The sequence below is a fragment of the Misgurnus anguillicaudatus genome, chromosome 15 (genome assembly GCF_027580225.2).
Source record: "Misgurnus anguillicaudatus chromosome 15, ASM2758022v2, whole genome shotgun sequence".
Lineage (NCBI taxonomy): Eukaryota > Metazoa > Chordata > Actinopteri > Cypriniformes > Cobitidae > Misgurnus > Misgurnus anguillicaudatus.
The window spans coordinates 35,569,914-36,085,290 of NC_073351.2; the positions used below are offsets into that span (position 1 = coordinate 35,569,914).

General features: G+C 37.0%; 17 protein-coding genes, 2 long non-coding RNA genes and 3 other non-coding genes across 37 annotated transcripts; 8 read left to right on the forward strand and 14 right to left on the reverse strand.

Moving 5' to 3' along the window:
- The first annotated feature begins 7,754 nt into the window (after window positions 1-7,754).
- LOC129418771 (deoxyribodipyrimidine photo-lyase) lies at window positions 7,755-15,177 on the forward strand. Its single transcript, XM_073853884.1, has 8 exons — window positions 7,755-8,353; window positions 9,221-9,977; window positions 10,700-10,872; window positions 11,837-11,921; window positions 12,008-12,240; window positions 12,408-12,602; window positions 12,770-12,995; window positions 13,188-15,177. The coding sequence occupies exons 1-8, from the start codon at window positions 8,129-8,131 to the stop codon at window positions 13,715-13,717; spliced, it is 2,424 nt and encodes an 807-aa protein (XP_073709985.1). The 5' UTR covers window positions 7,755-8,128; the 3' UTR covers window positions 13,718-15,177.
- A 1,140-nt stretch (window positions 15,178-16,317) lies between these two features.
- Window positions 16,318-18,609, reverse strand: gcsha (glycine cleavage system protein H (aminomethyl carrier), a). Its single transcript, XM_055173649.2, has 5 exons — window positions 18,406-18,609; window positions 18,102-18,181; window positions 17,961-18,024; window positions 17,320-17,451; window positions 16,318-17,097 (listed from the first exon to the last, which is right to left on the reverse strand). The coding sequence occupies exons 1-5, from the start codon at window positions 18,557-18,559 to the stop codon at window positions 17,000-17,002; spliced, it is 528 nt and encodes a 175-aa protein (XP_055029624.2). The 5' UTR covers window positions 18,560-18,609; the 3' UTR covers window positions 16,318-16,999.
- A 295-nt stretch (window positions 18,610-18,904) lies between these two features.
- On the forward strand, window positions 18,905-80,307 carry otogl (otogelin-like). The gene is made up of 58 exons (XM_073853887.1): window positions 18,905-19,554; window positions 20,009-20,051; window positions 20,402-20,447; window positions 20,815-20,893; window positions 20,990-21,082; window positions 22,648-22,802; window positions 22,910-23,031; window positions 23,353-23,558; window positions 27,994-28,118; window positions 28,235-28,341; window positions 28,718-28,824; window positions 28,900-29,025; window positions 31,792-31,900; window positions 32,812-32,858; window positions 32,946-33,091; window positions 33,168-33,294; window positions 33,375-33,552; window positions 33,801-33,925; window positions 34,096-34,305; window positions 36,160-36,325; window positions 36,417-36,491; window positions 36,720-36,763; window positions 37,916-38,084; window positions 38,176-38,289; window positions 38,527-38,665; window positions 44,323-44,457; window positions 44,608-44,754; window positions 45,007-45,126; window positions 47,796-47,912; window positions 48,232-48,388; window positions 50,995-51,021; window positions 51,109-51,282; window positions 51,400-51,678; window positions 53,290-53,407; window positions 53,835-53,914; window positions 54,010-54,668; window positions 57,434-57,611; window positions 57,749-57,891; window positions 57,979-58,002; window positions 58,085-58,177; window positions 58,283-58,466; window positions 59,470-59,687; window positions 60,037-60,178; window positions 62,396-62,581; window positions 62,667-62,879; window positions 62,993-63,097; window positions 63,189-63,296; window positions 66,407-66,508; window positions 66,615-66,719; window positions 68,209-68,249; window positions 69,552-69,615; window positions 69,707-69,885; window positions 69,974-70,078; window positions 73,619-73,738; window positions 73,829-73,874; window positions 74,593-74,664; window positions 79,516-79,595; window positions 79,719-80,307. The coding sequence occupies exons 1-58, from the start codon at window positions 19,482-19,484 to the stop codon at window positions 79,917-79,919; spliced, it is 7,653 nt and encodes a 2,550-aa protein (XP_073709988.1). The 5' UTR covers window positions 18,905-19,481; the 3' UTR covers window positions 79,920-80,307.
- On the reverse strand, window positions 55,467-55,549 carry trnal-uaa (transfer RNA leucine (anticodon UAA)). The gene has a single exon. It is a non-coding gene; the product is annotated as a tRNA-Leu (tRNA).
- Window positions 55,638-55,720, reverse strand: trnal-uaa (transfer RNA leucine (anticodon UAA)). Its single transcript has one exon. It is a non-coding gene; the product is annotated as a tRNA-Leu (tRNA).
- trnal-uaa (transfer RNA leucine (anticodon UAA)) lies at window positions 56,062-56,144 on the reverse strand. Its single transcript has one exon. It is a non-coding gene; the product is annotated as a tRNA-Leu (tRNA).
- Window positions 80,308-81,440: 1,133 nt separating the features above from the next.
- LOC141349798 (uncharacterized) lies at window positions 81,441-84,956 on the forward strand. Its single transcript, XR_012357832.1, has 3 exons — window positions 81,441-81,653; window positions 84,605-84,715; window positions 84,821-84,956. It is a non-coding gene; the product is annotated as an uncharacterized lncRNA (long non-coding RNA).
- Window positions 84,957-89,702: 4,746 nt separating this feature from the next.
- ptprq (protein tyrosine phosphatase receptor type Q) lies at window positions 89,703-160,337 on the forward strand. The gene is made up of 50 exons (XM_055174860.2): window positions 89,703-89,924; window positions 90,880-91,149; window positions 91,222-91,482; window positions 91,572-91,702; window positions 92,863-92,992; window positions 93,362-93,515; window positions 93,605-93,711; window positions 94,160-94,257; window positions 97,023-97,185; window positions 98,252-98,512; window positions 98,589-98,749; window positions 103,734-103,848; window positions 104,909-105,135; window positions 108,608-108,677; window positions 108,918-109,117; window positions 109,373-109,613; window positions 110,030-110,158; window positions 110,695-110,841; window positions 112,906-113,066; window positions 114,317-114,734; window positions 114,949-115,110; window positions 115,204-115,383; window positions 115,526-115,633; window positions 115,711-115,992; window positions 116,289-116,570; window positions 122,041-122,352; window positions 122,437-122,712; window positions 125,126-125,277; window positions 125,366-125,507; window positions 125,719-126,000; window positions 126,854-127,177; window positions 128,464-128,582; window positions 128,664-128,850; window positions 128,984-129,225; window positions 129,381-129,447; window positions 129,555-129,713; window positions 132,741-132,960; window positions 133,069-133,142; window positions 133,299-133,398; window positions 133,481-133,609; window positions 134,865-134,891; window positions 135,085-135,166; window positions 135,337-135,427; window positions 137,894-137,970; window positions 138,062-138,196; window positions 138,267-138,392; window positions 140,372-140,520; window positions 157,419-157,554; window positions 157,681-157,804; window positions 158,113-160,337. Exons 1-50 carry the CDS (start codon window positions 89,804-89,806, stop codon window positions 158,148-158,150), a joined length of 8,349 nt encoding a protein of 2,782 aa, XP_055030835.2. The 5' UTR covers window positions 89,703-89,803; the 3' UTR covers window positions 158,151-160,337.
- A 3,435-nt stretch (window positions 160,338-163,772) lies between these two features.
- LOC141349754 (uncharacterized) lies at window positions 163,773-185,687 on the forward strand. Its single transcript, XR_012357775.1, has 3 exons — window positions 163,773-163,907; window positions 183,372-183,500; window positions 184,964-185,687. It is a non-coding gene; the product is annotated as an uncharacterized lncRNA (long non-coding RNA).
- On the reverse strand, window positions 163,890-202,464 carry iqsec3b (IQ motif and Sec7 domain ArfGEF 3b). 2 transcript variants are annotated; one of them, XM_055173855.2, is made up of 15 exons: window positions 201,421-202,464; window positions 198,180-198,254; window positions 191,620-191,734; window positions 191,124-191,432; window positions 188,813-189,462; window positions 183,286-183,447; window positions 182,814-182,936; window positions 179,459-179,625; window positions 178,799-178,938; window positions 177,504-177,629; window positions 176,643-176,742; window positions 174,188-174,346; window positions 173,633-173,722; window positions 173,510-173,550; window positions 163,890-165,037 (listed from the first exon to the last, which is right to left on the reverse strand). In XM_055173855.2, the coding sequence occupies exons 1-15, from the start codon at window positions 201,867-201,869 to the stop codon at window positions 164,624-164,626; spliced, it is 3,120 nt and encodes a 1,039-aa protein (XP_055029830.2). In that variant the 5' UTR covers window positions 201,870-202,464; the 3' UTR covers window positions 163,890-164,623. The 2 variants fall into 2 exon arrangements, with proteins under 2 accessions (XP_055029830.2, XP_055029831.2); XM_055173856.2 differs by having other exon boundaries at window positions 164,813-165,020.
- Window positions 202,465-203,544: 1,080 nt separating this feature from the next.
- On the forward strand, window positions 203,545-215,011 carry wash1 (WAS protein family homolog 1). The gene is made up of 11 exons (XM_055173854.2): window positions 203,545-203,676; window positions 204,053-204,193; window positions 207,294-207,405; window positions 207,694-207,840; window positions 207,927-208,063; window positions 208,166-208,301; window positions 209,787-209,994; window positions 210,071-210,232; window positions 210,423-210,581; window positions 211,198-211,266; window positions 214,098-215,011. The coding sequence occupies exons 1-11, from the start codon at window positions 203,669-203,671 to the stop codon at window positions 214,241-214,243; spliced, it is 1,425 nt and encodes a 474-aa protein (XP_055029829.1). The 5' UTR covers window positions 203,545-203,668; the 3' UTR covers window positions 214,244-215,011.
- ddx11 (DEAD/H (Asp-Glu-Ala-Asp/His) box helicase 11) lies at window positions 214,726-228,450 on the reverse strand. 3 transcript variants are annotated; one of them, XM_073853888.1, is made up of 27 exons: window positions 228,288-228,441; window positions 228,105-228,179; window positions 227,817-228,029; window positions 227,653-227,739; window positions 224,736-224,872; window positions 224,604-224,658; window positions 224,420-224,527; window positions 224,039-224,126; window positions 223,684-223,892; window positions 222,002-222,154; window positions 221,870-221,916; window positions 221,682-221,761; window positions 221,562-221,603; window positions 221,400-221,467; window positions 221,278-221,316; window positions 220,060-220,186; window positions 219,600-219,728; window positions 219,390-219,502; window positions 219,217-219,289; window positions 219,042-219,145; window positions 217,986-218,135; window positions 217,831-217,899; window positions 217,646-217,746; window positions 217,315-217,399; window positions 217,162-217,237; window positions 216,852-217,006; window positions 215,310-215,408 (listed from the first exon to the last, which is right to left on the reverse strand). In XM_073853888.1, the coding sequence occupies exons 2-27, from the start codon at window positions 228,168-228,170 to the stop codon at window positions 215,325-215,327; spliced, it is 2,658 nt and encodes an 885-aa protein (XP_073709989.1). In that variant the 5' UTR covers window positions 228,171-228,179; window positions 228,288-228,441; the 3' UTR covers window positions 215,310-215,324. The 3 variants fall into 3 exon arrangements, with proteins under 3 accessions (XP_055029828.2, XP_073709989.1, XP_055029827.2); XM_055173853.2 differs by lacking the exon at window positions 215,310-215,408 and adding an exon at window positions 214,726-215,258 and having other exon boundaries at window positions 228,105-228,449; XM_055173852.2 differs by having other exon boundaries at window positions 228,105-228,450.
- Window positions 228,451-230,946: 2,496 nt separating this feature from the next.
- Window positions 230,947-240,291, forward strand: fkbp4 (FKBP prolyl isomerase 4). The gene is made up of 10 exons (XM_055174550.2): window positions 230,947-231,352; window positions 232,146-232,290; window positions 233,958-234,100; window positions 234,196-234,316; window positions 236,477-236,633; window positions 236,734-236,824; window positions 237,821-237,904; window positions 238,003-238,188; window positions 238,913-239,152; window positions 239,230-240,291. The coding sequence occupies exons 1-10, from the start codon at window positions 231,263-231,265 to the stop codon at window positions 239,311-239,313; spliced, it is 1,341 nt and encodes a 446-aa protein (XP_055030525.2). The 5' UTR covers window positions 230,947-231,262; the 3' UTR covers window positions 239,314-240,291.
- Window positions 240,292-246,880: 6,589 nt separating this feature from the next.
- On the reverse strand, window positions 246,881-275,197 carry LOC141349753 (semaphorin-7A). The gene is made up of 14 exons (XM_073853894.1): window positions 274,947-275,197; window positions 268,527-268,657; window positions 268,005-268,046; window positions 267,400-267,504; window positions 267,248-267,323; window positions 263,714-263,803; window positions 263,485-263,624; window positions 262,377-262,537; window positions 261,795-261,913; window positions 260,472-260,642; window positions 257,902-258,023; window positions 248,714-248,859; window positions 248,160-248,188; window positions 246,881-247,507 (listed from the first exon to the last, which is right to left on the reverse strand). Exons 1-14 carry the CDS (start codon window positions 275,032-275,034, stop codon window positions 247,149-247,151), a joined length of 1,779 nt encoding a protein of 592 aa, XP_073709995.1. The 5' UTR covers window positions 275,035-275,197; the 3' UTR covers window positions 246,881-247,148.
- Window positions 275,198-282,557: 7,360 nt separating this feature from the next.
- LOC129419705 (uncharacterized) lies at window positions 282,558-293,896 on the reverse strand. Its single transcript, XM_055174873.2, has 5 exons — window positions 293,756-293,896; window positions 288,441-289,408; window positions 286,555-286,714; window positions 283,634-283,800; window positions 282,558-283,555 (listed from the first exon to the last, which is right to left on the reverse strand). The coding sequence occupies exons 1-5, from the start codon at window positions 293,760-293,762 to the stop codon at window positions 283,406-283,408; spliced, it is 1,452 nt and encodes a 483-aa protein (XP_055030848.2). The 5' UTR covers window positions 293,763-293,896; the 3' UTR covers window positions 282,558-283,405.
- Window positions 293,897-295,456: 1,560 nt separating this feature from the next.
- On the forward strand, window positions 295,457-314,657 carry LOC129419555 (semaphorin-4D-like). The gene is made up of 13 exons (XM_073853895.1): window positions 295,457-295,638; window positions 296,967-297,100; window positions 297,415-297,456; window positions 298,007-298,108; window positions 298,185-298,260; window positions 300,963-301,052; window positions 301,143-301,282; window positions 302,429-302,589; window positions 303,657-303,768; window positions 304,927-305,104; window positions 309,313-309,434; window positions 313,456-313,601; window positions 314,582-314,657. The coding sequence occupies exons 1-13, from the start codon at window positions 295,551-295,553 to the stop codon at window positions 314,634-314,636; spliced, it is 1,446 nt and encodes a 481-aa protein (XP_073709996.1). The 5' UTR covers window positions 295,457-295,550; the 3' UTR covers window positions 314,637-314,657.
- Window positions 314,658-318,938: 4,281 nt separating this feature from the next.
- Window positions 318,939-360,253, reverse strand: LOC129419416 (AT-rich interactive domain-containing protein 3B). The gene is made up of 9 exons (XM_055174552.2): window positions 359,961-360,253; window positions 356,796-357,350; window positions 342,105-342,179; window positions 340,856-340,928; window positions 326,551-326,734; window positions 325,986-326,251; window positions 323,001-323,255; window positions 322,827-322,919; window positions 318,939-322,752 (listed from the first exon to the last, which is right to left on the reverse strand). Exons 1-9 carry the CDS (start codon window positions 359,991-359,993, stop codon window positions 322,568-322,570), a joined length of 1,719 nt encoding a protein of 572 aa, XP_055030527.2. The 5' UTR covers window positions 359,994-360,253; the 3' UTR covers window positions 318,939-322,567.
- Window positions 360,254-361,903: 1,650 nt separating this feature from the next.
- fam219b (family with sequence similarity 219 member B) lies at window positions 361,904-367,175 on the reverse strand. Its single transcript, XM_055174781.2, has 6 exons — window positions 366,520-367,175; window positions 365,036-365,141; window positions 364,421-364,514; window positions 364,262-364,336; window positions 364,140-364,182; window positions 361,904-362,913 (listed from the first exon to the last, which is right to left on the reverse strand). Exons 1-6 carry the CDS (start codon window positions 366,547-366,549, stop codon window positions 362,764-362,766), a joined length of 498 nt encoding a protein of 165 aa, XP_055030756.2. The 5' UTR covers window positions 366,550-367,175; the 3' UTR covers window positions 361,904-362,763.
- Window positions 367,176-367,328: 153 nt separating this feature from the next.
- Window positions 367,329-369,828, reverse strand: cox5ab (cytochrome c oxidase subunit 5Ab). Its single transcript, XM_073853897.1, has 5 exons — window positions 369,668-369,828; window positions 369,217-369,333; window positions 368,372-368,493; window positions 367,915-368,044; window positions 367,329-367,438 (listed from the first exon to the last, which is right to left on the reverse strand). Exons 1-4 carry the CDS (start codon window positions 369,729-369,731, stop codon window positions 367,931-367,933), a joined length of 417 nt encoding a protein of 138 aa, XP_073709998.1. The 5' UTR covers window positions 369,732-369,828; the 3' UTR covers window positions 367,329-367,438; window positions 367,915-367,930.
- Window positions 369,829-378,313: 8,485 nt separating this feature from the next.
- rpp25b (ribonuclease P/MRP subunit p25, b) lies at window positions 378,314-382,873 on the reverse strand. 2 transcript variants are annotated; one of them, XR_008636734.2, is made up of 3 exons: window positions 382,528-382,873; window positions 381,551-382,372; window positions 378,314-380,044 (listed from the first exon to the last, which is right to left on the reverse strand). XR_008636734.2 is itself a non-coding variant. In XM_055175083.2 (2 exons), exon 2 carries the CDS (start codon window positions 382,246-382,248, stop codon window positions 381,616-381,618), a length of 633 nt encoding a protein of 210 aa, XP_055031058.2. In that variant the 5' UTR covers window positions 382,249-382,372; window positions 382,528-382,873; the 3' UTR covers window positions 378,314-381,615. The 2 variants fall into 2 exon arrangements, 1 of the variants encoding a protein (XP_055031058.2); XM_055175083.2 differs by having other exon boundaries at window positions 378,314-382,372.
- Window positions 382,874-425,136: 42,263 nt separating this feature from the next.
- On the reverse strand, window positions 425,137-477,583 carry celf6 (CUGBP Elav-like family member 6). Of its 6 annotated transcripts, none has more exons than XM_055174230.2 (13): window positions 477,114-477,583; window positions 473,792-473,874; window positions 445,037-445,085; window positions 437,385-437,504; window positions 436,781-436,860; window positions 434,201-434,344; window positions 432,714-432,861; window positions 432,095-432,244; window positions 431,925-431,987; window positions 431,689-431,769; window positions 431,247-431,390; window positions 428,830-428,989; window positions 425,137-425,321 (listed from the first exon to the last, which is right to left on the reverse strand). In XM_055174230.2, exons 1-12 carry the CDS (start codon window positions 477,340-477,342, stop codon window positions 428,862-428,864), a joined length of 1,419 nt encoding a protein of 472 aa, XP_055030205.2. In that variant the 5' UTR covers window positions 477,343-477,583; the 3' UTR covers window positions 425,137-425,321; window positions 428,830-428,861. The 6 variants fall into 6 exon arrangements, with proteins under 6 accessions (XP_055030205.2, XP_055030203.2, XP_055030202.2 ...); XM_055174228.2 differs by having other exon boundaries at window positions 432,714-432,858; window positions 437,379-437,504; XM_055174227.2 differs by having other exon boundaries at window positions 437,379-437,504.
- A 5,587-nt stretch (window positions 477,584-483,170) lies between these two features.
- On the reverse strand, window positions 483,171-510,880 carry parp6a (poly (ADP-ribose) polymerase family, member 6a). 7 transcript variants are annotated; one of them, XM_073853890.1, is made up of 24 exons: window positions 510,626-510,879; window positions 509,122-509,158; window positions 506,834-506,956; window positions 506,314-506,391; window positions 506,118-506,212; window positions 505,968-506,028; window positions 505,779-505,869; window positions 504,097-504,163; window positions 503,859-504,008; window positions 503,569-503,719; window positions 502,457-502,588; window positions 499,907-500,002; window positions 499,642-499,734; window positions 499,342-499,467; window positions 497,173-497,238; window positions 496,850-496,917; window positions 496,060-496,108; window positions 495,859-495,971; window positions 493,079-493,151; window positions 492,299-492,368; window positions 491,900-491,979; window positions 491,333-491,396; window positions 488,764-488,848; window positions 483,171-488,658 (listed from the first exon to the last, which is right to left on the reverse strand). In XM_073853890.1, the coding sequence occupies exons 3-24, from the start codon at window positions 506,834-506,836 to the stop codon at window positions 488,556-488,558; spliced, it is 1,914 nt and encodes a 637-aa protein (XP_073709991.1). In that variant the 5' UTR covers window positions 506,837-506,956; window positions 509,122-509,158; window positions 510,626-510,879; the 3' UTR covers window positions 483,171-488,555. The 7 variants fall into 7 exon arrangements, 6 of the variants coding, with proteins under 6 accessions (XP_073709991.1, XP_073709994.1, XP_073709993.1 ...); XM_073853893.1 differs by having other exon boundaries at window positions 502,457-502,510; window positions 509,122-509,210; XM_073853892.1 differs by having other exon boundaries at window positions 497,173-497,235; window positions 509,122-509,210.
- Between the last annotated feature and the right edge of the window lie 4,497 nt (window positions 510,881-515,377).

Sequence of the window (515,377 nt, forward strand, 5' to 3'; positions counted from 1 at the left end):
TTTTCAGCGTATGTTTGTCTCGATACGTCTTTTCTTTCAAATTCTCTAATCTCTCCTCTGTTGTCTCTCTTTTCTTACTCTTCACCTCTCACTCTCAAAGGGTTTGTAAAGGGGAAAGCGTCAAGCTTACCAAAGAGTGCTGCGATTATTTCGGGGTAAAGTGGCTCACCCTTTGGGCATCAGAGAGCACATGGAGGTGTCGCCCACACACGGACAGAGGAGAACTTTATGCTCTCTTAAAAATAAAGGTTGCTAAAATGTTTTTTAAACAACCTTGAACATCTAGTGAACCTTTCTGGGGTTCATTATAGTGGATGAATGAGTAGACTTCAATAAGCCAAGAATGAAATGGTTCGGTCAACAACCTTGTACTTAAAGGTTCTTTGGGGAACCAAAAAATGGTTTATGTTAATTTTTATTTATTAAATAAGCAAAATAATGTTTTTTTACGAAAGGGGCTAATACAACTTTAAATTGCTGGTGGGATGCACAATGAGTTATTTAATCAATGCCAAAATATTTATTAAATAAATAAGAGATCTCATTGGTGTAATTTCAGCAGTATTAAGGTCATTATGGCTTCCTTAATTTTTTCTTTCTTTATTTTTTATGTCCAAGCTGAGTAATAGAGCTAGGGTTATCTATCAGTTTGACATAAATCAATTCATCTTAAACCCTACTTTTACTATCAAAATAGACACTTTAAAAAATAATAATGTGACAAAATTAGAAAAATGACGGTCATGCAAAATCTTGAATATGGATGAATACGTGATAACACTGAAACACAATTTAAAATTCAAGGCATGATTTATAATGGTAATTTAATGATCATCAGTGTGATGATTTATATTCAGTGATTCAAGACAACAATGTCTTTTAAATTCCTAATGAGGTCATTACGTTGCGTGTTCATTTCAGGAATATTGCAGTGAATCTGATAATGCTGTAAGTGTGTTGTGCTTAACACACTTTACAGACCATACCACACCACACATTTCCCTCATAATCAGCAGGACGGCGTTACAAAAAGTCCAATTTACAAGGTCCCTACCCAGTGCTCACTGCTCCCTAGACACTCAGCAGGACACATCTGTAAATGTTCACTTTACAAGACAAAATGAGTTCATTTAAAATTCCCTCCGATGTCATTAAACACAAGCAAAACTTTACTTAAAATATACATGCATACAGTAGATATACATTACATACATATATGAAATATTTATTATTATTTAAATGAATATAAATGGTATCATTTGTCATACTTGAAACTCTCACATTTAGTGATAAATTATGGTTGTGACGTTTCATTTGAAAATAAATGCAATGAGGTTCATTTATAATACGTGTCTTCTGAGGTGTTATGATAATGGTATTGTAATGGTCACACATCCTGTGCACTTTAGATATACACACATGCACAACTGATAAGTGTTTAATCCAAAGGAAAATTAAGCTTAAAAATGTCCAAACTCTGACATGGTGGCCAATGCATTAAAGTTTCTTCTCAACTTCCAGTAAAGTGACACAATGATGTACACTTGTTCTCTTTTCTGTTTGCAGTGCCCTTTGAAGTAAGCATACATGCACGCTCTCTACGTTTTGAAATTTCATGGATAGACAAATACGGTGATGTGCACTTCGTAGAGCACCCATAATGCAAGCCTACCCATAATGCATCACGATTCATTCTCTTTCCTTTCAATTTCAAACACACTGTTGCCTTAAATACGATGAGGTGTGTTTTAAATAAGAGAAAATGCATTGCTCAGTCGGATGGTGCATGAATAAAACACACACACATGCGCTCCTCGCACACCCACATTAAGGTGAGTAACAGTAATGGGAGGCCAGTTGGGCACGCTGGAATATAAATCACATTTCCCATCAGCCTCTGCTCTGACCCCTGACCTCAACTCTTGATATGGTGTTCAAGAAAACGTATACGTGCGAGCGTGTGTGCTACGCTTGCGCGAGTGCCGCTCGGTCGATAGCTACAGGATTCTTGCTCTTCTGCACTACATTATTCTCACATCTGTCCATTAGAAGGGCCGCAGAGAGTAAATCTCCTCTCGCGCACGCAACCTTCTCAAAGACAGAGAGGTGTGATATTGCTGTCAGATCACCATGGAATAAAACTTACCATGCATGTCACAGGGCTGTCAGGTAGCGTTGCCATGGTGATCAACAGCGGGTGTCTTTACTATGTGTTTGTCTGATCCTCATGCATGCGTGTTGGCATGTTTGCTCGTTCATGCACAAACACGCATGCATTTCACAAACAGACCTTTGATGTTATTTGTTACTTTATATTCCTTTAAAACAAATGTGTTATAATATCTGATAGCATTTGCAGTGGGAATACTTCAGGGCACTTTTGTTTATTTGAGCTAATGGTTGAAGATTAGGAGCTTCTCCTTCAAAATTCATTCTGCTTCCAGCTATAGTCTGTGTACTCGTCAATGAATATCATTAAATTGGTTTTAGGTCTGTGGTGCAAAAATAACAAAAAAAAAACATTTTCAAAGAAAAATGAAATGGCATTGCTTATTCATCAGCTATTATCTAAATCGCACCATGTTTTCCGGTGAAGCGGAGAGAAAAACTTGAACATTGCCAGATGATTGCAAGGCAACACAATTTTATCCAGACTGTATTAATGCCGACATTTTTTACATGTTATTAAAATTGTACAATGGAAATGCATATTTCAAAGTATATTAAAACTGATTCTAAAGTGAAAAGAAATTATTTATTTAAATAGAAAATAGTAATCAGTGCAGAATTTACATAAAAAAGTACATTTTTAAAAAGCTTGTGAAAAACTAAATCATCTGTTACTAAATTAATATTTTTATTTATGTATTGCTACATTCACTGTTAAATGAACTTCTCGTCATAGCATGTCATCTGTTTTTATAGTAAGACAAGATTAACATAAAGAACAACAGCAACATGAGACGGGACATTTGTAATCATTATTGTAAATGTATTTTAGTCTGTTCTTTATAAATATTAAATGTGTTTATTCCCTAGTTAAATACAGCTTACAATTAAGCATTTTGTTTCATTATACTACAAATAAAGCTTTATTTTTTTATTTGTTTGTGAGAGCATCAACCAAAAAAAAAAAAAATAATAATCTGCAAATGTAAGCATTTAAATAGATGTTTGATCTGTTTAATGAATGTTTAATCTTAAAATCCTCTAATCAAAAATCTTGTATTTTTTGTGCAGGTGTAAAAAAAAATTAAGAAATGACTTGCATAAAGAGAAAACCCCAGAAATAAACCTTTACACTCCACACACATAAAACACAGGCCGAGATAGAGATGATGGTGTCCCTAGAGGGCAAATTACATGGTGTTTGAATGTGTGTGTGTCTGTGAGATGCTGTAAAATGAAATTCTGCCTATAGGGAGTCAGAGTCCCTCTCCAAATGAAGAGAGAGAACAAAGGATTGTGCGTTCCCTGATTCCTCTTGTTCCCTGTACTATTGTTACTCTATTCGTGTTTATAAGCCATTTCTCCTTCGTCCATTCGACCTCTTGAGTTTCTCAAGCTTTGCTGATTGAGTCTCAAACAGCACCTCTTGAAAAACACTGAGAAATGAGTATATAAACACAAACACACATATTGCCATTATAAACACACAGAAATAATGTCTGGTATATTTTGTCTTCCCTGCAGTCTGAGATGTGCGACTGATGCTGTGTACTCACTGGCAGACAGCGACCTCCAGAGGACACCCTTGAAACGGCAGTATGGAGAGCTTTACTCACTGGCACTGCAGGTATTTAACACCTGGTGTCCTGGTGAAAATAATGTTCAATATTGGTCTCTGTAAAATAAGAAAACAGGAAAATGTGAAGTGAACACACAGAACATCACAATATTCATGAAGGTAAAATACAACATCATCAACAGACTGCAGTCCAAGAAATTACCTTTACATTTACTATCTTTACTATTTATTTTACATAATATTTATTTTAGATTTATTATTTATTTTAAGGTGACAAACAGTTTAATCTTATATGTGCCCATAATAAATATGAATAAATAATGTAATGTAAAATTTAATTTAGCTAAATTTAAGAATAAAATCAGATGCATATTAAAATAAATAAAATAACTGTTTTGAACAATAAATGTTAGTACATAACTATTATGTATTTTTGTAAAAATGAATAATAAATTATACAAATATTATGTATAATCCATCCAAACAATTATGTTAAATTATAATGTATGTTGTGAGAGCAAAATATAATAACCTCGGGATATAATTTATAATTATATTATTTTATTGCTCTCACAACATAATTTCCAATCAGCATAAGCGCCTGGAAACATAATTGACATAAAGTATATCTATGCATTGCTGCTTTCCAGCTCTGTCACTTTATAACCTCATCTAATCTCTCTCTCTCTCTCTCTCTCTCTCTCTCTCTCTCTCTCTCTCTCTCACTTTCTTTCTCTCCGTCACTCTTTCTCCCCTTCTTGTGTCCTTCCTGAAAGGCAGCAGTAATGTGATTTCAGTAATGTAATTTGTCTGTGTGTGTGTATGTGTGTGTGTGTCAGTGTGCGGACAGTGAGGAGAAACTGGATCCAGGCTGGATGATTTATGATGTTCGTTCCCCCGTTTTTCTAAAACACGTTTCTCTTCATTTATTTTTAATCTTCAGACCGATTAGTTCTCCCTGTCACCTGCTATACGGCGTCTGAGCGGACGGTTAATGAGAGAGAGAGATATATGCTTATGAGAAAAAAACACAATAGAACCGGAATGAACGGTAAATATTGCACAGTACCATTAGATTTAACACAAGATTTTTATAGGAATAGTCTTGGTTGAGACCAGCAACACCGGGGAGATCTTTTACATCATGTGGCTGTATATGAACATTCAGTAAAACTCGAGGTCAGGCTCAAAGCAACCAATTGAAATCAGTCCTCGTATTCCCATGGCAACACGAGCCATTAAGACTTCACGTACATGTCTTGATAGGTTTATTTCCTTTACTCATCCTTTTATTTGCTTTCAGTCCCTCAGCATCCTATCGAATCCTATTGGGCTTTCATTAGTGATTCTAAATAAGCCTTGAAAATGAAATGAATGTTTGGATTGTGATACTATATATTTATTATTTTAGTGTACAAAAAGCATTTATTACACAGACTATGTGTCAGTCCCTCATTTATTTGTGTAAATAAAGTGTCTACCCTAACCCGAAAGTGTTGTGCTCCTTAACCCCAAGCATTAAATTTCAGCATACTGTATTTCATTCTGAATGACATAATGGTTAATCGTATAATGCTGCTTGTTGGAATTGGCTTGCTATGACTTTTCAGAGCGCTCTGTTTGGTGGTTTTTACACAGGGGCTGATAAAATGTGATATAACATTTACATTAAGGCATTTAGCAGATGCTTTTATCCAAAGCTACTTACAAAGATTAGGAAACAATAAAGCGATTTGTCATACGGAGGCAATAGTACCAAAGGTGCTTAAGATAACATTTTTCACTAGTCAGAAACATTCTGGGAACAAGAAATCCTCATCAACCCTTTTCTGTTTTTTCCTTCAGATTTTGGTTCCCAGAATGTTTCATGTTTATTTAACTTTGAACAAACTGTTGCCAGTAAATAACATTCATTTAAAGGGGACTTTTCACACCCAAAGTGCAAATTTTATCTCAAAATATCATATAAATAATTTATTATAGCATGTTAAAATTGCCACTTTGTAGGTTTGAGCAAAACTTTGCATTTTCGGTGTGTCCTTTAAAATGCTAATTATTTGATCTCTGCACTAAATGGCAGTGCCGTGGTTGGATAGTGTAGATTAAGGGGTGGTATTATCCCCTTCTGACATCACAAGGGGAGCCAAAATTCAATGACCTATTTTTTCACATGCTTGGAGAGAATGGTTTATCAAAACTTATCAAAAAAAGTTAATGGATTGATCTTATTCACATTTTCTAGGTTGATAGAAGCACTGGAGACCCAATTATAGCACTTAAACATGGAAAAATTCTGATTTTTTTATGATATGTCCCCTTTAAATCTACAGAAAGTTACTGACAAACAGCTGCCAATAATACTGTAATTTCTACAGAATTGTTTACAGTGTAGTAACCAGACTATCGTGTAGACTTAAATACAGGTTACAGTACGCATGTTATGCCCTACAGACCACTCAGAGAAATAAATACTACTAAAGTTGTCAAGCCGACACTGTGTAGGCACGCTTAGCTCGTACATGCGCCACTCACATTTATTTAAAAATCTCAGTTTTATGTCTTGAGGACCACATTAGTTTTTAATTCAGAAGTCTTTTTTCCCATGAATTGGATCGCTGCTTGCTCTCTCTCTTTCTCTCTCTCTGGCCGTGAGCTTTAAATAAAGACTTGATCAGATCATACGATGAGGTCAGTGGTGAGGTGGGGGGGTCTTTTCTATTGATCTGCTGTCTGTTAGACTTGTTCTGCCGTCTAAACATTATTGATTACACTGTCCTCAAGCACCAGCCCTCTGTTCAATTTTCATTTTAAAGCTATTTGTTCCTCTTTAGAAAGGCTTTAGTCCACTTGTAAGTCAATACAGATGAAAGAAAAGATAGTAACACATTGTTTCACATCACACTGTGTGTGTGTGTGTGTCTTTGTGATTGTTTTTTCTATGTCTGAACTTCAAAGAAAGTGAATTCAGTTTATAGATAGAATAAACCTATTATGCATTTTATTACAAATAAAAAAGAATTTGTATATATATTTGTATATATAAATATATACACACACACACACACATACACATATATATATATAATGCATGGCTAGCCGTGGATTATACCTTACATATATGTATATATGCATTAAAATTATATGTATCTGTATGGTCCTGGATGTTTACAAATTCACAGAGGTGGACACTACTTGAGTATTTTAGTTATATTTTCCAAGCATTTGTGCTTAATCAGAGTGTTTGTCTTGGGAAAATGTTTACTTTACTAAAAAATGTTCACTACATTCTAAAGCATAGAATCATACTATTCCTTTTATATTGCATATTAAAATTTATTTAATACCTAATTACATAACATTGTGTACTTTTACTTTTCTTGAGTAAAAGTACGAATGTACTTTTATGTAGAAAGTAAAAATACTTAAGTAGTGTCCGCCTCTGCAAATTCATTAATTTTTAATTCAGAATTTACCACAACAATAACATAATTGAAACGGGGTCGTGTTTAGCCATTTACGCGGTGGGATCCAATATTAATTTATCAAATAAATTGATACGAATCATTATCCATAATCCATTAATTATCCAATAATTACATCTTACCATAAGTTACTTGCCAAGCACCATGTGTGTCTATCCGATTGGTAAATTTAACACAGTAACGTAACACTAAATAGTATGGAATTCGCGGTACTTGGAGAAAATGTGCTTTAGTCCTATGCATCTGATTGGCCATCATACTAAGTGTGTTCGACTTCATGCGGCGCCGCAAGAACGGACAAGCACATGACGTGGAGGTACCGCGAGAGCAATGGAAGAAATCATACGGATAAGTCTAACTTCGAATCGCTCTCGCGGTACTTTGATGTCATCCGTGTGTCACTTCATGCATGAATGAAGAATGAAGTTGAACAAGCTTACTGTGTGTTGTATAAGCTCTCGGATTGGTCAAACTGCTAAAGAAGGACCGCCCGCTATAGTTGAAAGCGATGATTGGTCAATCTGTTCGAATAGGACCGCCTCTCTACAGTCTCTCGCTGTCACGTAATCAAAATGTTTATGATACTAAAGTTTGTTTTTAATACAAAAATGATTCTTAAATGATGTTATTATATGTCATTATATATTTTAAAATTTAAATGTCGATGAATAATAAGCAGCAGAGAAGCGTTATGAAACCCGGTATGAGCAGCTTGTGTAACACGTTCACATACCAAACAGTCCTTCATCGGTTTTGTAACGTAGGTTGCTGCTGCTGCTTTGTGTCGTTTCGCACCTGTTGGGAGTTTTTATTTATGATGACGTGTTCCAGTTTTTACAAATAATAAATAAGTCGTGTATGATTACTACGTTGAAAAGTGACAGCTCAAGTGATAGTGATGTCTGTAGTCGGAGATATGAAAGTCATTGATCAGGTCCGAGAGTTGGTAAGAGAGCTGATACTGGGTCGTGAAGATCCGGACGGGTTTTTCTGTCTCTGTTTGTCATTGCTGGGGGACACAGACACCCGTACACTGTTTCTGGACCTGATCAAACCTCTTTTACCTGCACATGAACATCTCCACAGTCAACTGACTGTCATGTTTCTGGACTATTTCTCAAAGGTAATGTAGTTTATGGTGGTATGTCAGACTCAGACATCTTAACTGTATTGCTTACAGTTTGCTCATAGATTTTACATTATAGTATTAACTTAATCTTACTTGTTTTCCCTGTAATTGCTTAAGTGAAAGAAAAATATCATGCAGGAGACAATTGTTAAAATGCATTAAGATTATAAAGCTGTAAAATGAATGTAGATGTAACTAAAATAATCTATATTTGTGTACATTTTTATGAGAAAGTCAAAGTGGATACTGAAAGCATCAATACGATCGATTTCTTGTGAAACTCTTAATGGGGACATTTGTAGGGCTGCATTTTTTTTAATCGTTTGTAGAATAAAAGTTTTTGTTTACATCATAAATGTGTGTGATAATAGTCATGTATATAAATACACACACACGCCTGCATGTATAATTAAGACATATTATATATTAAGTATTCATATTTATAAATAATATAAATTATATATAAATATAAAAATGTAAATAAATATTTCTTATAAAAATGAAAAAATAATTATATATAATGCATGTATGTGTATTTATATATACATAATTATTATACACAATATACATGATGTAATTTATTCTGTTATACAGCCCTACATTTGTGATATTTCTGGGTCTTTTCTCAAATATCTGGGACCCAGGAGACTTGAGCAAAAGTTTGCAATTGCTCTTTTTTTCTCATTGATATTCAAGAACAGGGATCCCACGGGTCATTGGATTTCTGGAATATCATGGTATTTTAAAATGTCTTTTCCAGACAAAGCTCTGTGATTCAGATTAAGTTCAGTTTTTTTGTCATTTGAGCTTCTGATTTTTGGGCGTTTCATGTTGTAAAGGATTAGTTTGTTGCTGTTGCAGGATGAAGAAGATGAATTGGAGTTGGCACTAACACTTTCTCTTCATGAAAGCAAACAAGAGATGCAGACCTCAGATCATCATCCTCGTGTGACTTTCAAAAATGAACCGGAGAAACAGCTGATCTCAAAATGTACCATAGACACTGCACCACATAAAACCACGTCTACTATAAAGGAGAAAAATCCCAAACGACATTTGGGTGAGAACAACGACAACAGCATTCAAGTCAAAAACGCTGACCAATCAAGGTCACAGAGGCGCCGTCAACGTAAAAAGCAGAATTTGTTGAAGAACCCATCAGGCCCACGGCCGGTTCTACTGTGGCTTAGACGGGACCTCCGTATGCGGGATAACCCTGCTCTGATTGGTTGCCTGGAGCTTGGAGCACCAATCATACCTGTGTACCTGTGGAATGAGGTGGAGGAAGAGGGTCCGGGGGTCACCGTCGCAGCTGGTGGAGCATCAAAATACTGGCTGCATCATGCGCTCGTGAGTCTTAACGTCTCTCTTGAGCAGCGTGGGAGCCATCTGGTGACCCGTAAGGCAGAGGCGTCATGTTTGGTGACGCTGCAGGGGTTGATAGCAGAGACAGGGGCAGGATCAGTTGTGGCAACTGCCCTGTATGAGCCGTGGCTGAAGGAACGAGATGACAACGTGTGGGAGACACTGGAAAAACAAGGAATTAAGTGCCACGTCTACCACTCCTACTGTCTAAGAGACCCATACACGGTCACCACGCGGGGTGTTGGACTAAGAGGTGGGTACAGTGATCCTGTATAGTTCAGTGGTATGCATTGTGTTAGCAGTGAAAAATGTTATGGGTTCCAACCCAGGAAACACACATACTGATGTTTACATACAAAAAATTGATTTATTGTAATGCACCGTAAGGATAAAGTGATTTTTGTAATGTAAATGAATGGTGTGTGAAGGAATGGTTAGAGTTTATTTATGTATCAGGTTGTTAAATCACAAACACAATTGTACTTTACAAAGCCATTAGGGATGCACAGAATAAAATAAAATGCATTTGCAATAGCTTTTTTAAATAATGCAGATTCATGCATTTGATGTGTGATATGATAATGCATACGTTTTTAAAATAATTAAAACCAGTGCACATCATAGGACATGCAAACACTCGTGCACTCACAGGCAATAACATTCATGTACCACCAGTCTAACTGCTATCTACATTGTCCTAAACCATTCACTATACATAACATTTAAATAATAAAAACATTCAGTTATTGCAAACCAGTATTTTAATTTCTGTAAAGCCGTAAATGGCATTTTCTATTTTTAAAGCTGAAAGCGAGGCTCATATTTTTTTTATCAAGTATTATATTCATAATTCTCTTCGAAAATGATTTGCAATCAACATTAGGCCACATGTTCTTTTGATAGAGCTTAACATAACATCAAACCTTCTCTTTACTTTGTAAATGTTTTAAAAGAGTGGACTTTATTCATTTGCAGGTATTGGTTCTGTTTCCCACTTCATGAGCTGCTGTCAGCAGAATCCTGTCAGTTCACCGAGTACTCCGCTGGATTCCCCTGGCACTCTGCCTGTTCCCTCATCATGGCCTCAGGGATGCCCACTCGTAGACCTGGGGCTGGCACGTATGCCCCGCAGAAAAGATGGCACTGAGGTAAGATGTCCAATCCACCACTAATAAAATGCAAAAATACTGATTTATATTACAGATATGGATTACCAAGAAAAGTGTCTGATGTCTATATTATCTATCTTTTTATCTTATTATTATATTATCATCTTATCTGTTGTGGCTCATCCACAGTATGTACTATATGTAAAAAACAAGATTAAAGTGAATAGGGACTGAGGCTGCCAGTATCTGACATTCAGCCTAATGTCTCATTTTGTATGCCAAAAAAGTAAGAAATTAATGTACGTTTGTAAAAAGTGTCAATTTAATTTTTTTTATAAAGGGGTCCCTTTATAGTAATGGTGCGTTTGCAAGAGACGCGAATAATGCATGAAGTGCAAGTGATTTAAGTTTTAAGTCAATGCAAAGGCGCGATAGACATCCTGTGGCGCAATTCGGGCAAATGAGGCAACAGAAATTATGCGTTTTGTTCGAATTAAGCGTTTTGGGCTTTAATGAATCACGCAAATTGGAAAATCTAAACTTTGCCGGATATTCACGCTGCGTTAACCAATCAGGAGCTTGCTATAGTAGTGCCGTGATTACGACGTTGCGAGCAAAGGCAGAAATACGAAACGACAATTGAGGACAAAATCATTGTCGCTGTATGTGGACACCCGAAACTGTACGACACATCTTTGTACTTTTATAGAAACAGTAATAAAAAGGATCTTGCGTGGAAGAAAGTGAGCGAGGAGGTCGGACAATCTGGTAAGTTGAAAAAAACGCTCTTTACTTAATTTGATTTATATGTATACATATTAGACCACAAGCTAGCTAAAGGTGGCAAATTAAGCATATTCGCGTATGAATTTCATGTGCGCATGAAGCGAGTTAACTCAAAATGTTCAAGCGCCCAACTATGCACGAATAGTGTAATTTATTTGTCTGGTGTGAACGCACAGTTACTCTCTATGTTGGCATTTATATATTGTGGTACTGACAGATCGACTGGGCTGTGAACATTCGGAGCTCATGGGACTTCAGTGAGGAAGGGGCACATGCTTGTCTTGAGGCTTTCCTACGAGATGGTGAGAGATACGTTTCCAGCAGGGCACGCACTTTAATGTAGTTACATCACAAACCGATTTACTATTTTCATATGATGTCTTTGTAGGTGTGTACCGGTATGAGAAGGACTCAAGTCGAGCAGATTCCCCAAACACCAGCTCTCTGTCTCCCTATCTGCACTTCGGGCAGCTGAGTGCACGCTGGGTGTTATGGGATGCCCGTGGGGCTCGCTGCCGACCTCCGAAATTCCAGCGCAAACTAGCCTGGAGGGATCTGGCGTACTGGCAGCTTTGTCTTTTTCCAGACCTGCCCTGGGAGTCGGTCAGACCACCATACAGGGCAAGATTCACATTTATTCACGTGTGTGTGTGTGTGTGTGTTTCTCAAGTTAGAGCTAAATCTGAGCACTTTCGATCAGAGCAACCATCAAGAAACTGTATAAAAATGTTGAAGCATTGTGATGAAATTGTATTTATTACACGTGTATAATGTTTATTTATGTGCAGGCTCTCCGCTGGAGTTCAGATCGCACTCATCTGAAAGCATGGCAACGTGGGGGCACAGGATACCCGCTGGTAGATGCAGCGATGAGACAACTGTGGCAAACCGGCTGGATGAACAACTACATGAGACACGTGGTGGCCTCCTTCCTCATTGCCTATCTGCATTTACCTTGGCAGGAAGGATATCGCTGGTTTCAGGTAAGGGCTATTTAGTGCTGAATATATCCAAAACCTTTTTACTTCCAGTTTAATAATGCTTAGAGAAAATTTTGTTTTATTTAAGTTGTGAAGAATTCCCTGAGACCTAGCAGAAATGATCTTGAGGATTAACACAACATTGCTCAAGGCTCTCTCTCTCTGTATAGGATACGCTGGTAGATGCTGATGTGGCCATAGATGCAATGATGTGGCAAAATGGAGGAATGTGTGGTCTGGATCACTGGAATTTCGTCATGCATCCTGTTGATGCAGCGCTGACCTGCGACCCCTATGGGAATTATGTGCGGCAGTGGTGTCCTGAACTAAAGGATCTTCCTGATGACCTCATCCATAAACCCTGGAAATGTCCAGCCTCAATGCTGCGAAGAGCAGGTGTGATTGATGTTACTTGAAATAAAATGTACTTTAGTCAACATCACTACAAACTTTAAGGGGCAGGGCTTATCCTAGTCCCAGACTAAAATGCATGTTTGAGATGCCTTCATTTAAAAGCATCTTGTACTGACATATCTTAAAATTTGCTTCCTTTATTCGCTTCTAATCTCTTCCCTACTCTGTATCCAGGTGTGATCTTAGGGGAAAATTACCCAGAACGGACTGTTGTTGATCTTGAGGAGCGACGTGCACAGTCTCTTCAGGATGTCACGTCTGTGAGAAGGTGTTTTAAAGAGTTTGTAGACCAGCGCTCAGGCTGTGATCTGGTCCCTCTGCCTCCCAGACTCGTGCATGAAGCTTTAGATGGTCGAGAGGACGTTATGATTTGTGAAGGGTCGGGGTTCCTCCTTCCAGTAATCACACGCATGGAGTTCAAACATCAGTTTGATGGTCCAGACGGTCAAAGCAACCCGCACAGTGCCGTGTTAAAGGGTTACGTCAGCCGTAAGCGTGATGAAACCATCGCTTTTTTGAATGAGCGAGACTTCACGGCCAGTGTGATGAGTGAGAATGCACAGCGTAGAGAGAGGTTAGAGAGAGACTGTCGTCTTCTGGAGGGTCTGCCTCCCCCCACAGCATCACGAGGACGGGCCAGGCGGACCTCAACCAGAGACACTTACAGCAAAGTGCCTGGAGGTGTCGCCATTCCCCACAAATAACAGATTAACTGTAAACCTTTCCACTCTTTTAAAATGATTGTTTACACATTTGTTAGAGGAATATTTATTGAAACTTTATTTACTTTTGTTGGTTATTATTCTACAAAGAATCTGTTTAGGTTTTTTTACTCATGCCTAAGCTAGTATTGCTTGTATCTCAGGTAGGGGTGTCACAATATACCAGTATTGACAATACCATAACATAAACACCAAATGTTTTCAGATATCACGGAAATACCACACATGTCAATATCGTAAAAAAATCAGCAATCATTGACATTTTTACCTTAAGAGCCAGAGTGGTGTTTTTCTGCCTCCCTACTCTTTTTTTTTTAAGTATAATTTATTGTCCTAAAATAAATAAAACAAACAATACTTTAGCTAAATTTAATTAAAAGCATTGTTAATTTATTTAATCAATATATATTGTGATAATATTGTTTTCCGTGAGCTCTTGGCAACGGGAATCGTGTAGTGAAAGTTTGATACTGTGACAGGCTTAATCTCAGGGTTGGGTTTACAATTTACATTTTTTTATCTAGCCTTCGCTTTTATTCAAACTTAGAAATGTAACATTTAGTCAATGAGCTAAAATCAAGTGCATTTTACAAAGTCATGTTTACAAGTACGACTACACTGCAAAAAATTATTTTCAATTGTTTTCAGTAAAAATATCTAAAAATTCTTAAAACGATCCAAGAAAATAGGTCTGGTTTTTGGACCAAAGGTGTCAAATTTGATTGATTTTGTGCATGAAACAAGCAAAAGGGTCTGCCAATGGGGTAAGCAAATGTTTTTTTTTTAATTTTTCTTGAATTTAGTGTTTAAGAAAAGTGTTCAAGATTTTTTGCTTACCGCAATGGCAGATTTTTTGCTTGTTTTATGCACAAAATCACCTTAAATTTGATATTTTTGGTCTGAAACCTGGACTTGTTTTCTTGGATCGTTTTGCTCATCAAGAAAAAGAACCTTAATTTAAGAATTTTTAGATATTTTTACTGAAAACAAGACAAAAATACTAAGATTTTTTTTCTTGAAAATTATTTTTTTTTGCAGTATAGAGGTTGTAGCTAGGTGGAAAATATGTTGTGTTTACATATTAAAGGCTATGTTTACAATAAAGCATACATTTACTTTAGTGAAAGCTTTAACATACTGTAAACAACAATGGTTTGACATAGTTTTCCTTATAATTTGTGATAGAGACACAAATGATACCTCAAATCACATGTACTGTTTAGAAGTGTGCTATTACTTTATAAGCTATCTGATATTTGGCTGGTTGCAATAAATTGATCTCAGACTTGCATTGAAAGAGACTCAGGTCATGTCTAATGCTTAGATCTCTATCTGAGAGATCAAAAAGTATAATTTGTATATAATCAATTTGCATGATCAGATTGTGACATGCAGCTGTAACCAACCCCTTTTTATGTCATTTAACTTTCTTGATGTTTTTATATCAGAACAGATACAGCAGAGGTATTCAACCTTTTTTAGACCGAGGACCCCTTAATGTACAGAGAGGAGGAGGAAGGACCCCCAGTACATTATCAAATTAAGACTGGATTTACATACTTTATCATGGTTACGTTACAAATATATTAATATATATTTTATTACATACATATTATAAATATATATTTTTGTATCAACACATACAACATACTACAAAACATTTTAAATTCACTGAATAGATATTAACAGGGAAACCTTAATTTCATTCATTTTATATGGGAGCGTTCATTTCAATCAAGCTTTTTATAATTTTTATAAGACGATTATTAAACTGGTGCTGTCCCGTGAGTGGGACACCCAAGTTTACTTCATTATTTTTAATGTAAATGTTAATCTATCACAACCATCTATATATTGTTGGAAAGGTCTAAGAATGTCGTTTTCATATTTCAAAACCTTTTAGCAGTAATAATAATGCAGTAACTGTAATTTATTCATTTGTGACAAGAGTATGGAACAACCCTCAGTTTTTTGCTAATTTTATATATTAAAAATAATACTGCATTGCATTTTTTATTTATTACAAATAAATGTAAACTGCTATAAAAAATTATATTTTCACCTCCAGACACTTCCGGAAAAAAAAAAACGTTAAAGTGTCTTATTTAAAACAAGACCAAAATTAGGCTTCTAGACAAAAAAAATGTTATATTAATTTGAAGGTGTATTACATTTTCACCACCACCCCACTCAAAAAGGGCTGCACCAGTTAAAGGGCTAATGCATTTATTGCTTAATGCATAATTTCATTTTTCTAAAATAATTATTTTAAATTCAAAAAATATTTGGAGGACCCCTCAGTCACCACAAACCCCCCGTTGAAGATTCATTCAGTAGAGCCAAAGACAAAAAGCACGATTCACAGCTCTTACCAATCTAGTGACTGAAAACCTGATCTTTGTACAAGACAATATTTTAGTTAATAAAAGAAAGCAATACAGCAAACACAAATTTTAAACAGTTGTTTATTGTTGTTAATAGCTTTAGCAGTCTGAGTCCAACACAGAAACAGCGCATTTTACCATGTCATCCACTCATGTCATCCGCTCAACAATAAGGATTTTTCAGGACAGTAGTGCAGATTTTTACTTAACCTGACAACATGTTCATTAAACATTAGGCTTTCTTTACAAAAAAGCTACAGTACAGCAATCAGTGAAACTGTTCACCTGCTTAAACAATGACAGTGTTCAAAATAATACTGATTGGTTTAAAATGTTCTCAGATTATTCTTGTTATTTTGTTTAGTCCTTGTCTATGTTAAAAGCTAGATAATGTTTGATGTAGTGAAATGGACCGAGTGACAATTTTATTAACTGGAATCTCTCTCGCGTTAGCCCCGGACTTTACACTTCCTTACTGTTGAGCCCTGACTCAAAACAACACCGACAGACCCTTCAGTCAACCGGATACTGAGTATTATATTTTCCGTCATTTTATTTTTAGCTTATTTCACGCAATGGCAAGCTTTCACCAGAACAGTGTAACATCTATAAAGGAGATGAAACTGTTATACTGACTGTGTATGTTGGTGTATCTCCAGATCTCTGCAGCAACATATTGAATATAACAGATTCGACCCAGTCAGATTACTTGTTGCATTGCGTTGTGTCCATGTGGTCCCCTTCATTCACTGATTGTGGGTTGATGTGGATACGTGTTTCAGATAAGAATATCTAAATTAAATCAACTACAAACAGAAATGTACTGGATATATTGGATAAGGAAATGCACACGTGAATTCACACATGCCGATGGCGGGACCTAGTCCTCTATAGATTTGATGTATCTCTCATAAGCAGCTTCATCCATTAGTGCATCCAATTCCTCCGGTACTGATACGCTCATCTTCATCAGCCAACCTTCAAACAAACACACAATATAATGTATATACATACTATCGCATTTCAAAACAGTTATTTACTTTAATGTAGTATAAACAATTGTATGGTACTTTTGGATCTTTCATAGTTTGGGCACGCTGCTAAACATGTTTTTGTGACAAATCTAGTGAAAACATTGTAAGGTAAAACCCTTCAAGCGGGAGTAAAGACAGGTTTAGAGAAACGCAACACTGGTCTTACCATCTTTATAGCAGGACTTGTTCACCAGTCCCGGGTTGTCTGCTAGGGCATCATTCACCTGGGTCACCTCACCCGTCAGAGGAGAATATAACTCACTCGCTGCTTTAACACTCTCCAAAGCACCAAATTCATCTGCACACACAAATGAAATAATGTGTTTTGAAAGGGGACATTAACACTTTTTAGATGCAAATAAATCTTTGTTGTCCCCAGAGTACGTATGTGAAGTTTTAGCTCAAATAGATAATTTATTATAACATATTAGAGTGTCCACTTTGTAGGTTTGAGCAAAAATGTGCTGTTTTTGGGTGTGTCCTTTAAAATGCAAATGAGCTGATCTCTGCATTAAATGGCAGTGCAGTTGGATAGTGCAGATAAAGAGGCAGATGTTAATTAGCTATTTTAATTAGCTATTTTTTCACATGCTTGCAGAGAATGGTTTACCAAAACTAAGTTACTGGGTTGTTCTTTATCACATTTTCTAGGTTAATAGAAGCACATGGACCAAATTATAGCACTTAAACATGGAAAGTCACATTTTTATGATATGTCCCATTAATGTTAATGCAACAATTCACTTAGCTTTTGTATTACCATAAACTTTTACACTAGTAGATTAACAGAAGATAGTAATGGTTTACCTGATTGTGAGAGCTGTGTGCCTATTTCAGGTAGCCCGCAGTACACTACGTCCCCCAGCGCCTCCTGAAAGCATCACAATCACAGTAAGTATGCATACTTTACAACCTTACACCCTACAAAAACATACACCTAAAACTTACCTGAGCAAAATTACTGATGCCCACTGTCGCCACGCCACTGTCCACGCGAACCCACTCGTGTTTATCTGTGAACTTCAGCGCTGTAACGCGAGACACACAAAGTTCATCATAAACAATCATAATGCATGTAAACGTGATTGTAGTCAACAGGTATAAAACACTTTTTCGTATACATAAATGTGCATTTTAACCCAGAATCTGTCAATTACCAGATTTAGATGCATTGAAAAGTTCAAGGTGTAAATATTAAGTTTGATGGAAAACTTTCATCGTGGCAGCTGTTAACATTGGTAAGTGTTAATACCTGCACAGAGTGAGGTGTTGGTGCTGAGGGATCTGTTAAAACATCTCCTCTCCAACAGTGTAGCAGAGATCACAGCGTTTCTGTGCGAAAGTCGAGACAGAGTCGAGCTCAAACTAACAGCAACACACCGCACTACACTGCACATCGCCATCATTCCGCTGACGCGTGTATTAATCGACGACGGCGCACTTCGATGATGTCATAACTCCCAAAGAATGCCGCGTGCGTGTCATATTTATATAAATGTACAATTTTTAAAGAAAGAAAAAAAATGCTCAGAATGATAACTTACGGCAGTGTTTTCTGACTATTTCTGACTAATTTAATGACAAAACTGTAAACACGATTAACGTTAACTTAAATCTTTTTTTTTTATGTGGCTTATTTTGACTAGTTTTTACCCCTGTCTAGTTTTCTTTATTTGCTTTTTGGGTTGTAAATGCCATTTTGATTGTTTATATGTTATTCTTAACATTAGTTTACAAGTATGGTGTAATAAAATATTTAAAATATTAAGATTTTACATTTTAAAGAATGAATAGCTATAGATTTTAATATAATATATATTACAGTATGTAATATTAATAATGAAATAAAGGATTGGATTAGGTAAATAAAGTAGATTTAGTAAATAGAGATTTTTTTGAAGTCATCATCTGTAGTCCCAAGTGTAGCCTATTTACTGAAAGCGATTGATCATAATTTAATAACCGTTTTATTAGTTTTAGTTTCATCTAGGCTACTTAAAAGCACTAAGTTCATAATATAAAGTAGGATATAATGAGTTTTTAATAGCCTATTTTATGCCAATAAAATGAGGTGGATGATAAGATGCCTGCGCGCAGGTGCGCGTGATGCTGCAGGTGCGCGCAGGTAATCCTCCTCTTCCTCTGACCGTACAGAAGATGGACGTTTATCCTTCACTACTCTGAGACAACATTACATCAGTCTGACCCTCATTAAATGTTTTTAAATCAATTCGTGCTATAAATATCTTTTTTTTCAGGTTTGACAGGGATTTTTGAATTGATACGCCTAAAATGAAACTCATCATTTTATGATCGTTGAAGGACGAGATGAACGAACAGCGGGACTTTAAGCTGTTTTCACTCTGTACGCTTTTCATCTTTAAACTGTTTGTACTTCAAGGTATTTACATGTTTTTATTTATATCATCGACATCATTTCCATCATAAAAGTGCTACAGTTATTGTTACTATAATTAAACTGGTTATTTGGTATCAGGCATCACTGTCGTGAATAAATGATATTTACGCGATTTAAAGCATCTTAATATTATAAATAATGTAGTTTTATAGGTTTTATAGTAATGTCATACAATAACTGCAGTACTGATAACATTTTGCCAGATGGTTTGCTGTTTCGTTGTCGTTGAAGAAAATAACCAAGGTTATATAAATGAAGGTTTAATAACAGGCAGTTTCATTATCTGAGAGGATTAGTATACTACTTAAAAATATAACTTTTATTTTTTTAGAAAAGCAATCATGTATTTGAATAGGAGGGATTTTTTTTATGAAGCAACAAATTAGATGTCATAAATGTAATGCTGTTTAGTTTAACATCATTTTAATTTTGACAGGATTTATTTGCCAGGAATCCAGGACAGAAAATAAATTGCCCAGGTAAGTGTTTAATGAGCACCTAAAGCTGTTCTGTAACCTGCTGGGTATTCATTTGCATAATTAATGTCTTAAATAAAGAGAAAGGCAATGTGAAAGCACAGCTGGCATTTATACCTTTAAGAAATTGCTGCTATTTTTGAAAGAGAAGAGAGAGAGAGTTTGATAATGCATGCAACCAGGATGTTAAGTGTTTGGTTCAATGTTTTGGAGTGTAACCATTAAACCAGTTTCCTGGATACATGCAATCCGTCAGTGTGACTGCGTCTGAGTGGCATCTTAAGTGTTTCTGAAGCTTTAGTCTCACAGTCGCTGCGCTTTTAATACTGCTCTCTTTGTACCTCTGTTTAAAGGAGGGTTAATGCACTGCGCCAGAAACGAGATCTCTTCCGTGAAGAGGTGAGTATACTTAAGAGAAAGCAACAAGGGAGTAACCACACACACACACACACACACACACACACACACACACACACACACACACACACACACACACACACACACACACACACACACACACACACACACACAAATACTGAGATACAATAGTCTCAATGCCGACAAAGCTGTCTTTGTGAAGTTTATACAAATGCTACTGCCACTGAGAGCTGGTGTCCCAAATGTCTTCGGTGGTAAAACCATGTGAGGAGATGCCAAGACAGGTTCACCAATATGGCTTCCAGACTTACAGGCTAAACATAGCACCGCTTTCACTATAACCAATAAGACCACACGGACTGGGAGTCAATTTTATCTTTCTCCGCAGAGCCTCAGTGCAGTGCTGTCCGATTCGGCTGTCCCGCGAAGAGTTCTTTATAATTATACAGCAAGAGATGCATCGACAGGTATTGTATGGCTTCATATATATATATATTGAGTTGAATTTTGCATGTGCACCACTCACTATTTTTAAACTCACTGTTTGTTTGTGTATGATGTAGAATATTGTGGGTGTCTTAATGGAGGTTGGTGCCAGGAGGGCGGTCACTGTGATTGTGCTCAGTTCCAGGGTCTCGGTGATCGCTGTCAAATCAGTAAGCACATGCACACACGTTTGAAGCCTGTCTCTTTGTAATGATATTGAAGAATGGTGTTGACATTAAAAGGGGACTGAGGAAGACTGAAATGGAAAAAACTAGAAATCAAACCACATTGCTCACTGATTCAGTTAATCTATAGTAAGTTTGATCTGTGGATCTCTTAATGCATTTAGTAGCATTAGATTACAGATGTGCTGGAACAGATTGCTGCTTACAAAGACCTTTAGTATTTGTGATTAATCTAGCAAGAACTATAAACGCAGGCAGCCGCTGTGACCGAGAGAATAACAGGTTTTATTTAAGATACTATATTGAAATGTGAGTCATACTCATTACAGGCTGATTTGAGTATATTGCAGTGCACAAATTTTGAAGAAGATTGAATGTCAAATTAAAGCGGACCACACTGCAACAAATAAAGTTCTGATTTAGTGTTTTTGTCTTGTTTTTTAATATAAATAAATACAAATTCTTAAATCAAGATATATTTGAGAAACAAAATGATATTAAGTCTTGTTTTCTTGTTTTTTATGAAAATTAAGTTTATGCTTTAAATGGGTAAAGAAAGATACCCCAGAATAAATTTTTAACTTTAAACTTTAACTTAAAGGTGCAGTGGGTAATTTTTAGAAGGATCTTTTGACAAAAATGCGAAATAATATACAAAACTATATTAACAGGTGTGTACAAAGACCTTTCATAATGAATCGTTATGTGTTTATTACCTTAGAACGAGACCTTTTTATCTACATACACCAAGGGTCCCCTTACATGGAAGTCCCCATTTTATGCCGCCATTTTTCTACAGAAGTCCTTAACGGACAATTTTTTACTAAGTTGTCTCCGACAATGACATGGTTGTCCAGTGACAGCTACCGTAGCTTCTCTATGTGTTACATAAGTAAGGGGTGAGCAGTGGACTACGCCGTTGGTTGCAATTTGGAACCTCACCACTAGATGCCGCTAAAATTTACACACTGCACCTTTAATTCAATAAACTTAAAGTATGCATAGTTTTTTTATTGTTTTGGCATAAACTTACTTGATTTATATAATTTTATCATCAGAGTTTATTGTTAAGGGAGTGTCTTGTGTGTATTTTGTGAACGTGAGCGTCTCTTTTATCATAAACTGTTTTGATGCATATGCAGCAGGCACTTATTTTGACAAAACACGATATGCACATGGTTCACATGACGCAAAAAACACATATTTTGAAAACAAAAGCAACACACATGACACCCGGAACACTTATTTTGATTTACGCCCTTCAGAAAAGCAGTCACGAGCCGCCACTGGCATTTTGCTTATCTAGAACATTTTTCTTGATTTAAGAATTATTAGATATTTCTGCTGGAAATCAAGACAATAAACATAAAATGTAAATTTTTCCAGTGCACACATACCAGGTACTTGCATGTTTTTTGTAGTGTATATCATTCAGTACCATAAATGTGAAATAATGTTTTTGTAAGGGATATACAGTGAGTATATTAGTTAATAGTGATATAATAAAAGAAATAAGTTAGAATTGGGATTTTTGTATATTTTTCTATTAGTTCCCAATCATGGTCAGGACAGGGATGGCATTTGTCGTTCATGGGGTCAGTATCATTTTGAGACCTTTGATGGGATGTACTACTATTTTCCTGGAACCTGTTCATATATCCTGGCTAAAGACTGTCATTCAACAGAGCCACAGTATACAGTTTGGGTAAGTCACAACTGCAGTCAACCACGTGTCTGATTCAGCACAATTGTTTCTATGGACATTTATTTAAGTGCTTGCAGTAATAAGTTTCATTTTTGTGTGACTGTCAGGTTCATAACAGTCGTTCATGTCGAGGTTCAGTCTATTCATGTTCTCGTGCTTTGAGTCTGTTCTTTCCAAATGAAGAGGAAATCTTTATTAGCGGCTACCAAGTACTCAAGGGTGGGCATAGGTAAGTGGGGATATACTTTATCACAAATGAATTATTGTACTGTACTGTAAATTGATATTTTTTAAAGGGATAATTCACATAAAAATTAAAAAGTTGTATGAGTTTCTTTATTCTGTTAAACACAGAAAAAGATATTTTGATAAATGATGGTAATCACACAGTTGACGGCACTCTTGTAAGAAAAACAAATGGAAGTCCAACTGAATTGTGCAAGAATGCAAAATTATGAAAATTGATATGAATAATAGATTTGAATTGATGAACTGCTTTTTGCAATGATCAAAGATGGTAAAGTAGGTTGTGATGTGCGCATGTTTTCAGGCTGAGTCTACCGCAGACAGTTCGTAATGTTTTCATCGAGCGCTTGGCTGATTATATCCTGATTAAAAGTACATTTGGCTTCTCTCTGGCGTGGGATGGGAGCTCTGGAGTCTACCTCAAAATGACCGAAGAACACAAAGGAAGGCCTTGTGGTCTGTGTGGAAACTATAATGATGACGGATCGGATGATCTCGGCAGCAGTCGCGGTGAGACAAACAGATCCGGACACACACTCATCATCTCCGTCAGCAACAACATTTTTGACCGATTATATAAAACTTAGCAGAACTACACTCACTCCAGCACTGCAGTGCAAACGCTCTATATGTGTGCAGGAATTTTAATCCAAACAAAATCATCTTGTTTTGTATCATTTCAGGAAAATGACCTAAATCTCTTTATGATGGCCACCACTGTATCTACAAAGTCATCATTATGCTCAATAAACCACAGAATAGAGCCATCATAAGAAGATTTAGGTCATTTTCCTTATTACCTCTCAAAGTCTGGACCTTAACCCCATTGAGCAAATTTGGGGTGAGTTGGAAAAGAAACTGCACTTGTAAATTCAAAGGAAAGCCTTTGGCTTGAGTTGCAGAAGACATGGGATAACCAGGGCCATTTCTAGGCATAGGCAAACTAGGCGCTCGCCTAAGGTGCCACCTGCTGCAAGGTGCGCCAAAAAGTACATACATTTTGACTGCTGCTTTACTGATTCAAATGAGAAAAAGATGAGCACTGCAACAAAATAAACAATGTATGTTGTGTGTTTAAAACAGAATGGACAGCAGTTGGTAAAATGTGATTGCGCCTCCACACTTCCCCTAGCACGAAGGTAGGCAATGTCGGTACTGGAGTGCCGATGTCCTACAGAGTTTAGCTCCAGCTCTAATCAAGCACACCTGAACAACTAATTAAGGTCTGAAGAGTCACCTGAAAACTACCGGTAGGCGGGTTTCATCAGGTTTAGAGCTAAAATCTGCAGGACATCGGCACTCCAGGACCGACGTTACCTGCACTAGCACCATGAGGCTGGAGTACTGTCAATCTGGATCAGATACTGCCTGATCATTAATTACATAAAACTTTGATAGACAATGAAAAAATTGTAAAACATTTATTTTAAAGTACTTTGTTGAATTTAATGCATTTAAGATTTACATGTTTTACATGATTTGTGTTTTTTGTATGTAATATTGCATGTAAAATTATATGATCATATTTGGGGGAGAGCCCTAGAGCGTCAAAATGGCTAGAAATGGCCTTGGGGATAACATTACTGATTAAAGGTATAGCATATGATTTTCCCAAATTTTTAAAAAGAACCGCACATGTGCAACACTCAACCTCCTCCTGAGAGGGAACGCCTATTAAACGTGTGCACGAGAGAGAGCATGCACGAGCCTCTTCTCTTCGCTCTGTTTTCAAAGTTGCTGTCGGCATGGCTCATACATTGAGATGTTTACTGTCTCTGTGCGGTTCATGACTTGTGCCAGGGCTAGCATTGCTAATCATTACTTACATCAACTTTTACTAGCAGTGATTTTAAATGGATTTCTTCAAAAAGCATGCCAAACTTTAGCTGTCGAGTAAAAACTTAGGCATCATTGGGAAGCCCAACCTGTGTTCTTAGCGCACGCCAGCATGTGAAATATTCTCCCAAAAACACTCTGGTCTCGTTTCTTTCTTCAGAAGCCTTTCTCTGATTGCAATTTGTAGACCCTTTTTCTCTTGTAAACCTCAGACATTTTGAAAACACACGGTGAGAACGCGAGCTTCAATGAATGGCTGAAGCCGTAGCTCACCACACACATACACCTGAAAGAGCATAGGCAGAATGCAAACCTAGGGACGAGCATGTACAATGACCTTACTTCAACATATCACCAGAATGATTGACAACTGGGATGACCAATAGTCTTGATGATCCACCCGGAAAAAGAAAATCTTCCGCTATACCTTTAAGTTCGAAGGTAATATATTGACACTATATGCCAGAGAAATGTGATGTACTTGATGCAAAAGGTGGACATACCACCTATTCAAGTTAAAGGGGCGTAAAACATTACGACTCACTTCATGTGATATTTGTTGTGCTCAGAGCAACTATTATAATGAAATATCATACAACAGTTCTTTCTGGTTCTCGAATCTGATTGGCTAAGAGCTATGCGATATTGTACTGATAACGGCACAGTAACCGCTTCACCTTTCGTATCATTCCGCCACCTAGTGAATGGAGGTCTTAAACAGGCTCATCTCTGAATGGAAAAACACAGACGCCCTGTTTTTAAACACTCTCCGTGTGTCTTATTAGTTCACTAGCTCATAAATCAGTCTGTGAATCCCCAATCGGAAGTTATTATTCCGTCAAAGATCAGCGCTCTTGGATGTTACGTTAAAGTTAATGGGAGTAATGTCTTGTCACATCGTGTGGACGATTATCACTTGGAAAGAGGAATATAAACACTAATTTTTTTCTGGAGCTATATCTCTTATCAGAACGCGAAAACACCGTGGAACTGCAGGTAAGCACCGCAGCTTTTAAATGTGGACATTGATCATTTATTTAATCGCGACGTGTACTTTTAAATGACCATAACTTGCTTAATTTTCTACTGATTTTCAAACGGTTTGGTTTGTTATAAACGTCAAAGATGTACCTATGACACTGTATACTTAAACAAAAAAAATTTAAGCATCCAGAATTATAGCTACGTAATAACCTTTGTTAGAAACCAAACCATTTGAAAATTGGTAGAAAATTTAGCAAGTTATAGTAATTTAAAAGTACATGCATCATTAAAACACAATGCTACGAGTGAGGGAGCGCCCTGTGGTAAGATGGCCGCCAGGTGATGACATTAGACTCTGCCGTAACACATCTAGCCTTTATACATATCTATGGGTTCGAACCCAGGGAGATAACACACATTGGCTACTTAAGAAGGTAAAAATCTGTACCTTCTAATAAAATGCATGAAACCATGCAAATGAGTTTAAATTATATGGTCTCTGAATGAGTCAAGTGGAAAGGATTTGTGGAAGCAGCAGCGTGGAAGTCAAGGCTGAAGCTAAACCGTGGAACAGTGTTTAATTTATTAGGGCATTCTTCAAATGGAATGGATCTGACTGATGGCGTTCTGAAAAGTGAACAGACAGATTTGCTAAATTAGAGAAAATGTGAGTGGGTCCAATATCATTGGTCTTAAAAAGTGGGTGGGTCATTAGTTCACTAGCTCATAAATCAGTCTGTGAATCCCCAATCGGAAGTTATTATTCCGTCAAAGATCAGCGCTCTTGGATGTTACGTTACAGTTAATGGGAGAAATGTCTTGTCACATCGTGTGGACGATTATCACTTGGAAAGAGGAATATAAACACTAATTTTTTTCTGGAGCTATATCTCTTATCAGAACGCGAAAACACCGTGGAACTGCAGGTAAGCACCGCAGCTTTTAAATGTGGACATTGATCATTTATTTAATCGCGACGTGACTATTAAAACATGTTATGAGAATATCACCACTGGTATATTTATAAGCAGCATGCAAAAACATCTCTCTGACACTTATAAAAAATAGTACTGACAAGAACGAAGTCTAATAATAACCGAGTGCTCGTATCGCGTTAAGATGAAATGGTAAACCAATTGTAACATTATAGAAGTATAGTTTTATTAACTTTTACCTCGCGCCAAAACAATAACAACACAAAAGACACTAAATATGAATAAGAAAACAAGTATAGTTTCATCATGACACCAAATACTGCTGATTTGATCTCATTTTTGACCAGCAGGCCAACATGAGAGCCAGGGAATCCCTGTCAGAGATGTAGCCCAGAGTCAGTGGTCAGCGGGGCGAGTGAACACTGACGTCCGCTCATGCTTTGGTTCTCATTCGTACCGAATCTCACTAAGCAAACGTTCAAACAGGCGCTATCTTTACTAATCGACTGCAGATTTAAATATAATACATATATATTCTCGACTGAACTAATCTTAAAACTACACTTTGTGACCAAGAAATTGTAATATTTAAAAACGGCGAATCCGTCCATTGAGTTAATATGAGATTCAAAGCAGCCGAAAGTGTTACCTGTCATACTGGCCGCCCTCAAATCCGTGACGGAAGAAGTAGTTCTCAAACAAAGAGGCTTTTAAAATAACTCTGTTGTTGTTTTCTAGTTTTCGTTTTTCAAACGTGTGCCGTCGAACTGTTGTATAAAAGCAATATTGCTCTCGGAGTCGTGTGATATAGCTCTATATCATCACGGCTGTGATTGCCTCCGGTACTCGGCCTGCGGCCTCGTGCCTCTGGCCTAATCACAGCCGTGATGATATAGAGCTATATCACACTCCTACTCGAGCGATATTGCTTAAATAATAATCAGACAAAAAAATCTATATTTTCAGATCAGTCAGGTGTTTGAATAATTTCCAACACTGTATATAGCCTACAGTAACTTATATGTTATGCCAAATTGCTATTGTCAAAAGTTACCGTTGTCTGGCTGTATTGCATAAAGGATCTTCTGTTGCCCAAAAGGTTCTAGAGACTATAAAAATGAATAATTGTTATGTGTTATTGCAGTATACTGTAAAGTGTTGTGTCACTCTTGTCTTGTATGTATTTTCAGGTTTAGTTTCTGAAGAGCTTCATGAGTTTGGGAACAGCTGGGCGGTAGAGTTGCCTCAGGAGAGAGCGTGTCCCGAGGTCGATGATGATTTCCCCGGACCATGCTCATCTGAATCAGATATGGATGTACGGTCACATTCACAAATTTCTTTTTTGATGCATGCTTTTTCGAACCCATCCATCTCATACAGAACAATGTAATAATTGCTTAAAAACATATTTTGCATGCGTGTGTTATTCAGGATGCCATCGAGAAGTGCAGCGCCCTGCTTTTCTTTCCTTTCGTCTCCTGCCATGACAACATTGACCCGAATCCATTTGTTGTAAGCTGTGTTTCAGACATCTGTGTGTAAGTCAAGCTTGAATTTTTCTTTCCAGCTTTTTCCACACCTCCCAATTGAAAAAGGATTATGTTCATTAAAGTAATAATATACCTTGAAGTGAATGTATGTACAGTATATATATGTGTGTGTGTGCGTGCTCCTGTGTGTTTTGATTACGGTGATAAAATGAGTTAATAAACAGATTGAGACTGGACTGATGATTGAAGAGGCAGTAAGAGGATCAGATTGCAGAACAGCTGTGCTACCCTTACAATTTCATTCAATCTTATTAACAAACTTATAACTTTATATTATATTGTTTTACGTTCTTTTGACGTAAAGCTATTTTTACTTTAGTCTGTCTCTTTTAAGTTTATTAACATTATAAATATATTTTTGTAGGTCAGATGATGAAGAGACTTTCTGTAGGACTTTGGTTGAGTACACAAGAGCCTGTTCTCATGTGGGATACCCCGTCAGAGAATGGAGGGACAGTTTTCCCACATGCGGTCAGTTAATGGTTAATTGTCAATGAGTCTTGTGGTCACACATTATCATAAGTTAACATTTGTAATGTGTTTCAGCGGACAGATGTGAGGATAGCTTTGTCCACAGGGATTGCATCAGCTGCTGCCCACCAACATGCACATTTGACAAGGAGTGTTTGGGCACCAATCTACATTGTCTTGATGGATGTTATTGTCCTGATGGTAAGACATGTGCTCAAGTTTAAATAAAAAATACAATAGTATAATATAAAACACAACACTGTTAGCACAGATATTGTCTTTTTACTTAAACAAGGACGTAAACATGATTTAATATTTTGTATTTTGGACATATAGCCTACTTTAGTCAGCTAAATAAATTTATACATTTTAAATGCCTTTTTGTGAAAAGAGCGCTGAGTTATGTGTCTGTCTAGCTCGCTGCCATGTTGGATCCCCAATGTAAAGATTAAGAGTAATTTTGATATGATTTTAGTAATGTTTTGAGAGGTGATCATCACAGTGCATGCTGGGAAACATGTCTATTATTAGTACTCACATTTTCTCTTGGTTTACATTTTGTGCTTATGTCAATTTCAAACATGGGCGTCGAAAGACAAAAAATGTGGGTGGGTCAAAAACATTTACTGGAGTAGATGTTATTTTCTTTTATACAACAGTTCTTTCTGGTTCTCGAATCTGATTGGCTAAGAGCTATGCGATATTGTGCTGATAACGGCACTGTAACCGCTTCACCTTTCGTATCATTCCGCCACCTAGTGAATGGAGGTCTTAAACAGGCTCATCTCTGAATGGAAAAACACAGACGCCCTGTTTTTAATTACTCTCCGTGTGTCTCATTAGTTCACTAGCTCATAAATCAGTCTGTGAATCCCCAATCGGAAGTTATTATTCCGTCAAAGATCAGCGCTCTTGGATGTTACGTTAAAGTTAATGGGAGAAATGTCTTGTCACATCGTGTGGACGATTATCACTTGGAAAGAGGAATATAAACACTAATTTTTTTCTGGAGCTATATCTCTTATCAGAACGCGAAAACACCGTGAATATGCAGGTAAGCACCGCAGCTTTTAAATGTGGACATTGATCATTTACTTTATCGTGACGTGACTATTAAAACATGTTATGAGATATCGCCACTGGTATATTTATAAGCAGCATGCAAAAACATCTGTCTGACACTTATAAAAAAACGTTTTATATAGTACTGACAAGAACAAAGTTTAATAATAATAATCGAGTGCTCGTATCGTGTTAAGAATAAATGAGAAAGCAATAGTAACGTTATACAAGTATAGTTTTATTCACTTTTACCTCGCGCCAAAACAATAACAACACAAAAGACACTAAATATGAATAAAAAAACAAGTAATAGTTTGATCATGACACCAAATAAACAAACAAGGCCAACATGAGAGCCGGGGAATCCCTGTCAGAGATGTAGCCCAGAGAGGGCGGTGGTCAGCGGGGCGAGTGAACACTGACGTCCGCTCATGCTTTGGTTCTCATTTGTACCGAATCTCACTAAGCAAACGTTCAAACAGGCGCTATCTTTACTAATCGACTGCAGATTTAAATATAATACATATACATTCTCGACTGAACTAATCTTAAAACTACACTTTGTGACCAAGAAACGGTAATATAAAGTAACGGCTTTTCCGTGCATTGAGTTGTTATGAGCTTCAAAGCAGCCAAAAGTTTTACCTGTCATTCTGGCCGCTCTCAAATCCGTGGCGGAAGAAGTAGTTCTCAAACAAAGAGCCTTTTAAAATAACTCTGTTGTTGTTTTCTAGTTTTCGTTTTTCAAACGTGTGCCGTCGAACTGTTGTATAAAAGCAATATCGCTCTCGGAGTCGTGCGACACAGCTCCATATCATCACGGCTGTGACTGCCTCTGGCCTAATCACAGCCGTGATGATATAGAGCTATATCACACTCCTACTCGAGCGATATTGCTTAAGTATTTCAGTGCCTTTTAATTAAACAATTGCTTTTATAGCCTAAAAGCTTTGTTTACCATGGGTTGCAGGAGCGCAGCAGGAAAATGTTCCTGTTTCTGTATAGCTTAAGGGTAGAGCATTGCATTAGCAGCGCAAAAGGTCATGGGTTCGAACATAGATATGTATAAAGACTAGATGTCTCGCCCATGCTGCTGGCCAATTGAGTGGAACGTCTGCATTTGGTGGCCATCTTACCACAGGGCCCTTGCTCACTCGTAGCATTGAGTTTTATTGATGCATGTACTTTTAAATGACCATAACTTGCTTAATTTTCTACTGATTTTCAAACGGTTTGGTTTATTATAAACGTCAAAGATGTACCTATGACACTGTATACTTAAACAAAAAAAATTTAAGCATCCAGAATTATAGCTACGTAATAACCTTTGTTAGAAACCAAACCATTTGAAAATTGGTAGAAAATTTAGCAAGTTATAGTAATTTAAAAGTACATGCATCATTAAAACACAATGCTACGAGTGAGGGAGCGCCCTGTGGTAAGATGGCCGCCAGGTGATGACATTAGACTCTGCCGTAACACATCTAGCCTTTATACATATCTATGGGTTCGAACCCAGGGAGATAACACACATTGGCTACTTAAGAAGGTAAAAATCTGTACCTTCTAATAAAATGCATGAAACCATGCAAATGAGTTTAAATTATATGGTCTCTGAATGAGTCAAGTGGAAAGGATTTGTGGAAGCAGCAGCGTGGAAGTCAAGGCTGAAGCTAAACCGTGGAACAGTGTTTAATTTATTAGGGCATTCATCAAATGGAATGGATTTGACTGATGGCGTTCTGAAAAGTGAACAGACAAATTTGCTAAATTAGAGAAAATGTGAGTGGGTCCAATATCATTGGTCTTAAAAAGTGGGTGGGTCTTGTTCCACCAACATACATACCCATGATATCAAATAGTATTTCTGTTGAACATTTAAGATTGTCTCTTTGTCTCTATCAGGTCTGATCCTGCAGAACGGCACCTGTATAGCAATATCTCAGTGTCCTTGTGTGTACCATGGTACAGCTTATCCTCTGGGTCATGTAGTGGAGCAAGGCTGCAGCGTCTGGTAAGAAACATTTCACCGTTTCACAATTTGTCTTAAGGGAATTTATGCAAAAAATCTTAAGCTTTGTCTTTTACACTCTTAAAAAAAGAAAAGGTTCTTCGGATGTTAAATGTTCTTCATGAAACCATACAGCCAAAAATGGTTCGTCTATGGCATCGTATTGCACCTTTATTTTTAAGAGTGTACCAGGGGGCAACCTTCTGATCTCTCAATCGCCAATATGGAAGTGACTTAAAATGCAATTTATTGACTGGCTGCTAGAAGCTCCAAAAGGGAGTCCATTCCCATAGACCCCCATGTTAAAATGGCCAACTTTACAGTAGAAAATAATATGTTTACAGCCTGGTATAATTTTTTTTTTGGTCTGTATAGCTAATTTTGTCCTTCATGACAACTGTGAAGGGTGTGAATTTTTTTGTAACTCATCCGTTTAAATTATATTAAGCTCTACATAATTAAGGGCGTGGCCACTTGAGTGACAGGTGAACTGCCACTGCTGTCACTACTGTCGAGCAAGGCAGGTGTGGTTTCAGCAACCAGCCACCTCAGTTTCACCCACGTCCCGCCTCTTTAACCATTTTCGGTTATCCATGAGTGATGCACAGTGACGCGCGGCCAAGATGGCGATGACAGGCACCGCCTACTTTAAGCTTCAAAAACGATCTTCAGAAACCAATGGGTGATGTCACGACTCTACGTCCATCTTCTACTTGTTGTATTTACATTTAGCAGACATTATTCCCCAAATTCCAAGCTTGTATGTCTTTTTTATCCATGCAAACATAAATGGCAGAGGAATGTTATGCACTAACAGTTTCAGTCCATTTTCACTTACAGTACATCTTTTCCATGCAATGCACATGAAAGGAGACTCGAGCGATCAGTTTCTAATTGTAATTTTCAATTTTCAGTGTCTGTATGGGAGGGGTGTGGAACTGTACCGAAAACAACTGCACTGGTAATATCCACTATTTTATACCCTATGTACTTTTGTATAAGTTTCATAAGCATTTATGTTTTGCCATTGAATTTTCGTAACCCTCAGCGGAGTGCATGGTGATGGGTGACACACATGTGACCACATTCGATGGACGAATCTTCATGCACACCGGCTCTTGCCAGTACGTGTTGGTGAAATCGCGCGGCAACACCAAGTTTACCGTCACACTGCAGTACACAGGCTGTGGAGAGGTACGAGGTTCGTGCATGAGAATGTGTCCCAGCAGAGATGTTTGTGTGTGTTTGATGTCTCATTTGTCTGTCTCAGGAACATTCTTGCATTCATTCGGTGACTCTGGTGGTGGATGAAGACATTGGCAGGCAGGTTACTCTTACCAGAGAAGGAGAAGTTGTTATCGGGGCCAGTATGACCGTTAATCTGCCTTACTCTGATGGTGAGATTTAGACTCTTTGTTATGTTATCTTTACAGTATTCATTACCTAACTTTCACTTTTCTGTGTTTGTGTTTGTTAGACACGGTGAAAGTGCGCAGATTGACGTCTCTGTTTGTCAGCCTGCGGTCTGTGTTTGGTCTAAGGTTGCAGTATGATTGTCAGGGTGGACGGCTCTACCTGCAGCTAGACAGCACCTGGACGGGCTCGACGCTCGGCCTCTGTGGAACTCTGAATGGCAATTTACGTGATGACTTTCTGTAAGTCAAAAAAAAATCTAATTTCTTATGCAAAACATTTGAATTATCTCTCAAAAATGTTATTCAATTATGTCAGTGCCAATCGCCAAATAGGCTATGCATTGACATATTGCACAACAGCGCTTTGGGTGAGCCAAGTTTAAGTCCTGCTTTGTGGTCCTTACCCAACTTGATTTTGTATTCTTTCTTCACTATCCAATAAAGTTGTAGAAAGGCCAAAAAATATGTGATTTGTTTTTGCCCTCTAGTTCTCCTGCTGGAATGATTGAAGGAACACCACAGCTCCATGTCAATGCTTGGAAAGTGTCTTCAGCGTGCATGAGTCCAGTCAACATTCCCATAATCGACCCCTGTGAAATGAACCAGCAAAATGGTACTCGTGTAGCCTTTATAATAATAACAACTGATATTACCGTACAGTTGCTGTAGGTGGTAAATCCATATGAAGATAACATCAGATAAACCAGTACAATTGAAGCCAATTACAATCTCTCTTCATCTCTGCAGTTAAACAGATGTATGATTTTGAATCGTATGTTTCAGTGTTTCATGCGGCGCAGTGTGATGTGCTGTTGGAGGAAGTGTTTGCTCCGTGTCACGTCTATGTGAGTCCAGGCGTGTATCACCAACAGTGTCGCTATCAGGCCTGCAGATGTGGCAGTCGATGTCTCTGTACCGCGCTGTCGCATTACTCCTACATCTGCACCAAACACAACATCAATATTAACTTCAGAGCACACGTCTCTGACTGCGGTTTGTTAATTATTCATACCTTTATATATTCAGCATTTAGCTTCTATCCTGTCTTCTGTTCATCTATAGCTCTTTATTAATCATTTCATATCTTTATGCATTCATCTGCCCATCCATCCATCTGCATATTTATCATTCCATCCATCCATCCATGTAGATTTCAATCAATCCATCAATCCATCTATCCATGTAGATATCAATCCATCCAACAAACTAGAGATCCATCCATCTACCCATCCATTCCTCTACCCATTTATCCATCCATGGTAGATATCAATTCATCCATGTATCCATCTACCCATCTATCTATCCATCTACCTATTTATCCATCTGTCCATGTAAATATCCATCCATCCATCTACCCATCCATCCATCTACCTATTTATCCATCCCTGTAGATATCAATTCATCCATCCATCCATCCATGTATCCATCTACCCCTCTATCTATCCATCGATCCATCCATCTACCTATTTTTCCATCTATCCATGTAGATATTTACCAATCCATCCATTTACCTTTTTATTCATCTATCCATCCATCCATCTATGTAGATATCCATCGATCCATCCATCCATATATCCATTTACCTATCTCTCAATCTACCTATTTATTCATTCATCCATCCACCCACCCATCCATGTATCCATTTACCCATCCAACCATCTACCTATTTATTTATCCATCCATCCATGTAGATATCAATTCGTCCATCCATCCATCCATTTTCCCATCTCTCCATCTACCTATTTATTCATCCATCCATCCATCCATCTATCCACCATCTATGTATCCATTTACCCATCTATCTACCTATTTATTCATCCATCCATTCATCCATGTAGATATAAATTCATCCATCCATCCATTCACCCACCCATCCATGTATCCATTTACCCATCCATCCATCTACCTATTTATTCATCCATCCATGTAGATATCAATTAATCCGTCCATCCATCCATCCATCCATCCATCCATCCATTTACAAATCCCTCCACCTACCTATTTATTCATCCATCCATCCACCCATTCATGTATCCATTTACCCATCCATCAATCTACCTATTTATTCATCCATCCATTCATCCATGTAGATATCAATCCATCCATCCATTTATCCAACTACCCATCCACCCATCTACCAATTTATCAATTAATCCATGTAGATATTTATTCATCCATCCATCCATTCATCCATCTACCAATTTATCCATCAATCCATGTAGATAACTATCCATCCATCCATGTATCCATCCATCTACCTATTTATCCACCCATTCATGTAGATATCCACCCATCCATCCAACTAGCCATCCATCCATCCATTTAACCATGAATTCATCTACCTATTTATCCATCCATCTACCTATTTATCCATCCATCCATGAAGATATCTACCCATCCATCCAACGAGCCATCCATCCATCCATTTACCCATCCATTCATCTACCTATTTATCCATCCATCTACCTATTTATCCATCCATCCATGTAGATATCCACCCATCCATCCATCCATCCATCCATTTACCCATCCATTCATCTACCAATTTATTCATCCATCCATCCATCCATCCATCCTTGTAGATATTAATCCATTTATCTATCCATCAGCCTACCCATCCATTTATTCATCCATCCATCTGTCTGTTCATCCATATATACATCTATAAATCTATTCATCCATCCATCCATCCATCTGTCTGTTTATCCATATATCCATATATAAATCGATTCATCCATTCATCTATCCATCCATCCATTCATCATTCATTCATCTACACCAATCAAAAGTTAAATCGTGAAGAATGAATATTATAAATATATTTAAGAAGTTATGTGGTGTGTGTAGGTATGGTGTGTTTAGGAGGTATGATGTATCACCCGTGCACATCAGCATGTGGGAGAACATGTCAATCAATTAGTTCAGCAGAAGTGTGTGATGGTGACTGTGCTGAAGGATGCAGCTGTATGGAGGGAACGCTCTACGATCACGCTCGACAACGCTGTGTGTTACTGTACGTCTAAATACACCAAACAACAGCACAACCAGATTGCACAGATTAACAATCCTAGCATATACAATGACATGTCTTTTGGTTTCTTCAGCTCCCAGTGTCACTGTTATTTAATGGGTTCAGTGTTTCAGCCTGGAGAAGTTTCTTTCAGTTCCTCAGGTCCATGGTAAGTGTGTGTAGAAAACTGCACTTTAATATGCAACTTAAAAAAAACATCAAATGGTTTGACCATTGCACTTCTCTCATCTTTTATTGCATATTGAAGGGCTTGTCCTTTTTTTTACAGTCAAAGGGTTTTAGTTTACATCACAGCCCACCAAATGAGTGATATACTTCTTGCTAATACTAATATAATGTTAATAGTAATGTACTGTTATGTGTGATTTCTTCTCAGTCTCTGTAGAAACGGTCGTATGGAGTGTGTGCCTGAGGAGAGAGGTACAGTAAACTTTATTTTACCCTTCATTCTCATTCACCTCTGTGTCCTCTAGATGAACATCTAGCAGGGTCAAGCGTACATTCCTTAGAGTCAAAGCTTTGAACAAAGTAAAGGCTGGATAGATCTTAAACAACGATACACACACGCACGCGCGCACACACACACACACACACACACACACACACACACACACACACACACACACACATTCTGGTTTCCATGTTTTGTGGGGACATTCCATAGACGTAATGCATTTTATACTGTACAAACTGTATATTCTATTCCCCTTACCTACCCCATTCTCTAACCCCAACCATCACAGAAACCCTTCTACTACTTCACATTTTCAAGAAACATCATTCTGTTTGATTTATAAGCTTGTTTCCTCATGGGGACATCAAATTGTCCCCACAAGGTCATAAAAACACTTGTATTCCTATCTTTGTGGGGACAATTGGTCCCCACAACGTGATAATTACCAGGTACACACACACACACACACACACACACACACACACACACACACACACACACACACACACACACACACACACACACACACACACACACAGAGCCCATGGTCGGAAGCGCATGGCACAGGTGCACTTAAGGTGTCCTCGAATCTACTTTTGCTAGTTTACAGTTTTTCTCAGTCACTTTTGAGCATTTCTTTGATCAGAAATTAATACTTCGTTTAAGTCAGTTGTGCTCAACATAAAAGCAAATGCAAACTGCAAATGTTTTGATATACAATCATGCAGTTGATTATGTACAATTGTCTGATGTATGCTACATTTTCAATTGCTTTTGTCTTTTTCATCAAAATACATTATACTGATTTCTGTTGACTATAGTCTGGTCCTGGCTTAAACTAATCCTGTCCAGGAAAGCACCCCTAAAAGTTTAGTCCATTTCTACCATACACCTCATATGCTGATGGTTAATCTAATCTGAGAGGGCATTAAAAGCAAATATTATATATTCTTCTCGGGACGTCACCTACCATAAGGATCACCCTAGCAACCGCGTATAAAACTACTCCGAACACTTTAATATTGGTTGCTGGAAAACACTTCTCTAGCAAGCATCTAGTTATCTCTGTCTATGTTATATCTATTCTCTCTCCTCATCCACCTTTTATCTTCATTCAGAGCCTGAGAGAGGAGATTGTCCCAATAGCAAAGTGTATTACAGCTGCAGGGGTCAGAGTGGATCGGGACCCTCAGGTGTGGGCGTGGCCTGTGAACGTACCTGTCGTAACCTGATGCTGAACCTGACCTGCCCTCCCATGACCCCGTGTGTACCAGGATGTGGATGTCCTGCAGGGTATCTGCGTTCTTCTTTACATTTCAAACGAATGTTTTGAGAAGTATTCTTGTCCATTGACACTAAAGGATGTTATCTTACACCGTGCAGGGCAAGTTGTTCATAATGGAGACTGTTATTACCCAGAAAACTGCCCATGTGCATGGCTCGGTCTGGAGTACCTGCCGGGAGAATCGGTGGACACCCCTTGTTACCGCTGGTGAGTCTGTATAGAGAGCTGCAGGGATTATGAATTTGTATATGCAAAAACCAGAAAATGTCTACATAAAACCATCTTACATGATGTAAAGAAATTTTGTGAAAATATAACCTTGATATTTTTAATATTAAGTTACATTCCCAATAAAGCATTCAAGCTTAAACCTGATCAAATGTTTTTGTGAGATTATGAGGAAAATCTGTGATGTTGACATGTGATTTCTCTTTTACTTTCCAGTGTGTGTCACCGTGGCTTTTTTAACTGCACATATTCACCATGTCCAGCAGTGTGTACCATATACAGCGACCGTCATTATCATACATTTGATGGTCTGGAATATGATTACGTCAGCGACTGCCAAGTCTTCCTTGTGAAGGTACTTCATGAGTCTGTGTGTGGTAAACTAAAACACTGCCTAAAATACAATATATATATATATAGGCCAGGCTAATAAATCATTCAATATAAGGCTAGTTTAATGTTGTTGGCATTGGTATTTCAATATGTAGCGGTCCTTGAGTGTAGCTCAATTGATAGACCACTGTCACAACCAGTGTTGGGGAAAGTTACTTTTAAAAGTAATGCATTACAGTATTAAGTTACTCCCCAAAAAAGAAACTTATTGGGTTACTTAGTTACTTTTCATAGAAAGTAATGCCTACGTTACTTTTAAAGGTGTGGCGGAGAATTTTCTTGAATTTTAGAAAAGAACCGCCTTCTCCACATTTTTAAAAAATGTCATTGCGCAACACCCCTGATTGACAACTAGGAGGACCAATAGTGTTTGCAACGCAAAAGGTCATGGGGTCAATCCCAGGGAACACATAAAGGTGATTCTCATGAAATCCAGGCTTTAAAGGTGTCCAGCATCAGATTTTTTTTAAAAAAGCCATTGAAGCCAATTTTACAAACAAAATTTTAACTTTTGTCTGGAGAGAAAAAATAAAAACTGGCAGCCATCTTGAGTGTCACAGTCAATCATGTCTCTTCCAACAATTTTTTGTTGTTGTTGTTGAAAATGTTAGTTCCTTGAGGGCTTAAACAATGATTGAAAATTGTTGCGGAGGATAGAAATGTTTATAGTATAACATGCACTGAAACTTTTTACTTTTTAGATTTTTTAATTATAAATTTCCATTTATAATTTCCATTTCAAAGAATTGCCATGTCATGGACACGTTGCGGTAATGAAAATTTACACAATCGGCACACACATCTCTGCTACAGATGAACACTTAAAGTTTGTTTGTGGGATCTACCGTTATCGTACAATTACACCAAAGTGACAGGAGTGCAAACGTTACCCCATAGGTGGGCTTCATTGTAACAAACAGAGGGTTTATTGTTACACCTGCTAGAAAATTTTGTTTAAACCCAAATAATTAAATCAAATTCTGTTTATGGGTGATTCTCACGAAACCATTGAAACACCACGGCACTAATGATTTTAGCTTTAAAATGTGTAATATAGTAACATTAAAAAGCATCAGAATTAACACAATACTATGTTCTACCTTGCACAATGTGTGATTTCAACATAAGAATTTATAATTGTAAATTTTATCTCATTTTCTGCTGAAATTCTCATTACCGGAATGTGTCCCGCTGTGTTTGAACATGCGTTATGTTGTAATTTAATCATATTGACACAAAAATATTAAGAAAAAAAAATAAGTGGATGTTTTGCTAGACTACTTTAGATGACAGAAAAAGTATTTACTGAATATTCATGTATAATAATAATGAAGAAAAATTAGTAAAATGATGTGTCCATGCCTGATGTTCTCATCCTCCGCAACACTTTTTGAGAACAGTTTAAACACACATACAGAATTTTAATAAAGTTTGATTTTGAGTGACCAAGCACATGGACCAGTTACTTCAAGATGGCTACCAGGTAAGATCATTTTTTTTTACAGTTAATTTGAAATATTGTCTTGTCAGAATGCTTACACGACATTTTGATTATCATTACCGCAACAGATGCTTATTAAATGTTAATTTAATTAATAGAAGCATAATACTTTGATTTTAAATGCATGTGCAGAATCTCCAAATTATGTTCTTTCAGGTTTGTCATGTCATTTTGAAAATATGTCAGTGTTGATGTTTTCTGACTGTTGCGGTAATGAGATTTTTTACGACTAATTTTTTAAATTATGTTACAAAAAGTGGTAAATGATTAGTAAAAGTTTTTAAATTAATGTTCCCATTTACTCCAGACTTTGTTTTTCAATGTCTGGTGGGAAAAAAAGTAAATTTAAGCAATTTTTACATTTTCATGGTCAACATTTTTAAAACCAAGTTTTCGTTAGAATCACCCTTATATACTAAAGGTGGATATTGTTTATATATCTGTCTATAATAGATAGATATCCACACATTCATCCATCCATCATCCTTCATCTGACCATCCTTTTTTTACGCATCAATGCATATAAATATATTTTTTTGAAAGGGCTGCACAATTAAGCCCTGTAGAAAAATGTAAAGTAGCCGTGATACAATTAACCCCGCGTTAGTTTGTGCCCCACTCACCCCTACCATGAGCCATGTGTGGTATTATATGTAATATTGCCTCAGTACTTTATTGGTTAAAGGCTAAGTTCAAGTGTAAGAGTTTAAGTGTATCTTTTTGTAAAACTGCCAAATAGTTGTGTTGACCGCTAGCCTTGTGTGCAAATCTTATGACCGAATGCAAATCCGCTTACTGCCTTGACTTTGACAAAGAGTGTGTTTCACCAACGTCACACCTACAAGCCCAGGATTTTTAAGATAAGTAAAGGAGTCTGTGCGCACCCTCACACTATGTGGACTTCAGCGAGGCCGGATAAAGTAGCAGGAAAAGAGATCTGCTTCCACCGCCTGTAATCTTGGGAAAATCAGAAGGGAGTTTTAATTAGACCACGACTGTGGTAATGGAGCCAGAGTTAATGTCAGTCCCAGCACAGGAACATAGCAAAGAGCCGCACATAACAAAGAGCAATCTGTTCCCTATCAGCCCACGCAATGTTACCTGTTTCTGCCCTTAATGACTGAGAAAGTGTGTGTGTTTGTGTGTGCGTGCATGTGTGTGTGTGTGTGTGTGTGTGTGTGTATATGTGTGTGCGTGCTCAAGGTACAGAAGAATAGACTTGTCTCCTAAAGGCCAGTGATTCTCTAAGGAGCCCAATGATCCACCCAGGGGACAGACCTTTCCAATCGGCACTAAAAGAAATGCCTTTAGTCACACACATGCAAGCACGCACACACACTAAACAAAGCGCACTAGGTTTGGTTACGTACTAGGGATGTAAATTTCGGATAATTTTCCCGACTGACAACCGCAGCTTTTTAACCAAACATTAACAGTTAATTCAATTCAATTTTATTTATATAGAGCTTTTCCTAATTGGTAATTGTTTCAAACCAGCTTTACATTAATAGAAGCAGTGAAAAGCACAGAAAATCGACAGATAGCATAACATAATACACGATAGCATAAGCAGCTAAATTTGCTGCAGCTATGAATCAACATTATAAGCGAGCATATTAATAAAGTAACGTATAGAAGAGGGTGCTAAGTTAAGCCCAAGAAGGCTGCCTCCCCGGGTTGAAAAACCCCCTATATATATATATACACATGTAAAGGGATAAGGAGATTAAGCGGGTTCGGCCGGTGGTCGTTGGTCAGGCATCAGCTGGGCATCACGTTGAAGGACCGCCAGTAGATCAGAGATGTGCCGACCTTCACATTTACCGGAACTGGGTTTGTTTGTCTCATTGTCCTCGGGGTTGAGGACGAGACAGGGAGAGAAACAAAATCTTATTAGCGTAGGGGCCGTTCACATGTAATGCAAGTGTCACACAATGATGTGGTTTAAATTAGCTTGGTTCCTGACAGGCTAACTATTGCGGCATTAGTATGTTACCCAAAGTTGAGGATTTAGCAAATTAGGGGCCCAATGCGAAGGTATCTATGGGTCCCCATCCGATCTTTAAAAGAAAATGAAACATGCCGACCCGTTTGACTAAGGCCCACTGTCGTCGTTAATGCAGGTTCGGTGGCAAACGGGTCTGTATGGCATACTATTCACAAGACCACAAGAAAACGCCAAAATCGCAACCCGACCATACTTGCCAACCCATTTGACTAAGGCGAGAGGCTGATAAGATTTTAATATTAAAGGGGAAATTTATAAAATTCTGACTTTTTCATGTCAACCTAGAAAATTAGAAAAAGATCAACCCAGTAACTTAGTTTTGGTAAACCATTCTCTGCAAGCCTTTGAAAAATTAGGTCATTGAAATTTGGCTCCCTTTGTGATGTCAGAAGGGGATCTTATTATAATAATACCGCCCCTTAATCTGCACTATACAACCACGGCACTAGGGCTGTCACAATGATTAAATAATCGTCTCATTGCGACTGTTTCACCTCATCGCAATGATTTCAGATCACCACAATGATTGCACATCTCTCTAAAAAACATAAGGGGGAGCTGCAGCGCCTGTTTAAACGAGACAGTATCAGATGGTGCTCCTTAACTGACAGTGATACATTGCATAGCCATTCAATACAGTGGAAAAACAGCTTTTTAAGAAATGCTGCAAAACTTTGATAAGCAGTATGAACTGCCAGGTAAAACATTTCCAAAACAGCAATTCCAAATTTAGGGAAGTAAAGGATGGTATTCCTAAGGATCTGAAAGGAATTTATTTTTTTGCAGCCACTACAGACATGTGGTCCAGTACTAATATGACCTGAGTAGGATCGGCTACTATTTAAGGCTACTATTTTACTATTTATTTATTGCTTTTTATTTTCAGTTATTTTTCAGACACTTTATTGTTTGTTCCTGAATTTTCAGTTTTTAAAAAGTATATTCATAAAATAATTACTTTTAAATATGTTTTATGTGTATTCATATTTATTGCCAGGTAAACCTTGCAAAATATTTAATTTAAATGATAAAAACAATGTGTGAAAATTATTTAAGGAACAAACAAATGAGAAAAAAAATTATGAGAATTAAATGTCAAAGCAATAAAACAGGGAATTAATCGTCATAATCGGCAAAGTCCTTAAACAGGCAATTAATCGTCACAATTAATTAGACAATTAACTGTCACCCAAATTTCATAATCGTGACAGCCGTACATGGCAGGCACTGCCATTTAGTGCACAGTTCAGCTCATTTGCATTTAAAAGGACACACCCAAAACATTTTTGCAAAATGTGTCCCAAATTTGAAAATTAATGCTAAAATAAAATTAAAACATTAAATAAATTTTTTTCATTTTCAACGTGATGAAGCATCATTCCGGCCAAATCGAAAAATTTAATTAAATTGATGATTTGACATTTCATTTTCTATTTAATCTTGAGGCAAGGCAAAGTGGCAATTTTAACATGCTATAACAAATTATGTATATAATAATATTTTGAGCTAGAACTTCATATATATATACTCTGGGGACACCAACGATTTATTTGACATATTAAAAAAGTCTTGTGAAATGTCCCCTTTACAGGGACACGCCACTTTTTTGAAAATAGGCTCATTTTCCAGGTCCCCTAGTGTTTACACATTTGATTTTTACTGTTCTGGAATCCATTCAGCTGATCTCCGGGTCTGGCGGTACCACTTTTAGCATAGCTTAGCATAATCCATTGAATCTGATTAGTGATCAATATGGCTATGAACTTTACTCTCATTCTGGCGTAATAATCAAGGAGTTTACTGCTGCAACAGGGCTGCCGGAGGCGCAGTGATATTACACAGTGCCCGAAAATAGTCCCCTGCTATTGAAAGTTACCAAGGGGACTATTTTAAGCACAATCGGTCATAAATTCTTAACTGGTCAATATGACATCCCCATTTTGTACAGCATGATGCCTATCTCAAACTGCATTGATTATTAAAATGAGATTTTTTTTTAAAGATACTGTGGTGCATCTCAGTTTGTTATTAACGTAATACTGTATAATAAAATGATTTGTATTGATTGCATACTATAGTATTGTTGTATTGAATCTGTGTCTACCTGTAGAGTGTTGGTGAGACGGAGATCTCCATCATGGCCCAGAATAAGGATTGCTATGAAAGTGGGATTGTTTGTATGAAGTACCTGCTCATCTATGTTGGACTCACCAAAATCTACTTCAGTGATAACTCTGGTAAACCTGTGAGTCTACTGAACAACACACATCTAAATAACACAAAATATACAGCACAGGTGCTACAGAGGGAGCGTCTGTCTATTCTTCATCTCATCTTCAGGATCTTGTAGTCTGTGTGTTGTTTGTGTGTCATTGGCTTTGTGTTTTGACTCTAGAGTTCATCTACTGTGGTTGGAAGAGGGTTTGAGTTTCAGCTGTGGGGTGCAGGATACTACACAGTTGTCCATTTCCCCGCTCAGGACTTGACTGTTTTGTGGGACCGCAAGACCACCATTCATATTCGTGTTGGTCCACAATGGAAGGTCAGAGGTTGTTTTGTCTGAATATGTGACCATGTCTGTGAAATCCAGATGGAATTTATTGATGAGAAGAGGAGCATAAAAAATTATTTCACATCTATGTAGGATGATTTTATGTAGTAAATCACAAAAATGACTTTAGCTGGGTTTTCACATACAGTCTCTCTCGTATAAACACATGCACACAACATAACAGATATACAGCATGAATAAATGCAGGAATATTGTATCCAATAATGTAATGTTTGATTCTAGGGTCAGCTGAGTGGTCTGTGTGGGAATTTTGACACGGTAACAGTAAATGACATGACCACAGCTGGACACATGGAGGTCAGTAATGCACAGGCGTTTGGAGACAGCTGGGCTGTGGGTCAGGTAAGAGAAATAACTATGAGTTGAAATATTAGGATACAAAGACATTGTAGGAATTAAAGATAGTTTGCTATCTTGTTGTTACTAGTAGTTGTTACCAGTGATGCGTGGCTTGATCCAAAATGAGTAACAGTAAATTGACATGGTAACCCATGGTCACCCGCGGTTACGAGTCATCCAAAAATATTGTTATGATATTCGGGTCGCGGCCGGTGGGGGCATTTGAAATAAAGATGCCAATTAACTAATTTAAACAATTACTACTTTTAAAAAATGCGGGCCAGGAAGCGGGTCGGGTACAATATATAGTTAGTTAAAAACGTCAGTCGGGTGCAGGTTGTTACCACTGTAAAATCAAACTAGTCTGGTATGTAGTATAAGCAATATTGTAGCAATACTAGTAATTGTTATTCGCACAAAAATTCTGATTCCCATAGTGTTTTTCACAATAGTAAAATTATGCATTTTTGACTTCTGAGTTTTTCTCAGTCGCTTGGAGTATTTCTTGAATCATTCTTAAAATTTTAAAACTATTTCTCAAACAATTTGTACAAACTGCACACATCATGGATTTCCTGCAAAAGTCTGTAACTTGTTCAAAATCCCTAATTCATCTCTCAAAAGTGAATTTTTATGTCAGTGAAGATGTCAGTCCCATCAAAATGGCAAATCCTTGTTTCATTGCATGAACAAACAGTCAAAATGTTTAGCCATGTTGTCAATAAGACAAGAGTACACAATTATAGGTATTAGTGTTTTCTGATGTGAACTCTTTGGCTACAGTTTTGATAATACAGTTTTTCTCAGTCGCTTTGGTGCATTTCTCACATCACTATTTACATTTGCACAACAGTTAATGCAGTTCTCAATACAATTAGTTCAAACTGCAAAACCTAGTTGATAACCTGCAAAAGCATGTCACTTGCTCAAAATTGATAGGCCAGTCCTCAAAAGCAAGTATTCATGTCAATGAAGGTGTCAGTGTCATCAAAATGAAAAGTCCTGACACCATTGTTTATGAACAAGATAGTCAAATGGCTTTGTCATGTTTTCATTATGACAGTTTACTTTATAAATGTTTTCCAATGCAAAAAAGTCAATTCTTGGTGACACTACCTGAAAATGCACAAGACAGCACTATATACTATTGCACAGATATTTGAAAAATACAGTAAAGTTACACCTTACTGTATTTAGTGACGTAACTGAGTACAAGACACTGAATACTGTATGTATGTTTCACATTTTTACTGCATATGCTCTTTGCAATTCTAATTTGTTCACATCATTGTGCAAAAGAAAAAATACACCCTTATTAACAACAAACATAAACTCCCTTTGGCTGTGCACAACTGTAAACAAAATTGCAGTACATATGAACTGAAAATACAAAATATACATAGTACTGTAATCATTCATGCACATCCAGACTTTCCTCTCTGTTTGGCCACATAATTTCAGAAATTGATTAATTTAGGAGACATTTTTGGGGAAAAAAATGATTTAAAAAAAATTATTTTGACAACTAGTTCAAAATTTTTGTATGTAATGACTCAAGCAATGAAATGAGGACTATTAGTTTTATATGGAATGACTATTCAGCATTTACAAGTATAGCTCATTTAGACTGACATGACATAAGCAAATAATAATGTTATAAAACAGCAGAGAATTGTATGAAAGCAATTGATGCATGTCCAAAAGCATTTGCAATTTGTTCGAAGGAATGAGAAACTGCTACTATGATGTGCACAAATGACTAAATGTTGTGGAGGTTGAACTAACTGTTATGCAAATGTAAATAGTGCTGTGAGAAATGCACCAAAGCGACTGAGAAAAACTGTAACTTTTTCAATTTCAAAAGTATGAAGTTACTCATTTGTGTGAATGTGAAATAATGATGGCAAGATATTAGACATAATTCACATTTACACCTTTAATTTTTTGTAAGAAAGTTACATACATTGTGTTATTGAATAAATAATATTTTACATTACAAATATTTTTTTATTTACTTTAATTCCTGATGTCCCAGACTGTGGCAGATTCTCATCCACATGACAACAGATATGTTTCCTCACAACATAGCAAATAATTACTCAAAATATCATAAAGTGATCTAAATCTATCCCCCTTCAGCAATTTATCAATTCAGTTCACATTTACAAAAGTCTAAAAAAAACATAAAAAATAAAATGTAAAAACAGATTATGACAAAAGGGTCAACCATTCTGCATGCAAAACTCATTTCTGTATATTTTAAGGTATAAAACCAGTATAATTTATTTTGATGAAAATGACATAAGCAACTAAAAATGTAGCATACATACATCAGACAATTGTACATAATCAACGCATGATCGTACCAAAGCATTTGCAGTTCGTCCAAAACAATGAGAATTTGCTTATATGTAATTGTGCACAACTGACTTGATGATGTGGAGGTTGAACAAAGTGTTTTAAAAAATTATTTCTAAACAGAGAAATGCTCTAAAGCGACTGAGATGTAAGTTTTAAATAATGAAAATGTCAGATAATTAAAAAGTTTAACATTTAGTTTTGAATTGTTTCTAAACTGTATGTGGCAGAGATGCAGTATATTTTATGAAGATGTACATTCACTAAATAGGTGTTTTCAGCTCTGTGCGTGTGTTGTGTGTTTATGTGTGTAGTGTGAGAGTGATTTTGTAGTGCGCAGGCCATGTGAAGGAGACCTCAGCCGCCAGCCGTATGCCAAGCGTGAGTGTGGTCTTCTCTACAGTGACATCTTTGCTCCGTGTCACAATGTGGTGAGCGGCTCCTCAACAATACACTACTGATACAGATATGCACATCTTACCGAGAGAGAGAGAGAGAGACACAGACTGAACATAGACTTTGAGTTTGTTTGTATCATCTGGCCACTAGGGGGCTGTATAAGTTCAATAAGCTACAACATGATCCCCTCCAACATAGTTGCAAGCATGTGTGCGTGTGTGTTATGTAACCAATTGTATCTCTGTGACAGGTTAATTGGCATAGATATCCAGTTTTCTCTAATCCTGTATTGTAAGAGTGTTTTGTTGTGTGGTTATTGTTGTGTAACTAATCCTCCCTATGGACCCACAGGTAGACGTGACCTGGTTTTATAAGAACTGTCTGACGGACACGTGCAACTGTAACCGTGGAGGGGATTGTGAGTGTTTGTGTACCAGTATAGCAGCGTACGCACACAAGTGCTGTCAACACGGGGTGACGGTGAACTGGAGATCTCCAACTGTATGCCGTGAGTGCAAGACCTTTTGACCTGCTAGTGATCTCTGATATTGCACGTTGCACACATATACAGGACAGAAAGTACTTATTCTAGGAGGCTTGGTAAATTTGTGTTAAACCAATTTTGATTTGTCAGTGTCACGGAAATACCAAATTATTTATTGCACATACATTTTCTGATCTATGTTAGACTGATATTATTTGCAAACTTTATTTAACCAGGAGAAATCATATTGAGACTATAGTCTCTTTTTCAAATGATCCCTGGCCAAGAAAGGCAGCACTTAAAATCTAATAACATCCCAGTAGGACATAACACAACATGTAACAAAACAAAAGTTAATACAACAAAATTTAAAATGACATAATAACAATTATGACATAATAACAGACAAAAACAACAATCTATATACATTCACAAATATAGCTGAAGGTTTCACAGACATATGATTTAAAATCCTTAAGTGATATAATAGTGCCTAGTTTCATCTGTTTCTGCAAAGCATTCCAGGTTGAGGGAGCATTATAACGGAAAGCAATTTTGCCAAATTCAGTTTTAACAACAGGTATATTAAAAAGAATACTGCTTTTTGATCTAAGGTTATATCTGTTGTTTTCTACTAAAGAAAAGACTGATAAATAAGAAGGCAACAGTCCAATTATTCCCTTATAAATAAAAATAAACCAATGATGCTGTCTACGAATTGAAAGCGACTGATATTATAGCATTCTTTACTATCCTGATTTACATATACAGTAATGTGCAAAAGTCTTAGGCCACCATCAGCTTTGTGCTTTTAATGCCAACCACTTATATATACCCATACAGCAAAAAATATATATTTCAAAATATACAAAAAATGGCCAAAAAATATATTTGCTGAAATACAGAACTGTGCAAAAGATTTAGGCCACCATGCCAGAATTAGATTTGTTGTTTTTGTAATGTTATAGTGATCATATATAATTATTTCTTTATTTGAATACAATTAGAATATATTTATTAGAATATTTTTTGTATATATTTCTTGTATTTTCTGTTTGTATCTTAATAAAATAGATTGAAAAATAAATATGGATGGACATTCAAACTTCTGCTGACTTAAAACTTTTGCACAGTAGCATACTGTATTTTGGAATATGTTTACAAAATATTTTTCACAGATTTTCTGTATATTTTGAAATTTATTTTTAAAATCAATACATTTTAAATCATTAAAAAATATGTCTAGCCTATTATATCTACTTGTAATGAACCTGTAAACAGCAGTTTTAAAAAGATTAAAATTTAATATCTTTTTAACTCCAACAATATACTTTATAACATTAGCCTGTATTTAATATATTTTAAATTTATTTTGTCAAAGAATACTTTTTTTGCTATATGTTATGTAAAATAAGAAATATATTTGCTTGCCCTTGAAATACATTTTGAAATAATATTAAAAAATCCAAAAATATATTCAATTGAGCATTACTTTCTACAAAATACATTTAGCATATATTTAAAATATATTTCTGGCCAGAGAAATTTATTTTTTTGCCATATGGGTAATATACATATTAGGGATGCACCGATAGGATTTTTTGGGCCGATACCGATTTAAACAGACAACTTCTGACTGATACCGATATTAAACACTTGTATACAATACTATACAGTTGGTCTATTAGCTAGTTTATTTCTGCATCAAATTATTTTTACTGAACATGGATTGGATCTAATTAACATTCAACTGACCAACATAATAAGAGAGGCACAAATTAAGCTAAAACAAATAATAAGACTGCATGACAACCTTCAAAGGTGGTTTTTGCTATTCAGCATTTATTTTATTAACAACATTAACTCATTTTTTACATATAATGGATTTCTTTAATAAACATAAATAATGCCAGTGCTATTGCAACTTCAAAAAAAGGTGGACTTCTTTTCCCCCACTAAAGTGCAGTCTGTTTCTTTTATTGTCCAAGACATTTGAGACAGCTCAACAAAGGTTTTCTGTCGGTGCTTAAGTATAGTGCACACCAGAACATTAAATCATTTTAATTGAACAACAGACATGCAACTCATTGCCTTTATGTGGTTAATTAAAAAACAATCGGTATCGGCCTTTCTCGTGCTATTACCGATATGCCGATGGTTTCAAATTCATCAAATATCGGCCGATAAATTTCGGCGGCCGATACATCGGTGCATCACTAATATATATATATATATATATATATATATATATATATATATATATATATATATATATATATATATATATATATATATACACAGTGCATTCAATCACTAAATTTTATCAGTATGAGTGTTCCCTTGAAGTCAAACCTAATGCAATGCTCTACCTGCTAAGTTATAGAAAATAACGATCCAGCAATATATTGTCCAATTTTAAAGGTTAAATGTGCTGTGAATGTGTTTTTAGCCTATTTGATAAAGTATTGCGCAAGATGTGAGGCTTGAACGCACTGTACTATATATCGCTTTGGATTAAAGCGCCAAATACACAAATGTAAATATGAATGCCGTTTAATGTTGGTGCAAGTTTAGTGCAGCTGAAATGATGAACACAAATGCTTACGTCGACATTTGTTTTTCTTTCACAGCATATGATTGTGAATACTACAACCAAGGTAAGGATTATTTCTGTGTATTTGCCCCGTGCATGTGTTTTTTTAATCTAGGTATTCTCATTAATTTATTTGTGTATGTGTGTTCAGAGTTGGGAGAAGGTCCATTTACTTTGTCTAATGGCGAGCAGAATGAATCAGTGTGTGTGTTTGGGGCAAACGTGAGCAGCGGTGAAGTTTTTCCTCTCCTGAAGACCAGCGCTCAGCCCAGCACCATCTTTCACTTCATGATCACGACTGGATTATATAAAGACCGAGCCTCCCGTAAGAACACACAAGCACACTTAAACCAAGTTTACAACAAGAACCAAATAAAAAAGTAAGACAGTCACTGTGGTCATACATGATGGTCATGTAATTGATGATTTTCATTGTGTTTAGGACTTCCTGTTGTCTCGCTGGAGTCAGCTGAAAGACCCAATTACTTCCTGTGTGTCACCGGCAACCGGGCATTACGATTGGAGCACTGGCAGCCTGGGGAGGAGTTCAGACGACAGGCCACCTTCATACACCACCAGGGTTTGTGGGTACCCGGTCGATCCTCCTTTGAACTGCACAGTCAGAAGGGCGTCTTCCTCGCCCTCACACATACACAAGCACGAGCTCAAAACTACGACCACACAAACGTCTTCAAAATCAGCAGCAGCTTTCTCATTGAGGGTAAGACTGATCTGAGATGTTCTGGAAATGCACCTTTGGTAAATTATGTTGCAACCAACTTCAAAATAAATCAAAACTATTATATTTTTTCTATTTTATCGTCTTCAGAGTAATTACCCTTTGCCTAAAATTTGGATAAATGTTCCCTTGTGGAGTTCACATCTACAGTATTCTGAGCTCTTATTTGATGCTTATACATTACTTTATTATTTGGTCTATGTTATCCCACTTAAAAACTTATGAAATTAATATGTTGCCACAGTTATTTGTGTCTCATTTATGCAAACACATACACTGCAAAATCTTAGTATTTTTGTCTTGTTTTCAGTAAAAATATCTAAAAAATCTTAACTTAAGATGCTTTTTCTTGATGAGCAAAATTACCCAAGAAAATAAGTCTAGTTTTTAGACCAAAAGTATCAAATGTAAGTGATTTTGTTTATAAAACAAGCAAAAAAAATAAATAAATAATGGGCCAATGGGTTAAGCAAATTTTTCTTGAATTAAGTGTTTAAGAAAAATGTTTAAGATTTTTTTGCGTACCCCGTTGGCAGATTTGTTTTGCTTGTTTTATGCACAAAATCAATTAAATTTGATATTTTTGGTCTAAAAACTATTAACTAGACTTATTTTCTTGGGTCGTTTGGCTCTTCAAACAAAAGCATCATGATTTAAGAGTTTATTAGATATTTTTAGTCAAAACAAGACAAAAATACTAAGATTTTTTTTCTTAAAAAAATCATTTTTTTGCAGTGTACAGACCAGACTTTCTGTGCACTGCAAAAAAATCTTTCTTACTAAGTAAGTTTTTGTCTTGCTTTAAGTACAAATATAAAAAATATTTAAATGAAGACGCATTTTCTTGATGAGCAAAATGACTGTAGAAAATGAATCTAGATTTTAGACAAAAAAATCAAGTGCATTTTTGCATAAAACAAGTAAAAAAAGTTGAACTTTTTTCTTAAAACACTTAATTCAAGAAAAATTTTTTTGCTTCTTTTAAGCACAAATGTACTTAAATTAGATTTTTTTTGTCTAAAAACTAGACTTATTTTCTTGGGTCGTTTTGTCCATCAAGAAAATGCAAAATAAGTCTAGTTTCTAGACCAAAAATATCAAATTTAAATGATTTTGTGCATAAAGCAAGCAAAAAAATCTGGCAATAGGGGTAAGCAAATTTTTCTTGAATTCAGTGCTTAAGAAAAATTTTCACAATTTTTTTGCTTACCCCATCTGCTGAATTTTTTGCTTTTTTTATGCACAAAATCACTTAAATTTGAAATTTTTCGTCTAAAAATAGACTTATTTTCTTGGGTCGTTTTGCTCATCAAGAAAAAGCATCTTAATTTAAGAATTTTTAGATATTTTTACTGAAAACAAGGCAAAAATACTAATAATTATTTTCTTGAAAATCATTTTTTGCAGTGTGTAAATCCAGTCATGATTTAACACATGTACTGGTGGTACCCGCTTCTCCTCTCAATCCATTAAGGGGTCCTTGGCCTAAAAAATGTTGAAAAACTCTGCAATAACATTTTTTTTAAATTTAAGAATACTGTATTGGTTTGTGTTTATGATATCAGCTGTGTTTGTGTTTTTCCTAAATTTTAGAGAGCAGTTTTCTGATCCCCTACCGCTTGATGTGTGAGTGGAAATATCATGTGTGTGCCAGTCCTTGCGTAAAAACATGCAATGATCCCGATGCCACACTTTGCCAGTTTTTACCACCGTAAGATTTTGCATGTTTATAACATTATACATAAAAGTGAATACGAAAGCTCATTTGTGGTGCTTGCTAAGGCATAACTGTTGCTCATCCTGGGATCCAGACTTTATCTAGAAACCATAATATCACTTGTGAGTAAACTTGATAACTTGATTTAGATCAGTACGCCCTAGCAATGCATTAAAGCAGCTTAACCATCCGAAGTAGCATTGCTTTGTGACATTTTTGGGCACCCTGTACAGCTGTACAACTCTAGTTTTGGTATTTGTTTATATTTAATGTTCCTGTAGCTCAACTGGTAAGGCACCATGTTAGCAGCAAAAGGTCATGTGTTTGATTCTCAGGAACAGAGATAGTCACAAAATTTGTATGTCACTTTGAATAAAAGCATCTGAAAAATGCATAAATTCACCATTTGATGTGTGTGCAGGGTTGAAGGTTGTTTTCCACGCTGTCCTAAGCCTATGTTGCTGGATGAGGTGACGAGACGATGTGTATACAGAGAAGATTGTACGTCTTGCACGATCTTTACTTCCTCACCATGCATGCACACTGTTAGATTTGTCTTATTACCTGCACTGGTTCTGACGTTTTTGTCTCCGCAGGTGTGATAATGTCACCAACACCAACTCCATACATGTTTGTGACCCGATCAAACAGAACCACAGCTGCGCCCACCGCCGTTCCAACGACTACAACCACAACAACTCCCTCCACCACAACAGCAACACCCAGTACAGCTCCGAGTACCACTGCCAGTACCACAGTTGTAACTACGCCTTTGGAAACTGATGTGATTATCAGCCCAACCACACCTACATTACCACCGACCACTTCCACTTTGGCCACGACCACCGAAACTCCCACAACTCCCTCTCCACCAACCACAGAACCCCCTGTGGTCACTACAGCCCCGCTCACCACCACAACCATACCCACTACACAACCTACAACGCTGTTTGTCATCACCTCGACCACGGAGGTTCTGACCACACCCAAGGTCACCACCGAACCAGAGACGTCCCCTCCCACTACCACCGTTTCTTTTACAACCACCCCTTACATTACAACTGAGACCACGACAGAACCTACCTCAACAACCATCACCACAGAGACAACATCCATCTCCACGACAACCGAGCAGCCCTCGACAACAACAGCATCACCTTCAACAACCACAGAACTCATTCCTTCTCCATCACCCGAAACAACCAGATTAACAACGGTTCTTCCTCCGTTTCTTCTACCCACAGGGCCCTGCACAGTAAGTGTGTTTTTACGTTTATGTGTGCTAGGGTTGAGAATCTTATATTTTAAAGCCACAATATCCAAAAACGTGCACAGTGTGATATATTTTATAGAATTGTCTACTTGTCTACATGATTCCAAAAGATCTATAAATTTAATAATAGCTCGTCTCTTGTCTCCGTTGTAATTGTCACCCTTTAGTGACTTAATATCCGTGCTATCCTCAGTTTCCGGTTGTAGAAAGTGGACAAATTTGGAAGTGCCAGTTACATAGTATCTAACACACAGTTGTTGTGCCTTGTAGCTAATTCATTATGATGGCATACAATAATATGATCAAACGTACAGATACAAAAACATTAATTCATTACCTCATCCATGAACATGATTAGCCTTCACCACTCGGCCATCCAGGGGCCTCATTTATCAAGCGTGCGTACGCAAAGAAGTGTGCGTAAAGTGTGCGTAGGAACAGTTTTACGCAAAGTGTGGAATTTATCAAATTGCACTTATACGTAGAAATGTGTGTAAATATACGCACACCTCTGAGTATGCGTACGCAGAGCATCTAGTGGTAGAATAGCGATACTACACCGAATCATCCCCACATTAAAAGTTGGCTGCTAGATTAATATTTTCCATTTAAAAGTCTGGTACTCATACCAGGAGTGGGGTTCGAACCCACGAGGACATTTGTCCATTGGATCGGCCATCCTGGTGTTTGCAAGGGATATTTTTCTGTTTTCTGAAAGAAGTTTTATTGATTAATAGTCGGCTGTTTGATTAATATTTTTCATCTAAACTTCTGTTCTTGTACCAGGAGTGGGGTTCGAACCCACGAGGACATTTGTCCATTGGATCTTAAGTCCAACGCCTTAACATCTCGGCCATCCTGGTGTTTGCAAGTGTTCTTTTCTGAAACAAGTTTTATTGATTAATAGTCGGCTGTTAGATTAATATTTTCCATCTAAATTTCTGCGATTTGTACCAGGAGTGGGGTTCGAACCCACGAGCACATTTGTCCATTGGATCTTAAGTCCAACGCCTTAACCTCTCGGCCATCCTGGTCTTTCATAGTGCTTTATTCCATTTTCTGAAAGAAGTTTTATTGATTAATAGTCGGCTGATTGATTAATATTTTCCATCTAAATTTCTGCTATTTGTACCAGGAGTGGGGTTCGAACCCACAAGGACATTCGTCCATTGGATCTTAAGTCCAACGCCTGAAACTCTCTGCCATTCTTGTCTTTGATAGTGTTTTTTTTCTGTTTTTATGAAACAAGTTTTATTGAATAATAGTCGGCTGTTAGATTAATATTCTCCATCTGAACTTGTCCTGAAAAAAAAAGATTTATTGATTAATTGTCGGCTGTTTGATTAATATTTTCCATCTACATTTCTGCTATTTGTACCAGGATTGGGGTTCGAACCCACGAGGACATTTGTCCATTGGATCTTAAGTCCAACGCCTTAACCTCTCGGCCATCCTGGTCTTTCATAGTGCTTTATTCCGTTTTCTGAAAAAAGTTTTATTGATTAATAGTCGGCTGATTGATTAATATTTTCCATCTAAATTTCTGCTATTTGTACCAGGAGTGGGGTCCGAACCCACAAGGACATTCGTCCATTGGATCTTAAGTCCAACGCCTGAAACTCTCTGCCATTCTTGTCTTTGATAGTGTTTTTTTTCTGTTTTTATGAAACAAGTTTTATTGAATAATAGTCGGCTGTTAGATTAATATTCTCCATCTGAACTTGTACCAGGAGTGGGGTTTAAACCCACGAGGACATTTGTCCATTGGATCTTAAGTCCAACGCCTGAAACTCTCTGCCATTCTTGTCTTTGATAGTGTTTTTTTTCTGTTTTTATCAAACAAGTTTTATTGAATAATAGTCGGCTGTTAGATTAATATTCTCCATCTGAACTTGTACCAGGAGTGGGGTTCGAACCCACGAGGACATTTGTCCATTGGATCTTAAGTCCAACGCCTGAAACTCTCTGCCATTCTTGTCTTTGATAGTGTTTTTTTTCTGTTTTTATCAAACAAGTTTTATTGAATAATAGTCGGCTGTTAGATTAATATTCTCCATCTGAACTTGTACCAGGAGTGGGGTTCGAACCCACGAGGACATTTGTCCATTGGATCTTAAGTCCAACGCCTCAAACTCTCTGCCATTCTTGTCTTTGATAGTGTTTTTTTTCTGTTTTTATGAAACAAGTTTTATTGAATAATAGTCGGCTGTTAGATTAATAATCTCCATCTGAACTTCTGTACTTCTACCAGGAAGGATCCACGAGGACATTTGTCCATTGGATCTTAAGTCCAACGCCTTAACCTCTAGGCCAGTGTTTCCCAACCCTGGTCCAAGAAAAAATGTCTTAAAAAAAACTCAAGAATGTTTAGATGTTTGTACTAGAAAGCAAAACAAAAATACAAAGTAAAAAATCCTTTATTCAGAGTAATGCTTCCTAAAAAGTTAACAAGAGTCAGTAACTTAAACATCGAGGACCTGGAATTAAGTGGAATGGTTAAATTCCTTACAATTCCAGTGCTTAGTGTGTGTAGATTTTCCAAGAAAAATCTGTTTGTCTCCACCACTGTTGATTTAACTAAGATATGATGAGTGATGACCTGAGACCTGACGTCTACCATGTCTCCTCTCTGACCTGGATATTTCTCAAACACACACACACCCCGACGATTGAGTTAAGGGTGTTTCTGTTTTCATCATATTATCTCTCTCGGGTTTGACTGATAAAGATGTCTTGTGTCCACACAGCCTCCGTATTCACTGCGTGTGGATGAGTGCAGCGAGTACATCTGCTTTAATGGACAGCTGATGCTGCACAATTCATCTCAACACTGCAGATACAACATCAGCCAACCACAGTGTAACCTGCTGGGAACACCCATCCAGATCAACACAGACTCCTGCTGCCCACTGTGGCAGTGTCCATGTAAGATGCACACGCAAGCTTTTATTGATTTATTGGGATATTAATCCACTTGTTATATAATCCAAATCATTGAGATAGTAATACAAGTTTCCAAAATTCCCTATTTTGCATTGATGTTTTTATGTGTGTGTTATCAGGTCGTTGCTCTATAATCTCAGATCTACGCGTGATCACGTTTGACGGGAATAATGTGGCTCTGTACGATATCGGTTCTTACATTATGGTCCATTTACCCAGAGAGAAAATAGTCGGACACATTGAGAAATGTCCCACAAGTGAGGTAAACACACCCTTTCATACTGTACTGTATCTAATATACCCCACGTCTCTAATGCAATCAGTTTAATGCTTTAATATTTATTTTCAGAGTGTGAACTACATCAGACGGCCTGTAAGTGCATGTCATTACCTTTCATTATAATGTTTTTGATCAAAGTCTTTATAATCATCATCGCAAACTCATTTCTTATCAGACTCCATCTGGTGGAACATCAGGTCTGTGTTTTAAAAAGCTAAACATCACCACTCATTTATACCGAATCATGATCAACCGTCTGGACCGTAAGGTATAAAACATTTCTAAACGTGTTAAATGCAACCCATCATTTATGCCTTTATTTACTACCATCTTTGTAAATGTTAAAGTGTGATGATAGTTTGATCTGACGTAGGTCTCAGTGAATCAGATTACGGCCCGATTACCTTTCACAAGGCAGAACTTTCATATTGATGACACCGGGACGATGTACGTCATTGACACACCTGGTGGGATCAGCATACGGTGGTACCACAGCACTGGTATCATGGTTCTGCAATATACAGCTCCTGGTAACACATCCACCAGAGGACTTTGTGGTCAGTATCACTCCTTTATAGACAACATGAAACCAAAAGTTGACTCGAAATAAGAATAAATAAAGAAAAAAACTTGTCTTTTCTGCTGATGTAACCAAAGATGTATAAATGGGGAAAATAATATTAACCAGCAATATTATAACTGCATCATAACTAGATAAAGTTGCACTCATTCTTACACTGCATTTTTCCTCATTAAATATTCAGTTCAGAAATATACCACAAGGATTACTCCACTTTCATAAATTAAAATTCCAGATTATTTCCTCATCATCACCCCCATGTTATCCAAGATGTTTATGTCTTACTTTGTTCAGTCGAGAAGAAATTACGTTTTTTTTTTTTTTAGGAAAACTTTTGAGGATGTTTCTCTTTATAGTGGACTTAAGTGGACCTCAATAGTTTACAGTTTCAATGCAACTTTAAAGGGCCTTAAACGATCCCAACCGATGTATAAGGCTCTTATCTAGCGAAATGAATCTCATTATTGCCAAAAAATAAATAAAAAATATTTACTTTTAAACCACTACTTTTTGTCCTGTGCGACATTAATTAGTAGCATTACACATACAACAACATCTGGACGCTCCTCTTTCTCCACACTTGTAAACACCGGAGCGGTAGTTTCGAATACGTTGTGCGTGACCTTTCGACGTGATTATGTAATACATAAGGTGCATCACAGGGCTAGTGCAATACGATGGTTGTGGTTTAAAAGTTCATTTTTTTATTTTTTTGCCAAAAAATGAGGATGTTTTTGCTAGATAAGACCCTTATTCCTCATTTGGGATTGTTTAGAGCCCCTTAAAACTGCATTGAAACTGTAAACTGTTGAAGTCGACTAAAGTCCTCTATATGAAGAAAAATCCTGGAATGTTTTCTTCAAAAAACTTTGAGTGAACAAAGAAAGACATAAACATATTGGATGACATGGGAGTAAGTAAATTATAAGAATATTTTTTTATTAAAGTGTAATATTCCTTTAACTTTTAAATTCTCTCAGGTTGTTGCAACGGTAATCCGGCCGATGACCTGCGGCTGCCCAATGGAACTTTGGTGCGGGATGTGGAGGACATTCCCGTGTTTCTGCACGGATGGATGGTGGATACGTCGGAGGACACAGATTACTTCCGGAGAGTAGGAGACAACTGCACCACGGGCAACTGCTCCAAATGTTTCACCATTCTTAACCAGAGACCTTTCTCCAAATGTCATCTGAAGGTACTACTACACAACATACAAGCTTGAATATTTACAGATACTGTAGTTTATATTATTGTGTCTACTTCCAATTTACATCCAGTCTTCTTAATTTAAGCTAATTGTAATTATTTAAGACCATCCATAAGTCTAAAAATGAGTGTAAATGGCATGTTTATAGACCCTTTGCACTCTTGGAAAATGGCACATAAGGTGCGCTGGTAGGGTACCTTAAGGTCATAAAATGTTTAAGTACCTATAATTTTTTCTCTGAGAGTGTGATAGAGGATTGCTTAATTTGTTTTGATACTGGGATAATTTTGAGATATGAGGATGGGTACACATTGACACATTACAATGTTTCTCTCAGGTTTCTCCAGAGAACTTCTGTGATAAGATCTGGGCCGGTGATCTTCATTATAAAGAACACGAGTGTGACTTTCTGGCTGCTTATGTGGCCATTTGCTACACACATCAGATCTGCTTCAGCTGGAGGAGCAGCAACTTCTGCCGTGAGTGATGTGACTCTTAAAGGAATAGTTCACTTTTTACATGATCCCAGATGGGGAATAAGGGTCATATCATATGAAATAGATATAGAAATAGATATAGACCCCTTCAAGGTTTGTAAACATTGAATGACTATCGGGTGTGCGCGCAGCATGGGGTCAAACTGTTCATACCATCCAGGCTTTATAATGTAATCTAACAGGGCTGAAAAATGATGACTTACTTCAAATGAAGTGAGCACTACAAACACAAGCCTCTTTGATATTTGCATTGTCCCAGTCTGCACGTTAATTGCTTGCAGTCGCAGATGTTGTATTTTTTTGTTTTTGAGATTCTGCATGAATCGCGAAAACTTAACGGAAGACCTGGTAACGATACCGAATAATACGCAACCCCGACATGCGCAGTTGGAACCGCGCATGTCGGGGCGTTTTATATATATATATATAATGGCGTTATAAGTACCATTGGGTCGGTCGTGTTGAGCTCATTGAAGCTGCATTGAAATCGCAATTTGGACCTTTAACCATTATACCCCATTAAAGTGCACTATATGTTTTCCACAAAAAACATAATTACTTTTCGACTGAGGAAAGAAAAACATGAACATCTTGGATGATGTGGGTGTGAGTAAATGATTGTGAATATTAGTTTTAAAAGGGGACATTTCACAAGACTTTTTAAAATGTAAATTAAATCTTTGGTGTCCCCAGAGTAAATAGGTGAAGTTTTAGCTTAAAGTACAATATATATAATTTATTATAGCATGTTAAAATTGACACTCTGTAAGTGTAAGCAAAAATGTGCCGTCCTTTAAATGTGTGCCTTTTAAAATGTTGTGCTGTGGTTAGATTAAGGGGCGGTATTATCCCCTTCTGACATCACAAGGTGAGCCACATTTCAGTTATTTTTTCAAATGCGTGCAGAGAATGGTTTACCAAAACTAAGTAACTGGGTTGTTCATTATTACATTTTCTAGAAGCACTGTGGACCCAATTATAGCACTTAAAAGTCAGATTTTCATGATATGTCCCCTTTAACCTTTTAAGCATCACCCCACCCTATTGAGTTAAATCTACACTATTGGAGCTTTCAAACAATATACAGTTTGTCATGATTAGATAAGAATTCATATGCAAACGTTGAAGTAAATGTAGTCGCCCTGCTGGTGGGACAGTGACATTTAGCAGAAAATACATTTTTGAGGCACACTCTCTTCATAAATGAATCAATTACTCTCCCTACATAATTTATTTTATAAAACACTGTTGAAATGTCTATTCTGGAGGCTTAGACCTTTCCAACGATATATAGTTTGTATTGATAGATTAAAATTTACATCAACAATATTAATGCAAACTTAGGTGTCCCGTATTCGGGACGGCGACGCTTAACAGTTAAAAGTAAACTATTACTTTAAAATCCTTTCTTCAATTTAAGCACTTGAATTTAACTTTGTGAGCAAGTACAAATTGCTTGCGTTAACTAAAATTGTAATTCAAAGCATTTTGAAATGACATAGTTGAATGAGCAAGTAAAGGAAAATCAGCCAACAGGTGCCCAGCAGATATCAAAACCATTAAAAATAATCCCAGAAATCACTTCATGACTTTGGAGTGTGAAAAGCTGTAATCTAAGTGCCTATTTAAAAGATAATACTGTGAAGCATACTGTATGATTTAGATTTAATTTGATTACATTTTTGGTCACAATTACTGTAGTCTTAAAAATAAAAGGGTTTCTAAAATGGAGTTTTTCAGGTTGAAAATTTTGTAATAGTGGAAAAAGTTTGATGAGACTATAAAAAGGTTCTTTGGAACGGTGCTTCCCAATCCTGGTCCTCGAGGACCCCCTTCCAAAAAGTTTTAGATGTCTCATTATTTAACACACCTGATTTTACTCATCAGCTTGTTAGGGAGATGTGTTTACCATTTTGGAAGGAGGCTGATTGTGTTTTAAATTAGGAAACATCTAAAACTTTTTGGAAGGGGGTCCTTGAGGACCAGGATTGGGAAGCACTGCTTTGGAAAACTAAAAATGTTTCTTTTGTGGCATCAATGTGAAGAACACTTTTGGCATCTTTAATTTTTAAGTAGCCTATATACATCCACTTGTGTTGCCTCATAGTTTTGATGAGTTTACTAACAGTCTTAGTGAAAATAGTAATAAACAGTGCGAATGAATGAATACAGGAATACATTGTTTTTTGTGTGTTGTAGCGCTCAAATGTCCTCCTGGTAAGGAATATCAACCGTGTGTAAACACCTGCAAGACCCGGACGTGTCAGAACCGCGATTATTACGAGGAAAGCACCTGCTCGTCAATCAGAGAGGAGTGTGTTTGTAAAAGTGGTACCATCTTGCACCGAGCAGACTCGGCTTTCTGTGTCACAGAAGAGCAATGCGGTGAGAACGTCCTCTTTGTTTTTTATGTACTGCATGCAAACAAAGTGATGCATGTCTGTTAATGTTATTTACCTGCTATCATCAGTGTGCACGGATAACGACGGTTCCCCGCGGGCTCCGGGAGAGGTGTGGAACGGTTCGCTGCGCGGCTGCTGTTTGTTTAAGTGTCTAGAGAACGGCAGCGTGGTGCCGGTGGAGCCCGACTGCAGTTATGAACCCTCGCCGCTGTGTGAAAGAGACGGAGAGTATGCAGTCGCTGTGCTGGAGGAAGGAGTCTGCTGCCCAAAGAAGATCTGTGGTATAAATATATTAATAGACTAGAGACCCATAATTTACAAAGTACACATGTTTTCATTGGTGTTGGAAAAGTGTATACTTTAACTTTTTGAGTTTGATATTTTGTGTTTGCAGAATGTAACTTAACCATTTGTCAGAATGAAGTGCCCAGCTGTGAGAATGGAAACAAACTGGTGATCGGATACAGCGCTGTTTCATGCTGTCCTGAGTACAGATGTGGTGAGAGAGACATACACGTTCATGCAATCTTGACTCTGATTGGCTGTCAATATAGTCTATAAGGCCGAGTCTTTTGATTGGTCTGTATTAGAATGCGATCCGCTGTCATGCCCGAGTGTCCCAGCACCGTTCTGCAGAGAAGATCAATTTCTGGTTGAGGTCAGAGGAGAACACAGCTGCTGCTACAGTTACCTGTGTGGTAATAACTTTACTACTTTACATTAGTCATTAAAGAGCACCTATCATCAGATTCACGATTTTACATTTCCTTTAGTGTGTTAGTTCATGTTAACGATATGCAAAAGGTACAAACCCCAAAATAAACGATGATGCGAGTTATCGTCTCCAATGTAAATCTCTTTTCTTGGAGTACAACTAGGCATGGGCCAGTTACCGGTTTCAAGGTATACCGATGTTTTAAACAGTGAAGGTTTCAAAACCACTCAAATGTTCTGTGATACCGTCACTAAGGTATGAGCTGTTTTATACAAAATTCATTAAATCATGAAGTCATGTGATTGATTTGATGTTTACATTTAATATACATTACGAAAATATTATATATTTTTTTTGAAAGCATATTATATTTAAAAGGCTTTATTTTTACTTGGCATTTGAAAAAACACATTTTAGTGTTGCAATGGCAATACCGCAACACCGTGAAACCGTGGTATTTTTGCTAAAGGTTATCTTACCGCCAGAATCTTATACCGACCCATTCCTAACTACAACAAACACAACATTATCATAATTTCTCCCACTTCTGACTCACAGTCTGTAAGTTAACTCCTGTTAGCATTGCATTGTGCACAAATCTTTCAAACATGGTAAGGAGCGCTTTTCAAATCGATGAGTTTTGTACAAAATCACAGCATTTGAGGAAGGCAGGAATATCTGGAGCTACTAAAATGTACGGTATGTGAAAAATGTAGGGCTGGGCAAAGATTAATCGCATACAAAATTAAAGTTATTTTTTGCATAATATATGTGTGTGTACTGTGTGTAATTATTGTGTATATTTAACCACACACACACATATATTCATGTCAGATTTTTTTATTTATATATAAATTATTTAAATTTATATAAAATAGAGAATATATAAAATATAAATAAATATATATACACATGTAAATGTTTCTTAAATACATACATGAATGTGTGTGTATTTATATATACTAGGGATGTGCCCGAAGCCGAATACATTATTCGGAAGGGCACGGATAATAGCTTAAAAACAAATAACGAATTCATCCGAATAACAGAGAAAATATTCGGCCAGACATAATCACGTGTTTACCAGAACAGCTCTAAATTATAAATCCCTTAAAGCACGAATAATGTGTGTGAAGGGAATGAGTGCAATCTATAAAATGACTTGAATGACATTTTCAGCGCAACCCTTATTTAGAAACGCCAGCTGTTTTGGAATTAGTTTAAAATCTTAAAAACGCTGCTAATATCAAACTTCTTTAAACCCAGCTGTACAAAAGTACCCTTTTAGTTTTTTTTTCGTTTTACTTAATTACACAAGACCAAAAAACCTTGATAAAATGCTGCACTCTGATAATAAACTATTCGTTAATAACTCCGTGTCTCCGTGTGACTCCGGTAGATGATCTTTTAATTACTTCTAGTCGAAGCAAGCTTTATTGTCAATCTAGGTGAATATAAAATAAATAAGTAAATAGACAAAAATATGAAAATGTAAGATTTTAAAAGCTACATTTAAAATGAAGATTACTATGACATGAATTGCAATTAACATAAAAATAAAGTAAGTAAATGACAACTGAAACATTTGAATTAAATATTTCTAATTAACTTATTGTTTAAAATCATGTTGCTGATTTTTAATAGAGCATATTGTTATTTGAAAACGAATATCTGATTATTTATTTATTTAAATGAAGATTAATGAGAGAGTTTTTTTTTAAAACAATTCGTTATGTTCGCGCAAATGCTATATGGACATAGATAAAATTGAGTTCAGCAAGTTTGTTGTAATGCTTTTATGCTTTTGTAAATTATAGTCAAAACATATTTTTTTGAACTATTCTGTGTATATAGTGCGCACACGTGTCTCTGCGTTGCATTTCGGATCTGTCAGTCAGCGCGAGTTTGTCGATCTTAAAAACCTTTTAACATAAATCAGTTCCCGAACTTTATCTCCCTTAATAACTCTTTAAACATCAAGCAAGTCCTGCATTTTATTTTCAAATTCCTGCATGTTTTTAAACCGAAACCAAGACTCAGACATGTGGATGTATGAGTAGTATTATTAGGTTATATTTCACTCTCAGAAAACTTACAAATAACGATTATTTTAGATATTTAATTACTATATTTGAATCGTTAGACGAGGGATTAATTTAGGCTTTTTTTCTGAAAACATCGCACTTATTTAGACAGAATGGGTCTCATGGAACTGTGCTGACAGGCACAATTAACGTTTAAAGGTGATGTAGCCTACAGTTTTGTCAACGTGCTTTCAAGTTTGTTATTTTAATGCTACAATTCAATGATGCATAGCACATAGGCACAAGCTGTATGAGGCTTTAAAAATGAGATGTTTGCTTTCCATGCGTATTAGGAACGAGAATCAAGTTATTTGTCTTTTTTATTAATTTTTTTTTATAAATATTTACAGTTATTCAAGTTATAATTATAATAAAAAGCAAAAATGCATTTAAAATGCCATTTTCATGTAATATGACAAACTTCCGGTTTAAGACCCGCCCACTTCCGGTTCCATCCGAATACAAATACAGATACAAATAATTTTGAGACTGTTACAGATACAAATACAGATACAAATACTGACTCCGCTGCACACCCCTAATATATACATAATAATTACACACAACACACACTCATATATTATGGCAAAAAATACTTTTGTATGCGATTAATCGCGATTAATCTTTGCCCAGCCCTAGAAAAAGTATGTGTTATTTTTACCATAAACCACGCAGACACATGGTATTATACCAAATACACAATATAATGTTGTTTTTAGCCATGAAATAGGTGCTCTTTAAAAACCTACAGATTAAAATAGTTCAAATCTGTTATACAGTAGTTGATATACTGTACACAACTGTGGGTGTATTTAATTAATTTGTTAATTTAGAGCATGCTTTTATCCACAACAACTTATAAATGAATAAGCTACATTTTGTCTTCTGTTGACCTGCCGTGTGTATTCTGTTTTTAGTGCATTGTTAATAATTTTACCACCGTGGTATAATTGCTGTAATGCACTAGGTTTCGTGGCCTCTTAAAAACATTTCCATGTGTTTTTTGCAGTATGTGAATCCTGTATAGAGCCGATTCCAGTGTGTTTACCTGGAGAGATACTGGCTGTGGATATGAACACAACCAATCACTGCTGTCCACAGTATCACTGCGGTACACACACACACACACACACACACCCAAACACACACACACCATTGAGATCCAGTCATTGGTGTATTTTAAGGAAAAGTAATAGTGCTGTGTGTTGATCTTTTAGTGTGTGACATGAGTTTGTGTCCTGATTCGAGTGTAAGTTGTGCTCCAGGAGCTGTGATGATGAAGAGACCCGTGCCCGAGAGATGCTGCCCGGAGTCCCACTGTGGTACACATACACACCTTTACATAGATACTGCATCTAAATAATAATGATTTACTCTATGACTGCCATAGACTGTTTTAAACTTTATTGGGTTGTTTTCAAGACAGTTTAACATAAACCAGGAGTAGACTTTAATCTTTATTAGTTAATCATGTTTTAAAAGGTGACTTTCTGAAACCATAGGTGGAGTTTCGCAGCAAACAAGGGTATTGCACTTTGAGATTAGTGAGAGAGTGCACTTCATGGTTTTTAAACTTTTTCAACGTGCGGCCCCCCATGTGTACGGAGCTTTCCTTCGCGGCCCCCCCAAAGAAAAGTTATGACATGTGTTCTAAAACGCAACATTTTAATTAAACAAAACATATTACATTATACAAAGTAGTACTTGTTTGTTAGTAGCCTTATTTTTTGTAGATTTAATTACATAGAATTTATGATAAATTAATTTATTTTATAAAATGTCATAAAACTGCACCCCCCCCCCCCCCCCCCCCCCGGCACCATCTCGTAGCCCCCAGTTTGAGAACCACTGACTTAGTCTACCCATTAAAATATTAAAGGGGACATATCATGAAAATCTGACTTTCTCCATGTTTAAGTGCTATAATTGCGTCTCCAGTGCTTCTATCAACCTAGAAAATGTGAAAAAGATCAACCCAATAACTTAGTTTTGGCAAACCATTCTCTGCAAGCATGTGAAAAAATAGGTAATTGAAATTTGGCTCCCTTTGTGATGTCAGAAGGGGATAATACTGCCCCTTAATCTGCACTATCCAACCACACCACTGACATTTAGTGCAGAGATCCTTTAAGATTAGGCAAATAAAATATAAATTATTTTTGCCATTTCATTAATAGCTCAGACAAAATCATAACTGGCTCTGGCCTTGCCCCTCCAAACTCTGCCTATGTCTGAAACAGAATACCAAAAGATGCACTATGGAGAATTTAACTAGAATAAGATGGATATACAAATCTTAAAAGGTTGCCTATTAAACATGAAAAGAACCAAGAAAGGTTTAAAATTTATAGAACTGTGAAGCAAATAAAATACATTTAATTATAGTTTAGGTATTACAAGTGCTCATAATCTGTACTTACAGAAAGTATCTGTTTTTCAGAAAGCCAATTTTAGGACATGCTAAACTAATAAAGATGAAGATTAACTACTCCTGGGTTATTTTAAGCCTTGTTGGAAAAACTGCCTGTATATCTTTTCAGACTAGCATGCATTTTGTGTCTAACAAATGTAAAAAACAGACATTATGTCCCTAAATTATTGTCATATTAAAAAATACATGCTATTAATAACGTTTTATATAACAATCAGTGTTATTAGTGTAACATTTCTGTATCACAGGGTATAATAAAAAGAGCATTATGCATAAATCTGGTTTATACAGTATCGCTATCTGATTAGTGCTTTGAGTAAAGGTTTACAGATTTGACCTCATAACATTAAGAGACATTACCTGTTTGCTTTTTTTTACAGAATGCCAGTGTCATAATATCACACATCCTGTCTGCACTGTAGTATGTATTTTACATTTGCACTGTTATAAAATGATGGGATCAGTAAGTCATGACAACATATGTTTTTACTTTTCCTTATCTCATAAACGAAGCAATATTGATTGATCAACTGATTATACTTTAAAATCTAAGGCATCAAACAGTGTTTGGGTCAATGATGTGTCGTCAATTATTTTCTGTCCGTATGGTTCAATTAAATGTAAAAGGGTAAAATTTTGAAATAAATTTGCAGATTACTTGCATACATTCTTGAGGAAGTCTAAAATGTCTGGTTTTATTTTATTTTGAAAGAATTGGGGGATAATTGCAAAAATGTCAATGGGGTGTAACCGGTGTGTGTCAATTGTTGTAACTAGTATTTTTTAAATGAAAATATAAATATATTCGTAAAAAATGTGGAATAAAATATAATCATCTACTTTAGTGTAATATGATTTTTTACATACATTTTTGCATCATTTGTCAAAGATTATTTAGAAAACAGAGCTGTTTTCAGCATATGTCAGGACAAGTATTACAAAAATGCATAAAAATTTACATTTAGAAATAACTAATAAAATAATATTTTAAAATTGTTATTATTATTATTTTTTGATGATGATGATTACGTTTACATCCCATCAAGGTGGATAAAATATTTAATATTTCTCATTCTTTGGTGCAATTGGCGGTTACACCATTTGACTTTTTCAGGTCCTTACTTTAATTAAAATTGTGCAATTTTTTATTGCATTAAAATTAACATAAATACACTATGTGCATTGAAATTAACCTGATGCGTGCTTTTAAAACAAGTTTTTTTAAAACGATTTTTGAATTTCTCATCTTGCCAAACCATTTTTGTCACTGACCCGTTTACCGTCTAGGCATTTAGCAGATGCTACAAATCCAAAGCAATTTATACAAATAATAAAGATGAACTGTGTACATACATTGAATTTTTATATGCAAAACTGTCATACATGAAGTTTCCTGTAACTGTAAAACTTAAAGGAACAGTATGTAGGATTGTGGCCAAAACTGGTATTGCAATCACAAAACTTGTGGCTAAAGCCGGTACTGCAATCACACAACTTGTGGCCAATACACAATATGACAACATAAAGTTGAGGGCTGCAACTCCACTTTTTAAATGACAATATCCTGGCCAGACCACTGTTGTGAGTGATATAAGTATTTGAAATGAAAATGATTTCTTAATGTCTAGTGACATATCAGGGTCATTTTATGATTAATTGATATACATTTCTTCAGACTGTTCCTTTAACATAGGGTTTGACCTTTGATCTTTGTGTGTTTAAGGGAGAGGTGAGGGTGGATGAGCCAGAATATGATGGTCTGTGTGGATGCCCGCTGTATTCCTGCAGTAAGACTTCTCAAACAAACGTTCACACACACACAAAATGTTATATAATAAAATGAATTTCTAAGCCAGTAGTGTGCGTTTGTGTGTGTAGAGAAGGCCGAGGTGTGTCTGTTTCAGGGCGTGACAGTGTTGAACCCGGGTCAGTCTATGGTGCAGTATTTCGAGGGTGAGCTCTGTTATAATGTTCAATGTCTGACACATAAAGATCCCAGCACCGGCTTCTACGCCATGGAGGTCACCACTGCCAACTGTTCTGAGAAATGTGAACCTGTAAGTCACATAACCAATACTTAATTTATATATTTTACATACAGCATATAAAAAGTGTTTGTCATGATTTTGAATTCTTTTCTCGTAGCACCAGATTTATGTTCCCTCCTCTGATCCACACATCTGCTGCGGGTCTTGCAAAAACATCTCGTGCTCATATCCCGCTGAAAATGGAACTACAGAAGTATTTATGGTAATCAATCGCATACAAATGTTTATCTACTATAGATCTAGAAGAAAGCTGATAGTCTTCCTGTGACTCAGTCGGTAGTGCATTGTCGATCATGGGTTCCATCCCAGATACACACATACTAATAAAATATTTAGCTGGAATACACAGAAAATACCTGCCTAATATATAAATGACAGACAAAAGGCTCCTACAAATAGCCCAAAAACGATGGTACAAGGATTGCATTATATGTGTCCTCTTAAACCCTTACTTCTGTCAGGATCCTGTCAGAATCATGTCTTGAATTATATCTAGTCTTGTGACAGGGTCCTGGCAGTACCATGTTTTATGTGGGAGATGTGTGGTTTTAGTATTGGTTTTTCTGACCACGCATTTCCCAGGTCTCGTCATTTTTCCCCGATCCCTTACTTGTAATGATTTCCAGGTGTATGTAATTTATTTTGTCCCTATTTAAAGTCCTTGTGTTTGATGTTCTTTGCTTGTGCGTTTGTCTTTCTTGTTGTGAGTGTCTAGTGCTGAAAGCAGAGCCGGCGCCAGACCATAACTAACAGGGGGGCACTCGGCTTCCAACGGGGGGCACGCCATAGCAACAATAACTTGCAAAAACAAGACATTAAAACAACAAATACAGCAAGCACACACTCATACAACTAGTACAGACTGTCAGCTCATTTCCCGTATAAAGAGCAAAAGACCACAAACTATGCGCAAAACTATTGAACTTCGACCGCGGCGTGAGCGCAAGCAGAGCTCTGCTGCGCTCGCGCTTGGCTCGACGCAACAACAAACCACCCTGGCGCGGCGCAAGCCATTGAAATGAATGGGTTTCATAGCGCAGCGCACACCGCGTTCTAGCTTTAAAAAAAGCCGCTTTACCATAATCATGTCGTAATGTTGTTAACGGTCTATAGCCACACTTCACATTTAAGCTTACGTAATTTAAAACAAAGCTAACTTACCTTTAAAATAGCTGAAGACGGCGAGTAAGAACATTAAACTTCCTTAAAACAGTGTCCTGTAGATTTGTAAATTCCACCTCGACCTCTAATCTCTGAGTTTGAGCCAGTCTGTGTTTGCATGAAGATGAAGCAGGCGGTGCTGGTTTGTTCTAAATGTTCTAATATCCATATTTTACACAATCCATAAAATGCCGCGAAAAAACACATTGCTAGTATCAAGTCACAAATATGCTAAAGACGTAAGACGGGTGAGACGCCGGAATACATCCAATCAGAGAAACTGGTCTGTTTTAATTAAAGAAAACATATATCAACCATATTTTCCTCATTTGATTACATTACAAGTCATGAAACATTCAGTGTTTAATTTATTTTAATTATTCTTGATATATATGAAAGTAATACAAATCTTTGTAGGGGGGGCACAACAACCTGTTCGGGGGGGGCACTGCCCGCAAATGCCCCCCCCTTGACGCCGGCCCTGGCTGAAAGTATCCTGTCTTGAAAGTATCCTGTCTAGTTTATTGTTATTTAGTAGAGTTTGTTTGTTAGTCATTCTAGTTTAGTCAGTGTTTTGTTATCTTGTATTTGTGATGTTTTGTTCCCTCGTGGGTTTTGTTTTTCTATTTTTGTGTCCTTAATTAAAGTCATCAGTGTTTTTTTTATACATCTGTCTGCGCCTGGGTTCTTGTCTTGCCAATCCTGACAACTTCAGCCCTACAAAATACCTTTTTTAAATCTTTCCTCGCCATTGGTGAGTTATCTCGTCAATTAAGAGAAATCATTTGCATAAAAAAAACGTGTTCCTAATGAATTTTAATGTTAATACGCGATTATACACTAGATAGCGCACTTACCCAATTTATAAATAAACTGAAGCAAAAAAGTGATTTACTAATTTGAAACTCTGTGTATGTTTTGATAATCTTTCTGAATCTGATCTCTAACAAAATTCCTTCACAAAAATGCAATTATTTCAGCTTTTTGTATTGTGTATATATACTTTTAGAAGAACATTTTCCTGGAAGGCATTTTGTGAAAATCACAAAAAATGCTGGCGGGCAACTTTTCAAAAAAGGGCTGGCCAGAAAATTAGTTTAAAAATTAACATATTCATTACTTTAAACAAATATTTAACTTATTTATTGCTTGCACACAAACCACATCATTTAGCCTTAATAAAGGTCACATAACACATGCTATTTCTGCTTATCTCATGTTAATCTTGAGTACCTATAGGTCTCGTACACACTGCAAACCCTGCGGGAGTGACAACCGCATTTAAATGCGAGAGTGAATCCCCTAAATGTTCGTTACATGTCTGAACGGAACAAGACTCACTCCAGAAAATGTGATGATTGACACAGAGATAACCATAGCAACTGTTGTCGTGCGTGCTTATCACTCACAGCATTGACCAAAATAATTTAACGGCATTATGTTTTGCAATAAACCTCCGTCTTGGGGTTGTGTATTTTACGCTTTTTTGAGGCTGCTTCACAGCTGGCTTTCTTGCAGTGTTGCCAGGTCCTCGTCTTTTTTGTACAGTTTTGGCGCTTAACCATTTATGGCTTTTGGCTCATGAAGCGATCAAGTTTTTTGTGTTAATAAAGTGTGAAGGTGCTGGTCCCAATATTTTGATCTTTGATGTAAAGCATTTGGATTTATTTCGGTTTATTATTGGATTTTTTTTGTTCGCTGTTTTTTTATTGCAAGATCTGGCAACACTATTCAGCAAACGCTCGTGCCTCTGTTATTTTCTGAACCGCGCATACAGGGGTAAGCAAAAAATTTTTCTTAAACACTAAATTCAGGTAAAAAAAATGCATACCCCATTGGCAGATTTTTTGCTTGTTTTATGCACAAAATCACTTAAATTGGATATTTTTGGTCTAAAAACTAGACATATTTTCTTGGGTCGATTTGCTCATCAAGAAAAAGCATCTTAATTTAAGAATTTTTTGATATTTTTACTGAAAACAAGACAAAAATACTAAGATTTTTTCTTGAAAATAATTTTTTGCAGTGCACCGCTATGTTCTGAAAAATGCAGAGCTCCTGGAGAATGCACAAAAAATACTGTTACGCGATGATTGCTAGCAGTTTTACTTACCGCCTGTGACTCATGATCCAGTTGTTTGATGACTGGGACTGCCCCATTTCAACAAAATCTAGCGCTAAACAAACACACTTGCACAAAATCGCTGCTACCCCGGATAAACAAAATAAAGCCATTGTTCCCATAATGCTGGGTTCTTTGGGAAGCATAAATTTCCTTCACACTTCTTCGATGACATTGATGCCATGTTGGCTCTTGGTTACTGTGTGTTTGCGCTATTTCGAATGAATTTTCCCAAACTTGCACAAATTCTGACAAAGTGCATGCGGCACAGAATCCGTTGTACGTCCAAATGGTTCTTTAAACTTTGCCTTGTTTAGCATGAGAATCCAACTCTTTAACTGTGTTAATATGTAAAAATGCACCCCTTTAAGTAATAAACTGGTAATAAACTTTTTTAGTTTGCATTATAGTAAATAGTTTATACACGTTTAACCTGATAATGTTTTCTGTGTTTTACAGGCAGGTAGCTCGTGGGTGGCTAACTGTACACGGTTTGACTGTTTAGAGACTGCAGTAGGTGCAGTCGTTTTGGCGTCTGGAGTCGTCTGCCCTCCGTTCAATGACACCGAGTGTATTCAGGTTTGGCTCATATTAATGTCACTTGTCGTCTGGTTGTCCTGCAGGTTTGTGTTGTTTTTTCCTAACTTACCTCCGCTCTCTTTGTTTCAGAACGGAGGTGTAGTCCAGACGTATGTGGACGGCTGCTGTAGGACGTGTAAGTTTGAGTGTTTGTGGCTGGTTGGGCTTTCTGGGATTGCTGGGTGCTGTTTGAAACAGAGGCAGTGCTGGGCTTTAATGGCTGCTGGTTTGATTCTCGCTGTTGTTCCTGGGGAAAAATGACCCTCTATCTTCTTTACTTTTATAATGGTCCTATTTCAACTTCATGCACTGTTGAAACAACCTGATAAAGTGCTTGCAGTTTTTTTTTTAGGATGATAAACAAAATGGCAAGTTTGCTATATGATTCCACTGTTTCTAGAGTTTGTCGCTGTGTGATATTAACTTTCTCTCTTTGTCTTGTGTGGTTTGATTAATGCTATGGGATTGGTGTAATATTTGTAGTTCAACTGTGGCGTGCTGTAAATTTTTGTGGCATGCTCTTTTTGTATTTCTCATAAATCAAGGTAAGCGTGTTGGAAGAAGTGCACAAATCTGTTTTGAATAAACTTTTAGATAAGACCCGACAGACTTGAATACACTACAGCATTGAGAGGCTCATCTGGCGTGTGTGTTCATGCAGTTCATTTCCCTTCAACAGTATGTTATGGGTCTGGGTGTCTTCATTCGCATGAGGGGGTGTTTGTGTGCACGTCGCATTGGTTTGGGGGCTCTTGGGTTTGCGCTGTTTGCTGGAGGCTGTCACGAGTCGAAACTGAGTTTATAAACTCAAGATAACCTGTAAATTTGTGAACCTGCTCCTGTGTGTCTCTCAGGTGCTGGACTCGGTTTGTTGCCATTTTCCGTTAGTCCAGTAACACCCACTGCTAGTACTAACTGTGATTCAGGTACTTACTCATCTACCGGTTATCTTTATCTCTCATTGCATTTGTATGAGTGTGGACATAATGTAGACATTTACAGTATCTCTTTTTAGTATTATTTGTTTTAGTCTTACATAACAGATTGATTATGTGGGTGAAACATTACCATATGGCCTATAAGCATAACATGGAAAATCTGTCATTATTGACTTCTTATTATCATGTTCTTCCAAGTTGCATATGTTGTTCTGGAGAAAGATTTTGACTAAGCTTCATAAAATCATGGCACCAAAACCAACATAAAAATACTCTAAATTAGCTATTGGACACATCTCCTAAAACCGTAAAGTAGCTGTGATATTTTTTAGATGACTAACAATGACTGTACAATACATTTGCAGTTAAGTATTTGGCAGACACATGTATCCAAAGCGACTTACTGTCAGAAATAAAGTTAAAAGCTGTCAGCTATTTATTTATATAGCGCTTTTCACAATTTGGTAATTGTATCAAAGCAGCTTTACAGTAATAGAAGCAGTGAAAAGCACAGAAAATCGACAGATAGCACAACATAATACGATAGCACAAGCAGCTAAATTTGCTGCGGCTATAAATCAACATTAAAGCGAATGTATTACTAATGTAACGTATAGAAGTTAAGCCCAAGAAGGCTGACTCCCTGGGTTGAAAAACCTCCTAGGAGAAAAAAAACCCAGACTTTTTAGCCTGGGAAGTAAAAGAAGTCCTAGGAGGGAAAAACCCTTGGGATGTATATATATATATATATATATATACATTGAAACAGATTAAAAGGTCCTAATATGTACCATTTAGATACAGATATTTACCTTTGAGGTACTAATATGCACACTTTACGTACAAAGGTATTCATTTGGAAAGGGTCGCAGTGACCGTGACATATACTGTATAAAAAATGGACGTAGTGTCTGTGATGTCACCCGTAGGATTCTGTAGAGCATTTTTGAAGCCCAAAGTGGGTGGAGCCAGCCTTCGCTATCTTGGCCACGTGTCACTCCCAGATAACCAAAAAATGAGCAAAGAGGCAGAAAGTGGGTGGAGCCAGCTGTTGGTATCTTGGCCACGTGTCACTCCCAGAAATCCAAAAATGGGCAAAGAGGCAGAAAGTGGGTGGAGCCAGCTGTTGGTTTCTTGGCCACGTGTCACTCCCAGTTATCCAAAAATGGGCAAAGAGGCAGAAAGTGGGTGGAGCCAGCTGTTGGTATCTTGGCCACGTGTCACTCCCAGATATCCAAAAATGGGCAAAGAGGCAGAAAGTGGGTGGAGCCAGCTGTTGGTATCTTGGCCACGTGTCACTGCCAGAAATCCAAAAATGGGCAAAGAGGCAGAAAGTGGGTGGAGCCAGCTGTTGGTATCTTGGCCACGTGTCACTCCCAGAAATCCAAAAATGGGCAAAGAGGCAGAAAGTGGGTGGAGCCAGCTGTTGGTATCTTGGCCACGTGTCACTCACAGATATCCAAAAATGGGCAAAGAAGCAGGATGTGGGTGGAGCAGAGATGCCTGGTTGCTAAACAACACCCACCTAAATCGACAGTAGTGACAGCAGGGGCCATCCACCTATGGGATTGACTCCCTTTTGGAGCCTGTCTCTAGTAGCCAGTCGATGAAATTAATCTGAAGTTTATACCCCTATGTGGCATTCACACCAGCTGCGGTAGAGGCGACAAAAACATGTTATTCGCGCGTAGTTGGACGCTTGAACATTTTGACCTTACTCGCTTCATTCGCGCGTGAAATTCTAGTAATTTGAGACATTCACACGGAAATTTGCTCCATGAGAGGGGCTTCTGCGACTTCACTCGCTTCCTGTAATCACGTCACTACTAGAGCAAGTTCCTAATTGTTTAACGCGGCGCATTTCCCACAGCAACGCTCAATTCGCACAGAATGCGCCACCCGTACCGCACCTTTTGCACGTTCCGCCCCATTCGCACCGTGCCGCATGATGCCTTTTCCCGTCTTTGCATTGACGTAACATGTAAATCGCTCATGCTGTAGTTTGTAGATGTAGTTTTAAGACCTTATTGCATATGCATTTGTAGTTTAGACGTGGGAGAAATTTTGAAATTTATGGGAGGAGAGTTTGAATAAATTACACAACGCCATTTACTGGCATTTGTTCCAATAAAGACCTAAAAAATCATGTCTTAAACCATTTTGTACTGCTCTTGGTAGATTATTTTGGTCATTATGGAAATGAGATGTTTCTTCTGTGTTCTTTAACCTGGGCCTGTAAATCACAGACAGAAACTTCCCCTCCCATTACACTTTATGCTCTAATGCCGATTTGCCCTGTTTAGTAAATCTGACCCTTATTTTGTTGTTCATCACACAGAACAATTATAAGACCTCAGAAGATTTCTAATGTACAAACCAGCCATATAAACTACATTTAGGATACTTTTACTTTCGGATTTACTTTGGATTTGGAAGTTTGACATCCGTGGAAGTTAAACTGGGATCTGTGTAAATGTGTACATTCACTATTTTCTGTTTTGTGTTCCACTGAAACAACAACTGGGTTTGGTGCAACATCAGAGGGAGTAAATAAAGAATTGTTATTTTTGGGTAACTGTTGCTTCAAAACACACATTATAGTCCACACACACACACTGTGTGGTAAACCATCAGTGCATTCCAAAGATTCATCAGCTCTCCCTCCCTCCATCTTAAAAACACAACTCTGAAGTTTTGATTCATTTTCTGTTGACAGACACCAATGATAAATCATTTAAACCTTTCCTCCGTATGACCTGCGCCTCCAGAAACTTGACGTCAAAGCAAATAATCAGCAAGTTATTGATGACACAAATGCACTGCCTTTTAAATTGTTAAATGCTATTATTATCATTGTTAAACAAAGTGTGTGCGTGCGTGCGTGCGTGTGTGTTCAACGTTTCCAGAAAATAAATGTCAAAAAATACTTTAGTTTGCTACAAATCATGGGAATATTATTGTTTTATAAACATTTCTTACTGAACGTAACAAAGCACATTCTTCTTGTATGTTTAAAAATGATTTAAGTTTTAATAATGTTATAAGCAGGGTGCGATTTGCTTAGGTCTTTATATCTCTCATTAATAATTTTTTTATCCCCCCATGATTAAAGATCATCCAACGGCTATATAAATAAAGATAATTGAATATAAGTAAAAACGCTGCCATGCAATAGTCAGCGCTTCCGCTTCCTTTTTTAATCCATGCCCGCATTTTCCAAATGTCATAAAGCACCAATAATCTATTTTAGCGTGAAAACAGCCAAATAATCAATGAAAAGGATTCCAAGCAGCATATCAGCATATTTTACACCCTGGTATTTCTCAGGCATCCAATCTGTCTCTCAGGATCGTCCCAGATCTATTAAGCCACGTCCCTAGCAACCATTTCGGGCACCCCAGCAACACAAAATTCAAACAGTTATATCTTAAAATCTGATATTCTACCATCATACAGGAAAGCAAAAAAGAGGTCAAAAGTCCATCATCATATTTTCTAAGTCTGACGTCTTGTCTAAGTAGGCTTATATAGCTAATTTATTGTTATATTGAAAGTACATAGTGCATTTTTTCTATTAAATATTAGCATTATAGACAGTGTTCTTGCATGTCTGGTGCAAAATGCACAGAAGTAATGCATTCTGGCATCTACAGATCAGGTTCTGTAATTAATTGTAAATTAAAGCTAGTCAGTGAGAGCTGTGTAGTAAAAGTAAACCTCACTCCACAACATAGTATTTTTGTCTTGTTTTCAGTAGAAGTGTCGAGAAATTCTTAAATCAAGATGTATTTTCTTGATGAGCAAAATGCCTCACACTGCAAAAAAATATTTTCAAGAAAAACAATTTTTAGTATTTTTGTCTTGTTTTCAGTACAAATAACTAAAATTTCCTAAATTAAGATTGCTTTTTTTGATGAGCAAAACAATGCAATAAAATAAGTCTAGTTTTAGGACCAAAAATATATAATTTTAGTGATTTTGTGCATGAAACAAGCAAAAAATCTGCCAATGTTGTAAGCAAAAAAATCTTGAACATTTTTCTTCAACACTAAATTCAAGAAAAATTTGCTTATCCCATTGGCAGATTTTTTGCTAATTTTGTTGGGTCGTTTTGCTCATCAATAAAAAGCATCTTAATTTAAGAATTTTTAGATATTTTTACTGAAATCAAAACAAAAATACTAAGAATTATTATTTTTTTTAATAATTTTTTGCAGTCTAAATAGTTTTTAGACAAAAAAGATCAAATGTAAGTATTTGTTCTTGAAAAAATCTAATAAAATCTGCCAATGGGATAAGAAAAAAATCTTGAAATAAGTTAACTTTTTCTTAAACATTTAGAAAAAATATCACCCCATTGGCAGATAGTTTTAAGCACAAATTCACTTAAATTTGATTTTTTTTGTCTAAAAACTATTTATGAGGCATTTTGCTCATTAAAAAAATACATCTTGATCTAAGAATTTCTAGATATTTGTACTCAAAACAAGACAAAAATACTAAGTAAGAATGACATTTTTTTGCAGTGTAGCACTGAAGGCTTCTTGTTAGACCATCTGACTCTTATGCCAGACTAGCGCGGTTCGAATCTTGTTCAGTGCGAGTACGACTATTACATTTTTATACATACTTTTTTTAACATATATAAGAAATAGCTTAATACTCTGAATAATCAGTAGAAGCCCATGGTTCATAATTTATTTATTTTTATTTTTTATATATTTTTATATATATATTTGTCTGAGTATATTGAATGTTTTGTGTTGTTAAATATGTTATTATTTGTGTTATTTAACATTATGTAAGTCACATTGTTTTGCTGTGTATGTGTGTGTGTAGGCAAAGAAGACGGTAAGACCTGTAAGAGAGTCGCCATCAGGACCACCATCAGAAAAGACGACTGCAGAAGTAACGCACCTGTAAGTAAAAGAGAATTGATATTAACACTAATGTTATTATTTCAATTAATATCAATGCTGTTTTATTATGTCACCATTTTATTGTCTATTGTTGACATTGTCTCTTTTGTTTTCTCTCTTCAGGTGACTGTTTACTCATGTGATGGAAAATGTCCATCAGCCACCATCTTTAATTTCAACATTAATAGCCACGCTCGTTTCTGCAAATGCTGTCGTGAAAACGGCCTCCAGAATCGCATCATTCAGCTGTATTGTACTCGAAATGCCACGACAGTGGACTATTACTACCAGGAGCCAATGGACTGCACATGCCAGTGGAACTGACGATAGGATGATATCTCTGCATAACTGTAAAACTACTAACACCATTGATGTATTTGTTGTGTCATTGATACCTATAATTTATATCGATATCAATCAAACCTATATTTAGCAAAAAATACGGTTAAAAACGGCTGTTAAACTAGTGCACTGTTTAGATGATCAATTATTATCATGTCGAAAAATTAAATGACACGGGGAATAGTATTATTAGTACCAATATGCCATAAACACTTCATTTATACAACTTAAGATATATTTAGATTATGCTTTGTTTTAAACTTTATACTTTTTTACTATTTCTTTATCAATTTGGTACATTATAGGACAATAATTAACAAGCTTTCTTAAGTACAGAAGGGCTTTGAGAAATAAGATCATTTTTACTTTATTACTATTTTTGGCTGCATCTCAAAAATAATCAATCAAATTCAACATGATAAACTTGAATTCCCATTTTATAGCCATAATGCAACAAATATGTTTTAGGAGTAAATTTTCTTGAAATATGCTTTTCATCATTGCATTAGTCTATGAAGTTGAAGTATGAAGTTACATGTTACTGTAATTGTTTTTTGATAAATAAATAAAATACAAAAACTTTGTTTCCAGCATGCACTATGCAAAATAGTAATGCTTTTTTGTACTAGTTAATGTACTGTTATCACTTCATTGTTCAGTTATTCAATTATAGGTTACTGAATTTATTTCACAGTAAAGTTAAGCTTCAGTCTAAAATAAAATATTTTTTTAGAATAAAACATTATTCAATGTCCAGTTGATCTGAATGTCATGTCAGCAGTTATTTTATTAACCAAGTCGCCCCACGCATGACGTGATTGCAACCTGCTGAGTTATGTTTACTTTCAAGATAGGTAATTAAACTGTTAATGAAGTTCATATCCTCCCTTTGTTATTCTGCTGAATCAGAATATAAGAACAGAAAACAGCTGCATTTCTTGGCAGTATAATAATGTATGTGTTTAAGCAAAACTAAGCACTATTTAAAAAAATAGCATGAAACATTTTGGTAAATTGTATTGCATTATTGTTTAACAGGTGAAAGTACACACAAATAGATGTAATTTCATAGGAAATGTAATCTTTAATTAAGATATATTTATACTGTTGTAACTGTTAAGAACTAATTATAAAGTGGTTGATGTAGGAGCATGTACAGTGTTTGTTTGTGTTGCATTGTGGGAATTTCTTGCACCTATTTTATTTTTTTACTCAGTAATGCAACTCCATCCCTGACCCTCCTACATGTGCCTCTGTTGTCTAGACAAGCTGCTATTATGCCACCAAAAAGAGAAAAATATGTCTAGAATAGATTTTGGAAAAACTCCCGCAGAACAAACTAATCCGACTGAATGAAACATTTTGTGGTAAAATCAGGGCAGTGTGTGTTTTTGTGAAGCTTTGAGATGTTGGCACGGGTATGTTGAGTGACAGTGGAGGTGTGTCCTGTGGAATGTATTGTGGGGTGTTTTTTTATGAAAGTTAAACTGAGCCAAAGTTTGATGCTAGTGAGTGCTTTCATGACTATAGAGGCTGGATTAAGATGCTCCAGAGGTTTGCCAAAACTACTTTTTTACTGTTTTAGTGTGGATTATTTAGAAGTCCTCAGTGCTTTACTTTAAGGTTTTGGCATCTTCTGCGAATTCTGGGATTATGGGATGGCGCTCCACAGGCAAACTTTTGACCTTGTTTTGGCAACTCCTGCACATTTTTCAGGTAATGATCTTAAAAACAATTCATTGTATATAATATATCATCATCAATTAACAAAATTTTTATGTTTCTGCGTTAAATTACTGTATAGAAAAAAGAGAAAAGCATTGTTATAGTCCACTGGTTCTCAAATTGGGGGCCATGAAGTGGTGTCAGGGGAGGCCCCAGTTTTATGACATTTGTGACCCTGCCTGTGATGCTAACGTCTCAAAATCAAAGTTTAATTTCAACCATTAATTTCACTATGATTTTAATTTTTGACATGATCTTACTAAGTTAATATTAAAGATATCAAGATTATATTTTTACAGATTGTTCTTTACATGATGTAGGATGAGTTTACACAAGGCTGGGTCACTTTTTATAAACATTGAGTAAGGAATAATTGACGACGGGCTGTTGAATTATAAGAAAATAATGCATTTTCAAATAAGTCAAAGGACCGGAGTCAATTATTCCGCTTATACCACGGTTACCACAAAACATATGCTTTGGTGCCTATATTTTAAGACATTTTAAAGGTTAAAATGTAATGGTTATTGAAAAATAATCAACACCCACCAACATTTCTCAACCAATCAGAATAAAGCATCAGCAGCCCCCCCGTGGTATAATGTATATTAATAAAAATTTCCTGGTCATTTTATAAATTATTAGTAATTCACATGTAATAAATTATATGAAAATATATATTTATACTTCAAAGTTTAATAACTTGTTCCCCTTCTTTATACAGTATGACATTGCAGGTGATGTAAGGTGGGTTGCGATGGCTTGTAAATATTGGCCTAGTTTATTTGAAGGCTACTATTGTTAATTTTCAAATTTTCTTAATTTTTTAATATTAATTATAACAAAAATGTACCCTAGTTAGCAACATTTTGATGTAATATAAGATAACCTTGACCAATATAATGATCACAACCTTCCAATCAACTTTCACATCCCTGAGGAAAAATGTGTGTGCGCGTGTGGGGACAATATTTCAGGATGTTGTTTCGTAAATAGTGACGTCATCTAAAGCGAAACTGGCAACACTAAATAATTCCTGATGGATTAAAAAGTCTGCTATCTTTGTTTTTAAACATCCCTCAGAAGACTGCACAATGCAGAAGTGGGATATGATAATTGTGTTTTCATGTTGACTTTTAACAATTTAAAACTATGGCAAGCCGTTTTGACTTTTATTCATTCTCAGGATATGAATACTTAATATCAACTATTTACTTTTCACTAGTAAAAATGTTAATTCTTGATATCAGAAAACAAATTCAATTCTTCATATCAACAATTGCATTTTCACTAGTTAAATAGGCCACCATTCAAATTCAATTATTGAGATCAAGAATTATATTTCTGAAATTTGAATTTTATGTATCAGAAATACAATTTTTAGTACCTTTATTTTTTATGTCAATAATGTAAATGATATCAGGTATTCAGTTAGTATTAGTTGTAAATGGCGGCAGGTGACTTCTTTTTCAAAGGTGCATGATGCAAAGCTCGTCACAACATGTATTAAACTGTTAAGCGTCACCGTCCCGAATACGGGACACCTAAGTTTGCATTAATATTGTTGATGTAAATTTTAATCTACCACTACAAATTATATATCGTTGGAAAGGTCTAAGCCTCCAGAATAGACATTTCAACAGTGTTTTATAAAATAAATTATGTAAGGAGAGTAATTGATTCATTTATGAAGAGTGTGCCTCAAAAAAAAAAAAAAATTCAGCTAAATGTCACTGTCCCACCAGCAGGACGACTACATTTACTTCAATGTTTGCATATGAATTCTTATCTAATCACGACAAACTGTATATTGTTTGAAAGCTCCAATAGTGTAGATTGAACTCAATAGGGTGGGGTGACGCTTAAAAGCCCATCATGTGTGTGGCTCATCATTTCAAAATATTTGTTTGGAGCATCATGTGAACCTATGTGCAACACATGTGATGGCAAAATCGCTATGCTATGCTAATATGGTAATACGAACCTGCTGCAGATGTTTTGAAGAGAATTATGAAAAAAGAGACACCCGTGTTTGCCAGATACTCACTTAATCTCATGTGTAATCAGAGTTTAGTGTTAAGTTAGTGTCTTGCGGGCATTTTGCAAATGTGAGCATCTCTTTTAGCATATCCCCTTTCAACACGTGTGCAGCAGGCACTTATTTTGACAAGACACATGATGCACATGATTCACGTGATGCAACAAATAGATATATTGAAATGACGAGCAACACAAATGACACTCCGAACACACATATTTTGAATTTGCGCCCCTCGAAAGAGAAGTCACCGACCGCCACTGGCTGAAATGTTAAATCTCGACTAGCGTCAATGTTAATTTCTGTTATCATGAATGTGATTGTTACTTGTAAGAAAGCCATTTTAGATATCTGACATTAGATAACAGAAATTAACATTGTCACTAGTGACAATCAAATTATTAAAATCAAGAATTAACATTTCAACTAGTAACAATTCAATTATTGATTTCAAGAATTTACGTGAAACTATTGCGTTAGTTTTGCATGCGCACGTGAAACTATCGTGTGCGCACGTGAAAGCGAAAGTTTCACGTGTGCACGCGAAACTAAACATTATTTAATTTTTGATCCATGTCCCCTTAGGGGCTCCGTACAAATTCTTGTTAATTCTTGATATTAATAATTTGATTGTCACTAGTGACAATGTTAATTTTTTTTATCTAATGTCAGATAGTGTCACGTGCGCACGCAAAAGTTTCATGTGAGCACGCAAAACTAAACTTTGGATTTTTTTTCTAAAAAATTCTGCACATGAAGGTTTCGCGTGAGCACATGAAGATTTTTTTACTCCAATGTCACCTTAGGGGCTCGGTAAATTTGAGTTTTTACTAGTAGTCGTTTTTTTTATATCAGAAATAACAATTGTTTCTAGATGAAATCACACAGATGTTTTGCTGTCCAGGCTTTTAGTTCTCCATGTCCCACAAGTCCATCCTCTGTCTACGGCCAGGTGAAGTTTCAGTCTTCTCATTCTCAGGCAGCAAATTTTTACACACTTTCGTTGGGAAACAAGGTGAAAAGTGCGCACACACACACACACACACACACACACAAAACCTTCTCATGTTCATAAAATGATGGATGAACTGACAGCAGATCATCTCCTCTTGTATCTCAGATACTGAACAGCACGGCAGTGTGTGAAGATGTGAATGAGTGTGTGTTGAGTTTCAGAGCACCACAAATCTCCAAGAAGCTGAATTTTACCCTGCGATCCTACAATCACACAGAACTACTGGACGTTAACACTTTCCAACTTGGTAACTACACAAATACTCACTCACAAACAAGTACATTTTGTTGTTTTAACCCTTGCTATACTTCAGTAGTTTCTTCTCTTGATAGTTCCTCTTCTCAGCTCCTCTTTGAGTGTTAAAGTTTCGTCAACATCTGCTGTTTTTGGCTGGACATTAGATGATGGAAATACTTTGCATATTTGTTTGGATGAACGGTGTTGGGACCTGTCGCAGTTTCATTCGCTCCTCCAGGTGACAGGGTTACAACCTGGGCGTCTTTACAATATTAGTTTAAAAAAGACAATACTCATCCCTCATCGCCGAATTACTGTTACACAAAGCCTACGGCTGGCCATAAAAACAGGTACACCACTGAGGTATACAGGAGCACAAAGGGATTTACAATCTTATTATGCTAGTTATGCTAGTGCTGGTTAATTAAGCAAGCTTTTTGTTGTAGGTCAGTGTCCAGCAGGTTGGCTTGCCGTGGAGTGGAGCTGTTACAAAGTAAATCCAGGGTTCCTGTCATGGGATGCAGCCCAGCGAGCTTGTGAAAGATCAGCTACGTCCACACACCTGGCCAACATAAAGACAGATGCAGAGTTTCAATACATCACAGACTTCCTTCAGTTTTATAGTCATCTTCTTCTGTTGTGGACAGCTTTGAATGACCAACAGGTAGCACACACTGACACACATATACACATATAACAGTCAGAGTATGTTTGTGATGTTATACTACCTACTATTTTTTAAAGACTGTAGTTTGCAATATATATATGCTGTTTGCAGTATGTAAATAAACTGTATACATGAAATATCCTGATGAGTAAAATTCTGCATCATGCAGTTTGTTAGACTTTCCTCTTGAGAATAATTTACCATAAACAATATCATCATTTGTAAATTCACAAATGAATAAATGTAAAATCTTTAGTGTTAAAGGGCACATTCCACAACACTTATTTTAACATTTCAAATAAATCTTTGGTGTCTCTAGAATACATATATGAAATTTTAGGTCAAAATACGCCAAAATAATTCATTATAACGTGTTAAAATTGCCACTTTGTAGGTGCGAGCAAAAATGTGCCGTTTTTGGCTGTGTCTCTTCAAATGCAAATGAGCAATGCACACACTGCTGGCCATAATTGTCGTTTGTTGAAATTGAAATTCTGCTGTCAATTATTTTCTCTTTATACCACGGGTCTGTTGAATGCTGTATTCTGATTGGTTGAGAAATGTTTCATGGGTATGCATTATTTTTCGATAACCGCACACCTAACTTTTAAAATGTCTTAAAAATAGGCACCAGAGCGTTTTTATGGTAAACGTGGTATAAACGGAATAATTGACAAATGATGCACACCCTAACCCTAACCTAACTCCTAACCACCTTGGATATGCATTATTTTCTTTTATTACACGGCTCTCTGGAATGCTTGATTCTGATTGGTCAGTTGAGACATTTGCAGGTTCTTTCTTTTCAAATAATAACCGCTCCAAAGTAATAACGCATAGCCGGTACTACTTGTATGTTTTAATTCCCCCCGCGCCAACAAAGATTACTGTTTGGCGCCATCTTGTGACAAACACTGGACAACCACAATTAAGAATGGAAAATTTTGACATTCATTTTAACATGTACGGAAAAAACAAAACATTTAAACAGTGGATAGAAGAACGAACAACGACAAGACACAGAGAGCTTACTGAGACTGAACTTGACAAAATGCATGACAGCAACGAAGCCAACACACAAAAAAATACAGAATGGGCATTAAAACTTCTCAAAGACTGGCTTAAAGAGAAAAAAATGGAGACAGACAAGTATGAAGCGGAGGATCTTAATAAGGTATTACGATCATTTTGTGCATCTGTGCAAAGTTTCGCGGAAGGATAAAAATGTTAATTTAAAACAAATATGCCAATAAAATGTTTCAAATTCATATTCATGTCCAGTTTTTTTTCTTATGTGGCAAGTAGCCGTGTAATAAGCTTCGCGTCGGGTCCTGATCACACTGTCGGGGCTTATTTCCCGATAACTACCGGCTGCCTCTACATTATCCCTTACATAATTCAATGGCCCATCGTCAATTATTCCTTACTTATACCATGGGCCTGTTGAATGCTGTATTCTGATTGGCTGAGAAATGTTCCCTGCCATTGACAAGTTATCTCATCAATTAGGAGAAAACATTTGCATGAAAATACGTGTTCCTGCTGAGTTTTAATGGTTATCTGTAATACAGTGATTATCCACTAGATGGCTATTTATAAAAAAACTGAAGCAAAAAAAATATTTATTTATTTTACACTCCGTGTATGTTTTAATAATCGCTCTGAATCTGATCTATAACAAAATTCCTTAACAAAAATACATTTATTTCAGCTTTTTGCTAAAAATTTTGTAATTTTGAAGGAAAATACCTATATCTCTCGGCACTAAATGGCAGTGCTGTGGTTGGATAGTGCAGATTAAGGGATGGTATTATCCCCTTTTGACATCACAAGTGGAGACAAATTTAAATTAACTATTTTTTCACATGCTTGCAGAGAATGTTTTACCAAAACTAAGTTGCTGGGTTGATCTTTTTCACATTTTATAGGTTGATAGAAGAAATAGGGACCCCATTATAGCACTTAAACATGAAAAAAATCTGATTTCACGATATGTCCCCTTTAAACATCTCATTATTTGATGTCAAACTGTAAAATTAAAATGCATACTTATTCACAAACCATTTAAAAACTATATACGACAGATTTTTGCAGTTCACAGTTAATGTGTCCACAGACGGAGGGCGATCGCCGCTGGTCTGATGGCTCTGCCTATAATTTGGGTATTGATGTGACATCAGCACTCGGAGCCAATCAAACAGGTTGTTTTGCAATGCAGAAGAATGCCGCTGGACCCGGATATTTCTTCACGGCTTTCCCATGTTATTTGCTGCTCCCGTACATATGTCAAGTTGACTGTGAGTAACTAGATAAACCTTCTTGGTAACACTTTATTTTAGGAGTCCATAATAATGCATTAATAAGGCATTAATTAAAGCATAATTAGGTATACTATATTATCAATAAATTACAGCTAACTAACCATTAATAAGACAGTAATTGATTTTAATTGACTTTATTAGAAGATATTAGCAATGTATTGGTGGCAGTTCTAATAGTAATAAGCCATAGTTGCTCTCAATATTGCTTTGAATCTTAAAATCTCACAAATATAGCATTATATGCTTTACTTAGTACGTGTATTTGAAACATTTGTTATTAAGTTTTACTTAGTAAATATTGGCTAACATAGTCATACTATTTATGCAGTTAACAATTAATTATCTTCTTACCCTTAGTTAATTAATTAATTTGTAATGGGTAATATATTTTTTAATTAATCATCAATTACTGTCTTATTATGGTTAATTAGTTGTAATTTTTTGATAATATAGTATAACTATATATCTAATTATGCCTTAATTAATGCCTTATTAATGCATTATTATGGACCCCCAAAATAAAGTGTTACCACATTCTTTGTAACTGGAACAAGGTTATTATAAAATAATATGCTCTCATTTTTACGGTAGAGTTGGATTAAGTGTACACGTGTTTGGTTTGGATGACAAAAATGTTTCCTGGATCTTCATAAATCATATGATCCATGTATTGCTCAAAGGTTCTTTGTCTCAAATATTTAGCTTCATTTTTAAAAAAAATATAAACAAATAGACCCCAAAAGACAAATGGTATGAGTTCGAGATCATATCAAATTTTTTACTTTTGATTTAAGACCTCTTGGCAAATCTGTGCACAACATTGTTAAGATGTTTTCTTCATAGTCGCAAAAAGCCTTTTTAAACACTGCCCTTACGAAAATTAACCATGGTTTTTTTTTTGGTGTATTGATTACTATCAGCAAAACTATGGTTTTACTACACTAACCATGGTTTAAATATGGTTTTTGAAAACCATCGTTGTCAAAACCATGGTTATTTTGTGGTTACAATGGTTTTACTACAGTAACCATGGTTTTTTGGTTTTACTGTAGTAAAACCATGGTTAATTTTCATAAGGGTGAATGACAAATAGTTCAGTTCAGGAGCAAACAAGAATACAACCTTAGCTTGCATTTGCTCTCAGTGCTGCCTAGGAGAAAAATTTTGAATTTTACATTGATCTCATTTATATTTTTTTACCTGATAAGAACTCACAGGCGGTTTTACATCTATGTTTGGACATAAGAAACATATGCATCAACACAGTAACAGTATAAATATTTCCACTTGGATTTTTTTCTGTGTCAGTATTGCAGGACATCAGTGTTCATCTGTATCTGGAGAGTGTATGTGAGACAGAAGCAGTGTTTGTCTGGTTTAATGAATCTCAGCTGGATATACATGATGGTTCTTTGCTGATTCTGCACTCAGAAGATGAGTGGATGGACCGATCTGTGTCACAAATACTTACAAACACTCGAGACAGAGTGAGAGTTGAAGGTCTATTTCCAGGTCACGTCTATCATTTCTCTTTAAATCTAAAACATCCCAGTGGGGCGTCTCAGACGCTTGGACCCGTTCTCATCACCAATACAAGTGAGTATCTCAGTGTCACACTAAACACAGACGAATTCACCCAAACATTTAAATCATGTCACCTTTTTAAAAGATGTTTTAACCCTTTAATGTTGTTTTGCAGAACCAAATCCTCCCCAGCACATTACAGTAACAGTTGTCACATCCAATCAGATTTCAGTATCGTGGGCTGCCCCAGATTCTACCCAGAATGCTCTATTTGAGAAATATATTGTGCGCTGGGTGGATGTAGCCTCCGGCAGAGGCCGTTCGGTTGAGTTAGACAAGATGAATCTGAGCGCTGTGATTGGTGGGTTAAAGGCCTGTCAGACGTATAGGATTACGGTGGTGTCAGTCACAGCTCAAGGTGTGGAGAGCTCTGAGAGTGTGACGCTGACTGTCACCACAGGTACATGATTTGTGGCATGCTTAGTTCAATTCAATTCAACTCAATTTTATTCATATAGCACTTTTCACAATTGGTAATTGTTTCAAAGCAGCTTTAAATTAATAAAAGCAGGGTAAAACACAAAAAAACGACAGACAACATAAGTAGCAAAATACAGCGGCTATGAATAAACTTTACAAGCGAGCGTATTAATAATGTCTCGTATACAAGAGGGTGCTAAGTTAAGCCAATGTCGGCTGGCTCCCCGGGGTTGAAAAACACCCTAGGAGAAAAAACTGCTGACTTTTTAAGCCTAGGAGGAAAAAAGTCCTAGGAGGAAAAAAACCCTTGGGAGATATATCGACTGTGGGTTTTATTCCTCCTATATATATGCAGTCGATATATATATATATATATATATATATATATATATATATATATATATCCCAAGGTTTTTTTCCTCCTAGGACTTTTTCCTATATATTTAATCTCCTTATTCGTTTACACACACACACACACACACACACATATATATAAACAAATGTAAACGGATAAGGAGATTAAACAGGTTCCACCGGTGGTCGTTGGTCAGCTGGGCACTACGTTGAAGGACGGCCAGTAGATTAGTGGTGTGTTACCCTTAACGGCAGCCGGAACTGGGTCTGTTTGTCTCATTGTCCTCAGTATCGAGACAGGGAGAGAGAAACAAAATCCTATTAGCGTCGGGGCCGATCGCATGTAATGCAAGTGTCACACAGTGTTGTGGTTTAACATCTGCTCAGTTCCAGACAGGCTAGCTATTGCGGCATTAGTATATTACCCAATATACTGTAATACAGTGTTAACATAAATGTCCGTTGCATCACATTATTACCTTTTTGCTAGATGTATAATTATTTACAATGTTCTTATAGCTCAGCATTGTATTAGCAGGCCAAAGTAACTTTGGATATACGGTATCATCTGTCTGTTTTAGCGGTCAGTCCTCCACGCAGGATCTCAGTTGAGGCTGTTGGTCTGGACAACATGACCGTGTGCTGGTGGCCTTCGCTGGATAAAGAAGTGAAAGAATATTACATCCATCTCCGCTCACAAACCAAACAGGCCCAGACTAGAGAATTATGGGTAAATGGCTCGTCCTGCATCACTCTTACCATGCTCACACCTGGTGGTACCTATGAAGTGGGCGTGGCTGCAAAGAGGGGCGGGAACATGAGTGCGGAGATCACCATGCAACAGACACTAAGTGAGTTTTCTTTCTGCTTGTCTCTGTTTTACTTTCTTTCTCCACATGTAACATTCGTAATATTTGTGTCAGAACCTGACAGCGTCCAGATAGCAGTCCCGGTGGCAATCGGCACACACTCCATGGAGATTTTTGTGCAGATGCCCAGGAACAGCGTTTATGATGGCATCACTGTTACATATGGGAGCAGTCTTCTTCAGAGGCCAGTGTCTGAAGAAAGCATTAAAGTGTTGGTGGACAACTTAAATCCAGGAGCGCAATATGACTTCCATGTGTTTGTGACCAGCAGTGATATAAGAAGTGAAGGTTTTGCTCTGCCACCTGTCAGAACCTGTGAGAAAACATTTTCTAAACTTTTAGAAAATGTTTTTTTAACTATAAATATATATGCTAAATGAATCATTGTAAATGTATTTGTACAGGTTTGGCTCCTCCCACACATGTGCGTGCTGGTGTTGTGACTGACAGCTCCATAGAGTTGGTATGGGACAGAGCTGCGGGTGACGTCCATCAGTATGAGGTGCTGTGTTTGAACTGCGCTGATACGGTCATGGTATGAATCTGTGTTTGTTAGTATACATCTTGTAAATAGAGTTTCTCGTCAATAAGGAGAAAACATTTGCATAAAAAACATGTTTCTTGATGAATTTTTATGTTAATCTGTAATACTGTGATTATGCACTAGATGGCTTACTTACCCAATTTATAGAAAAAATAAGCAAAAACGTTATTTACTAATTTTAAACTCTGTGTATGTTTAAAAAATCGTTCTGAATCAGATCTCTAATAAAATTCCTTCACAAAAATGCAATTATTTCAGCTTTTTGCTGAAAAATTAAAGAAAAATACCCATATTTGAAAGTTTATTATAGCAAAGAAAAAATATAGATAGGATGAAACGTTTTGTTTTTTTATCCCTTTGTTTGTTTGTTTGAAAGCAGATGGTCTGTTCTTTCATTTGATATATTTGTATGTTTATATATTTTTAGAAGAAAAATTTCCTGGAAGGCATTTTGTGAAACTTTGTAAAAATCACAAAAAAAAAATTGCGGGCAACTTAAAAAAAAAAGGCTGGCAGGGAATGAATTACTGACACTTACACATTAATCTTAACAGGTGAATGCAAATTTTGCACATGCATTTACTTAAACAAAATTTTAACTTAAAAATTCTTAAAAGTTGTGTTCATCTATGAATATTAACTTGTCAGTTTCAAAAAATTTTAACACAAAGCTTATTTTTGCAATAATTCAAAAGTCTATGGAAAAAAATGAATGGGCTTTTTTGTGAGGAAAAACTTCCTTGTTGGCCTAAAAAAATTTGTCTTTATATCTGATTGGTGTTTTGTTTTAGTAATATTTTAAATGCAAGCATCAAATGTGTAAAATAACACTATGTCCTGGTTTCACATACAAGGCTTATCTTAAGCCAGCACTAGGCCTCAGTTAAATTAAATCATGTTTAAGCATCTTTTATAATCATGCCTTAGAAAAAGATGTAAGTGGTCCGTATCTTGAGACAAATCTATAACACTGATATATGTTAAGATCTGTCAGTGCAAGTTATTTTCAGTTGAGACGACTCAAACATGCACATTAGTCTAGGAATTTCCTTAAATCTTGTCTGTAAACCCAGGGGTATGTGTAGATCAAAGATAGTTATATAGATATAACTTCTAATAATTTGTTGAATTTGTTTATCTACTGTGTGTAGGTACAGAAGGTTGGGGATACCAGAGCAATATTTAAAGATATAATCGCTGGGAAACTCTGTAACTGTTCAGTCCGGACAGAGAAGGAGTTTTTCGGAGACAGTCCAGCAGTGATGACTGCGATCAGAGCTGGTACACATCCACTCATATTCATTTATGCATTTATGCATTTGCCAGATGCATGAATCCTGAGAGACTTAGAAATGCTATACATTATATCAGTATGTGTGTTACTGGGATTGAACCCACAACCTTTTACTCTGCTAATGCAATGCTCTACAAGTCAAGCTACAGGAACATCATTACATTAGCAATGCCAAGGTTATGGGCATGATCCCAGGGAACACACATACCAAGAAATGCACTGTAAGTCGTTTCAGATAAAAACATCTTCCAAATGCTCTGTATTAAATGTTGAGTAAAGTTTTTCTCAACCTTGTGGCCCTGTTATCACTTTTTAACATAAATGAGTCTTTACAGGCCACATATGTCTGTTTGTAGCTCCCAGTTCAGTCACTTTGCTCCCAGTGGAAAGGTCATCGGCATCCCTGACCGTTCGCTGGAGGGCAGGCCGGGGGGTTTGTGACTCATTCATTCTGTCCATCAGAAACTCAACCTTTATCCTGCGCACCAATCTTAGCGTGTCTGATGAAGGGTACTGAATGCTTTTAAATCTGTCATGCGCCCTGATCTTCTATTCTTATTTTTTTTAATAATTAAAAGTGCATTTTTCTCTGTATTTAGAACGTATCACCTTGAAAACCTGTTACCTGGAGGTGTGTATGTGATTGAAGTGAGCAGCGTTAGTGGAGACAGGCGAAGTTTACCTGCAACGACAACTGTTGTCACATGTAAGTTGAGCACACACATATATACATATAAAAATACATAAACACATACACATGCAAATACACAAACATCAACATAGAGCAAAACTGCTAAGAGCAGATGAGACAATAGTTGAATTCAGCTATACTGACCTCTACTGGACAGAGAAAGTCATAGCATGCTGCTGCTTTTTAGTTCTCTTCATTTCATTTTAGTGAAGTTTACATGCAATTCTGTTTTAAGATTTGGTCATATCTCTATATAGTCATATTTAGACAGCTGAATGTTATAGACACATGGCTCTTTTGATTTGGGACACTGTATAGATTTAAACATTTTGGCAGCATATATATTTAGAAATAATGCTCTGCAACATTCTCACCCATGATCTCAAGATAATAATATAGAATAACAATGATAGTTTAATTCTAAAATATATAAATTCATTGTGTTGTCTTTTTTATGCTTTAGTTCCAGAACCTCCTGGTGACATCATTTTCATTGAACAGGAAATGAACAGCATGTATGTCATATGGCCACGCCCACCAGGCAGAATGGATGGGTACAGGGTAGGATAACACTTTGATCATCCAATCAGTATTGAGATCCATCTCTGGTAATTGCATGTGACTGTTTTAATTTTCCACTTCCAGTAACTTTGCCTTAAACGTTTACACCTTCATACAGAAGTCACAATAAGGAGTTACTGTGTAACTGTATGGACCGACTGTAGTGTGTGCATGTAGACTTGTCGTTGAGCTTTGGCACACCTGTTAAAACTTTCATATGGACCGTCTCTGCTGAAATGTAGCCTAGCAACCTCTCGCATACTCGGGTTTCTACCTTTCTCATAATACATGAGGGCAAATTCTTCATTATACCTCACACAAACAGAGAAGGAGAGAGAAAGATTAGTCAATCTATGATGTCAATAATGTAAAAGTATTAATAAAATGTGTAACCTCTTAAAGGGGACATTTCACGACTTTTATGACTTTTTAAAATAAATCTTTGGTGTCCCCAGAGTACGTATGTGAAGTTGCTTAAAATATCATATAGATCATTTATTTAATTTAAAATGAACACTGTATGTGTGAGCAAAAATGCAAATGAGCTGATCTCTGCACTAAATGTCAGTGCCGTGGTTGGATAGTGTAGTATTATCCCCTTCTGACATCACAAGGGGAGCCAGATTTCAATGAGCTATTTTTTCACATGCTTGCAGAGAATGGTTTACCAAAACTAAGTTATTGGGTTGATCTTTTTTAAATTTTCTAGGTTGATACAAGCACTGGGGACCCAATTATAGCACTTAAACATGGAAAAAGTCAGATTTTCATGATATGTCCCTATTAAAAGTATTCACTCCTGTTATTGCTGATCCCACAACCATAATCACTGGGCTACCAGCATAGTTTATATTTTGTTTTAAACTATGCTTTATATAGTTTTAGCTTAAAATATGTGACCCTGGACCACAAAACCACTCATAAGTTGCACTGATACACTGAAAAAAATTTTTTCATTCAATTTACTAAATTATTTTAAGGTAAGTGGTCGGAATCAATTCATTTAAGCTACATTAAAAAATACTTTTGTTTAAATGTAGCTTAAATAAATTGATTGCAACCACTTACCTTAAAAAATTTGAGTAAATCGAATGAATATTTTTTTTCAGTGTATAATAGCATACATTGTGTATGTCAAAATAATTGATTTTTTAATGCCAAAAATTATTAGAATATTAAGTAAAGATCATGATCCATGAAGATATTTTGTAAACAACTTTTAAATGCGATTTTATTAGTATTTAGGATTTTTTGCAACTTCAGATTCCAAATTTTTTAATAGTTTCAGACAAATATTTTCCTATACTAATAAACTATACATCAATGGAAATAGTTTATTTATGCGGCTTTTAGATGATCTTTAAATGACTTTTGTGGTCTATGGTCACATGGATGACTTTTACAAAACATGCTTGGAATGATTTCCCCTCCAAATTAATGTAAATATTCTTCAAAAATGATTTAAAGAAGTAATTTTAGGAGCTTTGTTTTAATGACTAGGCAGTTGCGGTCGGTGCCTTCTCTTTAAAAATATGTGTTAGGCGCGTCATGTGAACCATGTGCATCATGCGTCATGTCAAAAAACCTGCCTACTGCAGACGTGTCTTAAGGGTTTATGATAAAAGAGCTCTCAACATTCTCCGAAGACACTCAACACTGAGATTATGCGAGTATCTGGGAAACTCAAGCGTCTCTTTTATCATAAACCACTTGAAGCGTCTGCAGCAGGCATGTATTTTGACATGACGCGTGATGCACATAAGTTCACATAGGATGACCATACTTCTCGGACGCATCCTGGCCAGGATTTTGGTGCATCTTCCGGAAGTCGTATTTCTTGATCGCATATGCCATTCAGTTAAAAACATAAGATATACAATCATAGTTCTGGAAAGAATGGCATGTTTGGTCCCCCTTTCTTTTGATCCACTGTAAAACCTAACAGTTAACTTAACTCAAACCATTTAAGTAAACCGGTTGCATTAGACCATTTAAGTTTTAAAACACATACATTTAAGTACTGTAAACTTGAGTAATGTGCAATTATGCACTTATATTTAAGGAGAACTTAAATATAAGTGCATAACTGCATATGACTCAATTTGTTTAAGTTCACAGTACTCAAATGTATGTGTTTTAAAACTATTGCAACCGGTTTACTTAAATGGTTTGAGTTGAGTTAACTTTTAGGTTTTACAGTGTATGTGCATCATGTGTCATGTCAAAATACGTGCCTGGTGCAGACGTGTCAAAAGGATTAAGGATAAAAGAGACGCTCACAGCGTATTCCGAAGACACTTAACACTGAGATTAAGCGAGTATCTGGGAAACGCAAGCATCTCTTTTATCATAAACCATTTGAAGCGTCTGCAGCAGGTTCGTATTTTGACATGACACATGACGCACATAGGTTCACATGACGTGCCGCACACATATTTTGACATGAAAAACACACACATGATGGGTTCCATACACAATGCATTCTCGAAAAATAAGTCACCGGCTGCCACTGCTATTGAACATTTTAAACCCTGAGTTCACTTTTTTGCATTGATTTCATAAATAAATTCAGTTATAAAAATCTATAAAAACTTTTTTTGGGCCAGGTCCTACAATAGTGACCTAAACTTGTTTCTTTGAGATTTATGTTATGTTTATGAAGCTATGAAGTTCTCTTGTGTTATTTCTGTTTCTTGCTTTTTTCTTTTATTAATACTGTATTTCTCAAATCCTGTCTTCTGTTTCTTTCTTTTGATCCCCTTTAGTTTCAGTATGGGCCTGCAGGTGAACCTCTCCGACACCTGACTGATCTCCATGACAACAGTGTCAGGATTCATGGCTTAACACCAGGAAGTGATTATAGGTTTGAGATCCAGTCCTTCCTGGGGTCAGATTTCAGCCAGACCACATCCAAAAACTTCTCTACTCGTAAGAATCTCTGTTTTAAATAACGACGCTTGAGCCCTAAACCAGTGGTTTCCAAACTTTTTCAGCGGGCGGCCCCCCTTGTGTATGGTGCATTCCTTCGCGGCCCCCCAAAGAAAATTGTTCTAAACTCAACATTTTACTAAAACACATATTAAATTATACAAAAAAGTAGTGCTTTTGGTTAGTAGCCTTATTTTTTATGTTTAATTACACAGAATTCTAGCCTGGTTAGCCAGACCTACATCAAGATGTAAGGTCTGGCAACTCTTCACACAAACGGCTCAATGCAAGGGGCGGGATATAAGGTTGTCCCTCAAAATGCCTCTGCACGCAATAGGATAGCGCTCTGACCAATCAGAGCAACGAAGAAGGTGACGTATGAGTCCCCTGCGTTTCCCCACCAGTGGAGCTAATTGGTATATCAAACTTTTACCGTAACCAGTCGGCAAAACTCCAAACACATCTTTCTTGCTTAAAAAGGACTTCAGTAGGGTTATTTGCTCTTCTCTCAAAGAAAAACATAAGTCTAAGTCCTCCAGAGTCGCGGCCAAAGCCGCTTCAAAAGAAAGCTGTTCGCCAGCAGCAGCAGCCATTCTTTTTTTTCAAGTAGGAACCGTCGCAGGCAGCTCTGTCGTCATCATGTTAAGCCCGCCCACAGACGCTACACACGATGTGATTGGCCTAACCAAATTTTGGTTTTTGGAGCTGTTAAGTGTATTGTGAGTGCCTAGACTAAACCCTGGCAGCAAATATATTTTGCGGCCGCTAGGGTGCGTCTAGATTTCTAGGCTAACAGAATTCATGATAAATTAATGTATTTTATAAAATGTCATAAAACTGGGGCCCCCCTGGCACCATCTCGTGGCCCCCCAGTTTGAAAACCCCTGCCCTAAACTATGTTTTATTGATGTGGTATCACACAGTACTACAGTATGATAAACACCATGATTACTTAAATGGTAATTGGTGCACACCTGATATTAATTGGTACAGTAAGTTGTATTAATATATAACCAGACATTAATAATGAAGCTTGTTTATGGGTTTTGTCTTGATGTTTGTTCAGGTCCAGCTGGTGTATTTTCGTTGTCTCAGTCTCGAGCTAATATCACGACTGCTACAGTGACATGGGAATCTGCACACGGCTATTTTGACTTTTATAGGGTGACCGTCAGTAACATCTCTCACAACTGGACATTTGACTTGAGTCCTCGCGTACAGGACGTCACCATCAGTGACCTGCGGGCCGGCTGTTCATACAACACCACTGTACAGCGATTCAGAAACAGACTGAGCGGCACTGCTGCCACCCTCACCATACAGACAGGTTAGGATTTTACCCACAATGCACTTTGAATAATAAAGGCAGCTTAAATTGAATTGTGTATATCTGTCTGGCTCAGTTCCTGCCAGTCCTGAGGGTTTGCGTGTGCTAAGCGTGTCGCCGCGTGATTTCTCCATCCGCTGGTTGGCATCACCTGGCTGTGATAAAAACTACCTGGTCCAAGTGGTTCCTGACCAGGGCGAAATTAACATCACGACCACAACAGACAACTTCATCCAGGTACAAACACCCCCTTACACAAACCCTGAGTCACTCACAAAGCCGTGTGCCAGGTGTCAGGTTGAGGTGTATCTGTATCAGCTGGGCGGAGTGTGTGGTGGAGGAAGTAAGAGAGAGTAAGAGAAGATCATTACTAATAGGTTTAGCAGTGGCGGAAGGACTAGTTTATGCCCGATTACTCGCATGACCACTGGTTAGTTACCCATTTATCCATCCAGCATCTCTTTCTTTTGATGGGCCATAATGCCATCCTCGGTGTCCCTTCTGTTTGTGGTGGTGGGACTCTGTAACATTCAGGTAGGAATCGATTGCACATTTAAATTGCATGGGTTTGCGTTTCATACATTAAACAGGATTATAGTAGATGTATGCTTGATTATAAACTTTAATGACCTTTTAAACACAGTCTTACTGGTTTGTTAGTGATACAGGTGAGACGCCACGCGACCTTAGTGGAATTCTTAAACTGGCATGTGTTTCTAAGAATGAGTTAAACAACAGCTGGCACACAAACAAAGACTTAGTGTCTGTCATCAATATCATTTCATTTCTTGACTGTTTTGCAGGACTGTTTGTTTGTAAAGGATTGCCTTTTTTTGGAAATTTGTAGAGCATCAATAATTGAACATCATTATTTATCAATGACAGAATCGATTGGTGGAGATCATTTGCACAAGAAACTTTTGTTGTTTGTGTGCATCACACGTCTTGATAGTTTGACCTTTGTGTAATCTTCCCTACTGAAAAATCCAGCTAAGACTAGCATAAGCTCGTGAGCTGGTTTTAGCTGGTCTCCCAGCTTGGTTTTAGCTGGTATTGCTGGTGTAGCAAACTGGTCTAGTTGTGTTTTGGTCACCTTTTAAGCTGGTCTAGCTGGACTTAGCTGGTCAGGCTGGAAAGACCAGCTTAGACCAGCAACAGCCACCTTAAACCAGCTAAAACCAGCTACCTGCTTATGCTGGTCTTTGCTGGTTTTTCTAGTAGGGTTCAGTATTATCCTCCCATTATTTGTTTTTTTAAGAAAAGTCTGCATTATATTTTCCACTAAACTCAAATAATTTAAATATAAAGTACATATTTGATATATATTTTGATGCATTTCACTTCTATCAACCTAGATGCAATTTTGGCTACTTTATAATAAGGGTCCATGAATCATAATGAACTAAGACATAAATGTATTTTTACTTAAACATGAACTAATGCAAAGTTAAGGCATCATTAACTAATGAAGAGTCATCATCAGGTATAACATGACATGTTTTTTTCCCACTGTTAGTTAATGTATTAATTAACAATGAATTGACGTGTTGAGTCATGAGTCGTGTTGTAGTTAATGATGATGACTCTGCATTAGTTTATGTTAAGTACATGCCTTAACTCAGCATCACTTCAAATTTAAGTAAGAATTAATTTAGGTATTACACCATTATGATTCATGGACACTTATTATAAAGTGTTACCGCAATTTCATGACATATTTAAGCTGAAAATCCTAATTATAAAATTGCCCTATCACTCTAAAAACAAACGATGCTAAATAGCACTAAAAGTGGTTCTTGGATCGTAATCATAGAGGAACCATTTTAAGTGCTATATAGCACCTATGAAGAACCATACGGGGGTCATATAGCACCACTATAGCTAGCACCACATATGGTTCTACATATCACAATATGGTTCTACACCAGTGATACACATGTACTTTACGAGCCCAGAATCACTTTTAGTGCTATTTAGTACCATAAATTGATATTTCATTGTTTTGTTGCACTGAACTTAATTTAAACTGAGAATATGAAACTGCACAGTCCAAAACGTTTTCAAAAAGACTTTTCAGGACTTTTTACTCTCAGAAAAAAGGTACAAAAGTTGTCACTGTGATGGTACCTTTTAATAAGGATATTTATCTTTAAGGTACCAATATGCACCAACAATGTAAAAAAATTACAGCATTTTTGTCAAATCAACACATATTTTTTTATGTTACTTTAACTTTAAACATTGTTAAACAATTTCAACTTGAATTTATAAGTTATTTCAACTTTTTTAAGCCAAAAGTTAAAATAGTAGGTTGAAATGACTTGCAAAACCAAGTTGTTTTAACTTCCGGCTGCATTTTTTTTACAGTATACAATGGGGGAGAGCAGGGCACAACCTAATGCTTTTTGACTTTGGCTTGATCATTCAAAAAATATTTGAGTTACACAATCAACACAAATCTCTGCTACAAATGAACACTTAAAGTTTGTTTGTGGGATCTACCGTTATCGTACAATTACACCAAAAGTGACAGGAGTGCAAACGTTACCCCATATGTGGGGTTCATTTTAACATACAGAGCGTTTGTTGTAACACCTGCTAGAAAATTTAGTTTAAACACAAATAATTCAATCAAATTCTGTCTAGGTGGATATTGTTTATATATCTGACTATAATAGATATAGATATCCACACATTCATCCTTCATCTGACCAGCAATGCATAGAAATAGATTTTTTTGAAAGAGAAGACAAAAATCATAATAGTGAGTTATTTCCCCTGATATTGTATTAACAGTTATCATGTTGATGAATAGTATTTACATTTCATTATCATTGTATAACCTGATGCTTCATTATAACACTGTGTGACAACTAACCCCGCTGTGTAAAAATGTTTTCAATCCCAGCTATCAGTTACTAGGAGTTGCTGACTTGTTTCAAATTTTTATAATTTAGATAACAAGACAGTGATTCAAATAATATAAGGTTGGATTTGATGACTTACACACCCAACTCAGAAATAAAAAAAAAACATAAAATGAGAAAATTTAATTTCACGCTTCCAAAACACTCTGTGTTCAATATCTTAACCGAAACACATCAAACTTTTCATAAAATCCTTTTCTGACAGTAAGAAAAAAGACCAAATGCACAGATTGCTCGGTCCTGTATAAAAATGTAAAGTAGCCGAATTACAATTAACCCTGCGTTAGTTCCAATTAAGCCCCGATCACCCCTACTTTTTAAAAAGGTAACACCCCAGTGACAACTTTTGTATCTTCTTGTACCTTTTTTCAGAGAGTGTGTTGAATAAATGCATTTTTATGTGCCTTTTGTTATATTTTTGGTATCAGATGTGGAGGGATCTCCATTTGTGTTGAATAATTCTTCATTAATATAATGAGATGTAAGATAATACATTATAGTATAGACATCATATTCAGTGTTATGTACTGCAGGTGAGGATTTGATTTTGCTGTGTTATCTTGTTGTGCTGGTGTTGTTGGGTCATTTTATCCTCAGATCTGATAAGACTTATTCTCTTTCTGGAAAGAGTGCTGTTATATCACCTACTACAGTGATTTAATCATTGACTGTTTACCCAATAATGTTTGTGAACTGAGGAGAGAGATATTATAATAACTACTGTATTCCAGCGAATGTGACATTTGAAGTCAAAACTTGAAATATAAATTTAAAGAGGATGTATTTATTACCAATAAAACCCTGATGATAGAGTCCAGACATAAAAAATATCAGCCTATACTCTTGTTTTCTATTTTAGATAAGGGACACATGCATGCAACGTGGATGTTATAAAAAAAGGACACGCGTTTTTGGGAGACTACATACTTTGTAGGAATTATGTAAATTAAAATGCACAAACCAGAAGCAATAATACTTAACAAATGAAGAAGGGAGCGCTCTTCAAAGAACAAATAATATTTATTTAATTTTGTATGCACATTTATCAGGAAGAAACAAATTTTTGGATGTAGCATTTCTCTGTTATGGATGTGACAATTCTAAAATTTGTACTTACTTAACTATGAAAAAATAATAAAAAAATTATTTAAAAACTTGAAGCAAGACTTTGCATGGATATTTAAACGACCAAATATTGACATCTGAGATATCAGTATGGTAAAAACTTTACTTTTCATGATAAGGTTCACAAGTTGCATGGATTCTTCAATTTTTCTGTTTTTACAAACAAGTTGTTTCTGGTGATGTATTCAAATGGGGTTGATGAATGTTTAAAGGGGACATATCATGAAAATCTGACTTTTTCCATATTTAAATGCTACAATTGGGTCCCCAGTGCCTCTTCCAACCTAGAAAATGTGTTAAAGAACAACCCATTAACTTAGTTTTGGTAAACCTTTCTGTGCAAATATGTAAAAATAAGTAATTGAAATTTGGCTCCCCTTGTGATGTCAGAAAGGGATCTTCCCAGATAGCAAAAAATATCCGCATGGCTTCTATATGCCGGCAGCCCCAAGCTGTCGGGTATAGGTGCGTCCCGCTGGCGGGGATGAAACTTTTGCCGCCGAATACGTCACAGCTTGCAGCCGGCGGACCTACTGCTTAATTTATGCAAAAGTGGCTGCCGCGGCGGGCCGCCGTCAGACCTGTTTGCGATTACGCCCTTATGACGCTTACTGCCGCCAGAGCACCGCCGGTGGTCCGCCGACTCATTGCTATCTGGGTTATTATAATAATACCACCCCTTAATCTACACTATCCAACCACGGCACTGTCATTTAATGCAGAGATCAGCTCATTTGCATTTTAAAGGACACATTCAAAGACGGCACATTTTTTCTCACACCTAACATGTTTATAATACATTATCTATTTGGTATTTTGAGCTAGAACTTCACTTACGTACTATTTTACATCTTTAAAAAGTCTGAAATGTCCCCTTTTATGCATGGAAGAAATGAGTGTTATTTTGATGCTAATACTTCCAGATTGTTGTCAGTTTCCGTGTGTCTGCATGGGTTAAAATTACAAAGATACAGGACTCAATCTCATTTGTATGTGTATGTTTTTGTGTGGTATGCTCAGGTCTCCAGTGTAGGGCACTGTTCTCTGTAATTCTGCTTCAGCTTGTACTGAACTGAACCAATATGACTCTTACACTGAACCAAACTGAACTGAAATGAAGTTTTGAACATTAAGATTGTCTCTCATTCACTCTGTTTTGCGTGTCATAGGCTCAGGTCTCCGGCGTAACACCCGGCACATCATACACAGTCACTGTGGGTGCGGTGGCCTCATCCGGGCTCAGCTCACCTGTCAGTCGAATACTGGTCACCACCAATGAATCCTGTAAGTATGTGCATCAGTATCCCATAAGACATAATAACCACATGTAAGTAAAAGTTAATGCACAGTGAGACAAATGTTAGCACAAAATACATAAGGACGCCCCAACACTGTGTAACTTATTATTGCTTGCCACATTCGTAAGAAAATGTTGATTTTCTAGTATTATGTGAAACATGAATGGCTGTTGTTTATGTGATACTTAAATGTCACCTAATGACCTGGATGTGCTGTGGTTATTGAGTAATATCAGATCACTGGATGGTGCAATTAACTAATCACAAACGAGTATTCCAGATAATTTGAATAAATTAACAGTACAAGAATGCATATCAGTGTACCATATTATTATTATCTGATACCATCACTGTACCATAGTGCCATGACAGGATGTTTTTTGTGAAGGTGGACTCAGAGACAAAAGTTGAAAGATGAAACCTATTGAGAGATATTGAACATGAATCCATATGTGTCTTTTTTCCATTTGGGACAAGTATGTGTTTATATTTATGTTTGCATAATTGATGCTGATTCCAGTTAGCAGGTTTTAAAAGGCCCGGATCAGATTCCCCGTGTGCTGGTTCCTCACCCCTTTGGAATGGGTCACGCTGTTTAAAGGCTTTATTTGTCAATCTCCTGAATGGCTGACACCTCCACAACAACAGACAGCAGTTAGCAAGCCAAGCACGTTCTGAAAGACCCCTGAATTTGAACCTGACCTGGACAATACCAAATCTAGGCCAGAGCAACCATATCTGTCCCGCTTCAGTGCAGAAGTAGTGGATATAATTGCAATGCAAATGCATGCAGTGATCATTGTTTAAGAATGAACTGTGTGTATATTATATATAAAAATGTTGAGAGTTGTGGTATACAGGTATTAGGTGTGCTTCAAACGTGTTGGGTAGTAATGCACACAGCATGTCACAGTCTTCACTCTAAAAACAAAAATATAATAAGTAATCTAAACCAAATTTCCTAGACAGACATTTTATAATAAAGGATACTACATTTTCCAAGTATTAATTTCTTCACCTGTTTGTTTGTTTTTGTCTGTGTGTAGTACCCGCTGCCCCCTCTAAGCCGGAGGGGGAAAGGGTGGGCTCCACTGGAATCCTTCTGTCCTGGCGGATGCCCATGCCCCCCGACCCCACCATTCATTCATTCGTCATCAGATACAAGGAGATGTGTCCTTATCCTGAATCCACCTTTACTGAGATCAACAAGAACCTGGACATCCCAGAAACCCTGTTGAACACACTTACACCTGGAGCTACGTACAACATTAAGGTACATATGATCTGTGACACACTGAAATTATGAATATGCAAGGGATAATATATAGGTAGCCAGTTGTTATTGCAAAAGTAAGCCCCGACAGTGTGATCTTATAATAACATATATAACATTATATTTACAAATGATTAAACCCAATAGTGTGTTTTTGACATTTGAACGTCTTGTCTTATCTTATCTTAAAACCGGAAGTAAACGAATTTGCACTGTGAGCCGTAATAATGTCATAATGAAATTAATGACTTAATATCTTATATTAATTTCAAATTAACTTAGTCAAAGATTTGACTTACTTTCTCATAATAATCTCATTATTTTGACATACTATTTCATTATTATGAGATACTAAGTCATTATTATGAGATACTATGTCATTATTTTGAGATAGTAACTCATTATTATGAGATACTATGTCATTTTTATGAGATACTAAGTCATCATTATGAGATACTTACTTATTATTATGAGATACTAAGTAATTATTATGAGATAATAACTCATTATTATGAGATACTAATTCATTTTTATGAGATAGTAACTCATTATTATGAGATAGTAACTCATTATTATGAGATAGTAACTCATTATTATGAGATAGTAACTCATTATTATGAGATAGTAACTCATTATTATGAGATAGTAACTCATTATTATGAGATACTAATTCATTATTATGAGATAGTAACTCATTATTATGAGATAGTAACTCATTATTATGAGATACTTTGTCATTATTATGAGATACTATGTCATTTTTATGAGATACTAAGTAATTATTATGAGATAATAACTCATTATCATGAGATACTAATTCATTTTTATGAGATAGTAACTCATTATTATGAGATAGTAACTCATTATTATGAGATAGTAACTCATTATTATGAGATAGTAACTCATTATTATGAGATAGTAACTCATTATTATGAGATAGTAACTCATTATTATGAGATAGTAACTCATTATTATGAGATAGTAACTCATTATTATGAGATAGTAACTCATTATTATGAGATACTAAGTCATTATTATGAGATACTATGTCATTTTTATGAGATACTAAGTAATTATTATGAGATAATAACTCATTATCATGAGATACTAATTCATTTTTATGAGATAGTAACTCATTATTATGAGATAGTAACTCATTATTATGAGATAGTAACTCATTATTATGAGATAGTAACTCATTATTATGAGATAGTAACTCATTATTATGAGATAGTAACTCATTATTATGAGATAGTAACTCATTATTATGAGATACTTTGTCATTATTATGAGATACTAAGTCATTATTATGAGATGCTAAGTCATTATTATGAGATACTAAGTCATTATTATAAAATACTAAGTAATTATTATGAGATAATAACTCATTATCATGAGATACTAATTCATTTTTATGAGATAGTAACTCATTATTATGAGATAGTAACTCATTATTATGAGATAGTAACTCATTATTATGAGATAGTAACTCATTATTATGAGATAGTAACTCATTATTATGAGATAGTAACTCATTATTATGAGATAGAAACTCATTATTATGAGATACTTTGTCATTATTATGAGATACTAAGTCATTATTATGAGATGCTAAGTCATTATTATGAGATACTAAGTCATTATTATGAGATACTAAGTCATTATTATGAGATGCTAAGTCATTATTATGAGATACTTTGTCATTATTATGAGATACTAAGTCATTATTATGAGATGCTAAGTCATTATTATGAGATACTAAGTCATTATTATGGGATACTAAGTCATTATTCTGAGATACTATGTCATTATTATGAGATACTAAGTCATTATTATGAGATACTATGTCATCATTATGAGATACTATGTCATTATTATGAGAAAGTAACTCATTATTATGAGATACTATGTCATTTTTATGAGATACTAAGTCATTATTATGAGATACTTACTTATTATTATGAGATACTAAGTAATTATTATGAGATAATAACTTATTATTATGAGATACTAATTCATTTTTATGAGATACTAAGTCATTATTATGAGATACTAAGTCATTATTATGAGATACTAAGTCATTATTCTGAGATACTATGTCATTATTATGAGATACTAAGTCATTATTATGAGATACTATGTCATTATTATGAGATACTATGTCATTTTTATGAGATACTAAGTCATTATTATGAGATACTTACTTATTATTATGAGATACTAAGTAATTATTATGAGATAGTAACTCATTATTATGAGATACTTTGTCATTATTATGAGATAGTAACTCATTATTATGAGATACTTTGTCATTATTATGAGATACTAACTTATCATTATGAGATAATAAGAGATACTAATTCATTTTTATGAGATAGTAACTCATTATTATGAGATACTAAGTCATTATTATGAGATACTAACTTATCATTATGAGATAATAAGAGATACTAATTCATTTTTATGAGATAGTAACTCATTATTATGAGATACTAACTCATTATTATCAGATACTAACACATTATTATGAGATAGTAACTCATTATTATGAGATACTATGTCATTTTTATGAGATACTAAGTCATTATTATGAGATAGTTACTTATTATTATGAGATACTAAGTAATTATTATGAGATAATAACTCATTATTATGAGATACTAATTCATTTTTATGAGATAGTAACTCATTATTATGAGATACTTTGTCATTATTATGAGATAGTAACTCATTATTATGAGATACTTTGTCATTATTATGAGATACTAACTTATCATGATGAGATAATAAGAGATACTCATTCATTATTATGAGATAGTAACTCATTATTATGAGATACTAAGTCATTATTATGAGATACTAACTTATCATTATGAGATAATAAGAGATACTAATTCATTTTTATGAGATAGTAACTCATTATTATGAGATACTAACTCATTATTATCAGATACTAACACATTATTATGAGATACTAAGTCATTATTATGAGATACTAACTAATTTTTATGAGATACTAACTCATTCTTATGAGATACTAACTCAATATTATCAGATACTAACTCATTATTATGAGGTTTTTAACCAAACGTGGCAGAAATAGGCTTCCATAGCCTTTAGGCTGTAAACTCAGTACAGAAGGTCTTGGTTTCTACAGACGCTACCAGATTAACTGCACATGGGAAAGTTGCCAGTGGACTCTATTGATCTCACTCAATAATTTATCAGCTATGAATTATTCATCACCAACAGAGATCTCTGGATTCATGAGGATCTCCATTTTCCCCTCTGTTGTCCCATGAATTCATTGGCACTATGAACTTGTTTGCATGTGTGACAGTATTTGATGGATCCGTTGTCTGGTGTAGATCATCTTGCATGGGAATGTTTATTGTGTTGTGTGCTAAGTCATGCTGATAAGTCAAGCAGATCTCTTAATAATGTGTTTACTTAAGCTGTCTTTTCTCTGTAGGTCGCAGCAGTAAATAAAGCAGGAATGGGACCTTTCAGTCAGTCTCTGTACTACAAAACTGCAGAGGCCCGTAAGGAGCATGCATACTGTATATTTCACAGGCTCTGTTCCAAACCCTACTGGGCTGCATTGCTGTCTATGTCCACTAGGCAGCACGTTTATTGAAATTGAACTTTGTTGCTCCTTGTGGTTGAAGTGCATGTAGTACATGATGCCTAAAAATGCTGTCTAGACAGGCAGCATACTACAAAAATTTAGCATTTTAGCTGTGATGAATATATTTTGATATGTGTGTGTTTTGATCTCACAGCTCCTGGTTTGGTGTCAAACCTCTCGGCGCAACCCGAGGGTCACATGTCGGCTTTGCTGACGTGGTATCTTCCTATACGCATTAATGGGCTCATCACTAAGTTCGCCGTGAAAGTGAAGCATGCCCGAACTGGCCAGATCGCCCGCACCCTGGAGCTTAATGCAGAGGAAATCATGAACGGAGCCTTGCCTCACTGCAATGTATGTGTGCATGTGTATATTGTGGAAACAAACCATATAGACACACCGAAGAGCATTGAATTAGTAGCGCAAAAGGTTCTGGTTTCGATTCCCAGGGAACAAGTATACTGACATAATTGTAAAAAAATTACCATGTGTGTGCATCTCATTCTTCAACGATATACTAATTCATGACCTAGACACACACCATAAATGTGCATGCCAAATGTGTAAATATAAAGATGTGTTGTGAATATATTTATACATATTTCCTAGGATGCGGCAGACATCTTATCTCGTGGTACCCCAAGTCCGGCTGAATCCACTCAGCTGACCTCTGCCGTGTTGCCAACGGTTACGCTCTCAGCTGTCCCGCCTGCCTCCAGCTGGAGTGTTCCAATCAGTGTGAAAATTAATGAGCTCCGCCCCTACACACCTTATGTGTTTGAGGTCTCCGCCTTCACGAGTGACGGGGAGGGCCAAATCGCCAGTACAATGGTTCGCATGCCCGAGGCCGGTATGCCAAAATACACGAAGCACACACTGTACCAACACACTTAAAATTCTTAAACATATTTGATGTCAAAACTTTTGTAAACTTAAAGTATGGAAACTGTTCAGAAAATGTTTTATTGTGCACAATTCATCTGTGTATGTTATCATAGTCCCTTGAAGGCAAGTCAGTTCTCTCAGCAGCCGTACTGGCTTTGGCCCCAGGCAGCTGTCCACATAATGAAAGTTTAGCTCTTATCTACTTGAATAAAAACAGACCAAAATCTCCAAAATGAGGAAAGCAGGGAACATAAAATCAACCACAATATATTCAGTTGCAGACTCTCATGCCTTTTTCACCTGCAAAAAAGTGTCTATAAGAGAAATGTTGACTGGCGTGAATACATAATAAAAATAAAAATGCATGTGTATGTGTTACAGCACCTGAAGATCCTCCACAAAACATTTTGGTGAAGAACATCACATCCAGATCTCTGTCTCTAACTTGGGAGCCTCCGAAGATCATCACTGGACGCTTCAGTTACGTCATTCAGCTCCAAAGCCCAGCAGGTCACTGCTTTCTCCTGCCATCACTAAAACATCTCGAATATCCAACCTATTTCTTCCTCAGTTTGTATGATTTCAACTAGCACACAAACCTCAGACAATATTCTTAACCTAAACTAAGATCTCTGATGAGTAAAGGCTGCTCACACCAAGGATGATAACTACGGTATAACTATAAGGATAAAGATACAGAGTAATGCTATAATCTGAAAAAGATCAACCCAGTAACTTTGGTAAACCATTCTCTGCAAGCATGTGAAAAAATAGCTCATTTAAATTTGGCTCCCTTGTGATGTCAGAAGGGGATAATACTGCCCCTTAATCTGCAGTGTCTAATCACCGGCACTGCTATTTAGTGCAGAGATCAGCTCATTTGCATTTAAATGACACACCCAAAAACTACACATTTTTGCTCACACCTATAAAGCGGCAACTTTAACATGTTATAATAAATTATCTGTGGTGGGGTATTTTCAGCTAAAACTTCACAAACGTATTGTTTCTGTCCTAATGTATGCCATGTATTGTGTGTATTTTAGGGTTAATAAGTGAGAACAACACATTCGAACTGACGTTTACTTACAATGGACTGACTCCTTACACATTATACTACATCTATCTCATGGCCAAATCAGCAGGAGCCACAGGACCGGCAGCAGTGATCAACGTTACAACACTAGCAGAAGGTAAAATCAGTCGAATATTGTTTGAGTAAAACGTATTTTTACAATGGAAAGAGTCTATAAGGCTGTTTATAATAGTTATTTGTTTACATTTTAACCTCGCTCTCCTTTTCAGAAATGTGGAGTTCAGGATAGGACTCTTGCACTTTAATATTTAATTGTTTAATTTCAGCTATTCTCAAGTAGTACAGTGGAGTATTCATAATTCATGGTTCCTACAGTTTTAACAGGAGGTCTGTGTTCTGGTCACGACTCACATGACCCTTTCATTGATGCTTACTTTGTAAAATTGTGACATATTAGGAGTCTTTTGGTCCACAACAAAGCAGGAAATACTGAGATGCTTCATGAAAGGATTTCTGTTATGCTAGCGGTGGATTGTACTGATCTATTTAGCCTTGAACATCAGTATCTTTCTAAAGATAAAATATGAATGTTAAAGCCACAGTTTTTTTTTTTTCAAAATTTCTTGTGATGCTCAAGATTGGTAAAATTTTCATAAACTCCAGTTACTTTGGAAAGACGCTCTGCTGTATTATGTTTTTGGAGAACGCAACATTCATTGTGCTTTAGTGGACCCATACAGTTCAAAAATCTCACTTGTTTTTCACAGACAGCAGTGAGATTTAACAAAGGAATTTTTTTTGTCTAGTGCTTCTGAGTTTTGAAGTTTCTGGAAATTTTTCTTTTTGAAACTTCAGTTTCAGAAGAGATCTCAACAATGGCAAATCTAAATCGTGCTCACCAATTACCAAAGTTATCATGACCTGAAAAGGATATCAACTTGACATTTTCTGTTTCTTTCAATACCATATTTAATATAATATATGCTTTGCTCAGTAACGGTTTAGGTCTGAACACTTAACTTCATGTCAACGATGTCCCAGTTGTGTCTATTTTATTTCTCTTCAGAAATTTAAGGGAAAACTCTAACACTTGTATTTGTTAACATTAGTTAATACCAAAGGGCAACTTTCCAGTTTTTCTTGTGAATCCAATGACTTAAACTGCATCGACTGGCCATTATAGTCAAACTCTTAAAATTAGTCAATCCCATAGACCCCCCCCCCCCCTCCATGTTAAAATGCCCAAATTTACAGCAGTAAAAAATATTTTACAGCCTGGTACAAAAGGTGGTGTTGGTCTGTATAGTTATGACATGACAACTCTTCATGACATCTCATCCAGCCACTTGAGTGACAGGTAGATTGACACTGCTGTTACTACCGTTGTGCTAGATGGGCGTGGTTTCAGCAACCAGGCATCTCAGCTCCACCCACTTTTCGCCTCTTTGCCCATTTTTGGTTATCCGGGAATGACACTCTGCCAAGATGGCGACAGCCAGCTCCGTCCACTTTGGGCTTAAAAAAATGCTCTTCACAAGCCTATGGGTGACGTCACGGACACTACGTCCATGTTTAATACAGTCTATGGTTAACAAATTAGTTAACATGAACAATACTTCTACAATATTTTTTATTCTTTGCTTATGTTAATTTCAGCATTTATTAATACATTTTACTAATACCTTTCTTTATTTTACTAACTATTATAAGTGACTAAGCAGACATCAACACCTATGTTGTTTCTCTCTCCAAATGATCTTTGATTGTGGCATAAAATGGATGAAATATCATTATGCTAACGTTAGCCTTAAAGGGTTTGGGTCAAAATTAGTAAAGGTTAATGAGGTTTATATGCATTACTGAATGCACATACATGACAAAACAAATGTTAGTTCATTACTTAAGTTCCTTTCCTCTAAAATTAGATTTTTGTTGATGGCCCGAAAGCATTTCATGTGAAAACTGTGATATAAAAAATTAAGGATGTTATCAGCTCACTTCATACATTCACTTAAAATGAACTAAATACTCAAGTTAAAAATCTAGCATCATATACATTTTCTATACATTGTTATTTTTCAGATTTTGTTTAGCTTGCATACAGTGAGAATATTGTGTATTACTATGCGAGTTCATACAAATATTTTATGCAAGCACATGATGTAAAATGCACAGTAGTGGTCTTCATATATATATACTGCATGTGTGTGTTTTCTGTTAGCCCCCAGTGCTGTGTCTAATCTGATAGTGGATTCTGTCGACTCAACATCTGTACGTCTGTCATGGAAAACCCCAAGTCAACCGAACGGACTCATCACACACTATAGGATCCTAGTGTGGCATTACGATACACTTGTACAGGATATCACCCTGCGAGGACGGGTAAAACACACACACGTACAAGTACAGATTACACATACATACACACTGATGGGTGTTAGGAAACATATTGAAAATACTGCATGACTGCATGTGAAATTAATGAATATGTTAAAGTAAATGACAGTTTAAATAAAATTGTGCAATCATAGATATATATACACAGAAATGTAATTAAAGGATATTTTGATGGGCCGCTATAAGCAAGTCGTCCCTATATTGGAACAGTCCAAGACAGTACGTTAACCAGTGTTGCCAAGTCTGCTGTGATTACTTTAAAACTGGTAATGCAGATTGCTTTTCCTGCATGTTAAATGTTAAAGGGTTTTGTTTATTTGCTGTCAATATTAAACATAAGATTATTTTATGTATGAAAATAAAGTGTTGGTATTTGGGCTAGGGTCATTGGTCTAGATTTAGTTGGCCATTGGGTTGGATTTGTTTTGCAAATCTGGCATCCCTGCCATGATGGTCAGTGAATACTCAGAAGCAAGTTGATGTTTGTCCACAACCGTTGTTTTACACATGTTTGATCAAGTGTTGTAGATCCAAACATTATAATTGTTAAACTAACATGATACCCCAAGACAAAGTGTTTGCTAAGATGACATTTGAAGTTACTATAGTTTAAAAACCTGTATTATTAAAATAATACATGTATAAAAACAACACATTCTCACCTGTAAAAGGTTAGCCAATTTTATAAAATATTTGGGAATTTAAATCTCTTACAAACCAGAGGCCATGCAATGTCGTTGGTTTCCGGGAAAACTGTGAGTGGCGTTTACAATTGGACCATTCCAAAATGGTGGATGCGTCTACATATGTGGAGTGGTCGAATTTCTGTATACATATGTATGGTTGCAATATGTTGTAAGAGTTTTGGAGTTTTGGGGTAATTGTTGTGGCCAAAACTGGTATTGCAATCACAAAACTTGTGGCCAAAACTGGTACTGCAATCACACAACTGGTGGCCAATACACAAAATGACAACATAAACATCAGATGAGGGCTGCAACTCCACTTTTTAAATGACAATATCCTGGCCAGACCAATGTTGTCAGTGATATAAGTATTTGAAATGAAAAGGATTTCTTAATGTCTAATGACATATCAGGGTCATTTTATGATTTATTGATATACATTTCTTACATAATGTTCCTTTAATTTCTTTATATTCATGATAAATTGGGCATGTTTTGAAAAATAGCTTTAATATATGTGTTTGATTTGTTTTACTGGTTTTCTCCTAGAACACCACTCAACCGATGCGTCGAAATGCAAGATCACTTTCCGAGATCACGACGGGAACTGTCTTTACTTTAACTCCAAATGAAACTTCTTCTACGTTGGGCTTCAGTTTAACCCGTGATGATCAAACAATCACTCAAATGACCTCTGATCTTCCTATGACACCAAGTACACCCCAAACTCCTCCGCTTTGGCTCACGATGACCAACAACACAGTGGATGCATCTGTTGAGGCGGAGACAGAGGCCGTGACCAAAGACCCTTCCGCTGAACTTTCACCATTCACCTTAAGCACTGACCAGACGTCATTGGTTAATTTTAGCCCCTCCCATCCTCGTCGCTCCACCAGGGCGGTGGCCACAAACTACACCCAACAGACAAACTCTCCAACAAGAGTTGGCACTACCATTGGAATAGAGGGTAAATGACTCCACCCACTGTGACATCACTAATTTATTAGTACATCATTCCCTCATGATCTATCTCATGTATTCTTTCGCATCATATCAAGTTTCTTTATTACAAGTTATTACAAATGAAGGTTTTGTAAATAATTGTGGATAAATAGTTTGAGACAGCCATTGTGGTGCTTTCTACTGATTGGTTGTGTCCATGTGCTGTGTTTGATTGACAGTCCTACCAGCCACTGAAGAGACTGTAGACTTCTTATCCAATCAGATGTTGTATGTGGTCAGAAGACTGAGTCCTTTCACAGACTACAAATTTAGCGTGACGGCGAACAATGTCATGGGAGAAGGACCTTCGAGCCAAGTTACAGTAAAAACAACTGAACAGGGTAAAAGACAGATCAAATCTGGTACTTACTAACCGTGAGTGATGTCAGCTGTATACCCTCACTATATAAAGTACCCTCAATGTTTTCCCACAGTGCCCAGCTCAGTTCAGTTTGTGTCCTATCAGAACATAAGCTCCACCTCCATCCGTGTCAGCTGGGAACCGCCTCTCAATCCTAACGGCAAGATAACTTATTACACCGTGTATGCACACAATCTCTTTACCAACCAGGAATTACAGGAAATGACAAACACTACCAGCATAGTGCTTACAGGTAATACACAAGCACACCTGGTAAGAATTCATTATTTTTTTTTAAATTGATGTGCCCTCTTAATCTTTGATCAAAAATGCAAATCTCCCCCCCCCATTTTTAGATGAGTCCACTTGATAAACACTGTCCATGTCATCTGCAGGTTTAGAGAAGTACAGCAGTTATAAGTTGCGTGTGGCGGCGTCTACGGCTGCGGGGGAAAGTCCTCCGAGTGAGGAAGACTACATCTTTATCCTTACACTAGAGGATGGTACTGATCACTGCATTCTTACAGACTACAACTACATTCTTATAGAGTATCTCAGTACGTCTTTCCGTCTGTTTCAGAGCCCGATTCGCCCCCACGGAATCTGGCAGTGGTGAAAACCACGTCTTTCACCGTTACTCTCACTTGGTCACCACCGGAAGAACCCAACGGCATCATCCAACAGTATGAAGTCTCGTACAGCAACAGCACGTATGACAACACGATCAACAGCACGTCACCGAGCATCACGTTGCGTCATCTGAAGCCCTACACGCACTACAATGTGACGGTTCGTGCGTACACACAACACGGCCATGGAGATCAGATCTCTGATACGCTTCAGATGCTGTCTGGGGAGGATGGTGAGTCAGTCTGGAACTGATTAATTCAATTCGTTTTTGCTTTAGTATTTTATAAATTGGGTAAGAGTGCCATCTAGTGGATAATAGCAGAAATATAGATTACCGTAAAAACTTGTCAGGGAAGCGTCTTTGGCAGGGAAATGTTTTTTCTTAATTGACAAGATAACTTGTCAATGGCGGGGAAAGAGTTAAAAATTGTAAGTAAGTGCTTTAGTTAGTTCTCGAACTTTCCGTTCATCATTGAGTCTTGTATTCAGGTTTATGTCCTTATGCATAGTTTGATCTGTCTGTGGCAGTGCCTGGCAGTCCACCCTACGATCTGATCTATGAGAGCATCGGATCCAGCGAGGTGAACGTCTCATGGTCTCCACCGCTTCTCGCAAACGGTATAATCCTGTTTTACAACGTGGATTACTGGAACGCCACACACTCTCTGAACCAAACCACAAATGTCCCCTTTGCCGTCCTGTCTAACCTGAGGAAGTATACACGTTACCGGGTCAGCGTGCAGGCTGCCACATGGGTCGGCATGGGAAACCAAACCAGTGAGATTCTGAACATCACCACACTGGAGGACGGTGAGTGCGTGTATTTGTTCAAGAAATGAGTAATATGCGAATAATTATTTTTTTTCCTTTTTAGCATCTCCTATACTGAAGGGCATCTTCAAAGCTGCAGAGTAATTTTCCTTATTACAGATTTGCAAGATGTTTAACTATTCTTATTTTTCACTTTTCAGACTGTATACAGGGAGTTTTATGGCTGGATGTGGATGCATTTTATTAAAATGAATCTTTATTTCAGTTTTCTTGGATTTTTCCTCCTAGTTATTAGGATTGACAGATCCGGATGCTGGACATTCACTCACATTCCCTCTCCTAAACCCCTTTCACATTTGTAAATAGTTAAGTCCACTGTGGCATGTTGGTTACATCTTTTTTCGGGGTCTTGTCAACGAATAGTTGATGTTTTTCTTAAATGACAGTACCCAGTTCACCACCAAAATTCCTAGTCGCCAGGATATTGTCAGATACGGAGGTGGAGTTGTCCTGGAAACCTCCAGAAGAGGCCAACTCTGAGATTTTGTATTATATAGTAAGAGTTTGGTAAGTATAATTTATTCATTATGAAGTCTTCAATTTAAAGTTTTTGGTTGTAGCGGATCATAACTCAGTACTGGGGACTGTAATTGTGTTATAGGAATCTGAGCTCTGAGTTTGTAAAGAATGTAACAGAAACGTCAGTAGTGATCAGTGTTGATAGGCCGGGTCGGTATAACGCCTCTGTAAGCAGCTGGACTCGACTGGGAGATGGAGGACTGTTGGTTTACATCACGTTCCGTACCACTGAATCAGGTGAGAGTTTATATGCGAGCCTACATCTTATTTTGTGCCTGCTACAGGCTACATTATTTCTCAGATTCATACTCTTAATGCATTTGTACAGTTGTGTCATTTGGAGAAACATCTGAGACTAAGATGATACTTTAATAAAACACAACTCCATCAAATCTCTTGAGTTATTAAAGAGCAACCACTGAGCAATAACACTTCCCTCTGGGAATGAATACTAATAAGGTTGCTTTTTGTTTAGGATGTTGTCTTCTGTCTGTAGGCTGTATCAGCAGTAGTCAGTGAGGCAACTCCATGAGGTTTTAAAACCCATTTTATGAAAATGTCTTTACATTTACTGTAGATTCTCACTGCTTCTTTTTCTTATGATGCAGCACCATCAGATCCTCCTCAGAACGTGTCATACGTGCTCCTCACAACCTCCACAGTGCGTCTCAGTTGGGCTCCCCCGACTGAACCCAACGGCATCATCCAGTTTTACAACATCTACTACACAGACAATAACTCAACGTTTACACAGGTGCATACACACATACTGTACTGTATACATGTGTGAACCACAAAACCACAATATCGCACTTTTCTGTTTTGAAGATGTTTATTGTATCTGTGTGAAGTTGTTGTACTTTCACTGAGATAAATCTGTCATGAAAACATCACATTTTGGTTGGTGGTAATTTGTTTTTGTGCAAATACAGTAAGTGCAATTACTGATAAAATTCTCGTTTTTACAGTTACAGTGTTAACATGCATACACCTTTACAGTAAAGAGCATTTATTATCATTGTAAATTATACAAAAATGTCAATTAAACGTGTATATTTGTAGCCAAAGCCAACAATACATTGTATGGGTTAAAATTATAGATTTTTCTTATATGCCAAAAATCATTGGGAAGATCATGTTTCTTGAAGATATTTTGTAAATTTCCTACCGTAAATATATAAAAAATATATTTATCATTAGTAATATGACTTTAATAAGACTTTAAACGCAATTTTCTCAATTTGAAAAAAAAAGAATCAAGGCTGTAACCAAAATTGTGGTTATTAGGAAAAACATTAAAGCTATGCAAGCAGCCACCGTTTTATCCAATAGTACACTGAACACTAGATTACCACATAGACTAGAAAACTATGTTGGCATCATATTTAACCAACTGGTATTACTTTATGTAAATGAGGAAACGTCATACTACTCTCAGGTTAAATATGGTGTACCGCAGGGATCGGTTCTAGGGCCTCTTCTTTTCTCATTATATATGTTGCCTCTAGGAGACATTTTTAGGAAACATAACATCAGTTTTCACTGCTATGCAGATGATACCCAGCTTTACATCTCCTTACATCCTAGCGAAACACACCAGTTTTCTAAGCTAACAGACTGTATTAGCGACATCAGTAACTGGATGGCAAATAACTTCTTTATGCTAAACTCCAATAAGACAGAGATACTTATCATTGAACCGAATATCTCCAAACAAAATATGTCAGATTATAATTTGCACTCTTGTGTCATCTTCCATAGTGAAGAACTTAAGTGTGATGTTTGAAAGCAGTCCATCTTTCAATAATTATATCTCCAATGTCTGCCGCACAGCATTCTTCCATCTTAGAAATATCTCCAAAATACGCTGCGTCTGCATCAAATGCGGAGAAGCTTGACCACGCTTTTATTCTTACCTAAAGAACTGGCTATTGTAACTCGTTACTCGGGGTGTGTCACACAAGAGAGGTAAACAAGCTACAGCTGGTCAAATATTGTCCTATCCTAACAAACCACACTTCAATGTAAAATTATTCAGCTTTCAGATGATATATAAATCTTAATTTCAAAACATTAACCTTTATGGTTTTGTAATCCATATTTAAAAACTGGAAACTATGTAACCAACATACATGTTTCACAATCTTTTTGGGAAAGAAAGCATCACTCTGAATGTCCCACCGATCTCTTTGCTATCTGCATCGACTTTATGATACATAATTCTGTTATTACAAACCATTGCAATATGCATACTGCAATATATTTTTCAATGTGATATCTTCTAGCTGTAATATTTTCATTGCATGAATCATTGATACAGTAAGGTAGATAGGTAGACTTTATTTTCACAAGGAAAATGTTTGATTCAGCCCATGCATGATTCTGTCTCTGTTTTTTTCTAGAGGGTCCCGGGATCAAAGCATGAGTTTGTGCTGTCTGATCTTATATCAGGACAGACGTACAGTGTATGGATGAGTTCCAGCACCTCTGCTGGGCACGGGGAAGTGTACAGCACCCCTCTCAACTTTACAACATTAGAGGAGGGTCAGTGGACTCATACACTCGGTGGAGAATCGCACCTCTGCACCACTTTTCCATCTGTTTATGCTCTTAAAAAATCACACTGAAGCAGAGATTCGGCACATCCTGTGAAAGGAGAATACTTCCTAAAGACTGCAAACTGGGACCGTCGAGCCTTTACCGAGAGTATGTCTGATCTCAAGTCTCCAGACGATCTCAGCTTGCGTTTCCTCTCACAGGATTTGTTAAGAAATAGAAAAAGTGCTTTGCTGTTGGTTTTTCACGGTACATTATATAACATTGCAAATATTGTAACTGTGTCATTGATTTTGAAGAAACTTTTTAAAAGTTACAGCAACTTTATTATGTTAAAGCTGAAGTAAACTGAATAACATGCAAGTTATCATGCAGGTTTCCCAAATACTCCCCATATAGCTCTGCCCCATACTCATGCTACTGATGTTGTAACAAAATTATAAGCTTCAACTTTATCGTGATTTGTATGTATAACCATCTCCAGCTCAGTTTTTGTGTGATTTTGGTAAAAACGGTGCAGAGGTGACCTTCTGAGATAACTGAAGGGTTTTCTCCCCTGGTGTCTGAGATATTGGACGTGTTTTATTTAAAGCAATAATAATAATAATAATATACTGCTGTTTGGTTCTTTGTGAGGGATTGCATCTGATTGATTTGCAGTTTTTGGAGAGGTGCCCATCTTGACCAGCTCACAAATCAATCTCAGGATCCATAAAGGATTTCCTGCTAACACATCATCTTTCTCTATTTCCTTTCCTGTTTTATTTTCTTGATAATATGCCTTGAATGTGGATTTTGCAGATTGTGTTGGAGTTTATTCATTTCATTTATTTTCACAGACCTACAGATGTGTGCGATGTGTATCATGAGCTATGTATGTCTGTTTGTGTGTTATGTGAGTGCATATGCATTTTGACAAGACTAGAAAACTATGTTGGCATCAGTTGTCAGGCATTAGCCTGGTTTAGATCATATATAACCAACTGCTATTACTTTATGTAAATGAGGAAAAGTAATACCACTCTCGGGTTAAATATGGCATACCACAGGGATCAGTTCTAGGGCCTGTTCTTTTCTCATTATAAATGTTACCTCTAGGAGACATTTTTAGGAAATATAACATCAGTTTTCACTGCTATGCAGATGATACCCATCTTTACATCTCCTCACATCCTAGTGAAACCCACTAGTTTACTAAGCTAACAGACTGTATTAGGGACATCAGTAACTGGTTTGAAAATAACTTCTTTATGCTAAACTCCATTAAGACAAGAGATACGTATCATGGAACCAAATATCTCCAAACAAAATATGTCAGATTATAATTTGTCCATCGACGGTTGCACTCTTGTGCCATCTTCCATAGTGAAGAACTTAGATGTGATGTTTGAAAGCAATCTATCTTTCAATACTGTAATCATATCTCCAAGTTGTATGTTCTTTACTGCATTACAGTATTGATCATTTTCAATGTTGCATTTTGTTTATTTTAATAATGATTTATAATTCTAACATGTGAATCTCATGAAGAAATGTCAATGCCTTTTCACCCCAAAAACAAGAAATCATGTTTTGCACAAAGAAAATGAGACATGTTTTAGATCAGGATGTGTTGTAACATTTTGTTTTAACTATAAAATTAAGCTCTTTTATTTCCAATTACTTTAATATTGTAGCCATCCTGCCCAGCCAGAATGATTATATTTTTCTTGAATTAAAATTAGTGTAATTTTTCACATTACAAAAGGTTACTGAAAATGTCTATTGTCTTGAAAACAATGACACCGTGCAAAAAAATCATTTGTCTTACAAAACTGGTCTCATTTTCTGGCCTCATCAAGTAAAATATATTTTTTTTATGTTTGTAGATATTTCTTCAAAGTTTTCTTGATATTATGTGAAACATGTTATGTCACAGCAGAGATGCATTTATTGATGACACAGTGACATCTATATACACCCACCTAAAGGATTATTAGGAACACCTGTTCAATTAATGCAATTATCTAATCAACCAATCACGTGGCAGTTGCTTCAATGCATTTAGGGGTGTGGTCCTGGTCAAGATCTCCTGAACTCCAAACTGAATGTCAGAATGGGAAAGAAAGGTGATTTAAGCAATTTTGAGATCTGAGTATTTCACAATCTGCTCAGTTACTGGGATTTTCACGCACAACCATTTCTAGGGTTTACATAGAATGGTGTGAAAAGGGAAAAACATCCAGTATCCATTAAGGCAGTTCTGAAGGCGAAAGGGGGTCAAACACAGTATTAGTATGGTGTTCCTCATAATCCTTTAGGTGAGTGTATTTGTTTCTGTTGATCATTCTTCCAATATATTTACTGTATTTCTTTAATCTCACCTTCGCTGCAGTACCAAGTGGTCCGGTCCACAACCTGACAGTGAAGGTCTTCAGCTCCACGGCGGTCGTGATCAGTTGGGACCCTCCTCTGGAGCCCAACGGCAGAGTTTTCTACCTGCTGAACTTGGAGGAGGCGGGCACGACCCATCCCTTTGTCAACCGCACGGTCAACGCCACCATCTCCACCTCAACCACAGAAAATATTTACCTGTTCACCAAGCTCAGGAAATATTTCCCCTACATCATTAAAGTGACCCCAGCAACCGGCGCCGGGTCGGCCGTAAATCACACCGCAATGCTACACCTGCGAACTGCTGAAGATGGTAAATGCATGCATCATTTTCTCTATTCATGGTGCTTGCTATGCGTTTACTGAAATGTTTTGGCTTTGTGTGTTTTTGTAACAGTTCCAGGCTCTCCTCCATTACCAGGAGTGAGCAGAAATCTCTCTTGTACCTCCATTTATGCGACGTGGTTCCCTCCAGTCGAGGCCAACGGAGAGATCGTCAATTATGCCATCTTGTTACAGGGCTCTGGGGCCGAAAACAGAAGCTTCACCCCTGAAACACATGTTACACTGACAGATCTCACTCCATTTACTCCGTACAATCTCTCGGTTGCCGCGGTAACCCGTCAGGGTGTCGGGCCCGCTGTGATAATCCCCTTGCATACTGATGAAGCAGGTTAGAAACAGCAGGAAAATGATCTATTTGATGTGACTATAAATGTTTAGTTTAGTTTGATATTATGTAACCCTGTTTTCTACATAAATCATACTGTGATACAGTATAACCTTGATATCTTTAAAATGATTGAGTAATATCATGTCAAACATTGATGCTGCTCATCATTAGATTTTAACTCTATTACTTCTTAAACGAGCTTTGTAGACTACAATTAGGCTGTGTACAAATTGCATATTGTGACATTAGGTATTAAATGAGATGGAGTACCTACCCATCGACCGTTAAACAGTAGGTAATATATAATATGGATATCGATAGTATGAATGAATTCTGACGTACTACATCCACCATGTTGATTCATCGCGTGACATGTCATCATAACAAGAAGTTAGTCATTAACTGAATTGAGGGTAAACTAGCACATTTTAAACACAAGGGACAGCTGTTTAATGTATTTGCATTTGAATAGAGCCACCCTATCGCTTTCGGGCATTTTTTAATAAAGCAGCGCCTCTCCATCTTCTTCTTGGTTGTTATAACTCTTCTCCTGGGTATCACGGCATAGTAAACTGTCCATCAAATGAACACTTCGGGATGTTGCCGGAAGTAGTAGTTCATCCGGGTACTTTTCGCCTACTGTTTTTCGGCAAAAAATATGACTTGTATGACTACAAAAAAATACATTTAAAGTCGACACACCAAAGCTCCAAAAGTATCAAAAATGTATTTAATAAAGACGTTTCCATAAATAAATTGTATACATTTTTAATACTTTTGAAGCCTTGGTGTGCCAACATCATATTTTTCTTATATGTGACCCTGGACCACAAAAGTCCCAAGGGTATATCTGTATCAATAACCAACATTATATGTGTTATACATAAAATTATATATTTTTATGCCAAAAATATTAAGATATTAAGTAAAGATCATGTTCCATAAATATATTTTGTAAATATATCAAACATTTATTTATCGTTAGTAATATGTGTTGATAAGAACGTTAACCCTCTGGGGTCCAAACATTTTGGGACACTGGCAGAGGTTGTGACATGCTCTTACATTTGGTCTTTTTTCAGTTGCTTTAAACATATTAATGTTTAATATGTGTCTCATAACACTGCGTTCAGGACAAACTGGGCTGCAATATTATATGAGCAACATGTATGTACATGTTTGTATTTTTGAGAGAATAATGTTTATGCGTGGTTTTTAAAAAAGCTAAATTTTTAAATCACTGATAAGTCCACAAAACCCATTCTAAACATGTTTTAACAAGACTTTCCTAAACATAATCTAGTAGTCTAGAGTTTTTTCTTTAAAATGATGTGAAAATTTTTCTGACTTCTCATTCACATAAAACAATATATTGATTTAGAAATTGTAAGACACTTTTTTGTTTAGAAAGGCCGTATGCCAGAAGGATTGATTGACAGCTGAGGAAACATAAGACTCGCATAATAAGCTGCATAATTTGCCTTTAGGCAGAAATGTGAGAGGGAAGTACAGGAAAGAATGCGAGGACAAATGTATACATGTTTGTTTGAGGTTTATTAACAATATAATCAAAATAGGAATGAAGGTCAGTAGGACATTTTCAGTTTATTTGGAAACAAACCCATATTCAAAAACTTTACTTGTATAAACTAAGAAACTGATACACAACAGAGCTGTAAACCTCATGTGTTTACCATATAACTTAATGTCCAAAAAGTGTGAATGTTTTTCCACTTCATAGTTTTGTACTGATGAGAGGGATGCAGACCTGTAAGAGAGTTATAAACAGCTGTTAGCATAAATTGTCCTCAGACATACCACATAAGCTTATATAACTGATGGGTAAATGTCACTGAAAGCACTACAGTCAGATAAACTATCATGTACATAAACTAAATTCAGAACATCTCAGATAAACATCTGCAGTGATTCGTTTTATAAAAAGCTGTTTTCAGATGCCCATCGACAAATTGTCTTACTTTTGTTTTTAACAATGTTTTAATGCGTTTCTGTAAGCGCGTATGAACTTTTAAAACACATCGCATATGGCGACCATGTGCGCGAGTACTCGCATCTCCACGTCAACATCGCAGCACTCATAAAAACGGTGTTGCGTGTAAAGCGCAATGTATGAAATTGCGTTGCAGGTAAACAAAATATATAATCATATTACAGCACACACTTAAAAGATTTTCTCCATATTTGATTTTTATGCCCACTTAAATAGTTGTATCTTGGCCAAATGTTGTCCGATGCAAATTATATGTTGTTAACCATTTTATATTTTAGCATTAAAAATGTCTTAGTGGCATTAAGAAATTATAAAACAAATTTAGATTATTTTATTTGGCTGATTTATACATGACGTCATGTGTTTTATACCTAATGTATGTGTGTCCGTTTGTGCATTCAGGCCCAATGTCCCCACCACGCAATCTCAGTATATATAACCACACATCTGATTCAGTGTGGCTTCTTTGGGAACCCAGTCTGGAACCCAACGGTGTCGTCCAACATTACAGCTTCAGAATACTGGAACTGAAAACAAACACCTTCAGATACCAGGTACACCTGTGGACGTGTGTGATACATGCGTGTGTATGAGCTTTTTTAAGTGTTTATGGTCAACTCATACGGCCCATGTTTCCTGAAGAACACGTCAGATGCGTCCACACAAGCAGAAGTGAACGGCTTCAGACCTCATAATTCATACGAGATCAGCGTGTCCACATACACCAGAGCCGGAAACGGAGAGCAGTACAGTCTACCTGTCATATTCACCACCAATGAGTCAGGTAATGCACATGCATACCACATAAACACATGAGCAAACGAGGATTGATTTACTCAGGTTCTTCAATCAGAAGTATTAGTTTTAGGTCTCATCTGTTAACAAAATGAAGCCTGGTTTTCTAAAAAGACAAATTTCTTGAAGACCAAGCTATGTTCAAACTGAAACCCTGTGTCTTCATGTCACAAATCAAACATATATTCTGATGGTTGTAGTTTCAGACGCAGTTGGGAATCTGACCTGCTCTGGATTGGATTGGGATTCAGTGTATATGGAATGGGAACCTCCCATTTATCCAAACGGAGAGATTCTGCACTACATCATCCGATCTGAAGATCAAGAGGAAGAAGCTCATCCTTTCATGCTCTCAAACACATTGGTCCACACATTCGCCGGTCTGTTACCCGATACGTTTTATATTCTCAGTGTGGCTGCGGTTAATTCAGCCGGAACTGGAGAGGAGGCCAATTGTACGGCACACACTCCACCAGAGTCAGGTACGGTGTCCTGAGAGTGACATTCATACTGTATATAAACATATAAACTACATTGGTCCTAAAGGGCTGGTGCTGTGCGTTAGGAGATGGTACAGTATGTGTGCTCTAGGTTGGAAATGGGAATTTAAACCCATTAAAGGGATAGTTCATCCAAAAATGAAAATGCTGTCATAATTTACTCACTCTCATGTTGTTACAAACCTAAATAAATGTCTTTGTTCTGCTTAACACAAAGGAAGATATTTAAAGGAATGTTTGTAAGCAAACCAATCAGAGGCCCCATTGACTTCTATATTAGAAAAAAAGAAACCATGGATGTCAATGGGGCCTCTGATCAGTCTGATTCATTTTAGGTAAACCATACCTTTAATATCATTTATCCTTGCTCCTTAAAATTTTGTGTGTTGTCTCTACATACAGGTTTTTTTTAAAAAAGGGCGAAAAATTAGATTTTACAAGTGCTGTCAGGAAATATTCAGGTCTTATTTTACACAAAAAAACAAGAAATTATGTTTTGGATAGAGAAAAGTAAACCTGGTTTTAGTTTTCTCACAGCAGTAATGAGGATTTTGGATTTAGTTAATTGATTTGAAAATCATAATGCAAAACATCCCAATGGTCTTTTTATTTCGATTTAATTTTTGGGTTATGACCTGGGCATTTCTTTAACATTTACTTACTTTACATTTATGCATTACTTGGCAGATGCTTTTATTCAAAATGCATTAAATCTAGTTCTATATCTGTATATTTGCAGAAAAATTTCAGTCTATACTCACATTTGTAGAAATTCTGTAAATTAAAATTCACAATAAATTAAAAATAACTGATGGGTTCTTGTTCTCTTTTGCAGTTCCTGGCCCCTCACAGTCACTGACCGTTACTGCCGTTTCCTCAGATAGCGTGTCTCTTATCTGGCAGCGTCCAGCTCGTGTTCCCGGTCTGTTACAGGGTTACAATGTGGAGATTCAGAGATTGGCTAGAAACTGTGAGATGAAGGGAGACGTGGAGTCCTGTGTGGAAAGTGAAGATGTGGAGTGGGTTGATGGAGAAACCAACGGAGTCACGCTCTCGTCTCTGCTTAAATACAGAAAATATCGCATCCGAGTGGTGGCTTTCACCAGGGCCGGACCAGGACAACCTTCAGACTGGATCCACACGCGGACCCTCGCAGGAAGTATGTGTTTACAACTGTGCATATACACTCACCTAAAGGATTATTAGGAACATCTGTTCATTTTCTCATTTATGCAACTATCTAATCAACCAATCACATGGCAGTTGCTTCAATGCATTTAGGGGTGTGGTCCTGGTCAAGACAATCTCTTGAACTCCAAACTGAATGTCAGAATGGGAAAGAAAGGTGATTTAAACAATTTTGAGCGTGGGATGGTTGTTGGTGCCAGACAGCCGGTCTGAGTATTTCACAATCTGCTCAGTTACTGGGATTTTATCACACAACCATTTTTAGGGTTTACAAAGAATGGTGTGAAAAGGGAAAAACATCCAGTATGCGGCAGTCCTGTGGGTGAAATGCCTTGTTGATGCTAGAGGTCAGAGGAGAATGAGCCGACCGATTCAAGCGGATAGAAGAGCAACTTTGACTTAAATAACCACTCGTTACAACCGAGGTATGCAGCAAAGCATTTGTGAAGCCACAACACGCACAAACTTGAGGCAGATGGGCTACAACAGCAGAAGACCCCACCGGGTGCCACTCATCTCCTCTACAAATAGGAAAAAGAGGCTACAATTTGCACAAGCTCACCAAAATTGGACAGTTGAAGACTGGAAAAAAATGTTGCCTGGTCTGATGAGTCTCGATTTCTGTTGAGACATTCAGATGGTAGAGTCAGAATTTGGCGTAAACAGAATGAGAACATGGATCCATCATGCCTTGTTAACACTGTGCAGGCTGCTGGTGTAATGGTGTGGGGGATGTTTTCATGGCACACTTTAGGCCCCTTAGTGCCAATTGGGCATCATTTTAATGCCACCTCCTACCTGAGCATTCTGACCATGTCCATCCCTTTATGACCACCATGTACTCATCCTCTGATGGCTACTTCCAGCAGGATAATGCACCATGTCACAAAGCTCGAATCATTTCAAATTGGTTTCTTGAACATGACAATGAGTTCACTGTACTAAAATGGCCCTCACAGTCACCAGATCTCAACCCAATAGAGCATCTTTGGGATGTGTGGAACTTCGTGCCCTGGATGTGCATCCCACAAATCTCCATCTACTGCAAGATGCTATCTTAACAATATGGGCCAACGTTTCTAAAGAATGCTTTCAGCACCTTGTTGAATCAATGCCACGTAGAATTAAGGCAGTTCTGAAGGCGAAAGGGGGTCAAACACAGTATTAGTATGGTGTTCCTAATAATCCTTTAGGTGAGTATATACACATTAATTTACAGAAAATCGTTCACTTTCATTTTTTCTCTTTTTGTCTTAGACCCCGATGCTCCTCCTGGTGCCATCTCAGTGATTCCTTCTGCCACCGGCTTAAAGGTGGAGTGGGATGAGCCATCGGTCATCTCAGGGCCTACATCATATCTCATTGACATCAATGCTGTACGTTCACTGACAAGAAGACATGAACTGGATTGTTTGTTTCCTTTTCTGACTTACTTATTTCTATTTGGCATCTTGCAGCTGGACGGTTCAGGATATAATGTTACTTCAGTACGATATTCAGAGGAGATCCGGACGGTTGTTGTCGGAAACCTGACTGCATTTACGGTGTACTCCGTTACTGTTACCGCATTCACAGGGAACCTTTCTGATGCTCGCAGCAACGGCAAAGTATCTAAACCCGTCCTCATCAGAACCCTGGAGATCGGTGAGTAAAAGTGTGCATGCTTATTGTTTCTGATATGCATTGAATTAATGTGTTCATGCATTTCAAGTACACTGCCAAAAAATTGCTCACTTTAAATTTTAGATCTGTAATCTCGTATTTGACTTTGTTTCAGAGCCCAAAGATCCCCCTAAAAATGTGACCTTTACCGTGAATCCAGAGGAAGTGACCCGCGTTTACTTGACGTTCTCTCCTCCCGATGAGCCCAATGGAAACATCAGCGCGTACCACGCCGCCATATACCGCGACGGACGACTAGTTTTCAGTATCGATACCCTGCAGTTGGTCAGCAACCCCAATAACACCATGACGGCTGTTATAGAAGGACTGAAGGGTGGATTCAATTACAGTATACGGGTATTCAATTCTAATCGTTTTTATACAATAAATAAACCATAACGTGGTCCGCTCATACTGATGAAATGTATAGCTTGAATACCAAATCCATAAATGTAATCAAATCCCAATTATTGGCCTTCACACATGTTATTGTTTCTTTGTAATTGTTGCAGATAGCAGCAGTGAATGGTGCCGGTTTAGGTCCAAGTTCAGAAGTTCAGGTTACCACAGGTGTAAAAGGTGAGTGAAATTCATCTCTCTTAAGCAGCGAAATGCAACGTTTAGATCAGATTCACTACATTTCTGAAGTGACTTTAATTGTAAGATTGTGATTCTCGGTTATTTAGCTCCGCCCAAGCCTACGAGGAGGCCACGAGCCGCTCTGAACAGTGCAGGTGCTGTCGTCGCAACCGCTAAAACCATCTCCATTGAGATGCCTACATGTTTCTTCACCGATAACCATGGACCAATACAGAAAGTCCAGGTCATTGTTTCTGAGCCAGCAGGTATTGTATTCTCATAAGGGCCACATTATATTCCTCAAAGCTGATAAATCTTTACTTGTTTATGTGGTTATGCTTCTTGGATTTCTACATTTTCTTTTGTTTTTTTACGTTTCTATTAGGGATGCACCGATATGGAAATTTTGGGCGATACCGATAACCGATAACTCTTTAAATTTGGGGGCTGATAACCGATATCTATAGGCCGATAAATATTCATATTATTTTCGCAATGAAAAACTCGCCGACCGCGGACATCTTGTCTTTGCGCTAGACTAGCATACTCTTCTTAAGCCCGCAACACGTGTCATCTTCGTGCTATGTCACAGAAAGCACCAATCAAAACTCCACATGGCCAGCAATGAGCAAGTGAAGTGGTTCAACAAACCAAAATAATCCATCATATATTGGCTTTTATTGATCAGCCTAATTTTGCTATCAGACCGATAACCGATAATATTAAAATAAGCCGTTATCGGCCGATAACGATATGTCGGCCGATATATCGTGCATCCCTAGTTTCTATATATGTTTTTATTTAATGTATGTAACTCTTTAAAGGATTACTCCACTTTTATAAAAAAAAATACCTGATATTAACTCACCTCCTGTCATCCGGGATGTTTGTGTCTTTCTTTGTTTAGTTGAGAGGAGGTTAGGTTTTTTGGGGAAAACATTTTTCTCCATATAGTGGACTTTGGTGGACGTCAACAGTTTACAGATTCAATGCAGCTTTAAAGGACTCTAAACGATCCCAATCGAGTCATAAGAGTCTTATCTGGAGAAATCATCGCCATTTTTATCAAAAAACAACAACTTCTTTAGCCTGGGAAAACCCAGAAAACTTTTGGCAAATTTAGATTTGCTCTGCAAGTGGTCTGGCCAAGAGGCCATTCAAGCCCATTTCTAATGCCGAGAAATCGCAGAACTAATCAGAAACGTTGGGGCGGGATTTACACGATGACGACAGGGCAGCAGCAACGATAAAGCAGATTTTGTACATTACACAAATGGATGCTGTTGTGAAACATCACTCGTTCGAATCAGCTTCTGTTTTAAGCGATTTAAACTTTTCCTTTTCGTTAAAACACGAGCAAAGAACAACACTCGAAGCCTTCATATCTAAAAAAGATGTTATCGCTGTCTTACCGTCTGGATTCGGCAAAAGTCTGATATACCAGCTGCAACTTTGGTGGCTAAACGAATGTGTCTTCGCGAGAGCGGCGAGCCCTCTGGACGGTAGTGGTTCATACGTCACCCCCTTCATCGCTCTGATTGGTTTACGGTCTATCCAATTGCGTCCAGAGTTATTTGAGCAAGGTCTGTTGGTGACGCCCCTTTGGAAATTATTTGTCTATGAAGCTTTTCCAGACCATAACTCAGGAACTACTGAGAATGATCTGGTTTTAACCAGGCTACAACTTCTCATCTTGCACTAGCTGTGTGACGCGCCAGCGTGACCTTACATATGACGTAATCACATGAAAACTCTTATACCTCGGTTGGGATTGTTTAGATCCTTTGAAGCTGCATTGAAACTGTAAAATGTTGACCTCCACTAAAGTCCACTATATTCCTAAAAAAAACAAAGAAAAGAAAACAAAGAAAGACATGAAGATCTTGGATGACATGGGTGTGAGTAAATTATCTAGATTTTTTATGAAAGTGGCGTAATCCTTTAAGCCAAAGCGACTTTTTCACATGCTGATATTGTATGATTTATTGTACTATACAGTAGTTTATATTGACGTTTGAAGTTTAATTTGTCATCTGTACACAGGCAGCATAAGTTCATGAGGATTTTTAAGTAAAACACTTAAAAGATTTAAAAGAGACCACACACAAAAATAATAAGAGAACTTTTAGTGCTATAAATACAACATTAAGGAATGTACAATAAAACATATACATCTAAGATGCACATTATAAGACATTATTTCTGTGTATATAAGTACACCTTGTCTTGAGATGATATTTAGTATAAGACAAATATAGAAAGTCAGAGATACAAAAATTTAGTTTAAGCTTTTTCTGTTAGGTTTTTTGCTTGTGGCTGGGAAGCAACTTTTATAAGAATGTGATTTTGTGTGTTATGATATGTGTGTGTCTCAGGTTATATGTTAAAGGAATAGTCAATTTTCTTAAAAAAAATCCAGATAATTTACTCACCACCATGTCATCCAAAATGTTGATGTCAGTCTTTCTTTGTTCAGTCGAGATGAAATTATGTTTTTTGAGGAAAACATTGCACTAACACTTAACACTTAACTCAACACTTAACAGTTTTTTTCAACAGAGTTTCAAAGGACTATAAACGATCCCAAACGAAGCATAAGGGTCTTATTTAGCGGAATATTTTTGACAAGAAAAAAAATGCACTTTTAAAGCACAACTTCTCATCTAGGTCCAGCGCGACCTAACGTAAATGCGTAGTGACGTAGAGAGGTCACGTGTTACATATATAACACGCAAATTTGTGGACCATTGTAAACAATAAACTGACACAAAGACATTAATTAGTATCAGTTGACATACAACAATGTCGGAACGGTCCTCTTTCAACCACTTGTAAACACTGGGGCGGAGTTTCGCGTTCGTCCTCTGTGACCTCTTGATGTCATGACGTATTGCGTGGGGTCAGCTGGCGCATCACGACCGGATCTACATGACGAGAAGTTGTGCTTTAAAAGCGTACATTTGTGATTTCTATTGTCAAAAATGACAATCGTTCCGCTAGACAAGACCCTTATGCCTCGTTTGGGATTGTTTATAGTCCTTTGAAACTCCGTTGAAAAAAACTGTTAAATGTTGAGTTAAGTATTAAATGTTGGGCTCTAAAAGTCCATCAAAATTAGAAAAATCCTGCAATGCTCTCCTCAAAAAACTGAATTTCTTTTCGACTGAACAAACATCAACATTTTGGATGACATGGTGGTGAGTGAATTATCTGGATTTTTCTGTTGAGAAAATGGACTAATCCTTTAAGTTTTATTGGTTTATTTAATGCTTATTAATATAATTTTGATACAGTGATGGACTATGGTAATCTGTCAAACTGGAAGAGTGTTTTCCTCCAGCCTACCGCTCCGTACCTGACCGATGAAGGCTTTCTGAATCCTGCATGCCCTAATAAATCTGAGCGCACAGTCACACATGACAACACATACATCATAGGAGCGGATGAGGGCTGTTTGTCTGAAGATGCTCATACGCTGTGTAATGGACCTCTTAAACCTAAAACATATTATGTGTAAGAGACATACAATACAGTACATAACATCATTTAATAAAGTGTTTTTGTTTAATTCAGCAGCTAATGTTTTATTGTTAATATAAAACATTTATGATTATGTGGTAGATTTAAATTCCGGGCAACAAATATTCGTGGACAGTACACAGATTCTGAATACTCAGAACGGGTCAGAACTGCAGGTATGCATCTTTCTGTCTCTTTCTCTTGATCATAAAAGAAAATAAATGATTACATTTGTAGATCATATTATTATCTCATTTTTGATGGAGGTGGGGTTTAGCAGCTTTTGCATCTGAGCTCCTCAAATATAAACACACTAATACTCTTTCTTTCAGGTGACCGCCTGTTGACTCGGGATGAGCAGATCATTCTCGGGGTTCTGCTCTCGGTTTTCTTGGTTTTGTTTTTAATTCTGATTATATACTGCTCTGTGAGGTATGTATCGCTATTCACATCAACACTCAAACACCTCATCATATCCTGCTTTAGTACCTAGATTCAATCTCTTCAATCCCAGAATCCACCGCAGGCAGAAGGAGGGTGGGACGTATTCTCCACGTGAGGCGGAGATCTTTGAGACGAAGTTCAAGCTGGATCAGCTGATCTCCGTGGCTGACATGGAGCTCAAAGAAGAGAAGATCAACCGGTACAGACTGACATTTTACACACACACATCTCTGTTCTCAGCTCGGCAGGATTCCTCAAGATCAAGGCCAGATTACATACAAACATTGTGCTTTAGAAGCTTTAAAAGACTGTGGGGATGTGTGCTGTTGTCTTCTGCTCTCATTCATTCATTCATATGCTCACTCACTCATTCATTCATTAATTCACTCACTCATCTACTCTAACATATTCATTCACTCATTCATTTAATCATCTACTTTTACTTGTTCATTGATTAATTCATTGATTTGTCCGTCTGTCCATCCATTCATTCATTGGTTCGTTTGTCCAGTCATTCATTCATATATGCATTCATTCATTCATGCATGCATTCATTTGTTCATGCATGCATTCATTCGTTCATGCATGCGTTAATTCATTCATATATGCATTCATTCATTCATAAATGCATTCATTTGTTCATGCATGCATTTGTTCATTGGTTGGTTCGTTCAGTCATTTATTCATATATGCATTCATTCGTTCGTTCATGCATGCATTCATTCATTGGTTCATTCAGTCATTTGTGCATGCATTCATTTATTTATTCATGCATGCATTCATTCGTTGGTTCATTCGTTCAGTCATTAATGCATGCATGCATTCATTCATTCATTCATTCACTTATTCTTTCACTTATTTGCCCAGTCAATTACTCACTCTTTTTACAATTTTATTTATAAAAACTAATTCACTTTTTCACTAATTAACTCACTAATTCACTTGCTATCCTTTATTCTTAGGTACTCTTCTTTCTTCTTTAGGAGGAAGGAGATTTTTGTCATCCAGTAAGTAAACAGAGGGACATGAGAGTGTTTTCGTGATGCATGATAATATATAAAGAAAAATCACAGTATTTACTATTTCAGTTTCTTTTTTATTTTAAAGATTAAAACTGTGTTTTTTTCCAGTTGCCTGTGATGTTACTGGTCTTAAGTCAGTTGTTCGTGATTTTGTTATGTTTTTAATGAATATACGGAATGATCTTTGCAGTAACATGAGTCTGATCTGTTTTATAATCTTACTGCAGTATGATGGTTTTTTGTGTCGTTCTTCTTGTAAACCCACATACAATAACTCTCATAATCTTTTAATGCTGGTTTGTGGTCCTCTGATTAGATGATGTAGTAAATCTCACACAAATATAAATCTTATTTAGGATTAAATGTAGAAAAGTAATCTAATGTTTTGGTCCACTGGGCTCAATTTCAGTTTTCTGTGGCTTTATGTTGCAGGCTGCTAAGTTATAGGAAATCTCTCAGGTAAGTGACCTGACACTTGTCATATTTTCTGCCTTAAACTGTAGATTTAAAGTACTGATAACATTCGTATGGTTGTTATTGCTTAAGTGAACATCTGTTGTTTTAAGGTCTGATTTGGATTACCCATGATGATTTTGTCATGTGTTATGTGTAGTATTTTTATGCATCGTTATTCTCTGTAACACATTTACAGGCCAATCTGTAAGAAATCATTTCTTCAACATGTGGAGAGTCTTTGTGATAATGACAATGCCAAGTTTCAGGAGGAGTTTGCTGTAAGCTTCAGTTTTGTTCTCATTATTTGTTGGTGGGTGAGAAAGAAAGAAAGAGAGAGAGAAGTGTGACCCTTCTGTGTCTTTAATACATGATGTTATTTTGACATTTATTTCTGATTTAATTGTTTCCGTTATAGTGCCTTTTATAAATGTTGTGTTGTGTGTTACAGGAATTGCCAAAGTTTCTTCCGGATTTGGCCACATCAGACGCTGACCTGCCGTGGAATCGCTCCAAAAATCGCTTCACTAACATTAAACCCTGTATGTCATATTCTGTCCTCATTAACACAATCCTAAAAGTACTGTTGAAATACAGTGAAACCAAAACAAATTATTCAGACACAGATATTTTTTACTAGTGAGTGCAGGCCACTTTAGTCAGCTGTGGATGGCAAAATAAAGTAAACTGTGATGTATTATACCCCAAAAAATTATGTATTGCAGTGGATTATCTGTAAAATATATAAACCAAAATTATTCAGACACTTTCACCTGACCATGTTTTTTTGCTTAAGTGATTTCTCTTTAATTGCTAATGCAACCGTTTTACAACGCAAATTACGCATTGTTTGGTTGACCTACATTGGTATTATCTAACTATGTACTTACATTTAACAGCTAACGGCTATTCAACATACTGTAAATAATTTGTGAGGCAGTTTTAAACCCCATTCCCAGCACTTTGGTCCCAGAAAATTTCCGTAAAATTGGCAGACGGGCTTCTGTGTGAACCCAAAAGCATCCTGTAAATGTTCTGGGAACGCTCCCGTAAAGAGGATCTAGAAACTTTGCTGGAAACATTCACGAAAAGCCCTCAGTGTGAACAAAATGCAGAAACAATGCCGTAAGCAACATGCTGTCGTAAGGATCACAGAAAGAAGTTATGGTATTTTTCACATGATTGACTTATCTGTATAGCTCTGTTTTCACTGTCCTAAAAACGGTCTGATGTCTTCTTCCTTGTTCTATGAAGTCCCTCCTTCAGAAATACGTAATGAGTTCTGATTGTGTAGTTTGTTTAGTGTGTTGTGATTGTGTAGTTTGTTTAGTGTGTTGTGATTCGACAGCAGCTTAGCTTGCCGTTAGCTTAGCTGGCGACTGACGTATTCCTGTAGGCGGAGTTTAGTCAAAAAACTGTTCTGGTGACTTTTTACAGGTATTATTTATGCTATTATAGCAACATTACACACTAACTAGGATTTTAATGGGATTAGAAAGAACATGATCAAATCCAATGAAATATCACATAGTTTAACTCTGAGTTCTTCTTACCATTATCTAAACTATAGTGAATAAACTGTGAGAAATGTCTGATAATGTCTGATTTTGGTTTGATTGTAGTTCACCCAAAAATATAATTTCACCTTCGTGTCTGTCCAAACCAGCAACTTTCTTATTATTTTTTTTATACAGAAAAAGCTGCCTTGTTTTTATATACACTGTAAAAAAAATGCTGGGTTATTTTCAATAAGGGACGAACCCAACCCGTTGAGTTGTGATTTAACCTATGCTGGGTTGTTTAAACCCATTGTTGGGTAAAATAAATTAACATGATCTCACGGAAAATGTTGTTATAGTTACGCGACATTTGATCAATTTATTCGTGCCCATGGCACAAAATTCAGATTTTTTTCGTGCCTTGGGCATGAATGTCTTTTTCGTACTACTCGCACAAAATGAAATAGTTTCTCATGTCCGTGGCACAACTTTCTTTTTCATGTGATTTTTATATATTGTTTTTAAATCATTGTTGCTTGGGGTTAGATGTTGGGTTTGGGTTATGATGCACTTTTATGTTAGGATGTATTTTTATGTTAGGATGTACTTTTATGTTAGGATGTACTTTTATGTATTGGTTTCTACATGTTTTTCTTCCGCTTTTAAAACTATTCTCACCTGGAGTTGGGGTTAGGATGTCTAATGTAACAGAAAGTGACTCTATTTCCAACCCCGACAATGGTAAGAAAATAGCAAAAAACTGAAAAAACAATACATAAAATGAAATGAAAAAGAAAGTCGTGCAACGCACACAAAAAACTATTTATAGAAATTTGTGCGAGTGTCACGAAAAAGACATGTGTGCTCAAGGCACGGAAAAAGCTGAATTTCGTGCCATGGACACAAATAAATTGATCAAATTTTGACTTAAAGAGTAACTAAACCCTAAACCAACTTTTTTTAGTTAATGATCTGTAAGAATGATGGTTTATTAGTGCTGTTCATTGATTTTAGTACGTTTTTAGACATTTGGATATAAAGTGTTTCAATACTACAATATATGGTGTAAAAACGTCTGAGTGCTGCCCTCTTCAGGTTGAACGGTGGCTACTGGAGTTGAATTTTCCTATTGGATGTTGGGTCCAAAAAGTAACTTGTGACGTAAGCAGGTTCAAGCTCACCACGCCCTTGTTACGATCTCACCACATGCTTGGTACGAGCTTAGTTCGTCCCCTCTATCTCCATTGGGATCTGCCCACTTTTCTTGCATTTTTTCAAATATTGCCAGTGGGTGGAGTCAGGCTCTAACCAGGGGTTTAGTTACGCTTTAAGGTTAGGGGCTTTCCGTGAGATCAGTCTGAAAAATGTTCAGGGTTGTTTTAAACCAATTGCTGGGTTTGTCCCTTCTGACTCAATGAAAATAAACAGGCATTTTGTGCGTGTACCTTAAAAGTATAAAGTTAATTATGGTATAAATGCTTTTATTGTTTTTTATCATGCTTGTTTCAGATAACAATAACAGAGTGAAGTTACTGTCTGAACCGGGAATGCCGGGATCTGACTACATCAATGCCAGTTTTGTCTCTGTAAGCGCAGAAGAACAGCAGCACACATTTCAACATATCTCTCTGTGTATACGGCATCAGACCGTTCATTAGATGTTTTCTGTTTTCTCAGGGTTATCTGTGTCCGAATGAGTTCATAGCCACACAGGGTCCACTGCCCAGTACCGTGGCAGACTTCTGGAGGATGATTTGGGAGACGGGGACCAGAACTATTGTCATGCTCACACAATGTTTCGAGAAGGGTCGGGTATGTGTGGATTTCTGCAACAGATGATAATATGGCCGTTATAAATACTGAAGACGTGTTTTGGTTTTAGATTCGCTGTCATCAGTATTGGCCGGAGGACAACAAACCCGTCACTGTGTTTGCTGATATAGTCATCACTAAACTCACAGAGGACGTGCGACCTGATTGGACAATTCGAGCACTTCGAGTGGAGAGGGTAAAACTATGAACATGTTACGAATGGATGGATAGGTTGATTCTTAGCTTGTTCAATTTTTTTTTTTGTTGAGAAAATCACCTTTAAAGTTGTCCAAATGGAAACACATATTACTAATAATAAATACATTTTTAATATATTTACAGCAGAAATGTTACAAAATATCTTTATGGAACATGATCTTTACTTAATATCCTTATGATTTTTGGCATAAAACTTTTTATAATTTTGACTCTGTACAAAATGTATTGTTGGTTATTGCTACAAATATACCCATGTGACTTATGACTGGTTTTGTGGACCAATTTCATAAATATATTTAATATATTTAACACAGGTGCTTATTACCAGTTAATTAATTTACGTAGTCTGACAATTTGTTATTTTTTCAGCCTGACATTTTTATTTTGCATAGTGTGATTTTTAAAGAAGACAGATGACATAAACTTGCCAAAAGGTTTTTGATTTAGATGCTGTCAGTACTGAACCTTGATATTCTGTATCAGTGTCTGTCCGAAGTCAAGTGAAATTTATTTACAGTATATAGCACTTTTTACAGTGTTGCATTGCAAGAAGCTTTCGTTGAAAGACAGCGACAAAAAATGGGGAAATTATTTTATATAGTATTCATGTAAATTTGATTGTCCTCATAAGTAAGGTACACACTTTTTCTTCGAGTATCGGACATGACAGCTGTCATATTAAACTAGACGTGCCTTTGCAACTCACATAAAAATGGCCCTTAAAAGAAGAAAAAATTATATATTGTAAGAGTAGAAGTTTGACATAACATAAAGAATTTGCAATAATACCATGAACAGCAGTGTAAAACCATAGCGACATCATTAAAGGGGTCATATGATGTTGATAAAAAGAACATTATTTTGTGCATTTGGTGTAATGCAATGCGTTTACGCAGTTTAAGGTTTAAAAATTACATCATTTTTCACATACCGTACATTATTGTTGCTCCTTGTTTACGTCTTTCTGAAACACGTTGTTTTCTACAAAACTCATCGTTCAGCTGTCCAGTGCATTGTGATTGGCTGAATACCTCAAGCATGTGACAGAAATTATACGCCCCTTACCATATTTGGAATATCAGCTCCTAAAGCACAGCGTCTCCATGACATGGCGGCGACAACAATACAACAGCAAGAATAAACAACATGCTCTCACAAATATCCGTGGTATAGTCACGGAATATTTTGCTCATTTATTTGTGTCATTGTCACGGATCTTCACATTTTTCCGTGTTCATACCACGGACTTTCTTTTCCATATCAGTTTCGCGTATTGGTTACTCAGTTCTTTTTCCTATTTTCTTACAATTGTCGCTTGGGTTTGGGGTTAGATTTGGGGTTTGGGTTAGGACGTCACGTCAAGTATTGGTTTATACTATTTTTCTTCTGATTTTTAGTCACCTGAAGTTAGGGTTAGAGTTGGGTTTGGGTTAGGATGCCATTTTATATAACAGAAAGTCGTTCTAACCCCAAACCCAAGTGACAATGGTAAGAACATAGGAAAAACAATTGAGTAACCAATACGTGAAACTGACATGAAAAAGAAAGTCCGTGGTATGGACTCAGAAAATGCGGAGATCCGTGACAATGACACGAATAAATGAGCAAAATATTCTACGACTATAACACGTAAATTTGTGAGATCAGGTGGAGAAAAAGTTAGGCCTTCTTTCTTCGCGAATACATTTGGGCGTGTTATGCAAACCCTTTAGAAAGAAAATCTCTTTGGGTTTGAGACGTTAATCTTTATGGATCTTCTATATGCACAAACACCTTAAACACTCTAAATACAAATGAAAACATGAAATCGCATCGTATGACCCCTTTAAATGCACCACATGCCTACAAAATTAAAATAGTGATGTCTGTAAGAATGTAGGCAGGCTATTATAAAATATATACTGAACAAATGAAATAAGATTGACTGATTTATGATTTCTCTCTGTTTCTATGAAGCACGGTCACTATATGATTGTTCATCACTTTAACTACACATCATGGCCAGAACATGGCGTTCCCGAGTCCAGCTCTACTCTCATCCAGTTTGTCAAAGCGGTCCGGTCCAATCGAAGCAATGACAACACAACTATAGTTGTCCACTGCAGGTATGGCAGTCGCTATTTCGTGTATGTTTGTAAGTTCTGTCCGCTTGTTAAGAGTGATGTCACACTTCTGGGTCTTAACGCTTCATCAGATGCCTTAAAGGAATATTCCATTTTCTAAAAAGGAAATCCAGATAATTTACTCACCAGCATGTCATCCAAAATGTTGATGTCTTTCTTTGTTCAATCGAGAAGAAATTATGTTTTTTGAGGAAAACATTGCAGGATTTTTCTCATTTTAATGGACTTTGATTTGATACTTGACTCAACACTTAACAGTTTTTTTCAACGGAGTTTCAAAGGTCTATAAACGATCCCAAACGAGGCATAAGGGTCTTATATAGCGAAACGATTGTCATTTTTGACAAGAAAAATAAAAAATATGCTCTTTTAAACCACAACTTTTCGTCTAGGTCTGATCCAGCGCGACCTAACGTAAATGCGTAGTGACGTAGGGATGTTACGTGTTACATATATAAAACGCACATTTTAAACAATAAACTGACACAAATACATTAATTAGTATCAGTTGACATACAACAACGTAGGAACGGTCCTCTTTCAATCACTTGTAAACACTGGGGCGGAGTTTCGCGTTCGTCCTCTGTGACCTCTTGACATCATGACGCATTGGTGGGGTCACGCTGGCGCATCACGACCGGATCTAGACGAGAAGTTGTGGTTTAAAAGTGGATATCTTGTTGAGTGTTGAGTTAAGTATTAAATGTTGGGCTCTATTAAAGTCCATTAAAATGAGAAAAATCCTGCAATGTTTTCCTCAAAAAAACATAATTTCTTCTCAATTGAACAAAGAAAGACATCAACATTTTGGATGACATGGTGGTGAGTAAATTATCTGGATTTTTGTTTTAAGAAAATGGAATATTCCTTTAAGCAAACAACAAACTATAGTAATAAACACTCACAGAACCGTGTAAAACTACTAAAAAAATCATGATCCTAATCTTTATCTCCATACTAAAATCCTCAGAAAGTAATGATCTTTTATGAATTGTTGAAGGAAAACACCAAAGTTTTTTTAATATTTTACTATGTTCTTACCTCAACTTAGATGAATTAATACATACCTTTTTTCAATGCATGCATTTAGCCTAGCCCCATTCTTTCCTATGGCTCCAAACAAAAGTTTTATGTTGTGCACCATACTTACTCGTATAACTACTCGTGTAACAGTCTTTAAATAGGGAAAACATGGAAGTGTTTGGTTGCTTCTAAATTCATCCCTGTATGGATCCTAAGGAATGAATGGGGCTAGGCTAAATGCTAACACATTCACAAGGAGCCGAACAAAGATTAAAAGTGCATGCATTGAAAAAATATAGGTATGTATTAATTCATCTTAGTAAAACATAATAAAATATTGAAAAACGGTGGTGTTTTCCTTTAAAGGGGCCATGGCACAAGACTTTTTTAAGATGTCAAAAAAATCTTTGGTGTCTCCAGAGTACATATGTGAAGTTTCAGCTCAAAATACCATATAAATTAAAACTGCAAGCAGTGATGGAAGGGCCCTCGCACTCATGTGCACCGCCACTCTATGGCCTTAGTAAAGCAATAAACCAGGGGGATTGAAATTTCCGTGGATAAATATAGGTGGATATTCAAAGGAACTTTGAAATGCCACTACTCCTTTATGCAGCAGGTGGCGCTATGATTGTAATTGATTGTTGTAACATTGATGTGTTGAGGCCAGGACCCTTGTCAAACGTATGATGTCTGTGACAGGTCGGACATTGCATGTTTGAGTTACAACAGCTTTCTTATGGCGAAAAATCAAACTTTGACAGGCCACAACGGACACGCCCCTTTAACGAAATGTCAAGATCTTCACAATTTATCATTGTGAAGTCCCTAAGTTCAGACTGACCAAATATGATGATGATCTGAATACATTTCAATGAGCAGTAAATCACAGTGTAAAACATGTCATTTCCTGCTTCCAGCAGGTGGCACTATAACTTACTGAATATTGCCATGTTGATGTGTTTAGGACAGGACAATTATCAAACTTGTGAAGCGTGGGTCAGATTGGACATTTTAAACCTGAGTTAGAACAACTTCCTGTTTCATTGAGAAACACAGAAATTTGGCAAGCCGCCACATACACACCCTCCATTGAAATGTCAAGATCTCTGCAATTTAGCATTGCAAAGCCCTTTAGATGACACTCACCAAATATGATGATTATCTGATTAAATTTATAGGAGGAGTTTGTTAAAATACGAAGGCCAGAAATGGCAAAATTTGCACTCAAATTACAGAGAAAATTCAAAATGGCTCACTTCCTGTTGGGTTTAGAGTTTTGCTCCAAGAGACTTTTTTGTAGGTCTTGGGGTGATACATGATCCTACCGCATTTCGTATCTGTGCGATTAACGTAGCGGGGGGGCTGCTCTATTGAATTTTTGTAGGTGGCACTATAGAGCCATTTTAACACCCCAAGTTCTGAAGCCTATATCACATGAAAATATTCGCCACTTTTGACACGTGTGCAACGTTTCATGACTTTTTGAGCTCGTTTAGGCTGTCAAAAATGGGATTCATTTAGCGATACTTTGCGAGGCCGCAACGGACACGCCCTTTAACGAAAAGTCAAGGTCGTTGCTATTTATCATCACACAAGGTCTTAAGATTAGACTGATGAAATATGATGTTGATATGGTTAAATCTCTAAGAGCAGTAAGTCACAGCATAAAAGGTGGTATTTCCTGCTGCCTCTAGGTGGCGCTATGACTGATACTGAATTATGCCATGTTGATGTGTTCAGGCCGGGACCCTTATGAAACGTGTGAAGTTGGGGGCAGATCGGACTATGTATGTCTGAATTACAACAGCTTCCTGTTTCATGGTGAAACATCACACTTTGCCAGGCTACCACGGACACGCCCTTCAACGAAAAGTCAAGATCTTTGCAATTTATCACCGCAACGGGCTTAAAATCAGTCAGACCAAATATGATGATGATTTGATTAAATCTCTAAGAGCAGTAAATCAGAGCGTAAAACATGGTATTTCCTCCTACCTCTAGGTGGCGCTATGAGTAAAGTTGAATATTGGCATTGAAATGTGTTCAGGTCAAGACCCTTATCAAACATGTGAAGCGTGGGGCAGATTGGACATTGTATGCCTGAGATAGAGCAACTTCCTGTTTCATGGTGAAAATGCTGAAATTTGTCAGGCCGCCACGGACACACCCTCCGACGAAAAGTCAAGATCTCCGCAATTTAACATCGCAAAGGCCTTTAGATGAGATTGACCAAATATGACGATGATCTGATTAAATCTGTAGGAGGAGTTAATTAAAGTATGAAGCCTGGAAATGACCAAATTTGCACAAAAATCAAGGCAAAAATTCAAAATGGCCGACTTCCTGTGGGGTTTAGAGCTTCGCTCCAAGAGACTTTTTTGTAGGTCTTGGGGTGATAGATGATCCTACCAAATTTCGTATCTGTACGTTTTTCGTAGCGGGGGGGCTGTTCTCTTGAAATTTTGCAGGTGGCGCTATCGAGCCATTTCTACACGCCCACTTCTAGCGCCTATGCCACATGTAAATTTTCGCCACTTCTGACATGTGTGCAAAATTTCATGAGTTTTCGAGCATGTTTCGCCCCTCAAAAATGCGATCCATTTCGGAGAAGAAAAAGAATAATAAGAATAAGAATAATTAAAGCTGCAAGCAGCGATGGAAGGGCCCTCGCACGCATGTGCACCGCTACCCTATGGCATTAGTAAAGCAGTGAACCAGGGGGATATGAATTAAAGTGGGTAAATATAGGTGGATATTCAAAGGGAAACTGATGTGCCACACCGCTTGTGTGCAGCAGGTGGCGCTACGACTGTACCTGATTATTGTTATATTGTCGTGTTCAGGCCGGGATCCTTATCAAACTTGTGAAGTCGGGGGCAGATCGGAAAATGTATGTCTGAATTACAACAGCTTCCTGTTTCATGGCGAAATATCACACTTTGCCAGGCTGCCACGGACACGCCCTTTAACAAAAAGTCAAGATCTTCGCAATTTATCACGGCAAAGGGCTTAACATCAGTCTGACCAAATATGATGATTATTTGATTAAATCTCTAAGAGCAGTAAATCACAGCGTAAAACAAGGCATTTCCTGCTACCTCTAGGTGGCGCTATGACTGAAGCTGAATATTGGCATCAAAATGTGTTCAGGTCAAGACTCTTATCAAACATGTGAAGCGTGGGGCAGATTGGACATTGTATGCCTGAGATAGAACAACTTCCTGTTTCATGGCGAAAATGCTGAACTTTGTCAGGCCGTCACGGACACACCCTCCAACGAAAAGTCAAGATCTCTGCAATTTAGCATCGCAAAGGCCTTTAGATGAGACTGACCAAATATGATAATGATCGGATTAAATCGCTAGGAGGAGTTCGTTAAAGTACGACGCTTAGAAATGTCAAAAAATGACAGAGAAAATTCAAAATGGCCGACTTCCTGTGGCGTTTAGATCTTAGCTCCAAGAGACTTTTTTGTAGGTCTTGGGGTGCTTGATGATCCTACCAAATTTCGTATCTGTATGTTTTTCGTAGTGGGGGGGCTGTTCTCTTGAAATTTTGCAGGTGGCGCTATCGAGCCATTTCTACACGCCCACTTCTGACGCCTATACTACATGTAAATTTTCGCCACTTTTGACGCGTGTGCAAATTTTCATGAGTTTTCGGGTATGTTTAGGCCTTCAAAAATGCGATTCATTTCGGAATATAATAATAATAATAATAATAATAATAATAATAATAATAATAAACGAAGCAAAAACAATAGGGCTTTGCACCCACGGTGCAGGCCATTCTGGCCTGCTCCTCGGTGCTCGGGCCCTAATTAAAGCTGCAAGCAGCGATGGAAGGGCCCTCGCACGCATGTGCACCGCTACCCTATGGCATTAGTAAAGCAGTGAACCAGGGGGATATGAATTAAAGTGGGTAAATATAGGTAGATATTCAAAGGAAAATGTGCAGCAGGTGGCGCTATGACTGTACATGATTATTATAATATTGACGTGTTCAGGCCGGGACCCTTAACACACGTGTGAAGTCTGGAGCAGATCGAACAATGTATGTCTGAATTACAACAGCTTTCTGTTTCATGGCGAAACATCACACTTTGCCAGGCCGCCACGGACACGCCCTTCAACGAAAAGTCAAGATCTTCTGAATATATCATATTAAAGTCCTTAAGATCAGTATTACCAAAAATGATGATGATTTGATTAAATATCTAAGAGCAGTAAATCACAGCGTAAAACATGTAATTTCCTGCAACCTCTAGGTGGTGCTATGATTAAAGCTGAATATTGGCATTGAAATGTGTTCAGGCCAAGACCCTTATCAAACTTGTGAAGCATGGGTCAGATTGGACATTGTATGCCTGAGTTAGAACCACTTCCTGTTTCATGGCGAAAACGTTGAAATTTGTCAGGCTGCCACGGACACACCCTCTAACGAAAAGTCAAGATCTCCGCAATTTAACATCGCAAAGGCCTTTAGATGACATTGACCAAATATTACGATGATTGGAATAAATCTGTAGGAGGAGTTCGTTAAAGTATGAAGCCTGGAAATGACCAAATTTGCACAGAAATCACAGCAAAAATTCAAAATGGCCGACTTCCTGTGGGGTTTAGAGCTTAGCTTCAAGAGACTTTTTTGTAAGTCTTGGGGTGATAGATGATCCTACCAAATTTCATATCTGTATGTTTTTCGTAGTGGGGGGGCTGTTCTTTTGAAATTTTGCAGGTGGCGCTATCGAGCCATTTCTACACGCCCACTTCTGGCGCCTATGCCACATGTAAATTTTCGCCACTTCTGACGTGTGTGCAACGTTTTATGACTTTTTGGACTTGTTTAGCCTGTCAAAAATGCGATTCATTTAGCGATACTTGGCGAGGCCGCCATGGACACGCCCTTTAATGAAAAGTCAAGGTCGTTGTTTTTTATCATCACACAAGGTCTTGAGATTACACTGGTGAAATATGATGTTGATATGGTTAAATATCTAAGAGCAGTAAATCACAGCGTAAAACATGGTATTTCCTGCTGCCTCTAGGTGGCGCTATGAGTGTTACTGAATTATGCCATGTTGATGTGTTCAGGCCTGGACCCTTATCAAACGTGTGAAGTCAGGGGCAGATCGGACATTGTATGCCTGAGTTATAACAACTTCCTGTTTCATGGCGAAACATCACACTTTGCCAGGCCGCCACGGACACGCCCTTCAACGAAAATTCAAGATCTTTGCAATTTATCAAGGAAAAGGGCTTAACATCAGTCAGACCAAATATGATGATTTGATTAAATCTCTAAGAGCAGTAAATCAGAGCATAAAACATAGTATTTCCTCCTACCTCTAGGTGGCGCTATGAGTGAAGTTGAATATTGGCATTGAAATGTGTTCAGACCAAGACCCTTATCAAACATGTGAAGCGTGGGGCAGATTGGACATTGTATGCCTGAGTTAGAGCCACTTCCTGTTTCATGGCGAAAATGCCGAAATTTGTCAGGCCGCCACGGACACACCCTCTGACGAAAAGTCAAGATCTCCGCAATTTAACATCGCAAAGGCCTTTAGATGAGATTGACCAAATATGACGATGATCGGATTAAATCTGTAGGAGGAGTTCGTTAAAGTATGAAGGCTGGAAATGACCAAATTTGCACAAAAATCAAGGCAAAAATTCAAAATGGCCGACTTCCTGTTGGGTTTAGAGCTTCGCTCCAAGAGACTTTTTTGTAGGTCTTGGGGTGATAGATGATCCTACCAAATTTCGTATCTGTACGTTTTTCGTAGTGGGGGGGCTGTTCTCTTGAAATTTTGCAGGTGGCGCTATCGAGCCATTTCTACACGCCCACTTCTGGGGCCTATGCCACATGTAAATTTTCGCCACTCCTGACATGTGTGCAAAATTTCATGAGTTTTCGAGCATGTTTCGCCCCTCAAAAATGCGATTCACTTTGGAGAAGAAGAAGAATAAATAATAATAATAATAAACGGAGCAAAAACAATAGGGTCCTCACACTTGTGTGCTCGGGCCCTAATTAAAGCTGCAAGCAGCGATGGAAGGGCCCTCGCACGCATGTGCACCGCTACCCTATGGCATTAGTAAAGCAGTGAACCAGGGGGATAAGAATTAAAGTGGGTAAATATAGGTGGATATTCAAAGGAAAATTGATGTGCTACAACGCCTGTGTGCAGTAGGTGGCGCTATGAATGTACCTGTTTATTGTTATATTGACATGTTCCGGCCGGGACCCCTAACAAACGTGTGAAGTCTGGGGCAGATCGAACAATGTATGCCTGAATTACAACAGCTTCCTGTTTCATGGCGAAACATCACACTTTGCCAGGCTGCCACGGACACGCCCTTACACAAAAAGTCAAGATCTTCGCTAATTATCAACGCAAAGGGCTTAAGATCAGTCTGACCAGATATGATGATGATTTCATTAAATCTCTAAGAGCAGTAAATCACAGCGTAAAACAAGGCATTTCCTGCTACCTCTAGGTGGCGCTATGGCTGAAGCTGAATATAGGCATTGAAATGTGTTCAGGCCAAGACTGTTATCAAACATGTGAAGTGTGTGGCAGATTGGACATTGTATGCCTTAGTTATAACAACTTCCTGTTTCATGGCGAAAATGCTGAACTTTGTCAGGCCGCCACGGACACACGCTCCAACGAAAAGTCAAAAGCTCCGCAATTTAACATCGCAAAGGCCTTTAGATGAGATTGACCAAATATGATGACGATCTGATAAAATCTGTAGGAGGAGTTCGTTAAAGTACGAAGCCTGGAAATGACAAAATTTGCACAGAAATCACTTCAAAAATTCAAAATGGCCGACTTCCTGTGGGGTTTAGAGCTTAGCTTCAAGAGACTTTTTTGTACGTTTTGGGGTGATAGATGATCCTACCAAATTTCATATCTGTATGTTTTTCATAGTGGGGGGGCTGTTGTCTTGAAATTTTGCAGGTGGCGCTATCGAGCCATTTTTAGACGCCCACTTCTGATGCCTATACGACATGTAAATTTTCGCCACTTCTGACGCGTATGCAAATTTTCATGAGTTTTCGAGTATGTTTAGCCCCTCAAAAATGCGATCCATTTCGGAGAAGAAGAATAAGAATAATAATAATTAAAGCTGCAAGCAGCGATGGAAGGGCCCTCGCACGCATGTGCACCGCTACCCTATGCTATTAGTAAAGCAGTTAACCAGGGGGATCTTAATTATAGTGGGCAAATATAGGTGGATATTCAAAGGGAAACTGATGTGCCACACCGCCTGTGTGCAGCAGGTGGCGCTGTGACTGTAACTGATTGTTGTTATATTAATGTGTTCAGGCCGGGACCCTTATCAAAAGTGTGAAGTATAGGGCAGATTGGATAATGTATGCCTGAATTGCAACAGATTCCTGTTTCATGGCGAAACATCACTCTTTGCCAGGCCGTCACGGACACGCCCTTCAACGAAAAGTCAAGATCTTCGTAATTTTTCATCGCAAAGGGCTTAAGATCAGTCTCACCTGATATGATAATGATTTGATTAAATCTCTGAGAACAGTAAATCACAGTGTAAATCAAGGCATTTCCTGCTACCTTTAGGTGGCGCTAGGACTGAAGCTGAATATTGGCATTGAAATGTGTTCAGGCCAAGACCCTTATCAAACATGTGAAGCGTGGGGCAGATTGGACATTGTATGCCTTAGTTATAAAAACGTCCTGTTTCATGGCGAAAACGCTGATATTTGGCAGGTCGCCACGGACACACCCTCCAACGAAAAGTCAAAAGCTCCGCAATTTAACATCGCAAAGGCCTTTAGATGAGATTGACCAAATATGATGACGATCTATTAAAATCTCTAGGAGGAGTTCGTTAAAGTACGAAGCCTGGAAATGACAAAATTTGCACATAAATTACAGCAAAAATTCAAAATGGACGACTTCCTGTGGGGTTTAGAGCTTCGCTCCAAGAGACTTTTTTGTAGGTCTTGGGGTGATAGATGACCCTACCAAATTTCGTATCTGTAGGTTTTTCGTAGTGGGGGGGCTGTTCTCTTGAAATTTTGCAGGTGGCGCTATTGAGCCATTTCTACACGCCCACTTCTGGCGCCTATGCCACGTGTAAATTTTTGCCACTTCTGACGTGTGTGCAACGTTTTATGACTTTTTGAGCTTGTTTAGCCTGTCAAAAATGCAATTCATTTAGCGATACTTTGCGAGGCTGCAACGCACACGCCCTTTAATGAAAAGTCAAGGCCGTTGCTCTTTATCATCACACAAGGTCTTGAGATTACATTGGTGAAATATGATGTTGATATGTTTAAATCTCTAAGAGCAGTAAGACACAGCATAAAACATGGTATTTCCTGCTGCCTCTAGGTGGCGCTATGAGTGTTACTGAATTATGCCATGTTGATGTGTTCAGGCCTGGACCCTTATCAAACGTGTGAAGTCAGGGGCAGATCGGACATCGTATGCCTGAATTACATCAGCTTCCTGTTTCATGGCGAAACATCAAACTTTCCCAGGCCGCCAAGGACACGCCCTCCAACGAAAAGTCAAAAGCTCCGCAATTTAGCATCGCAAAGGCCTTTAGATGATACTGACCAAATATGATGATGATCAGAGTAAATCTCTAGGAGGAGTTTGTTAAAGTACGACGCTTGGAAATGTCCAAAAATGACAGAGAAAATTCAAAATGGCCGACTTCCTGTGGGGTTTAGAGGTTCGCTCCAAGAGACTTTTTTGTAGGTCTTGGAGTGATAGATGATCCTACCAAATTTCGTATCTGTACGTTTTTCGTAGTGGGGGGGCTGTTCTCTTGAAATTTTGCAGGTGGCGCTATCGAGCCATTTTTACACGCCCACTTCTGACGCCTATACTACATGTAAATTTTCGCCACTTCTGACGCGTGTGCAAATTTTCATGAGTTTTCGGGTATGTTTAGGCCCTCAAAAATGCGATCCATTTCGGAGAAGAAGAAGAAGAAGAAGAAGAAGAAGAAGAAGAAAAATAATAATAATAATAAACGGAGCAAAAACAATAGGGTCCTCACACCCTGGTGTGCTCGGGCCCTAATAATAATAATAAACGGAGCAAAAACAATAGGGTCCTCACACCCTGGTGTGCTCGGGCCCTAATAATAAACGGAGCAAAAACAATAGGGTCCTCACACCCTGGTGTGCTCGGGCCCTAATAATAATAAACGAAGCAAAAACAATAGGGCTTTGCACCCACGGTGCAGGCCATTCTGGCCTGCTCCTCGGTGCTCGGGCCCTAATAATAATAATAATAATAATAAACGGAGCAAAAACAATAGGGTCCTCACACCCTGGTGTGCTCTGGCCCTAATAATAAACGGAGCAAAAACAATAGGGTCCTCACACCCTGGTGTGCTCGGGCCCTAATAATAATAAACGAAGCAAAAACAATAGGGCTTTGCACCCACGGTGCAGGCCATTCTGGCCTGCTCCTCGGTGCTCGGGCCCTAATAATAATAATAATAATAATAAACGGAGCAAAAACAATAGGGTCCTCACACCCTGGTGTGCTCGGGCCCTAATAATAATCAACGAAGCAAAAACAATAGGGCTTTGCACCCACGGTGCAGGCCATTCTGGCCTGCTCCTCGGTGCTCGGGCCCTAATAATAATAATAATAATAAACGAAGCAAAAACAATAGGGCTTTGCACCCACGGTGCAGGCCATTCTGGCCTGCTCCTCGGTGCTCGGGCCCTAATTAAAGCTGCAAGCAGCGATGGAAGGGCCCTCGCACGCATGTGCACCGCTACCCTATGCTATTAGTAAAGCAGTTAACCAGGGGGATCTTAATTATAGTGGGCAAATATAGGTGGATATTCAAAGGGAAACTGATGTGCCACACCGCCTGTGTGCAGCAGGTGGCGCTGTGACTGTAACTGATTGTTGTTATATTAATGTGTTCAGGCCGTGACCCTTATCAAAAGTGTGAAGTATAGGGCAGATCGGATAATGTATGCCTGAATTGCAACAGATTCCTGTTTCATGGCGAAACATCACTCTTTGCCAGGCCGCCACGGACACGCCCTTCAACCAAAAGTCAAGATCTTCGTAATTTTTCATCGCAAAGGGCTTAAGATCAGTCTCACCTGATATGATAATGATTTGATTAAATCTCTGATAACAGTAAATCACAGTGTAAAACAAGGCATTTCCTGCTACCTTTAGGTGGCGCTATGACTGAAGCTGAATATTGGCATTGAAATGTGTTCAGGCCAAGACCCTTATCAAACATGTGAAGTGTGGGGCAGATTGGACATTGTATGCCTTAGTTATAAAAACGTCCTGTTTCATGGCGAAAACGCTGATATTTGGCAGGTCGCCACGGACACACCCTCCAACGAAAAGTCAAAAGCTCCGCAATTTAACATCGCAAAGGCCTTTAGATGAGATTGACCAAATATGATGACGATCTATTAAAATCTCTAGGAGGAGTTCGTTAAAGTACGAAGCCTGGAAATGACAAAATTTGCACATAAATTACAGCAAAAATTCAAAATGGACGACTTCCTGTGGGGTTTAGAGCTTCGCTCCAAGAGACTTTTTGGTAGGTCTTGGGGTGATAGATGACCCTACCAAATTTCGTATCTGTAGGTTTTTCGTAGTGGGGGGGCTGTTCTCTGGAAATTTTGCAGGTGGCGCTATTGAGCCATTTCTACACGCCCACTTCTGGCGCCTATGCCACGTGTAAATTTTTGCCACTTCTGACGTGTGTGCAACGTTTTATGACTTTTTGAGCTTGTTTAGCCTGTCAAAAATGCGATTCATTTAGCGATACTTTGCGAGGCTGCCACGGACACGCCCTTTAATGAAAAGTCAAGGCCGTTGCTCGTTATCATCACACAAGGTCTTGAGATTACACTGGTGAAATATGATGTTGATATGTTTAAATCTCTAAGAGCAGTAAGACACAGCGTAAAACATGGTATTTCCTGCTGCCTCTAGGTGGCGCTATGAGTGTTACTGAATTATACCATGTTGATGTGTTCAGGCCTGGACCCTTATCAAACGTGTGAAGTCAGGGGCAGATCGGACAATGTATGCCTGAATTACATCAGCTTCCTGTTTCATGGCGAATTATCAAACTTTCCCAGGCCGCCAAGGACACGCCCTCCAACGAAAAGTCAAAAGCTCCGCAATTTAGCATCGCAAAGGCCTTTAGATGATACTGACCAAATATGATGATGATTAGAGTAAATCTCTAGGAGGAGTTCGTTAAAGTACGACGCTTGGAAATGTCCAAAAATGACAGAGAAAATTCAAAATGGCCGACTTCCTGTGGGGTTTAGAGGTTCGCTCCAAGAGACTTTTTTGTAGGTCTTGGAGTGATAGATGGTCCTACCAAATTTCGTATCTGTACGTTTTTCGTAGTGGGGGGGCTGTTCACTTGAAATTTTGCAGGTGGCGCTATCGAGCCATTTTTACACGCCCACTTCTGACGCCTATACTACATGTAAATTTTCGCCACTTCTGACGCGTGTGCAAATTTTCATGAGTTTTCGGGTATGTTTAGGCCCTCAAAAATGCGATCCATTTCGGAGAAGAAGAAGAAGAAGAAGAAGAAGAAGAAGAAGAAGAAGAAAAATAATAATAATAATAAACGGAGCAAAAACAATAGGGTCCTCACACCCTGGTGTGCTCGGGCCCTAATTAAAGCTGCAAGCAGCGATGGAAGGGCCCTCGCACGCATGTGCACCGCTACCCTATGGCATTAGTAAAGCAGTGAACCAGGGGGATATGAATTAAAGTGGGTAAATAATATAGGTAGATATTCAAAGGAAAATGTGCAGCAGGTGGCGCTATGACTGTACATGATTATTATTATATTGAAGTGTTCAGGCCGGGACCCTTAACACACGTGTGAAGTCTCGAGCAGATCGAACAATGTATGTCTGAATTACAACAGCTTTCTGTTTCATGGCGAAACATCACACTTTGCCAGGCCGCCACGGACACGCCCTTCAACGAAAAGTCAAGATCTTTGCAATTTATCATATTAAAGTCCTTAAGATCAGTATTACCAAAAATGATGATGATTTGATTAAATATCTAAGAGCAGTAAATCACAGCGTAAAACATGGCATTTCCTGCAACCTCTAGGTGGCGCTATGATTAAAGCTGAATATTGGCATTGAAATGTGTTCAGGCCAAGACCCTTATCAAACTTGTGAAGCATGGGGCAGATTGGACATTGTATGCCTGAGTTAGAGCCACTTCCTGTTTCATGGCGAAAATGCCGAAATTTGTCAGGCTGCCACGGACACACCCTCTAACGAAAAGTCAAGATCTCCGCAATTTAACATCGCAAAGGCCTTTAGATGACATTGACCAAATATTATGATGATTGGATTAAATCTGTAGGAGGAGTTCGTTAAAGTATGAAGCCTGGAAATGACCAAATTTGCACAGAAATCACAGCAAAAATTCAAAATGGCCGACTTCCTGTGGGGTTTAGAGCTTAGCTTCAAACAGACTTTTTTGTAAGTCTTGGGGTGATAGATGATCCTACCAAATTTCATATCTGTATGTTTTTCGTAGTGGGGGGGCTGTTCTTTTGAAATTTTGCAGGTGGCGCTATCGAGCCATTTCTACACGCCCACTTCTGGCGCCTATGCCAGATGTAAATTTTCGCCACTTCTGACGTGTGTGCAACGTTTTATGACTTTTTGGGCTTGTTTAGCCTGTCAAAAATGCGATTCATTTAGCGATACTTGGCGAGGCCGCCATGGACACGCCCTTTAATGAAAAGTCAAGGTCGTTGTTTTTTATCATCACACAAGGTCTTGAGATTACACTGGTGAAATATGATGTTGATATGGTTAAATATCTAAGAGCAGTAAATCACAGCGTAAAACATGGTATTTCCTGCTGCCTCTAGGTGGCGCTATGAGTGTTACTGAATTATGCCATGTTGATGTGTTCAGGCCTGGACCCTTATCAAACGTGTGAAGTCAGGGGCAGATCGGACATTGTATGCCTGAGTTATAACAACTTCCTGTTTCATGGTGAAACATCACACTTTGCCAGGCCGCCACGGACACGCCCTTCAACGAAAAGTCAAGATCTTCGCAATTTATCAAGGAAAAGGGCTTAACATCAGTCAGACCAAATATGATGATGATTTGATTAAATCTCTAAGAGCAGTAAATCAGACCATAAAACATGGTATTTCCTCCTACCTCTAGGTGGCGCTATGAGTGAAGTTGAATATTGGCATTGAAATGTGTTCAGGTCAAGACCCTTATCAAATGTATGAAGCGTGGGGCAGATTGGACATTGTATGCCTGAGTTAGAGCCACTTCCTGTTTCATGGCGAAAATGCCGAAATTTGTCAGGCCGCCACGGACACACCCTCTGACGAAAAGTCAAGATCTCCGCAATTTAACATCGCAAAGGCCTTTAGATGAGATTGACCAAATATGACGATGATCGGATTAAATCTGTAGGAGGAGTTCGTTAAAGTATGAAGGCTGGAAATGACCAAATTTGCACAAAAATTAAGGCAAAAATTCAAAATGGCGGACTTCCTGTTGGGTTTAGAGCTTCGCTCCAAGAGACTTTTTTGTAGGTCTTGGGGTGATAGATGATCCTACCAAATTTCGTATCTGTACGTTTTTCGTAGTGGGGGGGGCTGTTCTCTTGAAATTTTGCAGGTGGCGCTATCGAGCCATTTCTACACGCCCACTTCTGGCGCCTATGCCACATGTAAATTTTCGCCACTCCTGACATGTGTGCAAAATTTCATGAGTTTTCGAGCATGTTTCGCCCCTCAAAAATGCGATTCACTTTGGAGAAGAAGAAGAATAAATAATAATTAAAGCTGCAAGCAGCGATGGAAGGGCCCTCGCACGCATGTGCACCGCCACCCTATGGCATTAGTAAAGCAGTGAACCAGGGGGATATGAATTAAAGTGGGTAAATATAGGTGGATATTCAAAGGACAAAAAATGTGCCACACCGCCTGTGTGCAGCAGGTGGCGCTATGACTGTACCTGATTATTGTTATATTGATGTGTTCAGGCCGGGACCCTTATCAAACTTGTGAAGTCGGGGGCAGATCAGATAATGTATGCTTGAATTACAACCGCTTCCTGTTTCATGGCGAAACATCACACTTTGCCAGGCTGCCACGGACACGCCCTTTAACGAAAAGTCAAGATCTTCGCAATTTATCACGGCAAAGGGCTTAACATCAGTCTGACCAAATATGATGATGATTTGATTAAATCTCTAAGAGCAGTAAATCACAGCGTAAAACATGGCATTTCCGGCTACCTCTAGGTGGCGCTATGACTGAAGCTGAATATTGGCATTAAAATGTGTTCAGGTCAAGACCCTTATCAAACGTGTGAAGCGTGGGGCAGATTGGACATTGTATGCCTTAGTTAGAACCACTTCCTGTTTCCTGGCGAAAACGACGAAATTTGGCAGGCCGCCACGGACACACCCTCCAACGAAAAGTCAAGATCTCCGCAATTTAGCATCGCAAAGGCATTTAGATGAGATTGACCAAATATGATAATGATCGGATTAAATTGCTAGGAGGAGTTCGTTAAAGTATGACGCTTGGAAATGTCAAAAAATGACAGAGAAAATTCAAAATGGCCGACTTCCTGTGGGGTTTAGAGCTTAGCTCCAAGAGACTTTTGTGTAGGTCTTGGGGTGCTAGATGATCCTACCAAATTTTGTATCTGTACGTTTTTCGTAGTGGGGGGGCTGTTCTCTTGAAATTTTGCAGGTGGCGCTATCGAGCCATTTCTACACGCCCACTTCTGACGCCTATACTACATGTAAATTTTCGCCACTTCTGACGTGTGTGCAAATTTTCATGAGTTTTCGGGTATGTTTAGGCCCTCAAAAATGCGATCCATTTCGGAGAAGAAGAAGAAGAAGAAGAAGAAGAAGAAGAAGAAAAATAATAATAATAATAAACGGAGCAAAAACAATAGGGTCCTCACACCCTGGTGTGCTCGGGCCCTAATAATAATAATAATAAACGGAGCAAAAACAATAGGGTCCTCACACTTGTGTGCTCGGGCCCTAATAATAAACGGAGCAAAAACAATAGGGTCCTCACACCCTGGTGTGCTCGGGCCCTAATAAGAATAATAATAAACGGAGCAAAAACAATAGGGTCCTCACACCCTGGTGTGCTCGGGCCCTAATAATTTATTATAGGATGTTAAAATTGCCACTTTGTAGGTGTGTGCAAAAATGTGCCGTTTTGGGTGTGTCCTTTAAAATGAGAATGAGCTGATGAAATTCAAACACTGATCACAATAATGGTGGTTTGTTGCAATTAAAACTCAATTGTGCTGATCTCTGCACTAAATGGCAGTGCTGTGGTTGGATAGTGCAGGTTAAGGGGGGGGTATTATTGTAATAAGATCTCTCTATGACATCATAAGGAGAGCCAAATTTCAACGACCTATTTTTTCATGTGTTTGTAGAGAATGGTTTACCAAAACTAAGTTACTGGGTTGATCTTGTTCACATTTTCTAGGTTGATAGAAGCACTGGGGACCCAATCATAGCACTTAAACATGAAAAAAGTCAGATTTTCATGCCATGGCCCCTTTAAAGTATTGTTGTCTGGGATATCATGAGCTTGGAGAATGTAGTGTACACAGCAAGTTTAATAAAAATATAGTGTGATATGAATAAATACCGCTCATAAACGGTATAAATGAGATTGTATTCTCATATGAAGCGAGTGGAGGCTTGGACGTTGAAATGGCATTTTTATTGTGCACATAATGTCTTACAAAATGACTTGAATTGTGTTTTTGTGATGTGATGACTGTAATGTGTGTATACACAGCGCTGGTGTGGGCAGGACCGGTGTGTTTATAGCTCTCGATCACCTCATTCAGCATTTGAGGGATCATGACTTTGTGGATATTTACGGTCTGGTTGCAGAACTCCGCGGTGAGCGGATGTGCATGGTGCAAAACCTGGTAAACACTCATTTATAATGAAGCCTCTCATGTGTATTGTCATTTAGCAGATGCTTTTATTTTGCAAATGAGAGAGCATTTAACGTTTGGTCCGGTTATTCAGATGATTGTCTGCATCTCATTCAGGCCCAGTATATGTTTCTGCATCAAAGCACTTTGGATCTGCTGTCGGCTAAAGGGAACCCTCAGTCCATCTGGTTCGTCAACTACTCCGCTCTGGAGAAGATGGATTCATTAGATGCCATGGAAGGTAAATTCAATTCATTTCTGCTGACCAAGAGGCTGAAGGTTCAAATCTCGCAAGGGGAAATCAATAAGTCAGTGTTATAGTTCATGTTATTACATGTACGGTCATGTTGAATATGCTAGAATGATGAGATTTTATTCCCAAGCTATTAATGGACTCGTTTCTATGGCAGCGCTTGGAACGACTAAATGAGTCCATGTGTGGCTTTGTTGCGGATATTGAAGCGCTGCATTAATTCACAGCACAAATATGGCTCTGACTTTAACGGTATGCCAATAAATAAGTATTTTTAATCTGTTTGATCTTCTCAGGTGATGTAGAATTGGAGTGGGAGGAGACGACGATGTAATGTAAGGAAGCTTTGTTTCCTGTCAGCTGTTCATCTGTGTCTGATGGTTGTGAGGAGAACCTCATGAAAGCCCCACAGACGCTGGGAATCGGGGCCAAACAAAGAATATAAGAGGAATTTAACATTATATAACATTCACACACATTTCTTTTCCTCATCTGATCAGTGTCTTTGATTCATTTACATCCAGCAGACAGTCTCATCCATCAAGGATGTTCTTCTGTATCTTCTGTAATTCTTTTATCTCTACCTACACTGTTTGATAACTCCTACATATGGAGTCAAAGCGGTACAGACACCGAAATTACCGGTCTGTTTTCAAAGAAAGTGAAAGAGTGGTTATGAGTTTGGAGCTGTTATACTGTAAACATGATGATGCAGATATTAAGTCGGCTCTCAGGAGCATCGTGTCTTCTGTTACACAGCTATAAAGAAATCCTGATCGTGCTCTGTAGGGATTTTAATCAAATGTAAGAATTTTGTGCAGGAGAAATAGTTTGACTGAATATTAAATCTGAAAACTGAAGCAGCAAATATGTAATAATTGATGACTGGACTAGAGATGTTCATTTTAACTGGTTAACTTTAAACCGAAGGTAAGAATTATGACTGAGAGGCTTCTGTGCCTAAAAAGCACATTATTTGGTGTAATGCAATGTTAGGTTAAAAAATTTAGTTTTTCACATACCGTACATTATTGTTGCTCCTTTATGCCCTGCATTTCTGCAACGCATTGTTTTCTACAAAACTCATCGTTCAGCTATCCATCGCATTGTGATTGGCCGAATACCTCAAGCGTGTGACGGAAATGTTACGCCCCTTACCATATTTGGAATATCAGCTCCCAAAGCACAGCGTCTCCACGACATGGCAGCAGCAATGTCTTTGTTCTTTGCATATGCATTTGGGCTGCGTTATACAAATTCGGCGCTAAGCTGCGTGTCCTGTGTGTGACCCCCTTAAAGCAACACTAAAGAGTATTTGCTCTTTGCTTCCCCTACAGATTAGAAGCGGAATTGTCCATTACCACTTTCGTAAATACTGCAGCATAGCTGGCTCTGATTGGATTGTAGGTCTGCCATAAAGCAAGTTTTTGTAGTTTTCACTCGAACTACAGGACCGCGACCCGACGGTTGGAAACTTCTTTAGTGCGGTTTTGGCCGATAGAGGGCTGCAAAGCGAATGTGAAAGTGCCGTTCACCCTGTTTCGAGTGGATGAACTTTTTTGGAAACGTTATTTTAAGGTTAAAAAAACTCTTTGGTGTTGCTTTAAGAATGTAGCAAGGCCATTATACTGTACACATACACGTTACATACAAATGAAATAATATAGATTAATATTATCAGTAAAAAATGCACAGTGCATGTCGACACGTGCCTACAGACATTTCGCCACTTTTCTATTCTTAATTTGTGTGAATTGTCTCGTGAAATCATTTGTAGTGCATATGTGTCCGTGTTTGAGTATGGTTTGGAAGCTGCACGGATACGCACCTGTGTGCAAAACGCGTTCCGCCTCTGTCTCCCGCGCATCCGGACAGACCTTCGCTGATCGCCTATGTCCTAGAACCTGACCATAAACATCTCTCTTTTTGCATAAACAGAGAAAGAAGACACAAAAGCAAAACTTTTTGAGATGTGTCCTACTTTTCTCAACCAATCAGAATAAAGCAGCCCCAAGTTTAGTCTATTTCATGAAATGTACAAAAAGAGGATTGTAATGAATTTAGTTCCGATTTAAAACACAAAGAATGAATGTTTAGAAAGCAATTCTTACTCTTTTATTCACCTTCAATCAAAACATGTTGTGAGTGTGAGAATTAAATGTGTGATCTACGGTGAGAAAACAGCACTGATCCTTTGTGTTTCTTGCTCTTTATCACACACAAGTTTTAGCCTGGAGCTATGAGGTTTAAAATACAGCATCAGACAGCACATCGCTTAAGTTAATGTTGCTCCGTCATTTATTTGATATTTGTTGATATTATTGTGCTAGATGATGTGTCTGAGACATGAAAAATAAACACCTTTCATTTCTTTTTGACTTTACATGAATGTGTAAATATTAACTTAATAAACCTCATCATTTCACTATTTTTGTTTTATTTATCTGTCTTCTCACAAACATGTTGAAAAATGACTTTGCTTTATCATAAATTATCCAGCCAAACTGTGTCAGATGACATACTTTATGTTGTGTGTATATTTGTGTTTTAAAATATATTGTTTTTCTTCCAATGATTGTTGCTGATTTTGTTGCATGCCTTAAATATCTGAAGTAATAGAAACTGGCACTTTAAAGTAAATGGCACTGGGGCGGCACCCTTTAAAAAGGTCTTAATATCTACCATTTAGCTACAGATTTGCTTGACATTTGGTACCAATATGTGCCAATGTTGTACTAATATGCACTATTTGGTAGTTTAATATCTATGTAGGGGTGAACGGGGCACAAACTAACGCGGGGTTAATTTTAACACTTTCTACCGGGCCGACCATCTGTGCTTTTGGTCTTTTTCTTTTACTGTCAGAAGATGAAGATGAAAAGTTTTGATTTGTTTTGGTTAAGATATTGAACAGTGTTTTGGAGACATGCAAGTAATTTTCTTCATCTTATGTTTTTATTTCCGAGTTGAATGTGTAAGTCACCAAATCCAACCTTATATTAATCACTGTCTTGTTACCTAAAACATAACATTGTTTTTTTAAACATGTCATCAACTCCTAGTAACTGATAGCTGGGGTTAAAAACATTTTTACACAGCGGGGTTAGTTGTCACACAGTCTCAGGTATACAATGATAATGAAATGAAAACATACTATTCATCAACATGATAACTGTTAATACAATATCAGGGGAAATAACTCACTATTATCCTTTTTTGTCCTTTCAAAACAATCACTTTATATGCATTGATGCTTAATACAAGGATGGTTAGATGAAGGATGATGGATGGATGAATGTGTGGATATCTATCTATTATAGGCAGATATATACAGTAAACAATATCCACCTTTAGTATATAGACAGAATTTGATTGAATTATTTGTGTTTAAACTAAAATTTCTAGCAGGTGTACCACCTATGGGGTAACGTTTACACTCCTGTCACTTTCAGTGTAATTGTATGATAACGCTAGATCCCACAAACAAACTTTAATTGTTAATTTGTAGCAGACATGTGTGTGTGTTGATTGTGTAAAAAATGATTCATCTAAATTAAATATTTTTTGAATGATAGAGCCAAACGCCATTAATTTGTGCCCTCTTTCTGTGCAAATGTGTACTTTTTGAAAGGGTAGCCTACTACCCCGGTGAAAACTAGGGACCATTTTTTCCAACAGTGTAACATAATACAAGATGGCACAATTATTATATTTTTATTTTTATTTGTTTAAGTAATGCAGTTCATTCTATAACACCTTACAGTTCTCCGCCAACCAAATTATAGGATTTTAATACTGATTGTTGTTTATTCTTTCTGTTCATTTAACTTTGGGGAAAAATAGATCCTTATATTTTCGTCTCACAGTTAAATGTAAAACGTTTTCATTCAGATAATTTGAGTTGGAGTTTTTAAGCTTCCTGTATTTATTAAATGGAGAAGTTGATATTTATTCATGTAAATAAATGTTAATGTTTCTAATTAGATTTCATTAGTTAGTCAACACATCAAATGTAAAGTTGAATCAATATAATGAATCAAGTCAACATCTAGTATTTGAGAATATCAAGACAAATAATGGCTTGACAGAGCACTGATCCTAACAACAGATTGTCGCTAAAAATCCATTATGATGTTTCATTAGAGATTAAAGACAAACGCAATGAATTTCTTTGACTTTTCTGCACGTTTAATGATTGAGTTATGGTTGTGACATTGCATATACTGTACAGGTTATGAGTGTATCAAGTATCTTTACACTAGAAAACTTTATCGTGCTCAATATAAATATAGATTGTATAAACCTATTGGATGAGACCATTGTTTTGACCATCATCAAGGTCACGTGACCCAAAAATTCTACACCAGAAATGACGACGTCAGACACAAAATATCTTTCTCGGTTGTGTGTTGGAAATTGAAATTGCGTTGGCCATGAGGTTTTGAGTTAAGAACAAAACTTTCAGGCAAAATATTATAGGATGGAGCTCAATGAAACGTTTTCACTAAATGCAGTGCACATTTTCACAGTAAGAATACATGGCCCAAGTGTACTTGAAAAGCAGTAATTTAACCAAACAAATCAATCATGAATGAGTGTATAATGAATAAACACAGATGTGCAAACTATACAGTAAAGCTTTCATCCTCCTATATGAATAAATATAGATTTATAAATACATTTTTTGCTGCTTTTCTGTATTTTCTGTGTCTTAAGCACAGAATGACATCATTTCAAATAATGCCTCGAACACAACAATTGATGCAGAATAATAAACCAAAACAACTAAAAGTAGTAACATAAATATAAGCATCATACATCTGAAATATATTCCCAATAAATATCTGCACATGAAGGAAATAATTGTGACATGCAAATACAGAAAACATTTTAGGTGGCAAACACAAAATTCTTCCGATATATATTTTTTAAAGATAATTTAACATAATATTAAAGTGATAAGGTTTAAAAATATACAATTTCTCAGTCATAGCCATATATAACATGTAATATTTTCTTTGTGCACCTGGTTTTCACATGAAACTACCTGAGCACCAGGTTCATCACAGTTACACGCTACTGAGTCGCTCTGTAAGAACTGACACTCAATAATAATGTTGATTTGACACACCATTACATCTCTTCTTTCAAAATCATCTCAATGAAATAAATATTCTGTTCTTATTTACACAAACAAAAACACATTAGCCAAGTGAAAATACAATTTGGAAACACTTGAATAACATTAAAGGGGACATTTCACAAGACTTTTATAAAGTAAAATAAAACGTTGTTGTCCCCAGTGTACGCATGTAAAGTTTAAGCTCAAAATAGCCCACAGATATTTAAAATGCAAATGAGCTCTGCACTAAATGGCAGTGCTGTGGTTGGATAGTGCAGATTCAGGGGGGGGGGGGGGTATTATTATAATAAGATCCCCTTTTGACATCACCAATTATAGCACTTAAACATGGAAAAAGTCTGATTGTCATGATATGTCCCCTTTAAGAGAAGTTGTGTTGTGTGTTTGCACACAGACATCTACAGTAACAACATTATTCTTTCTATTTGTTGTCATTTTCTAACAATAAGACACCAAAGAGACACCAAAGTGTTGTAACCTACAGCTTCCTTAAAAAAAACTTTTAACAAACGTGCAACGTAACAAACATTAAACAATAAATGCATGAATAAATTAATATTGGTAAGCAGTTTATATTTCATACTGGTTGTCAATGTTATAAATTAAACTTATTATGAAGTGATTCTTAAAGCAAAATACTTTCATACTTCCTCCCACCAAATCAGTAACCAATCACATTAAAGCTTTCATCAGCCGATCGTCCTGCAGGTGATATTGATTATTTCAGTACAGCTTGTGCTGCTGAAAGACATCATGATGACTCAGAAGAAGTACTTTTTATTAAGTTGAGAAGTGTTTTTGTGGACTTTAAGATAAAGTTGTGTCAAGACACGAGTTAGGAGCGCCTATAAAGATTTTAAAGGGTTTCTGGTGTGTGACTGTCAAGATGAAGTGAATCCTTCAAACAGGACGATGCAGCTGAGACAGATGACTGGATATACAGTAAAAGTAAGTAGATGATGCCAAATACAAAATAACATCTGTAACTTTAACATCCTTTAGTGGCAAAGTGTCATCACTTAATTCTCATCATAAACCTTGGGATAGTCAGACGTTTGTATGTTTGTTGGAGGTGGGATGTACTTTTGCTTTATTTAAAACCAGACTGACTTCAGAGATGAAAGAAGATTTGACTATGTCCATACAAAATACTACAGTATGTGAACAATTACATGACTGCAAATATTTGTTTTTCTGGTGACATTAAATATGAATCTAAATGAATCCAACATCTGTGTAGTTTAGATCAAGAGGGGCACACAACTTCCCGTGTAAAGGAAAATCCAAAAATATAAACACATCATACGATTAAGACGAAATGAACACATCAAACAAAATCTGTGAAATCCCTTATAAAACTCCTCTACATCTACATTGCTCACACTAAATCTTCACGTGAAGACCATGAGGTCCTCCAGTAACAGTATTACTCTAGTGTGTGAATTTATACTTCAAAATGGGCTGTTTGTGCTATTTTAAGTTTTTTAAGAGTGCTGATTATTTGTGGGTAAAGAATCGTTCACTCTTGAAATCCAGTCATTATTTACAAGCTGTTATTTTTCTCGTTTCCAGTCCCTTTGTTTTAGCTCGATCGTGTTACACCATAAAAAGTTGTGCAGGTTTGGGAAAACGTTCAATACTTAAAGAAACCTGTAACAGTGCGCTCAAACCAGACTGCGTGTGCCGCTGGAGTACCTGCGTTGGCTCAGTAGGTGGCGTGGCGGCGGAGGGGTGGGGGGGCAAAACTGATGGGGGTGATGATAAGGAGGCGGTGGAGGAGGGAGGGGCGGCTGCTGCTGCTGCTTGCCAGCCTCCCTCGTTCTGGTTGGCGTGGAGACGGCCGACTGGATGAGTCGATGGGCGGGGTTGTGGCTGAGGAAGGCCTCCACGTGGCCGCGCCCGGCGGCGTCGACGACGATCACCTTGACGATCTGCTGGCACTGGATGAGGGTGTCGGGGGAGATGGTGAGGGCGGAGCCGGGGGCGGGGCTAGGCAGGACGGCCAGGTGTTGCTGAGCGCTGGTTGGGACCAGAGGAGAGCTGAGTTGGTACGTTTGGAGCCTGTTGTGAATTGACACCTAGTTTAGAAACAGCCAGAAGCAGGAAGCGTTATCAGCCTGGCCTGCTGCACTCTTACGGCCCTCTGGTGCGGAAAACACGACAAGGCCATGCCACACAGCATGCAGGCGGTAAAACACAGCAACGCTAGGCTACCTACTACACATACATACAAATATTGGGTTGACAGAATAGGTGCTTTCACACATACAGCTGTTTCTAGAGATGTTTTGGCTTAACCATCATGTGTGAACAACAGATGCAGTATACTGACATTGCAAATACATTGCCGTCTGCTGTCATTTTCTTTTCAAATTTTAACCAAATGTATAAAATGCTCTAGTAGGGCTGTGCAAAAAATCGCCTGCGACTCTCATGCGCGCCTCATCAGCAAAGCCGGTTCGGTGATTAGAAGTAAATCGCCATCAGCTGCTTTCAGATGGAGCGGCATTTACTACACAGATCCGAAGCTAGACAAAATCGTGTTCATAATCGAGGAAAATCGACTCCGATATTTGCCTAGTTTCTCTGTGAACTACGGCTCTGTGTAGTAAATGCCGCTCCATCTGAAAGCAGCTGATGGCGATTTACTTCTAATCACGGAACCGGCTTTACTGATGAAACACGCACGAGAGTTAAAATAAATTGTGTCAGAGAATTTGAGATGATAATTAATCTCTGAAGGAAATAATTAATCTTAATTTTTTGTGCTGAATATCAAAAATGTAAATTGTATCTCACGTTAACTCATTCCTGCCAGCCTTTTTTAAAAAATATCCCATCATCATTTTTATGTGATTTTTACAAAAGTTTAACAAAATGCCTTCCAGGAAAATGTTCTTCCATAAATATGCAAATAAATAAATAAAATATTTTGAAAGAACAGACCCTCTGATTTTAAACAAACAAACAAAACAGGAAAAAAAACTTTCATCCTATCTTCATTTGTTTTCTTTTTATCGCCTCTCAAATATGGGTAGGTTTCTTTTAAAAAAACACATTTTGAGCAAAAATCTAAAATATTTGCATTTTTGTAAAGGAATTTTGTTAGAGACAATATTCAGAACATTTATCAAAACATACACGGACTTTAAAATTAATTAAATTAGTTTTTGCTTCAGTTTTTATCAATTGGGTAAGAGCACCATTTAGTGTACAATAGCGGAATTACAAATTACTTTAAAAACTCGTCAGGAAAGGGTCATTGGCAGGAAAATGTTTTCTCTTAATTAACGAGATAACTTGAAAAAGTTACAAATGTCTTCAAAATAGTTTAAAGCTGCAAAAACTTTTAAAATCAATGTTGCCTCTTTACCTTACCAAGATTCACGACAGTAAGCTGCGCTGTCTGGTAAATATACCTAAAATAACCTGCAATTTTTTGTTTCAAAAAGAGATGCCAATAAAAAGGCAAACGTGCAGCTTTAAGTTTTACTCCATGAAGAAATCAGTCAACAGATAACTGAGTTATGAGAAATGATTGCCTCCTTCAGTGTAGCTGTTTCAAGGGCACATATTATGGCCAAGTCTCAGGTGTGCCTAGAATGTGTCTGTGAAGTTTGGGCTGAAAATCCCCCACAGATTATTTATTACAGCATGTCCAAAATACCCTTTTTTTTGGGGGGTTGGAGCAAAAAAGTGCTGTTTTCTGTACCTTTAAATGCAAACGAGCTCCTCGCTCCGTTAAGCTAGGGCCACACCAAAATATTTTTTAAATTGTATCAGATTTTCAAAATGTGAGAGACCACATAGAAAAAAATCTATGATTTACCAGTTTAGTTCCTATAGTGTGTGGATTGCCACTATGTGGTCATCACAGCACACATCTTCAAATACCCTTCACATGCGTTCACAAACAATGCGAGTCTCAAAAGAGAAGACATGAAAGCTTGCAATATCTCTCGTCGTCAAACGTGACTTCACAGAAAACAAACTTGACACGCATAAAGAAATACTATTAATTCTGCGGACTGCTTTTTACATCTCTGATGTCCATCTAAATTTGTCAGTGGCTGTGGGCGGAGCTTTATCAATGTGATGTCACATTTACAAGAGATTTAAAACAGCATGTCTAAAGAGATGGCTTTACTTTAATGGGGATTAAAAGGAAGGAAGTGGATTTTTTTCATTGTATGGTGGTTGTGTTCACACACTGCCAACATACATTTATATCCAAACAACTTTTGAATTTTGTATAGGTGCCCTTTAAAGCTCATTTTTGGCTAACAACATTATAGGTTTAAATGGCATTTTGTTGATGATACGGTATTTACTGTAAGAGGTAGCAATAAAAGACAGAAAGCTGTTCTGTGTGTGCAGATTTGGTATTAATTAGAAGAAAGTAATCTGGAAATGTATCTGCTATTAAGTGGTTAACTAACATCGCTAAGGTCTTCCTCTTAGAGCCGGATGATACACAAATATGTAAGTTATTTACAGTGTGTCACTGGTGATTATGTAAAATTAAGCATCATTTCCTACTTCCTGCTTTGATGATCATCCTATGGATAATTAACTCTTACTTTGTGTTTCATTTCACATCTATGCTGGTAATCAGTCTTATATTTTTATCCATCTTTAATAACCGCAGGCAGGCAGCTCTTGAGGGCTTTGATGCTTGACAGCCGCAGTCCTTACAGATCGCTGGCTAATTTACACCTTGTCACCTCCAGACATTACTCTGTATGTCAAATGTGTCTCTGCACAGTAACGTCACCTCGCAGCTTTTCATTTTCCTCTCTGGTCTTGATTAAGATTTGGATTAAATGAATCCCACTGTGGAAAATATCACCAATTGTGTACTTTAGGGAAATATATGAACTTGAACAAATTAACATTAAAAAAGTCATTTTTTGTAATATTCTGCGAATATCATTTTTTGTGATTTTCATTTTTTGTAAAGACTCTCAGAATTTTTTGTAAAATACTTATACCTTGATAAAGAAATCTAACAAAATTTTATTTTAGTAAAACTGTAACTTCCTAATTTAAAGTGATGTACCTTTATTCATACTATTAATATAGCAATGTATGTATTCTTGTAATAATATGTAATATGTTTCATCGGATGCACGCACATTGTCACCGTTATGCGCCTGGCCCAAAGTTAACTTCCGGTCTGTGTTTGTTTATTTGTCTGGCTAGTGACTAAACTCTAAAACAAATATTGTGTCAAAAATTTAAAAAAATTTGGTTTCCCAAAAGATAAGGAGAGATGGTAGCCTGGATGCAGCCGATCTTAGCCCTGCCCACAAGATTATGAGAATGGGAAGATCGGTCGGGGGTTTCTGCGTTGAGGAGCTACTATGCTACACCCAAAGCTGGTCGAGCCAATCAAATTGTCAGGGCGGGCTTTATACGATGATGGACAGATGATCAACAGTAACGTAATGAACCACGTCACCAAAGAGCGCGTGTGTTGAATCTGTTTACAACGAAATGGCTGCCGGTGTAGAGTTCAGATGTGTGGATTCTGACATTGAGTCTGTTCTAAAAGATATCGACAGAGCATTGATTTAAAAAGAGGAACAGAGAAACGCGATCAAGGCATTTGTTGATGTTTTTGCCGTCCTTCCTACGGGATTCGGCAAAAGTTGGTCGCAGCTGAAACTGGTATCAAGGCGATGCAACTCGGCGTGCATGACGAGATGGATATAATTAGCGGTCGTTGCCAGCTTCTTTTCGGAAGCCCGGAGTCGTGACTGCTGAATAAGTGGAGGGACATGCTAGGCTCCAATATTTTCAAGCCAACGTAATGGGTATCGTCATGGATGAAGTTCACCTAATGGTAAGAGATAGTCTTACTGTATGACTTAGTAAATACTTAATGTTGTGATATAAACGAAATGTTGTAAACATAGTAGGTGTTGATGTACGTTCTCTAAGACTTAGTATAATCACAATGTTAGTGTCATTAGCGAAATAACTAACAGTTCGGTCAGGCTGCAAAAGACGTAATGTACGTCACACACTCCGTTGCTCTGGTCATAGGTCTATCCATTTGAGTGCAGAGGCATTTTTCGGTTGAGACACGGCTCATAATTATAGCTCAATGGAGCGGTATCAGACTCAAATTCTGACTAGAATTGAGTATGACAACGTCAGGCTAGAGAGATGGACCAAAGTGTGAAAAGAGGTCTGGTAGCAAGAATTCAAGGATCTGTAGCTAGCTAAAATTAGCTGCATTTACATTAAAGGGGAAAAAAATACTTTTTTAAGATGTATAAAAAATTGTTAGTGTCCCCAGAGTACATTTGTGAAGTTTTAGCTCAAAATACTATCTAGATAATTAATTATAGCATGTTAAAATTGTGCCCCTATGTATAGTTATGAGCAAAAATGTGCCGTTCTTGGGTGTGTCCTTTAAAATGCAAATGAGCTGATGAAATGCAAACACTGATCACCATAATAGAGACAGAGCGCCGTTATGCAAATTTGAAAACCACGCCCACCGGGGGGGAAATCAATCCAACCGTCTCCATTGACTTTGTGTTGCGAGAGGCCGCCTCCTTGTCATTTCTGGCTTGTGGCAGGGAACTGAATAATGCCTGGGGGCTGCTTTGGGACAATATGTACGGCTGGCAGGCCAAGGAACACAGAGGTAAGTTTTTATAAGCTGTCGAGCCGTAAAACCCAGCCTTTAAGGAGAATAAAGTGGATCGCCGACTACGTTTCCCCCTATTGGACGCAGTTCTACTAATAGAAGTACTATGAAAAGTTGCCTGTGTCCATTTTTGTGTCTTTAAACGCTCGTTTTTTGGGGTCGACAGCTTATAAAAACTTATTTACAGATTAAACTTAAAAACAGATTAATACCTAAAAGCTGCTGTGTGACAAGGTGTACATCCAACACGCCAAAAAAATAAATAAATAAGTTTTTATAAGCTGTCGACTTCAAAAAACGAGCGTCCAGACACAGAAATGGATACAGGCAACTTTTCATAGTACTTCTATTAGTAAAACTGCGTCCAAGAGGGGGAAACGTAATCGGCGATCCACTTTATTCTCCTTAAAGACTGGGTTTTACGGCTCGACAGCTTATAAAAACTTATTTCTGTGTTCTTTGGCTTGTTAGCTGTACATATTGTCCCAAAGCAGCTTTTAGGCATTATTCAGTTTTTTGTTATAAGCCAGAAATGACAAGGAGGCGGCCTTTTGCAATACAAAGTCAATGGAGACTGTTGGATTGCTTTCCCCCCCGGTGGGCGTGGTTTTCAGGTTGACGCGCTGCGCTCTGTCTCTATGGTGTTTTTTTAAATTGAAACTCAATTGTGCTGTAAATTATAATTTCCCTCTCTCTGCACTAAATGGCAGTGCTGTGAATGGATAGTGCAGATTAAGGGGTGGTATTACTATAAGATCCCCTTCTGACATCACAAGGGGATACTAATTTCAATGACCTATTTTTTCCTATGCTTGCAGAGAATGGTTTACCAAAACTAAGTTACTGGGTTGATCTTTTTCACATTTTCTGCACTGGGGACCCAGTTATAGCACTGATTTTCATGATATGTCCGCTTTAAAGATTTGCGCAAAATGTTAGCGTTATTTTCTAAATGTCGACAACAAACCCTTATGAAAGTGGTTGTGACTTAAACATAATTTTGTCTTGTGATGGGTCAGTACAAAACATGGCGGCAGGTCTGTCCGATTTCATACTGTGCCACACAGACCGACATGCAAATGACAGCAAAAGAGTGACTCGAAAGCATACAGAGCATTCGACTCCTGAATCACTTTCACAGTATTTTGATGTCATGCGGTTTTTCGCTCTTGTGACGCCACATAAAGTCGAACACGTCACCTCTTGTACAATTCTCCAATCATATATAAAGCAGTTTAGCAATATAAACCACCTGATCTGAGCGTTAAAATGTTTTTGTAATATATGGGTGTTTATGTAGGCAGATTTTCAATTCGCTATTTCAATTTGCGCAATTTGAATTGTAATGGAAATTTATATTTATTTTGCTTGTCATTAGAAATAATCTGTTGTTATTGATTCTATACGGAAATCTACCAGAAGTTAAGTTTGGGCCACAAAAAAAGGTACATTATAGACATAAATATTTTAAATGATCAGCTTTATTGGATTTATTGGACACGATATATGGGAGCTGTCTAGATTTCCTATCCACAACACAGTTCAACTACGGCATCACAGAAATGAATGTTGTCGAGTAAATGAACAAGTTTCTGACTGGCTCAAAATCTTTAACATTAATGTTTGACGTTTGCTTTCATCGAACTCTTTCTATTCAGAAGAAAAGCTTTTCCAGCACTTTTATCTTAAGTCTCAGTAGATTTCCAGGCATATTTGTAATAAACAGCTTCTGTTCACGCATGGCTTTCTTACAGATAAATGCTGTTATATTTACAGCAAAGGCCATATGTGTGAAAGCAGTGACATATGTGGCTTCATCGATGACATAACTTCCAACGTCACAAACAGAGTTTTAAAAATATCACCCCATAACAACACCAGCTGTCTTATAAAGGATGTGAAGGGATGGAGGTGCTGTGTTTGCTCTGTATTAGTAAGGAAGTGTGACCACAGACACCGAGGGCAGGTGTCTTCACTCAAATAAACCGAGGGGGGCAAAGGGCTGAAAGGAATTTGGGATATGAGGTTATCTTATTCTGCAAGAAGACAGCAATAACTAAATATACAACAAACAGACACACACTAAATACATGCCATCGCCACCCTCACCGCAGAAACATGCATGCATATTCTGAATATATATATGGTGCAAATTCACCACAGAGTTCAGTTTAAGCTAATCATATCTAAATAATGAGTCGAAATAATGTATTGAAGTCATCATAGGATAGTATTACACAACAACAATATATATTAAAAAAGTGCATTAAAGTTCTTATTTTTTCAGTTTTGTATAGACGACAACGTTGTCAAAAAGATCCCCAATCACATAAATCTTTGCAAAAATTATTAAGAATGCTGTATTATCCCATACGTTTATATATATATATATATATATATATATATATATATATATATATATATATACATATATACATATACATATATACATCTACCTATATATATATATATATATATATATATATATATATATATATGTATGGGCAAAAATGTGTTTTAAATATATGCGAAATACATTTTGTAGAAAGTTAAGCTTAATTAAATATATTTTTAAATAAAAAAAATATGCTACTACCCAGTCTCACAAGGTTTCGATGTTATCACGAATTTCCGCGTTTTTTCGTGATATTATTAAGAATGTACGCGTTTTTTCGTGATATCACAAATTTCCGCTTTTTTTCGTGATCATATAACAAATTCCTGTCTTCGTGTGAAACGTATTGGTTACTCAACTGCCTCTTCACATTTTAAAACCATTGTCGCTTTGATTAGATTTGGTGCTTGCATTAGAATGTCATTTTCTATACTGGTTTATACTATTTTTTCTGATTTATTTTTTTATATGTCACCTGGCGTTAGGTTTACAGTTGGGTTTGGGTAGGGATGTCATTTTATGTAAATCTAACCCTAAACCGAAGCAACAATGGTAAGAAAATAGGACAAAACAGTTGAGTAATCAATACGTGATAATCACACGAAAACAGGAATTCATTATACGATCACGAAAAAAGAATCAAAAAGTTACGTGACTATATAACGAAATTTCTTGAGACTGGGCTAGTTTTAACCTTCATATATTTCGCAATGTATTTTAGGAGCAACAAATACATTTCTAATTGTACAACCCATATAGCAAAATAGGGCAAAATGTAAATGTTTAAGTATGTATGAAATCTAAAAATGTATAAAGTATATTTTGTTACCCTGTTATGTTTCCAATGTGATGTGAATAACAATACTTTAAAATATATTTATTTTTCAAATACATAAAAAAAGTGGCCAAAAATATTGTAAACATATTTCAAAATATATTTCATCACACATTTTTGGTCATTTTTTTGGTCATATTTTGAAATGTAAAATTATATTTGAAAATATATTGTTTTGCAGTATAGGATGCATGTCAGTAGTTGGCAATGTCACACAACATCTGACCTTGCATGATAACCATTTTCACAAATTTACATTTTTGTCTATAATGATGATTTTTTCTGAAACTAGTTTTTAAAGGTTCGCTCTAAAATGCTGTTGGAGTGTAACACTGATTGTGGATTTTTAACTATGCACTACCATAGATAGCAGGCAATGATACAGAATAATAAAGAAGAGTCTTTTAATTTGGCATCTATCCAAATACAGCATTTACATTAGTGCCCATTCAGATACCGGATGTATACTGCATGAAAATTGCATTCGGCACAGATTTCAGTGGGGTGTTTTCATTGCCTGATTTGCATTTTATTACAGGGAATCGGGCACTGAAATAAGTCAGACCGCATGTGAAATAAATGCCACTTTTCGTAGACATCATTTATGATGTGTGCATTCCCACATATGTCTCTGAATTCAATGATTCACGAATACAAACCTCTAAAGTGTTGCTTCCAGTTTTGTCATAGTAATCATCTCCTGTAATTCAAACACATTAATAATGAACAACAGATTAACAACCAACAAACCTCTGCGTGCGTGCGTGTGTGTGTGTGTGCACCTGTAGCAGAACTAGGTCCGGCGTGGATGTCTAGCTGTGTGCCGTTCTTGTTGGTCTGATTTCTCACAACTTGTTGTCTTTCTAGTTCCCCTGAGATCAACATAAAATTGCCTTTAATCAGATAAAACCTTTATTGCAATTTAGTTTAAACTAACCTTTAGAGCTCTAGAGCTCTTGACTAAAATGTTCATAAACAATAAACAATTTAGGGGTGGTTTCCAGGACAGGGATTAGACTAGTCCTAGACTAAAATAAATTTAAGAGCTGTTCAAACTGAAAACAACTTGTACTGACATATCTTAAACTACATCAGTGCCCTTTGTTTTGTCTTAAAAAGCACACACGTAATGTTTTTAGTAAGGCATGTTTGTTAAAACTAGTTATATTTCCTAATTAAACTAAGGCCTAGTCTAGGGTGACTAGATGTCCCCAGACGTTCCTATTTCATTAGGAAAAGCTACAGGAAACAAACACTTCAGGAGATGATCATGCCCAGCGGTGCTAAAAGGCCTTTATTAAAACATAAAAAGTCAAAGATAATCAAAACAGACTCACACTCGATGCGAATCTGCTCCATCTCTGCCACCTCTGCGATGCTCTCCCTCAGGTCCTCTACAAACTTGAGCAGCTCTTCAGAGCTCGGAGAACAGAAACTCACCACCTGCTTCTTCTCCGAGGAGAACGGAGACAATAACGTAATTCCATGAGGATAATCTGATGGAAAACGGACAGCGTTCATGTCACAAAGACTGACACTGTTGATATTTGTGCAACTGTATTCACTCAAAAAAATGAAATTTCACTTTTGACAGTTTTACTTAATCCTTTCATGTTGAGATTACTCCCAAAAATCAATTTAAAAATGTGAATTTAATTTAATTGAGTTCATTTAAGAAAAAGTGTGTCTTGTCAGCTTTACATAAAAATTCTTTGTTCAGACAAAATAACATTGTTAAAAATAACAGATTAATAAAACCAATACAGACTGGCATTTTATTGGCTGATGATGTTGCAGTGTATTATGGGTAATTGTTGTTGTTCTTTACTGTGGTCAATAACACACAAGTGTTGTCTATCAATACCAGGTGGAATTTTGATCAAATGTAAAAGGACTTCAGTATAATTTCACTTTGAACATAAGTAGCGCGTTGTTACTCTTGACCCCATCAGCTGGGATGAAAGTAACACAACAGAACAAGATAGATGTTTGTGTTACACTTGTTTTTAGTACATATACACAACTATTACCTTGTTAATATGTAACTGCAAACATATTTTGTCATTTATCTTTGCAAAAAATGAAATTACATTTTCATTTTAAATTTCAGTTTCATCAAATGTTTCAAAAGCAACCCGACAGTACAAACTTGAATTGTTGAGATTACATTTTTTCAACAGTATGAACTCTATGAAAATTAAATTAAATTAAATCAAAATAGAATAATATAAATGTTTAAAATAATACAACAGTATTAGCAGCGAGTAATAAGTGTTACTTTCGTCCTGACAGGAACTCCTGACATTTAAACCCGATTTACTTTTATTTTGAAAAACTCTGAGAAGGCAAACTTTAGGATGTGTTATAGCACCAAATAACCTGTAGATTGATCAGTACTGTAACACATGAAACCAGAAACACAACGCCTTATAAGAAAAATGACCGCTTTAGGAATGTACTTATCATGGTTGAAAAACGCTTTCTGGACCTACACATGCAAAACGGTGATGAAATATTATATAACCTGCGATTATTAATAACCCATTGACACAATTTTTTAAGTAATTCCAAAATTGCATTTTTTGAGTGTTGATTCTTTAGCACTATTCGGACAGGATTAGGATTGTGTCCCCCACGACGTCTGTGATTTTATGTACTGATTCGGACGGGATTAAAATTCTCAGGCTATTCCAGAATATTCTGTTTCATGCGTTTGGGCGTTGCAGAAGATCACGTGCTCTGGATACGCGTGTTTGTAAGGTTTGATATTTTGCTATAAATGCAAAATTATTACAGAACATGTAATTTATTAATTTAATTTTTTAACAAAACAAAATAACTTATACACATCCTACTTGTTTTATATAACTGGCTGCTTATAATGAACCCAATGATATGAAGAAATAATGATTAATAACAATTTATTATCTTTATAAATTAACATTACCATTCCGGAGTTAAACAAAATAAGGTTGAGTTTACTTTATACTGATATTACAGTGTTTAGTCTTAACAGTGTTTGATATTCAGCTCGTCTTGATTTAATTATTTTATTCCACCAAATGGAGAAAAACATCCATATCTGAATGAATGGGACTCAGGAAGTACAATATACGCGCATTAGTAAGACCTTACGGCAGATCACGTTGGCCAAAACACGAAAAGATATTGCGGGCAAACACAGACATTGCTGATTCGGACAGGATTAAAAACACAGAGGACTTCTGAGAAGCACGATTTTCCCCTTTAAAACTAATACCGTCCAAATAGGGCTTTTGAAGTACATCAAAGAAAAAATCTGTAAAAATGATGCTGAATTACAAAATAATTTTCTTTTTAAGGTTGTATGAAGCGGTGTGGTTGAATGTGTGAGGTTAGCTGTGTGTGTGTCAGGGTTGTCTAAGAGTGTGAGTGTGTGAGGTTGAGGTCTTCACGGGTCAACCAGGGCGGACTCATGTCATAGCTTACCCAACCAAACTGTTAGCAAGCGCAATTCCCCCCCCCCCCTCCCTACTTCCCCAAAAGCGGACACTCACACTGTTCTTTGTTCTTTGAGCGATCCAAGCCTGGGCACGCTTTCGTCATTACGATTTGATTGTTTTGAACAAATCAGAAAGTAAAGCGTTCTCTTTTTTACAGATGAAGGTGAGTAATAATGAAATTGGCTCTGGCGTGATTTCTGGCTCAAGCCAACCAGGGCGCAATTAACCAAACCAGCGCAGTTTGGTTGTGATAGTGTGAGTGCACCCTGAGTGTGTGAGGATGTCTTTATGTGTGCGTGTGTTTTCTTACACTCATTCTCAAACAGGTGAAACTGCATTCCCAGTAACCCCATGGCTTTGCAGAATGTATATGTGGCTGTAGTCTTCTTCTTAGGACACAACTTCAGAATCTAGCATCACAAAGACAGAACGTGTGTTGATTTCCAGCTGTTTGTGTCCACATGTGGTTACCCCTTACAAAAATTAGTAACCATGGTTTTTTGGTGTATTGATTACCAGTGTTGGGGGTAACGCGTTACAAGTAACGTGCATTACGTAATAATATTACTTTTCTGAAAGAACGAGTAAATAAATGTACACATTAATATTTGAGTTACTTTTTTAAAAAAGTAATGCAAGTTACTTTTCAGTTTAATTAATCAAATTTAAAAAAATTAAATAATTTAATGAATGAAACTAAACGTAGAATTACGCACTCTGTGCGCCTGAGTGGGAACAGTTTGAGTCAGAAACTGAGATGGCAAGCCTGAACTTGAAATTTTTGCGATCAAAAAAACACCTGCAAGGCCTGAAAGAGATCAAGCCTCAGCCAAGTAAGAAAAAGTAACTTAAAAGTAATGTAAGCATTACTTTCCATGGATGTAAAAGTAATGCAATTAGTTACTTTTTTGGGAAGTAACTAAATATTGTAATGCATTACTTTTAAAAGTAACTTTCCCCAACACTGTTGATTACTATCAGCAAAACTATGGTTTTACTACACTAACCATGGTTCAACTATGATTTTTGAAAACTACAGTTGTCAAAACTATGGTTATTTTGTGGTTACCATGGTTTTATTACAGTAACCATGGTTTTTTGGTTTAAACTGTAGTGAAACCATGATTAATATTCGTAAGGGACAGTACATGTGCATGCGTGTAACTCTCACCACTATGAGGTCATTGAAGAGGAAGACCTCCCTCTGATGTGACGCCTGTTTCTGAGGTTTGTTGACGTCAATGACCTCATAGAGTCGACTGCAACATACGAGCCTGCGGTGAGGGACCGACAGAATCTGAGAGAGACAGAGAGAGAGAGAGAGAGAGAGAGAGAGAGAGAGAGATCAAATATTGGATGATTACAATTCAGAGATCAGAAGGCCACAGCTTCTATTATCAGGAGAGGAAATGAAAACAGGGAAGATGTGGAAGGAAACAAATGAAATGGATAGTTCATGTTGATCTCTGACATAAGATGAAAGTGGCTGTCATGTTTCAAACGCCACCGTGGGACTCATGCTGTGTTCTGAGTCTTCTGAATCTGGACTTTAGCTCTTTGATGCAAACTAAAATTGTGACCCATGCTGGCAAAATGAGTCCCAGTGCGCACCGTCTAATTTTGAGCTACAGGCAAAAGATAGTATAAATATAGATTTTGATCAAAATTGAGGTAAAATTCATAAGTACATTAAGCCCTCGTCTATGGATCTCAATGCTCTAAATAATCATTAAACATCTAAAATAATCTTTAGTTGTATGTTTTCTGAGAGGTGTACCATCCTAAATGCTTAACATATTCACCGGACATGTAACCAGAAGCTAGTTATTTTAGTTTATAAAGTTTTAAATTAGGATATTTCTACGACAAAACCGGACGGATTACCCTCAGAAGGACTTTGTTTATCCCCCTGGAGCCGACTGGATTACTTTTGTGAAGGATGGATACAAATGTTTTGGACTTGAAGAAGGTGGCCCCCATATCCTTGCATTTTATACACTGAAGGATCTAGGACATTTTCTACAATAAAGACATTTTCTGTTTCTGTTTGTCTGAAAAATGATGGAGAAATGGTGAGTAAATCATGGGTTTAATATCATTTTTGGCCGAACTGTCAATGCAAAGACGCTATTAGACATCATGCGGCGTTACATGCGAATTCACACGCGAATGACGAGAATTTCATGCGTGAATTAAGCAAATTAACTCAAAATGTTCAAGCGTCCAACTATGTGTGAATAGCGCGATTTTTCCGCTTCATCCGCGTGTGGTGTGAACGCGTTCGTAATGTCTACTTTGTTTTTTATTTCTCTTATGTAATTTTAGGAGGAACACCTCAGATGTTAAAATGTAAACACAACTCCATCAAATCTCTTGAGCTAGGAAAGAGCAACCACTGAGCAATAACATTTTCCTCTGGGAAACCAAACCAAAAGATGATGCATTCTTGACATTTATCTTACTCACCGTTTTCATTCCAAGAATGCTTTGCTCCACGCGAGTAACATAGGTCACGTGGTCCTCATTGGAACGAAGTTCCCTCTGTTGAATCCGCTCATAAATCCCAGCCAGCATCTCCCGAGGAATGTCCGCCCCATCATCCACCCCTAAAAGATCAAATTAAACTGTGGATTAAAGTGCTCATTCCCAGCTTAATGGCATTCCCTAAAAGGAACATAGAGTACAAAAAAGACAAAAGGATTGAAGATGAAAGATCTATCTGTATTGATATTACAAATGGCCTCTATGATGGGAATGCATTCATTCTTAAAAACAGAGACAAAAGTATATGGAGAAGTGGAAATGTACTGTACAGATTCATGAGGAAATATACTTTACAAGCGCTTAGATAAAATCACAAGATAGTTATTAAAGAACCTCTCATACAGCGTGTGTGTTTGTTCTAACTGCTGCGAGTGGGCAACAAAGTGCCTGATCAGAGATGAGGAAGCCTTCCAAAACACAACACACTACCTACGCTCCTTGGAGATAACCGAATTTATCCTTTTCATATGATAATAATGCACATTTATGGAGATATCAAGATTAATGATTTGTCAAGATTTAAATAAAAATCTTCGTTCTCTATTCTCAAAATGCAAAACAAGTAGCACACACGCATCTCACCTCTAAGGTTACGAATGAAGTCTTCCAGCAGCATCTTGCGCTCTGGTTTGATGTTGGGACTGTACATGTCAGTGTTCAGCAGGACTATTGCGAAGGCCAAGATAAAGATGGTGTCTGGATTATGAAACTGCTGAACCACATCCGGGTTACACATACAGTATCTCTGACTGACAAAGAGAGAGAAAGAGAAAGGAGGAGGAGAAGAAGGAGACGGAGGAGAAAGAGGAGGAGGAGGAAAAACCGTGAAAAGAGGAAGATGAGGAGGAAGAAGAACCGTGAGAAGAGGATGACAAGGAGAATGAACCGTGAGAAGAGGAAGATGAAAAGGAAGAAGAAGAAGAGGAATAGGAAAAAGAAAAGGAAGAAGAGGAAGAAGTAAAGGAAGAACCGTAAGAAGAGGAAGATGAGGAGAAGGAAGAACAGGGAGAAGAGAACGATGAAAAGGAGGAAGAACCATGAGAAGAGGAAAAGGAAGAAGAAGAGGAAAAAGAAGAGGAAGAGGAAGCACGTGAGGAGAGGAAGATGAGGAGGAGGAAGAACAGGGGGAAGAGGATGATGAAAAGGAGGAAGAACCATGAGAAGAAGAGGAAGAAGAAGAGGAAGAACCGTGAGGAGAGGAAGATGAGGAGGAGGAGGAAGAACCGTGAGAAGAGGAAGAAGAAGGGGAGGAGGAAGAACCGTGAGAAGAGGAAGATGAGGAAGAGGAAGAACCGTGAGGAGAGGAAGATGAGGAGGAGGAAGAACCATGAGAATAAGAGGAAGAATAAGAATAAGAGAAAGAGGAAGAATAAGAGAAAGAGGAAGAAGAAGAGAAAGAGGAAGAAGAAGCGAAAGAGGAAGAAGAAGCGAAAGAGGAAGAAGAAGAGAAAGAGGAAGAAGAAGAAGAAGAGGAAGAAGAAGAGGAAGAAGAAAAGGAAATAGAAGAGGAAGAAAAAGAGGAAGAACCATGAGAAGAGGAAGATGAGGAGGAAAAAGAACAGTGAGAAGAGAAAGATGAGGAAGAGGAAGAACCGTGAGAAGAGGAAGATGGGGAGGAGGAAAAACGGGGAGAAGAGAAAGATGGGAAGGAGGAAGAACAGGGAGAAGAGGTAGATGAGAAGGAGGAAGAACCGTGAGAAGAGGAAGAAGAAGAGAAAGAGGAAGAAGAAGAGAAAGAGGAAGAAGAAGAGAAAGAGGAAGAGGAAATAGAAGAGGAAGAGGAAATAGAAGAAGAAGAGGAAGAACCATGAGAAAAGGGAAGATAAGGAGGAGAAAGAACAGTGAGAAGAGAAAGATGAGGAAGAGGAAGAACCGTGAGAAGAGGAAGATGGGGAGGAGGAAGAACCGTGAGGAGAGGAAGATGAGGAGGAGGAAGAACCATGAGAAGAAGAAGAAGAAGAAGAAGAAGAGGAAGGAGAAGAAGAAGAAGAAGAGAAAGAGGAAGAAGAAGAGAAAGAAGAAGAGAAAGAAGAAGAAGAGGAAATAGAAGAGGAAGAACCATGAGAAGAGGAAGATGAGGAGGAGAAAGAACAGTGAGAAGAGAAAGATGAGGAAGAGGAAGAACCGTGAGAAGAGGAGGAAAAACAGGGAGAAGAGAAAGATGATGAGGAGGAAAAACCGTGAGAAGAGGAAGATGGGGTGGAGGAAAAACGGGGAGAAGAGAAAGATGAGGAGGAGGAAGAACAGGGAGAAGAGGAAGATAGAGAGGAGGAAAAATGGGGAGAAGAGAAAGATGAGGAGGAGGAAGAACAGGGAGAAGAGGAAGATGGAGAGGAGGAAGAACAGGGAGAAGAGGAAGATGAGGAGGAGGAAGAACCGTGAGGAGAGGAAGATGAGGAGGAGGAAGAACCATGAGAAGAAGAAGAAGAAGAAGAAGAAGAGGAAGGAGAAGAAGAAGAAGAAGAGAAAGAGGAAGAAGAAGAGAAAGAAGAAGAGAAAGAAGAAGAAGAGGAAATAGAAGAGGAAGAACCATGAGAAGAGGAAGATGAGGAGGAGAAAGAACAGTGAGAAGAGAAAGATGAGGAAGAGGAAGAACCGTGAGAAGAGGAGGAAAAACAGGGAGAAGAGAAAGATGATGAGGAGGAAAAACCGTGAGAAGAGGAAGATGGGGAGGAGGAAAAACGGGGAGAAGAGAAAGATGAGGAGGAGGAAGAACAGGGAGAAGAGGAAGATAGAGAGGAGGAAAAATGGGGAGAAGAGAAAGATGAGGAGGAGGAAGAACAGGGAGAAGAGGAAGATGGAGAGGAGGAAGAACAGGGAGAAGAGGAAGATGAGGAGGAGGAGGAACCGTGAGAAGAGGAAGATGAGGAGGAGCAAGAACATGGAGAAGAGGAAGATAAGTAGGAGGAAGAAGAGGAAGAAGACAACGAGGAAGAAGAACAAGAAGAAGAGGAAGTAGAAGAAGAGGAAGAAGAAGAGAAGGAAGAAGAAGAGGAAGGCGAGGATGATCATGGGAGAATAGGAAGATGATGAGGAGGAAGAGGTAAAAGAAGAAAAAGAGGAGGAAAAAGAAGAAGAACAGGAAGAAGAGGAAGAGGAACCGTGAGGAGAGGAAGATGAGGAGGAGGAAGAACCATGAGAAGAAGAAGAAGAAGAAGAAGAAGAGGAAGGAGAAGAAGAAGAAGAAGAGAAAGAGGAAGAAGAAGAGAAAGAAGAAGAGAAAGAAGAAGAAGAGGAAATAGAAGAGGAAGAACCATGAGAAGAGGAAGATGAGGAGGAGAAAGAACAGTGAGAAGAGAAAGATGAGGAAGAGGAAGAACCGTGAGAAGAGGAGGAAAAACAGGGAGAAGAGAAAGATGATGAGGAGGAAAAACCGTGAGAAGAGGAAGATGGGGAGGAGGAAAAATGGGGAGAAGAGAAAGATGAGGAGGAGGAAGAACAGGGAGAAGAGGAAGATGGAGAGGAGGAAGAACAGGGAGAAGAGGAAGATGAGGAGGAGGAGGAACCGTGAGAAGAGGAAGATGAGGAGGAGCAAGAACATGGAGAAGAGGAAGATAAGTAGGAGGAAGAAGAGGAAGAAGACAACGAGGAAGAAGAACAAGAAGAAGAGGAAGTAGAAGAAGAGGAAGAAGAAGAGAAGGAAGAAGAAGAGGAAGGCGAGGATGATCATGGGAGAATAGGAAGATGATGAGGAGGAAGAGGTAAAAGAAGAAAAAGAGGAGGAAAAAGAAGAAGAACAGGAAGAAGAGGAAGATGAGGGGGAGGAGGAAGAAAAACATATCAGTTAATTACACATACATTTTGAGGATGTTGAGGATTTATGAGAAAACTCTTTATGAAGTGGCCGTCTGGTCTCTCTATTAAAGAATCTGAAGCTTTACAGTTCTCCTGCTGTGAATAAAAATGGCATTATTAATCCTGTAAGTGTGATTCTCACCTGAACGCTTCAATGAGTCTCTCCACTTTCTGCGCTTCTCCCTGAACTCTTACATGAGACTGAAACTTCCTCAACGCTTCATCCAACTCCAGCATAGAGAAATCCATCTCATCCACAACACAGCTAACGCAATACAACAACACAGCAAAATAACAGAGATTCAGTTCAAAGTTCTTCATCATCTCCAAATCCAAAAAGTCTTCTGTAGATCAGATATCTGAGATCAGGTTAAAGTCTCATAATCTAATGTTGAGATCTGGAGCATCAGAGTTTGATTTCAAATGTTGACATGATCCAAGTCAATATTAAAGATAACAAGATTATATTTTCACTAAATGTTCTTTACATTATGTAGAATGATTTTAAGTAGAAAACAATAAATGACAAAAAATGTCTTCAGCTGTGTTTTTACAGACTTGGTCACATCTGGACTACTGGAAGATGACATTAATCGTGCATTGACATAACTCACTCTAAGACATCTCTGTTGAATTGTCTCTTGCTGTTACCCAGAAATTCTCCAATCATCTGTCGGCTCAATCCTTTCCTCTGTAACAGGAAGTGAGCCACGCCTATGGCTGTGTCTGGAATGAAACCCCTGGATATCAGGAACTGGATGCCTTTGTCTGGATTTCTACAGAAAGATCAATTCAATTATTATTTAATTAAAATACAAGGCTGGTAAGGGTAAGTGCTGCATTTTTTAAAATATTTTTTAAAGAAATTCCTTATAATTTGTTAATTTATTAAAACAATAAAAACTGCAACAATTATAAATGTTTAATAGTTAAAGGTGCTGTGTGTAGACTTTAGCGGCATCTTGTGGTGAGATTGTGAATTGCAACCAATGGTTCAGTCCACAGCTCACCCCTACCTTTCAAAACGCATAGAAAAGCTACGGTTAGCCATCACAGGACAAACATGATGTCGTCTGAGACAACGTAGTGTTGAAAAGCGCTCTTGTTCAGTTTGTTCATTTAGGGCTACTGTAGAAACATGGCGGCACAAAATGGCGACTTCCATGTAAGGGGACCCACTGTGTATGTAGATATAGTGTAAACGGCTCGTTTTAAGTTAATAAACACATAACGGTTTATTATGTAAGGTCTTTATACAACATTAATAATATAGTTATTTATATAATATTGCATTTCAGTCAAGAGATTCTTCTAAATGTTACACACTGCACCTTTAAAGACAATACTTAAAGTGTACAAACAACCTACAGTATATTCTTAATACTAATAGACAATATACATATTAGATGTATATTACTTATTACATATTACTAAGTGTAAGATGATTGACAGTCAATGTTGATTTATATATTTATTTACAAATATGACTTTCAAACTCTAATTGTTTATATTTCAGTATACAATATATTTATGTCTTAGCCATCATTATACAATAAAAGCGAGGTATTATAAAGTGTTTTGTGCAGATGTCTTTACACGTGTAGGTGTTAAGTAAGACATTTATGGCCACAAATGTTCAGAGAGATTATTATTATTTTCACATCAGTTGACTCTGTTTCAGTGACGCATATGTGAACTGTAAACACATCTGAGCAACAACATCTGTCACAACGGCCCACTGGCAACCCCACACAGTCTTCATCGCAGTCACATTTAAAAAACAAAAACAAATCTACTGCAAATATCATGCGGACCCAAATTCGAGTCCTGGCTAGGTGTCCTTTGCCGATCCCGTTCCCTTCTCTCCACCCTGTACATTCCTGTCCTCTCCATGCATTACTGTTTTTCAATTAAAGGCAAAAATGCACCATAAATAACTTTTCTTAAAGCATCACAAACAAATTCAAGCAGTAACAAATTAGCCTTCATTCAACTCATAAACGTTCATGCATATACTGAATAATTAGATTTGAATCTGCATAAACTAGTGATCTGGGAAGCAATAATGTTAAACATGTCTAAAATTTGAATTATTTGCTTTCATACAATTCCTAGTACCTCTCAAAAAAAAAAAAAAAACCTTAAATAAATGAATGAATGATTGACTTATATCTCAACAGTGCTGTTACTCATTTCACATGCAAAGAAGTTCACAAATCATAAAAGTTAATTTACATTTGAAATTCCTCATTGAAATCACTCAACATGTGCAGTCGTCTGTATTTTCTACAGGAACCTGATGTTTGGGTGAGATGTGAAGGAGTTTATGGATATTACATCACTAAACAATGATTTCCTTGCTGATATTAAGAGGTGGGACGTTTTTATCATAGAAAAACCCTTTAATGTAGTGGATCTCAACCCTTTAAAACTTTAAAAAGCCCCCATAATGCCCACAATTGCTACTCAATAAAAATTGTAAAATTACTTTTATGTTACTTTACAGCTTTAGCAATCCCAGAGGTGCAATCGGGAGCTTGGCAATATGTATATTTGTTATAAAAAGTTCAGTCCTCATGAGAAAAATATAAAACAAAAAATAATGATTTTATGTATCAAATAGCACTTAATAAATAGATTTTTTCATAGTTTATTTTAATGTGTGTTTGTATCTTATTTTAAATAATAAGTCGTCATACTTTATATCATGTGCATATTAAATATGATAATTTATAATAATGACATTTGATATTTAATGATAGCAATGACATTTATGTCTCTGACTCTCTGTAATCCTGTTTTAACTTGAAGATGATGTCAGTGTTTCCAAAACGCTGAACATTTTAGTAGGTCGCCATCTGACCTCATACATGGGCAAACACACTCACATGCGCGCACACACATTTGTACGTGTTAGATATGCACACTACACAACACACATGTTTTGTGTGGTATCACACTTAATATGAAGAGAGAGTAGAATGCACCTATAATTTAGACAAATATCATCACAGGAACACTGTATGAAGCACAAATCATCCCTTATTTACACAGCGTGTATGTGCGTGTGTGTGCGGTGTGTGTGTGTGTGTGTGGATCACCTGGTTACCAAGGCAACCATGGTCCTGCTCTTGTCAGGCATGTCAAAGTGAATCTTATCTGAGATTTCAGTTGAGTGCTGATACACTCCGCAGACTATGAGGATTGCCTTTATCATGTGTGCATACGTGTGTGTGCGTGCGTGTGTGCGTGCGTGCGTGTGTGTGTGCGTGTTTGTGTGCATACGTGTGCGTGTGTGCATATGAGTGCGGGTGCGTGCGTGTGTGTGTGTGTGTGTGTGTGTGCGCGTGCGTGCGTTTGTGTGTGCGTGCGTGCACTTCTTTGTCTGAAGCAGCTACCCAGGCAAAATGGAGCAGAGAGTCTTACCATCAGGCCTTAGGGAGTGTAATATAAACATTATGAGTATGTGTATGTATACAGTTTGTGTGCGAGTCAGTGTGTATTAGTAAACTGAATGAAAAAGCACTCAACTTTAGTCACTGGCAACCTGACAAGGCAAAAATAAAAGCTCTTTTCTACAAGAGATCATTGGTATATTTTTATCTACAGGAAAGGCAACAAACACACACACACACACACACACACACACACATTTGCGGTTTATTATAGTGAGGACTTGCCATTGCCTTCAGTTGTGTTAAAAAAAAGTCAAACAAATACAAAAACATCTCATAGTTTCATTTATGAATCACATTTATGCCATTACAGATGTTTCTTCAATTGAACATAAAACAAATAATTTTATATTGAAGTGAAGTCACATTATTTTTATTTTTATGTGACATGGCGTTGATCAAAAGGCACATATATCTATCATTAACATCATCCAAATAAAGTAATTTATGAATCTTTTGAAACAAAACAAGACATTTGCGCGATAAAATGATTAAGATTTGAAGCTTATTTAGTGATTATTACGTTGCATATTCACTGAAAACACATCAGCGCTGAAAATTCAAGAATGATATTCAGAAATGGCTTTTAAAAAATTTGCCAAATTCCGTAAAATTTCGTACTTAACAGTAAATTCAGTTTTTATATCTTGATTCCATCCATGTTGTCTGCATCATGGAAATCATGGGGCCCTATGTTGGTCCTTGTGTGTCCTTGTGAGTAGTTACTATGTGTGTTTCGCCACAAGAAAATAACATATAACCTCATATATACTGTATCTGGGACAGCAAAATGTATATACTGTATTTGGTTAACAATTCCTTTTTATTTACTTGTCAACATTGTAAGTGAATCAAAATCTTTCCTAAAAGTTGAACAATACTTGTTCTTGTGTTAGGACAACTTTGATGAACTTTTTTGACCCACTTCAATAGATTGATTGATAAACATTTAAGTAAAAACTTTATTCTCTTATTCTTCTGTTTATGCTACAGACATTATAGATGCATGAAACCGGGTGTGATGTATAATTTTAGTTTGTGCAATGACTGGAGGAATCTGACCTTATGTATCTATTAGAACAGAGTTATGGGTGGGCTTTTTGATACGGGCATGTAAGCAACTACATAGTAAGGGGTTGTGCACACCAAAACTTTTAAACGCGGCTGAAAACGCCTGGACAATGCCGAATGCCAGCTGTTTTTTCAGCTGTGTTCTAGCTTTCTTTAGCTGAGCGCTTTGGTAGCTCTGATACTTTAGCTGTGAGCCGGTTGGTTGCTGTGGTAATGTCCCGCCCCTCCTCCACTGTGATTGGATGGCCGTGTGAAAACTGACATTGACGAGCGGAGCTTTTCATCCAAAGTTGAATATTTTTGAACTCTCAGCGCTGAGCGCGTGTTTTCAGCGCGGAAGAAAACCGCTAGCTTATTTGAAAAACGTGGAGCTTCCATTGGTGTGCACTCCCCCTAACAATCTAGAACAGGGGTGTTAAACTTAGTTCCTGGAGGGTTGCTGTCCTACAGAGTTTAGCTCTAACCAGCCCCAACACACCTGTCTTGAAGTTTCTAGTAATCCTGAAGACCTTGATTAGCTGCATCAGGTGTGTTTGATCAGGGCTGGAACTAAACTCTGCAAAGACACCAGCCCTCCAGGAATTGAGTTTGACACCCCTGATCTAGAACATTCTAGCAACCATTCATCAAAGCCTTGAAGATCACTCCCACAAAAAACTGGACTATAGACTAGACTGGACTGAAATAGACTCTTGCACTGGAATAGACTGGACTGGAATAGACTGGACTGGAATAGACTGGACTGCACTGGAATGATACTGGCAAATAAGCAAATGCATAGCAACAATCTAGAACATCCTAGCAACCATTCATTATAGACTTGAAGATCACTCCCACAAAAAACTGGACTATAGACTGGACTGGACTGGAATAGACTCTTGCACTGGAATAGACTGGACTAGACTGGAATGATACGGGCAAGTAAGCAAATACATAGCAACAATCTAGAACATCCTAGCAACCATTCATCAAAGCCTTGAAGATCACTCCCACAAAAAACTGGACTATAGACTAGACTGGACTGAAATAGACTCTTGCACTGGAATAGACTCGACTGGACTGGAATAGACTAGATTGCACTGGAATGATACTGGCAAGTAAGCAAATACATAGCAACAATCTAGAACATCCTAGCAACCATTCATTATAGCCTTGAAGATCACTCCCACAAAAAACTGGACTATAGACTGGACTGGAATAGACTCTTGCACTGGAATAGACTGGACTGGAATGATACGGGCAAGTAAGCAAATACATAGCAACAATCTAAAACATCCTAGCAACCATTCATCAAAGCCTTGGAGATCACTCCCACAAAAAGACCCTAGCGACCACATAGCAACAAGCCAAAAAAAAACTACTTAGAACAAACACCTGCACTCGCAACCACTTGCAACAACCTAGCTTCATTGCAGCACACACATTTTCAACAATAAATGATAAAATATATTTTTGGTTACTATTACCAACCAACTAAAACCTATACCACAACCTGGTTTGGTTTATCTCATAGTGAGTTGGCAAATATGGACACACATACGTACACAGAAAAGGCACAGTAAATGGTTCAGAGACCCGTATTCTTCATTACAGAAATCTTTAACCTTGTACTCACACATTGAAGAGGTTGAGTCCAATTCGGTATAGGCGCTTGCGTGCAATATCTGTAGAGAGGGTGCCACAGGGCGTGTCCTGGCAGTGTGGGCGGGGCAGAGACAGAATCATCGTCTCACATGCTGATGTTGAGGTACTGCTGCTACTAACAGGCTCTGAACTGTTTTCTGCCGTCTCAGACACATTCTGACTGGTCGGTTTCCCCTCCTGCCCCGCCCCTGCGCTCTGTACATCCGATCCGGTCGGCTGTCGGTTCTCTTTCTCGTCTTCGTTGGGGGGCGGCGCTGGAAACTCAGGATCGATTGTGGCGGATGATTCGGACTGGCCCCTCGTTTGGGCTTCTGAGCTGGTCTCCTTGGATACGCCGTTACCAAGGGAAACTGATTCCAGCATGGATGAAGAGAGGCGAAAGTTACGGTTGTCAATTTGAACAGTGACGTCTCTGAAAGCCATCATAAGTTTACTGGCGCTGCGGGGAATGCTCTCCACACCGCTGCTGTGCGAGGGTTCTTGTAGGGTGGTGGAGTCCATCAGAAGCCCCTCAGGATGAGACGCAGAGGAAGGGACCGCAGAAGATCTTTCTGCCTCACCATCTCGTGCTGAACTCCAGCTGCATAAAGCTTCGTCGATGGATCGCGCTAATGACTGCACCTAGCAGGGAGAAAATCAAAATGAATAGAACAGAATAAAGAATAGATTAACAAAACTGAAGAGAATGACAGAGTAGATCAGAATAAAAGATAAAATCAGACGAGACTAGACTGAAATAGAAAAGACTAGACTAAATTTGAATAGAAAAGACTAGACTAGACTAGACTGAAATAGAAAAGACTAGACTAAATTTGAACAGAAAAGACTAGACTAGACTGAAATAGAAAAGACTAGACTAAATTTGAACTGAAAAGACTAGACTAGACTGAAATAGAAAAGACTAGAGTAAATTTACATATAAAAGACTAGACTAGACTAGACTGAAATAGAAAAGACTAGACTAGACTAGACTGAAATAGAAAAGACTAGAGTAAATTTGAATAGAAAAGACTACACTAGACTAGACTGGAATAAAAATGACTAGACTAGACTGAAATAGAAAAGACTAGACTAGATTAGACTTGACTGAAATAGAAAAGACTAGACTAAATTTGAATAGAAAAGACAAGACTAAACTGGAATAGAAAAGACTAGACTAGACTGGAATAGTAAAAACTAGACTAGAATAGACTACACTAGAATGGAAAATACTGGAATAGATAAGACTGGAAAAGATTAGTCTAGAGTAGAATATACTAGAATAGAGAGGAATAGACTGAAATGGACTTAACTAAAGTAGACTTAGAGTAGTTAGAGTAGACTAAACTAGAATAGACTGGAAAAGACTAGACTAAACTAGAATAGACTGGAAAAGCTTAGACTGAAATAGAAAAGACTAGAGTAGGCTAAACTAAAATAGACTAGAATAGACTAGAATAGATTAGACTAGAAAGAGACTAGAATAGATTAGACTAGAATGGAAAGACTGGAATAGCCCAGATGAGAATATATTAGAGTAGACTGGAATAGACTAGAATGGAAAGACTGGACTAGACTAAAATAGACTAGACTATAATAGATTAGACTAGACTGGAAAAGACTAGAATGGACTAGACTGGAAAAGACTAGACTAGTCTGAAATAAAAAAGACTAGACTAGACTAGACTGAAATGTAGTAGTTTGTGAAACTGAAGTGCTGTAGATCAGTGGTTCTCAAACTGGGGTCCAGGGCCCCCAGGGGGGCCGCGAGATGGTGCCAGGGGGGCCCCAGTTTTATGACATTTTATAAAATACAGTCATTTATCATGAATTCTGTGTAATTAAACCTAATAAAAATAAGGCTACTAACCAACAGCACTACTTTGTATAACTTAATGGGACAGTTTCGCGGACAGGGATTAGACTGGTCCTAGACTTAAACACTTTTAAGAGCTCTCCAAACTGAAAAAAAACTTGCACTGACATATCTTAAAACACATCAGTGCCCTTTGTTTTATCTCAAAATGCACACAGGTAATCTTTTTAGTAAGGCATGTTTGTTAAAACTAGTTATAATTAAACTAAGGCCTAGTCCTGGATTAAGCTAATCCTGGTCCGGGAAACCGCCCCAATATGTTTTGTTTAATTAAAAAAATATATTTTAGAACAGTTTTTGTCATAACTTTTCTTTGGGGGGGGCCGCGAAGGAGTGCACCGTACACAAGGGGGGCCGCACGCGGAAAAAGTTTGAGAACCACTGCTGTAGATTATAAATGATTTGATAGTTCTGTGTGTAAAAGCACCTGTTCAGTGAAGGTATCCTCCAGGTGTGTGAGTGTAGTCGCTGTACCCACCGGCAGTGATGTGGAGTGTGTTAGTGGGATACCCATGAGTGAACAACCCTCCATCAGAGCCCGTTCAGCAGAAAAACCATCCCTCTGAACACGGACCCGACGTACTGACATACGCCGTGGTATCCCACTCTCCAGAACTGAGTTACAAATCTTCTGGAAGTTCTTACTCAGCTGGTACTGACGAAAAGCAGTCTGGATCTTACAGGCCGCACGCCGGGAAATCAGAGGACCCCCATACTTTTGCTCCAGCTCTTCAATCTGTATACAGACAAAGAGAGAGAAAGAAAGACAGAGATATTTTTACATCAGGCTCAGGAGTGACACATAGAAAACACTTTTTTTTAGACTTAACATGAAATAACTTCCTGCTATCTGCATTACTTCATAAATAGATATTAATATTGGGAAATAGTTTAATTTGTGACTCCTGCATAAATGTTCATACCTGTTTTTGTTTGAGATCAGGTGAGAGCTCATATTCTGGAGGCTGTGAACTGGGAGCGTCAGACTCCATGTGTTTTTTCTCATCTTTCTCTTCCTCTCTCGCTGTAGGAGTGGAGCTGCAGTTTCAGAAAACACATGTGATGATCAGTGACTGACCCAGATTCAATGTCTTTTAATCTGTGAGTGATCAGAACTCAATCTAATGAACCCGGTTTAATTAATGCACGCTGCGTTTCATGCATTTACATTTATACAGTCTTCTTGGAAAATTAGGTAATCACACAAACGCTTCAGACCTATTCAAAACATCCAATAAATTACTGTGAGAAATGATTTTACTCTTCAATGAAATAAAGAAGTATGCATTGATATTATTTATGGGTAACACTTTACAATAAGCCTTTGTTTATTAGTTTCTGTTTAATATTTAAATTAACTAACAATGGACAATACAGTAAACAGCATTTACTATTTTAACCATAGTTAATTTCATCATTTACTAATACACATTTAAAATAAAAGGGGACAGCACTTCTATCAACCTAGAAAATGTGTAACTTTTTGGTAAACAATTCTCTGCAAACATGTGAAAAAAATAAGTAATTGAAATTTGGCTCCCCTTGTGATGTCAGAAGGGGATAATACCGCCCCTTTATCTGCACTATCCAACCACGCCACTGATATTTATTGCAGAGAAAGAAAAAGTGAGAGAGAGAAAAATATTGACAGCACAACTGAGATTTAATTTCAACAAACCACCATTATGGTGATCAGTGTCAGTGTTTGGATTTCATCAGCTCATTTGCATTTAAAAGGACACACCCAAAAACAGCATATTTATGCTCACACCTTCAAAGTGGCAATTTTATATTAATGTTATAATGAATTATCTATAAGGTATTTTGAGCTAAAACCTCACATATCTACTCTAGGGACACCAAAGATTTATTTGACATCTTAAAAAGTGAAGTGTTTCATTTAAACATAAGGTTATATAAATTAACAACAGTGAAAACCGATTAACTAATTACTGTTAACTAATGAAACTTTTTTTTAATCAGAAACTGATTAAAAATGTGCAAAAAAAAAATTTATAATTTATTTTTAAATCAATACAAATAAAGCATCATATTACAAATTTAAAACATTATAATAATTTTTTGTGTGTGTTTTTTCAGGTGATTATATCTAGGCAAAAATTCTGCTTAAATATAAATGAAAATCCTAAAACTAAAAACCAAATCTCTCAGGGCAACACCCCCACACAAACACTTATATAAGCTCCTACATGACAAAGCCATTTTGCGCTCGCGTTGAGTTCACGAAAAAGCGTTTGTGAGCGAAGAACAGATGTTTAAATCATGAGACATGTCGTCGAGCGTGTTTGTTCTGCTTAACAACACAGCTCAGCCCGATTTCCTTTTCTCCTGCTTCTGTCTCGGTGTAGACACGGCTTGGCTTTACTGCATCCACTGTCAGCACATTAGCAGCTACCCCGAAGTAAAGAGCACTTAGAGTCTGCAAGCACTCATACATGAGGAGCAGAGAGAGAGCAATGTTCCTGCTCGACTCTGAGGAATGACATGAAAACCTGCAGATCTTATACTGTACAGATCATTGATCTGTAAGGGTTCCAGATACAAATGTGAGCATGACAGCATCAACCGGCTCAAAGAAATGGAGGGATGAGAAGTGATATAAGAAGAGAGGGAAATGATGCAGGCATCAGAAAGTTTATTGTCAACTCCATTGATGTGGCTAAAGGAAATGGCCTTTATTAGTACAGGTGCAAAACAACAAATACTACAATGTGGACCTTTTATAGGCTCTTCATTTTTCTCTCTAAATCATGTGGGGTTAAATTGGCACAAAATAAAACCATTTTGCAAATTACAGCTGATCTTTCAGTTTATCAACTAAACTTTAATACTGGTGCTTGTTCAGGCTCGTATCACTGTTGATATAGTTCAGACACAAACCCTGAGGACAGATGAGACACAAATCCTGGAATTTATGATTTATGAATACTTGAACTTTTCTTTCACTCATGGTTAGTGTTTGGCTGAAGCCATTCGTTATCAATCAACCGTGTTTACTCTTTTTAAATCACAATCAGTGCCGCTGCTCCCACCACACGCATCACGCGCTGTGCGTAGGGCACCAAGTGCTAAGGGGGCACCAAAAATAGCTTAATGAAAAAAATTATAATGCCGATATTAATTCATTAGCCTATAGAAATATTATTAGGCACTTTTTAGCCATGTATATGTAACAAAAAAGGGGGAACGAGATAATTTAATTGCTCTAGTCTAGAAAGTATGCCCCCTCGCCTTGGGTGGTCCGCGCGGGCGCCTGACGAAGTTTGTCAGACAGTAAGCAACTTTTTTGGAAATGGCCCCGAAAAGACAGCAGGAGTCGAGATCTGAAAAAAGGAAACAAGAAACTGCAAGATGATGCCCGTGCATCACTTCCAGGTAAGTCCCTGTTTAATCATGAAATGTGCATGTGCTGCTGCTAATCATAATGCGCCTTGAACTTGCTGACGTTAATGTTGGCAAACTATGTTGTTATAATTTATAACTTTGGTGCAAGCTAAATTGAGATTTTGCTGTTAAACATTAACTATGCATCTGCTTTTTACAAATAACTGACGCTAGCTAGCTGTTTCTTTACTATCTTTAGATATTGAGCAGTAGTTTATGGTTTATTTTGATGTGACAGTGGTTAATACTTTCTCAGTAACAGTTAATGTTAGCAGTCAGTGCAAACAATTCCTGTTAAATATCATTAAATGTCATTATGAAGAATATAAAGCAAACATTACTGTTGAATTGTGTGCATTATTGCACCTCGTTCTATTATGCTTTTATATTAAATTAGATTAGATTTTTTTCAGATTGGAGGGCATCATAAGGAATTATGCTTATGCACCAAAATGTCTAACAGCGGCACTGATCACAATGACAACACAAACTAGCCAAATAACTATGATCAAAAGTTTACATACCCTGGTGATTTTGGCCTGATAACCTGCACACAAGTTGACACAAACAGGTCTTAATGGCTATTGGTTTGTATGTAATTAGTGTGTGTGTAGGTCAATGAGTTTCTGAACCTGTGACAGATCCTTGCATCTTTCATCCAGTGCTGGACGTTTCTGGAGTCTGAGTCATTGGGAAAGCAAAAAATGTCAAAGGATATGCAGGAAAAGGTAGTTGAACTGTATAAAAGAGGAAAGGAATTGAAAATGCCAATCAGCAGTGTTCAAACTGTAATTACGAAGTGGAAAATTAGGGGTTCTGTTGAAGCCACAACTGTCAGGAAAATTGCTCAGGATGCAAAGAAAAACCCACAAATAACTTCAGGTAAAATAAAGGACTCTCTGAAAACGTGGTGTTGCTGTTGTAAGATGCACAATGAGGAAGCACTTTATAAAAGATGGGCTGCATGGTCCAGTCGCCAGAAAAAAGCCATTACTACGCAAATGCCACAAAGTATCCCGCTTAAAATACGCCAAACAGCACAGAGACGAGCCTCAAACCTTCTGGCACAAAGTCATTTGGAGTAATGAGACCAAAATTGAACTTTTTGGCCACTACATTTGGAGAGGAGTCAACAAGGCCTATGATGAAAGGTACAACATTACTACTGTGAAACATGGAAGTGGGTCACTGATGCTTTGGGGAGCTCCGAAGGCACAGGAAATTTGGTCAAAATAATGGCAAGATGAATGCAGTATGTTATAAAAAAAATACTAGAGAAAAAAACAGCCCGGAAGCTGCGCATGGCACGTACTTGGACATTTCAACATGACAGTAATCCAAAACACAAGGCCAAGTGGACCTGTCATTGGCTACAACAGAATAAAGTGAAGGTTTTGGAGTCTCCAAACCTCAATATCATTGATCCACTCTGGGGAGATCTCAAATGTGTAGTTTATTCAAGACAGAACAAGAATTTATAGGAACTTGAGGCTTTTTGCCAAGAAGAAAAAAGCCTCATCCACAACTACCACAAAAGACTTCAAGCTGTCATTGATGTTAAATGGGGCAAAACACGCTATTAAGAACTTTTGACCAGGGTCACTTGGGTAGTTTCTGTTGTCATTATGATTAAAAAAAGAGTAAACACAGATGACTGATAATAAATGGCTTCAGCCAAACACTAACCATAAGTGAAAGAAAAGTTTTTGTTACCATTGTTACCATTTACCATTCATATTCTCTTAAAAATGTAACCCTGAAGAACCTATGGGTCAAATTTGGCCAATGTTAATTGATGCTAAGAGAAGGGTTCTTGGGTTCTCCAGTGTTAAAGAAGTCATAAATTCTTCCAGGGTATGTAAACTTATGAGCACAACTGAATAAGATAAACCGACAAGACCCAAATACTCACATCCTAAGACATGTAGAGCTCAGAATATTATAACTACCTAGCAAATGAAAGAGGGAGAAAGGAACCTAGGCCATAGAAACCAGAACATTATTCAGACTTGGGGGTGGGCCAGATGGCATAACCACATGGCAATCACCCAGAAAACCCTTGCAACCAAATAACAACTACTTGGAAAATAATTTCAGTTGCATGGAAATGCCCTGGAAGCCCGATCACCCCATCATTGTGCCAGCGGGTTGTGCACATGCAAGCATCACACAAATTTCTTAATTAATAGATCCAGTTCAAACAGTACAGGTGTACAACAAAAAAGTAGTTCAGCTAAATTCTTATTTCTTCCCCATTTTCCGGTAGAAGCATGGTCATTTGATCCAACCAATCAGCCTGGAGAGATGCCTATAAATAGCAGTCCCTCACTTCTGTCCCATGACAGTTTCTTGCAGCATCCCTCCTCCACCCCATCACCTCACTCTCATCCAGTTTCATCTATCCTAGCTAAAGAGATGGGAGTACTCTGGGTTTGGACAAAAATTACATGGGTGATTCTCACGAAAACTTGGTTTTAAAAATGTCAAGCATGAAAATGTAAAAATTGCTTAAATGTACTTTTTTTCCCACCAGACATTGAAAAACAAAGTCTGGAGTAAATGGGAACATTAATTTAAAAACTTTTACTTATCATTTAACACTTTTTGTAACATAATTTAAAAAATAGGTCCTAAAAAATCTCATTACCGCAACAGTCAGAAAACATCAACACTGACATATTTTCAAAATGACATGACAAACTTGAAAGAACATAATTTGGAGATTCTGCACATGCATTTAAAATCAAAGTATTATGCTTCTATTAATTAAATTAACATTTAATAAGCATCTGTTGCGGTAATGATAATCAAAATGTCGTGTAAGCATTCTGACAAGACAATATTTCAAATTAACTGTAAAAAAAGATCTTACCTGGTAGCCATCTTGAAGTAACTGGTCCATGTGCTTGGTCACTCAAAATCAAACTTTATTAAAATTCTGTATGTGTGCTTAAACTGTTTTCAAAAAGTGTTGCGGAGGATGAGAACGTCAGGCATGGAAACATCATTTTCCTAATTTTTCTTCATTATTATTATACATGAATATTCAGTAAATATTTTTTCTGTCATCTAAAGTAGTCTAGAAAAACATCCATTTATTTTTTTTCGTAATATTTTTGTGTTAATTTGATTAAATTACAACATAACGCATGTTCAAACACAGACGGACACATTGCGGTAATGAGAATTTCATCAGAAAATGAGATAACATTTCCAATTATAAATTCTTATGTGGAAATCACACATTGTGCAAGGTAGAACACAGTATTGTGTTAATTCTGATGCTTTTTAATGTTACTATATTACACATTTTAAAGCTAAAATCATTAGTGCCGTGGTGTTTCAATGGTTTCGTGAGAATCACCCACATATTTGGCATGCTGTCTGGAGCCCTCCCCTCACACTGCACGCCAAATATGCTTTATGTCATTCCCTATCGATTACATGTTAATGGGAACTCATGAAATGCTAAATGTAAGCTATTATTATTTCCTCCATGTTAAAAAAAAGAAAAAGGAATTTTGTCAATTTGCTGAAAACATGATGTTTTAATTTGTCAGCTTGTGTTCTGCTTATTAAGTGTAGCTCTGTTAGGTATTGGCAATAGTTAATTTTAAAGGTTGACTATGATCGTTTGAAGGACGGTAATATACCAAAACAGTGCAGAATTGCCAACGCCAACATTAAGAGTTGCCAATGCCCACACAAACATCTATTCAGAGCGTGAATCTGACTGATAGTGCTTATCCATACTGAGAGTTTTCCAGCCACACAAAGGACGATCCAAGGTTAAACTTCACCTGCAGCATCATCCAACTCTATTTCCCTCAAACACACTTACAGTCCGTTAGCTTGAATCCCATCACCCAGAATGCCTCAGGCCTAAAACACAGAGATCCAGACAGAAAACCTCTTCCATTCAACAATGGAATATTAAACTAATGCAGGCAGCTACAGATAAAAACTTTACGTATGATTCACCACAGCGTCACCCAAAAAACTCTCTGTTAAAAACTCTGTTAAAAGTTAAAAACTCTTTTGTGATTGTCTAGCAGGTTACATAAAGTGCGATGCCCACCTGGAGCAGGTCATGAAGTCTCCATCTGAAGGTTCTGGTGCAGGACAGCAAAACTGATGCAGGACCGTCTGGCTCCTGTAAAAGTCAGAGGTTTGAATTACGATTAACCGCAAATATATTTACATTCGTGCATTTGGCAGATACTTTCATTCAAAGTGACTTACAGTGCATTCAATCCATGCATTTTTAATCATTGTTGATTAAACCCATGACCTTTGCACTGCTAACACTATGATCTACCAGTTGAGCTTCAGAAACTTGTTGAATTATTTCTTGTATCCTCGTTGATCATTAAGCTGATTCACTGAGATACTTTAAGGTAAGTTGTGTGTAGTAATGTGCACCACTAGCCTTAACAAAAGGGAATTGCAAAGGAATGCCGTTAAACAGATTGTCACACCTCAAACACCATTGTGTTTAATCCACTGTTCAATGTCATGATCCTACTGATGACTAGCATACAGGTAATTGTCTCTGCATATTAAACTAAGATAAGAGTAATCCCAGCACTGTATTAGTTTAAAAATCCTTATTGTTGCTGAAAATATTTGCTACATATTTGAAATAGGCTAAAGAAAAAATGTAATCTTCACATTAAATATAAATAAAAAGCACAAATTAAAATCTAATACTCTGTAACCTTTTTATGTGCTTCCCATTAGTAAATTCCTGCTACTTTACATGCCTATTAAATACACTTTGTCTTTCACCCGCTATCAGAAATGCAGCACCTCTCGAAATAAACCTGTCATAACCTCACACATTAATGAGAAAGATGTGAGATTAAAAATGAGCTGTGTGCACGAGCGTAATCTTTTCCTAAATCTCACCATCAAGTAGTGAGAAGAAAGTTTCTGGTAAATGTCCGGAAACTTAATCTGGGGAAATATTCCAAAGTGGAAATTTAACAAGAATTTATGGAAATTTATGGGAATTATTAGAAAATTTGTGGAAATTTATATAAACTCTATCATATACAAACATAAATAAACAATTTGTTTGGTCATAAGCAGAAATGCATGCAAGGTAATTCAAATTTTAAAGAATCCTGATATTACGCTCATAAAGCCGTGGATTTATTTGATCAAAAATCCTTCAGAAATTATTCTAATATGAAGGATTTCAGAAAGATTTTTGATCAAATAAATGCAGTCTATAAGAGACTTTTTAAAAAAACATTAAAAAGTGTAATGTGTCTAAACTTTTGGGTGGTACAGTAATTCTGTATGATAACAGAAAACTGGCTAGCAGAATGTAGAAGAAATGATAGCTAGCCTCATAATTTTTCAATGAAATAGTGCTATCTTACATTTAGATATCTTTTAATTGGCTAGAAATTCAACTGAAATTGCATAAAATCTTGTTGTTTTAGGCAAAATGATGCTGCAAGATTTTTTCATCTACATTTCAGTTCCCCGTTATAGGCAACCCTGCAATCTTTTAAAATTTCCAGTTTATTCCCATTAATTCCCTATATATTCCCGTTTATTACCATGAAAAGTTTTAGCCTTGAAAATTCCCAGAATTTTGCAGCCCTACACTAAAAATGGCAGGGTTATTCTTGACCCATAATGGGTAAACATTGGACAGAAAACACTGCTGGTTTAAAATTGACTCAATGCTGGGTTGTTTTAACCTAACTGCTGGGTTATTACCCCATGGTTGCATAACATCAACCCAACGTTGGGTCATTTTTAACCCAGCATGTGTTCTCTCCAATATTTACCCATTATGGGTCAAAATTAACCCAGCCATTTTTAGTGTACCATCAAGTGTTTCATACTTCTACTTTCTTCTACAACTAAATTTGTTCCCTCAAATTCACTCGCAAGCACACAGACACACAATGTGCAAACACGCTCTGAAACTCTAAGACTAAGCGTTGTTTACCCTTAAGAAAAAGATAATGTTACTATTACACAAATCAGAGAAGCATGTATCATGCAATTTTGCTTGTGGGTAGACACACACACACACAAACAGGGAGTACTCTACAAATCCAGCGTAAGATGTGCAGTGAAGCAAATAAGCAGTCGTAATGGAAGATACACACATACACATGCACACAGTATCTCTCGCTCTCTTTCTCTGACTCTTACGGTGGATAATATTCCAGCTGGCGGATAAGCTCTACATGCACTATGGGAATGTCACTTAAAGCCCCACTTTAAGCATAAATCTGTGCGTGCGTGCGTGTGTTTGCACGTATTTGTTTGTGTGTGCTTATTTTTAATGCAGTCTCACATCAATGAATGTTTTAATTATCGGGTGCAGTAAAAGCCTCTTGCTCCAGACCTTTTACTACAAAAGGAGTGAACGTACAGAACTAATGTACAGAAGTAAATGTCTTCATCTTATGTTTTTTTTTTCAGAGTTGGGTGTATAAGTGACCAAATGCAACTTTATATTATTTTAATCACTGTCTTGTTACCTAAAACATAATTTAATTTTGAAACATGTCAGCGACTCCTAGTAACAGATAGCTGGGACTGAAAACATTTTTACACAGCGGAAACAATGTAAATAATATTCATCAAAATGACAACTGTTAATGCAATATCAGGGGAAATAACAATATGTGTCTTAATTGTGCAGCCCTTTCAAAAAAATCTATTTATATGCATTGATGCATAATACAAAGATGATCAGATGAAGGATGATAGATGGATGAACGTGTGGATATCTCTATTATAGAACATCCACCTTTAGTATACAGACAAAATTTTCTAGCAGGTGTACCACCTATGGGGTAATGTTTGCACTCCTGTCACTTTCGTGTAATTTTATGATAACGGTAGGTCCCACAAACAAACTTTAAGTTTTAACTTTTTGTAGCAGAGATGTGTGTGTTGATTGTTTAAAATATTTTTTGAATGACAGAGTCAAAGTCAAAAAGCATTAGTTTGTGCCCTGCTCTCCCTTACTAATAAACTGCTCCTAATTACACTTTAAAAGCAAATGTGTTGTTTTTATTTACACAATTTAGTATTTTTATGCTATTGGGTTTATAAGGACACATGAAGTGTACACATAAACTGCTAATAATTACATTTTAAAGGCAAATGTGTTGCATCAATGTGACTGATGTTCACATTAACACTGGCCAACATACATACAGTGAAATTTCTCTGTTATGTAATCCTGATGGCGCAATGCAATCTCCCCTAACATTTCACTGCTGTAAGATTGTCTCGTGTTTTCAACATTCATTCTCTGAGATGCGTAATCATTCATAACTCACTCGGATGCCCGTGGGAGTCCCACAGCTCGACACAGGGTGGCAGGTCTTTGTGGGATCAGGGACCGACAGCAGGGGTCCTGAGCTACATCATCATCTTGATCAGGAGAGTCCGAACTGGCACTGATGGCTCCAGCGGGCACGAGCTGCATGTCGTGTGGGGATTGATGCTCCTGGGTCTGGGACTGAACCGGGTCTCTGCTGGCCGGGCTCGTTCGGGGCAGGCTGGAGGTCCGGGGGGGCGGAGGCGGATGATAGCGGGGAGGGTGCCGGTGATGGCTGCTGGAGTCCCGTAGTTGCCTATTCTCAAGCACTAAATCCTCCAGTCGGCGCTCGAGGATGTCTATCCGATATCGTTGGGTTTGGATGAGACTTTGTTGGTTTTGCACGATGGCGGTGAGCTCCTTCAGATACAACACCGCCTGCAGAGGGTTATCCAGCAGACTCGACATTCCGGCAATGTGACGCTTCTCTTCAAAAACACGAAATGATGCGATAGTTGCAGACAGTGGCACCGAGCAGTGCCACGTGAAATACCCCGTGCACTGTTTAATATTTAAATGGCTGACCCGATGTTGAGACAGAAAGAGCGAGAGATCCCCGCCTCCGCCTCCGTGCCCAGAGCGCGCGTGAAGGGATGCGCCGGATGATGCTGATGCGAGGATGTCAAAACAGAGGATTGAAGGGGGCGGTGCCACGTTGGCGAGTGACGTCACGTGGCACGCAACAAGGCGCAATCACAGAGAAACTCTGGATGTGTCCGAAATAGCCCCTTATATTTCATTTATTATTACCATATAGCTAGTATAGTTCACTTGAATAAGTGACTAAAAACGATTAAGTGAATTCGAAGACTTAATTGGGCTCGCTTGTAGTGTGGGCGCCATCTTCCGCCGAGACGAGAGAATTGTGATCTCATTATTGCGCTGCATTGTGTGTTGAGTGTACAGTACTTAATAATTTCATGTCTACTATGATTTCGGATACAACTAAAAATTAATGTTCTTTGAAATAGTGCAGAGACTTTTTTTAAAGTATAGAAATGAAACATAAAGATCTGCTAGGTTTAATAATTGGTAGAAGTTTCCTTATCAACGTTTCTGTTGCTTAGTTACCAAATTTCACATCTTGGCTGTTCTTCATGTAATGTGGTTTTTGTTAATGTGTTACTGTATATAGTATGTATAACGTTTTTTGTTGAGTAACTAAATATTAATTTTATATTATGTTTTTATGTTTAATGTTAATTAATTATACACAATACCATTTTCTGCCACTAATATGTAAGTAAAATAAACCTAAACATTAACATAAGTAATATTAAAACTTATTAATACAGAAATGCGTGTACTAAATGATTATTCATAATTTTTCAGTTATCATCAGATAAAGTTTAAAAGCTTTTACTTTTTTCCCTGTTCAGTTTTTTATTGCAAGAGAAGCCTAACTTAAAACAGTTTTAAACAATCATGGATGACATAGCCTAAATATAATAAAAGTATAAAAAGGAAAGGAAGGCAACTATTAAAACAATAAAGAAAAAAGCACAAAAATACAGAGGTAATAAAGTGATTTATGTAACATTTATCAGATCATTATACAGATTCACAAATTTGACACTTTTGTGGTTGTTAATCTTCGTGTCAAACGTTGACATTTTTTATTTAGACCATTAAGATTGTAAACAATATTTAAACAGCCATTATAATTGCGCAAATAATATTTAAAGTAAAAAATGAAAGAGAATAAAAAAGGTATACAATACAATAATTTCAAAATGCGGAATTTAACGCGTAATATTCCATAGTCCTGTTAGCTTTACAACTTTAAAGTCCTTTCAATGTTTTAAAATAAATCTTTATTTGAAAATTGAATTGGGCTATACTGGACTTAATCCGAGCCCACTTGCACTTACAACACAAAATAATCAGATTTAAAAAGAAAATATGAAATATGAAGAAGTCGTGAAAGGAAAAAAACATATTTCCCCCACAAATAATTCAAATAAATGTTCAATATAAAAAATGACTTTTTATTGAATTGACACCAAACATCAATGAAATACTTGACAGTAACAATATTGTAACAAAGACAAAATATGTAAAAATAAATAAATAAATAAACCTGACATTTGAGAGTGTTTTTTTTTTAGTTTTACGTCACTCGTCACATGATCTGAAAATACGGAAGTGTTTCTCCTAAAAGACTCGGCTCCTTCAAACACCAGATCAACTGTGTTTTTTACACATTCATGGTCAGGTAAAGTGTTCAATTTTATATTATATTTGTTTCATATCGCTATAGACGTTGATTTTGCTCCCCATTGCGTTTTTCGTCACTGGCGATAGTGGGACGATCGCGTTGTGCAGATCATGAAAATCAGCTGATGTTGATCACATGTTTACAATCTTACAAAAGTGTTCGCACAATATAAGAGCACAATATAAGACGGTTATTTAAAAGTTTTCCAGCCCTGTCTAAAGTCACCTGATTACCTTTAAGTTAAACCTTTAGATCTATTTCACTTTAGCAGTGTTTTTATTTTGCTTTATCACACGAATTCAGACCATTGACAGTGTGTTAGACTTGCATCTGAAATACAGATTGAAAGATTCAGTGGTCCATTTGTGTGCAGGATGACGCAAAAACGTCACCTGGAGGGACAGGTGTACTCTGTACCTCTTATCCAGCCGGATCTCAGGAGGGAAGAGGCTGTGCATCAGATAACTGAAGCCTTGCAGTATCTGGAGACCATATCAACAGATATCTTTACCAGGTAAACACATACAAGCACGACTGTTGGAGTTATCAAGGATCACTTTTTACATGCAAGTACATTAACATCAATGCATTTGTCAGAATGGTTACAGTGCATTCAAGCTTCACATTTTTACCAGTGTGTGTGTTCTCTGGGATTCGAACCCATGACCTTTTGTGCTGCTAATGCAATGTTTCAATTAGTGAGTGTATTAATGATAGCTAATGATTATGTGCAAATCAAGGGAGAGATATACAATGAGTGTGCACGTTTCGTACAAGATGCTGTTGCGTGTGAATGCTCAAATATGCTAATTCCAGCTGAACAGACTGGAAAACCATCCACAGTGTTACCATGACAACATGGCAAGTAAGGGTCCAGGGAACATATTTTTGTGTGTGTGTGATGAAGACGCTGTGCTTTTCTAGGTCAGCACCATTAAGCTGCACGCTCACTGTTCTCTATTCCTATTCTTTTAGTCATTCCTCTCTCATTTTTTCTCTCTTTCCTAATGGCAGGCTTTCAGACTGCATGCAGTGCCGCAGGCTATAAAAGAACGCATCGAATAGCATTATGACTGTACACATGCACAATTACACACTCATTGCGACTGCATTCGGTTTATGGATTCAGGCTTTGGCAGAGCAAACTGTAACAGCTTTTACTGTAAAGAGATCTTTTGCTGTACGGTTGTTTTCGTATATGCAGAATAGACAAATAAAAGTTATAAGTGTCTAGTCAGCAAGATTATTTGATAAGAGCAATTAAAGGCATTACTCAAGATAGATGACATTGTCATAGTGCCACCAAGGTCAAAAGTAGAGGAAAATGCATGAACCTACCTGTGAAAGCCCAGCTAAAGTCATTTTTGTGGTGTACTGTATTTTTTTTTACCTAAAATCATCCTGAATAACAAACATTCTGTAAAAACATAATTGATTTCTTTAATGTTGACTGAGTAAGATCATTTCCAAGATTGAAGTCAATGTGAAGTTAAACTTTAATGCTCCCAATCTCAATATGTGATAATATCATAAATAATTCAGCAGCCATTTAAAAATTAGCTTTAAGAATTACAGTGGCTCGCTTTTTGCCTCCCTACTCTTGTGTTTTGAGTATAATTTAATGGCCAACAAAATAAACGATACTATAAAAGCAAGATAGAAGATGACTTTGGCCTATAGTAATGTTTTTTTAAACACCATTTTTAATGGATATCACGATAATAGTGCTGGACAATAGTTCTATATAAATATATTTCGCTGTATAGTTTTCCCCAATAATGGTAAATATGGTTTCTAAACACATTTCCGATATTTCGATAAACATTACAGCGTCCCGTCACCATGGCCATTCACGTCACGTTTAAAAACGTGTTCATTTCGGGTTAAGGCGCTTCTTCCTTTCTTCTTCCTTCCAAACCTTCAAAGCTTAATAGACTTCAGAATTTTGTAGGTACAGACATTCATTGTGGGTAATATTTGCAGTTTTAAGGCTTTTTTAACATTCATACTGTTATCAGATTTATACCGTATCAATCGAAATTTAGAAGTATACCAAAATGATTCTCACGAAATCCAGACTAAGAAGGTGTCCAGCATCAGATTTTTTTAAAAAGCCCTTGAAGCCCTTTTTATTTTTGCGCATATGAGGTCTGAACTTACTATAAACATTATTTTTAGAGGATTTAAAAATATTTCCTATAAAATTATTTACATTTTTAGATTATCATTATCAAAAATGATCATTACCGCAACATATTACATTAAATATATGCATTTACAAACTCGGTAATGAGAACTAAAAAGTTGTCTAGGTACTATGACAAACAAAATTTCAACTTTTAACTGCTTACCTGGTAGCCATTTTGAGTGTCACAGTCAATTATGTCCCTTCCAACATTTTTTTTTAAATGTTAGTTCAATGAGTGCTTAAACAATGATTGAAAATTGTTGCGGAGGATGAGAACATTTTTCTTGAACACATTTATATTCCTTATTATTGTCTCTACATTTACCAATGATCAACAAATACCACATGTGTCTTTACTGTAAATGTTTATAGAGTATAACATGCACTGAAGCTTTTTATTTTTTAGATTTTTTATTATAAATATTTCCATGTCAAAGAACCCAAATCCAGTCATGGACACATTGCGGTAATGAAAATTTTCCCCTTAAATGTGGAAAAACAACAAAATTGGTTTGTATGATGTCATTTAAAATCATGTGCCCAATAGTACATGAAATGTTTGTAACTGTATGCTTCTTATTTTGATACTTTTACTTTGCATTTACTTTTTTATCAAAATGTTTCATGACACCTCATAAGTCTAATTTTGCGAGAATCACTCACCAGTGATGAAAATGTTGGCCATATCGTCCAGCCCTACACGATAAAATTGTTATCGCCTGTGCTTTGGACATGATGATTGTGTAGTAAACGTCTAATATTGCGACAGCCCCATTTTACACAATTGTGCTGAAAATTCATCTTAAAATACCTAAAAACAAAATGTGCTTTATGCTTTATTAAGTGTTTTATACTTTGACATTGCTGTTTATAGATTTTAAAGTAGACAAAAGGTGTCGTCAATAGTTTTAATTTACTGTTTATCTTGAAATATCATATTTAGGGTTGTCAAAAGATTAATCGCGATTAATCGCATCCAAAATAAAAGTTTGTGTTTACATAACATATGTGTGTGTAGTGTGTATAATTAATATTTATATATAAAAACACACACAGTCATGTATATATTTAAGAAAAATTGGTTATATTTACATATAAAATATTTATATTTCTATATAATATAAATTAAATAAATGTTTATACAGTACATAAATGCAAATATTTCTTAAATATACACATAAATGTGTGTGTATTTATATATACATAATAATTATACACATTGCACACACATATGTTATGTAAACACAAACTTTTATTTTAGATGTGATTAATCATGATTAATCTTTTGACAGCCCTAATCATATTATTTAAGCAACAATTCCTGAAAAAGTTAGTTTTAAATGAGCATTATATTTTTGTGCATTGCAGATCTTAATGTGTTCCTTTGTATAATGCTCAACTTTTTCATTTAATTTGACTTTACCAGGGTGTCCCAAAGTGTGGAGAAGAACCGTGTCCATCTTCAGTCCGTCACAGACAGGATCAAACTGGCTCAGGCCAGAGTCCAGAAGATCAAAGGAAGCAAGAAAGCCACAAAGGTGATGAAACCCCAATGATACACACAAAGACGCTGACAGTGAGTCAGTCTCACAGCGAGAGTTTAAACGGCATGGAAGAAAAAACTATTTTGGGCCACCGTAACTTAGTAACTGTCATGTGATGTAGGGGTATCGTCAAACCTTTCAGGAACACAACTGAGTCAGATTTCACTTTAAAAGGAAAAAGATTCTTACTGAAGTTTGTAATCTTGGGACTTTTAAGACTTTTTCATTGTGACATTGTTTAAAGATAATAAGTGTTTGTGTTGTAATTGTGTGTTTGTGTAGGTTTTCTCCAGTGCCAAATATCCCGCTCCAGAAAAACTGCAGGATTATTCTTCCATTTTCACCGGTGCAGTTGATCCCGCCTCCCAAAAACGGCCTCGCTTTAAAGTTGAGAGCAAGCTCCGCCCACTGGATGACAAGGCCCTAAAGGTGAATAGGTTTTAAACTCCTTCTCCAATTCCTCCAGTTTCTTTTCCCTCCTTGTTAACTTTTTGGTGTATTTGTGTGTTTTGTAGGAGAAGTCAATGTATTTGCCAGTGTACGTGAACAGTAAGCAGCGCTCTGAAGATGAAAAAGAAGAGGGTTTGGGAAGTTTGCCGAGAAATGTAAACTCTGTCAGCTCATTATTGCTGTTCAACACCACAGAAAACCTGTGAGTACACACACCTACACATATTTACTTAGTGTTGTCGGGTAGGCAATGCAACCTTATTGGCATTAATATAATCATTGTTGTGTGTTTTCTCGTGTATAGCTATAAGAAATACGTGTTTCTAGACCCTCTGGCTGGCGCTGTGACTAAAACGCACACCACGTTGAAAACTGAAAAGGAGGACAAACCGTTTGACGCACCGCTGTCAATCACCAAGAGAGAGCAGCTTGAGAGACAGGTGAGGTTTTGAGCTCTCAACGGTTGAATTACACTTATAACCACGGCTGAAAAATGTACAAAAAAATGGGAAATATCAATAAAATTATGTGTAGTTAGTGTTTTAAGTTAATGCAGATAGCAGGTGTTGAGTCAGAGAGTGTGACTGTGCGTTCACACCAGATGCGAATCAAGCGAATAAATCACGCTATTCCTGCGTAGTTGAAAGCTTGAAGATTTTGAGTTAACTTGCGTCATGTGCATGTGAAATTTGTGAATGAAAAATGTTCATCATTTGGGTGTGAAATTCGCGTCATTTGCGCGTGAAATTGGCGTCATTTGCGTGTGAAATTTGCAAGTGAAAATCGTGTAATTTGCGCGTGAAATTTCCGTCATTTGCGTGTAAAATTTGCGTCATTTGCGCGTGAAATTTGCGTCATTTGGGCGTGAAATTTGCGTCATTTTGAAATGTCTATCATTTGTGCGTAAAATTCGCACCATTTGCGCGTGATATTTGCATCATTTGCGTGTGAAATTTGCGTAATTTTGACATGTTCATCATTTGCGCATGAAATTCGCACAATTTGCACGTGAAATTTGCGAGTGAAATTTGCATTATTTGCGTGTGAAATTTGCATCATTTGCGCGTGAAATTTGCGCCATTTGCGCGTGAAATTTGCGTCATTTGCGTGTGAAATTTGCGTCATTTTGAAATGTGTATCATTTGTGCGTAAAATTCGCACCATTTGCGCGTGATATTTGTGTCATTTGCGTGTGAAATTTGCGTCATTTTGAAATGTTCATCATTTGTGCATGAAATTCGCACCATTTGCACGTGAAATTTGCGAGTGAAATTTGCATTATTTGCATGTGAAATTTGCAAGTGAAAATCGTGTCATTTGAGAGTGAAATTTGCATCATTTGCGCGTAAAATTTGCATCATTTGCGTGTGAAATTTGCATCATTTGCGCGTGAAATTTGCGTCATTTGTGCGTGAAATTTGCAGCTTTTGCGCGTGCAATTCGCGTAATTTGCGCATGTAAAAGTATGAAGATGTATTGTACAGCTTCAGGTGTCCACATACAGCAACTGTGATTTTTTCCTTCATTGTTGTTTTGCATTTCTGCCTCCACCCGCTACGTTGTAATCACGTCACTATAGCAAGCTCCTTATTAGTTAACGCGGCGCGAATATCTGCCAAAGTTCAGATTTTTCAACTTGCGTGATATGCGCGTGAAGCGCATCAATTCACACCGCGCATGTATCGCACCGCAGGATGTCTATTGCGTCTTTGCATTGACATAACATGTAAATCACTCGTGCTTAATGCTTTATTTGCGTCTGGTGTAAATGCACCATAATGCTTCCTTAAACCAGAAAGATTTATGTTGGTCAATATAAATCTCATATATCATGCAGCCCAACAATAACATTCACAGTATAAAGATTCACTTCAGTTAATATATTATCAGACATTAAGCCGTCTCTCTTACATGCTCTCTTTCAGACCGCAGAGAATTATTTTTATGTGCCAGATCTGGGTCAAGTGCCAGAGATCGATGTGCCATCCTACCTGCCTGACCTGCCCGGCATCGCAGATGACCTCATGTACAGCGCCGACCTCGGCCCGGGGTTCGCCCCGTCCGTTCCTTCCAGTACCAGCATCCCAGAGCTCCCATCATTTGGGACCGAGCATGACGAGTCTAGTGGATCCGGTAAGATTTAAATCAACATACTGTTACTTTGAGAACTACTTGGTCTGTTTTACATTTGAATTCTGTTTTTCTTAAGACTCTCATTTTAGACTTGAAGCTCCTCCTCCACCTCCTCCTCCGCCTCCTCCACCAGAGCCCATCCATGTGTCAGCCCCGCCCCCTGGATCCTCTCCTGCCGGCCCCCCTCCGCCCCCGCCTCCACCTGCACCAGACAGCACAGGTCAAGCTCCGCCCACAGGTAAGACTAGTGTATAATTTCTGCAATCGCAAAGTTTCCTAAACACTCCCACATCTGCTATTAGTCGTTGTTATAGTGCCACAGAAGCCTCAACACTTACCTAACATTTACCTTCAGGAAGTACAGTTTGAAAAATCTTCCTGGGATATTAAGATAAACCTTCAAAGATATAAAAATTTGTTTGGGGTAGGTGTGGTGAAAGGTGCTCCTAATGAAGTGGTACAGCCGTCTGACGGACGCGCCAGTCTGCTCGAGTCGATCCGGAACGCCGGCGGTATCGGCAGAGCCAAACTCCGTAACGTGAAGGAGCGCAAAATGGAGAAGAAGAAACAGAAGGAACAAGAGCAAGGTCAGAAGTTACGGGTGTAGTATTAAAAGCATGCAGTGTACTATTAGACGGTGTGTCTGTAATTAAAGGCTGTTAATAGCTGTTATTAGTCTAAGAAACTCATTAGTGCTGCTCGTCTCTGCACTTTAACTCATACTGAGAAGGGATTTCAATAACACGAGACTCTTTACTATGGATAAATATATGCATAATAATAATAACAAAATGTATTAATACATAAGGAGTTAATTTTTGTCTTAGCATTGCTGCATACGGTTAAATGCTGTGGTATTTGGAAAGGTCAAATGAGAAATCTACTTTCATTATAGTTGCCCCATTAAGCCTTTTTAAATCTGTTTGACATTTGTTCTAATATTTAATAGTTTGCAAAACAAAAACTTTAAATATGAAAGTCTTGAGCTAAGTTTTTATTACCATTTACGATCTATTAGAAGTAATTACTAATGATTTAGACCTTGCACAAAGGTAAATGCCATGCTGAAGAAGTTCCTTCTAATTCAGTCTTTTCTCACTTATTTCTTCAGTGTAACGCAATGTTTTTCATTTTCCATGAAACACAAGTGTTAAACAAAAGATATTCACAGAATTAAACTAACCGTCATCTTAAATCTTTCAGTTGGAGCAGCGGTCAGTGGTGGAGACCTCATGTCTGATCTCTTTAATAAGTTGGCCATGCGTAGGAAAGGTAAGTCTGAAACAGTTCTGTTGCACTTATAATTATAATCACATTTAAACAGGGTTGGGGAGTAACGGATTACATGTAACAGGTTTACGTAATCAGGATAGAAAAACTAGTAACTGTAATCCATTACATTTATGTAAAAATACAGTAATCAGATTACACTTGTAAAAAAATGTGAATACTTTCAGAATTACAGTGGTTTCATTTAAAATGAAATAAATCATTATTTTGGCATAATAACACTTATTTTCTTCACTAAGCATGCATACGCACAAATTTGTGCGTGAAATGCGCGAACAGATTCATGATTCAACAAAAAGTTTCAAACTAAAATTTCTTCTAAATGTATGCAAAAAATGTAAGAACAAAGAACCTTATAATATATATCTGTGTTATATATTTGATATATATTTTTAGGGATGTAACGATTCAATCACGATTCAATCGCGGTCCTCATTAAAAATGCCTGTCTGAAATCGATTGTGAATCGCAAGGCTGCGATTCTTTGTTTTATGCACAGCTTGTGCCTGTATTACGGCATCTGGTCAGTAGGAAGTCCTTATCAATCTAAAATCATTATGAGTCGGAGTCGTTTATAACGTGCATTTGAAAAAGCAACACTCGTTAAACAAAATCATTCAAAATATTATTTATCATCATGAAAATACCTGAAACAATTTGAAGAACAGCGTATAAATATTCCTGTGTACACATTTCCTGGAATAGCGTTTGTAATGCTACTTCTTGTGTGGCACAAAGGGAGTTTCTGCATGAGAGCGCCCCCTGGCGTTTGGATGTGCCGGGATTTCACCGTAATTCATTCAAATTCATTCATTGAGAAAACGCGCATTTGCACGATTAATCGTTACACCCCTATATATTTTTCCTTGTTCATGATTATTTTGGACGTGTGATTGTTCTTTAGAAGAAATGTCACATTTGTGCATACACATGTTTAGTGAATGAAACCCAGTGTTCTTTCTTAATCTCTTCTTGCAGAGAAATTAAAAACAGATTTAAGCTACAAAAGTAGGCGAACTGCCATTGCCAACGTCCCAGGCCAATTATGGCTTCAGTCAGCATTTTAAAATGAACATATATTTACCTGTAAACATAAAATTGTGTGTTTGTGTGTCCTTAAAGGAATCCATAAGTAATCAGATTACATAACTTTTATATTTTGGTGCTTGGATTAAGTTACTGAATCCTTTTTATGAAGTAATTTGTAACTGTAACAGAATAAGTATTTTTTTGTCTTTTTATTACTACATACATTTAGAGCAAGGTTTCCCAAACTGGGGTTCACAAACCCCTAGGTTCGGGGGGGAATTGCAGGGGGCTCATGAGTTGATGAAAAAAATAAATTACAATTTAATCATAAAATATCATTTAAGTTTATACAATTAAAAGCTAAATAAAACACGGACACTATCTATCCATGTACCAATAAAGGAAAATTTACCAGACCGTAGAAATTTCTTGTTGCACTTAAATGTTGAAAAGTAATTTAGGGCCCTATTTTAACGATCTAAGTGCATTGTCTAAAGCGCACAGCCTAAGTGGGCGTGTCCGATGCTACTTTTGCTAATTTAACGATGGGAAAAATGGTTTATGCACAAGCGCACGGTCTAAAAGGGTTGTTCATATTCTCCTAATGAGTAATGGGAGTGTTTTGGGTGTAACGTGCAATAAACCAATGAAAGTCTTATCTCTCATCCCCTTTAAAAGCCAGTTTTGCTGGCAATATGTCTAATCCCTATTTAGATGACGGACTTCGTAAACTGAAAAACAAAGCGGAGAAAAACACCTTTTTATGATTTATGTTAAAAAATTGTGTTGTTTTACTTGTATTGAAATTGTTATTTTTCGAGTAGAAGTTAAAATCCATTTTCTTTTAGTCATGGAAGTAAAAATAGCAAGCTTTTAATTGCTGTAAATGTATGGCTATCTAAAGAGTCATCACGTACAATAAATCCGTGAGGTAGCATTTAAAAAAAAACAACATTTAAAAACAGATGCATTTGTTTAAAGCAAAGCATTTTACTTACCAGGCTGCAGGTGAAGCAGCTCTTTATGCCTTCTAACGTCTCATCATCGATCCTCATTTATGTCCAAGAGACTCAATAATAATCTTTTACATTTTAATCCTTTAATCTTTTATATTTAAAAGCGTTTTTGTGCTGCTGCTCATTCATGTGTGTGATAAGCAATCTCGTGTTGTCGTCACGTTTATAGACGCATATTTCTAACGCGCTCATTAAATAACAAAAACAACATTGCGCCATAGACTTTAGAGCTGGTTTTTGTTGGTCAATGGCGTAGTCCATTTTAGTTGCCTCAAAATAGTAACGTGCCAACAATGCGCCTGAACACACCTCGTTTTCAGACCAGAACGCGCCCATGGGCGCAAAAATGGGTTTGCTATTTAAACAACGTGGCGCTAAACGTGAAAATTAATGATCATTGCGCCGGGTTGAAACTAGCAAAAGACACTTGCGCGCATTGTGCTGGGTGTATGATAGAGCCCTTAAACTTTTTTTGACTAGTGAGGAGTATAAATTAAGAAATAAATTTGAATGGGCTTAAACTCTTACAGCTTTATTTTAAGAATTCATAGCAACTTCTAACTAGTCAAAAAGTTGCAATGACTTATTAATTCAAGTTGTTTAAACTTAAAACATTTAAGTGCAACAAAGAATTTTTACAGTGCAGATGACAGGTAATGATAACAATAGCGACAGAAAATACTTTAAAACTGATAAATATTTACATGCAAAATGTGTGATTTAGATTATTGAACATTGCTAATTGTTTTTCCTGTGAATTTCTGACAGGTATCTCTGGCAAGGGTCCAGGGGCCGGAGACTCATCAGAAGCACCCGCCGGCACGGGTGGAGCGTTTGCCAGGATGTCTGATGTGATCCCGCCCCTTCCAGCACCACAGCAACCAGCTGCAGATGAAGATGACTGGGAAGCGTAACCATGGTGACCAAGGGTCAGATGGTTTCGTTTAGCTGGTGTAAAACTCAAAGACTCTTATTGAGCCGCAGGAAGATATTGTCCATCCAAGGACAGCTGTGGATGATTTACACTGTGTACTTATTGTAAAGGACAGAAATGTAAGATCTAACCAGAAGGATTATCCTGAAAATGAATTGATTCCTAAATGCAATTAATTTTCAGCTAGGTCTCAAAGGTGCTAAATGTTTGCACACATTTATAAAGGCGAAAACACCTTCGTGAAAGTTAGTTTCACATCAAATTAAACATGATGTAGACTAAGTAGTACAGTCATGTCAATAGATGAGAGTACTGTAATAATTTCTTAGATCATGTGAAAATGTTACATGCCTTTTTAAAACAGTGAACAATTTGCAACGTCTATATCCCTGCATCAGATCATTGTAGATTCATGGGGGATTTCATGTTTTTTAGCTCAGTAAAGACCACACAACAATAAAACACATTTTTCTGTAAATATATTTGAAAAACATTACTGTGCAATTGAAATGAACTGCATTGAGTTTTTACACTATTTACACAGAAATTCATGTTCGTGACAAGAATATACATCATCAACCATCAACATTGAAAACATCTAGTCAAGTCCAGAATTTATATTTCACCAAGTGAGGACTGGAAAGTGAATATAAAGAATGTATTTTGTAATTTTTACATTGTATAAAACACTCATCTCCTGCATTCTGCATCTTTAGTACAGAAAAAATAAACTCATTGTTTAACTCGATCTGAAATGTTGTGTTCTTACAGTTTCACTTACAAACACAGAGACACTTAAAGAGGCGTTTTAATCAGGTCAGGATCTCAGAAACAAATGCTGAACTGCATAACCTGAGGACGGAGATGCTGAACCAAATAATTTACACGTCCCGAGTCGTAACACAAATTCGTGATGCAGAACGAACAAATGGTGAAGCAGTCGATGATCTCCTGTCGGCTCAGACTGGCGGTCTCTGTCGCTTCTCTAAGAAAAACTGAAGGAATGAAATAAACGATTAAGACTGGTGGTTAATCTCCTCATCTAGACAACTTCCTCTTATTCAAACAGATCTACTTACAGAGAACACAGCTGGAAAACACAGACTCATATTAACACCCATCTGTCTCATTAAAACATCACACAGCTGGATAGACCAACACAACACAAGACTGCATTTATATTCATTGCACAGTTTGTCGTTTTAAATCCACTGTGTGTTAGGAATTACCTACAACTTTTGACAGAACTATATGCATACTTTAAAGAGCTACGCAGATCCAAAATCGAAAATGACCTGTATTGCAGTGTGTCATGTAGCTGTCCATCAATGTAAACAATGTGTAAAGTAGTTGAACCAAAAAGTGCACGATTAATAAAGTTATTGGCTTTTAAAGTAGGGAGTCGACTCTGAATCCCTGAAACGAATCGTCATATGGATTGAATCTCCTGCCTGACTTTATCCACGTAATACCAACACTTCGCATAATAATCTCTGCCTACAGCCTTGCCCGCGGGAGAAACGAAAACTATGACCCGCCCACAGCTAGTTAGTGTGTAAACATGCTGTGTTTTCAGTTTGTGTTGTTTTCACTGCCAAAGGATGAAGATATATGAAGAATTAGTGGTTAAAATTACTTTTTCAAGGAGGGATTTACTAGATGTTTGGCTGTGAAGAATCAGTGGTTAAAATTACTTTTTCATAGAGGGATATATTAAACGTTTGGGTGTGAAGAAATAGTGGTTAAAATTACTTTTTCATGGAGAGATTTACTAGACGTTTGGCTGTGAAGAAATAGTGGTTAAAATTACTTTTTCACAGAGCGATTTACTAGACATTTGGCAATAAAAGATGGTTCAGTACCCACTTTATTTGAAACAACATGCGTCTCCTAAACACAACCTGTAAGTATTATTATAGTTACATACTTGCTTAAATGAGTGTAAAAATGTCTGTCTTCATTTTTATAACCTGGATTAATGATGAATGATGTGTATTGATGTCGGTGTTTAAACTCTTAATATACTGTCAGAGAGTCACGTTAGCAAGCGGCTAGCGCATGTGCACTAACTTAGTGTTTACATTTTTTGCTATGGTCCGGTTAGCTTACATACTTGCTTAAATGTTAGTGTCTGTCGTCGTTTTTATTGCTTGGATTAATGATGAATGATGTGTATTGATGTCGATAATGTTTTCTCAGTCAATCCTGTTAGCACTAGGTCAATACATGTTGCACTATTGTTGGTTTGTGCACTGATCTGTGATCTGTACGGAGACTCTGTCAGTTGACCAATCAGAGCAGAGTAGGCTACTGAAAGGTGGGGTTTAGGGAGACCGAGTCGTTGAACGGCTTCACACGAATCGTTTGGGGATCTCTGAGAAATGGGGTAATTTTACATTTTTATTTTTAGAAAATTACAGTGTTTTTTGACCTTGCATGCATTTAAACCTGTTGTCTGGACGCTTAAAATTGGCATCTTACTGGCTCTTTGACAGTATGCATATCTTGGATGGCCCTCTATACAATTGTATTGAGTTGAATTGTATTGTATTGTGTAATGTTTCACAGGCTATTTAAACACATTTTACCTTTCTAATGCTTGCGAATGCAGGACCAAAGCTGGTGTGCGTGCGTGTGCTGGATCGAATCCACTCTGGAAGTTTCTGCAGCGTTCCTGTACGTGAGTAACGGTGGTCACACAGGACAATGCATGCGTAATCACCACGATGACGAATCGCACGCCCTGCGTAAGCAAAGAACAAGTGTAAGACAGTGACATTATCAGCTATAACACATCTCAATAATGTTATGCATGTTTCATATTGTCTGTCTCCACCGCAAGGTGCACTTAATGCAATAATGAATCAAAGGAAGTCTGCTGTGTATGGCTCCACCCACCAATAGACTGATTGACAGCTTTCATGCAAAGATTTTCAATCATTGCTTTCCCTGGACTTTTACCATCTATATGAGGCTGAGACAGGAGAAGAAAGATAAACAATTAGAGATGAGAGATTTGTTTAGTTTGTGACCCGGTTTATGCCATCTCACCATGTTTTTGTCCAGGTACGTCATCTTCTCCTGCAGCTCTGGTGACTTTATGTTGGGATACGGCATTCCAACCATAACAATACATCTAAACACATGCATACATACACTGTTTAATACTTCATTTCATTTAATAAAGACGTTTTTGTAGATAAAATTTCTTGGGTTGTAATGGAAACAGCATTATTGCATTTTTAATCTAATCCATCTGATTGGATCGCCTGGAAGTAAATCACAGTTGATATTTGTCTGTATTTTAATTGTGGAAAACGTAAACGAAAATTACATCACGAAGTATGCAAAATTGTAGTACACCAAGCAGAGTTTTACTCACCTGCCCAGGTCATCGGAGAAGTTGATTCCTTCACTCATCTTTCCTCCGACTACGGAAAATAACAGCGCCCCTGATTGGCCGCCCTCGGCATTAACGCAACGCTGAAATTAAATACAACATGTTACATAAAACAGCCTGATGTCATGTATGTAACATGCATGTACTGATATTTTCATACAACAGACCTGTATAGATTTGGAGTAGTCACTGAGCACTTGCTCGACCTGATTGGCTTTCTTTGGTTCCTGGAATATCTGAAATACAAAACAGCATTGTATCCCTAAGATATTTTAACATACAGTTAATAAAACATTAGTTAAGTATGCAGTTCAGCGTGTACCTTCTTTTTAGTCTGTAAGCGCTGGAGGACTCCAGTAGCCTCCCAGTGTCCCAGAATTCTCTTCTCATATTCGTATGAAGGAAAGAAACAGACCACTCCCCCCGGCACTATGTTACACAGGTTTGATAAAACACGGCCGGTTTCTTCCATCTAACCATGGGTAAACACAAAATCATTCAACTAAACGTGTATATTTTAATTTAATTTATTGTCATTTTACTTTTTTCTTAGTTTTAATGCATTGGTTAATATAAACTAACAATGAACAATACTTCTGCAGCATTTATTAATTTCAGTTCATGTTAATTTCAGCATTTACTAATACAAAAGTTATGTTTACACAAGTTAATGCACAATGAACACAAACAATTGTGTTGACATTAACCAACATTAATCCTTTACTCATCAGTTTATGCTACCTAATGCATTTACTAATGTTAGTTAAAAAACAAATCTGGGGCACCATTCACTTGCATAGTATTATTTTTTCCTGCTATGAAAGTCAATGGTGCCCCAGATCTACTTGGTTACAAACATTCTTAAAAACATCTTTGTGTTCAGAAGAAGAAAGAAATGTATACAAGTTTGGGACAACTTGAGGGTTGAGTAAATGATGACAAAAATATTTAACAACACAACCTTATTGTAAAGCATTGCGCTTTTTTATACCTCATACTCATCCAGTGAGGGGTGAGTATTTTTGTAATTCTACCTGTTTTGCAAAACCTAGAGTGCATTACAATGTATACATTTTATCAGTAGTGTACACTGGGTTTGAACCCGTGACCTTTTGCGCGGGTAACTTAAAGGAGTAGTCCACTTTAAAGATGGGGCCCATTGACTTACCATAGTAGTTTTCCTACTATGAAAAGTCAATGGGCCCCATCTTTAAAGTGGACTCCTCCTTTAATCCTCTACCACTAAGCTATGCAGGAGCACTAACTCACTTACAGTTGACAGACACAAGGACTGATTATTACAAATAAATTTGTTGTGTTTGCATGCAGCCATCTGTGTCGTTTTTGCTTTGTGCGCACACGCGCATGTAAGTTTTACCATCTGTGGCGTGTCCCTGGTTTGAAAAGTGAACTCCAACTGTTGTCCTGAGGGGCCGGTGCAAAGGACTATGGGTAGGATATTCTCAGGAGGTATGACATGACCTGAAGTAAGTACACAACACATTAATACACGGCACTTTAAGCATGGAAAAGAAAACGGATGTAAAACTCACCACACGAGAATTCCAAAATACGATCTTCCGTCACTCCGGCCGAGAACAGAAGCTGCTCTTTAAAATCTGCAACCTATCCATACAAAATTAGCATTGCTTTTACAATGTGTTTGTATTAAAAAATGATTAAAGTAAAGCAGATGTGACACTGTTGTGTATGCGTGTAAACTGACAGGCTGCATGGTTCCTCCGGCGATGATCACGGCCCGGCTCTCCCGTGCGATCTGTGTGAAGTGAACGGCTGCGTTCAGTAAGAGAAACTTCAGGCTGCTCTGAGCAAGACATGCTAGATGATAAAGAGATGGAGATGGGATTATGTGTGAGAGAAAATGTTTAATATAGAGTTGCATTTCTTTGTTCAGATGCTTTTAATTTCCACTAACCCTGTCGCTGTATTACAACTCGTCCGTCTTTGTTGGCGTTCGTGAGAGCAAACAGGAAACTTTCGACCAGCATCATTGGAGAGGCCATCGTGGGTTTGACCTCCGCTGCCACCTGCTGTTCTGAAACCACTACGACACGTATATGTAGGACTGCTGTTTATTTTTTTATTAAAGTGGCATTTAATCATATATATATCGTTGGTGATGGCAAATGTTTGTTAAGGTTAATGATTTACTTTTGCACTACAGACTGAATGACACCTTGAAGTTGTTAAAGAGATGTGTGATGATAGTTGTTAGTGCGCTAATATCATAGCAACTGCATGAAGTAAAACAGATTCAATATACTGATAATGTTTTATATGGGTTTAAAAATGTATTGTGTGTCAAATGTATCCACCATACTATACACAACTATTTGTCGATACATTAGTAAATGTTGACCGTATGATGGGTTTACCTGTTGGGTTGTTTTGCAGCGACTGCAGGTAAAGTCCGAGTCCTTCAATACGACGATTCTCTTTGTTTTTACAGCTGGACTGCGAGTTTATGCCGTTGCCTTCATACTTTTCCACAAATCCACACAACTGCACACAAGATACATCATCATCAGTGTGTGTGTGTGTGTGTGTGTGTGTGTGTTTGTGTGTGTGTGTGTCTTGTTTGTACATTCATGTGCGTGTGTGTTACTTGTTTGTGCGTGCATGTGTGTGTCGTGTGTCTAGTTTGTGCATTTATGTGCGTGTGTGTGTGTGTGTTGTTTGTGCATTTATGTGCATGCATGTGTGTGCGTGCGGGTGTTTGTGTCTTGTTTGTACATTCATGTGCGTGTGTGTCTTGTTTGTGTGTGCATGTGTGTGTCGTGTGTCTTGTTTGTGCGTGCATGTGTGTGTCGTGTGTCTTGTTTGTGCGTGCATGTGTGTGTCGTGTGTCTTGTTTGTGCATTTATGTGCGTGCGTGTGTGTGTGTGTGTGTGTCTTCTTTGTGCATTTATGTGCATGCGTGTGTGTGTGTCTTGTTTGTACATTCATGTTCGTGTGTGTGTCTTGTTTGTGCGTGCATGTGCGTGTGTGTCTTGTTTGTGCGTGCATGTGCGTGTGTGTCTTGTTTGTGCGTGCATGTGTGTGTCGTGTGTCTTGTTTGTGCATTTATGTGCGTGTGTGTGTGTGTCTTCTTTGTGCATTTATGTGCATGCGTGTGTGTGTGTCTTGTTTGTGCATTTATGTGCGTGTGTGTGCGTGTGCATGTGTGTGTCGTGTGTCTTGTTTGTGCATTCATGTGCGCGTGTGTGTTTTGTTTGTGCGTGCATGTGTGTGTCTTGTTTGTGTGTGTATGTGTGTGTCGTGTGTCTTGTTTGTGCATTTATGTGCGTGTGTGTCTTGTTTGTACATTCATGTGCGTGTGTGTGTCTTGTTTGTGCATGCATGTGCGTGTGTGTCTTCTTTGTGCGTGCATGTGCGTGTGTGTGTCTTGTTTGTGCGTGCATGTGCGTGCGTGTGCATGTGTGTGTCGTGACTCGTGTGTCTTGTTTGTGTCACATGTCTTGTTGGTGCATTTGTGTGCGTGTCTTTTTTGTGTTGTGAGTCTTGTTTGTGCGTATGTCGTGTGTGTCATATGTGTGTGTGTGTGCGTTCATGTGCGTTTGTCTATGGACTTTTTAAGACGTCACAATAGTTACCTTTTGGCTGATCATGCTCTTCTCAAAATACTTCTGAACCTTTAAAAGAGAGAAAAACAAAACTTATCCACAAAACATTTACTTTAAATCACTTTCCAGAATGCACTGAAGTTTTGTAATACCTTAAAAAGGTTAATGTTGTCACACTGACCCCTAAACAGGAAGTCATTAATAGTCAGTAGCTCACTTCCTGTTTTAAAAACAAATTCCCAAGCAAAGTCAGATGTTTAAGATCAAATGATAACCAGCAGTAGGAATTTAATGCATGTCAGGTGTTTGTTTACCTGGTTGACAGGACTGAGTATTTGGATTCTGACCCACTTTACCTATTAAGAAAAAAACACTGAGTAAATTATTGCAAAGTAAACAATATACACACAAAACAACAACCTTATTCATCTGACCTCCAAGTGTGCGCACAAGTCCCTCCAAAACAAAGAGAATCTGTTTGATGTACATCAGGTTTTTGGCCTTTAATCGACTTCTGCATGAAACACAAAATTGCAAAAAATAATGACACCCATTTGCCCATTCTTTACATGCATGATTGCAATATACCTCAAAAGATACTTTTTTTTAGTTAATTTTGTACCTGTAGCGCTCACAGTACTGGGAGAGCTGTGAATGAGCCCTGCAAATCTGAAACATACACAGACACTTACTGTATTAGTGACCTGTGATGAATGACTGTGTGTGTATAAGAAGTGTGGTTGTGTTTGTGTACCTGTGCTCCGCTCATTTCTACACTGTGTATGGCTGAGATCGTGTCCGTCAGATTATGAGCCTCGTCGATAATCACAATCTGATCCTTTAGTTTGATCCCAGAAGCTTTGCGAGTGGAAGCATGAAGCAGAGTCTGATAGGGCAACACCACCACCTTTCAACAAGCGAGTAAGATACGTGTGAATATGCATACTTCTTCACTACAAGTATGCAGTAAGAAGTATGTTACCTAAGTGTCATATGTAACGAGAAACATTTGAAAAGCACATGTACAAAAGCTGCAAGAGTTTGATATTGACCTCTCGGCACGTAGTTCATCAAATACTTTAGCTTCAAATTCTTTTAATCACGGCCTCAGATCATTCAGAAATAGGTTAACCGAATATATTAGGACATTTTTTAGGATCATTTTACCTTTATTCAGAAAGGACAGTGAAGATTAACTAGAGAATTTTTCCATGACCTTAAAGGGTTTTGCAGTGAAAGGCAGTCAGATTTGTTAAATACTAGGGCTGTCAAAAGATCGCATACAAAATGAATGTTTGCATGTTACAATGTGTGTATTGTGTGTAATTTTTAAGAAAAATGTTATATGTGTATATATTTTTACATTTATATATAATATTTAAATCTAATAATAAATCTAAAAAATCTATCAAAATAAATAATTATATCAAAATAAAAAAATAATAAAATCTAAATAAATAAATAGCAAAATTTAAATAAATAAAACAAAATAATTTTTTTTAAAATCAAAATAAATAAATCAAAATAAAATAAATAAAATCAAAATAAATAAATAAACAAGTCTAAATAAATAAAGGAAAATAAATATAAAAATAAAACAATTATAAAATCTAAATAAATAAATGAAAATAAAAAATAAATCAAAATAAATAAATAAATCAAAATAAATAAATAGAAAAATCTAATTAAATAAATCTAAATAAATAAATATATCAAAATAAAAAATTATAAAATCAAAATAATAAAATCTAAATAAATAAGTAAATCTAAACAAATAAATATATAAAATCTAAATAAATAAATCTAAATAAATAAATATATAAAATCTAAATAAATAAATCTAAATAAATAAATAAATAAATAGAAAAATCTAAATAAATAAATATAATCAAAATAAATAAATCAAAATAAATGAATCAAAATAAATAAATAGAAAAATCCAAATAAATAAATAAATCAAAATAAATAAATAAAATCAAAGTAATTAAATCAAAATAAATAAATAAATCAAAATAAATAAATAGAAAAATTCAAATAAATAAATCGAAATAAATAAATAAACACACACACATGTAATGTTTTTAAAAATACATACATACATACATGCATGCATGTGTGTGTATTTATATATATAGAAAATAATTACACACAGTACACATGCATATATATTATGCAAACACAAACTTTTATTTTGTATGCAATTCAAAATGATTAAAATTAGTGAAAATTAGGCATTTTAATTATTGACTAATAACCTTTTCATTGTCATTAAAGTGAAATTACCTAACCCAAACAAGTCTGATAAAATACTTACAAAAAAGTGAGTTCATTTTATATTAAGAGTGTGGATGTATTTAAACAGGTGTGTGTGTGTGTGTGTGTGTGTGTGTGTGTGTGTGTGTGTGTGTGTGTGTGTGTGTGTGTGCGTGCGTGAACCTGAGCTGCAGGTATGGCCATGCGTGTGCTGTAGTAAGGACACGTGTGTGTGTCTCGCCCGTGCTGTAGGAGTTGTTCGACGTCTCGCACCTTCACCAGCACCTCGTCCCTCATCGACATCAAATTCTCAAAACCCGAGAAGGGACACGTCGCTTTGGCAACACCGCGGCGCCGCTTCGGCTCTAAGTCTGACGCCTTTTCTCGTTTATCTGCAGATGGAGGTCAGAAGTACAGTACGTTTAACACTTACATCATTGTGCTAAAATGACTAATCTCATGATCTAATCTGTCTATCATTCACAAACATCAACAACGCTGCGTTTGAATTGGCAGACGGTGTGTTTGTGTTTCTGACCGTGTTTGTTTTTCTGCATTTCCAAACAGCGATCATTCATCATTTGGACATTTCCGAGCCGCACAACCTCTGGATTAACGCACAGGTTCTGAAATGGGGAAAAATAAAACACACACACATATGCACATCATGATTAATGCATCAATGTGTTTATGTTAATACTGTAATGTTGAAACTGGCAAAGTCGTGCTTGCCAAGCCAAACATCAATATTGCCATCAGTCATACTCACAAAATTAGTTCATAGCCTTAATCTTAAGTATACAAGTTAGACGCATAACTGATCCAGCATGTTTGAGTCACAGACATGAATGGTGTGGCTTGTTGAAAAGCAATTTTAACTTTGGCAATGCAAATTTACATTGAATGACAAGGTGGGTACCTGTCTGGAGCCCAGACTGACCAATCGAACACTGTCCCCATAAGGACTCTTCTGTACCTCGTGCACAAACTGTGCCAGCTGTGAATGAGTTCTGCTACAATAATAAATCTACAGACAAAAACAAACATTACATGCGCAAATATCTCTTAATTCACCATCTCAGGGAGAAAGACTGAACGTGCACCTTCGTGACATGATCCTCTTCTAGATCTTCATCATCATCATCATCCTCACACAGCCTGGGGGGCAACAGAATCAGAACATGAAGAATACTGGAGGACAAAACCACTCAGTCATTTCTTCATCGTATCTATACCTGCTTTTGGGTGTGGCCTCCTCATCGCTCTCATATTCTGCTACGATAAGCCCCTCCTCTTCTGGGTCATGTGTTTCTGACTCCGCCCCCTCTTTGCTAAGCTGCAGTAACTTTACAGTCTCATCATCCTCAGTGGCCTGTTGAAGTACAATAAGTAACCTGGTATAGTCACTGGGGAAGTTTGGTACCATATCCACTAGGGGTGTACCGATACATCCATATGGATCGATTCATTGATTATATTTCTAATGATACAATCAGCAAATGAAAGTGAAGCAGCAGCAAAGCGGTTGTAGCAAGGAAAACACAGCAAAGAAACCGGATACGAGCATGAGTTTAGCACTGCAGGTATTATTGTCCATGCAAAATGCAGTGTTAATTTTTTTTTAAAGAAAAATCTCTCAAAAGAGACGACTGCAGCAGTTGTTTGACTGTTAAATCTGAAGTTGTGTGACAGATCAAATGCTTACGTTTAACCACTTCATTTTTTTTATTTTAAAGGTATTGCGGAGGATTTTCTTTTTCCGGGTGGATCATCAAGACTATTGGTCCTCCTAGCAATTGCATTTTTTTTAAAAGTGTAGTAGGCGGTTCTTTTCTAAAATTCGAGAAAATCCTCCGCTACACCTTTAATTTATTTTTCAATTTAATCGTTTTTTCCAACAACTACCTCGGTGATTGTCACTATTGCAAAATACTACAAAACTTTGACCGTTGCCATCATAAGCTTGATTTTATGTGACATTTTTCATTATTCATTTTTCTTTATTTAAAAAAAAAAAGTGTTGTTTGTTTGTTGTTGTAAATGTTCCAACTGGGACCCCAAATAGTTTAATTAAACGTTCATGTTATATATGTTTGCATTTGTAAGTAATTAAAAATGTAACTGCTTAATTAGGCACGTGATATAAAATATCGATAAATTAATCAAAACGAATCGTAATTGCATCGAAGAAGCGTTTCACGTATCCAGGTCCGGCCCTTCCAACAGGCAATGCAGACAAGGGGCTCCAAGACAAGACGAGGGCCCTCCAAGCATAAAAATAATTTTGTCAGGATAAACAGCATAAACTCTCCAAACAACAATCGACAGTAGGGCTGGGCGATTTGTTCCCATAAAAAATCTGTGATTTTTTTATAAAAAGCTCCATTTATGATTCGATTCGATTTTTCCCCGCCCCCATTTAAAACAAAATAATTGCAAACTGTACATATATTTTAAAAATATATATATTTATTATATTTAATTAAAATGCATCAACATCAAATTTATTATTTTTTTGAAAGGAGCTGCCCTCTTTCGCCGGCTGTTTTTGCCATGTTGTTTGTGTATGCATGCGCTGCCCTCGGTAGAGGGGAGGGGCTGAGGGCTGCGCCGCAGGGAGCGTGCTACGGAAATGCTGAAGGAAGATTTGGCGAATGCAAAATGTATGTACTGCGCTATACTGCAGAGGGGGAGAAAAAAAAATAGATTTTTTTTGAAAATATGAATCGATTTGACCTACCAACTCGATTTTAAAATCAAATCGATTTTTTCTAATCGACAGTACAATGAAAATAAATACAAAACATCATTATAAATAAAGACAGAAAACATTTGCAAAATTGGAGCATAATGTTAAAGGTGCAGAAGAATGTAAAATTGTATTTATGTAGACATAGATTAATAATACGAGTTCTGTACATGGTAAAGACATATCGTGAAATCAATTTTTTTTAAAAACGAATTGAATTTAGCATTTTTAATTCCACCATGCAATTATTTATGGCTGTTTAATTCATGTAAAGCTACGTCGTTATTGGGACAGGATTTGATGGATCAGTTTACGTGACTCTGTGAGTTCGTCTCTAGCTGCATACATTGCATATCAGGCATTTATAATACGTATCTTTTATGTTAAATAAGTTGATTAATTAAAGCAAAGTAAGTATACTCAAAGACCTTTTAATGAAGTCGCATCTTTCCACCGTCATATTTGCTGTGCATGCTGTTGTTGTTGTCTCTTCTTCTCACGCTGCATTCAGACAAGCGCGAGTGATTTCAGTGTTAAGTCAATGTAAAGACACGTTGACGCGCGTTTGGAGGTCTCGTTGCGCGAATGAGGCGCTTAGCACGGCACGGTAGACGCGATTCCGCCTTATTCACGCGTCTAGTCTACAATGAAGCGAGTAAACTCAAATTGTTCAAGCGCCAAACTAGATGCAGTAGACGCAAATTTGACGCCTCAAACGCGGCTGGTGTGAACCCACAGTCAGATGCTCGTCCAGTGTGCAATTCTCAAAATAGCCACAAAATGGAGGCGTTTATTGGTCAATCCGATAGTACAAAACCGATATCCGATAATGGGAAAATGCCTAAATATCGGGAAACAGATATCGGTCGATCTCTACTTAGTATGTTGCACTTAATAAAACTTCTACACTTAAATATATCAATTGTAATTTTTGTGTTTTAATTTCACTTGTCACATTGCAGTGCTATGACAATTTTTACACCAGTGGGGCCCATTTCATGGTCTCGCCTAGGGCAGTGGTTCCCAAACTTTTTCAGCATGCGCCTCCCCTTGTGTATGGTTTCCTTTGCGGCCCTCCAAAGAAAATGTGTGACAAAAAACTGTTCTACTCAACATTTTAATAAAATAAAAAAAACATTAAATTATACAAAAAAGTAGTGCTTTTGGTTAATAGCCCTATTTTTTTTTAGGTTTAATTACACAGAATTCATGTTAAATTAATGTATTTCATAAAATGTCATAAAACTGGGGCCCCCCTGGCACCATCTCGTGGCCCCCAGTTTGACTGTCATCATAGTTTGAATGTCAACGTGGCCCCCACGTTGGCTGTCATCATAGTTTATGAAAATTTATGTAACAGTTAAATCAAGGTAACCTTCTACTTTTTACCGTGCAATACTCACTTTTCTCTTCATGGCATATCTGAGCTGAGCGTTGTGTCTGATCATCTCCAGTCGCTCCTCTCTCTTCTTTCTTTTCAGTTCTTCATCCTGAATTACGGTTGACAGTTTTACACTCCGTACAAGCATATGGCTGATCTGTACAAGGACAAATAACATGTTCATACCTTTAACTTATTCACCATGTCTCTCTCTGCCTTCTTCTGGACAAACTCAGACACCCAGTCAGGCTCTGATGCTTCACTGCTCTTCTTCTCTTTCCCATCATCACTCCCTTTCTCCAAACCTTCAGTATCCAGAAGTTTGGCAGCCTCTTGTTTCTTCTCCTCGTGATCTCTCAGCCATGTCAATGCACCACAGATTAGACTTAGAGACTTTCCCTGGAATTTAAAGCAAAGTTAAGACACGTGTAACAGTAGGTAAGTTACAGTAAATCATTCGTTTGGCAGACTGACCGTGCCAGTTGGACTCTCAAATATCCCAACTTTCCCCTGATCCAAAGCAGTGTAAAGAGACTCCATAAAGCGCTCCTGGATGGGATAAGGTTGGAAGGGGAATGGAAACCGACCACTGTCACTCTCCATAATATGGGTTGAGAATTAGCACATAAACTATGCTAGTTACAATAAACTGCTCACAATTTCAACAGTACATCAGCTCAGTTCGTGTATATAAAGCCGCTTAAATTTGAGGACGAGATCTCAAATTACTATAAAACGCAACGATACGACATGATAATACAATGATGAAGAAAACAGCGTAAACTTCCTCGAACAAACGCGCCAGTCTTCTCCCTCAGCCAATCAAAACGAGAGAAACCTCTTACAGATTAGGGACGCACGTCAAATTTCAGTCTCTCGCAAAGGCGAAAAACACTACAAAATTACATTTGCTAATGTTAAACTTTAAATTATTAAAAAATTTGATTTTTCTTTCTGTACACATTATGTACAGCATTTACATTTTTTGAATACTGTTCCTTATGAAAATTTACGATGGTTTTATTGTGGTAAATAACCATTTGTAGTAACCATGTTTTTTTTTTTGTATATTACTACCAGCAAATTGTTTTAATACACTAACCATGGTTTAACTATGGTTTTTGAAAACTATTGTTGTCAAACTGTTTTTTACTACAGTAAACATGTTTGTTTGGTTTTAACTCTACTAAAACCATGGTTAATTTTCCTAAGGGGTAAACTGTACCGGAAAAAATATATAACAATACAAATACTCAATATTATCCACCTTTTTTTCAAACGCAGAAGTAAGCAATGTATTCGCCTTTTTTTGTGAAATGTCTATTTTAAAGGCACACCAGGCAAGTCTGAGTATTATTTCTCTACTAGCTCCCCCCAGTGTCGGGGAGTAAATGCTTTCTATATCTGAGACTTTACCAGACTGAAGGACACCGGGTCGGATACAGCGAACTTGCAAGTGGGGTATTCTTCCTACAGACGGTAGGGGCGGGCGAGAGGGTCTTCATTCGTCATGTAATGAGTCATTTAACCATATACCGACTTACGAAGATGATTTATTAACATAAAAATGCTGCCTTGTGTCCCTTTAATAGTCGGAGGTAGATAGGATATGGGTGGGCGATAAACCGGTAAATATAATAAACCAATAGAGATTTTCAACTATCCTTTCTATCAAGGTTACGCGCCTACATCACGTTGCTGTGCACCTGGTCAAGAAAATTTAACGTTTGTACATGTATTAAAGCACCGCTGTTTTAAACAAGTGATTTTAAGCCATTGAAACACAAACAACAGAGCTATATGAACACGCTGTTTTTGTGTGAGAGGAGCATGCAAGTCACGGATCAACTGCTCATTAAGCTCGCGAACATTTTTGTCAATTTATTTGCCCTAAATACATATATGCGTCAAAATTCCCGTCTTTGCTAGTTTCCTCATAAAAATTACAATTAAGGGCTTAAGAGAAAGTAAACAGTTGAAATAAAAAAAACACATGTGTAACAGTAGACTGGATTTGGACATTGGTCTTAAAGGGGAAGTTACCTAATTTTGTCTGTCTGTTACTCATGTTTTTGTGAAAATCTCTCACTGCTCTTGACTAACTCACTTTTCTGCCTTTAAATATATATATATATAATGTACATCATTCTTTTATTACTGGCTGTTTATATTTCAGTGAGCTTGAATTTTGTCTTTTTTATGCATGTATAAGTTTTTTGTGAAAATTATGAAAATTCTATGGCATTAATTATTTTGATAACATAAAAACCTTATTAAAGATAAAAAACCTCTACTGTGATACATATCGTTATCATGATATAAAATAAATCCTATCGTGAAATAAAATTTTGGTCATATCGCCCACCCCTACTGTCAACCCTTCCATTTTCCCCAGGATTCTCGCATATTTTACCATTCTATCCCACAAACATCCAGTTTTTTTTTAAATTCCAGTCTTTCTCCCGTATTTTTTTTTTTCTATAAAAATATCCCAATGGGCATATTTGATACATCCCTTGCAGATTCAGGAGAGCTACACAACAAATTGAAAAAGCTATCCCCCATCTGTTCTCTTACCTAGGGGTTTTCAAACTGTGGATCAGGACACACTAGTGAGTCACACAAAGTCACTTGGTTGTTGTAGTGAATGACCTGTTAATGGCAATGGTTTTGATATAAGGTAGTTGGGATTGCAAATAATTTTTTAAAAATTTTTTAATGTATTTTTCTGCATGTTTCCAAACAAAATATTTTTGGTGGGTCCTGAGATAGATTAAAGGTGTGTTCGACTTCATGCAGCGCTGTTTAATCGGCCGCAGACTTGCATGGGGTTCTGATGACGACACACCTCCACACCTTCGTGATTGGTTGCCTCACTGATGACAACAATCATGTGCGTTTCATGTTTAATCCAACCTTCAGTTTCACTCATAAACATTTTAAATTCATTTTTTTAAAACAAGTAAAACTCGTTCATATACCTCAACATGTTATATTGTGTCATGTAATAAAAATAAAAAGAAGCAAAAGACCAAACCTTATTGATATTTTAATAATGTTTCCCATCATTTTTGGGCATACAGTATACAGTTCAAATCCCAATGTTGACATGTATGTTAATGTTGTAAAGCTATGTATATACGCTATCTGTAAAAAAAATTGAAACATAATTTAATAACTTTTATTAAATGTTGTTTAATGTTATTTCAGCTGTATACGTTATAAAACCGTATTTAAAAATGAAACCTACGATGTTTTCGTTTTTAACTGTAGTTAAGAATTTAGCGACGGTTCCTAAGATCACCATTCTAGACTCAACCATCTCCTCGCTATCTAGCCGCAGCTCTGGAAAGTTCGCTGAGTCGATTCAGTTTCCAGTGGCGGGGCCGGAGGTTATATAAACGCGTCGTACAGCCCGTCCGTGGATTATAAAGCACATTTAACAGCCACGAATCGCCACTAACACGCCCTCGAGGCTTCTAGAAGACCAAACGCGATCTCGGTTAGCGATATTAAATCCGTTTATACGTGCAGACGTCGAGTCCTCACTGATATCTGTGGAGGGCAGACACGAGGAGACTTGATCTACTTCAGACTCACTTTGAGGGAAATAAACTCTTAATACATCAAATATGACTGCTGAAGAGGTGGTAAATGATGGCTCCAGCATCCCCATCGAGGGTGAAGACATTACCCCGAAGAAAGATGGAGGTGTTTTAAAGGTAAATACTGCAGTCGAATGAGCTGCGTTTAAATCTTATTCAAGGAGGTGTGACTGCACGAGCCCCTGTTTCTTTGTTTACTCCGTTCACTGAAAAGTGTAAATAAACTGTTTTGTGCAGATTGTTTTATTTTATTGACTAGAATAAAATAAAAAAAATCTCTTTGTTGATGATGCATTATTGCTAGATCTTTCCATGGCTAACGTTAGTCAGCAGCAGTGTTAACTCCTGTGATTGGTCAGCCCAGTTGACACAGTATATCAAGTGCAAACTAAGTATTTTTATCATTACAACTAATTCTAATCTGCTTTTAAAATCAAATAGCATCCTTGTTAATCTAATGTTAGTAAATAGTCAACATTAGCATGTTAGCTTAGCTGTTGGCTGCAGTGCACTATAGTGTGTCATGCAATGAATGATATTAGCCAAACATCTAATCTTAAGTGGGTTAGTTTGAGATAACTACCAGTGTATGATAATAACTTGCCTGTTAGAAATGTCTCTTTTTTTTTGTTTTGATCACCAATGTGTTTACAGGTGGACATGCAGACTAAGACAGGAATAACCTGTTTTTGAAGCATTAAATATGCATTACGATCTAATTGATATGTCTACAAACAAAAGATGTAATGTGATATCTGGCACAATTTAAATGTCATTATTATATACCAACATCGTTCATCTGGTATTCGTGTATGTGAACATGTTTCTGCCCGGCAGTCTTTAAAGATTGACAGATCACAGGTGTAGCATCCAACGCAACTAACAGATTGATAATTTATCTCTCCTACAGCTGGTTAAGGTGGAGGGTACGGGCACTGAGTTGCCTATGACCGGTGATAAAGTATTTGTGCACTATGTCGGTACGCTGCTGGATGGCACACAGTTCGACTCCAGCCGCGATCGAGGGGAGAAGTTTTCATTTGAACTGGGGAAAGGTGGGTGTTGTGGAGGTCAAATGCATTTTAGGGCTGTGATGATTCATCGTGTTTCCCATTTAAAAATATCTTAAATTGAATGCCCTTGCATTTTATGATATAAAGCTTCAAGATCTTTATTGTCATTTGTACTTGGCACAATGCATTTTTGTTTTGTACTTCCTCTTGACAAAGATGGGGTAGAAGGGCAAGAGAGTAAACTCCTGTGTTAACTCCTGTTAGAAAAAAACAAACTAAACACAATAACTTAAATTCAACCTACCGTGTGAATAAGAAAATAAACCAATAGCTTTGTTTATTAGCGATATAAGTAATAAAGTAACCTTGTCAAATAGTAAAGTATCGACACAAAAAGCCACAAAATTATAGCTTTGATTGTATGGGTCTACACATTGCAGTATAGTACATTAAAGATGGGGTGCATGATCTCTGAAAGCCAACGTTGACAACCCAGGCATGGGTGTCGTTTAGTAGACACGCCCCCCCTTATTGCTGATTGGCTACAAGTGTGTTTTGGTACTCGGCCGACTTCCTTTTCCAAAGTGTTAAAATCATGCACCCCGTCTCTGGAAAGTGTAAAAACAATGAGTATGTTTACATGCACAGAATAAGCGGATAACTATCAAAAATCTGCTTCGCAGGTAGTGACGTCATCGCCTATACATAACAGCCGATCGAAAAGCCGATGGCATATCTGTCTTAAGCTATATTGTTTTATCTTTTTTTGTGTCTCCAGAACCTGTATATATAACATCAGTTTTTATTTTTGCAGTTTCTCTGCCAAATGCTTTTATGCTGTACTTTGCGATTACTTCCGCGTCTGATGTTTATCTTTCACACGCTGAGACATGCGCACATGGACAAAATCGTGAGAAAGCCGGTTAAGGTGTTTACATGCCACGCGAAATCAGGGTAATGAGCAAAAAACTACCTGTGCCGATCGGTTTTTGCTTACGCCGTTTATGGACTTTTACCCGATTAAAGAAAACCGTTTTATGCGTTTACGTGACCCCACGTGTTATCAGTTTACTAAGCATAATCGGTGTAAGACTGTGCATGTAAACGCACTCATTGATTAAACATTTATATGTTCCTGTTAGGGCTGTAACGATTAACCGTTCAAATGCGCGTTTTCTCAATGAATTAATTTTAATGAATTACGGTGAAATCCCGGCACATCCCAAAGCCAGGGGGCGCTCTCGTGCAGAAACTTCCTTTGTGCCACTGAAGTAGTAGTATTACGAACGCTATTCCAGGAAGTGTCTACAGGAATATTTATATCGCTGTTCTTCAAATTGTTTCAGGTATTTTTTATGATGATAAAGAATATTTTGAATTATTTTGTTTAACGAGTGTTGCTTTTTTTAAATGCACATTATAAACGATTTCGACTCATAATGATTTTAGATTGATAAGGACTTCCTACTGACCAAATGTCGTAGTACACACACAAGCTGTGCATGAAACACAGAATTCAGAATGGATTTTTTAATGGGACACACGATTAATCGTTACAGCCCTAGTTCCTGTAGCATCACTAAAGGTCAAGCAGCTGCTAAATGTGTAAATGTAAAATGTAACCTATATATAAACAAGCACAAGCAAGTGCAAAGTTTAGACACGGATGTCATTTCTTTATTTATTTTTTATTTTTTTATGTTTTACAGGTCAGGTTATCAAAGCATGGGACATTGGTGTGGCCACGATGAAGATTGGTGAAATCTGTCAGTTGATTTGCAAACCTGAGTACGCCTATGGAGCTGCTGGCAGCCCACCCAAAATCCCACCCAACGCTACCCTTCTGTTCCAGGTGAGATCCAGTCATGTGAATGAATGAACTGTATTGTATGTTTGATTATGAAGATTTTACACTTTGACGTATCTGTTATTTTTTGTCTGTTCCAGGTGGAGTTGTTTGAGTTTCGTGGGGAGGACCTCACTGAAGATGAAGATGGTGGAATAATTCGCAGGATCATCAATAAGGGGGAAGGTTACACAAAACCTAATGAGGGAGCGACTGTAGAAGGTAAACACGCTGTTCTCACAAAAGATGTTTTAAAATTGTATTAAAGGGATAGTTCACCTTAAAATGAAAATTCTCATCCTCATGTTGTTCTAAACTTGTATATTTTTTTTTTCTGATGGACATAAAAGAAGACATTTTGAGAAATGATGGTAAACACACAGCAGATAGTGACTAGAGCTTAGATTGGGCCCAACAAATCAAGCCCGACCCTACCCGAGCACGTTGTGTCCAAGCCAGGCCCGGCCCGACACGTTCACTGTAATTATGAGCCAAAAATGTTAAAAACGGAGTTATCTCGTTTTGCAACGAAACTCTTCATATGTAAATTCGGTGACAGCGTGTGTTTCAAATGGTGTAAGTGGGATTGGGGCGCGCCGGCGCCTCCATGTCACTATTATATTCTCTGCTATATTGCTTTTTATGTATTAAACCCAGGCAATTGGTTTTTGAAAAATGTATTAAAATAAAAATACAATTTATACTAAACGAAATTCACTTTAAAGAAAACCTTTCTTTAAAACAAAACTTAACAAACTTGTAACTTAATGTGCTTATTTTATGGCTAAAACACGTAGGCTACTACAGACTCTTTTTTTGTAAAAATTGTAGCACATTGATTTAATTCTGAATTTTGCACATGTAATTTGTAAAGCATCTGTTTGTGCATAGTAAAACATAATATCTGTCTGGGGTCGGACAGAGAGTCTTAAGAATTTAAGCTCTAATGTTGTGTTTACACCAGCCGTGGTAGGGGCGGCAAAGCGCCGTATTCGCACATAGTTGGACGCTTGAACATTTGAGTTCATTTGCTTCATCCGCGCATGAAATTCTAGTAATTAGAGAAATTCACGTGGAAATCCGCGTCATGGGAGGGGCTTCTGTGACTCAGCGGAGACTCCACTTGCTTCCTGTAATCACGTTACAGCAAGGTCCTGATTGGTTAACGCGGCACGGAAATCCGCCGAAGTTCAGATTTTTCAACTCTCGCATTTCCCGCGGCAACGCTCAATTCGCACTGAACGCGCGGATAGTACTCCGCGTGTAAGTGTGTCTTTGCATTGACTTAACATGTAAATCACCCACACTTGCCGCCTCTACCGCAGCTGGTGTAAACGCAGCATAATAGTGACCATTGACTTCCATAGTAGGAAAAAAATATTTTGGAAGTATTGTGATAAATTATGAAGAAAATATTTTGATAAATGATGTAAGCACACCATTGACGGTGTCCGTTAAATTCCATCATATTTTTGCTGTGTGTTTACCCTCATTTCTTGAAATATCTGCTTTTGTGTTCATCAGAAAAAAGAAATTACAGGTTTAGAACAACATGAGGATGAGTAAATGATGACAGAATTTTCTTTTTTAGGTGAACTATCCCTTTAATAAATCAACGATCACTTGGACCTTAAGCAATGTTTTAACGGGGACATTTCATGAGACTTTAAGATGTAAAATAAATCTTTGGTGTCCCCAGAGTACATATGTGAAGTCTTAGCTCAAAGTACCATATTTATTATAATATGTAAAAATTGCACCTTTGTAGGTGAGAGCAACAATGTGCCGTTTTTGGGTGTGTCCTTTCAAATGCAAATGAGCGGATAATGCAAACACTGATCACCATAAGTGTGCTTTGTTGACATTGAAACTCACTCTTTCTCTGTGTTCTAAATTGCAATGCTGTGGTTGGATAGTGCATATTAAGGGGTGGTATTATTAAAACATTATAATTATGACCAAATTTCAATTAGCTATTTTTCACATGCTTGCAGAGAACGGTTTACCATAACTAAGTTACTAGGTTGATCTTTTTCACGTTTTCTAGGTTGATAGAAGCACTGGAGACCCAATTATGGCACTTAAACATGGAAAAAGTCAGATTTTCATAATATGTCCCCTTTAATGCATTTAGTTTGTGCAGCAGAAAAGATTTAACAGAGTTGTTAATTTTGTGAAGACACCAAAATTAGTTGCTAAACAAAACAATATTTTTCTTGATTTATCCTCCTCTGTGAGTAAATTTGGGATAAGAGTGTTGACAAAAATGTTATCACCCAACTAAAGCAGAAGTCACACCTTCATCGTAATTTGAATACTTCTTCATGTTTGAATCATTTATTGTTCATATTTTTAATAATAATTGACTTTTCTTTGTACTAGTGTGTTTGGAGGGCTCTCATGAGGAGCGTGTCTTCGATGAGCGTGAGCTGAAGTTTGAAGTGGGAGATGGTGAGAGTTTAGGTTTGCCTCCAGGTGTGGAGAAAGCCCTGCAGGCTATGGAGGAGGGAGAGGAGTCGCTCTTCACCATTAAACCAAAGTAAAAAACACTCGTCACACAACTGCTAAAAAGTGTTCAGACCGTCTTATCGATGATGTGCGTGTAGTAATAATGTTTTTGTTTTTACAACAAATCTCAGGTATGGCTTTGGAGCTGCTGGCAGCGATAAATTCAACATTCCTCCTGGTGCTACCCTGCAGTACAAAATCAAGCTGAAAGCGTTTGAGAAGGTCAGTGTGTCCTCCTAAATTAAACCACTGTAAAATCCACAACCAAATATTAAAATCGGATAAAAGACAGCCGCACAATGAATGTTGTGATTTATGTTAAGTGTAATTTCTGTAATGCATGAAGCGCCAAACAGAAATGGCAAGAATTAAGTTTCCAAAAATATGCAAAGGTCGACAGCAGCCATATCTTATTATTATTATTATTATTATTATTATTTTCTTGATAACCTGAAAACAATGACTTAACTAGATAACTTGGGTTGGGTGATGTCACAGTATATGCTGTGCAATTCCTGTACAAATCATGGCACAATAAAAAATAATGCACGATGCCATGGTCTACTCTACAAACTATTAATAGATTTCATAACTTCATGCAAGAATGTAAAATGCATGTGCATTTGCACGTGTTTGGATATCTGTTGTACTGTCACTTTAAAAGTGGCTCATACTAATTTATTACCGTAATATTATCACATTTACACTCCAGTACTGCGTAATGCCAAGCAGATGATTTTGTAGTGATTGCATTATGAAAATATATTTCTGTATTATGTCAGGACTTTTTGAGAAGGTTTGAATAATCTTACCTTGTTTTTGTCCCTTTAAGACCTAAGTATACTTCACTTTTTACACGTACACAAGGGTCAGCGCATAGTGTGCATGCTGTACACGTACAGAATAGTTAGTTATTCATCCTAAACTGTGGTGCATTTGATATGTTTAGTGTAATAGAGAGTTTTTCATGTATATATAATAATTTAAAAAATTATAATATTACAGTATCATAAGAAAAATAAATGGATCTCAAGACAGAAGTGTAATGGGTGCTTTGATCATCTGGGAACATGTTTGTAATTCCTTATTGTGCCACAAGAAATCTCACGTTTCTGGTCAAACTTGATTTGAGATTTATACCACAATAAGTAACGAGTTCAACACTATATGTGTATTCAGTAGCTGTTTCATGTAAGAGATGTTTATTTTGTCATGCAGGCCAAAGAGTCATGGGAAATGAACTCCTTTGAGAAACTGGAACAAAGCGTCATCGTCAAAGAGAAAGGAACTCAGTATTTTAAGGTAGAAATGGTGCTATTTATTGTAATGAGTTTTATTTTTAAATGACTGTATGTGGTCTTGTTGAATGCTGACAGTAATTGGTGTGTTCATGTGCACAGGAAGGGAAATACAAGCAAGCAGCCGTGCAATATAAACGCATCGTATCCTGGCTTGAAAGTGAATCCAGTCTGCAGGGGGAAGAGGAAGAGAAAGCCAAAGCACTGCGATTGGCTGCTTATCTTAACCTGGCTATGTGCTACTTGAAACTGCATGAGCCAAGTCCTGCGCTTGACAACTGTGACAAGGTAGGAATTAGGACGTGTCAGGATTGATCTAGATTTTACATGTTTCTCTTATTAAACATTTCCTTGTGTGTAGTTTTAGCAGTAGCAGTTTTCTTTCCTTCAAAGAAATGATTTATTTTAATGCTGTGGTCACCAACCCTGTTCCTGGAAATCTACTTTCCTGCAGAGTTCACCTCCAACCCAAATCAAACACACCTTAACCTGCTAATCAAGCTTTTCACAGCTACCTTAAAAAATTGGAAGCAGTGTTGGATCTAAAGCAAGCAGGAGGGTAGATCTTTAGGAACAGGGTTGTTTTGATGTATTGCAAGTAGGGATGTGCCAATATATCAGTCAATAATCTGTATCAATAAAAGCCATTTTGCACACTATCAGCTCATCGTTTAAAAATGTGTCATGACGGACATATCCTGTCAATCAAAAGAGAACAGGAAAATGCAATTAATTTAATCACTCCCCAACTTGGCTTATCTTTGTTTTCACCGTCGCAACTGGAAATACGTATGACGCCGTTTTTTTTACCTGATGGGAGTGGTTCTGGTAGACCAATCACAGCGCTTCGGTCCGCATAGAACTGACGCGCTGTTAAAATTTTTGCGAGGTGCGCGTCAGCTACGGCACGACTATAAATCTCCCTTTATTCTGCATAACTTGCTAGTAAATCTGCATACTTTCCCAGACTGATTTGTTTTTATTTCTTCCTGTTACTATGTTTTAAATGAAGGCACTGGAGCTGGACTCAAATAATGAGAAGGCTTTGTTTAGACGTGGAGAGGCGCTGGTCGTCATGAAGGAGTTTGACAGGGCGAGAGAGGACTTCCAGCGCGTCGCTCAGTTGTATCCAGCCAATAAAGCTGCAAAGAGTCAGATCGTGCTCTGCCAGAAACACATCAAAGCGCAACACGAGAAGGACAAACGCCTGTATGCAAACATGTTTCAGAAGTTTGCAGAGAGAGACGCCAAAGTAAGTGACACCAAGACTACATATCAGCCAAATTTGTATGGTTTAACAATCAAGTGACGTTTCTTTGTTTTTAACAGAAGGAGGCAGAGCAGGAAAAGAAACCAAATGGTAGCGTGATGGAAATAGACGAAAACACGCCCCAAGAACAAACCGCAGCGTAATAGCGTGCTTGTGTTTGTTTGTATTATGTACTGTCTACTGTTTTTTTTTTTTTGTACCTTCTATAATTATGTCCTATTTGAAATGACTGTTTGTGTGAGTGTGGACGCTTACGTTTCTAATCAAGGTATCAAATCGTTTTCTTTCCTACCGTGGCCAGACCTTTACGGCCAGAGTGTGCACTCGCATGGGATTGCACACGTGTGTAAATGTTTGCGTGTGTGATACTGTAAGGCAGCTAGTCGGCCGGGCTGTGTTCTCGACGTCATTGACAGAAGGTGGAAACTCAACTTTCAGCCAATAGCCTGTACTGCAGCTTCTCCTGAAACAAAGTCGCTCTGCTGTAAAATAATGCGCTTCTGCCTTGTCATTAAGCCTCACGTGCATGGAAAATGATTGACGGGGCAAAAAGACTTTCGTTTGATGTTTTGCTCTGATTTGATTGGTATCATTTCCGCTGTTAAACTCACAACATTTAAAATGTATGAATTGTCAACTGGAAACCTTTCTGAAGTAAAATACTGCTTACAAGCGTTTTACTGGAGGAAAACCAACCAAACATGCTTCTTGTGAAGAAGTCATTCTGTGCGTCTGTGTTTATGCATTTCAGTGTGAAATCATTTGATTGTTCAAATGGTGGATGTCACGAGTTAAAGGGCTGAGAAATGTATAATCTTAAAATAGGAGAGATACTGGTCTTGAACCTGCAGTCTTAAAAAGACATTTTTCAATAAAAGATCATTCGTCACAATCATGCACACTGTAATATTGAAGCTGTAATGAGAATGATGGAATATTTGGTGATTTATATCATTGTAAAAGAAGCTTGTTTGACCCTGCAGTCATGTACGATAGAAGTGATACCAGGGTAACAATATTGTAGTGTAAATTTTGCAGGTTGAAGAGATACAGATCTGTTCTGTTCCCGTGTCCTTGATGCTTTTATGATGTTAAGAACAATAAAACAAACGCAATCCGGCTGTTTTTTGTCCTGTTTGTAGTGTATTCAAATATAACATTTGCTAAATAATGCATGCTTTTCTCAGAACAATTCATACAAAAACTGCACAACATCCTCAAAAGTGTGTAACTTAAAAATCCCTCAAAAGTAAATTTGTATGTCACATCAAGTCTTTGTGGCATTGTTTATGAACAAGACAGTCAAAATAATTAGCCATGTTGTCAATATAACAAGAGTACACAAATATATGTGTCATTATTTTCTGATGTGAACTTCATGGCTGTTTTGATGATGGTTGTAAATGAACATGGCAACAATATGAAGTTACTCATTCGTGTGAAAAAGATTGGACAGAATTCACACATTTATTCTGTAAAAAAAGTTACAAACGTGGTATTGAATAAATCAGATTTTACAGTATAAATACAAAATAACAAAACTAAAAATGTTGACTGTATAATGTAATCAACTGAAAAATTTTGATTCTCATGCACATCAAAACCTCCAACAACGTAGCAAATAAGCACTTAGAATGGCTTCTACAGTGATCAGCAGTTTATCAATTCAGTTTCATTTGCAAGTCTAAAAAAACTGAAAAAACTGATCATGGCAAAAAGGTCAACCATTCTGCATATGACTCATGCAATGAACTACTAAATGTTTTGTGAGACAGAAACAGTTAATGTATTTTGATGAAAACAAAATGGACGATTGTATCAAGCATTTGCAATTTGTTGAAAACAATGAGAATTTGCTTTTATGTTGTGCACAACTGACTTGATGATGTGAAGATTAAACAAAGTGTTTTGGGAAAAAAAATTCTGATCTGAGAAATGCTCCGAAGGAGAAATTGTAATGCAAAAAATGTTACAAAAAAGTGAAATTAAAAGGAATTGATATGAAAGGAAATAAATGGAGTGTAGTAAAATATAGAGATAAGTCTAACAAATATCAATTTTTATGTATCAAAATCTCACAAAATGACGATCATGGTAAGTTTTCAAAGTGCATTTGTGTTTATGCTGGCAGAACTATAGAGGACACGGCTTGAAGTTTATAATTAAACACAAATGTAAACTAAAGGTAAATATACAAATACAAATAAACTTTTTGTATTCTAAAATTTATAAAATAAAAACTTCTATAAAGTCATGTAAACAATGTGTAAAGACAATTTTTTTTGCCATTAAGAACTTAACATATAAAACAATTCACTGACATATCACTCCTCCCAAACAATTAATTTAAACTCATCCTTTAATTGGAAAGAGAAAAAAAATGAAAGTGAAAAAAAATTGAAAGAAACAAAACATTTTGAAAGAGAAAAATAAATTGAGAGAGGAAAAACATTTTGCAAGAAACAAAATTTTTTGGAAAAGAAATATTTTTGAAAGATTTGTTTTTTGAAAGAGAAAAAAATGGTAAAGAGAAAAAAATAAAAGAAAAAAGTTTGAAAAAAAATATTTTGAAAGAAAAAAAATTGAAATTGAAAAAAAACTTGAAAGAGACAAAAAAATTTTAAAAGAGAAAAAAAAAACATTTTGAAAAAAAATCTGTTTTTGAAATAATTATTTCTGTCTTTTTAAAGATAAAAATGTAAAAGAGAAAAAAGTATTAAATGTGACATAATGATGAGACATGTAGACAAAAAATTTTTGGTTGGGTCTGTAATGCCTTAAACGCGTGGTTTTGCACCTATTTCAGGCTGGCAACCTCATTATGAAATGCAAGCACTTGATGCTGATTGGCTGCCTTTGCTGTCACTCAAAAGAATGTAAACTTCGCTGTCTTCAGAACACGGACAGACCAAAATGTTACAGATAGAAGAGCACACCTCCAAACGTGACTCACCATTTCGCCTTGAACTTCGCAAACACTGCTGAAATTTACTTCCGAGAGGCAGAATGTATGCAAATTATTTTGAAGGGGAAGGAATTGAATGAGAGTGGGGGGGGGGTGAGATGCATTTTACATAATATGTATCCATTGTTCAGATTGGGCCATTTTCTGGCAGACATTTCTAAAGGAAGATTTTTTATGTTCAGAATGTCTAGCACTTTTCGTATGTTTGTGAATGTGGGTAGACTATTATTCAACTAAGACAAGGTAACAACTTTTTTTTTCATTCTCTGTCACCTTTAAGACAAGAAACTTTGGGAAGGGATGACATTTTGAAAAAAAAAAACATTTCTTTGAAAGGAAAAAAACCTAAAATTGTAAGAAAAAAACATTTGGAAAGAAAAAAAAAATGTGAAAAAAAAATCATTTGAAAAAGAAAAAACTTGAAAGAGACAAAAAACTTTTTGAAAGAAAAAAATTGAAAGAGGAAAAAACATTTTGAAAGAAAAAAATTTTTTGAAAAAGAAAAAAAAAATTTTTTAAAAGAAAAAAATGTGTTTTTTGAAATAATTTTTTGTTTGTTTTTTGAAAGAGGAAAAAAATGGTAAATAGAAAAATAAAAGAGAAAAAAAAGTTTGAATGAAAAACTTAAAAAGACAAAAAATATTTTGAAAGAAAAAGAATTTGAAAGAGAAAAGACTTGATAGACAAAAACATTTTAAAAGAGAAAAAAGAGAAAAAAAACATTTTGAAAGGAAACGTTTTGAAAGAGAAACAAATTGAAAATGTAATTAAAAAGTTAATGTTAAAAGAGAAAAAAAACATTTTTGAAAGAGGAAAAAAGATTTAAAAGATTAAAAGAGATAAAACATTTAGAAAAAAAAAATGGGAAAAGGGAAAAAATATTTTTGAAGAAGAAAAAGGCAACTTGAACAATTTTTTTTCTTCTTGATGTTTTTTGATGTTGCTCTTCAGGGCTTAAGGTATAATTTCTAGTTCTACACTAATTTCTTTAAAGAGCACCTATCTTCTGATTCATGTTTTTTCATTTCCTTTGTGTAAGAGTGTATTAGTTCATGTCAACGATATGCAAAATTTACAACCCCTCTTCTTCAACATAAATTTCTTTTCTTGGACTACAACAAACACACAGATTGTAGGCAACAGTTTACTTTCTGATTGGTGACGTAGTAAAGACAGACATTATCATAATTCCTCCCGCTTCGGACTCACAGCGTGTAAGTTAACTTCTGTTAGCATTGCATTGTGACCGAATCTTTCAAACATGGTAATGAGCGTCACATTTCTGGCTGACATCAGAGGTATTCAGGCCAAACACAACGTACAGATTAGCTGGCCAATCAGGGACACAGAGCTTTTCAAATCAATGGTTTTTGTACAAAATCAATGCAAACATATCTGGAGCTACAACAATGTACGGTATGTGAAAAATAATTTGTTTTTTGAACCATAAACCACGCAAACACATTGTTTTATACCAAATACACAAAATAGAAATAGAATAGTGCGTTGTGCATAAGCATATAGTAAAACATCAACAAGCAGGGAAAGAAAAGGTGACGCCTGCTGTCAATCAAACCAGGACTGATTTGGAAACTGAAGATCATTTGAAGAATCTGTCCAGTATAATTATATGATAAGCACACGATATATTTAATGTTTTTGTGCTGTCACCAGAGGGCAGTGTGTGCATACAAAACCTCCATTGTCCTTATTTGTAAAACCACTATAAAAATATAGTAAATTAAGTGTTATTTAAATTGTGAAAAAAATGCAGAAAGTTTTTTTTTGGGGGTAAGAGTGTGGGTGAAGTCTCCTAAAATCTTTAACATTACTTATGGGTTATGTGTTTAACTTTAGTTTTATATTACACTAGTATATAGCAATAATTCACATACTGAGATGAATATTAAAACTCAACATTTCAAAGCCTCATTTTAGATTCTCTGAATGTAAAATAATATGTGAGATACCTGCTGTACAGATGTTAGACGGGACTGTGAGACATAACCTGTAAAGCTCTGTCAGATTCTTTATAGTTATCCTTGTATGACTTATGAAGCAATGATAACTTTCATTTGTCTTAGCTTGCATATGCCATGTCAGGAAAGGTATTGTGACATATCCTTTTGGTCCTTCTGGAAAGTGTTTGTGGTTAAGTGCATCTAAGGACATGTTCCCACTTCCCTAAAACTAAAATGTGCACCCATTACTGTCTAGAAATAAGTGCCAGTCTACAAAGGTATTGATCACAGGATTGTTCTGTCTCAACGGATTTACTCAATGTTCTGATCACAAGATATGTGCCAGACATTACATATTGTCTAACAGGTCAAGTACTTCATTTCTGTACCCTATATAATGTGAAGTCTGTCTAATAAACTTTGGTCTATGTTTGAACTGCATCTCTGTGTCAGTGTCTTTCATAACAACCTGATATATATCAGAATTCTCTGTTGCTCATTGCAGACCTCGTCTCGCTATCGTCTGTTGGAAAGACTAAACACTTATGTGTTCATAATAAATTATGTTAATAAATCTGATGCAGAGAAGATTTTTACAGAATATCTTTTTTTCACGCACGCACAATAATATGCTTTTATTATGCAGTTATACTCCATATAACTCAATGTGCATGCCAGAAATGAAGCTTTGTTTTTGCATAGGCCTACTAAAGGGTTAATAGTGCCACATGGTGATCAACAGTAAAAAAATCTAAAAATGTGGTTATAATGGAAGTCAATGGGGCAAAAACAGCCACTAACAATAAATGATGGAGAAAAAATAAAAACTAATGCTACACAAAAACTAAAAATGCATAAAAGCCAATGTTTTTACCAATCTTTGGCATGCCCAAGACTGTGAAAAAGGTAAACAAAAATACAGTTTGCAAACACTTTTTATATTGAAAATCAGTCATTTTCTGTGTGTTTTTCCCCAAATCAGAGACACCACTTATGAACTTGACTTGACAATTAAAGAGTTAAAATCATGGAATTTTTGTGACGATTTGGTAGATTTATGCAAAAATTGTGGAAAAAAATATTCATTTAATACATTTTTGTAGCCGTTTAATTTAGTGTATTTTTTCATTCCCTACGTAATCTGAACTTGATTTTATGAGTTATAGCAACTCATCACTTGTAGTTTAAACAATCAAAATAGTAAGTTTAATTACTTGATGAATTCTCAACCGCTTGACCATAGTATGTGGAGCAAGATAAGATAAACTTCTCTATTAATTCCTCCACAATTTGCATGCTTATTTGCCTCTTGCTTCTGCTTTTTATGTGAAAGTTCAGCCCAGTTAGATGTTACTCAACAATATCTATTCTTCGTAACAGCACAAATGCTGACTTGCATGTTGGGGAAACCTCAGAAAACAGGAAACAGGGAAATGCAGTTTTTAACTTCCTGAGGTTCTGTTCAGATGGTTTTCTTGTGGTCAGAATGAGCAGAAGGAATTTATTCAGATAGTGTACGTGACAGATTCTGAACTTCAACAACCAACAAAACTTAAATAAAAATACAGTTTGCAAAAATCTTTAAACAAACAATTTGCACAAAACAATCTTTAAACAATAAATATTTAAATCAACATAAAGCAAGAGACAGAGACAAGAGGGTACAATGTTACTTCTACTTCCAGTGATCATATAATTTAAGTGCACAGAGCAAACATAGTCATACCAAAGCAATTATATAAAAATATGCTTTTATGATATCACGTGTTAGATCAAGTCTCCACAACAGACAAAATATTTACGACGCTAGATCCCGTCAAAAAATATAAATGTACTCGTTTAACAGTCTTCTGTCAGTTAAGAGGTTGATTGATCATTACTAGAAAAAAACACAAGCCAAACACGAGACAAAGTTTATGATGGTAAAATAGGAACGAAGTTTTATTGATGGACAGTTTCAGTTGCATATTTCTCAATGTTCAAACTTCGTCTAACCAGCATAAATTCAACATCAACTCTGTTATACCGAAACTACTTTATAGCAACATCCCACAAACCTTAATGAATGAGTGAATACATGAATAAACAATATAATGATAAAAATGATATAATGAAATTGATGATAATAATAATAATAGTGTTGAATAATCAAATAAACAATTATATGGATAACTAATGATTATAAAATGATTATGTAAATAAATGATTAAAAATAAACTATAAAACACAATAATAAAAACATTCTGCCCGTGAGGATCTAAGGTAGGATCATAAAGACTACAGATGAAAATTTGTCAATACTGGCTAAATCGGGTGTATCTATGTATTACTAATGTGCATTCTCCTGGAGTTTAATAAAAAAAACAGCACACTGCATCTCAACCCAAGCAATATCAATGTTACATGCTACATGTTGATGATGAACTCAACATTTTAACAAAAACAGAAAACACTGATGATAAAAAAACAGAACAGCTAAACACTCCTCATCTTTACACATCCAGTTAAATGAATCATTCAATTATAAATAATCTTCCCATAGCACGACAGACGTCAGATGGACATCTGACAAACTCATTTGATCTTTCAATCACCTCTTGCATACTTTATAAAGGGTGTGAGACGCCTCTTATAAACCGATTATTCATAAATGAAGAGTTTGGTTCTGAAACGCAATTAAAAACGTGTTTTCTATACCAAGAAAGTGACAAGATAAAAACCGCTATTTTCTGTTTCAAACTTTCACATAGCTTCTTTAGATTATAATAACATAAAAAAATTCAAATCCATTGAAAAGCAGGAGTGGCATATATCACGTTTTGCGAAAAAAAGGGAGAAAAGATGACAAAATAACACGGCGGATATTGGATTTTGTATAAAATAAAGAATTTACTTTTAAATAATAACCTGATACAATACTGATTTAGGCAGTAACTCATTTGTTCAAAAATGTTCAGGCATGTTTTGGAACTCTTCAAATTAGACAAAAGCTAAAATGAATCATCTAACAACAGACTGAACAATTGAGCCTCTATCCAGTGAATGTGTTCATCTATAATAACAGGTGAGTAAACAACAGAAGTAATAAACATGGTAAAACTATTGTGTTGACGGTAAGTGCTGGTGAAGAGCTCATACTCAGCTCATATCTGTTGATGTTTATGTGATAATTATCTTCTGAAGATACACACCTGTATAAACCTTCATGAGATTTTTTCATACTTTCAATGAGATAGAGACAGTCCTGATCGGCCCGTACACAGTCCACCTGGGTATTACCGTGGTACCAGTGGTATGAGGCGTGATTTGATATTATTGGGCAGTGCAGATAATATCTAGAGGAGGGCGAGATGATCAACACCGGCGCTGTGGCAGCGATTTCTGTTCTGGAATGAATGACTTTAGTTGAATCTGTCAAAACATACATGTTATAAAAGATTCACTGAATGTTAAAATAGTTTTTTCAGTTTTATGTAATGACTGATATGGACGTGGATCTGCTGTTTGTTAATGAGAACTAGGTAGTTACTAAGTGTCATAGGGTGCATCCCAATTCAGGATCTGGATCCTTCTAAGGCTACAGAATTTGAAGGCAAGACTCTGTATTGGAAGGCTGCAGCCTCCAAAGTCCATGAAGTGAAATAAAACGGTTATAATGACCTTTAATTTGCAAAATATACACTTTTATTTAACTACAGTTCTGAATGTTTATTTTAAAATACCCAGACGTCACGGTCCTGGTTTAAGGGGGAAAAAAGCCACATTTGGAGGCTGCAGGTGAAGGAGCCTTCGAAATGGGACAGCCTCCATCGCAGGCGGGTGACGTCATTGCCCTTCAAATACAGTACAGCCTTTGAAGGGCACAGCCTGTGAATTGGGATACACCCTTAGATGCATCATATAAATATAGACTGGCCAGATTGGATTTATCTCATAGGTAAACACTGTACAATTTCCATGCAAAAGCTGTAGACATTTGAATAACCTTTTATATTTAAAATGACATTTATTCATTAAGCAAAGACTTTTTGATGCTCTCATGCTATAACAAACAGAAACTTACTGCAAAACTGTATGTCCTGGATTGAATTTCTGTAAAAAAAAAGATATGAATAAGATGGTCTTCATTAGTCTCATCTACATTTGTAAGTCATGTTGTGGTTTTGAGTATCGGTGTGCAACAGGGTTTGAGATACGTTTTCAGAACTGTTAAAGAACAATTGTAGGCATTTCAAGCACAAAATGATTAAAGACATGCTTTTTTCTGTAACAAATACCAGTTAAAGCACATACGCAAACATTTGTTGTTGCATGAAAAATCATGTTGCGTGAATTATTTAAATAATCTCCTCCCACAAATTTTGTGTCTAACAGGGAAACTCCTAGAAATGCATATGCAATAAGGTCAGTCGCAAAAATAACTAAACCACACCTGTACAGGGCAAATTATCCACTGCGCGTCTTTAGTAAATCCAGACAGTCATTATTTAACGACAAAATGGATGGTTTGCACTGGCGCAAGCTTTTAGTAAATCTGTCCCAAAGTGTTTTACATCTAACTTATTTTATTAAGTTATTATTAGTAATTTCTGTTCACACATTGTAATGAGATCTTACTCTGAGACGTGGGTACAACGTGAACCGTTCCAACCACAATAGGGGTCTCTGGATAAAAGACATTGCTCACACTGATCTCCATACAGGTCACACCTCTGCAGGTCGATGTGAATCACCTCCGTACCAAAACTCACGTACAGACGCTTCTGAGAAACACAACAGGAAAAATATCAACATCTCACATATAACCAACAAGATGACTTACACAAATTATTATGCACATGCTATTTTTGTTTATTTAAATACAGTCAGAAAGTTTAAAAAAATGTTTTACCCTCAACACTTATATGACAGTGTGGATGTTATTCTATTTAAATGAAATAAATATGTCAAAAGATACTTTAATACTTATGCTATACTTTAAAAAATGAAAAAGATCTTTCTAAAGACAAAAAAGTGTGCATTATTTAAAAAAAGCTTGATTATTTTCTTCTTGATATCTTCTTGATTCTTCATTCACAATTGTTGCTTTCAGGGGTACCAAACATAAGCATTAATAATAATAATAAAAAACTCTCTGTAAATTGAGGTAAATTCTTTAAACCTGACTGATTGTAAGTGAGTTGTTTAAAGTTGACAAACTTTATTTTTTTGTTTTATTTTGTGGTCTAATAATTTTTGCCTTTTTAAGAAAATTGTAAACACCACACTTTGTACATCATTGTAATGTTCAGTCTTGTTTAATAAACACTTATGGCAGTTTTTCCAAGTCTTCATTTGTTTTTTCCTTCCCGCAAATGGTCCAATAAATACTGTACCGTGGGCATCATAATGAAATACTACCGTACCGTGAATTTTTGATTTTACAGCCCTAATGACTACCAATTTTTTTCTTTTCAATAATATATTTGTAAGACAAACAAACCATATTTGGACAAACAAATCAACATAGAGCGCTTGCAGAAATGACAAAAGCTAGTATGTTCTGCTTGCACTTCCCTTTTATGAAGAAGTGGCATAATATATCATAAGACATATACAGTCATTTTGTGTTGTTGCTCAGGGTTGACGGGTCTTCAATACGCAACTATTAAAGGGTATTTCCCAGAATTCGAGCCATTTATGTCCACAGGGTGTAATTCTATTAAGAACTAGACTTTTTTTATGGCTGCTCTTACTAAGAATTTTATCACATTTTATTGGTGTTTGTGGCACAATATCAGTGTTTTGGTGTTGTCCTTCACCAGAGTTTTCACATGTCGTGCCATATCTTAAACATTATTTATCACAAATTTATAAAAAATTTATGCATATGAATTAAATGTTACTTGAACTTATAAACTACATGCACGTATTAAGCATATGTATGCATTTTATACTTTATTTTGCGTAATTTCTATCTGTTCCATGGTTAAGCTGTCATTACCAACACGCTCTGCATAAAGGAACTTTCCCACTGTTTTTTCATCAAAAGTTTATTTGGTAGTTATGGTAACCTAATGACATAGTGGAGCACATGGATTTCAAGCTGCAAGAGTGATGCCTTGATGTCCAGAAAAGTAAGTAAATCTACTCTTTATTCTTTGTGTTGGGCATGTACACTTATTATGCGTCATTACCATATGTGTTGTATTTCTGTATTTTTAAACATTTTTGAAATATTTTTATCACTTTAACAGTTAAAATGGTGTGCGTTACATGTAGAAAGCTAGCTTCACTTGTTTAGTCATCATCTTAACTAAGAATTGTTGATACATCCCTCTATCATCTGTGTGTGTGCACGTAAGTGCTGGAGCGCGCTGCGACGCTTCGATAGCATTTAGCTTAGCCCCATTTATTCAATGGTACCATTTAGAGATAAAGTTAGAAGTGACCAAACACATCAACGTTTTTCCTATTTAAGACGAGTAGTTATACGAGCAAGTTTGGTGGTACAAAATAAAACGTAGCGCTTTTCTAAGTGGATTTAAAAGAGGAACTATATTTTATGGTGTAATAGCACTTTTGGGAGTACTTGGACTCGCCTGAAAAGTCCGCTCCCCTTCTCACTCTCATAATAGGAGAGGGAGGGTGTTACTGCGCCGAGTCCAAGTACTCCCAAAAGTGCTATTAAGCCATAAAATATAGTTCCTAAATCCGCTTAGAAAAGCGCTACGTTTTATTTTGTACCACCAAACTTGCTCGTATAACTACTCGTCTTAAATATCGAAGCGTCGCAGCGCGCTCCAGCGCTTACGTGCACGCACACAGATGATAGAGGGATGTATCAACAATTCTTAGTTAAGGTAATAACATATTTTAATATTGAAAATGAGTAGACTATTCCTTTAAGAAAATGGCAAAACAATCATAAATTCCCTTATCTTATGGTCTCAACCAAGCTCATAATGTCGCTCCTGATTTAAGGACGGATAATTTGATGTATACCAGTTAGTCAAATTTGGAATTTTAATTTTCAAAATTGCAGCAACCCAATTTGGCCCTTAATCTGAGAAATAGCCAAAAGCACAGAGAGACATACCAGTAACTTATCTTTACAATGGGAACATCAGTCGAGTGTTGGTACATGGAATAGACCAAGACTTCGTGTTTCTAACCTTTTCAGACGATGCTTTAAAATGTCACAGCTGTCCGTCTGGTGTGAGGTTTATTTAAACAGCAATTTTTAATGGACTTGTTTGAGCTTTTAATGGCGACACATTAAGCTTCATGTGATCACGCAGTCACGTGGGCCACACATAAACATTCAGCTCTTGTGCGTGGATTACGGTCAAAACTAATGTTTTTTTTTTAGAGACTTAGTGCGTTTGTATCAACTATTATGGCAACCCCTAACTGCACAAATTATGCTGATGTGATAACAATTTTGTCCCTCTGGTGCGTAGCAATAATGCCTGGTCAAAATTTGTCATTGTGATATCTTGTCTGCGTTAGCTGTCTAGCAAGCTAATTACTTTGTACAAAATAGAAGCATACACATTTTTTTGAATAAAAGCTTACCAAAAATAATATAATAAACTAATATTCATGTTGCAGACAGGTCAGTAGTTCCCTTTCGAGGAACTCGAGCTGCGTCGCCATAGCAACGCTTTGGGGAACGCCTCGGCGTGACTGATCTGAAGCACGTGTAACACATAATCAATAATTTGATGATTGGATATAGGCTGGATGCCGTGCGGACCAAGGGTATAAGAAGGCATCCCGCACAGACACACTCGCTTTTAGTGCCTCAGCAAGTGACTGCGTGTACGTTTGCATAAATCTGAAGTATGTTTTATGAAGTTCAAGTATGTGTATCTCCCTGTCGGCGCGATATCACAGACAAGGATACACATGTATATGTGTCTAGAGCGCAGCACGCACAGTTGGCTTTTGAGAAACCTGGCTGTGTGCACTGTGAGCATTCCCGTGCACGTGTTGCGCTCCAGCTTCGCTCTTAGAGAAGGATATATCGGGCTCGCGCCCTTACGGATCCAGTCCCGCTTCTGTCGAGGCAAAGCGGTGACTGCACTCGTGCGTGCAGGCGGCGGTATCCCCGCCTACACCCATGACATCTGTCTTTCGCTTTCTAGGAAGCTTGGGCTCGCGGCTGCGATCCCGCTTCTCAGCAGCGGTTGCACTCGTGGGAGTCGCCATATGATTTCGTGCAGGCGGCGGTATCTCTGCTTGCACGTAACGTCCGCTCTCTCTCTCTCTTTCGCCGAATCGGGAAGGCGCCTTGCGTGAGAGCCATATATTTCAGCTATCTATCTCTGGAGAGATGAACCATCTTCATAATCCGCCTACTGTTTAAGGCTAAACGTGCAGTCTCCACGTAAAGCCTCCTCTCTTCTTACAGTATAGAGGTATTATATGTATGTACATACACATAATAATGAAAATAATAATATTTTTACGTTTTCTACACCTGTATGTGTAGGCTATGTATGCATATCTGCTTGTCACAGCCTGTGCGAGCTGTGTCAAACAGTGATTTTGTGTTTATGCTGAGTGTTGCTTGTACAGCTGTACACAGCATATTCTCCTGATCGTCCACTGGTCAAGATATGATCTTTTGTGTTACGATTCGAGTCCTTCATCCGCTGAGGCGGGTAACATCTTCGTTCGTGGCACTCACTATTTCTTATTGAAGCGAAGCAGCTCACACCCCATTTATGGTGCCTGCTTCCCTTCAGTGCCCTCGCTGGGCACACTCACTGCTGTGCGTAGTACCACAGGCAGCTGCAATTAACCTGCACTGGTGGAACTGCATACAGCCGGCTCCAGTGGGGAGCATGTATACATTCTTGTGCAGGAGGCTGTAGAACCTCCACATGAGAGAAATGATGACCTACAGCCATTGCTTTATTGTTTCAAAAGGAGGGATTTGTAATTGTTCATTGAAGCAGCTCAGTCCTATCCTGTGACTGAGACAGACTGTGATTTAATCAGATCCGAGGACTGATTCCTTACATAGAGCTTATGTCTTCATTCAACACGGGAGGGTTTTCCCCGAGGGGAAACCCGTCTCGCATGATCAAAGTCACGCACCATTTTTTGCGTGCTGTGGTAACAGGAAGAAAGCATGGCTTCTGTCCCAAGGTCCTGTGTTGGGTGCTCGTGTTGATGTGTGACGCTGACAACAGATGCATCCCTCACAGTTTGATGCAATTATGACAAGCCAAAAGGGTCAGAATCGCTGAAACTCATCATTGGCTATGGCACTGAAATTGCCTTGGAAATTATGGTGGTATGGGTTGGACTCCCATTTCCTTCTAGACCTGAGGAGCCATCATGTGTTTGACTAGACAGACATCACATCGGTGGTTTCTTAAATAAATCTCTAAGGAGGTCTGCAATCAAAGTCACGCATCGTTGTCTGCGTGCTCTGGTGGTGTGAAGAAAACCTTGGTTTCTATCCTAAGGACTGTTTTGGGTGAGCGCTGCTGGCCTGTGACGCTGACAACAGACACATCCCTTACAGGTTGGAGTACAGTTATGGAAAGCGAGAGGGCCAAAATCACAACATTGTTGATTTTGGGATAATGGCATTTGTGGTCTCTGGACAAACTGTACTCGTTGACGACAGTTTAGACCCAGGCCACTTGCATATGGCAGATGCCCTGTAAGGCAAAGCCCATTCCCGGGGAGTTGAGATTCCAGCCAGATGTAGTGAACCACATCTGGAGAGTATTTGGACGCGCAGAGGTGGATCTGTTTGCGTTTCAGGACACCACGCACTGCCTAATGTGGTTTTCTCTTCTTTCCCCCAATCACTCTGCCACAGAAGTTCTGGAGAAAGTTTGCCAGAGATCTGGTAGCTGTCAGCTTGGCCTCTGAGGGGGCCAGGCTCGCAGGCTCAGGTCTCCCAACTGAGGTTGTGTAGACCATTATTTACTCCATACAGTCCCAGTCAACTGCCCTGTTGTTGTGGTGCTGAAGTTTCTGTAGGAGCAAATCTCTGCTGGCTTATCTCCTTCCACTCTAAGGTTTAGGTGGCAGCAGTCTCTGCCTACCATACTCCTTTGGAAGGATGTCAGGCTCCCAACTGAGGTTGTGGAGACCATATGATTACTCCAGAGCTCCCTCAGGGAGCTTAGGCCCTAAGTGGAGAAACTTCACCTCATGGTGTTCAGCTCACGTGACAGACCCAATCACCTGCCCTGTTTATGTGGTGCTGAGGTTTCTGCAGGAGCAATTCTCCGCTGGCTTAATTCCTTCCACTCTTAAGGCTTAGGTGGCAGCGGTTTCTGCCTTCCATATTCCTTCTGGAAGGACCTCATATTTCGTCTGGACAACCCTCAAGAGAGCTTTATGCTCTTAAGTGGAGAATCTTTCACCTATTGGTGTTTAACTCCCCTTACAAACCCAGTCAACTGCCGTGTTTATGTGGTACTGAGGTTGCTGCAGCAGCAATTCTCTGCTGGCTTAACTACTTCCACCCCTTAAGGTCTAGGTGGCAGCAGTCTCTGCCTACCATGCTCCTTTGGAGGGACCTCATGCTCCCGAATGAGGTTGTGGGAACCAGATGATTACTTCAGAACTCCCTCAACGAGGAAGCTTATGCCCTAAAGTAGAGAAACTTCACCTTTCGGTGTTCAGCTCACCTGACAGACCCAGTCAACTGCCCCTTGACGTGGTACTGAGGTTTCTGCAGGAGCATATCTCTGCTGGGTTAACTCCTTCCACCCTAAGGTTTAGGGGGCAGCAGTCTCTGCCTACCATACTCCTTTGGAAGAATGTCATGCTACCAACTGAGGTTGTGGAGACCATCATTACTCCACCTTTAAGGTATAGGTGGCAGCAGTTTCTGCCTACCATACACTTCTGGACTCTCTGAGGGCAGTCTACATACCAGGCCACCTGAATGTGGCAGATGCCCCTTCGAGACATCTCCGGTGGGAGTGGAAACTTCATCTAGATGTGGTGAACCACATCTGGAAAAGGTTAGGACGCGCAGAGGTACATCTGTTTGCATCCCAGGACACCACACTTTTCCCACTGTGGTTTTCCATGGTACAGGCATGGCCGAGGCTACTTCTGTATGCTTTCCCCCGTGGTTGTGTTTATCCCTCCACGGGGCAACTTTATTCCCTTAAGTGGGAAATGTTCACCTCTTGGTGTTCAGCTCATCTGACAGACCCAGTTATAACTGCCTGTCAACGTAGTGCTGAGGTTTCTGCAGGAGCGTTTCTCTGAGTTTACTCCTTTCACCATTAAGGTTTAAACGGCAGCAGTTTCTGCCTACCATACTTCGGTGGAAGGCTCATCAGTGGGTAGACACCCGTTACTGGCTCGCTTTCTTTGTGGCACTCGCAGGTTGCGACATGTTAGCCGCACAAGGGTTCCAACTTGGGACCTACCAGTCATGCTGGAAGGGCTCTCGTCGGCTCCGCTCGAGCCATTTGAGACTTTGCCAGATAGGTTTCTGGCCTTTAAGGCTGTGTTCCTTCTGCTATCACCTCTTTAAAGCGAGTGGGGGACCTTCAGGCCCTGTCAGTATCCCCGACATGTCTGGAGTTTGCACCTGGGATGGCTAAGGCTTTTTTACACCCGAAGCCAGGTTATATTCCCAAGGTGCTGAACAATGTGCCGAGGCCCAGTGTTCTACAGGCCCTTTGTCCTCCCCCCCTTCAGGAGCGCGGACCAAGAAAAGCTGAATTTGTTGTGTCCTGTGCGAGCACTGCACTGGACACATACGTTCACGGGACTGCTCAGTGGAGGAAGTCCGAGCAGCTATTTGTGTGCTTTGGTTCACCCAGAAAAGGTTTTACCGGTGACCAAGCAGACTTTGAGCAGATGGATAGTAGATGCTATCTCACTGGCTTATGAACATCAGGGCTTACCCTCACCTGTCGCTGTGAGGGCCCACTCTACCCGGGGTATGGCTGCCTCTAAGGCCTTAGGGTCAGGCGCCTCTCTTGACGTGTGTAATGCGGCCGGTTGGTCTTCGCCGCTCACCTACGTCAGATTTTATGGTCTAGACCTAGACCCCTGTAGGGTCCCAGGTTCTTTGCCTTGACTGTGTTCAGTTATACACGCTACAGGCATTTGGTAGTATGGAAGCGTGGGCATCCCGTTCCCCAAAGCGTTGCTATGGCGACGCAGCTCGAGTTCCTCGAAAGGGAACGTCTCGGGTTACGTAGGTAACCCTGGTTCCCTGAGAAGGGAACGAGACGCTGCGTCTCCATGCCATACTCCCTGCATCCCTGTAGGCACTTGCTTCGGCACTGGTAGCGAGTGTGTTTGTGTGGGATGCCTTCTTATACCCTTGGTCCGCACGGCATCCAGCCTATATCCAATCATCAAATTATTGATTATGTGTTACACGTGCTTCAGATCAGTCACGCCGAGGCGTTCCCCAAAGCGTTGCTATGGCGACGCAGCGTCTCGTTCCCTTCTCAGGGAACCAGGGTTACCTACGTAACCCGAGACGTTTTGTGTCATCATCTGCTTTACAAAAAACAATACTTTTATTTTTGTAAGTTATTAACATTGTTTTTTAGTAAAATTGTAGTAATCATGGCTTATAAATGATCATTTTAATGTGTAATGCAACTATCATGTTCTTTATAAGTAATTTATTTCACACAGTACAAAAGTGGAAAGGGTACAGTATATAATATATAAATAATAAAATGACACAAGCAATGTCTAGATCTCATCACCATAACCTTTTTATATACTAATACATGAAACATATCATTTAAAAAGACATCCATTGTAATTTTAACAACGTTCTAACGGCATAAATCATAACGAGATTTTGTAGGAATTGTAAGAAGGCGCTAAAAAAACTACCCGTGAGGAGTTTTTTCAGCCAATGGAATCACGCGGGTTCCTAAGGGGGCAGAATTGCTCATGATACCTGTCTTCCTGAATTTCGTAATAAACATACAAAAGCATGTCAAAACCGCACACTTGTTTCCCCCTCGCAATACGACTAACATTAGTTTAAGTAGCTGAGGCTCACCAGAAGTCTTACACAAAGGAGCTTAAAGATGCCGCGCCCACATTTACATAAAAAATAAGGTGGATTCATTCATAGAAAATAACGCGTTCTGTTTTTAGATTCATCACGTGACACAGAGCTTCTCATCCACTGTGCAACCTCCTTAAGAGTTTTATTGTACTGTAAAGTCAGACTTATAAATATATAGCACCACAAGTCACTGACTCTTTCATTGTTGTATGGTTTCAATTGTCCCCACAAAGATAAGAATACCAGTATTTTTTTGACTTTGTGGGGACATTTTGAGGTCCCTATGAGGAAACAAGCTTATAAATCAAACAGAATGATGTTTCTTGAAAGTGTGAAGTAGCAGAAAGTTTTCTATAATGGTTGGGATCAAGGTTTGGGTTAGGGGAAGGGAATATAATAGAATATACAGTTTTACAATATAAAAACCAGCATGGAAACCAGAATGTGTGTGTGTGTGTGTGTGTGTACCTGGTAATTATCACGTTGTGGGGACCAATTGTCCCCACAAAGATAGGAATACTAGTGTTTTTGTGACCTTGTGGGGACATTTTGATGTCCCCATGAGGAAACAAGCTTATAAATCAAACAGAATGATATTTCTTGAAAATGTGAAGTAGGAAAAGGGTTTCTGTGATGGTTGGGGTTAGGGAATGGGGTAGGTAAGGGGAATAGAATATACAGTTTGTACAGTATAAAATGCATTACGTCTATGGAATGTCCCCACAAAACATGGAAACCAGAGTGTGTGTGTGTGTGTGTGTGTGTGTGTGTGTGTGTGTGTTTTAACCTCAGACTCGTCTAACAGCATACTGCTGATGTGAGTCACGTTTGGAAACGGCCGAAACTCTGCGATGATGAATACTGGATCATCTGTAGGATTTTCTAAGACTTTATGGATCTCTCCACTTTCTGTGAAAAAAATCAAAATGTTTAATATTAGACGTGTAATTATTGTTGGAATTACCACAGAAGACATTTTAAAAGACTGTTATATTTACAGTATACAGAAATAAAGGTACTGGGGCTGTGCCCTTTTATAAAGCACATCTTTATACCTAAAGAGTGCATATTGGTACCTCAAAGGAACATTGTTGTACCTAAATGGTATACATTAGGACCTTAGACAGCTTTTTTAACTTCATTACTGACATAACAGATCATCTCTATCCCAAACTATAAAGAAATAATCTACCTATTAAACAGTATGCTGACTGAAATGACCTTAAGTTAAAAGTCACTGGGTCTCATTCATGAAACACGAGCAGAACGAATTTTTGTGTAAATCGTTCGTAAAGTCCTTTTGGCGTACATTTTCGGATTCATGAAAATGTTCGTATTTTCCAAATGTTAGTTGGTACGAAAGAAATCTACACCTGCTCCCAACCACGCGTAAATTGTGCGTTTAACATCCGAACGTTTTGCTCATCAATAAGGCTGTATTTTAATTCACCGTAATCATGTACATATACACAGCATTTTGTAAAAAATATTATACAGTAATTATATACGTTTTTTTCTTTTAACTTTTATGATAAGCTCCAGTAATAGCATCTGCAAACGGAACACTTTAATCAAATAAATTATTGATTTCAGTAGGGCTGGGCAAACAAAATTGTTAAGGAAATTGTTTCCTATAAAATGACCAAAATCAGGCATAACACATTTACAATGGCTTATATTTGGCAGAGCGCTGCGCAAAAGGCGTATTTTCAGAGACCGCGCTTGTCGAGAATGAAGGTTAATTAGTCGTTTCAGGCTACCCATACCCGTTCTTTTGTGAAAAGTTAAATCTGCTCAAATGTAAACTGCTTGTGTATTTCCTCTAAAATTATATTTTTTTATTAAGATTTTTTCGAAGTGAACTAATTCGTTTTTTTGCAGAACCATTTTTTTTCACTTGTGGGACTGTTCGATTAACAGATGAAATTTCATTAACAGCATCTGTAATGTGCTGCCAAGCTTCCTTTTTTTAGGACCTGAGACGCCACTATACGCTTGAAAATAAAATTTGCCTTTTTGAACGAACTTCTGATAATAAACTTCAATTTCTGCATCTGATAAATGTTTCTTTTTCATTTGCTTCAAAAGACATATGTTGAAATCCTTCGTTTGGTGTCATAATATAATGCCCATATATAGTTTTCAGTCGGATTTAATGGTCAGGATTTATGGTAATTGAGAATAAGCGTGCACGCGCGTCCCATGTACGATTGATAGGAATTCATTAACACATACACACATTTAACTATCAAATCTGACGTTTACGAAGTATTTGTGAATCAGGAGGAGAGTTTTCGGGAAGGTCTGTTTACGTGCAAATCACTCACATATTTACTCATATATTTACGAATATTTCATGAATGAGACCCACTGAGTTTAGTGTTTCACATAGGCAGTGACATAAATAGTTAAGTCTGAGGTGTTGCTAATGCAAATAAGCACAAAACTACACAATTAATTGAGTGAAGATGTTTTGTGTCAGGATCCTCAATAACAGGCGGTGTTTGAAACAAAGTTACTGTAAATTTTTTACATTTACAAATAATGAGGTATTAAATATTTTACTGAAATCCTGAGATTTTTAGATAATGTAGACTTCTTTTTGTATGTAACATTATGTGTTGTGTGTTATTATAACGTTAGATTAACTAACTCATATCACTTGACTCTTACCTGTCATACTTAATTTAGAGAGAAATCTGACATTAATGAATCTTACAGACAAATCAGAACAGAAAATAGCAACAGATAATTTCTCACATTGTCATCAGTAAATTTTATGACATCTACAGTAAATGCTGTATTATCTTATGTTGTCAGTCATGAAATCCAACCATTGGTAAACATTTTAGGTAGTTTTAGCCTTACTAAAAATGCTGGTGATGGCTGGCAACTTTAAAAAATGCTGGTGAAGAAAGAGTTAATATCAGGGGTGCAAACTCATCAGAGTTGAAAAAGGTGACAAAGACACAAGCGTTCATATATATATATTTATATTTGAACATTTCTCAACTTTTAAAGCGGCAACTTGTGTGTCAGCCAATTAGATCACCTTATGCAAATTACCTAGGCAGAGCCAGACAATTATGTTTATGAAAGACCGGAACATGTGTAGCGGCACTGTGATTGGCTGTTGGTCACGCTTCAGACAAGCCTTTCGTTAACGCTTACGCCCTGTGTGAATGTACCGTAACAGTGTCATCAAGCTGCTGCCGTTAGCGGCAAAGATGACATATTGTGCCTTTAAAGACACAGAACGGTTAAGAGAAATCCCGCAAACACTCAGTAGAGAACGTTAGACAGAAATCTATCTCAGTATCTTATCAGATTATATTAATACTGATGTAGAATACATACCTAAAGCCAGAAACAGTACTGTTCTGTTCTCTAGTCTCTGCACCTGGATGTGTGTGTAATGATGGTGTTTAAACAGCAGGGGTTTGTTCACTGGCATCACCGAATCTTTCACTTCTGGACGCTCTTTCATAAACCTCAATATATCAGGACTTAGACGAGTGCTGTCATCAACACACTGCGTGAAAAGATAACAGATCAAATCTCATGACAGACCTGTGAGACATTAGATGTTGTTAAGTGATGAGGCGTGATGTCAGCTTTAGATTTTAAACAACAGCTGCATCCAAAACCACCTACTTCCAAACTAGGCGAAAATCAGTAGGCGAGGCGAATAGTACGTCCAAATTCATAGTATTCGAGTATAATTTTGGAGGGTGCATTTGATGGACCCTTTACTATCCTGTGAGCCCCCAAGAGAGAAGTCACGCAATGAAGAAGAAGAAGAAGGAGGAGGAAGAAGAAAAGGAAGAAGAAGAGGAAGAAAAAGAGGAAGAAAAAGAGGAAGAAGAGGAAGAAGGAGGAGGAAGAAGAAGAAGAAGAAAATGAAGAAGAAGAGGAAAAAGAAGAAGAAGAAGAGGAAGACGAAGAGGAGGAAGAAGAAGAAGAAGAGGAAGAAGAGGAAGTAGAAGGAGGAGAAGAAAAGGAAGAAGAAGAGGAAGAAGAAGAGGAGGAAGAAGAAGAAGAAAAGGAAGAAGAGGAAGTAGAAGGAGGAGAAGAAAAGGAAGAAGAAGAGGAAGAAGAAGAGGAAGAGGAAGAAGAAGAGGAGGAAGAAGAAGAAGAAAAGGAAGAAGAGGAAGTAGAAGGAGGAGAAGGAGGAGAAGAAGGAGAAGAAGAAGAAGAAGAGGAAGAAGAGGAGGAAGAAAAAGAGGAGGAGGAAGAAGAAGAAGAGGAGGAAGAAGAAGAAGAGGAAGAAGGAGGAAGAAGAAGAGGAAGAAGAAGAAGAAGAAGAGGAGGACGAAGAGGAGGAAGAAGAAGAAGAGGAAGAAGAGGAAGTAGAAGGAGGAGAAGGAGGAGAAGAAGAAGAAGAAGAGGAGGAAGTAGGAGGAGGAAGAAGAAGAAGAAGAAGAAGATGAGGAGGACGAAGAAGAAGAAGAGGAAGAAGAAGAGGAAGCAGAAGAGGAAGCAGCAGAGGAAGAAGAAGAAGAAGAAGAAGAGGAAGAGGAGGAAGAACAAGGAGGAAGAAGAAGAAAAGGAAGAAGAGGAAGTAGAAGGAGGAGAAGAAGGAGAAGTAGAAGAAGGAGAGATGTCATAATTTTCAAAAATGTCGGAAAGCAGTAACACTAATATAAATACATAAGGAAGCCCGTTGTTGGGTTTAAATCTCACACTGTCCAGGCCGATGGTTCACAGGAAGTTTCATGTTTTTAATCTCCATGAATTTAGAGGAACTGAAGATTCTGCTGATTTCAGTCATCTTATATACACACACGGCACTCATGTTCCTGGATTAAACATAAATATGTAAATAGGCACTCTCTCCTCAAACCGATCTCAGATTTGGAGCTTTTACACACATATTCTCACCTACAAACACTTATATTTACATTCTGTTATATAATAACAGTTATTTTAATTAATAAAAGTTGGCTCGAATGCATGTTTTATAAAAACTCTAAGTCTAATCATTTAGAGAATTTATTGTGCACCTCCTCAGAGCAGTCTGAATGTCTCAGAACAGTTTGCTGGATGTAAAGGAGGAGTTAAAGTCAACAACTTCCACCAATCCATACTATTGTTTTAGGACCCCTGGTGGGCGAAACTTAGTATTGTAGTTTAATTATTAACAAAGTTACAAAGTACATATTATATCTAAGTGTGTTCGCTAGGAATCAAACCAATGACCTTTAGCAATGTTAACACAATGATCTACAGGAACACAAAATGATTGATTATGTTTTCATTTACCAGATGTTTCTGAAGAGGGCATAAATCTTGGTGTCATTGTCAACAGTGGCCACATCTATAAGCTGGGTGAAGGACAACTCCGGAGCTCCACAGGACAGACGGGTGTAGATCATAGATGTCCAACTGAATGGAAGGACGTCTTTAGATCCTCCTTTGTCATTCTGAAACAGATCAGGTTTAAATATTTTAATGCTAATACAATGATACATGCACATGAACATACAGGTGTTGGTCATATAATTAGAATATCATCACATTTTTTAATGGGTTTTGTTTTACAATCCTCTCCTCTCTTGCTATGCTTCTCAATGAATTACAGTGAAATGGCACTACATCCAAAAGCCAGGGGGCGCTCTCGTGCAGAAACTCAAAATGCGCTGCAGACAAAGAACAATACACACGCAGCTATGATGACACGCAGAAATGGCTGAAGGATATATTTATATTGCTGTTCTTCAAAGCTTTTCAGGTATTTTCATGATAATAAAGAATATCTATAATTATGTTTGACGAGTGTTGCTTTTTCAAATGGATGTTATAAACGATTCAAACTAACAGCGATTTCAGATCGATAAGGACTTAATGATCAAAAGCCGTAGTACATGAAATAGCTATAAATAAGATCGGCTGTCCGATTTAGAATAGTGATTGGCCACGTATTTTTAGTGGAGATCGGCATTGATCGGAGCATCCCTACTTTTTTACCACATCTTTTCCTTCCCTTCGCCTCTTGAACCTTTATACAAAATTAAAAATTTCTGAGATACTAAATTTGGAATAATTCATGGTATTATTATAATCATCAAAATTAAAAGAAATAAACATTTGAAATATATCAGTCTGCATGTAATGAATATAATATACAAGTTTTTATACAAGTCACTTTTTGAATGGAATTAGTGAAATAAATCAACTTTTTGAAGATATTCTAATAATATGACCAACACCTGTATAGTTCATGAGTTACACTGGCTGCTTTTGTTTCCTATGTCAAAACCCAATAGAAAAACACATAACGTGTCTAATGTTATGAATCTCATTAAACTGAAACTGCAGCAGAGCAAAACCATCATTTGACACTTCTCAGTTTTACTTCATTATTGTTTACCATACAGATCTGTGAGACTCGTGGGATCCAGGTATCAAATTCAGAGCCTCCATTGTCACTTCTGTGTTTCTCTGTGAAGAATGAATAAACCTTGTCCTTGTCTTGACCATTACCAGCAACCAGCTTCACATACTTCTGCTCTGTACGTCACATCACAAATACAGCATTAATATTTTAAACATTGATATCTGAATGAATGAATGATGAAGTGAATGATCTCTCCTCTCACCTGCTACAGGAGAATAAGGCCAGATCTTGGCACCTGTTTTTCGGTTTATCTGGTACAGTCCCAAAGTAGACTTGCAGTACAACATATCACCTGACAGATCATGGGATTTTCAATAGAAAGTATAAAGTTTAATGTTATAAAACAGATAGTTCAGACATCATAAACTCATTGGATGGTATGTTCAAACTCATTTAGATAAAAGTCATCTTAGGTTTATTTATCGTTTTTCACCTCCGGTCTGTCACATTTAAACTTCTAAAATAAGCAGTTTTTACAAAAGTTTGAGTCTGTGAACTTTTCTACACAGGCTTACAGGAATAACGCACCGCTGCCTACATTTCTGCATAACGTCAAAGACATTTTTCCTGGTAAATATGCATCTTTTTGATTGTCCAATAGAGGCACTGGAGGTGCTTGTTTTACTCCGTTTTCATTAATGGTTACAAAGTAGACAATACTGGGGCCTCATTTATAAAGTGTGCATATGCATAAAATGAGGATGAAAAGATGTGTACGCCACTTCAGACCAATGACTGTGATCTATGAATGTGCGCACCTGTACGCAAACTCTGAGCCATGCCTGTAAATGCAAGCCACAGTGTGTTGGGGAAAGTTACTTTTAAAAGTAATGCATTACAATATTAAGTTACTACCCCAAAAACTAACTAATGCATTACTTAGTTACTTTTCATGGAAAGTAATACTTACATTACTTTTTAAGTCACTTTTGTGTTACTTTTTCTTATTTGGCTAAGTTTGATTTCTTTGCAGGTGTTTTTTTATGATTGAGAAGTTCTGCATTCAAAAATAGCATATTTCCGTCGCAAAAATGTCAAGCTATGGCTTGCCATCTCAGTTTCTGACTCAAACTGTTTCAACTCAGGCATGCACATGTAAGAGCTGAATGGTGGTGCCAAACCCTGACAAAAGGTATTTCCTGAAGCCAGCAACAAATGGCTGAATCCACAGGAAACCGCTTCCTAATTCCTTGTTGAATTATCATCTGAAACCCTCCACAAAGAATTCACATCTACCCCGAAACCTTCCTCAAAGAATTCACATCTACCCCCCAAGACAGTTACCCCATGGTGTGGGACAGAGTCACACCCGACCACACTTTCTTGTCCCCCTCTCCTCATGTTTTATAAAAGCAATACATTCTACATGTACAAAGAATGTGAAACTTGTTTTGTTTGGTGTTTAATGAAGTGTTTTAATGCAAGTGGTACATTTGGGTTTGTTAATATGACAATAGGATTCAATGTTAATCTGTGACAACAAATAAGTAAACTTAACCTAATGTTGGGAGACAACTCCTAACTTAGACATGTTGACCAATCACCCACTGTATGTATATTAGGCTACACCCCTGATTTTACAACAACCAATCAATACCAAACTCCTATATGCTTTGTTCTCTGGTTATTTAAGGAGATGTGTAGAAGACTTAGGCGGGACTTTCAATATCGAGAAATGCACCCCCATGATGCTGTCCTGGCACAGCATCATGTATTTTATTTTACTTTGAGGAATCTGTAACAAGATCTTCATCTCATTACCAGGTATGCAATGGTTTTTCGTTTGATTTTCGTATTTGAATTGGAATGTAAATTGGCTTCTGAATTATGTTTTTCTTACCTGGTAAATAAATTGTTACATTTGCATTCATTCTAATCTTCTCTGTATCATTGACTCTTCTAAGTTACAATAAGTATTACGATATCCTTTGTCACCATAAATCTATAACCGGGGTGTAAATTCATGCTAATTGTCTATACCGATGAACTAAGATGTACAGCCATTACTTTACTATATGTGGGCTATCAGATGATAAGTCAGGACCTCTAATCAGTATCTCTACTATAATTATAGTTTCTGAGTTCTGTATTAAGTTGTATATAGTTGGCTGGGGTTGCGTAAGTATTTTATAATAATAATGAAGGGCACGCCAGCATGGGGCAGTTGCTTCAACCATTTCCTCTGGTTACACGGATAGACTAATTATTTAACCCTAACTAAGTTGTGTTTAATTGTGATGATTATTCGAGGGCTATATAAGTCAGGACCTCTGGTGTGGTTGAGTTTTATGTTTCAGAATCCGCACAACGGCCGGTGTGGGCTGATATGATATTGGTAATCGAATGAATGAGTTCAATGTTAACATGAGTAAATAGAATGATCAAATGTTTATCCAAATTCTATATTTATATCAATTTGATTCATATTACAATACGTTTTATATCTTTGGAGTCAGGTGTAAAGTTGCGTAACGTTAATTTGTCTTTATAAGCGCCGGAAAAGACCGAACGCGCGATAACCCTTCGTTTGGATTCCGTCCTTGGGCCAAACGGATGGATGGGGTCATATTTGGACCCCTTACACACACATTACACTGACTACGTAAAATAATAATGTGTACATTTATAAAGTAATGCGTTACTTTACTCATTACTTCAGTAAAGTTATTATGTAATGCCTGTTACTTGTAATGCGTTACCCCCAACACTGCAGACGAACGCTGATAAGTACAGTAGATGCCAAATAATTTCACTCATATCATACATTAGATCCATGTTATCATGAAGATTAAATCCAGTGTTATTTGTGCTTGTATTGAGTAATAAGTAATTCATATACAGTGAAGTATTTGAACACCCTGCTATTTTCTCCCACTTAGAAATCATGGAAGGGTCTGAAATTGTCATTGTAGGTGCATGTCCACTGTGAGAGACACAATCTAAAAAAATCCAGAAATAACAATACATGATTTCCAACTATCCACTTGTATGATACAGCTGCAAACAAGCACCTGAACACCGATCTATCAGCTAGAAATCTGACCCTCAAAGACCTGTTAGTCTGCCTTTAAAATGTCCACCTCACTTATTATCCTAAATTTGATGCACCTGTTTGAGGTCAAAATACAATTTCACCACAAGATGGGGGAAAATCCTAATTATTGTCCCTTTACAAAGACAAGCTGGTTTTAATTTTTATTTTGTGTACTGTATGTGTCTGCTTCGTAACTTTATAAAAGTCAAAACTTTAAAAAACCAAAGCCTTTAATGGGCATTTCATCGAAAGATGCAGTGATATGTACCATGAGCAATGTATTTTAGGTTATGTAGAGGTACGTGTGGCAAGTCATCTTGGGATATTTGGGCCTTTAGAGAAAGTAACAGTGAAAATTACGATATTGTTATTCACACAATTGAACATTAACAAACAGTTATAGGTTTGGTGTCAGCCAATAACAGTAGATTTTCATATTATGTAAATAAATGATATCTTATGGACATGAAATGATATCAAACTGCCTTTTGCAGCTGGTTTCCATCTTAACTTCAGTATTCCCCAGGTGAGCAGAATTAACAGCCCTGTGTTTCAACACAAAACCCTGAATGGCATCATCACTTCATTATTTCATTATGCTCTCAATTCAGTGTAGTTTTTCAATGTACTTTCAAATCTCTAATCCTAAGTGTTAAAACTGTAACTCTGGTTATGTGTCTTGTTAAAGAGATTTTTACTCACCGATGAGTAATGAAGGATCATTCATATTTAATTCATAAGTGAATTCGAAGCCGTCAACTAAAGAATAGTCTAAGTTCTGAAATAAAAGATGAAATTTTATTTGATTACAGTGAACACAAGACTAAAATACAAATGGTAAAAACAAGACATACCATGTTATAGCACTTAGTTTTTTCACCATTAGTTCCACACATGAACAGGAGATTTCCATCGACTCCATCACTGATCAGAGAGATTGTGTGCTTAGACTCACACTTCTAGATATTAACACATAATTATATGAGATTCAATAGGTCAAGCAGATCGTTTTTGATATCACACACAATTTTTTAAAGTAATTTTTTGGGCAGAGAGTACAGGGAAGTACATGGTGAAGAGAGGGGAAATCTGTACCACCAAAAGTGCGTCTGCCCTGCCCACTACACCCACATCTGAGATTTTATTTTGCGTTTCAGTCCTTATTATTTTTAAGATCTTGCAAGGTGAAAAGTATTGAGATTTAGGGGCGGTTTCCCAGACAGAGTTTATTCTAGCTTCAGACTAAGATGCATGTTTGAGCTGCCTTCTTTTTAAAACACCTTGCACTGAGAAATCTTATCATATATCATGGTTTTGTCTCAAAATACACACCTGTATTGTTTTTTGTCAGGTGTTTTTGTAAAAAATGTCCTAATAGAACTAGTCCTGGATTTATCTAAACCCTGTCTGGGACACCGCCCCATTATGTTTTATTTATATTAAGATTCTTAATACTTACTTCATTTTCTTTACATTCATCCTTAAACTGAGCAACATTCACCTAAACATAAAGGCACAGATATGAACCATATAACTATATACAGCAGTTAAAATAACACTTAGTAAATAACCTAGCTAACCCTTAGCTATGTATACTGTGTTTGACTTGATTAGACTAGTTCTAGTGTACTTATGTATTGCTTCTATTGTTTACCTCATTTGTAAGTGGCTTTGGACAAAGGTGTTTGCTAAATGACTAAACATATTCTTTTTTCTTACTATGGAAGTGAATGGGGCTCATGATTGGTTTGGTTTCAAACATTCCTCAAAATATCTTCCTTTGTGTTTATCAGAACAAAGAAATTCATACAGGTTTGTAACAACATGAGAGTGATTAAAGAAGACAGAACTTTCATTTTTGGGTGAACTATGCCTTTAATAAAAGACATAATGAACTCATTTTCTAATTAAATTTCACACTGCTATTATTTTGATTACACCCCTTACGCAACAAGTATTGTAAATGCACTGTATGAAGTACCTGTATGTCTCGTGTTGAGGTAACAGGAAAGAGATTCTCATCATCTCCAACCCAAATTATTCCACTTGAGGTGCTTCTGACCAGTTTTCTCAAACCACTTTGACTGTGTTTAGTAGTATAGTGTGTAATACCTGAGACAGATGAGATAAATAATAGCTCAGTTTAGGGTGGTGTAGCACGCTGGTTTTAGCTGGTTACGCTGGTTTAGGGGGGAGTTTAGACACTAATTTCATTCATAACACACTGACTTAAAAAATGATTTGAATGATTTTCCACATAAAATGTAGTTCTTCATATAGAATACTTGTATAGATACACCTTTTCACTTTATTGAAAGCATTTGTAACAAAAATGATTCAGAAATTAATCAAAATTTCTTTCTTTTATATGAATAGACTTGCAAATTACAACCAAAAGGTGAAAAAAAGAGGAAAAAAGCTCCAGTTGCAATGATAATAAAGAATAAATAAAAAATATTCTACACATTTGTAAGGGGGTTGCTTTAAAGAAAGCGAGTGAAAAGTGAATCCATATGCAAAAGGTGTTTTATTGTAAAATCCCAAGAAGGGCCAGCAAACAAATCCATACAGGGTAAATCCAACAATCGTAATCCAAATATCAGGCTAGGTTCAGGGCAGGCAGAGTAACAATCAAAATCCAAAAACAGGCACAGGTCAAAAATACAGGCAGATCCAGGTAACAGATAACAGATTCAGGTACAGATAAACAGACTAGGTATTGGCGATGTAATAATCAGCCAGGAGCAGGTGAACAGGATGTGACTTATATACAGACAGACAGGAAGTGTGAACTGTGACATGGCATGATGTATATCAAAATAAAAGCCAGAACAGGATGTCAAAATAAAAGTCCAAAATACAAAAATACACAGAACACAAGTAAACACAGAACAAAACCTTACAGAACCCCCCCTCTAAAGGGCGACTCCCAGAGCCCAACATTCAAATAACAAAGTCCAAATAGAGGGTGGGCAGGGCAGTTCAGGAGAGGTCCTGGGTCATAAGGCCAGGATGGTCCAGGGTCGTGGGGCCAGCATGGTCCCGGATCATGAGGCAGATGTGGGCCCGGGTCATGGGGCAGGTGTGGGCCCGGGTCATGGGGCAGGTGTGGGCCCGGGTCATGGGGCAGGTGTGGGCCCGGGTCATGGGGCAGGTGTGGGCCCGGGTCATGGGGCAGGTGTGGGCCCGGGTCATGGGGCAGGTGTGGGCCCGGGTCATGGGGCAGGTGTGGGCCCGGGTCATGGGGCAGGTGTGGGCCCGGGTCATGGGGCAGGTGTGGGCCCGGGTCATGGGGCAGGTGCGGGCCCGGGTCATGGGGCAAATGCGGGCCCGGGTCATGGGGCAAATGCGGGCCCGGGTCATGGGGCAAATGCGGGCCCGGGTCATGGGGCAAATGCGGGCCCGGGTCATGGGGCAAATGCGGGCCCGGGTCATGGGGCAAATGCGGGCCCGGGTCATGGGGCAAATGCGGGCCCGGGTCATGGGGCAAATGCGGGCCCGGGTCATGGGGCAAATGCGGGCCCGTGTCATGGGGCAAATGCGGGCCCGGGTCATGGGGCAAATGCGGGCCCGGGTCATGGGGCAGGCTTGGACCTGGGTCATGGGGCAGGCTTGGACCTGGGTCATGGGGCAGGCTTGGACCTGGGTCATGGGGCAGGCTTGGACCTGGGTCATGGGGCAGGCTTGGACCTGGGTCATGGGGCAGGCTAGGAGCAGGATCAAGGGGCATAAGTGAAGCTTGGTCATGGGGTAGGAATAGACCCAGATCACAAGGAAAGGAAGGATCAGAGTACACTTCCGCCTCCGCCTCGGTGTCCTCTGCCTCCTTCCTGTGTCCGGGTACTACCCCCCCCCCCAAAAAAAAAACTTGGAAAAGCTTCCGTGGACCAGGGTGATGATATTCCAGATGGTAAACCAGATGAATCAGAATAGTCAGTTGAGCCAGGTGAATCAGACGAGACAGGTGAGCCAGATGAATCATGTGAATCAAGTGAGTGAGACGAGTCGGGCAGATCAGACGAGTCGGGCAGATCAGACGAGTCGGGCAGATCAGACGAGTCGGGCAGATCAGACGAGTCGGGCAGATCAGACGAGTCGGGCAGATCAGACGAGTCGGGCAGATCAGACGAGTCGGGCAGATCAGACGAGTCGGGCAGATCAGACGAGTCGGGCAGATCAGACGAGTCGGGCAGATCAGACGAGTCGGGCAGATCAGACGAGTCGGGCAGATCAGACGAGTCGGGCAGATCAGACGAGTCGGGCAGATCAGACGAGTCGAGCAGATCAGACGAGTCGGGCAGATCAGACGAGTCGAGCGAATCAGACGAGTCGAGCGAATCAGACGAGTCGAGCGAATCAGATGGGTCAGATGAATCAGAGCAGTTGGATGAATCAGATGAATCGGATGAGTCGGATGAATTCAGTGGTTCGGATAGTTCAGATGCAGGGCCTTGAGAAACCTCGGGAATAACAGAGCAGAAGGCAGACCAGACGCACCACAGGGCTATGGCAAATTCAGGCAATATTGAGTCAATGAAACATACCTCTGTGGTCGTTGCTTCAGGCAGGGTGGCCATCTGGACGTCAGGTGCTGGGTGAGTAGTAGCCCTCATGAGTGCAGGTGTGGTGGTGATGATGGCTCTCTGTAATTCAGGTGCAGGGATAATGGTAGCTCTCTCAAAAACGGGTGTGGGTGCAGAAACAGGCAGGATGGCGGCCATTTTGGGAACAGGCAGGATGGCAGCCATTTTAGGGACAGGCAGGATGGCGGCCATTTTGGGAGCAAGCATGGACAAATCAGGCATGACATTAACAGGTTTGGGGAGAACAGGCATGAAATGGCTTTGTGTGTTGTGTAAATTCACTGGAGGTGTATCCGCAACACCCACAGTAAATGGTGAACCACACAACAGCAGTGCAAAGTCAATATAACTCTCCAGGGACCAGGCAGACATATCATGTGGCATACACAAGCGCAACCATTCATCAAGAGCATTGTAAAAAATCGGTTTCAATGTGTCCTCATCAAAATGTACCTGATTCGATAATTCCAGAAAGTCTTGAACATAATCATCAATGGGCCGGTGGTTCTGACGGAGTTCAAGCAGGGCAAAAACTGGTTGCTGGTGGGAAGTTACTAACCTTCGCTGGATCCGGGTGCCGGCTGATTATTCTGTAAGGGGGTTGCTTTAAAGAAAGGGAGTGAAAAGTGAATCCATATGCAAAAGGTGTTTTATTGTAAAATCCCAAGAAGGGCCAGCAAACAAATCCATACAGGGTAAATCCAACAATCGTAATCCAAATATCAGGCTAGGTTCAGGGCAGGCAGAGTAACAATCAAAATCCAAGGTAACAGGCACAGGTCAAAAAACAGGCAGATCCAGGAAACAGATTAAACAGATAACAGATTCAGGTACAGATAAACAGACTAGGTAGTGATGTTACCAGTGACACCGAAGCTCCGAAGCGTGTGTCAAAAAAACGAACCGATTTTCATTGAAGCTTTGTATCGAAGCTTGATTCGTTTTGGCAAAATCACGTGACCAATGACGTCCGAAGCTTCGTTTCACACACACCCACGTGACTGCTTCGTTATCTGATTCAAAGGTTTAGAATTGTGCGATGCGCGGCGCGCCCTCATGGGTTGTATTGGAGTATTACATTACACGGAATCGATTACTGTATAGTGAGTTTATGATATATCTAGAATATATTAGTAGTAAAAAGCCTTTTCTGCACCACTTAATACCATGATATATTTTTTAATTGGTTCACACTTTATACTTTTGAGACAAGGTCTATCCTTAATTTGTTATTTTTGTTTGAAGTACCAATCGCATGAAATGGAACGTGCTTTGGTCATGTATTTAATATAGTGTTACATTTATTTATGAATCTATCCTTAATTTGTCAATCGATTAAGTTTTGCTTTAATAATTAAATAAATACGTTGTTTGGTTGTGGAACATATTGTGATACAGCACTTTCACCAGCAGAGGTCCTCATTGAGCTCTGATTTGAAAAGCTTCGAGTAATGAACCTTTTTCCGATACAATTGGGTTGAAAGCTTCACTGCTTCAAGAAAGCTTCACTTCGCCATCACTAAGACTAGGTATTGGCGATGTAATAATCAGCCAGGAGCAGGTGAACAGGATGTGACTTATATACAGACAGACAGGAAGTGTGAACTGTGACATGGCATGATGTATATCAAAATAAAAGCCAGAACAGGATGTCAAAATAAAAGTCCAAAATACAAAAATACACAGAACACAAGTAAACACAGAACAAAACCTTACAACATTACTGTAACAACATGTAAAGTTGTTCATAATGGTAAATTACAATGATGGTTCTAGTCTGCTCTCTCTCTTTCATTTGGCCACAAGTTCTCATTAACATCACACCTGATGTCGTCTCTGCCAATGCATCTTGGAAAGTATCTTCTCTGAATTGCTCTTCTGTGATCCATATTTGCCAACAAATTCAGTTTCAAACTATCTTTTACTAAATCATGGTAATGAGATAATGGCACATGGGTGGAATTTTTAATTAAAAATGAAATTAAATTATGATTTTTTTTTTACAGTTTTTCTGAATTGCTACAACATCCTCTTTTTTAAATCAGCACTCATTTTCTCAAAACCTTAAACACAAATCCAAATGGTCAAACAAATTTCACAGAACCCCTGACTCTTCCAAACAATCCCTTCAAAACCATTTTACCTGTTCTTAAAATCAAACTAAGCTTTCAAATACGCACAGCCTACTCCTCCATGTAGGCCTATAAAAACTTATTTCTGGGTTTTTTGGCTGGTTAGCTGTGTCACACAGCAGTTTTTAGGCATTATTCTGTTTTTGTTATAAGCCAGAAATGACAAGAAGGCAGCCTCTCGCAAGCTCTCTCCCTCCCTATGGTGCGGTATATGCGCACGCGTTTTGTAGTTCTGTGTGTCATATTTTTTTTATTTGCACTGAATTGTCTGCGCTATACGCGATCTACAAATCACTTGCATTTAAAATTACACAATACGCTCCTTTGGAAGAGCATCAGTAAAGCCAATGTTGATATTTGAAATCACCTAAACAAACACGCCCCTACCCCAATAGAATCTGGACCTTCTGTTGATAGACCCGCCCCACACATACGCAACCCGGCATTTGATTTGATTTGATTGGCTATAAGTGTGTTTTGGTAGTCGGCCCGTCTCCTTTTCCAAACCGTTTTTCAAACATCGTGGACTCCGCCTTTAACGATTTATTTTCAATAGGACAAGCACAAGTGGCAACAGGTAAAAAGAGAGGCATACGATAAGCATTAGCAACGTAACTTACAACATCGTCTCATGGTATGAAAATTTAACAATAATACACAAGAAAAATTAACACGAGTAATTAATGAAGCAAATAAGATTATCGGCCATAAACAGAGTACATTGCAAGAATTATTCTCACACTTTCTGGAGAAAAGGGCGTTAGCGATTTACTCAGACCAGACTCATCCCCTGCACTACTGCTTTGAGGTCCTCCCTTCCGGGCGTAGGCTACGCGCACCATATGCCAAAAAGAATATTTTTAAAAGATCATTTATTCCATTGGCAGTGACTGTTTTAAACCAAACTTTTAACTTTTAACTAGGGCCATTATTGTGAATGTTGTATTCATTTAATTGGATCATGTATTGTGTGATTTATAATGTGTTTTTATTATTGTGGTATGTAATGTTATTATGGAATGTTTGTCGAAGCCAGTGTCAAAGATGAATTTCTGTCCAGTAAATCTGAACAGACAATAAAGTCAAATCAAATCAAATCATTATTCGGCTAATACTGTTGTCAACCTATTCACAAGAAAAATATACAATTAAATTAAAAGCCTTTTGTGTATCACCCAATACATGGTGATTCATAGACTTTGTAAATATTATGTAATTTAATATTGATAACAAAACTCAAGCTTGATCTGTAAATGCAGTAAAATTACTTTGTATTATTATTTTATTTTTATTACAATTTTTTTTGAAAATAAGTGAATTATTATTTAACCTTTACATTACTACTAATAAAAACTATACACAATAGTAAGAGCTGAACTGTTGCTTCATCCGAAGAATCATCTATTTTCATGACGTGTCCACCTAACGTTACCTCAACTCAAGAATCGTTCTCTGATCAAACGTCGAACAGCAAAGTTACCAACACGACCCTTGCCGAGTCGACGCTCGCTCTGAGACCTTATTCAGTTAAGTATTTTTGTGTCTTTTTTCCTTAACACATTTTGTAATGGACATATACTGTAACCTAAATTATAAATATTAACCTAACATTAAGCATAAATAATAGTTAGTGTCTTATTATTCACATAACATTTAACTCGCAAATAAAATCAAATGTCGTCTCACCTTGATCAGTCTTAACTCGAGGACCCAGTCTTAATGAAGAAACACAGAAAATACACATGAACAGCACAAACACACAAATCCTGTTCATCTTTACATGTAAAGCTCACGAATGCTCGTGAGTTTGATCTTATGGCGAATTCAAAGCCATGAGAAGGATAAGGAGCAGCCTTGCCCGACCCCGCCCACATATTTTCCCGCTTACATTTGTTTATCCCACCATTTTGCTCCGATCCAGCAGTAGTGGAGGGCAGAGCGAGGCTCCTGTGAAAGAAGAGCGCATTTGAAGGTCGCCTTCAGAGAGTCCTAACTTACTTACATTTCTGAAATGAGACAGCCTCAATGACGTATGCAACCTCTAGAGGACGCAACCTGTGAAACGAGCCAGTTGAACATCAATCCGAAACCGCCTCCACAGTGACACCAAGTGGTCATTTGCACGTCTTTACATGAAGCTGTCTTTGCAGGGTTTTTGACGAATTGTATCCCACAACATGTTGTTTGGTTGACACGAAGTGGTTGAATAGGAGAGTAGACGGTGTTCTCGACTCCCATGCTAGGGCCAGCCGTGTATAGCTGTTGAACGGTGACTAGCCAATCACTTTACTTTTGTTTTTTAGTAAAACAATGGCAATAAGATTGAATGAACATACTGTACAGGGAATATCTCAAGATGACCAAAAGAAATAATCAATCTATGAAATCAAGTGGCAATTTTAAAACACCTTCTGAACAAAGAACTATGGAAGAATAAAAAAGAAACAGGCTGAATAAGGCTACACAGTACTTTTTCAGTTCAGGTGCCCATGAGCATGTATACAGTACAGTTATAAGTAATAAACTACCACAGTGGTTTCAGCATGTTACAAACATCCATAACAAACAAGATACAGTTATTTATGATACACAATTACAATACATATACATTTCGAACTTTGAGTTTAGGGGTACCCAGAAAAAGCTGCAGGGAGTCCTGAGTTGTTGTTTTTTTTTTTGAAAGAGAAAAAAATTTAAAAAGAAAAAAACTCAAAAAGAAAAAAATGTAAATTGGAAAGAGAAAAAATAAAAGAAAAAAAAACGTTTGAAAGAAAAAACATTGAACGTGAAAAACATATTTTAATTTTAAGAGAAAAAAAAAGTTTGAAAGAGACAAAAAAATGCTTGTTTTTTGAAAGAGAAAACATGTTAAAGAGAAACAAAATTGAAAGAGAAAAATGTAAAGTGAAAAAGTTGAAAAGAGAACAAAATCAAAAGAGAAACATCAATTTTTTAAAAAAGAAAAAAAAATTGAAGAAAAAAATGTTTTTGAAACAGAAAAAAAACTTTAAATAGAAAAAACTTTTCACAGAAAAAACATTTTTTAAAGAGAAAAATATTTTTAACATTTAAATTGTTTTATTTAAATTCGAAAAATGTTAAAGAGGAAAAATTGAAAGTGAAAAAAAAACATTTTGAAAGAAAAAAAAACATTTTGAAAGAAAAAAATATTTTGAAAGAGAAAAAATTAAAAGAGATTAAAAAATGTTGAAGGAGAACAAATATTTTTTGAAAGAGAACATTTTTTGAAAGATTAAAAAAGGAGGGAAAAATTAAAGAGTTTTTTTTTGATGGGGAGGGGTAAAAAACACTTTAAAGAGAAAAAAAACATTTTGAAAGATTGAAAGAGATTTTTTTTGAAAGATTAAAGGAGAGAAAATAAAAGATATTTTTTTTGGGGGGTGGGGTAAAAAAAAACGTTTTAAAAAGAAAAAAATTTAAAGAGAAAAAAAACATGTTGACAGATTGTATAAGAGAATAAAAACATTTTGAAAGAGAAAAAAATTAAAAGAGATTTAAAAAAATGTAAAGAGAAAAAAAAAATTTTGAAAGAGAAAAAGGCAACTTGCAGCAATTTTTTTCTTCCTGATGTTTTTTGGCATTGCGCTACAGGGCTTAAGGTATAATTTCTATTTCTACACAAATTTCTTTAAAGAGCACCTATCTTCTGATTCACAATTTTACATTTCCTTTGGTGTAAAGTGTGTATGTTAATGATATGCAAAAGGTACAAATCCCAAAGTAAAGAATGACAGGAGTTATTATCTTAATTATGTTAGGATTCACCCCTAACTGCAGCCTCTCCATCATAATATAGGGCCTGATATTAAAGGCATATTGTTTAGGCTTATCCAGATAGGAACTGGTACTATGAGCGAGGACTTCCAGGCTTCCCGAATATAGTGTATAAATGTAGAACTCACAGTCTGTAAGTTAACTCATGTAAGCGTTGCATTGTGAGCAAATCTTTCAAACATGGTAATGAGCGTCACATTTCTGGCTGACATCAGAGGGATTCAGACCAATCACAACGTACAAATTAGCTGGCCAATCAGGGACACAGAGCTTTTCAGATTGATAAGCTTTGTACAAAATCAGAGTATTTAAGGAAGACAAGGATATCTGGAGCTACAAAAATGTACGATATGTGGAAAATAATGTGTTTTTTTTAATCATAAACCATGTGAACACATGTTTTATAAATACACAAAATAGAAACTGTGCATTGTGTATGAGCGTAGTAAAACGTTAACAAGCAGGAAAAGAAAAAGGGACATCTGCTGTCAATCAAACCAGGACTGATTTGGAAACTGAAGATCATTTGAAGAATCTGTCCAATCATATGATATGTACACAATATATTTCATGTTTTTGTGCTGTCACCAGAGGGCAGTGCGTGCATATATTTTGGATTTGATTTATAGTCAAAAGTTAGCAAAAAAAACCTGACAAAACGTCTCTTTGTGTGTGTCCTCATTTGTAAAACCACTATAAAAGTTATATAGTCAATTATATTTATAATTATATATTTAACTATATAAATAGAGTTAATTATGTTATTTAAATTGTAAATAAAATTCAAAAAGTTTTGTGTTTGTTTGGGGTATAGTGGGTGAAATCTACTAAAATCTTTAACATTACTTAAGGGTTAAGTGTTTAACTTTAGTTATATGAATATTAAAACTCAACATTTTAAAGCCTCATTTTAGATTCTCTGAATGTAAAATAAATATGTGAGATACATGCTGTACAGATGTTAGACAGGACTGTGAGACATAACCTGTAAAGCTCTGTCAGATCTCACGTTTGACATCTGGGTCTGATCTGACACGTGAGCTCAGCACACGGAAACATCAGATATGAGCATCAGACAGCTGTGACGAGTGATCAATAATCTGTACTGACAGAGAGAAAGTCAGTCACTGATGAGATGAGACAAAGAAATCTGATCATGGACAGTCATGAAAATGTTTTTCTTTCATCAGTAATGGTGGGCTCAGAATAATAAAGACAGAGTATTCTTACATGAATACTTTTATACATTAACATCATTTTAACAAGCAACAGACCTGAAGTTTACAAATACTGAGACCACAACTAAACAGACTGAAATATATGTGCAACAAAACACCATGTGTCATGAGCAGAAAAACAGACAGGCAGAATATTTAAACATTAAAATGTGGGTTTAAAGTGCAATGTATGAATATTACATCTAAAATCAATCATTTTTATTTGTTTAATTTACAGTCAAACCCTCATGAGCTGGTGTTTTGTGGTATATTTACTGATGGTGGACACAAAAGTAAAATAAAACAGTACTGCACAATGCACACTTTAAACCAAAATGTACTGTCATGATGATGGACATAACATTCATGACAAATATCTGTATACACAGTTTCAAAAACTTTACCACAGACATGCATTTCAGAAACAGTGCAGCAGTTTAGGATTTTATCCTTTTTTTTCATTAAAAAGCCAAAACAATACAGAAAACAAAATGAAGGATGATTAAAATAAAGACGAAGGTGGAAGTGGGGAGTAAAATATTCTCACATGAAAAACTATATGTGATACCATAGTATTTACTATAGTAAACTGTATAGACATCATCGTCCCAGAACGCACTATGCGCAATACATAATGGTGTAGGTTATTGATTACATGTTGGGAAGTACTGAAAATATTTAATGTTTCTATAAATGGATTTTAGTAGTAGAAGACAAATGTTAAGTATTAAAGCATACACTGAAAAAAATTATTCATTCAATTTACTCAATTATTTGAGGTAAGTGGTCACAATCAATTTATTTAAGCTACATTAAAAAAAAGTAGAAATACAAAACAAAACAAAAAACTTTTGTTTAAATGTAGCTCAAATAAATTGATTGCAACCACTTACCTTAAAAATTTGAGTAAATTGAATGAATATTTTTTTTCAGTGTACAAATCTTTATAGTCAAGAAATCGCTCTGTTTGGACATGACTCAGTTCTCGTTTCCACTTCACCACGCATTTGGTTTCAAAATACCCCCTGACTCCTACTTTTTCCTACAATGAGTTTTGTAATAATTCACATCATCAGTTTCTTTTCCAAGTTCAGTGAAGTAAGAGGTGCAATATAGGGAGCTTTAAGGGCGATTTATAGTCGTGCGTAGGTTCTACGCCGTAGCTACGGCGTAGGCTATCCATAGCCTGTGCGTAGCCTGACGTGCACCTCGCAAAAATTTTAACAGCGTGTCAGTTCTACGCAGACCGCAAGCGCTGTGATTGGTCCACCAGAACCCCTCCCGTCAGGTAAAAAAACTGATGCTGCGTCCGAAACAGCCTACATACTATATAGTACGCGAAAAGCAGTAGGCGAGGCGAGTAGTATGTCCGAATACAGAGTATTCGAAAAACAGTATGCGAAAAGTACCCGGATGACCTATTATTTCCGGTTAGATTTTGCAGTGTGCATACGATGGACGCTTCACTATCCCATGATGCCCCGGGAGAGGAGTTATCCAACGAAGACGACGAGGCATGCGGTTGTTTTCGCGCTGAAATGACATGACGTGATGACGACGTATGTCACGTGATGTAGCAACATGGCGGATGTAGTACGTCCGAATCTCATTCATACTACCAGGATTCGTACTATACAGTACCTACTGTTTTAACGCCAAGTAAGTAGGTACTTCATCTAATTCAGTACCTACTATACAGTATGCGGTTTCGGACGCAGTGTCATATGTATTTCCGTTTGTGATGGTGACAACAAAGATGAGCCAAGTTGAGGAGTGATTTAACTCAAACTGCAACAAAAGTCGCTGTTTATTTACTTCCATCATTGCTGGTTTTCTCAAATCATACACAACAAGTTGCGGTTTCTTCTTCGTTTGTGGATTAACTTGCCAAGCTTCTTCTTCTCTGACGGTTGCGCTGCTACTGTGGTTACACGCGAGAATACTGCCTACCAGCGGTTTGCGCGTGTGTTTGCACATCTTGGAGGACGACGCAAAAGTATAAATGAAAACCGACGCGGAACCTACGCCGTCACAGCTACGCCGTAGGACCTACGCACGACTATAACAAGCCCTTTACCTTTTCCGCATCCGTTCAGTCTGTAAAGGTCACGTTTTTCCTGATCCCATTTTTCAAACTTAGAGAAAATAAATCGCCTGGCAGTGAACTTTGAGCTTTATCATTTTGCTCTAACAGCAACATTATACACTAAAGAGCACCTATTTCATTGCTAATAAAACATTATTTTGTGTATCTGGTATAATACAGTGTGTTCGCGTGGTTTAAAAAAACACATTATTTACCGTACATTTTTGCAGCTCCAGATTTCACTCTCTTCATAGATTTAAAAAGCTTTGTGTCCGTGATTGGCTAGCTAATCTGTACATTGTGATTGGTCTGAATACATCTGACATCAGCCGAAAATGTGATGCTCCTTACTATGTTTGAAAGATTTGAGCACAATGCAATGTTAAAAGGAGTTAACTTACAGGCTGAGACCAAAGCTGGAGGAATTTTGATAATGTCGGTCTTGTCTACATCAACAAGTTTTATTTTACACGTGAAACATGAACACATGGGACCTTTAAAGTAGGGCTTTTGGAATCGGTTCTGATTCCTGGTTCTGAAGTCGAAAGACACTGTTGTTTTTGATTCTTTCTTTTTTCACTGATGGAGCATAGCTCTGAATTAAATACCAAATCCCTATTATGAATATACTATTAAATTATAAACCTAAACCATAATATTAGTCTAATGATATTCATTTATATGATATTAGGAGAACCGAGGCGAAAGTAAAGCGGGACAAAAAAGAAACAAACAAATTTTCTCAGAGCCCTGACTTCATTTGCATTTCAAACTATGACAGCATCTTTAGCATGCAACCCTTGACAGACCTGACAAATATCACATTATTTCATCATCAGTTTCCATGTGTAGGTCCAGAAAGCTGTTTCAACCATGATACGTAAATTCCTAAATCCTTTTTTCTTATAACACATTGTGTTTCTGGTTTCATGGTTTACAGTACTGATCAATCTACAGGTTATTTAGTGCTCTAACACATCCTGAAGTTTGACTTCTCAAAGTTTTTCAAAATAAAATTAAATTGGGTATAAATGTCAGGAGTTCCTGCCGGAGTACACTTGCTACTTTTGTCCCACTGCTAATACTGTTGCATTATGTTGAGAACTTTTATTATGCTAATTTGATTTAATTTTCATATTGTTCATAGGTATAACAATTTTTTTTATTCTCAACTATTTAAGTTTGTACTGTCTGGATGCTTTTTAAACATTTGATGAAACTGAATTTAAAATGAAAATGTAATTTACAAATAATTTCTTCTTCAAATGATTCCTGTTCAAAGCTGTCAGGACAGCACTGATTCGCGTCATTTAGAGGATCAATCACAAGTTCAGGATATATGAAGAAAAGTAACAAATCCACCATAAAAAAAGTTTTGAACATACAACAAGAAATCAAAGATCAGGAATCAAACATTATATTGAAGGAAATGCTCTTTGGCGTTCTGTTCTAAGAAAGTAAAAATAAAAGAAGAAAAGATGCTGTCTATTGCCATTGTGTATAGTGGAGTGTTCCACTAAACATTTTTCTCGCGCATGCGCTGTTGTGCGTGCACAGTCCGGGTAAAAATTGAGCTGCAGTGTTGATCAAAATTACGTCATGCAGATGTAGGCAAGCACGTGGACGCATATCGACTATGTGTTCACGAATTTCACCCATAAGGCAAAAATATATATATTTTCAAATATAATTTTAAATATATTTTTAACAAAAAATGGCCAAAAATATATGTGCTGAAATATATGTTTATGTATGTTCACTTTTACGTTCCATGTATGTATTTTGTGTTTCAAAAATATGTACATTTTTTGTACATTTTGGAATATATTTTAAAGCATTTATATTCACATAGCATTGAAAAAAAACTCTGTATTATTATGTAAACAACAGGCTTGAAAAGGTTGAAAGTAAATATATTTCCAACAACAAAAATGTTATATTTCATACATACTTACACATTTTATACTTTATACATTCATACAAACTTTTATATTTTGAGAATTTTTTTTGTTGCTGTATGCACTGAAAAAAAAATGATTAATTGAATTTAATCAATTTTTTTAAGGTAAGTGGTTGCAATCAATTTATTTAAGCTACATTTAAACAAAAAAGATTAGTAAAGTAAAATAAAATATAAAACTTTTGTATAAATGTAGCTTAAATAAATTGATTGCAACCACTTACCTTAAAAAAATTGATTAAATTCAATGAATCATTTTTTTCAGTGATGGGCTTCAAAATTAGAAATGTATTTCAAAAAAGTATTATAAAAAAGCTTTATAAGGCTATCTCATCTGTGCCCAGTTTAATGTTTTAATGTTATAGCCATGTTTAAATATGTATAATACTTTTTTGAAATACGAAGAGTGCCTTGGATTCCCTTTTTTTTTGACGTTTTGTATACCCTACAGCCTACCAAAGAGGACCTTCAATTTTTTCTAAATAATTTCTTCTGCTATTTCTGAGCCCTTTGAATTTTTCTTGATTTCTTAGAAATGTATTTGTTGCCCCTGAAATACATTTTTAAATGTTAATATATGAAGATTAAAACTAAATATATTTTCAAATTCCAAAAATATATTTAAGCTTTACTTTCTACAAAATGTATGTAGCATATACTTATATACATATTTTTGGCCAGAGAAATGTATTTTTTGCCCTATGGGTAAACACTTTCACAAGGTCAAAATTAGGAATTAGAGGCGTGTCAATCAACGCTGCATTTGTGAATGTTGACTGTATAATCATTGTGGATACAATTTGTGGATGCATTAATATAATTACTGATGAAGAGATGTTTCAAATCATGTAGCAGAAATAAGCTGGCTAACAAACAACTCAAAAAATTCCTTTTTACACAATAACATAACTATAATGCACAACTTCTGTTGAAGCAACATAACCCTGTTGTAAAGACAGGCATTAGGATTCAAGTCCATTTTAACATATTTTCCCCAAACCATCAACGTCCACTCGAAATGAGAATCAGTGAAGTAGTTCGATGACACTGGACTGGTTTGGGGACGTCTGAGTTAAGGATTGCTGGCCTATAAGGTGTCAGGTTGAAGTGCGTGCCAGTGTGTCGTCTCCACCTGCACCCTGCTGCACATTTCTTTCCAATGCTGCTTTCCTGCTTCAGGAGATTCGTAGCCAATCAGAACACGGCCCAGAATGCAACTCTTTGTGTAGAGCCGCCCCTGTCAATCACAGTGTCACTGTTATACTTGATATGATGCAGATTCATTCAAATGAAAAAAAATTGTCACAATGGTTACCTGCATTACGATGAGCTCCAGTAGCAGAGGCAGCGCGTCAATGTCACCGGTCGGGAGATCAAACAGGAAGGGTGCGTTCCAAACAGCGTTCACACCAGCGGCGCACTTCGTCTCCTTAGTGCTGATTACCTTTCCACTCTGACGTAGGTTGATGATGACATAGTGATCTGGAAAGACAAACGCCCATTATAAAAAATCAACATGAGTGTTTGTCTTTACAGCTTATGAATCACTTTATTATACCAGAAATATATGAGCAATTCCATATGGATGTGACATTTGCATTCAATATTTCTCAGAGAATGCATTTGTTAGCAATATATTGAACCATCTGTTTATATTTTTCTAAACCTCTAGAGCCAGTTGTTCAAAACGAATACATTTGGATTTTGGCTATCGGATTAGATCACATTTTTAAAATGGGTTGCAAAAAAAAAGGATTCTGAATTTGGATTGGATCACAAAATCCAATCTAGGTTTTGATTTGGATCAAATCGTCACTTTGTGTTGTTCAACATTTTTAGTAAGATTGGGATTTGTTTGATCTCAAAAAGTAGGATTTTTCTTATTACTAAAACTTATAAACCTACAGTTAGTTACAGTACAACATTTCTATTATGTAATATTTATACAATTATCATTTGTTTGTTCAAATTTTGTTCAGTTCAATCCTTATAATGATAAAAATTATAACATTTGGCTACCATTTAAACCTTCTAGTCAATTAAGAAAGAAAAAGTCCATATAAACCCCTCCAACAGCAGACAATAGCAAACCAAAATATTTACCATTTAATTTTAACAAAAGTAATCATTAGCTTTAGTTGTCATTTGACACTGTACAGTATATTCATTAAAATCACAATCATCAGAAACCAAACAGTCAAAAGTTTTCACAACCAGCATTTCTACAAATGTACACTACCGGACATAGTCTCTTTGGGCCAAAAGTAATCCATTTGGATTTTGACTATCGGATTAGATCAAAATTTCAAAATGGGTTGTTCAAAACAAAACAAATGGATTCTGAATTTGGATTGGATTACAAAATCCAATCTAGGTTTTGATCTGGATCAGATCGTCACTTTGTGTTGGTTAAAACATTTTAGTAAGATTGGGATTTGTTTGATCGCAAAAAGTAGGATTATTCTGATCCCATCAGAAAGGTGGATTTCAGGAACAAAAATGTAATAAAACTTCCAATAAAATGTTACTAAAAGATAGAAACCCACAGTTAGTCTACAATATAACATTTCTATTATGTAATATTTATACAATTATCATTTGTTTGTTGAAATTTTGTTCAGTTCAGTTTAATGATAAAGTATTCAAAGTATAACATGGGCCATATTAAATATTAATATTATATTATATAATATAATATTAATATTATATTAATTCCAGTCAATTTAGAAAGAAAAAGTCAAAATAAATCTATCAGACAATAGCAAACCAAAATGTAGTTTTAACAAAAGTAAAGTACTGTTATTTGGCACTGTACAGTATATTCATTAAATCACAACCATCAGAAACCAAACTTATGTTATTTACTGGCAAGAGTTTATTCAAAGTTAAATACATTTTAAATATTTAATTCAATTCAATTCAATTTTATTTATATAGCGCTTTTCACAAGTCTTTATTTTTACAGAATAAAACTATACAATAACAGCCTCATGCAAAGCATTCGGGGAAACAGAAATCATCATCAACCTTTTTCTGTTTTTTGCTTCAGATTTTGTTTCCCAGAATGTTTTGCTTGATGCTGTTTTTCTAGTTTTGTTCTGTGAAGACAAAGACTTGTAAATGTTTAATGTTTATCTAGCTTTGAACAAAATGTTGCCAGTAAATAACATAAATTTAAATCTACGGTAAATTACCGGCAACCCAGCTGCAAATTTCTACTGAATTTTTTTACAGTGTAGGGTAAGTTTTGTTATTGTCTTTTCAAGTAAAAACACTTAGTGACCCCATACAAACCAAACTACCTGCTGTTTCTTACATAGCTAATAGTCAACACTGACATGTGATCCGATTTAATCCAGATTTGCTAATGTATGAATCTGGATCAGGGTGATCCAATCCAATTTTGCTTTGAAAAACCAGGAAAATAGTGAGATGGTTTACCGGATCCTGGATAGCAAAACATGGGATTTCCAAATCTGGATCAGATTAAACTTTTTGAACAACTGGCCCCAGACATCAGAAAAATATCAGTCTATATACTCATGTTTTCCATTTTATATGAGGAATTTATGACAAATAAGTACACAGGTTTTTGGGAGACAACATACTTTGTAGGAATTCTGTGAATTGAAATGCAGAAACCAGATACAATAATACCCAACAAATGAAGAAAGGATGGCTCTTCAAAGAACAAAAAACAATGTTATGGACATGAAATGTTTTTCGGTTACGGATGTGAGAATTGTGAAAGTTACACTTAACTATGGAAAATAAAAATGCTTTAAAAACTTTAACCGAGACTTTGCATGGGCATTTAAACTGGCAAATATTGATTATTTTATTTATTTATTCTTCACGCCATTCCAGCATCTATAATGGCAAGAACCAGTAAATCCATGCACAAGTTACATCCACACAAGTTAATCTGTTAGGGGAGGAGCAATTTGCCATCTCCAGTTCACCTAACTTGCATGTTTTTGGCATGTTTTTGAACCGGAGTACACAGAGTAAACCCACGCTGACACAGAGAGAACATGCAAACTCCACAAAGAAAAGCCACCTGACCTAGCCAGGGCTCAAACCAGGGACCTTCTTTGGCAACAGTGCTCCAAATATTGATTTCTAAGTATGGTTATAAACTTTATGTAAAAACTTTGCACCGGTTGACATTCACATATAATTGCTCAAATATATAACACTGTACACAACACAGACAGACAGACAGACAAACCTAACCTGGGCTTCCTGGAATTCTGCTGAGTTTGGGTAAATTGTCAGCTTTCCTGACCATCACCTTCATGCGGTGTGCCAGTGTCTGATACTGCAGGAGAATCAAAAGTTGTCCTGAACAAACCGAACATCTGACATCCACTAATTTATCCTGAGAACTCTGACTCTGCAAAAAACACACATTTGATTCATGATTTAATGAAAACAGTACTGGCTCTTGAGACCAAATTAAATGAATTATTATAAAAAATGCTTTTTCATTTGTAAGTTGTTTTGGATAAAAGCTTTTGCTAAATGAACAAATGTAAATTTAAACAGTTTGACGCACAGGATTCTTAAACAGCTGCCTACGGCTTTTTAAACCCCAGCATCATGACAATAAAAATAGGTAAATTAATGAAATCTTCTATAATTTCTGCCTCTCGTTTAAAATTTTATTTGGGCTGATTTAATGCTCTGTCTGATGTATTATTGTACATCTGTCAATCATCGCATGCTCCACCCCTCTAAGTTTCCTGTGTCTGTCATGGACAGCCAAGAAAATGCTTAATCCTACTTTATTTGAATAATTACTGATGATAAAAATATTAAAGATTATAGAAAAATGCATTAGAGAGTTATTTAAATTAGGCAAAGTTATTATTATTATTTGGCTTGAATATGTGTTCAAATGTAATGATTTATGTATCTTGTATGTGCTTACATGAGGAGATAGACTCGGAGTGTCTTCGTTTTTACTTTTAAAGTTCATCTTTGTCTTTTGGGTTCATAAAAGATGACATGTTTCAAAATGATGAATCACTTCATTTCCAAATGAAGGTTTGTGAGAAACATGCTGATGTAATCTATGAATTAATCATCAGGATATATAAATCACTGCCGCATGCTCAAACTTCTTCAGGACACAGAGTGAATCTACTTCAAATTTAACAAGTATTTCACTTGGCTTCTTTACCATTTGTACCTTGTTTACTTCAAACCATTTGACAGGTGTCATTCAAATTGCTCTAAAATTACTTTGGTTTTCACCAAAAGTCCTCTTTCTTCATCTTCTTCTCTGTTTACCAGTCAAATAATTCCTCATGGATAAAAGCAGCATGATCTACATTTCCTACATTTTGATTTACAATTTAAAGGACTGTGTGAAGCTGAAATCTCCCAGACAGCAGACGACTCCGGGCCGGATCAGCACCAAAGCTGCCGACTTCAGTGCAGACCTGTGGTCTCATTTGTAACATATGCGTATTTACAAAACAGGGATGAAAACGTGTGTACACCAGTTTCCAGTTATCACCTATAAAAAAAGCTGGACGGGAGAATGAGCTTGCAAGGTGGGATCTGAGGATGATTCATGTACGCACACTTGTAGATAATCTGTAATTTATAAAGGGAACAATGCTTTGTTTTATAAGTCTTCATATTTTTTGTGCAAACGTAGACTTTTAGGAAGGATCCTACACACAGTTTTCAGGGTTCCCACACTTTAGTAAACTTCAAATTCAAGGACCTTTCAAGGACTTTCCAAGTCCAATAACCTCAAATTCAAGGACTAAATGTGGGGACACATTTCAAGTGAATGCTTTACATCGTGTTACCTTTTAAGATACATTGTTACAGTTCCCTTTAAAGGGAACTTGCGCTGCATCACTGCGGTGAAACTTTGGGGACACCTCCAGGGATAAGTGTGTTTGAATGTGTATATTAAATTCAACCAATTGTGATGCTTAAAGGCAGGGTGACGCAGGACCTGTGGGAACCCTGAGTTTTATATATGAGACCCCAGGTGTGGATCGGGCCCTGAGCCTTCTGCTGTCTGGGTTGGACAAATTATATTTCTATGTGCATGGAGCCCAGTTTAACATTTGTTGCATGGACCAAATCTCCTGTGATACCTTCCTCAGGCTCCTGCTTGCAGTGTTAATCTGACGATTGAAAGTGACGGTGGACCCGGGCTGCCAGTCGATTTCTGCACACGTCAGCTGAAGTTCACCCAAAGCCGTCTCTCTCAATCCAGAGAAATCCCTGCTGGACGCTGTCAGTATGAGCGTGCAACCATAAAGCTCCTCTGATTTCACCTGCAGGGTGAAGATGTGAACCGGTGTCTCTGGACTGAGGCTACGTCTGCGTCTTGAGCTGCCCTGCATTGGTGCGGGACAGACCGGGGGTAAACAAACCCTGATTACGGCCCCGCTCATTTTCTTAGAGCCTCTGTAGAGACCCAGAACGGTGACTGTCAGTCTGCTCTCTGCTGGACAGAAAAACAAGGTAAAGTGAAGAGATGGTTTGGGTTTAAGGGAACTGGAGCCGTAATGGAAACCAGATGATGATGGGCAGGTGGTAAGCCTGCTGCTTTCTGAATGCAAACAGTTATCTCCAACCCTGGCGCTTTTGCGATCAAGCGCTCTGCGGGTCTTTGTCACCAGACTGAATTTAGGAATGACAGGGAGTGAAGAACGACCGCGGACGGCAGGTTTAGTTACAGTGGAGGACACCGTGGGAGAACTTAGTCTCCGTAGTGTGAAACGTGATTTTGAAGAGCCTTTCAGTTCAGAGAGAGAGCGAGGCAGAGACAAGGATTGAACATCTGATCCTGAAGATGTTGAACTGCTGTTGGATGAAGGAGAATCCATGACATCTCCATCCAATTCCTCATACTGCTGTTTGATTGGCAGCGTGTTTATGGAGGGGGAGGAACTAATAGTCACAGCAACATGATCTGTCGGTACAGAGGTTAGGGATAGCCCCGTCTTCTTGTCATTGAAGGGAAGAGCCTTTTTGTGACACAAGCAAATGATGCAGCCAATCATCAGGCAGAAACAGAGGACAGCCAAGCCAACAGCCAATAAGATCTGAAGATGAACTATCAAAACACAAAACCATTATAAAGATTACAGTCAATACAGAGATACAATCATTTTAGAAATTTTAAGTGAATATGAAATCTGTTAGGATGTATTAAAGGTGCAGTGTGTAAATTTTAGTGGCATCTAGTGGTGAGGTTGCGAATTGCAACCAACGGCTCAGTCCACTGCTCACCCCTCGCTTTTGAAACGCATAGAGAAGCTACGGTAGCCACAACTGGAAAAACACGTCATCGTAGGAGACAACTTTGTAAAAATAAGTTTGTAGAAACAAAATGGCAACTTCCATGTAAGGGGACTCTCAGTGTATGTAGCTAAAAACGTCTCATGCAAAGGTAATAAAAACATAACGGTTCATTATAAAAGGCCTTTATACACCCCTGATAATATTGTTTTGTATATTATTTTGCATTTCTTTCAACAGATCCTTCTAAAAATTACACACTGCACCTTTAAGATCTATAGGAAGACTGAGGGGCTTTCACAGAAAAAAAGATGTTGACCCTAAATAACATTATTAAAATTTGCTAATTTAATCCATTACAATATCGTTTTTGATTTTAATGAAAATATTAAGGGGTTTCTAGATTTTAAATCAACACCACTTTACGTGAACATAATTTAAGTCTACATGAATCATTTGTGTTGTATTAAAGCAATATGGGGTTTTCAGCATGCTTTAATAAAACTTAAATAATGGGTTATTTTTTGCCTTTTAAATTAATATAAGAAAAGAGAGGGACTTATTAATGTTTAGCATGTTGTTGTATTAGTATTTAAAAAAGTTACTGTTTTGTTGGGTTTTTAAATGGTTACCACCATTGTGTAGAAGAGTCTCATTGACATCATTGTTTCAGTTATTTATTGATCAAACATGATTATAGCACTGGTAAATGTAACAGTTTTACTCAGATAAACTCAATTTAATTGTGCTAAGGTAACTAAAAAACAAGTGAGTAAGTTCAACTAAAAACATATACCTAAAATTAGATTATTTAATTACATGCAACCACTTATTAATTTGAACAAATGTAATTTATACATGTTTATTTAATTTAGATTGTTCACGAATATATATTATAAAACATTATTTTAAAGATTTAACATAGATAACCCATTCTGAGCTGACTTACCATCAGTTTTTTTAACCAAAATGTCAAATGACCATAAAAGTAACACAGAAATGTATAGGAAGAAGTAATGGGTTCAGATCTGATGTCCAACACTAAAAATAAAGATGCTTAAAAGATCCCATGAACATTTTTGGTTCCTCAAAGATTCCTTAGAGAGCAATTTCTTTTATATCTAAACAATGCTTTTTTACTACAAAGAACATTTTTGTAAAAAAAAAATTTAAAAGATCTTTAAGGAACCATTCTGCCATTTTTTTTCTAATCTATGGAATCGTCACCTCATAACATTTTGAAAATATAAATAAACAGGGCTGATATAGAAATATATTTTATATTATTGTATTTATATTTTAAGAACAAATAAACTGAAAAAACAAAGATTAACCCAGTGAAATAGATTTAAACAGCTTCACTGAAATAACTTTGCTATGGTCCCTTTATATACACTATAGTAAACATTATGGATGTCATAGTCCCCAGTGGTTTATTAAACAAGAATAACATGCAGAATACAGAACTATATCTTTATATCTAAACTGATCTACATTTATGATGATGTTTTCTCTTACCTTCAAATTCCACATTAATATTTTCAAAAAGAATGAAACGACACTTCAGAAATGTAGATGTGAAAAACTACAGGTGTCACATCTGCAGTGCTCTGACATGAGGCTCGCGCACACATCCGATAAGACTACAGCAGAGCGTGAACGCGCGGCAGGCGCGCGCATAGCGGCGTAATCGATGCGTTTATGCGCTGATGCGTGATGGCACGAGGCGACTCGAGTTATTACAATAACGCATTTTAAAAATCAAGGGAAATGGAAGCGTGAAATCTTTGTTCTTTCCACATTATTTACTAGTGAAATGTTAATACAAACTGGCGTCATGGGTAGTAACAATGATACAGTAACCATGGTTTAACTTTAGTAGCCATATTTTGTTTGTTTTAACTGCAATAGAACCATGGGAATTTCCGTAAGGGATTTTACAAGTCAATTATAAATAAAAGTCGTTTTTAAAATGGTAAACTATGCTCTCATGATAAGGATATTATTTAAAAATGATAGGTCAGGGCAACCTGTCACATTTCCTTTTAACACAATTTATTCATCATGACAATGTTTGTTTGCCCAGATTCATATTTTTACAAAAGTTTATTGTCTCAATCTCAGGTTTATCATTGCTATAACTGAAATAAAAACAATTGGATCTTCAAACTATTTAAAATAATGGTAATACCAGATAAACCCACTTAAAATAAAAAAAACGTAAGGTAAGATTTGATGATATCCTTGTGGGGAAAGTTATGAGGCATTAAAAATGTAAGCAAACATTTTCGCTCTCTCTCTCTCTCATTCTGTATGACATTTACCCCCAGATTTACAGACAAGTCTTAAGACTTGAGCTCTGTTAAAGGGCACCTATTGTCCGATTCATGATTTTACATATCATTTGGTGTGTAAGCGTGTATTAGTTCATGTTAACGATATGCAAAAGGTACAAACCCCAATGTAAACGATGACGCAAGTTATCATATTTTCTTGGACTATACAACAAACACACTCGGGAGAGTTTGGACTTTTCCCGGTGGGCCGGTAGTCTTTTTAGGGCCGAAAGTGCCGGTCTGATTATAGTTACACATTGCGAGTTATATTAGCAACACCATCTGGCGGCCTGATTTGCGACCACTTCGTGCTGGTCAAACTGTGTAGCCTTTCTGCTCAACACAGTATATAAAAGTGTGGCACAATATATAAAACTTATTCGGCAGGTCCAACCATGTCTAGAATTTTCAAAAATATGGGGGATCAGTGCGCGGCTCCTCCCCAAATGGTATAGCCTGTCGGCCTTTGCTGTAAAAAGCCGCCGAACGCCTGTTTCACACATACTGTGTTTGCGGTGCGTATTCCAGAACGTATGTGGTCGGATCCGTCAAGCACCCGTTGTGCTTTCACATGTACTCCGTTTGCAGTGCACTGCTGACTGCTGATGCATATGATTGTGTGATTGACACTTTCTGCAGAAAAGCACTTAAACAATTTAACAAAGCATTCTTTTTTCCACAAAACAATATACTTTAGATGTTATTTCATAGACTAGTAAATGTGGATTAAGGATGTTTAAAGACATGAATGGATCAAATCAGCAGATTTGCAAAGGTTTATTTATCTCCACATATAAATAAAAATTAGCAGGGTCACTTTGTAGTACCACATTATATATTACCTATATATGATTTACATATTATACTATATATGATTTACATATTATATACGACAATATTTAACAGCAATAAAAGTCTAATATAGCAATAAATATTATCACAACATTATTATTTCTCAAAACGGATTGGTGATGTAAAGACCGATATTATCATAATTCCTCCCGCTTCTGACTCACAGCCTGCAAGTTAACTCCTGTTAGCATTGCATAGTGAGCAAACTCTTTCAAACATGGTAAGGAGCGTCTCATTTCCTGCTGACGTCAGAGGTATTCAGACCAATCACAACATACAGATTAGCTGGCCAATCACAGACACAGAGCTTTTCAAATCAATACGTTTCAGGACAAGAGTGAAATCTGGAGCTACTAAAACATGCGGTATGTGGAAAATAATGTGTTTTTTAACCAAAAAACATGCAAACACATTATATTACACCAAATACACAAAATAGTGTTGTTTTTAGCAATGAAATGAAGGCAATGAATCTGATCCAGAAGCTGATTGATTAACTTTGCAATGCAGCACGGCTTGAGTAGAACCTAACAGATTGGTAAGGATACTTAAACATTAAAACCATGTCTGAATTTGTGATCGTAGAAATGACAATCAACAAGCAAAACAAAATCTGCTAATGGGGTAAGAAAAACATCTTAAAATAAGTTTAAAATTTTTACTTAATAAAAAAAATCAAGAACAATTTTCTTACCCCATTTCTTGGCTTGTATTAGGCACAAATTCACTTAAATTTGATATTTAAAATTTTCTTAGACCAGCATAAACATTAATAAGTATTATTATATTACTTCATATTAAAACTGAATAATGAATAATGAATTCTGTGCTGTTTGAGGTATTAGCAGGTTTGCCTGGGTACATCTGATAAAGTATTCTGCTAGTAATGACAAAATGATGGTTTTGATTTCCAATAAAAATGAGAACACAAGCATTTTAATTTCTGTATAAATATAAATGATGACACACAGTACCTTCCATGTGTTTGGTCACGAGCACCTGCACCAGGAGACAGGTGAAGATGATGAGCAAAACTCCTTCGATCAGACCTTTACAGAAGAAACTCAGTAGACAGACACACGGGATGTTGGTCGTCCTCCATCCTGAAGCTCTTCTGCACATTTAAATCACACACACATCTGTGTCAGAGAACCTTATACAAGCACATAATAACTAAAATAATAAAGAAAAGGACAATATTACACATTTTTGAATTCAACATGAGATAGTCTGGTCTGGTCTCTCTCTCTCTCTCTTTCTCTCTCAGTAGTGGCAGATTTGCAAACTTGTTAAATTCATTTAGCTGTAGAGTCTTTTTGTGGCAGTGCTCCAATAGTCCATTTTGGCTGCTCTATTGCAGTAAAAGTCCTGCTGTAGGCCTGTGTCTCTCAATGATTTGTGTGTGTTTCAGCAGACTGCAGTTGTTAACTACCTGGACTGCAGCATCTTCACATGCAGATATTGAGATAAATTAATGATTGATATGAAATAAATAAATAAATAAATAATTGCGTTAATGTTTTTGTTCCCATACTGCAATAATAATAATAATAATAATAATAATTCTCTGACCAAAACATGTTTTAAAATATATGCTAAATACATGTTTATAAACATGTTATAAACTATAAAATGTATAAAGTATAAAATGTATAAGTAAGTATAAATATAAAAAGTATAGCTATTTTTTTTACAGTTGAGCAGCTTAAATTTAACTTAAATTTAACTTTTTAACATAACCTATTTTCTTCCAATGTGACATGAAAATATAAATGCTTGAAGTGGATCAAAAACGTTCATCAAAGTTCTTCTAAAACAAGAAAGGGTACTGGTTTTACTGGGTATGGGTATAAGTTTTAGGAAAGGTTTTGGTCCACTTCAAATGTTGACTAGTGTATGTAGGCTATTTATTTTTTAAATAGGTATATTTCAAAACATATACATATAGGCCTATATATTGGTAAAAAATACATTTTGTAAAAATATTTCAACATATATTTCAGCACATATATGTTTTGGCTACTTCTTGTATATTTTAAAAATATATATTTAAAATTATATCTGAAAATATATTTTTTGCCGTATAGAATGTTGGTAGAAGGGATACAGCTACGGACAAAATCTCGTGAAATTTGGCAAATGAGCGCTGTTTCAGCCTAATCATAACCCTTAACCCAACATTTCACGGGATTAGGCAGTAGCTATGTCCTATCTAGCCCAAACTGCTTTTTATTTTAAGCAACATCTCGCGAGATTTGTCAGTAGCTGTAGCCCCTCTAGCCTTGTTTAAAAAGCGAGAGAGAGCGACATCTTGTGGCTACTACAACACGATTCCAAAAAGAATCAACAGGAATCGAACTTATTTTAAAGAATTTAAAGATCCTTTCCAATATTAATCACATAGCACTTCTAAATATAAGTATAATCTGAGAAAACAGATCACGATGATCATTGCGGGTGTCAACAATTTTCTCGCTGATTATCCGAGTCCTTTGATTACTATCAGATCTTGTTACGAAAAACAAAACCGAATTAAGTTCAAATCATGTGTTTAGCTAATAAAACCCAAGATATCCTTATACTAGCCCGCAATATCTTCCGAAAGTGCCTTATGGTGTGGAGCATGCTCTGGTGTGGTGCGGAGGAAGCTCGCGCCCCATGACATCACAGTGACGATATTTGACGAGTCTGTAGTGACATGAAGTGCTGCTGTGGCAGAAGCAAGCAGAATGTGTCGTTTAGTGTAAGATCAAAGCTTTTAAGGTAAAGATGAACAGGATATTTGTGTTTGTGCTGTTCATGTGGATTTTGTGTGTTTGTTCATCAAGTCATGGTCCTCGAGTTAAGACTGATCAAGGTGAGACGATATTTTATTTTATCTGCGGAATATTTTACTCACAGTCTCTCAAGTTAAATGTTATGTCAATGAGACTCAAAGTAATATTTTATATATCCTTAATGTTATGTTCATATTTATAATTTGGGTTACAGTATCTGTCCTTTACAAAATGTGTTTTATAAGAAATGAAACAAAAGACTAAACTTACCATTTAAAGGGATAATTCACCCCAAAATAAAAATGTTGTCATTATTTTTTCACCCTCATGTCGTTTGAACACCCAATGTCTTTATTTTGGACTTTTTATTTGGTCAGGCTGGAATACCAATTGACCCACCAGTTGGAAGCTTGGTCAACTAACTTGCTTGTCTTAGCTGGTTTAAGATGGAAGTAGCTGGTTTAAGACCAGCCTGGCAAAGGTGGTCTTTTAACCTGGTGGGTCAGCTGGTCCCCGAGCCTGACCAGCTAAGACCAAAATGACCAGTTGAAAAGTGTCCAAAAACCTTCTAAAACAAGCCTGCTACACCAGCCTAACCAGACTGGAAGACCAACTAAAACCAGCCAACCTGTTTTAGCTGGTCTTTTTAGTGGGAATGAGAGTGGAACTTTTTCAGCGTGCGGCCCCCTTTGTGTACGGTGCATTCCTTCGCGCCCCCCCCCCCCAAATAAAATTTATGACAAAAAACAGTAGTGCTGCCTTATTATTTTAGTTTTAATTTCACAGAATTCATGATAAATTAATGTATTTTATAAAAATGTCATAAAACTGGGGCCCCCCTGGCACCATCTCGCGGCCCCCAGTTTGAGAATCACTGGCCTAAGGAGGTCATATATAAAGTCTGCATTTGAGTTCTGAAGAACAAAGAAAGACACTGGGGATCAAACAACATGAGGGGTGTAAATAATGACAAAGTTTACATTTTTGGGTGAAATATCCCTTTAAGAGAAAATGTAGGATGAATTACTGTACAAACAAATTTTTTTACAAGTTGTAAGTGTTAACATTCTCATAGCCTGTATTGGTTAAAGTGACATTTTCTGTTGCACATTTTTTTATAAGATAACAGTATTTTTTATCTTATCCGTCCACACACACGCACGCACACACATCTGCAAAATATAACCAAAACATGTGATTATTACATGGGAATTTACATAAGAATACATGAAAAGCGTGAAATTCATTGGGTTTTTCTTTAGGGTTACTGTAAGCACACTTAATGAAAATTTACATGCATGCAACATATTAACAAATATTGTGGAATAACATCAATGTACAGAATAAATATGTGAGATGAATTTTAAAGATGAGCATATTGAGCTATTATTTATCTCATCTGTCTCAGGTATTACACACTATACTACTAAACACAGTCAAAGTGGTTTGAGAAAACTGGTCAGAAGCACCTCAAGTGGAATAATTTGGGTTGGAGATGATGAGAATCTCTTTCCTGTTACCTCAACACGACGAGACATACAGGTACTTCATACAGTGCATTTACAATTCCCACCAGATCAAAGTGAGTCATGAAAAACATGTTTGTTTTTTTTATAATTGTGCAAATACCTGCAATAACATGTTTTACATGCAAAATATCATTTGACTTGATGTCAAAGTTGTCATCTATAGTGTGTGATCGCATTTAAAATAATGCAAATGTAAAAAAGGTTATATTTTACTTTCTTGTTACCATTTAGACATTCTGATGACAATGACACTAAATGATGAAGTGTTCAATAGTTATTTTACACATTGTATGGTCATATGGTTCATATCTGTGCCTTTATGTTTAGGTGAATGTTGCTCAGTTTAAGGATGAATGTAAAGAAAATGAAGTAAGTATTAAGAATCTTAATATAACTAAAACATAATGGGGCGGTGTCCCAGACAGGGTTTAGATTAATCCAGGACTAGGCCTTAGTTATATTAAGGCATTTAAGGTTTTTTTTACATACATTCCTTACAAAAAAACAATACTGTCTGGTGTGCATCATGAGACAAAACAATGGCATTGATATATAATAAGATATCTCAGTTCAAGGTGGGATAAACTCTGTCTGGGAAACCACATCTAAATCTCAATACTTTTCACCTCATGCAATATGTTAAAAGTAATAAGGAAAGAAAAGCTGTTGTACACTAAATGAAGAATTATATTAAAAGAAACAGCAGTATACATGTAGCATCGTTAAAACGCAATATTAAATCTCAGATGTGGGTGTAGTGGGCAGGACAGACGCACTTTTGGTGGTACAGATTTCCCCTCTATTCACCCTGTTCTTCCTTGTCCTCTCTGCCCAAAAAATTACTTACATTTTTTTGTGTGTAATCATAAACTAACTGCTTGACCTATTGAATCTCATATAATGATGTGTTATTATCTAGAAGTGTGAGTCTGAGTACAAAATCTCTCTGCTCAGTGATGGAGTCGATGGAAATCTGTTCTTCTGTGGAACTAATGATGAAAAAACTAAGTGCTATAACATGGTATGTCTTGTTTTTACCATTTGTATTTTAGTCTTGTGTTCACTGTAATCAAATTAAATTTCATCTTTTATTTCAGAACTTAGACTATTCTTTAGTTGACGGCTTCGAATTCACTTACGAATTAAATATGAATGATCCTTCATTACTCATCGGTGAGTATCACACATACTGAGAATTGTCATTTATAAAAGTATCTGTATCTCTTCAACAAGACACATGACCGGAGTTACAGTTTTAATACTGAGGAAAAGAGATTTGAAAGTACATTGAAAAACTACACTGAATTTTGAGCATCATGAAATAAAGAAGTAATGATGCCATTCAGGGTTGTACTATTGTCCCAAAGAACAGCATTGTGTTGAAACACAGGCCTGTTATTCTGCAATACTGAAGTCTTTTTTTACACTCCATAAAATTGTGTATTTCGCAAAACTGCAATGGAAAGCCTTTAATTGCATTTTCAGGTCACCCAATGCAAGTAGTCACATAATAATTATGTAAAGATGACGTGGTATGTACTAAAACCTCTCGGAAACATCTTATGTGTGTCTGCTAATCCAAACATTAATGTCAAAGCCTCCTATACTTCTAAGAGGCATTTCCTTGGCATTAATGTTTGGATTAGGGGTGGGCAATATGACACAAAATTTTATTTCACGCTATGGCTGTCACAGTTATGACATTTGGCTGACGGTAATGTCTAATACATTTTGACGGTTATGAGGATTAATTGCTGTAGTGGCTGCAAAAAATAAATTCCTTACAGATCCTTAAGAATAGCATCCTGCACTTCCCTAAAATTGGAATTGCTGTTTTGTAAATGTATGTTTTACCTGGGAGTTCATACTGCTTATTAAAGTTTTACAGCATTTCTTTAATTGATGTTTTTTCCACTGTATTGAATGGCTTTGCAATGTATCGCGTTACACTGTCAGTAAAGGAGAGCCATCTGATCTGGTCTTGTTTATACAGGCGCTGCAGCTCCCCCTTGTGTTTTTTAGGGAGATGTGCAATCATTGCGGTGATCTGAAATGATCGCGATGAGGTCAAACAATCGCTGTGAGACTATTATTTAATCATTGTGACAGCCCTATTTCACGTTAGGATTAATTTTATATCATGATAATGATGTTTTTTATCTTTTAATAAGGTTTTTGTGTTATTAAAATACTTAATGCCGTAGAATTTTCATAATTCTCACAAAAAAACTTATATATGCATAAAAAAAGAAAATAAAAACCAACAAAATTCAAGCTCACTGAAAATAAACAATGATGAAAGAATGATAAGTAAGGGATAATGTAGAGGCAGCCGGTAGTTATCGGGAAATAAGCCCCGACAGTGTGACAGTGCGGCAGCCGGGTGGTGGGCGTGAGCGTGAGTGAGACTGTGTTGACCCAAAACAAGGATAGAAAGCGGCAGCATTTAGCTAAAAACAGACAGATTTCACGCAAAATAGGCAGAAATGACATGCGTTATGAACGTGAGACTTATAATCATTTTCGTTCTGTCTCGTTTCATCAACGAAAACTCGAAAGCGTCTCGTCATGTTTTCGTCACCTTAGAGACATTTTTAGCTAGTCATCGTCGCGTTAGCGTCATAAAAAATATGTGCGTCAACGAAATCATTTCTTTATCGTCATCGTTGATGAAAACAACACTGGTGCAGTGCTTAAATATGTGTACAAACGTTACATTTTCATGAATGCGCACAGCAATGTGATGTGGGCACGTTAGCTCGGTAGAGACAATTGTCCAATATCTCTATCAGTTGACTAATTTCTAGTTTATCATATCTACCGGTTTGTTGCCCACCTCCAGTTTGGATACGACACCTACATCTTTTTTGATTTAAAATAATGTACTATTACTAGTCTTTTGTCGACATTTAGAAAATATAGCTTTTTTGCGCGTTTTAGGAAGGTGTGGATGAGCCTTCACTTCTAGAAAGATTATCTTTTTGGGTTTTAATCTTTGTGAGCTTTTAAAACTCCAAAGGAAAACAAAAAATCACATCATATGACCCCTTTAACAAACCTTTGCTGAACACAATCAATCCTGACAGTAAAGATGTCACTGTAATCAATAATGAAAACGGAGCAAAAACGAGCGCTTTCAGTGCCTCTATTGGACACTCAAACCGAAAGATGCAGCTGTATTTACCAGAAGAAACTTATTTGACTTTATGCATAAATGTAGGCAGCGGTGCGTTATTCCTGTAAGCCTGCAGAAAATATCACAGACTTCAAACTTCTGTAAATTCTGCTTATTTTAGAAGTTTAAATGTGACAGACCGGAGGTACAAAAACGCTGTAAAGGAAATGAGAGAAGAACTGAAGCTCTTTATATGAATCCCTACAGACTTGTGTTGTGTTTAGATCAGGGCTGTCAAAAGATTAATCGCGATTAATTGCATACAAAATAAAAGTTTGCGTTGCATAATATATTTGTGTGTGTATTGTATGCAATTAATATGTTTATATAAATGCATACACACATACATGTATACATTTAAGAAAAAAATAAGTATATATTTTTTCATTTATATGTATATGTAATATAAAATATATAAAAATTGAAATAAATATGTAAATGTTTTTTAAATACATACATGCATGTACAAAATAATACAACACAGTGCACACACATACAAACTTTTATTTTGTATGCAATTAATCGCGATTAATCTTTTGACAGCCCCAGTTTAGATGAGTGTAAGTAAAATAAACCACATGATGACTTTTATCTAAATGAGTTTGAACATACCACCCAATAAGATTTTATGATGTCTGAACTATCTGTTTTATAACATTACACTTTATAACTTTCTCTTGAAATTCCTGTCATCTGTCAGGTGATATGTTGTACTGCAAGTCTAGTTTGGGACTGTACCAGATAAACCGAAAAACAGGTGCCAAGATCTGGCCTTATTCTCCTGTAGCAGGTGAGAGGAGAGATCATTCACTTCATCATTCATTCATTCAGATATTAAAGTTTCAAATATTAATGCTGTATTTGTGATGTGACGTAGCAGAACAGAAGTATGTGAAGCTGGTTGCTGGTAATGGTCAAGACAAGGACAAGGTTTATTCATTCTTCACAGAGAAACACAGAAGTGACAATGGAGGCTCTGAATTCGATACCTGGATCCCACGAGTCTCACAGATCTGTATGGTAAACAATAATGAAGTAAAACTGAGAAGTGTCAAATGATGGTTTTGCTCTGCTGCAGTTTCAGTTTTAACACAAATGAGATTCAGAACATTAGACACATAATGCATGTTTTTGTACAAAGTTTTGACACAGGATGCTAAAGCATCAGTTTTGCAGCCGTCACAGATAAATGATGCTTATGTTTATAGTGTGATAACATCTGTCATTAAAGCAACAGGTTTGGTCCCTGTATAGCTCAAAGTTTATAAAGTCAGCACTGCAAGTGAACACAATTTTTATCTTGGTAAGAACACATCCATATTTGGCCTTAGGGGAAATGTCTAGAAATATAATTGGTGTCAAAACTTAACAGAACAGCACAGTGTATACTTCCCAAAAACACTGTGATCTATTGCAAAAGCATTAAATGTTTACTGTTACATTCATGCAGTTATGTAACAAACAAGAGCACACAAACAGCAGCATTATTATTATTTTGACTATTTACCTTTAGTACACAGTAACACCCAGCTGTCAGCCAAATCAAACTAGCAAACAAATGTAAATGTGCCTTATCAACAGGTTTCAGTTTTAGCAGCCAGTGTAACTCATGAACTATACAGGTGCTGGTCATATAATTAAAATATCATCAAAAAGTTGATTTATTTCACTATTTCCGTTCAAAAAGTGAAACTTGTATATTATATTCATTCATTACACACAGAGTGATATATTTCAAATGTTTATTTCTTTTAATTTTGATGATTATAACTGACCCAAATCCCAAATTCAGTATTTCAGAAAATTAGAATATTGTAAAAAGGTTCAATATTGAAGACATCTGGTGCCAAACTCTAATCAGCTAATTAACTCAAAAGGCCTTTAAATGGTCTCTTAGTTTAGTTCTGTAGGCTACACAATCATGGGGAAGACTGCTGACTTCACATTTGTCCAAAAGATGACCATTGACACCTTGCACAAGGAGGGCAAAAGAGGCTTCACAGAGCTCTGTGTCCAAGCACATTAATAGAGAGGCGAAGGGATGGAAAAGATGTGGTAAAAAAAGTGTATAAGCAATAGAGATAACTGCACCCTGGAGAGGACTGTGAAACAAAACCCATTCAGAAAAAGTATTAGCAGTAAATATTTGAACCTGATCTGTTTCAGAATGACAAAGGAGGATCTAAAGATGTCCTTCAGTTCAGTTGGACATCTATGATCTACACCCGTCTGTCCTGTGGAGCTCCGGAGTTGTCCTTCACTCAGCTTATAGACGTGGCCACTGTTGACAATGACACCAAGATTTATGCCCTCTTCAGAAACATCTGGTAAATGAAAACATAATCAATCATTTTGTGTTCCTGTAGATCATTGTGTTAATATAAAAGTCATTGGTTGGATGAATATAATATGTACTTTGTAACTATTTAACTTGGTAAGGTCATGTGTGTAAATGTTAGGAAGGTTAACTGATGGTGAACAGTTTGTTTAATAAACACACAAAATTAAACACACTGGCAGATCCTACGATTATCCTGTTATTCAGGTTGAAACGTTTAGGAAATATTTGTCATGCAACTTCACTTTACTGTTAGCCTCTGAAAGCATCAGATGTGATCACTTCCACAAACTTCCACGTAACCGGAAACTACGTCAAAAAAAGGAAGAGATGGTGTGTGGTTGTTTCTTAACACGTTAGAAGTGTTAGAAATGTATTGCTGAAACATGTTGCAGAGACTGTGAACATGGATGTATCGAAATGTGGAGTTACACCGTTAAACAGTTTTTTCACATTTCTGTGTTCAGGATTATTTGGGCGGGGCTAAAGTGGTGGCTCGATGACACACTGGAGCCACCAAGCATAGCCCCACCCCTAACACAATCATGAGCATACATTCATGTTGTGGCTATATTTAAATGTTAAGAGAGACTGCAGTTTCCATCGAGTGGGCGTGGTTTCAGCGCAGACACACCCCTTGTGTTTGAGAGCAGAGAATCCTGCCTGTTTTTCCAAGATTTTGATAACTTATTTTATACCACGGGGCTGAGAAATGTGTCCATGTGTGTTGATTATTTTTTGATAAATCCACACCTAATTTGTCAAATGTCTTAAAAATAGGCATAAAAGGAATAATTGACTCCTTTGAATTATTCGAAAATAATGCACACCCGTGGTGCTTTGCGTCGTGCCGCATTATCACCTTTGGAGTGCATTATTTTCTTATAATTCAACGGCTAGTCGTCAATTATACCTTACTTATTTACTAGGCTTTTTTTCATCATTCAAATTTGTCAGTGTGGTTAATAACACAATTCCCTGTGGTGTCACAAAAACCCATTTATTATCTGACTTTACACAGACTTTAAGTGTCATACTCTGTGGGTGTTTTTACAGGAACATGAGTGCCGTGTGTGTATATACGATGACTGAAATCAGCAGAATCTTCAGTTCCTCTAAATTTATGGAGATCAAAAACATGAAACTTCCTGTGAACCATCGGCCTGGACAGTGTGAGATTTAAACCCAACACCCAGTTTGGTATGAACACACTACACACAATCAATACTGTCATTTATCTTTAAACACTACAAACATCCCATAACAACTACAGACAGACAGACAGACAGGTGGATGAGCTAACATTATCTAGTCTAAAAAACATCCCAATCATCATCTCTGATTCAGGATTGTGGGTAATTCAGATATTCTGCAATCAAACACATTGGCTGCGTCCGAAATCGCATATGTGACAGTAGGTACTAAATTAGATGAAGTATACTCATTGGCCATTAAAACAGTAGGTACTATATAGTATGAATGTGGATAGTATAAATTAATTCGGACGTACTACATTCACCATGATAAAATTCACGCGACATACATTGTCATAACAACTAGTGCGTCATTAAAGGTGCAGTGTGTAATTTTTAGAAGGATCTCTTGACAGAAATGCAAAATAATATACAAAACTATATTATCAGGGGTGCATAAAGACCTCTCATAATGAACCGCTATGTGTTTATTATCTTAGAACGAGACCTTTTTATCTACATACAAAGAGGGTCCCCTCACATGGAAGTCGCCATTTTGTGCCGCCATTTTTTTACAAAAGCCCTTAACGAAATTTTTTTTTACTAAGTTGTCTCCAACGATGACATGTTTGTCCAGTGGCAGCTACCGTAGCTTCTCTATGTGTTTCAAAAGCAAGGGGTGAGCAGTGGACTGAGCCGTTGGTTGCAATTCGCATCCTCACCACTAGATGTCGCTAAATCTTACACACTGCACCTTTATCTTGGATGCTGTTAAATAAGTGTAATTTAACCACAAGAATCAACAGCAGGCTTCCTTACGTATTTACATTTGAAAATCTCCATCTGCATCTCTCCTTCTTTTTCTTCATTGCGTGACTCCTCTCTTGGGGCTCACAGGATAGTAAAAGGTCCATCGAATGCACATTCCAAAATCATGTCGGAAGTAGTACTTTTTTCCGAATACTATGAATTTGTACGTACTATTCGCTTCGCCTACTGATTTTCGCCTAGTTTGGAAGTAGGTGGTTTCGGACGCAGCTGTTGTTTAAAAAACTACAGATGACATCACATCACTTATCAACATCTAATGTCTCACAGGTCTGTCATGAGATTTGATCTGTTATCTTTTCACGCAGTGTGTTGATGACAGCACTCGTCTAAGTCCTGATATATTGAGGTTTATGAAAGAGCGTCCAGAAGTGAAAGATTCGGTGATGCCGGAGAACAAACCCCTGCTGTTTAAACACCATCATTACACACACATCCAGGTGCAGAGACTAGAGATCAGTACAGTACTGTTTCTGGCTTTAGGTATGTATTGTACATCTGTTAGTATTAATATAATCTGATGTGATACTGAGATAGATTTCTGTCTAATGTTCTCTACTGAGTGTTCTCTTAACCGTTCTGTGTCTTTAAAAGCCGTTTATTGGGCGCTACACTGTCTATTAAATGTGTCTGTACGTAGCTCATAGCCAATCGTTTCTATAATACCAGATGACGTCTATGTAGAGCGACATCAATTCAAACGTAAAACAGCTTTTATCGGTACGTGTGCACACAGCTGAAAGCTATGCAACTAAACCGGTAGCTGTATATTGTATTAAAAAGCAACACAATTTAGTGGCTCTGTGACAACCACAGTACAGGCATAATGACAATATGATATTAATAAATACCACTTACCATTTATAAGTTAATTGTACTTCGTCGACAACGATGCGACAGTCGTTGTGTTGCATAGACGTGGTCATTGTCTTGCTGCCCCCTCCCCGTTCTGTGATTGGTTCCCTATTTCAGGGGCAAAAAGGTCCATAGTTTCCATGCGAGACTTGCAGCGTGAATAAATTTGCGCGCAAGGCAGCATGGGGAAACCCAGGCTACACAAGTCATGGATGACGTAATAAATCAAATTATACATATGAACACAGTAGGTAAGTTTACATGCAACCAAATAATCTGTTTGGCTCAGTCATATTGAAAAGCCTTCATCTAATCAATACGATTGAGGTCGATCAGATGCAAATTTTGATCGTATTGAATGGGGTTGGTGTAGTCCGATCTGCGATCCGATCATCAGGAGAAAAGTACGCGTGTTAATGTGTGAATCGTAGTATTTTCTCAATCGGATGCAAAAATCCATTGTGCACATGCGCAAAACATTTCTGCTCAAGTTCTTGTGTTATATTTACCCCTTATTTATGTCTCTCACATACTTCTTGTCACAGAAACATGCAAAAGCAAAGCAATGGCAACACACATTATTAAGCTAATGCGCTGTACATTTTACGGCATCCATTTGAAGTTGAACGTTCAAAACATTAGGCTAAATAAAGCAATACATTAGCGTTGTGCCTTTTGAAAGTTGAGTTTTCATTGCCTTAATCTGAAAACTTCTTAAGAGCAACTTTCTTCAACTTGTACATTTATTTATAGATAGTGTAAACGCGTCGAGAGATGTTGTGCGCTGGTTGCCGTTGCCATGTGTTGCCTGCTTTTTCGAGTTCAGATTTGGGCTACTGTTTAAACTGTCTCCGCGGTTGTTTTTCTGCTGGTTAAAGATGAAAGGATTTCGTACATTAGTTATTGGTATTTGGGCTGTGAATAGTCATCTGGATGCTTTTGGGCTATTTTTGAATGTTCGGTTAGGATGATATAGAATGTAAACATGTAAACAAACATTTTATTCAGATTGCAATGTTTAGGGTACATGGGAACTGGTTTGTCGTTACCTGCAGTCAGATTAAATTCAGCCGGATTGACAGAATTTTGTTCATGTAAACATAGTCAGTGTGATTTAACAACAAAGTGGCACGATAGATGTTATTACATCCTCACGCATCTCTGCACAGATCGACTGGCATCAAACTATCAGCTGAATACCGCTTTTGATTCGCAATGTACCCTTTTGGGATTGATGTTGTGGGGCGATCAATCTGCGTAGTCCTTCATGAAGTCAAACACGCCTCTATGACAGCAAAAACAGAAATCAAGGATAAACAGACGTAGCCCAAGTGAACCTATGAACAGGGCTGTAATGCTTTTTAAAATCTGCAAATTCTTTGAATTTAAATATTGTTGAAAGCATTTGGGATGATGTTAGTACATTTGCAGAAACATGTTGATATATAACACTGCGCTAGTAGTTTTTTAGATATTAAAAAAGTAAAAAACTTACATATTGTGCCTTTAATGACTGCATTCATGGTTAATAGAGTAAATAAAAATACTACACAACTTCTGTCATCTATCATACACTTTAGTCAAAGGAAGGAAACACTCAGTTGGTTAAAGATTAACTGAAACAGGATGTGTTTTATTTGATCGCTGCTGTTATAAGCACTCGTCTATATATGCAGAGATCTAATCGCTAAAAACTGCATTTGGTCAATACTAGTTCATTTTTATTAAACACACAGTCGATTGATTGTACACTATAAATTGATTGATATTTATTTCTTCCATTTAAAAAAAGTTTATAAGCTTTCATGTAAAAGATGTAGGTGAATTGTATTGCTAATACATTTGAGAAATTATTTAACCAGATTTTGCAATGCAAAATATATTGATTTTAAGAGCGGTTCACTAAAGGCGACATGACCATCTCAGATTTACAAGCATCATTCTCATACGTGTCCGAGGCTAAGACAGCGATTACAATCTCTCAATATTTATATAATGATTAATACCAATATTTACAGTCAACACATGACTCATTTGGTGTGTGTACACTTATTATAAAACTCCATTGAGTCAGATGTTTATCTAAGTCATATGATACACCCTGAGATGGGATCATGTGAGGTCTTAAAAAGGGACATTATTTAAAAACCTCAGGATTACAGTAAAATATTAAACACCTCCTTATTTGTAAGTCACTTTGGTTAAACAAATAAATGCAAATGTAAAGAAATTACAGTATTTCTGTTTAAAACACTGCCTATCATCGAGGTTCCTGACACGAAACATCTTAGTTTTAGTACTTTTGTGCTTATATGCACCTCAGATGTTATTATTTATGTCACTGCCTATATAAAACACTAAACTCAGTGATTTTTAAGGGTCCATTTCAGTAAGCATGTTGTTTAAGAGGTAAATTATTCCAGTTAGGATAGAAATTATGTGTTATACATTGTCAGAAATAAAGGTCCAAACAGGGGCGGTTCACATTACCGTGCTGCTTCCCCTCCTTTCCAACAAACTTTCGACGTGGCATTTTAAAGGGGCCATGACACAAGACTTTTTTAAGATGTCAAATAAATCTTTGGTATCCCCAGAGCACATATGTGAAGTTTTAGCTCAAAATATCATATAAATAATTTATTATAAGATGTTAAAATTGACACTTTGTAGGTGTGTGCAAAAATGTGCCGTTTTGGGTGTGTCTTTTAACATGCAAATGAGCTGATGAAATGCAAACACTGATCACAATGATGGTGGTTTGTTGCAATTAAAACTCAATTGTGCTTTTCTCTGCACTAAATGACAGTGCCGTGGTTGGATTAAGGGGTGGTATTATTATAATAAGAGCTCCTTATGACATCATAAAGAAAGACAGATTTCAATAGCCTATTTTTTTCATTAGCTTGTAGAGAATGGTTAACCAAAACTAAGTTACAACTTACTAGGTTGATCTTTTTCACATTTTCTAGGTAGATAGAAGCACTGGGAACCCAATCATAGCACTTAAACATGGAAAAAGTCTGATTTTCATGCCATGGCCCCTTTAAAAAGTTGAAGTATTTTCAATACACGTTGCAACTGTGTTTCTACCTATTTAAGTGCGATTGCTGCGCGGCTACATTCAAGATAACGTATTGCATGTGCAAAAGATACAAAATGTGAATAGTCCCTAAAGGTCCTAATACCATTTTGGTACAGCAATGTACCTTTGAGGCACCAGTATGTGGCTTTTTAGTACTTATATATACTATTTAGGTGCAAAGATGTACTTTTTTAAGGGCACAGGCCACAGTACTTTTATTTCTGTATATGAACAATCACAGACTTATTTTTTCCAAGGGCGCACAATGCGAAGTTCGTCACAGCATGTATGTAGCCCATCATGTGTGTGGTTCGTCATTTCAAAATATGTGTTCTGCGCATCGAGAGATCCTGTGTGCATCAAGTATCTTGTCTAAATAAGTGCCTGCTGCAGATGCGTCGAAAGGGTTTAACATAAAAGAGACACTCGCGTTTGCCAGATACTCGCATAATCTCATGTGTTATTGGAGTTTAATGTTAAGGGAGTGTGTATTTTGTGAATGTGAGCATCTCTTTTCTCATAAATGATTTTGATGCGTGTGCAGCAGGCACTTATTTTGACAAGACACATGATGCACATGGTTCACATGACGCAACAAACACATATTTTGAAAACACAAGCAACACACATGACACGCCGGACACATATTTTGAATTAGCAGCCCTGCATATTACAGGGTTTTATGAGGTCTTCTGTAGTCATTTCAACAGTAATTTTATATCTAATATTAAACATTTTGATTTTTTTTCCATAGAAAGTGGAGGGATCCATAAAGTCTTAGAAAATTACACAGATGATCCAGTATTCATCATCGCAGAGTTTCGGCCGTTTTCACACAGGACTCACATCAGCAGTATGCTGTTAGACGAATCTGAGGTTAAAACACACACACACACACACACACACACACACACACACACACACACAAACACACACACACACACGCGCACACACACACACACACACACACGGCTCTAATCTGGGACACCTACACACTGCTCGGTTAACAACCACGGCTGGTTCTTGCAAGCTATAGAAGGGTGGGCTGGCGGATATCCTGGGTAGTAGTTATATATATACACATACAAAATTATGAGATAAATGTATATGCACAAACTTAAACATTATTTTTGCATGGCATATTAACAAGCTAAGAAAGTTTTTGGGTTTGGGCTGAAAACAACTAACTCTTTTGTCTATATAGAGTTTTTGTAGGTTCCCTAATGTTTTAGCAAGCCAAGTTCAGAAAAATAAAGCGTAGTGTCAGTAAAATCATTCATTTCAGTATTTTTCATGTTATTAATAAAAGTTCAACTATTTTATATTGAATGCTTAGTTATAAATCTGTCATTTACTGCAATAATCACAAATGAGTTATTTTTGTAATTTTTATGGTCATGACTACATTGATGTTCTTCATTTCAAAATTAGAATGCATTACTTAAGGTTCTGAATAAATTTGTCACAAAATGTGATGATCTTCATCTAAGTCAAGGGGATTGACAAACATAATTGCAATACAACTTATTGTATTAATTTGCAAGTAGATAGTTTACGGGACTTCTCTTATTTTGCTGCTATCGGGACTACATTGTCCTGCTCACCTACGCACCTTTCACACACAGGTGTTCGTTGTAATTAAACATAATGTGTCCTAAAATAATAACAAAACAAAAAAAAAAAACACTGATCTTTCATGTCTTTATTGAGAACAACCAAAAAAACCTCATAGTGCTTGTGGAAAAAGTAGGTGAACCCTTGAGTTACCGACCTCAAAAAAGCTAATTAGAGTCAGGTTTTAGCACACCTGGAGTCTGGTTAAGATAATACGTTTGGAGGTGTGGACTACAGCTACTTTAAAGGCGCTCTAAGCGAATTGAAGCGTTTTAGACCATAAAACATTTTTTGTTACATACCGGAAACATCTCCTCACTATCTGCTTGCTGCCTGTCCGCTGATCAAACTGTAAAAAAACGCGATCTCTGTAGACAGCCCAGGCTTCACAAACGGCAATATCAACATAGTGGCCAAACCTAGCATCACAAAACAAAACAAAGTATTCCAGCCAATAAACGACAAAAAGGATTTGGGGGTGGGGGTTGGGCGCGTTCATGAAAGCACGGAAGGGAGGGGGAGGGGGAGGAGTTAGCTACGCTCCGTCTGTTTGAAAACAGTTCAAACGTCAACAATAAGCAGATTCGCTTAGAGAGCCTTTAACTGATAAAAACCCCTAAAACTTTTGGAGTTTGCTCTGCACAAGAAGAAGACACCTTTGTGAACCATGCCTCGCCAAAAAGAGCTTTCATAGGAGCTATGATCAAGAATTGTTGCTTTACATAAAGCTGAAAAGGGTTACAAAGTAGAAATTCAGCAGTCTACAGTTAGGCAAACAATCTACAAATGGAGACGCTTTGGGACTTTTGCTACTCTACCAAGAAGTGGGCGCCCAGTCAAAATGACTCATGAGGTAAAGAAACAACCCGAATGACACATAAAGATTTGAAGCATCATTGGAACTTGCTAACATCTCTGTCCATGAGTCTACAATACATAAAACACTGAACAAGCAGGGTAACCATGAAAGGACACCACGAAGGAAACCACTGCTTACTAAAAAGAAGATTGCTGCACCCCTGAAGTTTGCAAAAGAACACATTGACAGTACCCAGCAGTTTTAGCAAAATGTTTTGTGGACTGATAACTACGATTGAACTATTTGGAAAAAACACAGCCCTACATCTGGCATAGAAAGGTCACAGCATATCATCTTAAAAACATCATCCCAACTGTAAAGTATGGTGGAGGAAACATCATGATTTGGGCCAGCTTTGCTCCATCAGGGCTTGGCCATCATTGAGGGGAAGATGAATTCCCAAATATATCAGACAATTCTTCAGGATAATGCCAGCTGAAACTGTGTAGAAGGTGGGTGATGCAACAGGACAACAACCCAAAACACCAGAGAAAGTCCACAACAGAATGGCTTCAGAAAAACTAAATCCACCTTTTGGAGTGCCCAAACCTCAACACAATAGAGATGCTATGGATTGACTTGAAGGTCATACACATGAGACTTCCAAAGAATATGACAGACCTAAACAAGTGGGCTAAAATTACTCCTTAATGTGCAGATCTGATTCACAGCTACAGGAAGCGACCGGTTGAGGTTAGTGCTGCCAAGGGTCAACCAGTTATTAATACTAAGGGTTCACTTACTTTTTCCACTGCCATTTTGAATGTTGAGCAAGTGTGTTCAATAAAGACATGAAAGATCAGAATTTTTTGTGTCATTATTTTTAGACACATTATGTTTGTCAATACCCTTGACTTAGATGAACATCAGATCCCATTTTATGATTAATTTATTCAGAAAACCATGAAATTCCAAAAGGTTCACATACTTTTTCTTGCCACTGTATATAATAGAATATGTAGTATTATTATAGTTTATAAATTTTAGTCTAATAGTTGGTATAAATATGTTTTTCATATCAATAGTTCATTAATATAATAAATAACAGACATCATATTAAACTAAACATGCCTTTCCATCTGACATGGCAATGGCCCTTAAAAGAAGAATATAAAATGATATAAAAGCAGGAGTTTAATATTATATAAGGAATAATTTGCCCTAACTAAACTAAGCTAATGTAAGCACATTTGTGCTGTTACAAAGGATAGATATTGTTGAGCAACATCTATCTGTGCTGAACGTTTACATAAAAAGCAGAAGCAACAGACAGATAAGCATGCAAATTGTGAAGGTATTTATAGAGAAGTTTATCTCATGTTACTCCTGGGTGACACATGTCAAGCTATTGATTAGCCATCAAGTAAACTTATTACTATACATTTTTACTCAAGTGATGAGTTGCTATAAGTTCAGATTACTTAATGTCATAAGTTACGCCCATTTTTACAGGATGTAATAAAAGTCTCAGGTGTGTCTAGACTGTGTCTCTAAAGTTTCCGCTTAAAATTCCCCACAGATCATTTATGATAGCATGTCCAAACCTTATTTGGGTAGGAGCATAAAAGTGCTGTTTTCATGCCTGTACCTTTAAATGGAAATAAGCTACAGCTAATCACTTCCTTATAATCAAAGAGTGGGCACTTCCACTTCCGGCTTTGTTAGTGTGACATCACATTATCAAAGCAGCATGTCTCATGAGACTGCTTTGGTTTAATGGGGTTTTAAAATGAAAGAGCAGATGGATTTTTTTTCATTGTAGGGTTGTTGTGTTCACAAACTGACAATACACATTTATGTCCAAACATCTTGTAAAAGTGGATTTTCAATAATATGGGCCCTTTAAGTAAGGAACAATTGATGACGGGCTGTTGAAGTATTAGAAAAATAATGCCCACCCGAGGTGGTGATGCGGCCACGACGAGAAGCGGAGGACTATTTCTTCCGGGTCTCATCCAAGGGCTCCTTTGCTTGATCCAAAACGTCATTTTAAAGCTGGCAATGGAGGCTTGAACCATTGATAGCATTCTAATGCAGTTATTAATGAAGTTATTAAAAAAGATAGCGAGAGCGACAGAGAGGCTGAGAGGGAAAGAAAGTTATTGCCTCAGAATCGTCTGTCATGTTGTTTTTGTTAGTCCATCAGTACTGTTAATTATGCGAAGTGATATGGATCTGTAATGCGATCAAGAGAGCTGCCTGGAACTACATTCGCTGTGCGTTTCCCAGAAAATAATTGCACACCTCAGAATGTTCATCAGCCAATCAGATTCAAGCATTCAACAGACCCGTAGTATAAAGTAACAGAAAAACATCTTTGATATGTTCATGATATGACTTACTGACCACATTTTGTTTTTTACATATATCACACTTGTTGGTTATATGTGATGTTGATTATTTTTCCTGTGTGGTGTTTCTCAGAAGCGTCTGTACGTGAGTTTTGGTACGGAGGTGATTCACATCGACCTGCAGAGGTGTGACCTGTATGGAGATCAGTGTGAGCAATGTCTTTTATCCAGAGACCCCTATTGTGGTTGGAGCGGTTCACGTTGTACCCACGTCTCAGAGTAAGATCTCATTCAATGTGTGAACAGAAATGACTAATAATAACTTAATAAAATAAGTTAGATGTAACACACTAAGTATTTAAAGGTGTAGAGGGGGGAAGGAAGCCCACCCGCAGATCGTTGCTGAGGCCTCATTAAAACCACAGAACAGAAAAACACAACATGATCTAGAAAAACAACCCCACCATGAACACAAGTTTCACATTTAACAACTCACAGCCCCCAAACACAAAACTACTAAATGACTTGCAGATGTATATGTAGGGGTGGGGGATATGGCCCAAATATTTTATAGCAATGTTATGAGTAATTCTATATCATGATAACAATATATATCACGACACGACTAACAAACTCAAGATCACTGAAGATAAATAGATATTGTGATAGCAGTGAGGGATTAACATGATTGACAGACGAGAGCAAAATTAGGTCTCTTCCCCTTTAAGACCAAAATCCAGATTACTTGAGGTTACTTGCAAATATGGACATTTTCATGCAACTTTGACATATTTTTGGCCAATAAAGCAACAAAAAATGCTTATGATCTCAATGAGCAGCGGATGCTTGACTTGTCCGCTCCTCTCAGACAGTTGTTAGCGTTTCAATTGTTTTTAAACTGCAGTGCAAACGAGCGTGTAATCTGGATAGAGATGATAGTCCAAAATCTACCGGTTGACAAATTTCTACAGGTTTATCTTACCTACCGGTTCATGCATACGAGACAACAATCACATAACTCTTTATTTAGCTTTTTTCTTTAATTCATGAATAATCTGTTAGAGATGTTTCTTATAAAGATACACCCTTGTTTAAGATACTTCTCATAAAGTCAGTTTAGTCACATGAATGTCTGACAGGAATGACTGTCATGCTTATAGGAACATGACATGATTTATTCATGAAAACCACAAAATGCAGATGAGACTCATTTCTCATCAAGACCATCTCATTAACATCTTTTTTTTTGCATTTTACAGAAATTCAATCCTGGACATAAAATTTTGCAGTAAGTTTGTGTTTGTTTTAGCATGAGAATATCAAACAAAAGTCTTTGCTAAATGAATAAATGTAATTTTAAATGTTATTCAAATTGCTGAAGCTTTTGCATGGAACATTCACAACGTTTGCCTACGAGTTAAATCCAGTCTGGGCCAGACTATATCTAGGCTATATGATTTAACTATGACATTTAGTAACCTTCTCACTAACAAACAGCAGATCCACGTCCATATCAGTCATAACATTAAACTGAAAAAAAAAAACTATTTTAGTGAATCTTATATAACATGCATCTCTGTTTGACAGATTCAACTAAAGTCGATTATTCCAGAACAGAAATCGCTACCACAGCGCCGGTGATCATCCCGCCCTCCTCTAGATATTATCTGCACTGCCCAATAATATCAAATCACGCCTCATACCACTGGTACCACGGTAATACCCAGGAGGAGTGTGTACGGGCCGATCGGGACTGTCTCTATCTCATTGAAAGTATGAATAAAACTCATGAAGGTTCATACAGGTGTGTATCTTCAGAAAATAATTATCACATAAACATCAACAGATATGAACTGAGTATGAGCTCATCACCAGCACTTACCGTCAACACAATAGTTTTACCATGTTTATTACTTCTGTTGTTTACTCACCTGTTATTATAGATGAACACATTCACTGGATAGAGGTTCAATTGTTGAGTCTGTTGTTTAATTATTCATTTTAGCTTTTGTCTATAATTTATGAATAATCGGTTTATAAGAGGCGTCTCACACCCTTTATAAAGTATGCAAGAGGTGACTTACAGTTCATTCAGTCATATGAACTTCTGTCGTGTTTATAAGATGATTATTTATAATTGAATGATTCATTTAACTGGATGTTGAAAGATGAGGAGTGTTTAGCTGTTCTGGTATTTATTTATCATCAGTGTTTCTGTTGTTTTCCAAATGTTGAGTTCATCGTCAGCATGTAGCATTTATTGTTGATATTGCATATGGGTTGTGATGCAGTATGCTGCTTATTTTTCATTAAACTCAGGGAGAATGCACATTAATAATATATAGATACATATTCATCATAGGCACATCTTCATCCGTAGTCACCTATGACTCTGATTAGGGACATTTAGTGTTACTCTTTTCTTTAGACAAAAATTATTAACATGTTATTCTCAGACTGTGAAACATTTCGTAATGCAAATGAATGTAAACTGTAGAGGAATGTGCTGAGGGATTGCAGGACTAATGTGTGCGAGTGATAAATGTGCAATAAGATCTTCTAACATGTGATATTATAAAAGAATATTTTTCCTATAATTGTTTTTATACACAGAGTATTTTTGTACTGTGCACTTACTGTTTTGTAAACTGTTAAATTATATGATCGCTGGGAGATGTGATGTCACACAAGTAGGAGTAACAGTGTACACTCTTGTCTCTGTTTTTTTCACTCTATGTTGATTTAAATATTTAATTTTTTTGTGCAAATTATTTGTTTAAAGATTTTCTTCAAACTTTTTTTGTGTTTTTAGTTAAGTTTTGTTGGTTATTGAAGTTCAGAATCTGTCACTATCTGAATGAGTCCTTCTGCTCATTCTGACCACAGGAAAACCATCTGCACAACGTTAAGTAACCTCAGCAAGCTGAAAACAGCATTTTACAACCCCTGTTTCCTTTTTGTTCGAAATGCTGGATGTTTTTTTTTCTGTGGTTGCACCATTATGCAAGTCATATCATAAACCAGATGAAAAAGTTGACTCACTAATTCTCATTCACTCACCTCAGTGTTGTTCCAAACTCATGTGACTCGCTTCTGAAAAAGACAAAACAAAAATAATGTAGTAATAGCTTGAATTTCTCAATAAGCTCACATTCAGAAAGCACACAGCTGAATCAGGGTCCTACAAAATCCATACATCAAACACCAGCATGATACTTATACTGTAACATAGTATACCTTAAGAGTTTTGCTATAGTAAAGGAAGTACTCTTTTGCATCCAATACTCAAGAAAATATTAAAGGTGACATAGAATGATTGAACGGAGTATTTATCCTTGTTCTGTGATGTGACATGTAGACAAAACTTTTTTTGTTTGAGTCTCCTAAAAACCTCTCTCAGATAGCTCTATTAGGGTGGGGGATTTTAAACAAGTGGTTTTGCACCTATTTGGCTCCCCCTACTGGCTTAACTTGCAATCTCATTACTGATTGGCTGACTTTGCTGCCACTCAAAAAATGTAGCCTATTATTTTAAAGTGGAGGGGCAGTTAGATGCCTGTGATGTCATAAGCATCAGTTTTTCAGATTGGACTGTTTTCTGGCTGACATTTCTAAAAGAGGAATTTCTATGACACTGAGATGTTTAGCACTTTTTGTATGTTTGTGAATGTGGGTAGACTACCATTATTCAACAAAGACAAGGTAAAAATGCTTTTTCATGCTCTGTCCCCTTTAAAGTATACTACAAAATTAACTACAGTTCACAATACAGAATACATTAACAAAGTGTACCAAAGTATACTACAGTATTTTGTAGTATCACGAGTACTACAGTATGAAGTGCCTGCCCTTATGAAAATTAAAGGTGCAATGTGTAATTTTTAAAGGATCTCTTGAAAGAAATGCAAAATAATATATAAAACTAAATGATCAGGGGTGTATAAAGAGCTTTTATAATGAACTGTTATGTTTTTATTACCTTACAATGAGATGTTTTTATATACATACACTGAGGGTCCCCTTACATGAAAGTCACCATTTTGTGGCACCATGTTTCTAGAGAAGCCATTAACGGGTAAACTTTTTTACTAAGTTGTCTCTGACGATGACATGTTTGTCCAGTGGTGGCTATGGTAGCGTCTTTATGCATTTTAAAAGCGAGGGGTGAGCAGTGGACTGAGCCGTTGGTTGCAATTCACAACCTCACCACAGTTGCTGCTAAAATTTACACACTGCACCTTTAACCATAGTTTTACTACAGTAAAAAATGTTTTTTTTTAGCTAGTTAAACTAAACTTACCACAAAACAACCATAGTTACTGCAGTAAAACCATGGTTTTGCCAATGGTAATCAATACACAAAAAACCCTGTGGCCGGTGGCATAAAACTTTTTTCTTCAAGACTGATCATAATGTTTTTAAGTATATTACATAGAAAGGTAGATCGGTCTAATTTAAATCCAAATAATAAGAATGATTAGCCGTAACTACAGAGGCGGACACTACTTAAGTATTTTTACTTTCTACATAAAAGTACATTTTCAATAGGGATGCACCGATAAGATTTTTTGGACCGATACCGATTTAAATAGACAACTTCTGGCCGATACCGATATTAAACACTTTTATACAATACTATACAGTTGGTCTATTAGCTAGTTTATTTCTGCATCAAATTATTTTTACTGAACATGGATTGGATCTAATTAACATTCAACTGACCAACATAATAAGAGAGGCACAAATAAAGCTAAAACAAATATAATAAGACAGCATGACAACCTTCAAAGGTGGTTTTTGCTATTCAGCATTTATTTTATTAACAACATTAACTCATTTTTTACATATAATGGATTTCTTTATGCAGTTAATTAATAATCGGTATCTGCCTTTCTCGTGCTATTGCCGATATGCCGATGGTTTCAAATTCATCAACAATCGGCCGATAAATATCGGCGGCCGATACATCGGTGCATCACTAATTTTATCAGTGTTTTCTTTGGAAAACAACCATATCAAAGCATCATAATTTTTACTCCACTACATTTCATAATTTTAAGTTTTTGGTTTATATTTAATATTTAAGCCAATTAAAAATGTAGTTTTTTTTACTTTTACTTAAGTAAAAAGTACTTTTGTAGTTTTACTCAAGAAAGTAAAAGTACACAATTTTTATGTAGTTAAAATCATTTTTAATATGCAATATAAAAGGAATACACAGTATGATTCTATGCTTTAGAATGTAGTGAACATTTTTAGTAAAGTAATTTTTTTCCCAAGATAAACACTAAAGCACAAATGCTTGGAAATGTACTTAAAATACTCAAGTAATGGGTAAACTGATTGCTAGTTACTCAGAATCATTCTTAAGACGCAGTCTTAACGTCACGGCTATGTTTATTCAACTGGCAACAGGTTACTACAAAAAACCACATGGTTAGTAAAGAGTGAATGTACCTCTTGAGTAAAAGTAAAGCTGTCTTTGATACTGTAGTACATTGTTGATTCATATCCTGCTGAGGTCATCTGTTATCCTGGGAATTGTGAAAGTTTTTGGATACATTGGAAATGTTTTCATTATAACGACCTCAAACCACCATAAGAAACATTCACATGAATTTTTAACTACATTTTAATGATTGTTTTCTTATAGTCATCCTCATAACATTATAACAGTACAAAAATATGCACAGACAGCCCAACCGCACATAAATTCAGTGAAGATGTGGACAACTTTAAACCAAGAAGATCACAAAAACAGAGAACAAGAAAATAAAGTGAAGTATTTAATAACCACTGACTGACACCTTTACAAGTTGAAACTGAGACTTCCTGAATGATAAAAAAAACAAAACGTGTCAGAGCGACACATGGGGGCGGTTTCCCGGATAGGGCTAATCCTAGTCCCAGACTAGTTTAATTTCGAAACACCTTGTTATGACGCGACACATCTTATCATATATCAGTGTCATTGTTTTGTCTCAAGATGCACACCAGTATAGTTTTTTGTAAAGTTTGTTTGTAAAAACTTCTTAACTGTCCTAAAATAACTTAGTCCTGGATTAATCTAAACCCTGTCCGGGAAACCACCCCCAAGTGTTTAACCACCACAGATGTAAAGATGTCCTCTCTCTCTTACACACACGCACGCTTTCATGATGATTAATCCGGCATATACACCGAAATGCAATCCTAAATGAACTTCAACACTATGACTTTGATGTGTGAAGCACTTTCTCTCATTTCTTGACTGTTTTGCTAGATTCACACACACACAGAGAGAGAGGCAGTGTGCATGTCAATGGTTAAGATGCCCAAGTCATATATTTAGTATATATCATTAAATATAAAAGTACATAAGCATCACACAAGGCCTTAAATCAAGCTCGTCATGATAAAATATTTCCTATCAAGGAGCACCCGAGTGCCCCAAACCTTCAAAGCTTTACTTCACTACAATACAAATGTTTGAAAACCAGCATCAGTAAACAGATGTAATGCAGCGCAGGCTTTCACCTGATCATCTGTGCTATCTAGAGGTTTAGTTGGTTTGGTTAAGCAGGTTTAAACTTTGAACATCTGATTGTACAAATCGCTACACAGCTGATTGACTCCTCCTATGAATAAAGTGAAGAAATAAAAGATTCATGAAGCAGTTTAGTTCAAATCCAGGATTCCCAATCCCACAAAGGGAAGTTTGAGCATTCCTGAGGAGTTCACAGCATATGAGGTACATGGTGAGTCTGAGGTAAACATCAAATTCATGCATATCTTACAAATAACATCAGAGTTGTTCCTGAGAGAGATGCCTTCCCATAAGAAAAGCAAAACTAAGTCTCTGACTAAACCATCAATATGTATAAAACAAACAAGAAAAAGCTTTAAGAGTCCCTGATCGATTGAGTTTATATGGTGTGACTGCTGGGTTTACACCACATACACGATGTATTGTATGATCCTAAAGATTCCCAAACACATCACTGAATGAGGTTTGTGTTTTATGATGTTTGTTTTGGCTGAGAACTTCAGATCATTCATGGGTGAATCTTCACAAGTATGAGCACAATTCACTGCCAAATCAAAATTGATTAAAAATTACTATTCAGATATTTTTTGTGGCATTTTCATCTTACATTCCTCATACAGTTAAAATATTCCTCGTAAATGATAACATTCTCCTTACAGAGGAAAAAAACTTAAATATATCATTAATATTGTAGAGTATGTTTTATAATCTTAAAATGGCCATTTAAATAAAAACAAAATCCCCACAAAAAACAAAAAGTTGTCCAGACACATTACAGCAGTGGTTCTCAAAATGATCGGCATGCACCTTCCCTGGTGTACGGTGCATCCCTTTGCATCCCCCCCAAAGAAAATTAATGACATAAAACAATCTCAAACGTAACAAAACATGTTATGTTATACAATGTAGTGCTGTTGGTTAGTAGCCTTATATTTCTGAGGTTTAATTGCACAGATTTTATGATGAATGAATGGTATTTAAAAAAATGAAATAAAACTTTTGGATTTAAAATGTTTTCATGAGATTCACTCACATCCAAAACCTGCTGAGGTTCAGTGCAGATGGTAGGACGAGCTCATTCTCATGATTTGTGTATAAATAGCACGCAGGCTAAAAAGTTGTGCAATAAATATGCCAAAAATCCAATTTTGGGTGCATATGATACACCAGTTCTTTCCCTTTTCACTAAATACTCTGCATCTTTTCATGTTATTTTATATAATGTTTTTTTTACCATTGTTGCTTGGGTTTGAGATTAGAGCAACTTCTTATTGCATAAAATGACATGCTAACCCAAACGACCATGATTTAAAAATAGACAAAGCATGAAACCTATATATTAAATGACATCCTAAAGCAAATCCCAAATCTAACCCCAAACCCAAGCAACAATGGATTGAAAAACAGAAACTAAAAGAGAAAATGACATGAAAAGATATGTGAACGGGAAAAACTGGCGTATCATATGCACGCAAAATTGGAATTTAATGTATGTATTGCACGACTTTTCAACTGCATACACATTCGTGAGAATGTGTTGGGTAAGACAGATCTCTTTGATGTTTTATTCAAATATTATTCAAGGAATCCTCAAATAAGCTTTTTGCCAAATGTCACATCACTTCTGCTTGTCGAGAGTGTGTTAACAGCAGCATTAAATTATGCCAATATTTCATAGTTTATCCAAAATAAAAAAATTCTGTCACAAACCTGTATTTTTTTTTCCTGATGAATACGAAAGGAAAATATTTTGAGGAATATTTGTAACCAATCATGAGCCACATTCACTTCCATAGTTTCCTTTATCTTACTATGGGAATGAATAAGACTCATAGTTGGTTTGGTTACAAATATTCTCCAAATATAATCTTCCTGCGTGTTTATCAGAACAAAAAAAATGTATACAGGTTTATAACAACATGAGAGATAGGATTTAAATTTTTGGGTGAACTATTACCAACTATCAGCTAACTAAGCTAGATGTTTTAAAATGTTGCATTTATTCTGTTTTAGAATCCAAATGTGAACTTTAAAAAATAACTACATTTCAAAATATCAATCTGTATATGCGTTGGACATTGATTGTGCTGATCTTTGGTAGCTTCTTTGAATGCATCTCCAGTAAAACATTAAAAAGACTTGAACTGGAAGTATTGTGATCCGTTTTCCTGAATACAGAAGTCTGTTACGCAAACTCCCTTTCCTCTTCTCTAACCATCACATGCACAGAGAACCTGCGGGAGCGTTCGCGTGATGAATCTAGATTCGTTCACATACAAAAAAATCACAAGTAACTGCGTCAATCGGTTTCAGAAAAATTCAAGTAGAATCTAAAAAATAATAAATTCATTCAGATAAAGTATTAACCGTCTTGTGAGGTAATAATAATCCTCCACTGCTGAGAGTTTGAGGTATGCAAACAGAATTAAAATATTAAAATAAAATGAATAAAACAAACAATTAGTCTAAATAAAAATCTTCAAGTTCTGTAAAACCAGTCAGCATTTGGCTGTTTGTTATGATTGTATTTAGCATTAAGATGTGTGAACTCTTTCTTATGTAAAGGTTAATGTGAGTTGTGAAACATTATTGCGTGTGCTTGTGTGTTGAGAAACTTTCCAAAAATTGCAAATATGAAACATGTGGACAGCCAAAAGCTGACAGGGAAACTGAGGTACTCGTTGTGCGGTTTGATCGATGACATCAGCCGTGCACTGGGTTACGGTGAGCCGCTGGTGGACGCTTCTGCTGATCCCGGACCCTTGGAGGAGTAAGAGGAGGTGGGGCTTGGGCTGGGGGCGGAGCTAGGAAAGGTAAACACCCCAGTGGGTCCAGATGAAGGTCCGGTAGACCCGACGGACACATTTGCACCGGCAGCGGCTGACTTCTGGGCGAACAAAGTTCCTGTGAAAGAGAAATTATTTTATTAGCTTCTTATTTAGTTTGCAGTCTATGTGGGGAGTATTTTCTGCAGATACCCGAGTATGTGATGCCATTGACGTCCACAGACACCGTGATCCCAGCAGCTCCAGTGGAGGAAATGTTGACGGACAGATCACGCTTCTCATCCACTGTATCAAAAACAAACATGATCAACATCAGTACCGTTCAGAGCGCTCACAGACACCCAGAGAGTTTAAAACTCCACTGACCCGCCGGCGGAGCTCCCAGTCGCAGGTTCATAGGGATTTGAGAGGTCATGGTGAGTAGATTGTGTTGAAAGACCTGCTGCATGCGTCTCTGCTGCTCTTCGGCCAGTCGAAACATCTTTCTCTCAGGAACTTCAGTCTCCAGTTTCTCTCGCAGTTGCTCGAGCGTGGCGGCCCGCGCCAGACCCGTCTGCTGCTGTCTGACCGTCAGGGGTATGGACGGTGAACATCCGGCCAACAGAGAAGGAACAGCGTCCTCTACAGGAGGATTTATGAAGAGCATTAGACAGATACAGATGGATTTCTAATCGACTACATTGAATCTTGTGTGTCAGAAAAGCGTGCAATTATTTTATGCATGGGACAAAATTGCAATATAGTGAAAAGAAAAAGGTGTAGGGCTAGGAGGAGATATAATGTTTCGTTAAGATATTTCTATATTTTATAACCTATATATGATGATGTAACACTACTATACATTAGTTTGATGTCACTAGTACTTCTGAAGTATAGCTGATACAGAGAATGTGTAGAAATAACATGAGATGGGCTTCAAAATAACTCAAAAATAACTTGACATTTAACATTTAGTCTGTTCTAGTCTTTTTTATTTTTAGGAATCTTAACAGCACTTCTGTGTTTTGTTAATACATTTTTTATATGTTTTTTTTGCACATAATATACTACCCTACATGGTTACATTCACCATATTTGTTTTCAGAACTTTCAATGTAAACATTGTAGGAAAACACGGGGCAGGATCTGAATTAATTTCATTTAGTAATATCATTAAATAAAATATTTTCTAGGGCTGTAAAAACATAAATCACGATTAATTGCATACAAAATAAAAGTTTTTGCATAATATATCTGTGTGCATTGTGTGTAATTATGTATGTTGTGTGTACATATATATTTAATTTTTAGATATAATTTTAATATAAATGAAAAAATATATACATAAATAAAACAATTCTTAAATGTATTAATGTATGTGCGTATTTATATATATTTACTTATATTTATTTATTTACATTTTTAAATATTTTATATTGAATAAAAATGTAAAAATATATACATAAATAAAAAAAATCTTAAATGTATTAATGTATGTGCGTATTTATATACACACAAATATATTATGCAAACACAAACTTTTATTTTGCATGTTAGTATTCGCAATTGTTATTTCGACAGCCCTGTCATTCTCAAATACAGAAAAAATGTCCAAATAGATTAATTAGAAGTGGCTTACATGCAACATTATAAAAAGTGCTTTATAAAACATTTTAGTTGAATTAAATTTGCTCTTCAACTTTGTATTAATATAATCACATTAACTTTCAAAAGAAAAGTTTATTATGGTTACTATCAGTGATTCTGTAAAAGAAATGAATGTTGTAGAAATTAATGCATTTAAGAAATCAATGAATAAGTGTAAAGAACGACAATATACTGTAATGGGGATGTAATCTTTAAATGTAACTTATAACACACAATATGGATTTATATGAACAGCTGTAACGAGACATGAACATATTTTGAAGTCTACCAGAGTTCAGTCGATGTCAAACGTCCATAATGAGCAGAGACATCAGACTGTCCATTCATAATCACTGAACTCTCTGCTACAGTAACAGTGTGTGTTTATAAAGCTGCAGTTCATGTTGATGTCGACAGGAGGCGCCAAACACAAACAAATACAACACTACAGATCCCAACATAATATCACTAAAGGTGCCAAAGAATGCATTGTGATAATCTGTTAAATTGTCCTCTGATATCTACATAGGTGGTTTGTGGCTTTATTAAGTGCAAACAATGATCCAGAGTCAGTTTTACATGTCCATTTACAACCCTCGGATTTCCCTTTAGGATGAAATGATCTATTATTAACTTATTTGAAAGGGTCATGAATAATAATGTTGAGCTCTGCTCTGATTGGCTGTTTCTCCTTCAGTAGCTCTGTGTGTGTGTAAACCGATCTTATGTTGGAGTCTGTATCAGATTTTGAGGAATAATCAATTGTTTGGTGATTGTTAATGGACGTTTCTGAGTGATAAGTTTGTGTTTTTTTCGGTATGGACCTGCAAAATGTAACTGTAACGTCAATAGTAGAACTTCAGCATAAACGCTAGCATATAGCATTAACTAGCATATAGTGCTAACTCAGTCGTCACATCTTTGCTTTTATCATTGTAGCAACATTGTAATTAATTTAATGTTGGGGTTGTACATCTGGACTGTAACGTCACAGTTGGTATTATGTTGAGATTGATCTGTTGTCCAGCGCTCTTTTGCATGCACAAGGTTTAAATATGTAGAAAAAAGAGCATGTTTGAGGATCATGATATATTATTACCATGTACACAACTCTTATTATTTATCTATGCCTACATAAATACAGTTTTATATTCTACGGCACCTTTAATAATGTGTTTGCGTGTGTAATACAACCACATCAACACACCATAAAAACAGACTTACAGTTAGGCTACTTTGTGTGGTTTTCAGTTCATATTTCTGAGTTTTGAGGACATCCATATGTTTGTGCATAAAATAACTTACAGCATTTATAATGTTTTCTTCCTGGAAAACGGCCAAATACGTGCTCCTGTATAGCTCAGTGGTAGAGCATTGCAAAGGTAATGGGTTTGAACCCAGAGAACACAAGTTGGTAAAAATGTAACGCACTGTAAGTCGCTTTGAATAAAAACATCTGCCAAATGCATAAATATATCTTTATGACTTTATGAAATAATTTATGAGAAATTTTTGTCTGATTAAATGCTGTCAAAGAGTTCCCCCAATACCAAATACTGCTGAGTATCATTAGCAAACAGGTCATTTTGGTTTTGCCAGGCTGTGACAAGTGATTATTTAAAACCAAACTGACATCACATTTCAGATAATGTTTATAATTATTCTTCATGTTGAATCTCCAGGAACAGCTTGAATAACAGTGTCAGATATAGAAAGCACACTCACCGAATCCTTTCTTCAAAGACGGCCCTGGAGAAGCCTGAAAGCCGTTCAGGGCCCCCGCGGCCCCGACACCCAGAGCCGACAGATGTAGTTTGGATGGGTTGAGGATGTGAGGGGCGGAGCTCGGGGAGGAGCTAAAGCGGAACAGACTGTTACTGTAGGTGGGTCGACGCCCTTCACGACGATTACTGTCAATAGCTGTCTGAAGCTCCGAGGGGGAACTTAAAGCTTTCCGCTCGCACTCGTATGGATAAAGATACTTCATGTACCTGTGACAGAAAACAACACAACCAGCTGAGAAAGATTTTCTATCACTGAAGAAGCTGATGGTCAATTAGTAATGATAACAAACTGTGTGTATACGATTAAAAAAGCCACAGAAAACACTCAACTAATACTAAATCTCTCAAATCCATCATGAGATTTAATCTGCTGTCAGAGAGAAATCTGATTCACTCCCCCCACAGAAAAAAATCCCAATCTAATCAATAAATCAATAAATCCTTCAGGCTTATTAGTGTGCGCGTGCGAGTGTGTGTGTGTGTGTGTGTGCGCGTGCGTGTCGTACTGTGTCCGGAGCGTGAATGCGGCACTGGTGATGGAGGTGGGCAGATTGAGACCCTTTGTAATTTCTCTCCACATCTTCTTGTTAATAACGTCCACCAGTCCTCCCTTCTCGGTCACCAGTTTATACAGCATATACAGATCCAACACCTGCTTTGCCATGATGGGAATTCGGTTCACCGGAGTCCCTGTAGAGGAAAACAATAACAACATCATCAGGCCATCAGTATTGAACCGTCACTAAACATCATGAGAGCTTTTACATCGCACTGTACAATCCTTCATAACTAAATTAGCTTTGGTAGCAACAGTAACATAAGACATCGATATTAAATTATTATAATCATTCATTAAAGGTCACCTAATATAGCAATTTATTTTTATGCAAATGAGCTGCTCCTTCCCTCCCTATTTATTTTTATCCATCCTGAAAACATACACTGTTTTGAATAAGACAGTCATCTTACTATGATTGCCGCAATGCAGAAAACGCGGACGGAATCCAAGCACAAAAATTTTATTTTCTCTACCACGTGGAATGTCACAGAATTTGGCACATTTTGGATTCAGTCATTTTCAAATGTACATTTTTTGACATGGTTTCATTAACTCTTTTCCTGCCATTGACGAGTTATCTGAAAACATTTGCATGAAAAAATGTGTTCCTGATGAGTTTTTATGTTAAACTTTAATACTGCGATTATCTACTAGATGGCACACTTACACAATTTATAAAAAAATGAACCAAAAAAATATTTACTAATTTTAAACTCGATGTATGTTTTGATAATCGTTCTGAATCTGATCTCTAACACAATTCCTTCACAAAAAATGCAATTATTTCAGCTTTTTGCAAAAAAAAAAATTCCGAAGAAACCTACCCATATTTACGGACATAGAGCAAAAATTAAGTTAAACTAAGTTAAGTTATACAAGCAAGCGTGGAACTATCGCGTGCGCACGTGAAACTAAACTTTTGATTTTTTTACTCCAATGTCACCTTTTTCTGACATTTCCTACTTTGGAAGCAGGGAACGGTTCGGAGCCCCACCTATTCCCAATCACCTCAACAAAATGGTAATCAAGTACAGGTAGGCTTTACAATTAACTGTTACATTTTTTTTAATCACATCATACTCTTAAAACATAACAACATTAAACACTTTCAATAGAGAAAATAAACGTGCAAATGTATTATCAGTTTGCATGGAATAAGACTTTGTTCAAAAGTAAATAATAATAATGCAACTGTTTTGCATTTTGTCTCTGACAAAAGTCCTCACACTTTCTTTTCGGCTGGCTTTTTGTTGGTCCACTCTGGCTTGGTTGTCTCTGCTAGTGCTGAATAGTGCGTGTCACAAACTTATTGTTCACGAACTTACTTCATTGTTAACTTTTATACCCGTTACCTCCTATACTGCTTCTCCACATTAAAGTTTTTGTTCTGCTTCAATTACCATTCAGACGTTAATTCATACTTGTAGTCATGATTTCGCGTGACATTTTCTTCAAAGTCTGATGTTGTTTACATTTTGACAAATTTAAGTATAAGCCTTTGTCAATAAATAAAGGAATTAATAGAGATGGGCACAAAAATTACAAAATTTTCTCCCATTTTTCACGTCCTTGTAATATTCCTACTCCCCACCACACTTTGAGAAACGCTGCCTTAGGGGCTCGGTACATATTTAAGAGTTTATAAGCAGAGAAAAAAATATAGATAGGATAAAATGTTTTTTTTTCTGTTTTGTTTGTTTGAAAGCAGAGGGTATCTTCTTTCATTTGATATATTTGTATGTTTATATATTTATAGAAGAATATTTCCTGGAAGGCATTTTGTGAAAATCACAAAAAATGTGGCGGACAACTTTTCAAAAAAAGTCTGGCAGGGAATGAGTTAATCAGCAAATAAAATGACAGAAATGCACAGAAACATTTTCCTTGTGCAATGTTGGGCGTAAAGAAAGGCACATCAGTTTCTCTTCATGCATTGCAAACTATGACAAGCGTTGCCTAATCAGAGCTCAAGCAGGTTTCGTCATATCCCAGGACACATCAGGACAAAAGACTTACACTATACTATCTTCCCATGACTGCCTTGCGTGCACATAAATCCGCACAGCAGAAAGTATATTTACAGGACATTCAGAAATTCAGGAAAGCTGAAGAAAAGTAGCGGGTCAACCATTGCAGTGTGTGACTGAGCATTTACACCCTAGGATGCAACGCAACGCTCTTGACATCTGTTTACCAGCGTGTATAACTCATATATGTTCCTCAGACACGAGGGATCACGAAACACACACACAGGAGCATCGGCACAGGCAGTCAACACACGCATGATTAACACTAACATAAACAGATGGATGTTTATCAGTATATTAAAACCATGCATCTGTCTTGGGTCTAAAGCAGTAATTCTTAAAGTGTGGTCCGCAGACCACTAGTGGTCCGCCAACCCCCCCCAGTGGTCCGCCAAAAGATGACCTAAACTAGGCAAGTTTTTATACAAAATCATCACTTATTTACGTAGATTTTTAATGCACTTGCGAAACTGTGATATCAGGTCTTGCCATTCTGTTTTAATAACGTAAAAATGTATCAGTGGCTAAATCAAAGAGGAGTCAAAATAAAAGATCAAGCGTCAACTGAAAGCAGCTAAAATCCACAGATCTATTAGTTTTGTAATGTACTAATTTTTGTTTCATGTGTAAAATCCCTGTCATTTCAGTGATTTTGGACATTAAGGGGAACTTTTTTTTTCAGCATTTTATTGTTACCATAGTTACAACCATTGACTTCATATACCCACCACCTCAGTTTTAAACTAATGGCTCTTTGGAATGACATTAAGTGGGACCTAGGCTGTTATAGTATGTTTAATTTCAGTTTTTTTTTACCATGTGCAGTTTGTTGTTCATATTAAACTGCAACTCATTTCACATTTACTTTTTCAAATGAAATAAAATTCATATAATCATTTCTGAACATATCATTGCATTTGTGTTTAAAAACTAAGTTTTTGACTTGAAACAGTTGCATATTAAACTTAAATTTAGCTTATCCTTCCTTTTTTGTTGTGTTTTGGGGCGTGTTAGAGTGGGATTCTGTTAGGTGGTCCTCAGAAAAAAATGGAAGATAAAGTGGTCCTTGGGCTGAAACAGTTTGAGAAACACAGGTCTAAAGTGATAATAGCCACCTGATTTCTGTGTCAGAAATGTTCATTAAACACCAAAAATGAAAATCACTCACTACTCTTAACTAAACAACTTTTGCAGCTTATTCATACTATGCAGTGTTTTATTTGTATTATTGCTATTTGTTAAATCATAAAATGTTGACAGATAATTTCGTAAAACAAATACATTTAGTAAAACAAGATGAGTATAATCTTATGATTAAAGAAAAAAGAAACACTTGGTTGCTTGTCAGTAGCATTGTTGTAGTGACAGCCAAAATACATATTTGATTTTAAATAAAATGTTGTTAAATTGTAATTGTTAAATGTTTTTAGTTGATAAGATATGCTTCTGGAATACTGAAATGTAACTTAACCATTAAAACTAAGATCTAGAAAAATAAAAACAGAAAACACAAAATTTGAGAATAATAAAACAGATTTCATAGGGCCGTACTTACTTAACTCTTCATAATGAAAGTGCGGTACTGATTTATGTAATAAAGATAAAAAATAGAAATGACGAACTAACTGTGGACAGTTGTGGGCGGGGCCTGCACAAAGTGATGTCAGTTTGCTCAAAAAATGCCAACAGCTCGTCCAATGAGACTGTCGAGGTTTTACGGCATTTAAAGAAAAAGAAGTGGGCAGATTTGATCATTACAGGGTGGTTGTGTACACACAATTATGTTCAAACAACATATCAAAATAAATTTCTTATACTTGGTGACCTTTAAAGTATTAAGTATCAGATTAGTCCAATTCATAATAAGTGATTGATCTCTTCCTAAATGATTGTTTATGTTGAATATTTACACTTCAGAATGCACAGGACTGTTTTACATCAACCAGATTTTATTTCACCACAAACACCACCTTATCATTTCAACCAAAAGAAAGCGATGACATTCTCCGAGCAGATGTTGTGTGTATAGAGGTGAGAGTTCAACACACAAACCCAGACTTCAAAAGACACAGGTGGGCCACCGAAGGAAAAATACATATTAGCCCACTTTCACAAACAAGCTTGACCTGGAAAACACGGAGCGAACCTGCCCGAGACTTCAGATAGCTACACATTAATCTTATGAAGTGCTTGTCTGGAACGGGTGGAGACATTCATATGAAAACTACACAATGTTTACACTCCATGAGACATCACACAGGGATTGTGTTAGTTCATGTACAGACAGATATACACTAATAAACACAAACACACTGCTGTCTGTGTAAGTTAACCGCAAGGAGAACTGATTCATTGTGCAGAATTTTGATTCTAAACAGAAGCTCAATGTTAAACTTCACTGACAGAAACTAAACAAACAGAGTAAATTCACGGTATCAGGACTGTAGTTTACTGTGGCGCCAGCTCACGCTAAAGCTGCGTTCTGATTGGCCCCATGCAAACCCGCCCATCATGCGTTGATTTTCCCGGTGGGATCGGCCCATCAGTAGAGGAGTGATTAATGGAGGTGAGGTCAGAGGTCACGCTGGTTGATGTGGTACTGCTGAGGCCCCAGAGGGCCCCGACCACTGCGTATCAGGAAAACATCAAGACATACAACACAGAAAAAAACTACACCAATGAGAATGAAATTTAGGGCTTTGGCATGAAAATAATGGAAATCATTTTATTTAGTTTAACCTTTAAAAAAAGACCAGATTAGAGTCAAAGACTCTTATAATGAATCAATACTATGACAAAGGTACAACAATATACCCCGATATGGATTGATGCATTAATTAAATTTTCCAAAAATACGATGCAGACGCCACACATAAATCATCAATATGAGGTACCTTTATTTTGACACTCTCCATAATCCTCATTCCTTGATGTAGCGTCCATCTATGCATTTCCACCAAAGCGTGCATTTTCGTTTATTTTCATGCGCTTTTTTGCAGTTTGGAAATATTTTGTATTTGGAAAATGGATTGGACAAACAGATTGGCAGAAAACCTTTGAAACATTAAAGTCTTTGACTGTTGCCATCAAGCTTGATTTTGTGTGACATTTTTCCCTCATCATTGCTAACACTTTACAAATTGGTTCATTAGTTCACATTAGTTAATGTATTAACTAACATGAATAAACCATGAGCAATACATTTGTTACAGTATTTATTAATCTTTGTTAATGTTAGTTAATAGAAATAAAGCTTTTAATTGTTTGCTCATGTTAGTTCACAGTGCATTAACTAATGTTAACAAGATTTTTAAGTATTAGTAATTGATGAAATTAACATTAACAAAGATTAATAAATGCTGTATAATTGCTATTCATTATTAGTTTATGTTAACTAATGTAGTTAACTAATGTTAACTAATGAACCTTATTGTAAAGTGTTACCTATGTTTCTTTATTTAAAATGTATTTTGTGTGTGTATTTTTTTCTTAGTTTGTTGTCGTAAATGTCCCAATTGGGACAGAGATTGTGTCTTTTTTTAATTAAACGTTTAACGCATTTGTGCATTGTTAAAAATGTAACTGCTTAACTAGGCTCTTAATATTAAATTATCAATAAATAAACCGAATCTAATCAAACCGTAATTGTATCGAACACCATACTTTCTGGACTATAAGCCGCACCGGAGTATAAGCCGCATCATATACATCGCATTTATTTAGAAAATTATTTTACAAAATCCAAGCCGAAGAACCGGCATTTAATCTGGAAAGGCAAGTTATTCAACTAAACAATAGCAGACAGAACAGCAGGCTGAATAGATGTCTGTACGTTAAAGTAATATTATTAGTTATTTAAAGGGCCCATGGCATAAAAATCTGACTTTTTCCATGTTTAAGTGCTAAGATTGGGTCCCCAATGTTTCTATCAACCTAGAAAATGTGAATAAGATTAACCCAATAATTTAGTTTTGGTCAACCATTCTCTACAAGCACATGAAAAAATAGGTAGTTGAAATTTGGATCTCTTTATGATGTCATAAGGAGCTCTTATTATAATAATACCACCCCTTAATCTGCACTATCCAATCACAGCACTGTGCAGAGAAAAGCACAATTGAGTTTTAATTGCAACAAACCACCATCATTGTGATCAGTGTTTGCATTTCATCAGCTCATTTGCATTTTAAAGGACACACCCAAAACGGCACATTTTTGCACACACCTACAAAGTGGCAATTTTAACATCTTATTATAAATTATTTATATGGTATTTTGAGCTAAAACTTCACATATGTGCTCTGGAGACACCAAAGATTAATTTGACATCTTAAAAAAGTCTTGTGCCATGGCCCCTTTAAACGATAAACCATAGCATACAGAACTTACCTGGAAGGTTGAATAGGCTAAATTAACCAAACAAGCCAACTTGCGTGAAATTCGCATACTCATCATTCCACATGACAGAATTTATTGAATTACATAAATACAGAAACAGCATATAGTGGACTCTCGCGGCTGTAGACGGTAATGTTGTCTCGTCTCATAAATGTCAAAATTAATTCATACTGACTTACAAGGCGCACCTGACTATAAGACGCAGCACCAGCCATGTTACGAAAATTACGGTAAATGTTTGATGTATCAGCAAACATCCCATCGCTGGTGGAGATAACTGATATTGTATTGTATCACAGTGAACTCTCCGATTTACACCCCTAATTCCAAATCGACAAATATTTACATTTATGCATTTTGCAGAGGTATACAGTCTTCACAGGTCCACTTAGATCCCAAAACCTGAGATCAAACCTGAGACCCAAGCGGGTTCATGTCTAAAAGTTTCACATGTGCCTCAGACACGCGCGCTTTTTTAACTTTTGAAATAAAAGGGACTTTTTACAGTGTGCAGATCTTTTTCTGTTTTTTGCAAAAAGGGACCCAACTATCTCGCGTGTGTGCATCGAGTCCTTTTCCAACCCCACCTTTGTTTGCCAAGAGCGCTTGCGACAACGTGTGGCTGGTGCTCGGTTTATTTTCGTTGAGACAGACTTGTCAATCAATATTGAATGCACACAATAAGTGGTTAACTTGGGTGTCGTCATCAGATAACAAAAGAAAATAAATGAAGCAGTGGGCCAAATTGGATGCTAGGCCACCTTTTTTATGTAGTCTCGAGTCTGACTGATGCGTGTGGGGCTGTCGATGCTGTTTACATTTAGGTCCAGTCTGGTTTTAAAAAACATTTTTATACTTGGTAAATCGTGTTTTCTTAAAGAAAAAAAATGATGCATGTCGGTTTCGGGTAAAAAGTGATTCGTGTCATTTGGGGTCAGGTACATTTCTTGATGACCTCTAGTATACAGGAGCACATGATGGATATTCTGTGAATAATTCAGAGGATCCACACACACAGGAGATGAAGTTGTGAATGCGCTCGCGTCAGGCCGGTGTGAGGTTTCATTCTGTTCATCTGCACAAACACACAAATGCAACAAGACGGCAGCTGGGTGACTCGTGAGTCTCGCCGACTGCAGATGCATAACTATTAACTATATCTGTGTTTTTACTCTTAACTACTTCAGTGTGTCTTACAATATCAGGTTGTTAATGACAGGTGAGGGACTACTCAATGATCACATGAAGATGCTATATTTAGGGTCGCACATGCCAGTTGACACACGACACCAATTTCTACACAAACCAGACGTGTCTGCGCATACCAACAGCGCAACATATCTGCTGCGTATTTACATGCGACAAGAAGGTCACCGGTGTGGAAACACAAGACGTTACACCTCACTAACTCTGTTTAACATGCAGAATAATGCGCCTGGGGGTCAACATAGATTCAAAGCTTCCTTAAATAAAGAGGTAACAGGTGAACCTGTGCCCAATCACACCAAAGGATTCATGGAAAACATTTACATATGCATACAAAAACATGTCAGGAAAATCGCAAGCAAAACCTCCCAGACTAATTTACATGGCTTGCATCGAATGAGTGGCATTTGTTTGGTCCACATCTGATGGAATGACGCTCGTGATGTTACTAAAGAAAATAAAACTGTCTAACTTCTAAATGGATGCAGGTGGTTGCCAAGTTGTTGCTAAGGTGTTCTGAGGGTTGCTTAAATAGTTGCTAAGATTTTCTGACTGGTTGCTAAGGCATTGCTCTTTCTCTCATTTTAACCTTCATCAAAAAAATGGACACAAAATGTTTGGTCTTCAGAGTTCGTAGCCAGACTGCACTGATCAGCATCAAGTCTGATCTATCCGATCCATCACTGTACTTGGACCCACACTGCCAGACCAAATCCGATTTTTGTGCATATCCAATTGGAATTCAATCATAATTATAAAGTGTGAACAGCAACAAAAAAAAAAATCTTTTCAAGTTGCATTCATATGTGATTCGAAATTCTGTTGATCTGTTTTAGTTCTAAACGCTCTGATCAAATCAGTTGTGATGCCCAAATCGGATATGCAGAAAACAATCAGATAATTTGAGTGACAGACATCGTCTTCATTTCAAAAATCTTTCTAAGTGGGAATGGAGGGGTGTGGAACAGAACCTAGCAGTAGCGGGCGGGAACGGGACAAATAAAACAAAAGCTCTGGGATCTTAAAAGCTGCTCTCTGATGCTGATGGCTTTATGAAGGGTCATTTAGCCTGAGGTCACAGTGAGCCTATTAAAGGCCAAATGAAGGATCGCTGTATCTGTGTGTGTGTATGTAATGAATGTGTAAGCACACAGACTGAAGAAGCCAATGAGTGCTGTGATCAATAAAATAAGGATGAATTGTTGATGAGACACAAACCCCCAACACAAACACAAACACACAGATACACAATAGGAGCCTGTACACACGGAGACGCATTTAGCTGTATACATAAAAAAAAATTTATCGAATCTGCTTTTCATCGAGACGGATCTGGCGTTTTGGTAGCCTGAATTTGCTATTTTTAAAACCCAGAGTGGATAAATCTGAAACAGAAAAAATTGCATATTCGTGTAAATACGAATCCGTATATTTTAGCCCTAACAGATTACGGAAAATACACAGAATAATGTATAAGTTTACTTATCATCGCTATGTCTTTCTGGAGAAACACGCATGCATTTATTTTCTGATCTGATCATGAACATGCGCATGACGCGTGCCGTTCTATGAAGCTGCCGATCGATTTCAGTTTCAGCCGGGTGTGCCTCATAAATCCTGAAAAGTGAAGCTGCCGGCTCTTCGATCGCCCCCTGGTGGCTGAATTCATAAACCCCGCCCTCTCCAGGCAAACGAACGGGACTCGGGTCAAAATAAAATGTCACTTATATACCAATAAAATTTTCCGAAAGATGGTTTTGGTCCTTTAAGGTAGTTGTTATCATGCTGATATATGTTCAAGGTTCATTTTAGCTAGTAATTTGATGCCATAGAAACAGGATGTGTCATTATGATTGACATTTGTGATTGACAGCTTCTCTGAGCGGACTGTCAGAGCTTTGAGGGAAGATTAAAGATATAACTAACTATTAATTTTTGATCTCTGTGTTATTTCACACCAACAAAATCAGTTGTATATAACTTTATTTTAGCAAGCCAGTCAAATGAGACATTCAAGGGGAGTGGTTGAGCATTTGGGCGGAAGTTTGATACTGCGACTCGGCCTCCGGGCTCCACGGACGATTCCTTCTGCGCATGCCTCGGCTACAAACTGACGTGTTACGTTCAGTTCATTATAATGGAAGGAAGTGGCGTCGCTTCGTCCATCTTTTTTTTTACAGTCTATGATTTCAGCACAGATGAGGAGCTCCCTTATCTCTGCATTATTCCAGTTTGCACACATTTCTCGTTGTCAGTGTTGATCTGTATATAAAACCACTAAGTCAAAGAGCTGAAAGATAACTTGTTGCGATGATACACGTGTCCTCACTACACCTTGTTGCTGCAATTTGTTCACAACTTACACATTTCTTGGGACGACGCCGTGTTTACGGAAGAAAAGATGGAAAAAATTTGCTGGATAGGGAAGCACTGGGCTTTGTGTGGATGTGGCCTAAGACATTTGTATTTCTGAAAGCTCTCAAAGGAAGTTCAGAGAACATGTGTGATAAATGATCCTCAGGCCAAAACATGTCATTTAAAAATCATCTAGAAGAGCTTTAGGGCCTCATGTCTGACCAAAAACCTCATCTTATAATCAAACACAAATATGTAGCTACTAAAAATAAGACTCTTTTTATAGAGCTGTTTCAGGATGATCTGATGAAAAAAAAGTGGAAGAAGCCGCACCCTGAGCCGTCTCTGCTGTCTCCCAAAAAAAATCACTGTATAGTATAAATCACAGAGCAAACTTTAGCTTTTCTATGTAGGCGTGTTTTCACTTTATAAGTCATGTCAACTTTTCACAAGCCAAAACTTAAAATAGCAGGTTGAAATGACTTGTAAAACCAAGCTTTTTAACTTCATGCTGCATTTTTTACACTATAGCGAAGAAAAAAAATGAGAAAGATGGATTCATCTGCAAGTGAAACACCTGCGACACATCAAACCACAAACTGACTCATTTTTGTTGCGTTGTCTTTTAAAACAGATGTGTAACCTACTTAACATTTCAGTGATGTGTTTGACAGCAGCTCTGATATTTCTCAGCATTATTTGCTCTTTAGATGTCAACACAAGCAAATACATCACAATATAAAACACATTTAATGAATGTCATGATTTAAGATGTTAGTGTACAAACTTTATATTCTACACTATATAAAATGTCTGTAGAAAGTACAGTTTTAATGGGTATTAAGGGCGATTTATAGTCGTGCGTAGCTCTGCGTAGCCTGACGCGCACCTCACAAAGTTTTTAACAGCGCGTCAGATCTACGCGGACCGCAAGCGCTGTGATTGGTCCACCAGAACCCCTCCCGTCAGGTAAAAAAACTGCGTCATAGGTATTTCCGTTTGTGATGGTGAAAACAAAGATGAGCCAAGTTGAGGAGTGATTTAACTCAAACTGCATCAAAAGTCACTATTTATTTACTCCCATCATTGCTGGTCTTCTCAAATTATACACAACAAGTTGCTGTTTCTTCTTCGTTTGTGGGTTAACTTGCTAAGCTTCTTCTTCTTTCACGTTTGTGCTGCTACTGTGGTTACACGCGTAGATACTGCCTACCAGCGGTCGCGCGTGTGTTTGCACGTCGACGCGGACAACGACGCAAAAGTAAAAATGAAAACCGACGCGGAACCTACGCCGTCGCTGCTACGCCGTAGGATTTACGCACGACTATAACGAGCCCTTTACTGGCAACTAGCTGCCAGTAACTTACTGTAGATTTTACATTTATGTTATTTACTGGCAACATTTTGTTCAAAGTTAAATGAACATGAAACATTTTTTACTTTATCTTCTACAGTAAGTTACTGGCAACCCGCTGCAAAATTACAGCACATTTTTTAGAGTGTATTAGGGCTGTGCAATTAATCGTATTTTTCAATGTTTAAAAACAAGATAATCGAGGTAAAACAATTATTGTGCAATTAAAATATGAATTGCATTGTGCTGGACTGATGTGTTTGTAAGGCACCACTGCTTTGTCACGTGTAGCACTTACTTAATAAAAAGGTTAAATAAAAAAACAGCAAACAACAAACATCCCATGCATGCTAAGCTAAATAAATCCAAATTCTTTACCTTAACCTCCTAAAACCCGAGCTTTGGTTTGTCTTTTTTCAGATTTCTTCCAGCTATTTGGGATTAGGAAGAACCGATAAATATAAAAAATATGAAGCAGCATAATTGTCCACGTTCCAGTTACACCAAATTAAGTATTATGATGCAAACAACAAAAAAATGTGATATCCACGTATGTGGACATCCAGGTCTTAGGAGGTTAAAGATCAAAATGTTAGGACTGGCAACTTATTATTTTAATAAAACCAAAAACTTGATCACTTGATGGCCCAAGGCCAAAACACAGTAAAGGGCAACAATGGTACACAAGCCCAAAAAAATATGTGGACATGGCAACACGGAGCATACAACCGGTTATCTTTCTTCGTATAAACATAGCAGCTAAGTTAAGACGGTGTATGAGCAAGTAACAGTTAGTAAAGGCTAATCACAGTCTTACTTTTCAGATTCAAATGAGGCCAATCTAACTTTTTATGTAACTAACTAAAACGTTTTGACCAGTCTTACAGAAAGAAATTAGATAAATAAGTTGTAACAAAAGTCCAAGCAGTTTCTAGGTTAGACTAGAAGTCAAGTGTCTGTGATAGTCTCTTATCTGGATGTGACTCCAGTTACACCCTAAATGTAAATCTATGAGTCTAATACTGATATACTGAAAGAGAGAAAGAGAGAGAGAGAGAGAGAGAGAGACAGAGACAAAGTGAGATAAAGTGCATGATAAAGCGAGACAGGTCTGTGGTTTTCTAAAGGACACATGACTGTGGTGAAGGTTTGCTGTGTAAATTGAGATGTTTGTCCTACAGGGCAGAGATTTGAGTCTTGGCTCTTCATCATCTCCCTAAACATCTTCCCAATGTTCGCCTTTGATTTTGTAAGAAAGCGTTTTGTAAAGCTGCTGTTGTGTGAAAAGTAAATTTAATCAACCTGAACTAAAACTAAGACAAACAAGGACTTTTTAAACCTTTACTATTATCTGCAGCGCTGACAAAAGTTTTGTTGGTCAGTTCACAGCTGTCACTGAAGAGGTTAAAGTTCACACAGACCATGTCCAGACCTGTGCCATCATGACTTTATCTACTGTCCATCAACACGCATTCATAAACACATGAAATCTGTACCACAATAGTCAACCAGAAAAACAACTTAATATATGTTTAATATAAAATAAATTGGATTTCTTGTCCTTACAACACAGTCCCATATACACTACACATGCACTACTGTGTGTATCACAACTCTTCAGATCTGATTTGTCTGTCTAGTGAAGTTAGTTTTTTATTTGCATTGATTTCTATGGCAGTGACACATTACATTTGTATGTCTATATGATTTAAAGGTTAGTGTAAAGTGATATTAAATATACGAGTTTGTCACACCATAGACAAATGTGTTATTAACAACCAGACAAATTTAAATGTTAAAAAACGGCAATAATTTATTAAAATCTGGGAAAATAGGCAGGATTCTCTGCTCTCAAAAACTGGGGGCGTGTCCTCTGTGGCACTGAAACCACGCCCACTCACGGGAGAGCTGCCGTCTCTCTCAACTTTCAAATGGTGCTCATGATTGTGTTAAATAATCCTGAACACAGAAAAGGTAAAAACTGTTTAACGATTTAACTTTGAAATTTAGTACTACACAGTCTTTTTGGCCTGTTTCAGCGATACATTTATAATGTGTTTATAAACTCTGACATGACTTTACAAGGACTTTAATGAATGCACACTGTCAACAAAGCAACAACCTTTGCGTTTACGTCTTACGTGCTGTGAGAGTTTAACATAAGCAGACTGAAATGTTTCATGCCATATTTTGCTGTTCTCACTTGCTAAATATAATTTAATTTAAATCTGATATGCAAACATTTCTGACGTGGACTAACAGTGTGAATGTAGCTATAGATTACATTATGCAGTAACAAAGTATTTACCAAAGCTAAGCACAGGGGACGGATTTACAAACAAATAAAACACGACACTATTATACAATACAGAGTTACACAGCAACATATTCAGTGTCTGTCAATATAGACTTCTGCTGATTTGTGTGTGCGTTTGTCTTTAAAAAGTTCACGTGTGTGAGCTTGCTGTAGAAGATCAATCACCCTTAACATTCAGTGGCCCCTAAAGGTCCTCAACATTCAGCACAAATAAACACAGCATCATGATCCTCAGACACACACACACACACACACACACACACACACACACTTCTGCTTTTAAGACAAACAAGTGTGCACATGCTCGAGAACACCGAAAACACACTGACCATAAGTATATCTGATCCTGGATCTGTTTGTGAAATTTCAATACTGAATTCTAAAATACCTCAACGGACTCTTAACTCTTTCCCCGCCATTGACAAGTTTTTACGGCAATTCATATTTCTGCTATTATCCACTAGGTGGAGCTCTTACCCAATTTATAAAACACTGAAGCATCCACTGATTTAAAAACAGTAAAAACTCATCTTTTTTTAAACCTACCCATATTTGAGAAGTGATAAACAAATGAAGGTAGAATGAAATCTCTCACCTCTCTTCTGCATGAAAGTGAACAGATCATCAAGAAAATCCTTTCTTTTCGGATCACCGTCAATCTCATATAACTGTGAGAAATCAATATATGGTATTAAACATCAACAACATTTACACATACATTACACAATATCTCATTCATTCTAAAACAGGCTGTCCTGGATGCTGACTGGTTAATACAGATGACAATTGGTCAATATAAACACAATGTAATGTAAAAGTGGAAGTTAATTCAAATAAACACAGAACTCAAATGCACATCTACACTAGCTGCGTTTCCATTACAGATTTGCATGATATTTTCTAAACACTGATAAAAATCGCTTGCGAAAAGATGCCGTTTCCGTTAAGCAATGATCTGCGACTAAAACATATATTTTTTAAATCATTCCAAACATCACGTCGACTAATGTTGGTAGGTTTACTAAAATCATTCAGATCCACCACACTAGGCATTATTTTTAACCGAAGGAAACCCAAGAGTATTATCCAAACATTAATGCCAAGGAGCGACAACGTATGAGGTGTGTTATCCAAACATTATTGGCAAGAAAAGCCTCTTATAGTTGGGAACAGACACGTATTGAGGGGTTCCTGGGAGGTTTTAGTTCATACTGCATCATCTTCAAATAATAATTATGTGACTTACATCATTTGACCTGACCTAAAAATGCAAATAAACTGTTTTCATTGCATTTTTGCAAAATACACTTCTAAATTGTCTGAAAAATACTGAAGTTTAGTTTTATGTGCAGAATTTTTTATAAGTTTAGTTTCGCGTGTGCACGTGAAACTAACGTGAAACGATTGCACGTGCGCACGTGAAACTATTGCGTTTAGTTAGCAATAGATTAATGTGCGCACGCGATAGTTTCAAGTGCGCACACGATAGTTTCATGTGAGCACGCGAAACGAAACTTTACTTAATTTTGCTCCATGTCCCCTTAGGGGCTCCGTAGAAAAACCACCCCATGCAAGCGTTTTTTTTTTGTGATATATGGGAGTTTTTTGCCAAATCACTGTTTCCATTGTATTTTCATTTTGCAGTGTCAATTTTGCGCAATTACTAGGGTAATGGATACGCAGCTAATATAACAGTATTAAGAACATATTGACCATTATAATAATAGGGTGTGTAAGTAGAAACCTTGAGAAACAAAATGAACAAAAATACATGATGAAATGTTTATTTTACCTAATAAAAATCTCTGTTTTTATACAATTGCAATGTGTGGTCCTGTACTCACCCTTGCAAAATCTCTGGAGGCTTCACCTCTTCCACGAGCGTTCTCAACATCATCTGACCAGGATACATCTCCATTCTGTGCACAAAAACACACACACACACACACGTCAATTCTCAGGAAATAGTAAATAAAAGTTGTTACCGTCTCTTTAAACGGCTTTTCCCTTCCTTATGACCTCTGACCCAGTTTACAGGCAACACACAACAGGAACCAAATCCACAGATGATGTCATTTTGTACCCCTTTGCTCTGTTCTGCTTTAAAACCACAGTAAAGATCTCAGTACTGATGAAGTACTTCATCAAGCTGCACAAACTCAGTCACACATTCAGTTCCTGCAGAAGAGAAACTATTCATATATTTCACATTAGTCTAAACATTCAGCACTTTTCTCTTTCAAGTCAAATACTTTCACAGGAGAGTGACAGAATCTTGCTGAACTGAAAACACAATCCTTTTAAAGGGAAACTTTAAAAAAGTTATGTAGTGCTTTTCATAATTGTTTAATTGTTTCAAAGCAGCTTTACATTAATAGAAGCAGGAGAAAACACAGAAAAATCGGTGGACAACATAAGAAGCAGAATACAGTGGCTAAGATTAAAACGTACTACGAAGTAGGGGTTTCAACAATAATCGATTCGGCAAGGCATCGCAATGATTCAGCATCGATGCAGCAAAGTGCCATAATCGATTATGTCACTGTTTATTTCTGGCCTCGAGTGGACAATAAAGTTGTGAAGTTTTAATTACTTTCGGGGCATAACAACAACACTCAAGATGGCTGAGGCGGAGAGAGATGACAGTGATAGACGGGTAAATAAAAACGCACCCTTTTCCATGGAAAGGGGACATATGGGCACATTTTGGATTCTACGAAGTTAATGGGAACTAGACAAGACTTACGCTGTGTGTAAATTCTCATCTCATGTACATAATTGTCATTGTCTTAAAGCTCCTAAGCTTCCGTTTTTGTCGAGAATCGTTGCACTTGACTGATTAAAAATTTGCCTTGTTGTGTACAGTAGAATTCTGATGCATCGTAGAATTGAATTGAATCGTTACCTGGTAAATCGTAATTGAATCGAATTGTGAGGGCAGTGCCAATGCACACCCCTACTACCAAGCGTAGTAATAATGTAACGTATAGAAGAGAGTACAAAGTTAAGCCAATCTCAGCTGACCAACATGATCTCATGGAAATCCGTGTTATAGTCACGGACAATTTGAACACTTTATTCGTGACCATGTCACGGAATTCAGCTTTTTTACGTGACGGACCACGGATGTCTTTTCCGTGTCACTCCCATGGATTTCTCGTGTCATTTTATGTATAGTTTTCTTATAGTTTTTTCCTATTTTTAAATCATTGTCGCTTGAGGTTAGGGTTTGTCTTTCTTCCGCTTTTAAAATTATTCTCGTCTGGAGTTGGGGTTTGGGTTAGGATGTCTAGAAATGTAACAGAAATTGATTCTAACCCTAACCCCAAGTGAAAGTGGTAAGAAAATAGGAAATAAAACTATAAGAAAACAATGCATAAAATGACATGAAAACTCCGTGGGAGTGACACGGAAAAAAGCTCAATTACATGATATGGTCACGGATCAAGTGATCACATTTTTCGTGACTATAACACGGATTTTCGTGAGATAAGGTTGCAGTTGACTCCCCAGGAGTTAAAAAAACTCCTAGGAGAACAAAAACTGTCTTTTTAGTAAAGAAAAAGTCCTATATAATAAATAACATTTTATGAAAATTAAAACACATATACATTATATATATATATATATATATATACATACACACACACACACACAGACACATACTGGTATCACGTTGCATGAAGGCCAGTATATTGTAAGCTTCCATAATAAAAAGTGTGAAGATGCAATGAAGAGGTGTCAGAGAGAAACAGATGATGTGATGAAGAGTAACAACTCAAATCATAAAACCACAAAGAGCCTTTGAGAAGAAATATTGATGTTGATTCATATTCCCTCAAGATCAATATCAGCACTGGAGTTTGGTTACACGGCTAACAGACGCTCCTCGTGAGGTAAACACACATTTCTGTGGAAATTTCCTTTGAGACATCAGTGACAACATGTATTGACTATATAGGCAGCAGGATTTTAAGTGAACTGGATCTCAAACAAGAACATTTTAAACCCTTTACACAGAGACACCAAATCTATGAGTGCGTTTACATGCACAAAATAAGCAGATATCTATAAAAATAAAGAAACCTGTTTTTACGCATTTAAATGCAAATCATTAAACCGGCTACGCAGAAAACTGCCTTCACGCCAGATTTAGAAATTTGTCAGGTTTCTCGCAGGCAGTAACATCAACACCCATCACACCGGCGCAAAGTCATTCAAAAAGCTGTAGGGAAATGTGTCAAGAGTTAGACTGTTGTATCTCAGAAACTGTAAATCTAACACACATTTTTTATTTTGCAGTTTCTCTACCAACTGCATTCGAGAGCACACTTACTTTGCGCCAAAGGCCCTGCCCACACGTACACGGGTATTTTCAAAACCGTACCTTTTTCTATGCAGTTTGGCTATTTGTCCACACGTAAAAGCAGTATCAGGTGACTAAAACTGCACTTTTATGAAAACTATTGCAATGATAAAGATTTTTGGAGTTTTTGGCTTGTTGTTAGACTCTGCAAAAGTTTCTCATTGGCCAACATGGCTTTACAGTTAGAGGTTGTGCACACCAAAACTTTTAAACACAGCTGAAAACGCCTGGAGAACGCCGAATGCCAGCTGTTTTTTCATCTGAGTGCCAGCTTTTTTTAGCTGAGCGCTTTGGTAGCTGTGATACTTCAGCTGTGAGCCGGTTGGTTGTTGTGGTAATGTCCCGCCCCTCCTCCCCTATGATTGGACGGCCGTGTGAGAACTGACATTGACGAGCGGAGCTTTTCACCCAAGGTTGAATATTTTTCAACTCTATGCGGTTGATTCTCACGAAAACTTGGGTTTTAAAAATGTCAAGCACGAAAATGTAAAAATTGCTTAAATTTTTTTCCCACCAGACATTGAAAAACAAAGTCTGGAGTAAATGGGAACATTAATTTAAAAACTTTTACTTATCATTTAACACTTTTTGTAACATAATTTTAAAAATTTGTCCTAAAAAATCTCATTACCGTAACAGTCAGAAAACATCAACACTGACATATTTTCAAAATGAAATGACAAACCTGAAAGAACATAATTTGGAGATTCTGCACATGCATTTAAAATCAAAATATTATGCTTCTATTAATTAAATTAACATTTAATAAGCATCTGTTGCGGTAATGACAATCAAAATGTCGTGTAAGCATTCTGACAAGACAATATTTCAAATTAACTGTAAAAAAATGATCTTACCTGGTAGCCATCTTGAAGTAACTGGTCCATGTGCTTGGTCACTTAAAATCAAACTTTATTAAAATTCTGTATGTGTGCTTAAACTGTTCTCAAAAAGTGTTGCGGAGGATGAGAACATCAGGCATGGACACATCATTTTCCTAATTTTTCTTCATTATTATTATACATGAATATTCAGTAAATATTTTTTCTGTCATCTAAAGTAGTCTAGCAAAACATCCATTTATTTTTTTTCTTAATATTTTTGTGTTAATTTGATTAAATTACAACATAACGCATGTTCAAACACAGCCGGACACATTGCGGTAATGAGAATTTCAGCAGAAAATGAGATAAAATTTACAATTATAAATTCTTATGTTGAAATCACACATTGTGCAAGGTAGAACACAGTATTGTGTTAATTCTGATGCTTTTTAATGTTATTATATTACACATTTTAAAGCTAAAATCATTAGTGCCGTGGTGTTTCAATGGTTTCGTGAGAATCACCCATGCACTCAGCGCTGAGTGCGGAAAAACTGCAGAGTGCCTTTTTTATAGCGCGCAAGAAAACCGCTAGCTGCTGGCTTATTTGAAAAATGCCAAGCTTCTATTGGAAACATGCGCCAGCCGCTTTGGTGTGCACGCGCTCTTAGGGATATATCACCATCTGTTGGCTTGGCATGCTCTTGACAGCACTTCATCCCGGTTTGTGTGTGTTCATTTGGACGTGGAGATTTTTTTTAACACAGAAGGGAAAAGTTTATAATTTTTTTTATAAAAGTTTATAAAAATACATGTGTACGTGTGTGTACGTGTGGACTAGGCCTAATTTTGTTTGTGACATTTATCTCTTACAAGCGGAGGCATTCGCACAAGAACAAAACTGTGAGAAAGACGGTTAGGGCATTTACATGTAACATGAAATTGTGGTAATGGGCAAAAATCTATCTGTGCCGATCAGATTTAGCTTTTGCCGATTATGACATTTTTCCCGTAAACATGTTTACATGACCTTACACGTTATCAGTTCATTAAGCATAATCGGGGGAAGACTATGCATGTAAACGCAAGATGTAACTCATACAGTCTTAAAGGTGCAGTGTGTAATTTTTAGAAGGCTCTTTTGACAGAAATACAAAATATACAAAACTAAATTATCAGGGGTGTATAAAGACCTTTCATAATGAATCGTTATGTGTTTATTGCCTTAGAATGAGACGTTTTATCTTTACACAGAGGGTCCCCTTATATGGAAGCCCTATACAGACAAACTTTTTTACTAAGTTGTTTCCGACGATGCCATGTTTGTCCGGTGGCGGCTACCGTCGCTTCTCTATGTGATTCAAAAGCGAGGGGTGAGCAGTGTACTGAGCCGTTGGTTGCAATTTGCAACCTCACCACTAAATGCAGCTAAAATTTACACACTGCACATTTAAGGTTTCCCTGTTTTTATTGTTGTTTATGTGTCAATATGGTATTTTTAATATGCTTTAAGATTGTGCAAATTCATCATTTAACACCTTTTTCTCCATACACGTACTCTGTCACAAACATGTAACCAATCACATCATAACAGTTGAACGAGTGGATCAGTAGTCCCCTGCTTCAGCGCTGCTCACACATGCTGTAACCTGTTAACATCAGCGTTTAAAGATAAGTACTGCAAACACGCAGGTCACGTACGCATCGTGTGACATCCAACTTACCAGTTATGTGTCTGAAACTGCCAAGTGTAGCATCTATTTACATATATATCTATGGTCCGAGATGGTGCGGTTGAGTGGAGGCGGAGTCTAATTTGCATAATTCATAGATCTGCATACTAAATGAGGCAAGGGTTTAGAGTTACATCTAAGTAGTTTTAAAGCATGAAGAAATTAGTGTCAGAGGAAAAGCTTTTACACGCTATTATAATGCTCAAAAATGAGTTTCAAGTGATAAAATTATCGACTACAAAAAATATATCAAATTATATCAAAAGCATTTTGTACCGACTATTAAACAGTTTATTGAAGGCAAATGAAGGCATACCCATTTCCATTAAGCAAAACAAGACAAGCCCCAAATTTGAATAACTAGTCTTGAAATGTGATCTGTGATCGCGAGCCTTCTATCACCTCACCTGAAGTTAACACAGATCCATGAAAGTCAAACATAAGACATATTTAACCTTGTCTGGCTCCATCCTTCACATATTCAACACAATTCAAGTTTATCACGATAGCATGTGAGGGACAAAATCTAAAATTGTCCGCTTTTGAGGTCAGAAACCAAACAACTGCTTTGTATGGCTATACTGACCAATGAATTTCCATGACCTGTATACTGCGGAAACTGATGAAGAGACGAATCTCGAATTACAAAAAAACTTTAAAAGAGAAAAATTACAGAAATATTGTAAAGCAAAGCTTAACTACAACCCTTTATGAGCAGTGATGCGTCTGAGAGATTCATTATTTAAATGTTTTACTTTTTGTACTGAAATGACATTCTGTTCTCTCGATTTATCAATCCAGACGTCTTGAGTTATCGACTGCCGTTCATCAACACACATCTACATCACCGTACTAATGCACGGATTTGATTGAACTCAAGCTGAATGAATGACAGATTATCAGACATCTGCTAAACTCCCCAGACAAAGCCTTGAGCAAACATATGCAGAATCAGTCAAATGTCTGATCTTACGTGGTCAAACACAGATATCAGCCACGCGTGACACATGCACTGCTTTCATTTGCCTGTTAAATTGTCGTTCAAATCTACAATATTCAAACACGAACCCACGCATGCAGAAACTGAAACGGGTACGTTCATAACAGAGAAACGATGAGGACAAAACCTGGAGAAACTCCTCACCGACGTCTCAATTAAACACATCACAAAGCAGAAAGATACTGAAGATTGCAGAAATAAAACCGCAATCTGTTGGGAGAACCTAAAATAAAGACTGAAGAAAAAAGATGTATGTTTTAGGTGAGACTGAATGACTGTACATGTCAAACAGATTCAAACAGATTCAGTTTCTCTGATCTTACTGTAATCTCTCTCAGGTATTTTTGGCATACAGCACTTACATCACTGCCAACTCCAGCAGCAAGAAATAAATTGTGAAATAAAACACCACGTCTCTCTCGCTCTCTCTCATTCAATCTCACAGTCTTTCGGCAGAAGCAGCGTGTGAAGCATGTCAGCGTGCTGCTGGTCTGGATCAGCGCCAGGCATCACAAAACAAAAAACAACAATCACAGCGGCCCGTTCAGACCTGACACAGCACTTTCATCACAACTGGGTTATTTCAGCTCAAAATCTACTAGTTCTTAGTTTTTCCATGATATTCATTTTGACATTCACGCATCATTTGTGCTGTGCAAATCTGCATCAGGTCTGTTTTGAATGCATTTTCCTCTGAGCAAAGTAAACACCTGAAGGCGGTCAAGAGGTCATAGACAGATTCTGCATATACCTGTCATGTTTCTCTTCATTTTGTGATGTTAACTGTCAAACATCAGAAGGTACTGAAGGTAGGGATGTCACAATGATTAAATAATTGTCCCATCGCACTTGTTTGACCTCATTGCTATGATTTCAGATCACCGCAATGATTGCACATCTCTCTAAAAACACAAGGGGGAGCTGCAGGAATTGATTTTTTGCAGCCACTTCAGGCATATGGTCCAGTACTGATATGACCTTAGTATGATTGGCTACTATTCAAGGCCTGTTCTGGTATAGTTTATTTTGATTGCATTTTCAGTTATTTTTCAGATACTCAGTGTTTATTTCTTATGAAGAATTTTCAGTTTTTGAAAGACATATTCATTAAATAATTACTTTTAAATATGTATTATGTGTATTCATATTGACTGCCATGTAAAGCTTGCAAAATATTTAATTTAAATAATCGCAACAATGTGTGAAAGTATTTTTTGAACAAACAAAAATGTATGAGAATTACATGTCAAAGCACTAAAACAGGCAATTAATCATCATAATCACTATAATTTATTAGGCCATTAACTGTCAGCCTGATCTTAACATGTGGACAAAATCAGATTCAAACTGTGGATGGTCCATATGAGCTCAAGTCACTGACATGATATGGCTTTAATCCTCCAATTACAGGTGACAACATTTGTATGATATAATATGAAACAGTATGATGATGTATTGTAATGTAATGCAGCAAAACAGACCAATCTTCATCTTCTCCTCTTCCTCTCTAAATACATGCAGATCTCTCTAATTGCCATAAGACAGAAGATACATTGCTATTATCAGATTAACCGCAGTCTGACGGAGGATTTAACTCTGTAATTGTGTTTGGTTTCCTTTGGGTGGGGCAACACTTACAGCCCACCCAGCCCTAATTTACCCTGAACCCCCCCCCCACACACACACACACACGTGATAGATCTATTTCTAGCCTCGAGGAATCTTCAACAGTTGACTGTCAGAGGTAAAACTCTACAACATAACCTAAACACACACACGCGGACACACACACACACTAAACATACGCGTACACACACACACTAAACACACACAACTACACAAACACAAAAACAAGATTACAAAATACAAACATATTTTTTTCCAATGCAATTTTGTGTGCACGTGATGGTGTAATTTTTGTTGCAAAAACCAGTTAGTAAATGTAAAAAATAACAACCCTAAAGCCCTTTTCACAGAGATTGTGGAAAAAATATAGCAAAATGCGTCTGGGATCGTTTGATTTTTGGTTCATTCACACTGCAAATGATTTTTGCTTTCACACACATGCCGTAAAGATCCCGTAAAGCCATGTGACGTATTTAAAGTCCTGCATTTCGTAGTTTTTTTCCAGAGCATCTGAAGTTTGCTGATTATTAGGCATGCACCGAATATTCAGCCACCGAAAAGTGAGCAGCTTTCTGTAGGGACAGAGGCACATGTTGAATGTGTCAGACGTGATCGATCGATCAACGTGATGTGTAAACTTAGAGAGAGTTGCGCTAATGTGTCTGATACTGTCCATTAACATACATTTGGCGAATAAAGCAATGAAAAACAACGTAACGTTTTTATGCTGCGCTGTTTTGGATTCACCCTCGGTCTCTGTGTGCGCGTGCGTTTAAGGGCACTCAGTAGTGCATACACGGAAAGACGCGTTTTCAAAAAGCAAGCGAACATAAAATCTTTCTGTTCTTGACAGGGCACATACAAAGAAAAGGATCTTCACAGTATTCTTTTTCTAATAAAAGCATTTGTTTATGTCTTAAGTGTATATATAGATTACAGTCAGAAACCAGTCTGTGCTTATTTGCTCTTAAAGATACAGTAACCTCAATTAACCTACTTAAGTCTGTGTCATTAATGTTTATCAAAAAACCCAAAACAAATAAAATCACTTCTGTAGCTCTAAAAATAAATAATAATTATTCATTTAATTCAATCATTCAAATTCATTCTAATGCTAATTTCAGACCTTACTTAAATGTGCAACTTTGTTCTTTTTTATAAATGTTTGCAATTTCTTTATTTGTTATTAGATTCTTCCCACCCCCTTTTTGCTGATCCAAAAATAATCCGATCTGTGCCCCAAAAACTGTAATGTGATCTGAACCGTGAGTTTTGGGATCCGTCACACACCCCTAGTAAAGTTAGTACACAGTGATAGCCATAAATGCAATGGTACTAATAACTGGCATAATAATTTCTTTCGGCGTATCGGTTTTTGGCCTTGGTTTCCTCTTTTTCGGGTTTTGGACAAGAATTTTCATTTCGGTGCATCCCTACTAATTATCCCTGATTTCTCTCTTGAAGAAGAAACACATGCATGCATTTTACTTTATGATAAGATCATAATGAGCGTGTGATGCTCTGTTCTGTCATGCTGGTGAATGATCTCAGCTTCAGCGCTGATAGTGAAGAGCTCCCTGATCTCTGCTTCAGTCCAGTTTACAGATATTTCTTGTAGTGAATGTTGATCTGCAGTTAAATCCCTGTGTCAAAGAGCTGAACCATAACTTGTTGGGATGACTGCGGCACGCATTGTTTCTGCCTCTTTGTTCACACAGAATGCTTTCAATGAATGTTTCGGCAATGTTACTAGATCCTTTTTACGGGAGCGATCCCAGAACATTTACGGGATGCGTTTGTGTTCACACAGAATCCTCCCTTGACAATTTTACGGAAATTTTACGGCACAAAAGTGCTGTGTGAATGGGATCTTTCTCTAAACAGGTTTTGTTTTGGAATAGTGAAAAATTTTACATTTGGTAAAAACACCTTTTGTGCTATTGCCTCACTTTGACAAATCACTTTATTGTTTCCTAATCTTTTTAAGTAGCTTTGGATAAAAGCATCTGCTAAATGCCTAAATGTAAATGAACAGCATACCACACCGTCATACTCTTAAACATGTATGCAGTATACAGGATGTATACTATGAACAGTATGTACATATTCTGAATTCATGAAATACTCAACACCGCACACTGCTTGAAATAAAGAATCCCACAATGCAATGCGCAACAAAGTGTGATTTTCACATTTATTCTTGCTTGCTTACTTCATCAGATAGTTTGAACACAATGCAGCCTGGCAGCTTTAATCTCTGAGGTGCATGTGAACGTGTACAGCAGTGAATCAGACCTGTGTTTACAGGTTTACATGTAATGAATGACACAAATCTTGGGGTGACGGGACTTTAAACAACCACATAAACAAGCCACAATCCCTCAGTAGTGTTCAGTTCTGCCACATTCACCGGGAGAGGCCACGATATGAAAATAAACCATTCAAATATAACTGCATCTATCAAAGTCGGTAAACAAACTACTAAATGTAGAAATACATATAAGATCCTATTAGATGATTCAGATAAGCAGATTGTGATATTTTTACAAACATTACTGGTGTGCATTCTAAGATAAAACACTGACATATACGGGTGATTCTCACGAAACCATTGAAACACCACGGCACTAATGTGTAATATAGTAACATTAAAAAGCATCAGAATTAACACAATACTGTGTTCTACCTTGCACAATGTGTGATTTCAACATAAGAATTTATAATTGGAAATTTTATCTCATTTTCTGCTGAAATTCTCATTACCGCAATGTGTCCGGCTGTGTTTGAACATGCGTTATGTTGTAATTTAATCAAATTAACACAAAAATATTAAGAAAATAAATGGATGTTTTGCTAGACTACTTTAGATGACAGAAAAAATATTTACTGAATATTCATGTATAATAATAATGAAGAAAAATTAGGAAAATTATGTGTCCATGCCTGATGTTCTCATCCTCCGCAACACTTTTTGAGAACAGTTTAAGCACACATACAGAATTTTAATAAAGTTTGATTTTGAGTGACCAAGCACATGGACCAGTTACTTCAAGATGGCTACCAGGTAAGATCATTTTTTTACAGTTAATTTGAAATATTGTCTTGTCAGAATGCTTACACGACATTTTGATTATCATTACCGCAACAGATGCTTATTAAATGTTAATTTAATTAATAGAAGCATAATACTTTGATTTTAAATGCATGTGCAGAATCTCCAAATTATGTTCTTTCAGGTTTGTCATGTCATTTTGAAAATATGTCAGTGTTGATGTTTTCTGACTGTTGCGGTAATGAGATTTTTTAAGACTAATTTTTTTAATTATGTTACAAAAAGTGTTAAATGATAAGTAAAAGTTTTTAAATTAATGTTCCAATTTACTCCAGACTTTGTTTTTCAATGTCTGGTGGGAAAAAAAGTAAATTTAAGCAATTTTTACATTTTCATGCTTGACATTTTTAAAACCAAGTTTTCGTGAGAATCACCCATACTGGTTATATTTGAATATTTATAATGTGCATGAAGAATCATCTGATTTTTCTTCATCATGCAAAACATTGGAGTCATTGGATTCAGGTATCCGTCCAGATCAACAGAGCACTATATAAATAATGAATGAGCTTTTACTGCAGGAGACAGACAGGATATTGCTGATTGGAAAAAGAACGAGTTAATTTAATTATTTATAAGAAACAATACAATGCAATTTGAAAGTCTATAGGTCACCAGAAAAAAGCTGTGTTAGCAAATTCTGATTCTGACACGGTTCAGCACATGTTCTGCATTCATCATACATGATGTCTAAATGAACCCCAATGAACGTTTCAATGAGACATAACACAACACAAACCCATCCACACACACATTGAGAATGTGATGGTGGTGACTCATTAATGTCAAGTCTTTCTGTGTGTGCACTATAGACATTGAGCAGGTGTTATTAAACCTCTATTCATCACGGTGAGATTAGGACACTAGCAGAATGAGCGGCCCCCTCTGGACCCCCGGGCTGAACAGAGGATTATCAGGGTCAGCTGACCTGTAAACTAGTCCCATGTATCACAGTAAAGCCCTGACAGATCTCTTAACCCTCACTAGTAGTGCACACAGCACATGACAACTTCATCTACACTCTTGTTTGATAATCATTTACTCTGATAGGTGAGGTCTGCGCTTATACACACACAAATACACACAGATGCACATACAGAGACACATGCACACGCGATCAATTGGTTTATTAATTGACTGAGAAAAAACTTTGGGGAATAAACTGGACTCTTGTTTGATTCTTTCAAAGTTCAGCAGCAGTAATGATGCACTCTCTCATGCACAGACACGCCATTAAAACCAGCAGCAGTTCTTCCCAGTTAGTCACATAACCACAATGAGCACTCATTATATATACTGCTGACAGATGACATGAGAGATAGACCTGCCTGCATCCCATCCCCCTGTCTCACCATCCCGACTGATCCACGATCAGAGGACATCGCGCTGCATGAGTGTACAACACAGACACTCAGATCAGGGTTTCTTCCATAACTTAATAAAAGAAATAGATTGATAGGTGATGTATGGGAAACAACATTTCCCATGATTCTTTGCAGCACAAACATCACACACCTATTAGTGCATCATTCTTTATCTTCTTCATACACATGAATACATCACATAAATAATAATAATTATATCTCTCTGTTCTATATTGGAAAGCAGAATAAATGTCCTGAAGTGTACAGGACTGTAATCACCTCAAAATCTCTTCATGATGTCCTGACAGAAGGCAGCACATGTAGATTCATCATTCATTAAAGGTGCAGTGTGTACATTTTAGGAGGGTATATTGACATATATGCAGTATAATATACATAACAACTTTATCAGATCTTACATAATCAACTGGTATGCTTCCTTATGGGGAGTACACACCAAACGCGAATTCAACGATTTGCACGAGTAGATTACATAGAAAGTCAATGCGGAAAGACACGGATAGATTCGAAAACACGCGTGATTGGTTGAAACTCGTCTTTCCGCAAGTTGAAAATATTTAACCCAAGCGAAAAAAATCACATGACACAAATTTAAAGGGGACATTTCAGATTCCCCGTAGTACATATGTGAAGTTTTAGCTCAAAATACCTTACAGATAATTTATTATAACATGTTTAAATTGACACGTTGTAGGTTTAAGCAAAAATTTGGGTTCAAAATGCAATTAAGCTGATCTCTGAACTAAATGGCAGTGCCATAGTTGGAGAGTGCACAATAAGGGGTGGTATTATTATAATAAGATCCCCTTGTGACATCACAAGAGGAGCTAAATTTCTATTATTTTTACATTCTTGCAGAGAATGGTTACCAAAACCAAAACTAAGTTACTGAGTTAATCTGTTTAACATTTTCTAGGTTGATAAAGGTACTGAGGACCCAATTATAGCACTTAAACATGGAAAACATGCTTCACGTTTGGTGTGTGTGCAGCATTAGAATGAGTCATTTTTTATCTACACTGCGGGTGCTCTTAAATGGATGTCGACATTTTGAACCGGCATGTTTCTACAGTAGCCCTAAACGGACAAACTGCACTACAGAGCGCGTTTTGTCACCAAGTTGTCTCAGACGATGACGTGTTTATCATGTGGCGGCTACCGTAGCTTCTCTATGTGCTTCGAAAGGAAAGGGTGAGGAAGCCATTGGTGTCCATTCACAATCTCATCACTAGCTTCAGCTAAAATTTACACATTGCACCTTTAAATCAAAACATCCACTGAGCTTTATAAAGAGCACCAATGGTCTGTTTCACAACTTCACATTTCCTTTGGTGTGTAAGTGTGTATGTTCATGTTAACGATATGCAAAAGGTACAAACCCCAAAGTAAACAATGATGCAAGTTAATAGGCTTGTTCGACTTTATGCGGCGCCGCAAGCCGACGTCAAAGTACCGCAAGAACGATTAGAGAAATCTAGATTAGAGAAGTCTAATTTCATCTCGCTCTCGCGTTACTTTGACGTAATCCGGCTGTCGGTTCTTGCAGCGCCGCATGATGTTGAACAAGCCTATCATCTCCAACGTAAATCTCTTTTCTTGGACTACAACAAACACACGGATTGCAGTCAACAGTTTACTTTCTGGGATTGGTGATGTTGAGAAGACCGACGTTATCATAATTCATCCCGCTTGGACTCACAGCCTGTAAATTAACTCCTGTAAGCATTGCATTGTGAGCGAATCCTTTAAACATGATAGGGAGCGACACATTTCCTGCTGATGTCAGAGGTATTCAGAACAATCACAATGTACAGATTAGCTGGCCAATTAGGGACATGGAGCTTTTCAAATCCGTGTGTTTCAAGAAGAACGTGAAATATGTAACTACAAAAATGTACAGTATGTGGAAAATAATGTGTTTTTTTAACCATAAACCACGCAAACACATTTTATTATACCAAATACACAAAATAACCTTTTTTAAGCAATGAAATAGGTGCTCTTTAATGGAAACATTGTTCATAATTCAATTAATTTCAGTAAATGTAGGTGTCGTGTGGAGAGCACCAGCTACTGAACGTTTACCACACACACTCATTCACAAAACTCAGCCAAATGCTTCATTACGCAGTCTGGACGCCGGCCAAAATGAAAGTGAAAGGAAATTGTCCAGACTCCGTGCCAGTGAAGACGTCAAGAGATCAGCGCAGACAAAACAAACCTTACACATCCAAACAACTTTCACTGTTATTACAAGATCCTAACAGAAAGAAACCCTGTCATAACAAAAACTCATTTTTGTCATGTCAATCAAAATGATAGAGAGCCATTAACAACAAAGCCACACTAACATCTTTTTTGCTGAAACAGGTGTTGCTGACAGTAAAAACAAATAATTTCAGAGTAAAATCTGCTAATGATGGTAATTCACAACAGGAACGCAGCGTAACATCTGAAAGAGTTTATAGGGATCAAAGTGCTTTTCTTACCATTTTAAAATGATGATTGGAGCTCCAGTCCAACTGGCCGTTTGGAGAGGACATGGACGGCCGTCCCGCGGGTGAGAGCTCGTCCTCGGGCTCTTGTTTCACCCTGACAGGGGGCGACGGGGATCTCTGGTCGCCTCCATGCTGCAGCGCTAAACTCTGATTCCTGAGAAACTCCAGACTGCTGTCCGGCTGCTTGTCTTCATCACTGCCCTCATCTCCCTCCATCATCTCATCATCTTCATCCTCACCCGAGTCTCGACCACGTTCCTCCTCATCCTCCCGTTCTGAGTCCACGCTGCTCTGATTAGAGACCCGAGGCGGCTGGCCGGATCCCAGGGGTTCTGCCGTTCCCGTACCCATGAAGGCGGCTCCGTTGGCCCGGGCGGCTGCCAGTATAGCCTGCTGCGCGGCGAACTGCTGAGCGTACATGATGTGAGCCTCACGTAACAATCGTTCCCTGTGCTGCATCTCCAGACGCACCTGCTGTTGCCTCTGTAACTGCTCCATCATAACATCCAACTTCATCCCTGTGCTGCTTCCTCCCAAACCCCCCTCCTAGATAGTTAGACAGACAGACGAGCATCAGTGAAAAGGGAAATTGTTTGGGTATATTTTGTCTTATTTATACTTTTTCTCCGTTTTTGATTTTCATTGCACTGTCAAAAACAAGGTATAAAAGCTGTCACTGGGGCAGTACCCTTTAAAAAAAGGTCCTATTATGTACCATTTATAATATGTATCTTTGAACAACCAATATGTACCTTTGAAGTAATATGCACACTTTGGGTAGAAATGAGTACCTTTAAGAAAGGGTACTGTGTACTGTCCCAGTGACAACTTTTGTACCTTTATTTCTGAGAGTGTGCTGTTAAGCTGTGAATTTGACTTTAAAATGAAAGTGTCCTTAAGAAATATCCCTATATATATATATATATATATATATATATATATATATATATATATATATATATATATATATATAGATAGATAAGATCACTTATTCTACACACTGTGTTTTTTTAATAATACTCAAAATACTCGAAACTCAATGACACATTTACCAAGAAAACAGAAATGCACCAGAAATGAGAATATGCCACCTTCATAAACATTAGAAACCGCTAAACCTTAACATTAATCACACATTATTAACTCAATATCAGTGCTTGATGTTTTGAGTATTGTGAGGTGTGAAAACTGCTCCTATACATCAATCGTGTCTGACACACATAGATGGCTACACGTCTGATAAAGCAGATTTTGATCTATGAAAAAACATGAATGTCAGAGCTACTGTATCATCAGTACAGTCATTTATTGTGTTGCTACTGTACAAACACAAAGCGTTTTACATTACACATGAACGTGATTTAAGAGAACATAACAGTTTAAACATATAACCCTGAGATCAAAGAAGAGACCCTAATCAAACCAACATGTTTGTGCATGTGTTTGTCTTATAGGGTGTTTACAACTTAAAAGCTTTCTGTGGAGGATGAAGAAAAATATAGCATTTTACTCACTTTCTTATTTAGTATTTTTGTCTTGTTTTAAGTACAAATATCTAAAAAATTCTTAAATCAAGATGTATTTTCTTGATGAGCAAAATGACCCAAGATAATAAGTCTTGTTCTTAAAGGGATAGTTCACTTTAAAATGAAAATTCTGTCATCATTTCCTCAGCCTCATGTTGTTCTAAACTTGTATGAATTAATTTTTTCTGATGAACACAAAAGAAGATATTTTGAGAAATGATGGTAAACACACAGCAGATAGTGACCATTGACTTCCATAGTAGGAAAAATATTTTGGAAGTATCGTGATAAATGATGAAGAAAATATTTTGATAAATGATGGTAAGCACAAAGTTGACAGTACCCATTAAATTCCATCATATTTTTTATTCCTACTATGGAAGTCAATTGTCACTATCTGCTGTGTTTACCATCATTTCTCAAAATATCTTCTTTTGTGTTCATCAGAAAAAATAAATTCATACAAGTTTAGAACAACATGAGGATAAACACATTTTGTGTATAGTTAAAGGGATAGTTCACCCAAAAGTTGTTCTAAACCTGTATGAATTTCTTTATTTCTGATGAACTCAAAAGAAGATATTTTGATGAATGATTGTAAACACGGCTGATTGTTACCATTGACTTCTATAGTAGGAAAACAAATATTATGGAAGTATCGTGATAAATGATGAAGTAGATATTTTAAGAAATGATGGTAAACACCCATTGACTTCCGTAGTAGAAAAACAAATACAATGGAAGTCAATGGTTACAATCAGTTGTGTGCTTACCATCATTTATCACAATATCTTCTTTTGTGTTCATTAGGAAAAAATAAATTCATACAGGTTTCCAACAACACGAGGATGAGAAAATGATGAATTTTCATTTTAAAGTGAACTATCCCTTTAAATGTGTTGTCCTTAACTAGACACAAACTGTGTTATTATTGGAATAATACATTTTGTGTTGTTTTAACAGAACACATTGTTGCCCCTTTTATTTACTGAACACAAAATGACACGTGTTACAATAACGTGTAAATGTGTTAAATAGCACAAAACAATTACGTGTAAAAAAATTAACACATCCTTTCTTACAGTGTAGTTTTTAGACAAAACATAGCCTATTAAATGTAAGTGAATTTTTGCATAAAACAAGCAAAAAGTCTTGAACTTTTCTTAAACAATTCAAGAAAAATTAGCTTACCCCATTTTTTGCTTGTTTTATGCACAAATTCACATAAATTATTTTTGTCTAAAAACTAGACTTATTTTCTTAGGTCATTTTGCTCATCAAGAAAATGCACCTTAATTTAAGAACTTGTAGATATTTGTACTGAAAACAAGACAAAAATACTAAGTAAGAAAGTAATTTGCAGTGTAGAGTTGAGTTAGTTAAACAGTTTAAGAGTCAAAGTTAAAGCAAGTCAGTGTGAATTCACCTGAAGAGAAAAACAAACAGAAACAAAGTATTATTTGCAGATCTGTTTTGATGATTCGGTGTAAGTGTTCATGTTTGTGATATTTAAACACACGCGCTGTTTGTCAGGTTTCACACACTTCTTCATTTGCATTCACTCGTGATTTCTGTTTGATAACACGCACACAAAACACACAAACAAGTGAAAATATTACAATCTTCTCACCATCTGTGTTCGGCTCGTGCCGCTGTTCTCCATTATTCCTCCGCTCCGGTCGTCGGTTCGTCTCGTGTCCTTTTGCTCGGTCACAAGGATGATAAAGCGTGCACGCGCACCGGCGGTGTATTCCGTTCCTCCACCGAGCGCGTGTGAATCCGGTACGAGATTAAACAAACAGACACCGGGCGCGGAGCTCCAACAAACCCGCGTGCACGACACGACACCACACGAATGCCTTCCGTTCACGTCCGTTCACGTTTCCTCCTCACGCGCGCACGCACACGCACACATACACACACTGTAACAACACACGCATGTGAAGAGTTTGGGATTCAGATGTTAAAGTCATAATTAAAGCAGGTAATAAATTACACATAACAAATAGAAATGAAAAAAATCTGAATAAATCTTATATCTTATCATAAAACTGCCTGCTGGAAATAAGAACAGCAACTTTATTCTAAACTTTGCTCGTTTGAAAATAACGTCACTGTTTCTGTTAAAATGTTTATTATTAGTGGATATAAAAAGCAAAATCAGCTGCTGATTAGCAAAACATCCTGAATGATCCTAAAGAGTTTTATTATCTGTATCACAAAATAATATACAAATACAATAATCAAGTTGAGCCATATACAAATACACGAGTCTTTAATAGAAGTATACAAACTACTTTAAATCCCCAATAGTCTTTAAACTTCAAAATGACCTTATGTTAAAACTACACAAAATCATACATACAAACATTACAGTATACAGTATATAAGGACAATATAAGGACAATATAATACTAATATTGTCTATAAGTACAAGCGCGACCTCTACTGTTCATAGCAAATCACACACACAATGATTGTTTTTATTGTTTTATTTTACATACATAAGAAGAACATTTAAATACGTGAAAGTAATAAAAAGTAATAATAATAATAACAGTAAGGTAATATACATCTGGGACTTATGTACAAATGTTCATTAAGTATAGTATATACAGCTGTATAAATTAGAAAATATGTGTATTAAACATAAAAACAATTATTCCTCATTCTGTATAGAATTAGGGCCATTCCACTTTTTTAAAAATCTTTTTTAACACATATTTTACTTTTCAAAATGAAGTATTGATCAATCTCAGGTAACTAGTTTATTTTTAACATGGTTTGCTCATGCAGGATGGAGGCATTTTGGTAACAAGACTGAGTTTTTAGCATTGATTTAGCAAATACATGAAATATATTTGCATTAAATATGTGCTAGCATGAAGAAACTGAGCAAATTTTATTGATTTACCAACATGTTTTATTTTAAAAATAAACTGATATCAAAGAAATAATATAGGTTACCGGACTGAACATTACACAGTCATAGCATCAATATCATAAAATATACAGAAATTAAAATGAGAAAAGTAACTTCACATGGCCTTCAGAAGATCCAGATGATGTCACTTCCTCTTGAAAATGTGACTTGTGGAATATTCCTAAATTTGTCAAAGGGGGAAACGTGTTGGGTAACAGGACTGAGTGAAATCTGAGTGAGGACCGAATCATATTTTAGGTAAAATCTTTTTCAATGGTAAAAAATATTTAAAGCAAATGGGATATGAACCCACACAAAAATGCAAAAAAATAAAGATATCTGAAGAATTATATGCTTTATATTTAAAGGTAAAGTATAGAGATAATGAACAGGGAAGTATAAAAATGCTGTTTTTCAGTACAATGTGTAGTTTTAAATGATATAGTTAAAATTTGGACTTAGATTAACATGCAGGACACTTTCCTAAGGTGATGATGATCCCTATCCCATATCTTCACTCTGGAGATGTATGAACACCAATGATACTTTCATATGATGTAGGTGCAATTGTATACTAAATACAGTATTTTCATATTTATCCATCTGCGTCTGTCACAACAAACTTGAATGAGTTTCAGACACAGCTACAGTTTTAGGTATAGTTCCTTTATTTAAAAAAAATGTCAGTACAATGTCAGTCTCGCAGTAAAATACATGTTAATGTTATATATAAAGTCAGTAACTTATATGTGGCTACAAACTGAATAAATCAGAAGTGTTTTGTTGCATAGTGTTAAAGATTGTCCCAGTCTAATGCTAAACCAAAACACTTCGCCTCTCTCTCACAGACACACAAATTACACACAAACATACTTATAATACTTAAGAAAGCTTTTCTCAAGGGTAGATAAAATATACTTGTTTATATAAATTTAAATATAAAATAACACAGTCATATCTCACAGTAGTTATTTAACTAAAGTAACAACTCACATCAGACAAATTTAAGAAACTCTTGAAAATTCTCCAGCTGTGAATGCTGAAAAAGTGTCAGATGTTTCTGTTGGAAAGACCACAGAGAAAACAACTGATGTATAGCTGTAGTATACAGATTTAGTATATAGCTCCGGTATACAGCTCTAAAAGTGGCCTTTGCATAAAGCATTATTTTGAAATGGAAAATCTTACAAATCCGTTATGAAAATGTTAAGAAACAAACATTTCGACACATAGATTGTCCTGTTCTGATTTTTAACATCTATAGACACAGACACACCACACACAAAACATTAAGAGCTTATCATTGTGACATATCTCCATGAGATTTGCCCATTAAACAGATATGAGTATACTGGGATTGAAGGTGTCACAGATAAACTATGGCAAATCAAACATTAAGAAGCTTTATAAGGATGTGTCTTTACTGTGCCACAGGTGAAAGTGTCCTCCTATAAGTAACTAAATGTTGAGCTTTTCTATATTAAACTCAGTGTTCAGTGCTGAGGTTTGATCACTGCACGCAGCAGGACGAAGTGTCTAAACAGCAGCAGACGGATGAGCTCAAAGCTTTAGGCGGGATCAGGTCCAAATCTTCATCATCAGGTATTTCATCTAGATGATATCCATCCTTTAACAGCTGTCTGTTCAGGTCTGGATGCACCTGAGAAGAGACAAAAATACATTATTTAAAAAAAGACATATCATGAAAATCTTGACTTTTTTCATGTTGAAGTGCTATAATTGTGTCCCCAGTGCTTTAATCAACCCAGAAAATATGACAAAGATAAACCCAGTAACTTAGTTTTGGTGAAAAATTCTCTGTAAGCATGTGAAAAAATAGCTCACTGAAATTTGGCTCCCCTTGTGATGTCAGAAGGGGATCTTATTATGATAATACCACCCTTTAATCTGCACTATCCAACCACTGCACTGCCATTTAGTGCAGAGAGCAGCTCATTTGCATTTTTAACATCCTATAATAAATTATCTTTATGATATTTTGAGCTAGAACTTCACATACGTACTCTAGGGACACCACAAAGAATTATTTGACATCTTTAAAAAGTCTTGTGAAATGTCCACTTTAACAATAAACATTTGCAACAACAGTTTGTTACTTGGTTGTCACGGTTATCTATCCAATTTATACAATCTTTAAAATAAATTCAGCGATTCTGCATTTTTTATTTAGGTTATAAAAATATATGAACGTCGTAAGACCTGGATTTTTTGCACTAAAATACTTCATTCTGTGCAACTGGAACCTGTTGTACACAAACGTGGACAATTACACTGTTTCATGTTCAAAGAAAAATATTTTAAAAAATAAACCAAAGCTCGAGTCTTAGAAAGTTAAGACCAACAAATAATAAGTTAAAAACAATGACTACACTGTAAAAAATATGCAGCATGAAGTTAAAACAGCTTAGTTTTGCAAGTCAATTCAACTTAGTTTTGCAAGTCAATTCAACATACTAAATTAGGTTTTGGCTTAAAAAAGTTGACATAACTTTTCATGTTGATTTCACAAAAATGCTGCAAATGTTTTACAGTTAACTGATATAACTGAAAACAGCTGAAAGTTTATGTTTGGTGCATTGAGATATAAAATGTAGTAATAAGAAACATTAGATCATTTTTTCCTATAAAACTGGATTTACAATATAAAGAAATATGCAAATGCTAGGTCAAGACTTGTATTTTTAATAAAAATGAGAACATAATGCTTTGGGTATTATAATATTAACTTTGAATAAAAATGAGCACATAATGCTTTGGGTATTATAACATTAATTGAACCGTCACAGTAGGTTTAATGAATTTCATTTTCACATGAACAAATAATTCCCATTATAAAATATTGAAATGATAAGGTGATGATCTCACCTCGGCTGAAGAATATCCAGATGAACAGTCCAGCTCCGTCTCACTGAAGTAGAAAATAAACTCAAGTGTTAAACAGATAAATGACTGTAAATGAATGTACGTTTATCTTTGTATGGATGTACCTGTCTGAATCCAAAGGGACCAGATAATCGTCTCCAATCTGGCTCAGGGCAGCGTATCCTCTATTAAACTTTACACTGCAAATCAAAAACCCCCGGGTGAGTCTAAAAACAGCACTTTCAAAAGAAACCATACAGACAGCAAGTAAAAGAAAGACACACGTCTTTGGTTTATGTCGAGGTTGTTGTAGCACAGGTCTGTCTGAGGTGAATCCTCTCTTCTGCAGGGCTCTTCGGGCTGCGTCTCGGTGCTTCTCTGCAAACACAAAACCAATGAAATCAAACACAAAACTACACACCTCTCAACACAGAGCACATTTCATCTGTATTAAAGCTTCTGTGCAATATATACTGTATATCATGGGTCTTCAAAGGGGGATTTGGGGTGGTATTACAGGAGATCCCACAAATAGAGTTTAAAGGCAAAATATGTCTCATGTAAAAATGAAATTAGGCATCAAACAAAAATACATTAATAGGTTAATAATATAAGAAGAAAATACTAAAAAGGAAGAGCATAAAGTTCCTATGATAAAATCTATTCAGTTAAAGTATGCAAAAAATATTATTTTAATATCTTTGTAACAAAGCCATCATAAAGTATTTAAAACCAGTCTTAATTTGATACATGTACTGGGAGTTCCCGCTCCTCCTCTCTATCCATCAAGGGGTCCTTGGCCTAAAAAGCTATATATTATATCTGTCTAATATCTAAACAATAAAGAAAGATCAATTTAAAGCAGAAATATTATCTGAAGACTTTTGCTTTTTACTTACGAAGTTTGATGTGAAAAGCAGGAACTTTAGACATTATATAAGGTCCTCTCTTCTCTACAGGTCTGGATTTCTCATCTGTCCACGGCTGCTCGCTGTTTCCAGAACCCTGAGATTTAAATCAATTTTACTGTTCAGTACGTAGCTGAATCCTTTAGGACAGTGGTTCCCAAACTGGGGAGTGCCAGATGGTGCCAGTTTTATGACATTTTAGAAATGAATTAGTCATAACATCTGTGTAATTAAACCTCAGAATAACAAGGCTACTAACCAACAACACAACAATGTATTATTTAATATTTTTTGTTTAATTCAAATTCTAAGAGATTATTTTAGGTCATGAATTGTCTTTGGCAGATGCACCCTACACAAGGGGCACACAGTCACACACCGAAAAGTTTGAGAACCACTGCCTAGGAAAATCAACCATGATGTCATTATATAGCAAATATTTTTGGTGGATTGATTACAATTTATATAAATTTACCATATAAGTTAACTACAAATATCTACAAATGACAAACTAGAAAAAACTACAAATAGTTAAAGAGGACATTTCACAAGACTTTTTTTAAGACATAAAATAAACCTTTGGTGTCCCAGAGTACATATGTAAAGTTCTAGCTCAAAATACCATACAGAAAATTTATTATAACATTTTAAAATTCCCACGATGTAGGTGTGAGCAAACATGTGCAGATTTTTGTTGTGTCCTTTAAAATGCAAATGAGCTGATGACAGGCAAACACTGATCGCCATAATGGTGTTTTGTTGAAATGTAAGCTTATTTCTGTTGTCAATTATTTTCTCTCTCTCTGCACTAAATGGCAGTGCCATGGTTGGATAGTGCAGATTAAGGGGTGGTATTTCTATATTTATAATAAGATCCCCTTCTGACATCACAAGGGGAGACACATTTTAATTACCTTTTTTTTTTACATGCGTGCAGAGAATGGTTTACCAAAACTAAGTTACTGGGTTGATCTTTTTCACATTTTCTAGGTTGATAGAAGCACTGGGGACCCAATTCTAGCACCTAAACATGAAAAAAGTCTGGTCGTCATGATATGTCCCCTTTAATATGTGGCTTCTGTACTGAGACCATGATAAATTTGTGGTTTACTACAAATTAAAGCAAACATAGATAATTTTGTAAGGATCATCACATTAAAGTGCCAGTTTGTTCTGCAATTAGATTTCATTTTATATTTAAAGTTTCATTGATTTATCGATCTATCAAAAGATTACTAACCCACCCTTCAGATTCACAAACACAATGCTGAAACAGCAAAAATCTGTCTGGTGTAACTAAACTCAACAATGACAAACATAAAACAAAGATGACAGTAAGATATTTTATCCCCAAGCACACAATCATGAGTGTTTAAGGTATTTTTTAAGCATTTGTACAATTATTAGCACAGCTCAATGAAACAGAAACTGTTCAATGTGAGATCATCCGCTATTAAAAGTAAAGTAAAAATCACCTTCACGTCGTCCTCCTCTCGCTTCTCCATGTCGCTTATGTTTGAGTGTCACTTATAAAATTGAAATGTGAAATCATGTTTTAAATGATACCGAAAAAACTCATGCTAACACCGTTTAAACCAAAAACACTGCTGCGAACAAAACAGCAGAGAGATTCTTCTTCACTTCAGCATCGGTCATTCAATTCATTCAGCGCACTGCTGCCACCCACAGGCGCAACTCGGTACTGCACACTCTATAGTGTTCACTGTATACTCCGGAGGCATCATTTACAGGCTACATACGTCATAAACAGTATCTTATTTCAGAATATTAACAATTATAAAGTTGACTACTATTCTTAGTTAATCGTAAATTGTTGTAATATGCTTATGAATTGCAAATGTAATGCTCAGTTAACTTAAATAAACCAGGAGTGATTACGTATGCAGCCTACATATGCGACCTCCGGAGGCTGCAGCCTTCCGATTGAGAAACGGGCCCTATCACGTGTTAAACTGTGTGCATACCATACAATTTGTTTAAAATATTTCAAAGTATATACAACCATACTTCATATTGCACACTGGCTTCTTTACACATTCACATACATGCATTGTGTATATTTAGTCTTACTTTGTGTGAAAACACTTTCGTTATAAATGTCACGTTCCAAATCCATTCAAGCTATGTTTACAATCATGACACTGAAAATAATTGGAAAACTTTGAGTATTAAAATACATCCAGACTTTCAATGTTTTGCTGATGTGAGATAAATCTGTGTTTGCTTCTCTTTCCACTTTAGACATTAAAACATTCTCTCACACTTTCAGTACAGTTTTGTTTATTGGGTCCATAATGTTATACAGACAGAAAAAAGTTTGACTTCCTGAAAATCACACAGTAAGTGGTGAGGTAGAATCCTCGTCAAAAAACCCTGAAATATAAAGAAAGACAAAGATCAGAGCATGTTTCCAGCGTGTTCTAAGATGTGCACATTGCGATGTTGATGCTAAAACAATATGTTGTGCACAATGTGCACCCCTAATGTAAATATGCATAATTAAACACACATATTTAAACCAAAATCCATGTTTTTCTTTTGAACCTGTTTGAACATAACTTGATTTAAAGCCAACCGGAAACTGTTTTTTCTCACAAAAGGTTTTCTTTTCTTATGAGATAATTAAGTATTTTAAATCAATATATTTACTTGTGTGGCAGGTAGCTGTGTTCATTTAAAATCAAAAGCTGTCAGAGCTTTGAACTATCTGCTGCTATGAGGTAAACTCTGATGCAAACAATCAGCTATAGTGGATCATTGTGTGGTAAGGTGTTACATTCATAATTTTATGACACAGTGTAAATATTTATTCAAAGCAACTCTTAATTCAACAGCAAATTAAGTTTTACCTGACCGCAAACAGCTTCATGCTTTATCAATGCCCAGCTCTTCTGGAGTGGAGATTCCCAACTCCTTCAGTGTGGGATTCAACTCCTGGATCACATATGGGTAGATCTCCTTATGAGGTCCTGATTTATCCTGAAGCAACATTTCAGTGAATTACAAAAGTGAGTAATGCACAATAGTACACATTTGACACTCAAAGTGTCGCACAATTATCATTCGGAGCTCAAATGCATTAATGACTTTCAAAAAGCCCCACAGCAGTCAATTAATAGTAAATATTAAGACTGAATGCACATCATGAAATCAGATTACCTCTTAAAATTCTTCTGTGATATCATTTCTAATTTACTTTTTAATAAATTGACTTTTTTATCTTTAATTACACTTAACACACACACACACACACACACACACAATAAGACAACACACAGTCTAAAGTCTAAACTTTAGTTTTCTCACTTTGACAGCTTCTAAGATGCGGATGGCGCTGGCCAGATCATTCAAGCGTCTGCAGGCGCGCAAAGCAGAATCTAAGATCTTGGGCTCAGGAACGAGATCGTAACCAATCAGTGTGTTCATACCTGAAGAGAAACCATGCCAAGAAAAGCAAAAACATCATCATCATCATCACGGAGAGCATGGGGCATCTCAGGTTGGTTTTCTCATGGAATGTGTCATGTGAAAATCATCCAGGTTAATATCTGAGGTTGGCAATCAGTTTTGTGTTTTGCTGTATCCAGGGTTGCTAAATTCTGGGAATTTTTAAGGCTCAAAACGTTCCATGGGAATTAACGAGAATATATGGGAATTAATGGGAATAAATTGGGAATTTAAAAAAGTTGCCTATAACAGGGAACTTAAAAGTAGTTAAAAAAAATCTTGCAGCATAATTTTGTTTATAAAACAACAAGATTTAATGCAATTTCAGTGTGTACCCTGCACATTCTTCAGTCACATGCACAGGGCCACTGAGGCCACACCCCCTGCATGTACTTGTATCACCTTGCATGTAGGGATGCATGATAAATTGCAAGCTATAGGAATGTGCATCTCTTCAGTAAAGCTCGTGCAGCCCTACTTGCATGCATGTCTGCTTATGACCAAACAAAATAATTAGTTATGTTTGTATATGATATAGTTCATATAAATTTCCCTATATTTCCAAATAATTCCCAATAATCCCCTTTTTAGTTACAAATTTGGAGTATTTCCAAAATTTCCCATATTAAGCTTCCATGGAAAGTTTCTGGAAATTTACCAGAAACTTTCCGGTCCTTTTGCAACCCTAGCTGTATGTTTGTCACCTTTGCGTAGTTCCCATGCATCGAGGTCTGGTTTGCTGAAGTACATCACCCAGCGAGAGTCAAACTCTTCATCTGTTTCAGCTTTGGCATGACTATAACATCTCACAGCCAGAGGAGCTACAAAACAGAAAAAAACTGACAGTTGTTAAACAGGAACAACAACATACAGTCACACAATTTACTGACTACATCTATACACAGGACACATCTATAAATCAAAAGTCAAATACAGGAATAGCTGAAGTATATCATGAGGGACTAAATAATGGTGGTATGAGATGCCAGGTTATTGTAGCTTAGCATGTACGTGTGTGAAAGAACAGACATGTACAGTACAACATGGGACGTGACAAGGACAAACGGAGATTGACACGTTTCACTGTAACAGTGAGGTCACCTCATACACTTCCACTGATATTTAACGTTTAATCTGTCAGATGTTAGTGTTCACCTGTGTATGATGTTCGTGTTCGGCTTAAACTCCTTAATCCTGCGCGCAGTACCGCTGGAAACATGATCACTGATCAGTGCGAGGAGTCCGAGGACAAAACTACTGAAGGAAACAGAACACGACGCACAGTGATGACGCAAACACAGACGGCGAACTGAGATGACGCAGAGAAAGAGGCGGGATTATGAATAGGAGGATCAGGCTTGTTCAACTTTGTGCGGCGCTGCAAAGACCGACAAGCAGATGACGCCAAAGAACCGCGAGAGCGAGTCAAGTATTCATACGTAGAAGTCTAATTTCGAATCGCTCTCGCGGTACTTTGACGTCATCCGTTTTGATCTTTATGTGATTTATTGTGATGCCCTTTTTTCCCCTTTATTTTACTCTCTTTTTAAGTTTATTTAAGTTTTGATTTCAAAATTGTATTTATTTATTCTCCTTTTCTTTTCTAAATAATTTTATTTATTTATGTTTCTACTTTTTGGTTATACTGTGTTATGATGAAGCATTTGCCTTTGTTATATCTAAAATTTTGTATTTAATGAAAAAAGGATTATTTACTTCAGTTATAAAGCTAAAACATTTTAAACATAATTAAAACAATATGTCTGGACTTTAATTTTAAATTGAAGACGTGTAAATATGATATGTTCACATTTTATAAATAAAATTTAAACTGCTATCTAACTATTTATTTGCAAATGTATAGGCTAATAATTTAAAAATCATAAAAAAAGTATATTAACACAGACATCAATTTTTTTATTTAATTTAAGCAGGTCTTTTAAAACGAGAAATAGAAAATTATTAAACTTATTTGATTTTATTAATTTAAATATTAATTAATTACATTTTATTTAAACTCTTATTTGGTTTAGTCTATAAATGCATTATATAAAAATGTATATATAAATGTATTATATAAATGTATTTATTCTATATTGTGATTTGATTATATTTTTCTCTTTACTGGTCTTATTTTCATGTTACCTATAGCATTTAGATTTCACATATTTAATTAGCTGTTTAATGTTTCACAATACTTTTACAACCCCTTTAGCATTTCTAAATCTTTTAAAACTGTAACATCTGTAAATGCACATTTTAGATCTCGAGTTGAATAATTTTACCACCAGATGGCCACAGAAACACACACATTGAGATTTGATAGACTTTCATGTTCATCATTACTGGTGTCGTGTGAGTGCCCACTACTGGCAGAATCTATGAAATAGATTTAAACAGAAATTAATCATAGTTTTTAGGTAATAACTGTGGTTTTGTTGGAGCAAGCCAGAATTTAACTGTAATTAAATTCATGGTTAATTTTCATAAGGGTACTGCTCCTGTTGTCCGTGTGCTGTACAAGTGTATGAAAATATTTGGTCAAATCTGTTAAAGTTAATATGAGTTATGTAAAAAATTTATTTTACTGCACACAAAGACAAAGCTGAAACATATTCAGGATTTGGGGATGCATGTATGTGATTCATCAAGTGTATTCAGTCCTCACACACACACACACCCATTATGTAGTTTAGGACATTTGTACAGTTATCACAGATTCCCCTCCGAGTCTGTCGTGCCTTTCAGCTGTTAATCAGAGTTTGTTTGATGTGTGTAATCCGCTAATATTGTTCAGTGTGTAAACTCTGGCAGGCTTTTATTCAGTGGACATTATCGTGTCTCACAGCTTTGACTCCAGCACTGTAATTACACCCTCAACTGCTCCCATTAATTCAACACACAGGAATTTCTGTCTCACTGCAGACGACCCTGATCTCAGTCCAGCTTGCTGAATATCAGCATGTGAACATAACCACACTGGTCTGGAAACAGCTACATTATTCGCTCCATTTCTATTTCTTCTTTGCAAGTACTATAAAAATGAATTTCCAAAGGAGCCTGTAAAAGGGAGCTGTGTTTTCTGTCTCATTTTAATTGAAGCAAATGTTGGAACCCTGCAGATAAAAACATGATGATGGCTGACACGGGTTAAAGCTGTCTGATAACCGTGCACATTAACTGTTGCTAAGGTAAGATCAGGGATGTTTTCGAGGCGGACCGCAGTGATAAATCCAAGAGCAGAGGTGCGCTGACCTGCATTTCTCCAGTTTTCATTTCCTTTTTGCACTCTTATTCAAAGCTGAAGTGATTTGCATAATTTCAGCACATTCTTTTTATGGATATTCATAGCTTTACTGTTCATTCATTTCCTTTGAATCAGTCGTAGTGTTATTTTCTGTCAGATCCGGATTGTGCAGCCTCAGGCCCATCCTGAGAGAAGCGCCCTGAAGCCCAGTAAATATTCCATTTAAAGGATCCTCAGATAAGAGCAGCTGAAAAACTGAGGCAGCGGCCATTCTTCTAGATAAGACCAAACCATCTGCAGAGAGAGAGATAGTGAACTTATACAACAAAACCCTCAACCACACAGAGAGAGAGAGAGAGAGAGAGAGAGAGAGAGAGAGAGAGAGAGAGAGAGAGAGACCTCAGGTTGAGCATTTTCTAAATAAATGTATTTTCAGCAAATGCTGCAGTCAGGCCACTTCACAATATACATAAATTAATTTCTTATTCTCACTTTAGAGATTTTAAAGGAAGTTTACTCACAATGAAACTTCATGATTTATAGACACTCATGTCACTACAGTTATATTCATAAGCAGAAATCTCCATTCAAAACCAGTTCAGAAAACATATTTTATTATATTGCAAAGTATTGCTTTTAATCCCTGTTGGTTGTGAGATGTCTGATATTTCATTAAAGGTTCAGTCTGTAAACTTGAGGAAGATCTTTTGGCAGCAATGCAAAGTAATACAGGAAACTGTGTATTCACTGCTGCATAAAGAAAAAACCTTACAAAATGAACTGTATTGTTTATATTACCTTAGAATGAGCTGTTCTTTTCTACATACACCACGGGTCCCCCGTGGAAGCCGCCATTTTGCGCAATCATGTTTGTACAGTAGCCCTAAATGGACAAACTGTTTTACAGAGGCTGTTTGTCACTTTGTTGTCTTAGACAATGACATGTTTATCCTGTGACGGCTACTGTGACGGCTTCTTTATGTGCTTCGAAAGTGAGGGGTGCAATTTGCAACCTCACCACTAGATGCTGCTAAAATCTACACACTGGACCTTTAAAGCCCCCAGTCTGTGACCCTACAGAACTGAAATCCACTCGCTGCCTGCAGCTCCGGCTTCAGCGACCCAGTATTCATTTAGTCTTCTGGAAAAAGGATAATGATGTATCTCGTTCCCTATCTCAGGGAACTGAGGTTACAGTTTTAACCGAAATGTACCCTTTTGAGGTAACTCGACGCTGCGTCATGAAATGACACTTTGGCGTTCTTCCCCAAAGTGTCATTTCATGACGCAGCGTCTTGTTCCCTATCTTAGGAAACCAAAGTTACAGTCATAAACGAGATGTTCCCTTTCGAGATAACCTGACGCTGCGTCATGAAATGACACTTTGGCGTTCTTCCCCAAAGTGTCATTTCATGATGCAGCGTCTTGTTCCCTATTCTCAGGGAACCTAGGTTACAGTTTTAACTGAAATGTACCCTTCTGAGGAAACTCGACGCTGCGTCATGAAATTACACTTTGGTGTTCTTCCCCAAAGTGTCATTTCATGATGCAGTGTCTTGTTCCCCATTCTCAGGGAACCAAGGTTACAGTTTTAACTGAAATGTACCCTTTTGAGGAAACTCGACGCTGCGTCATGAAATGACACTTTGGTGTTCTTCCCCAAAGTGTAATTTCATGACGCAGCGTCTTGTTCCCTATCTTAGGAAACCAAAGTTACAGTCATAAACGAGATGTTCCCTTTCAAGGTAACGCAACGCTACTTCATGAAATGACACTTTGGCATTCTTCCTCAAAGTGTAATTTCATGATGCAGCGTCTTGTTCCCTATCTCAGGGAACCGAGGTTACAGTTTTAACCGAGATGTTCCCTTTCGAGATAACCTGACGCTGCGTCATGAAATGACACTTTGGCGTTCTTCCCCAAAGTGTCATTTCATGATGCAGCGTCTTGTTCCCTATTCTCAGGGAACCGAGGTTACAGTTTTAACTGAAATGTACCCTTCTGAGGTAACTCGACGCTGTGTCATGAAATTACACTTTGGCGTTCTTCGCCAAAGTGTCATCTCATGATACAGCGTCTTGTTCCCTATCTTAGGAAACCAAGGTTACAGTTTTAACTGAAATGTACCCTTTTGAGGAAACTCGACGCTGCGTCATGAAATTACACTTTGGTGTTTTTCCCCAAAGTGTAATTTCATGACGCAGCGTTTTGTTCCCTATCTTAGAAAACCGAGGTTACAGTTATAACCGAGATGTTCCCTTTCGAGGTAACTCAAGCTGTGTCATGAAATTACACTTTGGCGTTCTTCCCCAAAGTGTAATTTCATGAAGCAGCATCTTGTTCCCTATCTTAGGAAACCAAAGTTACAGTCATAAACGAGATGTTCCCTTTCAAGGTAACTCAACGCTACTTCATGAAATGACACTTTGGCATTCTTCCTCAAAGTGTAATTTCATGATGCAGCGTCTTGTTCCCTATCTCAGGGAACCGAGGTTACAGTTTTAACCGAGATGTTCCCTTTCGAGATAACCTGACGCTGCGTCATGAAATGACACTTTGGCATTCTTCCCCAAAGTGTCATTTCATGATACAGCGTCTTGTTCCCTATTCTCAGGGAACCGAGGTTACAGTTTTAACTGAAATGTACCCTTCTGAGGTAACTCGACGCTGTGTCATGAAATTACACTTTGGCGTTCTTCGCCAAAGTGTCATCTCATGATACAGCGTCTTGTTCCCTATCTTAGGAAACCAAGGTTACAGTTTTAACTGAAATGTACCCTTTTGAGGAAACTCGACGCTGCGTCATGAAATTACACTTTGGTGTTTTTCCCCAAAGTGTAATTTCATGATGCAGCGTTTTGTTCCCTATCTTAGAAAACCGAGGTTACAGTTATAACCGAGATGTTCCCTTTCGAGGTAACTCAAGCTGTGTCATGAAATTACACTTTGGCGTTCTTCCCCAAAGTGTCATTTCATGATGCAGCGTCTTGTTCCCTATTCTCAGGGAACCAAGGTTACAGTTTTAACTGAAATGTACCCTTTTGAGGAAACTCGACGCTGCGTCATGAAATTACACTTTGGTGTTTTTCCCCAAAGTGTCATTTCATGATGCAGCGTCTTGTTCCCTATCTTAGGAAACCAAAGTTACAGTCATAAACGAGATGTTCCCTTTCAAGGTAACTCAACACTACGTCATGAAATTACACTTTGGTGTTCTTCCCCAAAGTGTCATTTCATGATGCAGCGTCTTGTTCCCTATCTCAGGGAACCGAGGTTACAGTTTTAACTGAAATGTACCCTTCTGAGGAAACTCGACGCTGCGTCATGAAATTACACTTTGGCGTTCTTCGCCAAAGTGTCATTTCATGATACAGCGTCTTGTTCCCTATCTTAGGAAACCAAAGTTACAGTTTTAACTGAAATGTACCCTTTTGAGGAAACTCGACGCTGCGTCATGAAATTACACTTTGGTGTTTTTCCCCAAAGTGTAATTTCATGATGCAGCGTCTTGTTCCCTATCTTAGGAAACCAAAGTTACAGTCATAAACGAGATGTTCCCTTTCAAGGTAACTCAACACTACGTCATGAAATTACACTTTGGTGTTCTTCCCCAAAGTGTCATTTCATGATGCAGCGTCTTGTTCCCTATCTCAGGGAACCGAGGTTACAGTTTTAACTGAAATGTACCCTTCTGAGGAAACTCGACGCTGCGTCATGAAATTACACTTTGGCGTTCTTCGCCAAAGTGTCATTTCATGATACAGCGTCTTGTTCCCTATCTTAGGAAACCAAGGTTACAGTTTTAACTGAAATGAACCCTTTTGAGGAAACTCGACGCTGCGTCATGAAATTACACTTTGGTGTTTTTCCCCAAAGTGTAATTTCATGACGCAACGTCTTGTTCCCTATCTTAGAAAACCAAGGTTACAGTTTTAACTGAAATGTACCCTTCTGAGGTAACTCGACGCTGTGTCATGAAATTACACTTTGGCGTTCTTCGCCAAAGTGTCATCTCATGATACAGCGTCTTGTTCCCTATCTTAGGAAACCAAGGTTACAGTTTTAACTGAAATGTACCCTTTTGAGGAAACTCGACGCTGCGTCATGAAATTACACTTTGGTGTTTTTTCCCAAAGTGTAATTTCATGACGCAGCGTTTTGTTCCCTATCTTAGAAAACCGAGGTTACAGTTATAACCGAGATGTTCCCTTTCGAGGTAACTCAAGCTGTGTCATGAAATTACACTTTGGCGTTCTTCCCCAAAGTGTCATTTCATGATGCAGCGTCTTGTTCCCTATTCTCAGGGAACCAAGGTTACAGTTTTAACTGAAATGTACCCTTTTGAGGAAACTCGACGCTGCGTCATGAAATGACACTTTGGTGTTTTTCCCCAAAGTGTAATTTCATGATGCAGCGTCTTGTTCCCTATCTTAGGAAACCAAAGTTACAGTCATAAACGAGATGTTCCCTTTCAAGGTAACTCAACACTACGTCATGAAATTACACTTTGGTGTTCTTCCCCAAAGTGTCATTTCATGATGCAGCGTCTTGTTCCCTATTCTCAGGGAACCGAGGTTACAGTTTTAACTGAAATGTACCCTTCTGAGGAAACTCGACGCTGCGTCATGAAATTACACTTTGGCGTTCTTCGCCAAAGTGTCATTTCATGATACAGCGTCTTGTTCCCTATCTTAGGAAACCAAAGTTACAGTTTTAACTGAAATGTACCCTTTTGAGGAAACTCGACGCTGCGTCATGAAATTACACTTTGGTGTTTTTCCCCAAAGTGTAATTTCATGATGCAGCGTCTTGTTCCCTATCTTAGGAAACCAAAGTTACAGTTTTAACTGAAATGTACCCTTTTGAGGAAACTCGACGCTGCGTCATGAAATTACACTTTGGTGTTTTTCCCCAAAGTGTAATTTCATGATGCAGCGTCTTGTTCCCTATCTTAGGAAACCAAAGTTACAGTCATAAACGAGATGTTCCCTTTCAAGGTAACTCAACACTACGTCATGAAATTACACTTTGGTGTTCTTCCCCAAAGTGTCATTTCATGATGCAGCGTCTTGTTCCCTATCTCAGGGAACCGAGGTTACAGTTTTAACTGAAATGTAACCTTCTGAGGAAACTCGACGCTGCGTCATGAAATTACACTTTGGTGTTCTTCCCCAAAGTGTCATTTCATGATACAGCGTCTTGTTCCCTATCTTAGGAAACCAAGGTTACAGTTTTAACTGAAATGAACCCTTTTGAGGAAACTCGACGCTGCGTCATGAAATTACACTTTGGTGTTTTTCCCCAAAGTGTAATTTCATGACGCAACGTCTTGTTCCCTATCTTAGAAAACCAAGGTTACAGTTTTAACTGAAATGTACCCTTTTGAGGAAACTCGACGCTGCGTCATGAAATTACACTTTGGTGTTTTTCCCCAAAGTGTCATTTCATGATACAGCATCTTGTTCCCTATCTTAGGAAACCAAGGTTACAGTTTTAACTGAAATGTACCCTTTTGAGGAAACTCGACGCTGCGTCATGAAATTACACTTTGGTGTTTTTCCCCAAAGTGTAATTTCATGACGCAGCGTCTTGTTCCCTATCTTAGAAAACCGAGGTTACAGTTATAACCGAGATGTTCCCTTTCGAGGTAACTCAAGCTGTGTCATGAAATTACACTTTGGCGTTCTTCCCCAAAGTGTCATTTCATGATGCAGCGTCTTGTTCCCTATCTTAGGAAACCAAAGTTACAGTCATAAACGAGATGTTCCCTTTCAAGGTAACTCGACGCTGCGTCATGAAATTACACTTTGGTGTTCTTCCCCAAAGTGTCATTTCATGATGCAGCGTCTTGTTCCCTATCTCAGGGAACCGAGGTTACAGTTTTAACCGAGATGTTCCCTTTCGAGATAACCTGACGCTGCGTCATGAAATGACACTTTGGCGTTCTTCCCCGAATTGTCATTTCATGACGCAGCGTCTTGTTCCCTATCTTAGAAAACCGAGGTTACAGTTATAACCGAGATGTTCCCTTTCGAGGTAACTCAAACTGTGTCATGAAATTACACTTTGGTTTTCTTCCCCAAAATGTCATTTCATGACGCAGCGTCTTGTTCCCTATATCAGGGAACTGAGGTTACAGTCATAACCGAGACGTTTAAACATTATAAAGTATGTTACACATGTTCTGTTGTATTCTATATACAGTATATCTGCACATAAATTCTGTTTTGCATCTTCAGGACAAAACTTCTGTCTGTGCAACATATAAGGCGGCATTGAAAGGAAACATCATTTATATTGTGTGACCTGTTAAACCAGAAGCATGCTGTACCGGGTCATGGATCAGTTCTCAGTGTGTTAATGTGTGTGCTCTTCTCTTTATCTGTCTCCTCCTGCTGGAGTTCTGCCTTGCATCCATCTGCATTTTCACACACCGCACAGAATTTCAAACACCTGCCTGCCTCAGGTTGCTGTAATATTTACTGTGTAATGTGTGTGTTTGTGTGATTTACATTAACTGTTGACACAGATAAGACCTCATCTCTGATTACAGCCCCCAGTCTGTGACCCTACAGAACCGAAATCCACTCGCTGCCTGCAGCTCCGGCTTCAGCGACCCATTATTCATTTAGTCTGCTGGAAAAAGGATAATGATGTGTCCATCACAGGACAGAGAACTTCAGCAGAGACATACACAGTAAAAAACAAAAGGTTTTATAAGAGAATTTAGCTTTTATTTATTTTAAATTAAGTGTATTTAAAGTGGTTAATGTCGTTATCTTATTTTTGACGTGTGTGTGGCATATAGCAGCTTTTGCATCTTCTAATGCATGATCACACTTTTATACTGTAACCTTCATAGACACACTGCTCAGTATTTATATTTGTGGTTGCAGTCAAATAAACGATGGACCTGTCACTGAACATTATAAATAAAATCTATTGTGTTTAACAAAAAAATAACACCATACAGGTTGAGAAAAGCATGAAAATGAGAGACTTTAATCATTGTGCTGCTTTTCATCGTTCAGAAAGTCCATTTGGACGGCAGATCTGCACAATTAGATTGCAGCGTTGCAGTGTTTGTGTACACATATTAAAAGCATGTCAGAGACATTTTGATAAATTGAAGGCATTAAGTGGTTTTCAGGCCTCAAGAGATTTTCATTACGATCAAGAGAAACGTCCTGAGGTTAGACAGAGAGAGAGAGAGAGAGAGACAAACTCAGTCTCTGTTAGAAAAACCTTACAGACATCAGTGATGAATGCTGCTGGGAAAGTCTCTGATAGAGACAATCTGTGAGGATGTTTGGAGAAAACAACAGATCGTGATTTTGATGAAGTGACTGTCAGAAACGTGCACACACACATATACACGCATGCACGCACACACGCACGCACTCTCTCTCTTTCTCTCTCTTTGTGTGTGTGAAGTTGCTCATCTCATGCATCATACACACAGGGTGCATGTTGTGTAAGTAGGTGTATGTGGAAATTATCTGAATAAAAGTCTATGATTTTGTTATGCACTGTACCATGAAGAGATTTCATTATAAAGTCAACAATATACGGGATTCAAAAGCTTTCTCACTTGTGCAGGACAGAAATATTTTCTTTGGAGTAACTTTTGATGTCATGTTGCCCATGTGCACCTCAGGGTCATCACTATGCATGTCAAACAATGTTTCACTGCTTTTTACATAAACCACATAAGCAAGAGAACAGAAGATTGCTTTAAGAAAAGATTAAATATGTATGATAAGCATCAAACACACATATACTCTGTGACATTAAATAGCAAAGAAACAGAAATGACAGACGGATTGTGGCTCAGTTTACAGATCAAGTGATATCAGATGTCTCAGGATTATATACACTGAAAGTTTTGTCAGTATTGAACAGCAGTAAAGTTTCTTTCTTACTGTTATGCAAGTAGCAAATTATTTATTTACACAAAGTTGCAGAAGAAAACATACATACAACAACATACATTTATGTTTGTACAGCGTGATGCTCTGAACAGGTGAATCTCAGGTGAAAACATGCTCAGGTTTCAACCCCAAAAAACCAAAAGAACAAAATGTTGCATACTTTTAAAATGATATTATGCAGACTGTAACCTTTAATTAATATTATTTACATGACATGATAAGCATAAATAATTTGGCCATATTTCAGCAATAAGTGCTTGAAAGAAAAGATGTTCAACTGTCAACAATGAGGAAGATAATAAAGGGTCATCATCCGGCTGTTTCTCTTCACTACTGTAGGTCAGATTTGATTTGCTGTGATAAGAAAAGTAAATGTTAACACCCAGCCAGAAATTTAAAAGGTGTTTAATCAAGGGAAAATTTGGACTGTCAGTGATGTCTAACCACAGCCCAAAAATAAATGAAATACATTTTAATGAAATAAATCAATAAATGAAAGCAAACAGCTTGTAATCACTGTTGACTTTGTTTACATGATGGAATATCAGACATCTCACAAGCAGTGGCGGATTTAGAAAATTTGTGGCCAAGGCGAAGGTAGGTATGGGGCCCCCCTATCCGATCTATAAAAGAGATCGATAAAAGTTTTTTACTCCAAAATGAAGATGGAAAGCAGAGAACACACAAAGTGTAGCACTACACAAACCAATAGAGAATAAGTTAATGGGGCAAAAACGAAGAGTAAATGAGGGAGAAAAAATTAAAATCTGATGCTGCACAAAAACTAGCAATGCATCAAAGCCAATGTTGTTACTAATATTTCACATGCCCAAGACTGTGATAAAAGGTAAAAAAAAATCCAGTCCACAATCACTTTTTATATTGAAAATAAGTAATATGTAAAAGTAGTATGTGTGTTTCCTCAAATCAGTTTTGAGTTTTTGAAAAAAATCATTGGCAATTAAAGAGTAATTGGATTTTTTTAATTAACATTTAGCAGTTTTAATCAGGACTGAGATTGATTAACAGATTTATTCTGATGCTTACAGCAGTTTAATTTGGTGGATGTTTTCTTCACGAACATAACGAAAGGGTTGTGAATTTGCCCACAGTGTATTGTTGAGTTTTTGACTGCATGTTCAAAGCATTTTCCCAAAATATGTCTCACAATAAGATTTGTCACCAAAAATCATTCCATTTGCTGAAACACAGAGAAAGTTGTTCCCAACATAACATAAGGGTTAAATTAGTTTTTCTGTTATAAGGTTAATTATTTGGTTGGTTGGGGGCCCCTTAATATGACCGCTGGTAGGGGGCCCCAAGCAGCCGCCTATCTATGCCTTTATGTTAAGACCGCCTCTGCTCACAAGTAATTTTGACAAAAAACACATGTAACCAAATTCAAGTTTATTTTGGCTAGTAGTGGGCTACTCATAGCCAGGTCTATAGTTAACCTAGATGGTCAAATGGCACCTATTGTTTGCTGGGTATGTCAAGCAACCTGCGAATCTGACTTTACTTATATATCTCATATCACTTTCATTTTCATTTATGCATTCGGCAGATGCTTTTATCCAAAGATGAATTACAACACATACATTTATTATCACTATATGTGTTCGAACTCATGACCTTTTACGCTGTTAAAGCAATGCTCTACCACTGAGCTATACAGGAGTGTGCTCATATGTGTGAATTAATTTCTATGAATTGTATTAGTTATATATAACTTTAAGATGTTGATTGAAAGTGAGTTTGTAAAATCATAAAGATCAAAGATTCTCAACATTTTTCTTCACTGTTACACTAAAAGTTCAGCTGAGAAGTAAAAATGTGATTTTTTTTCAGAGAAAGACTCACAGATTCTCTGGATGAGAACCGGGTGTCTTCATTGGTCTTCATGGGTCGTCATATAGCCATAAAGCTCATAGGCACTGTCTTTTTGCCTGTGGCTCTACCAGAGAACCAAATGAGTCTATAGATCTTTTCTCCATCGCACATGAAGCCTCTCCTCCATTTCTCTCATCCCAGACAGTCTCCGGAGGCTGATATCCCGGTTCTAGAGGATCAAGAGGATCTTTGGAGAGCAGAATGCTGATGGATGGAAGAGTCCGGTGTACGGTCATCTCCGAGTCTCCTCCTTCCTGACTCTCCCAGACCTCTCGCACGCTCTTGTATTGCAGTTTGGTCATCTGATGAAGACCGCCAATCTTCCTCTTCATGATCTCGGCACAGGTGATGGTTTTGGTGACGGCCCGGCCCGACCCACTGAACACGACCCGTCTCAGTCCCGTCTGACCACCGTCGCGTGCCTCGTCCTGCATACGTGTCATGGCAAAACCCATGAGATTGCGAATTTTGCTGCCCTCTTTCACCTTCATTTCCAACACACCTGCCGGCAGTCCGGGAAACGGGCTCAAACTTTCCTCTTCGATTCGACACACTTTCTTGAAACGGACCGCGTGACCGTGCTTGAGTTCAAGGTTTGCTGGTGGTGGTGGTGGGGTCGGGGAGGTGGAGGCACACAGGCGGGCTTCCCGATCGGCAATCGCCTCCATGTCAGGATATTTGATATGGACTGCTAAATGTGCCAAACAGACAATCTTTCCTTCATTTTAAATACTCAATGCTGTCTCATCGAGTCTTGTGCGTGTCCTGCAGGTAAAATGCTCCCACAAAAACCTGAAAATAGAGTTAGAGAGGATCATGTCTGTAACACTGGCATTTCAAAAGCATAGAGAAATAATGCACAGAGGAAATAAACCATTTGACAACATCATCAGGCAAAGCTGAAAACCATTTTAAATATTACACAAAGCTGAAAGGGTTTAAATTACCAACGTGTCTCCTGAAGCAGTGAAGCAGGTGAGGCTGTTATTAACTTTTCTTCTGGAGTTTAACTTTCAGAGAACAACACATTCAATATTAAGAAATGATCCAGGTTGAAGTCTCTTGTCTCCTCAGTCCTCTCTGTCCTCCTGATGTCCGTCTCACTGTGCAGATGTGGCCACTGGAGAGCATCTTTCTCACGTTCACTGCGTTTCTCTGTTCCTCCTCTTCCTCCACGTGCTGGTGGCTTCTTCAGAGCTGTGATCGCTCCGTATCTCTGCTGGCACTCCTGCTGCTTCAAACATGCAGGCGGGGAACTGAGAGAGAAAGAGAGAGAGAGAGAGAGAGAGAGAGAGAGAGAGAAAGAGAGAGAGAACCCTGTCTTCTTAAAGTCACAGTAGCCTAGTGTCAGATCCTAAATTAATAATCTTACTCATGGGTATTCAAACCGGGGTTCATGGTGGTTTTATCAATTATATTTGTTGTTGAAAAAATACAATTAGGGATCAACCAAAAGGCATTCATTGGTTTTTAGTGAAAATTAAGGCTTGATTAAAACAAAGAGCATAACGTTCTCATTTTAAAATGTATTTAGTAACATTTAAAAGTTATGTAGTAAACAGCATGTGACTGTGTATACCCAAAATGATTGTTTTAACGTTTTGGTAACCAGACAGGCACATAAACAGCACGCAGTGTGAAAAGTTGAGTAATGAATATGCCAAATTCCAATTTTGCGTGCATATGATATGCCAGTCCTTTTCTGTTCACTTAAAGCAACACTAAAGAGTTTTTTTTACCTTAAAATAACGTTTCCAAAAAAGTTTCAGTCGTTCATCCACTCAAAACAGGGTGACATTCGCTTTGCAGCCCTCTATTGGCCAAAACCGCACTAAAGAAGTTTCCAACCGTCGGGTCGCGGTCATGGCCGTAGCTACCATTGAGGACACCGAGGTCATGTCCTCGGTAGTTTTTCTTGAAGTTTTGTTTCATTTTGATGTGAAAATAGCAGACGAAACAATTATCCTTGCATCTACGGACCATCACGTGAAGTGATGGAAATAACGGCGTTATAAATAAACGTCGTTACTAACAGTGTTATTTTTTCAGTAACGAATAATCAAATAAATTTTCGTCGTTACTGTTAATGACATTAAAATGTTGCGCGTTAATCTCACTGAAGCGAGTAGACTATCAGACAGGCAATGTTTTTCTCTTCAACTGATGATGATTGGTCTGTGTATGTTAGAGGGGGTGGGGCAACCACATAACCAATGATGACTGGCTGAATTTCCATTGTTAGCCAACCAGAAGCAGGCTTAGTTCAAGTTCATACACTGTATAAACATGCACAGCAGTGCCGTGTTGCCAACTTGAAGATGATTTTGTCCCTAGATTTAGCAATTCTTAAACCCCTTTAGCGACTTAAAAAAAAGTCGAAAATCTAGCGATCTTTTCTGGCGTGGTGGGAGACTGACGCGAGAGCATGTATCATTCTCTAATCTGAAGGTGCATGGTTAAATGCTTGAAATTACTTTTGTAGACCAAAAATATACCTGTGCCAAACTGACTAATTTTGTTAATAATTATTAGAAAACCAAAAATGTATTTTTGAAATAGATGACTTACACTGAATATTGAAGAAAAATCAGCCATTAAGAGCCCATATTATATATAAACTCCTTCTATACTCTTAAAAATTTACCCTAAATTGAAAATTTAAGAAGCTTCGTAAAAAAATTACACAGTCTTGCAGTTTTTAGGCAAAGGGTGACTTACACTTCAGATGATGAAATGTAACCATTGATTTATTTTGGATGCTTTTAGTCACCAACAAAATTCTCACAGACACAGTTACATTTGTGCTATGTCGTAGTTTGGACGTGTTTATTATTATTCTGTGATATGGAAAAAATATAAATAAAAAAAAAAAATGTAGGGGTTGTCCTCGGTATTTGAAAAATCCTGGCTACGGCCTTGGTCGCGGTCCTGTAGTTCGAGTGAAAATCCAATCAGCTGCCAGCTTTGCTGCAGTAGGCTAAATTATTTACGACAGTGGTAATGGACAATTCCGCTTCCAACCTGTAGGGGGAGCAAAGAGCAAAAACTCTTTAGTGTTGCTTTAATATGGCGCATCTTTTCATGTCATTTTATGTATTGTTTTTTTTAGTTTTCTTACCATTGTCGCTTGGGTTTGGAGTTAGAGCAACTTTTTGTCACATAAAATGACCTTACCCAAACCCTAATTCTAAGCCCAACTCCATGCAAGCATGGTTTAAGAATAGACAAAAACATGAAGAAACTTATATATTTAAGAATATCTATTTAATTGCTAAAAACAACATGATCTCACAAAGTTCAGTGGGATAGTTTTTTGCTTATTTTTCAGTTGCATTCTCACAGATTTGTTACTCAACAGTTTTGTCCTATTTTCAAACCATTGTCGCTTCGGTTTAGGGTTAGATTTGGTGTTTGCGTTAGTATGTCCCTTTAATAATTGGTTTATACTATTTTTTCTGCTTTATTCTTTTATATTTTCTAAACTTAAAACAGTTGTTGCCTGGCGTTGGGGTTAGAGTTGGGTTTGGGTAAGGATATCATTTCATGTACATTTTTGTAGCTCCAGATTTCCCTCTCTTCCTGAAACGCACAGATTTGAAAAGCTCTGTGTCTCTGATTGGCCAGCTAATCTGTACATTGTGATTGGCCTGAATACCTCTGACATCAGCAGGAAATGTGACGCTCCTTACCATGTTTGAAAGATTTGGCCACAATGCAATGCTAGCAGGAGTTAACTTACAGGCTGTGAGTCAGAAGCGAGAGGAATTATGATAATGTCGGTCTTTAAACCGACTGTAAACTGTTGACTACAATCTGTGTGTTTGTTGTAGTCCAAAAAACCCCATTTATTTTAGAGACGTCATTGTTTACTTTGGGGTTTCTACCTTTTGCATATCATTAACATGAACTAATACACACTTACACACCAAAGAAAATGTAAAATCATGAAATGGATAATTGGTGCTCTTTATCCTAAAAGAAATGCCAAATCTAACCCCAAACCCAAGAGACAACAGTTTAAAAAGTGAGAAACCAATACATAAAACTACACAAAAGATGTGGCATATTAAGTGAACAGGAAGGACTGGCGTATCATATGCACGCAAAATTTGTAATTTGGCTTATTTATTGCACAACTTTATAGTCTTAATTTAATACATGTACTGGTCCTGCTCCTCATCTTTATCCATTAAGTAGTCTTGGCCTGAAAAAGGTTGAAAACCTTTGATCTTAATAACCAGCATTACAGTGTGAAACCATCTCTCTAGAATTATTTTTGTTGTTGTTAAAAATGGGAAAATGTTTACGGATGCATCTAATACAGAGAATTTATTTTGTTAGTGTGTGCATTACATTAAATGATGTTGGCTCTAGAAAAATGAGCTTGAACCCTGAAACCTTTTTGCATGTATGTAAACTCAACTGATACTGGCCAGTCTTCCCAGCCATGGACAAAATAATAAGAGCAATATATTAAATAATAATCTTAGCAATATATACATTTCTCAATTGCTGGCAGATCTGAACAGGAATTGTTGTATTAGATATGTCAATACTGATCCAGTGATTTCTGTTTGGTTTAAGTGCAAATGAAAACTCTTTATTGGACATTATTTTCATCCCGAGAAGACACAGATCAGAATACAAAACCTTTACCAGTTTAAGCCGATAGCTTCGAAACAATTTGTTTTTCTATTCAGAAGACATCCTGGTTCTGGACGAACACTAACAATATAACAGAACCTCTGGGACTCCTATAGATGAACGTGTGAATAAAATGAGCAGAAATCTAATTGAAAACATCCTTCAGCGGGCTGCTCAAAGTCAAGCTGTTTAAATGCACTCAGCTCAACCGCTGCCCCTTAACAAGCGTTTGACCATTAACATTTGCATAATGTGATGTTAATGGTCTTTAGAAAAGAGGAGTCTTGAGAACGTGTGTGTCTCCTGTTTAGCTGAACATAAACTAAGATGGATTATAATCACTCATTTTGTCTTCATATAATATATTTTAAAGCAGTTAAAATTCAATATTATTAACTGTTTAATTAAGCATCAGTGGTTTGACTTTAATATGTCAATATCTGGGAACTAAAATACCAATGTGAGATATTTAAGTAAAAATATATATTTTTCATAGTTAGGTACTTTAAGTACAGCATGCAGAACTGTCACGCCCATAACATTGTTTTTCTTCATAAATGTGCAGACAAAAATGTATTCTTGTTAATGTTAATACAGTAAATTATGTTAGTTCATGGTGCATTAATAAATGTTAACCGTTACAATGCTTGATTTAAAAAATATATAAGACATGAAGAAAGATGAATAAATACTGTAGAAGTATTTCATTGTTGGTTTATGTTAGATAATGCATTAACTCATTGTTAAAAGGGACATTTCACAAGACTTTTTTAAGATAAATCTTTGGCGTCCACAGAGCACATATGTGAAGTTTTAGCTCGAAATATCATATAGATAATTTATTATAAAATGTTAAAATTTCCACTTTGTAAGTGTGAGCAAAAATGTGCCGTTTTTGGGTGTGTACTTTAAAATGCAAATGAGCTGATGAAATGCAAACACTGATCACCATAATGGTGGTTTGTTGAAATGTTCTCTTTCTCTCTCTGCACTAAATGGCAGTGCTGTGATTCGATAGTGCAGATTAAGGGGCGGTATTATTATTATTATTATAAGATCCCCCTCTGACATCACAAGGGGAGCCAAATTTCAATTAGCAATTTTTTCACGTCCTTGCAGAGAATGGTTTAATAAAACTAAGTTACTGGGTTGATCTTTTTCACATTTTCTAGGTTGATAGAAGTACTGTAGAAAAAGTCAGATTTTCATGACATGTCCCCTTTAACAAATACAACTTTATTGTAAAGTGTTACCAATAAAATACTATTTGTTCTTTGAAAACCTGTCCCTTCTTCATTTGTTAGGTATTATTGCTTCTGGTTTGTGCATTTTAAATCACATAATTCCTACAAAGTATTTTTGAAGTCTCCGCATGCATGTTTCAATCTAAAATAGAAAACATGAGTAATAGACTGATATTTTTCTGATCTCTGCATTCTGGACTCTCATTTGGGAGTTTAAAAAAATATAGACAGATGGTTTAATATATCAGTAATAAATGCATTCTGTAAGAACTTATGTTTTCATTTTTGACTGAAAATATCACATCCATAACACTGAAATTGCTCCCAAGCATCTCGTTGGCGAGTTCTGCAAAGGAAAAAAACAGAGAAAAATGTAATTTTCTTTAGATACTTAGGTAACATTCAGTTTTAGGTTAACACATTAAATTCTGATTTATAAGCACAGATTAGCAAGAGTTTCCTCTTTCTTATTGTGTTAATGCAGTGACAAAGTTCAGCTCACCGAAGCCTTCATGTAATTTCCTCTCAGTGTGAATCATTGAGCCATGAGATTGTGCGGTGAGTTATTTGGGTTTTTTTAGGTGTCTGGTTAGCGCTGTTTGCTCTGTCACTTAACCGCAAGATCAGCATAGACAGCAGAGGTTTCACAGGCCGATCCCACTAGAGACGAATCAGACTGAATGAAGCCTGAGCCAATGAGAGATGACAGTTCATTCAACCTGAACCAATGAAGTGTCTGTGAGAAAAACTCATTCATATTCAGATTCCCGAAGGAATGAAAAAGAGGTTAAAAAGTCATTTCATTTAATTCCATTGATTCATAACAATACATCATAAAATCTCTTTCTGTTCTTATTCTGTTATTTTGGTTTTGTTTATCAGACAAAACATCTGAATCCAACACGACACATTTAATTCGGATGCACAATAATTTAATAGAGCTTTTTGAATAGATTAAATGTCTGTAATGGTGATTTTTAATATCATACATTTTCATTATTGACACATACATGTAGTAAAAAAGTAATTTTTAGTTTAACTACATTTAAATGACAAAAATATAATTATATTCCCTATGTTTACACCCGTTCTATATCTAAAATTCTTATATGATATGATTTTCCCAAAAACAAACAACTACTGCCTCTGATGTGAAATTTGCTCTGGTGTCAACCACTGAAAAAATCTAGCCATTTAGTTTAACTCATTCCCCGCCAGTCATTTTTTGAAAAAGTGAGAGTTCACAAAATGCCTTCCAGGAAGATTTTCTTCAAAAAATATATGAACATACAAATATATTAAATGAAAGAACAGACCCTCTGCTTTCAAACAAATCATAAAAAAACAAACAAAACAGGATAAAAACTTTTATCCTATCTATATTTGAAGAGTTTCGTTGCAAAACGAGATTAATCCGTTTTTAACATTTTTGTCAAAACATGTTTATTATTATGTTAACATGTTATTATTTTGTTTTATGGTGCTACTTAGCTGTATATTTTAAGTTATGAAGGTTTAAATCAAAACAAACCAACTGCAGTTGAATTGATATTAATTGGAATGCACAACCAAAAAACGAGATTTTTGAAAAATTATAAAAACTGCGTTATCTCGTTTTGCAACGAAACTCTTCATTTTTTCTCTGCTTATAAACTCTTAAATATGGGTATTTTTCTTTAAAAAATATTTTTTTAGCATTTTTTTGCATTTTTGTGAAGGAATTTTGTTAAAGATCAGATTCAGAACGATGATCAAAACATACACAGAGTTTAAAATTAGTAAATGATGTTTTGGCTTCAGATTTTCATAAATTGGTTAATCATTTATAAATAATTGCGGTATTACAGATTAACCAAAAAAATTTATCAGGAACACAGTTTTTAAGCAAATGTTTTCTCTTAATTGACGAGATAACTCGTCTATAACTCGTCAACTCATTTATGGCGGGGAAAGAGTTAAAGATACCAGTCATTCCCAAATTTGACTAGAAACTGTGTAATTCTTCAAAAATGTATATTGTCATGCAGTCATTAACAGCACATTTAAAGGAATAGTTAACAGAAAAAAGTCATAATTTACCCTCAAGTAGTAAAAGAGGAATTCAAATGCAAAAGCCGCTAAACGTCACCTCAGTCAAAAATGAGACAAAGATCTCCCGACTCTCGACACATCATATACATTTATTAAATACCTTCAATTGAAATCTGCTTGATTCCATCCTCAGGTTATTCAGAAATACAGTTTTTTTAGGCAGAATTCAATAAAAGTCTGTTAAAAATGCTATTATATAGTTATATACTATATTTATAAAAATTTTTATTCTGCTGATAAACAATAGCAACTATAAATGAACTACAAATGAAGATATTTTGAAGAATGTTTGTAACCAAGCAGATCTGGGGTACCATTGACTTCCATAGTAGGAAAAACAAATACTATGGACGTGAATTGTAAACCGCATCTGTTTGTTTATTAACATATTTTATTTAGCAGAACAAAGAAAGGTTTGAGGGCGAGTAAATGATGACAGACTTTCCATTTTTTGGTAAACTATCCCTTTAACTCTTTAAGAGGAGAAAAGCATCATCAGATGAAAATGCATCCTCATGTGTGACAGCTGAACAGGTGCATTAGATGACAACAGACAGATTTCTCACAGTTACTGATGAACAATCAGTTCATGTTTCTGCCTCTCAGCTCACTGAAACAATTTGCTTCTCGTTTGGGTGTAAATTTGTTTTTAAATATGATAAACTCTTCGCTGAACACAACACTGCCCACAGCAGGAGACATCACAACAAATGCCTCCACTTAGATGTGTGTGTTTCTGAGGGGGAAATGATCGTTTGGTTGTTTGGGTGAAATTACCCTCATCACTCATAAGCAGATACACAGCTGCCCGCGGCGGGCGAGAGACAGATAGAGACACAGAGTGAGAGAGAAACAGAGAGTAAATTGATACCATTTATGTTAAAAAGATAAAAGAGGAAAGAATGATTATATAATAGGCAAAGAAGATAACACTGAGCAGAAGAGTTTTGTCTATTTATCTTCTGCAGTATATTGTAACATCATGTAATGAAGTGAAGAGCATTTTTAAATGACAGGATGATTTGAGGTTAATTTTTCTTTTTAGATTGCTTTGGTTTCACTAATCAACCAATCTTTCCCTTTATAATTACATAAACCCATCCGCATCTGGTCACACTGATAATACATGCTACAAAAACATTTGCAACTAATGGGCAACAATTATTAAGTGGATAATAAACAGTCAAAATAGCAAAATATTGCAATTAAAAATAAAGGTCTGAATGGTTCCATTAAAAACACAAAAGGTTATAAAATTATGAAGAAGCTTTGACTGTTATGAGAAACCAAATCTGGTTCTTTTATGGCATCACTAGACGCGTTTCTATTACTCTTTAAATTGCGCAAATTGAAATAGCGAATTGAAAATTGCACCCAATGGAAACACAGCAAATTTGCAAAAACTCTTATCACAAATAAGTTTTTAGTTGAGGTGGTTTTTCATGCAATTCGTAAAAAGCAATATATAAAATATATGCAATGGCACTTTCTATGAAGCCCATGCTTATAATGATACAACCTCCTTTATAATTATTTATAAGCAGTTATTACTATTCTATAAATATATTTATAAAGACACAACAACACCTATACCCCATTATAAGAACAGTATAGTTACATTTATAATGTTTATAATAACTTATAAGTGATGCGTTTGCATTTCAATGTGCAAGCTCATAATCCACTATACACTCATTTATAACTCAGTCATATACTTCAATAGGGGTATTAACTCTTTCGCCGCCATTGACGAGATATCTCGTCAATCAAGAGAAAACGCTTCCCTGCCAATGACGAGTATTTCCGGCTTTCCGCAATACCGCTATTATCCACCCTCCCGCTACTGTTTAAACCTGGAAGTATTGCCCTATGGCAAGCGGCCGCATGTCCGCGTCTGTTTTAAAGATCGCTCTGAATGGGATATCTATGAAAAGTCTGTCACAAAAATGGAATTATCTCTGCTTTTTGCTCAAAATGTGGTATTACAAAAAAACTAGAGGGACTGTTCTTTCATTTGGTATATTGTATGTTTATATATTTAAAGAAGAACATTTTCTGGAAGGCATTAAACTTTTGTGAAAATCATGAAAAACGCTGCTGCTGGCAACTATTTAAAAAAATGCTGGCAGCGAAAGAGTTAATAAAGGTGCAGCCTGCATTGATATAATGTTACTATATTATAGTTACTACTTAATTAATCATGCAGATTTAATTCTATTTCAAATAACTGATTTGATTTATATTGTTATAATCATGTTATAAGTTACTTATTATAAGACATAATACAGTTATTAACCTCTATAAATGCATTATTGATGGCTTAAAGTAAAGTGAACGCATAGGATACTGTTTTCCTAATGCAAATGTTAGGAAATCATGAAGATGTTATCTAAAATAGCTATTAGTCATGAAATCATTACCCTGCCATACACAAACACTGCCCCTGCTTGTAATCACTGTTGACTAACATGACAGAATATCAGACATCTCACAAAATGATTTAACCAAATTCAAGTTTATTTTGGCTAAAGGTTGGTTACTCATAGCCTAGACCCGGGCACTTTAATCTTTTTGTGAGCAACGGCTACCACAATGGATTAAAAAATCTGGAAGTCTACCTCTTTGATATGTCTTATAAATAATGATCTTTAGTTTAGGCCGTTTATATGACGGTTTGATGACCATTAATCATGGGGGGATGCATAGAAAAAAATTATTGATCAGAGGCAGGGATATTAAACCAGAGGGGGGACCCCCCCCAGCAAATCGCACCCCGCGTGTTTGTGCTAAAATGCCCAGCAAATTAATATAAAAAATATGTAATAAATAAATATTGAGGATATTAATGGAATGTGCTTTAGCGGGCAACTCATAGACCCGTGGGCACCATGTTGGAGATCACTGGCCTAGACCAGTGGTTTTCAAACTGGGGGCCGCGAGATGGTGCCAGGGGGGCCCCAGTTTTATGACATTGTATGAAATACATTAATTTATCATGAATTCTGTGTAATTAAATCTAAAAAAATTAGGCTACTAACCAAAGTCACTACTTTTTAATATAATTTAAGGTTTTTTTTATACAATTTTTGAGTTTTAGAAAAAAAATTTGTCACAAATTTTCTATGGGGGGCGGCCGCGAAGGAATGTACCTTACACATGGGGGGCCGCACGCTGAAAAAGTTTGGGAACCACTGGCCTAGACTACAGGTCTATAGTTAATCTAGTCCTAGACGGTGAAATGATGGCTATTGCTTGCATAAAGTACAGAACATGAAGTACAAGAAAGTTTTATATCCTGGCATGTAGTACAGTCTAGCTAATCTTCATGTTTTAAAGATCGTGAGTGATACTATTATGTCATATACTGTATATAATAATATATATATATTGTACACGGCCTGTATGATGGGAAATTCAGCAGGTTTTGGGTGTGTTTGCATTGCCTTTAGTGCATTGGATGCTAACAGATATGCTAAATAGATGTTGCTGCTGCATTAATCCACCCTATGAAATTAATCTCTTATTGATAACAGGACTTTAAATCAATACATTACATTCTACAATATGCATTGTCAATAATGCTTGTCATTATCTGATATTTTAATTAAATCTGATGCTTCTTCACACACACACACACACACACACACACACACACACACACACACACACACACACACACACACACACACACACACACACACACACACACACACACACACACACACACACACACACACACACACACACACACACACACGCACACGCATACACACACTTGACATTTCTCTCACAGCATGCTGTGTTAGACGACCTACCATCTCTATGAGCATGACGGAGTGGGTAGTGACCCGATACGAATGGGCACTGCAGGAGAGTACACACCCGCACCCCCCCATCTCTCTCTCTCTCTCTCTATCTCTCCAAGGAGTTTTTAGCCATCTGGATACATGCTGAATTGCTCGACTTTACATAAGGCATAAAAGTCATTCCTCTGGAGCTAAAGTTTTAGTAAAACAGTTACAATCTCACAAATGACTTCAATTTAATAATAAAACAACAACAACAACATGATTATTAACCTTCTTGAGTTCAATCTTATCTATACTGACTGAGGTCTGTCACATACAGTACACCAGGATTCCTCAAATCTTACCCTGGAGGGCCGGAGCAATGCAACCCTGATCAAACACACCTGAGCAAGATCATCAAGGTCTTCATGATCACTAGACAATCACAGTTGAGTAAGTTTGAATAGGGTTGGAGCTAAACTCTGTAGTGCTCCAGTCCTCCAATGTAAGATTTGAGGAACCTGCTCTAAAGTTTACACATCAACAGTTCTCGGTTTCATTGTTGTTGCTTTTCTTCATGAGAATCTTATGATTTGATACAAATTAGCCAACACGTAAAATATGTACAATTTCTCGTGAGATCAGGCTGGATGATCACGTCCGAACGGAAAACGCCATAGGTGTGCAGATTAAGTACCGAAAAAGCTATTCGTGACATCATAAGGAATAGCCTAATATTGAATCGCTCTTGCGGTACTTTGATGTCATCAAGCGGTTGGTTCTTGTGATGTCACATGAAGTCGAACACACCTATATGAAATATTGAAACTCAGTTTGAATTGAGATCATCAGCAATGTATTTAACCCAGTACTGCATCAACAGCAGTTGTATTTGCTGTCTTGAGTTGTTGAACAGAAAGTGGATGTGATTACGTGTTTGTTCAGCTGTTGGCCGATGTGCTGTGCTGCTTCTCTTCATGTTTTTCCTCATGTTTTAACATCTGAGTCATTTATTAACAGAAAATCATTAATTAGTCATTTGCCATTTTCCACCAACCGCTAATTGTTTTAATTTAATTGATCAACGTGTAATGAATTCCATTAGAGTCACACAGTTTTCATTATGAGTTGGTGAACATAATGAGAATGAAACTCTCCACATTTACATGCACAATCCATCTTTAAATTGAAAACAACATTTCATCGTAATGCGGCAAACACAGTTTAGAAGTTGTTTCTGAACCTGTTAATATTTGTTAAGGTGATATTAAGAGGATTGATCACAAAGACAAGAAACACAGATGGCAATAGTTTAACCTGTTTTATATTATTTCTTTTTTCAGGATTGAAGTGCACTCTAAAAAATTTGCTGTAATTTTGCAGCTGGTAACTTACTGTAGATGATAAAGTCAAAAAAATGTTCCTGTTCATTTAACTTTGAACAAAATGTTGCCAGTAAATAACATAAATGTAAAATCTACAGTAAGTTACTGGCAGCTAGTTGCCAGTAATACCCATTAATACTGTAATTTCTACAGACATTTTTTACAGTGTGTGTGTATGATTTTTAGGACAGATATCATTTAAACCCTTCAGTCTCATCAAACGTATCATGCAGGACAAAATGCTAAAGAGGGTTGTTCTCGCGCTCACTCTGATTGACATGTGGGCGTGGTTTTCCAGGGGAAATGTCCATAAAAGGAACAGTGTTGGGGGTAACGCATTACAAGTAATGCGCATTACGTAATAATATTACTTTTCTGAAGTAACGAGTAAAGTAACGCATTCCTTTATAAATGTACACATTAATATTTGAGTTACTTTTTTAAAAAAGTAATGCGAGTTACTTTTCCGTTTAATTCAATTTAAAAATAAAATAATGTACTGAATTAAACTGAACATATTAACATAGAATTACGCAGCAGTTTGAGTCAGAAATGGAGATGGCGGGCCAGAGCTTCACATCATAAAAAACACCTGCAAGGCTTGAAAGAGATCAAGCCTCAGCCAAGTAAGAAAAAGTAACGCAAAAGTAACTAAAAAGTAACGTAAGCATTACTTTCCATGAAGAGTAACTAAGTAACGCAATGAGTTACTTTTTTGGGGAGTAACTTAATATTGTAATGCAATTACTTTTAAAAGTAACTTTCCCCAACACTGAAAAGGAATATGGGGTCAATGATACGTAACAGGTACCCATGTTCGAAAATAACTTTCTGAAACTTGTAGGAGATGAGCCGTGAGTTTGGCCCACAAATACTCCATCACACATTCAACTGCTTTTTTGACACTTTGCATTTGTTTAGCATGACTTTTAAACTGTGATAATAAGTCAGAATGCATGAAATAGCATTAAAATCCCCTTTTTAAATAGCTGACAGATTTTTTAATTCATTTTTTACAGAGAATTTTGTGTTTTCTCTTTCTTGTTTGAAACCGTTCTCATATAGTGTAACACTGAGGAAAGCATCCAAAATAGTTTTCTTTTTGAAATAAATGTTCTGGATGTTTTGCGGTGTAACTTTTGCAGAGGCGCACATTACAATGTTGATGCTGAAGTTATATATTGTGCAGCCTTATGCAAAAATATACAGTCAGCCTACTCTGTAATTGCTCTCGCTTTTGATGTCATGAGTTTGTCGGTTCTTGCAATGCCGCATGAAGTCGCACACGTGTCTTTGGTCTTGTTCTCCAACCAAACATACCGCACCATATTTAAAGAATAATCATGTGACTTTTACGCTCTTAAAGTGACCAGTGAATGCGAAATAAAATAACATTTCAGTAACACTTTCTATGAAGCCCATGCTTATAATGAATTATAACCCCCTTTATAATCATTTATAGGCAGTTATTACTATTCTATAAATATATTTATAAAGACACAACAACACCTATACCCAATTATAAGAACAGTATAGTTACATTTATAATGTTTATAATAACTTATAAGTGATGCATTTGCATCATAATCCACTATACACTGATTTATAACTCAGTCGTATACTTCAATAGGGGTATTTATAAAGGTGCAGCCTGCATTGATATAATGTCATTATATTATAGTTACGAATTAATTAATCATGCAGATTTAGTTCTATTTCAAATAACTGATTTGATTTATATTGTTATAACCATGTAATAAGTTACTTATTATAAGTCATAATACAGATATTAACCTCTAGGGAGGTCACAGTATATTTTGTTTTGATATTATCTTGTTTTATCTGTTGCTGCACTGTAAAAAATGTCTGTAGAAATTACAGTATTAATGGGTATTACTGGCAACTAGTTGCCAGTAACTTACTGTAGATTTTACATTTATGTTATTTACTGGCAACATTTTGTTCAAAGTTAAATGAACATGAATTTTTTTTGACTTTATCTTCTACAGTAAGTTACTGGCAACCAGCTGCAAAATTACAGCAAATTTTTTAGAGTGTGGATTTAGTTAAGAATTACAACATTTGAAAAGCATTATTAAACAACCATAATTTTCAGTTTCTATTTTTGTTTTTCAATTGTATTGCTTCCGTATTGTTTTCTGTAAGTGTACATCCATGCAATCTTAGTATGATTTTGTACATGTTGGTGGAGTATGTACACACATAATGTGGTTTTATAGATTCGGTATTTGAGAATGGCCTTCTTGTACGATGAAATTTTGCCATACCCCTTTGTGAAACGCCGCCACTGATTTCAAGTTGTTTGATTTCATTTATTTTTGGCTTATGATAAGAGTCTATTAACGGGATAGTTCGGCCAAAAATGATATTAAACCCACACTGTAAAAAAAATCAGTAGAAATTACAATGTTATTGCAGCTGGGTTGCCGGTAATTTACAGTACATTTAAATTTATGTTATTTACTGGCAAGAGTTTGTTCAAAGTTAAATCAATTTTAAATATTAACAAGTCTTTATCTTTACAGAATAAAACCATACAACAACAGCCTCATGGAAAGCATTCTGGAAACCAGAAATCATCATCAACCTTTTTCTGTTTTTTGCTTCAGATTTTGTTTCCCATAATGTTTTGCTTGATGCCGTTTTCTTTAGTTTTACTCTGTAAAGACAAAGACTTGTAAATGTTTAATGTTCATTTAACTTTGAACAAAATGTTGCCAGTAAAAAACATAAATTTAAATCTACGGTAAGTTACCGGCAACCCAGCTGCAATTTCTACAGATTTTTTTACAGTGCATGATTTACTCACCCCGAAGCCGTCCGAGATGCATATGTCCATCATTTTTCAGACGAACACATTTTCAGATATTTTAGAAAATGTTTTAGATCTTTCAGTTAATCAAATGTGAAGTTACGGGGGTCCACGACCTTCAAGTCCAAAAAATGTGCATCTATGCTTCACAAAATAAATCCAAACGGCTCCATGGTGATAAACAAAGGTCTTCTGAGGGTAATCCGTGCGGTGTTGTTGTAGAAATATTCACATTTAAAACTTTATAAACAAAAATAACTAGCTTCCGGTAATGTCGCCATCTTAGTCGCGTCCACATTCGGGATGAGAGCTTATGCAGTTTACGGAGGTTTCTCTGCTGCTGCTCTGTGCCCCCGCTCTTCAAATTTGTCATACGTCACTAAGAAAAGTGCGTACACTACGCTAATACTCTCTTCAAAATTTCTTTGGGGAAGGATAGATGCACATATTTTGGACATGAAGGACGTGGACCCCGTAACTTTACTGTTTAGCAGCTGAAAGATATAAGACATTTTCTAAAATAACTAAAAATGTGTTTGTCAGAAAAATGATGGATATATGCATCTCGGACGGCTTCGCGGTGAGTAAATGATATGTTTAATATCATTTTTGGCCGAACTATCCCTTTAAATCTGTGATTGGTTGATTTACATGTCAGACATTTTCCTCCTGTCTAAGTGAGCCATTCTTCGTCAGAAAAAAAAATATTTACTTTGGGTGAAAATGTGACATCCCAATGTTTTACATAACCTGTAGGTGTCTAAACACGGTGAGAAAATCTTCTCCTGAATGTGTGATGCAAAACTCAGATGTGTGTGTGTGTGTGTGTGTGTGTGTGTGTGTGTGCGTGTGTGTGAAGGAATGAAGCAGATTTGTCCTGTTTTTTTAATTGCAATGAAGAGCAAATCCCCCATAATGCCCTGCTTTACAATAGAGCCATAATTGCAGAAGTGTAATTGCCTGCCAGTGTTCCCCTGCTCACCGTGTGTGTGTGTGTATGCGTGCGTGCGTGCGTGTGTGCATTTGTGTGTGTGCTATCGCTCCCTGTAGCTGTCAATGCTAAAGAGCTCAATAATTACAATCAGGGGGAAAATGAAGTGGCAATTTTGTGTCTGCAATTATCAAAATCCTACCGAGGATGTTCTGCATACCCAGCAGTATATACTGAATAAAGTACATAGTATGCAGTTTACAACAACAAACCTGTCAATTATTGCTCTTACATGATGTGTCAGCTTAAATCAACATTACAATCTGACATCCTCTAAAATATGAGGCTTCACAAAACATTAACAAAATGTTTACTGACTGAACATCTGACTGATAATATTTAGTAGGCCTTATGTTTTTTAATCTCATCATTATCAATTCAGTTTTGTGATGATATGACTCAAATGAATGTAATATATTAGGCTATAAACAGTATATGTGTTTTAATGGGAGACGAATGTGTGTTTATAAGAGCAGATATAATGTGTATAAGGACGTGTCCTTCACCAACCATTTAAACATCTCTCAGGCTATCAGCTGATCCAATTTACTGCTAATTTTAATTTGGATCACTGATCAAATTCCCCTCAGAATGAGGATCTGGCAACCATCAGAAGACGCATACAGATCAGGAAGGTCAACCAGTTTTGAATGAGAAGTTTACTACCTATTTAGCTTCAGTAAATGTGCACTTTTATGTATTTTGCACCTGCTTTTCAGACCCAACGCTGCAGTTATCACGAGCAATGGTTTTTAAAGGTTAATGCGTCAGCAGAGCGACGGCCTGCGTTAAACATCAGTAATGGTTTTTATTGAAAGTGGATTATCTGGAATGAGAAATTTGAATGCAAATTTAACTTCGGCACCCAAAGGATCTCTAAATATTCTTGAAATTACCTCCAGTCTCCTGAAAAGCACAGAGTCGGGTGTGAATATTGTCTCCCCTCCCTGTGAGCGGTATCGAATGGTCTTTGTCACGGCTGGCAGAGCATTCTGCTGATGGAATCAAAAAAACGCCTTTCACCAATTGAAATGAGCCGCATTCAGCTGTGATCGGTATTGGAGAAGCATTTTGTGTAAGAAAAGCTGCACAGAGTGTGTCTTAAATACAAGGCAATCACAACGTCAGACACAAAGACAGTGTATGTGTGTGCATATGTGTGTGCGTGTGTGTGTGTGTGTGTGCGTGGACTGCAGAAAACGTTTGCTTATGATGGTAATCAGAGGTGAACCAAAACAAAGTCGAGCCCTTGAAACACTTTTCTCTCTGATATTGACAGGCTGTCCTGATCTAGTGTACAAGCTATAATTCAAAACTCATCTGCAGCTCACACATGATCTCAACTCTGATCCGGCACACACATTTCACCAAACAGTATCGGCACATGAAACTGATGCACAAAAACCTGCGTCTTCTTTACTGAACACAATGCATTTTTACTTTATAGGTGCTAAATGGGTGAATTATGATAATAAGGTATTTCAACACAAACACGTGGTGTGCGATTTCTTGGAGGGGATTATCCCCCCTATGGTCTTTATATCTGTGCCTCTGATTATTTATACATTTTTTTAAATCAAAATGTATCCCCCCATTAAAGGTGCAGTGGGTAAATTTTAGTGCCATCTAGCGGTGAGGTTGTGAATTGCAACCAACGGCTCAGTCCACTGCTCACCTTTTGCTTTTGAAACACATAGAGAAGCTACAGTAGCGGTCACCGGACAAACATGTCATCGTTGGAGACAACTTAGTAAAAAAAGTTTGTCCGTTAAGGGCTTCTGTAGAAACATGGCGGAACAAAATGGCGGCTTCAATGTAAGGGGACCCTTTGTGTATGTAGATAAAACAACTTATTCTAAGGCAATTGTAATGATTCTGTCTGTGTTTTGCCCTGTGTTTCTGTCTGCTGTTTTCCCCATTGTTGATTGTTTGCTCCGCCCACTTGTTAGTTACCATGGACATTCATTAGACTCATTCATTCCCTCTTGTGTGTTGTCATAGTTACTCATTGTCTCTGCTTTGTGATTGGTTCTTGTTTTACATATATACTCTGTTTGTTCACTTCCCTGTTGCTAGTTGTGGTTTAATGTTGTCTTCAGTTAGCCCTGTGTTTTGCCTTTGTTTGCTCTGCCTTGTTTTGCCTGCCTGTTTTTGTGTAATGTGTTATTTTATTAAGTTCTCTTAAACTGCACTTGGATCCTCACTCATCTCTGCCTCCATCACAACAGCAATAAACACATAACGGTTCATTATGAAAGGTCTTTATACACCCCTGATAATTTAGTTTTGTATATTATTTTGCATTTCTGTCAAGAGATCCTTCTAAACATTACACACTGCACCTTTAATTGCAACCAAGCAGCCATATAAATGGCCTAAAATAAAGATTATTTAATATAAATAAAAATACTTTTTCAACGTCGCCAAGCACCAATAGTCTATTTTAGCATGAAAAATAAATGAAAAAGATTCCAAGCAGCATATCATCGTATTTATTACAGGACCGTCACAAAACAAATCCAAGAAATATTCTCATTGAGAATGACAGCCATCATGAAAAACATCATTCCCTCTGAATTTTTTACCCTGCAAACATGCACATATTTTATTGAACCATGCATGCACTAAAACAACAAAAACACATGCAAATAAATGTTTAAGTGTGCCAAATTTATCATCCCTACACACAGCAAACACACAAATCTACACGCTGTGAGAATCTCAAAGTGCCTCAAGGTTTCATAAGTGACTCTGACCTCTAATAAAAGTTTTTGTGTGCGGCAGCGCTGGGTGGGTTTGTGTCTAATTTTGCAGTCATGTAATGGCACCCTGTCAACACTGCAGATCCCTCCAAAGTGCTTCCTAAAACAGCCTCTATTGTGGAGCTTCAACAGAGCATCTAAGAAACGTCATTGTGCCGGGAAAGAGGAGGAAGAAGAGAGGAGAAGATTGCAGGGCTATCTGCTGTGTTAGATATTTGAGTGCCGTCTTCACGGCAGACGGTTCCTCCCATTGTTCTGCCTTAAAAACTGAGAGAACACACAAGCATGTATTTCTCTCTGTTCATTGATCGAGTAGCATGTTCAGCTTCAACAAATAATTGATTGATGTGAAGTGAAAACACTTGGATTAACATGAATGACAAGTGCATTGAGCTGAACCGGAGATGCTCTGATTGAACCGAACACAAAAACAAAGGTCACAGAGTTACGAGTTATCGGCCTATAATCGGTATAGGAAGATTAATGCACTTGTTGTGCACTTGTTGGATTTCATGACATAATAATTTGAAACTATTGGTATCTATTGGTAGATGTCATTCTAAGTAATGAAATATTTATCGGTTTCGGCACAGAAATTTTGTATCGGTGCATCCCTAACATCTACAGTTCCAGTATTCATACAGAACTCAAATAAGAGTCATGCAATCTGTCTATCTATGTTAAACATGGTAGATAACTGTGCATTATGGATGTAATATTTATTTACACATTAAAGGGGACATATCATGAAAATCTGACTTTGTTCATGCAAGTGCTATAATTGGGTCCCCAGTGCTTCTATCAACCTAGAAAATGTGGAAAAAGATCAACCCAGTAACTTAGTTTTGGTAAATCATTTTCTGCATGCATGTGAAAAGATAGGTCATTGAAATTTGGCTCCCCTTGTGATGTCAGAGGGGGAGCTTATAATAATAATAATACTGCCCGTTAATCTGCACTATCCAACCACAACACTGCCATTTAGTGCAGAGATTTTGAAATTTCAACAAACCAACATTATGGCAATCAGTGTTTGATTTTCATCAGCTCATTTGCATTTTAAAAGACACACCCAAAAACAATGACAATTTTAATGTGTTATAATAAATTATCTATTATCTATTGTGTTTTTTTAGCTAAAACTTCACATATGTTCCCTGGGGACACCAAATAATTATTTTACATCTTAAAAAGTCTTGTGAAATGTCCCATTTAACTAAAAATATCATTTAAACACCATAAACCAAGTAGAGATGCAATGATATAAATGTTTTCTACTGATACTGATAGCCGATTATTTGGACTGATATCTGCCTATACTGATGAAGATAGTTTGGTGATTATATAAACTTGCATTAACTAAATTCTGAAGATTACATTTTCTGAATGTTATTCATTCATATAATGACTGTTAGTATTGAACATTAAACTAGTGATGTTTCTTTACATTTCCCATACAAAGAGCTCAAATTTATTCCATTTTAATGTTCTGTACTGTGGCCATGGCCATGACTGTTGGCTGTTTTTAAACCTATCGGCCTGATACCGAATGATACTGATTATTGGCCAATATATCTTTAAAAACAAGTAATACCATTTTTATGCCATTCTTTAAACGTTAAAATTTTAAACAGTAGGTGGGACTGTCAGCAAACTCTTGTGGTATTTTTAAAGGGCCCGTAATCTAGGTGTTTTCAGCAATATAAAAATAGTCTTTGGTATCCCCAGAAAGTGTCTGTAAAGTTTCAGCTCAAAATACACAACAGATCTTTCATTATATAATGTTGAACATGGCCATTTGTGGTTGCAATAAAAAACGTGCTGTTTTGCGTGTTTCTTTAAATGAAAAGAAAGCTTCTGTTCACCTCCCAGTATGTAAAGTCTACCCAGTCTCACGAGGTTTTGTTATATAGTCATGTAATTTTTTTTATTGTTTTTTGTGATATTATCACGAAAAGCCGCGTTTTTCCGTGATTGTATAACTAATTCCTGTTTTCGTGTGATTATCACGTATTGGTTACTCAAATGCTTTTTCCTATTTTTAAACTATTGTTGCTTTGGTTTAGGGTTAGATTTGGTGCTTGCATTAGAATGTCACTTTATACATTGGTTTATACTATTCTGATTTATTTTTTTATACTATGTCGCCTGGCGTTAGGGTTAGAGTTTGGGTAGGGATGTCATTTTATGTAAATCTAACCCTTAACTTAAGCGACAATGGTAAGAAAATAGGACAAAACAGTTGAGTAACCAATATGTGATAATCACCCGAAAACAGGAATTTGTTATATAATCACGAAAAACGCGGAAATTCGTGATAATATCACAAAAAAGAATCAATTTTTTTTGTGAGACTGGGCTGGTAAAGTAGGGTGTAGAGCGCTTACAGATGTGCTTTGGACGACATCAAAACATGCGTCTCTGGAAGAAGGTTGAACTACGCGCTCATAAGGCAGCGTCTGTGAGCAGTCATGGGTAATCAATGTGACATCACATTGATAGGAGATTCTCAACAGCCTGTTTTGTGTGACTGTTGCAGTTTCTGTCATTTTCTGATAGAAACACATTTAAAAGTGCATTTTCTAGGTTAAAACTGGTTTACGGTGTATGCTTCTCAAGCAATTGTGCTAGTTTTTTTGTCTTGTGTTTAAATGAGAGCAAGTATTTATCTGTTTAGGAGGAAAGCTTTAACAAAAGAGTGCGAGCTTTTAGTGGACACGTTTTTTAACACATGTTTTGGACATATTTCTGTTACTCTGACATAACATAACCTGATGTCTTGTGTTCTCATGTAAGGACAACACAATCTCTCTATCTCTGTCTGTCTGATGTATAACGTTTTTTATCCTTTTGTTCTTTCTGTTTGCCATGAATACTGCCTCTCTCTCTCTCTCTCTCTCTCTCTCTCTCTCTCTCTCTCTCTCTCTCTCTCTCTCTCTCTCTCTGTTCTGCAGTTTAATTACTCTGCGTTCATTCACTGTGATAGAAGTGATAGTGGAAGTGATTAAACCTCAGCAGGTCTGAATGGAGTAATGAATGTAAAGATAATGAATGAAAGAGTGAATGCGATACTGAAGATCCTCTGAACACAAATGAGCTGCTATACAACAGAAGACTACAACAGAGTAAAATGATTCGGCTAATAAAAAAATTCTCATAATGAAAGCCAATAATGCTGCAGTCATTTGTGTGCTTACAAACCATGCATGCAAACAATAAAAGTCAAACAAAGTGATATCAGACCACATCATCATGTTATTATATAAATACAGTTCACTATTCAGTCATACACTCTTAAAGATAAACATTTCACAGGGATGCCACAGAGTTTTTGGTTCATTTCTGTCATATATCTTTTTATAATGTAAGGAAGCTTTTCTACCTTTTGTTAAGGATGTTTGTAAGTTTGTTATGAAACCACACATCCAATACTTTTAAATAATACATACAGTGCAGTATGACGCTTGAACCCAAGACTCCACTTAAGGTCTCATCTGCTCCATCATATAGACGGTTTCATCGGACGCACGTGATACACGTCTGGATCTCTGGATCAATAGTCTGAAACTGATCTCTTGAACAAATGCCTCGTCGAAAATAACAAATGTTTTGGTTTCCTAGTTAATCTATGTGTTGTTGTTTTGCTTGTTACATAAATAAACTACGTTTAAAGAACTTTGTTGTTATTTATTCTTAGCGGAGTTTACCGGAAGTTACATGCAGACCGCGACAGCCGCTTGTTTATGTTGTTACTGCTGAAACGGTCTATAAAACTGAAATAAATCTGTAGTATAAGAGATGAGCAATGGTACGATACAGCAGATTATCAGTGTACTCCAGTCAGATTATAGTTAACATCATATCCGGGAGTGTGAAAGAAGATCTGACAGAATCAGAGGAACTGAAACAAGGTAAATGAAATGAGAGCACAGCAGCAGAGAGCTGAGATATTTAAACTCTCTCAGCACGTTCATCTGTCCCAGCCGAAGGGGCGAGAAGAGACGATTAGATGAGACGTGAAGATGGTGGTATGACAGAGAACGAGAATCTCATCTAGACCCACACACACACTATCCCCTAACCCTCCACCTAAACCTCATAAAACACTATTGCCATTTATTAACAATAATCATTTATAAAAAAAAAAACATAATTTAGTATGTTTTATAAAGCTATTTGGTATCAGCTATTACACATTTGCTGTTGAGTGCTAAGATCATTCACTGATCTTCATGAAAATACACCTTCTACAATTCATAATGACATTGATGAAGTGAGCGAGCAGGAAACGCATGAAGGTTTAACATCCTAATGAGCATCATGAATAACAGTTAACAAATACACGCGCCACCGCCTCTGACGTCTCACTTAAGCTCGACCGCATCAAATTCATCAGCTGCGCGCCGCTGGATTCGGGTTGGACACCTGTGACGTCAAAGCAGAACTCAGATCCATCACAGATCTCTGTTTCAAAGTTGGATTCGAAGAATTAGACTGAAATTAAATTATAGACAGTTTTGTACAGTAGGCCTACATGTAAATTCAGTATGATTTATTCATTTAAAAAAAAAATCAACCTCCCATGATGTTTTTCGAAAAAGAGTAGGGGTGTGCCACGGCATTTTGGCCAAGCCCATTGGCCTACTAATCACCCCCTCATAAACCAATTGGCTATATTATTATTATTCTGTCTCCTCTCCACTAATAAGCTGGTGTGTGGTGGGAATTCTGGTGCAATATGGCTGTCATTGGAAATCATCCTGGTGGATGCTGCACATTGGTGGTGGTTGAAAAGATTCTCCCTTTCATATGTAAAGTGCTTTGAGTGCTGCAAAAAAAAAAAACGCTATATAAATCTAACAAATTATTATTATTATTTATAGACTGGTTTCAGCAGTAACAACATAAACAAGCGGCTTTCGTGGTCAACACATAACGTCCGGTAAGAATAAATAACAATAAAGTTATTTTATAGTAGTTTATTTATATAACAAGCAAAATAAACAACACATAGATTACCTAGCATACGACAACATTTGTTATTTTCAATGAGGTATTTGTTTAAAAGTTCAGTTTCAGCAACTAGTCAGACCATTAAACAAACAGAAACCGGAAGTTCGGGCCAGATGCTTAATCACGTCACCGCATGGGCGTCCGATGAAACGGTCTATAACAGGGTTCCCCATATCCCACCCTGGAGAGCCAGAGCACTACAGAGTTCAGGTCCAACCCTAATCAAACTTACCCACCTGTGATTTTCTAGTGATCATGAAGACCTTAATTAGCTTGCACAGGTGTGTTTGATCAGGGTTGGAGCCAAACTCTGCAGTGCCCTCCAGGGCAAGATTTTAGGAACCCTGGTCTATAATATCAAAAACCTCACTCATTCTCTCACTCCCTCACCCACTCACTCACTCACTCATTCACTCAACCACTCTCACTCACTCACTCACTTACTCACTAATACACTAATACACTCACTCACTCACTCACTCACTTACTCACTAATATGCTAATACACTCACTCACTCACTCACTCACTTACTCACTAATATACTAATACACTCACTCACTCACTCACTCACTCACTCACTCACTCACTCACTCACTCACTCACTCACTGACTCACTGACTCACTGACTCATTGACTCACTCCCTCACTCACTCACTCACTCTAACCCACTAACTCATTGACTCAATCACTCACTCATTCACTCACTCACTCACTCACTCACTCACTCACTCACTCACTCACTCACTCACTCACTCACTCTGACTCACTCACTCTCACTCACTCACTCACTCACTCACTCACTCACTCACTCACTCACTTACTCACTAATACACTAATACAATCACTCACTCACTCACTGATTCACTGACACACTGACTCATTGACTCACTCACTCACTCACTCACTCACCCACCCACCCACTCTCACTCACTCACTTACTCACGAATACACTAATACACTCACTCACTGACTCACTGACTCACCGATTCACTGACACACTGACTTATTGACTCATTGACTCATTGACTCATTGACTCACTCACTCACTCACTCACTCACTCACTCACTTACTCACTCACTCACTCACTCACTCTCACCCACTAACTCATTGACTCATTAACTCAATTACTCACTTAGTCACTCACTCTCTTACTTTCTCACTCACTCACTTACTCACTCACTCACTCACTCACTCACTCACTCACTCACTCACTCACTCACTCACTCACTCATTGACTCACTCACTCACTCACTCACTCACCCACCCACCCACTCTCACTCACTCACTTACTCACGAATACACTAATACACTCACTCACTGACTCACTGATTCACTGACACACTGACTTATTGACTCATTGACTCATTGACTCATTGACTCACTCACTCACTCACTCACTCACTCACTTACTCACTCACTCACTCACTCTCACCCACTAACTCATTGACTCATTGACTCAATTACTCACTTAGTCACTCACTCTCTTACTTTCTCACTCACTCACTTACTCACTCACTCACTCACTCACTCACTCACTCACTCACTCACTCACTCACTCACTCACTCACTCACTCACTCACTCTCACTCAATCTCTCCCTCACTCATATTTAATATGAGCACATTGCAGGTCTCTGGTGTGTAAATGGATGTTTAGTCTGTTAATGGCAGCAGAGATCTTGAGTTGTGTGAGAGCTGCTGAATTCTCTTCATACAAGAGGACAATTAACACAAATTATTCAAATCAGTCAGTTTAGATGCGAGTGGAGTTTAAGCTCATCTGAACTCCTGTGAGACCTGTTTAAATGAATATTAAACACTCATGTCTTCATAAATAAACACACATTTGCATAAATACAGCGTGGCATTTGTCTTACCTACTCATTTTTGGTCATTATCTGTAAGAATTACCTTTACCAAGTGGGTAATCATTTAACCCTTAGATAAAAGTGCACAACTTATTTGGTAACAGTCAGAGCAACTAGATCTATTTAAAATCATGGTTTAAATAAAAGAAGACATATAAAACTGAATGAACAAACACTAAAATCTGCTAATTACTATTATTTATTAATATTAGTATACAAACTCATTTTCTCCTTTATAACCTTATCATATATCAAGAAATTAGACTTACATTGACTGTTTGTTATAACTTATATACAATAAAATATTCAGCATGTAAAATATTCAACTTCTCTGAGTGAATTTTTAATCATTAGATCACCTGAGCAAAAATTCTGAGATCTTCATAAAAGAGATTTTTTGTTGAGCAAAGACTAGAGGTGAATTTTGTTGATTTTCTGGATTCTACTTCCATCATGTGGACACACAGCTACACAACACCCATAGATATAAACTGTGTTGTGTTGTGCTCTTCACTGAGGAGTTAAAGCTTTACTGAATGAGTTTCCTCTTCTTACTGTGTTTCACTCCTCATGATGATGGTGGTGTTGTATTACACTCATCAGGGCTCTTGAACAACAGAGTTTCATTTTTTAAGGATTATCACTTAATTCTCTATATTATTTCCTCGATTTCCCACCGAGGATCATTAAAGTACCCGGGTGATTCTCACGAAACCATTGAAACACCACAGCACTAATGATTTTAGCTTTAAAATGTGTAATATAGTAACATTAAAAAGCATCATAATTAACACAATACTGTGTTCTACCTTGCACAATGTGTGATTTCAACATAAGAATTTATAATTGTAAATTTGATCTCATTTTCTGCTGAAATTCTCATTACCGCAATGCGTCCGGCTGTGTTTGAACATGCGTTATGTTGCAATTTAATCAAATTAACACAAAAATATTAAGAAAAAAATAAATGGATGTTTTGCTAGACTACTTTAGATGACAGAAAAAATATTTACTGAATATTGATTTTAAATGCATGTGCAGAATCTCCAAATTATGTTCTTTCAGGTTTGTCATGACATTTTGAAAATATGTCATGTTGATGCATGTTGATGTTTTCTGACTGTTGCGGTAATGAGATTTTTTAGGACTAATTTTTTAAATTATGTTACAAAAAGTGTTAAATGATAAGTAAAAGTTTTTAAATTAATGTTCCCATTTACTCCAGACTTTGTTTTTCAATGTCTGGTGGTAAAAAAAGTAAATTTAAGCAATTTTTACATTTTCATGCTTGACATTTTTAAAACCAAGTTTTCGTGAGAATCACCCCATCCATCCATCCATCCATTTTAAAAACTTAGATTGTTTTCATAGCAGTCTAATAGCATTCCTATGTGATAACCCTAAAATCAACCCTAACCCAAGTCCTTTAACTGGTGAAGGTACATAAAATATTTAGACAAGTCTGTTTTAATATTTTTTCATTAGTGATGATATTTTCCTTAAAGCTTCAGGCACTCCTTTACTTTCAGGTGATGTCTGAGAACAGACAGGTTATGATCAGACTGAAGTTATCAGATGGGACTAAAAGCTTATATTCACCTGCTGCTTTACCTGTTTGTGTTTTCATTCATTTCATGGGAAGAAAACAGCTAACTATTAGACGACACCTGTGTTGTGTTCTCGTGAGGAGAAAAACATCACGACTAAAACTGTCCAACCTAAAGACTCACTCATCAAATCTGTCTGAAAATTATTTGTGAGGAGTCTTTAAGTAAAAAAAGAAAGTAAAAATGTGTGTGCACGTGTGTGATGGACTTGAGTTTATAGCACTGCCGAGAAGATGATTTGCTACAAATAAATATAAATATGAGGCACAATCTATATGCAGATTAAAGTCTTGGGAAAAAACAGATAAATCACAACATGAAACAATAACCAACAAATGTCTATTCTAACTTCTTTAAAGTTTATGGTGGTTGGGCAGATGGCAAAGCAGTTGACCAACAAATGACCCATGAAACACTGGTGTATATATAAACACAATAATTAAAGTTAACAAGACACACCAGGACACATTTAGGATGGGGTAACACAAAAAAAACTACAAAGACCATGAAAACAAGACTACAACAGGAAGTGACATGAACCTAATGTCAATACAATTTCAAAATAAAAGACATGACAACAAACATAACACAAAACCCATACATAAAGTACTATTATGGGGATGCGGTGTCAGACAAATTCATCAATATTTTTTGGTCTGTATTTTAATGGACTCCACTAGACTCCAGCTATCATCATTCTCTGATGAAATCCAGATTATAGGTCAGTTTTTATCAATACAACACAACTACATCACTCCATTTATATACAACAGAGCACATCTGTCCACAGCTGCACAAACATCTCTCATTATGCTCTTAAAATACATATTGACTTCTTATTTAAAAGATTTAGCACCATCATTCGCTTCTCTTTTCTTTTCACTGAAAACTTTTTTTTTAATTTCCCATCTTTGTCTCCCTTAGCAACAGGCTATAATCCATGGTTATGGGAAACGGTCGCTATGTCCATTGACAAGATACAAACTCCTTTCCACATCCAGCTATGTGAGAGATCCTTCAGTGCAGCATTATAAAAGAAAGGTGAAGGTCAAGAAACAAAAGAGAAGAGAGTTTAAATGCAGGTGAAAGAGAGATGAATTAGATGAAATACAGAAGAACTGACATCTGCAAAAGTTTAACAACATAAAGTCATTAAAACTCTGCAATTACACAAATCTAGGAGTCTTTCTCTGTTTGATGTATTCAGAATAATAGATTGTGTCAAATTCACATTGTGTTGTTTTCAAATACATCAGATTTGAGGTCTCTGACACTTTTACGACTTTTACTAATTTTGATATTTTACATATTGTATTTAATCTTTACAGAAACCCACGCAGTATGTGAACGTTATAAAGAAGTTTAATAAAGTCATTTTAAATATAAAAAATACAAATATTCCATGTAATATCTAATTTACCATTCATAAACATGCATATGAGTGTAACACGCATTAACCTCGTGCACTTTTTCATATCTCCTCTAGAGGGCAGTATGAGTACAGTACATACAGTACAGCATTACTACATCTGAAATAAAGGAAAAACTAAAACTTGCTTTCCAAAATTCTCTTCATACAAAGAAAGTGTCATGGGCTTGCCAGATCTTTTGTACTAGACTCGGGTCTGAGTGTATCTGGCAAGACCATGACAGTACTATGTTCTGTGTGGGAGCATGTGGAGGCATATAGTTGTGTGGCTTCCACATGTTCCCAGTGTTTTGTGGCTGTCATGGTCTTGCCTGACCTTGGTTATTATCCAGGTCGGATGTTAGAGGGCAAGACTATGGCAGCATTGTGTTTATGTGGGACCACGTGTGTTTTCACATCATGTATGTGTGACACGTGTTCCCAGTGTCTTGTCACTTTTACCCTACTCCCTTATGTACTCGTGTCTTAAGTGATTAATTATGTTCACCTGTTCCCCATTGATGTGCTGTCTATATAATGCCCTCGTGTTCTCTGTGTGGTGTGCGTGCGTTGTTGAAGTTTAGTGTTTCATGTATCTCAAGTGCTTTGTACCAGTTCCTGTTTTGTGTTCCATCACAGTCTTTGGTTTGTGTTTTATCACAGTCTTTAGTTATCCTTTGTTTTACCCCCACGTGGGTGTTTCTGTTCTTATTTGTAAATAAATTCATAGTTATATTTTTGTACATCTTTGCGTTTGGGTTCGTCCTTTGTTTTCCACTTCCCGGTGTTTAACCGGTCGTGACAGAAAGCATATGTATATTTGTGTGACATTACATTTTGTTACTTTGATTGAGAATGCTTCTGTAAATATGTCACAGGTGTTACGTTCTGACAAACAAGATTAAAAATGTGACCTTTAAGCTTATTCATAGAATTTACTCATGTTAAATGTTTTCTTGTGAGATTTAAAAGCGATATAGATGTCAATTGTAGTCTTTGTGATTCTTCTATTCAATTGTTTTTGTTTTGGTTATGGAAATGTAGTTGCAGTTTTCTGGCAAAATATACTTGACTTCATTGTTGCAAATACTGACAAAATTTCGTTTTACTTTGGAAACATGTATTATTAGGTCTGTTTGTAAATCGGAAGGGCAAACTAATTCACACATGCATGATTCATTTTATTATCTTAATGGCTAAATTCCATATTCATACAGTAAATGTAAATTATCTGGTCAAAAACCATGTTTTACAGTATTTAAAGAAGAAATAAACTATGTTGAATTAATATATTACCTTCAAAAACCCTGTCAGATTCTGAAGGCATGTAATTATTTTCACCATTTTAAATAACATTATTTTCCTCCTAGCAACAATGTCTTTATTTTTTTCTTTTAAATTATCTACACATTTTTAACAGTTTGGATACACTGCTGTAGTAGTTATATTACTGTCAATTTTAAAGCATTAGTGGAAAAAAATACAATTTATATATTTATTCTATTGTTGAGAGACCTACTTTATAGAAACGTATTAATCATAATTTATATGTTATGTTTGTTTAATTTCCTAAACATATTTCAATTGTCAATAGAAAAATAACAAAAGCAAACCTCCTAAGGTTAAAATCAAGTGAAGGCTTTAACTTCTCTTTTTATTGGCGCTGTGTAGTAAAAGAAAAAGTATTTCTGAGATTTTCAGGTTCCTGCTGAGACTGAGACTGTCAGAGTACCATCGTGACTTTGAAGAGAAAACAATGTTTCATTATAAGTGAACATTGCTTGTTGTCATAAAGAAAATGTGAGGGGAGATTGTAGACGAATGTGAAATGAGCAGAGAAACGAGAAAATTGGATTTGGAAACAGCGTGGAATGCATTTCGATAAATTTACATCTCTACACATCAATCTGTCAAACAGCCTGGGGTGAGATTGAGAGAGAAAGAGACAGAGAGAAAAAGAGAGAGAGAGAGCGGCAGATGTACAACTCATGAATCTACATAGAAGATTAACATGACAGAAATGTAACTCTCTCATGAAATTAACTTACCAAAATAACATTAAGAAACCACAGACATAAAACTACTGTGAGAATAATCTGAATGAAGATTTCTGTGATGCTGTGTGTACAAGAGATACTGGGTCCGTTGTCTCCTCTCAGTGTTTCTCAAAGAGCACCTATTTCATTGCTAAAACAATGTTATTTTGTGTATTTGGTATAATACAATGTGTTGGCGTTGTTTGTGGTCAAAAACACATTATTTTCCACATATCGTAAATTTTCGTAGCTCCAGATTTCCCTCTCTTCCTGAAACGCACGGATTTGAAAAGCTCTGTGTCCCTGATTGGCCAGCTAATCTGTACGTTGTGATTGGCCTGAATACCTCTGACGTCATGTGACGCTCATTACCATGTTTAAAAGATTCGGTCACAATGCAATGCTTACAGGACTTAACTTACAGGCTGTGAGTCAGAAGTGAGAATTATGATAATGTTGGTCTTGTCTACATCACCAATTACAGGAAGTGAACTATTGCCTACAATCTGTGTGTTTGTTGTAGTCCAAGAAAAGAGATTTACGTTGGAGACGATAACTCGCATCATCGTTTACTTTGGGGTTTGCATATCCTTAACATGAACTAATACACACTTACACTTATGATAAAATACTGTTTTTGTACTAGTGGTTGTTGGTAAACAGCTAAACTCTCTAAGTAAACAGAAGAAATTCTAAGCTTACAAAGAAAAGTCAGATTCCTGGCAGAGGTCATTTGACACCAACGAGGACAAATTTATGAATAAAGACATTGATTTTGATTAATAAAACACTTAAACCCTACGTACTGTCCCTTTAACACATAAAACTAACACTTAAACTTTGTATGAATAAATGTCGACAGAACACACCCCTGGGTTAAAATTGACCCAATGGTGGGTTGTTTTAACCCAACTGCTGAGTTATTATAACCCGTGGTTGCATAACAGCAACCCATCTTTGGGTCATTTTTAACCCAGCATGCGTTTGTCAGGATATGAGACGGGAGACAAGAGAACCCAAGCGCAGGCGATGTCAGGGAGTGAACAAAGAACATTTATTGACACGACAAGAAAACAAAAGCCCACGAGGGGCAAAACTCAACATTAGACATGATATATCAAATACATACACAACTTGACAACAAGACTAAACTAAACTCAAGAACAACATGGCAAACAGCAACAGGGCACAAATGAACACAATGATCCAGCACTAGACAAGAGACAAGAGGAGCTTAAATAGGGAAAATTAACGAGGGTAACACAGGTGCACGGGATGAACTAATAATGAATAATTAACAGGGAGAACTAGAGATGAGACACCAGAGGCACATGCCACAATAAACAAGGCATGGCCTCCACATGAAACAAGAGACTGTCAGAACTCTGCCATCACAATAAAACACAAATATAAAACCAAACTCTCGTGGCAGAGTCCTGACAGCGTTCTGTTCAATATTTACCCATTATGGGTCAAAAATAACCCAGACATTTCTGTAGTGTTGTTTTTCCTCTGTCCTAAAATGTTCTTTGTATTATGTACTATTTATTATACATTATTTAAAAAAATAGAAACTAATAAAATATAAGAAATATCAGCTTTTATCTCTTATAACTAATGGAAAATTCTTATGCATTTCCATTAATAATACCAAACATGATGACATTGAGATTGAAAGTAATTGAAGTCTTTGTTTTAACGGCAGGCAGCTCTTGATATTTGAGAAAAGTGTTTGAGAAACGACAGCCGTTGATCTAAGCAATGACTTCTGTAATTGGTTCCTCCTTTAATTGAACTTTTCTAAAAACACATCTGTTGATACGGCCGTATAATCACCAAACACAAATCACTTGATGAATTGATATGCTTAATTTGTAATTGCAGCAAGTAAAAAGCAGACAGATTTGGTCATTAGCTGAAATCTGTTAATGTTCTCAGCTCACCATGATGAATTTTTTGTTCACGTGCAGTTTGTTTCTTTAGTAAGTCTGAAATCTAAATAAATACATTCACCATCTGTTTAAAAATGGCCTTCATCTTTCTTTCTGCTAAAACAAATTCAGTCTAAAGACAATGAGCTATTACTCAACTCCATTACAAAAACACATCTGATAGATGAAAGATCATCACTGAATATCATGTTCAAATCTTTAAGGTTTAAAGCAGCATCAGAAGATAATGTAAACAGGTTTAAACGTATCTGATGAGTTACTGCCATCTGCTGTAGTCATAGCAACAGGTACATCAGCTTCCTCTCTGATGTCACACCGTCACCGAGCGGGTTGCTCTTCTAAACATGAAGCTGACAGCCATGATGACCAATGAAACAAACCTGTGCAAAATAAAACTCATTCACTTTTGTTATAAAATGCAAAGTTCCTCACATCAAGTCATTATACAAAGAATTTAGTTAGTTTAAAACAACAAATGCAAAAGAGCTCTAAATGCATTTGTCTTTTTGCTAAGATTGATTCAGAGAAAATCTACTTGTACTTTAGCTCACACACAGAAATCAAGCTGTGAACAGAAGTAGCTGAAGCATAACACTGGAGTTCCTGGAGCAGCGGTGAGGTGGGGCGGGGGGGGGACTTTTTTTGGTAGGATTGCAGCCTTTGCCTGTGAGTTGCATCATGTTCCTCTGGGCACTGGGTGAAGGTGTGTGTGTGTGTGTGTGTGTGTGTGTGTGCGTGTGTGTGTGTGTGTGTGTGTGTGTGTGTGTGTGTGTGTGTGTGTGTGTGTGTAGCCTCCTTCCATTCTTCACATTCATCTTTTGGTGATGGTAGCAAAGATTAACGAGACGCAGTGAGCAGATTTAGCCGTAGTGTCGTGACTTTAATTCTGCAGGGTGTTTAAGATGTTAGACTTCTGGTGAAGTTTTGCATAAATTTGACTAAAAATCAGCTTTTCAAGAAACTTCACTGCTAAAGAAATGAAGGTTTTCATCAAATCAGGCAAAAGAAATGCAAAGGTTCTTTCTGAATTTCCATAAATGTGTCACAGCGAGCAAATGTGATCCAGAAATGACAAACTCCACACGACTCAATCATTTCAGTGTGTGTGTCACTCTGACCTTCAGTGCTATTCACACACATGCACACACACGCGCATGCACACACACACACGCGCGCGCGCACGCACGCACGCACGCACGCACACACACACACACACACACACACACACACACACACACAGACACACAGGTTTCCATATTTTTTGGGGACATTCCATAGACGTAATGCATTTTATACCATACAAACTGTATATTCTATTCCCCTTACCTACCCCATTCCCTAACCCTAACCATCACAGAAAACTTTCTTGTGCCTTAGATTTTCAAGAAACATCATCTTGTTTGATTTATAAGCTTGTTTCCTCATGGGGACATCAAAATCTCCCCACAAGGTCACAAAAACACTGGTATTCCTATCTTTATGGGGACAATTGGTCCCCACAACGTGATAATTACCAGGTAAACACACACACACACACACACACACACACACACACACACACACACACACACACACACACACACACACACAAAATATCTCTTTATGTTTCTCTTAAGGCTTTTGTTCTAAGTGTGAAGTTAAAAAATTGCCTTGATGTGCAACTAAACAAAGATCTCAGTCAGAAACTGTTAGAGCTTTCAGAAAACCCAGAAAGTTCTCAAGAGACCAACGTGAGCGTTTTTTCTTTATCTTCTACCAAGAGAAAAAGTCTAACCCAGTCAAAATAACATTTAAAACCCATTTAACGCCTCTAATGTAACATATTTATAAAAACTTGCAGCAGAACTTGATATCATTCATTGGTGACTAGAAGGTTTGGGTGAAAGGATCATTCAATTCAATTCAATTCAATTCAATTCAATTCAATTCAATTCAATTCAATTCAATTCAATTCAATTCAATTTATATAGCGCTTCTCACAATTGTTTAATTGTTTCAAAGCAGCTTTACATTTATAAAAGCAAATCGGTGGACAACATTAGAAGCAGAGTACAGCGGTTAAGATTAAACCATACTAGTGAGCGGAGTAATAATGGCGTATAGAAGAGAGTTCAAAGTTAAGCCAATGTCAGCTGACTCTCTAGGGGTTGAAAAAACCTCCTAGGAGAAAAAACCTTGAGAGAGAGAGCCAGACATAGATCCTATAGAAGATATACTATATAGTAAATACTGTACTATACAATTTAAAATTTAAAAAAGAATTTAAATTTAAAAGAATTTAAAAAAATTAAAATAATTAAAAAATAAATTATAGCTAAGCAGTCAGTGGTCATTGGTCAAAAATTGTCTGGGCATCATATTGAAGGAAGGCCAGTAGATCAGTGGTGTGATGTCCTTTACGTCAGCAGGAACTGGGTCTGTTAGTCTCATAGTTTGCATAGGGGATGCTTGCATAATGCAAGTGTCATACAGTACAATGGTTAAATATCTGTTCAGCTAACTAATGTGGCATAAGTATATTTACTAGAAAAATGCCTTGATAAAGAGATATGTCTTTAGTTTAGACTTAAATTGATAGACTGTGTCTGATTCTTGAACATTGTGGGGTAAGTAAGGATCGACCACCATTAGACCCTTTTGATATTCTAGGGATTATTAAGTGAACAGAATTTTGCGACCACAATGTACACAATAGATTATATTCTGATAGTTATTCTGGAAGATATGAATGTGCAAGGCTGTTTAAGGCTTTACGGGTGCATGGATCATGAAAGACGTTTGTTCCCTAGAATAAAATGCACCAATGAATCATTCAAAATAAGACAAAGCATAGGTATGAAGACAGGATCAATTTTCATGTCATGTTAATGGATTTAGAGAATCTAAATGTGTAGAGTTCTGATGTATCACATTGATTTGTGCTCACTTTATTGATGTATTAAATGATGTGATCTGATGTTATTTATAAACTCTGATGAGATCAGACAGATAACATCATAACAACAGACTCACAGATGAATGGCATATAAACACAAAGACACTAAAAACATACTGTATTATACTTAGCAAAGCACTGTTTCTAAAAATCATGGTTGAAAGTCTGTCTAGCTGACTGCTCACTGCTGTGGAAACACTAGATTGTGTTCAGTAATACAGTGAAAATATGACATAATTCATGAAATAGAAATGTATATATAGGCATGTGTGCGTGAACATGTTAACCAGGACCAGTAATGTTCACATCACCTGATGTTATAAATCATGGGAGTGTTTAATCACAGTGGTTCCAGTGATGTGTATTTGATGACATCATGCATCAGTGTCTCCTGTACTGTGTGACTTTCCATTATTAGCACAATATTTTATCTCACTCTTATTTAACAAGTTAAAGGCAGGCAAATAATGGAACTGGTCCACAGAAATAAAAACATCATAATAATATAATACATTTGATCTATTTTGAATTCTAACACTTCTCAACACTTCAAAGATGTTTAAAAACATTTCAAAGAAGACTTTTTTAAGGCAACATTTTAAAGGAACATTTCACAAGACTTTTTAAAGATGTAAAATAAATATTTATGGTGTCCCCTTATATGAAGTTCTTGCTCAAAATATAAATTGACACTTTGTAGGTGTGAGCAAAAATGTGTTGTTTTTGGGTATTTGCTTTTAAATGTAAATGAGCTGATCTCTGCACTAAATGACAGTGCTGTGGTTGGATAGTGCAGATTAAGGGGCGGTATTATCCCCTTCTGACATCACAAGGGGTTCCAGATTTTCAATTACCTATTTTTCACATGCATGCAGAGAATGGTTTACCAAAACAACCAAAGTTACTGGGTTGATCTTTTTCACATTTTCTAGGTTGATAGAAGCACTGGGGACCCGATTATAGCACTTAAACATGGAAAAAGATTTTCATCATATGTCCCCTTTAAGTCTGATACCAAACAAACAATTTCAGCTTTAACTTCAAAGCATCAGAAGCAAAGGAACTGAACTGGAAGAATAAAGTTAAGAGCATCTTGAAAACAACTCATGTCAGTGATGATGATGTAAACAGTGTTTATCGGGCACTGAAGGATGAATGAAGTTCATCATTGACATTCCCTCTCTCTTAATCTATCCATCCACAGCTCCTATCTATGCCAGCTAACTCACATCAATACCAGAGTATTTCAGTCTCAACCACACCTGGCCCGTTGCTATGGAGATGTAACCTCATGTGTCGGCACGGCGTGTTGTGTTTCTGCTGATTGGATATTGATTATGATTTTGTGACACTTAATCTCCACAAGCAATGCTGCATTTGTCTCCTCTATAGATTTTTGAAATAAACTTCAGTGTCTCAAAATGTGCTCAGATTTGCTAACATACACTGTCAAAAACATTGTCTCTCTTTCTCACAATACAGCTCAAGAATCAGCTTCACATCATGAAACATCTGCAATAACTTTCTATGACCTTTTTTTCTGAGATTTCTGTCAGGTAAATGAAAAAAACTTATCTTTAATTAATTCACTCTGTATTCTTTATTCCTCCTCGTTAATTATTCATGATTTGCCCTTTTAAAATGATTTGCTTCGAACCCTCTCATCTTATTAGCTATTCAGATGTGCTGAACATCATTATCTCCATTAACACAATCACACACGTGCTAATGCATCTTCTGAAAGAAAAACAGAAAGAATGTGAATGAAGGCGAGGAGGCGTCGTGGGTTACAGATCTGTGCTTTATTAAGAGTCTAAGCAGAATCTAAAGCTATACAGAGATCATGAGCAAGAGCAAAACCAGGCCCATCTCACACTATCTTACACAACAATGTCTGTTGTCCCTTCAAGTAAAACAGAAAGCAGAATTGAAGAAAAGGGAATATTGAGTCCTGCAGCTCATGTGAGTTTGGTCCAAACAGCTGTGATAAAGGTATGAATCTGAGATGATCTCTGTGTCGCCATTCATTCATGATAAAAACAGCATTCATCCAAATCTTGCACCCTCTCAAACCTGTGATTTGTTTTTACTCAAGAAAATGTTTTTGGTTTCTAACAATATTTCATAAACACATCTTTCACTTCAAACAGGACAAAAGCCCCAGAAAGATGAAATTAAATGACATGGATTTAAATCAGTCTGTTTCTCACATACAGTTCCTTTAACAATCAAAAATAATATTTAGCCTAATATAGAGGACGTGTGGACGACTCTTATGGTGGTTTTATTGTTAATTTACCTCATTAAATAATATCTGAATGCATGCATGACAAAATACATGCATGCATTAATGAAGGTTTGTGATGTTCAAGATCATACCAAGATCTTCACCTCTCATATATAGGATATACATCTCTCTTTCATAAAACAACATTAAAACAATGACATTAAAACATAAATGTAGATATTTTGCATCATCACACTTTCATTAAAAAACAAAACAAACATTTAATTTAAAATAAGTACAGAAAAGAAAACAGTGTTCAATCAGTTTCAAGGCAAATTTCTGAAAAAAAAAAACACTTTTAAGAATCTCATAAGACTGAGATTCAAAATCTAAATAATAAACACGATCATCTGAAATCATGAATATAAAGAAATAAAAATCATTTAACAACACTTCTCTTAAATAATTTGATATTTTCCTCAGTAATATAGAAATGATTACACACTTAAACATGCTATAGGTCACATTAATGTAACCCAGTGGGCTTGTCATTTTTCGAGTGTTTTTCCCCATATGTCTGCAAATGTTTTAATATTATATAGTCTATAGAAGTATATCATGAGAATCCAGTGTGGATGTGACAGAGACAAAACAGAGATAGTCACAGGTATGATACAGAAAGAGACACGTGTGTGCATGTGAATCTCACATCCAGCTCAGACTTCAACACTAAACACAAATATGAAGTAAAGACATTTTAAAGCCTTTTTTGCATTGCATTGCATTGGTGATTCTTATAACAAATGCAGTAATTAAATGTAAATAACTTTTGATTTGAAATCAGCATCAAGGCACAAATATTCATTTTTAATAAATTAAACTTGTTCTGTGTGTGCGTGTGTGTGTGTGTAAAGAAACATAAGACTTTAAGTCCAGGAGATACAATAAAACAATATTATTAATAATTAATGAGTGAGAATGAGACTTTTTGGCATCACCGTAATATAAAAACGTATAACTTAATTATTTCATTTGATTTTAGGGTGAACTATGACCTGGAGATGTGAGATTCAGCACAAGATACATGTAAACACCTCCTAAGATCTTCTTTCATAACTCTTTGACTTTATAATGGACCAAACTGTTGCTTTATAGGGCTGATAATCATTTAGATGCTTTCATATCTGAATATATAACAACATAAACCTTAATGTAAATACAGTCAGGGTATACAAAACTTAAAAACATTGTGTTTTAGCTGAACACTGAATAATTTTTAAGTATCAAATCCATATTTACAACACACTGATTCAAACCATCCGAGTCTCTACTGTTTAATCTTGTTTTTAACAAGATGATTCTTTGCTTTAATTCATAATTTTGTGATCGGTTTCTTTTCTCTTGTGCAGTAAGATCAGATGAAAAATAAAGCAAGTGTTTTACTGTACAGCATCATAAAGGTTTGTATATGTCAGGTGCCTGAGAAACTTCACAAACATTGACATCATTGAATCTCTGATGCCCTGAGAGCTTAAAAATATCTGTGGAGCTCAAGCACCTGCATGCATTTACAACAATGTCAGATCATTAAATGACAAATCACACCACCTCTTCATTCCCTTTTATACGCACGCACACACGCACACACACGCACGCACATACACACGCACACACACACGCGCGCGCATACACACACACACACACGCGCGCATGCACGCACACACAAACTATTAAATAAGATGCTTTCATTTATTTCCCTGTCTAAAAGTTTCCTTTAATTATTTCTCGACAAATTACATTTGACTTCCTCTCCTTGACAATTGCTGCTATTTTTAGTGAGATTGAAGCCCTGAGGGCGTCTGAAGATGAACCCTCTGCTACAGAACTTTCTGCGCTCACACGACCACTTAACAAATGTCACATACAGATACAAATGTACAGATCTGACGATCGGCCATAGAAACTGCCCATCTGACAGAAATACAATTCATCATACGACTGATGAGAATGAACACTTGATACAAATGAACTTGACTTGATAGATTTTATGTTCCTTACTTACAATGTTGGCACTGAGACAGAGAGAAGTAAATATTAATGATACACTTTTTCTTATTTTTTGACTCAGTACTGATACTCAAACACTGATAAAGATGGCATGGGTTCCCAAACAGTTATGATATTTTACCCAGACACTTCACAGGCTTTCTGACCTTATTTCACTCCAAACCAGATCTCACCACAGACGGATCAATATCGAGAATTTCATAGGGTCATGTCCTCTCGCCTTTACTCTGTAAGATATCAGCTGTATAAATATAACTACAATGAAGATCATGAGAGAATTTACTTCATATCAAACATGTTAAATGCAAAATGTTGTGGCCATTGGGATTTCAATCATGTGCTTTAGAGAAAAATCTGTGTGTGCTACATAAATAAAATGACTTTAGCACTGAACACTAACTGCAAAATAAATTGAACATTTTTTTGGCACTTTCAAAGTGTGCAAAGTCTTTGTTACGGAAAAGACAAAACATCTAAAGATTTAATGAAAAATCCAGCGATTGAGTGGTTTTCATAAAAGACTATTCAGATACTCTCATAAAAGATCCTCACGTAAGATCAAACTAACGTACATTTTTACAGACATAAAATCAAAATCAAAATGAAGGGTAATTCAATTAAATAATTATTCAATTTCTGTTTTGTTGTACACATACACTGAGATTATGTGCTAAAACATCATCAGGTGAATGAAATTTACATCTGAAATGATAAAAACTGACTAATTCGCATGTGCTGGCATGAAGGTTAAGAGATCAAATGTCATCATAATTTCAGTACAATCTCAGTCTTGTTCATCTAATGTAACCGAGATAATGTGAGATGATAACAAACACAAAATGATCAACTGAGATGAACACAAGAAGATGCTGATAAGATGGTTAAAGGGAATTTATACAGCAATCTTTATGGTATGAAAAATGTGTAATTTTGTAGCTGTTATAATGCTATGATTAAATGTAAAATATGTCTATATTGTATGCCTCAGCATCTATTTAAACGTACATAAAAGTATGTTTTGTGTTTTTGAACATGTTAATATTTCGTATTAACATTGAGACCAGCCTGATGTATGAGATTTCAAGCAGCAAGTTTTATCTTCATCTTCATTCATTCAAATGTAATACGTTTCTATGTCTCTGTATCAACACCAAACCTTCCTATTATTATTATTCAACCACCTGTCATATAAACTCTCCATCATCCCTACACCACTGTCTTTCACTGAATACACTGCATTTTCAAGAAAAAAAATCTTAGTATTTTTGTCTTGTTTTCACAAAAAACATCCAAAAATTCCCAAACCAAGATGCCCCCTCTTGATGAGCAAAATGATCCAAGAAAATAAGTCCAGCTCCCAGACCAAAAACACCAAATCCAAGCGATTTTGTGCATAAAACAAGCAAAAAATAATTTTTCTTAAACGCTAAATTCAAGAAAAAAATCAAGAAAAATTTGCTTACCCCATTGGCAGTTTTTTTGCTTGTTTTATGCACAAAATCACTCAAATTTGACGTTTCTTGTCCACAAACTAGACCTATTTTCCTGGGTAACTCCGCTCATCAAGAAAAAGCACCCCGATTCAAGAACTCCTCGATATTTTTACCGAAAACAAGACCAAGAAAGTTTTTTCTTGAAAATCATTTTTGCAGTGTATCCAGCTCGAAATGTATCATGAAATGGAGGATGAATGGGTTACATGTAGACATAAAGGTTTGCCTTAACTCATGATATGATCAGATGAGATTGTCTGTGTCGAGATACAGATGAAGTGTAAGCAGGGTTTTTTTTTATGTGGGATTAACACTGAAAGCTGTAGTGTTGTCCTGCATCTCTTTTCAGGACAGAGAAATCTGCTTTTCTGTGCTTGGGAAGTTTCAAGAGAAAAATAATCATCCGAATGTTTCCTTCAGTATCAGTTCTGATCATTTGGCAGTTTCAGTTCAGTTTGTACATGAAAGAGATAAACGTATAACTGCTCTTAGTGTGGATTGTCGCTTTATAAGACAAAGGCTTCTGTGAACCCGCACCTGTCAGATTCAGACTCACTTTCACGTCTGTCTAATGCTGGAATGAGAAGTGAGAGCACACGATGAGCAGACGGTTGTGTTCAGGAAAGAAGGCGCACTGACCGTCAGCTTAACGTCTGTTTTTGTACATTTTCTTCAAGTATTATTTTCACTAAAAAAACAAATAGAAAACATGGAAAATGAGCAAGTCTACTGCTATAATCTAATCTACATGAAGAGAACATTCAATATCGAATGTCTCATTTCTCTCTTAGATGATATAAACATTCTCATTTCTACTCTTAATGTTAATAATCTTTATACTCGCAGCTACAATGTATGTTTTTCTTTTTAAATATATATTTATATATGTATATTCTTTTAAAAAGCGTGTAGTCCTTTGGTCCCTATTCTCTAAGAAATGATGCATTTTAATATTCCTGGATTTTCCTCCAGTCAACGCAGTGTAGAGGCACGAAAACCAAAACGGCAGCAGGCTGGTGTGTGTTCGTGTGTGCATAAAGATATCAATACATTTTCAAAATACGGATCTGTTTTGTATTTATATGTGCATGTGTAAAGGCTATAAGGAATAATCTCTGTGCGAGTGTGTATATGGGTTTGTTTCTGCATGCTCTCAGCATAATGCGTTCATAAAGGTTTCTTCAAATCTTGTCTAAAACAGCAGCAAAAAAGTTGATATCTGCAAAATTTATCCTGCAAATGCCAAAGCAGAAACGGGGAAAAAGTTGGCCGAAAAAATCTTTGTGTTCCACTTTCATTTCAGGCCTCAGTGATGAGCGCTCGCCTCTTGTGATATGTAGCAGCGCTAAAGTCTTTAATACTGCACTTCTGGAAATAAGATGTTGTAGATTTTCATCCTGACAGAGAGAAACACAGAGAGAAATGTGAGACATCATGGAGGTCTGAAGATATTCAGAGAAGGAGTCTTTACAGGAACAGATCTTAATGTACACATGATGATAATAAAATCTGTCTTTTACTACAAACATGTTACACTATTTCAGTATAACATCTTGTTTGCATGGTGCAGTGTTAAGCAAATTCTCAAATCTGTCCAGATCTCATATTTTTAACTGAGATTCAAAATTACGGTAACACTTAAAAAATGACAAGAAATAATGAAATCCTCCCGAAAGACCCAGACAATTATTTTTGTGCACTGTAGTGGATGTTACGTTTTCTCTTATATCTCTCGTGTTATGCATGTAAATCTGTTCAATCCTGTTGTTCCTGACAGTGGACACTTGGGTCTTTCACAAGTTTGCATTAACATGTAATCAATAAGGAATGATATAAAGCATATTTGGTGTGCTGTCCGAAGGGAGGTACTCCCCGTCTTTAACTAGGATAGATGAAACTATACTGCAAAAAAATGACTTTCTTACTTAGTATTTTTATCTTGTTTTCAGTACAAATATCTAGAAATTCTTAAATCAAGATGTATTTTCTTGATCAGCAAAATGCCTAAGAAAATAAGTCTAGTTTATAGACAAAAAATATACAATTTAAGTGAATTTGTGCTTAAAACAAGCAAAATTATTTGCCAATAGGGTGAGAATTTTTTTCTTGAATTAAATGTTTAAGAAAAAAGTAAGCTTATCTCAAGATTTTTTTTTATCCCATTGTCAGATTTATACGGGATACTATAAGGGGACATGGAGCAAAAATGAAATAAAGTTTAGTTTTGCGTGCACGCGTAAAACTATCGTGTGCGCATGTGAAATTATCGCGTTTAGTTTCACGTGCGCACGTGATACTGTCGCGTGCGCACGCGCTATTTTCATGTGCGCACGTGACAGCTCCACGTGGGCACGCAAAACAAAACTTAAAAAAAATAAGAAACTAAACTTTAGATTTCTTTACTCCAATGTCACCTATAGGGGCTCTGTAGATTTATTTGCTTGTTTCAAGCACAAATTTACTTAAATATGACATTTTTAAACATTTTACTCAAGAAAAAACATCCCGATTCAAGAAGTCCTAGACACTCCTACCGAAAACAAGACAAAAACACTAAGCAAGAATGTCACTTTTTGCAGTGTAGCTGAGAGTTAGGCGATGGGGTGGATGAGGGATGGGGCGAAACTGTCACAGGACAGAGGGGAGCGATGGCTATTTAAAGACCCCTCTTCGCAGTGATTGGTTGGATCACATGACCATGCTCCTCCCACAATTAGTTAAATAAACTTAATTTAAATTGACATCACATGTGAGGGGGTGTGATCTAGCTTACCTACTTATTTTGTCTTTTTAAAATGATTGCCATTTATGAAAAAAAGAAGCTAAGAATGAAATGTATAAGTAAAAAATACTGTTTTCCACTACAGTGTATTTCATAAAATGAAAATGAAAAATAAATGCTTTTTATTCTTTGCAATGTATTTGTTACCACCACAAAACTTCATAAAAAAAATCTAGAATTGTTTTCCTGGGTCTCATGCTTTATATTAAAATATTGAGAATGTAAATTTGTTTTCAATGAGTCTTGATAATTTTTTAAAGAAATCATGAAAATCTTGTTACAGTGCAGAAATGTAATGTTCATGTTCAACGCTTCTGAAATTGTGAGATTTGTATGTGTTTCTTACATTTCTCCATCTTAAACATTTTCAACTAAAAACTTGGCCATCAGCAGAAAGAACTTAAGATGAACTTATTATTAATACTGAGGGCAACAAGGTTTTAAAAAAGAGGAAAACTTTATGGACTTACAGCAGAACAGCATTAATTACTTTTAGTTTAGTAACAGCACAAGTTAGTTATTAAATTAAAAACTGTTTTTATTTGTTACATACTTGTTTTCTATTTCTTCCGTGTATTTTAATGACAAATCTCTGTTGATTATCATGTGATGATATGCAGGGGATCAGATTCTGATGGCTGTCAGTATTAAATGCTGCATTAAAACTATTAAAAGAGCTTAGATGCAGGATCAAATAATATATTATATTTATCCCTTTGTATGCATTCGACACATGCCAAATCTACAAAATGTGTTGTGTGGAGATATTTAGTGACGCTTTGGTGCCCTTTTGAAGCTTGTAGAGATGGTCAACATCCACTCTCACTATAACTAAAAATAAGAACCCAGAAGAACAACGTACGTCATTGAGGATGAGTAAATATAATCAAACTAACCCTTTACAAAAATACTTCTGTTTGCAAACTTTTATATTTAAAAGCTTTGACAGCACGCTATTTCCGAAGCACAATACACAGCTAACAAACAGCTGAAATAAAGAAATGAAGAAACATCAATCCATCACACTGCACACGTACGACAATTTACAGTACGATAGCAAAAGGGTCAAAGTTCACCACCTATCGAGAATCAACCAATCAGCAGTTGAATGATGGAGATCAGATACCAGCTATCAAAAGAGAGCAGTTTCACTTCACCACTGGAGACAATAGAAATATATAGAGAAAGATCACGTCATGCCACTGTCACATCTGTCACATGACGTCCATCCATTGGGTGAAGTGAAAGAACTTACAGTAATGGAAAGAGAGAGAGAGTTTCCCCTGATGATGGACATGAGGTTTACATTAGAACACAGCCGTCCTGATCTACTATTAAAAAAAACAACAAAAAACAACACAAGAATCCATGGCATGTTTCTCTTTAGCTTCATATTAATATATTACACTCTTATTTACTTTAGGGTGTTTTTAAGATCAAAGAAATAATGAGAAAAAAGATTGAGACTGAATATTTCTGAATGTTTTAAAGTGTTATCTAAACACACATCCACATGCACACATGCGCACACACATACATACACGCACTCACATGCAGACACAAACACACACATTAGCACGCAAGCATGCAAACACAAACACACACCCACACACCCACACACCCACACACAAGCACACGTGCACGCACACGTACGCACACACACACACACACACACACACACACAAGCAGACACAAACACATATATGTACACACAAGCACGCACCCACAAACAAACTCACAAGCACACACACACACACACACACACGCACACACACATACGCACACACAACAACACACGCACTCGCCAGCAGACACAAACACACACGTTAGCGCACACGCATGCACACACAAACACACGTACACACAAGCACGCACACACAAACTCACAAGCACACACACACACACACACACACACACACACACACACATTAAAGTGAGATGAAGGAGAGCACAGGATGACAGAAGTGTTATCTGGGTGTGATTTTTTCTTGAACAGGATTTCCCTACAGTATGTCTGCGGTTTAATTTAATAAACACATTTAATTATAAACGCAAAGTTGCTGCTGACACCCAGAGAAGTGTAGATAGTACACAATGAATGTGTAAGGTGTGTGACCTCTGACCTTTAGGGGGCGCTACAGCCGTCAGTTCATTATCAGTATGGACGATTGGCATCTTTCGGCCTCTTTAGTTGAACCTTCAGTCTCTTCATGCCAATCTGAAAACCATTCATAGCCTGAATCGCTGCCTGAGCACTAGACGGGTTATCAAAGCTTACAAAACCTGAGAGAGAAAGAGACAGAGGTAAAATAATATTATACTTTGTAAGGTCCGCATTATTTTCAAATAATTCAAATGTCCGGAGTCAATTATTCTGCGTGTATAAATAGTTTGCATGCACGGCCTCTTTAAAGGGACACTCCACTTTTTTGAAAATATGCTCATTATCCAGCTCCCTTAGAGTTAAACATTTGATTTTTACCATTTTGGAATCCATTCAGCTGATTTCCGGTTCTGGCGCTAGCACTTTTAGCATAGCTTAGCATAATCCATTGAATCTGATTAGACCATTAGCATCGCGCTAAAAAATAACCAAATAGTTTTGGTATTTTTCCTTTCTAAAACTTGACTCTTTTGTAGTTACATTGTGTACTAAGACCGATGGAAAATTAAAAGTTGAGATTTCTCAGGCCGATATGGTTAGGAACTATACTCTTATTCCAGCGTAATAATCAAGGACTTTGCTGCCGTAACATCGTAACCAGGGACGGATTGGCAATCTGTGCGTTCTGGAAAAGTCCAGAATGGCCGTTCAACGGAGGGCCGTCGCGTCTCCCGGCCGACGGCAAAAAAAGTCTAATAACGCAATATGAACCGCCAACAGCAGGGGCACTAATACGATCACTTATATGCTGCTATGTGTAAAAAAAAAACGAGGAAGAAGAGTCGGCCTACTAGCCGTAATTGGTCCACGGATTCCCGAAATTCGCGAGCCTGAGCATCCACAGCCTGGTCATGATGAGGGACAGACAGAGTTAACTTCACATCAGCAAGAGCTAAGTGCCAGCAGAACACGTGACATTATAATATAATATACACGATATAAAAATAAAGAAAACTCGCATAATGCGCAACTACTGTTAGAGAGAGATGTGATGTAAATTAGAAAAAGTCATATCACTCCCCGGTTAAATACGGCGTACCGCAGGGATCAGTACTAGGTCCTATCCTTTATCATGAAAATGATACAAACAATTAATCTGTATTCATATACTGTATAACCATTGATGTCCATCTATTCCTTGTGCTTTTTTACTTATTACTTATTTTATTTAACATTTAATAATCCAGAAGGCATTTAAATAAGATTACAAATCTTTCACAACCATGTTCTACAAAAATTGTGGTACACAAATGGTTAACAGATCTCATTCTCTGCAATGAGTCCCGCCTCTCTAACCCACATCAATTTAGAATTTGCTTTGTCCTCGCAAAAGTTTTGTGTTTCTTACAAAAACACATTATATCTTATGTGAATATATTTACTAATGTGGCAAGTAGTTGTGTCATAAACATTATAATGTACATCCACCTGGTTGCTATCACAAATAAATCCCTTCAAAGTGATATAAGACCTGATCACCCAGTGGGGATTAAGGCTATGTTTACACAACAACAATGTAGTGAAAAACTAAAAAGCACACATGACAACGCTGTCAAAAAGATCTACACAGATCCATGAAAATGACTTAATCCACTGTATCATTTATTTCAGGCCTGTAGATGGCAGTGTAACTTTGTAAAGAAACACCGCCTGCGCACATATGCTTTCCTCTACAGACATCTTAAACTTTCTGGGAGGGGGTACTTGAGGACCAGGATTGGGAAACACTGCTCTACAGAGATATAAATACAAACAATCAAGACGGTGAAAGCATCCAGCAGTTTTGTTTAGTCAGGCGATGAGGTAGATTTATTGCTAAGATAATAAACTCAGTATCTTAAGTAGCACAAACACAGTCCTGCAGGCCGACATTGTTGTTTTGTTTATTCCTGCAAATGCCTAATGACTGAATTAACACATGGTCATGACGTCACCATTTTCAAAGATTCGTGTTTATGTGTTTAGTTGTTGTGCTGCTAATCTTTATAAAGATAAAATCGCTACAAAAACATCTACAATGTAGCCAAGCTGCAGTCACATTACAGTTCAGTGAGTCACTGTAGAGAGAAACGTTTGAGACGTGAGGAGAAGAATGATGGATATCAGTGAGATGAGAATGAACCTCTGGTGTAAAGGGATCTCATAACTGCTCACTTATGAGCAAAGCCCAACGGGACGCACTCACAAATCTCTGTTACGCTCACTCAGGCAGGACGCCACTTTCTCAGTTTTAATCTTGATTAGTGTATACGCGGAAAATAAAGGCATGAGATGAACTAATTGTGTAAAGTGAGGCGTAAGATGATTTCTTAAAGCTCGGCACCCAGGTGACAGTCCGGCTCGCTCGAGCGTTTAAAGAGCATTATGGGTACTCACCAAAACACTTGCTCTGATTGGTGGCCCGGTCCACAAAGACTTTGGCGGAAATGACGTTGCCAAAGGGCAGAAACATCTGCATAAGCTCAGCGTCGCCAAACTCTTGCGGCAGGTGGTAAATAAAGAGGTTACAGCCCTCCGGTCCTGCAGGAGACACGAACAGAGACGGAGAAATAAAGTGACACAGAAACCCAGAAAAGCAATTTGTGAATTTAAAGCATTACATTGTTCTTCTACCATCTGCTCAGCCTATAATCTTATAAAAGACTCATTGTCATCTTTGTTAAAAGATGTTTGATGAGCATTTTAAATCATCCGTTAACTTATGGGAAATTAGGATAAACAAAAATTATTTTCCAGTGTCTCTGGGGCTATCAGTGTCTCTCTCCGTCTCTCTGTCTCTCTCTATACTTTCATTTAAAGTGGGTGTGGTCTCTCTCACCTTCTCGCTGTTGTTGAGGGATGATGGTCGCTTGCTGGGGAAATGCTTGACTAATGGGTGCATATGCAGCGGGATACGCTGCTGTAACAATGAGTGGAGAAACGAAAGATAATTTATGTTAATACTATCACATGACACATTATATTCAACTGACACACTATATCACAAACAGAAGTACATACATGTGTACACACGCACAAAGACAGACAAACAGACAGTAATAACACGAGAAGCACCTGCATAATGTTGGACACCAGCATACGCCTGCTGGAGAGGATCTGTGAGCGTCGGGCTCTGTGCTGTAGACACATGTTGAAGTTTATTAATACTACAACTGTCAGTCACAATCTTTTGATTTTAGCTTCCCCGTTTTTCATAATTTTGAAATATGGTTGCAATTGCAAACCTGGGTACGGATGGATCCCATTGGTGTAGATTGGTTCTGATGTGGGCTGTCCATTGGTCTGGGGTGGGAGAGTGCTGAATCCATTTACACCAATGGGTGCAGCTAAACTGGGAACAGCTGTGGCGGTGAAGCCTGGAGGTGTGCTGGTGCCTGAACAAAACACATTACAGAATAAATAATACAGCCTTCATCAATATCAGCCAAAACTGAGACATGTCCTTCAAAACCGTTGTTTCAGATATACATAAAGACATCTGCTGCTCTTTTGGCTGTGCAGATTCACACACTGAAGCTGATTCAGCCCGTCATACTGGCTGGAACAGAAGTATGTGCGTTTTCTCATGTCTACAGTCTCTTAACACTGATTGCTCATTGAGTTTTTCTCCAAGGGCAATTCAGTCCTGGTAGACTAAAGCTGACAGGTAAAGACCGTGAATGTGTGTGTGTGTGTGTTGACATCACGGATTATCAAAGCCGGAAATCTGACAGAATGACAGACAGCAGCTTCGATTAAGTCCACTGACATGGGTGTCAACTCACTTCTGTGATCCAACAGTTAAAGCTCTGTGTGTGAGTGTGTGTGTGTGTGTGTGTGTGTGTGTGTGTGTGTGTGTGTCACCTGAAGAGGGAGTCAGCGGCGCAGCCACCAGACCGTTGAGGTTGAAAGCTGCAATTTGCTGCATCTGAGCGGCCGCAATGGCTGCCATCGGGTTCAGATAGGAGCTCTGCGACGCTGCCATAAGAGTGGCCTGCTGCTGCATGATCTGCTAAAGAGAGAGAGACAGACAGAGAGAGTGAGACAGTGAGACCAGAGAGAGTGAGACAGACAGACCAATAGAGAGAGAGAGTGATGAAAAGTGAGACAGACAGGCCAATAGAAAGAGTGTGACGGTAAGTGAGAGTGAGACAGGCCAATTGAAAGAGTGTGACGTAAGTGAGAGTGCAATAGAAAGAGTGTGACGAGAGTGAGACAGGCCAATAGAGAGAGTGTGACATACAGGCCAACAAAAAGACTGTGACGGAGAGTGAGACTGACAGACAGGCCAATAGAAAGAGTGTGACAGAGTGAGACAGGCCAATAGAAAGAGTATAATGAAGAGTGAGACTGACAAACAGGCCAAAAGAGAGAGTGTGACGGAGAGTGAGACTGACAGGCCAATAAAAGAGTATGACATGCAGGCCAATAAAAGAATGTGACAGACAGGCCAATAGAAGAGTGTTACAGATAGTGCCAATAGAAAGAGTGATGAAGAGTGAGACAAACAGGCCAACAGAAGAGTGAGAGAGACAGGCCAATAGAGAAAGTGTAACGAGAGTGCCAATAGCAAGAGTGAGAAAGAGTGAGACAGACAGGCCAATAGAGAGAGTGTGACGAACAGAGAGACAGACAGCCCAATAGACAGAGTGTCACGAAAAGTGAGACAGGCCAATAGAGAGAGTGTAACGAGAGTGCCAATAGCAAGAGTGAGAAATAGTGAGACAGACAGGCCAATAGAAAGAGTGTGACGAAAAGTGAAGACAGGCCAATAGAAAGAGTGTGACGGTAAGTGAGAGTGAGACAGGCCAATAGAGAGAGTGTAACGAGAGTGCCAATAGCAAGAGTGAGAAAGAGTGAGACAGACAGGCCAATAGAGAGAATGTGATGAAGAGTGAGACAGGCCAATAAAAAAAAGAGTGTGACGGTAAGTGAGAGTGAGACAGGTCAATAGAAAGAGTGTGACAGAGAGTGACAGACAGGCCAATAGAAAGAGTGAGACAGACAGGCCAATAGAAGAGTAAGACAGAGAGACAAGGGAAAGTGAGACAGACATAGACAGACGGACAGACAGAAAGAGTGAGACAGAGAGACAAATAGAAAGAGTGAGACATATAAAGTGAGACAAAGAGTTAGAGAGATGGTTATAAGGTTTTGTGATTATTTAGTTTATTTAATGTGTCTCTGCTTTGGCGATGTAAAGACCGCTTTACCATGACAATAAAGATATGTGTGTGTGTGTGTGTGTGTGTGTGTGTGTGTGTGTGTGTGTGTGTGTGTGTGTGTGTGTGTGTGTGTGTGTGTGTGTGTGTGTGTGAGACTCACAGTGTTTGTGTGTATTTGAGACTCACAGCATGTGTATACGCTCCATAACCTCCGAACTGTATGGTCATGGGGCTGAAGATCCCGAGCTGACCAGCCATCTGGTGCATCCGACGGAGAGTTCGTTCTTTATCTGTGTCTGCAAACTTCACAACAAGACTGGAAGAAGCTCCCTAAAAAACACAAACACACAGTGAATCTCATATACACGCACGCACAAACACGCACGCACGCACAGAATGTCTAAAGGAAACTTTAGCAGCACTTTGGATTTTATAATAGCAATAATCTTTCTGTTTACATCTCACTGTTGTGCTGTAGACATTCATTGATTTAAGTGAACTCTCAGGCTGTTATCAGCATTGATCTGGAAGAGCAGCACATACACAGCTGACTGCCACAGACACTTTACAGCACATACAACACTGCTGTATGTCAATTCACTAAAGCACTTATGTCCAATTAAATCCTTAAAGAGACTGTGAGATTCAAAGTCTCTCTCTCTTTCTTTCTGCGTGCATCTCATTATGTATTATCATTTCCTCGCTCCTACATCTTACATTCATTTCTAAATATATTGTGATCATTTCAGTCCAGTATATATTGAATCTTATCAAAAGCAAACCTCAAGAGTGACATAAAGTCACCCAGCAGCAAATGTAAAAGAGCTTGACAAGATGTAAAAGAAATGTAAAAGAAAGATGTGATTAAAAATCTGGGTTATTCAATAAAATGTATATTTCTGAAATGTCCTTGAAGTACATAAACACATTAGCATTTTGTTATTGAGAATTGACTTTGAACTTGTTTTCTCTGCAGTATTCAAGATCAGAAAACACAGCATCTATTTTGTTATTTGGAGCATGTTTTCCCCATTTCAATTGTCAGCAATGGATAAAAAAACATTATTTTATTAGGAACTTGGCAAAAATTGTCGGTAGTTGACAGAATAAAACAAAAATTATAATTTTACTTAAACACATAAATAGTATATTTGAAAAAAAAAAACGGAAAATAATCTTAAAGTGGTCTCATATTTTTCCCTGGCAGTAAATACTTTAAATTTCATTACTAAATTCATTGGGAAAAGTGGAAAAATGTACCCAGTTTGTGAAAACCCAGCTAAAGTCCTTTTTTAGTTGTTTCTTTTCATAAAATCATCCTACATAATGTAAAGCACATTCTGTGAAAATATCATCTTTAATATTGACTGAGTAAGATCATGTCAAAGATTGACATCAATGTTAAATCAATGATTAAAATCTAACTTTAAAGTACATTAGCTCATAATTATATTATGAGAGTTTAGTCTGGATTTCACAGACAGGGTCACAGTTTAGCTGAATATTTCTGTGAGCTTAAAAAGCACCTATGATCCGATTCATGTGTTATCATCTCCAACGTAAATCTCTTTTCTTGGACCACAACAAACACATCTTTTGTATGCAACAGTTTACTTCCTGATTGGTGACCGAGTAAAGACCGACATTATCATAATTCCTGCCCCTTTTGACTCACAACCTGTAAGTTAACTCCTGTTAGCATTGCATTGTGAGCAAATCTTTCAAACATGGTAATGAGCGTCACATTTCCAGCTGACGTCAGAGGTAAATCTTTTCAAATCGATGAGCTTTGTACACAATCGGAGCTTTTAGGAAAGCAGTTAAATCTACTGTGTAATGTACGGTATGTGGAAAATAATGTGTTTTAACCAAAAACCACGCAAACACATTGTATTATACCAAATACACAAAATAACCTTGATTGTAAGCAATGAAATAGGTGCCCACCCCCCCAAAAAAAAACAAGAACAAACAGAAAAATCAAGAATCTCAACTGTATAAACATTCAAAGATGCCATTAAAAGTTTCTGTCATTTTCCTCCCTGTAAAGCACAATCTCATGAAGCCAACACAATATTCACAATAGAGCGACCGCCGCTATCTCTGTCTGAAATGAATCTGATAAGCTGTAGCAGAGCTGTCATCTCCGACAGACCCAGGCCGAGACATTTATCATAGGTTCACAAATCTAATCTCATGAGACGACTGCGTTTGACTTGAAGTGAAGACTGTCTGGATTGGATTCCTCGTGAACCGTAGCCATTTGCATATAAAAGAAATAAAAACAATAACTGAAAATATAATTGCAGAATTGAACTGGGAAATATGACACAAACACATTCAGTCTTTGAAATCACTGACCTTCACAAAGACATTTCAATTCTTTCTCAATCTGTCCTGAATAAAAACACAACCAGGCCACATGTCACCCCAGATAAATTAAAAAGAAATGATATTATGCATAAAGAAAACAAAGGCCAGACTGTTTTAGCTTTCTGGTTGCATTATGATTTGTTATATTGTAATATTCATTAACCAAGCAAGTTAAAACTTTCTCACGCACACACACACATGCACAAAACGCACGTGTGAACAATGAATATTCATTAGGTAATTGGCATGATACTATTTGTTTAACACGATTTGGACGGATCATCTAAATTTTAAGCAAATGCATCTTTAATGTGGGTCCATATGTGACAAACTCAAGTGCAGAATGACATCATTTTATAATCTCATCTAATAAAAGATATGTGTGAGTCTTACTGGCATGGTCTGTCCACCATGGAGACTGTTAATAGCTGCTTGAGCCTCTGAATGACTGGAGAACTTCACAAAAGCACAACCTGTCAAGAGAGAAGATAGTGAAAGACTGTGATGGCACACCTGACACAACATTACAATATCACTACACCATTCAAGTCAGTCAAGGAATCTTATAGTGTGCATGTGATAGTGCTGAATGAATACATATTTATTAAGATGGTATCGTACTTTTGAAATTGCACAAATAGGAATGCTTTAATAATTGTTTATTCATAAAAAAAAATGTGCAGTGCTTATGATGGTTTGGTTTGAAATGTGGGACAGTGTTTCTCTCTTTACATCTTGATACATGATACTTTGATTTGATTCTATGTGAAAATGTTTGTACTAAATAAAATAAAATAAAAATAACTGCACTGCATTGTAGGATAGATTGCATAAATGACATTTCTGGCAAAGGTAGTCAGTCATCTCAGGGTTACAGAATATTTGCATACTGTGCATCGAGTATACAGCACAAATATTGCAAACCAGTGTTACAGAGATTATAAGAGACAGTGGATGATATGAGTGGACTGATAGTCGTGTAGGTGCTAACCCTTACTGGCCCCATCAGGACCCCGGAGCACCGTGCACTCCTCTATGTGACCGAATGAATCGAACAGTCTCCGGACGTCATCTTCACTCTGCTGTTTACCCAACATCCCTACAAACACCTTCCGGTCTTCTGAGAGAGAGAGAGAGAGAGAGAGAGAGAGAGAGAGAGAGAGAGAGAGAAAACAAAGAAATGTGAATTAGGTGCATTTTCATCAAGTTGTTTGAGGGAATGATGGTGTTTTGGTAACCTATAGTAATCAATAGTAAATAAAACAAGGCACGCTTAGAAAATGGAGACAGGACTGCATGAAGTTACGATTGGGCAAGTTATAAATTTACTAGCAGTGCTGCTTGTAGTTGTCAAACTAAATGCTGTGGACAGAAGAAGAAATGCAGAGTTTTTGCAGGGACTAACAGCAAAAGCATTAAAACGACATCAAGCCACATATATGATAAAGACAATGACAGCTGATACAGCAAGATGATGCGTCACGTGGGTTTAATGTTCGCTAGATCAGAATTGAATAGGCAAATGCATTTCCTTCCCTCATTATTCACATTTATTCTTTATCACATAAGTCAAAAACCACCTCAAGGAAGCGTAAAAAACTTTTTTGCGAATTAAGGGATTTTTATTCAAAATTTTGCGTTTCCATCACTTATTTCTTAAAGGCGCTCTAAGCGAATCCGTGTGATGTTGATGTTTGAACTGTTTTCAAACAGACGGATCGTAGCTAACTCCTCCCCCTCCCCTCCCTTCCGTGCTTTCATGAACGCGCCCGACCTCCACCCCCAAATCCTTCTTGTTGTTTTTGGCTGGAATACTTTGTTATGGTTTCTGGTGGTAGGTTTGGCCACTTTGTTTTTATTAAAGTTTGTGGAGCCGGGGCTGTCTACAGAGATGGCGTTTTTTTTTACAGTTTGATCAGCGGACAGGCAGCAAGCAGATAGTGAGGAGATGTTTGCTGTATGTAACAAAAAATGTTGTATGCTCTAAAACGCGTGAATTCGCTTAGAGAACCTTTAAGTGATACTGCACACAAAATCAGTGTGATGAAAACCCAACAAATGACTATAGAAGTTCAGAGCAAAAACAAAGGAAATGAGCACGGCAAGATTAATATTACCGTGATCATGTTGAGGTATATATATATATATATATATATATATATATATATATATATATATATATATATATATATATATATATATATATATATATATATATATATATATATATATATATATATATATACAGTATATACATACACCTGTATCTTGTTTCATTCTGCTCTGATGTGAAATAAACTTGGCATACAGAAATAATAATTTAAACTCTCATTCACATCAGACAAAAATTGAAATGTGTTCTTATTTGTAAGTCACTCTGGATAAAAGCGTCTGCTAAATCAATAAACATGAATGTACAGAAGATTGAATAACAGAAGCAGTTATCAAAATCAACAAAAAGTCAACAAAATCAGTAAAGTTAAGAACAAAATAACCTTTAAACCTGAACAGGAGAAACGCCCAAAAACATCAAGAGACCACACACTGTAAAAAATTAGCTGTAATTATGCAGCTGGTTGCCAGTAACTTACTGTAGAAGATAAAGACTGAAAATGTTTCATGTTCATTTAACTTTGAACAAACTGTTGCCAGTAAATAACACAAATGTAAAATTCACAGTAAGTTACTGGCAGCTAGTTGCCAATAATACCCAGTAATACTGTAATTTCTACAGATTTTTTTTACAGTGCAGATCAACCACACGCAATGACTGATACTGTATCTGTCATCTGTCATTTTACTCTACTAAAACATAATCCTTCAATGAATACAAGATATCTCTTTAAACCAATAAAATCCCAACTAAAATGAAAGATTTCTTCAACAGATGATTAAATAGCAACACAACATGTAACATCTGCATTCATTTCATTTTAAAAGTGAAGTAACAAATCTATGATTTACTTTATGATGTAGAGATGATAGCCATAGATGCTGGAATAGTGTGATAAAAATAAACACTATACATTTTATACATTACACTATACATTACGTACAAACCAAGCGCCCTATTAAATTCAACAATTTGCACAAGTAGATCATATACAAAGTCAAGACACGTATAGATGCAAATATGGCGGCACGATTGCCGCGAAAATATGTACTATTCAGCTCAAATTCGTCTTTGCGCAAGTTGAACTTATTCAACTCAGGGAAAAAACTCCCATGACACGAACTTAAATCCCGTGAGTAATCTAGAGCGAAGAACCCAATGCTTTTAACTTGCTTTTGATGTAAAGTGTTTGCAGTAATGGGAACAATGTGAACAAGATGGCCTTTAAATATCTCTACTGTATATTATGTTTTTTTTTAGTATATAGGCTATGTACTGTATTAATTTGTTCTAGTTTTGCATTATCAGGAATGAAGCAATAACAAAACTGAACAAGGAGGCAATCAAATGTTTATTTACTGTATTCGTTTTCTTCTCTTTTTATTTGCTTTATTCATTCTTGTCAACGTGTTTCGTAAGCTACCACACACATTTATGCTTTATTTGCTTTAAGTAAATGTAAACTTAGCAATATGGAACTGTTATGCGGTCGACAGACCAGGCTGGAACTACTTCATATATGTGCGTTGAATGAAAAATAATGCACACCCATAGAAACTTTATTAACCAATGAGAATGAAGCATTGAACAGCCCTACGGTATAGTAGATAATAGAAACTGATTCAAGGCTCAGGCTGAATCAGAAATCACAGCTATCTTACACACGTCTGCTGCAGTGAGGTGAGATAACACAGTGGTTTTCAGCGTGCGGACCCTCTTGTGTACAATGCATCGCTTCGTGGGCCCATCAAAGACAATTTATAAAACTAAAACAAAATGATACAATGTAGTGCTGTTGGTAAGTAGCCTTATTTTTCTAATGTTTAATAGGCTTTATGCCCAGCTGCACTACTTTCTGAACTTCAGCCAGCTCCTTGTTTCCTGTCTGCCATTATTGGACAAACTGATTAATCCAGGTATGTCTAAATATTTTTGTTGTGACTACTGAGGTCAGGCACACCCGGACCAACCAGTCCGTCCAACAATGGCAGACAGGAAACAAGGAGCCGGCCGAAGCCCAGGAAGCAGTGCAGCTGGGCACAAAGCCTATTTCACAGAATTTATGATAAATTGATATATTTTATAAAATGTCATAAAATCTCACCACTCAGATAACAGCTGACAGCATGTACAAACAATAAACACATCATTCAGTCTCATCCATCACATGGGTTAATAGTGCACTACAGGTATATCTTCTGACCCATATTCTTAAAATCATGTCAGACAAATTTAATCTCAGCTGTGTTCATAGTGTCACTCGGTATCCACAACATGTCCAAACATATCTGCTCACAGGACAAAAAGATTCAAGCCCACAGCAGTCTTTACATGAGACCTGACATTAAATACATTTTACTCACAATCTGCTTTCTTACAAACGTTATTCAAAACATCTTCATTTGCAACATGATCTCATAAGAATATGTGAATTTTTATGTAAAGTTTGATTGTACCACACGTACATTCATTTACGTTTTCATACACACGGAAACGTATGACATCAATGTGTTGACAGGAATAATATGTTAATTATTTATGGATTTACAGCTTTACAAACGTTAAGATTTATACGTACAGTATTCCTTTTCATAAATATAAATCACGAGCATTGGCGTTTCTTGCTCATTTTAATGACATGTTTTCAATCGTATTTTTTTCGACTTATTTATTTATTTATTTACTTATAAATTCACAAAAGATGTTCATTTTATTAATTTGCTATAATCCACATCTTAAAAATTCATATAATTGCAAGGAACAGATCCATATTCAGCTCTTTATCCAGCGATTTTGATCTGTTTTCATCAGCGACCGTAAATGTCAAATTTTGCGTTCATTATACATTTTAATTTAAATATTGCGCCTCAAGAAGCTTTACGACGCATTGCTATACGGCAGTGATATCAAATGCTCATTGGCTCATGCGTGCTACATCACAGATTTGCAATGTACTTTTAATATTTCTCTATACTTCATAAACTCCAAAGAGGACCGTGGCTGCAGCACATCCTCATTTTAACTACTTTTGCGTTGAAAATTTCACAATAAATAAATGATTGTCATTACATTTGTCTGTCTGTTATGCTTTTTATTTCTAACAGTACATGATTTTACTAAACTGTACTGTAAATGCTTTAAAAAAAGAATACATTACGTATTTTAAATTTTGGATATAAAGGGTTTGATTTAAGGTAAGGTTTGGGGTAGGGTTAGTTTGGTAACATTATCGATAAAATTGTTAAAGGGAAAATTATACAGCAATCTAAAATGTTTTATGTTTTGTAGCTGTAAAAACACAATAATGCTCCGATTCAATGTTGCAAATACGTCTATATTGTATGCTTCAGCATCTATTTAAACTTACAAAAAAGTGAATTTTGTGTTTGTAAAAGTTACGTATTAACAGTGAGACCAGGCTGTCATTTGTGTTCAGCAGAACAAAGACATTTACACAGGTTTGAAACAACTTTAGGGGTGAACTATCCCTTTAAACATATAACAAAATAGTGCAAAATGTTTAAAAATTCTTGTCCATCTGAAAGGAATATTTCAAATATAAAACTATAGGAATAGACAGTTGAACTAGTTTACTTCAAATGTTTCAAACAAAACTCTGACTGAATGTGTTTAAAGGATGTGATGCTGCTAGTCTGTCAAACTTGTATAAATCCACCGTCTGGTGTTTTTCTTTGAAGTGCTCACTGGAGTCTGATACTTCATAAACACTTTTCTTCCTGCTGGACTGATAAAACCTGACTGAACATCCAGCCGACGACATAAAGCCAGACATTAAGTGTAGTGTATGCAGTCGTATCTATTCATATCTGTGTGTGCGCTACTTCAGACTCATTTCCTCATGAACTCAGATTCACAGACTCTGTGTTTTATTCGGGTATCTTTCGTCTGTCAGAAATAAATCAGTCATGATTCATTCGAGTGAATGAGACGCTGGGTTTGCTGTGGGTTTATGTATTTGTCACAGAAGGTGGCGTCTCTCAGAGGCCGGGGGTCACAATGTAATTCACTAATGGCTCTTAATGTGTGCAGAGACACTTAACAGTGTGACAGATAACTGTGCGTACAGTACACACAGAGCTCATTGTCTCCACTGGTTTGTCATCAGTAAACGTCTTTATAAATGATGTCATTATAGCATCATCATGATAAATATGTTATATAAAACAGTGTCATGATTGTGTCAACTAAAAACACTCAGCATGAAGAACCACAGATACTAACACAAAACTTGCTGTAATATCATGTACAGTACATATGCACACTTAGACACAAACAGCTCATTTACTGAAAACAGCAGGATTTTCTTCATTAAACAGAGATTGTAGGCTATACAGTATATGAAGAGTTTCGTTGCAAAACTCAGTTTTTAACATTTTTGTCAAAACATGTTTATTATTATGTTATCATGTTATTATTTTGTTTTATGGTGCTACTTTTTTTTACTATTTTTTAAGTTATGAAGGTTTAAATCAAAACAAACCAACTGCAGTTGAATTGATATTAATTGGAATGCACAACCAAAAAATGCACAAATCAAAAAAATCTTGTTTTGCTACGAAACTCTTCATATTCACATCACAGATATCCAGCATGACTGTAGGAAGTTATCAGTGAATAATGCCCTTAAAATATCTTTCAAATATTAATGTTCAACAGCATATTGGTATGTGTTGACATGGGGTGAGGTTTTATCAAAGCTTTTTCTCATGGGTCTAATCTGTAGCTGAAACTTCATGATAATTAAGCCCTTTTAACACAGAGATACGGAAAATACACTAAAAATGCATTCGGGATTTGTCTGGGATCGTTTGGTTTATGTTTTATTCACACTGCCAATGATTTTCCAGAATCTGTGCATGGGTGATTCTCACGAAAACTTGGTTTTAAAAATGTCAAGCATGAAAATGTAAAAATTGCTTAAATTTACTTTTTTCCCACCAGACATTGAAAAACAAAGTCTGGAGTAAATGGGAACATTAATTTAAAAACTTTTACTTATCATTTAACACTTTTTGTAACATAATTTAAAAAATTAGTCCGAAAAAATCTCATTACCGCAACAGTCATAAAACATCAACACTGACATATTTTCAAAATGACATGACAAACCTGAAAGAACATAATTTGGAGATTCTGCACATGCATTTAAAATCAAAGTATTATGTTTCTATTAATTAAATTATCATTTAATAAGCATCTGTTGCGGTAATGATAATCAAAATGTCGTGTAAGCATTCTGACAAGACAATATTTCAAATTAACTGTAAAAAACTGATCTTACCTGGTAGCCATCTTGAAGTAACTGGTCCATGTGCTTGGTCACTCAAAATCAAACTTTATTAAAATTCTGTATGTGTGCTTAAACTGTTCTCAAAAAGTGTTACGGAGGATGAGAACATCAGGCATGGACACATCATTTTCCTAATTTTTCTTCATTATTATTACACATGAATATTCAGTAAATATTTTTTCTGTCATCTAAAGTAGTCTAGCAAAACATCCATTTATTTTTTTTCTTAATATTTTTATGTTAATTTTAATTAAATTACAACATAACGCATGTTCAAACACAGCCGGACACATTGTGGTAATGAGAATTTCAGCAGAAAATGAGATAAAATGTACAATTATAAATTCTTATGTTGAAATCACACATTGTGCAACGTAGAACACAGTATTGTGTTAATTCTGATGCTTTTTAATGTTACTATATTACACATTTTAAAGCTAAAATCATTAGTGCCGTGGTGTTTCAATGGTTTCGTGAGAATCACCCGCATGCATTCACACATACCGTAAAGATCCCGTAAAGACGCGTCACATATTTAAAGGCCTGCACTTGTTAGGTTTTTCACAGCGTCTAAAGTTTGCTAATTATCTGTGATTTCTCACTGGAGATACCACGTGCATGCATTTTAGTTTATGATAAGATCATAAGCAACGTGCAATGTGCTGTTCTGTCATGCTGGTGAATGATCTCAGCTTCTGTCCAGTTTACAGACATCTCTTGTCGAGAATGTTGATCTGCTTTTAAATTGCTGTGTCAAAGAGCTAAACCATAACTTCTTGTTGCAATGACACACACGTCCTCACATTGTTTCAGCATCGTTTCTTCCTCTTGTTCACACAAATTCCTTTCCGTGTTCACACAGACATTTTCAGGACCAAAGTGCTGTGTGAAAGGGGTTTAATTGACTAAAGATCTAACAGAAGAACTACAAGCAGACTCATACAGATGTAAAAAATCTGAGAGAGACCGGTAGCCTGCAGCTGGAACAGAGTATTAAGGATTTACTACGGTAAATGTCAGGTTTGATGGGCACCTACAGCGTCTCTGATCTCAGTCAAATCATAGTGAATCACAACGGCCTGAGCACAACAAACAGATGGAGAATCAATGGAGGCAAGTGACCTAAATTAACAACCACTATAACACACACACACACACACACACACACACACACACACACACAGTCTGTGTGTCTGTATCTGAGGAAAATAAAAAGGTTAATTACCTCCTCGTCCTTCACTGTCGGCAGGTTTCACCTGGATGGGCCGATTCATCTGTAAAACAGAGAAAGAGGGAATATGTTACAAAAGTGTGTGTATGTGTGTGTGTGTGTTACAAAACAAACACAACTGGAAGGCTCACACAGACAGACACACACACATAAAGTGTGGGATCTCTAGAGAAATCTGATACATGTAAACAACTCTTTGACAAATGAAATATTTTAAACATGTAAACATCAAAAGAAATGCAATCATCAAATGATTATTGAATATTATTAAAGTTACACAAGGATAATGACAATGACAGTTTACTGATGATTATTATGAAACAGTCAAGGTTAAAAACAAAGGGAGACCAAGCTTTTGCCATAGTCGGTCCCAAACTATGGTATAATGTACTGTTAGCTATAAGACCAATTACAAATGAGTCTTTTTATATTTTCTTATTATTTTATGTCTTCGTGTGGGGTTTATGTATTTATTTATTTTGTATTGGATATATACAGCACTATGGTCAACACCTGTTGTTTTATAGTGCATTATATCTTTATAGATATTCCATGATATAGTTTAACTGATTCATTGATCTCTCAAATTATTAAAGTTTGGCAGAGTTTTTTATCTAAAAAATACACACACAGAGACACAACAGTATTTCCAATCTGTCATAACAGATTGTAGTAACAAATGTACACTGTAAAAAAATCCCGTATAAATTACGATGTTATTGCAGCTGGGTTGCCGGTAAATTACCGTAGATTTAAATTTATGTTATTTACTGTCAAGAGTTTGTTCAGAGTTAAATGAATTTTGAATATTGACAGGTCTTTCTCTTTACAGAATGGAACTATACAATAACAGCCTCATGCAAAGCATTCTGGGAACCAGAAATCATCATCAAACTTTTTCCTGTTTTTTGCTTCAGATTTTGTTTCCCAGAATGTTTTGCTTGATGCTGTTTTTTTAGTTTTACTCTGTAAAGATAAAGACTTGTAAATGTTTAATATTCATTTAACCCTTGTGTGGTGTTCGGGTCTGTGGGACCCGTTTTCAATGTTTACTGAAAGAAAAATTATGCAATTAATTGTTGTTTTAACCTCAGATTCATTGGCCTTGGCTCATTTTCTATAAAGAACATAAAAATAAACAACTTTATAATGACTGTACACTGTACACCCCCCCTACACATTTATATTACAGATGTGGTGTTCGGGTCCACTGGACCCGGGGTTAATAAAAGTGTAAAAAATGAATGTTCTATGTAACTTCACTTTGTTTTTCTCCTACCGGGGACTCCTGTGAGTGCATGAGTGTGTTTTTTTATATATGTCTATACATATGTGATGGATGCATGTCAGAGTTTTGTCATTTTGCTTTTGCTGTAATGCCGCAAGGATACAACATGTTATATATCATGCATGAACATTTGTCTGTACCCACTGTCCAAAACACTTTAACTTCTGTCTAACAGGAACCATTCTGCATTTTACCATTATCTCCCTTACGAAAAAATCCATAGTTTTATTGTAGTAAAAGAGTAGTAATCATGGTTATTTGGTATATTGATTGCCATTTGTAAAACCATAGGTTTACCACAAAACCTATGGTGTGTGTGTGTGTACCTGGTATTACGTTGTGGGGACCAAATGTCCCACAAAGATGTGTGTGAGCATGAGTGTGTGAGAGAGTGAATAATAGAGAAAGTAAAATATTATCCATGTATTTTCATCATTCTAAGTTGTGGCCAAGAGCAACACATTTTACTGCAATGTGTTCACATCAGATGTACACAATATATGTGTATAAAATGCAAGAAATGCATAAGCAACACAACTACACAGTAAAAAATTGCTTCTTATGTGTTGTGTTGGCTGGCATGAACAGGTTATGTGTTCAGTATGGATGATGTCTTATGATACAGCATGTGTTCAGTTGGGGCCTGTGCTGTGTAGACTTGACACAAATGTGCACAATTTCAAAAAGTTAAAAGAATTAAACATCAACAGTGATGAACAACTTTGTTTCATTTAAACTTATTTAAGATTAACATGATTTTCCCTCAATATCTGGATCAGAATACAATTTTCTTCTTTTCTTTCATATTATCACAAAAACGAATGGCACTTTAGTTCATTAAAAGTCCTCTACCAGTGGTAAATGACAAATATTAACCATAAATTCTGTCTATGTTACTTGCAATAAGGCTAAAGTAAACATCTGTCAACAATATTACATGAATTTGTATGACTGCATTGGTTCAAGATACTAATAATGCTCTGGGTCCACTAGACCCACAAATCTCGTCTAAGTAACAAATATATGAACACCACACAAGGGTTAACTTTGAACAAAATGTTGCCAGTAAAAAACATACATTTAAATCTACGGTAAGTTACCGGCAACCCAGCTGCAATTTCTTCTGAATTTTTTTACAGTGTAGTTTTTTTGTAGTCACTGAATTCGGCTGGGTGATACTCACCTAAATTCATATTATAGTATTTTTTTCTAAATAGCACAATACGATTAATACGGCTGTATTTTCTACAATGCAGAAAAACATTTTCAGGCTTTTCCTCCCTGTTAAAAAATATACAGCTGAACAACATTGCGAGCTGATTTGAAATCTTACATTTGACCTCAGTATTTTTTGCCAGAGCTTTTAAGGTAAAGATGGAGGCTCATATCCGACCATAGTAATATACTGTAGAGATGCTATGGGAAAAAATACAAACACTGTAAAAAATTTACTGTAATTATGCAGCTGGTTGCCAGTAACTTACTGTAGAAGATAAAGACTAAAAATGTTTCATGTTCATTTAACTTTGAACAAACTGTTGCCAGTAAATAACATCAATGTAAAATCTACAGTAAGTTACTGGCAGCTAGTTGTCAGTAATATCCATTAATACTGTAATTTCCACTATACAGTGAATATATTACCAAAACCCGATATACTGTCCAGCCCAGATTTACAAAGATAAAAAAAAAACATTCAAATAAAACATCGATCTCAAGTCAAATATCCTATTAGTATTTTTAATAAGAAAGTTAGGTTTGTAAAGAGGAAGATCAGAGTGAAGAGTTATGAGGTGTTTGGTTTTGATATATGTGCCAGTGTTTGGGCAGTGTTGGACCCTCGAGACCCATGACACCTTTTCTTCTTTCTGATTTGTTCACTCTCTAGGCTACAAACTTGTGTGATTGGTTGTAAAGCTCCTGAGCTCCGGCCCGTTAAAATCCTCATAGTCACCGCGGCAACAGGAGTCATTAAGGAGCCCCGGGTACACCGGGAGTTGCTAAGCAACCAGGCAGATTGGGTCGGCAGCCTGTTGGTCTACAGTCTGCGATACGGCCAATTGGCAAACACCTTTATTTCCTCGCACCATTCACCACCATCGCATGTCCAACGAGGTTTGAGAAAACTCACCAGAATCCCTGAACGACTTTACCGTCTCCATCTCACCTCTGTCCCATTTTAATGTGCTCTTTGGATTTAAGATAAAGTTTAGGAGACGCCAACACCTACAGTAGATACTGTACACCTTCTGTCTGTCATTAGCACAAAAATACTGTGGTGTTACAACACATTAACGACAGATCAAGCCCAGCTTTATTAACACATGTAACTAAAATATTTAATATTACATCAGTTTTTCCAGACAGTAGAAGTGAAGAGCTCAGATTTGAAGTCTGCAATCCAAAGTCAAAGGTGTCAATTTGAACTCAAACAGTTCACAAAGTCTTTTTAAGAGTAAATGGTTTGAATTACATTAACTTATAGTTGTATACTCTAGGTGTATTCAACAGGGTGTTTGATGGTTTTACCAGGAGTCATCCAAACATAGTTTCAATTCAAAAAATGTTTTGGGCAAAATAAAATTAGACATGCATTATGCATTAATAAATTAAGGAGCAACGTTCCAATGATAACATCTATTCAGTTACAATGTTATGTATGCCAAAAAATATTATTTTCATACCTTTGTAACATAACCATATCAACAAAGTACATATATCCACTCTTAATTTCATACATGTAGGGGAGAAACGGGTAACAAAGTAATTTTCTCAGAGCTCTGATTACATTTGCATTTCAAACTATGATAGCATCTTTAGCATGCAACCCTTGACAGAGCTGACAAATATCGCATTATTTTGTCATGATTTCCCGCATGTAGGTCCAGAAAGCTGTTTTCAACCATGAAAAGTCAATTCGGTAACACTTTCTATGAAGCCCATGCTCATAATTAATCATAACCCCCTTTATAATTATTTATTGGCAGTTGTTGCTATTCTATAAATATATTTATAAAGACACAACAACAGCTACTGTATATCCCATTATAAGAACAGTACAGTTACATTTATAATATGTTTATTATTACTTATAAGTGATGCATTTGCATTTCAATGTGCATGCTCATAATACACTTTAAAAAAGTTGTATACTCGTATACATGGATAGTAAGTATAGTCGTATACTTCCATAGGGGTATTTATAAAAATGCAGCCTGAATTGCTTAAATGTCATTATATTATAGTTATGACTTAATTAATCGTGCAGATTTAGTTATTTTTCAAATAATGCATTTATAGAGGTTAATAACTGTATTATAACTAATAATAAGTAACTTACTACATGGTTATAACAATATAAATCAAATCAGTTATTTGAAATACTGTAGAAGTGAATCTGCATGATTAAGTAAGTAGTATATAGTAGTATATTATTTAACTATAATAAAAAGACATTATAGCAATGCAGGCTGCATTTTTACAATGCAAATGCATCACTTATAAATAATTATAAACATATTATAAATGTAACTATACTGTTCTTATAATGGGGTATACATGTTGTTGTGTCATTATAAACTTGTCATTAAATTTGTAAAAAATTCCACCTGTCATTGATAGACCACACTGGTGAGTTATTGACCACATCAAAAGTATATCTCTGTGTAAAACATTATCTTTCAAAATGACGTCTGAAAAATTTTACTTTTGCCCCTGCTCTCCCCTACTGGGGGTCCCTGCTCCTCCTCTCTATTCATTAAGGCCTGAAAAATGTTGAAACTTACACTCATTTGTGCCTGTTTCAATTTCTGTCTGCCAAGTTACAAAAGAGCAACCTTTGAGCAATATTACTTTCAATGCTAAAATGACTGACGTCTATACAGTCATAAATAAACGTGACATTTAAAGAGACCGGTTCTATGGAATTATGGGTAATTTAGAGGTTCATCTGTAGCATGCATTAAACAATTTAACTGAAAAAATAAAAAAATACATGTTTAATAAATGGACGTACACACACAATCTGTTCAGTGTTAATACAAATGTCTTACACCTCATGTGTGTTTCCTCGCTCCTTCCCGCAGTGCCACACACACACATTCAGTATGAAACTTGTCAGGATACTTTAATCTTCAGCTCAACGGGTCGCCCGTTGGGGAGACGCCCGACTGCTCTTTAACACTCAGGACGGATCACGACCTGCACGCTACATTAACTTTATGAGCTTTATCTCAGTGAGAGAATAAGACAACAACTGAGAAAAGATGTAAGAGAAACAACTGAAGATCAAGAGCTCAAAAAATCAACAAACAAATATTACACTGAAATCACACCTGAGTCTCACTTTTACTTTACTATTTCAGATTCTTTAAAAACACGTGATAAGAAAACAGTGGCGGCCGGTGACTTCTTTTTCGAGGGCACATGATGCGAAGCTCATCACAACATATATTTAGCCCGTCATGTGTGGGGTTCGTCATTTCAAAATATTTGTTCGACTAGGCAAGTGTACCTATGTACATCACATGTCATGTCAACAAAAATAAGTGCCTGCTGCACACCCGTCTAAAGGGTTTATGATAAAAGTGACGCTCGCTTAATCTCATTTACTGTTAAGTAATGTCTTGCAAGTCTCTTTTATCATACACGGTTTCGACGGTCTGCAGCAGGTATTTATTTTGACCAGAGGCATGATGCACATGGTTAACATGACGCAACAAACACATATTTTGAAAACACAAGCAACACACACATAGACATTATATACGTCTATGCCCATATTTTGTGCAGCTTACGGTTGCAATAACCAGCACAGTATTGATACCAGATCGCATGGGATTACTTTTCACAAGTAAGATTGAACATTTTGGTTATTTTATCATTTATATCATTATGTCATCGTAACCAGTGTTGGGGAAAGTTACTTTTAAAAGTAATGCATTACTATATTAAGTTACTCCCAAAAAGTAACTACTTGCGTTACTTAGTTACTTTCATGGAAAGTAATACTTGCGTTACTTTTTAGTTACTTTTTCTTGGCTGAGGCTTGATCTCTTTCAGGTCTTGCAGGTGTTTTTTATGACTGAAAAGTTCTGCATTAAGAAATTGCATATTTCATCACAAAAATGTTGATCTCTAGCCTGCCATCTCAGTTTCTGACTTAAAGGTGCAGTGTGCAATTTTTAGAAGGATCTCTTGACATAAATGCAAAATATTAGACAAAACTATATTATCAGGGGTGTATAAAGACCTTTCATAATGAACCGTTATGTGTTCATTACATTAGAATGAGATGTTTTTATCTACATACACAGAGGGTCCCCTTACATGGAAGTCATCATTTTGTGCCGCCATGTTTCTACAGAAGCCCTTAACGGACAAACTTTTTTTACTAATTTGTCTCAGACTATGACATGTTTGTCCGGTGGCGGCTAACGTAGCTTCTCTATGTGTTTCAAAAGCAAGGGGTGAGCAGTGGACTGAGGCGTTGGTCGCAATGCGCAACCTCACCGCTAGATGCCACAAAAATTTACACACTGCACCTTCAAACTGTTCCCAGACAGGCATGAAAGCATAGAGTGCATAATGTGACTACATTCATAATAGTACATAATTTTTTAAAAATCAAATTAATTAACTTGCATTACTTTTGTTTAAAAAGTAACTCAAATATTTATGTGTACATTTATAAAGTTATGCGTTACTTTACTCGTTACTTCAGAAAAGTACTATTATTACGTAATGCACGTTACTTTTAATGCGTTACCCCCAACACTGATCGTAACTAATGTTATTTACGTTTAACCAAACCCTGTGAAAATCTGGTAAAAATTCAGAGAGTTATGAATATTGTAGTTGGGGATACACCTTCCTCAGTAGAAATAAATACAGGGGGGTGCATTGGGGACCCATCCAAGATGGCAGCCGCGCTGATACATCATCTCCAATAGGCAGCGTCAGTCTATGAGGCATCTACGTATGAACACATGTCTATGAACACACATATTTGAATTTGCGCCTCTCGGAAGAGCAGTCAAAAGCCGTATTTGTGTTTGTACTGTACATGTTTTTATATTAATTCTTCTTTAAAACAATCACTTGATCATAAACAGAGAGAACTGAATGAGAAAAATCTCTTAAAACAACAAACCTCAGTCTGAAACACACAATCACACACAATCGCCACAACACAAACAATCTCACATAAATCACTTATACAACACGCAGCACTTTGATGAAGTGCCACTATTATTGTGTAGATTAATGTGTGTGTGTGTGCGTGTGTGTATGTGTGTGTGTGTGAGCATGCATGTGTATTTGTCTTTAGCATCTCAGCAGACGTGAGCTGATACGCAACACTAATGCTTTATATATCACATGTGCTGAAGGAAAATCAAAGAGGTTTATTTCTGCTATGTGTTTGTGTGTGTCTTGTTTCACACTTTGATATATGATAAATAAAGACACGACAGCCTCACAACAGCGGTGCAGCTCTGACTGCTCCTGTACATTATTGATGTTACGTATATGAAAAGAAATCAAAAGAGTTCAAAGAAAATAAATACAAAGAGGAAAACTTTATTTTAAACCTATGAGCCAGCTACATTGACTGTGCCATCATAATGCAAAGGCTGTTTTATACGATGAAAAGATACCCGGTAGTATAAGAAATCCCACGTCCTAAGATAGCACGTGTTCTGCTTTGAGCTATGTGCAGTGCATTCTGGGATTGCATTTTTAACGCTGCAAAAAAATTTTTTTTAAACGCATCTAATTACCGGTGGGCATCACTTGTGCTTACATTTCATTTTGAGTTATTTCTAAACACCGTTAAGGGATGATGAAGTTATAATTTTGTGTAATTATGTTGTTGTTGTCATATTCTGTGGTATAAATGTGATGGCTGCATTATCAACACTGCTCAATGGATAAAGCAACATTGAGTTACAGATAAGATAAGATGAGACGAGACAGTAGCTCTTAGACACACGTTTGATTTCAACCGAGAAATGCAGACTAAAAACTGTGAATGTGTGTGTTTGTGTGTGCGAGTTACTTTTTATGCTATTAAATACCTGTTGCTTAGTTTACTAACAATAAAACTATAATGTAACCAGCAGAGCTGAGATTATTTCGTCTGGTAAATGTATTGAGAAATATAATAAAAGTTCCTTTAAATTCTTCAACACGGAGGACACAAATCAAACCCTCACAGACATTTCCAGAATCAGAGGAAGAAAATGCCATCACTTGAAATAATACAAATGTGGCAGAGAAAGATAAAAGAAGTGAGAAAGTGATAAAGAGAGAAAATGGCATTTGTAGAGAATGCCAAGCGAAGCTGCAAAACAGGCAGGTTCTTATGCAAATTCATGCTAATTTATGCATGCATTGCTATGACAGCGCTGGAGGCTGCGTGATTGGCAGTCGCAGGTCTGAGTAGACAGAGAAACGTGCATCAGCTGCAGCTGTCTGCTTCTGTTAAACATGCGGTGAAACCTTCAGCGGTCCATCAGCGCAGCATCAGATCTAAGACACGTGAACAGACACTCGTTCAATTCGAAACTACAGTACAGAGATCTGCTGATTATAACAGCGAGCACATCTGCTCACAGTGTTTTCTTACACTACACTACTGTCATATGAAGCAGATATAAACACTAGAAATCTCTAGACAAGAAAAAGTGTTAAACATACAAACAAACATGTTTAGTTATTATTCTTATAAGTTTGTCTTTATCTCTGGTCCAGTCTAAAGCTACTGGATTTTGGCATGATAATTAAACAGATATCACTGTACAAGAGCAAACAAATGAAACACTTTTCACTACCTGCTAGAGCACACACAACATTTACTGTATTTATCACAGTCTGGACACAAAATTATAATAAACACAACAAGTGGATTTTAATTCAATACTTAAGAGAGAGGGATTTTTCCAGATTTTCCAGAAAAATGTGTTGAATTAGACAGACTAAACATACAAACACATTCAGACAAATACAAGCTCACATAATATATGATTAAAATAGGATTAAATTAAATTAAGATCTGTTCTGTTAATTTTTTTGGTCCTACACCTTTCACAGATGACAAATATTATAAACATACATTTAGAGACTAACATAGTGATTGCTATCACTAAAAAATTTTCTGGATCATATGAGATATTCGTCCTTTACTGTAATTAAAGTTTATTTCTCTTTATACCACCGACTGTTGAATGCTTTATTCTGATTTGTTGAGAAATGTTACACAACCCCCTTTAAAGCAAAAAATATAAATTAGGGGATCCCTTGGTTTTTATTACAATTAAAATACTACAAGAGAAAGCGATACTGTTCATTATTTGTCCCAATTTCGCAATAAATTGATCCAAAATTGATCCAAAAGATGCATTATTTTTCAATAAACACACACCTGACCTGTCAAATGTCTTAAAAGAACCACCAAAGCAATGTCTTATCAATGTCTGTGGTAACCGTGGTATAATTGACTTATTTGAAACTCTGATTCACGTCATGGTGCATTACCACATTGGGAGTGCATTATTTTCTAATAATTCAACGGCCTATTATCAATTATTGCTTATGAAACAAACTAATGAACAAATAAACTCTTAATACTGTTTTCTGCCTCTACTGTAATCAAATGTGAAAAAAAACAAGCATTACTCTCAGCAATAATATCTCCATCAGTTTTTTTCTAAAATGTTATTTTGCATAGAGTATACCAAGTATATGTTAACAGCAATAATTATCTTTTGATATTTTCAAGACAACAAAGTAGCCCCTCCAAAAATGGTATGAGGAAACATATAAAAACTATGATGTACTTTAAATAAAATGTGTGTTTTCTATTACATTACATATCTAATTATAGTTGTAAGATTATATTATTATAAACAAGGGTTTAATGCTTCTTATGCTAAAATGACATGAACTCATGTCATGATAAATTGTATTTGTGAATGCTGAGATTAAATGAAAGCGTCTGATCTCAATGTTTCTTAATTTCAGATGTTTACACAATCCTGAGTTTTAGCAACATCAGCAAGAGACAAAGCAGACACAATTATATTTCATTAACATTGTTTACATGCACACAGATAATGAGAGAGAGAGAGAGAGAGAGAGAGAGAGAGAGAGAGAGAGAGAGAGAGACTGTACTAAAATGAGGGGTCATTCACACAGGCCGTGTTGCTGAAATATACAAGTAAAAAAAAAACATGTAAGATCTTTGTAAAATAAAATAAAATAAAATAAAATAAAATAAAATAAAATAAAATAAAATAAAATAAAATAAAATAAAATAAAATAAAATAAAATAAAAATAAAATAAAATAAAAAAGGTGAATCTACCTTCAACACTATTGTTAAATAAAAAAGCAATCCTGAACTCAACACATAAGCTGTGGTGCTGGTACAAAGTTAAGCATTTTTGGTGTCTGACTGAGTAAACGCAGTCTGTTTTTAACCTAAAAGTCATGCTGGATACTGCAAAGACAGCAGAGGAGATGAAGCATAATGATACTTGAGAGAAAGAGAGACAGAATGCAGAATAACTACAAAACATCAGTTCAGCCCAAAACATCAATTCAGCCCAAAACATCAGTTCATCTTATTGATGTTTACGTCTTCAATTTCCAAACTTATTCCAGACACACTGCTACAGTGCCAACTGGGAAATCATGTTGGAGCAAACAATGATTGAACTGGAGAATTGACTCTACAATAGAGCAGCCAATCACAATGAAGAGTTAAAGCGAGCTCACTGTGCCAAATTGAGACAGTTCACCTTTCATTGGACATTCATGAAGTGGAACAACTCCCTAAAGATTAGCAAAAGATCAGTCAAAAACCTACATTATATCTCATCACATCAGACATTTTGATCAGATTTGATGTTTTATGGCAGCACCAATAATGAATCAAAATAAACAAGCAGCAATCCATTAATCCAAATGTACAGTGACATCATAACTTCTGTGTTCATATAGAATCCACTTGATTTCAGAAGTGTGTGTGTATTAGATATTATATAACTCTAAATTTACCTTTACAAATCATAATATTCATCAATGATAAATAATTCAATCTTTAATTAGTCAATAAGCAATGAGTTTATTAGAGGTCACGTGATCTCTCTGTCATCACCTTTGAAAAAGCAGACTTACACTGGGTCGGCGTCAATGAGGTTGTTGTGTCCCCACACACAGTTTATAATACATTTAATATAATCAATAATAATTCAAATAAATGTAACATTGAATGTTTCATGATTTTAAATGTAATAAAAATGAGCTTACTTCAGCTTTTTTTAACAGCATATAATTGTCACTCTGTTTTTGTTTTTCTTGTGACATGATTGTGGAAATACTGATTAGTTTGTGATCTTCTTCACATCATACGGGAAATGAGCTGACAGTCTGTATCAGTTGTATGAGTGTGTGCTTGCACTGTATTGGTTGTTTAAATGCCTTGGTATTGTTGTTGATTGCGTACCCCCTCACTGGAAGCTGCGTGCCCCACTGTTAGTTATGGTCTGGTGCCGGCTCTGGGCTTACATCACACGTGTGTGTGTTTTTGTTTGAGCAAATTTGATAAAATGTTATAATAAAGCAAACATAAAATATTACTTTAGATAAAGTATTGATTCTGTATTGATTCTGTATCAATGCTGATATCATGAGTTAAAGTAAGAGAGAAGAGTGTGTGTGTGTGTTTCCGCAGTTTCACAGCACCAGGGAAATATTACAGCAGATTACATCAGCCTTACTCTCTCTAACAACCCCTCACTCCTGCCCAACAACAACCACCCCGCACCCCAGTCCAACAAAAACCAGCCGCACCTCTGCCCGACGACAACCACCCCGCACTCCTGCCCAACCACAGCCACCCACAACCCTAGTCTAACAAAAACCAGCCGCACCGCTGCCCGGCGACAGCCACCTCACACTCCTGCCCGACGACAGGCACCCGCACCCTAGTCTGACAAAAACCAGCCGAACCCCTGCCCGACAACAGCCACCCACAACCCTAGTCCGACAAAAACAGCCGCACCCCTGCCCGACAACACCCACCCACAACCCTAGTCTGACAAAAACCAGCCGAACCCCTGCCCGGCGACAGCCACCTCACACTCCTGCCCGACGACAGGCACCCGCACCCTAGTCTGACAAAAACCAGCCGCACCCCTGCCCGACAACAACCACCTGCAACCCTAGTCCAACAAAAACCAGCCGCACCCCTGCCCGACAACACCCACCCGCAACCCTAGTCCAACGACAACCAGCCGGACCCCTGCCCGACAACAGCCACCCGCAACCCTAGTCTGACAAAAACCAGCCGCACCCCTGCCCGACTACAGCCACCTGCAACACTAGTCCAACAAAAACCAGCCGCACCCCTGCCCGACAACAGCTACATGCAACCCTAGTCCAACGACAACCAGCCACACCCCTGCCCGACAACAGCCACCCGCAACCCTAGTCCAACGACAACCAGCCACACTCCTGCCCGACAACAGCCACCCGCAACCCTGGTCCAACAACAACCACCCCACAATCTTACAAAAACAATCTCATCCCTGTCTGGCGACAGCCACCCCGCACCCCTGCCCAACAACAATCATCCTGCACCCCAAACCGGCATCAGCCACCCCTCACTTCTGCCCAACAACAGCCAGCCGCAACCCTAGTCTGACAAAAACCAGCCGCACCCCTGCCCGACTACAGCCACCTGCAACCCTAGTCCAACAAAAACCAGCCGCACCCCTGCCCGACAACAGCTACATGCAACCCTAGTCCAACGACAACCAGCCACACCCCTGCCTGACAACAGCCACCTGCAACCCTAGTCCAACAAAAACCAGCCGCACCCCTGCCCGACAACAGCTACATGCAACCCTAGTCCAACGACAACCAGCCACACTCCTGCCCGACAACAGCCACCCGCAACCCTAGTCCAACAAAAACCAGCCGCACCCCTGCCCGACAACAGCCACCCGCAACCCTAGTCCAACAAAAACCAGCCGCACCCCTGCCCGACAAGAGCCACCCGCAACCCTAGTCCAACAAAAACCAGCCGCACCCCTGCCCGACAACAGCCACCCGCAACCCTAGTCCAACAAAAACCAGCCGCACCCCTGCCCGACAACAGCCACCCGCAACCCTAGTCCAACGACAACCAGCCGGACCCCTGCCCGACAACAGCCACCTGCAACCCTAGTCCAATGAAAACCAGCCGCACCCCTGCCCGACAACAGCCACCCGCAACCCTAGTCCAACAAAAACCAGCCGCACCCCTGCCCGACAACAGCCACCCGCAACCCTAGTCCAACAAAAAACAGCCGCACCCCTGCCTGACAACAGCCACCCGCAACCCTAGTCCAACAAAAACCAGCCGCACCCCTGCCTGACAAAAGCCACCCGCAACCCTAGTCCAACAAAAACCAGCCGCACCCCTGCCCGACAACAGCCACCCGCAACCCTAGTCCAACAAAAACCAGCCGCACCCCTGCCCGACAAGAGCCACCCGCAACCCTAGTCCAACAAAAACCAGCCGCACCCCTGCCCGACAACAGCCACCCGCAACCCTAGTCCAACAAAAACCAGCCGCACCCCTGCCCGAAAACAGCCACCCGCAACCCTAGTCCAACAAAAACCAGCCGCACCCCTGCCCGACAACAGCCACCCGCAACCCTAGTCCAACAAAAACCAGCCGCACCCCTGCCCGACAAGAGCCACCCGCAACCCTAGTCCAACAAAAACCAGCCGCACCCCTGCCCGACAACAGCCACCCGCAACCCTAGTCCAACAAAAACCAGCCGCACCCCTGCCCGACAACAGCCACCCGCAACCCTAGTCCAACAAAAACCAGCCGCACCCCTGCTCGACAACAGCCACCCGCAACCCTAGTCCAACAAAAACCAGCCGCACCCCTGCCCGACAACAGCCACCCGCAACCCTAGTCCAACGACAACCAGCCGGACCCCTGCCCGACAACAGCCACCCGCAACCCTAGTCCAATGAAAACCAGCCGCACCCCTGCCCGACAACAGCCACCCGCAACCCTAGTCCAACAAAAACCAGCTGCACCCCTGCCCGACAACAGCCACCCGCAACCCTAGTCCAACAAAAACCAGCCGCACCCCTGCCTGACAAAAGCCACCCGCAACCCTAGTCCAACAAAAACCAGCCGCACCCCTGCCCGACAACAGCCACCCGCAACCCTAGTCCAACAAAAACCAGCCGCACCCCTGCCCGACAAGAGCCACCCGCAACCCTATTCCAACGACAACCAGCCGGACCCCTGCCCGACAACAGCCACCTGCAACCCTAGTCCAATGAAAACCAGCCGCACCCCTGCCCGACAACAACCACCCGCAACCCTAGTCCAACAAAAACCAGCCGCACCCCTGCCCGACAACAGCCACCCGCAACCCTAGTCCAACAAAAACCAGCCGCACCCTTGCCCGACAACAGCCACCCGCAACCCTAGTCCAACAAAAACCAGCCGCACCCCTGCCCGACAAGAGCCACCCGCAACCCTAGTCCAACAAGAAACAGCCACACCCCTGCCCGACAACAACCACCCCGCACTCCTGCCCAAGAACAGCCACCCGCAACCCTAGTACAACATAAAACAGCCACACCTCTGCCCAACAACAACCACAAGCCTGCACATCTGACTGACAACAATGGCCGGACAACAGCAATCCTACTCTGGCAAATACAAGCCACACCCCTGTCCGGCCACACCTCAGCTTGATGACAACCACCTGGCACTCCTAACCAACAACAACCACCCCGCAATCCTACAAAAAACAGCTGCATCCCTGTCTGGCGACAGCCACCCTGCACCCCTGCCTGGTGTCCGCCACCCTTCAATATTATTATAAAACATTACCGAAAACCAACACATGTGCCCTGATAATTATGGGTTTTGATCTTTTTAAAACATGAGATAAAGTGAGATGAAGTAAGATGAAGTACTCACTGAGTCAGTGCTTACTGAAAACAGCCACAAGACCTGCGTGACACACAGATTCAGCCAAGCACAAGCAGACAAACATTAGCCAACAGTTTCTCTCTCAATCCAGACGTGGTGACAAATAATCTTGTTATTTTTTCTAGACCCTGAGGCTTTCTCCTCGAGCTTTCCGAAGCGTATCAGGTGCATTATGATTACGGATGAGGTGCAAGCAAAGAACAGAGAGAATAAATCAGACATAGATGAGGGGACATCATTTTACCATGACACCTCATGTGAGTTTATGGAGTGGGTCTGACTCTGATGTTCCAGATGCCCTCATTTCAAAGACAGACCAGAAACATGACTGATTCAGGACACACCTCAACTCATCCACAAGCTGTCGCCTAAAATGACACAAACACTCCATTAGCTTTGACATGACCAACCAAATACTGACCAAGAGCATTTTTCTTACAAAATAAGTATTGTGGTGGGACCATAGTTTATCACAATGGGTTAATCTCACAAAAACCATGAGGAAATGTCTGGTGTGATACTGTTTGCTTGCAATCAGATTCTAATATGTTATGAGGTAAAATTCAGTATTATGGTATTATACTATATTACCATGTCCAAAAAAAAAACAATGTTATTGCACCTTTGAAGGGTTCAATTGAACATCCGAGATCTCAAGTATGACAAGAGCAAGAGAAACAAACATTCAGCTTTTAATCATCATAAATATACCCAGGCCCGGTACTAGGTTTGGCTTGCAGGACTGGGGGGAAGTCAGGAATTTGGTGGGCAGAAATAACACTCAATGTGAAATATATATATAAAACAGATCTGAAGGTTTTACTTTATTTGTCTTTCTCAAACAGAAAATACATCATTCATATTCTGTGTCTTATCAATGTCTGCAAACGCAGAGGGAATTAAAGGCTATAGGGGACTTTTCTGAAGATATTTTTTAGAGTACCAGCTGCCCCCAACCCAATTATTAAAGTTTTTAATGTCAACATTGTATAGATGATAATGTGGTAATGCCATTCAATATGTGGCATCAATTCACCTAAAGCCAAGGTATGATAGACTGGGCGGGAGCCAAAATAAACAGTGTTTGCCAACACTCAGTTTTATAAGGTTGGCTGGACATTTAGGAGGGGGCAGAGAGAAAATCTGGGAGCGGGGGCCCCCTCTAGTCCCCCAACGACCCGGCCTTGAATACACTTAAAACATCTATCAACAGAGTTAACCAGCTCTATACAATAGAGACATTGGGAACTAATGCTAAAATAAGACTATATGGGGCGGTGTCTTAAACCAGAACTAGGCCTTAGTTTAATTAGGAAATATAACTAGTTTTAACAAACATGCCTTACTAAAACATTACTGGTGTGCATTTTGAGGCAAAACAAAGGGTACTGGTGTATTTTAAGATATGTCAGTGCAAGTTGTTTTTGGTTTGGACAGCTCTTTCATTTATTTTAGTGTAGGACTAGTCTAATCCCTGTCCGGGAAACCGCCCCTATATCATTCATATGTTCTCAATCTTTTGATATTTTGTAAAATGCAACAAGACTACAAACATTTATGAAGAAAGTGAACAAGTATTAGGTACTGAAGTAACCACAAAAATTCCTGCAGGTGCACCGGCACACAATAAATAATGCATGCAGGGCAAAATTACTGTAGGTACATATCCACTAATCATAAAGACCTGAAATAGCAAAGAAACCAAAGTCATCCCTCAACATGCTCTGAAGAATACTGACAAACTGGAAATGAGCTGAACTATAATGAAAAACATCATCCTTCATCACATTGGGGGCACATGAAGACTGTGTGTGACAGAAGTAGAGTATGTGTCAGTATGTAACATATATAAGAGATTTGAGTTTGTGACTCCTTCATGTTACTACAGATCTATTGTACTGTACTTCCTTTTCATCAGCATTATTAAATAACACTTTTATCTGTCATGTATACAGTACATCATATTATTGTCATGGGAAATAACATGTCACTTAATTTGAGTCTTTGCTTTTAATGCTTTTACAATATAAGTATATAAAACAAATATGTGTCATGTTAATAAAAGATTCAGGCGATATGTAAGAGCATTAAATTAATTTCACTTCCACTGTCTGAAACAAGATACACGACCGAAAGTATAAGATTTGATCAGCTGCAGAAGACACAGAGCTCAAGCAAAACAAAAGCTAAAAAAAGATCACACATATCAGAAAATCATTATGATCAGATCAAAGAGACAGAGAGAGATCTGTCCTCCTGTACAAGCTTTAAATCTTACATGCATTTGATTCAGCAGAAATCTGCATGGACCGTGATCTTCAGAGAGAAAGCTTTCACATCACTACACTGAACAACAAATACTGTATAATCACAGTGAGAAAGACACGAACTGACCCGAGATCTCATCTTACACATCTGAGCACACAGATCTTCTGTAAATAACAGACACAGATGATTGAGTTTTGCTCAACTTTGAAACCAATAGTTAGCAATAAGAGTTAGCATCTTCAGATGTAGAGGAAAGTGGGGCACAAAGTAACAAATCTATCATTCAAAAAATATTTAAGCTAGATAAATCATTTTTTGACACAATCAACAAGCACATCTCTGCTACAAATGAACACTTAAAGTTTGTTTGTGGGTCCCACCGTTATCGTACAATTACACCAAATAGTGACAGGAGTGCAAACGTTACCCCATAGGTGGGCTTCATTGTAACAAACAGATGGTTTGTTGTAACACCTGATAGAAAATTGAGTTTAAACACAAATAATTCAATCAAATTCTGTCTATATACTAAAGGTGGATATTGTTTATATATCTGCCTATAATAGATAGATATCCACACATTCATCTATCCACCATCATTCATCTAATACAGTGGTTCTCAAACTTTTTCAGCGTGCGGCCCCCCTTGTGTACAGCGCATTCCTTCGCGGCCCCCCCCAAGAAAATTTATGACAAGAAACTGTTTTAAAACTCAACTTTTAATTAAACAAAACATATTAAATGATACTAAGTAGTGCTGTTGATTAGTAGTCTTATTTTTTAGGTTTAATTGCACAGAATTCATGATAAATTCATTTATTTTATAAAATGACATAAACCTGGGGCCCCCCTGGCACCATCTCGCGGCCCCCCTGGGGGCCCCGGCCCCCAGTTTGAGAACCACTGATCTAATATACTTGCATTATGCAGCAATGCATATAAAGTGATTTTTTTGAAAGGGCAAATAATTATAATAGTGAGTTATTTCCTCTGATATTGTATTAAGAGTTATCATTTTGATGAATAGTATTTACATTGTTTTCATTTCATTATCATTGTATACCTGAGGCTTCATTGTAACCCCGCTGTGTAAAAATGTTTTTAATCCCAGCTATCTGTTACTAGGAGTTGCTGACATGTTTCAAAATGCTGTTATGTTTTAGATAACAAGACAGTGATTCAAATAATATAAGGTTGGATTTGGTGACTTACACACCCAACTCAGAAATCAAAAAGGTGGAGAAATTTACTTTAATGCCTCCAAAACACTCTTTGTTCAATATCTTAACCAAAACACATCAAAACTTTTCAGAAATTCACAGGAGATCTTCTGATCGTAAGAGAAAAAGGCCAAAGGCACAGATTGCTCTGCCCTGTATATATAGGCATAACAATGGTTAACAATTAACCCCGCGTTAGTTTGTGCCCCGCTCATCCATATAAATAAATAGCTCTATTACAGCAATATGATTTAAATAATAAATACAATTAATGTACACCATAAAGAGAATATAAGGAGAATCATCTTAACCTGAACTTTTTACCTTTATGAGGCCAAAATAATCTTATAAAACCCTGAAGTACAAACAGATTTAAATGAATAAATTCATACACCGCTGGATCTGCTAAGACTTAAAGATGTAAAGTGGACTGAGACAGAGATGTTGGACCTTTACAACAGCATCTCATCCCTGCTCAGCTCTCAGCTGTGTGTGATATGACAGTAATCGCAGGTTAGGATGGAGAAAATGAATTCAGGAGAGAAATGAATTCATCCTGAAGTTTATCTGAAGTGTCAGTGTATAATAATGATCTGTTTATAGACGTACGCTTGCCTTTTCACTTCCTCTGCTCAACACAAAACAAGCAGCAGATAAATGATGAATTGAAAATGTAATAATGTTTCCACACGCAGGGCAGCGTGATCTTCAGCTAATGCATTTGTTATTCAATGGGTTTGTCTTCACTGTTTCTGTTTGCAAATGTGTAACAGCTGTTTACAGGAGAGGAAGACATTACACACGACACAGTGTGTGTTCAAAAAACAACATTAACAAAGATAATGCAGTCAAGAGAGAGAGAAACATTACTACTGTTTGGCAATGTTGTAACTAATGACCTGACTACACTACAGTATATTACTCCTTTATTTCGTTATTTAAATTTGTGTTTAGCTTTTTTATTTACACTCTATTCTTTTTTTTTATATAATTTACTTAAAAATGATTTATTGCATTTGCTCAATTTTTTTAGGGTAAGTGGTTGCACGCAATTAAATGATCGAAATATTTGAATTTAGTTGAACTTACTTATTTACTTACCCTCATTTTTATTTTTTATCTTAGTTGCACTAGTTGTATGCAGTACAGCTGCAAATGCTTTGGATTTTGTCATGGCAATAAAGCACCCTTAAATTGAAAAATTGAATTTGAGAGAGAGAGAGAGAGAGAGAGAGAGAGAGAGAGAGAGAGAGAGAGAGCTACAGATGCTTATAAAGTTTAATAGAAAGGAAACAGAAAGTAAAAGGAATAAACAGCCAATTATCAGGAAGCAGCAGGTGTTGATTTTCTCCATCACCCGGCAGGAGGGGACAGGTGGAGCCACAAGCTTCTTCAAGAGCACAAGAGTTACTATAGCAACTGCCTGCCACAGTCCGTCTCCAGGGAAACGGAAATGTCACCACTCAAACAGCAGAAAAAAGAAAGAGAGAGAGAGACAGATAGATGGGTAGAGAGAGAGATAGGGAGAGATTACAGGTAGAAGAGATAGGCTGCGTTTACATTTTGCACTAACATGCGATCTCGGTGATCCGTTCACGCAGATCCGATCATCCGTATATCAGGACACGGTGCGTTTACATTTGTCACATAAATGTTGCTTCTGTATCTGGATCAAGTGTGCCGCACAAGCCCTGAAAAGTGAAGCCAAAACGTCTCGATCGCCCCCCAGTGACTGGTCCCAGTATAGGTCATAAACCCCGCCTCCCCATGTTATTCAATGGGACTTGAGACCAACAAAAAAAAATAATTACACTTCAATTATCTTTTTCCAAAGCTGGTTTCTGTCATTCACTGTAGTTTTTATCACGCTGATGTACATTCAAATGTTTGTTTTTAAAATAGGTTTGTGTTTAGTTAGTTATTTAATGATATAAAAACAGTGGTGTCACGTCATGATTGACAGCTGTGATATTGTGTGATATGCTCTCGTAGAATGCGCGAGGGCGGGGTTTTGATTTCGTGGCTTCACTTCCTGCTCACTACTGCGCATGACTGGTCCCGAAATCACTACTGCGCAGACTCAAGACCCAAGATGTCAGCGCCATATCGGGGCACTGGTGGCTTCACTTTTTACCAATGGAAGAGAGCGAACAGGCGTCATCCATCTTTTTTACAGTCTATGATCTGGATGTGTGATCGGATCCCGTTCAGGGAGGCGCGCTGGGTGGATAGCTGTCAATCACATTGCTACACGCGGGAAATGATGACAAAATGACAAAATAACGTGATATTTGTCAGGTCTGTCAAGGGTTGTGTGTTAAAGATACCATCATAGTTTGAAATGCAAATATAGTCAGGGCTCTGAGAAAATCACATTGTTACTTTCACCCCGGTTCACCCCTTATAATGATGATTGAAACAGTCATCCATTTAAGATATTTTCTAGGTTAATGATATTTACGATCAACCCAAACAAACTTAATCATCACAAAAAGATGCAAAACCGAGTAAACACATGAGATCACACAATAATCACAGTGACATCACACCTTTCTCATACTGTGAGATTCTTATATTGTGAGTAATGTTCAAGCTGAATTCAAAATGTTGAGTTAATGGTATAAGTGCACAATAAGTGTGCATTAAATACCATATAAAATGTCAAGACATGCCATCAAGAAGCTTTGTGTTGTCCAAGCATTGTGGCCTAGTGGTTAGAGAGTCAGACTTGTTTGTAACCAAGAGGTTGCTGGTTTATTCCCACAGCTGCAGAAAGTGACTGAAGTGTTGTTATGATAGTTGCCCAGTATTTGTGTCTGTGTGTGCTCATGGCACACGGTAAAATTACAGTATTTGGCTGTAGAACTTTTAAAGAAACACAATATAAATAACTTTTAAAGAACAACAAATTAAGAAATTTTACTTTAATTTTACGCCACTGCTGCAAGTGATTTTAGAGTTTTTCTTACAATATTTGTTATTGTCTGTCATTTTATCAATTATACTCAATATAATCAAATTAATCCACCAACATCAAACCTCAAAAACCTGACAAAAACACTCGATGTCTAACTCAAATCACTGCAAGTTTACTAACTAACTAACTACCCACAAAGCAAATAGACCTCTCTCTCTTGCTCGCTCTCTGTGTGTGTGTGTGTAAAGGCTGTTGGGCATTAGTGGGTTCAGAAACTCATTAACCTAAATGACTTCAGATTGCTCATTTATTCTCACTGTATTTCTAAGCACAAGCATCCGCGAGGCTGCAAACAATCAGACATGTTCAAAGCAGAATCAGAGCAGACAAATTGGTTATTTTTACAGCAGCTGTTGACTGATGCATCACACAGGACACTATTATAGCTGGCAGGCAGATTCCTGATTGAAATTACATTTTTCTTTCTTATTTAACCCATCTGTCTTAGCTGCCACATTAAGATCAACCTGTTGCAATGGGGGGACAGCAGCCTGATATAAAAATCTGCTGAGTTTCGAGATGGTCAAGCGAACTGCAAGTCTGCATAAAAAAATGGAGGCTTATTTATTTTCCTCTCGTCTTTGTCACCTGCATGATTAAATCTGTGTCACATCTTTCTGCTCAACAAACAGTCAAAGTGAGAATGAGACGTCTTTCTACAGTCTCATCTGTATTTTGACTGCTCTGTATCATTACAATAAATCAAAAGTACAAGAAACATCATCACGTATGCAGTTCAAATCAGCTATAGGCTTAAACATGATACAAATCCGGCAGATACTGTAGTTTTATAAAGATGTAACTTACATTACTGACACAACTGACATTGATCATCATCCTGTTCACAACTTTACATACAACTGGCTTTAAATTGTGTTGCCATCTTGAGCTTCAGTGAGTGTTTGCACCTTCTGTAAAAATTGTGAGTCTTTTTGTATGTTTGGTTTGTTGGTTTCTCTGCCAAGAGTCATTGTTAACTAAAATAGTCATTAGTGATGCAAAGTCCGATTCATTTTTCCGCAAACCGGCTCTTTTCAGATAATTCGGCTCATTGAACCGGTTCAAAAAGCTGATTCACCGTTTCCTGACGTCATCAAGAAATTACATCACTATGCATTTATTTTCTAACTACTTGTATTAATGAACAGTGTTGGGGAAAGTTACTTTTAAAAGTAATGCATTACAATATTAAGTTACTCCCAAAAAAACGAACTAATTGTGTTACTTAGTTACTCTTCATGGAAAGTAATGCTTACGTTATTTTTTAGTTACTTTGCGTAAATTTTTCTTGGATGAGGCTTGATCTCTTTCAGGCCTTGCAGGTGTTTTTATGACTGAAAAGTTCTGTATTCAGAAATTGCACAAAAATGTCGAGCTCTGGCCTGCCATCTTAGTTTCGGACTCAAACTGTTTCCACACAGGTGTGTACACATAGAGTGCATAATGTGACTATGTTTAGTTTAATTCAGTACATAATTTTCTTAAATCAAAAATAATTAAACTTAAAAAGTAACTTGCATTACTTTTTTGTAAAAGTAACTCAAATATTAATGTGTACATTTAAAAAGTAATGCGTTACTTTACTCGTTACTTCAGAAAAGTAATATTACGTAATGCACGTTACTTGTAATGTGTTACCCCCAACACTGTTAATAAAACATTCAAATAAAGTTGTTTGTGTCGACACATTAAAACATTCAAATAAAAAGTTGTTTTTGTGAAGGCATGGCTGATTTTTTTGTCTTTCATTCACAAGTTAGTAACGTTTGTGGTCACAGTTTTAATCGCGGATCGTAAATGCCAGATACAACTGACCAGTTGTGACTAGCCTACAACTTGGATAATTGCGGATGTGTTCTACATATCCTAAGTATAAAGAATAAATAAACTTGTCTTTTAAACTCATTGGTTTTCCTTAAACAACTAAAATACGATTTGCATATATTGACATTGACAACGAACATGCTTCTTGATGGTAAACGACACACAGAGGCATGATGGGAACAGCTGATCTCAGGATAGTTTACTGAAGGACCAAACAAACACAGTTTCATTCACAGACACATCCGGTCATTCAGGAAGCACGGCTCATTTATAATGCTTGATGCTATTGGACAACACCTGACCAACATCAACATGATTCCTTTACAACAGACACAAGAGTCAAAGGTTGACATGCATAAATGACATATAAGGCTAAATTAAATATAAAACTACTGTATATAGCACAGCTGAATATTTAAAGAATAATGTTATATTGAGATAAACGACACAGGACACTGTGACTGCTGAAGTCAATCAACACAGACTAAAAAAAGTCTTCATCTCTTTGCAGACTGGGTTCAAAATATACATCCGAAATTTTTGCATGTAAAAAAATAATTATGATCTCACGTTGTGTCAATCACGCGTACACACTGCCTCCAAAACTTTCATCTTTTATAAAAATTCGGAACAGGTTTAATTTGAAGTTTTTTACACATCCATAGCAAGCATTTTGAGAGGTGTTTGGACATCAGAGCCACTATACAAGCAAACGCCAAAATCAAGAATATCGTCATTTTTACCACGTGCACCAACAGGCTCATGAGGATGCGTCAAATATAAACAAGGCTTAAGGCACTGAAGTCCCTTTGGATAAAAGCGTCTGCCAAATGCATGAATGTATAAAATATCAGTGTTTCTCTGTAACAAAGCTGATCTCAGGACAGTTTACTGAAGGACCAAACAAACACAGTTTCATTGAGTTATTCTGCTGTGTGTTCCTCTTGAAGGAAATGAAAACATCGCTTCTGCTATTTCTCTCACCTCCACACATTCCTCTCTTCTCTCATCTGGGTTCATGAGGAAATTATAGCTTGAGGTACAATAAGCTTTGTTCTGTTTCGTTAGACATTTTATCTATAATAATAAAAACAATGATAAACAAAGTACACAGCAATTATGAGCGGTTTCCACGGAGACCAGACAAGGCTCCACTTCAACTAATCAAATCACAGAGAGAATCAGAAATTAGCATAAACATGGATTTAGCGAAATACTTCTGCACTTTAGCAAGAAACACAACTTGCATAACAATTAATGTTTATCATGTCAACAACCCCTAATGAAACGGCTTTCACAAGCCATTTAACTCATACATTTTATAGTCATCACACACTATATTATTATAATCATACATCATATTATATCATACGTATATATTAGTAATTCATTTTATTTCATATTTTATTTCATCTGCAGGCATTGGAGAGATCCTATCAAAATGAGAATAGTGGAGTTCACACCACAACTATAACGATAAAGATACAATGAACGATATTGTTGGGATCACTTTCTGGGTGATTTTTTTTCAATGGATGAATGATAAACCATTGACAGCCAATCAAATCTATTTGAACTTCAAGTGCACGTGCATTCGAAATGACAGATGACACAGTAGAGAAGCTCATTGCTGAGGTCTATAACATAAAATTAACTGATGCAGTTGCTTTGAAAACGACTATGTATTGCTTTTTTGTTTACATGAACCCTAAAAATTGCAATCTGATTCAAATATTTGTTTACATGTATATTTTATTTAATCTGAACCAAACAACTGCACAAGCACTAAGACCAGGGTTGCCAGATTCGTGTATCAAAACCAGCCCAATGGACATTCAAAACTAGCCCAAAAGCATCCCAATGACTATTCACAGCCCAAATACCACTAACAAATTAACAAAATCCTTTCATCTTTATCCCGCAGAAAAAAAAACCCAGCAGAGAATGTTTAAACAGTAGCCAAATCTAAAATCAAAAAGGTTTGGAAAAGCCACACTGTGCACAACATCTCTCATGATTCACCTTAATAATGTGTGTTGCCATGCCCTTGCTATTGCATGTTTCTGTGACAAGAATCATGTGATATAAAAGGTAAATGACGTGAACTTCAGCACAATTCTTCTGCGCATGTGCACAAGATATTTTTGCATCCGATTGAGAAAAATACCACGATTCACGCGTTTACATGCGTACTTTTCTCCTGATGATCGGATCACCAGACCAGTACGATTACAAATGGATTGTTTTGTTGCATGTACATGTAGCTAATGATTACGCCAAAAGGTAAGATATAAGATTACACAAACTTGATTCACTGATAAGAGTTACGCGAAAGCAAGGTGTTGAGAAAATCTGCTGGTTATACCTGCTGTGTAAATGCAACAAGGACAGCATATTTACACATATACTAAGTTTTTATTATTAGAAATATGCAGTATTACTTAATGCTATTGAAGGTAAGCAAATTAACAAAGTTACGTTAATCGTCCTGTGATGTGGATGCTAATATAGTTATCGCTAAAGCGTAAACGGCCCTTACCTGATGAATTTGAGAGACACTTTTATTCAAAGCAACTTATAGTGCATCTAAACGAAACAATGGCAGACTGTGCATTCTGCATTCATTGAAAATCAAACCCATAACACTGATGCCGTTCAAAATGTGTGCCCACCTCAGAGCTCCCGTGTCATCGAACATCAAGAGTCTCATCTGACACGTTTGAGCTGGATCTAATGCTCATAGCTTATTCTCCTCTCAGAAGAACAATAAAGCTCAAACATCTCCATCTGCTCTCCTCATTACAAACACACGCAGGACATTTAGACGACTCGGTCCCGCTGTGTCCTCTTAACTGCTCTTTAGGTGAGCAAACACTAGACGAGAGGAAATCAACATGCTGTTTGGAGATAAACGTACAGATTTCTGATAGGTTTCTACAGTGTAGTTGACCAATTCTGGATCAATACTTAATCAATCCATCAAATCTATTTTATTCTAATAACTGATCAATGGAGGACAGGGATTCATACCTCGATCCTTTATACTATCCATTTTTCCTCCTCTCGCCCTCTTTCTCATAGCAGATAATTTGACAGGCGTGGATGTGGCAGACATCGGCTGACTGATTGACAGCTCACAGCATCTGTCTGTCAGTCATCGGCCTGAGGAGTAATCTGTAAACTGTGATTGGCTGACAGATTGATGGGCGGACAGATGTGCCTTTGAGGGCTTGCAGAGCGACTGTCATCACCCACCATTTCTCCCCGGAGGATTCTGGAAACCTTCGAGAAAGAAACTGTCCGTCTCTCTTTGGTGAAGGTTGCAGGACTCTGATTAATCTTACGAAGCTTAACAACAGACACGGCAGCTTGATAAAGCACGACAGGCGTCTCACCAGCTGTCTGTCTCTTGTTAAGGCGAACGGCCAGTCAAATGACAAAACACATGACGGGGATGACGCTCTGTATTTGACTTCTCTGTCAAACTATGACGTGAAATAACGTTTGCCCTCTACAGACAGCATATTACCATTAGTCTCCTAACTTTACGTCTACATCACTGATTTTCAATCGGGTTGATGTCTGTCTGTGCTGACCACTGACTGTCTCACGAGACAAAAACTTATAGTCAGTCTGAGAAACAGACACAGGTCTGCAACAAGTTATCAAGAGCTCAGGTCATGTCGTGAATATAACCGCAATTAAATTGTGATGGACTGAATAATGAACAGTCTCAAGTGACTTTTACAAAACATGATAGACATTTTTTAACTCTATTTCAAAAATTGCTAAGGAGAAGCAGAAATAGAGAAAAATGGGACACTTGTTAAAATACATCTGGAGTACAGAGCTCAACATGATTCATGAAACCATACGCTATACACATTGATTTATTTTATTGCTTAATAATGTATATCAACAATTGTCTTATTTGTATACCTCTCTATTTCTCATAAATGATTTTAGAAGAAACATCTCAGATATGTAAACGAAACACAACTGAGAAATCTCCATCAAATCAAACCAACACACAGTAGGTGTCATCACCACAGACAGATGACAAACAAATATCATTAGTTGTGTGTCTAAATATAAAAGACACACAACTGCACAACATCTATATATTACAATCAAAGTCTGAGCACATATGTGCTGTTATCTGAACACATCGCTTTTTCATCTTCTCATGTAATGAAGGTCAGAGCGGACAATATTACTGCAATACTGAATATCCAGCCCAGTCACACGAAGGTTAAATTTACATAAAATTACATCCTTACACAAACCCAACTCTAACCGTAATGCCAGGCAACAATGGTTTAAAATTAAGAAAATATAAAAAAATTAATCAGAAAAAAATAGTATAAACCAATACTTAAAGTGACATCCTAATGCAAACACCAAATCTAACCCTAAACCGAAGCAAAAATAGTTTGAAAAAAGGAAAAAGCAGTTGAGTAACCAATCCGTGACAATGACACATAAACCGAAATTTGTGATACGATCACGAAAAAACGCGTACATTAGTGACAGAATCACGAAAAAGAATAAAAAAATTACGTGACTATAAGTACATCATTTTGTGAGACTGGGTAGGAATATAATGTTTAACTGAGAAATATGTCACATTCACTAAATGTTTATTTGCTTTTACACTTTTAACCTTGGAGAACCCACGAGATCAAATTTGGACACTGTTAATTGCTGCTACCCAAAATCTTCTTGGGTTTGCCAGGGTGAAAATAAACAGTAATGCATAAAACATCGTACAGGAATTTACATGAAGTACACAGTTCGTGACACTAACATTTAAAGACAGAAACTACATTGCAAGGCTTTGCAGATCTGCAAGAATAGTGTTTTAAATATCACTATATGACTTCTACTGTATGTCAGTGATCAAAGCAAGTTTCACATCAAAGCAAACCTTTTAAAAAACTCATTCTAACCCAAGTCAGATCCAGCCTAAATGAAACTTAAACAAAATACCATTAACATTTAAGCTAATTATTTCTTTATGCAATTGTATGATTATATTTTTACAAAACCTCATTCAAGTCGCACCAGACCTTCACTGATAGTCTGATATGTCAAGAAAGAGACCCATCAAGAGGAGAAGTAAACAGAAGAGAGAGAGATGACATTGAGAGAGATCTTACCCCGGGTAAAGTCTTTTGTTCATGAAGAGCGTTCTGGGCCTTCAGCGCTGAGTCTCTGGCACAGTATGTTAGAAAGGCACATCCTGAAACACATATAAACACACACACACACACACACACACACACACACAGGTCAAAACAACCAGTGGTGGATCACTAAAACCTCATCACTATATCAGTGCTGATAGTCAAGACATCAGTTAATCAGGATTACTGTTTACAGTCTCAATAATTCTCTAATAGATCATCAATAGATCATCCATCAGTATTGTTGGGGAGATGGGATTTTACCTAGATTTTCACCATAGTATTGAAGCTTTGCATGTAAAAAATTTACTTCAGGTAACGTTAACATTTTCTGCTTACATACTGTTTACATAAACTAGTGATCTGATCACAAAGAGATATGTTTGCAGAAATAAAACTCTTACTAAAAGCCTTGGTGACTGTCATGCCAACAGCAGCACTATTTAAAACCATAAAAATTGGACAAACAGCAGAAAAAATCCCATGCATGCAACAGGACAGGATAATTTAAACATGGCTAAACATCAGAAGCAAATGTGTTTTTTCTCATTGGTGAGTTGGCAGCAGGGCACCCAATGAAAGGCATTTTTGCAGTTACAAGCACAAATTCTCATCACAGTAGACGACTGCCATCCATCCTCAGAGACTACACACAAACACACACACACACACACACACACACACACACATTCTGGTTTCCATGTTTTGTGGGGACATTCCATAGACGTAATGCATTTTATACCACACAATGTGTATATTCTATTCCCATTACCTACCCCACTCCCTAACCCCAACAATCACAGAAACCCTTCTATTACTTCACATTTTCAAGAAACATCATTTTGTTTGATTTATAAGCTTATTTCCTCATGGGGACATCAAAATGTCCCCACGAGGTCACAAAAACACTGATATTCCTATCTTTGTGGGGACAATTGGTCCCCACAACATGATAATTACCAGGTACACACACACACACACACACACACACACACACACGTTCTTGTTTCCACGTTTTGTGGCTATAGCCACAAAACGTGGAAACAAGAATGTGTGTGTGTGTGTGTGTACACTCTAAAAAAACAAACGGTGCTATATAGCACCAAAACTGTTGATTTGAATCGTAACCATAGAAGAACCGTTTTTAGTGCCATATAGCACCGGTGAAGCACCGGTGTAGAACCATATAGGTGCCATATAGCACCACTATAGCACCACATTTGGTTCTACATAGCACTATATGGTTCTACACAGGTGCTTCACCGGTGCTTCACCGGTGCTATATGGCACTAAAAACGGTTCTTCTATGATTACGAGCAAAGAACCACTTTTGGTGCTATATAGCACCGTTTGTTTTTAGAGTGTACATTCCATAGACGTAATGCATTTTATACCGTACAAACTGTATATTATATTATCTTTCCCAAACCGCAACCATCACAGAAAAGTTTCTGCTACATTAGATTTTCAAGAAACATCATTCTGTTTGATTCATAAGCTTGTTTCCTCACGGGGACCTCAAAATGTCCCCACAAGGTCACGAAAATACTGGTATTACTATCTTTGTTGAGACAATTGGTCGTGATAATTACCAGGCACACACACACACACACACACACAGATGATAAAATTGTTTCAAATAGTGCTCAGAATTACCACAGAATGCAACATATAAACTACATCAGTTTAACATGGTTTATATTGACCACACCATACAGTATGTTAGTTTACTTACTGCAGAACCAATAAAATGGTGTCAACAACTATTTTTATTGTATTTTTATAACCACATGAGTTATTTCTAAATGCAGCTAAATTAATAAAGCAAAACTAAACGGGAATAAATGAAAAGTTTATAATATTGCTTTTACCAAAAAACTACATGTGATTACAAAACAATGGCAAATAATTAAATGAACTGCAGTAAAGAAACACAAATCCAAAGAAAATAAAGAGACTGGAAAAGATATAGAGCTGATATGAGGTGTGACGTCAAATCATTGATAAATATTCACTGGGAATTCTGGCTTGATTCTCCTCCCAGCGTGTGAACAACATGAAGTTGTGCATTGTGTCTCTTCTTCTCAGAGTTAATAACAAATACTGAAGCTTCCCTTTAGTAATTCACTCTTATAAATACAAATGTTTTAAGAGTGTCAAAAATGCAAGCTGTAGTTGAACTAGACTACTTTAAGGATACATTTTTACCTGACCCAAGCCCTACAAATGATTTAGGGGACAACAAGTGATTTTCTCAGAGCTCTGACTACATTTGCATCTTTGCATGCATCCCTCGACAGAGTTGACAAATATCGCGTTATTTGCTCACCATTTTGCACGTCTCGGTCCAGAAAGCTGTTTCCAACCATGATAAGTCAATTCTAAAAGCGCTCATTTTTTTTATAACACGTTGTGTTTCTCGTTTCATGTGTAACAGTACTGATCAATCTACAGGTTATTTAGTGCTCTAACACGTCTTGAAGTTTGAAGAGTTTTTTAAAAATGAAAGTAAATTAGGTTTAAATGTCAGGAGTTCCTGTCGGGATGAAAATAACACTCGAGACGTTTGTCCCGATGCTAATAGTGTTGCATTATTTAAAAAACTTATATTGTTCTAATTTGATTTAATTTAATTTTTATATTGTTTATACTGTTGAAAATAATGTTTGTTTAAAAATATTTGATGAAACTGAAATGTAAAATGAAAATGTTATTTCGTTATTTTTTACAAAGATAAATGACAAAATATGTTTGCAGTTGCATATATTAACAAGATCATAGTCATGTATATTTACTAAAAACAAGTGTAACACAAACATCTATTTTGTTTTGTTGTGTTACTTTTGACCCACCTGTGTGTTACTTTCGTCCCAGCTGACAGGGTCAAAAGTAACAATGCGCTACGTATGTTCAAAGTGAAATTATACTGAAGTCATTTTATATTTTTACCAAATTTCACCTGATATTGATAGACCACACTTGTGAGTTATTGACCACAGCAAAAAATATATCTCTGTCTAAAACATTATCTTAAAAAATTAAGTTTTTCTGAAAAAAAAATGCTACTTTCGCCCCTGCTCTCCCTTATCTGTGTAACCTCGCGTAATCAGGTTAATTCACTCAGATTAAATCATATTTTTGATTCGTATACAACGAATTACTGACATAGATTGTGAAACATGAACATGTGTTGATCTCAAACACACAGTCTCGAGAAGACGCACGAATCAAATTGTTTACGCCAAACAAAGAGGACATAGTAAGCAAAGAAATCAAAGTCCATCCGCGCACCGACCTTTATGCATCCCGCTGAATCTGTCTTTAAGGACGGTGAGCTCGTAGATCTTGCCAAACTCCTCGAAGAGCGGCTTGAGGTCTTTCTCCTCGAGATTACGCGGGATCTGGCCAATGAAGAGCTTGATGGCGTCGTGATCTTTCATTGGGATCGAGGCGCTGTTGAGTCCGTTCATTCTGCCGGAGCTGTCCGCGGTGCTGAAACCATTCTCCGCCGTGACCGTGGCCATATTTCTCCCTCCCGCGCGCTCTGTCCCCTGCTCTCTATCATCCACTCCTCTCTCTATCTCTTTCTCTTTCACCTGTGCGCTCTCTTCTTGGTTAAATTCTTTCCATTCAGACTCGACCTCTCTCTTTCTTTTCTGCGCACTCTTACGCGTGTTTTTGTCTTTGGATTCTTTCACTTCTCACGCTCCGCGCGCGTGACTCTCTTTTTCCGCGTGTCAACTGCCACTCTGGATCGTGACGTCAGCGCGGGGCTCTTTACTACACCCGCGGCTCATTTGCATAATAAATCCGATCCAGCCAATCACAGGGCGCCGAGAGTCGACAAACTCCATGGGGAGCGGAGCGAGAATCCAACCATTTGTACGGCGCCAGAGGGGCAAAATATCCCTCAAAACGGACCTTTTTTTTTTCGTAAGGGTTATTAGTAATAGGCCTACTCGATGTCTGTGCAACTCTAGTTTGTAGCCCTATTCTAGCACCGTATCTCATACAGATGGCATGGACATAATGAGCAATTTTTTTTAACAAAACTCTTTACAAGTAACAGATCACATTTATCTCTAGGGGCCAGTTGTTGATCCAGATATGGAATCCCATGTTTTGCTATCCATCCAGTAAACCATTTTACTTTTGTCCTGGCAAAATTGGATAGGATCACCCTGATCCAGATTCAAACATTTTCAGATTAGCAAATCTGCTTTACTAGTGTTGTAAATGGGATCACATGTTGACTATAAGTTATGTAAAACGAGCAGGTAGTTTGCTCAGTATGGGTTCACCAAAGTGTTTTTACTTGAGAAAATAAAACAACACAACTTTCCCTTGCTTTTTTATTTCAAATCAACAATCAGTCTATTCTTCTGGCTCACAAAAAAAAGAAATATATAAATTATACACAAACACATTTTGTGCATTTTAAGTCATAAATGTCCAGTGGTTTGCATTTGTAAATGGTTGTTAAAACTACTTTTGACTGTTTGGTCTCTGATGGTTGTGATCAATATATTTTATAGGGCCAAATGATGGTTGAAGTTAAAGATTACTTTTGTTAAAATTAAATGTTAAATATTTTTTGTTTGCTATTGACTGCTGTATGAGGGATTTATACACTGTAAAAATGCAGCATGGAGTTAAAACAACTTGGATTTGCAAGACAATTCAACATTTATTTTTAGTTTTAACATGGGAATAGTTGACATAACTTAATTTTTTAAGTTAAAGAAATATATGTTGATTGGACAAAAATGCTGCATATTTTTTTACAGTGTATGGACTTTTTCATTTCCTAATTGACTAGAAGGTTTAAATGGTATTTATTTTTGTTATTTATGCACTTTTTTATTTACAGCACTTTTTTAAAGGTTTAACAGTTTAAAAACAGAACTGCAAGACTAAAGAAAAATACATTTATTTTTTACTTTTTCATTACATGAGGTGTCATACAATAATACATTTGTGTATTAAAATCACATTGTTAAGTTAAAAATATAAATTAAAATAATTATATAAATTATTATGCAAATATAACACAAATGAGATATGGATGTTAAATAACTGCTTCAATATTAATTAAATTAACAATAAAATTTGGCAAGGACAATAATAAGACAACAATTACATGAAATCATGAAAATCATGACATATGCCACATCAAAACATGCAAATGATAATAAATAATCAATATTGACATATTGTATACAGGGTAAATATATATGAGATTAGATTCAGATGTATACATTTTAGCACAAACAGAGAGATGGCATAGAACACAAATAAATGGGATGTTAATAATACATTATTACTAAAAGTAAATATAAAAAAGTAAAAATAAAAGTCAAAAGGACTTGTGTCAATGTTTGTAGAAGCTAGCAAAAAAGTCATTATTTAGTTTTTCCTGGATCATTGTATAAAACATGCTCCATCCAATGGTTTTTGTTTTGTGGCAGTGATGTTGAACATTTGGTCAGATAAGAGTAAGATAAGTGATGGTTTCCTATTGTCATTTTGATCTTGAGACACAGGCTGTAATTACAACAGATCTCAATCACCTGGCTATGGTCATCATTTGGTGGACTGTACAAGGTTGAGCTAAACAAGATTTGGGTCTGTTGGTCGTGGGTGAAAGGATAAGACATGGAGACAAAAAGTTAATATAAGCCTGGAGTTTGATTACATACTGTATGTAAATCATGATTTGACAGAAGTTTTAATATGATTCTGGTCAAGCTACCTGTTTTGTCAGTAAATATGTGAATGCTTGGTTAAAGATTTATTCATAAATTGAATTCACTGAATTCATAAACCACTTGTATCAAGCCAATGGCCTACCTGCAGCTACCCAACTTTTTAGAGCTCCACCCACGATCCATCTACAACAGATAGACAAAAATAGTATGAAATTCTGCTTTTACAAGTGAATGTGCCACAAGAACACACACACAATCTCCAAAATGTTTAAACTGTAAATAACTATTATTTTAATGTGGAGAGGTTGTCAACTTTGAAATAAACATACATACAATACCTTTAAAAACTCTTATATCAAGCAGTCATGTGCACTGTGTGAGAAAAACACTGTAAAAAATAAAGGCTGGATTTACTTAAAAATATAGTGCATCATTATTGCATCCATTTTTTAAGTAAGTATTACATGGAATTTTAAGCAATGTGTGCAAATGCTTAAATTTCAATTAAAACTACTTAAAAAAGTGGATTATACTCTGGATTGTCGCTTGGGGTTGGGGTTAGACTTGGGGTTTGGATGTCAGTTTGTTTATATTTTTTGTCTTCTGATTTTTAAACCATTGTCGCTTGGGGTTAGGGTTAGTTGGGTTTGGGTAAGGATGTAATTTTATGTAACAGAAAGTCATTCTAACCCCAACCCCAAGCGACAATGGTAAAAAATTTGGAACAAAAATTAAGTAGTTACCGTCCAGAAGCGGCATGATCCCGCCGATCGTGGCATAACGTGATGGCATCACCTTCCGGGATTCCCTTTCGTCTAAATCCGATGCTGAGGGATTTGCATGAAAGCAACGGAGTTCCCATTTCGTCTATACAGTGACGCATATGGGCACCCTTCGCATCTTCATACTGACGCTGAAGGCGTTTGAACATGCTTCAGATTTTGATGCCTTGGGGAGTGAGAATGGGTTGTTTGCCAAGACAAAGAACCATTTCAGCACAAAAGGGTTCTTCAGTAAGCTTTAGTTCTATATAGAACCATTATCATCATTTAAGAACCTTTGAAGAACCATTTTGTTTAAGAGTGGATCAGCATAATCCTACTTTTTGGCATCAAATAAATCCAATCTTACTAAAACGTTTTGGACAACACAAAGTGATGATTTGATCCAGATCAAAGCCTAGATTGGATTTTGTGATCCACTCCAAATTCAGTATCCATTTTTTTTTCTTTTTTGAAAACCCATTTCGAAATGTTGATCTAACCCAATAGCCGAAATCTAAATTGACAACTGGTCCCCCTGATTTACAGAAAGAGGTTGGCATGAGGACTTAAGTACAGATTTCTTTTTATTTCTTTATTCTTAAAAATAAAAAAACATTATTTGTCTTATAAAAGATAAACTTATATTTCTGATGTTATCTATATGGCTAGAACAAATGAGATTTAGGGTCAATGAAGATTTCAAGTCGTCTGTTTGAATAGCTCCTTTAACAATAATAGATATTATTTATGTAAATCAATATGTGTAAGTAATATGTATGTACATTTTTTAAAGGTCACATGTCAGATATTAAAAATAAATGCAAGTAAATCTGAAGACGCAACTGGTTGCTGTCCGTGGTGCTGAAAGAGAGAAAGACGAGAGCTGCAGAGTAAAGTGTGTCTAATCACGGAAAAAACAGGAAAATGAGCACAATAAAGGTATGAATTGATTTTTATCTGTATTATTTTCCGAGACAGGCACTTGTGTGCTCAATTTTTTTGAGTCGATTGCTTCCTGATAATTATCACGTCTCGTTTTCTTTCTCTGTTTATAGGAACACATCAGGGAGTAAGATTTCCATTTCATTGGCTGCACCCACTTTTCTGCGCGGCTTTTTGAACGGATCCTGTCGCGAGCGGAGCCGATGTGAAATCATAACGAGCTGTTTTGTCAATCAGAGTCTTTCATTTGCATTAAGGCATCGCTAATTTCTACCTCGTGCTGTTTATTGGGCTTGTGGTTTTTGTTCTGACAGTAACAACAGCACAGCTGTGATCATAACACAAGCAAAAACAGGTACTGATGGCTGAATGTTATTATTGTATGCTGAGAAAGAAAAGTGACTGAGAGGTCAGGGCAGGAATCAATAGCACTGCACCTTACATTCATTGTTTTTTTTATTTTATTATTTTAAATACTGACCTGATCATTTCAGCATGTTTATTTAAGCAAAATAACAATTTGAGTAGTAGTCTAAATGCATTTTATACTGTAGAAACTGTATATTTTATTCCCCTAACCTAACCTACCCAGCCCCTAACCCCAACCATCATGAAAACTTGTTAGCAGTCTTTAATCTATGAAAAACTACCACTTAGTATATTTAAGCCGTTCAGTTCACGGGGACACTTTCTGTGTCCCCATAAACACACACACGCACACACAAATTCTGGTTTCTATATTTTGTAGCTACATGCAACCCTGTATCACAAAATTTTTACCTATAGTCATGCACACCTGGGAGTCTCAGGCGTGACACCGACACGGATCTCCGCCCCCCTGCGTGAACTTGTCAAGCATTTCTGTCTACGTGTCACCGTCACGTATTTGTTTCACGTACATTGACGCTTCGGTTTAGGGTTAGATTTGGTGTTTGCGTTAGGATGTCACTTTAAGTATTGGTTTATACCTTTTTTTCATGATTTATTTTTTATATTTTATGATTTTTAAACCATTGTCGCCTGGCATTAGGGTTAGAGTTGGGTTTGGGTAAGGATGTCATTTTATGTAAATCTAAACCGAAGCGACAATAGTAAGAAAATCAGACAAAACAGTTGAGTAACAAATACGTGACAATGACATAAACAGAAATGCGGGACATGCAAAAAGGCGGAAAACTGTGTCAGTGTCATGCAAAAGACTCACAAATTTACGTGACTACAGGTACGTAATTTCGTGATACTGGGTTGCAACATTCCATGAATGTAATGATTTTTATACTGTACAAACTTCCCCAAACCCAAACCCCAACCATCACAGAAACTTTCTGTGAAAACCTTATTTTCAAAAAACATCATTCTGTTTGATTTATATGCTTGTGTCCTCATGGGGACCTCAAAATGTCTCCATGCACGAGGTCACAAATTTACTGGTATTTACTGGTGGTCCCAACAATGTGATAATTACCAGGTACACACACACAGACACACACACACACACACACACACACACACAGACACACACACACACACACGCACACACACAAACACACACACACACACACTTTGAGGAGAGTGACATCCGATCTTTCTGACCCTTACTGCTTCCAGCTGGGCAGAGGATGAGTAAAGGAATAAATACATAAAAACAAACACATGAGGGGTCATTCAGACTGCCAGGAGTCATTCGGTTACTGTCAGATAATGAATCCCAGAATTATGTTTGGTAATCAAAACGCTGAAACTTCACTTATCATTATCCACTTGTTCCAAACCCACATGACTTTCTTTCTTTCATGAAACATAAAAGAAGATAATTAAAAGTAAATTTAATTTGGGTAAAGCTTATGCTCAACATTAATATGAACATTTGAATGCATCATTTAAGTTGTGAAAGTGATCCAAATAGATTCAACACATATGATAAGACATTCACACACATTAACACACAAAATAGATTTAATCAATAGCATCGATCTCCTGTTTCAGAACCTGCAGAAGGGTTGCGTCACTTGTCCTAAACATACACAGATCTATTTCTGACAGATTTCATCTGGATTGACATCATGTGAACAGTGATTTATTGGAAAATGTGATGACTCAAACAAATGCAAGCTGTTCAGTTCTCCATACTGCTGAACAAATAACAGGTTTCTGTTGAATGTGTTAGATGTTTTATCTACTGCTCATTTTCCATCTCAGAAACCAAATATTAAAGGTGAAATGAGTCTTTTATGTGATACTAGCGTCGGCAAACAGAAGTGCAAAAATATTCACTGTTGCACAAATAAAAAATCAGTTGACATATCAATAGCATCTACTTTATATGTATTTTTGAGCTGCAACCTGCATGCTGCTATATTGACTGATGGACCTTTAAAATCATGCTGTAGATTTCGCTGGAGGCACATCAAATCAAAATAAATCTGAACTCACATCTGATCCCAGAACAGTCTTGATTGAGGTGTTTCAAAATCAGTGGCATCTGTAGATTCAATGCAATTAGGACATATAAAAAGTGTGTTTGTGTGTGCGTGCGTGCGTGTTCATGCGCCACTTGAATCACCTTTAGTTTTCATAGCAAACAAATTCCCCACTGTGAATAAGAGAAAGATACATTCATTTTATCCCACCGTTGCCCATATTACTTGTGTTGTCAAAATAATTGTAGTACTGTGTTATAATCGAGTGCTGGCTGAGGAAATACAGCATGTTGGCAGATGCATCAAGCAGTTGTGAGGACAAACAATAACTATTATTTAAAGAAACAAGAACTGATCAATCAAACATAAACATGCATGTAAAAAGAAGATTATAAAAACAACAGAGGTATAAATAATACAAAATGAATATAATCTTGAAGAATTAGACTATTTCATAATCAGTACTGACCTTAATCTTTTATCAGTGCACTTAAGGACTCCACAGGAATCACAGACATATCCTACAACAGATCATTATTAGGCTTAGCTAAAGCCAGGACTAGGCCTTAGTTAAATGTAGATGTTTAAGCATCTTTTATAAACATGTATTAGAGAAAATGTTATTGGTGTTTATCTTGGGACAAATCAATAGCACTGGCATATTTAAGATCTGTAAGTTATTTTCAGTTGAGACAGCTCAAACATGTGTTTTAATCTTAAGCCTTGTGTCTGAAACTGGGGGTTAAAGTCATAATGATTTCGTTAGATCAGTTAGATCAAGCTGCTGTAGAAAAAGCAGTCTGATCTCCAATCAGATTTTAACTGTCAAACGGGATCATTTATACAGTGGAAACTAATACAATAGACGTCACAGTTATGTCAACTGCAGTCGCATTCAGTATGATGATGGCAGAAAAATTCTGATAACAAATGCAGTAAAAGGGGCGAGACCTGAGTACTGCCTTTGAATGTCATAAAAAGAATGCAGAATAAAACATGGTCTTTATTTTTAATAAATAAGTTTTTATCAAAATTACATTTGAAACTAAATGCAGATTAACCTTTCTGACTTTCTTAACTGGACTTCTTTAATTCAATTTACATTTCAAAAGCTGTTTTTATTTTGTCATTTTGTTTTTGTCTGTTTTAATTGCTAGAATGAAAAACGGACACAAAAATAATAAAACATAGAAAAAATATATTTTCATTTTTTAAAGCAATTAAATTAAAACGATATTCCCCTGAAAATAATGCAGATTTTATCTGTTTCAATATCATCCGTATAGTTTGTCTTCATCTTCCAGTATATTTCCATTATAAACTTTTATAGAAAGACTCCTGTAACGTTTATCATCCAGATTTTTATATTCATCTTTTCTGAGACATTCATATTCAGAAATAAAGAGTTTTTGTCAATATGTCAGAATGGAAAGGCCTGATTATAATCAGATTCAAAGTTCAAGATTTCTGCTGCCATCTAGCGATCATTAAGTTAAATTACAACCCCCACATAATTTGAACACAAAAGTTTTTTATTTTATCAAAACTTCTAAACATTTATTTATAAGATGCAAGTAAGTGTCATATAAATACTTGCTCATATAATTTTACACTGGCAAAAACAGTGCTTAAATGTTTGAAATTGGTTTTATAGATAAAAATATAATTGTGCCAACATATCATTTCTTTTGTTTGAAAACGTCTCAGGTATGTAACCCTTGTTCCCTGAGAAGGGAATGAGACGCTGCGTCTCCCTTGCATATTTCCTGCATCCCTATTACGTCATCTTCGGCAATATTTTATATAGCGAGGGCGTTTTTCAGGTCACCTTTTGTACATCAAGGTTCCCGTGTCACCTTGCCAGTGACATTACGCACCACCATTGGTTGAGTTTGATATACACAACACATTCAGACACACTCACGCCTGGAGTCATTCCCAAAGCACCACTACGGCGACGCAGCGCTTGTTCCCTCGAAAGGGAAGTCAAATGTTATATTAAAAATGTCAATACATTTGGGTTTATTTTTTAGTTCTGATGACTTTACTAAAGTATGGAACTAAAATAAAGAATGATCAGGTGACACTAAACTTTTGAACACATTATATCTCACTCACGACATTTAACACCAGTTGTGTCAAACTTAAAATTAATGATTTGGATCAAATGTGTAGCACTAAAAAGTGTTTTCTATGATTAACTGTCTGAAAGTAGTTTTATAGACAAAATCTCTTGTGTCAGAAAACTAAAATTGTATTTGAAATTTTAGACGTGTGTGTAGTTTTTGATTCTGATTTTTTTCTTCTCTTATGTTTTTCTTATATGTGCATATATTCAATTTTAATTGTGTGTTATGATAATGTTAACAATCAAGGAAGCAGCTATCTTTTTTCTTTTTTTCCTGATAATTGTAACTGGGGTGGGTTTAAATAAGTTTGACTTCTAGCCACTCCTTTTCAAGAAATAGATGGAATTGTGTTGTTAAAGTATGATGAATCAACTGGTTGCTTCCTTATTGCATTTGTTATATATCGCTTAAAACAAAACAAAAATAAATAAATGGATGACTTGGACTGAATGACCAAAAAATCAGCCAATAAGAGCTCAGAGTTTAACTCATTTAGTACTGAAGGACATCAATTTTTGATTGATCTTATTCAGTCACAACATAATCATCATACATCTATCTATCTCATTTAAAATGGCTTACACAGTTTGCTTTTAGGCAGAAAGTTTCTCATTATCATAATCGTTTTGGAAGCAATCAAAAAGTAGTACACTTCCATACACTTCCGTACTAATTTTGCACTTAAAGGTGCAGTGTGTAAATTTTAGTGGCATCTAGTGGTGAGGTTGCGAATTGCAACCAACGGCTCAGTCCTGCTCACCTCTTGCTTTTGAAACACATAGAGAAGCTACGGTAGCCACCACTGGTCAAACATGTCATCGTTGGAGACAACTTATAGTAAAAAAGTTTGTCCGTTAAGGGCTTCTGTAAAAACATGGCTGCACAAAATGGCGACTTCCATGTAAGCGGACCCTCTGTGTATGTAGATAAAACGTCTCATTCTAAGATAATAAAAACATAACGGTTCATTATGAAAGGTCTTTATACACCCCTGATCATTTAGTATTTTATATTATTTTGCATTTCTATCAAGAGATCCTTCTAAAAATTACACACTGCACCTTTAATATACTAAAAATTCATCTTTAGTACTTTTTAAGTGTACTTCATTTAAGTGTACTTCACTGTGCTATTTTGAGACACCTAAAATGTGAGATTTTAGGGAACTAAAATGTGCTAAAAATGTATTTAAAAAATATATTTAGGTAACACTTGCAGTAAACTTGAACCAATCTTTGTATGAAAGTTGAGTTCAAGTTTAACTATATAAATTTTTTATTACAGAGATAGTATGTTAAAAGTGCATTTTAGTTCATATTCACGGTGTCTCAAAATAGCACAGTGAAGTACACTTAGATAATCTTAAAAACATCTGAAGAAGGAATAAATATGAATTTGTTGTATATTAAGTACAAAATTAGTGTGTGAAAATAAAGCACTTCAAGTACACTATGGAAGTGTACTACTTTTTCACCTGGGGACTGTACTCTACAACGCTCCCACAGACTGCAGGGGATTTTTAAATGTCCAGGCCTAAAAAACTTTTATAAAAGCGAATACAAAATGTTTCTAGTGTCTCAATTATAAGTGAGATATTTGTACATAAACTTTTTTTAACTAGTTTAGGAAACTACGAATAGCTCAGTTAAACTAAGCAAGAACTATATGGTAGAATCAGAGATATTGAATGTGAAGCATGCAGCCTCGAGTTTTAATTTGTTACCACACAGTAACAGCAGCAGCAGCAGCAGCGTTCACTCGCTCAGCATTACTGACATTAAGACATCATCACTGAACAAACAGAAAAAAAGTCAACACATGAAAGATTTGACTCTGTCCTCGTGATCATCTGATATAAAGACTTCTAATAAACCCTACTATTAGAATCAAGATATGAAAAACAGTCATAATAAAGCATCCAAACAGTACTGAAGTATGTGTGTGTGTAAGAGCAAGAGTTATTCTGCACCCAAGAACTCTATGGAAATTATTAACATCATGTCATTGATCATCATTAGATGGCACAGCCAATAACTGATCCCAGGACAGTGCTAGTGCTCCTGTGTCGTCCAGTCTAAACGTCTTCACAGGAACACTGACAGACGGTCTGACGGACAAAAAGTGATGAATCAACAAGAATGAATCAACACAAGTATTAATGTCTTCACACTCGTTCTGTTCTGTTATAAATGTGTTTTTACTTGAATAACTAGAGCTCACCAGACTGAAAAACATTGATTTGTATAATGTCTGTATATTAGTACACGTCTGTAGTCTGAAAGATAATCGAGCGTGTTACAAACACAACAGAACACACAGAGATTTATCATTTACTATCCAGAGACAGAACTACCGCAATAAGCGCTTTGAAATGACTTTTTACACGTTATGACAGATTTAGTGTGAGAAACAATCAATCTACCAGATTGAATTTGATCTGAAAAGTAAACGAGTCGTGGCCTCACGCTTTGGCCGTCTCCTCCAATCAAGTGTTTGTCTGGTTTTGACTGACAGCAGCTCTGGAGGAAGTCATAGAGAGGTCAGAAATAGCAAAAGGCGGGGCTTATACTGCCCTCATTGGCCGTCACAGCAAAGAGTGCCCATGTTTACTCCTGCATCTTTAATCTCATACACCTCACTGTATGAGGAGCGTGTCCAATACTGCCTACAGATGACAGGAGAAAAGAAATCTAGATGGACGAGGAGATGTTTGGCTCTTCTCCGTGTCCATCTCATCTCTGAGGATGCCGATCTCGTCTCTGCGGGAAAGCCGCTCAGCTGGAGTAAATCTGGGTGCCGATCACACGCATGATCTCCTTCTGTATCTTGGGCTCCTGTGTGTTAATGTTTGCATCTCCCACCTGACCATCTTCATACCTGAGACACGGAGATCATGAAAGGTCACAACGGGCATCAGCATTACATTACTGATTGACAGCGAATGAGTGCTTATTCATACGTGAAAACAGATAAGATACTCACACAAAGAAAAAGCGTGTGCAGACGTGATCCGACACAGGACACACCCAGATATTACCGTGTTTCTGCAGGTCTTTTGATGTGATCACTGGGACCAGAAAAGACCAAACACACACATCAATTATTATAACACCTGATGTCCGACTCTGATCTAATAAACTATGTGTTAAAGCAAAATCAATCCATTTCAAATCACAGCACACAGAAAATATTACTAAAGGTGATTTTATTTTATGAGACCAAACTGGAAATTTGGATTTTGTGTTTTTTATTTAAACCTGGAAATAAACAAGCATAAAAACTGATAACACAGAAAAGTCTGTTTTATTAATCACAAGGCGTTCTCTAGAGCATTCTTAAAGGGGTCATGACATGGCTGTCTGTGATATAAATAAACACATTGGGTCTCATTCGCTTAGCATACGCACAAATTTGTACATGCAATGTGCGTATGGTGATTTAACGAACAAATCATGATTTCATAAAAAAAATTGAAAATATACGCAGAAATATAAGAACAACTTAAACCACACGTACGCAATAATCATGAACAAGAAAAAAGAACCATATAATATATATCTGTTCTATATATTTTATTAAAGGAATAAGCCCCAAGAAGCAGTGGGTTACCCGTGCATTTTATAACAGCTAAGCCAGGGGTGTTGTAACCATGGGTTCACACCAGCCGCGTTTGAGGCGTCAAATTAGCGTCTACCGCATCTGGTTTGCCGCTTGAACATTTTGAGTTTACTCGCTTTATTCAAGCGTGAATGGCGAGGTGAAATTGTAGTCATCAAGACATTCACGCGGAAATTCGCCTCATGGGAGGGGCTTCTGCGACTCTGCTCGCGTCCTCTAATCACGTCACTACTAGAGCAAGCTCCTGATTGGTCAACGCAGTGCGTTTTTCCGGGAAAGTTCATAATTTTCAACTTGCGCGTTTCCCGCTGTAACACTTAATTCGCGCCAATTGCGCGAACTAGATGTGCAAAGGAGGCAAAATCATTTGCGCCGCAAGACCTCCAGACGCAAGTCATCACATTGACTTAACTCATTCACCGCCAGCCTTTTTAAGAAAAGTTGCCCACCTGCATTTTTGTGATTTTAACAAAAGTTTCACAAAATTCCTTGCAGGAAAAATTATCTTCTATAAATATATAAAATTAAAGAATACACCCTCTGCTTTCAAACAAACAATAAACAAACAAACAAACAAACAAAATGGGGGAAAAACTTTCATTATATATTTACTTTTTCCACTTAATTTAACCACCGAAATATGGATATTTTTCTTCAAAAATACAACATTTTGAGCAAAAAGCTTAAAAAATTGTGTTTTTGTAATGGAATTTATGTTAGAGAACAGACTCAGAATGACTATCAAACATAAAGGCAGTTAAAATAAATCATTCAATCTTTTTAACTTCCGTTTTTTATAAATTCGGTTTGGCGCCATCTAGTGGATAAAATCTGTATTACAATTTCACTTTGAAATTCGTCCAGAAAGGCATATTTATTAGTTAAATATTAACTCATAATTGACGAGATAACTCGTCAATGGCGGTGAATGAGTTGACATTGAAATCACTCACGCTTGACGCCTCTACCGCGGCTGGTGTGAACGCAGCATAACACCACTGCTTCGTGGGGCTTATTTGCTTTTATAAAACGGTTACTTCATATGCATGGCAGGATTTCATAAAATAAAACACAAATAAGTTGTAATTATATTAGAAACACACATATATATAAGAAACACAGACGCAGCAAAGACACCATGAAAATATGATTAAAGACTGTGGTGTTTATTTTCATAGTAATCAGTACGTAGCAACAGTGGTGCAGCGATACTTATGTAATGCGGTCTGAACCGTGGGTACTGGGGTATTTTATCACGGCTTAGAACGTGTTTCAACCAATCAGAATGAAGAACCAGAACTGCCCGTTTTATAAATAATTTTTTTTCTATGTACATGTGGTTCTTACATTTTTGCATACAATTAAAAGAAATTTTTGTATGAAAGTTTTCTTCGTTAAAACACCCGTATGCACATTTACGCACAAAGTCGTGTGTGTACGCATGCTTACTAAATGAGACCCAATGTACTTAAAAAGGCTGTTTAAGAAGCTGTATTTGTAGTAAACTGTGTATAGCCAAAGCATGTAGGCTGTCAATCAAAGAAGTGGGTGGGACACCGAGCCAAGCAGAACGCTTGGAAACACCCAATTTAGACTGTTTCAATCAGAGGATGAAAAACAAGGTGGAGAGGGGTAATAAATTCATTTAATTTTTCACCAAAAAGATTACTTGAATAATCTACACCTATGAGAGCATATTAAAATTAAAAGTCATGACCCCTTTAAATCACAATGAATAACATGGATGAACCACGCTGAAATAATCCATGTTTTCATTTCTTTCAATTTACAACTAAACTTTTCACTTAAGTTGTTGATAATTTATTATAAAAAATGACAACAATTTTTGCTGATATGATCTGTACTTTCTAGTTCTTTTTCTCAGTACTGTGTGTAGTTGCTGTGTTTTAATGGCCATACAGCGATGTTTTACCTTCACAGAGAGCAATGCAGTTTAAATTCCTGCTCTGGAGAAATCTGGACTGTATCGGTCGACTCTACACAAACACACATATAAAAGAACACATTACATTCTGGACAATAACTTTACTGTAGTTTACACCACGACTATAATGATAAAGATATGAGGAATAAAACATACTGCCAAATAAAATCTCTGTCAGATTCCTAAATGTTTTTGGGCTATTCTTGATTATGGCGTGGATTTAAAGACGATAGCAGTCAGAAAGTTGTGTTTCTAGAATTGCCCATATAGTACTTATTGATATGATACTAACATAAATATCAACACACGGGCACTTATGTTTTGCATGCCAACAATGAGCATAACCAGTTTTGAGAGTAACCAGTTTTGGCTGTCAGATTGTGTAGGAAAGATTCATTGAAAACGTAAATCAACAGCAGGTCTTCTACATCCATTTTTTGGACGATATTGTGTGAGTTTACAATGAACATAACATTATCATTATAATCATGTGGATGCTAATGTAGATATATTTATCATCCGAGTGAAATCACTGTTGTGTGCAGAGATGTTCACCTGTGGCATTGTGTTCATTCGATTGTATCGCTGGACCAACTCATCTTTAGTGGGCATGCGATGTTGACCTTTCCCCATTCCTATACACACAAACAGATGATGAATAAATACAAACAGAAGTGCTATTTTAACTAGTTTAATCTAGTTTACAACTGGTTTAGGTTTTGGTGTGACATACATCTTTAAAACCATGTAATGTCATGCATGTACAAACATCCAGGATCAACAAAACATCCACATGAATGAAAAACAATTGAGCAGTGTGTGTCACAGAGAGAAAGAAAGAGACAGAGAGAGAGAGAAGAGAAAATGAGAAATGTGATGTTCAGTCATTCTGATAATCAAGCCGGCAGACACAAATCCACAGGAGTTACACGGACAACGCAAGTGAAGATCTACCTGAATATCCAAAGGAAATACTGGATATGGGACTCAGATAGATGCCCTTCCCATATGCTGCTCCATGCAGCTTTCATCAAACAGAAGAAGAGGAGAAGAGTTACAGAAAACACACGAGAACCAGAACAAACATGGAGATCTGACAAAACAAATCCAAGTGCACATCAAGATGAACAACACAATAAATAACGCTGAACCGGCCAATCATGGCCGAGCGTGAGAAGAAATGCATAAATAAGATGTGAACGAGGAAACTTGATATATAAACAAAGCATCGAGAACAGAACGATGATGTTCCCAATGAAGACGACGATGAGTACACATGAAAGAGTGATAAATGTTTCAGGATGAAGATCTCCTCATAGTATTCTTTTTTTCATACTATGGAAGTGAATGGGGCTCATGATTGGTTTGGTTATACCAGAACAAAGACATTTCTACAGGTTTGTAACAACATAAGAGTGAAAAAATGGGTGAAATATCCCTTTAAACGTTTAATAGTCTGATTAAATTAGAGATAGAGTCTTTACGTCAAGTGAAGGCACAAATTTAATGGGTCATCCAGTTACCCTATTCACACAGATACTGCAGAAAAACACCATCTGTCCATTAAGACAGGAAGTAGAATTCTATTGGCTGCCTTCAGAACAGGAAATGAGCTCAATGACACAAGCCATGAATATTCATGACACAGATCTGCAGCCACATTATCCCTATACTGTATGTGTCATCCAATGAGGACATGAGTCTGTAATCAGCTGACTGGTGTGAGTTACATACCTGTAGTTTGGTATAAGAGGCATTAACCAGTCCATTTCTTAAAACTGAGTGCCAGTTCTCAATATGGGAACCACTGGAAAGAGATCGAGACAATAAATGTTAGGATATCAAATATGTTTTGCTGGACAATAAAACAAATCCCATGGGTAAAAAACATTGCAACCACCCAGAACTACAACTGTGGTAGAGAGCATCATTTCTCAAGTTTTATACCTGATGACCCCTACAGAATGATGCAATGTCTGAAACGGATGGTTTTCAAATCTGGTACAAGTGTATTTTTGAACACAGACGTCTGGAGATATTTTTACTGCATGAAAGAAGCTTTGTGTTTGAAAAATGTGTGTCTTGCGAGGTCTAAAAGTGAAACTGCATCCACAAAAATAACACAGAACCCTGCAGTGTTGTGCAAGTGTTTAAATATATAGAGCTAGATCAAATGTATACAAATGCCTAAAATAAAACTGTCATTGTTATAAACACTTTAAAGTGTATTAGTATTAGTGCTAACAAACACATTTAGAAAAGCTTTTGGGTTAAGTTACCAGTCAGTCAGTGGTTATGGGCGGGGCTTGATCAGTGTGACATCACATTAACAAGAGAATCAAAACAACACTACCAACACACATTTATGTCCAAACACCTTGTTAATGTGGATTTTCATTCCCTCCAAGAAAAAAAATGATTATGCGATCGCATGATTCAACACATAATCAGACAAAGTCTGCGTGTTTATGTGGGGGCCGCATTTTTTCAAATATGCCACACTGTTGCAGCATAAATTGCAGATTTTCGTGCGCAAAATATGCAGGGCTTGCATGATTTCATAATCCCCGCATTTTCATTGCAAAAATCACAAATATCTTAGCAGAAAGTTGAAAAATTTTGCACTTACTTCACACAAGCGCAGACATGTCCCCTGTTGCCATGGGAACATTATGAAGTGACGTGATTATGTAACGTGAACATCATTGAAAAAAAGACAGTTTTTGCAAGTTCCCCCAGTTTTGCAAGTTCCCGCAATTTTTGCAAGTTCCCGCAATTTTTGCAAATTCCCGCAATTTGTGCAAGTTCCCGCAATTTGTGCAAGTTCCCGCAATTTTTGCAAGTTCCCGCAATTTGTGAAAGTTCCCGCAATTTGTGCAAGTTCCCGCAATTTGTGCAAGTTCCCGCAGTTTTTGCAAGTTCCCGCAGTTTTTGCAAGTTTCTGCAGTTTTTTCAAGTTCCCGCAATTTGTGCAAGTTCCCGCAGTTTGTGCAAGTTCCCGCAATTTGTGCAAGTTCCCGCAATTTGTGCAAGTTCCCGCAATTTGTGCAAGTTCCCGCAATTTGTGCAAGTTCCCGCAATTTGTGCAAGTTACCGCAATTTGTGCAAGTTCCCGCAATTTTTGCAAGTTCCCGCAATTTTTGCAAGTTCCCGCAATTTGTGAAAGTTCCCGCAATTTGTGCAAGTTCCCGCAATTTGTGCAAGTTCCCGCAGTTTTTGCAAGTTCCCACAGTTTTTGCAAGTTTCTGCAGTTTTTTCAAGTTCCCGCAATTTGTGCAAGTTCCCGCAGTTTGTGCAAGTTCCCGCAATTTGTGCAAGTTCCCGCAATTTGTGCAAGTTCCCGCAATTTGTGCAAGTTCCCGCAATTTGTGCAAGTTCCCGCAATTTGTGCAAGTTACCGCAATTTGTGCAAGTTCCCACAGTTTTTGCAAGTTTCCGCAGTTTTTTCAAGTTCCCGCAATTTTTGCAAGTTCACGCAATTTTTGCAAGTTCCCGCAGTTTTTGCAAGTTCCCGCAAATTTTGCAAGTTCCCGCAGTTTTTGCAAGTTCCCGCAGTTTTTGCAAGTTCTCGCAAATTTTGCAAGTTCCCGCAGTTTTTTCAAGTTTCCGCAGTTTTTTCAAGTTCCTGCAATTTTTGCAAGTTCCCGCAGTTTTTTCAAGTTCCCGCAATTTTTGCAAATTCCCGCAATTTGTGCAAGTTCCCGCAATTTTTGCAAGTTCCCGCAATTTTTGCAAATTCCCGCAATTTGTGCAAGTTCCCGCAGTTTGTGCAAGTTCCCGCAATTTGTGCAAGTTCCCGCAATTTGTGCAAGTTCCCGCAATTTGTGCAAGTTCCCGCAATTTGTGCAAGTTCCCGCAATTTGTGCAAGTTACCGCAATTTGTGCAAGTTCCCACAGTTTTTGCAAGTTTCCGCAGTTTTTGGAAGTTCTCGCAATTTTTGGAAGTTCCCGCAGTTTTTGCAAGTTCCCACAATTTTTGCAAGTTCCCGCAGTTTTTGCAAGTTCCCACAATTTTTGCAAGTTACCGCGGTTTTTTCAAGTTCCCGCAGTTTTTGCAAGTTCTCGCAAATTTTGCAAGTTCCCGCAGTTTTTTCAAGTTTCCGCAGTTTTTTCAAGTTCCCGCAATTTTTGCAAGTTCCCGCAATTTTTGCAAGTTCCTGCAATTTTTGCAAGTTCCCGCAGTTTTTTCAAGTTCCCGCAATTTTTGCAAGTTCCCGCAATTTTTGCAAGTTCCCGCAATTTTTGCAAGTTCCCGCAATTTTTGCAAGTTCTCGTAATTTTTGCAATTTCCCGCAGTTTTTGTAAGTTCTCACAATTTTTGCAATTTCCCGCAGTTTTTGCAATTTCCCACAATTTCATCGCATAAAATTGCATAAATATCCCACATATTCCATCATTCCGCTAGATCAAGGATTTCTGCCCACAACAATCACAAAAAAATTCAGCATTTTTCTGGAAGGACTGGATTTTGCATAATATAGCTAATGATATCCAGAGGGACTGAAGTGACTCACTGAAAGGCAAAGGTACTGCCGTAGAGTTTTTTGGCGGTGCGGAATCGAGCCTCTTTGGCCGGCGGGCTGCTAAGGAGCAGAAACTGATGTGATGTGTGCATGAATTTCAGCTGCTGTAAGTCAAACACACGTGAAACACATGTGAGCAAACACACACTAAGAAAACACATCACATCATCAGCCGTGTGTTTATATACTCACCCTACTGAGAGGAAGCTTCACTATATGAGATCTGTTACTGGAGATGATCCTGAAAGAGAAACATGACACCATGACAAGAAGATTTACAGTATCAATTAACAAATAGCTAACATTAAAGGGACACTCAATATTTTGCCGTTTTGGAGTCCATTCGGCCGATCTCCGGGTCTGGCTGTGCCACTTTTGGCATACCTTAGCGCAATCCATTGAATCTTATTGGACCCCTGGCATCGCGCTCAAAAATAACCAAGGTGTTTCCATGTTTTTCCTATTTAAAACTCTTCTGTAGTTACATCGTGTACTAAGACTGACGGAAAATTAAAAGTTGCGATTTCTAGGCCGATATGGCAGGAACTATACTCTCATTCTGACGTAATAATTAAGGACTTTGCTGCCGTAACATGGCTGCAGGAGGCGCAATGATATTACGCAGCAGCCGATAGTAGTCCCTTTGGTAACTTTCAATAGCAGGGGAATACTTTCGGGCACTGTGTGATATCAAGAGTCAAGTTTTAAATAGGAAAAATATCCAAACTCTTTGTTCATTTTTTAGCGCGATGCTAATGGTCTAATCAGATTCAATGGATTATGCTAAGCTATGCTAAAAGTACTAGCGCCAGACCCAGAGATTGGCTGAATGGATTCCAAAGCGGTAAAAATTAAATGTTTAACTCTTAGGGAGCTGGAAAATGAGCATGTTTTCAAAAAAGGTGAAGTGACCCTTTAAAGGTTTTATTATAAGAGTTCCTGTAATTCTGATACTGAAGGTTAATCTGATGTTTCTACTCACCACTGCAGTAATGGATGAGCTAATGGGTCCAGTTTATCCATCTGCTTCTTAATCTCCAGATATGAGCCCTAAATACACCAGTACAGTTACAGGAGATCCATTACTAATACAAACATAGCAGTAACAATATCAACAACATTCAGTTCTCATCATTTTCAAATAATTGCAACAAGTTTTGGTTTGAAAGTTGTGGGGAAGATGTTATACAGATAATATCAAGAGTTAGACATCATTGTGCGGTCAGTTCACTAAAAATCTCTCTCATAATAAAAAAACAAATTCAAGAAGAGCTGTAGATATAAATCCAACAGATGTTGCTGTACCTGTGTCATCTCTCGTATAGACATCACACTGTCAAGAGCTTTCTGCAGACGCTCATAATTCTTCTTCTGTTCAGTACAGGGTGAGTACAGTAACCACACACACAAACACACACAACACAAACACACACAGAGAAGAATACATCTGATGCTGGTTAAAGTTCATCACAAATAAAATAATATCTTAATCTTAATGTTAAACAAATCTCCTCAGCTCTGTTAGTCGCTACATTTTTGCTGTGAAAATTAAGACATTTACTGTAAACATCCTATCAGTGTATTCAGATGTGTCACAAACATTCAAAAATGTTATTTATTATTACATGGCTCTCTAAAATGCTTGACTCTGATTGGCCAGCCGCAACATTCAAAGGTTCGTTTTCAAATAACTACCGCTTAAACTAATAACACACGGTAACCTGGATGCTGCAAATCATTTTGACAGGTACAGTTTAAAGTGACACTTCGTAGTTTTTCAATATATTTTCAAGACCCTTGTGATGGTACATCGACTTAAAATAGCTTAAATGACATGTCTACCATAGCCTGACAGGGTCTGTATTGCTTTTAGTCGTACTTTTAAACTTGGGGTTTCAAGTAGTAACCCTAAGCACAAAACAAAAAAACTATAAAAAATCTTCTTTACCGCATAAGTCACTTCCTCCACTTCCTCAAATTCGGACGTGAGAGCGCAACTATTTATTTTCCTGATTTGAACGTGCACGAGGCACTCTAGGAAGAGCAAAAGTACGGCAGAGAAAGTGCATTTAGAACTCACAGTACCTGCATATGCAGTCAGCGAAGGCAAACAAGGCAAACAAAGAATAAATAAACGAAGAAATCAAACGAGAGTAAATATCGCGTGGCCTTTCCTCGAGTCGACGAATCGGTAGCGGTATTGTCTCCGGAGTGTAGTCCTCATCAGAGTCAACAATGCTTTCATCACGGAAACTCTTACATGCAAAACACCTTATATGTTATGAATCTTCTGAAATTCACCTTCATCACAGTGTAACTGATGGTAATAAAAAAACGTTTATCAATGCAATCTGTTTTTAGCTTTGTCTTATAAATATAACTAGCCCGTTTGTTACAGAATCAAACAAAATATATTTTAAACTTTACCAGTATCAATTTGCTTTGGCATTTGAAATAAAAAAAAACCATGAAATTATATTCATATGACATGCTGGAAGGCACACTTTGTGACCTAAAGAGTTGTCTTCTTTTCCTTTGCGACAGTGCTGCGGCGCTTGTGGCCTTTAGGGGCTCTAGAAGTTGAAAAATACATGTCTAGCACCCCATAGTGGTCAAAAAGTTCCATGGTGTGCCTTTAATATTACAAAAAATGAATAAAAATATGTCTTTTAATAACATAGATGACATTATATTTAACCAAATAGTGTGTTCATGAAATTTGATCGTCTTGTCTTATCTTAAAACCGAAAGTAAATGGGTTTTCCTCGCAGAAGCTCTGCATTCTTTAAAAATGAGCAAATAAAATATTTCAAATCAATATTTAATGCTCCTTACCTTAGGTAAGGTAAAAAGCTGTGTAATAAGCAGGATAATGTACAGTCAGCAGGTTGTTATCGCGAAATAAACCCCTTCAGTGTGATACAAGACCGGGTCCTGATCGGGGCTTATTTCTGCGATAACAACTTGATGCCTATCATTATTTATGTAATATTATTACATATTCTATAAGTAAGGAATAATTGACGACGGGCCATTGAATTATAAGAAAATAATGCACAACCAAGGCGCAATGCGATCTTGGGTGTGCATTATTTTCAAATAATTCAAAGGAGCAGAGTCAATTATTCCTTTTATACCACGGTTACCACAAACATTGCTCTGGTGCCTATTTTTAAGACATTTGACAAGTTAGCTGTGCGGTTTACTGAAAAAATAATCAACACCTATGGAACATTTCTCAGCCAATCAGAATACAGCATTCAACAGACCCATGGTTTAATTTGATCTGTTACAGTGAAACTATTATTTTGAAGAGATGCAGAATATTTAAAAAAAAACACTTGATGGTGCATCTTTGTATGTTTATAAATGTACATCATCTAACTGTTCACTGACAGCTAATAGATAAGTTATAAACAATTATTAATAAACAGAATCTCAGTGTAGCAGGTGTGTGTGAGTATAGAGGGTCACCTTGGGGTTAAAGGCGAGTGTTTTGGGGTCATTCGGGTCGACCACAGATGGGTAGGGCTCAAAGATGATGCTCTTACGGGGTGACTCCAGAGCTGCTCGACACATGGCCACCAGCAGGTCCACAACCTAAAGATCAACATCAAACATCATCAAACATCATCACTCTGAACTTCAGCTGGTGTGTGTGTGTGTGTGTGTGTGTGTGTGTGTGTGTGTGTGTGCGTGCGTGCGTGCGTGCGTGCGTGCGTGCGTGCGTGCGTGTGTGTGTGTGTGTGCGTGCGTGCATGTTTGTGTTCACACCTCAGCACCAGTGGCCACCTCTTCAGCCGCCCCAGACATCACACCGAGTGTGTAAAATGAAAACACACACAGTTCCCTCGTGCACACAGCAGGCTGTGGGAAAATTGAACCAATCAAAGGACAGAACTAAACAGAAGTGATATTTTTATATAAAAATATTCTGTTTAGAAGATAGAGGATTGTGGCTGCGTGAACACACGAGCATCACATCCATGAGCTGACTGCTACAGTCCACAAGAAAAATAAAATAACGCATCGGTCTCACCTTCAGCATGGAGCCGTTCTGAAAGACATGCTGTTCATCACACACCACACAGTACTCATTCAGAGTCGGGATACGCTGCTCAGAGTATTTCATTATCTTACAGAAGAGAACAAGACAAAAAATAACCACACTATATACTGTCTGATCAGCTGTTATACAGTAACATAAAGAGAAAGAGGAACACACAGTGACATGAACCACAATCATTTTATAACACAAGCATTTACAACAAATATGAGTGAGATCAGTGGTGGCTCATGACTGCTCTTCTGATGGGTGCAAATTCCAAATAAGTGTTCGGAGTGAAATGTGTGTTGCCTGTGTTTTCAAAATATGCATTTGTTGCGTCATGTGAACCATGTGCATCAAAATAAGTTCCTGCTGCACACGCATCAAACCGTTTATGATAAAAGAGATGCACACGTTCACAAAATACACGCAAGACACTCCCTTAACAGTACACTCTGATAACGCATGAGATTATGCGAGTATCTGACAAACGAGAGCGTCTCTTTTATCATAAACCCTTTAGACGCGTCTGCAGCAGGCACTTATTTTGACAAGACACATGATGCACATGTATTCACTCAATGCGCCAAACACATATTTTGAAATGACGAACCACACACATGACGGGCTACATACATGTTGTGACAAACTTCGCATTGTGCGCTCTCGAAAAAATAAGTCATTGGCCACCACTGAGAGAGATAAACATTAACGGCATACACACAAATGATTTCATAACACAATGCTGTTACATGCATGATTCTGATTGGTTGACACATATGTGTTTATGATCTGCATGCTTTTAAAGTCATTTCTGGATCTAATGACAACAGTAGAGTCCAAAGGGATAGTTCACCTAAAATGAAAATTCTGTTATCATTTTCTCACTCTCATGTTGTTACAAACCTGTATACATTTTTTTCTTATGACCACGAAGGAAGATATTTTGAGAAATGTTTGTAACCAAAACCGATCATGAGCACCATTTACTTCCATAGTGGGAAAACGAATACTATTGAAAGTGAATGGGGCTCATGATGGGTTTGATTACAAACATTCCTCAAAATGTCTCCCTTTGTCAGTCCACACGATTATGCGATCACATGATTCAATGCATAAGTCCGCATATTTATGTGGGGGCGCATTTTTTTAAATACATCGCACTTTCGTCGCATAAATCGCAGATTTCTGCTTGCAAAATATGTGGGGCTTGCATGTTTTTATAATCCCTGCATTTTCATAGCAAAACGTTGAAAAATTTTGCATTTACTTCACACATGCACAGTGACGTAATTATGCGATGTGAACATCATTGAAAAGCTGCAAACAGTTTTTGCAAGTTCACACAGTTTTTTTGCATAAATATCCCACATATTCCATTGCATTTTTTCTGAAAACGTGCCGCAAGATTTTTGTCCACAACAATCACAAAAAACTGCGTTTTTCTGGAAGGACTGCTTTGTGTTCATCAGAACAAAAAAATGTAGCAACATGAGGGTAAATAAATGACGACAGAATCTTCATCTCTGGGTAAACCATCCCTTCAACTCCACCGTGTCATAGACCTTCTGCATGACGTGACACTGAATGTGTGGTCAAAAGTCCATCTGCATGAATAATAACAAATATTCTTGGAATAAAAACCTGCAAAAATTTATTTACTTACATTAAAAAGTAAATAATCCTTTATTTCTGATGCCAAAAATTGTTTAACCCTTTCTTTTGATGAACTACTCTAAAAATATGTTGGGTCAAAAAGGGACATGCCGGGTTGTATTAACCAAAAATTCTGTTGTTGGGTTAACATTTTCTGTGTTAATTTAACCCAACCGCTGGGTTTGTCCCTTTTGACCAAATGCTAGGTTGAAAATAACCCAGTGTAAAGTTGTTAATTGTTTATATGTGCTGCAAGTCATTGCATGAATGTAACATGATATTTATACTCACACATGCTGTCACTAAAGGTCCGTCACAGACGTGTGCAGATAATGTGCAGTGGGTTGCATTTAAAGGGTAGTTCACCGAAAAATTATTTACACCCACTTTACGTTGTACCAAACCTGTATAAATGTGTTTGTTCTGCTGAACACAAATGAAGATGTTTTAACGAATGTTTGTAACCAAGCAGATCTGGGGCACTATTGATTTCCATAGTAGGAAAAAATACACATAATACTAGAAGTAAATGCAAACATTTGTCAAAACATCTTCATTTGTGTTCAGCAGAACATTTATACAGGTTTGGTACAAGTAAATGATTATTCTGTGAATTCTCCTTTTAATGTTGTCTTGTTTTTCTTAAAACTCACAAAATGTGGTCTCACTAACTTAAGTGCAGAGTTTGGCAGACACATTATCTGGTTTAATGTCTTCAAAATGAAGTTGCTTTGAACTACAATGCCCAACCGATGCTGGAGTTACAGATTGAGTCACGTGACAGGACCTCAGGACTCTGTACGGTTCATGCACAGATGCTGAGACGTGCACTGAAGCATCATGGGAAAGGATGAAGTCATGCATGCAGGTGCGGCCGTCGGATACCTGCACTAGGAAGCCGTACTCCAGGGTGGGAATGTTCTTGCAATGCCCGCCCGCCTGGGATGAGAAAAACAACTGAATCAGCTGTCGTGTGGTGATCTGCGCTGGGGCCCTGCCCGCCGGGACAGCCACAGTCTGATGGGTTAACGGAGACAAAGCATTATGGGAAAAGGTGCCGGTCGGCCATGTTAGGCGAGGGGGTGACGGAGGGCAAAGAGGCGTGGGGAGTGAGGGGAAATCTTCACTGTGAAATCTAATCTGTGGCCGTGATTTCATTTGTCTGTCAGTAGGAGATTAAGACAGAAATGTAACGGGTCCTCAAGAGCTACTGGGGTTTACAGATATGAAGCAGGGTGACCAGATGTCCTGATTTTATGAGCCATGACACGAAAACCCTTCTTAAAGATGTAAGATTTTTGCATTAAAGAATCCAGGGAATAACATTGTGTAACTTATTCTCGCTGTAGGGTCTAAAAGTTTAATGTGTGCCTCGGACACAGGTCGGGAATTGTATTAGCTGCTTCGGGTCTCGGATAATTTAAAATTAATGTGCTTTTGCCGAACGGACCCAAGGAGACCAAAACTACTCAGCATGTGTGCATCAAGTGCTTTTCAAACCCCTCATCTGTTTGCCAAAAGCGCTTGCGACAGCATGTGGCTGGCGGTAGTTTAATTTTTGTTGAGCCAGACCTGTCAATCAATTTTGAATGCACATTTAAGCAGGATACCTTGGTGTCATCGTCAGATAACGAAGGAAAATAAATGGAGCAGCGCGCCAAATTGATTGCGAGCCAATGGGATTGTCTTACTGGTGCGTGCGGGCCTGCAGACTGCATACACGTCGGTGCCGTTTACATTCAGGTCCAGTCGGGTTCAAATATATTGCCACTGGTCTAATTTTCTCAGGTTTGTCTTTCTTTAAAAAAATGATTTATGCACGTTGGGTTCGGGTTAAAAGTTATTCGGGTGATTTCGAGTACAACTACCAATACAAGTTGCTTAATCTAACTGGACTTTTATCCTGATATTATCATCTGGTCACCCGTATATGAAGAAGCAGGAAACAGGAGGTGTTTTGTAAGGACAGCGTGCAGTCAGGTGGACAGGAGGCTGACCTGGCTGTTTGGAGGATAACTGAACAGTTCCCCTTTAGGGTTCTTCATGGTACAGGAGATGGAGCGGTTCATAAGTCTGTTCACTCGGAGCTCTGGAACGTTCAGTTTGCCTTTTAACACCGTGTCCTGGATCAGAGGAAAACTGGGAGACCTGGAGCCAAAATGGATCCCACAGCCACGAGTAAAAACATCTGATTACAAACTAGACATTCTGAACATGATGAAAGCGTCAGCATTGCTCATATTTCTGTTTCATGATCTGTTAGAAGGTGGTTATAAAGGGGACATACTTAGGGATCGGAGAAAAGATACTCAGTCCAGCACGAAACTTCTTGATGGTTCCTCCGGCTTTAAACCAGCTGTGCCGTTTCTCCTGCTGGGCTTTGAGGAACTCATTGCTGAGATGTTTCCACTGCTGGGATGTGAATGTACTGAGAATCCTGCAGATAACAAGAGGACAAATTTCAGCTCTGCATTCAGAACAAACATCCCTTATAACGCCACAATGAACATCAGTTATAGACTTACTTCTTCAGCTGGAGACCCAAACTGAAGCTTTCCTTATTAGATGGCTGAAACACATCTACAGATGGTTCTGTGAAGAACATCAAACACCGTAAGAGCGTTAAATATTTACAATATTTCTTCATTTTGCTGAAAAAACATTTACTTTCATTGGTAATCAATTGAGTAGATCATACCACTGAATGTCAGGTACAGACATATTTTACTATGCATTTACATTTAGTTATAAAGTATAAATACAGTATTTTATAATAATCTTTCTTTAAGGCCATAAACTGTTAAATTGGTTAAAAATAAACAAACATTCCTTTATTGGGCAAGCAAATCATCTTCTTACTCTGATTTGCAATGATAAGATTAGAATAGAGAAATTCCAGTTTATGTATGCGACATTTTCAGTCAAAAATGTAAATATAATTTCTCAGAGAATGCATTTGAACCATTGGATTATATTTTCCTAAACCCTTGATGATATAGTCCAGACATCAAAAAAATAGCAGTCTGTACTCATGTTTAGCATTATGAATGTGACAAAAAAGACTTAAGTTTTGGGAGACAAATTACGTAAATTAAAATGCACAAAGTCAAAATCAATAATACCTAACAAATGGAGAAGGAAGGACAATATCTGTAAAATTTATCTGTGCACACTGTAAAAAATGTAGCATGAAGTTAAAACAACTTGATTTTGCAACTCAATTAAACTTACTATTTTAAGTTTTGACCTGTGAATCATTGACATAACTTATAAAATTAAGTTTAAACAACTTCAACTAGTTTTTATAAGTTTTTACAGTGCATTTATGAGGAAGAAACAACGTTTCTAAATAAATAAATTGATGTTATTTACTGGCAACAGTCCGTTCAAAGACAAATGAACATCAAACACCAGCAAGACTTTATCTTTACAGAAAAGAACCACAAAAGTACAGCATTATGCAAAATCAGAAAAAAACAGAAAAAGGTTAATATGATTTCTGTTTCCCAGAATGCTTTGCATGAAGCTTTTTTATAATTTTATTCTGTAAAGATAAAGTATTGTTAATGATTAATATTCATTTATCTTTGAACAAAGTGTCGCCAGTAAATAGTATACATTTATATCTACAGTAAGTTATTGGCATTTTTTACAAACATTTTTATAATTTATTACTCAACAATTCTATGCAAACCTTACCATGATAAAATAATGTTTTACAAATATTTTAACCATACTGATATCTCAGATGCCAATAGTTGTCTGCCTACAGTAAATACTCATACAAGGTCTCTGTCTAAATTTTCAAACATTTGTAAAAAAAGATATTTTTCAGAGTTAAGTAAATGCAATTTTCACAGTTGTCACGTCCATAACAGAGAAATAAAATAGCATTTTATTCTTTGAAGAGTCATCCCTTCTTCATTTGTTGGTATTATTCAGTTTTGAACAAACTGTTGTCAATAAATTAGATAAATATAAATCTACAGTAAGTTACTGGGAAACTGCTGCATAATTACAGCATTTTTTTACAGTGTAAGTTGAGCTGTAGGGTACAGTTTTATGTGTAATGTCAGTTTGACTTCAAAAGTACAAAATCTCTCTCCATCTCTCTCTCTGTCTTTCTCACACACACACACACACACACACACACACACACACACACACACACACACACACACACACACACACACACACACACACATACCTGGCCCATCCAGGTACTGTGATAAAGAGAAGCGAAGGCGCAGGATGATGGGTTCTGTTCGGATGACCTTCCATGCGGTCGCCACCTCCTCCTGCAACATTTTTATACACATTACAGGTGCTCGTAAGTTAGCATGATAATTGTTTGTGTAGCATGTGTATCTATATATATTATGTCTTGTGCTCTCACATCCAGGAAGCTGATATTGACTTGTAGGTCGATGTCCACATCATCAATAGTGCCATATTCTCTGTGTAAAGTGGAACAAATGCATTGTGTATGGAAATCAGGTGTGAATGCACGGATCTGAATCAAAAGTGGAGTGAGAGTTTTTGTTACCTTACAGACACGGCACTATCTGTATAGATGTCTTTTACGGCCTCAATATCAGCATCCAGCTGTGGGTGACGGTACAGGTCGGCTGCACAGCTCCCCTAAAGGTGTACAGATGTATTACATATTATATATCAGTGAAGAATAAATGAATAAAATCTCTCACAATCATAAAGTGAGTCACATCGTGAAAGTGTTTTACCTGAATGCCGTAGAGAAACTGTTCAGGTTCATTCTCACCATCAGAGTCCTCATCAGTCCAGACCTGACCTTTAATATCCTGAAGAAACGACACAGTAGATCCAGACATGAATGTAAAGACACTAGAAAATATTTCAGCTAATTGTTTAGGTTAAACTGGTTTTGCTTCAGGATGTTATTCTAGACATGAAGTTTATGATTTTTAAGGGGGAGTGCATTATGTCACACAATCTGTCCATGTTGGCATTGCTCTGACATGGCATTGCCAACTGACTGGTGAATTTACACATTAAAAACAGTAGCGTTTCATTCAATCAACATGCTGTGACTTCAATAAATATAGAAATCATTTTTTTCTTGCCTCTTATAAATGTTTTTATTTTAGTTATGTAGGCAGGTGCAGTTTTAACATCATTGTATTTGTTTAACTTCCCTGAACCGAACATCCCAGAATCTCTGTTATTAAAGTGTTTCTGTTCTGACTCCAGAAGATCACAGTTTAATGATGGATAAAGCCTCACCATTAGTTCTGTTGTTTCACAGACGTGTTTCTGACAGCATGAAGCTTCTCTGATCCATTTTACATCACCAACACAACAGAAGCTCTGATGTGAAGGTTGATGGACAGATTTACTCGCCACTTTCTGTGGAAAAAAGTCATATATGTAGCGTAAATCAATTTTCTACATTTACTGCAAACTCACAGTGGTTTCTGGATTAACATCAGTGACTATAGTACAGTCTGTAACCAGATAGACCACTTTCAGGAACCATAATGCACCTGCACAGTAAGGCTATGTTTACACAACAATGATGTTTTTACAGATTTGTGGTAGCCCTTAGTCACAAAAAGGTTGGAGACTCCTGGGCTGTTTCTCAATGTCAAGGAAGGATCCTCGGAAGCCAGAATTTCAAGGATGCTACATCATCGACATCCGTCGAAGGTCTGTTCCAGTGTCGAGGATCCTCGGAATTGCAACCAAAGACTGAGTTCTTCGTTTGAAAAGTATCCCATATACAGGAAAGGATGCATATGTGTATCCTTCACGCTCTCAAATCACCCACAATCCTATGCGCGTAGCGCCAAAAGCACACCTTTTTACTGACGTAATGACGCAATGACGTCCATTTACGTCTTCTCCAAATTCTAAAGAGGAGCCTCGTCTAGCCTCTGAAGGAAGTGACTTGGAAAGACCAGTTCTGCCAAGGAAGTGTCCTAGACATTGAGAAACAGCCCTGGTTTACACGTAGTGGCAAACACAACTAAAAATGCTGCATTATGTATGTCAGGCCAGTAGATGGCGATGTTACCTTGTAAAGAAACACTAAACGTCTGCGCACATACACAATCTTCTACAAAACGATAAATACAAACAATTATGGTGAAAGCATAAGGCAGTTTTGTTTAGATGGACGATTAGGTACAGTAGGTTTATTACTAGTGACCTTGGACTATAAAACACCAATATTAAGTAAACTTTGTTGGTAAAGCGTTAATAAACACAGTGTCTTGAGCAGAGAACACAGTCATGAACACTGTCATTGTTGTTTTGGTTAAACTCGTGCATGCCTACACTGTTAGACTTAACTGTAATTTCTACAGTTACTTACCACAAAATGCCCAGTAAAATACCATCATTTTCTTTTCCAGTTCATTATTGTAATATTCATTGCATTATGGGTATTAACATTTAATTTACTGTGATTTACTGTATGTTTTGAATTTGCGGTAGACTGCTGTAAAACAACAGCAGTAGTGCTACTGTAGTTTAATAAATCAGTGTTATAAAAGCATATAAAATGGAAAAATAAAATATATCTATGAAATGAAATACATTTTATTTGTTATGGTTTTAGCAGTGAAGCAAATTTCAAAATGTGAATTGTTTTTCAGCAGAGTAAATAATTTATTGAGAATTGTAGAAACAAGAAAGGGATTATGGATGAATGCTTGATCGTCAGATTTGAATTGACCCCAAGAGCTCAAAACACTAGTGACACCAAGATTTCGCTCCTTGGAGTGTCGGGAGAGTAACAGTAGAGGCTACTTGGGGAGCATAGCCAGTAACTTTTATCAAGTGACTCTGTGGCATTATGATAGTGTTATGGACCTATGACACGGGTGACCTGGGTTTGATTCCCCATCAAGGCAATATATTTTTTAAAACTACACTGTAAAAAAAATCCGTAGAAATTTCAATGTTATTGCAGCTGGGTTGCCGGTAATTTACCGTAGATTTAAATTTATGTTATTTACTGGCAAGAGTTTGTTCAAAGTTGAATAAATTTTAAATATTAACAAGTCTTTATCTTCACAGAATCAAACTATACAATAACAGCCTCATGCAAAGCATTCTGGGAACCAGAAATCATCATCAAACTTTTTCTGTTTTTTGCTTCAGATTTTGTTTCCCAGAATGCTTTGCTTGATGCTGTTTTTCTAGTTTTATTCTGTAAAGACAAATACTTGTAAATGTTTAATGTTCATTTAACTTTTAACAAAATGTTGCAAGTAATAACATCAATTTAAATCTACAAAGACACTGTAAAAAACATGTACAGTTATGTTACTGTAATGGGGCAGCTACAGTAACACGTTGCCAGTGAGTTACCGCATATATACAATATAAAGTCTAACAGTGTATAGACTGAATTAACACATAAACTTATCATCACAGTTTATGTAGTTCACAACGAGACGATAAGCCGTCGCTTTCAAAAACTTGGAACCCATCTTCTAAAGTTTCCATTTCGAGTACCAAAAATTCAGTTTTTGTGTAAATGAACAGCAAAAAGCTTAAAAACTTACCCAGTTTTAGCTGAAAACGTTGTAATGTAAACGGCCCCTAAAGTGAAAGTAGCAAGACATCAGCAAGCACATCAGCAGAGGTGATTTATCTGTGATAACACAGGAACAACTAGTTTACAAAAGTGTTTTCTAACTCAAGCATCACCATTACAACTCAAGATTAAAAGATTTGACCTGGACAATTTAACCCAAACTTCAGCAACTCGACCAACACCAGTTACACTACAAACATCCACAAATCAATATCCTGCTTCTCCAATACTTTCCTAACCAGTTATATCTAAGTATTTTATTATTATTTTCTCCTGAAACTGTAGGATGACCCGAGGCGTATCTACAGACCAGAAGACAACTTCAGTCAATTTCAGAAGACAATTTCAGTAGACAACCACATAGCAACCATCCAAAAGACCCTAGCAACCACTCTGAACAATAGCAATGAAACTGAATCATCAGAAAATCTTCTTTAGTATTTGTGAGTCGTCTACTTGTGTTTGTTCTTCCTCAGTCCTGATCATCCTCCCCATCACTGCTGTGTATCCTAGCAACAACCCTTACTGCTGCACATCATCATCATCATCTCGTGTGCGTGTGTGTGTGTGTATGTGTGTGGGCATGCTATAGACACATATACATATACACGCTTTCTCTAGAATATCTCAACATTTTGCATAATGATATTAATTTTCAAGACAATTACAACATTTTTCTTGTACAGTTGTCAAAATTATGTTCACACATCATTAAGAATAAAATTTTTTAAATGGAAAATAAATGGATGAACGAGTGTAAGCAAGTACTGAGGGTAAAACTGTGTCAGTTTTAGTTTAATATATAAGTCTTCAGCATACGAATTTCTAAAATCCATTAATTTTCTCTATATTCATTTGTCTGGAAAGCAGCCATTTTGTTTCTGTCCAGAGTCACAGTTTCTCATAACAGCACCTGTATGTGTTTATATAAACCCTGAGCATTGTGCACACAAAAACACAAGAACATCATCAGACTTCATCTTCATCTATGTACTGTATGATCAATGTCGTTTCATATACGGATATCTAAAGAGCCAATGATGGGCAATATAATTATGACATATAATAATGTTTCAAATGATCTAATTTATTTAAATCATTCTACACAATATTTAGACAATATTCACAAAATAAAATAGAAAACCACAAATGTTCACTAATCACTGATGATTTACAGTCAATACATTTATAGCCATTTTGGTTGATTTAGGTTTCAATGCAGATTTTCTGAAAATGGCTGATCAGTCGGTCTATGACTATCATCACATTAACTCATATAATCTTACAGTCACCATTCATCAGCACAAAGCCCTCCGCTGCCCCCCATCCTTAAAACCCCCTCACCCCCCGGGAGTCACATCACATACTGATGCTGACTGCGTCTGTCTCGTTTTCTTTCAGGCTTTAAACACAGACAGCCAGCATCCGTGACCTCCCCTCCTCCCTCACATCCCTCCATCAGTGTGTCTCACCTTCAGAGAGGATGCTGCGACCGACCATTAGACGTTCTCTTAACACATCGATGTCTTCTTCTCCAAAACAAATCCACTCACCTTAATATAAAACACATTTAGTTTGATAATACAGAATGAGTCTGATCGAGCAATAATCCTCCAGTTTAGTGCTCAGTCTCTCTCTCTCTCTCAATTGTGTGTTTATCATTGCAGATCTCTGCTTCCAGTGCTGTCTTATTTTTTGCCTGACAACACACTGAACTGAGCATGCTCAGTGAGAGCCAGCAGAATGAGTCATGTGACCTACAGCTGATGAGAGAGAGAATGCACATTTTTTAGATGGGGTGAGACATCCATCCATCTGTCCCAGGATAAGAATCAGTTTTAAATGAACACCAATGCTTTGATTTAATGTGTCGATGAGCTGCTATACAGATGTTAAATGATTATATAATGATTAAAGAGACATAAGAGCCACAACATCTTTTATAGGGTCTTTGAGCTTCAATGTCTTTTTGAACAGTTATTTTTCATGTTGCTGCTTTCTCTGTCTGTCTTGATGCTTTGACAACATTGTATGTAAAACAATGATGACAATAAACTAAGTTTAAAGGGGCCATGTCACAAGACTTTTTTAAGATGTAAAATAAATCTTTGGTGTCCCCAGAGTGCACATGTGAAGTTTTAGCTCAAAGTACCATATAGATCATTTATTATAGCATGTTAAAAATTGACACTTTGTAGGCCTGATCAAAAGTGTGCCGTTTTGGGTGTGTCCTTTAACATGCAAATGAGCTGATGAGATGCAAACACTGATCGCAATGATGGTGGTTTGTTACAATTGAAACTCAATTGTGCTGTCAATTATTTTCTCTCTCTCTTTTTCTCTGCACTAAATGTCAGTGTCGTGATCGTATAGTGCAGATTAAGGGGCGGTATTATTATAATAAGATCCCCTTATGACATCATAAGGAGAGCCAAATGTTAATGACCTAATTTTTCATGTGCTTGCATAGAATGGTTTCCCAGGTAAAAAAGTAGTACACTTCCATAGTGTACTTAAAGTGCTTTATTTTCACACAATAGTTACTTAATATACAAAAAATTCATCTTTAGTACTTCTTGAGATGTTCTTAATATTATCTAAGTGTACTTCACTGTGCTATTTTGAGACACCATGAATATGAACTAAAAAGCACTTTTAACATACTATCTCTGTATTAAAAAATGTATTTCGTTAACACTTGTATTAAACTTGAACTCAACTTTCATACTAAGATGTTTTAAGTTTATTACAAGTGGTACCAAAATACATTTTTAAATACATTTTAGTTCATATTTATTGTGTCTCAAAATAGCACAGTGAAGAAGACTTAGATGATCTTAAGAACATCTTAAGAAGATTTAGTATATTAAGTACAAAATTAGTGTGCGATAATAAAGCACTTTAAGTACACTATGGAGGTGTACTACTTTTACACCTGGGTTACCAAAACTAAGTTACCGCATTGATCTTTTTCACATTTTCTAGGTTGATAGAAGCACTGGGGATCCAACTATAGCACTTAAACATGGTCAGAATTTCATGCTATGGCCCCTTTAAGGTTAAAAACTGAACATAGATGTTCAATGAGAGAGAGATGAATAAATTAAAGCAATGCCTGCTTGATGGAATCTTTGTATTTGTGTCTTTCTGTGAACTTATTGTGTAGAGAGAATAATATCACACTTTTATATCTCTGTGTCATTGTGTGATGAGCTCAATCGCTATGATGCTATAATCCAAGTTTAACCTGCTCATTAAGAGCCAATGAGAGAGAGAGAGAGAGAGAGAGAGAGAGAGAGAGAGAGAGAGAGAGAGAGAGAGAGAGAGAGAGAGCTGTCTCATGTCCTACCCTCCCACCATCAAAAACACACCCGCATTAATTATTCATAGACACTTAATATAGCACAAGCTTTTTTTAGAAACAGGCACTAAAGTAGATCACTGTTAATAAATACATTTAGCCGTTTATAAATTTGATATCATATTTAAGAAACGCTTCATTATGATTACTGATTGTTCTTTCTTTCTTTATACTTATCCCATTCCAGCATGTATGGCTATATTCATGGCGAGAACCAGTCAATCCAGTGAATCCAGACACAGGTTTGGGGAGGGACAATTTGGCATCTCCAATTTGCCTAACTTGCATGTTTTTGGTATGTGGGGAGGAACCGGAATAAACCCACGCTGAAACAGCGAGAACATACAAACTCCACACAGAAAGGCCACCTGCCCTAGCCGGGGCTCGAACCGGGAACACTGATTGTTCTTGATCTTTTGCTATACTGAGTGAGATGATATAGTGCCATCTGACATAATGAAATCTGAGTTTGAGATTCAAGTTTAAGACAACATTGTGATCTCATCTGAAACTCTGTTTCTATTTAGTCTCGATAAACAATTAAAAAGATCTCCTGGTGTTTCTCTGTGCTGCTTATTTTAAGATTATCCAAAGACCATTATCTATTCTTTCCACTTTCTTATACAGTAATGTACAGCAGCCAATCTGTGCATCAGTGGGATTTATTCTCGGATTTGATGGCTGGAAACAGCAGTGGCGGCTTACAGCCCAGGCTTTAAGCGGATTGGCTGATGGGTTTGTCTGTCAGCTGTGTAGGCGGGACAGAAACACAAGGACATGCAGCAGGTGAGTTGTGATCAGTGAGTGATTGACAGGATGGGCAGTGGCGGCAGCACTAGTGGAGAGAACATCACAGAAAACACCTCCACCTCCTCACTCTTGCCATACAGTTGGACATCTGTTTGTTTACACGTGTGCTTATGTTGTATTGATCTGAGAACAACACTTGTTGGCACTGATGCAGAATATATATGCATATAAATGATGTCAGTATTGTGCTCTCTTGTAGGCCCCCAAGGTTCAATCCATATGAGTTTTTTACTGGGATTCAACACAGACATTACAGATGTGAAGTCATGCCTATAGTTTCACATAAATCTTTTATAGCATTTTCCTGCTGAACTATAACAGCAGAAGCACAAAGTTAAGCACAACTTGTAACATGTACTAGCAAATAATGAAAGTCTTCATACATAAAATGTACTAACTGTTCACAGTTTAACATCACTTCATTGGTTAAAGAATACATGCAGGATAAAAGAGCAACATATTAAAACAATGTGTGCTTTCATTTACATGTCAGTAAACTCCACTAACATGGGCATAGTTGGGTGTAATAGTTACTTAGTAATTAGTTACTGTAATTTAATTGAAGTAGTATGAACTGTAGATGAATGATATATAATACAATAGTGGATTTAACATTAACATCTCAAGTTTAAGGTTAAAATGCACGTTTTTTTATGAATCCTCGCTTTAAATACTTTGTTTAGTTAATAAGAATAATGGTAACACTTGTGTGTAGTTTACAATTCTCACTGTTAACTGTTTAGTTATTAATATAACTGGGATATTGTCTGTTTATTATTACTTAAAAAGCACATTTTAATGTCTAATTCTGCAAAACCTTATTCTACATCCTTAATCCTACCCAATTCCTACCAATACTTAAACTTAACAACTACTTTACTAAGTATTAATAAGCAGTAATTAGGACTATATTATGGCAAAAGTAGTAAATAGTGAGAATTGGACCTAAAAAGTGTAACCAGAATAATTTATTTTTGTAGAGAGTAATTTGTACAGTAATTTTATTATGATGGAAGATGTCATAAGTAACTTACCCAACACTGAACATGGGTAATAAACGCTTTAAACTTTTTAAAGGATAAGTGTATTAGAAATTCACTTTTCATTAATTAACCATATGTCCCCTTTAGTGTTGACTTCTAGTGCGATAGTATTTATTTAATGTTATCAATTGACTTTTTAATTACCCACTTTTTTCAAGTGCCAATTAATTCCTGACACTGTTGGTGAGTGTGGTTTAATACCACAGAAGTTAAATTTCAAACCTAATAACATATTCTTATATAAATACACATCTACATTTACAGTACAATCATGATCCAAGAAGAAGAATGTATTGGTCAGCGATGTTGCTGTGATAGTAAATGAACACTAGATGACGCTGTTGTCCAGTTAATGGCGCTCATCTTATGCATTCACCTCAACTGCTTCTCGAAGGTTTAAAATGACAAACCAAAAAGTACTTTGGTGACACAGCACTATGGTAATGCTACTATCAGATATTACCACGGTAGTGAATATTTGCCAGATTTACATATCATGGTACTAGGGTGGTTTTTCAAAGAGTAACATTATCATGACGCATTTTGTACAATGGTACAATACCCATCGGATTACCATAAATAGAGCATCTATCTACACAAGATGATCATGGTGCATATGCAATAACCGTGGCATTATTATAATAACTACAGTTTCCAATGTCACATAAAAAAAACTAAAATTACCATACCACATGACCAAAATACATTGTTTACCACAGTACACTATCGTATTAATGCAGTTTTGGTTTTGTAGTGACACTGGGTGGATGAAATATGATTTTGTGATGTTAGTTTTGCTCATTAAAGAGTTAAATGAAGGATGCGGCCAAGGGCCTACGTGCATCTGCGCGTGTCTCCAATACTGGATGGATTAACGCGGAAGTGCATCGCTATCACTCAGTGTGTTTGATGTATACACCACTACATTACGTTTTTTAAGCGTAACGCTTTAACTTCGATGTTTAATAACGTGTTGAAAGTCACAAACAAGCTCTTCGACGATTATTTGC

What these genes read in the sequence shown, in the direction of transcription:
- LOC129418771 (XM_073853884.1), top strand. Translation starts at nt 8,129, where the DNA reads ATGTCTGTAGTCGGAGATATGAAAGTCATTGATCAGGTCCGAGAGTTG. An exon ending in GCGGGGTGTTGGACTAAGAG is followed by an intron (nt 9,978 to 10,699) that starts GTGGGTACAGTG and finishes ATTCATTTGCAG; the next exon opens with GTATTGGTTCTGTTTCCCAC. An exon ending in TGAGGCTTTCCTACGAGATG is followed by an intron (nt 11,922 to 12,007) that starts GTGAGAGATACG and finishes ATGTCTTTGTAG; the next exon opens with GTGTGTACCGGTATGAGAAG.
- gcsha (XM_055173649.2), bottom strand. Translation starts at nt 18,559, where the DNA reads ATGATGGCGATGTGCAGTGTAGTGCGGTGTGTTGCTGTTAGTTTGAGC. An exon ending in CAACACCTCACTCTGTGCAG is followed by an intron (nt 18,182 to 18,405) that starts GTATTAACACTT and finishes CTCGCGTTACAG; the next exon opens with CGCTGAAGTTCACAGATAAA. An exon ending in CAAGTCCTGCTATAAAGATG is followed by an intron (nt 17,098 to 17,319) that starts GTAAGACCAGTG and finishes GTTTGTTTGAAG; the next exon opens with GTTGGCTGATGAAGATGAGC.
- otogl (XM_073853887.1), top strand. Translation starts at nt 19,482, where the DNA reads ATGAACGAACAGCGGGACTTTAAGCTGTTTTCACTCTGTACGCTTTTC. An exon ending in ACAGCTGGGCTGTGGGTCAG is followed by an intron (nt 45,127 to 47,795) that starts GTAAGAGAAATA and finishes TTATGTGTGTAG; the next exon opens with TGTGAGAGTGATTTTGTAGT. An exon ending in ATGACACCGAGTGTATTCAG is followed by an intron (nt 73,739 to 73,828) that starts GTTTGGCTCATA and finishes TCTTTGTTTCAG; the next exon opens with AACGGAGGTGTAGTCCAGAC.
- ptprq (XM_055174860.2), top strand. Translation starts at nt 89,804, where the DNA reads ATGAATCTGAGCGCTGTGATTGGTGGGTTAAAGGCCTGTCAGACGTAT. An exon ending in CACCATGCAACAGACACTAA is followed by an intron (nt 91,150 to 91,221) that starts GTGAGTTTTCTT and finishes TATTTGTGTCAG; the next exon opens with AACCTGACAGCGTCCAGATA. An exon ending in GAGCCTTGCCTCACTGCAAT is followed by an intron (nt 109,118 to 109,372) that starts GTATGTGTGCAT and finishes CATATTTCCTAG; the next exon opens with GATGCGGCAGACATCTTATC.
- iqsec3b (XM_055173855.2), bottom strand. Translation starts at nt 201,869, where the DNA reads ATGTCGAGTCTGCTGGATAACCCTCTGCAGGCGGTGTTGTATCTGAAG. An exon ending in GACTTCATGACCTGCTCCAG is followed by an intron (nt 191,735 to 198,179) that starts GTGGGCATCGCA and finishes CTGAAACTGCAG; the next exon opens with CTCCACTCCTACAGCGAGAG. An exon ending in AGACTCATTGAAGCGTTCAG is followed by an intron (nt 179,626 to 182,813) that starts GTGAGAATCACA and finishes TCTCTTTGTCAG; the next exon opens with TCAGAGATACTGTATGTGTA.
- wash1 (XM_055173854.2), top strand. An exon ending in TTCAACACCACAGAAAACCT is followed by an intron (nt 208,064 to 208,165) that starts GTGAGTACACAC and finishes TCTCGTGTATAG; the next exon opens with CTATAAGAAATACGTGTTTC. An exon ending in TGACGAGTCTAGTGGATCCG is followed by an intron (nt 209,995 to 210,070) that starts GTAAGATTTAAA and finishes GTTTTTCTTAAG; the next exon opens with ACTCTCATTTTAGACTTGAA.
- ddx11 (XM_055173852.2), bottom strand. Translation starts at nt 228,233, where the DNA reads ATGGAGAGTGACAGTGGTCGGTTTCCATTCCCCTTCCAACCTTATCCC. An exon ending in ACAACATTAACCTTTTTAAG is followed by an intron (nt 221,317 to 221,399) that starts GTATTACAAAAC and finishes TCTCTTTTAAAG; the next exon opens with GTTCAGAAGTATTTTGAGAA. An exon ending in CCGGAGGAACCATGCAGCCT is followed by an intron (nt 219,290 to 219,389) that starts GTCAGTTTACAC and finishes TTGTATGGATAG; the next exon opens with GTTGCAGATTTTAAAGAGCA.
- fkbp4 (XM_055174550.2), top strand. Translation starts at nt 231,263, where the DNA reads ATGACTGCTGAAGAGGTGGTAAATGATGGCTCCAGCATCCCCATCGAG. An exon ending in CTCTTCACCATTAAACCAAA is followed by an intron (nt 236,634 to 236,733) that starts GTAAAAAACACT and finishes AACAAATCTCAG; the next exon opens with GTATGGCTTTGGAGCTGCTG. An exon ending in CGCTTGACAACTGTGACAAG is followed by an intron (nt 238,189 to 238,912) that starts GTAGGAATTAGG and finishes TTTTAAATGAAG; the next exon opens with GCACTGGAGCTGGACTCAAA.
- LOC141349753 (XM_073853894.1), bottom strand. Translation starts at nt 275,034, where the DNA reads ATGAACAGGATTTGTGTGTTTGTGCTGTTCATGTGTATTTTCTGTGTT. An exon ending in TCGAGTTAAGACTGATCAAG is followed by an intron (nt 268,658 to 274,946) that starts GTGAGACGACAT and finishes CATCTGTCTCAG; the next exon opens with GTATTACACACTATACTACT. An exon ending in TGATCCTTCATTACTCATCG is followed by an intron (nt 263,804 to 267,247) that starts GTGAGTAAAAAT and finishes ATGATCTGTCAG; the next exon opens with GTGATATGTTGTACTGCAAG.
- LOC129419705 (XM_055174873.2), bottom strand. An exon ending in CAAGCAGGAGCCTGAGGAAG is followed by an intron (nt 286,715 to 288,440) that starts GTATCACAGGAG and finishes TGTTTTTTGCAG; the next exon opens with AGTCAGAGTTCTCAGGATAA. An exon ending in TGGAGCTCATCGTAATGCAG is followed by an intron (nt 283,556 to 283,633) that starts GTAACCATTGTG and finishes TGTGATTGACAG; the next exon opens with GGGCGGCTCTACACAAAGAG.
- LOC129419555 (XM_073853895.1), top strand. Translation starts at nt 295,551, where the DNA reads ATGAACAGGATATTTGTGTTTGTGCTGTTCATGTGGATTTTGTGTGTT. An exon ending in GCCTTATTCTCCTGTAGCAG is followed by an intron (nt 301,053 to 301,142) that starts GTGAGAGGAGAG and finishes GTGACGTAGCAG; the next exon opens with AACAGAAGTATGTGAAGCTG. An exon ending in AGTACTGTTTCTGGCTTTAG is followed by an intron (nt 305,105 to 309,312) that starts GTATGTATTGTA and finishes TTTTTTCCATAG; the next exon opens with AAAGTGGAGGGATCCATAAA.
- LOC129419416 (XM_055174552.2), bottom strand. Translation starts at nt 359,993, where the DNA reads ATGGAGAACAGCGGCACGAGCCGAACACAGATG. An exon ending in CCAATCATCATTTTAAAATG is followed by an intron (nt 342,180 to 356,795) that starts GTAAGAAAAGCA and finishes TTTTGTGCACAG; the next exon opens with AATGGAGATGTATCCTGGTC. An exon ending in CACTTTCATGCAGAAGAGAG is followed by an intron (nt 326,735 to 340,855) that starts GTGAGAGATTTC and finishes TTTCCTCTACAG; the next exon opens with GGACTCCGGTGAACCGAATT.
- fam219b (XM_055174781.2), bottom strand. Translation starts at nt 366,549, where the DNA reads ATGGAGAAGCGAGAGGAGGACGACGTGAAG. An exon ending in TGCTTTTCACATCAAACTTC is followed by an intron (nt 364,515 to 365,035) that starts GTAAGTAAAAAG and finishes TTGTGTTTGCAG; the next exon opens with AGAAGCACCGAGACGCAGCC. An exon ending in GTCCCTTTGGATTCAGACAG is followed by an intron (nt 364,183 to 364,261) that starts GTACATCCATAC and finishes TTTCTACTTCAG; the next exon opens with TGAGACGGAGCTGGACTGTT.
- cox5ab (XM_073853897.1), bottom strand. Translation starts at nt 369,731, where the DNA reads ATGTTTCCAGCGGTACTGCGCGCAGGATTAAGGAGTTTAAGCCGAACA. An exon ending in AACACGAACATCATACACAG is followed by an intron (nt 369,334 to 369,667) that starts GTGAACACTAAC and finishes TCTGTTTTGTAG; the next exon opens with CTCCTCTGGCTGTGAGATGT. An exon ending in TGCATGGGAACTACGCAAAG is followed by an intron (nt 368,494 to 369,216) that starts GTGACAAACATA and finishes GTTTCTCTTCAG; the next exon opens with GTATGAACACACTGATTGGT.
- rpp25b (XM_055175083.2), bottom strand. Translation starts at nt 382,248, where the DNA reads ATGGAGGCGATTGCCGATCGGGAAGCCCGCCTGTGTGCCTCCACCTCC.
- celf6 (XM_055174224.2), bottom strand. Translation starts at nt 477,342, where the DNA reads ATGGCCACGGTCACGGCGGAGAATGGTTTCAGCACCGCGGACAGCTCC. An exon ending in CGACAGTGAAGGACGAGGAG is followed by an intron (nt 437,508 to 445,036) that starts GTAATTAACCTT and finishes TCTCTCTCTCAG; the next exon opens with AAGACCGGAAGGTGTTTGTA. An exon ending in TGGTGTCCAACATTATGCAG is followed by an intron (nt 431,770 to 431,924) that starts GTGCTTCTCGTG and finishes TCATTGTTACAG; the next exon opens with CAGCGTATCCCGCTGCATAT.
- parp6a (XM_055174041.2), bottom strand. Translation starts at nt 506,421, where the DNA reads ATGTCTGGATCTACTGTGTCGTTTCTTCAGGATATTAAAGGTCAGGTC. An exon ending in AGGTGGCCACTGGTGCTGAG is followed by an intron (nt 499,468 to 499,641) that starts GTGTGAACACAA and finishes GTTGATCTTTAG; the next exon opens with GTTGTGGACCTGCTGGTGGC. An exon ending in CACTCGCCTTTAACCCCAAG is followed by an intron (nt 497,239 to 499,341) that starts GTGACCCTCTAT and finishes TGTACTGAACAG; the next exon opens with AAGAAGAATTATGAGCGTCT.